At 39.5% G+C, this 475,842-nt stretch overlaps 4 protein-coding genes, 1 long non-coding RNA gene, 1 other non-coding gene and 2 pseudogenes across 17 annotated transcripts; 4 read left to right on the top strand and 4 right to left on the bottom strand.

The window, feature by feature from the left end:
* Positions 1–34,067: 34,067 nt before the first annotated feature.
* On the bottom strand, positions 34,068–34,174 carry LOC113250975 (U6 spliceosomal RNA). The gene has a single exon (XR_003314291.1). It is a non-coding gene; the product is annotated as a U6 spliceosomal RNA (small nuclear RNA).
* Positions 34,175–44,937: 10,763 nt separating this feature from the next.
* RBM45 (RNA binding motif protein 45) lies at positions 44,938–67,650 on the bottom strand. Of its 10 annotated transcripts, none has more exons than XR_008961573.1 (11): positions 67,194–67,650; positions 63,083–63,205; positions 60,794–60,920; positions 58,569–58,691; positions 57,335–57,514; positions 54,762–54,891; positions 54,504–54,588; positions 54,136–54,299; positions 52,452–52,652; positions 49,974–50,019; positions 44,938–45,714 (listed from the first exon to the last, which is right to left on the bottom strand). XR_008961573.1 is itself a non-coding variant. In XM_057318912.1 (11 exons), the coding sequence occupies exons 1-9, from the start codon at positions 67,497–67,499 to the stop codon at positions 52,460–52,462; spliced, it is 1,431 nt and encodes a 476-aa protein (XP_057174895.1). In that variant the 5' UTR covers positions 67,500–67,650; the 3' UTR covers positions 44,938–45,714; positions 49,974–50,005; positions 52,452–52,459. The 10 variants fall into 10 exon arrangements, 6 of the variants coding, with proteins under 6 accessions (XP_057174895.1, XP_057174904.1, XP_057174891.1 ...); XR_008961584.1 differs by having other exon boundaries at positions 67,200–67,648; XM_057318912.1 differs by having other exon boundaries at positions 49,974–50,005.
* A 9,035-nt stretch (positions 67,651–76,685) lies between these two features.
* On the top strand, positions 76,686–83,770 carry LOC113248234 (cytochrome c, testis-specific-like; annotated as a pseudogene).
* Positions 83,771–100,296: 16,526 nt separating this feature from the next.
* On the top strand, positions 100,297–458,304 carry PDE11A (phosphodiesterase 11A). The gene is made up of 20 exons (XM_026492464.3): positions 100,297–101,208; positions 152,421–152,579; positions 239,658–239,747; positions 243,589–243,729; positions 258,836–258,900; positions 282,074–282,206; positions 297,781–297,856; positions 300,314–300,381; positions 301,119–301,211; positions 326,818–326,868; positions 370,206–370,352; positions 370,604–370,711; positions 385,920–386,029; positions 395,115–395,205; positions 398,610–398,710; positions 413,435–413,512; positions 419,234–419,297; positions 425,652–425,726; positions 430,463–430,546; positions 458,025–458,304. The coding sequence occupies exons 1-20, from the start codon at positions 100,297–100,299 to the stop codon at positions 458,181–458,183; spliced, it is 2,805 nt and encodes a 934-aa protein (XP_026348249.2). The 3' UTR covers positions 458,184–458,304.
* On the bottom strand, positions 133,382–134,332 carry LOC113250725 (cytosolic 5'-nucleotidase 3A-like; annotated as a pseudogene).
* Positions 458,305–460,353: 2,049 nt separating the features above from the next.
* On the bottom strand, positions 460,354–467,335 carry LOC130544874 (uncharacterized). 3 transcript variants are annotated; one of them, XR_008961560.1, is made up of 3 exons: positions 465,865–467,283; positions 464,531–464,624; positions 460,354–461,620 (listed from the first exon to the last, which is right to left on the bottom strand). It is a non-coding gene; the product is annotated as an uncharacterized LOC130544874 (long non-coding RNA). The 3 variants fall into 3 exon arrangements; XR_008961562.1 differs by lacking the exon at positions 464,531–464,624 and having other exon boundaries at positions 465,865–466,114; positions 467,023–467,283; XR_008961561.1 differs by lacking the exon at positions 464,531–464,624 and having other exon boundaries at positions 465,865–467,335.
* An 80-nt stretch (positions 467,336–467,415) lies between these two features.
* Positions 467,416–470,250, top strand: LOC125281341 (tetratricopeptide repeat protein 30B-like). Its single transcript, XM_048214474.2, has one exon. The coding sequence runs from the start codon at positions 467,634–467,636 to the stop codon at positions 469,629–469,631; it is 1,998 nt and encodes a 665-aa protein (XP_048070431.1). The 5' UTR covers positions 467,416–467,633; the 3' UTR covers positions 469,632–470,250.
* Positions 470,251–471,222: 972 nt separating this feature from the next.
* Positions 471,223–474,198, top strand: LOC113250723 (tetratricopeptide repeat protein 30B-like). Its single transcript, XM_026492465.4, has one exon. The coding sequence runs from the start codon at positions 471,249–471,251 to the stop codon at positions 473,337–473,339; it is 2,091 nt and encodes a 696-aa protein (XP_026348250.3). The 5' UTR covers positions 471,223–471,248; the 3' UTR covers positions 473,340–474,198.
* Positions 474,199–475,842: the final 1,644 nt, after the last annotated feature.

Below are 475,842 nucleotides of genomic sequence, written 5' to 3'. Positions count from 1 at the left end.
GAGCCTCCGACGCACGGGGTTCCACCGCCTGGGCTCACCCCCCGCCCGGCCCCCGTGGGAACCCCTGGTGTTCAGAGATAGCCGCCGTGGAGACCCTGACCGGGCGTCTCCTGGCCTAAGAGCCACAGCAGCGCCCCCGCCCGCCCGGGCCCGCGGAGGTGGGCCCGCGGAGGTGGACCCGCCGCAATTCCCCGGGGCTGGCCCCAAAGGGCCCGAGCGCTGGGGTCCTGGAGCGTAGCGGCTCCGAGCGCTGTGGGAGAGCGGATCAGAAAGAAGCAGCAGCCGGGCGGCCTCCCCGGAGGCGCTGTCCAGTCCCTGTCTTGGGCGGACGTTCAGGCTGGTCAATAAACACACAGGACTGTGTGTGCCTGCCTGCCCCGCACCCCCACTCTCCCACCGCCGGGTGCCTGACACTCCGGAACCAAAACTTCCCAGGCCCAAACAAACACTTAGGTTCGGTTAAAAAAAGGATCCGTTGCTTAAAGTTCCACCGCACTAGTCCTTCCCATTCCCTCAAACTCTTCCACCTTTAGACCGTTCCCAGCCTATACCCTAGGGTAGATTAATCTGAAGGCAAATTTGCTCCGAGGACGGGGTAATTTAAATATTTGCACAGACGTTTCTTCTGAAAATGGATGACTGAGGAAATGTCAAAAGTATTTCAAGACATTTCTGTCATCACCATCTTCAGGGGGTAAAATCCAGACAACACTGATTGAGCCTAACATGAATTATTACAGGAACAGAGCTGGAGCGCTCTATGGGCTGTCTAGGCGTTCAGATTGGATGGGGCCCGGGGGGGGGGGTGCCCTCAAAAATTGAAGAGATTGCTACCCACTGAGGCAAGTCAGTGATGGCGTTTCACTGTTCTATTATTTATAAAATAATAGGTGCCGGACCCTGTCATACATTGCTGTTTCACCTTAACCCCTTCCCTGTGAAGACCGTCCCCTCAAGGGAAGGACTGGAGCGCTGACCCTCCCTTAATCACCACCACCTTCTCACTCCTTCAATCTGGGTTCCGCTGACAGGAACTACTGAAACCACTCTAGCTAAAAAGAGGGGAAAAGTCAAACCCCATATACAAGAAAATACAGAAGAGTGAATGGAGATGAGAGAGAACACACACAAAGTCTTTCATCTAAAGAAGTGTGTCTCAAAGTTTTTCACTTCTAGTGACAGAGAACCATAAACTATCAGGAAGGGGGAGAGGAGCTACCACCACTTCAACCCGTTCTATCTTAAGAAACTTTGCACACTTTTCACTCTATTCCATAGTATCTCTGTGTGTTTTACTATTTTAAAAATTGGTTTAAATATCAGGAAAAAGTCTTCTACCTGTCTCATTGATGAATGATCAAATACGGTGTGACGGCACTACTCCCATGGAAACGGGTGGGTTCGAGAGAGCTGCCATTGTGTATCAAGGTGGCTTCTCCACTCTCTGCATCACAGTATTTTGAAAACTCAGACTGGCATAGATATATGAATATGAATAACAGGCTTTTTGCTGCTTTTTAAGCTATGGTCGGTTTATTGCTCAGAAGTTGCCAGAGAGCAATGTTTTCATTAAGTGTATGTTCTTGCTAAGAGTTTAGGTCACAAGTCGTATGTTGGCTAAAAGGATCTCTGCTCCCAGATTCATTCTTTTTATTTGTCTCAGAGAAATACTTGGACTTTTTCAGTGAAGGAAGTTAATGATATTCTTAAAATATTATTAATGCTATAATTTTATCACTCACAAATGAACTGAGCTTCACATGAATCATAGTCCCCACCTTCGATTCACTTCATACAACTCTCACACTTCATTTTGTTTTTTAAAAATTTATTTATTTATTTGAGAGACAGAGAGCAAGAGAGAGAGGGGAGGGGCAGAGGGAGAGGGAGAAGCAGGCTGCCCGCTGAGCAGGGAGCCTGGATGTGGGACTCAATCCCATGATGCTTCATTGTCATTACAATTTTTCTATGGGCACTATTTTAGCCGGGGTTTTTTAGGAAGGATGATGTGCTAATGCTTCATTGAAAGAGGCAATCCTTGGGCATCAAGAGCAAGGAAAAGAGGACATACACAGGGAAGAATGGGAAGCAAATACGTGGTGATATGTTCCCAACCTGGTCTATGCTTCATGAACCCGAGAAGTCACGGTTGCTTGGCCATGTAAAGTATTTGTGGACAGGCTCTACAGAGAATTGTGCACAGGAACAGTCTATCAAGGTGAAGACCAAAGAAGAAACTTACCTGCAATCTCCCTCCCATCTCCTATTTCCCATTAGTCAAAATTTATCCCACTCGTGGTTCACTACCCAGCTTCCAGTTTCAATCATCCGACTCCTTTGGCAGCTACCTGAGAAGCAAATCCATGCTCTGCAACTATGCCAGGGGATTTGTGCGGAGTTGTTCTTTAGACAACTTGGTTATGCTGGAAGCTGTGTTTCCAGAATCCTCTTTTCTACTTTCCAGGTCTATATGCGTCCAGATGGATAAAACTGAAGTTGCTGGAGACTTGGCAGGCAAAAGCGAAGCAGCAGCAATTACACTTTGAAAGTTGTCATTGGTTAGACATGGCAAGAGCCTAATGTCCACATGCAAGAGGGTTGTTTGTTCTCAGTCGTCTGTGCTCTGTGTTCTCCTCTGCCCAAGAACTCTGACCACAGTTGGGCTAACAGAGTCTTTACAGACACTTCCAGAGGTGGTAGCTGCAAAGGCCTCAGCCCTCCGTGGATGTCTACGCCAGCCCTCCTCATGGTCCCACTGCAGTGGCTGGATGGGCCAGCTTCCAGATTTCCCCGAACGCTCGGACTGCTTCATCTGTATGAAGGCTGGTCTCTGATCTTGGCAACCCCTTTTCAGACTCTTACATCCTCAGCTCCTTCCACAAATGTGGGAGTCTAATTCCCATAGGAAATTCCTTATTCAACATACTTCTGGTGCTTCCGCTTCCCTGACTGAACCCTGTCTGCCAGAGGCTTATACTTGTGGCTGACCTGCCCCAGGGGGCTTGCACTGGCTCAGTCACCTCATAGGCAGTTGTGGCAGGGCCAGTAGCTCAGAAACCTGGAGAAATGTGAGGCTGAGAGAATCTGAAGAGGCACTCTAGCAGTGTCCTATATGAGCAGCAAAAATATTCATAGTTTTGCTTTGTATTTGTTCACTGACAGTATTTAATCTTGAAAATAATTCTATTATTACTGAATTAACCTACTTTGGTGAATCACTCTCACAAAATGGAATGAACAATGGCTTTTTTTTTTTTTTTTTGTAATGTTTCTTGAGACATCATTTTGGCTCCTTGAGTGGAAAACAATAAACCAAATCTCAGCTGGAAAATTCTGACGAGTATCTTCCCCCAGGTATGGAAGCATCTTACCTGAGTTTCCCACTTTTGTTATAAATGTGAACATAAAGATAGGTCTTCCCTTTGTAACTTACCCTCTGTGAAACTGATTTTTTTAAAACAAATTTACCATTTTACAAGACCAAAGGAACACAGTAAGAAAACCAAAAGGCAGACTCTTTGAAGCAATGAGTTCTTGCAGGAAGGGTGCAACGTTAGCTTCTGGGGTGAGGGGCCTTCATGTACTCTTAACCTTCAGCCTGTTTGTCACACTCAGCCCTGCCTTTGAACATGTGCATACGATTTTCCCTCCCAATTTCTCAATGTTCCCTAAAAATCACAGATGCTGTTGAAACTTTTCTTACCAAGAATATTGCCATCAAGAACATCTGGCAAGATCAGAAGCCAAACCTCCAGGTCCCGAACTGCATTTGGTCCTATAACCTTCATTCCCACACTGTCATGATCTGCCCAGATGAGTTGCTCTTCCAGCCCAGAGAATACTGTTACATCCACTTCAGGGTGAACCTTTCATTCAGAGTGCCTATCGGAGTGCCTGAAAGGATAGAAAGAATTGGGATTGTGTTGAGCTTATTGGTTGCAGGGTTTTTTGGGTTTTCAATGCCTCTTTTATTCATTTAATCCAATAAATATTTATTAAGTATCTGCTATGTGTTAGGCATTATTCTGGGTGCTTGAGATGTGAAGGAGCAAGACAGAGACTACACTCATAGAGGCTGCATTCCAGCAGGGAGAGACAGACAAGAAACAATAGACCTAACAGATAAGTAAATTACACAACATATTAGAAAGCTTTATGTAGGGGCTCCTGGGTGGCTCAGTCGGTTAAGCGTCTGACTCTTGATTTTGGCTCAGGTCATGATCTCAGGGTTGTGAGATCAGGTCCTGCGTGGAGCCCCTCATGGAGCCCTGCCTAGAGCCCACCTCGAGCCCACCTCAAGCCCCACATTGAGCCCTGGGGCTCCGTGCTCTGCAGGGAGTCTGCTTGAGATTCTCTCTCTCCCTGTCCCTCTGCCCCTCCCCCTACTTGTGCTTGCTTTCTCGCTCTCTCTAAATAAATAAATAAAATCTTTAAAAAAAAATAAGAAAGCCTTAAGTAATAAAAAAAATTGTAGAAGTTGAGCACATTAAGAGAGATGGAGGTGGGCTGCCATGTCGCACCATTGAATAAAGTGGTCAATGCAGGCCCCATTGAGAAGGTGGCACTTGAGCGAAGACTTGAAGGAGGTGAGGAAGCTAGTTGGGCAGATGTAAGGGAATAGGAAGTTCCCATTCCAGTCAGAGTGACCACCCACTGCAAAGCCTGTGGAGTGGGCATGCGTGGTGTGTTCCAAAAAGGGCAAGGAGGTCAGACTGCCTGGAACAGAATAAGAATGAGGGCAGGAGAGAGTGGGAAAAGAGAGAGGTAATGGGACCCAAATCATGTAGAACCTGTAGACCATAGTGAGGACTTTGAATTTTATTCTGAGTGAGATGGACATTGATCACAGGTCCATGCAGTGGAGTAAACTGATTTGGCTTATGTTATAAAAGATCTCTGGCTGCTGTGTCATGAATAGGCTCTAAGAGGGGCAAGGGCGGGAGTAAGGAGGAGGCTGTGCCATCACTCTGGTGAGTGATAACAGTGGCTCAAGGCCAAGTGGCAGAGTGAAAGGGTAAGAAGTGGTCAAATTCAACATGTGTCTTAAAGGTAGAGCCAACTAGACTTTCTGATGGATTGGATTGTACCTGCTGGTAAGTGTTTGTGTGAGTTATGATTGAGGCTTATTTTTATTATACTAATCACTTGGTGGGGTTGTGGGGAGAAAACATAGGGCCCTGCTGCCTCTAGATATTGGGGAATGATGATCACTGGCAAAGACCCTAATGCCCAGGAGGGACCACTACAAGTGCTAATACTGTTATTTGCCCAGCAACACAACAGTGCTCCATGATTTGGGCTTTTATAAAACACACACAGTCACACTCAAACACAAGATTCATCCACATGGAAAAGTGGAATATTCGGACATACACACAACAAACCCTTTAGGAGCACAAAAATTCAAAATGAAGTCCCCCCCCAAATTGTAGAATGCCATTAGCAAAATGGAATCCACTTTGTGCTTCTTATCCCCCTGCTTCATATCCCAGGGCTTAATTAGAAAAACAAGACTTTCACGTAAACAAACTCAGACCCAGAACATACTTACTTAGCCCTCAGGCCTTTTGGGGTGACTAGATCCTTAAAATACCCTTGTTATTTTGTGAGTCTTTACACAGGCCTACTTGCTTTCCAGAGAAGCTAAGGGAGCTGAAAGTTCTCTAGGGATAATTAGCATAGTGATGGATGGGGCTAACCTAAAGCACTTGATATCTTTCTTCTAATTCCTTACAGGGGTTATTTCTGTATATTTACTCCTAAGCCTTCTACTACTACAAAGAATGGGGCATGTACCAAAGGTGTGGTGAGATGATTTAGCTGGTTCTCAGACATGCATTCAAAGACACTGAATCATAGAGCGAAAATATAACTCTTTCTTTCCCTTTCCTTTTCTTTCTTTCTCTTTCTTTCTTTCTGTTTTTTTTTTTTGGGGGGGGGTTGACTTCAAGAAGCAAGGCTTAATTTGGTGCTTGTATGTTTTTAATAGCTCTGTTTAACTTTTGCAAATCTCTCATTTTAATAAAAAGCAAGCAGATCCCAGGCTTGGGGCCTTTGATCCTAGTAGGATGGTTTCAGAATTTAATGTTTTATTTGTTGGTCTTCACTGCATTTTTAGAGTTATTTTCTATTTGTAGCTTGTGATACAGTTGTGATATAAAGATTTTATTTATTTATTTGACAGAAAGAGCAAGAGAGCATAAGCAGGGGGAGCACAGACGCAGAGGGAGAAGCAGGCTCCCACTGAGCAGGGAGCCTGACATGGGGCTTGATCCCAGGACTCTGGGATCATGACCTGAGCCGAAGGCAGACATTTAACCTACTGAGCCACCTAGACATCCCTAAAGTTTGTTTTTTTAAGTGCATTCATTTGGGAATATTTTTTTCTTAAAGGAAGTCCATTCAGAAACATACTAGACAAACAATACCAGAGATGGTAAATAGATATGGCTCAAAAAATCATTAGAGCAGTAAGTAAAACTGAAAATTGAGAAAAACTGATAAATTGGAAAGAGCAAAGTCAGAAAGGCTGAACATCTAAACCCAGTCTCAATCTTTTCTTGCTGTTTGACTTTGAACACATTTCTGATCCTCTGTCTAAGCCCCAGATTCTTCCTTTATAAAAGAGATGAAAAAAATTTCTAAACCCTACTAAGGTTGTGGTGAGGGCTGTCACAGTAACATATAAAGTATGTCCCCTGTACAGAAGGTTCTGGACAAATATTTGGGTTATCTCTGCCTTCCAAAAGCCCAGCCTGCCTTGGAGATGGAACACAAATGTCATGATCTTCGTAAAACTTTTCCTAATCCCTGCCAGGTTTGAATGCGACCATTAATCTCCACAGAACTGCTTCCTCTGTTCTTCCCACGTTCTGCTGTTCTTATCAGTAGTTTTTACACTTGCCTTGTTCCCTCTACTTGATTATAAGTTCCATGAGGGCAGCTCCTTGTCCAAAGCCTTGCATGTCATGGATGATTAATATATATTCAGGTAGCTTAATTCAAGTAATCACTTCTTCAGTGATGAACTTGTGTCCAAAAGAAGTACCTTAAATCAACCTGAGAATCTTTTTTTTTTTTTAAGATTTTATTTATTTATTTGACACAGAGAGAGATAGCCAGTGAGAAAGGGAACACAAGCAGGGGGAGTGGGAGAGGAAGAGGCAGGCTCCAAGTGGAGGAGCCCGATGTGGGGCTCGATCCCAGGACTCTGGAATCACGCCCTGAGCCGAAGGCAGACGCTTAACGACTAGCCACCCAGGTGCCCCAACAGCCTGAGAATCTTTACACACATAAGGTACTGTTCCTAAACAGAAATCACTGTCTTACACATAATCTGGCCTACACTGTTGAGATTAATAAAGTACAATTTAGTTAAAAGTATGACTAAGTTCATAGTCAGTTTTGGTTATGTTTTTCCTCAACTGATACTCTCATGAATGAGTCACCAAATTTTTGGTTTGTTTGCTTTTAATATTATATGAGTCTTTGCACTGAGAGAGGTTGAGAAACATCAGATTAAATGGCACATAAAAGCATTATATTGCCCTTGGTTTACACTCTAAAAGCTGGTATCAAGATATGTTTAGGTTGATACATCTCTTAAGATTGTACCATAATATGAGACTAGTCCATGAGTTCTAAGCATTTCCTGCCTGAGACACAGTATAGCAAAAAAAACAAAAAAAAACAAAAAACAACAACAACAAAAAAAAAAGCAAAAAAAATAAATAAATAAAGCTATGTAGTAGTGTCAGGTGTCTGGCTAATACCAAAAGTAGCAGCAGTATGTATTGCTACACAAACCGCATGTGGCATTATTTAGATATAACATATCAAGTTCGTTTTCTTATTTTACTATGTGGCCACTTTGTGAAACATGCAGGTAAGATATTCCCCTGACGTAAGAGGAAACAGGCACTGAATGTGACTTGCCCGTGGTCACACACATTAATGGAAGTTCTAGAACTCTGTTCTTGGCCTCAAATGCTTTCCCACTTCCTGTCAAGGCACAGTGCCCTGGAGATCTAGGCAGGTATACAAACGGAGACCCACATACCATAGGCATAAATACGCAAAAGTTAGAAATCAAACAAACTGTTTCACAAACTATGTTCTATTCTCCTACTCTAACAATGATACCTTTGTCGTGACCTGGAAGATATTCAGAATTTTCCAACCCCTTGTAGTTCTTGCCAGATGACTTAGCAGTGCAGCAAAGTATGGCCCTCCGGCCCACGTCCTGCACCTCTTCTCTCCCCACTTCCAGCTCTAACACATCCTGGGAGGATCTCTGTGCTCACACAGGAGGATGGTCCAGCCCCTACCTCTAAGCTCTGCTTGTACTTCCCTCAAACAGTTGCCCTTTGGCACAGGGTCCTCATTGTCTTGAGTGTGGTATAGAAGAGGAGCAAAGGCTCTGCTGGGCATGGCCCCTGGGGCCTGCACGCGTCATGCCTGAGGGGGAGGTGCATGGCTGGAGGACCGGAAGCGACCTCTAAATCACAGGGCCAGACCAGTGGCTCCCTCAGCTGACACAAGGACAGTTCTGAGCTGCACTTAGAATTCTTTTTTCCCTTCACCATTTCCTGGGAAGAAAAATCCTTAAACCAGATGCCTCATAATTATAAAAGCTCACAATCTTCCTACTTTAGCATTAAACTCCATTTTTTCATGACAGAACTATAAAAATATTTAAGGCACTCTATATATCTCAACTTGCAAAACAAATAAACAAAAAACCTATTGCTTTAAATTGATTTGGAAATACTGATAAACAGTGATAGTCAAATTCTTCAATATAGGATACAGAGAGGAAACTGCCAAAAGTAATTCATAAAATACAGATTCTATTTTCTTTTTTTTTTTTCTCCCCCAAATCTAACTCAAAAACTAAACAGATGGAGACTAATTTCCCTTTAGGGAAGTGAGCCTTTGACATCTGAGGACTAAATATATGTAGATGAGCAAAACATACATCACACCCTCCAGGCTTTTCTTGAAGAAGAGATCCAGAAATAAGTGTCAATATAGGGAAGTGTCCTCGATCTGTCTCTCCAAGACTCACCTTCCTTAGGTTTTTCTCATTCCGATTCCCCTGACTTATCCTCACTTGACTCCCAGGAATTTTGGCACAAACATAAAGTTTTTTCCTTTGATTCCATTTAGCAGTGCTGGCACATGCTGACATTTCCAAAACATCTTCACTGAAGAGTAAAGGCAAGGTATAACTAACTTAAATAAGGCCTTGCTTCCAGAATAAGGTTTCTGGGCCTCAGTTACTTAACTGCATTTTAACACCCATAGGTTATAATTTCCCAGGTAGCTCACATGGTTTTTTTCCCTACAGGCTCCCTGCCTCTCTTTGCTGGGAGCATCTGCTTTACTGTCTCATCTTCCTAAACTCCCCAGGAATAATGTAATCATCCGTTGGGTTCTGTCCCGGGAATGAGCATGAAATACCCAGATGCATGGTCATGGAGATCTTTGGAACCTGTCATACAGACTCTGTTTTCAGCTAGGAAGAAAAATCTCTTGTGAAATTAATTGTGAGGATATCGTTGTTTGATAGATAAACTTCAGTGATGAATTCTCTCTATAGCTGAAAAACTCAGAAGAGACTTTTCTCCTTCCCCTAAATACAGAGCCATGAACTCATCCATTATCAGCCCCCCATGAAGATATATTGACCACAGAACAATGTGCAGGCATCAGCATAGTGTAGCCCGCATGAGCCCTCGGCTTAAAATAGTTGAAAGAGAAATACTCTGAATTACTGCAGCCGGGGAGGACATTTAACAGTATTATGAAAAATGTGTAATAGCCCTCTCTTTTTCTGACAAATCAGAATCTGCTTTTAAAGTGGAATACAATTCAGAACTGCACCGATCAACAGAGTAGCCACGAGCCACATGTAGCTATTTAAAATGTAATTGATACCAGTTAAAATTAAATAAAGTTGAAGATTGAGTTCCACATTTGCACGAGCCACATTTCAAGGCTCAGTAGCCACATGTGCGTCGCAGCTACTCTATCGGACAGCACGGACGAGAGCATTTCCATCGTCATGGCAAGTTCTATAGGATGACGCTGATCCAGAAGACATTCTTGCCACGAAAAAGGAATAAAATTTAAGACGTTTCTCCTGTTACCACAATTCCGGGCAGAACATGAAACTGAGACTCAGGAGTAAGAGAAAAACTGCTTCTTTTGTTTACTACATCACAAGTTTTAGGACATTTTCAGCATTTTGGAAGGAAGAACCACCTATTTAACAATCAACAGATAGGAAAGAAAATCTATGCTCACAATGAATTTTAAGGTGCATAAATGGAGAGTAAAAATAAATATCCTGATGTTAAAAAGTGGAGGCTCAACACAGAGTAATTTAGGTGAAACCAAGAAAAGAAAATTGGCAGAACCAGGAAAAAGAGACTAGACCAAAACAGGAATGATTCTCTTAGTAGCCATTATCTGGCTAAGAGATGTAGCAAGTTTTTCAGTGAGAAAGAACTGTAAATCAATAAAGGACACTAGTACATGTCTTTTATAGTTGGCTACATATAATTGTGCTTAATTACATAGTAAAATTGTGTATAGTGAAAAACGATATAGGATATCAGAGCATGTTGTAGGATGGCAAAAAGATCAGATGAGACGTCTTTATGAGCATTGAAGCTATGAAGAAAGCAGACAAAAAAATATGAAGTAATCTTAGAAAGCAGATAGACCTACATTTAATGCTACCTGGCTTTAATTATTTTATTTATTTTACGTTACCTTTAACTATAGATTCCCTATGTCATATAGTTCAGATACATAAGATTTGGTTAATTCATTTATCCTTCCAAAGGTTTCTGTCTAGGCAATTGACTCTTTTGAGGACTGGCTATCACCAGCTATACTTTGGCTGCTGTTAACCATTTGATCTCCTGCACATTTTTTAAACCTACTTCTGCGGGATGAGTCAGACACAAATCTGTTCCAGAAGTAGACTGGTCATGATGAAGGACCCAGAATTTGAATCATTGTAAGAAGCAGGGTAGTATTTTTTTCTTTTTTTGAATAATGGAATCAAGAAATAACACACAAATACACATGCACACACATACACACAGGCACAATCAATTTTGAAGCCCCCCCACCTCATGACATACCATGTTTCATTGCATATTTATCTTTTATAGCAAATTTAGATTCCCTCTACCCTTGATTTTAGGTAGACTTTAGCAAAACTACTTTAGGCCCAGGGTGAAGCAAAAAGACAAAGTTCAGTTTACATCAGTCTAAGTGCCACAGGGAGATAAGCAGAGCTTGATTAAGACAAGAAAAAATAAATGTGCTCCTACCTGCGTCTCCAAGGATGGAGGATGCCTCTCCAGCAAAACCCAAACAAGAGCAAACTACCAATACTGTCCATCCCACCACTTCTCACTATCCATTAGTGCTCTCCTGCTCTTCACCCCCCTTTTTGCCCAGTTTATATTCCAGGGCCCACCATTATAATTCTGTAATAAAATATTTCCAGTTCCTGTGCTGCTTCTCCTGATTAGCTAGATTCCAGCCCTGTAAGAACTCGACTACCCCACATTCTCTTGTTCTGCATCTGAGCAGCTAAATGTTGATGGAGAAAATTATATGTTGGCTTCAACTTTACCTTTGGAATCTTAGTCCTCAAAAGTGCCCTTTATGCAGCACAGCCATCATACCACTTTCCTTACAGCTTTCCTTTTGGGTCTCAAAAATACTATTGCATGCTTTCTTCTCCATCCTTAAATCTGCTACCTCATACCATGTCAAAACTCTCAGTTGATAATCTTGCTTCTTTTTTTTTTTTTAAAGATTTTATTTATTTATTTGACAGAGATAGAGACAGCCAGTGAGAGAGGGAACACAAGCAGGGGGAGTGGGAGAGGAAGAAGCAGGCTCATATCGGAGGAGCCTGATGTGGGGCTTGATCCCATAATGCCGGGATCACGCCCTGAGCCGAAGGCAGACGCTTAACTGCTGTGCCACCCAGGAGCCCCTTGCTTCATTCTTTGTTGAGAAAAATAGAAGCCATAAAACAGGAACTTCTTGTTTTCCACCTTTATCCATCTACAATCCTGGATTCCCCCTCCTATCGGAGGCCAATGCCACAGGTGCTTTGAATCCCAGGTGCCCTAGCCACCTCAAGGACTTTGCTCCTTGAGTTATCAACCACTCCCTCTTCCTGAGATCATTTTCAACAATATACAAACATGCTCTAGTGTTATCCATTCTAAAAAGCCTCCCTTGATCTGATCACCTCTCCAGCTGCTGTATACTTCTCTGTTTCCTTTCATTGCTAAATTTGTCTATCTCCTTGGTTCCTATCTTCTCCATAGACTTCTACAGTCTAGACTGTGCCCTACACTCCAAGACTGCCCTTAATAATTACCGTATGTTGTTCTTAGTAACCCCAATGTGGCCAAATCTTACTTGACCTATTAGCTGCATTTGACAAGTTCACTACTTCTTCCTTGAAGCAGTCAATCTTCTTTCTTGATTTCTAGGAGATTTTCCTCCTATCCTTTTGACTCACTTCTCTCAATTTCTTCATGGCTCCTCTCTTACCAACTTCTAAATGTTGGGGTTCTCTAAGCTTTCATCCAGGGCCCAGATGCTTCTCTTTTCTAGGCAATACCTCCAGTCCAAACTTCTCTGAGCTATAGACGTTGTTTTCCAACTTCTGACTTAACATTTCCATTTAATATTTTCAGGCATTTCAAACTTAACTCAATGATTTTTGTCCTAGGAAATGTCCTAGGAAACCTCTAGGGTTTCCTATCTCAGCAAATTATACCACATTCCATTTAGTTGCCCTAGGAAATGTCCTAGGAAACCTCTAGGGTTTCCTATCTCAGCAAATTATACCACATTCCATTTAGTTGCCCAAGCCAGAAATCTCATTCCTTATATCTAATCAATCATTAAATCCTATTGTTTTTACCTTCAAAATGTGTCTAAAATGTCAGTGTGAAGCTGTCATTTCTTTCTTTTCTCACTGGAAATCATACAAAAGCAACAAGAAAGAAAGAAAGAAAGAAAGAAAGAAAGAAAGAAAGAAAGAAAGAAAGAAACTCACAAGCTGTATTTCTCATTATACTAAGGAAACAACTAATCCCAAACAATAAAACAAGTGGAATGGTTCCCCCAAAGCAGGGACAATCATGCAGGGTGCGCACTTAGCAAAAGGGGCAAGAGGTCTATGGATGTAAATCTTAGAGACAGCAAAGAATGTTTCTTAAAAGTGACAGGTACACCTTTATTTTCAAAATTGAAATCCCTTGTTTATAACAGTCGGGAAAAGGTCCATATGCTGGCCATGAGAGTACCCTGGACCTGGGTTGGTTCTGAGAAGGAGGGGAAGAGGATCTAACTGAGGAAGTATAGAGACAAGCTATGTTTACAGGAAGCAGTCTGTCTCTTGGGCAGAGCAGGATTAAAAAAAATGCATTGTGACAATTCGCTGCCTGTCACCATTGACTGAGGAGAAGGAAAGGCTAAACAAAATTACACAAAATCAAGGTTATAAAAAAGCATTTCAGCTGGCCTGTGACTGGTCCTGGTCCTTCTTGCAAGTATAGTAGTACCTCAGCTGCTTCAGAGACAAGTAATCGAAATAGAATATGCACAGTATCTTTACAAAGTTGCTATACAAAGAAGAAACAAATGGTTGATAAAGCACTCTCACCAGAAAAATGCTTCTGTAGAGCAGATGAAAACTATGATCATACATTTTACCATATATCTTAAGAATGGAATGAATGAATCTCCTCTATAAGGAAAAGCCATTAAGCAGAGATACAAGAGCTCATGGAGCAGATATTAACACAACAGGAAGAAAGGAGATGATAGAGCACATGGAAGAGTAGAAGAAAAAAAAATGTAACCATCAGGAAAATGAGACCAAAATGGGAAGGAATACATGGGCAAATAGGTCCTACTGAAAGGACATAATTGCATGGAAATGAGGAAGTAAGCAAAATGAAATGGAAATTAAAAATTTTTTTAAAGGATTAGAAAGCAATGATAGATATAAAAGGCAAGCAAAGGAGAGCCAATTGCATAATTGAAGTGTGAGGAAAACATAGAGAGAAGAAATAATACTTATAGATATAACTATAGAAAGTTTTCCTAAAATAAAAGAATACTTGAACCTACATCTTGAAAGGATCCAATACATCCAAGGAGAAACTCCCCCAGAACAGACATAGCCTATCAAAGTTGCTAAATTTCAAAGAAAAGGAAAACATAAAGCTAGGTTCAGACTTCTACATAGTAATATTCAATGCTAGAAGATCCTTAAAGGAAATCAGCATCCAAAGATGCTATCAAATTGTTGCTCAAGTGTAAAAGCACAACGTTTTGACCGTGCATATTATTCCTTTGAGTACTACCTAATGATTCTATCAGATGACAAGCATAGGTGAAACAAAAGATGACCTAAGAAACTACTACAGAGGACTGTCAAGGAGCAATGAATATATTTATCTATGACTAAAACCGTATGGATATTAGGGTAACATAATGGAATATAAATCTTATATGCTTCACAAGGCAAAAATGTAAAACTAACAAGAGTCACAAGGTGGAAAGAAAAAGTAAATTGCATATAAATGTGCTGATTTCCTTATCTTTAATGGCTCAAAGTCAATGGATAAATACAATATAAAATTGTGTAGTAGAGAAGAAGTAGGGGGTGGAGGAGAAAATATTCATTTAATCAATGCTTGTGGTAAGAAAACAGTAGATATACATACAAACAAAGGATTGGGGCATTATATAGAGTTGTATTGTAAAGATAACAACTGGAACAATACAAGTCTTCCTTTTTAGCAGAAGAAATACACAAAGAAAAAAGTCATAGGGAACTGAATACTAGTGGCTTACTTTTTAAAATATGAAAAAGCAATTACAAAAATTAAAATAGTTGAGGCACCTGGCTGGCTTAGTCAGTACAGCATGTGACTCTTGATCTCAGGGTTGTAAGCTCGAGCCCCAAATTGGGTGTAGAGATTATTGAAAAATAAAAAATAAAAATAGAAAATAAAAAATTGAGACCAAATATGTCTATTAAATCAATGAATATAAATGGGCTAAACTCACATCTTAAAAGAAAGGTACATTTTGATTGTATCATAGAGCAAATTCAGTGCTGAATCTAAGGGATATACCTAAAACAAAATAATTTAGTAAGGGTAAGAATAAAAGGATGGAGCAAAGTAAATTAGGCAAATGCAAACAAAAAGAAACAGAGATGGTGATCTTATACTAGAAAAGGTTGGATTCAGGCCAGAAACTATCAAAAGAAAAAAGTAGAGCCCTTTATAACATTCCAGGGTACAGTTCATAGGAAGAAATGAATAATTTATATGTTATTAAATAAAATAACATTTGCATTTATAAAGAAAAATAGAAGGTGATGCAATAAGAAACGGAAACACATTAGTGGTGGGAAATGTATAACTTCAGTCCACAACAGATCAAGAAGACAAAAAACAAGTAAAATCATAGCACATTTACATAATATCATGAGATAGTCCTTATTGTTAAAACAAAAAATATCCTCAAGTGTCCATAGGAAATTTATAAAAATTGACTGTATTAATCCATAAAGAAAATCTCAATAAATTGCAGAAAGGAAGAAGTTGGACAACATTGATCTAGAAATTTGAAAAGAAGGCGCTCTCTTAACTCTCGGGTACTAATGAAATCAAACTACATTTGGAAGCTATATAGGAAGTATTGTTTTAACAATAAGGACTGACTTATTCATGATATTATTTAGGTGTACTATAGCCAGGTAAATATAATTTGCCAAAACTAACTGCAGAAGAGACAGGACATTCGAATAGACCAATTCCCACAGAAGAAATAACGCAGTGAAAAACCTAATCCTCTTTTCCCTTCTCTTGATAAAAAAACATCAGGCCCACAAGTTTCACAGAAAATTCAGAGGAAAACAGATAACTCTAACGCTATCTAAAGTGTTTCAGAGCATTAAAGCAAAGAAACCCCCTAAATAAATTTAATGAAATGCAATGATTGCATTAAAAAAGACACACAAACCAATCTCACTTATGACTACGGGTGCAAAATTCCTTTAAAAAATTGCAAGTAGAATTCAGTAGTGCAGTAAGATTGTAATATACCAGACCAAGTAAGGTTTATTCAAAAAAAATGCAAGGATAATTTAATATTAGGAAATCTAAAATAGTCTTTCATTACATTAATAAATATAAGGATAAAAATCATAAAATAACTTTTATATATGCCATTAAGGCATTATTGGTTTAAGAAAATAAACATCCTAACAAAATAGGAATAGAAGAGAACTTCCTTAACATGATAAGATACAGTTACCTAAACCCTAAAGCTAGCATTTTGCTGGATAGGTAAATACTAGAAACATCCTCACTAAAGTCAGGAAAAACTTTAGGATGGTTCAGAGGTTAATACTGACCATTATTTAACATTCTTTTAGAGGTACTAGCTAATGCAATTAGAAAAAATGGGATAAAATGTGGTATAATTATTATAATTTATAGATGTACGATTGTATACTCGGAAAACCTGAGGAAATCTTATAAACAGTAAAAGAATACAATAAAGTAAGTACTTAGCTACAAAACTGTTATACAGCAATAAACGTATATATCACAGGTCAGAATGGCAAAGGGATGGGGTTACATGATTGTCATCCAATAAGGCCACACCCGCAGTCACGAATGAGGGAAATCCTGCTCAAACATGGGATTTAGGTCCACTCTCCCCAAAGAAAATCTAAGTGCTGTCTGAAGGGAGAAGGAGGAATGGATGCTGGGGAGGCAATAAACAAATGTCCACTCAGTCAAAGAAAGATTAGACATTTACGCTCTCGACATTAGTAACTGCTACTAATCTCCTCTCATAAGATGAAACACTAACCAATAGTATAGTGGATACTAAACAAAAATGTTTAAAGAGAAGCTAGCAAGGATAATAGCAGTGGTGGATTTTGTTGTTTTCTTCCTCAAGCAATATTTAAAATGAAATAATGATTCTCAAGTCCTGATATAAAATGCTGTTATTCCTTTCACCTTCCTTCCTCCTCTCTCCTGTTCCTTGTTTTCTTTTTTATCAAATTATCCAGATGAGTTCTCGAAGAAGGGGACATTAATTCATCTGGGCAAATGTGTATTAAGGGCTTCTGCTACACAGTTATATAAAGAATGCTGAATATATGCTGGAATCTATGAGCTCAGTAACTTTTTTATATACATCATTTGGTTTATTGTAGATTATTGGATCCCAAATGCCTTACTCATTAACAGGATGCTCATATATTTTAGTTACTCTCATTCTCCTTGGATGGTTTAAAATAATACCCTTTAAGAGCCTTATCTCTTATACTTTTATCCCAAATGGCTTTAAAATGGCAGAAATTATGTTGTATTGATTATGTATTCATGACTTTCAAATACACAAATTATTACAATTGCATTTAAAAATATACTTTGGAGAAGCATATTTTTTTTCCAAAATAAGTTACTTTGGGTATCTGAGAGATGATTGAGAATTTCTTCCTCAGAATGGATTATTCTTCACTAGATTAAAATGCAATAACTGTTTAAGATAGATTGAAAATAGAACCTTTATAATCCACAACTGACTTGACTGAATTACAGTAATACAGTAGTGGAGAGATGACAGGTTTCATTTGTGTGTGGGAAGAACATGGTAGCATGTTTTGATGGATTTCACTGTGACATTTATCTCTAGCAAGTATGACTGGAGTTGGGATGAGAATCTTAAAAGTTCTTCCCCCTCCCAGCTTTATTGAGATATAATTGAAATATAACATTGTGTAAGTTTAAGGTGTACAACAGGATGATTCGATACATGTACATATTGTGAAATGATTACCACAATAAGGTTAGTTAACACATCCATCACCTTACATGGTTACAATTTGTGCGTGTGTGTGTGTGTGTGTGTGTGTCTGAAAACTTTTAAGATCTATACTCAGCAACTTTCAAATATATGATACAGCATTGTTAACTATAGTTACCATTTAAAAATTCTATTAAGCATTAATATAATTATTAAGGTAAAAGGATTAAAAGAAATCTTGCATTTATAGTAATAATTAAGGAAAATGAAATAAATACATTGAGTTTGTGAAAGCACATAATTTAACTGTTGCTTGTATTTTTAATGACTCAAACTTTAAACTACAAATATGAAAGTCTCACAGAAAAACATGCATTTGTATTATTATATATTTATAACACAGATAATACACGTACCAATTCAACAAATTAAAATGACTATACTGTTTCAAAGGCAGAATATAAAAATTACCGTATGCCATAACACAAACTAATATGATTCAGATTCGAGAAAACTATTTTTAAATTTTTTTTTAATTTTAAAATATTTTATTTACTTATTTGAGAGATGGAGAACATGTGCACAAGTGAGGGGGGAGGGGAAGGGAGAGAGGAAGAAGCAGACTCCTGGCTGAGCAGGGAGCCCAATGTGGGACTCGATCCCAGGACCCCAAGATCATGACATGAGCTGAAGGCAGATACTTAACCGACTGAGCCACCCAGGTGCCCTAAATAAAAATCTAAATTTTAAAAATTATGTAGAACAATATTTTCTGTCCCTTGTCCCTTTCAAAAGCAACATAAGAATAGGTAATGATAAATACATTTGGCTTAAGCTAAAATAAGAATATGTTAAAACAATCAAGTATTTCTTGAATAGTTGATGAAAACACTTTATAATATCCAAAAGCTAGGAAAGAATATCAAGTAAAAATAAATCTTTCTTGGGCACCTGGGTAGCTCAGTTGGTTACACGTCTGCCTTCAGCTCAGGTCATGATCCTGGGGCCCTGGGATCAAGTCCCACACCAGGCTCCCCACTCAGCGGGGAGTCTGCTTCTCCCTCTCCTCCCTGCTGTGCTCTTCCCTTATCTCTGTCTCTCTCTCTCTCAAATAAATAAATAAAATCTTTTTAAAAAAATAAATCTTTCTCTTTCTTGCTGCCAGTGTCCAATTCCCCTCCCTTGCAGAACCACTGGTACCAGTATCTTGTGTCTTTCTAGAGCTGTTCAATATCCAAAGAAGCTAATACAATAGTAGAAATTATATAATAGTATCATTATCCTGAAGTTCAATATTGATGTTTTTAAATAGAAGAATACCTCCTGGGGTATTATTAATATTCCATATTAATGCCTATAGAAATACTGTATTCTGCACCATAATTTGTTGAATCAATTCTCGTATAAGTCAGCATTCTCCAGGGAAACAGAACCAATAGTGTGGATATGTAAACAGAAAGAAATTTATTTTAAGGAATTGACTCATGCAATTACGGAGGGTAGCAAGTCCAAAATCTGCATGGTGGGTTGAAAGGCTGGAGATCAGGGAAGAGGCAAGGTTGCAGTTTAAGTCCAAAAGCCATCTGCTGACAGATTTCCTTCTTGTTCGAGGAAGGTCAGTCTTTTGTTCTATTCAGGTCTTCAGTAATTGAATGAGGCCCACCCACTTCATGGAGGACAATATGCCCTACTTAAAGTCCAATGATTTAATGAAAATCTCATCCAAAAACACCCTCACACAACATCCAGAATAATGCTTGACCAAATATCTGGGCACCATGGCCTAGCCAAGCTGACATATAAAATGAACTATCACAGGTGCTTGTTTGTTTACTATTTTTAGCTAATATAGCGTGTATCCTAACACATAAATTAATTCACAGACATCCACATATATCTATAAAATAAATTCCCAGAAGTGGAATCGCTAGTCTATGGGTGTGTGCTTTTAAATTTTTGATAAATATTGCCAAATTGTCTGAGTGCTTGCACAAATTTAAGCTTACAACGGATGAGAGTGTCTGTTTTCCCAAGCCTTTCCAACATAGTGTGTTAGGAAACTATTTGATCTCGGCTATTTCAACAGGTGCAGTGTGAGTTAGGTAACTAATGAGAAGGCATTGTATGCATTTAGCCAGGATGGTGTTCACCATGGCACACACAGATTCAGGATGTGAATGGTAGTGTTATCACAATAACAGAATGAAATGTAGAAAGCAATTTATTTTAGTATTAGCATAACTGATCTAGGATAAGAAACAATCAGTATAGTAATCAATATTATTTATTTATTTATTTAATTATAAATGATCACTGAAATAATAAACTTCATAATTGTCATATGCTAAGACACCATGTTAATCACAGATCAGAACTCTGCTGACAACTGGGTTGAAATGTCTAAAATAATATGTAATAAAAGAGTTGATAAGTGATAGGGCCAGCTTTGAGCATTTGTTTTTGTTGAAAATATGGTCTCCATTTCATTTAATAATAAATCACATGATTTGTTCATTTAATAATCAATCACATGATTTGTTCTCCTACCATGGGGGTTTTAAGTCATGATACATAAAAATCATAGTCTTATTTTTTAGTTACAAAAAGCTCTGTTCATCAGAAAATGTACTTTCTGTTCACAGAAACAGATGGTATGTAATATCTGACCTTCTCTGAGAAGATAGAATTGAAAAGTACATGCGTAAGAGTATAAACACATGCACTTTGAAATGTTACAGGTGAATACACAATTTCTAGTTAAAAACTTCCTTAAAATAGAGTACGCCTCTCATCAATGTAGGCCTTGTCTTTAGACAATGGGTCTGAAAGAAGATAGGCAGCTTGGAACGAAGGAAATCATTCATCAAAGTACTCTGCTTTTCTTTCCGATCTCTTGTGGAAAAGAGGAGAAAAATAAAACACCAGGAAATAAAGAACTCAAACTCTAGCTATCAAGGTTTCTAACACGGAGCAGACATAATTATCAAGGCTTCTTTGTGTAGCAGGCACACAGGTTGGCTAGCCAGCTCAAATGGCCATATTTGTCCTACTCATCTCATCTTTCATTTGAGGGAATTATTCATCCTTTCTATGCTCTGAACAGGGTTTTATCCCATCACACACTAACCCCCACCTCTCAAAAAGATATGCATATAACTAAAAAAGAGTTAATCATAGTACAACCCTTTGGGCATTGTGATTGGTCCAAGGCCTGAGTGCATGATTTAGTTTATGCCAATAAGTGTCCTTCCCTCATATTTTCCAGGTTGGGGCTAAGAGGAAGCACCTCTATTTCTGTTCGGTTGCTAAGCCATGAGGATGATGAGTGTGGTTTCACTGGAGGCCGTGTTTCTAGTCTTATGTGTATATCAGGCCCTAAATCATACAGCTAATAATCAGAGAGAAGCAGATTCAAGATATGGAGAGAGGAAGAGAGGGGTGAGAGAGAAAATAAATTTAAATCATCACCTCACATCCATCAGGCTGGCTGCTAAAACAAAACCCAAAAAACCCTAAGAAACAAACAAACAAATAAAATGTGTTGGTGAGCATGTGGAGAAATTGGAACTCTTGTGCACTGTTGGTGGGAACAAAAAATGGTGCAGCCACTACAGAAAATATAATGGCAGTTCCTCACAAAGAATTAAATATAGAAATACTGTATGATTCAGCAATTCCGCTTCTGAGTATATACCCAAAGGAAGTGAAAGCAGGGATGGGTACAGATATTTGCATACCCATGTTCACAGCAGCATCACTCCAAGCAGCTAAAGGTGGAAGCAGCCCAAGTGTCCACTGACGAGAATGGATAAACAAAGTGTGCTGTATACAGACACTGGAGTATTATTCAGTCTTAAAATGGATGGAAATCCTGACACGTGGTAAACCATGGATGAACTTGGAGATAATATGTGAAGTAAAATAAGCCAGTCTCAAAAGGACAAGTACTACATGATGCTACTTATATAAGGTACTTAGAGTAGTCAGATTCATAGAAACACAGAGTAGAATGGTAGTTGGAAAGGGCTGGGGGAAGAGGAAAATGGGGAGTTGTTCAAAGACAACAGAGTTTCACAAGATGAAAACTTTCTGGAGATTGATTGCACAACAAGGTGAATGTACTTAACAATATTAAACTGTACAATTAAAAATGATTAAGGTGTGGGTTTTACGTAAGTGTATTTTACAATTAGAAGTTTTAAAATTTAGCAAACTCTCAAAATCATTAGAAGATAGGGAAAAATCTGTCTAATGTAAGCATGATGTCCAAAAAAGTAAAAACCATAACAGAAACTGTCTGTATATACAAAGAATATGTTAATGCTGTTTATCTGTTACCTTTGGCATTATGACTCCTTTTTTCATCTTTAACAAACTATTTTTCTGTAATGAACATTATTGATTTGCATAATTAGGAAATCTGATAATTAGGAAAATGAGATACTGCTTCCCTCCCCCCATTCTATCATTCACCAAAGATGGTGAAAAATTATGAAATTCAATGTTGGTGAAGGTATAGAAACAAGTACTCCTACTAAACATTGCTCATGTAAGTATTATTTGGTACAATCTTTCTGAAAGGCAATTTGGTCACACATATCAAAAGCCTGAAAAACACATGCATTCTTTGATCCATCAATTCTGTACGATTCTGTGAGAATTTATCTTAAGGAAATAGACCTGTAGCCTAAAAGTTTAGCTACAAGCTTTTTCATTATTGATCTCAGTGTGGTTCATAAATGTAAGAAATTGAAAATAAACTAAAGATCCAACAGGACAATGACCTTAAGTAAACTGCAGTCATATTTACAGGAATATACTTTGTAGTCATTTAGAATTGCGCTGCAGAAAAATAATAAGCAATGTGGAATAATGTTCGTTATACAGTGAAATTTAAAAGGTTTTAAAATTGTATGAATAGTATGATATCACTTGTATAAGAAATATGATCTATATATTACAAATAATATATAAAATGAGAAGAGAAGACTAAATGTGTTAAAATCTTAACTGTGTTTTTTTCTAATGGATTATAGATACTTTCTGGCATAGCATAGTAAGCGAAATGCTTATGGATCCTTCAAAGTCAGCTAGGCCCAGAAGAATGGGATAGGATTAAAGGAAAAAAAACAGAAATCATACAATTTAATTTGCTAATTTTTATAATATGATCAAAAATTAAAGCACTCCAAAGTTCTTTTTCTCTGGTGCTCTCCCTAAGAGACACAACACATATGAAAGACAGAAAAGAAAATAAAGTCATCATATTACCTGGCAAAACAAAGTGACTTTACGGACGTTTCTGCTCATGGAAGTTAAGATTTAAATGTGACTTTCATGCTACTAGCGAATAGAAACATGAAAAGATAATAAAGTTATCTGAAGGTAAATTATTTTATTTTCCACTCCATATCAATAATTGACGTTTCCATAATTTCCACCCTATTTCCATAATTGTCACTTTTTGTTCAACCCCCCTTCTTAATCCTCATTTTAATTCCCATTCTTTCTCTACAAATGCTTTTAGTGTATATATCATGTGCCCAGTGACACATGTTTTTCTACACTATAACCATCTGAAAATCCACTTTTTAAAAGTGACTCAGCTGGACAATGAGAATTAGACACTACAGATTAATTTTGTGCTGTACATGTGATTCTACTTACACAAGTAGATGGAAACTCTTTGGGGAAAGGTCTTTGACACTTCTCTTTAAACTGAATGGAATACTACATGCATAAATCGGTTAACAGAGGAGGGAAAAAATGTGTCAATCTTTAGTTGGCTCCTTTGGAACTGTCCTAGAATATGAAAAGCAAGGTGATACCGGAGATTACATGAACAGATCTAAAATCTCATGGAATGAGAAAGATTCAAATAACCCCAATTCTTAACTAGAGCTAGGGATATAACCTTTAAAATGAAAGAGCTAAGGTTAATTCATATTTCAAACTATAACAAAGTTTCACATCGCTGATTTCTGACATCTATGATTTGACAAAAGTCATGTCCTGATTATCCAAAACACAGAGGACCCCAGTTATCATCGTGGAGCCATTAGCTACCACTTTTACATCTTGTCAAAAAAATAAGGGCACTGGGATGCCTGGCAGGCTCAGTCGGTAAAGCATGTGACTCTTGATCTTGGGGTTGTGAGTTAGAGTCCCACCTTGGGTTTGGAGATTACTTAAAAACAAATAAGGGCACATATGTAAAGACTGAAAAATGACCAATAAAGGACCAATTTTGAAGACAGAAAAGAGATTAGGCAAATATGAACCAAACCAACAAGCTTAATGTGTTTGTTGAAACAAGACCTTGAAGCATTAAGTTACAGCATTCATATCATATTTTCAGTAAAGAAAAAAATGGAAATAAGAATACGTGCTTTGTAAAACAGACAGCACATCACATTTATATAATTTAAACGGTTTAAAAAAGTGAGATCCTAGACTACCTACTTTGGCAGAATTTTAAATCTCTCCAGCCCTAAAGATAGATGATCATTTCTTTTTCTTGTCTTTCTTTTTTTTTTTGTTTTTTAGATTTTATTTATTTTTTTTGACAGGGAGAGCCAGAGAGCACAAGTGGGGGTTGGGGGCAGAGAATGGCAGAGGGAGAGGAAAAAGCAGGCTCTCCGCTGAGCAGGGAGCCCCATGTGGGGCTCTATCCCAGGACACTGGGATCATGACCTGAGCCAAGGGTAGACCGTTAATGGACTGAGCCACCCAGGTGCCCCAAATCATCATTTCCTTAACCTAAACATTTACTTGTACGGCCCACGGTCTGCTAAAAATAGATGTTAACAAATGAAATAGAGCTAATTTATGTTACTAAGAATTAAACCACACTCTGTGTCTGCAAAAAAATGACTTAATCTACAAACAAATGCTTGGGGTAAAGGATTTATAGCAGTTTTTCAAATAGCAGTGGTTTCAAATACTAGTTTTTCTCAAGCTATTTCCCCAAGGACTTAGTATAAGAGAACTTCAATTGATGTGTAAATGGAGAAGAAGATTGCCTATGTGGATGATTCAGTAGGGTGCCAAAAACATCCTTCTTACTAATGTCAACAGATTTGGTGCCTTCCTTTCAACGTTCCATGGAAGTGCTCTGAGTCGTAGTAAACCTCAAAAAAACAAGTCTTTTTCTACCACAAACTCTTTTAAGGAGAATGACACGTTCTGTCCACACACCTCAGTGAGAATGATTTACTCTCTTGAGAAAGGAGAAGCCATACAGTGAGTACCCTGGACAAGGCATCCCTGGGAGGCAGAGGTTGAAAGAGGGAGAAAATAGCAAAGAAAAGAGAGACAGAGGCTAAGTCAAACTTGTCTCAATCCTGCCTTCCCAAGACAGAATCCGGCTCCCACCTATGCTCTTTCTGTTCCCATTCTTTTAGTCTCTTTATCTTCCCATTTCGTGCTAGCTGATCAAGAAACAGAAAGTGGAGCAGGCAAGAGGGAAGGTCATGAATCTTCTCAATGTGGGGAAAATAAAAAGAGGGAAGGTCATAAAATTTTTTAATCTTATAAATTATAGCCTTGTTTAGTAAAAAATAAAAAAGTAATGCTCCAGAGAGAAATCATGGAGAGACAATGGCACAGGCTGGCTTCCCCGAAGAGCAAGACCAAGTCAGATTAGTAGGCAGGAGGTTCATAAAGAGTGTTCTAGGGGCCATCATCTATGTGAGGGGAAGGGAAGGCAAAGAGAAGGGAAAAGAACTGGCAGAGGGAGAAACTGAGCTGTGATAGATTCTCAGTGAAAGCCTTTGTCCTCTGGAATGTTCTTTAGATGGTTCAATCCTTCTGAGATACTTTGAATTGAGTGGGGCAAGATGACCAGGCCTTTATACCTTCACACTGACCCGTGATTGGATGCAGAACATCTTGGGAACGGAGTGTGACCTTAGGCAAGGGCATTCTCTTAGCTGAAACAATCCCTAAAGGGGGCTGGCAAGTGAGGGCTGATTTGCCTGCAGCATCCCTAAAAGCTAGAGGAATCAGGCCTTCAGGTCTGGAAAGGGATTCAGGTAGTGTTTCACAGTGTCTACCACAGAGAGAAAATTAGTACCTACCACAGAGCTTGATATATTACTCAACAAACACTGGCTGAAGAGATGAGTTTTCTTGTTTTGTCTTTCAAATTGCTTGCCCTTTTCCAACAGAAAAGCAAATGTGATATTATTAAAGCTTTTACAGACGAACAATTGCCTTTGATGTAAGTTTTTGTCAAGTACAAAGACTGGCAAGAAATCTTTGTAATGGAACTATACCTGTGGCCAGGGAAAATGGCATTATGTAACAGACATCTGTGAGAGTCCGCTGTAACTTTATGTGCATTTAGTTTTGCATTTTTGTAAAAAAGTATTTCCATTTTGAAACAATGTCAAATGTACAGAAAACTTACAAAAGAGCACAAAGAACTTTTGTTATTTGAACAATTTGAGAATATGTTTCTGACCAGATACTCCATTACCTCTTAATACCTTAGTGTGTATTTCTAATATACAAGGACATTCTCTTATCTCACTGTGATACAACCAACCAAGATCAGGAAACTAACATTGACACATTACCACTGTGAAATCCTTAGACCCTGTTCAAGTTTTGCAAATGTTCCATTGCCATTTACAGCAAAAGGATCTAGTCCAGAATTAAGGTGTTGTAGTTTCAGGTCTCCTTAGAGGTCTTCATTCAGTTGCAAATAGTCCCTCAAGCTTTCCTTGACTTTCGGGACCTTATCACTTTTGGAGAATATGGGTTAGTAATTTTTAGGATGTTTCCCAGTTTAGTTTTGTCTCATGTTTCCTTAGGATAAGGTTATGCTCCTTTGGCAGGCATCTCACAGAAGTGATGAAGTATTCTCATTACATCCTATTGGGTGGGGGTAGGTTTCACATTTTCAATTTGTCCCACACTGGGGTAATCACTCTGATCATTTGATTAAAATTATGTCTTCCAGTCTCTGCTATTATAAAGTAGTCTCATTTCCCTTTTTAATCCATAAGTATTTTGTAGGGAGATACTTTGAGATAATGTAAGTATCTCATTCTCATCAAACTTACAACTTATTTATATCAGTATGGATTCATGGATTCATATATTATTCAATAGGTTATAATTTACTACTACTATTATTTATTTTAATGTTCAAATCATCCCATACTTATCTAGTGGTATTCACTTCGAGCTGACGTCTGTGTCCTTTTGACTTCCCCTCCATCATTTTGGGAAGCATTTCCTTACTTTAACACAAGAAGATGCTCCAGGTTTAGTTTGGACTTCCTCTGCCTGAATCCTGGAATGAGCCATTTTTCCAAGCCTCTAACACCAGCTCTCCACTAGTGTCCTGGACCCATCATGAAGATGTAAAAGAGATGCTCAAGAGGACTCTATGAATGCTAGATAATGGATTGTTTCTTGCTCTTTGATTTTGAAAGATACAACACTCTGAGCTTGAAATCCTAAGCAACAAAGATACAGATATCCTAAAAGTTTATTGCAGTATCTTCACTGTATAGATGTATCTTTAGCATATCTAGAAGGTAATGCACTTAATCATACTTGCATAACATAGAGCAGTTATATAACCAAGGCCTGTAAAGAGTGATAAAACCTGTTTAAAACTGCTCTCTGGAAAGATTTGTGACCATCAGTTCAGCGGCGTGGTTGGTGGACTTTAAGCAGAAGACATGGGTTTGTGTCTCAGTGGAACAGCTAATATAAAAATAAGCTCTCCTTCACTAGGTTGCTGAAAACATTAAATGAGATAGTTCCTGTAAAATTGCCATGTAAACTGAAAAAAAAAGTTATTTTAATATAACATTTTATTTAGAAATGCTAACAATCACTTCAATGTTAAAACCTCTGAAAGTGAACTCCTTGGTTTTCTCAAGGAAAAAAAAAAAAAAAAAAAACCAGTGTGCCCAAAATCTTTAATACCATTAGACTTTTTAAAATGTGAGATTGCCTTTATATGCCATATTTTTTCATAGTACCTTTAATATATCACAAATTGCAATTTTGTAGAAATCTCTGATTATGCTATTATTTCTTAACTTCCTCACATGCTTTTTCTTTCGTTTTTTTAAAAGATTTTATTTATTTATTTGACAGAGAGAAAGAAACACCCAGTGAGAGAGGGAACACAAGCAGGGGGAGTGGGCTCCCAGCGGAGGAGACTGATGTGGGGCTTGATCCCGGAACTCTGGGATCACGCCCTGAGCGGAAGGCAGACACTTAACGACTGAGCCACCCAGGCGCCCCTCACATGCTTTGTTAAATTCAGAATATCTTCTTCTTTGAGGTCATCTACAGATAAAGTGTTAAGCTGTTAAAATTACTGAGAATGGACTACTAATGAAAATAAAAAGCCTGCAGCTTTTTCAAAGGTAAGAAAATGGTTTGTTAGACTGTGGGTGGCCTGTGGTAGACCTGAATAATGTGTCACGAAGAAAGAGAAATATTAAGGAATTCTCACTTGTTCTTCAGTGGGAGACTTGTCGAAGAAACAAACTATGAATTACTGCTAATTTTTTAGTATAAGAATAGTATTGTTTTTCAGAGTCCTCATCTTTTAGAATACATACTGAATATTTTAAAATGAAATAGGAGAGAGATATTTTTGCTGAGGAGAGTGGGTCAGAGTATACTTCAGGGTCAGCACTTTTTTTTTTTTTTTTGTAAATCCAAGATAATAAATGTTTTAGGCTTTGCAGGCCACACAATCTGTTGCAACTACTAACCTCTGCTCTTGTAGCATGAAAGTGGGCAGAGGCAACATGTAGACACAGAGTATAGCTGTGTTCCAATAAACTTGATTTACAAAAACAGACAGTAGGCTTGATTTGACCTGTGGGTCATAGTCTCTCAAACCCTGGTATAAATGAAATAAGATTTACCATGATTAATAATTATGAAGCTTCGCCATGGGTACATAGAGGTCATTAAACTATTCTGTGTATATTATATATTTGAAATTTTCTGCAATAAATTATATACAGTAAAAAAGTAAAAATAAACAGAGATAAAAACTTGTATAAGGCAAAGAGAATGGGATAACCAGGCTGTGATAAAATATACTAATATTTAATATACACACTTAAAAGTAGTTTATCTTTGGATGCCTGGGTGGCTCAGTCAGTTAAGTATCTGCCTTCAGCTCAGGTCATGATCCCAGGGTCCTGGGATCAAGTCCCACATTGGGCTCCCTGCTCAGGGGAGAGCCTGCTTCCCCCTCTGCCTGCTGCTTCCCCTGCTTGTGCTCTTTCTCTCCCTCTGACAAATAAATAAATAAAATCTTTAAAAAAATAATAAAAGTAGTTTATCTTAATGATCAGATTTTTGGTAAGAATAGAGAACTATTTCCTATTTTCCTTTTATATAATTAGCCTGATCATTTTTCCAAATGTACTGAATTTGAATATTTATATCTATCCTTTAAGAAACTCGTTATTTTTTGTAATGTACTAAATTAAAGCATACTTCAGTACCAAGATTTTATGTTTAAAAACCATCACAGAAATAACAGAGAACCTTCATAGAGATAGTATTCTATAACTTTGGGCGGCAATGCTATTAAAAGTTCAAGGTTCAAGGGTCCCCCCACTCCAGGTCCATGACTGTGATACATATGAAAGAAAAATACACAGCTTAAAAAAAAAAAAAAAGACACAACTTTGTTCAGTAAGATTCATTTCTGTGAGGTAGGAACAGAAAAGAAATGCAGTGAAGAAATGGCCACTGGAGCCATGGGCCTGAAGGAGTGCATTGTGAAGTAAGCAGAAGCAATTGAGAGTCTACATTCTCTTTTGGGGAGACTAAAAGTGTCTTAGATGAGATGGAGGTCAGGGACAGGTGTGCTGCCTAAAACAAGGGACTGGGCTGGGGGATCCTCGCTCACTTCCACTCCCTTACAAGGAAACTTTAAAAAGCTGCTATTGGCTACTTCTTGGCCCTATAGCTTTATGGGAAGTTGTGGGCTTCTGGAGGCAGAACAGAAGTGCAGGCTGGGAACCAGAATCTCACATATTACCATGGAGGATGAGATAAATTACTGGCCCAAATTCTTCTCCCTTCTCCATACCCATGTCCTATGCCATTCTAAGTCTGAAGTTCTTTCCACAAAAGGCAGTATACTTCTCCAGCCTTTGACTTCAGGCTCAGCCATGCACTTTGTTTTGGCCAGTGGCCTTTTAGTAGATGTGATGAAAGCAGGGGCTTGAAATGTGCTCGTCTGATAGGGCTTACCTTCTTGTACTTCTGTCACCTCACTGGAAAGAGTCTTACCCAGAGTAGCTGCCACTCTTCAACCCCAGCCCTAGCATGACTATTTGAGCAGAACTGCCCTCCCTGCCCATAGCCCTGCAATGTGAAGCAGCGCTGCTTTGGCCATTGCCACTTAAGCTGCTGTATCTGACCTGCAGACCCATGAGAGAATTAAAAGCTTATCGTTATGTGTCACTAAGATTTTTGTACTTGTTTGTTATGCAGCAATAGCTAGCTGATACAGCAAACCTAATACTGGGATGGTGGGTAAAAAAAAAAAAAGCTTAGAGGACAGGTGATGGATAGTATGATAACTATTATAGAAGTTGAAAAATGACAACATGTGTTTAGTAAAACTGTTGCCTGTGGTAACATGAAGGATAACAGGATGACTTCTAGGCACATGTTCAAAGTATGAAGCAGTTATTTTTAGTTCTATTTTATAAGGTGCTATAAGAAAAAGATACGTTTGGGGGAGAAAAACTGCCAACTTGCAAGAAGAATTTAGGAGAATTTAGAGTCCAGAGCTTGTTTGTTTGGCAAATAAGCCTCTTCATCTCCAGGCAGGCAGGGAGTCTCAGATTCAGCCTGGGAGGTGGGGAGTAGGGATATTAAACTAAGGGTATTGCTGTAACTTCCTGTATTAAAACACCTAAAAGAATTAAGGTGGTGCCTGGTAGAACCTTTCAGTTGGACAAATAGGTTTCTAGAAAGCTTAAGGGCAGGGCCCCTTAGAAGCCTAATGGGTGGAAGTTCCTCATAGTGAAATCTAGAATGAGAGGCATGTGCCAAAAAGAATCATAGGGTGGTTCTGTCGAATAGAACTCACTGAAAACAAATATAGAGAAAATCTATGTTTTTGAGAGAGCTGTATTGATAAACAAACCACCAGCTAAGAGTCCAAGGGAATGAGATGGAGTTATAAAGACTGCTGGGCCAAAAACTTCCTATAGGGGGAAGTAGCTGAGAAAACTTCCCAGCACCAGAAGGGGCATACTCTCCAGTTTCAGAAGTGACCAAAGGGGATGATAGAAATCTAAAGAATTTAACTTCTGGGAGGCGAAACCAAGAGAAGTTTAGAACAATGGATTGGAGAACTGTTAAGAAGCAGAATTAGGGTCTAATCAAGGAAAATTCTTTTTTCTCAGAACAGGGGTACCTGGCAACATTTTTCGTATGGTATTTTAGAACAAGTGAATGCTAATAATGCCTTTTAATCTCTCCCTTTTGACTAGCAGTTAATTGTAGTTATCTTATCCCAGGTTCTATCATTCCATGTGGTATAATGGTGGGGGAAGATTACACACACCCATACACATCTTGGTTCACAGGTTTCCAGATGAATGGGAACCACATTCAAATTTGATGTATATTGTAAGTTACCGGATATTGATCATGATGCCATGATTAGAGGAGGCTGTTGGGGGTCTTAGGATAAGGGTCAATCTGTTTATAGAGGACACATATAAATAATTGTGGCCAAGAAGGTGGACTGTGGTTGACTGAACTGATTCCTGGCCTCAAGTCTTTACCCTTCTTTGTGTCCACCCTTTGCCTTTTTAACTTTGAATAATATATTTAAATTGCTCCTTAATTTGGGGCTTGACTATAGGACCTGCTTTAGCCAACAGATGTTTGTAGATGTTATATAAGCAAGGGCTTGAAGTGCTTGCACGATGGGTTTTGCCCTATTGTGCTCCTGCCTTTATCATGAGATAAGCTTCCCCTGGATAGCTGCTTCTCCTTCAGTTTGGGCTCAACAATGAACACAAGTGGTACTGCCCAAGCTGACTACAGACCCACAGTCTGAATTAGAGCTGTCCCATAGACTTGTGAGCAAGATAAACACTTATCACTGTGTACCACCAAGACTTTGAGACTGTACTGGCAATAACTAATCAACACAGGCGAGAAATTTCTAATTGTCAATGTACAACCTGATTTGAGACTAGAGAGCCTGGGAGTGTGTTGGCCAAGTGCAAAATCCTTAGATAGAAAGTTGTAGATAACAAAACAAGCTTTCCTATTCAAAATAAATATGAAAGTCAAAGTTCCAACGCACATGAAGACATCTATCATTAAAAAACACTGTCATAAGAAAAAACACTGCCATAAAATCAATAATCAGAACAATGATTTGCTCCAGATTAAATTGAAATAAAAGGACAATCTAAAGAAAGAAAAAAGACTGTTTCATATTCTCAAAGACATGAAGCAATACATACATATTTTAAAAGAATAAGACATTATAAAGCAAAATCAGGCATGATAAAAATAGGAAGAATTAAAAATTAGAAAAACATACCTATTGAAATAGAAAACTCAATGGGCACTCTAGTCTGCACACAGTCTAAGAAAGATATCCTATATTAGAAACGATTACTGAAGAATTAATCCAGAATGAAACAGAAAGAGATTTTTAAAAATAAGAATGAGAAAATAAGTGACACAGAGGACAAAATGAGAGACTCACTAATGGAATTTCCAGAACAAGAAAATAGAGAAATTACAAAGAAGCAGTATTTGAAGAGATAGTGGCAAAGAACTTTCCAAAATGGAAGAATAACTCCTAGGATTAAAAGTGCATTTTGTACAGAGCAGGATAAACATAAATTCATTTCTAGAAACATCATGGTAAATGCAGGATATCAAACATAAAGTAAATCAAACTATCATGCTATACACCTTATATGGTGATTGATATATATCAACTATTTCTTAACAAAAGTAAGAAAAAAATACAGAGAAAAATCTTAAAAGTAGTCACTAAAGAGAAAAAAAATAATTAACTATACAGGAATGATAACCAATTAAATCAATATCAGATTTCTAATTCGGAAATATAAATGATAGAACACATTGGAACAACAGCTTAAAACTGGTGAGGGGGAAAAGAACTCTGAATGTAGAATTCTATACTCAGGCAAAAGCTATCATCCAAAGAGTGGAAGCAAAATAAAGACACTTAGAGACAAAAGCAAAACAAAACTCCCAAACACATCTCACTGGAATAACCACTAAAGATTGCAAGAAGAAAAGTGAATCCCAGAGAAAGAAGTTAGATGCAAAAAGCTATTGTGCCTATCTGGTATGCAAATTATATATCACTACACTATTTTAACAAAAAGAAAAAAAGTGAGCATAAAATATGTTGGTATGGGGCGCCTGGGTGGCACAGCGGTTGGGCGTCTGCCTTCGGCTCAGGGCGTGATCCCGGCGTTGTGGGATCGAGCCCCACATCGGGCTCCTCCGCTATGAGCCTGCTTCTTCCTCTCCCACTCCCCCTGCTTGTGTTCCCTCTCTCGCTGGCTGTCTCTATCTCTGTCAAATAAATAAAATCTTTAAAAAAAAAAAATAAAATAAAATATGTTGGTATATTTGAACATTGATTTTTTAAAAAAATATATGACAAAAAAGTTGATGTTAAGCTAACCTTACATCTGAAGGAGTTAGAAAAAGAAAAACAAAGCCCAAAGCCAGTAGAAGGAAGGAAATAATAAAGATTAGAGCAGAAATAAATGAAAAAGAGACTAAAAAAAATAATAGAACAGATCAACGAAACCAGGAGCTGGTCCTCTGAAAAGATAAACACCATTGAAAAAACCTTTACCCAGACTCAAGAAGAAAAAAAGAGTGGACTCAAGTAAATAAAATCAGAAACGAAGGAGCAGAAAAAACAATTGACACCACAGAAATACAAAGGATTGTAAGAGAATATTATGAAAAATTATATGACAACAAATTGGACAACCTACAAGAAATGGATAAATTCCTAGAAACACGTAACCTTCCAAAACTGAATCAGGAAGAAATAAAAATTTTGAACAGACTGATTACTAGCAATAAAATGGAATCAGTAATCAAAAAACTTCCAACAAACAATAGTTCAGGACCAGCTAGCTTCACAGGTGAATTCTACCAAACATTTACCTGTCATCCTTGCACAGGCACTGTGTTAATCTTCTCCGTATCATTCCAATTTTAGTGTCTGTGCTGCCAAAGAGAGCACCTACCAAACATTTAAAGAACAGTTAATACCTATTCTTCTCAAACTAGTCCAAAAAAATAGAAGAGGAAGGAATACTTTCAAATTAATTCTATGAGGCCTGCGTTATCCTGATAGCAAAACCAGATAAAGACACTACAAGGCAAAACAAAACGAAACAACCCCAATAGGCCAATATCTCTTATGAACATAGATGCAAAAATCCCCAACTATTAATATAATAGCAAATTGAACCCAACAATACATTAAAAAAAATCATTCACCACTATTAAATAGGATTTATTCCAGGGATGCAAGCATGGTTTAATATTTACATGTCAATTAATGTTGATACATTACATTAACAAGAGAAAGGATAAAAACCATATAATCATCTCAATAAAGGCAGAAATATCATTTGACAAAGTACAAAGTCCATTCATGATAAAAACTCTCAACAAAGTAGGGTTAGAGGGAACATATCTCAACATAATAAAGGTCATATATGCAAAACCCACAGCCAACATCATACTCAATGGTGAAAAACTGAGAGCTTTTCCTTTAAGATCAGGAATAAGACAGGATGTCCACTCTCACCCCTCTTATTCAACATAGTGCTGGAAGTCCTAACCACAGCAATCAGATGAGAAAAAATAAAAGGCATCCAAAGTGGTAAGGAAGAAGTAAAACTTCCATTATTTGCAGATTACCTGATACTATACACAGAAAACACTGAAGACTCCACCAAAAAAACTACTAGAATTGATAAATGAATTCAGTAAGTCACAGGATACAAAATTAATATATACAAATCTATTGCATTTCTACACAATAATGAAGTAATTAAAGAAATTAAGAGAAATTAAGAAGACAATCCCATTTACAATTGCACCCCTAAAAAAAGATGATGCTAAGTTTTTAGACAAGAATAAAAGATAGGAATTTGGTAACAGGTAAATAAAATGAAGTAATCTTCTTTTTCCTGTTTGAAAGGAAGATAGAAATATTGAGTAACTTTAGACTTTGGTAAAAATTTTATAGATATATATGTAGAATATAAGGGTGGCCACCAGGGAAGAGGACTACAATTTATAGCTTCCAAATGAGGAAAACATAAAGGATGAGGGGAAAATATAGAAAATCTTTTCAACCTAGTGAAAAACCAGAACTAAAGCAAATGTAAATAATGGTAAACAGAGCACATAAAATGGTAAAAAAAAAAAATTCAGATTTCATTAATCACGTAAATGTTAGGATTAAACCAACATGTTGAATAACAAACAGAATCAGATTTCATAAAAATATAAAAGCAGCTACATGTTCCTTATAAGCGATATATCCAAAGTAAAATGACACCGAAGACTTAAAGGGATAAAGACATACAAGGCAAAATTCTGCTTCTGGAAACAATAGGGCACCTTTTATCTAAGTCTTCTATAGTAGTTATAAACTCTGGGCAACATATTAAAAAACAGCTAATTGAAGGCACTGGAGAATGACCAAAAGCAGGCAGAAACTGAGAGAAATAAACATTTTGGGAATCACACTGGGTGAGATTTGTTTATAAACCTTTTTACCTGACAGTACTCTCGTGTCCTCTTGGGAGCAGGGATGCTAGAACTCAAGCAGAAAAGTACTGTCTTACTGCTTTGAGGAGTCACCTGGCTGAGTTTAGAGATGCCCGAACAACTTTGAAGTTAGGGAGGACAATCCAAAAGGGGAAAGAGTCGCAGCATAGAGTCCCAAATCTATAATAAACCTCACCCCAATTTTTAGCTGACTCCTTTGGCTGTACTCGTGCAGGACAGACTGCAAGGGGGCTGATGAAAAACATCAGGTGGAAGGCTGAAAACTGCGACAGAAATTTCAGCTGCAGCCCATTGCAAAAGAGATGGAGCTGGAAGTTTGGGTCCAGATAGATTAAGTGCCTTCTAAGACAACAAAGAGTGCTCTTCAAAAGGAGATAATAGAATCTGGAATCTGTACAATGATTTGTTTCCAATCTCCTGTATACAACAAAACACTACTAAACATGTGGATGTTTATAGCAGATTTATTCTGCAAGCTGAAAACAACCCAAATGTCCATCAATAGGGAAATGGATAAATTGAGAACTATTCTAACAATGGAATACCACTCAGACATGAAAAGGAATGAACCACTGATATATACAATAGCATAGATGTCTCTTACAGACCTGCTGAGACAGGGAAACACAAGAGTATCTGTCGTATGATTCCAGGTATGTGATGTTCTAGAAAAGGCAAAACTGTTGTGCAAACAAGCAGAAATAGGATCATCTCTTGTGAGAATGATGGGAGAGGGGTGTGAGAGAACTTGCTGCTTCAGTGGATAGGTCCATATCTTGAAGGAGGGTGGCTGTCAAGAACCTTGAAGGGTCTGAGGTTTTACCCTGCTTGCAAGATAGCAAGTTTGCCTGCCAATCTTGTGGATGCTGGCAGAAGACACAAAACTTCTGGGTCAGACAAAGAACTTTATTATCCACAGCACAATAAACAGTTTCAGCATCATGTCTGCATTGGTTCTTCTTGTCTCCTAAGCCTTAAACAGGTAACAAAGAGGGGCCCAGATTGATGCTGTGTATGCAGTAAGCTTGTGTCAGAACTGAAGATTCTCAAGCTTCAGGAACCTGAATCTTTTATAAAGGGCAGTAAGTGCGCCTGCCCTTTGCTCTGGAAGAAGACAGCATCTTATTATACTGGACGGTAAACAAACCTGCCTTTTGCTCCAGAGGGGACAGTACCTTCCAAGATGGTTCACTATAAAAACATTCCTGAAAAGAGAGACAGTGCCTCTGCTTTCAAGACATACAGAAACCGTCTCCAACAGTGAGCTACAAGAATGTCTGATTTGTCAAAATTTATTGAATCTTATACCTATTTTTTGCACACTGCTCTATAATTTTTACCTCAAAAATGAAACAGAACAAAAGGACCTGTAAAACAAAAAGAATTAGGTATGTACAAATTAAGGGGAATAGTAAAAGGGGGAATTCTTTCATGTTGGTGAATCCTTTGAAAGAGGTTTGGGAGGAGTCAGCCTGCTCTACCAAAGTGTCAGCTGACCCTAAAGTCCACTATTTCTTTAAACTCATAAGAATTAGACTAATCTACATGAGGACAAGGAAGATATTCTTTTTCTTCTTCTCACCATTGTGTCCCTAGGCACTCAGCACATAGGTGCTCAATATAGCTGCTAGGTAAGCTTGTGCAACCAAGGTAAAAAAAGGAACCAATGCTTTGACTCCAAAGCACTGAGTTGTCATTCCTGTTTCTGCCATCTGTATTCCTCTTCTCTTTTGCTTTCTTCACTTCCTCTCATCTCAATTATACTTTTCTCTCCTTTTCTGTCACCCCACTGTCTCAAGGGGCCACACAATGGGATAAAATTCTCTCTCCATTACATGCACTATTTTTATGTCAAAGATTTTATGCTTCACTCTTAAAGAACAGTGCTTAAATTACAATGTGTGAACTTAACTGAAAGCATGGAGTCATAGACTTCCTGAGTGAATATCAGCTCCATTATTTACTTGCTGTGTGTCCTGGCAGATGTCATTTAATGTCTGCACCTCATAGTGTTAATTCCATGGAACTGTTAGGACTGCTAAATGGGAAAATGTCTTAAAGCGCCTAGGACAGTATTGACTTAGCAAGAGTTCAATAAATGTTATTATTTAAAAATAACACCAAGATTTATATGTGGACTGTGATTTAGCCACCGATAACATTTATAAAAACACCAGAAACATAAAATTGGAATTAAAATCTTTAAAAATCAGCGTACTAAGTAGGGTCGCAATTTGAAAAGATGGAATCTGACAATGATGGGGAGGATATTTATAGAAAATGTAGATTTGTTACAGCATCTCTGTAGGAAAAGACGTATATAAAGGACCCTCTATGTTGTAATTCAAATAAACATTTTGTGCCCATTATGTGTAAAGTGCATAGCTGAGTTGGAGCTTACAAAAATGAACAGCCTTTGCTCACAAAAAGCTTTCAATCTTGTAGGGGATACAGTATACTTTAGATTTTTTTAAAAAATTATACACGTTCACCAAGGAAAATTGGCAATAGTAAAAAGCAAACACACACACATTGGCTTCTTTTCAAACGCACTCTAGCTTAACAATTTATAAACCACACTATATGCAAGTTTGTATACTGCTTGCCTTCACTAAATACTAGGCATTATTCTCATGCCATCCTATAGTTTTGGAAGGATTTGTTGTTGTTACAAAATATTCAATTGGTTCGCATGGTAGTTTCTGAATTGTTACAGCTGCTGATATTTAGTGTACTGGTTAAGAATATGGGTTTCATGCTAAGCGAAATAAGTCAAACAAAGGACAATTATCATATGGTTTCACTCATTTATGGAACATAAGAAATAGGAAGATCGGTAGGAGAAGAAAGGGAAGAAGGAAGGGGGGTTAAAAAGAAGGGGGAATGAACCATGAGAGACTATGGACTCTGGGAAACAAACTGAGGGCTTTGGTGGGGGGGGGATCGGGATAGGCTGGTGATGGGTATTAAGGAGGGCACGTATTGCATGGTGCACTGGATGTCATACGCAAGTAATGAATCATGGAACTTTACATCAAAAACTTGGGATGTACTGTATGGTGACTAACATAATAAAAAATTTTTATAAAAGAAAATATGGGTTTCAATGAAGACTGTGTTCGAAGTGCAGCTCCCCTCTTTGCTGGCTGTGTGATCGTGGGCAAGTTACTTCATCTCTCAAAGCACCTTAGATTCCTTCTGAAACAACAGTACTTTATAGGTTTTGAGATGTATGTCAAGCAATTAGCCAAATGCCTGGCAAACAGTAAGGGCTCAATAAATTGAGCTATTTTTCTAAGAGGCAGTTTTAAGTATTATCGTTCTCACACTGCTATCCATCCATACTTTCTTTCTCCACTATACAGCAATCATGTAGTTAGAGGGGAGGGTTAGACACTGCTTCACTTACATATGTCAGGCTAATCCCATTTCTCTAGCTAGTGATTGTTTCAAGTAAGCCAAATATAACTTGAACTGTCTATGGCATTTGCACAATCACAAGAATGGATAAGTAACCAACTTGCAGATCTCATTATGGTCCTATGAAGGTAAGTATTATAGTAATAATTTTTCACGTGAACTGCTCTCTCATCAAAGGATAAACCCTATTAGGCACGGTGGATTGTTCTTTGAACATATTATTTGCACTTTCTAATATCTTATTTAGATTTGTTTACACCCATATTCATGGGTAAACTAAGAATATATAGCTTTGATTTTAACTGCCCTTTAAGTTTGGGTTTTAGTGTAAAGTTATTTACACAAAATGGTGTACTCACCTTTTCCTGGCTGCATGGAAAAACTTAAAAAACTTTGAAAACTTAATGGATAAAGTGATCAGGGCTCATTTAAGGATCTACAATTCACTGATAACGACCTGAATTTTTTCTTTGGTTATTGACCTGCTCAGGATTTCTAATTCTTGTTGACTGGATATTCTAACTGGTATACTTAACATTTTAATTAAATTAAATTTAAATTAAAATATATAATTGAGGATGGCACTTAAGTCTCCTGTTTTTTCATACCTTTGTTATTTCTGATTTTCAATTTAAAAAAATGCATCTGCTATGTTGCCTTTTTACTTTTTTCTAACTTATTTCTATTAGTCTTATCTTTATTGTTAATTTGTTTCAGTGTTACATGTTTAATTCACCCATTTCCCCTCTCTATGCAACAATGGCTATCAATTTGCCCTTTAGCATAGCTTTTAACATATCATCCTCTACTTTTTTGCCATTTTGTTTTCACTATTATTTCATTGCATTTTTAATAAAATAGCTATTTAGAAGAGGGCTTTAAAATTATTTTCCAGGTGATTATGCTTTTATTTTCTGGTTTTATTACCTTGTGATCAAAGAACACGGCCTGTACAATTTCTGCCCTATAAAATGCACTTCGGCGGAATTATCAGGCTGCAAGGATTGCTTTCAGCTCTTTTACAGTCTGCTCAGATGCTGACAGAACATCCAGCAGGTGAGCACCAAATGCTGAGCCATTTTGTTCCTCCAGGAAAGCTGAGGCCCATAGGGTCCAGGTTTGGAATAGAAGGTAAGTGATTTCCTTGCAATTCGTCTTTAGGACAAAAAGGCCAAACAAACTTGTTACAACAAGTTTGAAGGTTTTCTTGTTTCGTTTTGAATCTGCTGTAAATATTCTAAATCAGCTTATGTGCAGAAGTTAAGAGATGTTTCTGGGTCCCCTACGCTGTTATTCAATATTGCTAGCTGATCGATTTGTAAACTATTCCGTTTGAGAAAAAATTATATTCCTTTTTTATACATAGTATTTTTTTTTCATTTTAATCTCCTTTCTACTTGGTTTGTGTTATGATAGTTCACGGAACATGTAAGTTCTCCACACTATTTTATTAATTAATTAAAAAATTATTTGAAAGAGGGTAAGAGAGAGTACACAAGCGGAGGGGAGAGGCACAGGGAGAGGGAGAAGCAGGCTCCCCGCTGAGCAGAAAGCCCCATGCAGGGTGGGATCCAGGGGTTCCAAGATCATGACCTGAGCCAAAGGTAGACGCCCAACCAACTGAGCCACCCAGGCGCACCTCTACACTATTTTAAATGCCTTTGTATTTCTCCATTTTAATCCTATATTATTCTGCATATAACTCTAGGATCTGTTGTCTTCACTACTAATTGTAATTTGAGTAGTGAATAAGCTATTTATATTTTCTCTCTTCAATTGTATTCTGAGATACTTTAGTCTTAGGTGTATGTGACAGAATTTGATTAAAGGTAAGTCTTCCAGAAGAAGCAAATCATTTCATTCTGTTTTTAGAATTTAAACAGTTTTGATCTTAAGTGCTATTATTTCTTCCGACTTTTGTCAAATATGCGATTCCATTTTTGTCTTTTTCAAGGATTTGGACAGGGGACATTCTGTTATTAATTTTATTACTAATCACCTTAACAGATTTCAAAAGTTTTTGTTTGTTTGTTTTTAAGTAGGCACAACGCCCAGCATGGAGCCAAACACCGGGCTTGTACTCATAGCCCTGAGATCAAGACTTGAGTTGAAATTGAGTTGGATGTTTAACCAACCAAGCCACCCAGGCGCCCCTTGGAAGATTCTTAAATTTACATTTAATTTTCAAAGTAAAAAAGAGTCAAGTTTTCATTGTGTTTTTTTCACAGAAGATAGGATTTTACCTCTCATTGCACCTTCTAAAAAAGAAACTGTGATCTCCTCCTGGGCTTCATTAAGTTAATCCGGGGTTAATAAACCCCATTTAAATTTTTTGAGATAAATCATTTAATAAATCTGTTTTAAATTATCTGCATTATCCTAATACTTTTACTGATTTCAATACTTACCAACGTTCTTTACTCATTCTTTTCTTCTTAATTTTGGTTCATTTTGGTAATGTAGTAATTATATTCAAGTAGTTTTTTTCTATAAAGGGCAAGTAAGTACTGTGTGTTGCATATCACAGAATGCTTTTCTATTACCTTCACATGTGGATGACTGGAGAAATCCTGAACTACAAAACTCTGTTCCATTCCAGCTGGCATTTAATGTATAAAAAGAAGATCCTCATTTAGACTTGAGCATTTTTTTAGATCAAGGATTCTCCTATTAAAACTATTTATTGTTTAATTTGTTCTGTTGTTTTCTTTGGGGACACCTATTATTCAAAGGCTAAATCTTTGTAACCAGCTTTTTAAATCTGTACCTGTTCTCTCATTCAATTCATCTGAAGGTGCTTTTTAAGGTTTATCTTTTACTCTGGTGCTTTTGGTTTACTGTCACATCTGTAAGCTGAGGAATCCTAAAGGGAAGCTTATTACACACAATAAGAACACCGAGGAAGGCAGCTCTGATCTGGTTGAACATCTTCCCTTTGTTGGCTCAGGAGAACCTGCAGATTTCTGAAAACCAGTTTGATACTCACCTTTCTTCATTTGGGGTCAGATTTTCTTTAGCACTAGGACTATTTACTGTTTCTGACACAAATTTTAATTTGGTTTCTCCCTTTCTTTTCCCACTCTCTTACTCTTCTGCCCTCATCATAATGCTCTAATGCACAAGGGTGGGAGGTGAAGCAGATATTTTCTAAGATTTCTTGCTATACATGCACTAGAAAAACAAAACCCTTCCTTCTAAATGCCTCAGGATATTGCTCTTCTCTATACTGCAGAAGTGTCTGTCCCATTAGCCTCATGCTGATTTTGCTTAATTCATTAAGAAACAAAAACTTCAACTGAAGTGTAAGATAAATTTTTTAAAAATGCATAAACCAATAAGAGTACAGCTCAAAATATTATCACTATGCTAGTGAAGAAAGACAAGATTACCAGCACTCCATCAGCCCCATTTCTGACCTCTCCCCACTCCATTCTGCCTAAAGGTGTATTTTGCTTGTTTTTGAACTGTTTTGTGGTGGGAATCATATAGCACATTTTTTGTTGGTTTCTTTTGTCATCATGTTTATAAGATCATCCAATTGTTACATGTAGCAAGTTAGCTCATGTCCTTGTTACAGAGTAGTGTCTCACTCTATGCATTCTGTTGACACTGGAGTTGTTTCCACTTCGAGGTTATTATGAATAATGCTAAGAATATTCTTCTCTATATATTTTTGTATGCGTGCGTTCTTATCTCCATTGGATACTTGCTTAGAAGTGGAATTACTGAGTTGAGGGTAGATGTATGTTTCAACGTTAGCAGGTGTTTGTCAAACATTTCCAAAGTGGTTGGGCCAATCTATATACTACTGTCAGCAGTTCACGGGAGTTCCTGTTGTTCCACATTCTCACCAACACTTGGTACTGTCAATATTTTAATTTTTGCTGTTCTTAACAGTGTAAGGGTATCTTAACAGTTTTAATGTGCATTTCCTTGATGACTAAAATGGCTGAACATTTAATAGATTTAAAAATTATTCTTAAACTACATTACCTGACAAAGTAAAAAAGAGAATGCTTCAATGCTTCTTTAAAAAAGATAAGGACTTTACCCAATTCTCCCTTCCTCTGCCAAAACACAAAACAAAACACAAACACAAAAGAATGGAACTGTGATCCCTTCTTGGCCTTTGTTGGGAAATGCTTGTTCAAATCTCTTGTCCATTTAGTTACTCATTTCTCAGTGAGGACAGATTCAGCTAGGCCAGCTGCAGAACTGGCAGACTCTGTGGACTGCTTTCAGCTCTTTTACAGTCCACTCAAGTGCTGATGTGGATCCAGCACGTAGTCAGAAATGTTAAACCCATTTCATTCCTCCAGGAAACCCAAGGAAGTCCATCAGATGTAGGCTTAGCATAGACGAGCATAACGAATTTCCTTGCAGCAAGACCAAAGTTCTTAGGAAAGACGGCTACAGAGAACACCTTTTTAAAAAGAATCTTGCTCTAAGTAATCTAAATCTGCTAATAGGTAGAGGCTAAGAGATCTTTTTGAGCCACTCTGCTGCTCTTGTCATTACTCTTCCCTTTTATGACAACCACCCCCTTACCCATAAGTGAATGACAACTGTGGTTCTCTTGGTTAAGGAAAAGCTCCAGGATAGTACACCTTCAGTGCCACTGGTTTAGAATCCAGAAAGCCTCTTCTGATGGGACTCTCAGTAGATGCCTCACAGCTTTCTGATCCATAGGGTAATAAGCAACGTTAGATGATGGGAGGTTAAGGCATCATCTTGCTTTGCTAACAAGTTATTTTGATGTGGAATCTGAGTCAGCCATTTAAAAAAAAATCTGCCCCTTATGGCTTTACCTAGCAAAAATTCCTTCTAGTTTCCACTACTATTAGCTAAGTTTCTATGAAGAACATTAACTTTTTTTATTTGAATGTTTCAGGGGTATTTTTGCAGAAAACTGGCATAGGACTGTCGCAAGTGTTTGTATTTATACTGCCTTTATTATCTCCTTTATTTTCTAGATGAGAAAACAGGTCCAAAGACGCAATGTTGGTATCATGTATGAAACTTGCTCTTGGGGGAACTGAAGATTAACATCAGTAAGATCTAGAAGACATGATACATTCCTATATGACAAGTAACTAAAAGCTATTAAGGAGAAGTATATTGCTCATCTTTCAGGATGATATAAAGGAAATCTACTTTCATTCTCCCTCCCTTCCCAATACTTTCTCTGAGTTACAGCAGTGAAGTAAGACTGGGCTGGGTGAAAGATGAGACTACATGACGGTGCCTAGGAGTCCCAGATTCAGGGTAAAAGTAGAAGGAAATGAGCCCTGCTGGAGTTTCTGGTGGAAGGATTAGGCCAAGATAGTACCTAAATGGTAGATGGGCCCTGGTAGGAGTTTGTGATAGTAGAACCAAGATGAGTGCTATCTCTCCAAGTATGGTTTGTTTTTGTTTTTTTGTTTTTTGTTTTGCCATTGTTGGTCCAATTTCAGCCTCTTTGCCAATGCAGGTCAGATCAGCCAGTTCCAGTTTCCAGCAACCACTGCAGATTCTTCCTAAAGTCAGTTCTATCAGTAACAAATCTCGATCTCCTTCTACACTGTCCCCCAAGTGTCACATTCTTAAGTTACTAATGTGTCAGTGTGGAAAAGGAAGGAAGTCTCTTGTGCCAAAGGATCAATGATTTAAGAATGTAAAAACTATTTTCTAGTGCCAAAACTCAATATAACAGACTTTATCAAGGATGAAAGGGAAAAAAAATTAAACAATGTATTTTTGTATATCAGATCTTCCAGTAAATGAGGATGACTTTAATTAGATGACTTTAAAGTAGATGGCTTTAATTCTCCTTTTAGCATTAAAAAACAAACAAAACAGAACAAACAAGCCCAGAAACCCTCTAAGAACTCTGTGCTAATGAATGCTGTGACCTGCATATTACTAATGCTGAAAAATGATAATAACACATGAGCAAGAGAATCTGTTAGTTAGCAGTAATGGCATTCACCTACAAAATCAGAAACGGAGTACAGGCAGGAAAATTAAAAGAGTGTAGATTCGTAGGAGTATCCGTGAGCAAGCACTTTGGTTATCCTATTGTGCTCAACATTTTCCTAATTTCTATAGAAAACAGTACTTGATTTTTGTATTTCAAATACAAAAATGATTTTCCTGTAACAGGCTCCTGGTGTTCTCCCTCCACCACTTCTGCAGCAGTACTGTCAGAAAGGAGGCCGTCTCCTGCGCACCGCAGCGCATGGGGCCTCAGGCAGCCTGCTGGTGAGCTAGGTCACATGGATGCTGACATCTGGATATTGACTGCAATTCATCTAAGACAGTCAGAGAACTCTCTTTCCTGTGACAGATAACCACTCAAATGGATTTTCACAGGGCCTGGTAACTTTCTCAAAGTATAACATTAGGGACCTCCATATTTTACTGAGGACAAGTCTTTTCTACCTTAAATATAGTCAAAACATGGTCATTACAATGAATGCACTGTGACTTCATATGTTAACTAAGTATTTCTAGCTGATCCCCTAGTAATACCATACCTTCAGTTCCCAGGATCCATGTGTCCTTGAGTTACTGTTTCTAGAAAAGGAAATAATGCAATCCATTTATTAGAATTCGGATATTAAAATGAAACTTCTTATCTAATAAGGATGACCTTTATGTTTTCCTCTTTACTGAAGTCATATGTAAAAATAGTTGCTATGATTTTAATAGAGCTTACCATCCACATGTGGAAAAAAAATTTTGCATGTGCTATACCCCTGGATGAAAAGGCTACATATATATTTCATTTGTTCTTGACCTCACTGAGTTTTAGGCAAATAATTAAGAAGTTACTGAAAATTAAACTGCACCTATAAATGAACAGATTTGTGGGTGCACCAAAAAAAGCATTCATTTTGTAAGAAGATTCACTTTAGGACTGTAAAAATACTCAGATACGTACACGTGTATTTCTGTACTCCTATGATTATTCTATTTCAGTTTTTTAAGCACTGATGATTACATCACTTTCATGCTCCTTTGTCATTTAAAAAGAATGATACATATCTATATATGTCTTTAGAGACAAAATCTTTGATAATTCATTAAAACAATTTACTTCAAAATAGATGTAAATAAAAAATGAAATTAGGTAGAAGCTTTGAGTGGCAATAAGCAAATAATTACTATCATATACAAACATCAAAAAATATTTGCTAACATGAAAAAACTGGCCTGACATCTTGTTAATCTCTAAGACCGCTTGTGTTTTTTAATTTCTTATTGCAATTCATATTTACTGATATTAAATCAAAGCAGATGCTAAATCCTAAAAAATGCTTCAGGTAAAAGACTCAGAACCTTCTCAATGTCTTTTACGATAGTTCAATTTAAGGTCCAACATATGGAATCTCTTAAGGCCAGTATATTGTAAAGTCAATGCCACTGACTACCCTAACAAAATCACTTGGGGAGCTTACTGAGAAACTCAGCCCCAAATCTGCATACTCAGTGTACCTGTATTTTAAGCAAATACCTGAGGTGATTCTTGTGGACACTAAAGTTTAGAACCACTGCTTTAGCTTATTGTCTAAAACAATACAAATCCCATCATTGCCTTAAATAACACTGGAATACAGCACTTCACTGTTTCTGAGTGGCAATGTTTATCACCACCTAGTGGTGAAATCTCTTATTTCTATATTCTATCTGTTCATTGATATCATGTAGGTCCCAATTAAAAGATAATAACATTCAGAGAATGTGAAAATTTTAGAGTAATACTTTCCTTAGTATTTTGCATTACCTTTTCATCTATGGTGGGATAAAAAAGCATAAAAAGCAAACATAAATAAAACCACACCACTACCATTGAATTAAAACAGTATATACTGTAGAAGAATCTTTCCTAAAATACATTTGTTGTAGTATCAGTGCCCTGTCAGTAGCGTGCCTTTAAAAACACATTTCCCAGCGCAAACTCTGGTCTTCTTTTGGAGATACAGGGATGACATATATTAGCATATTAAAGGCTTTGAGAAGGTTCATGGTAAAAAAAAATGTGCAATAATAACCAAACATTTTCCAAATACCTTTGGCCATGAAAACTTCTTCCCTAAAGAACACTTACTGACTTCTCTCAAGACACTAGTATCTCAAGAAACATAGCTTGGGACATGATACTCTAGAAACAGCAAATGTGATACGTGCTTTCAGCATCTATAATCTACCACAAAAGACCTAACAATGAATTTACAAAAAAGTTTTGATCAGGATTTATTTTAGATGCTGTTTATATTTGAACCACATATTTGAAAGAGAAGTTTATTGATCTGAATTGCTTAACATTTTTTTTAAGTTAATGAAATACACATCTAATAAAAACCCCTCTATGTTGGCAATTTTAGTAACTGACATATGTGGAGCATTTAAGTATGTATATATTATGTTCTTATACCCAAAGCGCTTTGAGAAGTAAACATTTAAGTAAAGACATGAGCACTAGATTGTTAAATGCTATTTCTTAGATTTTTAGAACCTCCTCATTTTAAGAAAAATGTGACATTCTGGCTTTTAAAAATAAACTTTTAGGGCTCAACTACAAGCAACAACTGAGACATGCACTGGAAAATCCAACAGAAGGTCGCACTGTAGAAGCAGTGTCTCGAAGGCAGAGAACTATGCTACAAATCTCTTCAGAATTTATATGAAGGAACCAAGGAACTCAATCTACAGAAGATACCCTAGTGAAACCACAGCTGGTTGCTGAAACTGGCTCCCTGACATTAAACGCTGAGTGGAGAAATTGCAATTATTTCATCCAAATAGAAAATTTGGAGGTCAGGAGGGTAGGACAGCTATCACCTGAAAGATTCAACTTCTTGTATTTGGCCCAGTGAAAAACTGAAAGACTAATAAGGTGAAAATTGTGGGGAATCCGATTTTGTCAATTATGAGAATGAATCAAAGATGCAATGGACTCAGGTATGAGTTAAGAGAATGCCCTCCCTACTTTTATACTGTTTAGATTAACCAGCTGCCAGATATATATCTGGGGGAATTCAAGCATTACGTGAGTGGTAGAGCCTGATAACCTGTGGGGCACAATTTGGTTCCAATCTGTGAAAATGGAAATATGTGCACAGTAAATGAGTTTAGGATGAAAAGTCTACCGGTTGGTAATTAATCCTCAACTCTCCTCACTTAGGTGTTTTTTGTTTTTTTCATTTCAAATGAGAGCATTACTTTCTTTTCAAAATATGCTCTTTGGTTCACAAAGATTCCATTCTCATTCAGTAAGTCCTGCCTGGGAAAATGAGATTGGAAATTCTCTCACCTAAATTTGTGAAAATTACTGACTCAAAAAAAGGATTTCAATGGAGAGATGTCAAACTGCAATACTGTTACACTCAGTGAATTTAATCTTTCATTATTTTTAGTTTAACTCAGAATGTGAGAGACATAATGAGGAGGTAATTCAGTGGTTTTAATAACTGCATACCATTTATAATATCTTTCTTTAAGATGCTGAGTTTCTGACTTAGATACAACTTTTTGATACATATTATTCACCTTAAGAGCAGCTAAAAATTTTTCTTGGGATTTTCTTTTTTTTTTTAAAGATTTTATTTATTTATTGAACAGAGACAGAGACAGCCAGCGAGAGAGGGAACACAAGCAGGGGGAGTGGGAGAGGAAGAAGCAGGCTCATAGCAGAGGAGCCTGATGTGGGGCTCGATCCCATAACGCCGGGATCACGCCCTGAGCCGAAGGCAGACGCTTAACCGCTGTGCCACCCAGGCGCCCCTTCTTGGGATTTTCAAAACACAAACAGAGTAGGGTCCTAATTTTTAACCTCTTTGAAATGACTATTCTTTCTATCACAGTCTGTTCTGAAATTACTTACATGTCACATTTTTGCAGCAGCCATTGTTTATAAAGGGAAAATGTCCACCCTCCTGCAAAGCCATTGGCATTTATTTAAACTTATTATCAATAATAACCTAAAATTCTTTTTTTAAATTACCATTGCTCTATAATCTTCAAAGATCTTCACAAAATTACCAACAAATTTTGGTATAACTATAAAAATACAGTATAAAATATTCCTGATATGTCTTTGGCTCTTGCCTCAGATTAAGTGTAATTAAGTAGCCAATCTGCATGTGTAGGCTGAACAGCAATTACCATATTTTATTGAATCTAAGATGCAACTGACTGAAGGAAGAAGCATGTTCTTATGTTCCATTAAGAAATAAAAACAGGTTGTCAATTACAGTATGGCATACAATTGATATTAAGATGTTTCCAATTTCAGAAGTATAAAAAATGTGAAGAAATGTGCATCTCAAAAATCAATGAAATATGTCATTTAGTCAAATTCTAAACAGTCTGTTATATGTTTTATTCTCTTCTTTCACATAAATAAGGCATGATTTAGTCAAGCAAAGAAAACTTTATTTCTGCTACATATAACAACATATTGCTCTAAGAAACAACTATTATATTAGTTTTAGCACTGACGTGTGAATTCAAAAATACATGTCAACAATCCGTGCTCCCCAGACAAAACAATGTTGTGCACAGACTATCAGGTATATGAAAAAAAAAGCTGTCAACTGTCCACAGGGAGTGCGTCCAGTCACATTTTCAGTCAGTCAGCTGAGGATTATGTCATTATTTAGTCTTTGTTCTGTAGAAAGAACACAACAGAAGTATGAAAATCATCACCTGAAAGGAAATAGCTGTTGTATTTAGTATTCCTAAAATGTTAGGAATTTCCTTTATTTCAAAATAGCCAATGTTATCTGCTTACTTAATCATAGATGCCCCCAAATAAGTAAAACCAAACTTACTCAGAAGGATGATGCAAGCAGGTACTGAATTTCTGGAGGGAAAATGCTGTGAATTAATACAAAATCAGGATGCTCTGAAATACTAAAATTTTTATTTTCCTCGTATAGAAAGAGAAACATATTTTGTACATTAAACCCAGTTCAAAATAGAACTCAACTACTTTCAAAGTTATATTCTTAGACCAGTTTCTTTTCTTATTTCATAGGTGTAGCTCACTTAATCCTAGGCCTATTTCTCCGAGACAAAAGGAACCAGCTTTTATGAGTGGTGTTTGTGTTCCCTGAAATCAAGGAAACAAAAAAATGCTCCCCCTCCCAAAGAACTTTAATAGACATAATCATGTAAAATTTGGGAAACTCATGTTATTTTATTGAACCTTAAAATAATACATTTATTTAATATACTAACAAAGGAGGATCTCATGGAGTCCACAATAAATAGAAAATCTGCAGCAAAAATAAATTTAAAAAACAGGCTGCAACTTACAAGACATTTAAAACCAATATAGCTGGTTATGTCCTACCATTTTCAGCTAACCTGAACCTACTTTATCTTTGCTCTGAATAGGTACAATGGTTCAATAAGGGGCAAAAGGACAGATTTATATTTTATGAATAGTCATGCTGAAGAATATGCACTTCCTCTAATGTAGAGAACGGGATGAATGTACATCACTTTTACAGGGAAAAACGTGGTATTATAAGGCTTCACTCTCACAGCACCAGCTGGCCATATTTTCTATCATTAAACTTTTAATTTCTGACCATTTTGATAAGATGATATCTCAAAGATTCACTGAAATCACCAAGGCAAGAGTTTTAGCTCACACTTGCAAAGCATTATTACATTTTATAAGGAATTCTGCTGATTAATTTTCTCTCAATAATCCTATTTAAAAAAATCAGCCTCAGAAAAGGTGAAGAGATCTGCCCAGTCATAGTCAGTTAAACGCTGGAATTAGAATTCCAAGCCAGATCTTCTGATTTTTAAGTCTAATATTTTCATATTATATAAATAATCACTAGGAAAGGCTCAACCTCAAGAGTAATTCATATATTTTCCCCACAATAAGACCTTGGTATTACTGTCCTTTTTATGGACAAAGATTCTTTGAATAAAAGAATTGTTAGCTAAATACTAAAATATTTACAGATACAAACAGACACTTTTTTGTGTGCTATTTTAGAAGATAGTTTGTCTAACCAGAATTAAGGTCTTAACATTTTATTTGTAAATGTAAAAAGTCAGCATTAAGAAGGACTTGCTAATTCTTTTTAACTGGCATTTTAATATTTTCACATTGTATGGGATAATGGGAATGAATTTAGTAATTAAATAAAACATTTTAAGACATTTCTAAATTAGGATTATTTGTAATGGGCCCAACAGGCATTTCCTATTGCCAACTGCCTTCTAGGAAGGAGGAAGCAATCACCTGACTTGCTTTATTAGAAAAATGGTCATCAGCAGTAAGGCTTGAGACAATTCACTCTGATACCTGCCAGTCACCATAATTGGTCAGAAAGAAAACAGAGGTAAAAGAAATTTCCTTTCAAGTCAGTAACTTCAAAGTCAATCTAGAGTGCTTGCCAACTGCTATCATCTGACCAGCAGTGGACTTGAGAAGCTGGTGTGTGTGTGTGGGAACAGGGAAACTCTCAGCTGCCCCTAAAACACAGAATTCATTTCCAGAATAAAAAAATGAAAGAGTTGAACATTTCTACTTTAAAGAATGTTTCCCGAAGCCATGGAGATATGTGTTGACTATCACAGAAAAAGAAATTTAAGTTTGATTTCTGAAAACTAAAAGAAAAAGGAATTCATATGGCTGTATATATATTATAATTGATAAGAGTTTTTGGTAAACTGGCAGGGTTCTTCTTTTAATACATACATGCACATGAGAATACTTTGTGAATTTGTGGTTTTCATGCACAAACTCACAAATACAAGTCCAGAAAAAAACCAACATTTAGGTTCGAAAGGTCCCAAAAGACGTATTATTTGACATTGCTTTTTAGGCATTTCACTAGTGAGATGTCAAAACACTCTTTATAAAGGTTATTATAAATTACCTTAAGTTATAACTCAAGACATTAATCCTTCAAGTTAAAAATCTTTAGAACTATTTTAATTTTAAAGTTGTGTAAGCATATTGTAAAAAGTCAAATTCTTAATATTTAAGACATTCACAAACGAAAAAACCCAGTTTAATTTTCTACATTGAAATCTGATTTTATTTTGTAGAAGGGCAAAAACATTCTCCCAGTAAATATCAAAAACATTTAAGTTTAAAAAGTTCAAGTTTAAAAATATATTGTGAAATTAACCCAACCTGTGGTTTTATTAGCCAAGCTTGAAGTCACAATGCTTTTAACTGACAACTTCCAAATCCCGAAAAAGAAACTCAATACATATTCCTCTTGCTATAATATTTAGCCAATGCGTTTTTAGAATTCAGACTAAGAAGGGCTTACCTCAAGAATCAGTAAGTTCTTTGTCGTTTGTTAGATTCTTCTCTTGGGGAATCCGCCAGCATAACTTTAAGTCTGACTCCATTTAGGATCTTTCCATGTAAAGTAGTAATGGCATCATTGGCACTTATTCTATCTGCATACTTGGCATACCCCACGTTTTTTCCTGACACGAGGTAAACTTCGATCAGGTTACCAAAACGACTAAAAAAAGTTAAAAAAAAAATCAAATGAAATTGATAAAAACACAACCATTTAGGTCCAAAAATTGAGGTTCATTCTGGACTCCATTTCCATTCCTCTCCCCACATCCAATCTGCGAGTCAACCTTCCTTCTCAAACAAATGCTCTATTAGTCAAGTTCTCTTCATTCTCACTCAGGTCTCTTTCCTCATTAAGCCGGTCATTATCTTTTCCTTGGAATGCTCTAATACCCTCCCCACTTGTTTCCCTGTCCTCTGGGCTTGTCCCTCTCTAATCTACTCTCTACCCTGTCTTTCTAGTGATCTTTCTAAAACACAGATATGATCATTTTCTCCCTAAATATCCCTTCCAGGGTAAGGACAAACTCCCTAACATAGCTTGTGGGCCTTTCTTGACATGGGCCTTGTCCTCTCCCACTTCACCCTCCCTCCCAGTCTCTCGAATTCCATATTCTAACGATCTCCTTTCACATCCTCTCTTGCAGGAATAACCACCCACACACCTGCCTTTCTTCTCTAGCTAAGTTATTTTTATCAGTCAGGTCTCCATTATACATTGCTTCTTAGAGTTTTAGAAGTAGATGCTCCCCTTATGTATTTCATAACCTGGACATTCCTTTTCACAACACCAACCTCACCAGGTTATAGCATCCTATTCACTTGTTTGTCTCCTACATGAGATTAGCGCTCAGAGGACAAGAACTATTATGTCTTATTTAAATCATATGTTTTATTTATACAATGTCTCTTGCACTTAGCATGGTGACTGCCTAGTACAAAGGAAATGTTCAAGAAATAAACTACACAAATCCGTTAAATAGAAGTCAAAATATTTGAACGACTAATATTTTGTGCAGCTTGTCAATGAGCTTCCTATTTTTTTTTTAATTCGCTAACATTGTTATCAAGCAAATAGGAAAAAGACCAAACAGAAAAAAGTTAAGATTAAAGGAGTTCTATTAAAAACAAAAATAAACAAGGGCCTTCCTTTTTCTACATTTATTATGTACTCTTCCTTACAATTAAGTAATAGTTTACTCAACATAATCCTTAAGGATCCAATAGCGTGCTGACAAAATAGAAAATGCTACTCTGTTCAGCTGAATTACAATCACAAAGGAAAAGTTATGTAAAAAGAATTCTAGAGGACAGGTCTATACAGATGTATTTTCTATCAAGAAACAAATGATTTGTCCATTTTATGCATGCAACTTTTCAAAACAATACTGTATGTTTTAGGTCTTCAAAACAAAGTAACAGGAAACTCTGTGTGGAGACTTAAGAGTATAAATAATAAAAAAGAGAAAGAAATGCTCATATATTTTAAAAGGTGATATAAATACGGAATTTTTTAAACTACAGAACAAATCATTTCTCTCTGATAAGTATTGGATATAGGAAGTTTCAAGTTTATGAGAGGGCTTAACTGACTGGTTTAAATAAATTATATTATAAAATGTAACTTTGTGGAATTGAAATCTTACCAGAATATATCCTCTAATACATCTAAAGGTAAAGGATGAGGATTAAACACGATAAAAAGTCTTTCTTTCACAGGAGTTTCAGGAGGGGCTTTTTTTTTGCATGATGGAAGTACAACATCTGTTTGGATTTGAGGCAACTGTGATCCAGAATTTCCTCCAAATTGCTGTTGAAGAGTTAGGTACAAAATCAGAAAAAGAAAAACTGCACTTTAAGGATTTTAAGCCAAAAGCTAAAGAGATCTATATCATGACTTCTATGTGATCTTGTACTCAGCTCTGAAAATTTTCTTACGTAGGTAATAAACAAAGGCCATATTTATTTTATAACCTACTGATGTATTACAGAGATTAAATTCTTACCTACTTACCAGAAATTGCTGCTGACTTGGGTTATTCCACACCATTGACGCAAGCTGTGCTGCTACCATCTGCGTTGCCATTTTTCTAAGAAGACTAAAGATAAGAACTGATAATTTACAGAAAACTAGAAATATTCAGTCTCTTACCCGTAATTTATTTTGTGTGACTTCCTCACTCAAGAGGTCAACTATTTTCTATTCTTACTCTTCATATCATATCGTGTATACCCAGAGCCCTGCTTTAGACCCTCCAGAGATGGTACTTACTCTGTTGCGTTACTCCCATCATCAATGAAGGAAACACCTATCCGATTCCCAGGAGGGTACTGAAACCCATGTAACTTGTATTTTGCATAAATAGCTGATGCTACATTGAAATACTGAACCACTCCATGACCTAAAACAAAGTAGAGAATATCAGGAGTTACAAAGAAAACAGAGAGGGTACCTAAAGCCTGTCTTGCCACAAAATGAAACAATACAGAAAGAGCCTGGTATCACACAACTAGTAAACACAGAGTCAAATGGGTCAGAAAACAAAGTTTTCTTTTTTTTTTTTTAAAGATTTTATTTATTTATTCGACAGAGATAGAGACAGCCAGCGAGAGAGGGAACACAAACAGGTGGAGTGGGAGAGGAAGAAGCAGGCTCATAGCGAAGGAGCCTGATGTGGGGCTCGATCCCATAACGCCGGGATCACGCCCTGAGCCGAAGGCAGACGCTTAACCGCTGTGCCACCCAGGCACCCCAGAAAACAAAGTTTTCTTATACATATGTGCAACAGCTATGTTCCTACAAAGTCTAAACCAGATTTTGGCAAAAATATAAACATGGTATTTTAAGGAAAATGCAATTATTAGAGTAAGTTATGTCCAATGAATTTAATTTTAGGATACTGGTGTTTCTTATATGATAGATATATGTAAAACCAAACAGTTTTTTTTAAATTTTTATTCTTTGAAATCTGCTTTGAAATTTTAAAATTTGCCCTATCATACTGAGTAGGAAATGAAATGAGAATATATAGTGTGATAAGAACATATAGTAGTCATCTGGCTCGCTGCAGTGCTAGAGAAAGGAAAAGTGGTATGTATGAAAAACAAAAGGTAAGGAACACAGGTTCTCAGATTAGAAGTCACACATTTCACATTTCTTTGGACAGCTTTCAGCTAAGGAAATAGATTTAAATTCAGGAGGATGATGCTGAAGCTGGAAGCTAATTTTATACTGGAGTCCATATGTGGAGCTTATAACACAACCAAAAAGTTTTCATAATATATAACCCACTTGGAATTTTATATATATATATGTATATACATATTCCCACACAATATAACATATATATAACCCATATATATAATATAATCCACCTGGGTGAAAACACTGCTACAATTTCATGTTCCTTTCTAAACCCAAGCATCCTAACATTTTAATGAAATTAAAACTCAGAAAGCAAATGAACATAAAAAACTAATTCAGATAGAACTCTAGCTATATGACGATACCTCTATTAATAAAAAGTGTCCCAATAACCCATATATTGTTTTATCAGACACATTCAACCAGAGAAAAAATACAGAAGGTAAAGGAACAAATACATTCCAACATACCAGATAAAAGGGAAAGAAATACAAAACAAACAGAATTATACATAATGATGAACGTGCCAAAAAACACAAAATATGTGCCTTAGAGTCAGAATAAAGAATAACAGTCTAAGATTGGGTTAGAGGGTTCGAAATGGTCCAAAGTAGGCTCAGACGGGCAGTCGTGTTAAAAGACCAGTCAGTGGGGAAAAAAAAACAAAAAACCAGTCAGTGCTGGGTAGAGAAATAGTAAGTGCATGTGTCTGTGTTAAGAGTGGCACCACTCCAAGGCCTGCCAGCCCGATGACCTGACTCACTTTCCTACTTCCCCTTACATACTAGTTAATAAGTTCAAATGGCTGATATTAGAGCCTTGCTTCCAATTTTTTTTAAAGGTTTTTTGATGTTGTTGTTTTTAAGATTTATTTATTTGACAGAGAGAGAGAGAGTACAAGCAGGGAAAGCAGCAGGGAGAGCAAGAAGTAGGCTCCTGCTGAGCAGAGAGCCTGACAAGGGGCTTGATCCCAGGACCCTGGAATTGTGACCTGAGCTGAAGGCAGACACTTAACCGACTGAGCCACCCAGGAGCCCCCCCCCCCCCAATTTTTTTTTTAAAAGATTTTATTTACTTATTTGAGAGAGAGAGAGAGAGAGAGAAAGTGCGCGCATGTGTGCGTGCACCCTCGCACACAGCTGGGCAGGGGAGGGAGGAAGAGGGAGAAGCAGACTCCCCACTGAGCAGACTGACATTGGGCTCGATCCCAGGACACTGAGATCATGACCTAAGCCAAAGGCAGACACTTAACTGACTGAGCCATCCAGGTGCCTCAGAGCCTTGCTTCAATTAAGACTGGGAAGCAGTAGAGAGAGAAGTAGAGCAATTAGATGCTTGAAATGAAGGGAAGGAGTTTCATTTTGAGGTATAAAGTTTAAAAAAAAAAAAAAGAGAGATACTTAGCCGAGCATTAATCAGGAGTACAGGGACCCCATCCTGAGGTATTTTGGTTGTACAACTGGAAACAGAGAATGCTCTATTTTGTGGGAGTTAAAATATTTTTTAAAAATAAATGACATCGTATAAAGGAAATATATTCTCAGGGGTTTATTTATTAAGGTATCATTGTATTTGAAAGTTTAAAGTGGAGAAAAAGAAAACAAAATTGTCACAGAAAGAGTATCTGACAAAAAGTGCCACTGGAGAAAAGACATTTTAACAAAACACAGTATATTAAAAAATAATAGACATTATTTTACCATAATTAGAATAAGGATCTCGTTGCACTTCACAGTATTCCAATCCTGGTACTATATCAAAAATACTGAAAAGCTGCTCTTCAGTGAAAGGAACTCTTGATACAACTGACAGGCGTTTGGAGATGGCTTCTTGGCCTCTGTTGTCATTCTTGTCAAAACTTGAAAACTCAGATTGTTGTTCTCCAACAATACAAAAAAAAAGTACATCTTTTAATTTCTATACCTTCAAGAATTCACTTAACATTTTAGGTACGAGTAAGTAAGATGAGCTGTCATTAAGTCCATTGCATTGGACCAAGGCACTGTATTTTGTAGTATGCTCTTGGTCATTACCACTATCTGAAGGGGCCACTGGTGAGAAAACAGACAACTCTTCCCACTCCCCAGCCTTTGACACAGAAATATAAGCAGAAATGTGTAGTCTAACTTCAGAGGAATATGTTCAGCACGCAAAATTGCGTGCAAGTTTTTATGGCAAGTGTTTCACCTAAAAGAAAGTTTATGTCAAATCATGTTTATAAGGCCTTACTTTCATCACTCATTTTTCCCTTTGGCTAACTTCTACTTTTGTCATTCCTTTCCTTCCTCTAGCCTTAGTTTTAAAGCAGCAGTACCTTCAGGATAAAATCTTAGGACTCACACTGAGGGGATATCAGTATAGGTCTTTCATACTTTTTGGTCCTACACTGAGGCAGAAGCTCACTCAAGAAAGTGGAAGTGATGTAGTTTAATATTTAGATAATACATAACTAACCACAGAAAACTATAATTGGAAACTATACTTAATTATATATACATATTATATATAATACATATTATACATAAGTATAATATATAATGCTTACATATAACATATATCTATATAATGTTATTATATAGAATATAATAATTTCCAATTATAGTTTTCTATGTTACACATAAGAATATGTTATATATAATATAAATATATAATTATATTTCTATGTTATACATAAATAATATAAATATATTCACATAATGTATAATAATAATTTCCAATTATAGTGGTCTATGTTACACATAGTGTTAAATACTAGTTACACAAGTGTTAAATATTAAGAACATGAGGAGTCGTGACAAACTTCTCAAAAAACCCCACAGTAACTTTTAGTCACTAAGGGAGATTTACAGACTACTGACAGAAGAGTATTCTATAAAATCCAAATCCGGTTGTATATACTACCTATACTATTAAAATAAAGGATAGCTTACTCACCAAATGGAAACATATTTACTCTAGGTTCATGTCCCAATGTCTCCTGCCTCATGTTACTATAATAGTCTTGTTCCGAGGATTCAGATGCTTTATTTTTAGGTTCAGCCAAGATTGCCCTAAAACCTGAAAAAGAGAATCTATGACTTTCAAACTTCATAGCAAATTTAACACACCTGCAAATATATTTTATTGCTAGTGCTTGCCTTAGCTTTATAACTATAATTGTATAAAACAAAATCTACACAAGGGCCATCTGCACCAGACCTATTCTCTGCTTCTTGGAAGATGGCAAAGAATAAATAAAAAGAGCAAGAATCTCAGATTATGGATCAATGTAGACATGAAAGATCAGCAATTCTATCCTACCCTTTCCAGTCTCCTCCCTAACATGAATAACATCATGGTTCGTTCTCCCTGGCTCAACGTCAAAATCCTACAGGGCTCTTTGCATTCAGCCCGTCAGCAAGATTCTTCTTATGAAATAGGCTTACAAGATGTTATCTTTTACTCTAGTTTCTCTGCCTTTGTTTCTAAGTCAGATTCCCTTCAATTAATTACGACAACTCTTTAACTGGTCTCTTTGCCTCTGGATCAAAGGTTTTAAATAGGGGTTTAAGGATGAGCTTCAAAAAGTAGGAAGGTCCCATGAACTCTGAAACTTTACACAAAATGCTTATGCATATGTGCACATGGGCATATTTCAAAGGAGAAGGTCCACAGCTTTCATCATATTATTCAGTGGCTCCAAAAAGGGTAAAACCAGTCACTCTGAATTCTTTCTCTGGAAATCCATCCTTGATACTGTGGTTAGAGCAACTGTCTTAAAACAGTTATTTCTCTCCTTTTAAAACAACCTACGAGGGAATCCTGAGGTTGAACTCTTCATAACCTCCCATATATGGTGCCAATGTACTTAGTTAACTTTGTCTCCTAATTTCTCAACAGGATTATTATGCTTTATTCAGACTTCACAGTACAAAGCAAAGTTGCCTTCACAGTATTAAGCAAAGACATGTTTACTCCCAGCTCTGCACTCACCCTCTGTCCTGCCTACTCTATCCCAGATGCCAGTCTTACCTCTAGAGGTGTTCTCATGCTCTAAGTGCACTTGTTTCTCACCACTGTTGGACCATACCACACATTGTTTAACATTTTCTCACTTGGCAAATTTTTATTGTCTATTATAAATGGCAGTATTTTTGATAGAGATCTCAATAAATCTTTACAAAGGGCCTGTAACTGTACTAGGTACTAGGAATGACAGAAACAGACAAATAAAACATACTCCCTGCTTTCGAAGAGACTTTTAAAAATTCTTCTATTATTCTTTAACTATTGTTCACCTATTAGATCTTGGCTACCCAATATAATTAAATTCCTTAAAAGCTATTTATTTATTCCCTTTGTATCTTCTTAACATATTGCTGATGATACCATAGGTACTCGATTAATGGTGTCTGACTGAGAAATTTAGAAAGATCTGAGAGGAAATTTTGGTATGTTCCTTAGGTTATTTAAGAATTCTACTGATTAGCAGTAATTCTTTCCAGTACATATAAATGTTTATAATATCCTAAAACCTACTAATTTAATTATTCCTCATTTCTAAAGGTCAATATAACTAGGAGTATGACAACAAAGGATATTTTCTTTGGCTTCTTTAAAATTCTTATTCTTCATTATATATACCACCAGCAGCAAAAGATCCAATTAATGTCAGTCTAGCTTGAAATTAACCCAATATACATTTAGTTATCTATGTGGGCAAATATTACATTAAGTTCCATCCTTGACCTTTATGTCTATTAGTACACACTTAATTCTATTAAAAGTTTAGTTTAAATATGAACAAATATAACAGAAAACAAGTTTTTTAATATAAAGAAAAAATATTTTTTAAAAAAGCCTGAAAGGGTAAGTCAATTTTTTAATATTTAAAAATTTTAAATTACTATAGAAATAATAACCAAAATGTGGCAACAGTATTTTCACTTACTAAGTTTATGCAGTTGCTCATATTTCTCTTCAAGACGCTGCCTCAATGAAAGCTTAATCACAGCCCCAAAATAATTTTCATCCTAGATACATACATGTATTTAAACTCCCATTGCTAGGATTATATTAGCAGGTATGGTTATTAGCAAAACCAAGGGTTAAATTCAGCTATTTAGAATAATCAAAAGTTTTGAAAAAGTCTTTAACATGTTAAATGAACACATCCTTACTTCGATCACAGTTTTCTATTGCTTGGGCAGCTTGTGATGGTTTTAAGTATCGAACATAGCCCAAACCTTTACTTTCTCCAGTTACTTTATTCTTAATAATGCTGCAATACTCGATATCGCCATACACCTATGAGAGTTAAAAGAAATGATCTTAGAGAAGTCAAAATCAGTAAATGAACAGATTATTTCAGAACTTAAGAGTTTATTTGTGGCCCTGATTTGCAAAACTAGAAATCAGAATTAGAATTTACAGCCATTTTTAATAACAGAATCCAAATGTCACAAACTAATGAGGCACTAGAAAAAGAACCATACTAACAATACAAGCAAATAATAACATAACCAAAATAATAATGATTTTCATTTTCTGAGCATTTGCTTTACATATATTACCTTATTGCTACAACAATCCTTCAAGGATATATGTATAATATGTAAGTGTGTATGTATATACATGTATACATATGTATGTATATATGTACACACATACACAATATAGTCTATATACGTATATCTATATGTATTATACTATTTATTTCACAGACAAGGAAACTCGGTCTTAGAGAAATCAAATAATTTGCCATTGTCATGGAGGGCAAGTAAGAATGTGTACATGGTTTGGAAAGCTTCAAAGTCTTGCTTGGTGGTAATTACAAGCTGGAATTGAAACTTCCATATCCAAATCTTGGCTTAGTCCCTTATTAACTAAGCAGTTTAGTTATCCTCTCTGTGCCTATCTCTTTACTGTTAAATGGGGCTAAAAGTTGTACCTACTTCAAAGGGTTATTTTATTATTTTAAGAGTTAAACGAACTAACAGACCTAAAGGGTCTGGGATACACTAAACATTAGCTAACGCTGTCTGCCTTCTAACAAGACATAACTGATTATGTGTTCTTTTCAAGAGGAGCCTCTCAAAGCGTATCACTAAAACACACTGGTATACTCAGAAAGTCAATTGTCTATGTGAAAAATATGGGTAGAAGTTTACTTTTCATATTGGAAGAAATATGGGATATAAATTCTTAGTGTTTATTATTTATTTTTTTAAGATTTTATTTATTTATTATTTAGAGAGACAGTGTGTGTATGAGCAGGGGGAGGGGCAGAGAGATAGGGAGAGAAAAAAAATCTCCAGCAGACTCTGAGCTGAATGTGGAGCCTGATGCAGGGCTCCATCTCACCCTGAGATCATGACCTGAGCCAAAATCAAGAGTCAGATGCTTAACAACTGTGCCCAGGTGCCCCCTTAGTGTTTATTATTTATTTTATAAAATTCTCATGTAACCAATTAGCAACTTAATTATTATACATTTGAATAAACATATCATATTTGTTCACTCAGAGAAAGATAAAAATTTATAAATATATAAGATAAAAACTTTCTTACTGTTGGAGGAAGTACAGAATATATATTTTTGGTAGTTGTAATTTTGGAGATATTTTATTCAACTCTTACTTGGAGTGGGACAGAGAAAGTTTGAAAATTATTTTTTACTATTTGTTTCTTTTCTTTCTTACTTGTTGCCTACCTGATTCATAGTATTGGGAAACTCAGTAGAAAAAGGATAAAAAATTACAACCCAAAACAATTTAATTGCTTTTTAATAATTTTTGTGAAAGTATATCACGTATATAAAAGTCAATGGCTAAAAAGAGATTTAAAATTATCTTCAAATTTCATTGACTATAAGCTCGCTATACAGTTCAGAGCTGTAGTTTTTTTTCCTTTAAGTAGAACTCCTTCAAAGGCTTAATTTTAGGACAAATATTCTATGAAGGATGAGCCTTTCTGTGAATAAGTACATCAACATGCCATAGGCTTATAATGAACACTAGATAATACAGTTCAAACACCCAGGCTTGCTTGACTCACCTCTACATAGAGCAACAGAGTGATGAGAGGGTACTTTGAAAGTGTAAAGACCAAAAGCAGGTTCGGATTCAGAGAGCCTGGGTTTAAATCTTGGTCCACCACGTACTAGGTATGTGACCTAATTTAAGATTTCCCGCTTTATACTTTAATTTTCCTGTATCTGTGTTTTCCTTATATGGGGGAAAGCACCATCATTAATATTTTCCAGTTTTTGTGTTTTTTTTTTAAAGTTAGTTTATTCTAGGTTTAGCATTTTAAAACTAGATGGAAATAGAGGACTTCAAAACAGTTACTTAATTCTCTACCACCAATCTAATGATCTAACTCAAACAACACTTAAGATTTAGTAACCATACAACCAATTTAGAATCGTAAGTCATCACAGATGCTAGCTGATTAGAAAACATTAAGTACCTTAAATTTTTCCCGCAGATCTTCTTCTGTGTAAGACTTCGGTATCATAACAAATATCCTCGTAAGTTCTTCATCTTCAACATCGCGGTGACTTCCAGATGATCTGGACTGAGCAATGAAAACCTAAGAAACAAACAAAATCCAGAAAATAATATAAAAAAAATCAGTTAACTATTGTTTTATTTCTTAAGTATAGTCACTTCATTATTAGTATGAGATTCATGGTACATTAAACACAATGTAATAGGGTTTTGTCAAAAAGTTTTTTAAAGCAATCTTTACTGCAATGACTTTTTATATGAGACAATACCAATGTCTGTATTATTTTTTCCAAATGTATTTTTACTTTTGCACTTTCCTTTACGAAGAGCAAGTCAGTGCACTAAAAAAGAATGTGCACTCTGTGGTTGCTGAGTACAGTGTCCAATAAATGCCAATTACAGTTGATTACAGTGTTATTTAAATATCACATCCTTACGGATTTTGTCTAGTTGTTCTATCAGATACTAAGAGAGGAGAATAAAAATCTGATTGCAAATTTATCTTTCTCCTTTTAGTTCTATCAATAATGCTTCATGTATTTTGAAACTGTATGATTGGCTGCATACACATGTGGGACTGTTATGTATTTTTGACCGATATTTTTATTCCTATGAAATTGCCCTATCTCTGTTAATACTCTTTGTGTTGAAGACTATTTTGTATCACATCACACAAGCTTTCTCTATCCTTTAACTTTCAACCACTTTGTATCTTTATGCTTTACATGTCTCTTTTATTTTTTTAATAATAATTTTTTATTATGTTATGTTAGTCACCATACAGTACATCCTTAGTTTTTGATGTAGTGTTCCCTGATGGGTATTAAGGAGGGCACATATTGCATGGAGCACTGGGTGTTATATGCAAATAATAAATCATTGGAACACTACGTATCTCTTTTAAATAGTATTTACTTTGGTCTTTCTTTTTTTTACAAATCCTGATAATCTCCGCCTTTAATTGGCACATTTAGTCTTATGTTTAATGTAATTATTGATACAGCTGGGTTTAAGTCTAGGATGTCATTATTTTTAATTGTTTTCTTTCTAATATTAACCTTAAAAAAAAAAGGTAACATAACCATATTCTGGATCATCTCAGTGACCATCCAAATGATTTATGTGAGCAAGAAAATGCACAGGACTACCTGGGGCTCCGTTTTCTACTATGAGCAATTCAGTTTTACTGAAACATCATCGGACATTAGATTACTTTATTATTATAATTACTGGGATTATGATATTAGATTATTACTTATTACTTTATAAAATTGTTTTGGTTTTATATTATCCTAGAGGAATGTTAAAATCTCTAATTAAGATTGTTGATTTGTTTATAGAACTATAAGGATAAGAATTTTAATGACTAGTTCTGTTTTTTATAACTTGACGATATGTAATAAAATTAATATAAATCACCACACAAAGCCCTTAAGGTTTCTTTTTTCTTCTTCTACTTTAAAGGGTTGCTATATACCTTTCAAGTATGAGAAAACCTCAACTTATGGAATTCCAGAGTAGGAGGCAACAACCCAAAGGACAGAGAACTTATAAAGCCGTGGGATTTCCAAAGCTCTGAAACAGAAGATCGTATGTTTGCTTAGAAAACAGGTGTCATAGACGTGTAGGACCTTGTTTACAAGATACAGCTGGAGACATATTCCTAGAGAGAGTCTACTGCTACTCCTTCAATAAACTTACACTACATGCCAAGCACTGTATGAGGTATTAGTAATAGAGTACTGAGCAATACAAAAATGACCCACTAGAAAGTCAGTCTAGTGGACGTATCACAACTGAATGATCAATAGAAAAATAAAATAGGAAACCTTTAGGAATATGGGGAGGCACTGGAAAAGAAAGAGTCTCAAATAAGATTTGAGACTGGAGGTGTCATCAGATCACAAATTTCTAAATTTTAGAAGACTGGAGTGTTTCAAATTTCCAATAAGGCAGGCAGTGTCTGAGCAGAACACATGTATAATAATTAACCACCTAATGGAGATTTCTCCTGAGACTTTATGTTTCGACTACAGGCTCTAAATAAGAGGCATTCTTGCAAAGCTGAAGACCCCTTTCCTCCTGATAATGTAGTTGGTTACAGAATAACTCTTACTTAGCCAATCTTTTCTGGCTGTAGGCCCAGGGCTATAATTTTCTTATGTGTCTTACAGATCCTTTGGAACTTTGCAAAAGCAAACTACATGAGAAAAGTTGAAGCTGAATTAATTTAACGGGAAATACAGAAAAAACCAAAAAGAAACAGAAACAAAAAACTACATTCCAGTGGAAGACAGACCAAGCTGAACCTGCTGAAGAATGAACTTAGACTGTCTAGCTTGGTCCTATAGTGCAACAAACTTCTGGCTGAAACTGCATGGACCAAAATGTTAGAAACAACTTAAACTTTAATTATTTGGGGGAATAACTTCTCTGCGGGTAAAAGGGAGGGTACATTTTCGTGTTGGGACTTTTACTTCTCTTGCAGGAATTTAATCAAGGAAGGGGGATTACATAGATTTGAGATTTGGGGCATTTTTTGGGTTGCCCAAAGACCTCTGTGGTTATACTCGAAGTATAAAAACGCTTTTGGCAAATTTAATTAGAAGGAGATACAAATTATCAATTTAGGACAGGAGTCAGCAAACCACAGCTTCCTGTTTTTCTACAGCCCATGATCTAAAAATTGTTTTTACATTTTTAACGGGCTGTTAAAAACAACGAATATGTCACAGAGACTGTATGTGGGTCACAATGCCTAAAATATTTACTCTCTGGCCTCTTACAGAAAAAGTTTATTAACCCCTGATCTAGCATATGCTGTGGCCTTACAATTCATTTTATTAATGATTTGTTCTGCTCCATTTCAGAGTTGGGGAGGTGGAAAAAAAGGAATGTCTATGGTCTACTGTACTGTTGGTATACTCCTATGCTCCTTCTCTTTTGCGGATAGAGGTATAGGGAAGACTGAAATATCTCTCAGTCTTTCATTTATGTAAGTCAGTATTAATAACATTCTTACCAGTTTTCTGTAGTGAATGGGAGAAAAAAAGGGGGCAAAAAGTCGAGGGAAAAGAGAATTTTGTGGAAGTCTCCAACAGAATTACATACACAGCAACTATTTCTACAGGACAGGTGAGGGTACAGATTAAGCAACTGTCAGATCCTCAGGACAGGGTCCTGAACTGAGCTCACAGCCAGTAAGGACTGACATTTTGGGTACTACTGATGGTAAGGATATACTGAGGGCCTACCTTTTGCCAAGCACTGTGCTAAAAGCACAGATAAAATCAAGTAACCCTCAAAATTACCCTTCCTGCCACGTGTCAATTAACTTATTTTTTCACAAGTGCGGAAACAATATAAATACCTCCAGGGTGAACTAAGAGTATACAAAGACACAATACAATTACACTACTATCACAATGATTTGGCTCTTCTCAAGGCAGTTTACTTCGGTTGCTTTCAAAGAAAAGCGGCAATAACAAAACGTATGCCAATACTACTTTCACAAAGAGGGCTTAGTTAAGATGATTTTAAAAATCACAACAGTGTGACAAATACACAATAGCAGCAGTTTTAGTCACCTTCACTCAAACATTATATACATGTACACTTTCGTCTGGTACTGGAAAAATGCCCAACACCAGAGAGGCCACAGTTTAATTCACTTTTATCAAGTTGTTAAGCTCTGTACCAACCTAAAGAAAAAAAAAGAAAAAGAAAAGAAAGAAAGAAAATCTGTTTTTATACATGGTAAACGGGGTTATGAGGGTGGAGGTTCAGAGGCGGGCCGTGGAGTCCGGAGCTCCGGAGTAGTGACGGCGGGAGTGAGGAGAGGCCCAGTCACCGCAGCTCTACAGCCCGACTCCGGGCGGACGTTCTTCCCGCACCGCCCAAAGCTCGCACGCACCCTTTTCCCCAACGCCATCCTCCCGCCCCCGGAATGCCAGGCGCTGCCCAGTCCGCCCCAGGGAGCGGATGTACTAGCCCGAACCCACCCTGACACAGCTTCAGGTGCAGGGAGGCCCCATCCCTTCCCACTCCCGCGGGTACCCCAACCCGGGCACCTGCACCTTGATGGGTTTGGTGTCGTTGGGGCTGAGGCACTGGCCGTGCATCTCCTCCATGGCCCTGCAGGCCTGCGAGCTGCGGGCAAACTTGACGAAGGCGATGCCCTTGGACTCCTTGGTGTGCTTGTCCCGCACCACCCAGATGTCCTGGATCTCGCCGAAAGGCGAGAAGCGCTCCCGCAGCACCGACTCGGGCGTGTACTTGCTGATCACCAGGAAGATGCGGCTGTTGGGCGGCTCGTCCAAGCTGTCCACGCCCGGGCGGAAGCCTCCGCCGCTCGCACAGCTGCCTGCTTCATCCATGGTGCTCCACCCCGGCGCGGGAGCCAAGCCCGGGTCCCCTTCAGGTCTCCTCGCTTCCGCCGCGCCTGCCACCGCCGCTGTTGCACACCCAGCCGTTGCGGGTCCGGCGCTCCGCTTCCGGAAGACGCAAGGGTCGGGCGTCTGGCGCGGTCTAGCCTTTCCTGGGGCCAGTTTCCGGGGAGTGGCCTGCAGCGCCCTCTAGCGGTTGGGGGGTGGGAAGGCCGACCCAGTCCGGGAGTCCAATCCCAGGGAAACGAGGCTCAAAAGTCAGGCGTGCCATCCGCTTTCCCTGTGGCCAGAACAGCCCTGTCTGGTGCACAGGCTTTCCCAGCGCTGTCTTTACATCCATCCCTAGAGCTCAAGCATTCTTCCCCCCCAAAACTGCCATCTTGGTCACAAGCTCAGTAGAAGGCCACTATAGGATAAAGTTAAAAACCCTTTTGTCTTTGAGCTAAAAAGAACTTTTGAGACCATCCAATTCCAGCCTCATTTGTTGCGAAAATTGAGATGAGGAAACCGAGGCCCTTGGAATAGCCACAGACAGGATACAAATAACAGCCAAAACCAGAAGCAACTCTGTCTGCTGATCTGCTCAAGGCCCACGAGCATCCCTGGGGATTTGAGGGCTAAAAGGGTGGACTGCTCAACTATAGGACTAGGAGAAATCTTGATGGCAAGCAAAGTGGGAATGCAAATGCATACTGACTTCTAAGACTTCTTGTTAAAGGGACTTGAGAAGAGGTCATTGGGAAACTAGCAGAAATCCAGAAACAAAATCTGGATTTTGTAGTAGAGTTGGAATAAAATGAAAAGAATGAAACAGAAAGTGGTCCAGGAGCAGAGCTCTTTGAATTAGTTCAAGTCCAGGCTGCTAAGATCTGGGTTGCTTTGAACTCAAACAGATAAATACTATTTATTGTGTGCCAGCTGCATGCCAGCTCTGTGTAAGGAGCTAGATACACAATAAGGAAAAGAAAAAACATGATCCCTGTCCTCAGAGAGCTTTCTTTCTATTATGGAAAATTTACATGTAAATATATAGTGCAAAATAATGTCGGATGGTGTTAATGGTTTTGCCACTGAATTGTGTGAGTTTGGACAAGTTACTTCATATTTCCAACTTCAGTTTCCTCAGCTACAAGTAGAAATAATATTACCCACTAAATGGGGTAGTTGTTAAGCTGTTAATTCATCCATTTATTATTTAAGGACCAAATGTTTTTGACTGTCTACTATGTGTTGGGCACTGTGCTATACTCAAGTGATATAGTATTAAACAAAATGATCATTCTCTTTCTCTTACAAAGTTAATAGATTGGGCTTGTATAGTTAGGATTTTATGAGGTAATATATAGAGAGCTCATAGCTTAGGGATCAAATGAGATAATATGTGTACAATGGCACAATGAAAATGAATTTTCTTGTTCCCTTTGACTACGGTATCCACTCCCCCACGTTTGATATTGTATACGTGTATGATAGCAACTAAGAGTCAGGGATTGTGGGTTCTCACTCTGGCTTTAGCACAATTGTGATAATTTCTCCTTGCATTACATCCTGTATCTGTAAAGGACTGTTTACCCTGGAGCTTAGCAAGTCAAGGAAGTATCTTGTTTTAACTTTCCACTTCTCTTTACCTTACCCAGACCAATCAAAGTGAATGAAAACAATGTGGTAATGTTAATAATTTTATTGATGTGAGAGTCTGAAGATTCTAGCAATACTATTTGCACACTAGTGCCATCTAGTGGAAAATATATAATTTTCTTGAACTGTACAGACTGGGCAATTTTTATTCTTTGTAAAACAAAATTACTGATTGGTATCCTGAAAATCTGAGACTGATATTTAGAGCAGTTGATTTCTTTTCTTAAAGAAGAGAGAAAAGATCGTATAAAACAAAACCAGGAACAGAAATACTGGGAAACGCTAGGAAAGCAAAATTTCTTTATCACTCAATCATGTGAAATACCACATACGCAAGGAGAATAAGAAATTTATTTTCTTTGGGGCGCCTGGGTGGCACAGCGGTTAAGCGTCTGCCTTTGGCTCAGGGCGTGATCCCGGCATTCTGGGATCGAGTCCCACATCAGGCTCCTCCGCTGGGAGCCTGCTTCTTCCTCTCCCACTCCCCCTGCTTGTGTTCCCTCTCTCGTTGGCTGTCTCTATCTCTGTCGAATGAATAAATAAAATCTTTAAAAAAAAAAAAAAGAAATTTATTTTCTTTATGGCATATCTATTTATTTTAAACAGCTTCCTTGAGATACAATTCATAAATCATACAATTCATTCATTTAAAATGTTCAATTAAATGGTTTTTAGTATGTTCACAGAATTGTGCAACCATCACCACAATCAATTGTAGAACATTTTTATCACTCAATAATGACAGTTTTGCCATGTGTCAAATCATATAAAATCATATTTGAACATGAATCACATGTAGCTAAAACAGCTGAAAATTCTGAGGTTTGAAAAAAATGATTATTCATTGGTGTCATATTAGAGAAAAGATGTGTTGTGCATTTGCAGATTAAATTTTTTCAAGGCTTTACCACATGTAGCCTAAAATGCACAATTATCAGGATGATAAACACTTTCATATGAAATCGTTTTCACTTGACGTTTTTCTTCCAAAATTCTTATAAATTTCTCTTTTTAAAAAAAGAGATGATATTGTAACTTATGTTTGAAATGCAAGGAGAAAATAGTAAATTCTTGTCATTGTTTTCCAGAATTTCTCAAACTATAATATAATTACAGTGATATTTACTGGTTATCAATATTAGTCTTCATACATTATATTTAAGTAAAAATGTTTTGCCTTATTTTAAATTTTTAAAAGGTTTTACCACTGATATTTATTGGTGATCAATTAGTAATTTTCAGATTGTTCTGTATGAATAAGGTCCAGAGTCTCTATTTTTCCCACGTGTAAGACTACTAGCTACTGATAATGTATTCATGCACCTATGCTGGCATGTGGTAGGCACTTGAGAAATGGTAGTCTCCTTCCTTTTCTTGAGTTTGCATGTCTTTGTTTGAGTTTGAGAATAATATTTAACACCTGAATTCCAACCCCCCATCCCCCGGTCCTTTTCATTCAACTTTCTTTTTTTTTTTTTGAGATTTTATTTATTTATTTGAGAGAGCGCACAAGCAGGGGGAGTGGCAGAAGGAGAGGGAGAAGCAAGCTCCCTGACGAGCAGGGAGTCCAACTTGGGGCTCGATCCTAAGACTCTGGGATCATGACCTCAGCCAAAGGCAGCTGCTTAACCAACTGAGCCACCCAGGCACCCCCCCTTTTCATTCAACTTGATGACATATAACTTTTAAATATGTTGATCACAGAACAGATTCATAGTTACTACTTAGAATAGTTTCAGTCAAACATCTGGTAATTGTGACTATTAGAGATTAATTAAAATTAACTATAATTAAAATAATAAAAAATTCAGTTACTCAGTTGCATTAGCCACACTCCAAATACTCAAAGTTACTTGTGGCTAGTAGACAGTGCCCACGCAGAACATTTTAATCATTTCAATCATTAAAGTATATTGGGCAGAGCTCTGGAGAACAAGAAGACTATGGTAAATGCCCCACTTATCTAATACACAAAATTTTCCCTATTACAACTACTCTGGCAGTTGAACAATTTAAAAATTATTTTAATATTCCTAGTTCTCTGTCTCCTTACCACTCATGTCTCACTGAAGTAATTATGTAACCACGGGTAAATACAACTTTAACTTTGACCTGTCTGCCTTCAATACTCTCATCTTCTTGTAGCTTTTCCTGTCCTTCCCTCCATATCTTCCTTCTTTGCTCCTTCAGTTCTAATTCTCTTTGTTTCTATTGATACATTATTCCACTTTTTTGGGGGGCAATTAACAAGCAGCTTGCAACCTTGCTGTCAGTTCTTATATTATTGTATTTTTTCTAATGTAGCTCATTTATAATGATTTAACTTTTAATGTGTTTAAATCTTGTCCCAGCTTAATTGTAACCCAGAAAATTGGAGCTGCAGTTCGGTTTTTATCCAAGTTGCGTGGCACAGTGCCTGGCCCATCCTAAGTATTTGTTTTATTCTCCTGTTGACATGATAAGATTCCTGCAATCAAATGCTAATACACCATTCATAAAACGTTGAGTTCCTGCTTCAAGCAAGAACTGGGACACGCGGTCAATATGCATAGATAATTTAGCTCTTTGGTTAGGCAAAAGTTAAACAAAAGATGGGCTTACTTACGGCTGCGGCACTCAAAGGACTTTCGCTTTGTCACGTTTACATTCAACCCGCTACAGCACAGCAAGTCCCAGTCTTTAAGCTCCTGCGAGAGCTGCCAACTTGCGGGATCTGGGAGCCAATCAGCAGTACGGATGGAGCCTGGCCTGCCATTGGCTGGCGTCCACCGGAAGCACATGCCGGGCTGGGCCTCCAGTGCAGGTCCTTGAGGCACTGCTGTGCGACCTCCAGCCTCAAACTTGAGGCTCAGGTTCTGGCCCCTCAGAGGCCCGGGTGACTACTAAGGGCACTCCAGGGAGGCAGTGGGCGGAACCGCTGACCCTCAGGTACGTTTGGAATGGCTGGGAAGGAGTGGGCCCCGCAGCCCAGTGATCTAAGCACTGGCGATGAGCTAGTGCAGTTTGGGCTAGGCTTCCCTCAGAGAGGAGTATCCAACTGTCCAGCTCGTAAGAGGTTCCCCTAAGCCCTAGCCTGATGGTGTCTAGGTGTCCCTAAGTGCTGCATAAAACTATTTCTAGTGAGCGGCCTGTCTGCAGCTTTTATGATTTCTGTGTGGAACCAATTCAGGGTAGAACCTTCCGCCCAAGGTTGGCAGAGGTCAGCCTCCAAGTGGGGGTGGTGGCATGGAGGACTCCAAGATTGGCAGTTTGGAAAGCTGGATTCTTACTCCAGTTTAGGAATTCAGACACAGCAGATTCGAAGAGGGAAAGGCCGTGGACGTCTGTGGGGCGGGAGGGGGGGGGGGGGGAAGGGTTTAGACATTTACCCAGAGTCACATCCTTCTGATGCATTCCACTTAGGTATTTTTTCGCTACAACAGCAGAATTACACTTTATCTTTTAGCCTGTGTAGTGTTCATCCTCAAATTATTCTAATGAGTTCCTCCTCCCACTTTTATTACTTCAATTATGTGGGTTTTGTAAATCTCTAAAGCTTTATCGGTGCCTTGATTATTCTTAGCGCATGCCTCTTTTTACGGGCAAAATTGGAAATGTCAGTGGTATGTACCAATATTTAAAAGTATTTTACTTACTCCTCTTTAAACATCTGCAGTGTGTTATACATTCTGTTCAACCCAGGGTTACTTAGATTGTTCTTAAAAGGAAATTGTTAAAATTAAAAGAGATTTAAAATTGCTCTTCCTCTTACCTTTCACCATCTCTCTCCACTTCTCACCAGCTTGTGACTTTAAATAAGCCACTTAACTTCTGTGTGTCTCATTTTCCTCATCTGTAAAAATAGAGATATTAACTATCTCACATGGCTGGTGTGAGGATTAAATGCATTAATAATACATATAAAGTGCTTAGCTATGCCTGGCCCACAGAAGCATGCATAAGTGTTTGCTACACTTACCCTATTTATCATTAGAATTACTTCATTCTTGGAAGAGTGATCATTCTCATACCAAGTGTCTCATCTTTGCCTATTTCAGTGAGATGTATCTTCTTTTTTAAGAAAATTTTTGTTTCTTGAGATAAAATTAACATGTAACATTATATAAATTTTAGGTGTACAACATTATATGTCTTCTTTTTTTGCATGAAATAATATCTTTATTACATGCTATTCTCATCTATTTTTTCTTCAATTTTTTTTTCCCCAGAGGTACAGGTGTGTGATTCATCAGTCTTATATAACACATTATATCACATGCCCTCCTTAATGTTCATCACTCAATTACTCCATCCCTCCACCTCCCTCCCCTCCAGCAACCCTCAGTTTGTTTCCTATGATTAAGAGTCTCTTATGGTTTGTCACCCTCTCTGGTTTCATCTTATTATTTTTTCCTCTATTCCCCTATGATCCTCTGTTTTGTTTCTTTAAATAAAGAAATAAATAAATTCCATGTATCAGTGAGATCATATGATAATTGTCTATCTCTGATTGACTTATTTCACTTAGCATAAATACCCTCTAGTTCCATCCATGGAACTTGTCATTGCAAATGGCAAGATTTCACTTTTTTGATGGCTGAGTAGTATTCCAATATTTATATAATCCCATTTTCTTTATCCAGTCATCTGTGGATGAACATCTTGGCTCTTTCCATAGTTTGGCTGTTGTGCACATTGCTGCTATCAACATTGGGGTGCAGGTTCCCCTTTGGATCACTACATTTGTTTCTTTGGGGTAAGTACTTTGTAGTACAATTCCTGGGTCATAGGGTAGCTCTATTTTCAACTTTTTGAGGAACCGCCATACTGTTTTCCAGAGGGGCTGTACCAGTTTGCATTCCCAACGGCAGTGTAAGAGGGTTCCCCTTCTCTGGATCCTTACCAACATTTGTTGTTTCCTGACTTGTTAATTTTAGCCATTCTGACTAAATGTGGTATCTCATTGTGGTTTTGATTTGTATTTCCCTGATGCTGAGAGATGTGGAGCATTTTTTTCATGTGTCTGTTGGCCATCTGTATGTCTTTTTTGGAGAAATGTCTGTTCGTGTCTTCTGCACATTTCTTGATTGGATTCTTTGTTTTTTGGGTGTTGAGTTTGAGAAGTTCTTTATAGATTTTGAATACTAGCCCTTTATCTGATAAGACATTTGCAAATATCTTCTATTCCGTCGGTTGTCTTTTGGTTTTGTCGACTGTTTCCTTTGCTGTGCAAAAGCTTTTTACCTTGATGAAGTCCTGATGGTTTGCTTTTGCCTTTGTTTCCCTTCCCTTTGGAGATGTGTCTAGCAAGAAGTTGCTGTGGTTGAGGTCGAAGAGGTTTATATTTCTTCTTAATAACTAAATATTACTAGAGTGCCAAATGATTATAGGATAAAATGGATTCTCTTGATATCCTTCCTAGTCTTCCTGCCCCCCTCCCTTGCTACCATTGCTGAATCTATTGGTTTTAATGCACTCTGAAGAGGGTCATAGGTACTTGCACAGCAGTGATCAAAGATGGCAGCAGTGAATGTCTTCACGTGGTAAATATTGGTAGTTTGAACAACGACAGTGAATATTTTCTTGTAAGTGACTTGCATGTAAAATCTATTTGAGGAAAGAGAAGTTTTTTTTTCCTAAAAAAAAAATGCCTAGTTTCCTGAATTATCAGTAACATTTAATAGGTATAAGAATCAGTCTGATTTTTTTGCTTTATATACAAATGGGAAATGATTCTTTAGCTAGTATGCAGATGATATTTTGTATTTATATGATATGAACTTTATGATTATTGTGAATGCATTTTGCTAAAAGACCATAAATTTGTATTTGTGACTAAAGTTTTCTTTATGGCCCCTGTTCAAAGGTTCAATGAATTCTGTACTTATACAGAGAATTGATAGAACAGAGAATTGATATACAGAGATATTGTATATACAGAATTGATATACAGAGAATAGATAGAATAGATAGAATTGAATGTAGTGTTTTGAGTGAAGTTTGAAATTTAAAAGTAAGATTCTCCTGGATAAAGGGAGTTTTCTTACTCTGCTTTTTATCAGACCTAAAACATTGATTAATAGTTTTGTTGTTAGTCTGCCCTGTCTTCCTTTTAGGTGGATTATTGACACTGTTTTGATTATAGATTTAAAGAAATTAGGGAGATACCAGGACATCTGAGTGGCTCAGTCAGTTAGGTGCATCTGACTTCAGCTCAGGTCATGATCCCAGGAGACTGGGATCAAGCTCCGCTTTGGGCTCCCTGCTCAGTGGAGAGTCGGCTTCTCCCTTTCTTTCTCCCTCTGCCTATCACCCTGACTCGGGCTTGTGCACTCTCTCTCTCTCAAATAAATAAATAAAATCTTAAAAAAAAAAAAAAGAAATTAGGGAGATACCAATTTTGCAGGTTACTGTATAGGAAGTACTAGCTAGCCTCTCTCTGAGTAAGAGCTAACTTTAGTTAAGCCACACTGTATTTTTCAATATTATCAAAATAACACAAGCATTTTCTATTTCTCAGTAGAGTTATAAAGGTAAAAATGTGCTTTGAACTGTACTGTCAGAGAATTAGGTATTTTCATGATTTCTATAATAGTAATACGATCTCATATTGAAATCCATCCCCACACCCACCTCCTGTTCTCTAATTTTTCAAAGAATAAAAAGAGCAGGTAAACAAAACCCAAGTACTACATTCATTAGCATTTCAAACTACTTTTTTTTTCAATAAGTTGAAGTTATTTTAATTTTTATGTAATTTTAGATGGAGGAGGCACTTAGTTATGCAACAAAATTTTTGGTAGTTTCAACCAAAATATCTTTGTACATTTTTATTGTACATATCTATCACCATATAATAAATCTTCCCTGCTTAGAGCTGTATTTTCCACTACATTAGTGTTAAACACATACTGTTGCTGACTGAACTCAATAATGTTATTTGATTGCTTTGAGATAATGCTTAATCTAATCTGGTATATGTGTTTATAGCTGAGAGTATAAAGTAAATGAGAAATTACGTGTTACATATAACCTGTGGCCTCATTCTTTTGTTTGATATTTAATTTTACAGTTCTATTATTGCAGGCATATAAGTACTTATAAAAATATCACATTTAAGTGCCTTTCCATTTTGTTCTGTCCTTATTTTTAAACAAGGGGATGCCAGATTAAACTTAGAAACTTCGTATTGTTTTTTTGCACATGTGCTTTTTGGAAGTGAAAAGAAAAAAATGGAATATAAGTGACCTAAATAAATTACTATAGTTGTTTGAAGGCTGAAGTAAAATGAGGCTTATTCCATAATACAAATTTCTGAAGTAGCTATAGCTCAAAATTTAAAATAATTCTGATAAATGAGATGATTAAGTCTTTATAAAATTGGATGCGATAATATTGTACGTGTTTTTGAGCACTCAGACTTTAAAGGATGCATGCTTTCAATTACCTTTTTGTTTAATATCGTTAGTATTCATTTCAAAGTGATGGAATTTTTTTTACAGCTTTGCAAATCTGATATTTTTTTTTGGTCTGTGGTTTGATGTTTTGTTGCAGAACGAAATGGGAGATGCTGGAGCAGGCAAGGAGATCTTTATTAAAAAATGTGCTCAGTGCCACACAGTGGAAAAAGGTGGAAAACACAAGACTGGTCCAAATCTCTGGGGCCTTTTTGGATGAAAAACAGGACAAGCACCAGGATTTTTTCTGATGCTAACAAAAACAAAGGTAAAACCTAAGCAGTTGCGGGAGAGAACCAGAAACTTTGTAGCAAAGAAAAAAAGCATATGATTTGATATTATAATAATTTCCTAGTTTACAGCATTAAAAATGAAATCCTCATGTTTATATTACTGAAATGTTGATTTATATCATAAGATGTATATTTAGATAACTGGTCTCTTTTTGATAGAGGAATTAGCAGCTCTCTGTGGCATAGGTTTTTACCTATAAAAGGTATTTCATTTTATGCAGTACATTTATGTTGAAAAAGCATGAGCTAAATTAAAAAGATCAAATCATATTTTAATGGCATAATGGTAGTTTTCTATTTGTCATAGTGATTCGTAGCAGAGTGGGGGGATGTTATGTAAGTAGTTTGTAAAATTATATTCAATGATTTTTTTTTTTGTTGGTGGAAAGTAGGTAGATGGCAGTTAAAATGAGAAAGCATTTTAGGGTTAAAATTAAAAATGGCAAAAAAAACTATAATATCTTTGTAAAGAATTTTATCATTCCTAGATATAATACATATACATACATGCATACATATATACATATCATTAGCATTCACCTCAAAACTAGGGTACAACTCTAAATAGACTGCAACTCTATTTTGAACTGTTTTGGAGGCCTAGCATTTCTTAGTGGCCCGAATTTCAGATCATTATAACACTACTATTTGGAAAGATTTTTATTTTATTTTGGTTTTGTTTCTTTTTATTCTTTTTATTGAGGTGAAATTCACACATTAGCCATTTTAAAATGTACAAGTCAGTACATTTAGTATATTCACAGTATTGTATAATCAACACCTCTCTGTAGTTTCAAAACTTTTTCATTACTTAAGAACCCCTGTATCCATTAAATAATCACTCCCCCATTTCCTCCTTCCCTTAACCCCTTGCAGCCTATAATCTGCTTCCTCAAATCCATAATCCTTTATGGATTTGCCGATTCTGCATATTTCATAAAAAGGAATCATAAAATATGACCTTTTGTGTCTGGTTTCTTTCACTTAGCATAATGTTTTCAAGGTTCATTGAAGTTATAGCATGTATCAGTACTTCATTCCTTTTTATGGCTAATCATATTCAGTTGAATGTATATATCACAATTTGTTTATTCATTTATCAGTTGATGAACACTTGGATTTCCACCTTTTGCCTCTTGTGAATAGTGCTGCTATGAATATTTGGAATAAGCATTTGAGTCCCTGTTTTCAGTTCTTTCCGATATATAGATATGTGTATCTATATATATGTTGGGGTCATTTGTTAAATCTGTATTTAACTTTTTGAGGAAAGCCAAATTGTTTTCTACAGTAGCTATATCATTTTACATTTCCATCAGTAATATAGGATTCCTATTTTTCTGTATCCTCTCCAGCGCTTGTTATTTTCTTTTTAAAATTGCCATACTAGTGGGTGTGAAGTGGCATCTCATGATTTTGTTTTGCATTTCATTAATGAACGATAATGTTGAACATGTTTTAGTGTGCTTTGTTAAAAAGAAAACCACAGAGCCAAAAGAGAGTCACTTGTACTAGGGCCACAACACTAAACCAGGGCTTAATACCTGACTTAATTGTAGTTTCAACCTTTCCCAGGAATGTAATCTTAACCAGTTAGTCTGGAATTTCCTGGTTGGCACTGGTAAAATAATCCACCTAGTAGGACCCTTTTGTTCCCCAAAAGGAGGTGACCTTGTCTGAAATAATTCTTTATTATTGTTGTTATGACTTCCTGTCCTGTCTTTAAACCTTTCCCTTTCTGTAGCCCTTTTCTAGCTCCTTTCTAGATACTGCTGATTCATGAATCATTGAATAAAGTCAATTTGATCCTTAAATTCACTCAGTTGAAATTTTTTTGTTCAACAACTTGTTGGCCATTTGTAGATTTGGAAAAAGGTCTATTCGTGTCCTCTGCCTATTTTTTACTTGAATTGTCTTTTTTATTGTTGAGTTTAAAAGTTCTCTATGTATTCTGGACACTAACCTCTCATCAAATACGTGATTTTCAAATATTTTCTTTTCTTTTGTAGCTTGTTTTCATTTGCTTGACAAATGATGCACAGAAGCTTTTAATTTGTATAAAGTCCATTTATCTATATTTTTGTTGATTTTTGGGGGGCATCAAATCTAAGAATCCATCACCAAATCTGAGGTCATAAAGATTTACCCCTATCTTTTCTTCAAATAGTTTTATAGTTTTGGCTCTTAGATTTAGTGTTTGACCCATTTTCACTTAATTTTTTATAGAGAGTGAAGGAATAGTCCTACTTCATTCGTTTGCATGCAGTTATCCATCACTTCTCAGTCTTTTGGTTAAGATCAAGTGCATGTGGTTATCTAGTTATCCCAGCCCCACTTCTTGGAAAGACCATTCTTTCCCAATTGAATGGTCTTGATACCATTCTTGAAATTCAATTGGCTATATATGTTAGGGTTTACTTCTAGACAGTCACTTCTATTCTATTGGTCTGTATATCTATCCTTATAACAATACAATAGTTTTTATTACTGTAGTTTTGTAGTAAGTTTTGAAATTAGGAAGTGTGAGCCCTTCAGCTATGTTTATTTTTTTCAATATTGTTTTGGCTGCTCAGGGCCCTTTGTAGTTCTCTAAATTTGAGGATAACCTTTCCCACTTCTGCAAAAGATAATATAATATTTATTGCAATAGGATTTCTAGTTGATAGACTATTGAATAAATCAGTCTGAAACTTGGATTTATTATTTGAATTTATATGGTTCTTTAGTCTTTAAAGTAATATTTTTCTGTAGTGTCATTTTATTATCACATTACAAGAGCAGTCAACTTTTCTAACTTGCAGACTAGTTATAACCTAATATTTATTTCTCTGCCAGTATTTTGAGGGTTTTGTTGCTTGTTAGCATTAATAAGAAATAATATTAAAACTGATTACAAATATATCTTTTATTATAGATTGTTGTCAAAGATTAAAAGCTGTATAGGCTTGGCTTTAACATTATTTAAGAATTAGTAATGAAATTTCTCTAAGTCAGATTGTTTAAGTAGTATTTGTGACTGATTTGGGGATACAATATTACTATTTGTTCTACTGGTTACATAATAATAAGTAGCAGAATGAAATTGAATCCTTCCATTATACCACTTGTAAAAATTAACTTGAAATGGATTAGAGACTTAAGTAAATTAAATATAAGACTTGCAACTGTAAAACTTCTAGAAGAAAACATAGGGTAAAACCTCCTTGACATTGATCTTTGTAATGATCTTCTGGATATTGACACTAAAAGCACAAGCAACAAGAACAGTCATTAAGTGGAACTACAACAAACTAAAGAGATTCTGCACAGCAAAATAAATAGTCAACAAAATGAAAAAGCAACCTATGGAATGGGAGAAAATATTTGCAAATTATGTGTTTGGTAAAGGGTCAATGTTCAAAATATAAAAAGAATGGATGCAACGCAATAGTGAGAAAACAAACCAATTAAAAAATAGGCAGAGGAACTGAATATTTTCCCAAAGAGGACATATAATTAGACAACAGATACATGAAGAGGTGTTCAGCATCACTAATTATCAGGGAAATGCAAATCAAACCCACAGTCAGATATCACCTCATGCCTTTTAGAATTGCTATCATCAGAAAAACATGAAATAACAAGTATTGGCAAAGATGTGGAGAAAAGGAAATATTTGTGAACTGGTGGTAGAAATGTAAATTGGTGTAGCCACTATGGAAAACAGTGTGGAGATTCATTAAAAATTAAAAATAACTATCAAATGATCTAGTAATCTCATCTCTGGGTATAGATCCAAAGGAAATGAAAACGGAATCTGGGAGAGATATCTGCATCCTATATTCATTGCAGCATTATTTGCAATATGCAATAGCCAAGCTATGGAAACAACCTAAGTGTTTGTCAACAGATGACTGGAGACAGATGTGGTAAATATATACAATAGAATAGTCAGCTGTGAGAAGGAAGGAAATCCAGCCTTTTTGCAAAAACTTGGATGAACCTTGAAGGCATTATGCTGAGTGAAATAAGTTAGAGAAAAAAAATACTGTATAATATCGTATATATGTGGAATCTTAAAAAGTCAAACTCAGGAAGTTCTAGGAAGATGGGAGGATCCTGAGCTCACCTCATCCATGTGGACACACTGAGATAATATACTATGTAACTAACTCTGAAAATGACCTGAAGACCGGCAGAACAGACCTCCCATAGCTAATCATAGAATGAAGGCCACATCATAAAGGGTATAAGGGGTGAATGCATGATTGGGAACCAAACCCCTAGCACACAATAGGAGGGATATCCCAAGCACAGAGACGCAAGAGGATCAGAATCCCCAGGCACTCCTGGCACAGGAGACTCAAACTGGAAGACAAATCCCCACAACATCTGGCTTTGCAAATTAGTGGGGCTTAACTTTAGGAGCTTCAACTTCAACTTCAACAAAGAGATATAAAATATAAAAGAACCAGTCAGAGGTGAAGAATTCAATAATTGAAATAAAAAATACACTAGAAATCAAGAGCAGATTAGAGGAGGCAGAGGAACTACCAATGATCTGGAAGAACAGGGTAATGGAAAGCCATAAGCTGAACAGCAAAAAGATAAAAGAATAATAAAAAATGAGAATAGGTTTAGGGACCTCTGTGACATCATAAGCATAATAACATTTGCATTATAGGAATCCCAGAAGGAGGAGAGAGAAAGGGGGCAGAAAACTTATTTGAAGAGATAATAGCTGAAAACTTCCCTAATCTGGGGAAGGAAACAGACATCTAGATCCAGGAAGCACAGAGGGCCCCTAACAAGATGAACCCAAGAAGGCCAACACCCAGACACATAGTAATTGAAATGGCAAAAAGTACTGATAAAGAGATTCTCAAAAGCAGCAGGGAAAAAAAGAAAAGTTACATATAAGGGAAACCCCATAAGACTATGAGCTGATTTTTCAGCAGAAATTTTGTAGGCCAGAAGGGAGTGACATGATGTATTCAAAGTGCTGAAAGGAAAAAAAACCTACAACCAAGAATATTCTGCTCAGAAAGGTTCTCATTCAGAACAAAAGGAGAGATAGAGTTTTCCATACAAAAGGAGTTTTCACCACCAAACCAGCCATAGAGGAAATATATTAAAGGAAATTCTTTAACTGGAAAGAAAAGGCCATAACTAAAGTAAGAAAATTATGAAAGGAAAAAATTTCACAGGTAAAAGGAAATATAGTTAATGTAGTAGGTTAATCACTTTTAAAGCCAGTATGGAGTTTAAAACTCAAAAGTAGTAAAATCAGTTACATCTACAAAAACCAGTCAAGGGATATACACAAAATAAAAAGATAAAATATGACATCATGTACATAAAACATGGAGAAGGGAGTAAAAATTTAGTGCTTTTAGAATGTGTTTAAACTTAAGGGACCATCAACTTAATATATATTGCTATACACACAAGCTGTTATGTATGAATCTAATGGTAACCACAAATCAAAAACCTACAATAGATACACAAAATAATAAAGAGAAAGGAATCTAAATGTAACACTAAAGAAAGCCATCAAACTACAATGGAAGAGAGCAAGAGAAGGAAGGAATAGAGATGATCTATAAAAACAACCGGAAAACAGTTAACAAATGGCAATAAGTACATAACCTATTGGTAATTACTTTAAATGTAAATAGACTAAATGCTCCAATCAAAAGGCATAGGGTGACTGGATGGTTAAAAAAAAAATCAAGACCTATTTATATGCTGCCTACAGGAGACTCACTTCAGATGTGAGGATATACGCAGACTGAAAATGGAAGGATGGAAAAAGATATTCCATGCAAATGGAAATCAAAAGGTAGAATGCTTCTTTTAAAGATGGCATGTCCGTGTTTTCTTCTTCAATCTTGGCTTCCCTGACCTTGTATAGTTCAAGTTGAATTTAGGGAGACTTTCACATCCAGTGATATACACTGTACTCTTTTTGGGCCAGAGGACTATGACTTGCCCCTTGGGATTTGTCATCTACTTTGGAGAACTCTTCTTTTTTTGAGATCATTAGTGACAGGTGTCCTCTTACTCTGGTACAGGTTTTATGTTTTTGGTAGTCTTCTGATTATATCAAGTTTGGAGTTATATGTGCTCCCTCAATATTTTATCAGAAGGAGAGTTAGCATTTCTGTTTCTCTTTGTCCATATTCTTTTTGACCGGTTTTAGAAAGGAAAAAAGGAAGAGACAACCTTTCTCATTATAAAACTGGTTTCCTGAAATCATAGCTTTTTGACAAAGATTTAGACAGAGGCAACATGCTATGATTGGAAGAAAAAAACATGAAAATATGAGTTAGCAGTCACAGATTCTTGACTTTAAGTCATCTTGTCTCTTAGGGCAAATTATTGTCCTCTGTTTGGATCATTTACTCATCTGCAAAATGAGGGGTTGGATTAATTTCTAAGATCTCGTCTAGAAGGAACTCTGTGATTCTAGGAGGATGGGGATACTGCTTGAGGTCCAGCGTGTCTAGGTTGGCAGTTTATTGGTGTACTTGGGATCATGCTAAACAGCATGTGAGTATTAGATTTCTATAGGGAACTGGAAGAGTAGAGCACCAAAGACTAATTTTGGAATTTTCTTATAGGTCAGAAACTATAAGTATTGTCATTTATGAGACCCTTCCTATTGAATCCAAGAGTAATCTTCTGTTCACATATGTGGGTCACATCCGAAAGTAAACCTTACAAATACAACTACACAAACTTAAAACTTATTTTCACCTTTATAGGTGTTATCTGGGGAGAGGAAACTCTGATGGAATATTTGGAGAACCCAAAGAAATATATCCCTGGAACTAAAATGGTCTTTGCTGGTCTTAAAAAGAAAAGTGAGAGAGAAGATCTTATTCAATATTTGAAACGGGCAACATCTTCATGAAATGCTCTTGTAACTTAAAAATTTTAGTTATAAGCCAAAATTTTCCAATTTCAAATATTGCATGTTTGGAGAAGTCATATTTGATCTTTCTTGATCAGCCTGTAGTAAATTTAACATTTAAAAATAAAAGTTGAAATCTTTGATTGTGTATAATCTACCGATCAGGTGCCTTTCCGAGTCTGAACTGACTTTTGTCTGCTTACTACGGATGTGAATAAGGTCAGCATGGAGGAGGACAGGGAAGAAAACTGAAATCTATTGTGCTTCAGTAGTCCCTACATGCACAAAATATTTACTGCTATTGATGATGGAGCTAATTTCCACATACTTATTTCTCTGTAATTTAAATGTAAATATAGCAGACATTAGCTTTAGTTTTCATTAAGCTATGTTTGGTTATGTGTTTGCCTTTTATTATAACTTTATTATATTTATGGTTACAACTTTATTATAAGTAACTTTAAGAAAAAAAAGTAAGGAAAGTGAAGTCAAATAGTTGATCTTATCTTAGGAATATGATTGGAACGAAACACAAATTGTTGACCATGGGTGACATAAAATAAAACCTAGAGAGAAGGAGAAAAGCATCTTCTATGTTAATAAGCATTTATGTCACATAACATAATATTTTTGCATTAATCTTTTCATGGTACCTTTCTAATCCTGGGTAATGTAAGGCTGGACTGCACGGACAGATACCATGTTCCCTGAGAAAGAGGGAGAAGAAAGAAATAACCCTTACCATTGATGTGGAAAGACCTCCCACCTCACAGTAAGTGGCTGAGGTGTGGCAGAGCAGGTTGACCACAGGGCCTGTGTGAAAGGGAATAGTGGCTCTGTTTGGTGTGAGGTGGCCCCTGAAATGGCTGTGCAGTTCTACAAGCACTCCATTACCCAAATGTAGGGCCAATGCAAGAAAGGGAAGGTATTTCCTTACCAAAGAGGTGGCTAATGGACTAATCAGGGGTCATTATGGGTGAGAATAGGATATCCATTATCTAATTTCCACTTTACAATAACACCCCTATAAGGTGGATTTTACCTTCTCATTGAGACTTGTGCCAAAACCAATATTCGGATCTCTTGCCCCAATTCCTGGTGACTTTTTAACCATATAATAGGGATAATATGTTAGTTAATTTATTAGCAAATGCCACTGCTGAGAAGTTACCCTAACCAAAAATTCCCAAAGTAAGGGGAACGTGGTTGAAAAAGCTGTGATTTCCAGAAGGTTCTGATAAGTCAACTAAGTGCTTAGACTCAATTTTAATGCTTCTGGCAAGTGGGAGTTCAGTGCTACTACTGAATAAAAGAGCGTGTCCCTCGGGACCAAGGGAAACTTCAGACAAAGTTGAGCTTGTTACTCTCCTAGGAGAAATTCTTTGATGAGGGCAGAGACATCTGTAGGGACTCCAAGAGTGTATTAGGGATGTTACCAGTCTCAGCTGAGTTGGGTTCACAAGGATATAGAATTTGGTGACATATCTCATATTTTAATTTACATGGGAAGAGAACTCTGTAAGAAAGAACTTGAACTTAGCTCATATTTGTAATTATAGCTCGGATTTATGCAACTCTGACAGATGAACTTGATGGCTTTGACAAAAGGCCACATTGCAGGGAGGAACAAGAAAGAAGGCATTATGTTTGGAGTTTAAATACTTTTTGACCTAGGAGAAGCAGAAAGAAGATAGTTTGAGGAGAGCTGAGATGGTAAAGGGCTGTTGGGTAGAAATAGAGAAGTGTTAAGTAGATTTCTTCCATTTAAAAAATCAAACAGTGATAAAATGTTGAATGTTGCTTTACATTTATGTTTATCTTAGTAAGAGCAAAATAAATACCTCTTTACTCGTACTGATGTTCCTGGTATTAGAAAAATGTTTGGAGGAAAACTTGCAAATAAATGCAGTAATTAAGATTCTGTACTATGATAGGCTTTATTATTGAATGAATATATGATGGCCTCTGAGAGGCTTAAATCCATCTTAGAACCAAATTACATGGGACTTCTGGGCACTGTGTAATTTTATCTTGTGTAACTGTGTTTGCCAGACTTCTCTTCTCTGTATGGTTCCTGGTTAGGGCTCGTCACATGAGAAATCTGCCTGAGATTTAGAAAGCAGTAGAGTTAGGCAAAGGCCTTTACATTTGTAAGGTCAGTGCAGGGCCGCAGGTGCAACTCAAACTTGTCACTAATCTGTTGACAGCAGCCTTCCTGTGGTGGGGAAGCAGCTGGGCACTCACCTTCTCCAACTCCTACCAGATCTCTTTCAGTTTGAGTCTTGGGCTGTCCACATAATAAAGGTTTAGAATGATGAGAAACAGCCAAAATGGTACCAGTTTGTCCTCACAGGTTTGTCCTGCCTCTGTCCTCTTTGCTCCCAGCTCTCCTTCCTCACTATCTGCCCTGTTGACCTGCAGTAACTTTAGGCCCATCAACAAATGCAGAGCCAACAACCTTCCATAGCCTTCCCCAACTCTCCTTTGTGATCTTAGCGACTTTGATCTGATCCTTTAGTGCTCCCTTCTGGACCTGTGTCCCTCAGCTTCTCCCCAAATTGTGTTAAGGTCTCCTTTAGTAACTCCCTTATTCATGTCTCTCACAGTGGTCCCGCATCCCTGGTCAAACCCTAACTGATACAGTACTGTGTCTGTGCAACACACCTCCTTACAATAACAGGAAGCTCCAAGGGGATTGCTCTCTAGGTACTCTCCAACCTAAATTTGAGTACTTGAACAGAGCGAAGGAAAGAATAATGAACTTTACAACCATCTAAGGTTGTCAAGTTACTGAAGTCTGCTCTTGTCCCCTAAACTTGAAATAAAGATTCAATAGAAAAAAGATTCACATTAGAGATCAGATTACTATGTTTATGAAATCTGGAAGAAGTAGTATCCTTGTTTTATAGGACCATTAACAGGAACTGGGAAACTTCAGTAGAAAGGAAATGTTATGCTGATTGCATAACAACAAAAATATAGTTGAAAAGTGTTACAGACAGTGGGACAATTATATAAGATTTTTTTTTTAAGATTTTATTTATTTATTTGACAGAGAGAGACAGCCAGCGAGAGAGGGAACACAAGCAGGGGGAGTGGGAGAGGAAGAAGCAGGCTCATAGCGGAGGAGCCTGATGTGGGGCTCGATCCCATAATGACGGGATCATGCCCTGAGCCGAGGGCAGACGCTTAACCGCTGTGCCACCCAGGCGCCCCCAATTATATAAGATTTATCACTTTTAGCATAGGCAGTTCTAAAATATATCTTGATAGGAATCTGGAAGAATAAAGTGTTGTTTCATTTAATTAAAGTAAAAATGTGAGATCAGTTAACTTGGCAATTATTTGTGTGTTTTGGAAGGAAATGAGGGAACTCTTCAGAAAGCAGGGACATTGTTAGTTGCTGTGTTCTTAAACTTTTTTATACTAGTGAGTGAAGTACTTTCCAGATGAAAACCTCTAGTCAGTGGTTCTTGTGGAAAATAACATACTATTTAGTTTTCAAAAAGAGTAATTTTTTTTAATTGAACCCTTGTGTCCCACAGGAAGTTGTGTATAATACAACATGATTTTGAGAGTATTTGCTTATTCTCCCTCATCATCACATTCTTCTAAAATATTAACATGGAAAAGAATTAAGAATCAGATTTTCTTCTCTATATTTTTCACTCAGTGATCATTATCATCAACTTGTGAGTTCAAAATCACAATTTTATGCATTTTTTTAGCCTGAATTCCTCATTCTCCACCAAGTGGGGACTCATTTAAGCACAGTATATTATGGTAGTAGAAGCAGGTGGGAGTGGGACACCATCATAGGGGTGGGGGGTTGCATGAGGGTACAAGAGCTGATGACAGGCACTAAGAAGGCAGAGGAAGGGGTGCAGAAAGTGGCACTATTTATAAAATTTGGGGGATTGGGCCAGATCTCTTATTTTCAAATGTATTTTATTTACACAACCATTTGTTTCTCTTCACCCAAAGCCATAAATTCATTAGGTTTATTACCTGTTGTTCAAGTAATTGCAGGTGACGATTTCATTCACCAAATATTTGATCCCTACATAATATGGATCACCATTTTTCTAGCTCCACATAACAGTTTCCATGCCACCCACTATCTGAGGGCTGCAGAGCAGCACCCTACATCTAGGTAGCATTTCTATATTAGTCAACTCTGCTATAGTAAGAAAATCTTACGGACTTGTGACAACAAAACATTTATTGCTCATTCACAGGGCATGCAGTCTGTGGTCAGCTGTGGCTCTGTTCTAAGCGTCTTCTCATTCTGGGACTCAGGTTAAAGAGGAAGTACGTATGTGGGACATTCCCATTCTTGTGGCAAAGGGAACGATCAAAAGCTCTGGAAGTAGCTTCTGATGCTTCTTCATAAAATTTCTGCTCAGCTATGGCATGTTATGTGTGCTCATATTCCAGTGACCAAAACATTAGGTGGCCAAGCCCAACGCCAATGAGGTGGTGAGGTATACTCTCCCTGCAGGAGGAATGGCAGGTCATGTAACAGTAGTAGGTCATCGTGTTAGAAGGAAGAAGGTAGTGAATAATGGCAAACAAGATACCATTTACCATAAACATGTATAAACATTTTGTTTGCTCATATTTTCACTTCAGACACTCTGTTGGACCCAGCCTCTTTGCTCTTTAAGTTATCTGTTGCCTGGACCAATCACACTCTAGGTGCTAGCTTTGCTCTATTTTTTTAAATTTGTTTTTATTGAGGTATAATTGATACATTTATGTCAGTTGCAGGAGTAAAACACAGTGATTTAATATATGTATATATTTCAAAATGATCGCTATAGTGAGACTAGCTAGCATCCATCACCATATGTAGTTACAAAAAATCTTTTCTTGTGACGAGAATATTTAAATTTACTCTCTCAACATCTTTCAAATATACAATGCAATATTATTAACTATAGTCACCATGCTATACATTTCATCCCCATGACTTATTTTAAAACTGGAAGTTTGTACCTTTTGACCCCATTCACCCATTCCCCCTGCCTCTGGCAACCACCAACCTGTTTGCTGTATCTATGAGCTTGGTGTTTTTGTTTTTTGTTTGTTTTTTAAGATTTCACATACAGGTGAGATTATAATAGTATTTGTTTTTGTCTGACTTATTTCACTTAGCATAATGCCCTCAAGGTCCATCCATGCTGTTGCAAATGGCAAGATTTCATTCTTTTCTGTGGCTGAATAATATTCCATTTTATGTATATACCACCTTTTCTTTATCCATTCATTCATCAGTGGACACTTTGGTTGTTTCTATATCTTGGCTATTGTGAATAATACCGCAATGAATATGGGGATGCATCTTTTCAAGTTAGTGTTTTTATTTTCTTTGAGTAAATGCCAGAAGTGGAGTTGCTAGATCATATGGTAGTTTTATTTATTTTTAAAGATTTTATTTACTTATTTGAGAGAGAGAGAGGGAGAATGTGTGCGTGTGGGAGAGAGAGCACAAGTGGTGGGGAGGGACAGAGGGAGAGGGAGAGGGCAAGAAGACTCCCTGTTGAACGTGGAGCCAGATGCAGGGCTCAATCCCAAGACCCTGAAATCACAACTAGAGCCAAAGTCAAACTTTTAACTGACTGCGTCACCCAGGTGCTCCATGGTAGTTCTATTTTTAATTATTTAAGGAACCTCCATGCTCTTTTCCATAGTGGCTGCACTAATTTACATTTCCACCAACAGTTCATAAGAGTTCTCTTTCTTCACATCCTTTCCAACATTTATTTCTTGTCTTGTTAACAGCCATTCTAACAGGTGTGAGGTGATATCTAATTATGGTTTTGATTTGCATTTCCCTGATAATTAATGATGTTGAACACCTTTTCATGTACCTGTTGGCTATCTGATGTCTTTGGAAAAATATCTTCTGCCCATTTTTTAAAATTGGATTGTTTGTGGGGTTTTGTGGTTTTTGTTTTGTTTTTATTTTATTTTTTTTGCTGTTGAGTTATATGGATTTCTTATAAATTTTGATTATTAGCCCCTTATTAGTTATATGATTTGCAGATATTGTCTCTCACTCAGTGAGTTCCTTTTTCATTTTCTTGATGATTTCCTTTGCTGTGCAGAAGCTCTTTAGTTTGATATAGTCGCACGTGTTTATTTTTGCTTTTCTTGCTTTTGCTTTTTGTGTCAAATTAAAAAAATCATCTCCAAGACCTGTGTCAAGGAGCTTACCATCTATGTTTTCTTCCAGGAGTTTTATGGTTTCAGGTTTTACATTCAAGTCTTTAATCCATTTTTAGTTAATTTTTGTGTATGGTGTAAGGTAGTTGTCAGGTTTCATTCTTTTCATGTGGCTGTCCAGTTTTCCCAACATCATTTATCAAAAGACTGTCCTTCCCTACAGTGTATTCTTGGCTCATTTGTCATAAATTAATTGACCATATATGCATGGGTGTATTTCTTGGCTCCCTATTTTGTTCTATTGATTTATATGTCTGTTTTTATGCCAATACCATACTTTTTAAATTACGGTACTTTGCACTATAGTTTGAAATCAGGGGACATGATACCTCCGGCTTTGTTTTTCTTTCTCAGGATCGCTGTGGCTATTCAGGGTCTTTTGTGATTCCATACAAATTTTAGGATTACTTATTTGACCCATTTCTGTGGAAATGCCATTGGAATTTTGATGGGGATTGCATTGAATTAGTAGATTACTTTGGGTAGTGTGGATATTTTAACAATACTGATTCTTTCAGTCCTTGGGCATGGAATGTCTTTCCATTTATTGAAAACTTTGTAGTTTTCAGGGTGCCTGGGTGGCGCAGTCGTTAAGCGTCTGCCTTTGGCTCAGGGCGTGATCCTGGCGTTCTGGGATCGAGCCCCACATCAGGCTCCTCTGCTAGGAGCCTGCTTCTTCCTCTCCCACTCCCCCTGCTTGTGTTCCCTCTCTCGCTGGCTGTCTCTGTCAAATAAATAAATAAAATCTTTAAAAAGAAAAAAGAAAACTTTGTAGTTTTCAATACATAGGTCTTTCACCTTTTTGGTTATATTTATTCCTAGGTATTTTATTCTTTTTGATGCAATTGTAAATGCAATTCTTTTCTTAATTTCTATTTCTAATAATTCATTATTTGTATGTATAAATACAGCATATTTTTGTGTATTGACTTTGTACCCTGCAGCTTTATTAAATTTATTAGTTCTAAGTTTTTTGATGGAGCATTTAGGGTTTTCTGTATAATATCATTGTATCTGCAAATAGTGACAGTTTTTCCTCTTCCTTTCCAATTTGGATGCATTTTATTTCCTTTTCTTGCCTAATTGCTCTAGTTAGGACTTCCAAAATACCATGTTGAATAAAAGTGGCGAGAGTGGGCATCCTTGTCTTATTCCTAATCTTAGAGGAAAAGCTTTCAGCTTTCACCATTGAGAATGATGTTAGCTGTGGACTTGTCATATATGGCCTTTGTTATGTTGAGGTACATTCTCTCTTTCCCCACTTTGTTGAAAGTTTTTGTTATAGATGTTGAATTTTGTTAAGTGCTTTTTCTGCATCTACTGAGATGATTGTATGATTTTTATCCTTCATTTTGTTAACGTGGTCTATCACATTGACTAGTTTGTGGATATTGAACCATTCTTGCATCCGTAGAATAAATCCACTTGATCGTGGTGTATGATCCTTTTAATGTATTGCTGAATTTAGTTTGTACCTTTCTTTTATATTAGTTCTTTAAGTAAAAACCAAATCATTCATTGTGGAATTTTCCCCCAATTTTTTCCTCCTTTTGTTCTGATTATTAGTAGAGCTAAACTTTCAATATTAATACTAATTGTGAATTACTCAATACAAACAGTATATGGCATTTAAGAATATATGTGATTTCTTATATAGATTTCATTGTTATACTCAATCAGTGGTATCTTATGCTGTCATTTGTAGTTTAATGTAAATATTCTATTTCCCTAACTAGACTGTAAATGTTCTTTGAGGAAAGGGATGTCCTTACATTATTTTATATCCTTAATATCTAAGTCAGCCTTTGATAGTTTAAGATATTTGTAGCAACGTTACCTTATAAAGATTTATGGTATTTTTAAAATATTGAATCTGCCCATATTCTACTAAGTTTCAGTTTCCAAATGTAGAGAAAATAGTTTGAAGTAGTTAAAAGTCAATCAATTTATTTTCTCAACAAATCATTCTTCAGTAAGATACTTTGATTATTGCTAATTTTTCTTTTAAGATAAAATATCTATTTTTAAGAAGAAGAAAACAATATGAAAACACTTATGGCATGATATTGTAATGTATTTCTCTCTCTCTTTTTTTTTTTACTTTTTATTGGGTATATTTGACATCAACATTGTGTAAATTAAAGGGTTACATCATGTTACTTTGATATATTTATATATCATACGATTATGGTTGTAATGATATTTATATTATGTACTTGTAGTACAATATTATTGTCTATGTTCAACAAACTGTGCATTACATCTCTGTAGCTATTTTAGTACTTGTTACAAGTTCGTACCCTTAAACACCATCAATCTTATTCCCCATCTGGCTTTCCCTGGTAATTACTGTTTTACACATACTCTCTCTCTCCTATTTTTTTGGTACATATTTGACACTTTTAGATTCTACATATAAGTGATACCATACAGTGCTTGTCTGGCTTATCATATGAAGCTTATTTTTCTACCTTCATTGGTCATCATTGTTCACCTGGGTATCTTTAAAATTTTTTAAATTTGCCTTTCTAGGTACTTATTATTCTTTAATATAATTATGAATGCAGGTGGGCTTATTGCTCAGAGTGGTTTCAATTTCTAAGTTGAAAAAAAGATAAAAGAGTAAGGAAATGTGTTTTAATATAAAAAAAATTTTTAAACAGAGAATTAAATACATCATGTTGGGTTGAACAAATACCAAATATTAAATGATTTATAGCAGATATCTGACCAAAATGTGTGGAACCAGGAGGACAGAAGACCGATAGAGGATGTGACATTTCAAATAGATCCTAATGGAAAACAGAAGTTTGAGAGGCAGGAAAGGAGAGAGGAACATTTCAGGAGAAAGCCCAGAAGGGAGATGGGATCTGTATGCTTGGAGAATATACAGCAGGGAGTAGCAGAAGATAAGGAAAAGAAGAGAGATGGAAAATAGAGGTGCAGTGATGAAGGATCTTCCATTAGTTTCTCAGGGCTATTGTAACAAATTCCTGCAAACCTGGTGGCTTAAGACAACAGAAACTTACTCTCTGATAGTTCCAGAGGCCAGAACTCCAAATTCAAGGTGTTGGGAAAGTTGATTTTTTTTCTGGATGCTCTGAGGGAGAATTAGTTCCATACCTCTTTCACAGATTGTGGTGGGTTGCCAGAAATCCCTGGTGTTCCTTGGCTTGTAGATTCATCGCTCCAGCCTCTACTTCTGTCTTCACATTGCCTTCTCCCCTGTGTGTCTCAGTCTTCTCTTCTGTATCTTAGAAGGAAAAGTGTCGTGGGATTTAGGACCCACCCTGAGTTTCAGATGATCGTATCTTGAGATCCTTAATTACATCTGCAAAGACCCTCTTTCCAAATAAGATCATAGTCATTGGTTCTGGGAGGACATATCTTTTGGAGGGTTACCATTCAATCCACTGCACATCTTTGACAAGGACTTAATCCTATAAATAAAAGTTTATAGGCAAGGCTATGCTGTTATTATACTTGTTATATGGAATATGACACTGTTTGGTAGGGAATGGACAAATGGTGAAGACTTGAATTAAGTCAAGTGGGTTTGGAGAAGAGAAGCTGGATTCAAAAAGAAATTTCTGAGGTAAGGTAATCCTCAGGTTGAGTGTTTAAGATGGGGAAGAATGAGAGTGATCTTGGGCATGATAAATTTGAGGTGTCTGTGAGACATATAGGAGCAAATGCTTTGTAGCAGTTGGAAATGTGGGTTGGGGATTTAGGAGGGAGATTGTGTGGTTAACTGTTAAATCAGTGGCTCCCAATAAACCACACCTGTGAGTATTCATATTCTTGTCACTCCTCTGACTCTGCATTTGGCTATATGATTGGCTTTGGCCAATGGGATATTAACAAGTATGATGCAAGCTTTATAAGCCTTCGTACAGAAGGGCAGTGTGGCCGCAGTACTTTTTATATGAAGGAGAAGGTAACTTTCACCTTTATGCTAATCTAATTTACCCTGTGTGGCATGTATTCATCTACACACTTATTTTATAAATTTATTATTCTCTTGTGAGTTACTGTGGGTTACAAAATTGTACTGGATTAAGGTGAAATCACTACTAGGATAGGGAGTAATGACTTAAACATAGGCAAGATTCTACACAAACAGAATAAGAGAAGAAAGTGCTTACAAAATTTAAAACCAGGTAAGGTACCTGCGATTGTTAATTTTATGTGTCAACTTGAGTAACTCAGGCAACAGGGTACACAGATTAAACATTGTTTTGGGATGTCTGGGAGGGTATTTCTAGATGAGATTAGCATTTGAATGGGAGGATTGGAAGACTCCATAGATGGTCCTCTCCAGTGTGATTAGACACCATCCATTCATTCCATTGAAGGCCTAAATAGAACAAAAGATGTAAAAAAGGGAAGTCAGCCCTTTTTCCCTTCCTTACCATTTGAGCTGGAGCACCTCATCTCATCTTCTTCTGCCCTGGGACTGGGATTTATGTTATTTGCTTCCCTTGTTCTCAGGCCTTTGGACTTGGACTGAATTATACCACTGGCTTACCTGGATTTTCCATTTGCAGGCAGCATATCATAGCCTCCATAATCATGTGAGCCAGTCCCTCATAATAAATCTCTGTGTGTATGTATGTATGTATGGATATGGATATAATACTTTTTGGTTTTATTGGTTCTGTTTCTCTGGAAAACCCCAAATAATACAGCTCTGCAGCTTTTGGATTTGGCATAGACCATGACCAAATTCCGATATTAAATTCCTATAAAGATAAATATAAATATCTCTGTGTGGAACTTACAGTTTAGAGATCTTTAATCTTCTTGGAATTGGAATAACCTTTTTTTAAATTTGATCCCATGGACCTCTGTTTCCTAAAATAATAATATGCCAATTTTAATTTTTTTGAAGTGAATGTTTCATTTTGAAAATTGCATCAACCTATCTGATGATGTCAATTGTTCACATAGTGAAAGTTTGTTTTAAGAGATGGAATAATTAGCAGAGAAGCTTAGGAGACAAGTTCATTGGGCTTCAAGATATTGGTTTCAAGTTGTGGGATGATGGTAAGGGTGGGATAGAACCAGGAACAGATCGGAAGTTATGCTTAGCAGATGACTTTGGAGGATTTAAGTACTCTGCTCTAGATCTCAGTTTCCATGCGTGCAAAATGAAAGTGGATTATTAGATGATTTCTGAAGTTCCATCTTGTGCTAAAACATTATGGGTCTCTCTTGGAATAACAAAAGTTATCTTGCATGTAAGCCAGTGCTTTGACAGAAAGAGTGATCAATCAATAAATGCTAATTGACAATGGCAGTGATAAACTAATGAATACTTAGATCAAAAAGGAAGCTCTTGTTCTTGAAAATTACAAGTGGGAAGGCTCCTTTATCTTGCCAATCTCCAATGCGTGGCTACTTGGGCAATATTTCTGGCTTGGTGGAAAGGAGAAGGGGTAGATAGCAGGGGAATCTGTAGAGCTTCTTCCTTGAGCTGATGAATTTATCATCACAGTTTCATACATTTTCAGGGTTAGTGCCCTACAGTAGGGCTCTGTTGACTGCAACTGTTGTAGAATCTATTATAGACAGTTTTGGTGGAATTGACAGAATTACACAGAGAAGAGGGCAGAATTGCAGAAAATTGTTTGGAGCTATAGTATCCGTTATTTCATAAGGGGACATCTTCAAGATTCCATATTGGGCCAAATATTTTCCATTTGGCCTTCCATAGCTAATACAGCTCCTTCTTTGTCCCTGCTACTCTCTACCTAGGAAGGATGACCCATGTGGATTCTATCAACAAGCTCCAGCACCTTCTAGCTTCTAGTTGCGTTTAGTCATGATAGGAGGGAGGGAGAATGAGTTCAAGGTATTTATTTCTTAATCAAGATGTGGTCCATATATACAATGGAATATTACTCAGCCATCAGAAAGAACGATTACCCAACATTTGCGGCAACATGGACGGGACTGGAGGAGATTATGCTAAGTGAAATAAGTCAAGCAGAGAAAGATAATTATCATATGGTTTCACTCATTTATGGAACATAAGAAGGAGCAGGAAGATTGGTAGGAGAAGGAAGGGAAGAATGAAGGGGTAAACAGAAGGGGGAATGAGCCATGAGAAACTATGGACTCCAGGAAACAAACTGAGGGCTTCAGAGGGGAGGGGGGTGGGGGACTGAGATAGTCCAGTGATGGGTATTAAGGAGGGCACGTATTGCATGGTGCACTGGGTGTTATACGCAAATAATGAATCATGGAGCATTACATCAAAAACTAAGGATATACTGTATGGTGACTAACATAACATAATAAAAGTTATAATAATAAAAAAAGGTATTTATTTCTGATATCCTTCCTTTGAGGTCAACTTGAGCTGTTGATGTCTTTTGACAGGCTGTCACTACTCCTCTGAAGGCAGTTGTTACTATATAAGCCTCTGTCCTTTTGGGTCCTGGTGACCTTCCCCTTTTGTCTCCCATCAGGTCTGGGAGTGGTGACTTCTCTGTTGCTTTAAGTCCTAAGTGTCTTCACTGTCTCAGTGGTTTACCTATATTCCACCTTTGTAATCAGTCGCCTTGTAAATTAACCCTCTTGAAATTACTTTGAGTGTGCTCTGTTTTCTCTTGGGACCATGACTAATACAAATACCATTCCATAAATTGAAAATGAAGAGGAAATGGCATTTGGGGCCACATCAACACACGTCTTATTATGCAGCCCTCCACTGCAGCCCTCTGGACTATCTTATGAGTATTCTCTGTCACCTTCTTACTTTCTTCCTCAACTCCTGACTCCTTCAGTGACCTCATTAACCAAGTTGGGAATAAGGCAACAGCCAATTGAAAACCAAGCCAGAAACCCTCAATTCATTTTTCTGCCCTTCCCAGTTTTCTTCTCTACTCCCACAGCTCTTGGTGGTTGTCTGCTTCTTTTCTCTCTTCCCTCCCCTCATCTCCTGGCAACCACTAGTCTACTTTCTGTCTCTTTGGATTTGTCTGTTGTGGACATTTCATATAAATGAAATCATACAAAATGTGGTCCTTTGTGAATGACTTCTTTCACTTTGCTTAAAGTTTTCAAATTTCCTCCAAGTTGTAGCCTATATCAGTACATGTATATTTCCTTTTTATTATGGCCAAATAATATTCCACTTTATGGATATACCACATTTTATTTATCCATTCATCAGTTGATGAAGAATTGAATTGTTTTCACTGAATGTTGGTAAATGTTTAACAACTAGCAATCTGGGGGAAAAAATCCTGATTTGTAACCTTTGTTGATTTCTATACGTAAATACTCCCATCATGGATGACTGCAAGCTACATAATGTCACTGAACATGGAGTTGGAAAGAGATGCTGAAGTAGGCTCTGTGATCCCCTGCAAGCCAGTTCCAGCATACCACCTTGACCATCTTTACTGATGTTCCACTCATACCAGAGATGTGTCACATGCAGTGAGGTTTCCATACACTATCACTTTAGGATGATAACAATGATAATATAAAAGTAACACAACTGCTAACATTTACTGAGCACTTTCTATGTATCAGGCCCTGTGCTAATTGTTTTTTTAATTTTAATTCTTGATCACCACTATTTCCTTAGCAGCATCTCCAAAGTATCAATATTCTGTGGTTGATTCACTGTCTCCTAGGTGGTCTTCCTCCTGTTTCTTAAATTCTCCGAATATATTGCATCCCTCAACTCTGGCCCTTGCTTCCTCTACCTGGTACATTCTTTTTCCCAGATATCAACATAACTCATTCCCTCATTTCCATCAGATTCCTGCTTAGGTGTCCCCTCCTCAGAAAGTCCTTTCCACTATCATATCCCTTTATCTAACCTTTTGCTAAGTTTTGTTTTTTCTCACAGCACTTATCACAGAGTCCTTGTTTTGTTCACAGTTGCATTTTCAGTGCCAAGGCCATGTTCTTAATCATGCTAACTAAGCTGGGCAATTTGGTATTTTTGAATAAGAGCCTTTCTTCCTCTGTGTGAAACTCCTGGTGCTGTAGAGGAGTGTTGAGAAAACATTCTGCTCCAGTGCCTGCATCCCTATTACTAGCCTAAATCCTGGCACTGATAGGACTCAGCTGACACAGGTGGAAGACAGTCTGGTGACGTGGCTGAGAGTGTGCATCACTCTGGAGCCAAACTAAATGGATCTGCACCCCAGCTGTGGCACCCACTGACTGTGTATCTTGGGTATGATACTCAACTTCTCGGAGTTTCTCCATCTTTAAAGTAGGAGAAGACTCCCCACCTCATAAGTGTGTTGCAAGGATAAACTAATCTCTTAATTTAAAGTGATCAGTGCTGGGATGCCTGGGTGACTCAGTTGGTTAAGTGTCCAACTCTTGATTTCATCTCAGGTCATGATCTCAGGGTCATGAGATCCAGTCCTGCCTCTAGTTCAGCACTCATTACAGAGTCTGCTTCAGATTCTCTCCCTCTCCCTCTGCCCCTCTTCTCCTCCCCTACCCCACCCCCACCCTCACGTGCTCACGCGCATGCTCTCTCTCTTTCAAATAAATAAATAAAATCTTTAAAGAAAACCCATCAAGTGATCAGTGCTGGGCTCCTGGCTGAGTCAGGAGGTAGAGCATGCTGATCTCAGGGTCGAGAGTTCAAGTCCCATGTTGGGTGTGGAGCCTACTTAAAAAAAATAAAGTGACCAATACATAGCAAGTACTTGATACACCTTGTCTGCTTAGCTCTAAGGACATCTTCTGGCAGTGATCTTTACTTACTGTGTAAGTCATCTGTGTGTGCCTGCCACATGGAAGGACTGTAAAAGTCACTGCTTACTTCCTCTCTAGCTCTTTTCTATTCCCATATCGCTGGCATTCTGTAAGAACATGTCTAGATTGTCCTGCTGTCCCAAGGAACTGGATAGTTCCCAGTCTGCTTTTGTTTCTCACAAAAGAGGAGACCCTTGAGCATCAAGAAAAGTGTTATCAGCCTGCTGTTCTTTCCTGGAAAATCACCTACATTTAACCACTAGGCTTGGAAAAGGCCCAAGGGAAGCTTGATGTTATTCTCAGTTTAACTAGCTGAGACAAGCCAGATCTGGAGCATCTCTAGGTCTAGAGAAAGAAAAGCTTCCCACAGAGAAGAAATCCTTACCCACAAGACATAGGATGTTGGTAGGAAGGGAAGCATTGGTGGCCTTGCCAGATTGAGTGGGGAAAGAAGGAAGAGATGGTCAATCTCATGAAAAGAGAAGCCACCCATAACATGCAGGACTGGCTTGGAAGGAAGCCCCCTGAGGCCCTTAAGTCCACCTTGCTATATGCCCCTGCCAGGCAAGGTTGCCCTAATCCAAGGAACTGTGTTTTACACCCTCCCTCCATGTACACCTTTCCCCACTCTCCCAGGAGGATTAATTTGGTTAAAGTCATAAGCTAGAAGGGTAACTTCATTTGCTAATTTCGGGGAAATCCAGTTCCATTAATATTTACTGAACACCCACAGGAGCTGGGCAGTATTAGTGGGCAGTCCCAGGAATCCTAGAAACCAACAATCCACAGTCACATCCCAGAAAAATAATCCTCCCTTTCTCTGAGCATCCTCATTTCCTCGGAGTCAAGATTCTGGGTCTGATGCCTGCAAAAAACACCCAACACTTCCTCGTACTCCGGCTCCCACTGGGCTCCCTTGGGGCCTCCTGGAAACGCTGGAGGATTAAGGGGCGGGGAATTGGGAGGGCTGGGGAGGTAAGGAAGGGAGGAGGGGGAAGGAACAAGGTGCGTTTACCCCTTTAATCGTGTTCCAATCAGGAGTCGGCCGCGTTCCCAAGCGCCGATTCCGGTGGTCCAAAGACTCTTCCGGGAACCGCCGGGCATCCTGGGCGGTGGACTTTGGCTGGTCCGGCGCCCGAGCCTCCCTGCTCCCACCCCTTTCCTCCCTCCCGGCTCCGTGCCTCACTCAGGGGCGTGTCCTGCCCTACCTCCCTTTCACAGTGGTCCACTCATCCGCTTACAGAGGCAGCGGCGGCGGTAGCAGCCGGAGCGGGCACAGCGATAGCTCCGGGTTTCCAGACTGGAACTGTGGCCACGGCAGCAGCTCAGTGGGGGCACCTGTGCGGAGCAGGAGTAGCAGGACGAGGGATGGGGTTCTTGCCAGCCACTCTCTGAGCCCGAAGGAAGGGGCACCTCCCAGCTGGGCTTCCACTGCTCCGCAGAATCTCGCACAGAGCTGGGAATACTGGTGGGGGTAGACATGTGCAGGACCAGCTAGAGGGCTGGGGTAGGTAAACATTTGGTCCAAGTGTAGAGTGGCAGTGAAAGCTGTGTCTGGGACCATGACAGCCTCCCACCTGGACTTTGGGGAAGTGGAAACTTTCCTGGACAGACACCCAGAGTTGTTTGAAGATTACTTGATGCGGAAGGGGAAGCAGGAGATGGTAGAGAAGTGGCTGCAGAGGCACAGTGAGAGTCAGGGGGCTGTAGGCCCAAGGCTCGCAGTGACCAGCACCAGCAGCTTGGCTCACAGTGGTGACAGAGGCAGCGGCAGTGTTGGTGGTGGCACTGGACCAAATAGCTCTGCCAACAGCCAGCCTGTTCTGGGTGGCGGGGACAGTGGTGGGGTTCCCCTGAGTCCCAGCTGGGCCAGTGGTGGCCGGGACGATGGGAGCCTGCAGCGGAGAGCTTCTCATAAGGAGCTAAGGAAGAGTTTTGCTCGCTCCAAGGCCATCCACGTGAACAGGACCTACGATGAACAGGTGACCTCCCGGGCCCAGGAGCCCCTGAGCAGTGTGCGGCGGAGGGCACTTCTCCGGAAGGCCAGCTCCCTGCCCCCCACCACGGCCCATATTCTCAGTGCCCTGCTGGAATCCAGGGTGAATCTGCCTCAGTACCCCCCTACAGCCATGGACTACAAGTGCCACCTCAAAAAGCATAACGAGCGTCAGTTCTTCCTGGAACTGGTCAAGGATATCTCCAATGACCTTGACCTTACCAGCCTGAGCTACAAGATCCTCATCTTTGTCTGCCTCATGGTGGACGCTGACCGCTGCTCTCTCTTCCTGGTGGAAGGGGCAGCTGCTGGCAAGAAGAGCTTGGTCTCCAAATTCTTTGATGTGCATGCAGGAACCCCACTGCTGCCCTGCAGTAGCACAGAGAACTCAAACGAGGTGCAGGTCCCCTGGGGCAAAGGCATCATTGGCTATGTCGGGGAGCATGGAGAAACGGTCAACATTCCTGATGCCTACCAGGTAGGATTTTTGCATTGTCCCCCTTCCAGAGCCCCATTGGCTTGGAAGCTAAGCCTTCTGTTACCCTTTGGCATCCAGGAACACATTAATTTAGATTCTTTACAATACTAATCTTGCTACTTAAATTCCTTCTGAGTTTAGAGCAGTTAGAATGTTACTACACCATCTTTGATATAATGGTCTTTTCCTAACACACAGTGGCTTATGAACAGTTCATACATCACAAGGACTACATTTTGTACTCAATAATATCACATGTGTCTCAGTCAAGATTCCTTGTCTTTAAGAATATCAGTGTATGGTTTTAGAATGTATTTGTGAGGTGCTTGAAAAAAATGTCTCCTTCGGAATACTAGTGTTAAGCTTGAAGAAAATGGGACGTTGGTGTCTCTGATGTCTTTTGGGACTGTAATAAGTTTCATTCTCATTCAAAGTTGGACAGTAAACAAAGTACCAAACTACTTTCACATCCCTTAGCTTAAAGTTGCATACATTTCAAGGTAGGGAAGAAGAAGAGGAGGAAAATCAGAGGAAGAATGGGCCTTTTAATTGTTTCTGTTATTGAGTGTAGAAAGGTTGGACAAATAGATTATTTATCTTGAGGTTTGAATATAGCATTTTCTGCAGTCAGCTTTTAACAGGACTGAGCAAGTAGGTTTTTAGTTTGTGAAACAAGCAAATATGGATAATTTTTTAAAGCAATTCCAAAGGCAATCAGCAGGGTAAACATGCTAGTTTCAAGAGGAAAAGGAAACCCAACACACTGTTTTCTGGTATTTCTAAGCCTTTCATTTTCACGGCAATTTGAACTTAATATTAGATGCCAGAGCCAAAAGCCAGTCAGCTCTAATTTCTTTAGTGTCTATTCACTGAACATGATGAAACTGGATGTGCTTTCTATGAGACTTCTTCAGGGTTTGGAAGAATTGAAAGTTCTTATCCTTGATTATGAAAGTTTTGTGGTCATTTAATGAGCACTTTTTCCACTATCTAATAGAGCTACCTGTTTTTCTAGAGTTTGGTAGCTATTGATCAGAATAGCAAAAGTGGTGGGAAGGACACTGAGAGCAAAATTTTCTCTATTTCATCTGAAAGTTGACAATTTTATATAGAAAATTGACTAGCTTGGACTAAAACCGAGTTTCACATTTTTGTGAGGCGTCTGTCAATATAACATTTTCATAGTCAGGGATGCCTGTCAAAATACCATCTTCATTAAACTTTTGTTATTGATTAGATGCATTATTCATTATACCCTCCTTGAAGACTGGTAGTTTTAGGTCAGGCAACCAATGAATGAACCTTCACAAGTGTCTGTTTCTCTATGATCTTGGAAGGCCATAGGAAGAAATGAAAACATTTAACAATTGATATGTTGAAGATTCTGTAAGAAGTTGAACAATCACAAAGTATTTTCCTTTCCATTACTTCCACATTCTTACTGTGTTTTTTGGGGAAAAAAAATCTCTTCCTTCCTTGTTGGATGGCACTTGTTAGAGCCCAGAATTGCAGTCTATTCTCTTCATTGCCTTTACTTTTCTTGTTCTTTCCCAGTTGATATTCTCCTATTTCTATAGCCTTTATTTCTTGCTCTCCTCCTTCAACTCCCAGCTTGTATTTAATATTGTCCACATAACCATCTTTTCTTCCAGAGCAGAATTCCCAGCTTCCTCAGCAGTTAACTTGTCTTCCCGCTGCCTGGAATTGTGGCTAGAGGTGTTATCAGAGTTACAGAAAATCGGGTTTGTAGCAGCTCATATTTCCTCTTGGCCCTACTCGTACTCTGAAAACAGAATGTAAAGCAAAATTGGCTCTGATATTTGGAAGCTGACAGTGGGAAGGGAGAGTTCCCAGGGTGGCAGTGATGGCTATAGAGAAGACCAGGTTGTTGGGAGGTCTGGCAAAAGGCAGGTAGAGGGAGGGTGTGATATTGGCTGAGAATTTGAGATCTGTCTGTGTCATGCCTTGTCTTCATTTTGACCTGTTCAGAAAGTTTCTCTTTTCTTTTACCACTGGCTTCTACTATATATTTCTATATTTTTAACTTGGTGTGTTTTTCATTTTTTATGCTACCTTCTTAAAAAAAAAAAAAACTCCCCCCCCTTTTTTATTATGGTACACCATAATATGCAGTCACTGTTAGTGTGAACTGGGAGAATTTCTTAATCTCTAAGTCTCAATTTCCTCATCTGCAATATGGGAATAATAACATGGCAAAGATAAGATAATTGTTTGGAAAATAAAATGAGTATTGCATTACAGTCCCTAAAAGAGTACCTGCCACATTGCAATTGCTCAGGAAATTGTAACAATTTATGATGATAATGATGATACTACTCTGATAGAATTCTTTTTCTTTATCTCATTTTCAGTTGTTTTTCTCCTGACCGGAGACTGAGATGTGGACTCAGCACATTTTGACCAACCTACTCTTTCCCTGAGCCATGTTCCACACTTAAATTAAGTATTTTAGAACCATCTTTACATACAAGGAAGATAGAAATATCTACCCTCCTACCCTTTACTTCAGATTCCTCTACATGTGATTGATAACACTTGACCCTATCCTATCCTATCAAAAGTTTTATGCTTTGTTCCTTTTAGAAACTCATGCAATATAAATTTTTTATGGAGTTGTATTAATGCTGCATCCTTCCTCAATTCTAGCATTTCCCCCCATCCTTTCCATTTCTCTTATAGATATCTCTTAATGAAAACTGACAACCTTTAAAATGCATGTTTTTTTTTATCACAGTGTTGTTGTAATTCTGATCATATATAAACATTCTGAAGTTTCTTTGTAAAAAATATAACCATCCTCTCTGATTTTTTTATTACCTACTATGTTTTTAAGGTGTTTCTTGCTCAGATTCAACTAGCATTCTTTTTCTTCTTCAGGAGGTAAAATTTTTATCATGAGGAATTTCAAAATTTGATCATTTGAAAATTAGACTGATGATCCTCTCAGGTTCAGAATATGGGTGAGAGAAAGGCATTAAAGATACTTATGAAATTATGATAATAAGCATGACATTCTGGAGTCAAGAGTAGACTATTTAATGAAATACTGAAGTTGAATACAAGTTTTGACAGCAAAAACTCCTTAGTTTATTTCATTATTTTTCATAACTTTTCTCAATTCATCTAAAAAAACAGACTTGAAATTAGAACAAAAAAAATTGCAAGTGAAAAAAAAGCCTTTTAGCTATCCAGTATGGATCATAGTGACTACAATTTACCTTTTTTCCCTGACACTTATAAGTTATTAAACAGCCCACTTTAATATAGTAATGAAAAAATTGCCCTCAAGAGGTTGAAAATAAGAGCACTCAAGTAACAGGTGTTCTCTTTGAGATTATTCTGAGCATTCAGAATATAGCACTTTAAACATTAATAAAAAGTGTGAGATGATATTTTTGTTAGTGTTGATGATGATGATACAGGTGTTTGATGGGCTTTGGGTCTGAAAAGCAGCCAGGATGTTTTGTTAGGTGAACTGGGAGAGGAAAGGGGATGACGCAGAAGGGTTACAGGTGTGCCAGGCTTTCAGAAAACCTGATCTGTTTATACTACAGATTCATTTATTCATTAGTTCCAAAAAACATACACTGAGCGCCCATTTCACTTAAGGCCTGGGTAGGGGGACTGTGGGTATACAAAGGTGAGAGGACATGCTTTTTTGCCTTCTAAACACTTGTATTTGGGGCATATACTATACACAAACAAGTAAATACCAAGCGCTGTACTTAATAAATGTTGCAAACTAAATGGTTAGTCTCAGAGGAGAATGGAGCCCCATTATGACTGGCCTCATGATGGAAGACTTCATGGAGGAGGTGCCATTCAAGCTGAAAAAAGGGTTAGATTTCACCATTGGAGATGGTTGTGGGTTTGGGCTTGTGATCCAGGTGTAGCAAAATGGCTTCAGCAGAGACACAGTACTGAGCAAGCACAAAATGTGTATAGGGCACAGTGAGTGGTTTCATTTGGCCAGAGTATTGCCCATGCTATGGAATGAATATGCAAAAGTAAGATGAGGGCAAAAGAAGAAGGAACCTTGAATGCCTGACTAAAGAACTTGAATTTTACTAACAGTTGGTGACTAACAGTTACAGGGAGTCCTTAAAAACATTTTAGTAGGATCAGGGTGGTGTTTTGGGTAACCTGGTGGCAGTGGCTGAGGGAATTGAACAGGGGGAGGCTCAAAGCTGTGGTGATAATTAGCAGTCTATTATAATGGTCTAGTGGAGCCATGATAAACAACTGAACTAAAACAGGGACAGTGGGAATGGGTGGCAGGGGACAGATGGAAGATGTTCTGCAGGTTTGGAGTTGGGCTAGGAGGAAGAGAAAATAATACCCTGGGTGATATGGAAAAGGGTGATGCTGTTATCAGTAACAGGAAAAGAAGCTGGGTGAGTAAAGATTCTAAGTAGAGTCAGATATATAATTTGTGGAGTGTAATGCAAAATGGTAAAGCAAGAGCTTGGTTGGAGTTGAAGTTAATCTCTTCCCAAGAGTATGCTGCCTCAACCCACAACAGACATGCAACCCCCTAGTGATTTCAGCCTCCATGCCGAGAAACTCTGTACCTGGACTAGGGGTGGATAAGAGGCCCTCATTGAGTTCCTTGCCTAATTGGTCATAATGCTGCCAGCTCTGGGTGAGGATGACCACAGCCTTGCTCTTCTCTGTGATGGCATGGGGCATGCACCTGACCCTTCCCACACTCCCACCCAGATCCCAACCAGGAGCAGAGGGCAATGGCAGATGTGGGGTGTGGGCCTCTCCCTCAACCAGGGTGACATGGTTGTAGCCCTTGATCTCAAGGGGAGGGTGATGAGGTGAGAGGCTGGGGGAGGCCCAGGACACAACAGAGCATGGATAAATGACCAAGAACTGGTCCTGGGCAGGCAGTGCGAGCAAAGACTGAGTGTGAGCTAAGGCTTCAAGATTTGGGGTCATATGCCACTGTTCCATTGGACTTCACTTAGCACAAATTCAAAGATAAAATTGTTAAGAGTTTCATATAGCACAGCATTAAACCTCAAGCAGGGGCCCCCTAGGCAACTGCATCAGTCACGTGTCCGTGAAGCTGGCCCAGAGTCTGAGTCATTTTGAGTATTAGGTGGAGAAGTTCAATTTTATTTCAGCTAGTGTCTACTGCTTCCTTTCACATGGCCTCAGCTCCATTCTAATTAAATTTATGCCATTTTCAATGCCTGGATTGTGCTTTTCTATTTCTGTGCTTTTCATCCTTTCTGCCAGGACTACTCTTTCTCCATATTTTCTCATTCAAATCTTGTTTTGCCTTCTCCTAATATAAGAAGGGAGGAGAGCTGATTGCTTATCCTTGATGAGAAGAGATGGAAAACAAACAAAAATGATGCACAAAGTTGTATTTAAGGAGGCATTCTACTATACTGACATACTTATTATATGTATTAAATAAGAATATGAATAATGATATTTTATAATTCACTTTCATTGAATTTCATTTTAGAATAATCTCCATTGAAACAACTACATTTAAATGTGTTTGGCTTCCGAAGGGATTAATTTCATATATCTAGAAAATTCAGTGAGGAATATGCTTCATTCCCTGATGAGCCACTGCTGACAGACACGAGTCTATGGTCCTGTGATTGAGATTTTGAGATTTGCTTAAAAGGCAGATGTTGATCCCACCCCAACACTGGTATTAAAAGGAGTTACATGAGTTCTTATTTCAGCCTTGCACATAGTGTTTTAAAAATTCCCCTAAGCCCACAAACATGTTCACTAGCCCAGAACCAGAATTGATTTTGTGCTTGAAGCAGGAAACATTTGCTGTTTCAGCCCCTCTTCCTGACAGACACATGATCATGATAAACACAGTGACAAATTGCATTTGCTGCTTTGTACATGAGGATAGATTACAGAGAAATACAGTTCCTACAGAATCATGGGGAGGTAATTTAAGGTTAACTTAATTTTTTCCCCAACCCATAAGCTAAATGTTTACTAATCTGACCAATTTATTTTGGTTCCTGAGGTTTGGGTCACCTGTTTATTTACAAGGCTGGCTTAATTTGGAAGTTAGTGTTTCATGTTTAATATAGTGTTGAAAAGTCATATGAAGCTTTCCTCTGAAATAGCTTTGAGTTGTTTTACAGGAAAGTCAACAAGATCCTTGATGTCCACTACTTGCTACTTTAGTTACTTATTTTAAGGGTGGTGTTTTGCAATATAACCACATTCTTTTGGAAAGTGGAATTTGAATCATAAAAGAAGCCATTTAGTCATAAGAGAGTGGGTCGGGTTTCTAATATTTTAGGAGAAACGTTGGTTCCTGGCCATTTATAGGCATTCAGGCTAAATTTATTTTTATTTATTTTGGGGATTAAAATAGTAAAGAAGGTTTCCTGGTATTAAAAAAAATGTGTATTTTCTATAATTCCAGTGGTTTCTTATTAATTGGTTGGTTTCATTGACTGAACAGTGGTTATATATATTAATGATAAATTCTCTTTCCTATCATAACATATAGCTTTTGGCTACTGCAGATTTAGTACAAGAAATCTTTTTTATCTAAATGAAAAAATGAGGAAACTTTGAGAGCTTTTTAAGGGTGTCAATTTTTTTTTAAGAATTTAAGCATGATGATAGAAGAGAAACTGAAGCTCCACTGTGGGTTCACAATAACTCTATTTATGGAGCACTCATTATGAGCCAGGCGTTAGCTCATTAGCAAGCATTGGCTCTTTTAATCCTCTCCACGATTCCCAGAGGTAGCTATTACCACCCGCATCTTACAGAAGGAGAAACTGAGGCTCGAAAGGGTTGAGTAACTTGCTCAAAGTCACTCAGGTGGTGAGAGAGCTGGGATTCGAAGGGAGATCTTTGCACTGCAGAGCCTTCATACCCACCATCCCCCGTGTGGCCACTACTGACCGCTGACTATTATACGCACACTCAAAACTGTCCCTTTGCCTCCTCCTTTTCTCTGTCAGTTTAAATCCTCTCATCCCTCAAAGCCCCACCTCAGGAAGCTCTTGCTAATCTCTGTCCCATCCCACCCAAATTAGACAGGATTTCTCCCTCTTTGATCTTCTGTCATGCTTTAATGTGCTTCTTTCTATTTTCGTAGTTTTATAATTATTTGGATACTATGTGACCTCTTAACCATGAATTCCTTGAGATCAATATCATGGCTTCTTCATTTTCCATTCTGCAGTAGGTCACATATGGATTAATGCAAATCTATTCAACTAATGCAAATCTATACACCCTTTATGTGATCAGTTCAACCACCTCTAAGCACAAAGTTCAGCCTGTGCAGGCCATATAGATAGCTAAAGCAGGAAATTCATCCCCCGAGCACATCATTTACTCTTTAGACCTGATTTTGTAGATTTTTTTTTTTTTAAAGTAGGGCTATGAAGCCCAGATAACTGGACAGTTATCTGAACTGCCTGTCTGCTAATCAAATCTTCATATTAATTGTTGGACCCCTGTCTCCCCACCCCCCTTCATTTTTATTTATTTATTTATTTATTTATTTTTAAATTTTACTTTATTCCATGTGGAAACCATGGAGAAAATAGACTGCCGCTAGCCAGATACTAAACTAGCAACAGCCCACCGCCAGCTTCTTCTTGGCCAAAGCGTAAGATGAGTCTACGGTCACTGTTCTGGCTAACTGAATTTTCTAGCTTTCTCATGATTACCCCATTCATACAATACAACTTCTCGAAGGTAAAACACTCCTTCCAGGATAAGGTCTCACAAATGTTAGAATTTTTCTCTGAAAGTCCTTTCAGACGTGAGAGATTATATTGACCAACCTTGTACTTATTTATTTTTCAGGAACATTGCACTTCCAAGTTTATTGATTACATTTCTTAGGTTTCACATACTCTCAAAAGGTCTTAAAAAATTCAGCTTCTGAGATGGTTACAAACTACTCAGTCCAAGATGTAATTATTAGACGTCCATGGGGCATGTCCAAGTGAGAACCCTGTCTTTCGCTTCTATTCCCTATAGTTAACATCAGTAAACTGGGCTGCTTGCTACACCACCTCCCCAGCTGAAATAACAAATTATCGAATGGTAAACGATACAAGAGGAGGGTGCAACTACCAGAACCCTCAGAGAGAGTTACAGCTGTGGGAGAGGGGTCACCCAGCCAGAGCTATGGCCTGAGGCAGAGGAGATCAGCCACTGACGAACATGACCTGGAGGCGAGGGAGCCAGGAAACGTTCCCCTCCTCACACCCTCTTCTATCAGTGTCACTCAGTGGTTGAACCCAGGGTTGGTGGAAACCAAGAGGGCAAAGGGAGTCCTCCCCGCACAGCGATTCATAAGAGTCAGCCTTCTGGCACAGAACAGAATAGTGAAAGGTGGAAAGAGCATCTGAAGAGCCAAATGGGGACTATCTGGAGTCATCAGGATATTTCTTAGTTTACTCACCAGGAATGTGAGTGTGTGTAGAGACCAAGTCACATGAGAATATCCATCTTTTTTTTTTTTTTAAAAGATTTTATTTATTTATTCGACAGAGATAGAGACAGCCAGGGAGAGAGGGAACACAAGCAGGGGGAGTGGGAGAGGAAGAAGCAGGCTCATAGCGGAGGAGCCTGATGTGGGGCTCGATCTCATAACACCGGGATCACGCCCCGAGCCGAAGGCAGACGCTTAACCGCTGTGCCACCCAGGCGCCCCGGGAATATCCATCTTTGATCTGAACACTGAATTTTATCAATATATAGAAGATAATGATTGAAATCTGTTGAAAATGAGTTCAGAAATGCCATATTTGTATTTGGTTGTCTTGTTCCGTCCAAGTCATTTTGTCTATTCCCAATATACTGTTTCCCAGAAGAAGCTCCATGGGAGGCAGCCTGGACCAAACACACTTAACAGGGATGAGATGACTTTGGTCTAGTTAATGGAATATTTTCCCTAAACAACCTGATTAAGCCCATTTGTTTGAGGAATGGATTCAGCAGTTACTAATCATCTTGTTAAACTGTAAAAGCCATTAGCATGTTATAGAACGTGCTCTGGACTTGGAGATAGGAATCTTGAGTTCTCTTCCCAGTTCTGCCTTAACGTTTTCAGCTATGATAAAGATATAGTATGTCTGGACATGTCTACCCATATTATTTTGTAAGGATCTACTTATTTTTTTTTAAATAATGATTTTTTATTTTATTATGTTAGTCACCATACAGTACATCCCCGGTTTCCGATGTAAGGCTCGATGATTCATTAGTTGTGTATAACACCCAGTGCACCATTAGTTGTGTATAACACCCAATACATTCCCTCCTTACTACCCATCACCGGCCTATCCCATTCCCCCACCCCCCTCCCCTCTGAGGCCCTCAGTTTGTTTCTCATAGTCCATAGTCTCTCATGTTTCATTCCCCCTTCTGATTACCCCCCCTTTCTTTATCCCTTTCTTCCCCTACTGATCATCCTAGTTCTTATGTTCCATAGATGAGAGATATCATATGATAGTTGTCTTTCTCAACTTGACTTATTTCACTTAGCATTGTCTCCTCCAGTGCCGTCCATGTTGTAGCAAATGTTGAGAACTCGTTCTTTCTGATAGCTGAGTAATATTCCATTGTATATATGGACCACAACTTCTTAATCCAGTCATCTGTTGAAGGGCATCTCGGCTCCTTCCACGATTTAGCTATTGTGGACATTGCTGCTATGAACATTGGGGTGCATATGGCCCTTCTCTTTACTATGTCTGTATCTTTGGGGTAAACACCCAGTAGTGCAATGGCTGGATCATAGGGTAGCTCAATTTTTAACTTTTTAAGGGACCTCCACACTGTTTTCCAGAGTGGCTGTACCAACTTGCACTCCCACCAACAATGTAGGAGGGATCCCCTTTCTCCACATCCTCTCCAACAATTGTTGTTTCTTGCCTTGTCTATTTTTGCCATTCTAACTGGCGTAAGGTGGTATCTCAGTGTGGTTTTGATTTGAATTTCCTTGATGGCTAATGATTTTGAACATTTTTTCATGTGTCTGTTAGCCATTTGTATGTCTTCATTGGAAAAGTGTCTGTTCATATCTTCTGCCCATTTTTTGATTTGTTTATTTGTTTCTCGTGTATTGAGTTTGAGAAGTTCTTTGTAGATCTTGGATACCAGTCCTTTATCTGTAGTGTCATTTGCAAATATCTTCTCCCATTCCGTGGGCTGCCTCTTAGTTTTTCTGACTGTTTCCTTGGCTGTGCAGAAACTTTTAATCTTGATGAAGTCCCATAAATTCATTTTATCTTTTGTTTCTCTTGCCTTTGGGGATGTGTAAGGATCTACTTATTAAAACCAATATTAGATTCTAATGAGATAACAAGAAAGAATATTCAAAAGGATAAAGTAAGAAATTTAAGACTTTATCCATATTTTTAAATGCACAATCTAGCAGGCTTTATTCACAGGGCCTGGGCCTGGAAAGGTCCTTGTGCGTGAAAGGAGAACTTTGAATTAAAATGTGGTAGTACCTGTATTGACCATATTTTCTAATTTTCCATATTCTTGATGTTCTGATTTTGGGGGCCCTGATCCTGCAAAGACTGCCCCTCTTGGGGGTAACTAATTCCTAGAGCTAGCAAAGGACTCGCCTGCAAGTGCACCTGTGATATATAGACCAACCACCCGAAGAGCCCACATCCCCAACAATCTCCTTAATCAAACTCTCACACACCAAGCCCGAATCCCCCTGCTGATGTCACCCCAGGGCCAGGTCCCAGACAACTAGGGACCACCCCTGGAGTCCAGAGCCTGCTGAAATTCTTCACACTATCTAAAACCTAACTGACCCAGGGACCCTACCCTGCCTCTGCAATTTCTTCCCAAAAGAACCCCAGTAAAGGCTCTGGGCCATGTTCTGCCCTCTCCCTTTCTGCCTCCTGACTGGTCCTTCCCCATGGGGCCCTGCATGGTGTGCCTTGCCTCCTGTGTTTAGGGATCTGTGAATATAACCTTCCTCCTTCAAGACAATTGTTTCTATGTCTGCGTGTCTTATCATACTGGATTAAAACAAATCTCAGGCACATTTCAGGATAGTACCATACGTACATGATGCCTTATACATAGGTAATGATTGCTTTAAAATGTAAAGTAACCAAATGCTTTAAATGAATTTTAGACTGTCAGGATTTACTGGCCATTATACATATCATGCATTTGACAAGCATAGTTATGTTAATTTTTTTAAACAACTGATGAATATGCCTATTTTTCTGGTATAACATGTAATCCCAAAAGTATGCATTGGGTTTCTGTGCTATAAATTCCCCCATAAAGTCTTCACATTGACTATTTGTGCTTTTATTCTTGAAATCCTAAAGATTTTTTTAAATGACAGTATTTGGATCTAGTACTTGTAAACTAAATAAGTTGTAACAGCTGACATTAAAGGGTAAATGAATACTAAATCATGGTGCTTATAATCAAGCTGTAATAATTTATTAGGCTAGGTGGAATCTATGACACAATTTTATTTTAAATGTGGTGACTATTCACCAAATAAAAGATAGGCTTTCTTTATTTCATGTTTTTCTGTTTAGAAATGTTGTTAATTTTATGCTATGCATTATTCTTATACTTATGCTACCTATATTTATCAGATTGTCAGAATGTCTTAACCTTTACTTTTTTCAATTTAAAGAAATTAGATGTTACTCCTTTTTCATTTAAATGGTTATATACAATTTAATAACCTAATAGTTTCTATGGGTATTTGGCAACTTAATGTGCATGATTACATATTTAAAGTTTTAATAACATCTGTAATGGAATTAAGAACTGTAGGCTTGGGACATTGTGGGAAAGATTATCTCAGGGTTGCTAAGGAAACCAGTCTAGGTTTTTCTGCATAAATTCCTCTGTAAAGGTGAAGCTAGAATCCCATCTCTAATGGCCACCTTCATGGAGCATCTGCATTTCGCCCGTAGCTGCTGCTTTTTGCTTCTAGAGAACCACTAAGTGATAGAGTATATGTTTTATGCATCCGTTAAGGCTGGTTCCTTTTTCTCCTTCAGATATTTGAGAGTGGGTTCAGATTCTTCCCTTTCTTCCTCTTCTTTGAGCACTGGCTTTGAATGCCCAGGGCAGCCACAGCATCCCCTTTTTACTCTAGCCTAGAGATTAGTATGCAGGGAAGCAAGGAGGAAAGGAGCAGGTGGCAGTGAATGTGCCAAGCATTGACCAAGCAGGCTGAGGAGCGCAGAATCTCTGGAGAGGAGGCTGGTAGCACAGCTGGGATCCAAGGCATCTTTCCCCTCTCTCTTTGCCATCCATTTCTTAAATGAGGAAACAGAGAAGCGGCTTCTGATTTGGTCCCTTTATGTTTTCCATGCCTGCTGTGAGTCCCATTGAATAGCCAGAAAGGAACTGACACTCAGGGAGTGTGTACTAATTTAAAATAGAAAGGGCAGGAAAACATTTTTCCACCTCTGAATTAACCAAATTGAGATGATCTGCCATGTTAAATTAAAGAACAAAAAGGTCAGCAAAGGGAAAGAGGAGCCACTGTCATCGTAGGGATGTTTTATACCTAAGACCTTGAGTTTCTGTTGAAGAAACAACCAATTTTATTCTTAGAGATAACCTGGAAGGATCAAGCATTTATGTATGTAGTGATGTAACAAAATTAATAATTTCTTGTGGCGACTTTGTGAGACTGTATAATTTAATGCAAAATTATATGGAAATCATTTGATGAAAATGATATGGAAAGATATGAAGGTATAAAATGAAACAGATGTGCTTTCTCTCTAGCAAGTGAAGGTACAGTGTACTTCCAAACCACCTCCTCTTTTTATTCTTCTTTTTTTTTTAAGATTTTATTTATTTGACAGAGAGAAACAGCCAGCAAGAGAGGGAACACGGGGGGGCGGGGGGATGTGGGAGAGGAAGAAACAGGCTCCCAGTGAAGGAGCCTGATGCGGGGCTCGATCCCAGAACGCAGGGATCACGCCCTGAGCCGAAGGCAGATGCTTAACGACTGCACCACTCAGGCGCCCCTCCTCTTTTTATTCTAGACTGTTGATCTGATCCTCCTCCTTGAATGCTAACTTAACACTTACTACAGTACCTGGCATATAGTAAGTAGGTCCTTGGTGAATCATGTTATAGCCTTTGTTTTGTCCTAATAGTGACATGCCCTGATGATACCATTATGTAGCTTAGAGTGTCTTAACATTGGCACTATTGACATTTTGAACATTTTGGAATCCCTGGCCTCTACCCACCAGATGCTTCCTCGGTTGTGACAGTAATGTCTCTAGACACTTTCAGATGTCCCCTGGGGTCAAAATCCTCCCCTCTTTTGGAAATCACTGATGTAGGACAGTTGGGCAATACAAATGTACTGCCTTAAAAATAGTTCTAACTTCTGATTTGACAATTCCAGATCATTCTAAGGAAATTTTTATGGGTATGTGCAAAGATTTGTGTATATGAATATTCATGGTAGTGTTATTTATAATAGTGTAAGCTTATCAATCCAAACACCCAACTAAATGTTTGGATAAATAGATTATAGTACATCATAAAATGGAGCATTTAATCAGAGGAAGTTGCCCACAAAATATTAAGTGAATGAAGCATGTTTATAAAACAATAGCATCCCAGTTTTCTTAACAATAATAACAACAACAAAAGCGTGAGGGAGGGGGTTCAATTCAGAATCATACAGACCGAATTTGATTCCTAGTCCCAACCCCTTGAGAGTTGTATCATTTTACTTCTGCAATTGTTAGTTTGTGCAGCCCTAAAATGGGGATAATGATACCTATCTTAAAAGGTTGTTGTCAGGATTAAGTGGTATTATATATGAAAGGTGCTTAACATGCTGTTTGTTACATTGTGAGAACTTAGTAAAAGGTACTTGGAATAATGCATGGGGAAAGGCCGGAAGATGATTCATGAGAACATTAATAGAGGTGGGTTTCTTTTTCTCTTTTGTGTTTTCTTTTATGTATTTTTCAAAAATTTCCACACATGTATTTATTAATAGAGTAACTGTAGCTGCTTTAACAGATACACCTCGCAAGCTCAGTGGCAACACAACAGTAGCTTATTTCTTACTCTTGGGAAGCTCAGCAGCTCTTGTTGATTGATGGATAGCCGTCCTCCAAGAGGGCATTCTTTCCTGCCTCCATACCTACAACATGGGGCTTCAATGTGTGATCAGCAGATGAGGGGAGACAGAAATGGATAAACAACATGGGAGGATTTGTGGGTCAGGTCTGGAATTGGCACACATTATTTCCTGTTCCCATTTTTTGTCTTTCTATGCTCCAGAACTCAGGCATGTAGCCATACCAACTGCAGGGAGGCTGACAACTATAGCTTAGCCCTGTCCCAAAGTCGATCCCAGACCAAGAGCCATCTACTCATGGTATACAGCTTGAAGTGTAGGATCTGCAAGTGGGGAGCCATCCTCTCCAGCGGCTCCTCCGGTTGTCACAGGCTGAGTTCATGTGCGTGATGAATTTCTCAGAACAAGATTTGAGAGGGAAGGGGCGCCTGGGTGACACAGTGGTTGGGCGTCTGCCTTCGGCTTGGGGCATGATCCCGGCGTTATGGGATCGAGCCCCACATCAGGCTCCTCGGCTATGAGCCTGCTTCTTCCTTTCCCACTCCCTCTGCTTGTGTTTCCTCTCTCTCTGGCTGTCTCTATCTCTGTCAAATAAATAAATAAAATCTTTAAAAAAAAAAAAAAAAAGATTTGAGAGGGACAGCCAGCTTTGGAAAAGGGACCTGGAAGACATGGGGAGAGGATTCTTGCTGTTTTAGTTTCCATTGTTGAGAATGGATTGGAGAATAGGACTCTGTAGGCAGGAAATTTGCTGAGGAGATTGTTGTCTCTAATCTCAAAGGTCTAAAGTTTGGTTACAAGGGATGGAGCTAGACCTGGTTACATAATTTGTGGAACCCAGCAAAAAATCAAAATAGGGTTCTCATCATCCCTCCAGGCCAGCCACCCCACCCACAACAAATGGGCAGCCCCAAAGGACTGCAGCCTCGGTGCCAGAACACACATCATACCTGGATCAGGGGTGGGTGGGAGGACACCGCAGAGTTGCTTCCTGAACGTGCTATGGTATTGTCAGCATGCAGTGGAAACAGCCAGAGCCTTGCTCCACCCCAAGACACCACAGGCTCTTGATTCTCTTCATACGCATGCCCACAACCTCACTGGGAATGGAGGGCAACCGCAGAATGTGGGCACTCCGAGCTCAACCCCCATCAACCTGTTGTAACCCTGGGTAGAAAGAGGTAGAGGTCATGGGGCTGCGGTGGGGAGCAGGAGGCTGAAAACCCAACAGGAAGTTGGACTGTGTGAGCCCCCGGGGCATGCTCCATCAGCCTTCACGTACAAAACACAAATTCAACTTAAACTTCCAGTGTGTGTACAGGGGGCCCTTCTTAGCATGGGACTCAGTGTGACTGCACTGGATGCATACCCATAAAGCTATTCCGGGGTGGTGCCTGTGCTGTGGTTTTATCTGTAAGAATAATGAGGATGGCAGACTCCCCATGGAAGTTCATTATTTTTCTACCTACTTCCATAACACTTTGCCCATTGGACTCTTGCTGTTTATTCCATTTTTGGTAATTTCAATTTTGGCTCACCTGTCTTTCTCTGTATTGAACTGCGAGCTCTTTGAAGGGAGACACTATGACTTTCTCAGCTTATAGCACTCCCTGCATGTGGCACAGTGCCTAGCATGTAGTAGTTAGGTACTCAGTAAACATTTTTTATGTGAATAAGTGAGGAAAAGGAAGGTGATCAATAATTCATTCACTAGGGTAAGAGGCCTAGGTACTAGTACTAAGTTATAAGGTCATATTAAGACCAGGGGTTTAGCTGATAATATTGAGCTAGGCCACTTTATAGGCCAAGGGTCCTTTCATTTTCTCATATATAAGGATGGGTTGGGTTCCCAGGTCAAGTGGTTAGGTACAAGACTCTGGCGGTCCAGGTTTGAATGTTAGAGAAGTGAAGGCAAAGGGAACAGAGCAATTCATCTGTTACCAGTAGAGAAGAGGAATTAGCAAAGCTGGGAGGATGAAAGCAAGAGAAAAAAGGTATCAGCTATGACTAACATAATTGGCCGCGGGCCTTGGGAAAAGTGTTTAGCAAAGACATGTGTTCTTCTTTTCATATGGTTATTTAGATGGCAGTAATGATGTCTTTTAGGCCAGGCCGATTGATTCACTAGGGAGAGTGTAAAAGGTCAGACTGGGAGCTCTCTGCTTTAGGGGTGGTAATTTAAACCAAATTAACGTATACAGAGAGCTGAGCGCCAAGCCTTTGATGAAAGCGAATGCATCACCACCACCACCATCACTTCCGTCTTCCCCCAAAGAACCACAAGTTTTCTCGTTTCTCTAGTCTGTACTTCTTTCCAGGGAACATCCTCTGAGATTGTTAAAATCTTCTTTAGACTCTAGATATTTTTATTTGGATTATCTGTTGTTACCTAGGAAATGGTAATGGTCCTTTGAGAAGTATGCAACTCTTCTAAAGTCATCCGTGACCAGTTGTGCTGACTAGTTAAATGACATTTCTAAAGACAGCGATCACAATCACAATCGTTAATGTTCCAGAGCTCATTGGAACAACAGTATCAACAAACACATTTACCTAACATATTTCAGAGTTCCCTTCACTGTTGGCTGGCTTCAAGCTCTCTCCTTTCCTCTCTCCATTTCTTTGTGCTTTCCATTTCCTCTTTTCTGGCATTCCACACCTGTCTTCCTGCTGAGTAATTGCTTCCCCTTCATTCCTCCCAACTACCCTCTCTTTTTCCTGCTGCCTTTTCTGTTCTCCCCCCACCTCCTGTCCTTCATCCTGCCTGTTCTGCTTTGCCTTATTCTTTCTTCTCTTTCCCCTGTCTGCTTCTGTCCCTCCCTGACATTACCAACCTTAACATAAAATGGCTATACCATGAGAATAAGTATTTGTTCCCAGTTTTTAATTTCCCAAGCTAATTTTTAAATCTCTTAGGATTCCCTCAGAAAACAACTGAGTTTCCTTTTTACTTCTATATGGCCTGCGATTATATCTTTCTTTTTAACTTTAAAATCAGATACATGAAATATTTTTCTTTTAAAACACACAGTTTTAATTGCATTTCAAATTGTTACCCCTTGTGGCCCTTGGTTGTAATTTATTTCCTGAGGGTCAAAGCCTTGTGATATGAAAAAGACCTTGCCCCTCAAGTACATTCTAAGTAGGGCAAGTGACAGGGAAATAGATATTTAAACATTTGGTATATAACATCCAGCCTTTTCTTAAAATGAGAACAATGATAAATATTATTTCTTTGGTATATCCCTTAGTTTAGTATCTACCAGGAACTTTAAGCAATGGTAACACTGAAGTTACTATGCCAGCAATTCTCAAGCTGATTGCTTGTTTGAGGTCCTGTCTCTGTTAACCTCAAGTTCCTCTTAGTGAATGTCTCCTGCAGCGTTCTTTTTTCCCTTTTGTACACAGAAAAGAAATATTTTCCATCCTCCTGAATCCACCAGGAAGCATGTGGGATTTAATCACCTCTGTTATTATATTGCTTCTTCCCCAATGTATTAACACTCCAAAACTTGCTTAGTCATTTGTAAAATTCAGCCACAGGACTTGCTGCTGCCCTTCTGTGACAATCCATCAAATGGAAAGTTAACCAAACTTTATAAGCTGTGTGGCCCTGTTTCCTAGAGCTGATGTTTTCTCTTGACTGAAAACCACATTGAACCTTAACACCTGCATCTTGCTTCATTATTTCTAGCAGAAGGTAATGCCTGACTTACATGTGGACGTGTATTTTTTTAATCACTCCAGCTTTATAAAAGATAATTTTTCCCTTCCTTGATAAAGGAGTCCATTTATTATGAATGCATTTCTAATTCTCAAAGTCTCTGTAAACGTACAAAGCTAAAGAATAGGCCAGAGGCTTGCTAAAGCAAGCCCAGAGACCTTTTCCTGAGGCCACGGAACCATAAGTGTCAGAGTTAATACAATTGTGTTCCTCTATCACTGTTTCTCCCACTCTTGGGCTCTGAGAAGACCCAATAAATAACATCTCTCTTTCCTGCCCTGAACTGGCTGAGACGAGAGAGAAGACAGAAGAGGAAATGAGATGTCAAAATATCACATTTATAACTTGTCGAGCAGATCCTCGGATATGGGATTATATTTAAAGGCTTATAGGGGCGCCTGGGTGGCTCAGTCGTTAAGCGTCTGTCTTCAGCTCAGGGCATGACTGGAGTCCTGGGATCAAGCCCCACATCAGGCTGCTCCGCTGGGAGCCTGCTTCTTCCTCTCCCACTCCCCCTGCCTGTGTTCCCTCTCTCGCTGGCTGTCTCTCTCTCTGTCAAATAAATAAATAAAGTCTTAAAAAAAAATAAAGGCTTATAATATTCACCTCCAAAATTAAATAGACCTACTCTCCCAGATATAGGCAATGCTAGATGCCTACAATCTTCACCACATAAGGGCTTATCCCTTTGAAACTTAACAGCACTGAGGAATAGAGTAGAGGAATGCTTTCTGTGGGTAGCCCAACTTTAGAAGATTAAGGGGAGCAAGGGGCTGGGCTGTGCATACCCAGTTAGTCTCCCTGGCATACCAATCAAGTAATTTACCATGCCTTCATAGGGAAGAGCAAGGATTGGGTCCAAAGGCTGGAAGATTAAGGGAAATCTGTTCTCACGGAATCCAGAAAAGGGGGAAAAGTTGTTCCTACTCTCACATAAGCCATGCTACCTTTCAAATAGATTATTTTATCTGAAACATTGAGAGAACATTTTATTTTACAGCCCTATGCCCCAGCACTCTCTGTCCCCTACCGTACCTTCCTTATCTTCAGTTATCCAAGCCAGAAACCTAGGCATCTTCTCTGATTCCTTCCTTTTATTCATCTACCATATTAACTCCATCACAAAGTTCTTTTGATTTACTCTTTAATGGAGATCTCAAGTTTGTCCACTTTTCTCCATCTTTGCTGCCACAACTCCAGTCCAAGTCACCATTATATTTCACCTAGATTATTGAATCTGCCGCTAATGTACCTCTCTAATTCTGCTTGTAATCTTTTCCTACATAGAATGTTTATGAGGCAATAAGGAGTCTGTCTTGGATAGTAGTGGCTAGGAGGATGGGGCCAGATAGGAAGATGGGACCACTTTGAAGACAATAAATGATGGAAGGCCTATGAACAGAAGAGGGACACAGATCCAGGCTGCTCTGCACTCATCATCCATGGGAACTTGGCCAGATAACCTGCTCTCTGTGGATTTCAGAATCTTTCTATGTAACATGAGAGGGTGAGGAAAATGATTTATAAGATTTCCAGTTCTAAAATTTCATGTTAATTATGGAAAGGAAGAGGAAAAACCTTACAAAACACCTCTGCCCAAGAGTTGTACAATTAGTATCTTTCTAGCAAGGTATGCTTAGTGTTTAATGAGCTATGTGTCCAAATCACTCAATGGTATTAGTGGCTGCTCCAGAATGTTATAGGAGTGGCTCAGGGCTGCCATCTCTCCGGAGGTGTAGACTAGGGTACTTGTATTAGAGCTCTATTTGAGTAGCAACAGGTTGTCTTCATACATCTTTGGGAAAGTTGGGAATAAGCCATTGCTTGGTATTGCCATTGGGTGATATCTTTAAGAAAGAAATGATTTGGGTTTAGGTTTGCTTTTGGGTCTTCTTACCAACTGCAGTAGAGGGTATAGCCAACTAATACATTATAGGATCTGAGGCTCTTTGTCTCCCAAGTTGAAAAGAAAGTTTTCAGCAGAATTATTCCAATCTAAGAGCACAAATGAGTCCACACAAACAAGAGAGGCCTTAGACATAGCAATAGTTGGCAAAAGATACCAGGTAATGTTCTCTGCCCCAAACTAACAACTTTACAACCTATAATTCTATTATAAACTTAATTTCCCTCAATATTTCTGGCTTTTCCAACTTTAAGAATCTTTAAACATCTTTGAGAGCCCATCAGTGAACAAATTAATTAATAGTTAACAATAATGGAAATAAATTGACCACTTGGTAAGAGCAGTAATGAGACCAGGAAAGGTTCATGGATTGAAAAAAATAAGGGAACCAAAGATGAGTGACTAGCTCAGCTTTGCCAAAGGCAAAACATGTTAAGTCATGTCTGCCCGACTTTGATGGGCTAGATATCCTCTGTCTTAACTCTAGAATTTTCTCATCCTGAAGTTCTGATCTGAAATCTTCAATTATACAAACAAACATGGGTGCCTGGGTGGCTTAGTCGGTTAAGCATCTGCATTCAGCTCGTTCTTGATCCCAGGATCCTGGGGATGAGCCACACATCTGACTCCCTGCTCAGCGGGGAGTCTGCTTCTCCCTCAGTGCCTCCTCCCATTCATGCTCTGTCTCTCTCTCAAATAAGTAAACAAAATCTTTAAAAAATTGTACAAACGAAAAAACCTTAGTAGAAAGGAAGCACTGATGATTCTATTACAGAGGTCAACCACTTTCTCAACATATTTCTATAAATTACTTAGGCAACTACTCCAGAATTGTTTTATATTAAAAGGTTTGTAATAAAATCTTCCAAAAATGCATCTTAAAGTGAACTAAATTTGACATTAAAATGGCACAAGAAAAGACTTCTGTCAGTAAAATTTCATCCTTACATTTTATAAGCCTTAAAGTTGTCAGTTGCTACCATAATTTATTTTTTGAGTAACACACAGGCAAAGAACTCGTATCAACTGGACTAGCCAAACCAGAGAAAAATTAATAGCAATAGTTAACATTTATTGAGTATATGTACTAGGCACTGTGCTAATATGTAGTTATCTCATTTAATCCTCACAAAGTTCTGTGAGATAGATGCTATTACTTTCCACATTTTACATATGAAGAAGCTGGACTTTGAGAGGGTTAGTAACTTGCCGAAGTTTACACAGCTAGTAAGTGGCAGAGCCAGGATGCAAATCCACATTGTCTGACTTTGTCTACACTTTTACTACTATGGGACATATTAGGGATTATACACATGTTCTGATCACATATTCAAGATTGTACCAGTACTGTCCATGAAAGAAGAAGGCTCCTTGACAGAATATGAAATTCAAAACCAAAGAAGCTGTGTTAGCAATTCACACCCACTGACATCAGATGATGTTGATTATTTACATGTAGTGATCCCAGCAATTGCATCATGTTTGTAGAGTGTGGGTCAAGATGTCTCAGGAAACTTAACTGCATGCAGTGTAACCCCTTAATGCCTGTGCAGGCAAAATAATAATACTAGTAATAGCTAACATTTATAAGAAGCTTAGTGTGTGCCAGGCATTGTCTTAAGCACTTTACATATATTAACTCATTTATTACACACAACAGTTTTATAAAGTAGGTCAATTATCAATCCATTGTACATTGTACAGTTGAAGAAACTGAGGTACAGAAAGATTAAGTAACTTCCCCAAGATTATACAGCTAATAGGTCGGAGAGCCAGGGTTTGAGCCCAGATTATTTGGAAACACAATTTGTATTCTTAAGCACACTACATGTTGCCTCTGTTGTGCTGTATAAATAATGAGTAATGAGCTATTCAGCAGCATCTTTTCACAATGCCCTTTACTGACGTTGTGAGACAACTTTGACATGGACTACACAGTTGATATTTCTGGAAGCTGAGTTGTGAGCATGCAACATGGATAGTTCCTTTAAAAAGAAAAACCTTTCATTTTTCATCACAACTGGTCAGTACCAAAACCTGTTAAGAAAATCGGTTTGCATCATTGGGAATTAACTAGAGGATATTGTCAACAAATTTCCCACACAATTTTAGAGGTATTGATAATCTGCAAGGTAGAGACGGAGTTGTTCTTTGCAGATCTTATAATTGTGTATATCTGTTTTAAAGTAAGATATGTACATGTCTCTGAGAAATGACCTGGAGCTCTGGAGTATATAAGCAAGCAAATTATCCTAGAATAAATTGTACATTTCTCTTTACTGTGAAACTTTTTGAAAGCTATAGGTGAATTGTAAGTAGGGCATGGATGTTATAGCCACAACAGTGATTTATTGGTCCAACAGCTCTTTGCTGTTTGGCTAGAGGGGAAGTCCTTTGGGGGCATTTGTTGCTTTAGTCATGGATTGGTTTGATTGCTGGGGACAGACACCCACTAAAGCAATCAAATATAATAAGTGGAGTGAGGGATAACATCCCTGAAATAACATCTAGGTAAATCTCCCAGAACACAAGACAGAAAGTTAAGCAAGCCTTGTGGGGACAGGATTTGGCAAATGGAGAGTTCCTAATGCTTCTAGTCTGAATCCTGTTCTGTATTCTGAATGTGGTGCCATATTTGTGTAGCATTTTATGATTATACAATGCTTTAGTCTGTACTATTTCAGTTCATTCTCACTTCTGTGAAAGGTAGGAATCATTATTCCCATTTAGAAGGTGAAGAAGTTGAGGCTTAGAGAAGTTAAATGGCCCAGAATTTTGGAGCTAAATAGTAGCAGAGCTGGGATAGGGAAGTCAGGACTTTTGGCATCACATTCAGCATTATTTGCATTTCCCAAAACTTCCTTTATGACCATGATCATGACAGGTTTAACTCAAGGGAATATATTGGGAAATCATATATTATACTTACATATCAACTTTCAGCTTTTGGAAAACAAAGTAAAATCAGGATTCTACCTTCACTTTCTTGGGTCATTTCATCATTTCTATGAAATGGGCTGCACCTGGGAAAAGATCTTTACAATTCACAATGTGCCTACTCTTCATGAAGCATGAGCTTAAGCTTTTGGAAAGCATACTTGATTTCTTCTGTGCTTTCCTTCTGCAGAAGTCAACCTTTGCTAATATATTTAATCACAAACTGGGAAAAGAGGGACCACTCTGTAGAATTTGGGGAATAATAAGAATGGCAGTGTTGACTTATGACTCTTTCTCGTACATTAAGTTGAACATAAACTACCGTTTCTTACAACTGACAGATCTCTTTCTGGTTGTGAAGCTGCATTTCACAGCAACATGTGCAGTGGCCCTGAGCACAAACAGCTAACTGTTGAAAGTAGCATAGTATGATGAAAAGAGCCCAAGCTTTAGACCCAGGCAACTCCGAGTCGGCACTCCAGCTCAGTTATTGATAAATTGCTCCCATTAGGTAAAATATACTTACCTTCTTTTAGCCTCAGGTTCCTCATGTGCATAACGAAGCCAGTAATACTCACTTGGCATGGCTGTTGTGAATATCATATGTATGTCAAACACCTGGCACGGATACCATGGCCCTTGGTAAAAGAGAGTCATCATTTTTATTATCTGAAAAGTCAGTTTCACAATTACATCAATTCCTTTATAATTTAAACAGATCACAAACCTCATTTAGTATCTCTTTTAAGGGCTAACTTACACATGCAATCCTGGAGTAATTGGTGTACATTGTCTACTTGACACTTGTCTACTGGCTTAGAAGACCAAGATTGAAAGTCAAAGTCACAGACTCTCTGTTGCTGCAAAGCCAGATTGTGTAGCTGCTCTCTCTTCAAGGCGAGTTTTAATGTCAGTAGACTCCTGACCTGTCTTTATATGCATACACACACACACACACACACACACATACATATCCATCCACACGTCCATCCATCCACCCATCCATGCATGCATACATACATACATATACTTAGCACTGCAGGGTTTGACTGATATCTTGAATTTAGTATGAAAGGAGGGCTCAGTGGGGAATTTCCTGAGGAATTCATGCTATTTATAAGGCATCAGTGTGAATCATTTGCCCATGACAGATACTGTCTGTGAGGAAAATAGCATTGGTTCTCATCAAAAAGCCATTTCTTAAATTCCACTTCACAAATGTGTACCGAATGCCTAATACCAGCCAGGTATGATTGTACTGGTATAAGGCTGCATTGCATGAACCACAACCAGAAATGGTCTTCATGACAATATTGGTTAGAATCTATGTTTAAAGGCTTACAATTCATCTTTATCCTATAAAAGGAAAGGAAAAAAAACCCAGAAAATCTTCCCCTTCAGCATCATGAATGTGTTCCCCATCACCCACACCCAAGAAGGCCAGTATCCCCTCATGTTAGGAAATTGTTTCAGGCCTCGCTTCCCACCAAACGCTCTGAACTTCTCAGTCTTTTTCTTTGGAATAGTATACCTTGATTGTTTCTCTCTTGCTTGCTCCTCTGATTGACTTTTTTTTTTCTTATTGATTTTTTTTACATGCTCTTCTCTGTTTTCTGATTTGGCCTTCTTTTCAAACACTACGTATGTTTGCCATCGTCTCCCACCTTTGACCTCACGAATAGCACATCCTTACATGTAGCCAAGGCATCCGATGTACTGCACACTGATCCAGATCCAGTGTCCTGAGCCTTCAGTTGCCTGTTAGAGGAGGCAGGAATAGAGTTTAGGCTTCCCGTCATGACCTATCAAAAGTACTTACTTTTCCTTGGAAATTTATTAAGAAACTTGACCAAGATGTATTGATTTTTGCAGGACCACAGGAGAGTATTTTACTTGTGGTAATTCCTTCTTGTGATGACTTTAAGGAGATTGTTTTATCTCAGATCACTGCTGCAACAAGTACACCTCTAAATCAGTTATTTGCAAAAATATGGATTATCAGGATTATTTCTCATCTGTTTTTATCTTAGTTGAGTTTAAAGAATTTGTGGCTAGGAAATTTACAAGCTACCATGATCCTATTTCATGGAAGAGGCCAGTCTGAAAAGATGGTGTCAGATGTTAAGGATGCTCTGTGGTGAATGGTCCGAGATGACAGGTCAAGGAGATTAGGCAAGTTTTTGTTGCTCTGCATGTCACTCTATGTCTCATAATTGGAATCAATCCTGATTAATTACTAAGGGCCTTAAAAACTCCATCGAGATCAAATTTAGAAGCACAAGGTGACTATGAACTCTGGGAAACAAACTGAGGGCTTCAGAGGAGAGGGGGGTGGGGGATCGGGATAGGCCAGTGATGGGTATTAAGGAGGGCACGTATTGCATGGTGCACTGGGTGTTATACGCAAGTAATGAATCATGGAACTTTACATAAAAAACTAGAGATGTACTGTATGGTGACTAACATAATATAATAAAAAATTATCATATATAAAAAAAAGCACAAGGTGAAATACAACAGGAAAAATTTTTATTCCAACCGGAAGTCTTTATTAGTCTTTGTGGATCTGGACCAAAGTTGGTTCAAATTATTATAATTAAGATTCAGACGACATGGTACATAAAATTCGAGTACGCATGTTGTGTGGATTTGAAAAATCAAGCAGTCCTGTGTGAATACTCAGGCTGAGTCACTTATTGCCCAGGGGCTCAGGTGAATTGCTTAACTGCTCATCACTTTCATTTTCATAATGTAAAACACCTACTGTGCAATTCCCAAGGTGTTCTTCCTAGTTGATAAGAGCAGAGCGATTAGAGGCATTGGAGGCTTCTGTCATTGGTGTTTTGGATATATTTCTCTAGTACCCTGAACCACAAAATAGAGGAAGCCTAAATCCTTTGTTAGCCCCTGCTGTCAAAACTGAGTTGTAATTAAGCCAACAAGGTACATCTTCAGTAATGAAAAGTGGGATTAAAAGGGTACCTCATTCCTGGTTAAAAATACATCAGTCAAAGGGGAGACGGGTGTTGTGTCTGCTTGGAACCTCTGCGGTTCAGTGTTGGTGAATTTTTCGATTTTCTCTCTCTTGTTGCCTGCTACAGTGATGTAGTACGAGGTTGATACAAAGCACTTTTGTAGCAAGAAGCCATGTTTTGATTACAGCCCTCTTTCCCCTGTTGTTTTTTAAAAACTTCTATGTGACATAATAATAGTTTTAGAGATTTCATGGCAGAATATCTTATGTACTTTCAGGATCTTAAAATCAATTTTACCATTCTGAATATTACTTAACAAAAATCACATACTGAGGTCCATTTTAGATCAAATGGAAGGCATATAATATAAAGCTGATTACCTACACTTTAATATCTACGAATATTCACATTAGTTTATTAATTTTGATTAGCCACCTACCCTTTAAAATTGTAGATATAGTGAAAGTTTGTTAGATGTTTTATAATATAAAATATATAAGATATAAAACTCGTATGGATTTTATTAATTATATGTATCTTTAGAATTATTTCATAGACACTATGTGTTATGTGAAGTCAGCTGAGCTGTATAATATCCCTTTTCTTATTTTCATGTAAGAAATGACCCCATTTCCTAATTGTTCCCTTTGCTCACACAAGACTGCATGCTCATCACTTAGACCCCTACAGAAACAGGGAAAAGAAATAATAATATTTCTACAGTTTCTTTAAAAATTTTTTGTGAAGAAAGGAAAAACTGCTTTTTTAAAAATAGGGATAAAGATGCTTTTTTAAATTTTGTGGTTTTTTTAAATTTTTTATTATGTTATATTAGTCACCATACAGTACATCCTTAGTTTTTGATGTAGTGTTCCATGATTCATTGTTTGCATATAACACCCAGTGCTCCATGTAATATGTGCCCTCCTTAATAACCATCACCGTACTTTTTAAAATTTTATTTATTTATTTATTTTTTAAGTAATGTCTACACCCAATATGGGGCTTGAACTCATGACCCTGAGATCAGGAGTCAGATACTCTGCTGACTGAGCCAGCCAGGCAACCCCAGGAAAAACTTCTTCTTCTTTTTTTTTTTTTTTATAATGATTTTTTATTATATTATTTTAGTCACCATAGAGTACATCCCCGGTTTTCGATGTAAGGCTTGATGATTCATTAGTTGTGTATAACACCCAGTGCACCATGCAATATGTGCCCTCCTTACTACCCATCACTGGCCTATCCCATTCCCCCACCCCCCTCCCCTCTGTAGCCCTCAGTTTGTTTCTCATAGTCCATAGTCTCTCATGTTTCATTCCCCCCCTTCTGATTACCCCCCCTTTCTTTATCCCTTTATTCCCCTACTGATCATTCTAGTTCTTATGTCCAGGAAAAACTTCTTAATGTGGGTAAGTTATTTTTGTCATCATCTAAAGTTTCTAGCAGGTAATAAATATGGATCTTATGACAAACTTATGCTCAAGGGAGTCCTTTAATTCACAGACAGTTCAGCTAAATATACCGTAACATTTAAGGGGATAATGCTTGAAATATTGTCTTTTCTTACAGAAAGGATATGGGGAAGGTGTCAAACTGGACGGATAGCACTTCAGAAGGGGAATTAAGTGCTTTGATACCCTGACAGTGACATCTGTCATACATATTATGGAAAAATGGGAGAACTATTGCCATGTGGACTTAAAGTAAATACTGGGTTCTGCCACTTTCGAAAAAAATTATTTTTGCATGTGAAAATAATTCACTGTAGCTTTTATCCAGTTAGAGGTTATTTGGAGAAATGATATAGTTATTTAAAAAATATGTCTGACTGCTCATTATTATCAATCTATATTTGTTGATTAGATTCTTAACTTAAAATTACATGTCAGCAGCATCAAGGTCATAAAAGTTATGTGGTCAAAACACCATGGAAAGGACTGTGGGGAAGGAAGTTAATCCTATTTAGTCGATTATCTCTAATACATGGTAATGTCAACACACAGTGCAAGAGTGAGAAAAGTGAACAAACAGCAGTGTGTATGTGTAGTTCTCTGAATAAACATTCAGTTTTAGTACCAGTAATCCCATGGAGTAAAGTTTTAATTTAGTGGTTTAGCCACAATGTTCCCATTAACGTAGTGAGAACTGGGTTGTTAACTGCTCATGTATGTTGCCAAAGCATACACCCCTTAGAACTCTGCAAATTAAAATAACAGAATGTGTGCTGAACATATTGGCAACGGCAAGAGCTTTGGCCCTTCAGTTTTCATTGTATTGTCCATTGCCTTTTTTTGAAACTGTGAAATGTATCATATAAACCAAGGGGGAAAGGAAAATATGTATGTCCAGCATAAAGAATAATTATAAACTGGACATTCTTCTATTTCCACCAGGTCAAAACAGAAAACATAGCCATTAGCACTGAAGTCTTCTGCTGTCCCTTCACAATTATATTGTCCTACTTCCTGAACCTCACCCCTCTTATTGCTATCCTGAGTATTGTGCAATTATTCCCTTGCTTTTTTGTTTGTTTTCATGGCATGGCTTTGCCACCTATCTATATTTACCTATTCAACACGCAATTTTGTTTTATCTGCTTTTGAACTTTGTATAAAAGGAATCAGTCTATGTATATTCTTCTGTTTCTTGCTTTTTTTACCCAACATTATGTTTTCAAGACTAATTCATGTTGAAATGCATAGTAATAATATCCAGTGCTATATAATATCCCTTTGAATAAATATACCACATGAACCCATTCTACCATTGATAGACTTCTGAGTTACTTCTAGGTTGTTGTTTTTCCTGCTATAAACATTTGTATGAGTCTCCTAGTTTACTTGTGTGATATGCTGAATAATGGTTTCCCAGAGATATCCACATCCTAGTCCTCAGAACCTGTGACTATGTGACAAGAGGGATTGTCAAGAATTACAGACCGATATCCCTGATGAATATGGACGCCAAAATTCTCAACAAGATCCTAGCTAATAGGATCCAACAGTACATTAAAAGGATTATCCATCATGACCAAGTGGGAATCATCCCTGGGATGCAAGGGTGGTTCAACATTCGCAAATCTATCAGTGTGAGAGATTATATCAACAAGAAAAAAGTCAAGAACCATTTGATCCTCTCAATAGATGGCAGAAAAAGCATTTGACAAAATACAGCATCCTTTCCTGATTAAAACACTTCAGACTGTAGGGATAGAGGGTACCTTCCTCAATCTCATAAAAACCATCTATGAAAAGCCTACAGCAAATATCATTCTCAATGGGGAAAAGCTGGAAGCCTTTCCCTTAAGATCAGGAACACGACAAGGATGCCCACTCTCGCCATTATTATTCAACATAGTACTAGAAGTCCTTGCAACAGCAATCAGACAACAAAAAGGGATAAAAGGTATCCAAATCGGCAAAGAAGAAGTCAAACTGTTTCTCTTCGCAGATGACGTGATACTCTATATGGAAACCCAAAAGAATCCACCCTGAAACTACTAGAAGTTATAGAGCAATTCAGTAATGTGGCGGGATACAAAATCAATGCTCAGAAGTCAGTTGCATTTCTATACACGAACAATGAGACTGAAGAAAGAGAAATTAGGGAATCCATTCCACTTACAATAGCACCAATAATCATACGTTATCTCAGAATTAACTTAACCAGAAACGTAAAGGATCTATATTCTAGAAACTATAAATAACTCTTGAAAGACATTGAAGAAGACACAAAAAGATGGAAAAATATTCCATGCTCATGGATCGGAAGAATTAACAGTTAAAATGCCCATGCTACCCAGAGCAATCTACACTTTCAATGCTATCCCGATCAAAATACCAATGACATTTTTCAGAGAACTGGAACAAACAGCCCTTAAATTTGTGTGGAACCAGAAAAGGCCCTGAATCGCCAAGGAATTGTTGAAAAGGAAAAACAAAGCTGGGGGCATCACATTGCTGGATTTCGAGCTGTACTACAAAGCTGTGATCACAAAGACAGCATGGTACTGGCACAAAAACAGACACATAGACCAATGGAACAGAATAGAGAACCCAGAAATGGACCCTTGGTTCTTTGGGCAACTAATCTTTGATAAAGCAGGAAAAAACATCCAGTGGAAAAAAAGACAGTCTCATCAATAAATGGTGCTGGGAAAATTGGACAGCTACATGCAAAAGAATGAAATTTGACCACTCTCTCACACCATACACAAAGATAAACTCCAAATGGATGAAAGACCTCGATGTGAGACAGGAATCCATCAAAATCCTAGAGGAGAACATAGGCAGCAACCTCTTTGACATCGGCCACAGCAACTTTTTTCATGACACATCTCCAAAGGCAAGAGAAACAAAAGAAAAAATGAACTTGTGGGACTGCATCAAGATAAAAAGCTTCTGCACAGCAAAGGAAACAGTCAAAAAAACTAAGAGGCAGCCCACGGAATGGGAGAAGATTTTGCAAATGACACTACAGATAAAAGACTGTATCCAAGATCTACAAAGAACTTCTCAAACTCAATACACGTGAAACAAATAAAGAAATCATAAAATGGGCAGAAGATATGAACAGACACTTTTCCAGTGAAGACATACCAATGGCTAACAGACACATGAAAAAATGTTCAAAATCATTAGCCATCAGGGAAATTCAAATCCAAACACTGAGATACCACCTTACGCCAGTTAGAATGGCAAAAATTGACAAGGCAAGAAACAACAATTGTTGGAGAGGATATGGAGAAAGGGGATCTCTCCTACATTGTTGGTGGGAAGGCAAGTTGGTACAGCCACTTTGGAAAGCAGTGTGGAGGTCCCTTAAAAAGTGAAAAATTGAGCTACCCTATGATCTAGCAATTGCACTACTGGGTATTTACCCCAAAGATACAGATGTAGTGAAGAGAAGGGCCATTCGCACCCCAATGTTCATAGCAGCACTGTTCACAATAGCTAAATCATGGAAGGAGCCGAGATGCCCTTCAACAGATGACTGGATTAAGAAGATGTGGTCCATATATACAATGGAATATTACTCAGCCATCAGAAAGAACGAGTTCTCAACATTTGCTGCAACATGGACGGCACTGGAGGAGATAATGCTAAGTGAAATAAGTCAAGCAGAGAAAGACAATTATCATATGGTTTCACTCATTTATGGAACACAAGAAGTAGGAAGATCGGTAGGAGAAGAAAAGGAAGAATGAAGGGGGGGGTAAACAGAAGGGGGAATGAACCATGAGAGGCTACGGACTCTGAGAAACAAACTGAGGGCTTCAGAGGGGAGGGGGTGGGGAATGGGAGAGGCTGGTGATGGGTAGTAAGGAAGGCACGTATTACATGGTGCACTGGGTGTTATATGCAAGTAATGAATCTGGAACTTAAAAAAAAAAAAAGATGTGATTAACCTAAGTATCTTAATATGAGGAGATTATTCTGGATTTTCTGGGTGGACCCAGTGCACAGTCATAAGGGAAGGAGGGGGGTCAGAGTTAGAGAAAGATTAGAAGGTGCTTTGTTGCTTGGAAGTGCATTTGAAGATGGAGAATTAGGCCATGGACCAAGGAATGCAGACAGCCTACAAAAGCTAGAAAACTCAAGGAAATGAATTCTCCCCTAGAGCTTCCAGAAGGAACGTAGCCCCGCTGACCTTGAATTTAGGACTTCTGACCTCCTGAACTGTAAGAGAATAAATCTGTGTTGTTTTAAGCCACTGAATTTGTGGCAATTTTTTACAGTAGCAATAGGAAACTAATATATTCGTGTGAGAGTTTCTTTGGAGTATATATGTACAAGTATAATTGCTGGGTCATAGTTAATGCACCTGTCAAATTTACTATTAATGACAAACTCTTTTCACAAGTAGGATCACACCAGTTACACTTCCTCTAGCAATGTGTTTGATTTCTGTTGCTCCACATTCTTGTTAACACTTGATATTGTTAGACTTCTTCATTTTTGCCAATCTGGTGTGTTGAAAGTTGTATCTCATTGTGGTTTTAATTTGTATTTTCCTGGTCATTAAAGAGGTTCTCATCCTCCTCCCCCCACTCTCTCTCTCTCTTTTTTTTTAGGAGATGGCGTTACCATCAGCATAATTGACCCAAATTATAAAAACAGCAACACTTAACATCATGCACATTATTTGACTATTTCATGCAACTTCTTTTCAAAATTATATAAACTTTCCCAGTATAAAAAGTCTCCTGAGAAAGTGCTTGATAATATTAAACTTCAAAATCAACTTTAGAAAAGCAGGGAGTTATTTTCTAATTTTGGCTTTAATTTTTTTTGTTTTGTTTTGTTTTTAACCTGTTAAAAAAAATATGGTGGGAACTGTGTTAGAAGAGGTAAAGAAAAAGGAGTTTCCAGCTGATGGATTCAACATATTTGAAGATGTGAAAGTAGCATAAAGGAAAAACTTCGAGAGCAAGAATATATTATAAATAGCTGTCTTTCAGCAAGTTTTCGTGTCGTCACTTCTATGAGAGAGAGGTGTTCCTGAAAGATATGTGTTTATAGAATCTTCTGTAGAATAATGTTGGCTATCTTGAATGAGTACTAAATTGTACAAAAATGATATTGAAAGAACCTAGATACTTTCCTAAAAGTCCCCCATTCCATCATTTAGATACCCAGTTGTCTGAATATATTCAACATTAGCTCCCCCATCTGCCACTCTTAAGTCTATTTGGGAGTTGCCCAAAAGCATTAAGTTGCTATTGTCTTTCACTGGATTGAAATATTCTGGTTTTGTTAAGTAAGTGCATTAATTCCCCTTTTTATCCTTTGAAAGCCCTATTTTCATCAAAATCCGTGAAGTTCGACACTTCTTTGATATTTGGATACCTTGATAGATAACCTCTTGTAGTACATCACCTATTTCATGCAAAAATACGAACACAGGGATATTGTGTTGCTGGAGCTTATCAAAAAAATTCTCATTTTCTTCCTTACACATGACATCAGATTCTTCCATAATTTCTTTAAGTTTAGCTTTTGATAAAGCTTGTTCAACTGGCAGATCATGTGACTTAGTATACTATTCTGCTGTATAAGACTACTTCTAGTCTCTGGTAAGAATAAGATCAACTTTAATAGCGTAATATTTTTCTTTTAGTTGAATATCTTTTTTTGACTTTTATCTGTAAGCAGTTTACAGTTGTCGATGATATTATAACATGTTGGGCAACTTTTCCCTTATATTTACTTAGTTTTACTTATTTGACAAGACCATGGTCACAGATAATTTTTTCTACCCTTGCAGTGTTCTTGATGGGAACTGAATGTTTTTGGAGTTTTGGAATCATTTTCACAAAAACAGCAGACTCTTAATTAGTCATTTCTTAGCTATCCAATATTCATCTCAATGATCTTGATCTTCTGTATCCTCCTCTTCAAGGTGAATATGTATTGGGCCAATACCACCACTGCCACCAGCGCACAAACTCCGGCACTGCCGACTGAGCCCACTGTCCCCATAGCCAGCCATGGCCCTCATTTACCTCCTAGCCAGGAAAAGAAGAGGCCAATTACAGTGGGCAGCAGGGCACACATACGCTTCACAGTGAACCCTCTGAATACCAACCTCCTTAATGGTTACATGTATTGTAAAAATCTTTCCCTTCTCTACTGCTTGCTTTTCATTCTTTTTTTTTTTTTTAAGATTTTATTTATTTATTTTATTTTAGAGAGAGAGAGCATGAGCGAGGGGAGGGGCAAAGGGAGGGGGAGAGGGAAAGAATCTCAAGCAGACTCCATGCTGAGCTTGGAGCCCTGATGCAGGGTTCCATCTCGTGACCCTGAGATCATGACCTCAGCCAAAACCAAGAGTCTAACACTTAACCGACTGAGCCACCCAGGTGCCCCACTTGATTTTCATTCTCAGTGGTGAGTTCAAATTCTGAATTTTACTGTAATTTATCAATCTTCTCATTTAATTTTGCATTATTTGCTTCTTATTTAAGAAACAAGGTTATAGAGAAAAATATTTGATATAGTCTTTGGCAAATTTTATAACTTGGTATTTTATATCAAGTATTTAATTTCAATTCATTTTAGCGTTAGACTGTAGGATAGGGATACAACTTCATTTTTTTTTTCTGTTTGGATAAACAATTGACTTTGTGTCATTTATTGATTAGATCACCTTTTGTCATGATCCATAATGTCTGCTTTGTCATAAATTCATTCTCCATATAGGCATGGATTTATTACTAGGCCCTCTATTCTTCCTTTGGTCTATTAGTTAGTGCCTGCACCAGTATCACAGCCTTGATTTCCATAGGTTATAGTAAGTCTGGATATCTGGTAAGGAGAACCTCCCAGCCCCACCCCACACCTTGTTCTTCAGAAGTATCTTGGCTTTTGTTGGCCCTCCTTTCTTTCTTGTAAATTCTGTAATCAGCTTGTTGAGTTTCTGTTAGAACTGTGCTGAAGTTAAAGATCAATTTGGAGAGAATTATGATATACTTTCTGATATTTAGTCTTCCCACCTGAATATGTTAGATATTCCTATTGACTATTCTTTAATGTCTTTCAATGAAGGTTTTTTAGCTCTCTCTATAGAAGGCTTAAGATTCTTTATCATAGATATTTAAAAATGTTTATTGCTATTTTAAATTGTATGTTTTAAAAATTTACTTTTTAGCTAATTGTTGTGGGAATCTAGAAATGTAATTTTACTTTTGTGTATTGATTTTGAATCCAACATCTCTCATATTAATTTAAATTTTTACTTAAAAATTTTGTTTGCCCACATGACATAAATAACTAAAATGTAAACTTTGAGGGGAAAAAATTGGTATTTATTAAGTTTCTACTGTGTGCCAAATAGTTGACACAGATTATTTCACTTAATCTGTAGAACTATTTTATTGCGTATTTCCTCAGCAGACATTTATTAAGTAATCCCTTTGTGTTAAGCTTTTTATTTTCCTTTGAGATTTTCTGTGTAAGCAATCGTATCATATACAAATAATGAAGGTTTTTGTTTTTTTCAATCCTTTACCTTTTATTTCTTTTTCTTGCTTTACTGTGCAAGGACCTCCAGTACAATGTAGAATAGGGTTGAAGAAAATAGGCATCCTTATCTTGAAACTGAGATTCTAGAAGATGCTTTCAAAGTCTCATTGTTAGGTATCAAGTTTCTCTGGGTCTTTTGAAATGACCTTTATTGGATTAGGAAAATGACTTCCATTACCAGTGTGTTAAGGAGGTTGTTTCTCTTCTTTTAAATCACAAATGGATATAGAAGGTTATCCAATTTTTTTGGCTTCTATTAAGATATGATTTTTTTACCTTAAATTGTTAATGTGCTGAATTACTTTAATTGATCTTCTCATGATAAACTAGTAAACACCAACTTGGTCTTAATAAGTTATCCTATTTATACATTGTCTGATTTGTTTTGTAAAAATGTTTATTTTCAGAGTTTTTGCATTTATATTCACTCATAAGGGAGATTGGCCTATATTTTTCTTATAACATCCCTGTCTGGTTTTGAAAGCTGTTATATTACAAAGGACTCTTTTCCATTGTATGGAATAGTTTGTGTAAGATTAGAATTTCCTAATGCTTGAATGGTAGAATTTCCTAGAAATCCATCTGGATCGTGTGTGTGTGTGTGTGTGTGTGTGTGTGTGTGTGTCTGTGCGCGCACACGCGCGCGCATGCATGCCCGCGCTTAATGTGACTATTTTAAACTACTGATTCAATTTCTTAAAATTGACACTTTACATTCTCTCTTTTTTTAAAGATTGGGTTGTTAACCTGTATGTATCTGTTTATTTCATCTCAGTTTTCAAATTTATAGGCACAAAGTTGTTCAAAAGATTTTATCTGCTTAATCTCTGTAGCAACTATAGCTTTACCCCCTTTTTATTTAAAATTTTTAATGCCTTTCTCTTTTGTTTTCTCTATATTTGTATATTTTATTACTTTTTGGACCTTTATTGACCCTCTTCATTATATGCTTATTTTCTTTTTCATTAACTTCTGCTCTTATTTTTATTATTTTCTCTCATCTTCTTGAGTTTTGTTTGCTGTCCTTTTTTTCTAATTCCTTGTGGTTGGATATTCACTTCATTAAGTTGAACTTTTCTTTCTTTTCTAATGTAAGTGTTTAAGACTAAAACTTTAAGAATTTTTATAACTCTGTGTCCTGCAGTTTTGGTACATAATACTTGTAACATCACCCTGGTATTTTTCTGAATATTTTCTAAAACGTTTATAATTCCATTTTTGTTTTTCTGATTGATAAGTTGTTCAGCAATGTGTGTTAAATTTTCCAATATTTTATTTCTCTATTTTATTTTTTCTAACTAAAGTGCATTGTGGTTAAATGATATGTTCTGTGTTATATCAGTTGTTTGACACAATGATTTCAAATTGTCTATTTTGATGATCTAGCTTGTAGTCAGTTTTCCTAAATGTTTGATGTCTGCGTGACCAGTATTATGAAGTGGTTGGGTGTAGTGTAGAGCCAGATGTATCAGATGTTCTTGTATATGAGCACGTGAGTGGGTGGGTTATGGTGCGGGAAACATGCTCATAAGATGTTCTTTCTTTTTAAGTAAACAGAGGGACTGGGACACTATGAAGTTTTAAAGTTGAACTTTCCTTTGATATTCGAGGTCTATTATTGCTTTATCCACAGGAGCGTGTGGGAGTCTTGTAGATTTGGGCAGCCCAGGGTTTTTGTGGTTTTTGCTTCTGTTGTTCCATCCTATGCGTATCCTAATCCAGGAAGAACCGTAGGTGGTTAAATTGATTGCTCATTTTATCAGTGTGAACTGAGATTTATAGAATGGTTCCTAACCCTGTTGCTTCTGTGAGAGTGAGTACTAGCTGATATGTCTAATCTTTCTAACCCAGCTGAACCCAGAGCTGAAAAATGTGATGAATGGTATAAATGGTTTGTTCTGCCAAGGACTTGATCTAGTTTGTAAAAAGGCTGTTACAGTGTTCTGCCGGCTGGTCAAGGAACTATCTGGAACAATGCATCAGGCAGGAGACCAGTTTCAGGAGGGGCTAACTAAACCTATTGAAGGTGGGATAATTTAGACAAACCTGCCAAAAATCAGTCTGCCTGAGTACTCCAGTGTATCTATCTAGAAGACTCCTGCTTATAAGCATTTCTTAGAAAGCATCTTGGTGCTTTATCCAGGAAAATATACCCTGGGTGCTGAGTCCACACTTGTGTCTATCCAGATTATTTATGAATGATTTGTGCTGATGGAAACAAACCTCTGAGAGACCTAACCACATATCAACACCTTTGATACATGGTTCTTTGTCTCATATTGGAGGGCTGGAGATTCATGCCCCATTGTTTTGTGGCGCATATGGCCATATAACTTCTGGAGAGTGTCCAAGTACTCTCAGCACGGCTATTTACTTGCAGCCAAGCTAGAATGAGCACTAGGGAAATGGAGAGCCTGGTCTAGGACAGGAAAAAAGGATTTCAGGGGCACAGTGGTTTACAGAGGGTATGGAATGTATATGGAACTAATTAGCTCTAGGCATCCACCTGGAAGGTTGGCGGGAAGTAGTGACACACAGCTTCCAAGTCTTCTTCCCAACGGATGATGCCCGATCTTTTCTAACCTGGACTTTCAGTGGTTGGAAGATTTGTTCTTAATCATTTTCTTTTTAACTTAACATCTACTGGTTTAATAGTTTGTTGAGAATTTTGTGAACAAATATAAGGCTGCTAATTTTTGGTTTCTAGTATTTATCCTTTTGGAAAATCAGGATGTTTTCCAGTATTATATATACAGTGCCATATAATATGCTGCGGTGTTTAGCAATTAAATGTGGAGAGGGTCAGATTCTAAAAGAGTTGAAATATCCATCTATATCAGGACATTGCTCAACTATAGTATCTTGGCCATCCTTTTGTTCTTTGTTCTCTGTGATTTTCAGAAAATATCAAATTCCTTTGACATTCTGTGTAGAAATTCAACTGGACTGAATTTTTATGGTAAAGAATTTCATAGCCAGGACAATAATGGCTTAAAAAAATAACACGGCTAGTTAGACTGGTGCTATATCCTGCTTAAAGTGTAGAGTGCTGGGGCTCCTGGGTGGCTCAGTCAATTAAGCCTCCAACTCTTGATTTCAGTTCAGGTCATGATCTCAGGGTTTTGAGATTGAGGCCACTTAAGATTCTTCTCTCCCTCTCCCTCTGGCCTTCCCCCCTCCCTCTCTAAAAAGAAAAAAAGTGTAGAGTGCTATACTGTCTATTTTTCACATATTTATATTATTTATGAGACTCAACCCCCCTCCATCTTGATAGCTGTCATTTGGTATATCTTGCCTATCAATCAGGTAGTATAATGACTTCTATCTTTTTGGAAGGCTCTTTTGACGTTATAGTGCTGTCCCTGACGGTAATTCCAACACCCTGAGGTAACTATGCTAATTAGTACTGCTTTTATAAACTTCTTTTCGTCATGTCATTTTTCCATGTTGTAATAAAAGCACTCAAATGTGTATGATAACAACCTATAATTTTTTTTTAGTAGTAGTGTGGATATACCTTAATATAATCAATTTCTATTCTCAACTTGTCCTTGTCATAAATTCCTAGAAGTGATATTACTGTATTGAAAAGTATAAAAATCTCAGGGTGCCTGGGTGGCTCAGTCGTTAAGCGTCTGCCTTTGGCTCAGGGCATGATCCCAGCGTCCTGGGATGGAGCCCCGCATCAGGCTCCTCCGCTGGAAGCCTGCTTCTTCCTCTCCCACTCCCCCTGCTTGTGTTCCCTCTCTCGCTGGCTGTCTCTCTCTCTCTGTCAAATAAATAAATAAAATCTTTAAAAAAAAAGAAAAGTATAAAAACCTTAAAGGTTTTTGTTAATTTATTACCAAATTGTCCTCCATATATATTTCACTATTTTGTATTCTCACCAGCAGTGATAGATAAAAGTAGACTTTTCAGGGGCGCCTGGGTGGCTCAGTCAGTTAAGCGTCTGCCTTCAGCTCAGGTCATGATTTCAGGGTCCTGGGATGGAGCCCTGTGTGGGGTTCCCCACTCAGCATAGAGTCTGCTTGTTTCTTTCCCTCAACCCCTCCCCCTGCTTGTGCTTTCTCTCTCTTTCAAATAAATAAATAAAAATCTTTAAAACAATAGAAATAGACTTTTCATAAAAACTCTCAATAGAGTATCTTGTATTTTGACATCTTAGATTTTTAATCTTTGCCAATTTTATAGAAAAAACTGTAACTATTGTTGTAATTTGACAGTTTCACATACTTATAGCCCATCGAGAATTTTTCTTTTGTTAATTCCTTATTCCTATCTGTTACTCTTTTTTTCTCATTGATTTGTCAGAAATCTGTATGTGAAGGATTCAACACCTTGTCAGCCTCTACTTTTAAAAATATTTTTCCAATTTTATTTTACTTTTAATTCTGTTTGTATTATTTTTCAGGTACTAAAATTTAAAATTTTTATTAGTCAAATCTATTAGTCTTTTGTGCTTCCTTCTTTTGGATTTATAGGTTAAAAAACATTCTCCTCTTGAGTTCAGACAAATGTTCAGTTACATTTCTTCTATTCTTTTATTATTTTATCTTTAAATTTTTAAATTTTTAAATAACATAAATGTTTTAATATAATTTTCAAGTAAAGTAAATGATGATTTAGTTTGTTGTTTATCATGTCATTATTCATTCTTCTACTGAAAACTTTTGACCATTTGTACTTCTGATAAGAATTATCACTAAAATAGAATATATGAAAGCAATGGAATTATACTTACTTTTATTGCCTGCTTTGGTTAATGGTTTGGTGGAAAAGAAGGCCAACACCTGATCATAAATCCATTGACTTTTCTGAGTGCAGATTTAGGATTCACTTGATAATATGTGGTATATATGCATTCTCATAAGATTGGTTATTATATTTAATATTCAAACTTTTTTTCCCTCCTAGTATGTAACATTAAAATAAGAAGTGTATCTTGGCAGGGTTTGAGTAAATCTGTCCTATGTTTGCAGTTCATCAGATGACTTTATTTAATTTCTTATGCAGGTAGAATTCATTTTGATGTATGATGTGAGATAAGAATCTTATTTATTTTTTCCAAATATATAACTAATTGAATAATCTATACTTTTCTAATTGATTTTAAATACTACTCTTATGATTAACTAAATACATTTATTCACACACACATATACACATATGCACATATATGCGGCTTTCTATTCTCTTTCCTCAACTTTTCTGTTTTTAGAACAGTATCTTCCTGTTTTAATAATTATTGTAGCTTTGAGGTATATTTTAATATCAGGTAGTCTCTGTATTTTTATCATCATGCTCTCATGAGAAAGAATGATTTAAATATTTTAAAAAAACACATTTCATTTTAAAATGTGTTTAAGAATGAAAACTTCAGGACTTTTTAGAGTGAACTTTAAAATTACTTTTTAACATTAAACTTTTATCAACAGAAACAGTAATTTCCACATATTAACAATAAAATCTAAATAAAATATGTAATGAAAAAATATATACTATGACACTAGAAATTACAGTATTTGCTATAAACGTGGGAAAGGTCAGGACCTGACTGATATAGTTGCTAATGAATTAGTTACATTTTGGGGCCACTTTTTGGGTTGTCTCAATGGGCCATAGTTTGAAGAGTACAAGGGGGTTGTTGGAGGTGGTCTTTGTTAGGTTTTTTTTTTTAAGGATTTTATTTATTTATTTGACAGAGAGAGAGAGAGCAAGGGAGCACAAGCAGGGGGAGAGGCAGAGGGAGAGGGAGAAGCAGGCTTCCCGCTGAGCATGGAGCCCAACATGGGGCTGTATTCTAGTACCCCAAGATCATGACCTGGACCAAAGACAGTTGCTTAATCGACTGAGCCACCCAGGCACCCCCTTTGTTAGGTTTAAAACAAGTGATGAGACCAAGTCTCTAGTGTATCATTGTTACATTCATACTCCCAACCCACACCTGGCTTTTCATGCATCACGGTCTTGTCCTTGACTTTCCCTGTATTCCTGGTTCCTGACTATTTGGTGCCTTATCCACAACTCCATGCTGACCATCCCTTCTTCATATTTGCAGACTTCTTAAACTTCCTGGTTCTAACTTATAGCCTTGCCTCCCTGATTCACTGCAGTTCTTAGATGTCCACTCTGTGATAGGAAGGAAGGTGCCTCCGGCTAACTCTTTGCATAGCTCTCTTTTCATGTACTGGCCTTTTCTCAGACATTTTAATTACACACAGTAAAACTTACAGAGCATGGAGTTGTATTTTAATTCTACCTACAATATATCTGCACACTTACAGTATATTTCTAATAGGGATCTGTGCTATCTATTAAAGAAGTTTAAGAATTCTTTTCTTTTGTACCACCTCACCTGCAATTTTGGTTTCAACTGTGCTGTAGTTTTTCCATACTCTTGTGTCTTTTGCCTTGAGATATATTTGTATTTATCAATAAGAAAGATAAACAAAAATAGCCATGATGACTATAATAAGGGCCAAAGAAAAGTGCTAACTAAGAAGGGAAGAACAAAGAAATAACTCCAGCAAACCAAGTTGACTTTAGCAACATAACTAAAATGGGTAACCTTCCAAGCAACTTGGTAATGACAATGACACTGAATAACAGTAGTTCAAATGACAGTAACAGTGGTTTTGAAACCTCATATTAAATTCTTCTATGGCATGTGTTAACTACTAATTCAGCTTGGAAGATTTAAATGTAAGTATGCCTATTAAACATTTACCAAGGAGAGCTGACGTGTGTGTATTTACAAACTGCTCCACTGCCCACTTAAGGTCCATAAAAAAATGAAGCCTCAAAAACATACATATTTTTTGGTAATATTTTGTACTATTCAAATCTCCAAAGGATTTTTGTGAAAGAATTCAGAAGGACAAGATTTTTGCTTATTGGTGGGCAATGACATTCTGCGAATACATATTAAGAACAACAATAAAAATTTTGCACTTTTTCTCAGCAAGTATTGAATTAGGAGGCCCAAAGAATTAGCTATCTAGTTACTATGTCTTTGTTTTTATGCAATATAATCTCAAGCTTTGCATCAATTCAGAACAATTAGTTATCTTTCTCGGTATGGAGAAAAGCAGGATAGTACATTTGAAATCTTTAAAGACAAATCAAAATTTTCAAGAGCTTAGCCTTTCAAGCATTTTCTGGAAAATAAGTGATGTTTATGATAAGTCACAAATGTAAAGGAGATGCTTTTATTAATGGGAATTAAATGAGTGTTACTAATGATGTACCAATAAAAGCAATTTTTTTTAAAGCCTCAGACAGTTTGGCAACCTATCAGTTAGAATTTCAATGGCTTATTCCTTTTATAGTTTGTATTTCCATTAGCTTCTCTACATTGCAACTCCATAAGGCATTTTAAAAAGATGTGGATGAAAAGCGGAACTGAACTTGGTCTCCAAACCTTTCTTTGCAGGGGTGAGATGGTAGGGTGCTGGAGAAGGTGTGCAGGCCTGGTATGTTAAGCCTTCGGGGAAAATAGATGGAAAAAATAACAAAACAAAACAAAGCTAACAAATACACTTGTCCTGAAAGCTCTAAAGCAGTGATTTACAATGTATTCCCCTCAGAGCCCTGGGGGCCTTGGGTTTATTAAGGGACCTCTAATTCAGTGGTTCTTAACCCTGACTTTGGCTGTAGGAGCGCCAAAAGTCAGATCTCCTGTCCAGCTCCTCCGCCCACCCATAAGATTTAATTGGTCAGGGTGGAGCTAGGACAGCAGTAGTTACCTAAAGTTCCCCAAGTGATACTAATGTTAGCAAGGGTTGGTGACCGCTGTTCTATTCCTATGAATGTATAAGAGTCTGAAGAAGGAAAAAATACCATATATACACATATATCTTGTATCACCTTTTCTCTATTTGTGGACACAATGACTCAGATACAAATTCATTAAACATTTCATGGAATTAATAGGGACTTTTTGCATTTACATGTGTCTTCATATGTATCTTCTGAAAAGATTACCATCATGTGGACATTTTCAGACTTGAAGAGTTTGATCATTTTGACTATGAAGAACCAAGATAGGGTTGAAATTGTGGTTAAAACAATCACCCTTATAGGTTAAACGGTGGTCAAGACTAGTTCTTGGCTTAATCATGAGCACTGGAAAAATTTTACTATAAAGTGTTGGGGAGAGAAGCCTTAAATACAGAGAGGATGAACGATATCTTATGTGACCCATCCTTTTCATGAGTCTAAGACCCGGATAAGATTCTTAGCTCTGGCTCTTGCCTTGGGGAGCCTTGAGTGGCTTCTCAGAGAAAATGAAAAGGGATGGACTCCCTTTTGCTTTGATGCTCCTTATGTGCCTCTAAATTGTGTCTCTTTGGGGCTGGCTGGGATTCTTGAGTGCAGTGAACATAGCTCTTTTCTAAAGGACCTGAAAACTCAGACTGCAGAAGTTCATTCTTTCTGCAGCCTCAGTGGATCTTGTAGGTAAGACTTATTTTCTGGGTGTGCTTTGTGGCATCACATTCAACTGAGGAACTTGCAGAATAGGCTGCAAGTGCTAAGATCCTGAGTCAGAAATGTACCAAATTACTGTTCTCTATTTAGCAGGCACAGTTCAGTTCCATTACTAAAAAGTAAAAATTGCCTTTGGCTTTATGACTTTGTCTTTTTAAATCTTAAAAATCATAGCTGAGTGTCACATGCAAAAAATAGGCCTGCACAAAAGGCACTGAGAAGATCCCTGCACTTCTTTTTATAAGAGCACTTATACTTAAAATATTTGCGATAGGAAAAATATTATGACATAAAAATACTTGAAGCAAGAAGAGTCTACCACAATCATAAGAAACTCATTTCAGATTTTAACAACCTTATTAAAGAAGCCCTTACTTTAATTTATTAGAAATCTCACCTGTTGTAGATCATTTCTTGTTCTTTTGTCCTAAGGGAGATGAGTAAAAATTGGACACCATTCTCTATGTGATATTTCATTATAGACCTAGAGGCATTTGTTACTTTCCTATTCAAGTTGCTATTTTCAGCAATAAATAGGCCCAATGTTGCCACCTTATTGGTCCTGTTTCCTCCTTACTTGGCCTTCTTTGAAGTTTTGCTATTGAGTGGGGAGAGCTTCTGCAGACCTCAGGTTAAAAGTTATTGATCGGAGTTTCTCATTCTTACCTAAACTGTCTCTACTTTCCATTCTAAGTATTTTTTCTGAAATTAAAAAAATATATATATATATATTTAATTTATCTCTCAAACTACTTTGGGGGCAATACCACCATGTGGATGACCTATAGTCAACTAAACCTCAAAATGTATACAGGGGAACTCATATTCCCACCTCTGAATCTGGGTGTCTCACTCAGTGAATCGCTCTGCCACTCACCCAGGTACCTGTACCCGATATATGGAGTCATTTTTTACTCTTTTACAACCTTTCATCAAATTAATCAACAAGTCCTATTGATTCTACCTCTTAAATATCTTTGAACTCAGTCCATTCCTATCACCCCTGCTGTCATTAACCACCATCGCAGTCCAGAGATGGTTTGCCTCTCACCTAGATCTCTTGCTTCCAATCCATTCTTTACACATAAGCCCGAGTGGTATTTCTGAAATGAAGAATCAGTTATATTACTCCCACTCACCTTCTTAAAACCCTCTAGTGCCCTCCCCTTCCTGTGATAAATTTATAATTCTAAACCTGGTCATTAGGCACCCCTTCATTAGTCTCCAGCTGATCTTTCCTGTCCCATCTCGGATTCCTCCATTGAGAGCTATATTCAACTTCTTTCAATTCCTCAAATTTACCCATTTTCTATTGCTTTTGCATTTTGGGTACTATTTTTCTCTTCCTGAGACATTGATCCTTTGGGTGTCAGCTTACACATTTCACTTTATTTGGGGGATTTTTTCTGACCTTACACTAGATGTGGCCTCCAGCTATGTCTTCCAAAACATCCTATGTTTCCCTTACTACTACACTCATTTGTGGTCATTACTTGGCAAGTGAAATCTATTTTTTTTTTTTTTGCTGTCTTCTGTTTTTAAAATTTCCTTCTCTGTATAACATCACAGTAATGTGTTTCTTTATCTAATTATCTCCCTAGTTTTCTTCATCTCCTCCAATTAATTTATACCTCAATTTTTGCTCAACTTTCTTCATTTTTTAAAATTAGAAAATTAATCTAGAGATTAATATACATTAGGAAAGTGTACAATTATATCAGCTCTTCTGACCTCCCATTAGATGGATTATATCAAGTTTTTGGGTTAATTTGTGATAATTATCCCATAAGTAGTGTAATGAAGACTTGGACAAAGCATATTTTAAGATGAATTATTTTTTTTAAAAAAGCCACTAAAACCTAATGAAATAAATCTTTCTTCGCAGCTTTTAAATTGTAAGATTAACGCCACATATATCAACATAATTATTTTTTTCTCCTCGAGTTAGAAGTTTATCAGATGGGTACGGAGAGTTGGAGAGATGGTGGGAGGGTTTATAATATTTTGGTGCCCCCGGTCATGCTGAAGCATCCCCATGTCTGTTGTTCTCATGTGCTTTGGATCGTTTGACAATGAATACCCCACAGTCTTGGTGGTTGGTCTACACAGAGTTGGACTTGGGTGGATGAGGCCCTTCTCCAGAGATGCCAGTTATCACAAAGGTAAGAACAGATGGGCCATGTCTACTCCAGAGTGGATTTTCAAGTCCAGTCTAAAACGGTCCACCCCATCTGATATATGAATATGTGCTGCTCTCCTTGTTTTTTCCTATCTTAAGCCTCTCCCTATCAATGAATTTTATTGATCTCACTAGTGACTAATCTCCTTGTCATTCAGGACAGTTCTCATATGAGAATCACCTATAAACATTTAAAAAATACCAATGCCTAATATTCATTGATTCAATTTGGGGGGGAGCCCAAGCTTTGGTTTTTGAAAATCTTCTCAGGTAGTTCTCACATGCAGCTTGTGATTTAGGTCAAAAGATGCACCTCACCTTGCTTAATAAACTGATTCATCAACCTTCTTGACTTTCTTTACATGTAGACTTTCACCTTCATCTGGATCTCTTCCATTCCAGTAAATGGTACTTCCGTCCATAGTTTCTCAAATTTTTTTTCAATTTTTTATTTAAATTCTAGTTAGTTAACATAATATATAGTGTATAGGACCATTCTACTCCTGAATATTAGTTTTAGGAGTAGAATTTAGTGATTCATCACTTACATATAACACCCAGTGCTCATCACAAGTGCCTTCCTTAATACCTATCACTCATTTAGCCCATCCCAAAGCCACCTACCCTCCAGCAACCCTCAGGTTGTTCTGTTTTATGGTTTGCCTCTCCATTTTTTCCCCCTATGTTCATCTGTTTCATTTCTTAAATTCTTAAATTTCTTAAATGAGTGACATAGTTTCTCGAATTAAAACCAGAGGGGCGCCTGGGTGGCTCAGTCGTTAAGCACCTGCCTTCAGCTCAGGGTGTGATCTCGGCGTTCTGGGATCGAGCGCTGTATCAGGCTCCTCCGCTGGGAGCCTGCTTCTTCCTGTCCCACTCCCCCTGCTTGTGTTCCCTCTCTCGCTGGCTGTCTCTCTCTCTCTGTCAAATAAATAAATAAATAAATAAATAAATAAATAAATAAATCTTTAAAAAATTAAGAAATTAAAAAAAAAAAAACCAGAGATATACTCTTCTTTTTCTAGTCCCCCATCCTCAACCAATCCATCAGGAAGTACTGTAGACTTCAACTTCCAACCTGTCTAACCTTCATTGCCTTTCTTTTTTTTTTTTTAATGATTTTTTATTATATTATGTTAGTCACCATACAGTACATCCCCGGTTTCCGATGTAATTTCATTGCCTTTTTCTTAACCCAGACCATCCTCTTGTCTTGCCTGGACCATTGAAATTTCCTAATTGGTTTGTCATATTCCAATCCTGTGTCATCTTCCACAAAGTTCTTAATTTTTTTAAAATGGTTTTAAACTCAGCCCACGGAATGGGAGAAGGTATTTCCAAATGACACTGCTGATAAAAGACTAGTATCCAAGATCTACAAAGAACTTCTCAAACTCAATACACATGAAACAAATAATCAAATCAAAAAATGGGCAGAAGATATGAACAGACACTTTTCCAACGAAGACATACAAATGGCTAACTAACACATGAAAAAATGTTCAAAATCATTAGCCGTCAGGGAAATTCAAGTCCAAACACTGAGATACCACCTTACACCAGTTAGAATGGCAAAAATTGACAAGGCAGGAAACAACAAGTGTTGGAGAAGATGTGGAGAAAGGGGATCCCTCTTACACTGTTGGTGGGAATGCAAGTTGGTACAGCCACTTTGGAAAACAGTGTGGAGGTCCCTTATAAAGTTAAAAATTGAGCTACCCTATGATCCAGCCATTGCACTACTGGGTATTTACTCCAAAGATACAGACGTAGTGAAGAGAAGGGCCATATGCACCCCAATGTTCATAGCAGCACTATGCACAATAACAAAATTGTGGAAGGAGTCTAAATGCCCTTCAACAGATGACTGGATTAAGAAGATGTGGTCCATATATACAAATGAATATTACTTAGCCATCAGAAAGAATGATTACCCAACATTTGCAGCAACATGGACGGCACTGGAGGAGATTATGCTAAGTGAAATAAGTCAAGCAGAGAAAGACAATTATCATATGGTTTCACTCATTTATGGAACATAAGAAATAGGAAGATCGGTAGGAGAAGAAAGGGAAGAATGAAGGGAGGTAAACAGAAGGGGGAATGAACCACGAAAGACTGTAGACTCTGGGAAACAAACTGAGGGCTTCAGAGGGGAGGGGTTGGGGGATTGGGATAGGCCAGTGCTGGGTATTAAGGAGGGCATGTATTGCGTGGTGCACTGGGTGTTATATGCAAATAATGAATCATGGAACATTGCATCAAAAACTGGGGATATACTGTATGGTGACTAATATAACGATAATTATTTTAAAAAACTTTTTATTATAAAATATTGCAAACATTTAGATGGAAACAAACCCTCAAGGTTTATAAAATCTTAACACTGTACTATATTTGCTTCACAGTTGTTTGTGTGTTTTTTTTTTCTAAAGAAGGAAAACTGTTGGCAGAGTTGAAATCTCCTCTATACCCTGTCCTGACACAATTTCCTCCCTTCCTTCCCAGAGATAACTACTTACATAAATTTAGAGTTTATTATACTCATGTATGCTTTATACTTTTGGTACATATTTGAATCCATACATAGTGTTTAGTATCGTTTTTAAATATTGGTGGTATTATATAGTTGGTATCAGATTACATGTTGTCTATTTTACTTAACATGTTTTTGATATTTGCTCATGTTAATACAAGCAGCTTTAGTTTATTCATTAAAATTATTATATAGTACGGTATCAGAACAAGAGATCATAATTTGTTTTTCTGTTGACCAACATCGAAATCACTTTTCATTTTTTTCTTTTCATAATTGATTTTGTAGTCAACATTTGTATATCTCTTTTCTATACATGTGCAAAAGTATCTCTAAATACACACCAGGGAGTGAAATGTGGGGCCTTAGGGCCTTTCCATCTTTTCTAATTTTGCATAATTGCGGTACAATCTTAAAAAAAACCTTCCTATCACTCAAAAAAAAAAAATGACTATTATGGAGCACCTACAATATGCCAGTATGAAGCAGGAAACAAGAGAGACAAAAATCTCTGCTGTCTTTGATCTTATATACTAATGGAGGGAGAACAAGTAAACTAACAAGATGATTTCAGTGAATGCTAAGTGCTGGATAATGAGTCATATCATCCTCTGCTTCAAGATCTTCAATGATGTTCCATTGCGTTTAGGGTTAATGTTATAACTCCTTTCCAAGCCTGTAATTCTTGATACCATCTGGCCCCTGCCTCCCTCCTTTCTCCCTTTGACTCCCTGTGCTTTTGCCATACTGACCTTGGAGTTTGAGGAACTTATTAAGCTTTTTCCTTCTTCAGGATCTTCACATGTGTTCTTCTAACTTCCTGGAAAGTTTTCCCCAACTTTCTTTGGCTAATTCTAACTCATGATGCAAGCCATAACCTACTTGTCCTGTTTTCAGATAGACCATGAAAATAGACCCCTCCTATTAAATCTCCCTCACGGCACCCTGCTCTTTTCCTAGTATCACTTACTACAATACATGACTATACGTTTATATGTCATCTGCCTCACCTACAGGTTGCAGGTTCTGTGCAGCTGGGATAATGCCTTTCTTGCTTCCTGCTATATCTCCTAGCTCACAGCTTGACACATAATGGTTCCTTGGCACATTTTTTTAAAAAATTAACACAAATTAGTGTTTTTCTGAAAGTTTGGTTGCAGGCTCATTTTGAGCAGGAGATTCATTTAGTTTGGGTTTTGATTTCTGTCTCTCCTTCAGGGCTCTTCCCTTCCTAACTAAGGGTTTAGGGTAGCTTCCATAAGTTCCCAGACCAGAACCAGGTCTTAGTATGGATTTAATGGCTCCTGTCCTTGTGATACTGAAGATAACACAGACTTCATCAGAAGGCCAACAGTGTTTAGTTTTGAGGCTATCACCCTGTCCACAGCCAGCCTCCCCCAACTCTTAGTCAGATGAAATTCATAGCTTTAGATGATGGTAGACAGCAGGGCTTTGTTGCTTTTTAAGCCTCTTTTAAGAAAGAGTATTGAAGTCCTTGGGAGAAGCTTCACTCCACTCAGCCCCTTGCTTGAAGCAGTGAGCTGGAATCTAGTTTATCATCTTCCTTGGAACATTTTTAGTCCCTGTTACCTTTTCTTTTTCTTTTTTATTTTTTTTGAAGATTTTATTTATTTATTTGACAGAGAGAGAGAGAGCATAAGTAGGCAGAGCAGTAGACAGAGGGAGAGGGAGAAGCAGGCTTCCCGCTGAGCAGAGAGCCTCTGTTAACTTTTCAAGAGCCAGTCTCTTTTCTCCCTCTCTCTCTCTCCTCTTTTCTTCCTCCTTCCCTTCCTTCTTTTTCTTACCATTTGAAAGTAAGCTGAAAGTATTGTGATATTTCACACCAAAATGCTATAGAATGTATATCCTAAAAAAAGAACATTCTACTTAATTATAATACCACTGTCACACCTACGAAAGTTTATGTTGATAGAGTGGTATTACCTAACACAATGTCCATGTTCAACTTTCTCTAATTGTCACCCCTCCACACCCAGAAATTGCATCATAATTTTCAATGAAGGATCACACATTTTATTTAGATTTCAGGTCTCTTAAGTCTTCTTTAAACCAGCACAGCTCCCATAGCCCTATTTTATTTTTATTTTAAAATTTTTTGTCTTTCATTATATTGACATTTTTGAAGAGTTCAGGCCAGTCTTCTGATAGAATGACCAATAATCTGCATTTTTCTTAATTTTCTTTTCCTGAATGGTCAGATTAATGTTACACATTTGACAAGAACACTCCGTTTTTGATGATGTTGCATCCCGTCAGGAGGCATATGATATTATTTTGTTTCATTAGTGGTAATGCTAAGTTTGATTACTTGTTTAACGTGGTGTCCACCCGATGTCGTCACAATAAAGACATCTTTTTGTTTTTGAATTTAATAGGGAATCATTGGGGTGGCACCATGAGACTATGTAAATATTTTGTTTAACAACCTTTCACTCAATGGTATTAGCATCCATTGGTGATCCTTGCTTGTATATGTTATTATATTGGTAGTCGTGAAACAGATAATATATAATTTAGCATTCCTTCTACATTTTTTAAGCTGACATTCTATAAAGAAGGCTTTTCTCTCCTCCCTTCCATCATACTGTTTTGTTTTTGTTTTTGTTTTTTTAAAGTATCATTAGGGACTCATAGGTTCTTTTTTCATAGGACATTTTGACCAGAAGTAAAGTAGTGCTTTTCTGCATATTTTTTCATAGTGCTTAATATGAATTTATTAGGTCTTTTTCTTATATGATACTTCATAATCAGTTGAAATAACATATTTGAATAAATAGCATAGTGTGGAGTTCCATTACTTGCTCCTGGGAGGTGCCTTGAAGGCTCAGTTGGGTAAGCATCCAATTCTTGATTTCGTCTCAGGTCATGATCTCAGAGTCCTGAGATTGAGCCCCGTGTTGTGCTCCAAGATGGTCCCCAGGATGGGCATGGAGCCTGCTTAAGATTTTCTCTCTCCCTCTCCCTCAGTCTCTCCCCCTGCTCTTGAGTGTGTGTCCCCCCCCCCCAAAAAAAATAAAAACAAAAAACGCTTGCCCCTTCTCCAACTTTGAGATGTTGTTATAGTCAGGTTTAAAGTTTTTTCATCATTTACCATGGTTAACAACTATGGTAATGATTTATTTTCATTTTTGTTCCTTTGGTGACTTCAACATGAAATCAAATCTGGTATTGTTATTAAAAATTCATTGGATAAAATGATAAAATATCATTTCCTAGTGATAAAATATCATACACAGAAATACACATCTCTCCCCTTCTCCCTGATAACAATGCACATGCATTTAATGCCTTCTCTGTCTAATTTTTAGGATCGAAGATTCAATGATGAAATTGACAAACTAACTGGTTACAAGACAAAATCACTATTGTGCATGCCTATCCGAAGCAGTGATGGTGAGATTATTGGTGTGGCCCAAGCGATAAATAAGATTCCTGAAGGTGCTCCATTTACTGAAGATGATGAAAAGGTAAGTTTTCATGCCTTTTGTGACTTGTACTCTTCCTTGATCATTGATTGCTATTCTCCCTGCAAAGGACAGGACTTCTGTGAATAGTTGTTGGATTAACCTATTCATGGATCAAAAGCTTTTTCTCATGTTACACAAAATGTAATGGAAGTTTTGGATATTTCATAGAATGTGGTACAATTGAAAATAATCACTTTATCTTTTTCTTAGTTTACTTTTCATTGCAAGACTCAGTAGTATTCTTTCCTTGGTCTTCATCTTCCTTATAAGTAAGCTTTTTAATTGAGGATCACACCACCACCCAAGGGAAGATAAGGAATTAGGAAGATGACTGTTTCAGAAACTCAACACTTGCTCTTGTGTTTTCATAACCACTATGAAGAATTGTTCTCTTAGTTCTTATATAAAAATCTCAATAAAATGAATGTTATTTAATCGTTATTCCAAATTACTAATAAAAAGAACATTATTTTTGTCCCTGAAGAGCATTTGACTTTGGTAGAAGTGATATCTTTTTGTTCTGAAATTTTAAGTTCTTTCACCGTAGTTTATTCACCAGCTCATATTAAAAGACAGACTCTTCAAAAAGCTGAAGTTCTTTCTGGCTTTGAAGCTCTTACCTTCATATTGGATAAAATATGGTGGAGTATTTATGAAATTTGTGGTAAAAGCAAATCTCAAATTAGTTTAAGTTTGATGACTGCCATACACCTATTGGATTAAAAAAGACACTCTATAATTTAACCTTCTGGATGTGAGCTTGCTATTTGCTAGTGGTAATTACTAATGCATTAAATGAATGCAAATGTTCTGATATTAAAAGGTCAGCATAAAATATGATTATAAGGAGACAAAATTTTTTTTATTTTAATTTTTTTTATTATATTATGTTAGTCACCATACAGTACATCCCTGGTTTCTGATGTAAAGTTCGATGATTCATTAGTTGCGTATAACACCCAGTGCAAGATTTTTAAGTGAAGAGAGTCCTTTACTGAGGTCATATCTGTTGTTGGATTTGAATATCCCAAATCCTGGGAAAGGTTTATAAACCCTTAGAGCGTGATAGGACCTGAGACAATTTCTTACCAATTCAGTGAAAAACTACAGTGTGAAGGCGCTTGTGTTGGGGCTGTAGGAAGCACAAAGATAAATCCCAAGTGTGTTATGCCATCCTGGAGCTGAACAAGGCAGAAGGCAAGATCATCAATAAGATGACCTAGAACGTGCTATGAATGCCTAGGAAAGGGAGGGTTCATCTCACTTGAAGAACCTGAAGGGACTTCTTAGAAGAGGCAGCATTTGCTCTGGTCTCTCAAGAAAGCCTAGGCTTCCATAAGACGGAGTCCCATGAGAAGGTGAGGATGTTTAGGGATATATAAATTGTAGGCTGCCTCATTCACTCTGCAAATGTTTCCATGGAATGTACCGATAAAGCAACAATGTTATTTTCTACCAAATTTGACAGAGTCTTACAATGTGCCTCTTATAAGGATTCAGATAAAAGGATTAGAGTTTTGTGTTTTTCTGAACATACAACTACCTGCCCACATTTCCCAAACAGTTGAGTTTATAGATGGTAGTCCTGCCTTTACTCTGCCTCCTTCATTTAAAAGGATCCTGTTACATATTTAATTTTCATCTCTGCACTTATATTAGATTTGTTTTCTGGACTTCTCTCAGTGTATTTATACTTATGGCCTAGGGCTTCATGGGCTCTGAATGATTTACAGGGAAGGTCTGCACCGGGCTTTGTCTTGAATAGCATCAGTGTTTAGCTCTACTGAGAACGAGGGCTGGGATGGAGGTCCGGCCCCACTAAGGACAAATGGGCCTGCTTTTGGGTGAGACACTTAATCTTGTGACTCTCTGTTTTCTCCCCTATCAACTATACTATTCACCATTTACAGCGTGAGAATTAAATAAGATCATAAATTACAAATACTTTGTAAAATATAAGAAGCTAGGTAAATATAAAACATAAATTTTTAAATTATCATTTTCCCAAGAGTTTGAAATGTTCTTCTATATTTGTCACTTATCATCAGGCAACTTATTTCTTAGATTCAATGTCATTTGAGTATCACATTTGCTCCATGTGTTATATTTTTCTCCTTTTCAATTATCCCATGTGCCCACAATAGGATTTTATTTTTCAGCCTCTCCAGTTCCCTCACCTGATTTAAAAACCCTACTCTAGTCTTACTTCTTGGACAAAGTCTCACCAGTTCGGGCAAGTTGATTATGTTCATGCGGTTGACACTAGATGGGGAGTATTTTATCTCAACTTCTGTTTCCGGTGATTGTTCTTTCCTGCAAGGATTCTATAGATTATAAACCAAACAGACGTGGTGAAGAAGAAAAGCAGAAAACAAAATCTGGAAACGATTAATGGGAAAGAACAAGATCTAGATACTTCTTTCAAATAAGAGAAGATGTTACGGCATAATGGCTGCATGTAGACCATAGCAACAGTCTACCCTGGTTGAATTCCACATCTGCCATAGCCTGTGTGACCTGGGCAAGTTGCTTAGCTGTTCTGTGCTCCAATTGCCTCCTCTTGGAAGAGAGATGATAATAATAATAATACCTATCTCATGAGGCTGTTGGGGAGTTATATGAGAGGATACAGGAAAAGCAGTTGGAAGAGCATCTAGCACATAATAAGTCCTCATAAAAAAATCAGTTCTCACTGACGGCACATTAATACATGCGAAATACAGTCTGGTATTGGTTTAAAAACTAGCTCTATATAAGTTGTCTTTAAGTTTTTATTAAGGATAGCCTGTATGACCAGTTCCATTGTTGGGAGTTACAACAATGAAATGAGGCATATACTTCTTTATGAATTCACATTTCTCTTGTGTGATTTTTAATGCACAGAGTATTTTACTTGGCACAAGTGAAAAAAAAAGTCTTGCCACAAGACTATGCTTATACTAATTTGTATTCTACTTTTTAGAGTTATTTCTTACCTATATGTCCAAATGTGAATGTAGTCTACATTTGCCATTATTAGGGATTATGAAGTTTTTTCTTTTTCTTTTTCTACATAGCCTAGTTTGCTTAGTCATTGTCCTATTACTGGAAATTTGGGTTATTTCCAGTTTTTCACTAATTCAAATAGCCCCTGAATGAACATCTTGAACAAATTACCTTTTTCTTTTGTGTTATTTCCTTGGGGTATATTCCAAAGACTGAAATTACTGAGTCAAAGGGCAAGAAAAGTTTTATAGCTCTCATTCCAAGATACAGATAGCTTTCGGGAATACTGAACCTATTTACAAGAGTAGTAGCATGCCTATACCTCTTTTTTGCAAAGCCCTGCCAACTTTGTTCAGTTCCTATTTTAAAACTCAAATTAGTTTTCCTCAGTCTGCCAGGCAAGCTTCAGACCACCTCCTCCCACACTCACCATTATAAACTTAAGCAGCAGAAGTTTCAGTGTTGCCTGCTAGTAAGGAAGAAAGGAAGGGACCTGGAAGCCCCATGCTCAGTGCTAGGTAGGGGGTTCCAGATCAGATAGTCTTCGAAGCAGGTTCAAGTCTTTGCCCTGCTGCTTATTAGCTGAGTGACCTTGAGCGAGTCGCTGAATTTTTCTTAGCCTCGGAACCTCCGTAATAGTGTTGTGGTGAGGGATAAAATAGAGATGTAAAGTGCTTAAGGTAGCACTTACCAGTAAATGAATTTCATGAAATCTTGTCATCTATTTCAAAGTAAAACTAAAATAATGTGAACCTTATTTGTTATTTTACTTCATACACATAAGTGCTATGTCATCATTCGTGTGCATAGTGGTAAATTTATTGCACATTTAGCGTAATATGATTTGTATGTCCTGATATCTTAAAATGTCAACTTCTGGAGAGTATCAGCTGTGTTGTGTATGGTGTAATTCCAAACATTTTGCAATATGAGAATCAGTAAATTATTTGCCCAGGATAAATTGAAAATTAAATGTGATATATTCATTTCTGGGTTATTCATGTATCTAACACAATTGTACATAGGATCATATTGTGTCTCTTGAAAATTCTATGCCTATATTTCAGTGGCTGTGCTGTATCACATAAAGTTGATGGAAAAGCCTGGAAAGGTCATCAAGATAATTTCCCACTAACCCTGCCCTCATCCAATGCAGGAATCTTTACCTGACAGATGGTCATCCAGACCCTGCCTAAAAACTTCACTTTTAATGACTTTAACATCATCATACTCTTTAAAGTTCTTGCATAAGAGCAGTAATTTTATCAGCAGTGGTTAGAGTTTTGTGTGAAATAACAGTCTACCATAGGCACATATTAATAATTTAAATTACATACTGACAAATTACTAGTTCTATAATTCACATTGGAAGTGCACACAAAGGCAGATCATACAAAGGAGATGATTGGAATTTCCTGGTTCACTTCATGGGTTTCTAGCAAATGTCCCTGTTCTTCAGTGATATGTATAAGCTAGCTGATTCAGGTGGTATGACTATGCTCCTTGCATCCAATTAATTTATCACTTTGTTATTCTTCGGTGAGTAAAGAGAGGCATTATTTTGCTGAATAAAATGGGACCTGGATGGGAGCAAACATTGGTGATCTATCAAGGTGTAGGGGCAGGCCAGATGAAACCTGGAATATGGAAATGAACATGGGCTCTTATCTGCCCTTCCCAGGTTGCCCATACCTGGTTCCCAAAGGAGCCATTTCTTATTGCCATGTTGCATAAAGTCTATGTCTATTGCTTACACTTTCCAATAGCTGACATATGAGCAGTTGTGTCTTAAAGTTCTTTAGCTAATCTCTACAGGGTTTCTTTAGTGTGTGGTCACCTCTGTCCAGCTTATAATTCATAATATTCAGCTACTCTGCTGCTCTCCTTCGTGCCAGCATGTTCAGACACCATGCAGAGCTGGGATGCAGCCAGCTGAGCTTGGCTGCCGGGACTGGCCACATTCCAGGAATTCGTTATGGGTGACACTGCCCTGCCAATTGATGTTGAGGAAAGTGTACGGATGATGCCAATGAGACTTGCAAAAGCTGGAGTTTTGTTATTTACAACAGGCCAAGTAATGAGAAGGATTTGATAAGCTCTTGGCTTTACATTTTTAAGCTGTTCCTGATTGTACAAAGGCTAATGTTTAGGATCCTGGTGAGATGTCAAGGGTGCAAAAGGTATTACAATTCATTTTGGTGAGAAGAAAGGAAATTGAATATGTCTTGCTGATAGGGTGACAAATTGGGGGTCCCAGTAGACTGAATGCAGCTCACAGATGTGTGACTTGTATGGAATTTGACTGGCATAGGATTGATTTTTTTTTTTTAAGAAAGTCTTTAGACATGGCTGCAAGCTTTAGTTTTGCCATAATAGCCAATCCCCAAACAAATAGTCAGTTTAATAAAATCAGCTCAATGGAAGCAAGACGGACAGGCTTTTTCTGTCATCTTCTGAAGAGTTAGTTTCTACACAGAGGTACTTTTCAAAAGTACTTTTCAAATAGTTATAATTTTGAAAAATCTCTTGTGTACATGGCTAGTGGTATTGCAATTCCACCAGGCAAGTTTATGTGTTTTCTATTAATGCTCTATTGTCTTTTGGATACTCAACTGCTAAATGAGCAGTGAATTAACTAATTGTAAGAAGTGACCTTTGTGTTCTTATCTCATTCCCCCCCTCCTTTTCTACCTATATCCAATTAAGTTAGATTTTCAAACCTGCGGCAATAAAATTATAATTAAAAATCAGTGTTTAGGGGTGCCTGGGTGGCTCAGTCGGTTAAGCGTCTGACTCTTGATTTCGGCTCAGGTCATGATCTCAGGGTCATGAAATTGAGCCTGTGTCAGGCTTGGGCTCAGTAAGGAGTCTGCTTGAGATTCTCTCTCTCCTTCTCCCTCTTCCCTTCTCCCACGCTCTCTCCCCCTCTCTCTAATCATCATCATCATCATCATCATCATCATCATCATCAGTGTTTAGCAGAAATGTTTTAGAAGTCCTGGCAGATGGCTTTTGATTTCAAGTTATACTTGATCAATAAAATTTCAGTCCTAGAAAAATTTGGATGAAATCTCCTAACTCGTTGATTGTAGTACTTTATCTACATTTAAACCGGCTAGTCACTGCACTATTTGCCTTTTAAGAGCTATTACCCAGGTCCCATATGATTACTGTGAAACTACAAGAGCTTCAGAGACTCATTTGTTCATGTTCTATGTGTTCCCTGTACTGTATCTGACCTAGAGGTTCAGAAACAAATAAGATCTACAGGAAAACCATTACCAACACAGTACCTGTCAGAACTCAGGTTAAGTTTCAGGGAATTTTTCATATTGGAGAAATATTGTTGTGGACTTCTAGCACAATTCTCTGCCTCTTCCTTAGGCAGTCTAACTTTAGGATAACAAGGCAGGTCTACCTGTTGGGATCATCTTAGGGGTTCACATTCAACAAAAAATGGTAACTCTGTCCCAGATTTGGTCTTGTGCTTGACTTATATTCATATCTAACTGCACAAAAGTCTCTTCTTCTTTATCCTTTTCTAAGGTTTAAGTCCAAGTCTGACGTCTCAGATTTAAGGAGACACTATTCCAGAAGTGATTGTTGTTTGTTCTTAATAGTGGTTCTAATATTTTATAGTGTAACATTTTTTTTCAGATGTCCCCAATGATTACAGTTGGATTTTGACTAACAATCAATTTAGAAAATATATAGTGACCAAATAATCAGGATGTACAAAAAAAAAATCAGTAGTACAACAACCAACAAAATGAAGGGCAGTGCCTACAATGTGCATTTTATATTTCAGATGCAAATAATGCTTGGTATGCACGTAAGTTTGCAAGCCCCTTGCAAAAGTTCTGATGTCATCAGGTGGCTGATAATGCTGGCATTTATACTTTCCTGCTTTCTTAGTTTCTGTTTTTTATATTTCCAAGAGTTACCAAGGAAATGATAAGTGCTTAGATGCAGCATCCTTCTTTCTATCTCTTTCCATATACTTTGCAAAACCTTGGAGGGTAGTTTGCATTTAGCAGGAACATGAAATAAACGAACTAAACAATTTACACGGCAATAACTGTTCCAATGCAGAATGGAGAGGATTTTGAGTGATCATTGATCCAAATATCATTTTTAGCAGCTGAATAGTGTTCCATTGTGCAGAGGAACCATTCACTCACTCACTACTGACTGAGTTTCTACTTAGTAGACACTATGTTTGAGACACTATTCCCAGTACTGGAGTTAAACTGATGAATAAGACAGACAAAAATTCCTCCTCTCTCCGAGTTTAATTTTTGTGGTAAAGACAGACAATAAACGAAGTAAATATGTGAGTATATAACATAACTTTAAATAGTGATTAGATGTATAATTTTTATAAATTAGATAATTCAATAATTTTTTCTGTAGCTTCTACTTACGGAAGTACGCTTTATTAAGTATATCAAAAGGGCTCACAATAAAATAGCGTCTTTTACTAGGGAGCGAGATTTGATCCAAGGCTCCTTTTCAAATAACTATGATAAATTGTGATGGACTCTTCCATTGAATCTCTTTCTTTTTTGCTCGAAACTCCAGGTGTTCACGTAAAGTGTGTGTCCCTCTAGGCTGCCCCGGGCGCTAAACGTGAAGTACAAGAAAGTGTTGTCTTGTTATTGTGCTTACCTCAAGGATCTTTGTGCTGCATTTGCTCATGAGTATCACACTGTAATCACGGTCTCAAATGACCATCAGCTGAACTGGGGATGTTAAGAGACCTGACGATCTTAAACCTGGACACCGCCAGGCTGTAGATATATAGGGCTGGACAGACAGGACTCTGGGGCATCTGGGAGAGAAGGGTCAGGGACTGAGAGAAGTTCAGTGCATTCTGATTTTCAGAGACCAATAATACATCTATGGCTTTTACTAGCTGGCAGGACATGAAATACTCTTATTAGTCAAGCCACTTCTAGAAGTGCAAAATGACAAAAAACTGTCATATAAACTCTATCTCTGATTTATACATGGCTTGGACAAGGGAGGATGATATGCAATCGCAGATCAGAAATAAATAAGCACTTGTTGGCAGGAAGAATTACTTCTAAAGAACTAGAACAGGGTGTTGTGGATTCCTGGTTAGCAAAGCTTTCAAATGAAGACAGATTAAGACTGTCTTTGAGTAACTAGTTTAGTGTTATTGTCTGAATAAAACAGCAGGGTTTCTTCTTTTCATCTTAGAGGCTGAAATACTTGATTTGGAATTTTGAAAACTTAAGTCAAATTCTTTTTTGATTAAAAGTGAAATTTAGTAGAATTCCAAGTACATCTGGCTATCTTTGAATTAGGCATCTCGGTCTTTCTTGTTTTATTTTCCTTTTCTTTTATGAAAGATTGTTTTCTAATTATAAGAGTAATGCAAGGCTGTTATGGAAAATTTGCGAAGTACAAAGATAAAGGGAAAACTAAAATCACCCATAATCCTAACTTTCAGAAATAATTCTGTTAATATTCTTGGTGTACTTCCTTACATTTATTTATTTTTGCCTGTGAATGAAAATATATTTCCTAATTTGCATCAGGTAGCATACCTGGTATTTTGTCATGCTTTAAATACTTCTTCAAGGAGGTAATTTATATGTTTGCATTATGTTCTACCATGTAATTATACAATAGTTTATTTAATCATTTTTCCCCCTCAGCATTTAGGTTGTTTCCAAAATCATATTCTGGGCTCCTGGGTGGCTCAGTTGGTTGAGTGGTCCACTCTTGATTTCAGCTCAGGTTGTGATCTCAGGGTCTTGGGATCAAGCCCCTTGTGGGCTCTGCACTCAATGGGGAGTCTGCTTGAGGACTCTCTCTCTCCCTCTGCTCCTGCCCCTGCTCATGTGGGTTCTCTCTCTCTAAAATAAATAAATCTTTAAAAAAAGTCATGTTTTAATTAAATTACAATGAATGACTTCTTTATAAATAAACCTTGTATTGCATCTTAGAATAGCTATATTAAGTTGCTGTTTTGTAGGTCAAAAATATTGGTAATTTTCTGTGGTTCAAACTGATGGTTAGGGTTACTGGGTCAAGGAGCTTGAACATTAGTAATTTGTACAACAGCCATATTGTGGTATATTCCATGCCATACAGTTCATTTATTTAAAACATACAATTCAGTGGTTTTTAGTATATTTGTAGAGATGTGTAACTAGCACCACACTGAATTTGAGAAAATTTTCATCACCCCAAGAGAAACCTCATACCCATTAGCAGTCATTCTTATTTTCCCCCAGCCCTCTCAGTTTTAGTCAACCACCAATGTACTTCCTGTCTTTATGGATTTGCCTATTTGGGGCAATGTGTATAAATGGAACAATACAGCATGTGGTCCTCAGTGACAGGCCCCTTTCACTTAGCATAACGTTTTCAAGATTCATTCGTGTTGCATCATGTATCAGTGCTACTTCATTTCTTTTGGTGGCTGAATAATATTCTGTTATATGGATACACCACATTTTATTTATCCATTCCTCAGTTGACGGACATTTGTGTTGCTCCTACTTCTTGGCTATTATGAATAATGCTGCTGTGAACATTTGCATACCAGTTTTCATTTTTCTTGGATATGTACCTAGGAGTGGAATTTCTGGGTCAATATGGTAGCTCTAATGTTTAACCTTTTGAGGAACTACCAGACTGTTTTCCAAAATGGCTGCACTATTTTACATTTCCACTAGCAATGTGTGAGTGTTCTAATTTCTCCACATCCTCGCCAATACTCGTTATTATCAGTCTTTTTGATTAGTCATCCTAGTGCGTATGAAGTGGTATTTCACTCTGGTTTTGATTTGCCTTATCCTGATAGCTAATGATGTTGAACATACTTTCATGTGGTTATTGGTGGAACATATATTTTTAAGGCTCATGATCAATTTGACCCATTTCTCTCCCCAGAAAATGGTGTTACTTTATGATGCCAATAGCCAAATATCAACTCACTGCAACTTTACCAGCTTCAACATAAAAATTTTTAAAAATTGCATTCTTTTGATTTGTAATTTCACTTTATTTCCACTCCTTCAATTTATTCTGTGTGTGTATGCATTCCACAAGGAATGAATTAACCATTAATCTAAGTTAATATTTTTTTTTAATTAGAGAAAAGACTAGGGCACTTGGGTGGCTCAGTCGAAGTGTCCGACTCTTGGTTTCAGCTCAGGTCATGATCTCATGGATTGTGAGATCAAGCCCTGCTTGGGGCTCTGTGCTCAGCAGGGAGTCTGCTTGAAGATTCTCTCCATCAGCCCTTCCCCCAACTCATGCACACATACACACACACACTCTCTCTCTCTCTCTCTAAAGTAGATAAATAAATCTTTAAAAAGAGAAAAAGAAAAAAAGACTAGCATGAAGCAAACTGACCTAAGCCAGTTGGGCCACACGCAGCTATTAGGTTGTTCATAATAACACCTAGGTGCTTCGTAATAGTTGCCAAAAAGTTTTCAGTAAGTAGGAGTTGACTACTAATTATCCTGTAACTTTGCTACTTGGTTTTAATGAAAGGTGATCTCAGAACAAATTCTGCTGCATATATAGACATTTATTTAAACAAAAACTTATTGGCAAGTCAGGTCAAATAGTACAGACACTGTTCAGTTAGCTTTATGAAGTCCAAGTCTCTTAATGTTAGGTGATCAAAATACCACTCACAATATCTCTGAAGCAGAATCTGGTTGCTCTTGTGGTGGACATCAGACAATCAGAATCCTTTGACCGAATGGCAGGATTGGACAGCCTCAGGCTCCATCCCTATGGATACTAGTTTGGAACTTGCTAGATTTTTATACTTATTAAAGATACAAGGGTTGGGGGATGTCTCTAGAATAGCATTACCAATATATATATCCTGCATACCACTAATTTCAGTAATTACCGTCCATATCTAATATCCATTGTGCTGTTTAATACGCTATTAATTTCACCAGTGAAAGTCCATTTTTAACATTGGCGAAGCACCACCCTATTAATGACAGGCAAAACCCTCTGGAGCGCTTGTAATAGCCACATTTGGAGTATGGCTTTTTGATTATCTCTGGAGGGTGAATTCTTGATAGGACAACTGTCTGTTCTTCAGTGGCATATTAAACCTGCCCTGCTCCATGGGCACACGTAATTTCACATTATCTTTGCTAAAAAAAAGCAAATTTTAGACATAAAAGAGCATGGAATATCTCTCAGTGTTTTTTTTTTTTTCTTAGAAAATAAGAATAGAGAAAAACATCTATTGTCTACTCTGTGGTAAGTGTTCTGCATACATTATCTCATTTAATCATTTAATCCCCAACAACCCTGTGGATAATTATTATCATCCTCACTTTATGGATGGGAAAACTAAATGTGAGAAATTCTAATAATGTGTCCAGCATCACTTATTTTGTAAGTGACAGAGCTGGGATCATCTCTGCCTGTCCATCTTCTTATGACATGTTGGAATGCTTGGCGGGTGTTTGTTATTTTTCTATTACGTCATCTTCACTTTGGAGACTCATGAATACTCCTGGTGTACATGCATGGTTGGTTAAATAAAATGTGAGATTCTGCGTACTTAATAAATTTCAGGGAGAGTGTGTGACTGAGTAAAACATAATTTCTAAATTACATTGCTGGAGGCATTCTGTCCTTTTATAAATATCTGTAACCAAGTTTGAGTTTTATGTCCGTAAGAAAAATAAAAACACTAACAGGCTAAAGAGTTAGAAATTATTAAAAAATAGTGATGTCTTCGTATACATACAACTATTAAGTAGATGATTTAATCTTTTCCTTTTATTCCATTTTTGTGTTTCACTGACAAATAAAAACATTTTACATGTATGGTTTTAATGTATTTTTTCCCCTCCTGAAAATGAAAAGAAGGTGAGGATAAGTCTAACTGTAGCTTTCTTTTGCTTTTTGCAAGTCAGAATTTGCAAATAGTGTTCAATTTCACTGAGCAGAGAAGTGAGGTGTTCCACTGAATTATCTCTAGCTTAGGGGGTTGTTTTTTTTGTTTAGCAAAATTATGGAGTATGCTATTTAAATGATGCTACATTTCAAATAGAATATAAGATGACTTGATAACATACTTCATAATTTTTATTTTAAATAACGTATTGATTTTAAAAATATCTTGGATATTTATTTTTTCCTTTCCTTTTTTTTTTTCTGTATTGGAGTAGAAATGAAGCCATTTCTTTCTGTCATTTTCCATTATTTCCTTTTATTTCTCCCACATGTGCCCTGGATAATAACCTGGCTAGATATGATTGTAGGCTATTTGCACTGGCAGATTCTGATTCCATTGCCAATCACCAACAATAGGAGCATTGTCCCCCCCCTTCATATTCTGCACACTCCATTTAGAAATGAGAAAAAGTCTCAAAGGTAGGCACTACTGTATTACCAAAGCAGGCAGCAAAGTTCCCCCGGGGAGGCCCTGAGCTGGAGTGAGAGCATGTTAAGAGGGGGAGAAAGTAATGAACACTTTTGAAAAATGAGGTTATGTAAGTTAGAGCTGCCCAGAGATGCTCTGAAAGTCTATTAGACACAGTTCTTGAAAAAGGGTTTAAATGAAACTAAATGCAATAACAAAACTCTCTCACTGGAGAGACTTTAAAATGAATCCTCAGAATTAATTGACACTATCAGAAGGCTGGAACGTGCTTGTCTGTCTGAAAAATGTGTTTGGTGTTTTGGACGAATCGCTTTCTATGGCATATAATATGTGACTGGGAAATCAATACCTTTTCTTTAAAGCTGCCACCTAGTCTGTAACACTGGGTAATTACGTCCAGCATGGCATCTGGGAAGTCTTAACTCCGTGTTTAGTGCTTGACTATTTGTTATATTTCATTTCCTAAACCAATTCGTATCTCCTTTCTTTCTGTCTCTTAAACACACACACACACACACACACACACACACACACACACACACACACCGTGTTTCTAATTAATTTTGCAAATCCTTTAATACTGACATCAGTTTTGTCATGATTTCTCAGTGGTGCTTGTGGTTTAATATAACTGAAATTTGTTCTAGGCGTTTTGTCCAACTTTCTATTTCCAAACCCAAAATGAGCCAGAATAAGCTGTGAATTATTCTCGTCTGTCATGAAGACAGAGAATCACAATCATTGGATGAACCTTTTAAGTGTCCATTGCTCCTTTTCGTATATGGCTCTAGATTTATTTTAAAACCTCTACTACGCAATTTGACATGATACTTTCATGATTTGGATAGTCATGAGACATAATGGGAGTTTGCTGTTACTATTCTTTCAACTTCTGAGATAGGGTGATGGGAATTATGGTCTCTCTAAGATTGACAATAAACTCATTTTACACTAGATCCAGAGTAACCACCATTTTAAGATTTGGTTCTGATACTTGTGGTTTGTTGCCATGGGAGTTTGTTGCTTTAGCTTTGAAGACCCATCCAGTTGAAAGCAAAACTGTGTAAATTATGGCAAACCTCTGGTTTGCAGCATGGATTTCTTAAGTAGAAGAAAACTAGAGACCAAACTGTTTCTTCCTTTCTTGTCCTCAAATTGTTGCCGGGGGGAAGATTATGCACAGATCATTGGGTTAAGCAAGGGTTATTGTTCCCCTGCCATGCACACAGTAATAAGTCATTCTCCTTGAAATTACATCTTCACTAGGACCAGTATAGAAAACATAGTTCTATTTGTGTTGGAAGTACAAGGTCACAGCCATTCACCTGGAAGATGATCCTTCACAATTATTCCCAGAAAAATACTTTGGAAAAATACTCTCTGCTCTTCATGGTTCAATGATGTAAAATGTTTGTACTGAACTTATTATGGGCACTAAAGGCAGGGAGCTTATCCAACAGATAGACCTGTGGTCTGGTGCTATATTTAGCAGGATAGTCAACTGGAAGATGGTAGGATACATGCCAGTTCATTCCATTTACTATCTTAGAAGCTATTGGCAAATCAATCATTATAATAACAGCAGAATTTTCATTTGCAGAGACTTTAATCTTCACACATATTTAACCCATATGATTCTGTCAATATTCTTATGAGATAGGTAAGACAGTTGTTAAATTTTTTATTACAGATGAGATAACTGCAGTCTGTCTCATCTAGCAAGAAATTAATAGTGGAATTGGGACATCAGTGTGCTTTCCTCTCCTTCTGCCTGGCTTGTCATTTTTTGTAAACAATGCATTGACTATTCCCACTACTTAGAAAGAGGAGAGCTCAGAGCAAAGATTACCCATTAGGTTAATTGTAGAAATTATGCCATTTAATATTGCCATAGTGTAAAGCTAACTAATCAGTAGGAAATAGAAGATCATAACAATGAAATCACAGTTCTTCATGTATGATGAACAATGAGTTGTTAAAAGAGATAAAAGTGACATAAGAATCTTATCTGATAAATCCTCATGAATGTGTGAAAATCATAGAAAGCAAAGATACTTTTCTTCAAACTTTTATTTTACAACTAAAAAAAAGAGAGAGAGAGAGAGAAGTTTGGAGATTTCAAATTATTTGCCCCCGGTTACACAATTAGAAAATGACAGAGCTAAGAATTGAATCTCTGTGTTCAAACTCCAATGTTCCTGGGCTTTACTCTATGCCATGCTAATGTTTGGCTGCCCGTGGACGGAGGGTCAGACAACAGTGGTGGTCCCATTCAACTCTGGTCTAGTGAGCAACACCACATGGGCAACCTCATTTAACAGGTAGGAAAATCCTGATTGAAGAGTGTCCCCAGAAGCAATTGGTATGTCAGTGGTGTAATGTCTCCCAAGTGCTCTTTGCCTGTTTTCTCACAGATGTAGGAGCATACAGTGTTTCTGCTTCCACAATGAAAAGGATTTGTGGGAATCATCTATACATTTCAGCTGCAAGAGCTGAGAATGAAAAAAATAAAAAGAAGATTTAAAAAAAAAGAGGGGGGGGTGCCTGGGTGGCTCAGATGGTTAAGGGTCTGCCTTCAGCTCAGGTGTGATTTCGGGGTCCTGGGATCAAGTCCCACAACGGGCTCCCTGCTCAGTAGGGAGTCTGCTTCTCCCTCTTCCTCTGCCCCTCTTCTGGTTTGTGCTCTCTCTTTCTCTCTCTCTCAAATAAATAAATAAAATCTTTAAAAAAAAAAATCTCTGTTCTCCAGCCAATATTGAAGTAAAGTACATATTGTCACGTTCTTTGACAATCTCAGTCATGCTGGAATCACATCAAAATACTTAGGTGAGATTCTAGACTGGTATGGTTTTGATGCTCTTAAGCTGATATTTGGATAGAGCAATGTTATATTATGTCAAACTGAGGAATCTTAAAAAAATTGGTATGCAAATCAGTAGTCTGCTTGGCTTAAGAAACTTAAAAGGGTGCTACAACTATTTATCTGCTGTGATCATTGATTTTTGGTAGTTAATACAATGTATTTAAGAGTAAAAGGAACCCGGGATGCCTGGGTGGCTCAGTCGGTTAAGCGTCTGCCTTTGGCTCAGGTCATGAGCCCCGGGTCCTGGGATTGAGCCCTGCATCGGGCTCCCTGCTCAGCGGGGAGCCTGCTTCTCCCTCTCCTGATCCCCCTGCTTGTGCTCTCTCTCTTTCTCTCTCTCTGTCAAATAAATAAGTAAATAATCTTAAAAAAAAAAAAAAAAAGAGTAAAAGGAACCTCTGGAGTAAAACTATATGGAATGTACTCTTAAAAACTATAAGAAATAGAAAATATTGGTGGAAATGGGTTTTGAGTAAGTGGAAGGCACAGGTTTATTGGAAAGACAAATAGCATGAATGGTAGGAATATTTTAAGCTTCTCTTTATCATCTCACTACATAAAACATTTTGTTTTAAGCATTTTCGATGCAAGCATTTTGACAGACCTAAAGCCAGAAGACACCCAGGAATCTTGTTCTACCTTTAGCCCCCATCCCAATTCTGGGTAATTTTTACTTTCCACTTTATTAATTTATATACTGTTTGGAAACTTTTAAACTTCGAGTTTGTATTGCTTTTATTTCTGGAATGAATCTTGTTTGGCTGTGTATTATTGTTTTAATATATTGCTGGGTTCGGTTACCAGGTGATAAACGGGATTGATCTATAGCTTTTTCGGACTGTTTTTTAAAAGATTTTATTTTTAAGTAATCTCTACACTCAGTGTAGGGCTCAAACTCACAACCCTGAGATCAAGAGTTGAGTACTCTACTGACTGAGCCAGCCAGGTGCCCCTTCATATTATTTCTAACTCCACTATTTTTATTAAGATTATTTAGGCATATTATTTTAAATTTAGGGAAAAAGCAGTAAGATATTGTTTAGTCTATTATACTTCGGAAACCTCCAAACGGTTATCAGATACTCCCCCAAAAGCATTATTAAAAATAAGTTTTACTCTAAGTATTATGTGTTATTTACGGAAGAGTTAGAAATTTAATTAGGGTCTCCTGTGCAGTCTGAAGCTGACAATAGGAGATTTTATTATGGCCCAAATGTCCTTCCCCCATGTCTCTAATACATACCCTGTTGAAAAGGAAACTCAGGAAACTTACAGGAAGAAGATAATGCTTTTCCTTTAGGTAGATGTTTTGCAGCATGTAAAAACTCATGCCCTCATAAGAATCTACAAGAGTCCTATCTTGACCGGCCAAGAAGATATTGCTGGATGACCCTTTCTACAATTTGTTTTATGGAAGCAATACATATATTTTCATTTCCAAATATAAAACTATATTATATTCTAAATATTTTTTTAAACTATCCTGTTGGAAACTTGTAACTCTGGAAATCACTGCTCTAAATTTCTACAGTAAAACCCATAAGTTGTGTTGTTGATCAACCACATGATTTAAAAGGCAAAAGTGTTGGGATGCCTGGGTGGCTCAGTTGGTTAAGCGTCTGCCTTCAGCTCAAGTCATGATCCCAGGGTCCTGGGATCGAGTCCCGCATCGGGCCTGCTGCTCAATGCAGAGCCTGCTTCTCCCTTCCTGTCTGCTGCTCCCCCTGCTTGTGCTCTCTCTCTCTCTCTCTTTCTCTCTCTCTGTCAAATAAAATCTAAAAAAAAAAAGGCAATAGTGTCACAATTGTGACTTTAAAGGTGGAATTGCAACGTCTGAGATGCAGAAAACTCAAGACACAAGTGAATTCTCATTAACCATCATTTGATTAGAGTAATTCATGTTTCCTTCTGAGATGAGTGCATGGTTACTAACCATATGTAGTTTGTACTAGGTTAAGTTATCCCCATTTTCACCTGTCTCCATTGGTGCTGGGATGAAGTTCACCAGAGAAAGAATGTCTGTTTTGCTTATGAATATAATATATATATACATAATTTTTCAAAGCTGAAACTGTAGTAGTCTTTGTTTTAGGTTGGATCGAAATGTCACACAGTTGATTTTTTCTCTCTCTCTCCTCCCTTCCTTCTCCTCCGTCTTGTTCCTTAAAGAATTTGAGACAAATGATGGGAAATACTGGGATATGATTAAAAGTCTCATTGCCAGTGAGGCGATGAGTCGGAAGTTCTCTAGGGCTCTTTTTTCGTGCAGATTTTGGGAACATAAGGGCCGCACGCTGCTTGGATATGATTGTAATTTCTGACTACATTCAATCTTGACCAGAATGTGTCGTTGATCCACCGTCTTTCCGGTATGGGGTGAGGCTGGAATGTTCTAGTGACTCCTAGTATTGAGATAGATGCTCCTAGGTCTCAGGTTGAAGGAATTTCGGACTGGGGGCAGTAACGTATTGAGAATGCACAGGGGAAATAGTACTATTCAAGGAGATAAAACATTTTGTGATTCGCCAACCAGGAAAGCTGCTCTCTCAAAGTGGGGAAATTCATCAACATAATGAAGAACCTTGTTAATGTATAAGTATTACTATTAGGATTTTGGCCCTAGTGGATCAGTTAGTGAATCCGTTTCCCTACCGTGTAAATGGCAGAAATCCCTGATTTGTGCATGAAGGAATTCACAGGAAAAAAACATCCTCTGTTTTACAGAGGAAATGAGCTTTCATTTCCTTTCTTATTTATAGCTTGCCTTGGGGTGTGATAGGAAGATTTAGCCCTGGGCAGAGTATTCCTCTGAACTTCATTCATTCTGTGCTATGACCACATCGAGGATTGGTGCTGCTTTAGGAAACAGCATTCCACATCTCTAGTGAACTGGGGCATATCTTTCTTGAAGCAGAGTGAATTGCTCGTATTGTCATTCTTATGTATTTTCTGATGTAATAGAGGCACTAAGGCTATTGATTTCTTTAGACTGTCTGATGGATACTGAGGACCATTTAATATCATGTTGTGCAAAACAACTGAATCAGACTCTGAGCTCACCAAAGTTCAGCAGGCAAGCCTATTTTGCTGTCCTCTCTATCATACTGAAATTTTGCAAGCAGAAGTGATGCATTTTTATGTACAGAGAGAACACTATCCTGGGTGTATCTGGAAGACTTCGGTTAGTTTTGAGCGAGGAAAAAATAACGTGGCTACCGAAGACCTCAAGAAGATTTCAGAGACTCTAACTTCAATATATCTCTCGCTCGTACACTTGTTGTAAGAATAGGCTTTCTCCACAGCTGCTCTCTGTGAACCTCGGCTTGACTTACCCTTTTGACTTCCAGCACTAATTCTCGTCTTAATCCCAGAGCCACAGACGTGAAGAAAACATGGGCTCCCACACAGGAATAGGCCTAGACAGCTCAGACTCTGTGGTGGGGCCAACAATAGAATTTGTAGGGCCCAGTGCAGAATGAAAATGCCGGGCCCCTAGTTTAAAAAGTATTAAGGATTTTAAGCCTGTGACAATAGGGAGTGTTAAACCAAGCTCAGGACTCTTCTAAGCAAGGAGTGTTCTGTGACTACACGGGTCGCATGCCTGGGAAGCTGGCCCAGCTCCTTGGTCTGGAAATACAGAGAGAGAGGGATTTGCTTTCAGTCTACAGGGTTTAGAAAGCAGTAATAGAATGGATAAATTTTGTGTATGGCATCTCAGAAAATCAACTTTAAGGAAACCACTGAAGTTCCAAGGTGGTTGATGATAGCTTACACTCCTTTGTATAGTATCAAACTCCTTTTTCTGAGAAGTTTCACTGGGTAGATCCAGGAGTTTCTTATTCGTGCCAGCCTCGGTCAAGGGGATCCATGGCGGCCTTGAGAGGTGACTCCTGAAGGCTCAGTTTAGGTATAGGTTATATTCTCAAATTCCTGGGATAATCATAGAAAGCTAGGAGTCAGTGTTTTGTTTATGGCTCCAGACCTGATTTGCTTTAATTAGTTAGAGCTTTAGAGTGAAGATTCTCACAAAACTTAGAAGAGATGGCAAAACATCGCCTCACAAGATTTGGTGTGTGGCAGTGGTGGCACCCAGTGACTTCTCATGCTTAACTCACTAGAAATTATGTTTGTAGTTAATCTTCTCACTAGTGAATAATTTTACACAGCTGGTCAGCTTCTAATGGATAGACTGTGACAATGGAGGAAAAAGTATTAACTTCTCTGAGGGAATGTTCTAGAGCCATTGAAAAGCTAAAGAGTATTGCCTGGTTCTTTTTGCAGTAACACAAAGTATTAAGCAAAAAATGAAAACATATAATAAATGATAAAAATTAAAACACAACAGAGAAATTTATTCTAAAGTTCTATAAGAAGAAAGTAGACCTTATCTTTTTAGTGCAGTAGTTACATATAGAATATTTATTTCCAAACGAAATAATTCTAGAGACAAGAATCTATCTTTTCTCTTTTCCCCTCCTTTTTCTATTCATCTAGCAGTTAAATAAAGCATTCATTTATTTCTGATGAGAAAACATAGCTCATTCAAGGATGTGAAACTAACATTTACAGAGTGGTTCACTGTGTTAGACACCTTTGTATGTAGCGTCTCTGTTTTATGCCATTACCCAATTTGCTATGTATCGTTGCACTTAGAGATAAGGAAAATTTGGTTCAAACAGTAAACATTTCACTACTGGATGTTCCTCAGAATAGTGATTCCGTAAGTTGTTGTGATAGTGGAATACTTGGGAAAATTCTTGATCTTTTTTTAAAGATTTTATTTATTTACTTGAGAGAGAAGAAGTGAGAGAGAGAGCAGGAGCAGAGGGGAGAGGGAGAAGCATACTCCCCGATGAGCAGGGAGCCCAACGCGGGGCTTTATCCTGGAACTCCAGGATCATGACCTGAGCCAAAGGCAGACACCCAACCAACTGAGCCACCCAGGCTCCCCTACTTGATTTTGATCAAACGTTAGGGAAGATGAGGAAACTTGGGAGTATATAATTGACACTTTTTGAGGCCCTTGTTCTTTGCCCTTTTCCCTCTTTTTTTTCCCATGAGGGTTAGGGGGTTCTGTGGCCCTCAGTACTGACTGTAGGAAAAGCTGCTCTCAGAATAAAGCAATAAAGAAAATAGTACGCACTACAGCATCATAGACATCTGTAAGCTGGTGGGGGTGTACTTAGCAGACAGAGGGTCTTCATGGAATCCCTGAGATTTTACTATATAATCAATGGGTAAATCTGCCTTTGTTTGCAAACATACTCAGAGGGATGTAGTTTTAGGAATGTTTGTTGAAAAATGTGGACACTAAGTATTATATTCAATTTTCAAAGTTAACATTTTAATTTCCAAGATTTGAATCAGTTATTGAACCACAGTTCTTTCAGTAAAATCAATGTTATTTTAAAGGTATTGTGTACTCTGTCAAATCTGATGGACTAGATGAAGTAAAAAATAAGATCACAGGGGCGCCTGGGTGGCGCAGTGGTTAAGCGTCTGTCTTCGGCTCAGGGCGTGATCCCAGCATTCTGGGATCGAGCCCCACATCAGGCTCTTCCGCTAGGAGCCTGCTTCTTCCTCTCCCACTCCCCCTGCTTGTGTTCCCTCTCTTGCTGGCTGTCTCTGTCAAATAAATAAATAAAATCTTTAAAAAAAATAAGATCACAATCATATATAAGAAGGCTTCTTATCTGATATAGTCAGGACTGGTAATTGGTTAGTTAAGCCACACATTCATTGAAAATAATCATATGCCTCGTAAACATTTTTATTTTAATTTAAAATATTAATGCACATTCATTGGATAGTCTTATCTTGTTGGACAAGTGTTTTCTTTGTGGATCCACTACTAGAGGAACACTTTGTTTTCCTTATTTAAACCATACCCATAGTGTTATCTATGACTGACCATTTAGTTTGATTTAAAATGGAGCTAGAGTTAGGAGGAACTTGTGAAGAAATCTAAAGAAATCGAGAATCCTTGTGTAGGCTTTTATGATGTTTCTCCAATTTTTTACAGCTATTTTATCCACATGTAACTGGAGAGCACTTACTGATGACACAATTTTATCAAACTCTCTGGCTTTTAACTTACTTTTCCTAGAAAAAAATAAAATAATTATTTTTTCGTGGTGTTTTGGTTTTTGTTATAAAAAACATATTTGAACTTAACAATAAGAAGTGCAACGGACACAAACAGGTTTGGGAACAAATACAATTGCACTTGGTAAGCAGACACAGCTAGTGGGTAGTGCCTTGTAGTGCCAGAGTACTGGTTCCCTGGCCACAACCTGGCAGCATGCGGTAGATGTGTCTGTGTCATCTTCCACGTTGAGACATTCAGGGAAGTGGGGAGTCAAGCTCCTACCATCAAACTAATACACTCTCAATTCCCTTGTCTCTTCTTAGCCATGTAACATAAACTGGTTTGAGAACAAACTGTAGCAATGCATTAATAAGGTTTAGTAAGGTTAAAATTCAGTACTCTGAGCAATTATTTTCTCAAAAAGGTTTATGATTCATCTACACTATTCATTTCAGCTGCCAACCCTGCTTGACATGTAGGTTTGTTGAAGAAAGAAGGCACTACTGTAACTACCATAAGCAGAAATGCTGATAGGCACAGCACAGTGTCACGTATCAGAAGCCGTGGAGGACAGCTACTGAAAATCAAATATGCACTTTATTTCAGCTTATTAAATGCCAGTCCATTTATTAGTTTATTAGAGCTACTGGAGTGTGTTTCACAAAAGGGCTTATTTGTTCAGTTTGGAGGTACCTGAGAGAAGTTGGAAGGCTCTTAGTAAGAGTTTTTGAATTTCTATTTTATGAATGGCAGGGTGGTATAATAACAACTAAATTGGGACACAGAATGCCTAAGTAGTGTGCCGAGGCCGTAAAGCCAGGCAGCCTAGGAGCCAGGTAGACCTCAGGCAGCGTGCTGCCCACCTTCATGCCTCTACCTCTACAAGGCAAGCCAGGGGCTTTGGCATAAAGTATTCTTGGATTCAAGCTTGGCTCTGCAACTCAGTAGTTGCGTAAATTTGGCAAATTATACCTTTGTTTCCTCTTTATTAACAGGGAAAGCTGAGTACTAATCTCATGGGATTTTTTGGCAAGGTTTACGTGAAGGGATATCTACTTATCACAATGCCTACAGTCTAATAAGAACTTAGTAAATGGTAGTCTTTATTATATTATTATTATTATGACTGTGGGGAACTTAAGCATTAGATAGATTACTAAAGCCAAGGAGCTTTTGATTTAATTGGGGACGCAAACATATAAGTAGGTGCAAATTAATGTAGAATCAGCAATAAAATCATAAAGAATAAAACTCCATAATTTGAAAATGCTTGAAGAAGACACAGGTACAACCTTGATTTGCTTTCTTTCTAGGTTTGCTTTGGCTCAATTAAAAGTGTACCTGTAATGGAGCGCCTGGGTGGCTCAGTTGGTTAAGCGTCTGCCTTCAGTTTAGGTCATGATCTCAGAGTTCTGGGATTGAGCTCAGCAGGGAGTGTGTTTTTCCTGCTCCCTCTGCTGTTTCCCCTGCTTGTGCTCTCTGGCTCTCTCTCACTCTCTGTCAAATGAATAAATAAACTCTTTAAAAAAATAGTGTACATGTAATATATACACATATGGAACCATTATGTTGTACAGCTCTATCTAATATAATGTTATAACTTAATTATATACACATTTTAAAAGTGTGCATATGCCATTCCTACATACCTGCAGCAATATGCTATTGATTTCACAAGAAAATTATTAATTCCAGATTTTTATATATGGACTGTCTAACTTTCCCTTTGCCCTGCTGTTACAGTCTTTTTAGATTAGCAAGCAATTTCATGCATTTTTGCTATGCATCAGTTTTACTCTTCCATTCAGCACCAGTCTAAAATCAGCAGAGTATTAAGGCACTCTCAAATTATAATAGATCTTTTCTAGTAATTGGCACATTTCAAATTTTTATAAAAACTACTTTTTTCCCCCTAAGCTCTGCAACAATTGAATAGCTGCTAAGTAAAAGAGTTTCTAAGAAGGAAATATGAGTACCACTATATTAAAGAGAAGATATGTTGCGAATTTGCTTCACTAACTGATGCTACTTTGGGAGTTGGCTTTGTCATGCACTTCTGATTAAGAGTCCCTCATTGGCTTCAGAATTCTTTATCTGGAAGGCCACTTTTCTAAGCTGTCAATGTCAGTCACCTTGCTTAGTTGACTGAAACAATCAGATTACACAGACTTAATGACTAAATTTGTTTATGTTATGGTTATAACCAGTGAACTAACAGTTCTTAGTTTCCTGTCTGTCTTGTGCTTCAACTATAAATTCACTGGTACCATTTGTTTAAAAATAATAAAGACTAAGGAACTTGGAACATATGAAAAAGTTTTCTTTAGCCCATTAAATAATAAAACCTTCATGAATTTATGTTTCATTTTTCAAGTAACTAGTTCATCACAGTAAATAATAGGAGTCTTTAAAGTAGCTTCTTACCTGTAGTGGAAGACCTGAGTGTGTTTTCTATTTAATCATTATAGCTACTTTCTTTCCATTTATGTAATCGTTCCTCATCTTCATTCTGCGTTGCAGTCTCAGAGTTTTCCAGTTTACTTTAGAGCCACTTAGATTGGATCCATTTTTAGAGTAGATGCTGATGAAAATAAGCGCCAGTTGCCCATTGCTTATAGTGCCATCTTGTGGCCTTGATCCATTACTGTGCCCATGAGCAATGACTGCAGGCCCTCAGTTGTGGCCAGATGTGTCCCTAGTGAGTATAGGGATTATATTGTTTTCAGCTAACTACTTGAGAAAACTGAGGTAAGCACAAACCATAGTTATAACGAGCATTGACTATTACTGAAGACAAATTAAAAATTAAAACAAATCATCTCTGAATTATTTGACGGACTCAAAGGGAAAATGTGATAGGTGAAGGGAAATGTGATAGGTGAATGTAAATGTGAAGGTAATTTCATTTTCATGATCACTTGCATGGTAAGTAGATTAGTAATTGGTAATTTCATTTTCATGATCACTTGCATGGTACAAATAGAGGTAGATATACATTTGGATTTTTTCTTCTTTTTGGGGAGGCTGCTATCAAGAAGTTACATTTGGCTAGTACTTCTTAGAGGGGAAAAAAAAAATTGGTGCCTGAAATTTCACCTTGTTAAATTGTAAAAGAACTAATTTCTTGTCTCTATTTGATTCTTCTCTTCTCTTCACATTAGCATATGAACCTTTTTTTTCCTCTGCTGCATGTTCTTTTAGAGAAAGTCATTGACACATTTAAATGAATGTGGATCAGTACAGCCCTGAATAAAAATATAAAGGTGCTGGGGCACCTGGGTGGCTCAGTTGGTTAAGCATCCAACTCTTGATTTCAGCTCAGGTCATGATCTCAGGGTCTTGAGATCAAGCCCCGTGTTGTCAGGCTCCCTGCTCAGCGGAGTGTGTGGTGGGGATCCTCTCCCTCTCCCTTCACCCCTCCCCCTGCTTACATGTGCTCGCTCTCTCTCAAATAAATAAATAAATCCTAAAATAAATAAACAAATAAAGGCACTATATGTTCTACTGCCCTGAATTTTGTCCTCAAATATTCCTATTCTTATTTCTTATGTTACCTAATTTGAAGGCTTTTATAGGTGTACCCATGACTGCAGTGTTAGGAGATCAAACCTTCATAGCATGTTCCAGCTTTGGGCAAAAATATATGTCATTTTGTAAAGCATATGAAGAAGTAGAGATGAATATATAGTGTTGGGGTATTATTATTTTTCATGATGAAAACGGGCTTAGAATGAGGGTTATGACAGAGAAAACTGCACAACAAAAAGTCTACATTACTCATTAAAACCTTTAAGGAGAAAACAAAAGAAATTGGTTGAAAAGAATTCAATTTGATTAATAAGTATGTAATTTATACTCATTTAAATTTCACTGAAGAGCAGTTCTCTCTTCGAGTTGTGATGAGCGTAATTGAGGTTGTTATATGATTAACAAATGGTTCAGAATAGAGGTACACCCTCTTTTCTGTGGGATGCACTTTCGCAGGCTGGGCTGCATAGGTCTGTGGCAATTTTCCTTTCCTCAAGACCCGGAAACCATGGATAACAGAGGAGTCAACACCCACCCATTCCAGATTCAGCTAAGAGTAGGAAACTCACTACTTTATACCAAAATCACTACATGGAAAAGACAAAAACAAAACACAAGTATTCCTTACTTTAAAAAGAAAAAGAATCAGAAAACAAATCACTAGAGAAGGATATTCTGTAATTTTAAAATACTTTATTTTCTAACCTATCTCTTGCAAAATATCTCTAGCAAAATAGCTTAGTAAATAATTGTTATGGGTTGATTGTCTTCTCAAAAAGCTAAGTTGAAGTCCTAACCTCTGGCACCTTAGGATGTGACCTTATTTGGAAATAGGGTCTTTACAGAGGTAATTAATTTAAAATGAGTTCATTAGGGTAGGCCCTAATCCAATTGGACTGGTGTCCTTATAAAAAGGGGAAATTGGGACACAGAAACAGTCATGCCCAGAGAATAAATTATATGAAGAGACACAGGGAAAATGCTATGTGAAAACAGGGGCAATGCTGACATAAGCCAATGAATGTCTGGTGCCCCCAGAAACTAGAAGAGGAAGGATCTTTCCCCTAGAGGATTCACAGGGTTAGAGCCCTTCAAGCACCTTGATTTAAGATTTCTAGCCTCTAGTACTGTGAGATAATACATTTCTGTTGTTCTAAGTCACTCAGTTTGTGGTGCTTTGTTACGGCAGTCTTAGGAAACGAATGCAGTTGTAACACTGAACTGGTACTTACTACCTTGCCCTATGAGCACTTAGAGAAGTTGTCTTATTTACACCTAATAATAACCTTCAGAAATCTATTATTATCTTCCCAAGATACTAACGGATGAAGATACTAACTTCCTGAGAGGTTAAATGATTTGCCTAAGATCAGGGTTAGTAAGTGAGTGAGCTGGGATTTGAAGCCAGGTCAGTTTAACTCAAGAGTCTGGTGTGTGTGTGTGTGTGTGTGTGTGTGTGTGTGTGTGTGTGTGTGTGTTTTCCTTACTGGATTGTTTAGGGCTGCAGCCACTTTTGTACCACTGTCATGTCTCATCTGGAACCATTCACCTCCATTTGGAGGACAATTTCTCTTGGCATTAACTGGCAACCCCAGCCTTGGCTTTCAAGGGCATGAGTAAAACTCCATTTCTCTGACAATAAAGGCTTGGTAATATTCTCTTGTCTCTTTGTAATTTGAAATTTATAACCTTACTGGCCTCGTCTCCCACACCTCTCCATTTCTTTCTGCCTCTTTCCATCACCCAAATCAATGTAGTTTAATATGTGTAACAGAGTGAAAAATCTACATTGAGTCAATTTTCTGCTTCAAAAGAATTTCTTTAAAAAAATCCAACCAATGTATTTGTCAAAGACTAAATAAACCTGCACTGAACTGTGTATATCAGAGATACTCAAAACTGGGCTAACGCTTAAAACCCAAGATGTCATCAGTGAAACTAATCCTGTCATTCTGAGAGTAGAATTGTTTTTTTGAAATCTCAGAATGAGTGCCTTTTGGGTTAATAATTATTTCTGTTACAGTTTAATTCCATTCCATGATCCCCAAAACCAAGAAATAAATTTAATTTATAACAGTACCATGGGTTGATATGGTTAAAAAAGGAATTCTAGTTAGACCAATAGTTAAGCAAAACAGACAGCTGATTGTACATTAGTCATATGATATCAAAACTAAAGCCATCGAATTAGATTTCTGTGAGCTCATTAGAAATACAAAGAGAGAATTAGAAATCTCAGTTTATATTTGACTGTTAACCCCTAAAAATTCTTCTCTGATATTCTTGTTGTAGACTTAGAATGTCAACTTCTACAAGTCTTCCACATTAAAACAGTAGACTTTGAAGTTTTTGACTCTAACCCATTGTTACAACAGCCAGGGGAAGAGTTTCAAGGGGGCAGGGATGGTAGACATTGTCAGCTGCCCCAGGGAGAGTAAAAGGATGACTAAGAAGACCTGATACTTAGGGGATCAGTATTTACTGAAGCAAATGTTTTTACTGTGGTTGGATCAAATGGTCATCTAGGGAATACCCAGTCATGCACGTGTAATAGAGCTGTCAGAGGGATAAAAGCCACTGGGTTCTATAAGATCGGTCAGCTGAATGCAAGAAAACCCTCCTGCTTGGTAGGTGTTTCATGCTCCAACAAACACTGCTACACAGACAGACTGTCCATGAGCAAGGCCTGAGGCAGTTCACCCAACAGCCTCTACGCTCGCTGAGTACTGAGCCGTCTGTCTTACCACAGTACGAGGATAGCAACCCTCTGCAGGAGATTTCCTTTCACTTTTTCTTTTCAAATTGATTTTTTTTTTCTTATCTCTAACACAGTGTTTATAAAGTAGGGAGGAAAAGTCAAGAGCTTTGCATATTTGTAGATGAGAACTCATACAGGTTCAGTGACTTGCCCAGGGCCCCAGAACTGGGAAATGGCTGTATTGGCGAGGCCAGGAAACCTCCAGAGTCACAGCAATTATTCTGCTGCCACTGAGCCTTTCTGTTTTAGGAGGCCTTTCCCAAAGCCCTGGATTTCCATCTGCTATCTTGCCTGACTAAACTAAATTAAAATCAAACTACAGTAAACTAAATAACTAAAACACAGATCTGTCCTGAGTTGAGGAATGTCAGGTAGGGATACCCTTTACTGACCAGTTAGGTATTGGCCACCCAGCACACATTTACATTTACAACTGAAATGTCACAAAATGGTACTTACCCTTACTATGGTCAATGCACGCTGATATTTTTTGCTGTATTTTATTTCATTTACAAAAATGCTCTGTTCAAGTCTCAACTGATTTCACAGCCCTACTAGTGGGTCGAGGTGCTAAGTGTGAGAAACACTGCCTTTGAGCCCTTCTTGAGTGTCCTGAATCACAGGACAGCATCTGATAGGGCTGGCAGCACCTGCCTGCTCTGCCTCACACCTGTCCTCTTCAACTGCCTTCTCCTCTCTAGCCCTATCCTGTTACTACATTAGGTGAAGCTCTTCCCATCTATCATCTAATCTATATCAGTCTGCGCCAGGGGTACTATGAATGCTAATTTGATTTCTTTAACTGGTTATTTTACTACTTTGCTCTATATCATCACGCCATGGTGTATGGCTCACTCTGATTCACCACCTGCCTCAGTGTTCCTTGTTGTACCTGCTCTGGTTCATCTCCTTTACCTGGTCTTGAAGTGCTGGCATCCCCAAAGGTGCTATCGTCTGTTCTCTTTTCTGTTCTTCACTCTCATTAGTCTCATTAGTGCATCCTCCCCATCATGTTGAATGAAGGTCACTAAGTTTCTTTCATTTCTGAAGCTCTTCCGCTGGCTTCTCAAATGGTACACATCCCAAACCCAACCCACTGCCTTCCTACCCTGGTGCCCTGACTTTAGTCTTCCTCTTGAGTTGTCTGAGTTATTTAGTGAAATCACCATTCTTTTAGCAAACCAGCCTAGAGACCTTACCATCATCCTTGATTCTACTCCTCCCTTTAATTTCATGTCCAATATCCAATTGGCTGTCAAATTCTATCAGTTTTACTTACAAAAGACTCTGGGATCTATAACCTTTAAAAGTGATAGTTTATAACTCCACATTGTTGATTCTTACTATCTCTCTGGAGTACTTTTGCTGGAGTTAGATTTTTACAGTCCTAATGTGACCCTGTCACACGTCAAGTCTCTGAAACCTCTATTGCTTCCAGCATAAAATGCAAACCCTTAGGATGACATTTGAATCATTTCAGTTGAAATCATTTCAACTACTTCTTGAGTCTCATTTCTAGACACACTGCCCAAACATTGTTCACACTAAGTCACATAGGAATTCTTGCCAATTACAGGACCCAGAATGCATCTTCCCATCTCCTGATCTTTGCCTTTTTTAATTTCCTCAGTCTAAAATTCAGTTAAAGTCACTAACATTTATTGAAAATTCACTATAATGCTGCTCAATATATGTTTGTTGGATTGAAATATCATCATTAGCTTCTCTTCTGAGCATAAATATGAAAGCAGATATCAAATCTTTTTCATCTTCATGTTTCCAGCAATTAGCAGATTGCCAGAAGTATGGTAGGTACTCAAGAAATATTTGCTTTGAAACAAGAGCTAAAGAATTACTAGTCTGCCTGGTTATATGTATTTTTAACATCCATATTCTCCTTAGGAGACACAAAGTAGTAAAATAACCAGTTAAAGAAATCAAATCAGCATTCTTTATGACCCACTAGCATGAATTGTTATTCACTAGGGGGAGAATAGCTATTTACAAGATTGGTGCTGACATAAATAGTTGCAAAACCACCTTTTTACATCACTTAGATCTGATTGAATGTTTGTAGTATTGAGCTTGCTTATAACTTTTCTCTACATGAGCTTTTACACATAGAGGACCCTCAAGTTTTAGTATCATATATTACGGATAACATCTCTGCTCCCTGCTTTCTGATAGCAAAGTTTCCCAATACAATGTACATGAAACACTGGGCGTTTAAATCTGGATCATAATTAACAATGAAATTATGGCTATGATGCAAACACTAGAGTCTTTAATAGCTCAATTCCTATTCATCCTGTAGGAATTTACTTGACTGTGGACATTTTCACCTGAATAATTTGTTTTTTGAAATAGCTATATCCTGAAGCTTCAGTTTATTTAGCTTTGTAGATAATAATTCTTTTGACCTTCTCAACCAGTCAGCATTGATTAGGAGAGCACCAAAATTCTAAATCATTTTTAGTTTGCTTTAGAAAAAACAATTTCTTCCTTAGGATAGTTCTGTGATACAGATTAAATTGGAGTCGATCAAAGAAAATCTACCCAATGAGAGAGATATTTGTCTTCTTAAGTGGGTTTGCCTGACTGAATTATTTTATTATTTTGGGAACCACAAGGAGATTTCATTAGTGTTGGCATAAAAGTAAATGTATACATTGATAAGCCTTGATTTTTTTAGGAGACAAAATAATCTCTTTCAGTTAAGGGATGGAATAAATATGGCCTCTCTGTCTTTTTAGTCTGTGGTAGCAAGTCTGTGTGGGATGACTCAAAATTAGCACCTTGTCTGGCTCAATCACCACTCTCCCATTTGAGAGGATGTAGGATAGTGGCTAAAGACCATGGGCATTGGTATCAGTCAGACTGTGGTTTGAATCCTGGTTTCACCATACAGTAACTGTGTGACCTTGGGCAAATGGCCTAGTCTCTCTCAGCCTCAATTTCCTCATCCATAAAATAGGTATTCATTCATTCAGCATATTTACTGAGCAAGTCCTATGTGCAAACTCATGTTCTAGGAATCGGGGAAATAACAGTGAACACAACAGGCAAAAATCTTGACCTTCATGGAATTTACTAGTAGTAAGACAATAATAATAGTACCTACAGCCATGATTGTTGTAGAAATTAACTGATACAATAAAAGTATACGGCTTAGCACAAAGCCCAGCACCTCGTATATGTAGTAAGCTAGGGAGTGACTGTATAGTTTGACAGGTATACAGAAGAGGTGCTGGGAGGGTGTGTGTGGTCTGGGGAGAGGGTAGCTTGGGGTCAGGTTGTTGAGGCTGAGGTTTATTGAACACTTGCTATTTGTCAGACCCTGTATTACGTTCTTCTAACATACAGCAATCCAATGAGACAGGTACTTCCACAGCATCTTACCCAGTCTGAAAGCATAGGGCTGGATGAGGGAGGCCATTGGAAACATGTATTTGTGACTGGCTGGATACTCTCCTGAAAGTTACCCTATGCTTGTGCTTTAAGGTAAAAGCTATTTCATTTTTTTTACCATTTTATTTTATTTTTTTAATTTAAATTCAATTAGCCAACATATATTACATCATTAGTTTTAGATGTAGAATTCAGTTATTCATCAGTTGCATATAACATCCAGTGCTCATCACATCACATGCCTCCTTAATGTTCATTACCCAATTACCCCATCCCCCCACCCACCTCCCCTCCAGCAACCCTCAATTTGTTTCCTATAGTTAAGAGTCTCTCATGGTTTGTTCCCCTCTCTGATTTCTTCCCATTCAGTTTTCCCTCCCTTCCCCTACGATCCTCTGCACTGTTTCTTATATTCCACGTATGAGTGAAACCATATGATAATTGTCTTTCTCTGATTGACTTATTTCGCTCAGCATAATACTCTCCAGTTCCATCACATTGATGTAAATGGTAAGATTTTATCCTTCCTGATGGCTGAGTAATATTCCTTTGTATATACATACCATATCTTCTTTCATCTGTTGACAGACATCTCGGCTCTTTCCAAAATTTGGCTGTTGTGGACATTGCTATAAACAGTGGGGTGTAGCACTACATTTCTATCTTTGGGGTAAATCCCTCATAATACAATTGCTGGGTCATAGGGTAGCTCTATTTTCAACTTTTTGAGGAACTCCATACTGTTTTCCAGAGGGGCTGTACCAGTTTGCATTCCCAACAGCAGTGTAAGAGGGTTCCCCTTCTCTGGATCCTCACCAACATTTGTTGTTTCCTGACTTGTTAACTTTAGCCATTCTGACTGGTGTGAGGTAGTATCTCATTGTGGTTTTGATTTGTATTTCCCTGATGCCGAGTGATGTGGAGCATTTTTTCATGTGTCTGTTGGCCATCTGTATGTCTTCTTTGGAGAAATGTTTGTTCATGTCTTCTGCCCATTTCTTGACTGGATTCTTTGTTTTTTTTGGTGTTGAGTTTGAGAAGTTCTTTATAGATCTTGGATACTAGCCCTTTATCTGATAAGACATTTGCAAATATCTTCTCCCATTCTGTAGGTTGCCTTTTCATTTTGTTGATTGTTTCCTTTGCTGTGCAGAAGCTTTTTATCTTGATGAAGTCCAATAGTTCATTTGGTAAGAGCTGTTTTAGATATTATGTTTCTGAACTGCAGAGAATAGGGCAATAATGCATTGGATATTTCTCTGGACCTGCTCTCTTACCTTGTGGACAAGAGGAGATGGACACTTTGGGTAGCTGGATTCTGGTCCAAGTGGGCCTCGTAACTTCACTCAACTTGAGCTCATCTTTCAAAGTTGGGAAAATAACTTCCTTTCTTTGGGACTAATTTTCATATTTGAGGGAATTATACTAGAGGATTTTTAAGATCTATTCCTACTCTGACATTTTGTGATTCTCCATGTAGGAGGAGGTAGGTCACTGAATAGTAATAGGTATTTGTGGGCATCTGGAATGCAGGATTACACCCACACAGCTCTTGCACATTTCTCATTGGTGGTTCTCCTCCAAATAGTGCTCATCCTGAAATGGCAGAAAGAGTCGCATGGCTATGGCACAACTGATGAAATCGAGCAGGAACCCTTATAATTTTGGAGAAGATTATTTGATAATTTCAAAGCATTAGATTTTACTTTATTTTTCTGTGTTTGCGGTAATTAAAGGACATAAATACAGAAAGCTTATTGTTAAATTTTATTTATTTTTCCCACATAAGGCATAGGGAGCTGGAATAATTCCCACCACCCCAAACAGTTTCCCTTTTTAGTTTTTAAAATTCTTGTAAGCAACTTTTTTTCTCTTTAAAAGTAAAACCTTGCCCTTTGGGAAATAACAGTTCAAAACTTAAAAAAAAAATAGATACTATATTAACTAAATCTCCAGTTCAGATCTGAAAATTTCTGGGATTTTTTTTTTCGGCTTTTTCTCTCCCTTGTGTCTATTTGTGTTTATTTTTGTGATAGAGCACAGCTTAGTTTATCTAATGAATATGTTCCTAAAATAGGAATCAAACCATATTTAAAATGTAGTAAGGATTTGCTGTTTAAATAGCTTCTATTGTAAATTTATTTTGCACTGTAAGCTATTTGACCCTAATTTATCTTTGATGTATGCTTGGATTTTAATCTACTGGTTTGTCTAAATCAAGGCACATCAATTAACCATTGGATCTATTCCTGTTTATTGCTCTCATAAAATCTAGAGCTATCACTTTAAAATTTTAAAATCCAGAATCTCCTGTGGTTAGCATAAGTTACTATTAACAGCAATGTAGGGCTTTTCTTTATTTACAATGTATTTTATATCCAAGATAGTATTCTATATATATAAATTCTGTATATAATTAAATGGCCTCGTTAAGTTTAACTGAAAGATTGAGTATCTTCATTTTACTGATTGTATATCTACAAGCTATGACTAGGGGGTATTGATATATTTGTGGTCATTTTTTCACTGAACAAATATTTAATGCCTCCCATGTGCCAGGCACTGGGCTAAAACACTGGGGAATGTAAAGTATAATATATGATCTCCTTTAGGAACTCACAATTTATTAGGGGAAATAGATATAAACACATAAAGAGTTACATGATATAAGACAAATTTCAATATGAGACAACAACATAAAGTAGCATCTCCCAAATTGTTTTATATGAGATAATTTTAGGTAGGAGACATGGACAAACATTTTTTACATTAATGGTTATATTTTTATTGTATATATATTTATAATTATCTTCAATTTATGGAAAGTCTTATTGGCTTTCCATTATGGTCTTGATCTAAAATTTCCTATAAAATCAAATGTATTAAGTAAAAATACAGCAGTTCTTTTTAAGAAAATATTACAGATGAAAACAAAACAGGTAGTATGTGGATATGGAAAAATAGGCAAAGATACATGAATACTGAGATTTGGGAAACTAATGAAAGAAATGTCAACAGTGATTTTGTAACAAGGAGTCTGACCAGCAGTTACCAGCCTGTGTGCTGGAGGGAGGCAAAGGTCCCGGCAGGTTGGAGGGGAGGGCAACCTCCCAGGAGAAGGAAAGACGTAAGACTGGATAGAGAGGAGGGAGAACAAGGCCAGGACTCTCACAGTGCTAAAAGAACGTGGAAGCCAGAATTCACATTATATTGAGGGGCAGGGAAAGAGTGCAGAGTGGAGTTTCTGTGTAGGGGAGGCTGGGATGTGAGATGAAAAATGTAGGCTTGAAGGAAGATGGTACAGGGCATTGAATGTTATGCTGAGAAATGTGGGCTCTATTTGCTGTTTATATAGAGAGCAAGCATTTTATTCCACATGGGGCTGGCATCCAAGAGGGATGATTGGGAAGGCTCTGAAAAGCCTTCTGGATCACATATATATCTCCCAGCATGAGATTCTCAGCATTGTCATTACTGAAGTATTTGCTGTCCTTTCCCATTGATTACGGTCTATAGCAATCAGTAGCTTGAAAAACCCTCTAGTCCGAAGGCAACATTAGGATATGGATCCATATAAAGGGGGGGGAACATAGGGCAGGACTAGAATGGCATCAAAATATGGAATGGTGGGCAGCCCAAGATAGCATTATCTCAATAGTTTTGCTTAGGGCTGACCTGTCTTCTCCGTGTGGCAATGTGGTACACATGATAGAGTTGCAATAACATGTTGCTGGATTTGTCATTATGTGTTTCCTTTTTTTCTTTTACCCTTGGTGGCTTTTCTGTTTGACACAACCATACATAACTATGGCAAGTCTCAAGTTCTTTATATAATTGCCTTTAGTTCTCTCAAGTGATTTTACTTTGGGGGAGTACAGTACTTGGAGTTCATTTTCCGCAACCTGCAAATTCTCTTAAGTTTATTCTGTAGTATGTTTAAATAAAAATTTGGCTTTAAAAAGAAGGATGAAGTGACTAATGCTTTGTAAGGAATTCAGCTTGGGAAAAAATCCATAAATAACAAAAAATATTACTAATTTTGCTATTCAGTTGAAATTTTTTCATTCCAAACGAGTTCTAAAAGAGTACCTTCAGCTTCTTGGTAACACAGTGGTATCAAAGTGGAACTATTTTCAAATTGTTTTCAGTCCTCTATGGTGGGTGAGAAGGAGAACTCTGGGTTCTGATCTCTACTTCAGCTACAGCAAATCTGCTTTAATTTATTTTTTATATCTGTTCTCTACTTTGAAACTCTAAAACAAAGATGAAAAAGATAATGAAAACCATAAGCCATGGGTACTTCTCCAGTGGTCCAGAGATCAAAGCAATAATGACAGTAATTGCTCATCACCCCTGTCAGGGGGTGTTGGGATAATTACTAAACCTTTTGTGATATATAGATAAGCAAGGCCATCACTATTTTTGACTGGGGTCAAGAATTGGCTACTTAGAAAAAGAAGAGAGTTTTTACTCAGTTACTCTATTAAAAGTAAGTTATAATGATTTACTCTACTCATAAACATCAACCAGTATTCCTAAAACCTAAAAATTTAAAGGCATTACAGTTGGAGTAAAATTTAGAGCAATAAAATATATATCTAACCTTCTTGCTAATACTTGATAAACTTGTATCTCTACTCCTACCTACCTAAATTCAACTATCTACTTGATTTGACTTTTGTATATCTAACTGATATGTCAAATTTAATAAGGCCCAAACTAAAATTTTGTATCCTCCTTGCAATCTATTTTCCCCCAAGTCTTCCCTATTTCAATAAATGACCCTACCAGCTACCTAGTTATTCAACCCCTAAACCTTTTCAAATCCAGTCATTCCATAGGCAAATACTGTTGGCTCAAAATATATCCAGTCTCTCCGTCTGTACAGTAACTATCCTGGTCATGATCCAAGCCACCATTATTTTTTGCCCAGAGTATTGAAATAGGCTTTTACTGGATCCTCCTGATTCTGCTAATGCTGCATAACAATCTATTCTCCATACAGTAGCCAGAGAGATTTTCTGAAAATGTGCATCAGGTCATGGCACCCTTCTAGCTAAAACATACCCCTGGCCTTCTCACTCTCCCCAGATTCTCAGCCCTGGCTTATAAGGTCCTACATAATCTGGGTCCAGTCTTCCTTTGGGATGTTTCTACTGCTGCCCTCCATGTCCTGTACTCTTCAGCTACAGGAAATTTTCTGTTCCTGGCACATGCCAAGCTCACTCCAGACTTGGGGATGCTATACCTCCTCATCTCTTCTTGAGAACTCTCGGTCCCATGATCAGCTTCTTGTCACTCAGATGCCCCCTCCATGGGGAAGATCATTCTTAAATTAGTTCCACCACCCTCAAGTCTTTTCATAAAACAAAAATTATCTCATTCATTTCCTTGTTTGTTGGTTTATTGTCTGTCTCTACCTCCTCTCCTCTGGAATGTAAGCTACATGAGAACTGCAACCTTATCTTCATGGGAACCACTTGTTTCCAGTAATTAGCACAGTGGAACATAATAGAGACTCAATAAATTTTGTTATTAGCCAGTTTATAAATTCAGTATTTTTTCTGCATTTTATTTAATGAATTTAAGAAGAGAAACCTTTAGCTCTTTCTCTGAGATTCTGTTTGCTCTATTGCATTAATCTCTTTAACTGTAGAATAAATTGTATGGAAACAGGAAAAATATAGCTCTTTGTTCTCCTGAACCCATCTCTGAGAGTTGCTCAGTTTAGGGAATTCTGTCCTTTCCTAATGGCTTGATTCTGTTGAAATTCACCAGAGGTTTTAGCATTTCTCCTTTGATAGCTGTTCTTTCCACTTCTTTCATGAGGCAGAAATCAGAGGAGGGAGATTTATTATTCCCAATGTTTACAAAAATGATATTTTGTAATTGCCTCTTTAAAACTACAAGGGAATAATTTACCCCTATCAACCTTGTCTTACTTCCCTTTGTAGATATGGATTTGTTAGTCTGACTTTTCTCTCAACATCCAAAATAAAATATCTTTATTCAACAATTAGGTTAAGTTGCACAAAGATTTAAAGTAGAGATAGGATGATAGTAGTTTCACAGGGGGCTTATGTTGATTTGGGAAGGCACTTGTACTGCCCACTTCCATTCCTCCTTCCAGTTAACCAAACCCTGCTCACCAAGCCCTTGTATGTATTGCTGGGAAAAAAAGCATGCTGCAATACATTATGTACTGTAGGGTTCTAATTATTAAAATGCACTGAAAAAAACAGGAAGGGAAAACATCAATACACAGGTCCTCAATAAGTGGTTTGGGAATTATGGATATTTTTGTTTTCTTTATATCTTTTGACATTTTCTAAGTTTTAAAATAATAACATGTATTACTTTTGTTTATTATTTTTATTATTCTCATAATCAGAAAAAAAAGAATATTCTTTGAAAGAGAGAATTATTGGAGCTAAAACCCTAAGGTGGGCTTAGGACCCAGGCCTCTGGTCACCTTTCTGTGTGACTGTCACTGAGCTTCCAAATCTTATTGCTAATAACCTGGAGGATCACGTAGCTCAATGGACTCTTTGCTATTTTCTGGTTCAGAAAAGCTGGTTTTGGATTCATACCTGGTTTGAAGTATAATTCTTTTCCAGACAAAACTGGTTTAGAGACTACATTGTACTACATAATGGAATTTCATTTCTTCCTGAGCAACATCACCCAGGGGAGTTTTTTTGTTTTGTTTTGTTTTGCTGTTGTTGTTTTAGGATTAAAAAAATTACTTCCATTGAATCGATAATATTTGGTCCCCTGAAAAAAAACACTATTGAATTTAACAGTTCTAACAATTCGAGATCTGAGACTATTGAAAATAAAGAATTAAGTTTACCCTCCCCTTTATCCTTTTTTGTTGGGAGAAATAGCATATGTTACATACAATATTGGGTTTTCAAGAAAGGAGGAAATACTTGTACACTTATGGTTTTAGGTACTAGGAAAAGCCAGAAGGTTGGTGACATACTTTTCCAAGTACCTTGCTCCTTCAGATCTGATGGATGAAACAGCAGGTTGTTAGAAATGCAGACTCGCAGGCCCATTACAGACTATGGACTCAAAACCTGCAGTTTAACAGATCTCCAGCCATTCTTACGCACATGAATTGACAAGCATTGTCCTAGTATACTTTGGGGATTTCCAGGGCCAGATTGCTTCATTTACTGCCTTTCCTCCTTTTCTTCTCTCCAACCCCCATTAATAACTCATAGAGAAGTCCATAAAACAGGAGTTCTGCACCTGGGCTCTGTGCACTCTTATGAAGAGTTGTAAGAGGTTATTTGTGAACTTACTGAAATTCCACATAAAAATTGTGTGTGCATATACGTATTCAACTTTCATTACATTCTCATGAAGTGCAAAAAAAAAAAAAAAAAAAAAAAGGCTAGCCTTTCCAGGCTGCAAAAGCATAGATACCATATTCTGAGAAAAATGGAATAGGATAATTCTTGTAATTACAGAATTATTATCCTGGGAAAAATCTAGGAGAAAAACCGGATAAGTCTTTCCTGTTGTTTTAATAAAAAGAATCACACTGACTAGAGAGTTGATAACACAGATGAGGAATTTTTGGAAGCAGCTTCCTTGTTCCCAAAAATTGAATTCCACTCCACTGGTCCTGATGTGTTTAAGTTAGGAGAAAATTGCCAGTTCAGCTCCCATAGGTCCTGCATACTTTAAGGTAAAGAAGATAACCATTTTCCTAATATGAATTTTGTATCTTAATTTTATCTTTCTGATTATTTTGAATCCCTAGCTCAGTGCTCCTTAGCCTTGGCTGCATATTAGATTCATCCCACACTAGACCAATTGTATCAGAATCTCAGAACCTCTGGGGTGAGGACCAGGCTTTCTGGGTTTTGTTTTTGTTTATTTCTTCATTTTGTTTTGTTTTAATTCTTTTTGAATAGTTTTTAAATGTAGCCAAGCTAAGTACCATTTGCACAGAGCAATGTGTTTGATGAATTCCAGAATGGCTTTCTTGGAGCACTGTGTGTCTTTCATATCTAAGGGACACTGATTCCATTTCCTGTAGACAGTAAAGTCCCTTTTTCTATTGGAATATCATCATATATGTGCCCTGCTGTGCTCTTTCTCCATCACGTCAAACTGAGGCTGACGTGTAAAAAAGTTGTTCAGGTCTGGAACTGATTTCAAGAACTATTGAATCTTCCAGTTTTTATCTGTTGTTCTAATTATAAGTCCATCTCAGAAAAGTTCCCTGAGTTTTTATATTACGAATAACTTTTCAAGTATGAAAGATCTAAAAAGGACCTCTCTCTCAAGCTTATTTATGAAGGACACTTGATATGCTATAAGAAATGATAGAAATGAGTAATTGTACTACAATTAAATAATTTTTTATTTAGATTCAATTAGCCAACATATAGTACATCATTAATTTCAGATGTAGAATTCAGTTATTCATCAGTTGCATATAACACCCAGTGCTCATCACATCACGTGCCCTTCTTAATGCCCATCACCTAGTTACCCCATCTCCCCACTCACCTCCCCTCCAGCAGCCCTCAGTTTGTCTCCTATAGTTAAGAGTCTCTCATGGTTTGTTTCCCTCTCTGATTTCTTCCCTTTCAGTTTTCCCTCCCTTCCCCTATGATCCTCTGCACTGTTTCTTATATTCCACATATGAGTGAAACCATATGATAATTGTCTTTCTCTGATTAACTTATTTAGTTCAGCATAATACCCTCCAGTTCCACTCACATTGATGTAAACGGTAAGATTTCATCCTTTCTGATGGCTGAGTAATATGCCATTGTGTGTGTGTGTGTGTGTGTGTGTGTGTGTGTGTGTGTGTATAATCTCATATCTTCTTTATCCGTTCATCTGTTTAAGGGCATCTTGGCTCCTTCCACAGCTTGCCTATTGTGGACATTGCTGCTATGAGTGTTGGGATGCATGTGTCCCCTCTTTTTACTACATCTGTATCTTTGGGGTGAATATCCAGCAGCGCAATTGCTGACTTGTAGGGTAGCTCTATTTTCAACTTTTTGAGGAATCTCCATACTGTTGTCCAAAGTGGCTATACCAGCTGCATTCCCACCAGCAGTGTAAGAGGGTTCCCCTTTTTCCACATCCTCTCCAACATTTGTTGTTTCTTGCTTTGTTAATTTTTGCCATTCTAACTGGAGTGAGGTGGTATCTCATTGTGGTTTTGATTTATATTTCCCTGATGGCTAATGATGTTGAGCATTTTTTCATGTGTCTGTTGGTCATTTGGATGTCTTCTCTGGAGAAATGTCTGTTCATGTCTTCTGTCCATTTTTTGACTGGATTCTTTGTTTTTTGGGTGTTGAGTTTGATAAGTTCTTCATAGATCTTTAATACCAGCCCTTTATCCGAAATGTCATTCGCAAATATCTTCTCCCATTCCATGGGTTGCCTCTTCATTTTGTTGACTTTTCCTTTGCTGTGCAGAAGCTTTTTATATTGATGAAGTCCCAGTAGTTCATTTTTGCTTTCGTTTCCCTTGCCTTTGGAGACACGTCATGAAATAAGTTGCTGATGTCGAAGAGATTACTGCCTATGTTCTCCTCTAGCATTTTGATGGATTCCTGTCTCACATTGAGGTCTTTCATCCATTTAGAGTTTATCTTTGTGTATGGTGTAAGAGAATGGTTGAGTTTCAGTCTTGTACATGTGGCTGTCCAGTTTTCCCAGCACCAGTTATTGAAGTGACTCTCTTTTTCCCATTGGATATTTTTTTCTGATTTGTCAAAGATTAATTGACCATAGAGTTGAGCGTCCATATCTGGGGTCTCCATTCTGTTCCACTGATCTCTGTGTCTGTTTTTGTGCCAATACCATTCTGTCTTGGTGATCACAGCTTTGTAATATAGCATGAAATTGGGCAATACAATGGCCCCAGCTTTGCTTTTCTTTTTCAACATTTCCTTGGCAATTAGGGGTCTTTTCTGGTTCCATGCAAATTTAAGGATTGTTTGTTCCAGCTCTTTGAAAAATGCCATTGGTATTTTGATAGGGATTGCATTGAATGTGTAGATTGCTCGAGGTAGCATAGACATTTTAACAATATTTGCTCTTCTAATCCATGAGCATGGAATGTTTTTCCATTTCTTTGTGTTATTCCTCAATTTCATTCCTAAGTGTTCTATAGTTTTTAAAGTACAAATTCTTTACCTCTTTGGTTAGGTTTATTGCTAGGTATCTTATGGTTTTTGGTGCAATTGTAAATGGGATTGATTCCTTAATTTCTCTTTCTTTAGTCACATTGTTAGTGTATAGAAGTGCAACTGATTTCTGTGCATTGATTTTGTATCCTGCCACATTACTGAATTGCTGAGTTCTAGTAATTTTGGGTTGAAGTCTTTTGGGTTTTCCACATAAAGTCTCATGTCATCTGTGAAGAGAGAGGGTTTGACTTCTTTGCCAATTTGAATACCTTTTATTTCTTTTTGTTGTCTGATTGCTGATGCTAGGACTTCTCGTACTATGTTGAACAATAGTGGTGAGAGTGGGCATCCTTGTTGTGTTCCTGATCTTAAGGGAAAAGCTCTCAGCTTTTCTGCATTGAGAATGATATTCGCTGTGGGCTTTTCATAGATGGTTTTTATGAAATTGAGGAATATTCCCTCTATCCCTACACTCTGAAGAGTTTTAATCAGGAAAGAATGCTGTATTTTGTCAAATGCTTTTTCTGCATCACTTGAGAAGATCCTATGGTTCTTGTCTTTTCTTTTATTAAGAAAAGATCACATTGATTGGTTTGTGAATGTTGAACCACCCCTGCATCCCAGAAATAAATCCCACCTGGTTGTGATGGATAATCCTTTTAATGTACTGTTGGATCCTATTGGCTAGGATCTTATTGAGAATTTTGCATCCATATTCATCAGGCATATTGGTCTGTAATTCTCCTTTGTGATGGGGTCTTTGCCTGGTTTTGGGATCAAGGTAATGCTGGCCTCATAGAATGAGTTTGGAATTTTCCTTCTGTTTCTATTTTTTGAAACAGCTTCAGGAGAATAGGTATTATTTCTTCTTTGAATGTTTGGTAGAATTCCCTGGGAATCCATCAGGCCCTGGGCTCTTGTTTTTTGGGAGGTTTTTGATCACTGCTTCAATTTCGTTACTGGTTATTGGCCTATTAAGATTGTCAATTTCTTCCTGTTTCAGTCTTTGTAGTTTATAGGTTTCCAGGAAGACATCCATTTCTTCCAGGTTACTTAATTTATTGGCATATAGTTGTTGATAATAATTTCTAATAGTTGTTTCTGTTTCCTTGGTGTTAGTTGTGATCTCTCCCCTTTCATTCATAATTTTATTAATTTGGGTCCTTTCGCTTTTCTTTTGGATAAGTCTGGCCAGAGGTTTATCAATCTTATTAATTCTTTCAAAAAACCAGCTTCTAGTTTTGTTGATCTACTCTACTGTTTCTCTGGTTTCTATTTCATTGATCTCTGCTCTAATCTTTTTATTTCTCTTCTCCTGTAGGTTTTACTTGCTGTTCTTTCTCCAGTTCCTTTAGGTATGAGGTTAGCTTGTGCATTTGGGATTTTTCTACTTTTTTGAGTGAGACTTGGATGGCTATGTGTTTCCCCCTTAGGACCGCCTTTGCAGTATCCCATAGGTTTTGGACCAATGTGTTTTTATCCTCATTGGTTTCTATGAATTAAGTTCTTCTTTAATTTCCTGGTTGACCCAAACCTTCTTTAGCAGGATGGTCTTTACCTTCCAAGTGTTTGAATTCCGTCCAAATTGTTTTCTTGTGATTGAGTTCCAGTTTCAAAGCATTGTGGTCTGAAAATATGCAGGGAGTAATCTCAATCTTTTGATATCAGTTGAGACCTGATTTGTGACACAGTATATGGTGTATTCTGGAGAAAGTTCCATGTGCATTCAAGAAGAATGAATATTCTGTTGTTTTAGGGTGAAATGTTCTATATATATCTATGATCTCCATCTGGTTCAGTGTGTCATTTACAGGTCTTGTTTCTTTGTTGATCTTCTGCTTAGATGATTTGTCTGTTGCTGAGAGTGGAGTGTTGAGGTCTCCTACTGTTAAAGCAGTATTATCAATATGATTCTTTATTTTGGTTAACAGTTGGCTTATGTGGTTGGCTGCTTCCATGTTGGGGGCATAGATATTTACAATTGCTAGATCTTTTCGTTGGATGGACCCTTTAAGAATGATATAGTGTCCCTCTGTATCTCTTACTACAGTCTTTAGCTTAAAATCTAATTTGTCTGATATGAGAATTGCTACTCCAGCTTTCTTTTGAGGTCCATTGGCATGAAAAATTATTCTCCATCCCCTCACTTTCAGTTGGGATGTATCTTTAGATTCAAAATGAGTCTCTTGTAGATAGCATATGGATGAGTCATGTCTTTTTATCCAATCTGCAACACTGTGCCATTTCATGGGAGCATTTAGGCCATTCACGTTGAGAGTGATATTGAAAGATATGATCTTAGTGCCACCATGTTGCCTGTGAAGTCCCTGTCTCTATAGATTGTCTCTGTAAATTTCTGGTCTATATTACTCTTGGGGTCTTTCTTCTTTTAGAGAACTCCCCTTAATATTTCTTGCAGGGCTGGCTTGGTGGTCACATATTCTTTCAGTTTCTGCCAGTCTTGGAAGCTCCTTGTCTCTCCATCCATTCTGAATGACAGTCTTGCTGGATAAATTATCCTTGGCTGCATGTTCTTCTAATTTAGTACACTGAATATGTCTTGCCGGCCCTTTCTGGCTTTCCAGGTCTCTGTGGACAGGGCTGACATTATTCTGATGTTCCTCCCCCTGTATGTAAGAAATCTCTTCCCCCTAGCTGCTTTCAGGATTGTTTCCCTGGATCTAAGATTTGCAAGTTGTACTATTATATGTTAGGGCTTTGATTTGTTCACATTGATCTTGGGAGGGATCTTCTCTGCTTCTTGGACATGAATGCTTATTTCCTTTCCCAAATTAGGGAAGTTCTCAGCTACGATTTGCTCATATATATCTTTTAGACCTCTCTCTCTCTCCACCCCCTCAGGGATCCCAATAATTCTGACATTGCAATGTTTCATGGCACCATTAATCTCTCTCAGTTTGATCTCTTGGGCTTTAAGCTATTTTTCCCAGGCCTACTCAGTTTCCTTCTTTTTTATCATCTAATCTTCTAGCTCACTAATTCGTCTTCTGCCTTGTTTACCCTACAGTCAGAGTATGCAGTTTAGACTGTGTTTCATTCATAGAATTTTTAAGTTCGGCCTGAGTAGATCTCATTTCTGCCCTTAGAGATTCTATATTGTCACTAATATTTTTCTCAAGCCTAGATATCAACTTTGTAACTGTTACTCTAAAGTCTATCTCTGACATTCTTTCTTTTTTTTTTTTTTTTAAAGATTTTATTTATTTATTCGACAGAGAGAGAGGCAGCCAGTGAGAGAGGGAACACAGGCAGGGGGAGTGGGAGAGGAAGAAGCAGGCTCATAGTGGAGGAGCCTGATGTGGGGCTCGATCCCATAACACCGGGATCACGCCCTGAGCCAAAGGCAGATGCTTAACCGCTGTGCCACCCAGGTGCCCCAAGATTTTATTTATTTATTTGACAGAGATAGAGACAGCCAGCGAGAGAGGGAACACAAGCAGGGGGAGTGGGAGAGGAAGAAGCAGCCTCCCAGCAGAGGAGCCTGATGTGGGGCTCGATCCCATAACGCCGGGATCATGCCCTGAGCCGAAGGCAAACGATTAACCGCTGTGCCACCCAGGTGCCCTGACATTTTTCTTATATCCACATCCATTAGGTCTGTGGCAGAGGCCATAGTCTCTGATTCTTTTCTTTGTTGGAGGTTCCTCCTCTTAGTCATTCTGTTGGGGAGTGGTGGAGGAAATGTACAGAGTCCAAAGTATTAACCATGACCCAAACAAGATGCTCCTGTTGTATAGGGATCCTAGGGTTATCGTCCTCTTGTTCTTCCAGCCTGTCTTCTGGGGGAGGGGCCTGCCGCGCTGTTACTCAGGCAACCCTGCTTGAGCATAGTTGCCCTGCCCTTGTCGGGGTTAGGGGTGCTCAGTGAAAACTGGTTTTTTGAGCTTTTGTTCTCTGGAGGCTTTCCAAGTCTCTTCTGAGAGTCAGAACAGAAGTAACCGCACCCAAATCTCTGTCCCAGAGCAGAGATAGCACAGTCTGCTCTTCACTGAGCTCTCCAGGACACACAGTCTTCGTTTCTGTTTGTGCTGCTAAAAACTGCAGCCTTGCCAGTTGTGTGCCCCACAGCAACTCTCCCAGAGGTTGATCCCAGGGCCGGATACATCTCTGCCCTTTGTGCTTCTAAAACTGTGACCCATCCCTGGTTCACACGTACACCTGCATCTCCTGGATCCTGTTTGGGGGCTGGGCTAAAGTCCTTTCCCCAGTGCTACTGGTTTGTGAGTCTGTGCCCGATCCCTAGCGTGGGACACTTTTGCGCTCTGGTGTTTTGTTTTGTTTTTTAAAAGATTTTAAAAATTTATTTGACAGAGATAGACAGCCAGCGAGAGAGAGAACACAAGCAGGGGGAGTGGGAGAGGAAGAAGCAGGCTCCCAGCGGAGGAGCCTGATGTGGGGCTCAATTCCAGAATGCCAGAATCACGCCCTGAGCTGAAGGCAGACACTAAACGACTGAGCCACCCAGGCACCCAGCACTCTGGTGTTATATCACCTTCCTGGCGCCAGCTTATGGCAGCTCCCTCCCCCTTCTCTTTATCTTCCAATATCTAAGCACAGAATCACGGCTCCACCCTTCACGGCTCCACCCTTCATACCTTTAGACCGTTGGAGATTTCCTTGTTGTAGAGATCCAGATATATATTCTTACATCTCAGGCTGATTTTGTGGGTGTTCAGAATGGTTTGGTAGATATCCAGCTAAATTCAGGAGACTGGTTGAAATAGGGTCCCCTACTCCTCTGCCATCTTCCCTCCTCTTGAAAAAGAGTTTTAGGTAGACTTCACGCTGAGTATGGAGCCCCACGTGGAGCTCAATCTCAGGACCCCGACATCACAACCTGAGCTAAAATCAAGAGTCAGATGCTTACCCAACTGCACCACCCAGGCACCCCACATTTTCCATTTCAAGCAGAAAATCACTTGTTTATATATTTACGAGGAGACAACTGAGAAATCTCTTAGCTAGAAAGAGGTTAGAAAAGTTAGTATGATACGAGTTACACTACATCCTTCTGAATATTTGTAGAGACCACAGAAGCATTAATACTAGGAAAATAATCAGTTCCATTTTTTTCATTAATGTTGAGTACAAACTGCTACTGCAAAATATCTTCATCAGATTTGAATTATTCTGTAATTCCATTCCTCATTTCCCATCCCCCGGATGATGTTAAAGCTAATTTATCATTCTCAGACATGCATTCTCATGATCTTGAGGAAAACAGTGATTAAATGAACCTTTGGTAGATCCATTCTAGAGAGGTAAACATGAGCTGAACACAAATCCCACTAATTATCATGGAAATTCCCAAAAGTGAAAAGATGAGTGCTTGAACTGTCAGAAATCTCCTTTAGAAAAGAACAATATACAAGTAAAATTTTAGGTTATTTTTCAAGGGATTGGCTGAAAATTTTAATAATGCTAGAAATGCTTGAAGTACAACATGAAAAAATGTGAATATGTAAAATTTGCATCAATTTGTGAATGTGTCTTAGGAGAATCCTTTATAAATGGGAACTTTATCATAGGATTTCACTTCCTCTGTTTGATGAAAGGTAATGCTAGTTACTGTAAATTATATTCACTCTATGTACTCTTTCCCATTCTCTTGGGAATCCTGAATCCTACAGATTCTTATTTGATCTTAGGCTTTCAAAATGTCAGAAACTGTTGATGTTATAACTATAGTATCAGCAAAGTAGTCCTCAATGGAAAAAACAAAACAAAACAAAACAAAATTCAAGTTACCTATATTTAAATTATAGCTATAGGGAGGCAAGATGGCAGAAGAATAGGGGACCTCATTTCATCTGGTCCCTTGAATTTAGCCAGATCTCTACAAAATCATTCTGAACGCCTATGAATTCAACCTGAGATGTAAGAAAAGAATTGCTGGAATTCTACTGATAGAAAAGTGACCATTTTTTGCAAGGTAGGAGGTGTAGAGAAGTCAATCTGAGGGGATATATTGGAAGACAAATGGCAGGGGAAGAGAGTCTCCATAAGCTGGCTACTGGAAAGTGATATAGCCCCAGACCACAAAATCAGAACTTTTAGAAGTCTGCTCCAGTGAGAGATGTTCCTGCCTGAAAGGTGCTCAGGTGACAAAGTGGGGCAGAATCCTAGGTGAGACAGTGTGGCCTCAGGATCCCTGGGGCCACAGAACAGTGGGCATGCCTGAGCTGGCAGAGTTCCCAAGCATTGGAGCAGAGAAGCCAGCTGCAGTCAACGGGACTGGGATGGGGCTCTCAGCTCAGTTTGCCATAAACGGTGAAACTCTGCCAGATCGGGTGACTACTCTTGTGGGAGGCCCTGCAAACAGCAGAAAACGGCAACCTTCCTCCCTCCCCTGGGAGGCTAGGTCAGGTGCGCACTACAGGCGTCTGCAGATTTTGGCACACACAGAAGTAAAGACTGCTTTTCCCTGAGGGTTACTGAAGAGAGGGGCCCTTGATCTTTCAGCTCCAGGGCTGGAGATCAGGGTGCCACCATTTTTATTTTCATCCTCTAAATGGCTCGGAATGCCTCTAGCGAACAAAAAACACATAGAGCAACCTAAAGCAGCTTACACTGAGCCCAGCCCCTGGCAAGAAGTGTTGTGACTTGGCCAGGCAAAGACACCTGAGAATCAGTGCAGTGGCCCCCTCCCCAAGTAGACCATCTAAAACATCAGGTGAATACCAAGTTTATGGAGCATACAGAACTGCAAAACTCCAGTGCTAGGGGAAAACAGTATATAGAATTCAAGGTTTTTGCTCGTGATTCTTTTATCTTTCAGTTTAAAATTTTCCTATTTGTTTTTTCTTTTTTTTCCTTTTCAACTAATTTCTTATTTTATCAATTCTTTGTTTTTAAGTCTTTCTTTAACTTTCATTTTTTACATTTACATTTTATAGATATGTTCTTCATTTTTGGTTTCCTCTCACTGTATTCAGTTTTATTTTTTTTTTTTTGTGTGTATATATATATATATACACACACACACACTCTCTCTCTCTCTCTCTCTCTCTCTCTCTCTCTCTCTATATATATATATATATATATATATATATATATAAAATCTTTGCTTGCTTTACAATTTTGGGATTTAGTGTCTTCTAACAAACAGACCAAAATACACCTAGGATCAGGTGGATCACCTTGTTTTGTCCACTTGGGAGATTATATTATCTCCTTTTCCCCTTTTTCTTCTTTTCTTTTCTTTTTTGGTTTCTGACCTCTTTGGATTTGCCTACTGTGTATTTGTTTGGGTCGTGGATGATATTTTTGATTTTGTTCTCTTGTTCATCTGTTCTTTTCTGGCCAAAATGACTAGAAGGAGGAATTCACAACAAAAGAAAGAACCAGAGGTAATGCTCTCTGCTCCAGATCTAATTCATATGAATATAAGTAAAATGTCAGAGCTGGAATTCAGGGTAACGATTATAAAGTTACTAGCTGGGCTTGAAAAAAGCATAAAAGACACTAGAGAATCTCTTAGTGCAGAAATAAAATCTAAGCAGGCTGATATTTAAAATGCTTTAACTGAGATGCAGTCTAAAATGAATGCTCTGTGGCGCCTGGGTGGCTCAGTCATTAAGCGTCTGCCTTCGGCTCAGGGCGTGATCCCGGAGTCCTGGGATCAAGCCCCACATCAGGCTCCTTTGTTGGGAGCCCGCTTCTTCCTCTCCCACTCCCCCTGCCTGTGTTCCCTCTCTTGCTGGCTGTCTCTCTCTCTGTCAAATAAATAAATAAAATCTTAAAAAAAAAATAAAATGAATGCTCTAACAGCTAGGGTAAATGAGGCAGAAGAGAGAGTCAGTGACATATAAGACAAGATGATGGAAAGGAAGAAAGCTAAGGGAAAGAGAGAAAAACATGATGGGAGGCTTCGAGAAATCAGTGATATAAATCAAAACGATATTTGAATTATTGAGGTCACAAAGGAAGAAGAAAGAGAGAGAGGGACAGAAGGTATATTGGAGCAAATCATAGCTGATATCTTCCTTAATCTGGTGAAGGAAATAGGTATTCAAGTCCAGGAGGTAGAGAGAACCCCCTGTCAAAATCAATAAAAATAGATCAACACCCCAAAATATAATAGTGAAGCTTGCAAATTTCAGAGATAAAGAGAAAATCCTCAAAGCAGTTCAAGACAAGAACTCCTTAACCTACACAGGTAGGAACATTAGACTGGCAGCAGTCTTATCCACAGAGGCATGGCAGGCAAGAAAGGGCTGGCAGGATATTTTCAGGGTACTAAATGAGAAAAACTTGCAGCCAAGAATACTTTATCCTGTAAGACTGTCATTCAGAATGGAAGGAGAAATAAAGAGCTTCCAGGACAAACAGAAACTAAAAGAATTTGTGATCACTAAACCAGCCCTGCAAGAAATATTAAAGGAGTTCCTGTAAGCAAAGAGAAAGCCCAAGAGTAACATAGACCAGAAAGAGACAGACGGTCTATAGAAACAGGGACTTTATGGGTAATACAATGGCACTAAATTCATATGTTCCAGTAGTTACTCTGAATGTAAATAGGCTAAATGCTCCAATCAAAAGACACAGGGCATCAGACTGGATTAAAAAAGCAAGACCCATCCATATGCTGCCTACAAGAGACTCATTTTATTTATTTTTATTTTTTTTAAAGATTTTATTTATTTATTTGACAGAGAGCCAGCCAGCGAGAGAGGGAACAAGCAGGGGGAGTGGGAGAGGAAGAAGCAGGCTCCCAGCGGAGGAGCCCGATGCGGGGCTCAATCCCAGAATGCCGGGATCACGCCCTGAGCCGAAGGCAGACACTTAATGACTGAGCCACCCAGGCGCCCCAAGAGACTCATTTTAGACTTAAAGACACCTCCGATTGAAAGTGGGGGGGGGGGTGGAGAACCACTTATCATGCTAATGGACATTAAAAGAAAGCTGGGGTAGCAATCCTTATATCAAACAAATTAGATTTCAAACCAAAGACTGTAGTAAGGGATGAAGAGGGACAATATATCATACTTAAAGGGTCTATCCAACAAGAAGATCTAACAATTATAAATATTTATGCTCCTAACTTGGGAGCAGCCAATTATGTAAAACAATTAATAACAAAATTAAAGAAACAATAATACTGATAATAGTAGGGGACTTCAACACCCCACTCACAGCAATGGACAGATCATCTAAGCAGATCAACAAGGAAATAAGGGCTTTGAATGACACACTGGGCCAGATGGACTTCACAGATATATAGAAGATCATTCCATCCTAAAGCAACAAAATACACATTCTTCTCGAGTGCACATGGAACATTCTCCAGAATAGATCACATACTGGGTCACAAATCAGGTCTCAATCTGATTTGGTATCGGGATTGGTGTTACTCCCTGCATATTTTCCGACCACAGTGCTTTGAAACTTGAACTCAATCACAAGAAGAAATTTAGAAGGAACTCAAACAGTTGGAGGTTAAAGAACATCCTACTAAAAATGAATGGGTCAACCAGGAAATTAAAGAATAATTTACAAAATTCATAGAAACAAATGAAAATGAAAACATAACTGTTCAAAACCTGAAAGCTACAGCAAAGATGGTCCTAAGAGAGAAGTACATAGCAATATAAGCCTTTCTCAAAAAATTAGAAAAGTCTCAAATACACAGGCTACCTTTACACCTAAAGGAGCTGGAGAAAGACAGCAAATAAAGCCTAAACCAAGCAGGAGAAGAGAAATAATAAATATTAGAGCAGAAATCAATGAAATAGAAATGAAAAGAACAGTAGAACAGATCAATGAAACTAGGAGCTTGTTCTTTGAAAGAATTAATAAAATCGATAAACCCCTAGCAAGACTTATCGAAAAGTAAAGAGAAAGGACCCAAATTAATAAAACCATGAATGAAAGAGGAGAGATCACGACCAACATCAAGGAAATAAATAATTTTAAGAACATATTATGAGCGAATGTATGCCAAGAAATTAGGCAATCTGGAAAAAATGGATGCATTCTTGAAACTTAAAAACTACCAAAACTGAAACAGGAAGAAACAGAAAACCTGAACATTTGTGTAACCAGGAAGGAAATTGAAGCAGTAATAAAAAATCTCCCAACAAACAAAAGTCCAGGGCTGTATGGCTTTCCATGGGAATTCTACCAAACATTTAAAGAAGAACTAATACCTGTACTTCTGAAGCTGTTTCAAAAAATAGAAATGGAAGGAAAACTTCCAAACTCATTCTATGAGGCGAGCATTACCTTGATCCCAAAACCAGTCAAAGACCCCACCAAAAAGGAGAATTACAGACTAATATCCCTGATGAACATGGATGCCAAAATTCTCACCAAGATATTAACCAATAGGATCCAGCAGTGCATTGGAGGGATCATTCACCATGAGCAAGTGGCATTTATTCCTGGGCTGCAAGGGTGGTTCAACATTCACAAATCAACCAACATGATACATCACATTAATAGAAGAAAGGACAAGAACCATGTGATCCTCTCAATTGATGGACAAAGTACGGCATCCTTTCTTGATCAAAACTCTTCACAGTGCAGGGATAGCAGGAACATAACTCAATATCATAAAAGCCATATATAAAAAGCCCACAGTGGATATCATTCACAATGGGGAAAAACTGAGAGCTTTTCTCCTAATGTCGGGAACACAGCACGGATGTTCATTATCACCACTGTTGTTCAACACAGTACTAGAGGTTCTAGCATTAGCAATCAGACAACAAAAAGAAATAAAAGGCATCCAAATTGGCAAAGAAGTCAAACTCTCACTCTTAGAAGATTCAAAATATGTTTGTCTCTTTTCAGGAACACAGGTCACTCTCTGAGTTGTGAAGGTTTACTAGTCATACTAATTCAGCCCAAGTGTATGAGTGCCTAAAATGTTCCAGGTTCTGTGCTAGGCATTCCAGGGAAAACAGTGAACACCTGCCAGTGAACCACATAGCAGAGGGAAAAGAGAAAATGGGTAACTGTAATATAATGTTGCAAGCACAATATGTAGGGTAGGGCAAGACCACAAAGAGGTGACAAAAATCTCTGAGAGAGTCAGAGAGGGTTCCATGGGAGAGAAATATCAGCTATCAATATCATCTGTTCAGTTACAAGTAACAAAAACTGATTCAGGATAACAAGCCAAAAGAGAAGAAGTGACAGAGCTCAAGTTACTAGAAGGATATGTGTGTCTGACTGGTTAAAAAAGGGGGGAGGAGGAGTGCTGAAGAACCAGGCCTCAGAAAGGACCTAAATTGGGGAGTTCTGGGCTTCTAAGTAGAAGAAACTAAAGGATGGTTGCTAAAGGGTGTTGCTATGGGGTTAATCAGCTCCAGATGTTTTCTGTCCCTGTGTCACTCCTCTCAAGTTTTTCAAGAGATGCAGCATTATTTACAATAGCCAAATTATGGAAACAGCCCAAGTTCCATTGATTGATGAATGGAGAAAGAAGATGTGGTACGTATACACACACACACACACACACACACACACACACACACACACACTGGAATATTACTCAGCCATAAAAATGAAATCTTGCAAGGACATGGATGGAGCTAGAGAATATAATGCTAAGGGAAATTAGTCAGTCAGAGAAAGACACACACCATATGATTTCACTCATATGTGGAATTTAAAAAAATGAGCAAAGGAAAAAAGAGAGAAAAACCATAAAACAGACTCTGAACTCTTAGAAAACAAACTGATGGTTACCTGAGGGAAGGTAGGTGAGGGATGGGTGAAATAGTTGACGGGGATTAAGAGTATACTTCTTTGATGAGCACTGAGTAATGTATAGAATTATTGAATCTGTCTTTCATACAGATCAGTGATGAAGGTTGTTTCAGTTACACACTTGTGACAGAACTTTTTGGGGTGTATATTTTCCATATGCTCTAATCCAATTTCTCCTGCCCTCAGGTAAAACACATTTTCTGCTTTCTTTCTTTATTTCTTTCCCTTCTTCTTCTTCCTCTTCTTCTTCTTCCTCTTCTTCTTCTTCCTCCCCTTCTTCTTCTTCTTCTTCTTCTTCTTCTTCTTCTTCTTCTTCTTCTTCTTTTTCTTCTTCTTCTTCTTCTTCTTCAAGATTTTATTTATTTTACACAGAGAGAGAGAGAGAGAGCACAAGCAGGCAGAACTGCAGGCAGAGGGAGAGGGAGAAGCAGACTCCCCACTGAGCAGGGAGCCCAACGTGGGGCTCGATCCCAGGACCCTGAGATCATGACCTGGGCCAAAGGCAGCTACTTAACCAACTGAGTCACCCAGGCACCCCAAAACACTTTGTCTCTGTCTCTGTCTAGAGGATGTGAGGAAGAATTGGGGCTCAGATATTTATTTTAATCCTTTGTGTACTAGAAGCCTGCTTTTCCTTTCCATATAATCTCCTTTCCTTTAAAGTCTAGGCTAACTCATGCAAATAACCTCAGAAATGACAGAGAAAGTCCCATCTTCTGAGCGTTTCCTTGAGAACATCTTACAACATACCCTAAATACATGTAGGGAACAAACAAACAATATTAACTTCTAAATGTGTTAAGGATGCCATTTTAAAATGGCTCTCTCAACACATGGTGCTGAGAAATTGGATATTCACATGCAAAAAAATGAATTTGGACCCTTGTCTTACACTGTATTCCAAAATTAATTCAAAATGGATTAAAGATCTAAACATAAGACCCCAAACTATAAAACACTTTAGAAGAAACCATAAAGGGAAAAAGTCATGACATTGGATTTGATATCTCAGATGTAACATTAAAAACACAGGCAACAAAAGCAAAAATAGACAAGTGGGGCTACATCATACTTTAAAAACTTATATGCATCAAAGGACACAGCCAACAGAGTGAAAAGGCAACCTACAGAATGGTAGAAAATATTTACAAATCATAGATCTGATAATGGATTAATATCCAGAATATATAAATAACCCCTACAACTCAACAGCAAAATAACCTGATTCAAAAAAGGGTAAAGGACTTGAATAGACATTTCTCTGAAGATGATATACAAATGGCCAATAAATATATGAAAAGATACTCAGCATCACTAATCATAAGAGAAATGCAAATCAAAACCACCATGAGCTAACCTCAAACCCACTGGGATGGCTACCGTCAAAAACAAAGCAAAACAAACCTAGAAAATAACAAGTTATTAGTGAGGATATGCAGAAACTGGAACCCTTGTGCACTATTGGTAAGACTGTAAAATGGTACAACCACTATAGAAAACATTATGGTGGTTCCTGAAAAATTTTAAAATAAGACTACTATATGATCCAGCATTTCCACTTCTGGGTATATATCCAAAAGAATTGAAAGAGCTTTGAAGAGATATCTGTACACCTATGTTCATAGCAGCATTATCACAGTTGCCCAGAAGTTGGAAGCAACCTAGATGTCCACCAACAAATGAATGGAAAAAGAAAATGCAGTATGTACACCAATGAATATTGTACAGCCTTCAAAAGGAAGGAAGCTACATGATACATGGATGTAGGAACACATGCTACAACATGGATGAACTTTGAAGACATTATACTGAGTGAAATAGTCCAGTCACAAAAAGACAAACACTGTATGATTCCATTTATATGAGGTACGTGGGGTAGTCACATTTCATAGAAACAGAAAGTAGAATGAACGGTGGTTGCAAGCAGCTGGTGGGGTAGGGAGAAAAGAGGAATTGTTTAATGGAGTTGTCAATTTCATTTTTTGCAAGATGAAAAGATTCTGCAGATCTGTTCAACAACAAAGTGAATATATTTAACAGCACTGACTTATACAGTTAAAATTGGTGAAGATGGTAAATTTTATGTGTGTTCTAGGATGCTTTTTAAATTACCATGGTCAGTTGGGGCAGTCATAATATGACTCAGAGCAGTCTGCATTTTGGAAAAATATCTGGCTTTCTATACCTGAAATTTTCAGGAAAAAATGCCCTGCTGCTATAAAACACATGCATCAAGAAAAGTATTCAAGGGATTTAGGAATTTTACTGGTGGGAGAATCCTTCAGTAGGAATGTTAGAAGAAAGCATAGGGCTGGAACTGATAGAATCTCAGCTTTGCCCCTTACTAGGTGGAAAGTTTAGGGGTATGCTATGAAACACCAGGCGCTTTAGAATCTGCAAGATAGAGGCTTAACTGTGTGCTCTTGTTAGAGATTCACAGTACAAGGTATGAGAAGTCCTGCCCAGCATTCTGTTTAGTTCATTGATTCCTACTTATCTGGCAGAACCCTTATTAATATCATGCAGAAGACAATTGAGGGTAATTTCTTGATTATTATTATTTGCAAAGAGAATTGCTCATATTTAAAAATAATTTTTAATGCACCAGAATGTTTATTTTCTAAATGAAACTGATAATCGTATTAGCTAGGAGCACAGCGGGCTAATAAGGCAAACGATTATAAATAGGACCTGCATCCTTCATTCAAGCAGCTGCTGAAATCTCACCTCCTTTAGTAAGCTTTTCTAGAATAAATAAAATGGCATAAATTCCCAGGACCCCATTCTGTCCTGATTATCATTTCATGTACTTGTTTTCATATACAGTTCCAGTAAAATCAAGGTTGCCTTTTGGCCTGATGCTTTTGAGGAAACATAACCCAACAACAAATAGGTGATTTCAGTTAATTTGGATATTTTTCCATCTTGGAAGAAAACACTAAATTGGAGAGTATATTCTTAATATATAGAAAAAACTTTCTTAAAAAACAACCCTGTTTTTATTATGGAACACTTAAAACTTGTACAGATTAGACAGAACAGTGTAATAATCCCATCTCAAAAGTCATAACTACTCTTGGCCAATCCTGCTTCATTATATCTTTACACCATTCATCACCCATCACCCATCCCCTCCTTCCGTCTTATTCTGAAGCACACTTCAAGCACCATTCAATTTTATCTATAAATATTTCAGTCATAGCTGTCTAAAAGAGAAGAATTCATTCTTTTAGAAAACATAACGATATCATTTGCAAATACCTTCTTCCATTCAGTAGGTTGTCTTTTGATTTTGTTGATGCAAAACCTTTTTACTTGAGTGTAGTTTAATTTTGCTTTTGTTTCCCTTGTCAAAGGAGACATATCTAGAAAAATGTTTCTATGGCTGATATCAAAGAGATTACAGCCTGTGTTTTTTTTCTAGGAATTTTATCATTTCAGGTCTCAAATTTAGGTCTTTAACCCGTCTTGAGTTTATTTTTATATATGGTATAAGAAAGGGTTCAGTTTCATTCTTTGGCATGTAGCTGTCCAGTTTTCCGAACACCATTTGTTGAAGAGACTGTCTTTTTCCTATTGTATAGTCTTACCTCCTTCGTTGCAAATTAATTGACCACATAAGCATAGGTTTATTTCTGGGCTCTCTATCCTGTTCCATGGATATATGTACCTATTTTTGTGGTAGTATCATACTGTTTTGATTACTATAGCTCTTGTATATCTTGAAATCTGGGATTGTGATACCTTTAGTTTTGTTCTTCTTTTTCAAGATCGCTTTGGCTATATGGGGTCTTTTGTGGAGAAGATATTTGCAATGCTATATCCAATAAGGGGTTAATATCAAAAATTTATAACGGATTTACACAAGTCAACACTTAAAAACCCCAAATAATCCAATTAAAAATGGGCAAAAGACATGAATAGACATTTTTTCAAAGAAGACATACAGATGGCCAACAGACACATGAAGAGGTGCTCAACATTACTCATCTTCAGAGAAATGCAAATCAAAATCACAATGAGATCTCACGTCACACCTGTCAGAGTGGCTAAAATAAAAAACACAGGAAACAACAAATGTTGGCAAGGATGTGGAGAAAAAGGAACCCCCGTGCATTGTTGGTGGGAATGCAAGCTGGTACAGCCACTGTGGAAAACAGTATAGAGGTTCCTCAAAAAATTAAAAATAGAATTACCATATGAACCAGTAATTCCATTACTAGGTATTTACCCAAAGAAAATGAAAACACTAATTTGGAAAGATGTGTGCATCCTATGTTTATTGAAGCATTATTTACAAAAGCCAAGATATGGAAGCAGCCCAAGTGTCCATCAATAGACGAATGGATAAAGAAGATGTCATACACACATACAATGGAATATTACTGAGTCATAAAACAGAATGACATCTTGCCATTTGCAACAACATCGATAGAGCTAGAGAGTATAATGCTAAGGGAAATAAGTCAGTCCGAGAAGACAAATGTCATATGATTTCATTCATATGTGGATTTTAAGAAATGGAACAAACAAACAAAGAAAAAAAAGGAGACAAACAAAAACAAGACTCTAACTATGGAGAACAAACTGGTAGTTGCTGGGGAGAGGTGGAAGGATGAATGAAATAGGTGAAGAGGGTTAAGAATACACTTATCATGATGAGCGCTGGGTCATGTATAGAATTGTTGAATCATATTGTACACCTGAAATTAATATAACACTGTATGTCATTTATACTTGAATTTAAAAATAAAATAAAAAACAAAAAGCATAATACTATTATCATACTAAAAAATTAACAATATTCATTTGCCTCATAAAATTGTTTACCAGTTCATTAATCTGTTCAAAACAAGGTCCACATATTGTGATTGGCTGATAATGTCTTTAAGTACAGATTCCCTCTCTACTTCTTTTTTCCCCTTGCAATTTGTTTGCTGAAGTGATGGCTAGAGTGACCAACTTATCCTGGTTTGCCCATAGTTTTCCCTGTGTTAACACTGAGAAATCCTATGTTCTGGGAAGTCCCTCAGACTGGGGATGTTTGTCCTACAAAGTTTCCCACCATATGGATTTTACCGATTACATCCCGGTAGGAACATGTTCCTCTGTCCTCTGTTTTTGTGAGTTGGTAGTCTAGTGTCTTGGTTGAATTCAGGTTAAATCTTCCTTCCTTCCTCCCTTCTTCCCTCCCTCCCTCCCTCTCTTTCTCTCTTTCTTTCTTGGCAAGATTGCCTTATTGGTTATAGTGTTGTGCACTTACATCAGGAGGTACATAATTTCTGGTTCTCTATCTTTTGTGATGTTAGCAGTTGTTGATAAACAACGTCTAGATTAGCAAAACATCTTAAAAATTCTTTCCCATCTCTTGTTTCTTCCCTTGTTGCAGATATTTCTGGTTGCATACTCTCTTAGACTCAGGCTGCCATAAAAAATACCACAGACTGAAGGCCTTAAAAGATAGAAATTTATTTCCTCACAGTTCTGGAGGCTAGAAGTCTGAGGATCAAGATGTTAACAGAGTTGTTTCTTCTGAGGTTGCTTTCCTTGATGTGTAAATGGCCATCTTCTTCCCACAACTCCTTATCTACTCATCCCTTTCTACTCATTTGAGTCCTCATCTCTTCTTCTAAGGACACCCATCATTGGATTAGAGCCCACCCATAGGACCTCATTTTATGTTAATTACCACTTTAAAGACTAATTATGGTTACTTTCTGAAATACTGAGTGTTGAGACTTCAACATATAAATTTTGGAGGGACACAATTCAGCCCATAACACATACCAAACCCTGCTTATTTCTCCTACAAAACCCTGCTTATATCTCTCTCTCCTTTCTAACAGGAATCCCCCCTATGCCTGACTACCATGAGTTTCAGGGAAGGGAAGCCTCATCCTTTGCACTGGAGGGTGAATTATGGTTGATCTAAGCCTTAACGGTGGTCCTGTTTTCCTTGCCAGGGAATGGCTTAAGCACAGATATAACATGCTGTTCTGGCAATGAGATCTGAGAGAGTTAGCTGGGAATTTTCTGAAAAGGGTTTTCCTTACTGATTAAAAAGATGACACAGGAGAAGAAACAGCTTCTTCTACTGAAACGTGAGGAAAGCAGGCTAAGTCGGCTGGTTGACACAACGTTGAAATTGATAGGGATGGCAGAGCACAAGGATGGAAGTCCTGGAGGAGACTGTGGAATCTCAATTAATCCACTCTGCTTCCTTGCTTTGGAATTCCTATGTGTGATGATGTCTTCCCTTTGTTTAAAGGACACTTTTAGCTTGGATTTCTGTTCCTGCTTTCATAGGCATCCTCAGTGGCGTATCCCCTAAATTCTGTCTCCCACACATTCAACAACTCCAAACCCAGCTCGTGTTACTCTTCACTCCTCCTCTCCAAACTTCCTCTTCCCTTCCTTTTCATCGTAATAGTGATTTTTCCCTTTCCACTCTAAGTTTTCCAACCTCTCCTAGTCATTCCTTCTCCTATTTCCGCTATGGTTGCAGGCTAAAGAAATAGGTTGTGAACACTAACATTAGTAATTGTTGCCTGTCTTCATATATGTACTTTTCTCTTTTTCATTGCACCTAGTGGTTGTGCTAAAGTCCCATGCTAAAGTCCTAAAGTCCTTTGGGTGGTTGGTGTGCTCTTCAGAAAAAAAAAAAAAAAGAAAAACAAAAAACTATACTCCTTACTTTATTTCTGGGATGCACCCCTTCTATTGGGTGAGAGGTGAATCTGCTTCCTATCTGGGCTTTACAGGATCTTCTCTTTATCTTGGAACTCAACGCAAGATTCAAGTGTTCTTTTTGCTTGCTCCATTGCAGCTTTTTGGAAGGAAAAGATGGAAAGCAACTTTAGATCCTTTTTTTATGTATAGTTTGTAAGAGAAGACCCACACCTTCTTGTCAATGAAAGTTTTGCTTTATTATGAGATTTCTGTGTTTAATCAATTATTTGTCTTTTATGTCTGCCTCAGGGTTGACTTATATAACCAAGTGCATAAAAGGTAGGGTGGCCATATAACTTATCATCCAAATTGGGCCATTTCTGCAAATCAAAGGAAGTGGGTCAATAGGCATAAGCCAGATCTCCCAAGCCAACTGTGATGTACATTCACTCCAATTAGAGTACTGTGAGGGCATTCACAGCTTTCCTCTGTAGAAATGTATAAAGAGATGCTTCACAAATATTTAGGGATATAGTAATTAGCTCTTATAGTCCCCGTAGCAGTCCAAACTCTCAGGAAATTGCAATTCCTCAGACTATCAGAGAGGTGTTCAAAATACAAAACAATTTAATAAAGGTATTCCTTCAGATAATTACATCAATCCAAAGGGACACATGCACCCCAATATTTATAGCAGCAATGTCCATAATAGCCAAACTTTGGAAAGAGCTGAGATGTCCATCAACATATGAATAGATAAAGAAGATGTGGCATCTATATGTACAATGGAATATTACTCAGCCATCAGAAAGGATGAAATCTTACCATTTACATCAATGTGGGTGGAACTGGAGGGTATTATGCTGAACTAAATAAGTTAATCAGAGAAAGACAATTATCATATGGTTTCACTCATATGTGGAATATAAGAAACAGTGCAGAGGATCATAGGGGAAGGGAGGGAAAACTGAATGGGAAGAAATCAGAGAGGGAAACAAACCATGAGAGACTCTTAACTATAGGAAACAAACTAAAGGTTGCTGGAGGGGAGGTGGGTGGGGAGATGGGGTAACTGGGTGATGGGCATTAAGAAGGGCACGTGATGTGATGAGCATTGGGTGTTATATGCAACTGATGAATTATTGAACTCTATCATCTGAAACTAGTGATGTACTGTATGTTGGCTAACTGAATTTAAATTAAAAAAAGAAAAAAAAGGCTATTCCTTCATTTTTAAGCCCTGGGAATAAATAAATACATTTTCAGTCCAAGGCACTTTTTAGCTATTCACCTATCCATGGGAGAGCATCCGAGATGGATCAACTTCAGGCACATGTCCTTCTCAGCATGTTTTCACAGTAGGGGAAATCTGTGAGCAGAAGAGCAGTGATTAAGGAGTGAGGTACAAAAGGCTCTGTTTAAATTGCACCAAGGACATGGAGATGGCTTTCCGTCCATGTTATGGCTCAAGACTCACTAATATTTTTGAACTGCAGTCTGCCTAGGAAAATGTGCACTTGCATTTTTTCTGTCAATACCTCACACTCCTCAAATGACATCCCACCCATTTTTTGCTGTGGTTCCCTATGATAACAAGTTAAAATACATACATAGATGTCACAGAAGAAACGGAATTGCCCAAAGAGTGCTAGGGAAAAATAAAAGAAAATTATATAAAGGTAAGACAACATATGCTGACAAGTGATTTTATATTCCAAGACACAAAATAGAGCAGATTGATAGCTAATTAGGTATTTTGGTCTTTCTGACATCTGCTTGAGATTAGGGAGTTGGGACTTAGATCCTTATTATTCCCCAAGCCAATGTTAATTGTCTTATTAAATGTCACATTTCTGGTAGGTGTTATGGTCAGGGCCAGAACTCAAGCCCAGATCTTCTGGCTTTACATCCCAAGCTCATTCCATCAGCATGCCTCTGAGCAGCAGCCCCTTCCCTCCCACCCCCGCCCACACATCTGCCTCTGGTTGCCCCTTCCCCTGGGGCAAGGACCTGGTCTCAGGCTGGTAGGGTTGAGGCAGGGACCCAACTTTGAGTGTGGAAGGAGAAGAGGAGCAGATGTTCCTGAGATCTCTTGGGTACAGCTTATTGATTTGTTGTGTCATGCCTGTGAATACATGCAAACTTGTACTTGCCATGGGCTAAGATGCCATGTCAAGGTGATCAGTCCTTACATCAAAAGCAAAAGCACTGCCTTGAAAATATCATACCTAGATCAACACAGTAAAACAGTGCTTCACAGAAGCATTCACCACAGCTTAGCTACTGTGGTTTTCTGTACCTAAGCAAATGTGTAGCTATTCTAGCCCAGTCATTCCCAACATAGGGACTCCTGACCCCTAGCTGTCTAAGAAGTAAGTAGTGGTAGTAAGAATTGGGGCAGTGGGAAGTGGTTGGTAAGAGGTGGGATCCATGAATAATTTAAGTAATGCAAACAGACTAAAAGAGACAACATGCTTAATTAACCAGGACAAGTCTACACAGATTAAATAAAACAAGGTTTTTAAATGTCTTTTGGTGGGAATTTTATCAAAATTCTTATCAGAAGAACTGATTCATACTTCAATATGTATCTGATGAATAAAACAGTGAGAAACAAATTATCATTAATAATGGCAAATTCTGAAAAAAGATGAAGATTTGGGACACCTGAGTGGCTCAGTTCGTTAAGCAGCTGCCTTTGGCTCAGGTCATGATCCCAGGGTCCTGGGATCAAGTCCCACATAGGGCTCCTTGCTTAGCAGGGAGCCTGCTTCTCCCTCTGCCTGCTGCTCCCCCTGCTTGTGCATGTTCTCTCTCTCTCTTTCTGACAAATAAATAAATAAAATCTCAAAAAAAAAAAAAGGAAAAGAAAAGAAAAAGATGAAGATTTTAACAGATGGTACCCATAATAGGAAATAATAACAAAGGCTGTTCTTGATAGTGAACCGCATGAGAATCAGTGGATTAGCCCATGGCTGGTTATGAGTCCCAAAGGGACTGGCTAAGAAGCCACAGTGCAGGGCTCTCTTTGATGTGCAAGTTCTAGAACTTTTTCAGTTAAGTTTCACAGATCAGTTAAGAATCCAACCCTCTGGATCCTTACATGGTCCCAGTTGGTTCATGGATCCTCCTTTGGATTTAGGGCAAGTAATCAGACATTTGTGATTTAGTCAGGCTTCCCAAAATGATTCTGGGCCTTGTATTAGGCAATGTGCATAAAGAAGCTTCTATGAATACTTGTGGAATGAGATTTCCTACCTTTTCCATTCTTCTCTGCATCTCATTTCCAGGTAGAGGAAGGGTTGGGCCCCAGAACTTGGTAGTTATTCAGTATTCTACTTTTAACTGATTGTTGCTTCTGCCTTTGACCTGGGCTTCCCTAGGATAGACACTGGGGCTTGTGCCAAAACTATTATTTGTTGTCTTTCCTGATCTCGTTTTAGCTCATTGACTACTCATCCAGGTATCGGGTATGGCTGTTGATTACCTGCAAGGTAGGCATTGTGCAGCTGCTAATACAAGCTTGCCTGCTTGCTTTGGATGCAAGCCTTTCACTCTATAAGCATATATGAGTTGTCTACTGCATGCACTGAGGAACTTGCTCAAACAGTAAATTTGCCTCTAATACATCTCAAATTTATCAGAAAAATTAGCTTCAGAAACTCTAGTCATTTTATGACTAGCAGCACAAATATATAATAATTTTATGAGATAGCTGTTGAATTGCACATAATTAATCAATTTAAGCCTCAAAGAATAAGCCTCAAATTGAGCAAAGAGAAATCTAAAGTATTAACTGCCAAACCACATACATAGACTGACAAAGTGAACAGCCCACTCTTATTCTATCAAACTTGTAAATGGTGATTCATTCCTGTTTCTTGTCAGGGAGTGTATTTTGTTGATTATAATCATATTTATCCTAGAACTTTGGTTTATTAAGTAAATAACTTGTACAAAAGTGGGATTATTGTTCAAATAGCAATTACCTATTTACAAATCTTATTGCCATCTTTAGATTCCCGCATAAAAGCAGGCTGGAGGAAAAGCAACACTGTACACTGTGATTTCTGTGCTGAGAGTTTGATGTGAGATGGGGGGAAGATTTATAAAATTCTAAATGGAATTTATTCAACTATGAAATTAACTCTCTCTCCCCACACCCCCACATCCACCCACATACAACGTCCTGAAGTAATTTGAGATTAAATGTAAAAGAAACCCAAGAGTGTCAAGCAAACATATGTTAAATAAAGAGAAACTAAACCACAGAAGCTGCTCATAGGAATTATGGACTGAAGCAAGAGTCTTGTCCTTGTATAGATGAAGCTTCAAGTTCATCCTAGCAGGCTTTAAAATACTGATGCCATCTTTGAAAAACAGTTTTAAGATAAGGTTATTTAAAGTATAGCCGTCTTCATTTCTCAAGGTTAATGCAGTTACTAAGTATCCATTTTGTTTTGATCTTACTGACCTCTAATCAGTGTTCCTGAACATTTTGCTCAGCAAATCAAGAGTCTCAGTGAACTAAAGAATGATGTCTCCATATATGGTCTCCAAACCACAGAGAATGTGCATGCCTCATGGAGGGTGAGCAGGAAAGCAGGGTTTGGAGCTGAGATTTGTGGGCTGGGACTCACCGCTCTTGGGGAGAGACAGAGAAGACAGGTGGCCATGAGAGAACTCAGGCTGTTGACATTTACTGAGAGCAGTTGGGTCACCTTACTCTTCCCCCTCTCCAACAGTCAGATTTCCTTGAAAACACCAGCAAGTCTCCTAAAGAAAAAAAAGATTTCATTTTGCTGTAGGCAATTTTTTTTTTCTGTTCATCCTTCCACATTGACCTAAAGGAACATAGCTTAGGTTTTCAAAGTTCTCAAATGCCTTTATTTTGAGAAACATAAAAATTGAAAACATAACTTCAAGGTTATTTCTAGACTATTCTGTTATTTGCTTTTTTTGAGAGGAGGGGAAGGGTGGTAGGGGGAGAGGGAGAGAGAGAATCTTAAGCAGGCTCAACACAGGGCTCAATCTCACAACTCTGAGATCATGACCAGAGCCGAAATGAACAGTTGGATGCTCAACCAACTGAACCGCCCCGCTGCCCCTACCCTCCCCCACCTACTCTCTTTTCTTTTTTTAGATTATTCTGTTATTTGGAACAAAGTTAATTCCTCAGTTTCAGTCCGGATCAGAACTTATACAGGAACTGGAGATACTGAACCTATATTATAGTTTTCTACAATTTATTCTTAGAATCACAGAAAATAAAACCTTGACATTCTGTCAAGTGATTATCATGTAGCTTTGTAAATATTCATTAGATGGGATTTACTAAATGGTATTTCCTCTATCTTATGTTCTTTTATTTTTTTCTTTTTTTAAATAAAGTTCATTAGCATCTTATGTTCTTACAAAAAATTAATCAACTTTAGTTTTTACAGCAGTTTTCAGTTCACAGCAAAACTGATTGGAAAGTACAAGGAGTTCCCATATACCCCTGTCCCCACACATGCATTATCCCCATTATCAACATTCATCACCAGAAGGGTGCATTGGTTATAACTGATAAACATAAATTGGCACATCATTTCACCTAGAGTCTATAGTTTACATTAGGGTTCACTCTTGGTGTCATCCATTTGACAAATGTACAATGGCATGTTTCTACGATTGTAGTACTGTCCAGAATAGTTTCATTGCCCTAAAAATCCCCTGTGCTCTGCCTGTTCATACCTCCCTCCCCCGGACTCCTGCCAACCATTGGTCTTTTTCCTATTTCCATAGTTTTGCTTTTTCTAAAATGCCATGTAGTTGAAATCATCATCACAGTTTGCATATCCATTCAGTTTTTGAAGGATATCTTGGTTGCTTTCAAGTTTTGGCAGTTATGAATAAAGCTGCCATAAACATCCATGTGCAGGTTTTTGTGTGGACATGTTTTCATTTAATTTGAGCAAATACCAAAGAGTGTGATTGCTGGATCATATGATAACAGTTCATACATCCTTTTAAAATCCACGATAATAATATATGATGAACTTGGCGTTGTAGCATTTTAGATTATAACTCCAGAGCTTTAAGTTATTCCTTTACTTTAGGAAATTAGTTACTATTAGTATTTCTCTTTCAAAGGTAGAGAGACTAATGCAAAGATTGAAATACTGAAATAGTTATTTTCTTTTCCCAATTTGCCAATAGTCTGATATATTATCAGCAAAGACTTATTAGAATATGAAAAATGTGTTTTTCTAGAACTCCTCTGTCGAAACATGTAAGTTTCAATGTTTTGGTTTTTTTTTAAGATTTTATTTTTAAGCAATCTCTACACCCAGCATGGGGCTTGAACTTACAACCCAGAGGTCAAGAGTTGCAGGCTCTACCTCCTGAGCCAGCCAGGCACCCCCTCAGTGCTTTTTTTACTTACTGGCCTCCTGTAGAGCAGTTTCACCTTTGACAGTGTGAGCCAAGAGTCTTGTTACCCTGGAGGATTTTGTTCTAGTTAAGAGGTATATTTTCTCCTCTTCACATTTTCACTGAACAAAATCAATACTGAGGTTTAGGTATTTAAGAAATATTTGCTAATTTGCTTATGTATCAAAAATGACAGGTTCTGCATTAAGGCAAAATTTTCTATTATGAATATTAATAACTGAGAAAGAGAAACTGTCAGATGCAAAGGATGGCCTGAACAGTTCCATTAGCTATTATGACAATGCCTTTTAAAAGATTATTAACAGGAAGGGAGATAGTGTTTGGCTTCATATTTTATAGGTGTGGATCAGGGTCAGTTTTATAAGGACCCAGGAGAAGTTGAGAGTAGGATATGTAGATGTTGGGCCCAGACTGTAAACGGCCAGGAATACCCTGACCTGGTGGTATTCAGAAATGGCCATTAGATAACAATAGCTCTGGGGGTGCAGAGGGCAGACTGCAGCAGGTTAATGGGTAAAACATTTAGGAAGAGTGATAGTGGACCACTTTCTCTAATCAGCAAATGATGGGGTCAACTGAAGATTTTTTTAAAAGTCAAGATCTGTGCATGTTTGTAAATAGAGGGAAAGCAGGGAGGGACTGCAGATGCTAGATAGAAATGGTGTAGTAGAGAACAAGGAAGGTCCTTGGCAGGGGGAGGCGAGGGTGGGGGTGGGATGCAGAATTCATCTTCTCTTCAAAGACAAGTATCCTACGGTTTCTCTCATCTATGGAACATAAGAACTAGGAAGATCGGAAGAGGAAGAAGGGGATAAAGAAGGGGGGGTAATCAGAAGGGGGAATGAAGCATGAGAGACTACGGACTCTGAGAAACAAACTGAGGGCTTCAGAGGTGAGGGGGGTGGGGGAATGGGACAGGCTGGTGATGGGTAGTAAGGAGGGCACGTATCGCATGGTGCACTAGGTGTTATACGCAACTAATGAATCATCGAACTTTACATCAAAAACCAGAGATGTACTGTATGGTGACTAACATAATATAATAAAAAAACATTAAAAAAAAAGAAAAAAATACAAGTTTGGAGGTCATAGGCATGTAGACAGTAATTTAACCTAGCATTGCAGATAAGATTTCCCAGAAAGAAGTGAGTAGGATAGGGAGTCCTGGGATCAAGCCTTGAGGAACTCTTAACAAGTAATGGAAAGATGGAGGAGAAGATTGCAAAAGAAAAGGAGCAAAGTCTGGTAAGGTTAGCAGATGTAAAATATTTTAATAGTACTCATTTGAGACAACTTTCTTTTTCCATTCCAACTTCCTGTATGTTAAGCTTCCCCATTTATCAAGTGTTTCTGGAGAGGCCACATTTTTGGGACCTAGTTAGGGAAGAAGTTGGGTTGAGGATGCATTTAGTTTGAGTTTAGTTAAGATACATTTATATGGTTTTCAATTCTTTCGTGTAGGATTAAGTTGTTGAAAGGCTTATGTTGCAAGAATGGCTTCCCTGAATACTCTTTCACTCACTAGCCCTGCTCACTCAGCATCTTGGCACGAAGGTTCAAGGCTAGAGGACACACTGCAGTATGAATGTTTTCTATGGTATGTGGCCCTAGAAGTATACACAGTGGAGGAGAAATACGGCTTGAAATGTATGGAGACGGAAGCTAGTCTATGGAAAATTGTAATCATCAGATGTGTAAAATTTGGTTTTCATAGATGCCTAGTCAAAGCAGAAGTTCTCTCCTGTCAGGAGCATATTCAATAATGCAGCACCTACAATGATAAATACCCCAGGCTGGCTGGCTGGCTGGCTTTCTTTCTCTTTCTTTCTTTTTTTCTTTCTTTCTTACTTGCTTGCTTGCTTTCTTACTGTTAGGTGAGATTTATGCAAAATAGAATTGATCAAAATTCCTGCATTTGTAGGACACAAACCTGTACTAGCATTGCAAATAGGATATGTATCTCTGGGTGAAGTTAATTGTATTATGCATTTTAACCATCAATAATATAAAACAAATATTGATTACTCTTGCCAGAGAAGACAACTGTTTTTCTATGTGTCTATAGAAAAATAATATTAAGAATTGTTATCACATGCAAAGGCAATCAAAAAGCATACTGTCAAAAATTTAGGAAAATTAATATAAATATTATTTATATTTGGAGATGCTATAATGTTTGTGGTATTTGTCAAGTTTTAAAAATTTGTAATATATTGTGATTTCTTTCCTCATTCTAAATAAATATTCATTTTATAATTAATTTTGTTTACTTTTTAAAAAAAGATTTTATTCACTTATTTTGAGAGAGAGAGAGGGCATGCTCTCATGCACAGATGAGCAGGGGGGTGGGGCAGAGGGAAAGGGAGAAGCAGACTCCCCACCGAACAGGAAGCCTGACCAGGGCTTGATTCCAGGACCCTGGGATCATGATCTGAGCTGAAGACAGACATTTAACTGACCAAGCCACCTGGGCACCCCTAATTTTGTTTTCATAATTGTGTATTTTAATTAATTTATTTGCTTATGTAGGCTCCACACCCAGCATGGAGCCTAATGTGGGCCCTAAACTCCGGACCCTGAGATCAAGGCCTGAGATGAGATCAAGAGTCCCATGCCTAACTGAATGAGCCACCTAAGCGCCCCTTGTATTTTTTCTTAAAGGGCTCCCTTTCCAAATGTATACATTTCAGGCCTTACAAAATATGAATTTGCCCCTGGTAAGACATAAGCACATTTGAGTAAACCTGTCAGATTATTTTTCTTAAGATAAATTTCTAGGAATGGAATTGTAAACACAAAGGACCTGTTCTTCTTAAAAGCACTTGATACATTTTGCAAAACTCTTCTTCAGAAATACTATACCAATTCATCTCCTTAAAGAGATGCCTATTTCCCACATTATTATTAGCCCTGGATATTAGTTTTAATTGTGATATTTGTCAATATAGTAGGAAAAACATGGCAATTAATTATTATCTTGGTTTATACTTGTTTGGTAATTAGTATATTAAACATTTTTCATAAATTTTTTAGTTATCTGTGGGGATTTTTTGGATCATTTTTATGAGTTTTTTTTTCCTGATTGTTTTGAGAGTATTCTTTTCCTATTTAGGGTATTTACAATTATCATAAACATTGCAAATCGCTTTTCCCAGTTCATTTTGCCTTTTAATATTAATTTATATCTTGAGATATAAATGTTTTCATCTACAAATGTACCTAAAGTCTCTCACATAATTTCCACATTTGGTGGTATGATTAGAAAAGACTTTCACAATTAAGGATTATGTATATAAGTATTTATATTTCCTTCTGAAGTTTTATTTTTTAGCTGATCATTAATCTCTCTGGGATTTTTTTTTAAAGGTCTTCTAATTTTTAGTTGTTTTTTTTCCCCAAATGGTGAAATATTTGTCCCAATGTGATCTGTTGATTAAACCATCTTTTTCCATTAATCTGAAATGCCACCTTTGTCAATACTCATTTGTTATACAACCTGGTTCTGGACCTCTGTTCCATTATGCTGTGTGATTATTATGTCCCTGGTTTTACTCTGTTTTGGCCATCATAGATTTACTTACTTCTATTTCTCTTATTCCTTTTAATGTTGGTTATTGTTGTATATTTCTCATTTCATTTGAATTTTAGAATTATTTTTTTCTTCAAATTCCAAATGTATCATTTCAGTTTCCACTAGAATAAAATTTGTAGAGTAATTTAGAGGGAAAATTGATCTCTCTTTAATATTGTGTCCCTTCATTTAGAAATATGACATGTTCCTCCACTTTTAAAATACTTTTTAATAGCCTTCTAGCTTATTAAAACTTTCTTAAGCCATAGGTAGTAGATTTCATTAAATGACTTTTTAGAATATTAAGGTGATCATATCTTTTCCTTTACTAGTAATATGAAAGTTTGTAGTAATTGATTTTGCAATATTGAACCATCAGTTCAGTGAACAGAAATTCTTGGTCATGTCCATTTTTTTATATTTGGGTAAATTCAATTTCCTTATATATATATTTGATTTTCTAATATTTTTATTTAGGATCTTCCTCATCGATTTTCATAGGGGGCTTATTTTCTAGGTTTAATTTTTGTGCTAATGTTATTAGGACGTGCTGTCAGAATTATTGTGCCTTCAGAAAGTATTTGAGAGTTTTCCACCTTTCTCTGGACTCTAGTATAGTTTGAATAACATAGTAATTACCTTGTTTTTGAAAGTTTAAGAATTTGCCTATGAAACCATTTAGATCGGGCACATTTTTGGAGAATGGTTCTATAACAACTCTCATTATTTCTTTCCATGGTGATTTGCTCAAATTTTTTCATTCTTATTGATCCAATTTTGTTAATTTATATTTTCCTTAACATGCACCATCAGATTTTCAAATATATAAGCTTAGAGTTGTGTAAAGAAGTCTGTTATAATTCTTTTAAAAATTTTTTTCTGTAGCTGTGTTTATATTTTCTTTATCACTTCTGTTTTAGTATATTTGTGGGTTTTTTCCTCTGATTAAACTAGCTAGTGATTTATTTGTCTTATTGATTTTCCCTACAAGCACCATTTCTGGAGTAATTTATCAGTTTTACTGGTTGTTTTCTCATTTATTATTTTCAGCTTTTATTTTTATTAATTCCTGCCTTCTGCTTTCTTTGGGCTTGTGTTTTTATTCTTTCTGCTTACTGTATATGTAATTTAGCCCTTAAAATAAATATTTGAACTATGAAAAGAAACAACACCTGAAGCAATTGATGAGACCATACTGCTGACAGACTGAATCTGGATGAAGAATGAAAAGTGTGAATGGGGGCAATAAAGCATTTTGGCTTTGAGGATAGCTTCCTAGCTTGTTAGCTAGACTGTTCTAAAATACATAATGAGAAACCTTGCTGAATTACTGATGAACCCCATAGAAGGCTTTCCCCTCACCTCTTTGGATTGCTACCCAACACTGATAATGCAAGCAAACTTCAGAGATATTATGGGTTCGGTTCCAGACTACCTCACTCAAGCGAATATTGCAGTAAAGAGAACCGAATGAATGTTTTGGTTTCCCAGTGCATGTAAGAGTTATGTTTACACTATACCATAGACAATTAAGTATTCAATAGCATTATGTCTACATTAACAAATAGTTTAATGCTAAAAAAAAATGGTAACCATCATCTGAGCTTATAGTAAGTCCTAATCTTTTTGCTAGTGGAGGGTCTTGCCTCCATGTTGATGGCTGCTGACTAATCAGGGTGCTGGTTGCTGAAAGTTGGGATGGCTGTGGCAATTCTTTTCTTTTTTTTTTTTTTAAGATTTTATTTATTTATTTGACAGAGAGAGAGACAGCCAGTGAGAGAGGGAACACAAGCAGGGAGAGTGGGAGAGGAAGAAGCAGGCTCCCAGCAGAGCAGGGAGCCCGATGCGGGGCTCGATCCCAGGACCCTGGGATAACGCCCTGAGCCTAAGGCAGACTCTTAACGACTGAGCCACCCAGGCACCCTTACTGTGGCAATTCTTAAAGATAAGACAACAGTGAAGTGTGCTGCATCCGTTCACTCTTCTTTGCACAATTTCTCTGTAGCATGCGATGCTATTTGATAGCATTTGACCCACTGTAGAGTTTCTTTCAAAATTGGAGGCAATCCTCCAAACTCTGATATTGCTTTATCAACTAAGTTTATGTAACATTCTATCTAAATCCTTTATTGTCATTCTGGCAATCTTCATAGAATATTCATCAGGAGTAAATTCCATCTCAAGAAACCACTTTCTTTGCTCATCCATAAGGAACAATTCCTCTGAGCGCCTATGTGTCTCAGTTGGTTGGGTGGCCGACTCTTGATTTCTGCTCAGGTCATGATCTCAGTGTCCTTGGATTGAGAGCCCCAAGTCAGTCTCCACACTCAGCAAGGAGTCTGCTTGAGGATTCTATCTCTGCCACTCCCCCCACTTGTGCATGAGCACTCTTGCTCTTTCAAATAAATAAATAAATCTTTAAAAAAAATCAACTCCTTATCCATGCAAGTTTTATCATGAAATTGTAACAATTCAGCCACATCTTCAGGCTCCACTTCTAATTCTAGTTCTCTTACTATTTCCATCACATCTGCAGCAGCTACTTCCTCCACTGAAGACTTAAACCCCCAAAGTCATCTATGAGGTTTGAAATCAACTTCTTTCAAACTCCTGCTAATGTTCATATTTTGACCTCTTCCCATGAATCACGGATGTTCTTAACAGCATCTAGAATGGTGAATGCTTTCCAGAAAGTTTTCAGTTTACTTTGCCCAGATCCATCAAAGGAATCACTACCTATGACAGCTTCTGGCCTTATGACATATGTTTCTTAAATAACAAGACTTGAAAGTTGAAATGACTCCTTGATTCATGGGCTGAAGAATGGATATTGTGTTAGGAAGCATGAAAACATTAATTCCCTTGTACATCTCCATGAGAGCATTTGTATGACCAGGTGCACTGTCAATGAGCAGTAATATTTTTGAAAAGAATCTTTTTCTCTAAGCAGCAGTTTAAAATATTTAGTGGGTTTAAAATATTTAGTAAACCTGGGCACCTGGGTGGCTCAGTCATTAAGTGTCTGCCTTCGGCTCAGGTCATGATCCCAGGGTCCTGGGATCAAGCCCCACATCAGGCTCCCTGCCTGCTTCTCGCTCTCCCACTCCCTCTTCTTGTGTTCCCTCTCTTGCTGTCTCTCTCTCTCTCTCTCTGCAAATAAATAAATAAATAAATCTTTTAAAAAAAATTTAGTAAACCATGTTGTAAACAGATGTGCTGTCATCCAGGTTTGGTGTTCCACCGATAGTGCACAAGCAGAGTAGATTGAGCATAATTCTTAAGGGCCCTAGGATTTTTGGAATAGTCAGTGAGCATTAGCTTCAACTTAAAGTCACCGGCTGCATTAGCCCCTAGCAAGAGAGTCAGCCTGTCCTTTGAAGCTTTGAAGCCAGGCATTGACTTCTCTTCTCTGGCTATGAAAGTCCTAGTTGGCATCTTCTTCCAATAGAAGGCTGTTTTCATCTACGTTGAACATCTGTTGTTTAGTGTAGCCACTTTCACTAATAATCTTAGCTCGATCTTCTGGAGAACTTGCTGCAGCTTCTACATCAGCACTTGCTGCTTCCCTTTGCACTTTGTGCTGTGGAGATGGCTTCTTTCCTTAAACCTCAGGAACCAACTCTGCTAGCTTCCAACTCTTCTTCTGCAGTTTCCTCACCTCTCTCAGCCTTCATGGCATCCAAAAGAGTTAGGGCCTTACTCTGAATTTGGCTTTGGCTTAAGGGAATCTTGTGGCCAGTTGGATCTTCTAGCCAGACCACTAAAACTTTCTCCATATCAGCAATAAGGCTATTTTGCTTTCTTATCATTCATATGTGCACTGGAGTAGCACTTTTAATTTCCTTCACATTTACAACTTGGCTAAATGCTTGGTGCAGGAGGCCTACCTTTTGGCCTATCTCAGCTTTCAACATGCCTTCCTTTACTGAGTTTAATCATTTCTAACTTTTGATTTAAATTGAGAGATATGCAACTCTTCCTTTCACTTGAACACCTAGAGGCCACTGTAGGGTTATTAATTGGCCCAATATCAATATTGTTGTGTCTCAGGAAATAGGGAGGCCTAAGGAAAGAGAGAGAGAGAGAGTGGGGAATGGCTGGTTGGTAGAGCAGTCAGAACACACATTTACTGATTAACTTTGTTGTCTTATACAGACATGGTTTGTGGCACCCCGAAATAATTGCAATAATAACATCAAAGATCACTGATCATAATCACATAACAAATATAATAATGATGAAAAAGGTTGAAATATTGAGAGAATTACCAAAATGTGACACAGAGACATGAAGTGAGCAAATGCTGTTGGAACAATGGTACTGATAGACTTGCTGGATGTTGGGTTGCCACAAATCTTCAATTTTTAAAAAATACAATATCTGCAAAGTGCAATGAAGTGAAGCACAATAAAATGAGGTATGCCTATAAATGATTAGCCCTGCACAAAGTTCTGTGTGTTTAGGCTAAACTTTAAGCTCTGTCTTCAAGGTTGTCTATTAAAAATGTCTTAAATTTAGTAGGTACCAATTCAGTGTTTTATTTGCATAGGCACAACTTACGGATTTGATCAAGGCTTTTACACTTATAATATTCATTTTAGGGTCCTATTACATTAATTAAATATTAATGCTCTAAGCCTATTTTTCATAGCCTTCTCTGTTTCTTCTCCACTGGAGGATATTGCTGGAAATTAAAAAATAGTGTGGTTTATTATCCATGTCACTGGCATTGCATTTCGATGATAAATTATTTTTCGAAAATGAAAAAAAAGATGTATAAGTAGAAGAATCCAAAGAATCCCCTCTGGGTCTCATGTGTTCCTCTGAATAGCAATTTTATGTATCCTCACTATTTTTCCTGAGATTATTACATATCTTCCACAAGAATCTATAAAATACTAAGCGATAGTCTTAAATATTTGAGATACTTTCTGATGAGCTTCTAATGAGATTTTTTGAAAATACTGTATGTGGTGTAAACATGCTCACAGAATAGTAGTTTGAAAAAAAAACAGTTTTCAATATAAGACATTTACAATATTTATTTCTTCCATTCTTTAATTGTCACAACAGCGCACATTGGGACAGTCAGTGTGCTTAAATTTATGACTTTTCTGGATGGGAAAGCAAAGATTAATGAATTCTTGGCACATTGTGAGGATGAGAATGTCTTGACAACACTAATCCAGAGATAGTGAGGGATGGCAATGCTGCCCCACAGAAGCTCAAGGGTATGGGCTGGAGACCTCAAAAGCTACTGAATTGCTATTATGTGCTTATACCAATGTATAGACAGCAATCAAAGTTAGCTTCAAGAGTTTGGAACTGGGTGAATAGAATACTAATGGTTCATTTGGCACATATAGCACATTTTGGAAGCCCTCTTTCTTCAGGAGGAGAAGGGGTTGAAATGATAAACTTGGTTTTGGAATGCTGAGTTTGAAGTAGTATATGGTTCTCTGGGTTGAAATGTCCTATAGGCAACTGGCGATGTGGAGCTAGAGCACAGAGAAAAGGTCAGCACCAGAGAGCCATCTCTGAGAATCATCCTAGAGGTTAGTATTGAAGACATCGATAAAAAGAAGAGACTTTGACACCCGTCTAGTTAATATTGTTGAATTCAGAGTCAAGTTCAATTCAGGACCAGAAATGCCAAAATTAGACTATGAGATAGAGGAAGCAAATGTTCTCAGAGCTCAACTTGGTGGGTTAGGATGAGAAATTCTGAAACCTAACTCTGAAAAATAGCAGAAGGTGGCTGAGAGGAAGTGTGGCTAGGGACTTAGGAGAGTGAATTCAGAGCCAAAGGGAATTAGAGATGGAGCAACATTCAAGAATGAGGAAGGAGAAGCAAGTAAGCAAAAGAAGAAAGTTTCTTGGCTGCTTAAATATCTGGCCCTACCAAATTTGCTGTCTTTTCTAGCTGACTCTTGCTCAAAGGTTAATTCTTGGATGGCCAACCTGCTTTGTTTTGTAGGATTCTTTTTTTTTTTTTTTAAAGATTTATTTATTTATTTGGGGGGGGCAGAGGGAAAGGGAGAGAGAATCTCAAGCAGACTCCCTGCTGAGTATGGAGCCTGACGTGGGGCTCCATCTCGCCACTCCGAGATCACTACCTGAACCAAAACCAAGAGTCGAATGTTCAACCGACTGAGCCACCTAAGCACCCCTGTAGGACTCTTATATTATGAGAATAAATATATCCTTAGAAGGAGAATGTGGAAAAAGAATTTTAGAAGGCCAAAGACTGAATCTGGGAATGTAATTTGAATAGGGGGTGTCAAAAACACAGAAAAAGAAATGAGTGTATAATATATGGAAGCCAAAATTTTTAATATCCAGATGGTGATTAAGTGGTAAAGGCTTTAAAGAGGACAAGGACATAGATTAGTTGGTGGTTTTTGTGAGCTGGTGATTGGGAGATCATAGACAAGCTTCCAGTGAACAATTTCTGTAGACTGAAGATTGTAAGCCAGATGATAGGAGTGAGGACCGAAGGTAAGCAGATGGAAACAGCAATACCAAATGAAAGGAAAGACATTTACCTTTGAGGGAGAAGGGAAGATCCAGACAAAGGAGATAGAAACAATGATGGTAGAGAGGAAGGGCCCCCAAATCCCACAGAAATGCCAGAAATGAAAAACCCTGGGAAAAGGCTTACCTCCATAGGTAAAACATACCTTTTCCCTTGGGCCTGGATAAAAGAATGCTGTCCTGGGTACACTGATATTGAGAATATGGTTGAAAGTAGATGTGGAAATGTATTAAAATCTTTGATTAATCCTACCTAAGTTCCCTGAAATCAGAATAGAAACAAATAAGTAAAAATCTAGTTAAGCTTTTCACAAAAATAACATGTAATGAACAAACCAAAGACTGGGAGAAAATCTCTGCAAAACATATAAAGGACAGGTATCCAAAATATATAAAGAACTCCCAAAACACAATAAGCAACAAGTAACTTGATTTAAAAATGGCAAAAGATCTGAACAGACATCTTATTAAAGAAGATACAGCAAATAAACATATGAAAACATGCTCAACATCCTATGTCATCAGGGAACTGCAAATTTAAACAATGAGATATGATGAAACACCTATTAGAATGTTTAAAATTCAGGATTCCTGGGTGGCTCAGTCAGTTAAGTGTCTGACCCTTGATTTCAGCTCAGGTCATGATCTCACGGTTGTGAGATCAAGCCCCATGTTGGGCTCTGTGCTCGGCATGGAGCCTACCAAAGATTCTCCCCCTCTCCCTCTGCCCCTCCCCACTGCTTTCTCTCTCTCTCTCAAAAAAAAAAAAAATACGTTTAAAATTCAAGACACTGATAAAAGCATTTGCTGACAAGGTTGTGGAGCTCCAGGAACTTCTATTCATTCCTGGTGGAAATGCAAAATGGTGCAGTGACTTTGGAAGACAGTTTGGCAATTTCTTACAAGACTAAAATACTCTTCCCATACAATCCAGCAGTCATACTCCTGGATATTAAGCCAGATGAGTTGAAAATATGTCCACATAAAAACCTACACATGAATGTTTATAGCAGCTTTAGTCATCATTGCCAAAACTTAGAAGCAACCAAGATGTCCTTCAACAAGTGAATGGATCAACAAACTGTGGTACATCCATATAATGGAATATTTTTCAGTGATAAAAAGAAATAAAAAGCTATCAAGCTGTGAAAAGACATGAAGTCATCTTAAGTGGGTATTGCCAAGTGAAAGAAGCCGACCTGAAAAGACTGCATACTATATAATTCTGACTATATGACATTCCTGAAAATATAAAATTATGGAATCAATGAAAAGATCGCTAGCTACTGAAGGTTTAGGGAGACAGAGGCAAGGATGAATAGGCAGAACACAGAATTTTTAAGTCAGTGAAATGATTCTGTGTGACACTGTAATGGTCATTATACATTTGTCAAAACCCATAGAATATGCAACACAAAGAGTGAACCCTAATGTAGACTATGGACTTTAGTTAATAATAATATATCAATATTGGCTCATTAATTGTAACAAATATATCATACTAATGTAAGAGATTAATGCTGAGGGAAACTGTGTGTTGGGGGAGAGAAGGAGGCATATGGGAAATCTCCATACTTTCCACTCAACTTTTTTGTGACCCTTCAACTGCTCTAAAAAATAAAGTCTATTAATTAAAAAAAAATAAAGACTGAAAAAAGGAATGGAGTACTAATACATCCAACAACATGAATGAACCTTGAAAGTAGTATGCTAAGTGAAAGCAGACAGACACAAAAGGCCACATATTATGTGAGTCTATCTGTATGAAATGTCCACTACTGTAAAAACCAGTAGTTATAAAAAAGAAGGAACTAGATAAATGAGATGGTGAAAGGAAGGATCTTGCTACTATAATAAGAGGAAATAGCATGAATATGTTCTAAATTTAAAGAAAAACTGATGTGTTTCTCATTAGAAAATAGCCTAAGAGGAATTTTTCTGTTCATACAATGATTATGATATAATAAGGTGTTTCTAGCATCAAGGTGTTAATACCAAGACTAAATTACTATGCAGTGTAGCTTCCCGCATTTACACCTGTGCTCGGTAATTGGAGAAATCATAATGACCTTAATAGCTAAAACTCAAGAATGGCTGATCAAATTGTACCTCAAACTGACTTCTTACACAAACTCTGAGTTACAAAAATGAGTGGAGCAAATAGGCAGGATGAGATATGTAGGTCAACCAGCTTATAAAAATAACCTTGGGAGGGTTATATAGGTAGATATTGTTGTAAAATTTCTTTATACCGTGAGATAGAGTAGGCCCAAGTTTACTGAGTCATAATATCAATTTATCTTAGACAAAGTAATCATAGCTTGTAGGGATGTTGGACTGTATTAAATAGATGACAGTTGCTAATTTTCAAGTAAGACTCATGATTTGCAAAAATGGAAGATTGTTATTATTCTTAGAATAAAAAGAGTACTTACTAAGCAGTAAAAGATAGAATGTTCAGTAAAAGATAAGCAAAAGACACAAAACAGGCCATATTAAAAAACAGAGATAACCAACAAATTATGGAAATTATAAACAACAAATATGGAATTATGAAATTATTATCACTATCACTAGTAATTAAATAAATGTAAGTTAATGCGATGAGTGCTGATTTAATCTGTCAGACAAAATTTTAAAAGAATAATAATACCCAATGTTGTACAAAGAGAGGTAAATGAATTCTCTGATGACTGTTAGTGGGAGTATAAATTGGTAGAGAATTTTTGGAGGAGGAGTTGGCAGTAGCTATTAAGATTTTTTTTTAATGCACATTTTCTTCAACCAAAATTTCACTTCTAGGAATCTGTCCGACAGAAGTATTGTCCAAGTGCACAAAGATGTATTTATAAGAAAGTTCATGGCAGTGTTATTTGTAATAGAGAAAAGTTGGAAACAACATGAATGTCAATTAATGGGTACATTCACCTCCTAGAATATTCAGCAAAGATTAAAAAGAATTAAGTAGATTTCTTTGAACGGACTTGTAAAGTTTTCCAAGATATAATGCCAAGCAAAAAAGAAGGTGTAGAACATAATCTGTAGTGTGATTCTGCTTATGTTTACAAACACCCCCGTAACTAGATATTGTATGTAGGCAGTTAATAAAAAAAGGTCCAGAAGAATACTGTAAATGCCTCTTAAGGTTGTTCCTTGGGAGAGTAGTTAGCAGGATAGGAAATGAAGAGGCATCTGTAGTTATTGTATACACTTTTATACTGTTGGATTTTTTTTAACAAAAAGTAAAAATTTATGTAATATTAGGAGTTATTAAAAATGTACATGCATATTAGCAAATTAATATTAGTTAAGCATTGGGAATATTTCCTGGTACAGAGAAAGTGCTATATAAGTGTGTGTTAAGTTAAATAAAGAAGTTCAAATGTTAGGACTTTACCCTAAGAAAATAATTATGAGATGTACAAAGATTTAATTACAAGGATATTTAACCCTAAGATTAGGGTTAAGTTAGAAGCAACCTAAATGTCCAGCAGTAGATGATTGACTAAGTGAAAAATATTAATCCATACAGTGAGTGGGATTTTTGAATGAAAATTTTAAACAGCTATATTGAGGTATATTTTACATGTCATAAATGCACCCAATTCAAAGAGCGATTCAGTGATTTTTAGTAACTTTACAAGTGGTGCAAAAATCAGCATAAGTCAGTTTTAGAAGAGACCCCCAATAAGATCCCTTATCCCATTTACAGTTAATTTTGTTACCACCACTAGCTTGGGCAACAGTAATCCATTTTATTTCTGTATAAATTTTCTTTTTCTGGACTATACAATGGGATATTTTCCATTGGTCATAATAAGTGATAGCTGATTACAAAAAATAAAAAAAGTAGATATAATATTACATACAGGATTAGCCTATTTGAATTTATATGAAGGGAGAGAGAGAGGAAGATTTGAATGGCGGTCTCCAAAATGTTCATAGTGGTTACCCTTGAGTGGTAGAAATATGAGTGCTTTTTTTTTTTTTTCTGTTGAATTCTTATGATCCAAAAAAAGATTATCTTGGAAAGGACATGGTTCCTGAAATGGGTTCTTTCAGGGTTTTCCCTTCAATGCAGTGTCTGTGAAGAAGAGAGTGGGAATTTAGAAGTGCCTGGGGATATGAGAGGGATGTCTTTCTAAAGTCTCCTACATCAGGAATGGGAGCAGACTGAAATAAGGTTATCAGGTAATTGCATGATTCAAGTGCTCAGCGGACCAGAGCCTGCAAAAAGTCCAGGAGAGTAGGCCCTGATGCTGTAAGGCTGCCTGCCAGGAATTGGCCCCAGCCTGTCTACCCCTGGATAAGCTTGGCCTCTGGGATCTTTTAGCCAATACTAGCCTCAGGAAGAGAGGTGAGGCTCATTCCAATTCTCCTGGGGTCCCAGCATTGATACCCAGGGGTAAAAGCAGAAGCACCTACATGCCCATCTCCTAAGAAGGAAAAGTGGAGGAGTAAGTTTCTCTGTCTCCTTTATTTGCTGCCTTGCTCTTCCTCATCTTTTGTGAATAAAATGTGCCCCCTCCCTTCTCTTTAGAGTGTTAATTATTTTTTAAAAATTTTTTTAAATTTTTAAATTTTTTTAAATTAAAATTTTTTTTATTTTTAAAATTAATTAATTTATTTTTGAGAGAGAGAGCATGAGCACAAGCAGGGTGAGGGGTAAAGGGAGAAGCAGGCTTTCCTGAGCAGGGAGGCTGATGTGGGCTCCATCCCAGGACCCCAGGATCATGACACAAGCTGAAGGCAGACGCTTAACCAACTGAACTATCCAGGCAAACCTAGAGTGTTAATTCTTAAAAAAAACAATTTCCAAAAGTATGTTTTGAATCAATCTATTCCATGCCAATGTTCTTTCAAACAAAGTTGGGACTTTATGTCTCTGTGAATTTTTGGGAGATCGTTTTCTTCAAAGAGGGCACAGCACAGACAAGAGAAAAGCATACTTTAGCCAAGAGTACATACTTTGATATGAGGTGACAGGATTCATTTATGATTCTGACTCTTGAAATAAAAATCTGACCTATTGTCTTAGCTAAATTTGCATAGAAAGAAAATTACAGCGAACCAAACTATACCCCTGGAAGCAGAAATTTTCTCTGGAGACTCCAGAAAACTTCAGACTCATTTTTTACTTACTTACTTATTTATTTATTTATTTATTTATTTATTTATTTATTTATTTATTTAAGATTTTATTTATTTATTTGTCAGAGAGAGCGAGCAAGCGAGCACAAGCAGGGGGAGTGACAGGCAGAGGGAAAAGTAGACTCACTGCTGATCCATCCCAGGACCCTGGGATCAAGACCTGAGCTGAAGGCAGATGCCTAACCGACCAAGCTACCCAGGCACCCTTAGTTTTTTACTATGTTAAATATTCTATTCTTAAAATATGTAGAAGTTGTTTCATTATGTGAAAATAATGTGACTGCCTCCATATTTTGATACCTTATTTTCCAAATTACTCCAGTTGAAGACTTTATTTAGTGTTTGAGTTACAACATCCCCAGTTTCAAATCAGTGGGACCCACCCAGCTCAGTGACATTTTGCCTTATAGTTCCTGCCAGAAAGCAGAAGGGACCTGCGAATACAAATCGCAGGGTCGGCACAGAGACAGATGTTGCATTATGGTGGGAAGACCTTCTCTCACCCATTACTTCAGCTGATAGTGATGTGGCTCTTCAAGCTATTTGCCTGCAGGAGTGGAGTCCATGTAGGGGATGGCCAGAGGCCCCTCACAGAATCTCCAGTGTAGACCTCCGGTGTCCTTTAATGATGTATAATTGGACCAGCCTAGCCCAGGAGGCTTTAATAACCTTTCTCCGTGGTCTGTAAGTTTGAAAAGGCTCAGTACCTACTGTCTTTCTTTAGGACATTGATGGAAGTTCCCAGTGCTCACATTTTATGCTTATTAGTGATACTTTTCATGAGTTTCCCGGGCTAAAGGGACTTTTCTGTGCTGTTTAATGATTTTCAGTTTAACTCCCTTTCCGAGTGGGATGTTGTAAAGATTAATTAGCCAATGTTCATAAAGTGCTTTCAAGCTGAAAAGTACTGCACAAGGGTGTACAGACTCATTAGCTTCTTAGTCATTAAGGTTTTTTAGACCTTTCACATTCAGAAACTAGATGATGAAGGCCAAATTAGTATTGTTTTCTTGGAGGAGGGGGACTTCAAAAGGAGAAGAACAGAGCAATATCTCTCTTTCTTTGTTTAAAAAAAGACATCTGTTGCACTGGGACTAAAAAAAAGAAATAAAAAATATTTTATTTTTCATTATCTCCTGTTTCCATACTGCTACTGCTTCTGCTTCTTCTTCTCGCCCCCACCTTTCAAAATGCATTTGCCTGATTCTCCTGGACATTTATTTAGAAACTCATTGGATCATATTGTCATGTAGGGGTCCATAGTGGAACTGACTCTGGCCTCAGAGTGTTGAATTGTTGTACCAATAAATGACACAGGGAAATCATTCCCTTCGTAAATCAAGATCCCTCTCAGTTTGTAATGTGTCATAAAGGTGTAATGTTGTCTCCATCCTCAGTAATCTTTGGCCAATATATTTAGAGTTCGATACGATTCAGTTAAGTTTTTGATTGATGCTGGAAAAGTATAGACTGGCCACCAAAGACAGAAAGAGGTCCTAAGAGAAACTAGAGACAAAGATGGATAACCTACAAGAAGTGGATTGACAGCTGACTATTTTAGCGGCGTCAGCTGCACATGATAAGAGAGTAATATCTTCTAAGTACTGAGAGAAATAGCTGTCAGCTTAGAATTGTATACCAAACTAAATTACCTTTTAAGATTGATCATAGAATAAGGACATTTTTATACAAAACAAAAATAACACATTTACCAGCAATGCTAAAGGATATCCTAAAGGATTCAAAAAGAGAAAAATTATTCCAGAAGGAAGGAAGGAGATGCTAGAAGGAATGAAGAGGAAAAAATTGGCAAACATGTGAGTAAATCTACATAAGCATGCACTAATAATAATAATGTCCAGTTTGCAGTAACAAGCAAGATATAAGTAAAAAAATAACATATATAACAAGAAAGTTGAAGTATTCCAATGTCTTTATCTTATTTGGAAGGAGGCTAAAATGTTAAATTTAGATTTTATTAAGTATGTACATAGATTTTCTAGTTTTAATCACTAAAATAAAGGAAATGCAATGTAATAGGGGGGAATCAATGGAATGAGACAATAAAATAAATAGCAACTAGCTCAGTAAAAAGGGAATAAAGAAATGTAACATAGATCTCAGTAGTTGTTCCTGGGGCTCTCACCTTACAATTACAAATACTAAGTAACTATGTCAGGGAGTTCATATTAATACATCCATAGGACAAAGAAAAATGAAATCGTCTTTTTTAAAATTTTAAAAGATTTTATTTATTTATCAGAGAGAGAGCACAAGTAGGGGGAGAGGCAGAGGCAGAAGTGGGCTCCCCGCTGAGCAAGGAACCTGATGCAGGTCTCAATCCCAGGACCCTGGGATCATGACCTGAGCTGAAGGCAGACGCTTAACAGACTGAGCCGCCCAGTCATCCCAGAAATGAAATAGTCTTAATGATACGTGAACAACTGCTTCTGGCTCGGGGTGAAATGTTCAGTAACAGTATCATCTCGATGACACAGGACATGGGTTATAGGAGAGGAACCTCAAATGTAGGGAACAGATCTTTCATAATGGACAGCAAGCCTGCCTGACCTCTGCCCCAGGGAGAGATACTATCTTAATTATACTTCATAGTAAACAAGTCTGCTCTTTGCTCTGGAAAAAGACACAGTTTTCCAAGGCTGTCCGTCATACAAACACCTTTGAAAGAGCAGTGCCTTTGGTTGTAAGCTGTGCAGAAATGTGAAAGGCCCAATGAGAAATATCTCCCAATAAATTTGGGTAAGTTTCTTAGGCCTCAGTTTTCCCATCTGAAAAATAGAATAAATGGTATGGCATATGTGATGACAAGGATCAGAGGGGTAGAGCGCATATAAAATGCTTAACACCATATCCCAGGACTGTGTCAATATCAATTACTACTACAAATGATTATTTCTTGAATAAAATGTGAGCATGTTTATTGAATTCTTTGTTTTCTCCAGCAAGTATAATATTATAGCTCATGGATATTTCTACTTATTAGGATCACAAAATGTTAGAACTAAAAAGGAAAGATTAGCCAGTGAAACCAGGCATTTTATAGATAAGGAAATACGTTTAGAAAGGTTAAGTGACTTGTTGGCTTTCACACAGAACAGCCATATGAAGGACAATGGTCATCTAATTTATTTTTATTTTTTATTTTTTTAAAAGATTTTATTTATTTATTTGACAGAGAGAGACAGCCAGCAAGAGAGGGAACACAAGCAGGGGGAGTGGGAGAGGAAGAAGCAGGCTCATAGCGGAGGAGCCCAATGTGGGACTCGATCCCAGAACGCCGGGATCACGCCCTGAGCTGAAGACAGATGCTTAAGGACTGCGCCACCCGGGTGCCCCAGTGGTCATCTAATTTAAAATTCACATTCTTTTTAACTATGCACAATGCTTGGAGCTCAATAAATATTGGTATTACAAATGAATTGAACCAAGCCTAGAAATATTAGAAAACATTTCATGTATTCATTTGGTCATTCTCTTTTACCTACTTGCATAACCTGTAAACTGCCTTAAGCATGGCCTCTGAAGGCAAATAAATACAGAAATGAAGGAAAGAAGAAAGGAGGGAGGGAGGAAGAGAAGAAGAAGGAGAGAAAAGGAAAAAAAAAAAGAAAAGAAAGGAAGGAAGGAAGGAAAAGGGGGAGGGTAAAATAACTCATATCTCCTCTTCCCCTCCACCTCCATCATAGTCACCACCTCCACAGCAGAGAAAAACAGGAAACAAAAAAGAAGTGTTTCCTGCTTGTGTAAGGTGATGTTGAAAGTGGTCCCATGCTGGGGCGCCTGGGTGGCGCAGTCGTTAAGCGTCTGCCTTCAGCTCAGGGCGTGATCCCGGCGATATGGGATCGAGCCCCACATCAGGCTCCTCCGCTATGAGCCTGCTTCTTCCTCTCCCACTCCCCCTGCTTGTGTTCCCTCTCTCGCTGTCTCTCTCTCTGTCAAATAAATAAATAAAATCTAAAAAAGAAAGAAAGAAAGTGGTCCCATTCTGGCTAACAACAGGGATATTCTGGCAGAATATCTGGCAACTTTATGTCAGCAGCTTTATCTGGGCTTATCAACAAACTTCCTAAGGCATGAGGGGAGTAGTAAAGAAGGGGAATGAGGGGGTGACAGAAATAGCGTCTCGTTCTAGGAGGCAGCATGTTGTAAGGAATGATCATCAGTTGTAGAATAAGATGACCTGAGTTCCTCTGTGAGTTTGAGTAAGTTACTGAATTTCCTGATCTCTAAAATGTACTTAAAGTCTCTCCGTGAGAACCTGATGTGCTATTCAAATGAAGAAATGAAGTGAGAGTGTCTGGCACCTAGTAAGTCCTCATTAAATAGAAGTTCGAATCAAATTCAATGAAGGAATTTATCCTGGAAAGATGTGTAAAAAATCACCTCATTGATTTTGTACCTCTACTTAATCCCAATCCCATCGTTTCTCTTTCTTTAAGAGTGGTGTCACTGCGTTAGCTCAGGCAGTGTCATGCAATACTTCCTGGGACCCAAGGTCAGAGTTGAGTATGCCTAGGTAGCCAAAGCAAGATTTTCATGGGAAAGAAATGCTAGGGACTGTGGATTGTCCTTCATCTTTTGTCTCTCTCAAGCCCTCTGCAAAATCACCTCCTGCTCTACGTAATTGTGTTCTGTGTGTCCCAGGGGCATCTCCTGCTGCACCTGCTGTTCGCATCCCTCACCCATGGTGAACACTGCACTTCCCTCTTCTGGGCACGCAGGAGCTGCTCTGTTTTGCCACTGCTCTGTACCTATTCACAGGACATTGTAGCGTGGGGTGTGTGTGAGAGAGAGACAGACAGACAGGGAGACAGAGACAGAAAAGGAAACAGAAGGAGGGAGAAAGACAATGGTACAAAATGTGCCCTTTTCCTTCTGCTTAGAGAAATCCCAAAGCAATATTACTCGTCACAGTGTTCTACGTTGTGAAGAGTTTAGCGAAATTGTTCCTTTGGTTTTTACTTGGGGCATTCTCTCTCTCTTTGGAATCAGAGATGCTGGAGATGAATTTGAGTGGGAGTGTCAGGCGGTACTGAAAATAAGTATGATGAAATGATGAGAAAGTGTTTGTTAGATTCGAGCCCACCACACTGAGCTGTTACTTCCCATAGGAGTGTGCTCTCTGAAAGGATCCCCAGGCTTGCCTCAAACAGGCTTCTGTAGGATCATCCCACACATTTGCATTCACATCCAGTTATGTCAACAGAGCAGCGGGCATAATTTGAGCTCTTTTCCATAAGGCTATTAGGCCCTGTGGCCCCTAAAGTTCCTACTGGGCCAATTTACCAGGCATACCGAAATTTGTAGCTGACAGAGTGCTAGGGTCGAGCTGAGATCCCTGCTACAGATACACATGTACAAAGAAATTGTCTCATAGCCTGCTGGCCTGCGAATGTGAGTGTGGACACTTGCCTTACACTCTAGATATGTGAGAGTTTATTCATTTATTCCTTTTTCACTGATCAAAGAAGGGATACACAGATGGTTTAGATACAGTTCCTGTATCATAGTCATCGTTGTCTGTTGCTTCACCGTATAGGCTCATAGATGTGACTGTCCCTAGTTAAAGCTTGATTGAGACCGTCTTATAGTTAACTCTGAAAACTACCCCTTCTGAAGTTAAGATACTAGTATCAACAATTCCATACTCAATTTCTGTGGTTGAAAAGAAAGTATTATGATCAGGCCAATGCAGGGAATATGGAATTTGGTGCAGTAATGTTTTAATGTTCTTAAATTGTCTTTGCCCCCAGGTTATGCAGATGTATCTTCCATTTTGTGGAATTGCCATATCTAATGCTCAGCTCTTTGCTGCCTCGAGGAAAGAATATGAAAGAAGCAGGGTGAGTACAAAGAAACGCTGTTGACAACCCTCAAAGCTCCCTGACTTTCAAGGGTCTGTGAGTCATCATGTCTTTTAAAAACAGCAGATGGTGTTTGAATAGTGCAGGAGTCCTTTTTATTTGTTTAATCCTTCAAGTTTATGGTTGAAGATACCTTTGAAGCAATAAGTGCAAATGGAAGTGGATACAAATTCTCTGTTGTTTGGGGCAGATAGTACCAGCTTCTTTTAAAAATGAAATTAATTTCACATCTGTACTGTAAGGTAGTAGATATACTCCTACTTATAGCTTTAAAACAATAACACGCTTTAGTGATATTTTTACAATTTCGTTTCTTTAAGGAGCAAGGTATGTTACAAATGATTTCACCTCACCTCATAAATTTTGCTTTTGAATTAAAAGTTTTTCTGGAAGAGCATCACAAGATAACGACAATAATGCAGTCACTTTTATAGCATTATAAAGGAACACAGACACAGAGGGACTTTCACCAGCTATCCAGGTAAATAAGAAAGAAAGAAAAGAAGACAAGAGAAAAGAAAAAAGAAAGCCTCAAAAAAATGCTAAACTATCAAATAGATATTTAATTATGTTAGGCTCATAATACAATATATCTATTGTATAGATATAGATAGGTGGGTAGATAGGTACAGTAGATAATAGGCAAACAATTAAAAAACAATACAATATCAGGTAGTGATAAATCCTACAAAAAATGAAATGAGATAAAGAGATAGAGATTGATCACAGAAGGATAGTTTGGGAGGATGTTTATTTCAGAGCATAATCAAGAAGTTCTCTATAAGATGTTTGAACAGAGACCTGAATGACATGAAGGAACAAAACTACACAGAGATCAGGGAAGAGCATTCCGGATAGTGGAAATGTCAAGGTGAAAGGCACTGGGGCAGGCAAGAGCTCAGTCCATGTGTCTAGGGAGGAGAGAGGAAGAATTCAAGTAGCCAAAGCTATCCTGAGAAAGAAGGGTAAAGCTGGCAGCATCAGACTTCCTGATTTCAAACTATAATACAAAGCTCTTATAATCAAATCCATATGGTACTGGCACTAAAAACAGACACATAGACCAATGGAATAGAATTGAGAGCCCAGAAATAAACCCGTGCTTATACGGTCAATGTATATTTGACAAGGGAGCCAAGAATACTTAATGGGGAAAAGATAGTTTTTTCATAAATGGTGTTGGGAAAACTAGATATTCACATGAAAAAGCCTGAAATTGGACCCCTGTCTTACACCATTCAGAAAAATTAACTTGAAATGGATTTAAGATGTAAATGTAAGACATGAAACTAAAACTTCTAGGAGAAAACAGGGGAAAGGCTTCAGTGATTTTTTTGGCTCTGATACAAAAGCACAGGAATAAACTAGTGGGACCACATCAAACTAAAAATCTTCTGCACAGTAAAAGAAACCATCAAAATGAAGACGCAAACTATGTAATGGGAAAAGATATTTGCAAATTGCAATTATGTGAGGTGATGGATGTGTTAACTAACCTTATTGTAGTAATCATTTCACAACACGTGATGTATCAGATCATCATATTTTACACCTTAAACTTACACAAAGTTATGCGTTAATTATATCTCAATAGAGCTAGGAAAAAAAGAAATAATGTGGCTGGGACTAGAGCAGCGAGAAGTGAGATTCCCTCCCAAATTAGCATGAAATGTACAAAGCTTATTGATATGGGAAATGAGTGAAAATGTCTTTTGGCTTGTATATACAGCTGGCAAATAAACAGTTGGGTACAGGAGTTTAAAGTTTCGGTGAGATGTCAGGACTCAAGATGTGTATTTGGGAACGGTCAGTATATAGATGATATTTAAAAGTAGGGTACCAAGTGGGTCAATCTGGGGGAGAATATGTGGATAAAAGTAGGGAAGAAGTCCAATGATGAGCCCAGGAGCAAAAAAAAGGCACTAGATGAAGGAGGGGGGCAAATATAAGGGAAGTCAAGAAACAGGGAGTGTTTAGTCTCTATGTGAAGAGCCTCCAGTCTGTTGAATTCCTATCATCCAAGACTTTCTTCTCTTTTTTCTCCCATTGTGGAGCTAGTCTGTATTGTTATTTGTGAAACTTTTATCACTTGTTAGTAAAGCAGCAATTTTTAATTAGAAACAGTAAAATTACTATGATGTGATTTGTCAGTGCAAGACTCAAGGCACAATTAGTTTTTCCTCTGAGATAAATGTTCTTGTATATGGGTCCCAGAGGCCCTATCCACACAGTCACAACAAATTGAAAAGTTAAATAATTGTTCAGTTAATATGATCCATCTGAAGAAATAGACTGGATGATTAAGGAAATAATATTTCCCCCCTTAATAACAGGGAATTGTGTTGGTAATTATTCAGACAATTGCCTCATTTTTAATGTTATATTTAAATATGAAATTATTGCACGTTGACTTCTTACAGCAATTTGCTGTCCCAATGCCAAACAGTCAGGATACAATCAAAACTTTTTTCACCTCCTGGCGTTTCTCCCCTTCAGGACCATAGAGCCACCCAGGGCCCTTAGCCATAACTCAAAAGCTCTCTTTAGAGAAAATGCTACCAAGGATATTTGGTCCTCTTTTAGATGCTCGGTGCACTAGACTCATTTCATGGATCCCTTAGCTCATTCAAATGCTTTTCTACCTGAATAGACTCAGAGAAGAAATTTTTACATGTTTCCAATGGTTTAGGGACAAATCAAATTCATTACTGAAGTTGAAAACTGGTCATATCCCTGGGATGCTCATCAACACCATCTACCCGAATAAATGTGAGTTTGAAAACCCACAAAATCCTTTCGTGAGAGGTCAGACCTGAGAGTGTACATCTTATTAAGTTTTATCGAACAAAGCCCCCTCTGGCCAATTCGCTGGCTGTGTAATTTTCTGATTGCTCTCTGGTAGAAGGCTAATATCTACTACCTGTACCTAGCCCACTATTCTGAAATCTCTGGAAAAAGCCATGTAATTAAAAATTCCAAATAAATATTATTTCAAAGCAAAAATTGCAAGCTAACTTAGCTGGATAAAATGAGACGTTATTACAATTTGATTCCTAAGTGAGTATGCAGGTTTTCAAGTTAGAATTCTAAGGTTTTGTTTCTTTAATTTGTGTGTTTTTCATTCTGTTGTTTTAACGGAAATTTTAATGGCATTTTCTTTCCTGAGATATATTTTAGTATTTATGTTTTCCTGGACAGATGAGATGAAACAATACTTCTTATGTAGAGGGATTAATGGGGATTTTATATACTTTTTTGAAGGCTCTGAAGCTTAATTAGCATTCACCCCTATAATTCTTTCAGAGTTCTGTGAGAAATGTGTATTGGGGAAAATAAGTCTCGAGTTTGACCATGAACCTATTTCTTCCTGAGGGTGAGGAAGAGCTGCTTTGTAATTTTCTGAAATAAATGTGCTTTGGAAAGAATCAGGTATTCATAATTTATAAAATGTTGGGTTTATACCTAGTCACATTGCAGAAAAACTCCAGTGGGGCGGGGGTGGGGAGGGAAGCCTAGAGCTATAGTGGACTAAATGGGATTGTGTAGTCATTAGCTCCTCGGGAGCTAGTCCTATAGTTATATGTGGGATTTATATGGGATTATATGGATTGGCACTATTTTCAAGTTGTATTTTTCAGTTCAAAATGGTGTTATAAAACCAAATGATGGAATATGTCAAAACATCAATGCTTTAAAAATTAGCCACACAAAAATATTTATATTTTATTACAGCAAAGACTAAATGGAACTTTGAGAGTAAAAAAAAATTTTTTTATTCAGTTCTATACCCACCTAAATACATCCATTTCATCTTTCCTAGGCTTTGCTAGAGGTTGTTAATGACCTCTTTGAAGAACAGACTGACCTGGAGAAGATTGTCAAGAAAATAATGCATCGGGCCCAAACTCTGTTGAAATGTGAACGCTGTTCTGTTTTACTCCTGGAAGACATTGAATCACCAGTAAGTCAGCTTTTGTGTGTCACACAGAGTTGAAGACTGAGTTAATGGACTAAAGTTTTCGTTTGTTTGTAATTCAGCTTGTGAAATCTTGGCTTGAACCACTCCTTCATGATCCTTCTAACCATGAGGTCACTTTTTATAAATTTAAAGTTTTTTATTTCTTTTGCATGTATTTTCCGTCTTGTTTTGCTGTCACCTTAGAAACATAGACTCTTATGTTGATGGGGACCTTCGAGATCAATCCCAGCGCTGAGTATTTACAGATGAGAGAACCGAGGGGTTAGCTGGTTTGCCTGGTGTCTCTCAGCTGAATAAATGTTAGCTCAAGTGCCAAGCTCCCATCTTATTCACCCAGCATGAGGAAGGCCCTTGGCATCTCTGGGTGTGAACTGCAGTCCAGACAGTGCTCCACAGCCCTCTTAGGAGGAGGAAGTACACAAATGCTGGAGAAGCAGTGTCCTTTGCTTCTGGGGCTCGGACAGATTGTCCTTGAGCCGAGTGGAGTGACAGGCGTCAGCTGGGCTGTGCTCTGCAGCAAAGGCTTGAAGTGCACTTTCCAAGTTCTTTTTCTGTTGCTTTGGAGCTGGGGACGCTTGCACAGAGCACACACCAGGTGGAGGAGGCTCCTTGCCTCTTCACCGCTGGGGTTCCTGTTACTCCAAAGGCAGGTGTTGAGCTAGTTCAAGGCCTCCGGTCTGCAGCACCTCGGCTTTCAGGTTTCCGTTAAGCCCTTCGGCTCTTTGGGGGAAATCTGCTCGGTAAATACACAACAGTATTGAAAATAATGATCATCATCAATCTGACTTCTTGAAAGTTAAATGTCTAAACCCTTAGCAGCAATTTAATATCTTTACTGTGAGCTGTCTTCAAAGACCAGGAATTCTCCAGCTATTTAAGTGCCATTTTAATACCTCACAGGATGGTATTTTACTGTACTTTACTCAGAAAAGGTTATTGTCTTTGCCTTTAGGTTTGTTTTCCTCCAAGAATAAGAACGTTAGGATAAATTTTGGAGATGTAATAATAAGTATCATAAAACTTACAACATGAAGTTTTTAAAAATCTATATATGTTTAAAATGTTTAGGAGTGTTTGCCCATATTTTAGCAGAGCTTGGCGTTATCTCTACTTCAGTAGGTGTGGTTTAAACAAACAATAGCCTTGCCGTTATCTTGTGACTGTGTAAAACTCAGTGGAACCCTAGGAGAATGGCCCCTAACAATAGCCCGCATTTATGGCACGCTTCCCAATGTTGTGCAAAGTACTTGAGTTCATTTAATTCCCCCTCATCCTTATGAAATAGGTATTATCATTCTCATTTTATAGAGGATGAAATGAGGCTCAGAGAGTTGGGTGACTTGCTGGAGTCTCCCCTCACCGCCTGACTCTAAAGTCCCAGAAAGGAATGGGGAGTGGTGGGGGTGCTCAATGGTATGATGGTCTAGGAAGGCTGTAGGCTGTCACTAAGCAAGGGCAGGAAGAGGCAGCTGTTGGGGCTTCAGCTTACATGAGACGAAGTCTGCAGGAGGTGGTTCCAGGGTGGAGCAGTAGCCCGATGATGTAGTCAAGAGCCCAGCTCTGTCCACTTTCGTGTCCACAACTTTCACCCTCGTGGTCCAGGAGGCTGGCACAGCTCCAGGCAGTGTGTCATCATGTAACTGTGTCCCAGGAGAGGAAGAAAGGAAAACTTCTGTTCACAGATCTCTCTTTATCTCGGGGGAGAAAGTCTTTTCCAAAAAAGTTTTTTCTCAGCCGACTTTCCCTTGGGATCCATTGTCAAGAACAAGATGTTGCTCAAATCATTGATATTCTTAATATTTTTCTATTCTTCACCTCTCAGTCTCTGATACAGGTGTGTTCAAATGTTCAGCGTTAACTGAGATTTATCAGTCTGTCTTGTCCAATTCTGTAGGTTGTTGATTTAGTTGTATTACTATTGCTTGTTCATGCGTTTTTGAGTGTGGGATTGGAGCTCATTTTGATGGGAGTGTGTTTTGCTTGTTTGTGCCATTGTTTTCTTTAGTTCTTTCTTGTACTCTTCCCTCCTGGTCTAATAGTTTGTGCAGTTCCTTGTACCCTAGTCAAGAACCAGGTCTTAAGTTGGTTCTCCTGCTGTGTGGTAATATTACACTAAGCCAGAAGCAGCGTGGTTCAGTTTCTGGGGATGAAGCTAGGTCATCTGTTTCAAGGGAACATTTTTAATCCCCAAACCCCAGTAGAAGGTGAAATTCTAGTCATTGCCACCTGCCTGTTTCTGGACTTGGAGCACGGTAGGCCTCTGTCTTCAGGCTTGGCCCTTCAGAGATCTTTTCTTTTTGGTCTTCTCTGCCATCCTGCCCTTCTCTTTTTTCTACTTTTTAACCTCTAGATGTCTTTATGTTTTTCTCTTTCCGTATTTTATCAATCTGTGCTCTGTTTGTGGAAGAGAACAGATGTGTCAAAGCATTAACTTATGGCATCATGTCTGCTGGCATTCCAAATGCTACTTTTTACAATCAGGAAGAAAAGAAGCATCATTTCAGGAAAAAAATCTGGTAGAAGTTTCCATCCTCTAAAAATAACTTTTGCTTTTCTCTATTTTATTACAATCATTCCTGGAAACAGAAACTTCTGATTATTGCCTTGTGATTTGAATATTTAAAAAGCTGGTTACTACAGGTGTATGATATTTCCTGGCCTTTGTTCATTTGAGGGAAAGAGGAAGAAAAGAAATTGTAATCTAGTTATCAAAACTTCGATTCATCAAGCTCTTCACTCACTGTTTAGAGACTGCCTTTCTGGTCTTTAAACTGAGCAGGCAGGTGTTACCTGATCAGTTCACTCAGTGGATGCCAAAAATAGAAACAAGGAATGCCTTTTCACCTCTCTCCTGCCAAAATTCTTATTTTACCCCTTTTGCTTCCCTTAAGTGTTTAGTCAATCAATTTTAAGTGACTTTGTCAATGATATCTTCTACTAGACTGAAAATATAGAAAGATTGTTCCATAGCTAGCTACTGTTGACATTAGGAAATATTTAGTCCTTTGAGCTGAATATTCCCTGCATAATGTTATGCCATTTCATGAACCTGTCTAAGCAATTCCTATCCCTTCTGTTAGCTTCTTTCTAGCTCATGTATTTACTATTATCTCTATTTCTTTCTGTGCTTCATCAAGGAAAGCAAGAATGCGGACATTTTCATGCTAAAGTCCTAAGGCTCTGTCTCAGCCCTGGTGTTTACACGCGTTCTCTTTTCACAGATCATCCCAATGGCTGGCTGCTACTGCATCGTGCAGAACTCCAGCAAGGACTGCATAAACCAGCTTATAACCAGGACGCTAGTTTCTGGAGCTCACTTCCTAAACTAGGAAGCGTGAGCTACACTTACTTTTTAATATGTTCCTTAACTTCTTGGTTCTTGTGTAAATACACATACAATTAAGCCATTGAACTAGATGATCCTACTGAATCCCAGACTTGAGAGGAAGAGGTGGAGGTAACCGTTATCTGATTATTCTGGAACAGCCTATAATTCAATCCCCTCCATCCTAAGTGGATGGCAAAAATCGCTCCAGGTCACTTTCTTTCCATTTCCTCACCTTTCTTTAGCTTGCATTCTCCCTATAAGGAAATCAGTGTAAATTCTTTTTGATTTTTGTTCCAACTGCTTTTTCTAGAGTGCAAAGTGGCAACTATCTAAAAAAAACTCTGATGATTATCCAGACAATCATTATTTTGTATATACTCACATTATTAATTATTGATATGTCATATTATATATTTGTTATATTAACTCACTTTACTAATAATTTTATATCAGATTATTAACTCACATCATTAATCACTTAGACATGTTAACTATATGTATATGTGTGCATATATATATATCCAACTTATGAACTTCAATTCCCCCTGCCTATCTCCACCACATCCTGAGATTTCCTATTTCTTAATCTTAATCTTAATTCTTAATCACTTCTGAGATTTGCTATTTCAGTTAATAGAATCATCATCATGTAGTAAGTAACTCAAGCTAAAAACCACACAGTAGCTTGTAAGTGTTTCTTACCATTTACATTCAATCGTTTGTCAGTTCTGTTGCTTTTACGTTGAAACCTCACCTCATTTCTAGACCCTTTCTCCCACCTCTTCTACCACTGTCTTTACTAATCTCTTAGCTCCATATTTTCCTCAACTCATTTCTTCACTTGCAAATGGGGCAGTTTTCCTTTCCATCAATTCTTTTTTTTTTAACTTAATTACTGAGTCAATAGACTGTTTATGGAAATCATAAAACATTGCTGGAAGAAATTACAGAGAACACAAATAAATGGAAAGACATCCCATGTTCATGGATGATGAGACTTAATTTTTTTTGTTTTGTTTTTTGTTTTTTTATAATAATATTTTTTATTATATTATGTTAGTCACCATACAGTACATCCCTGGTTTTTGATGTAAAGTTCCATGATTCATTAGTTGCGTATAACACCCAATGCACCATGCAATACTTGCCCTCCTTACCCATCACCAGCCTATCCCATTCGCCCACCCCCCCCGAACCCCTCAGTTTGTTTCTCAGAGTTCATAGTCTCTCATGCTTCATCAATTCTTAATACTCCTTTTAGTTCTCTTTCTAAAACATTCATCTGCTTCTCCAATGATTCAGAGTTGTTTGGTAACTGTCTGTTGCCTACACCATAAAGTTCAAACTGCCCAACACACAAAGTTCATCACCTCTGCTCCCAACTTAACTTTGGGCTGTCCTTTCTGGTTCTCAGCCTCACACTTCCATTTTCTTCCTCCTCTATGCCGTCTCCCCATGTCAGCCTATGCATGCATTTGCCTGTGTATCTTTGTACAACTTGTTCTTGTGGAAGACAAAATGCACCAGACAATTAGGGAGATAATTTCGTCTAGCCTATTACAATGGGGAGAACATTCATTTCTGAGGAACATCTCAAAAAAAGGAAGGATGAAGACAGATCTTATTTTGGAATATGCTAGGGCAGGGTGGTCCTTTGAGGTTAGCCAATTCTGGAACAAAGTGGTAGGAGGGATTTCTTTATTATTACTGTTTTTTTGAGGGATCAGGGCTCAAGTAAAGTTCAGCATTGTCAACTCTGTACTGACTATTTTCTGCAAAGCCCCCCCCCCCCCCCGCCACCGTCTGTTCTTGATCTTTCTCTCTTTAGCTCAGTGCCTTTGAAGGCACTTGGGATTTCTTGCCCAATGGCTTCCAGTTGAGTTTGACAAACGAGGGATCAGCAGAAGGTTTTTGTGTATTTTGTTTTTAGGTTTATTTATTTATTTTAGGGAAAGAGAGTATGCACAGAAGAAGCAGAGGGAGAGAGAATCTCAAGCAGACTCCACACTGAACACAGAGTCTGGCTCAAGACTCGATACCATGACCCCAAGATCACAACCTGAGCATAAACCAAGAGTCGGATGCTTAACCTATTGCACCACCCAAGCACCCCCAGCAGAAGGTTTAAAGGCTGGAGGAGAGAGAAATTGGAGATAGTTATTCCTCTTGTTCTTTCTCTGCCAATTTTAGAAGCGGTGGATTCTTCCAAGAACCCCCTCCATAGTTCTAGTGCCTCAAGGACACCAAAAGCATTATTCCCTCCCTCCTGCCATCCTTCCTTCTCTCTCTCCCTTGCTCTCTCTGACCTTTAGACCTGCTCCTTTCCAGAGTTGCTAGTTCCTGGGTATCTCACCATTTCTTATTGGTTTCTTTTAACCCTGCCCACACTTCTGTACCTAGTCCCTTTATTGAATTAGGTTCAGTTAAACCCTTTTCAGTGTTCTTTCTGTTTTCTGCCAAAACTGACCTATTTGGTCCCTCAACCTGGAAAACTTTCCCCACTACTGAGTCTAGAGGATGCCTGCCCACCTTCGAAGACACAGTTCACACAAAGACTTCTTCAACACCCTCTTCTGTATGCTTGTAGAATTTTGAACATATATTGTGGTGAAACTATACTTTTGTGAACTGTTCACCCCACCCCTGCACTATTTTGTGAGTCCCTCAAAGACAGGACATGATTTATGCCCCTTTGGTATTTCCAGAGCCCATAACAGTGCCTGTACACTAAGTAATTGAAAAATGTTGATTGAGTGAATAAATGATTAGAGTAAATTACTCATCAGCATAAATGACAAATTTGTCAAGAAGGATGGCAGTGGATGATTATTTAGTTCTTTTTCCCTATAGAATAGTCCTCTTGTGGGAAAGATAGAGATTCAGAAAACTAATGAAAAAAATGGGGATTATTAGATTATTTCTTTTTTCTTTTTGGTGGCAGGAGTAGCTATTCGAGCCCAGTTTTTGTTTTTTAAGTTGTTTTTAAATTTAAAAAGACAGAGAGAAACCAAACCAACTAGTGCTTGATAAATATCCAAATCAAAAAGACTTCTGTCCGTGGAGCCTTTCCAAAGAACAGGCAGAGATGCTTGGGGATGTTTTGTTGTCTTCACTGTGGCGCGTGTACCACCTTCCCCCAGGGTGCAGTAATCAGGGCTGATCAACAGCCAGAGGAGCTTGGAACCACTTGTTCAGTTTCACTGACCTATAAACCACTTCTGATATTTCTCTTAAAAGATTCTCTTTTCACTTAGTGCATGTGAGTGTGGGTGTTTATTTATTTAATTTAGGCTCATGTAGTACATCTATTATAAAATCAGAGTTGGATTTAGAGAATAAATTTTAAAAAATTGATGAGACTGAGAACTATACAATTGGTCCAAGTCAAGAATAAAGCATGAGTTTTATTCTCTTCTTTTATGCTGTTGTCTGTTTTTTATTGATCATAATCTTCACAGTGACACTATATATCCCATTAAGTTGCACTAAAATATTTTAGCTGTTTTTACTGTTTCATTTTTATTTATTTTTTATTTTTTTTAAGATTTTATTTATTTATTTGACAGAGATAGAGACAGCCAGCGAGAGAGGGAACACAAGCAGGGGGAGTGGGAGAGGAAGAAGCAGGCTCCCAGCGGAGGAGCCTGATGTGGGGCTCGATCCCAGAATGCCTGGATCACGCCCTGAACTGAAGGCAGATGCTTAACGACTGAGCCACCCAGGTGCCCCATTACTGTTTCATTTTTAAACCCAGGTGTCTGACTACAAATAATTTTCTTCTTGAACGCATTTTTAAAATATTTTAAAAATACATAAATTGTTTGGGACATGGCTGCCTAGAGTTTTGCTTTTCAAACAAAGATACTTTTGAGAGTGAGAAGAGGCACTTTTAATAATTGTTTCAGGACAATAGGCTTAATTAATGACTGGGACATATGCATGTCCTCAAACGTATCCCCCATCACTTACTGTGGTGCCTAAATTTCCATATTACAGTCTTGTTTCAGATGTGAAGATTCTAACTCCAGGAATCCCTTTTCTGAATTATAGATAAATTACATAGGAATATGAATACATTAATCTATCATCAGTCATTAAAGTTTAGCAAAAAATAACTAGTTGACTTGGTCTAGAGATGGCTCTAGACCAGAAGGCAGCAAACTCTTCTATGAAGGGCCAGCTAGTAAATACTTTAGGCTTTGTGGCCCATATGGTCTCTCTTGGAGCTACTCAACTCTACTGTTAGAGCAAAAAGCACCACAGGTAATATTTAATTAATGAGTGGGCTCTGTTAAAATGAGACTTTATTTATAAAAGCAGATGGTGGGGCAGATTTGGCCCATAGACTCTTTTGCCTACCCCTTCTCTAGAACAATGAGAGGCAAGCAGAGCAGTCTGCATCTCCAGAAATGTATTACTTCTCTGCTGTTCATCTTACTGGCCTCAACACGGACCAAGTCCCATGGGTATACGCCTTAAGTGCCCAAAATTCTGATGACTTGGAGGGTTCATTGGCCATGAGTCTAATCTCAAATTGCCCTACCCACTCAGGAAATCTGTAAGAGGATTCCACCAGCAGCCCTGGGTTCCTGACTAGATGGTCTAGACTAGGATTTCCTTGATAATCCATTCTAAAATGGACTTGAAGCCCTTCACAGTCAGATCGTCTGGAACCAGACTAACTTTCTACGTCTTTTGGAGCCAAGGCTGGCTTTTCATCACTTTCTTGATCTTATCTGGCTTACAGTCATCAGTGGGTTTGTCCTCACAGTTTCCTTGCTCTGCTTATATTTGAACACTCTCTAGATGGGACTCAAGCCTGCTTCTCTTTTATTCTTACATTGTTTTCTATCAGCTGGAGGCCTTTAAATGTATTTCTCTTACCCACCATTCCAGATTCCCTTCCCATGACTCTGAAAAATTCTCTTTTATTCAACTTAATGTTCAACTGTAATTAGTTTTACATAAGCAAATTTATGTTATTTCATGTATAAAAGTATTTTTATACACTTTATACATTTTTCAAGTATGTAGGTACTTTATCTCCTCTTGGTTTATACTTTTACTCAATTAATTACCAAAAGCACTTAAGGCACCCTTCAGCAAAAATAGAAAAATTCAGAGTGAGTAAATATTTTCTGAGTGCTTATTAGGTGCCAGGCACATAATAAAATGAAAGGCAAAATTTCAAATAAAATGGGAGAAAGAAAAAGTAGGCGTTATAAGCAAAACCAAATGAAATCAACAATCTCAGAACCAAATTATGCAGCAAAAAGATGAAACTTTGAAACTAAAGCTTTGCTCTGAGCTTCCTAACAGCTAAGGTAAAAGAAAAAAACTAATACATTTTGTAATTCTGTTTGTTTAGTAAAAGGAATTATATCAGCAGATCAAGAAAATCTTCCTGACCCTTAAGTTTAAAGTTTTTCCCCTTTAAAATATTATTTTAAGGTTAGAGACCTTATTTACTATTTTTTGAAATTTCTCTTTGCTACCCCGTATACACTGATATTGCCTTAGATAATCAATACTAGCCAAAGACCATTCCCCATTATTCTCGTTTTTCTTCTAAAGACACAAGAACCTATGAATTATCATATAATGTACAAAGTAAGGGAACATAATCTATAATATTGCCCTCACTTCTGACACCAATTATAAGTTCAAGGCTTCCCAAGAACACCCTCAGTCTCAATAATTTGCTAGAAAGGCTCATAGAACTCACTGAAAGCTGTTATACTCACGGTTATGGTTTATTATAGGGAAAGGTACAGATTAAAATCAGCCATAGGAGAGATGCATGGGCAAAGTCCAGGAGGGTCCAAATGTGGAGCTTCCAGTTGTCCTCTCTCCATGGAGTCATGGATAGCATTAACTTCTCCCAGCAATGGTATGTGACAATGTACATGATGAAGTATTGCCAACCAGGAAAAGTTCCCAAGACTTGGCATCCAGAGGTCTTTATTGAGGCTTAATCACCAAAACTTAGTTGTCCACCTACAATAGCTGACCTCAGTCTCCATTCCTTCCAGAGGTCAAGTGATACCACATGACCCAAAGCTGCACCTGCCCCCCCTCCCAACCATATTGTTGTGTGGCTCAAATTACATTGTTCTATCCAGCTGGCCCAAGGTGCCCAGGTAAACAAAGACTTTTATCAAGGCTGGACATTCCAGGGGCTTAGGGGTTCCTCCCAGGAGCCAAGGGCAAAGGCCAGATCTTTCTTTGCGTAAAGTTAATTCTTTATTAAACACAAGGTCAACACTATGGTTCGTGAATCCAGTGCCTGACTTTGACCAGGACACCATGGACTGGTTTACTGGGGGACACAACTAGTATTCTCCATGATACAGAGTGCTGAAGTTGAAGGCTAATCCTTGACTTTCCCTTTACTCATTAAGCATAAATTTAGAAAATAAAACCAATAAAATTAAATTTTTGACCCTGTTTTTCTTTATAGCACATGGTTTATATTGAAATAAAAAGTACTAACATTTTTTAAAAAAGTGTTTTTTCCTTTCGGTAGTTTTTAAAGGTCCTGTTTTACATATCAGGAGTTCAAACACTGACATTTCATCAAGAGGTTATTTGTTTATCTTATCCATTCTCTTTCTCATTCTCGATCTATAAGTTTTATAGCTTTAAAATTCCAGGATATTCTATTCCATTTCTTATCAGCGTTATCCTTTAGCGGGTTTTCTTAAAATTTTTTAAACATTTTTAAGAAGTCTTTCTTCTCTTTGAATCTCTGGACATTTCCTAGGTTTGTTTTCCAAAGACGTGGAAAGCAGAAGTTCACTTATTTTTCCAGGAAGCACTACTCTTGAGAAACCGGGGCAAATTAAGCTCCCTACCATACGGTAGACTTCAAGCATACAGAGATTTTTTCCGTTTACTTTCCCACATGTAGCCCCAGTGCCCTGTGCTCCTTGACACATACAGACACTCGGTATATATCCGTTGTGTCGAAGAACAGTTTCCAAAAAGTTAAAAACCTAACACTTGCATAAATCTAAAGCAAGCATGTACCAAAGATTTATTTAACTCATTAAAGAGAGAAACAAAGTGAGGTGGTAAATTCAGTATTAAGATAGGTGCTAAGGGGTGCCTGGGTGGCTCAGTCGGTTAAGCATCTGTCAGCTTAGATCATGATCCCAGGGTCCTGGGATTGAGCCCCACATCGGGCTCCTTGCTCAGTGGGGAGCCTGCTTCTCCCTCTCCCTCTGCCTGCCACTCGGCCTGTTCGTGCTCTCACAGGCTCCCTCTCTCTCCGTCAAATAAATAAAATCTCAAAAAAATAATAATAATAAAAGAAAAGAAAATAGGTACTGAAAGAATGCTAGGGTAAGATTGGTAGGTTAGACTTCTGGTAGGTTAGACTTCTAAAATGATTACTATCATCCAGGACAATAAAATTTTAACTATGGGCTTATCTTCACTACTGCACAGAAGTCATTTGTATTTCTACTTGGATAAAATTCATTTGTGCAATGTAAAGCTATTCTTTGTGGCCTCAATGACTCACTGAGTGCCTGCACTCACCCTGCTGTTTTGAACTTTTACCTAGTTATTGCCCATTTCTGGGTACCCATCCCCACCATGTGTGTTTAAGCAGCAAGCCTCACGATGACTTTCTTATTTTGCTTCTTCCCTCCTCTCCATGTTGACCCAATTACATTCAAATTACCCAAAGAGCAGGCTTCCCAGTGCCACAAGCTACCTTACCCCTCACATCAATAAAGGTACTTACCCAAGGGTCCTTGCTCTGCTCTTTCCCCGCCTGCAGTGACCAAACTTTGGGCTTTGGGTGACTTAATGTGGTTGTCTGAGCATACCATGCACCCCTCTCTAGGATCTGTGATGAATTCTTCAATTTTACATGCCTTTCCAAGTATAATTTCTGTGGCCTTGTCAGAATGATCCTTAATGACCCCACAAAAGGGGCTTACTCCCTCATTTACACCCAATATGCATTGCTATCAGTTTTTCAGGAATTGCCTATCCTTGTAGAGTTGTAAAGAAGTCTAATCAACAGTAAAAAGGAACCAAATGAAGTATTCCTTAGTAATGTTGGGGAGTTTAATCTCATCTGTCAGGTCAGGGAATTTAAAGGCATCTCCTTTTTGAGAGGTGCCTGAGTGGCTCAGTTGGTTAAACATCTGTCTCTTGATTTGGGCTCAGGTCATGATCTCAGGGTCGTGAGGTCTAGCCCTGCATCGGTGCACTGGGTACATATCCTGCTTAAGATTCTCTCTCTCCCTCTGCCCTCCCCCACTTGCACTCTTTCTCTCTCTGTCTTTAAAAAAAAAATCTCCTTTTTTATTTCCAAATGCAGAAACAATTAATAGTTTATTGGTAATTTGATTAATTTTGTATTAAGCCAAGTATTTTACTTCAAGCTACTTTTAGTCTGTGTTTATTCAAATTCAGGCATAAATGGGTACTCAAAAAATATTTATAGAATTGATAAATAAAGGCAGACTTTATCTACTATTCTGACTTTGAAGGAGTCATGTCCAAACAATTTGGTGTCACAATTTTGCTCATGTTTACAAGAGCAGTGAGTAGTGGGGAAACTGGGGGATGTAGAATCAGACTGACACAGTTCAAATCCCAATTCTGCGGTGTATTGGTTGTATGGTTTCCAGGAAACCACTTAACCCCTCTGAGCCTTAATTTCCTTTCAATAAAGTGGAGATAATATTATCTACCTTACCAGGATGTTGTAAGCATTGATATCTACATAAAGGATTGGTCATAATGTATGCAAAATGCCTCATACACATTTGCAGCAAAAAGGGAGGATATACTTGTCTTAGTTCAGGCTGCTATAACAAATTATTACAGAATGGGTAGCTTAAAGAACAAACACGTTATTTCTCACAGTGCTGGAGACTGGGAAGTCCAAGATCAAGGCATTAGCAGATCCAGGGTCTGGTGAGGGCACTTTCCCCGGTTTATAGATGGCCATCTTCTCGTTGTATCCTCACATAACAGAGAAAAGGAGAAGCAGCAAGCTCTCTCTGCCTCTTCCCATAAAAGCACCAATCCCTTATGAGGCTTTACCCTCATGACCTAATCACTTCCCGAAGACTCATCTCCAAAAACATCACATTAAAGATTAGGGTTTCAGCATATGAATTTTGGGGGACACAAACATACAGTCCATAGCAACAGCATAAACATGATAAAAATAGGGAAAGAATTTTGTCATCTAACAAAATAATGGAAAGAAATCACAAATCATGAGCAATCAAAGCAGAAATAGAGGACTAATTCCCTCTTTTAAAATCTGTGACACTTTTCTATTAGCAAACATAAATGAAATGCTATTTTTTAACCTATTATTGTCTTAACTTTAAAAATTATTTGGAATACAGCTTGAGAGATTTATCATTTGGTGATAGCAAATAGTTTCTTTGTGACTTGCTAGCCTTGTGAGACCCAAGAATATTGCAAGTGGATGAAGATTTCTAAGTGATTGGTTTCTGTTTAAGTCCTCAATTAAGATAAGTGCTCTGGTTATTTTTGCTGTATAACAAATAAACCCAAAATTAAGAGACTTAAATCAATCATGTTATGCTCACAGTTCCTATGGATCAGGAGTCTGGAGAGAGTACCACAATGCCTCTTTTCAGGATATCTGGGGCCACACACAGTTGGAAAAACATAGATACCAGGGGTGACTTAAGGGCTGGGAACTGGAATCATCTCAAGATTTGTTCACTCATATGTCTGACTCCTAGACTGGAAGGACTTAAAGCCTGGAGCTTCTGACCAGAACAGCTACACGCAGCATCTCTGTGTGGTTTGGCTCCCTTTCAGCACCGTGGCCTTAGGGTAGCTGGACTCCTTACATGGTGTCTCAGGGCTCCAGGCACAAATATTCCATCAGACAACACAGAAGATGCATTGCCTTCTATGATGATCTCAGAAAGCACATCACATCCGTTCTATATATTCTCTATTGGTCAAAGTGGTCAATAGCCCACTTAGATTCAAGGGGAGGGAACATAGACCCTACCACTTAGTAGGAGGGCGGCAGGGTAGTATTGTAGTGAAGAGTGTAGGATAGGAAATATTGTTGTGACCATCTTTAGAACGTGAAATTGGCCACAATGAGTGACTCTGCAGAGGCTCAGTTCACACTGGAATATGAAATGAAATGTGTGCTCTAGTTGTCAAGGGCATTTCCTTGCAGTTGGTCTGTTGTCACTGCCCTGCATTCAACTAGTCACACACAATTTTCTTTGTGATGGGCTTTTCTTTTCTTTTATCTTTTTCCTAATGTTGCATTTTCTTAGTTTGGGTTCATTACCTCACTGATAAAGCTGTTTTAATATTTAATCTATTCCCAGTTTCCAAATCATTTTCTCAGGTGCCCATCAATTCCTCATAAGTGGTTAATTTAAAAGGCCTTTGAAGCATGACTGCATCCAGCTAAGGCAAATCTAAATGTCAACCTTGGAAGCATCCAGTGACATTCAGATGACTCCTTTCAGTATAAGGGCCTCATTTTTCTATCATGTGGTATAGCTTGTCAAAAGAGGGCCAGAAATGGTGCTTTTACCACCCAACATTTTTAGTGTTATTGAAAGAGCTGGCACCCTAGAATCATGCAGGCTTGCTTTAATCCCAGGTGCCCCATTTAGTTGTGTGAAATAGAGCAAGTTTCTTAAAAATTATGGGTTAGTTTCCTCATCTACACACTGAAGATAAAAATCCCTCCTTTATAGAGTTGTACTAAGGAACTTAAATAGTCCAAGAAGCTTCTGATGTGGAGTCTGGTTTATAGTAAGGACTCAATAGTAGCTAATAATAAGAAAAACTACCTTTACATTTCCTGTGTCCAAAATTTTCTTTCAGTGTAATAAGTCTTGATCAGATTCTTGCACCAAATATGCCAGTTTCACGAGACAGGTGAGGGAGGAAGTGTCCACGCTGGGGATGATCCTTGAAGAAGATGGCTTTCTCTTCTTCACCCTTGGAGCAGGAGGCAGGGGTTGATGGCAACAAAATGTTCACCCGAGAACAATGATAAACCAGGGAAGGTGACTTCTCGAGGCTGGGGTTGATAGAGGGCATCCTTTTCGAGGTTTTGTCTCTACCTTCTTCTTCTCCATGCATATTGATAAGATTTGTTAAAAGGGCAATAAAAATTTTAAAATGTTTTCAAATCAGATATCCCTTGGCAGGACTACCACAAGATAGTAAACACCTCATTGTAAAAATATAACACATTTAATTTTCCACCAATGTTCATTTGTTTTGTTTCTTATGTGATTGGGGAAAAAAAAGAGGAAAACCAAGAAACAGACTCCTAGCTACAGAGAACAGACTAATGGTTACTAGAGGGGAGGTAGGTGGGGGGATGGGTTAAATGGGGTGATGGGGATTAAGGAGAGCACTTGTGATGCGCACCGGGTGTTGTATGGAGGGGTTGAATCACTAAATTCTATACCTGAAGCTAATACTACACTGTATGTTAGTTAACTAGAATTTAAATAAAAACTTGAAAAATATATACACATATTTAGTAAAATGTATTAAAACTTTGGCAATGTATGCCGTGTTAGAAGTAAAATCCAAAATGTAGGATAGAATTTTCTTCTTTTGTCTCTTGAGACTTCTCCACTTAAAATTGCTCTTTAATCTCCAATTATTGTAATTATCATTGTAAAAATGAAAAATGTTTATTGCATTATTTTAAACAGCAAGAAGGCTTTAATTGACTTGAATTTATGTCTTTCTGTGTGCCAGGTGGTGAAATTCACCAAATCCTTTGAACTGATGTCCCCAAAGTGCAGTGCCGATGCTGAGAACAGGTAGGGCTTGCGAGTTTCAGATTTATCTTTTGCTCCTTGTCTTCAGTCCTTGGTGTTGGCAGCATCATGTAATTCTTTGAGGATACGAGTTCTTTCTTTAGATCGGCAAGTGCAGCCAAATATCATCACTCTTCTGTATTTCACAACTTCGATAAAAACTGCTGCCTTTCTATGTCAACTATACTTCAATAGTAAAAATTTTCAAGAAACTATAGCTTAAAAATACATGTTTACATGTATAAAGCTGCAAAAGAATGAAGTCAATTTTTAGGTACACAGGCAACCTAATTTTCTTTTTTATTCTGTCCCGTTGCTTCTCTTCCTCCCTTTTGTTTGCTTATATTTGGCCAATAAATATACCTTTGGGAAAGAGGGAGTTTCCAGTAACCTTTTTTTTGCTCCCATTGGTATCTTTGAGGTAAAGGTGAGGGTTGGGGACAATCAGTGAATTCCTCTTAACCTTGTACTGCCCTGAATACCAGTTGGGCTGCTGCAAAAGTGAATTCTGTTTACTTTGGTCCCTTCTAGAGGAAAGGCTAAAAAATAGTGAAACTGACCAAAAAGCAGAACTATGGAGAAAGAGAAGTAAAGTGTTTCTGGCATTGTGATAATGATAATGATGTTAGTACTGATACCAATGCCAGCAAGATAAGCACCTTCCAATCACTGAGTGCCAAGTGAGCCAGGTTCTATCTAAAGACTTCATAGGCCTTTACTCCCCAAAATAATCCTATGAAGTCAGCATCATTACCCTTGTATGACAGAGGAGAAAACCAAGGTTCAGAGAGTTTAAGTGACTTGTTAAAGGTCCTGCAGGCAGTAAGGGGTAGCCACATCCAAGGACAAGGTCACCTAATAAAACTCTCCCAGCCTCTGAACTTTGATCCTATTCCCACACATAATTTATAGCCTGGTAGTTAATCTCATACAGTGAATGTCTGTTTCCCAAATCTGGCTGATCAATCAGAATCAAGCTTGGAGAACTTGATAAAAACAATTCCTAGAACCCTCACTGAGAGGTTTTGATTCAATATGTCGAAATTGAAGTCCTAAAGATCTATATATTCAAAAGGCTCCCTGAATATTACCTGCTTCAAGATGTAATATTCAAGGGTAATTTGATTTTATATATCCATCATTGCCTTAAGTTCAGGAAATAGAAATCAGTACATTAATATCAACACTTCATTTAGTTACTCTAATTTTTATTCAGTGCATGAAATTTAAAAGGGGCCTTTGCTACCTACCATATAATTCCATTTATAGGGCATTCTTGAAAAGGCAAAATTATCGAAACAGAAAGCAGATCAGTAGTTGGAGATGGAGATCAGATCAGGAGATGGAGAGGGGCTTACTACAAAGGGGCACAGGGGAATTTGGGGATGTGATGGAATTATTCTATATTTTGCTGTGGTGGTGGTGGTTGTGTGACTGCACATATCAAAATTTGCAGAACTGTACAATAAAAAGGGTAAATTTTACTATCCATAAATTATACCTTAAGATGGGGGAAAAGAGGCCTTTTATAAGAGGTTTTTGTTTTCCTGCAAATATATTTATGTCCACATCTATATCTAATGTCTGCCAATCTATCCCTAAAAAAGATATTTAGACATAGAGAGTTATTAGTGGTGTATTAAGCAGTTTTCCTAAAGTTTTCATGTAAAATAACATGAAATACATTAGAAAAAAATGTGTATTCATACTTACTCCTTGAACTAGTCATGACCTGATGTAAGCTCTCCCTCATATATGAGGGGGGCAATGTTTATGGAGTTATTAAAATGCAACCTTTGAAATCCTAGTGCTTCAGTATTGTTCTTTTTATGCTACTGAATGTGTCCTCTTGGTCATTGCAGAGTTAAATATTTCTGATCTTTCAATTATTTTTAATGATGAAAGAACTTCCATGTCAAAACAGAATGAACCAAGGCCCAGAGTGTCCTTGGCAAACTTTCCGATAATAAGGAAAGAAAGAAGGAAAGAAAGAAAGGTCAGATTTTCTTTAAAGAGACATTCGAAAGGTGCCTTTGAACTTTGACATTATGAAATAGTACTCTTCATCATTCTATTTGTGGCCTTTAAATTAATGTAGAATGTTCATTTATCTCAGAAGACCTTTCCTGCTTGGTCTAGTAATTTCCCTCTTACAGATGTGGGATCTTTCAGTCATTTATTGGAAGTTAAAAGGAATAAAGACAAGTGGCTCTAGCATTTACTTCGCCAGAGGCTGTGGAAGAGGCATTGAAACAGGCTGTGAGTCTACCAATCACAGCCCGCTCTCAGCACGTTGTAAATCTTTCCTTTAACCTTTTATCACTTAACATCGTCACTGTAGATAATGTCCATTAGATACCTCAGTCCTCTGGACATCGTTCAGAGTTATAATAGGATAGCTTTTGAAGATAGTGTCTATGGCTTCATGCAACAATGTGTCAGGGTACAATTTTAATTCTGATGAATTCTGGCTTAAGGCTCGCTGATTTTTATAGACAGTCCTTGAAGACTTTTTTTTAAAAACTGGTTTTGTTGCTGACTTATCATTTTTGCATATTGCCCTGTGGGACTAACTCCTTTGTCATGGCCACACTCCTCTTGGTCTTCATGTAATTAATACCAAGCAGTTTGAGAGTTAGAAATAATTTGATCCATTTCTCTCCATGAGAGATGTACCTCCTCTGAGGCATCCTTAACAACTCCTCCAGTGATAAAATTCTCACTGTGTCACCATGGGCTTTTTCCACTGATAGAGTTTTCTAATTGTTGGAAGAGCATTTTACGTTCCTATAACTTCTACCTATTTGTCCTGAATTTGTCCATTAGAGATAGTTGTTCTTTCATTAATTTTATTCCTTCATTCAGTTGCCATATGTTGAATAGCTACTCAGTGCTGGGAACTCCGATAGGTAATGGGGCTACAGAGATTTTTTAAAAGCCAGCAGTCTCTGCCTTCAAGGATCTCAAGGCCAATGAACAGAGGTCGGAGTAGGTTAAGAACATAATATAACCATAACCAGATTTCACCAGGCCTCCAGACCATGGCTATAAGTAGAGTCACATTAACAGTGATAATTTATACTTTGCTGCTTGGTCATTTCTCCCTTGTAGTGTAAGACCCTCCAGCCCCCTGCAAAAGCCACTCTCAAACTAGTTCTGGGAGTCCCCAGGATTTGAACAGACAAAAACAAAACAATTTTATTACTGACTTATCATTTTCCCAAGTGTCCACTCCGAAATCCTCTCCCTCGAGACATAACAAGCAGCATCTGCTGGGCATGGGCTCCTTTGCCCACTCCAGAATTCATTGCACTGTTTCAGAGGCACCGGTGGCCTTTTCAAATCTGAGCAAGGCTGGGTAATGAGTGCATAAGTGGGAAGAGGTCTCACTTTCTCTACCACACGTTATAGTTTGTTGTTTGGCCCCTAAACAGCTTTGCATGTACCCCATTTTTTCCAGATCTTTCAGTTCCCAAAGATTTGTCTGTAGCCCTTCTTTCTCCGTAACTTGGACTTCATCCATAGGGCCAGGCTTAGGAGCCAGAACCCTGACTGAGGGCCAGCCAATAAGTTGTTCTCTTGGTTTCCCCACCTTACTTCCATGTTGGCCATCACGCTTAGATGCTCAAAACCTACCCGTCATAGTCCCTTTCCCTCTGTACACATTATCTTGTGCAAATAAATGCCTTCTCATCTACAGATGTGTCTCAGTTTAGGCTCATATGCCCTGCTATCAAGTAAATCAGTGACTGCAAAGTAATCCAGTACTCTCTGTGAAAGGTTTGTGCCAGATGGTATTTTAATAGGGAGGAGGGGCACCCAACTCATCTGGGTAAAAATGGAAGATGATGTTCAGGGAAAGCTTTTGGATGTGGTGAAAATTTAGTTAGGTCCTGTAGAATAATGGAAAGTTAGTGACACAACTACCTTCCAGGAAGAGGAAGCATTATAAACAGAGGCACAGAGGTGAGAAAGCTAATGAGGCATGTTTCAGGATCTTTAATTTGGGCTGTGAGTTGTTGTCACAAAGGTCATCACGATTGATGATGGTGACCCTTAACTCCCCATAAGGGCATCCAGATGCCTAGAATGCCAACTGACTGGGGCAAGGGTCTTATCGGGTCCTGAAATGCTCAAACCCTCTTAATTGGCCTAGAGACTGGCTACATGCTTACTCATAGGGGAGTAACCACAGACGTGGCATACTGAGATTTGTGTCTTGAAAACTCATCTGGGTAGTAGAGAGGAAGTAGGGCTAGAGGAATGGCAAACTAAAGTCCCCAAGGGATTAAATCTACTGCCTCACCCCGGTAGCAATGGTTCAGTACTGGAAGACTGCCATGGATCCGCTGTGCTTACCTTTTCCAGGTCAGCAACTGCTACTCTTAGTCGATTTTTATACTTCAGGGTCTCCAGACTCTTTGCCACTCTTTTCACTCTCCCCTGGATGGGCTCCAGCTTGCCAGAGTCCTTCTTAAAGTGGTATTTCCCAGAATGGGACATACTTTTTAGTTTTTTTCCAGAATCAGAACAGATCAGAAAGAGATATGTACCTTGCTTTTTCAGAACACAGTGCTGTTAATGCATTGATTATTATGATCATCTTGTATTGTCAATGCTGACTTTTTCTTTAAAATTGAGACTTCATCTGACTCATTTGACACTCTACCTCGTCAGATCTCACTGTTAGAACCTTTCCAGTGAAGCCTAGTTTAAGAATATTTAGTGAATCAGCCTGAATAAACTTTCTTGGATCTCTTATTCAAACTTTAAAAACCTCTTTTCTCTCATCAGTGAGAACAGGTAGTTTGAATGATCATGTGTACCTTAGAAATGGAAAAAGAACATTTATGGACATCTTAACAGAAATTTTTATTTAGTTTGAAATATATTTGGCCAAATTCTGTTGATCTATCTTCTAGGTATAAGTTTGGATCCTCTTTTGGAAATTGCAATTTCTCAGCTGTGCTACTTAGGGTTTTTTTTTTTTTTTTAAAGCCAAATGTCTATAATTTCTAGAAGGTAACAACTGACTAAAGGGTAATTTTTCACATTTAATGGAATATAGTGGAAATATTGTTATTTAAAACCTGAGCTCTTTAACCACTTTGGCCTTCTGAGATTATGGGAGTAGAGGGGACAAAATTTATTTTAGTGGGAAGCAATCCTTTTTTTTTTTTTAACTTAATCTTTATGCTATATTTTTCATTTGTTGTGACTGGAAGGAGAGGAGAAAAATAAAGCTAGAAATCTCAGAGCAGCTAAAGGGCAGGATGTTTGGTTTAAGGAGCCTATTGGCATGCAGGTCAACCTGGAGAGTTGGAGAGCTAAAACATTCTGTTTGAAAAGATGAGGACAAAATGTAGCAGAATAATGGCTCCCCAAAGAGATCTAGGTACTAATCCATGGAACCTGTGAATGTTACCTGGCAAAATGGACTTTGCAGATCTGCATAAGAATCTTGAGATGGGGAGAATTATCCTGAATTATCTGAATGGTTCAGTGTAATCCTAAGGGTCCTTATAAATGGAGGAGATGCGACAAGAGAAGCAGAGATCAGAGTGAGGCAGTTTGAGAAAGACTTGACCTGCCGTTGCTGGCCTTGAAGATGGAGGAGTGGGGCCATGAGAAAGGAATGTGGGCAAGCTGTACAGTTAGAAAAGGCAAGGAAATGGATTCTCCCCTAGAGAATGGTATGGATTATAAGATAATAGCTTTGTGCTACTTAAAGCCACTTAAGCTTGTGGAAATGTGTTATAACAGCAATAGGAAACTAATACAGGGGTTTGAGTTTAAAAGGAGTCTAAGAAGAGAATTCAGGAACAAAATGAAGGAGTAAGGAGAAGCAAACCATGTCTTCAAGAATCAAAAGGGCTGAGAAACATGGGTAGAGACTAAAACTTATGGAGAAAACATGGCCAGTGAGAAGTTCCCAGGGATGGGACAGGTAATGGATTTACCTGAACTGTCTGCTGTGCTCAGTGTTAAAATATTGCCCCCACTTTGTGCTTTGCTTGCTGTCTTCAGTTGCTACTGGAGCTCTGGTGTTTCATCCAAAGGCTCCTCCGAGAAGTCACTCCTACCTTGCAAAACCTAGAAGTTACACTGTTACAGGCCACTTCTGAGGATTTATAGATAGAAAAAATAGGAGAGCTTTGAATACTCAGAGATATGTATGGTTAGAAATTTGTTCTCTTTTAAATATTATTTCAATAAAAACCGTTTCCTCGGTGCAGTGGGTTGAATAGTGTCCCCTCAAAATTTATGTCCATCTGGAACCTTAGAACGGGGCCTTATTGCCTTATTTGGGGGTGCCTGGTGGCTCAGTCGGTTGAGTGTCCGACTCTTGGTTTCAGCTCAGGTCATGATCTCAGGGCTGTGAGATCCAGCCACTGAGTGAAGAGCCTGCTTGAGATCCTTTCCCCTCCATCTGCTTCCCCCTCTGCTCCTCCCCCTGCTCATTCTCTCTCTCTCTCTCTCTCTCATAAATAAATAAATAAATAAATAAATAAATAAATAAATAAATAAAATCTTTAAAAAAAAGAGAATGAGATCTTATTTGGAAAGAGGGTCTTTACAGATGCAGTTAATTAAGGATCTTGTGGTGGATATAGGTTGAGCCATAAATCCGATGACTGGTGAGGACATATAGGGACATAGAAGACAAAAACATGTGAATCATGCTGGATATAGGGTGAGCCATAAATCCGATGACTGGTGAGGACATATAGAGACATAGAAGACAAAAACATGTGAATCATGCTGGATATAGGGTGAGCCATAAATCCGATGACTGGTGAGGACATATAGAGACATAGAAGACAAAAACATGTGAATCATGCTGGATATAGGGTGAGCCATAAATCCGATGACTGGTGAGGACATATAGGGACATAGAAGACAAAAACATGTGAATCATGCTGGATATAGGGTGAGCCATAAATCCGATGACTGGTGAGGACATATAGAGACATAGAAGACAAAAACATGTGAAGCAGAAGCTGAGATTGGAATGATATATACAAATCCAGGAACAGTAGGAGCCTCCAGAAGCTGGAAAAGGCAAGGAAAGAATCTCCCCTAGAGCCTTTAGAGGGAGGGTGGCCCTGCCAGTACCTCGATTTGGGTCTTCTGGCTTCCAGAATTGTGAGAGAATAAATTTCTGTTGGAAACCAACAAGTTTGTAGAAATCTGGTATGGCAGCCCAAGGAGACTAATACACTCATTAAATGAGGAAGTTGAAATAGATAATGTCTACTAAATGTCTCTTCTGGCAACAAAGTTCCAGGAAGCAATGAGTCTAAGAATCAACTCTTGTGCATTATAGTGATTTTTTTAAATCTAATTAAGGAAAGAGAATTAACTGTCATTGAAAGACTCATATGTCATACTTAGGTTGTTTAATTTCATGAATGCCCAATGCATTAGACTTTGTTGTCCTCATTTTACAAATGAGGAACCTAAGACTCAGAAAGGTTAAGTAATTTGCACGCATTTGCAGGTTACTAAGTGTTGAATTTTTAGTCTGAGAGCAGTGCTACTGGCAGTACTCTCTGCGTTCCCGCAGGCTTCTGCCTGGAAGAAGTTCTCTTGGCCATCTAATGCTTTACTCTATTAAGACTGAGGCCTTAATTGGGTTTAGATGCTGTTTAATATGCCTCTAACAAGATTATACTATGATCTGGCATTGAAATGAACAGTTATTATTTCACAGAAAAACATGGAAACAAAAAATGGAGTGTAAATTTGATATTAGTGATGAAAATGTGTATTGGTGGGAAACTGGCCACGGTCTCGATGTTCTTGCAAAGCAACAACCGAGGAAGAAACTCACAAGGAGATGAAGCCAAACTATGTTTTGTTACTGAAATACATACTAAAGGAATACTTACCAATGCCAAGTCATGCAACTGAAGACAAGAGAATTACCAAAGCACTCACGGTAAATGAAAGAAATTTCAAAACAGTAAGAGGCTGGTATAACCAACTTCATGCATGATGCAAAACTGCTATTAAAGTGTGGATTTATCAATTTATCAAAAACTTCCAATGTGTTGGAGGCTTTTGAATTTCTAGGGACAAGTGATTCAGTTAAAGAAAAAAGGAAACTGAACTTAGTCAAATAGGAAATGCTGAGAAAATCCCAGTGTCGTTTGACATGCCTGTCAATGCCAAGGGTGCTAAAATAACCACCATCAAGAACACAGATTACAAAATGTAGCATTTCAGCATAACACCGTGTGTAATGTCAAATGGTTAAAACTTGCCACCATATTTAATTTTAGACAACAAAATCAAATTAAATGTGGGAAACAGAATTTTGGCCCCCGGGGCCCTCACCTTCAGTTGTCATACCCATGAATATGTTATGGCCAAAGAAACTTGCACACGTAATTAATCAATTGATGTTAAAATAGGGAAATTATTCTGGATTGTCCAGGTAGCTCAATCTAATCATGAGCCTTTAGAAACTTAAGAACTTTCTTCCAGTTGAGGACAGAAAAGGAAGCCAGAGAGATGCAGCCGATAAGGGAAGTCAGAGATTTAAAACACAAGCAGGATGCGACACATACTGGTGGCTTAAATGTAGAGGGGGCCACATGTCAAAGAAACCAAGACCTCAGTGCTACAATTACAAGGGGTTGAATTCTTCCAACAGCAAGCAGCTTGATTCTTCCCCAGAACTCTCGGAGGAGAATGAAGTTCTGTCGACAGCTTGATTTTGGTCTTGTGAGATCCTGAGCAGCAAATCCAGCTATGCCATGACAAACTTCTGATCTCCGGAATTGTGAGATAATAAAAGCATATTGTTCCAAGCTGTTAATTTTGTGGTAGTTTGTTGTGCAGAAATAGGAAACTAAGGCACTATTAGTGCATGAGTTTGAACCGAATCTCATATGAAAATGGAATTGAACTCAGTGATGTGAACACAGACACACAGATAAATAAATGGGAGCCAAGTTGGTGAATGAGCGACGTATAGCCAGCCATGTAAAACAGATGACCAGGACCCCCCCATAACCCTCAAGTTACACAGGGTCTTGACGCAGTTTTAGACATGTGGCTGCACAGTTAAAGAATTGCTGGTGGCATGACTGGACAACAGCAACCCCTTAAAATTTTTGGCAACAAACCAACTAAAGTTCACTTCAGGGAAGAATATGAGTCTGGCTTTGCCAAAAACTTTCCAGTGACACTTCCTAAGTTTCATAGAACACCAGCGTCAAAACTTGCCGGAGGGTGCTGGCGGTTTGGAAGAGAGTCCTGGAGATGACAGTGGAGCCCTCTTCTAAGAAATGCTGCATCCTCAATATCCTGATAGCTCAGAGGATGTTATCTGCAAACATCAATGACTCCGTACTGAAAAGTGATTCAGAAAAGCGACACTGAATTTAAGGAAATTTTAGAAATGTCTTAGTCAGGGGCGCCTGGGTGGCTCAGTCGTTAAGCATCTGCCTTCGGCTCAGGGCGTGATCCCGGCGTTCTGGGATCGAGCCCCACATCAGGCTCCTCCGCTGGGAGCCTGCTTCTTCCTCTCCCACTCCCCCTGCTTGTGTTTCCTCTCTCGCTGGCTATCTCTCTGTCAAAATAAATAAATAAAATCTTAAGAAAAAAAAAATGTCTTAGTCAATTTATTTTACTTATAATTTTTCCTTTTATTTATAATCAACTTGTATAGTTTAAATTTTCCTTCAAGAATGGCATATCATAAAATTTATGCCTAATCTAAAAGATCTTTTAACATAAGATTAAAATAGTGTAAGTGATAAGAACAAATTGCCTCATAACATTTTTTGTCTTTTTTTACTGGTTCGAAAATAACAGTGCATCCTATAATGGATGGTATTGTAGATTCCATCAAATAATATGACCCTTCCCTACATCGTTTTTCCTGTGTCTTTTCTACCCCTCAGCTCATTTACACCTACCCCTGAGGGTATGTATATCTCAATTTTGAGATGCACCTTAGGGGACCTTCAGGCTTTCTTTCAATTTTTAGATTGGACAGCCCTGTGATTCTTCTCAACATTAGTTTTCTGGATTACATTTTTAGGTCAGAATATTGAAATTTATGTTTCAATGTCTTATTGATTTTTTTTCCTTTCCTTACAATTCTGCGTGGAATCTAGTTTTACAAACAAATTACTCCTCCCAGCAGTGGTTTGCAACAATTCCTTACTTCTCTGTAACTCTTCCCTTTAGGCTTTCAGCCCCCATGGCCCAAATCTGGCCATTTTTTAAGGGGAACTGACTTCCATAAGATGTGACTATAATGAAACAAAAGTACAGGATGAGCTCTGAGATTGGTTCATGAGTCTATAAATGAGACTCCCAGAGAGGTTCTTTTTTCTTGTCCAGTAGCAATGATACATTCAGGAAAAAACTTGGAATAGACCATCTTAGCCTGAAAAGACTTAAGTATGATGACTGAGGATTTTGTTTATTCACTTTATTGTGATTGTACCCTGCAATCATAATTGTACATTTTATAACCCTGAGATGTACTTGGCCCAGGTGAGATGATCTCTAGCACCTACCCAGATTACAAATATGATTCTGGGCTTATGCTTCCAGAAGGTGTGATGTAACCCACCTTCACTCGGACATTGTTACTTAACCCTGATGAGGATTTTAGGAATCAGAAATTCTGCTCCTACCTTGAAGAAAGTTGCTAAATGTCTTCACTCTTGAGTCCTAACTGTGCCAGTTTCTTTGGGTGTCCTTTAGATGGTGACTTTCAACCTTCTTTAATTACAACCTTCAACAAAAGATATATTTTATATCCAAATCTAGTTAATGTATATAAAACACACAAAAATGTACACATATTTATCAAAAACAAGTTTTATGAAACTATACTTACCTTTACTATGTATGTATTTTCTGATGTAGTCTGGTCTTTAAAAACAAATAAACAAAAAAACAACCTGCTGTCCTAACTCACAAAATTGATTTCATGATTCACTACTTTGCTATGACCCACAGTTTGAAAAGCAAGGCTTTAGATTCATAAGCCTTGTTTGATTTATACATGTAGTATGTGTGGCCTCAATCAATGCCTGTATTCATTATTTTTAAATATGGTGGTTGTATGAAACATACAACCCAAACTTCCAAGAACTTTTTCACTCAAATATATGTTTGTGCTTCAAATTTGGCACCTTGGAAAGTGTTTTATTTATGTAAGTTTTGTACACCCCCATTTAGTACAAGTGAATGAAGTGTGTTATATAATCTGTTGATAAGGTTGACAGTCTTTCTTTGAGAACTTTGAATATGTCATTCAACGGCCTCCTGGCCTCCCTGGTTTCTGATCATGGAGTTTTTAATCTTACTGAGAATCATTTGTATGTGATGAATCACATCTCTTTTGTTGCTTTCCAAAGATTCTTTCTTTGTCACTGGTTTTCAACAATTTAGTCACGATGTGTGTAGGTGTGGGTCCCTTTGAGTTTATCCTACTTGGAATCTGTTGAACTTTTTGAATTGTATAGATTAATATTTCTTTTAACCAAACATGGGAAGTTTTTAGCCATTGTTTCTTCAAATATTCTTTTTGCCCCTTTTCCTCTCTCCTGTTTTTCGGAGACTCCATAATGTTCGTATGCTTGATGGTGTCTCACATGTCTCTGAGACTCTATACAATTTCTGCTTCTTTTTTTTTTTTTTAAAGATTTTTTAAATTTTTTTATTTGTTTGACAGAGATAGAGACAGCCAGCGAGAGAGGGAACACAAGCAGGGGGAGTGGGAGAGGAAGAAGCAGGCTCATAGCGGAGGAGCCTGATGTGGGGCTCGATCCCACAACACCGGGATCACGCCCTGAGCTGAAGGCAGACGCTTAACCGCTGTGCCACCCAGGCGCCCCAATTTCTGCTTCTTAAATCAGATATTTTCGATTAAGCTATCTTCAAATTCGGTGATTCTTTCTTCTGCCTTCTCAATCCTTCCATTGAAAACTTAGTGAATTTTTCATTTCAGCTATTGCATTTTTTAATTCTAGAACTTTTTTTGTTCTTTTTATAATTTCCAACTTTTTGTTAATATTCTGTATTTGGTGAGACATTGTTCTTTTATTTTCCTTTAGTTCTTTAGATTTGGTTCCCTTTAGTATTTTGAATATATTTATAATTGTTTGATTGAAGTCTTTTTCTAGTAAGTCCAACATTTAGACTTACTCAGGGACAGTTTCTGTTGACTGGTTTTTTTTTCCTGTGTACTTTCCCGTTTCTTTATATGTCTCAGTTATTTTTTTTGTTGAAAATTGAATATTTTAAATGATACAGTGTGGAAACTCTGGAGATCTGATCCACTTCCCACTCACTTCATCTAGGGTTTGTTGTTGCTTCTCTTTGTTCCTGTTATTGTTGCTGCCGCTGTCTGTTTAGTGACTTTCCTGAACTATTCTTTGTTGTGTGTGGCAACTGAATTCTCTGCTTGGTTAGCCTCTTATCGGTGAATGACTGGACACAGATTCCCTTAAAAGCCTTGAGCCAATAATCATCCTGCTTCGCTGAGGGCTCTGTATGCATGATACCTTTAATTCTCTGAGGGGAAGTTTACATAGCTTTCGCTTTCTGCTTACACAGAGCTTCAAGGTCAGCCAGAGGTAAGGGCTTAGGGCCTTCTTGGTCTTTCCTGGGCATACATACAACTCTGCACATGAGTGTGCCCTTCTAGATGTCCAGGAATATGTCAGAGCTTTTCAAAACCCCCTAGGAATATCTCATTGCCATGCTGCTTCTTTCACGTTTTCTAGTCCACTTCTTGTTAGCTGCAACTGTTATCCCCGCCTACAGCAGTTGCAGTGTTAAACAATTGCTGCTGGTTTTCTCCCACAAATGCCCCGGAGGTGAAGGCTGTTCTCAGTGAGCAAGTCTCAGGTCGGGTCGAATAAAGACGTACTTTGTGAGTAGAGGTTTCTGATGGGGCTGCCAAACAGGTCAAATAATGACAGTTCTCTGAGGAGAACTTTTAGGGAGCTCCAAATCTGTTCTCTCTTTGCTGCTGGTTTCCCCAGCTAGCATGGTTATGTAGCTCTTGGTCTTCTAGCTACCCTGGAGTTGGGGGGAGCAAGATGGGAATAAAGTCCCTTAAAATGCCCCCCAAAACTTGCTGTCCTTACAGAAATTCAACTGTTCTTCTTGAATAAACACTCCTCAGATTTTTGCAAGCCTTTCCTTAATTTGCAGAGTTCTCAAAAAGTTGATTTTGACAATTTTTGCTAATGTTCTTACTCCTTTTATGGAGGAACAAATTTTCAATGGCCCTTATGCTGCTAATTTGGAAGATTGTCCTCTTCTTTTTACCTTCTTCTTAATCTCTATTACCTAGAGTGATAGGAAATGGTAGACAAACTCACACAGTGGTGTAAGGTAAAACATTTCCACAGTATGTGATGAATATATTCTTTTTTCCTACATTCTTCTTCATGGATCCCTTTCTTCTGTGCTAGAAATCATGTGCTAGGAAGCCTGTGATGGGTATTTTGTATAAATAAAAAAATGATATCTATTCTGATTTCAAGAAAATGAAGAAAACCTTTAAAATGTTAAAAATTAAAACAGCACTGTCACCACCACCCGCAGTCATCTTGGAACAGAAGCAAGATTTATGCTGCTATGTCACTTCCTTTAAAACAAGAACTTTAGGACATTCTTCTTGACAATTATCTAGCAAATTCAGGGCTGCTGAACCTCATAATGCCAATATTTAATATTGTTAATTGAAGAAGAGAGATGCAGATGGCCCAGGAGGCTCATTTTTATCCCCTTTCCATTGTTTAGGACGGAGGTGGCTCCGCAGATCTGAGTTAGCTCAGCAGAAGACAAGACTGGTACCAGAGACTGAACTCTGAGGCTCCCTCTTGGTATAAAGGCTAGTTCTTTACCAGGAAACTCTGTTGTTCCAGAGTCAACTATATATTTCCAGTTCCTTTCCCTAAAAATATATTATGAGATTGTAGTGTTTCCACTGAAACATTTCATACCTGACCTAGGCATACCTCTCAGGGAGTCATGTCACTTTGATATTTCTGGGCTTGTATGTTTTCCCTCCAAATAACCCTATTTTATAAATACCCTCCATGACACTAGTGGTGTATGTGGCCCTGTACCATTTGCATGATACTAATTATAAGAATTAAACATCAGTGAAAGAGAGGAAACATTTATAAAATGCAGTTGTATGTCTTGCAAAATCTTAAGAAAGTCAAGAACACATATTTCTCAAGCATCTAACCTTTACCTCTTAAACATATGTAATTTCTGTCTCTTCTTTTTCTTGCCTTTGACATGAAGACTCAAATGAAAGACAAACCTTCTCATTACCCCTGTTTATTTTGGGCCAATGGGTTTGTCACTCTAGAAAAACTGTCACAGAGGAGAAGAAAGCTATAAAAATGTTCCATGAACAACAAGGCACATGAATAAGTACTGAGATCAAACATAATAAAGTAGCTATAATAAAGTAGGTCAGCTGTCTCTTAGATTGCTGCTATGCAGTAAACAGAATTATGGCAGCTTGAAAACCTTAATGATTGGTTTTTATATTTGACTCTTACTTTTGTAGGTCTCTTATTTAACATGCTTGAGTTAATATTTTAACACATTGAGTCCTCTTCTCTTTTCTTGCTGTGTAGATGTATCCCTGGGACTTGTTGGGAAGGTATGCTCTCGAAGATCAAATAACAGATGGGTGCAGTTGGCCACAGCACCCCCAAAGAGAGATGTGGTGGGGCTGCTTGAAACATCTAACAGGATAGGAATTTTAACTGTGTGCTCTATTATCAACAATTTGGCCGCTAGCGCATTTTCTCTTCAGCATGTCTCCAAATATGACAATGATGCCACAGCCAAAAACAGTTAACATCTCTCCTGCCCCAGGAAAGAAGCAGTTAAACAGAACATGTCTCACCTTAGTGTTTTTATAAAAGAAAAATCTTTGTGATATAAGGAATTGATATTTATTGAGAGCTTTTTATGTGCCATGCATTCATCAACGTTATATTATTGTATCCTCAGATCATCCCTGTAAAATGAATTTTACTTCCCCTATTTTCCATTATGGAAACTAAAAGTTATTAAAATTTTATCTGTAGTCTCACAACTAGGAAATGTTGGACCAAGATATGAAAAACCCTTCCAGATTTGCTTGGCTGTGAAACCAAGCAGTTGTCACTATATGATGCTAAATTGTAGACATCAACCACTCAGTGATGCCATCTGACACCCATCTGAGAGTCACAAGACTCTTCCCCAAAGTGACACCAACTCCTGCGGGTGATAAATCTCATCATTCTAATCGTACAACTTGAGGAAATGAGGGACAGAAAATGCGTTCTTTGGTCACCATGTCTTAATTTCTAATAACACAGAATGCTTAAAGCAGGAGAAATAAGAGTGTGATGAAGTGTCCTCAGGCAAGACCTTAAAAGTAAGTCCATTAACAGGTCATGATAAAGTTTTGGAACTTCTGCAACTTAGAGCATCTTCCTCACCTACCACCCTGTGAGAATTGACAGGCTAGCTCTGCTTGCTAATTATACTCTCTCCCATTACTTTTTATGACTAAAAGATTGTTTGGTAACCTTCAAAGATATACTGAAGCCAGTAGGGGATTATTCATGTGCCAGTTCTGGGTGTTTAAGACTCCCCTGCTGGGGTGCTAGCTTTGAGTCCCACTGGTATTGACTTAGTTTCTTAATCTCCTAATTGAAAGACAACTTCAAATAATGTTGCACAGCTCGAGGCTTCAGGAAGGATCCAGGGATAGATAGGTTTACCTGAAAAGAAAAAGTAAGGAATAGACTTTCTCTCTGTGAACCAAAGCTCAGAACGACCTCTAATCAATGAAACAAAATGGCAAATAGTATCAGGCACAAACTATAGATCAAAAAACAGTTTTTGTTTGCAAAACAGAAAAAAGAAGTATCTGTCCTAAAGAGTTCTTGGAGTTCCTGTCCTGCCTTTCTGAACCCTGCCCCCACTGGATAATACTCAAGCTGGCAGAGGGCAATTGACAATCATTCCTTGACAGTGAGAAAATAGATGCTAGACTCTATGTTGACACTTCTGCTCCTAACCTAATGATATATTTTTAGTTAATGGTCACAGTTTTCATTAATGATTGTTATAGCTCATCAAAGAGAATATATTAGCTAGTCTTGAAAACATTAAATTTGAGATGCCTGGAAATGACAAGGAAGCAATGTCCAGGAAGTGCTTGGATATATATGTAGGGAAGACAGGACTCAATGGGCTGCGGGTGTAGATGTGGAAATCATCAGTATATATTCAGTTGTGGATACAAAGTACGTCCACGGGACCACACAGTATATTGGTTGGCTCTTCCACTGTAGCCTTATTGATCACTTCCACCATGTATCCTCAGTTTTAGCTCTAGTATTTATCATATCAATACAGAAAACCTCACACTTCTAAAGCTTTACTCATGCTGTGGTTTTGTCTGGATTGTTTTTACCTTCTTTCTCTGCCAGATGAACTTTTACTTCTACAAACCCAGCCTAGACCAACTTCCTTTTGGGAAGTGATTTTCCAAATACCATTCCCAACTCAAACAAAACTGACCCTCCTTTTTTCTGTTCCCATAGTGCCTTGTGCATTTTTCCATTATGGCATTTATCACAAACCACTGTCATTGTTTGTAAGCTCCCCAAAGGTGTGTCCCCTTCAGCTTCTTCCTATACCTCTTTCTGTATGGGTAGGGGCAGGGCTGAGCTAGCTGACCATCCCTATACAGATGGGTTCCCATTGCCAACTTCTTTAAGCAAAAAGGAAAAGACCTTTATTATATGTTTATGCAAGATTTGCCCCATGACTGTCCATCACTTAGTAGGGAACATGGTCATTCTTGAAAGAGCAAAGTCTTGGGAGTCTCTAGTGAACACTAAACTCTAGGGTTGAGAACAAAAATGTCAATACAGATACAGTCTAATGATTAACATTATTTTATTCAGATATTTTGTCTTCTAATTTAGAGACTCATTTTGAGAATTAACTCTTAAAAAAAGCCTTAAGTGTATTTTCATATAGTTTTCTCTGTTTGAATCTTTAGCTAAGATAGGTTTTTCAGACAATTGAAGGTGGTGAAGTTACTTGTCCAGCAGTGTTTTATTTTGTCTTGTTTTGTTTTACTTGTATTGATTTCTTTCCTCCACTACTCTGCAACTTGTCCTCAGCTTTCCATCTTACCTCACTGGCCCTCACTTCAGGGCAGCCACATTTCAGGAATTATGTGTTATCTGTAATAGGGCAATTCTCTTTTATCCTTCCACTGTCAATATATTTGAGCTCATGAAGCTCTCTTTGAAGTCAGTGTGAGTCTCAAATTTGGAAGCAAAATACCACTGAGAAAGAAGACTCTAAACTGTAGCCTTTTGTGGGAAACTCACTTAAAAACCTCCATCTTCCTCTGTACCCGGTTCTAGTAAAATACAAGTAAAAAATTTCTTTACAATTTTCATGTTATTTTAAACAAATCTTGATCTTAGGGAGGTCTACTTTTTAAAGAGTTAAAATAAGCTTAGTGATTAATTTTTACTTTTTAAGAAAGAGTCACTGAAGTTAAGGGACAGCTGTATTTTCCTTCTCTCAGACTCTTAGTTCAAGGATTTTTTTTTTTTTGGTCTGCTGTTTTTTATTTGTTTGTTTGTTTTTCTTTAAGCCAGAATTTATTTTAACATCCCCACCTTAAGGGTCAATATAGTTTTATTATTTGAATATGAGAAGCTATTAAACGTGGACAGATATTAAAATATATAAACTTTGGAAGTATTTTAATGCTTTCTCAAAACTTGATTTTCAACAAAACATTCAACAAATGTATGTCATATAGAATTTTAAGCCATTTTTCCTCTCTCTATGGTGCACTGGTATACAGTAAATATCTTGGCAAAATATACACAAACCCAGAAACATCACACCAGACGTCCACTTGCATGAGATGATCAGTAAATGTCTTTTTCTTTCTGCTGAAAGAAGAGTCAGCCCACCCCAGTTCCCTGCATATAACAGAGAAGAGTATGGGAGAAGCTGACAGGGCTATTTAATGAGGAAACTTGTGGCAGGGTAGACATAAACAATATGGCCTTGGAACCTAGGGGCTAAAATACAATGCAGACTGTGGGGGAGAGGATTCTTCCTTTACCCCATGAAACTTAAGCACCCTCAAGTGTCTGGTCTCCCTCAAGTGGCTTCCAAAGCTTTGACAAGGGGCCTTAAGCAAAAGAATAAATCTCCCTAGAGACTAGAGAGGGGAGAGAACTTGGAAGTGTCTGTGGTCTGGCAGTTATGCACATGGCAGCTAAGATCCACTGAACTGACATGATCCCATTTGCACCCACAAACTACAGAGTAATCGATATTGATGGGTTTCCAAACTGCAGTAACTCTCCTTATCTTGGTTCTGGCCCAAACTGAAGATCTTAGTACTGGATTTGATATCTCTGGTCAGACCCCATGGAGAAGACTATTCTGGACTGGCTTTCATCATCAAGAGGGCTATTAATCAGCAGGGATACATGTAGGACTGGGATGGTGAGAATAAGGAAGGCATGCCAGAGGAGGAGTTGCTGAAGGAATTAGAGCTGGTTAGAAAAGAATGATCTTGGTTGGAGGACTATGGGAAACATGTTAATTACTGCCAAATATTTCAAGGGCTGTCAGCTAATGAGATCCCATGGGACTGGGAGCAAAGGATGATTATTAGGAAGTAAGTTGAGCGGCCACAAAATGGAGTGGAATATTTTGGTAGGTAATGAGTTCCCTGTCACTAAAGACATTCAATTTGCTATTAGATGTCCATTTGTCAGAGAGATTGAAACAGGGCCATTGTCAGCCCATACGGTTTCTATTCCATTTCTTCTCTCTGTGAGAATAGAAAAAGTACTCCCTCTAGATGGATGCAGCTCTAAGCCAACATGCACAACTAGGAATAGATTTCAGTTCCTTTTACAGGGCACCCCTTTGCAGGGCAGAACCACACATGGCTGTGTCCATGATCTTAACATGTTCTTCTCCAACAGCAATCAATCAAAAGAGAGGAAGACATACAGAATAAAAGAGCTCTCATCAATCAAAAGGAGTTGACCTATAAGGACCTTAATGAAAGAACTCATCCTTTGAACCAGATGTACCCCCAAGAAACAGAAATAATTTGGGCCCTTTCCTTTGTGGTTGAATTCACAATACTTCATTGGGAAAATGTACAAAGGCTACTGTCACATGTGGAATTTACTTTAGAACCTGTTAAAATGTAGATACTTTTTAAAAAATGCTTACTATGGGCCAGAAAATATGTTAAGCACTTGTATAAATTATTACCTTAATCTGCACAATAACTAAGTAGTAGTATTATACCCATTTTACAGATGAAGTGTAATCAACTTGTCTGAGATCACATTGCTAGGAAGTGGCAAAATAGGTATTTGAATCAGGTATATTTGACTCTAAAACGCATGGTCTTTTTCATAAAACAAAATTATCCTTTTGAAAAAAAAGCAAGGTTTTCGGGGCTCCTGGGTGGCTCAGTCGGTTAAGCATTTGCCTTCAGCTCAGGTCATGATCCCAGCGTCCTGGGACTGAGTGCCACATCGGGCTTCCTGCTCAGTGGAGAGTCTGCTTCTCCTTCTCCCTTTGCCACTCCCCTTCCTTGTGCTTGCTCTCTCTGTCACTCTCCCTCTGTCAAATAAATAAAAAAAATCTTTAAAAAAAGAAAGGAAGGAAGGAAGGAAGGAAGGAAGGAAGGAAGGAAGGAAGGAAGAAGAAGAAGAAGAAGAAGAAGAAGAAGAAGAAAAAGAAAGAAAGAAAGAAAGAAAGAAAGAAAGAAAGAAAGAAAGAAAGAGAAGAAAGAAAGAAAGAAAGAAAGAAAGAAAGAAAGAAAGAAAGAAAGAAAGAAAGAAAGGTTTCGAAAACTCTAACTCAACATTGTAATTCTGCATTACAGTAAAATTTTAAGATTGGAAAGTTGAATTGGTGCAAAAGCCAGAATGTGGTATAAATACTCAGAGTGACAATCATCCTTCCTGACCGTCTGTCTCTGAGCATTCTGTCCCACTGGGCCTTAGTTTATGCACCCATGCAACATAAACTGAAGAAATGATGAGGTGCTTTTCAGAACATCTACTTGCACTGTTGCAGCCATAGGTTCATTATAATCTCCCCTCCCCTCTGTAACCTTACCCTGATCGCAACAGCCAGGATGGTTGCTTCCTCCCTGCACTTCTTTGCATTCCTGATCGGTACCATTGACTTGGCAACTAGTCAGCACAGCTGACACATTTTTCATTTGAAATTTGAACTGGGTGCCTAAATTGTTCATTGTGTAAGTGTCAGTGTGTGTATTTCTTACCTCCCCATCTAGGTGGCAGCCTCTGTGAGGGGAGAGACCATAGTTTGTGCTTTCTAGAAACGACCTCAACAGTGCTTACGTGCAGTGCCTTGCACAGAGTTGACTGTCTTCCTTTGTCCTACAATTTTAGACTGATTGCAGTACATACGCAGCCTGAATGAAAGCCAGTTCTAGGCATGTTCAGATTTAGAATGAATCTTTCTGGAGCCCCTGCTCAGTAAGTGTTTTCACCATCATTTTCCTTGGGAATTTTGTAAGTAGGGACCTACAGCTCTGGATGATCAAGTCCAATGCCTTTTCCTCCCTCTTCCTTTGACTGCATGCAGTCTCAGACTGCAGTGTTTATGACCTGAAGAGTCTCCCTGAAACTCTGTGACGTGGACTGCCACTCCCTTCTTTTCTTTCGGTGAGAACCTACTATTCTTGCTCTACTCCTACTCATTGATGCCTTCCCTGAGAGGCAACAGGATAAACAGAGTATCATGGGGCTCTGCAGTCACACTTAGCTGAAAATTCTGTTTCCACTTAGGAAAATTATTTAGCATCTCTGAGCCTCAGTTTTCTGATCTATAAAATGTAGAGAATTGTACAATCCATAAGCCACACCGGCTGCCCACCCAGCCCCACAGAGTCCTCTGTAGGCCCTCTTGAGGGACCGGCATCATCACCTCCCACCTGCACAACTTGGCTGCTCTACCTTTCATCTCTCTTAGCCAGTTTTTCTTTCTCTGTGTCCTTGGATTGACCTTCCTGAAATCACAGTTCCAATCATGTCACTTCGCTGCTCCGTACTCTACACCAGCTCCCTATCGCCTGTGACTAAGGTTTCAGCCCCGTGGTCAAAGGCGCCACCTTTAAGCCCTGACATTCTTTTCATGTTAGTTCCCCACCTCATGGATCCTGTGCTCCCACCAAAGAGGATTGCTCAGTGTTCCGAGAACACCCTGTACTCTTCTCCCTTTGTGTCTCTGTTCCTGCTGTTTCCTCCTCCTCTGGTGCTCTCCTCCTCACCACCCCCAGTCTCTCCCTGCTGAACTCTTGCCCACCCTGAAAGACCCAGCTTCAAGGTTTTCGCATTTGTTGATGAAACTGGTTCCTTCCTTAGGGTGTTCACCACTGGCCCTTCACCTTTCCCTGCCCCAACCATTTCTTCCCTCAGCTTCTTCCCTCATCCCCAGGGTCCAGCAGCAGCTCTTCTGCCCAGCACATTCTAGCTCAGCACTTTCCAAACTGTTTTACCACAGAACACTTCTTAAAAACTGTAGAATGGCGTAAAGTACACAGACAGCACAGAGTGAATTGACAGACCAATTAATCGCTGCAAGAAATGAGCAGCATTCAGTCACACTCCTTTATAAGCTTACGAATGGCTTCATCCTACTGGATCCTCCTGTCAGGTGCATTACCATGTTTCCTCCTGTATTTTGCTTTCATTGCAGCACAACATAAAATGTCCCTTCTCACAGATATAATGTAGCAAAGAAGAAAAACATGGACTTTGTTGTTGTCCCTTTGTTTGTTGTAGAAAAGAAAGGCGTCATCTTATCTTTGAAATCCTCAGTCTTATTTCTTTGATTTAGGCACCACGTGAGAAATACACAGGTCTGCTTTTTAGTAAAACTTCCACTCCTCAGCCAGAGATCCAAAGCGAATAAATGGATGTGTTAGTAGTGTTTAATATGCCAGAAGGGATGACTAACATCACAAGTATATGTTACGTTCACCAGACCCAGACCAGCAGTCATTACGGATGACACCTACCGATGGTGCTAAAGAATGTGCTTCCCACTTCTTCATGCATCTGGGCGCCTCTCCGTGCCGCTGGTCCTCAGGGTGGCACGGATTCCACACTGCGGCACGTTGTTGCATAGTAACAACAACTAGTGACAGTGTTTAGTATTTTCTTTACGCATGCGGCATCTGTGGTACACTCACTCACGTGTCCTGGAACCTAGGCTTCCACAGGGTGTGGTTTGGAAAACATCGCCCCAGCACACTTGCATTCATTTATGTAATTTCAGTTCTCACCTGCCACGTCACAAACCTCACATCCTCCACGAAAATTTTCCTTGACATCGCGAATTTGAACAGTACTCAGTTTTGCATTTCCATAGCTCCTGGTAGTGCTCAGTACGTACTTGGGGAAGAAATGGTGGAAGGGAGGGAGGGAATAGGGAATCTTACTAATTCTTACGCCATTTCTGTAAATTTGATGATTGTAGTGAATGCGATACAAAAGAAAGTTCACAAAATGTGTTTTCGTTAAGAAACTCTGAGACATACTACAAAATAGGTACATAATTACTAAGATTACGCATGGTCTAGATCTGCTCTTTTGCTGCCTTTAAAATTATGTAAACTCCTTATTTATTTCCTGATTTTTTCCCCGTTCTGGGGTTAATTTTTCCCTGTGTCAAACGTCCAGTCTGCTCAGCTAAGTGGACTGGGGAGGTCAGTGGGATTTATTATGCTGTGATGTTAGCAGCCTATTGCCGATCTCGGTCATTACATGATGACTTACTTTATGTCTGTCTGCTTTGGCCTAAATACAACCTAGAGTTGTTTTCTGGAGCATAGAGAATCTAGTATTTCTTCCCACGGATTTGATTATTTTACATTACATCAGGTAAATTTGGGGTTTTTTTTTTGAAGTAGCTACTGATAATTAGCTTGCTATTCCGTGACTCGAGTCACTTATCCCTTCTTAAGGGGGATAGAAAATCCTACTATGAGTATAGTTTTATGAGATTTGCTTTCAAGCAAACTTATGTGTCTCTATTTTCTTACTATCTGCTTTGGTTTTGATAGTTTCAAAGAAAGCATGGAGAAATCATCATATTCCGACTGGCTCATAAATAACAGTGTTGCTGAGCTAGTGGCTTCCACAGGCCTTCCGGTGAACATCAGCGATGCCTACCAGGATCCTCGCTTTGATGCCGAGGTAAGAGGAATTCTCTGGTTGCAGCCTTAAGGTTCACTTGTCACCCTGGTGATGGTTTGCTGGTTGAAACAAAAGAGGGACATCATGTAGATCGACAGCAGCCCCTGAGTTTACAGGCAATCTTTTTTTTTTTTTTTTTTTGCATCTTTCTCCTGTGATCAGATTTTTAGCATTGCCTACTGTTGAGTAACAAAAACCTCCTCTCTACACTGATTTGTGGCAAAAGAGCTATTTGTTATGTATTAGTTTGAAGCTCTTTTACAATTGGATACATTTTATGTTAAATGTACCCATATACAAGTACCCATGCATTAACTCGTGAACATTTTATATTAAACATAGTTTATATTAAACTATGAAATAGTTATCAATAAAAATGTGTATATAACATAGTTATTTCCCAATAGATGCTAGGACAACTACCATGTCTTTTAAAATTGCTCCCAAGAAACGGTAAATTGGTTTGTGTTATTGTTTAATGTTAATTTTGTAGGCACATTGTGCAGAATATATTAAAGCAATATAGATTCTGACTTGTAGATGTTTAAATTCTAAGTACAGTATCATACAGATAAATTTACATGAATTTATAAAATACGTGTGTGTGTGTGTGTGTGTGTGTGTGTGTTCAATAAATTACACGTTTCCTATTCTAGATTGCCAAGCTAAGATCTAAAGAGTAGCAGTTTTTTTGACAGGGAAGGTGAGGAGATGTGTTCCAGGCAAAGCTGAGAGAACATGGGGGCTGAGGGGCTGGGGTGCTGAGATGAGTTAACACTGTGGAAAGCACCAGGTAGATGAGGCTGGAGGGGGAAGCAGAGACCAGATTGCTAAGACTTTGAAAACCACGTGAAGAAGTTGGGGTATTTGTTCTAGGCAATGGGGAGCCAGTAGTTGAGTTTTAAATCAGGGAGATACAGTAGTTGTATTTTATTTCATTTTATTTTAAAGATTTTATTTATTTATTTGACAGAGAGAGACAGTGAGAGAGGGAACACAAGAAGGGGGAGTGGGAGAGGGAGAAGCAGGCTTCCCGCTGAGCAGGGAGCCCAATGCAGGGCTCGATCGCAGCACCCTGGGATCACGACCTGAGCCAAAGGCAGACGCTTAACGATTGAGCCACCCAGGCGCCCCATATAAGAGTTGTATTTTAGAAAGATCACATCACCTCTGTGGCTACAGCACAGAGAATAGATGAGCAATAATAACTGAACATTTAAGCTGAAATGATGACTCTGGAGACAGACAGGGATTAAGTCCCAGTTTCCAGACTCCACAGACCTCCTCCTCAGGCCTGCCCTGTGCTGCCCCATGCCTGGAGTGGGACATGATGTCTCAGGAGGCTGCAGCTAAACTTCAAACTTCCGTCACGTCATCTTTGCAGATCTCTGCAGGGAAATTTTTAATTCCCCAGAACTTACCACCTCTCTGTAGCTGCTTGGAGCTTTCTTCCCCCAGGCTATGTCCTCTAGTAGTTTCTATTAATTCTTGAGTATGGAGCTCCGCTGCTCCTACCTTGCAAATCCTTTCATGAACTCCGGGTCGGATTGGGTGTCTCTGCAGCGTGCTCCCTTGGCTGTCCCAACCCTGACCACCCTCTAGCTCTCTTCAGTTCTGACGCATTATTTCTGAGCTTTGGCTTACCTTCCTTGAGAAAGTACACAGTCTAAAGCTTCTTTATTTGTCCTCCTTTGTGAGAAAATACTACCACCTTGGTTCTGTGATTGGCAGAGCAGAAATAATTTATAGAGGTCAATGTTTGTATACTTCAGCATCGCGATTGGATTAGGACTGATTTGATGAAGTTTTGTGTTTTGCCATGTTTCTTTTTCCTTGCTTCTGGAGAGAGAATCCTGAAGAACAGATATCTAAACACAGTTTTATGAAGCAATCAGTAATAGCTGAACAAACTGAAAGACTTGATACGCAGAAAAATTATTAATTGCCAATTCCTTGTTACCAAGTCATCATATTAGATTAGATGTAAATGGGTCATGGTTGATTCCTATCCCAAACTTTAGTACTAAGTTTGTTATGGATTACTGTTACCCTGCTCTTAGCTTTGGATCATGAAGTCAAATTCTGGGGAAAAGAAAGAATCAACAAATTATACCATTTTAAAAAGTTGACTAATTAGCCATATGTAAAGGTATAACAAAACATGAGGCTGTAAACACGCACTACCCAGTTTAAGAAAAGAACATGATTATTACTTATGAATCTTTGTACAGATCTTCCCTAATCCCTTCCCCTTTTCTTTCCCTGCAGAGGTAACCCTATCCTAATTTGAACTTAACATTCTTTTGCTTTTCTGTATCGTTTCACTGCATATGTCTGAATCCATGCCAAATAAATCATTATATCTTTCATGCCTCTGAGCTTTATATACATTAAATTATACTGTATGTATTCTTCCGTGGCTTGCTTTTTCATTCAACGTGTGTTCCTGAGTCATGTGAGTTTGCAATTCATTCATTTATTTTCACTGCTGCCAAGTATTCCACTGTATGAATAAGTCTTGCTTTACTTATCCACTATGGTGTTGATGGACATTTGGGTTCCATGTTTGGCTGTCACATACATAACTGCTAAGGACACTCTTGTACATGTCTCTAAGTGTACACGTGCAAGAGTGTTCCTAGTGTCTCTACCTTGGAGAATGACATGCTGGGTCATAGGCTAGCAATGTCTTTGCCTTCATCAGGGAAGGAAAAATTCTTGTCCAATCATTGCTCTTTTTTCTTCCTTGTGGAAAACAGCACATATAGCAAGCACAATTAATATCTCAAGAATACTTCTGCTCCTACAGTTTAGTGATCTTGGATATACCATATCCTTATGTCTGCAGACTTTTAGCACATCTCTTCCGGATTAGTGATACAGCCACTTTACATTTTTCTCTTCGCTTGTAGTCCATTCTAATAAAGCAGCTTGCTCCACTGATCTATAAAAAGAACAGTGTGGACTCTTGAGCAAAAGTGCAACAGTTACTTCTGTGGGATTGGGCATAAAAATTTCATGCTTTTATCCAGTAATTAGAAGCAACGATGCCTGAAGACAGTAAACTGTGGTAGGTTAAGCAGTGACTGTTTCGTGAAATCACTCTCTTCCCTCTGATAAAATAAAGCATGTACTTAGACCAACATGATTTCTTGGTCTTCCACCTAAAATGCTTTCAATCTTCCACATAGCTAATACCAGATTTCAATTGAAAATCTGAAGATGCATTATATATGATTTTTACATGGTCTCTTTGCATGGTATTGGAGTTTAAAGTTATTTTATGTTTCCCTTCTCATGCTAAGGGGAAAAAATTGATGAGGAATTAATCAGTGTAGATGGAGGTGAGTGAGAGAATTCTGCCTAAAAGCAGGCATTTAGTAGATATGTCCTATGAATGTGTGTGTATGCTATAGTGTGTGTGTGTGTGTGTGTGTGTGTGTGTGTGTGTGTGTTATGTATTACGCCAGGAAAAGCAAAATTATTTATCTGCTTGGGCTTCCTCCCTTCTCAAGTATATTTTGCCTCAGGGACAGGTGTCAACTGTTTATGTTAATAATGAATGAGACTCCAGACTAAGCCATGATGCCAAGAGGCTAAGAGGCTCCAACCTTCTCCCCATGAAGCCTGATGTAAGATGGTGTAGATCATAAGATAAAGACAACCATTTCAGATAATATTTTTTATTAATGTTTTAAGTGTTTTCTTCAAGATAAAAAAAATGTCATGACAAAATGAAATTGCTTCATTCTTGCACTAAAAGTAATTCTGGAATCATCCTAGAGGTAGAGGGTAACTTTTAGAACTGTGTTGTCTTCCTGCAAAGGTTTGAGTCCTCTCTTCTTGGTCTGCTATGGGCCCATGATTTTTATCACTAATCATAATTGAGTAGTTATTTATTACTGATAGAATATAAGGAAATAATTTTTTAATCCAGGATTAGTAGAGTATCTCTCAGAGTTTTCTTCCCTGGAAAAAGCGCTTGCTTTTTGGTTCTCTACACTCACTCACTTCCCTGAATAGTTTGAAGCTGGTTAACAAGAATGATAATTTGCAGAGTGGTAGCATGGGTAATCCCTTTCAAAGCATTTCCTATTTTTCCTACAGATTTTCTCAACATAAATCTATATGATGAACTTAAATCAGCCAGAAATACATTTCCCTGAATGCTGGTCTCTAGCCTAAATTTCTCAGTGCCTCAATGGCTAATTCTGGCAACTTGAATTTTCTTTACTGAAGAAGGACCCCAATTCATCAGACAATGTAGTGTCCTCGGATAGAACACCCCAAAATGGATTGGCCTTATTCTGGGGTTTTATACTGTAGATGTGTCAACTTTCAGTTAATAGGAATATTAGAGATTTCTTTAATTTACAGATGAGGAAACAGACTCAGAGAGCTGAAGTGTCTTGCCTAAGGCCACACAGTTTCCTCAAGATAGGGCGCAGAACAGACTGGACTTTCTGATTCCTAATTCAGTTCCTTGACTGGTCTCTCCTATAGGGACCAGAGGCTGAGGGGCTGCTTGGGTAATGGAATCACCACTCCGTCTTTCCTCTATCCACAAAGGCACGTGAATGTTGGCCAGCAGACCTACCTTTTTGTCCTTTCTGCTCCGCTCACCTGCTGAGTCATCCTGGACATACTACTCACGTATATATTGTAACATGTAAAATTCTATATAAATATTTTGTAAATGATGCAGTTTTGTATAAATATCAGTGAAGATATTTATCTGACTGAGGACTAGTTTCTTCTTTTGGGTGGAGACAGGTTGGCAGAAGCAGGTCATTTTCTCTAAAATGAGGGGCCTTTACACAGAGCGGCAGACCAGCAGACCTTGATTACTGACAAACCAGCTTCAGTGGGGAAGGAAGAGAAAAGTCTCCAGCCAAAGAAGGGAGTTAAGGGTGATTGTTTGTTGACAGTAAAGAAGTGACGGTGGCACTAATCTGATGACCTACAGGTTATCAAGTCAGCTAGTTCTCTCCTTGTCTTCTCAGAGGAGGAACAGTAACAGATATTAGTTACAAAGGTGATGAAGGCTGAATGCATGTCCTGTGGCCTTGGGCTGCCGTGGCGAGATGGTCACCATATCCTGTCCTCAAGTAGCCAGCAATATGCAGACTTGGCTCTTCGCAAGGATGGCCAGACATCCAGGGGCCAGATTACCAAGGCACATTAAGGATGATCAAATTTCAGGAGCCAGCCACACTATCCAGGCCCGAACAACCCACCAATCTTTAAAACATATAGCTGAAAAACCAATTACTCTGGTATATTTCAAACACAACCCCGTTGCCTACATTCAAACCACAGTATCACTTAAGGCAATAGATAAACTCCAAAATCTCCATGGCTGAACACAATAGGAGTTCAGCATTTTCTCCTGTTGAGCCCAGACGATGCTCCTGATCATTGGCATTGCACAGGGCCGTGCTCCCTTCTCCATGAATGAAACTGTCCAGCAGCCACTGATGAGTAACTCGCCCAGTGAACCATCTCGTGGAGTCTTAGATCGCTAACTGGGTGCCAGCCCCAATACGTCTTCTCATGTGCATTTGGTAGTTTCTTTTCCAGTTTAGGCTAACACAGGAAGGTTGTCAATTTGGGGATTCATGATGCCAGAGTCTATTTTCTGTTAGTAAGAGAGAATTTACTCGGCCAGGCTTTGCCTTAGCTGTACAGCTAAAATAGAAACTAGATTTCCAATTTCGGTGTCTTTCCTACCTTATAATGACTTCTGAGAAGTCCTCACAAACTCTGCCCAAAGATATGCAGGGAGAGAATGATCCTTATTTTGAAACCTCAGTTTTCAAACTGTTGGTCTTCCTTTTAATAGAAACTACAAAGGGATGTGTTTCATGTGATATAAAGCCCATCCAGGTGCTGCCAGGAACTTGCTGTGAAGGCTATGGGGCAAGTAATCATAGTTGTCTACCTGCTGGGTATTCTCTTTGTGACTGTATTAAATATTTAATGGAGTTCCCTCCTTGTGGGGAACAGAGCAACTTAGAGGGCAAGCCACAGTGATTACTTGCCTTCTGTCCGCCTGTTTGAGTTGTCTCTGAGGAGTGGCACCTGCTGGGCTTGATAGCCTGCATGATTTTAAGGCCAAACTCCTTGGTTTATGGGTGGAAAATTATGACAGAATGGTTATATAAGATACTCCACAGATCCAGAACCAAATTTCTGAGCTTTAAATTCTGCAACCTTATGAAGATCACTATATGTTTATTCTGTTACAAGACTCTGTTACATCCTCCATGAAAAGGATGGAGGACAGAAAAGATATACCTGATTATTTTATTTATAGTGGCTCAAGAAACACTCATGTTCACAGGTGATCATGTAAGTGGTAGGTTTTGTAGTTTTACCCATCCTTTGCTCCTTGGGAAGAGGGTGCCCACGCTCAGCTCCTGAAGACACTGACAGAACACCATGTGTATTAATTTTCTATTGCTGCATCACAAGACACCACACATTCAGCAACTTAAGACAAACACTCATTTCTTATCTCACAGTTTCTGTAGGTCAGAAATCTAGGCATGGCATAGCTGGGTTCTCTACTTCAGGGTCACACAAGGCTAAAATCAAGGTGTTGGCCAGGTGGCATTCTCATGTGGATTTTGGCACTTTTCAAAACTTATCTGGGTAATGGCAGAATTGAGTTCCATGCAGTTATAGACTGAGGTTTCCCTTTTATTAATGACTGCTACTAAAAGGTCTCTCTCAACTCTTAGAGATTGCCCTTAGGTACTAGCCATATGGCCCTCTCACAACATGGCAGCTCACTTGCTCAAAGCCAACAGGAGAATCTCACTGCAGTTGGCTGTGACAGAGGCTTACATGATGTCAGGAGTGACTTACATAATCACAAGAGGGCTATCCCATCCCCTCGGCCACATAACATAACCTAATCAAGGAAGTGATGATCCTGTCATATTTACAAGTCCTGCCCATACTCAAGGGGAGAGGATTATACCAGATTTCTACAAAGTGGATGATGGAAGGTGGGAATCTTAGAGACCATCTTTAGAATTCTGCCTACCACACTATAATAATAACTACAATTGCATCCACATAAAATATCTCCATCCCATATGACCTTCCATATGTCCTGATATGGAAAAATGTCCACAAGAAAAAAGCCACAAAGCAGTATGTATAGAATAATGTATAGAAGTATGAATAGAATGATATATGTACATATATACACATATTTTTCTCATAGACCCCTCAAACCTAACATGTCCAAAACAGAGCTCACAATCTTTTTTTTCCCAAGCCTACTCCTCTCTGTTTCCCTGTCTCTATTAAGGCAACTCAGTCCTTCCTGATGCATATGACATAAATTTTATAAGCATCATTCTCTTATGTTGCACATCTGACTCATCAGGAAGTCCAGGTGGCTCTACCTGCAAAATTTATCCAGCATCTGACCGCTTCTCACCACTCAACTGCTACCACCCGGTCCAAGTCACCCCCATCTCTGGACGATTTCATGGCCATAGCCTCTTACTCTCTGCCCCTCTATACTCTGTTCTTGATGTAATAGCCAAATGCTTTTAAATTTTAAGTCATATCATATCACAACTCTGCTCACAAACTCTTCAAAGCCTCTTTATGTCACTAGATAGAGTAAAAGCAAACTCACAATTCTTTCCGAGGTTTACAATGCCCTACACCATCTGGCACCTCATTATCTGGCCCCAGCCCTGACTCCTACTACTCCAGCCACACTGGTCATTTTGTTATTCCTAGAATGTGTTGCTGCTCACACACCTACATCAGAGCCTTTGCACTGGCTGTTCCCTCAGCTGAAATACTTTTTCCCCAATATCTGCATCGTTCAGATCCTCACTTCTTTAAAGTCATCTTTCAAACATTACCTGTGGTAAGGCCTGACAACCTTGATATTAAATCCCCTTTATCCTGCTCTATTTTTTCTCTGTAATTCGTAACACCTTCTAACATGTAACCTATTTCTGTATTTCTTCTGTATTTTTTGCCACCAGTCTTCTCTCACTAGAATGTAAGCTCAGTGAAAGTGAGGATTTTGTCTGTTTTGCTCACTGATGTCTCCGCAACAACTGGAACAATGTTTAGTACTTAATAGTCATTATTGTTCAACATTGTTGAATATTTTATCTATGTTATATATGAACATATATATTGTTGAATATATCGTATATTGATGAATGAGCATATTATATATTCATAGGAAAAGGTCAGAAAGAACTTATACTAAACTGTTAATAGTTGCCATGTCTAGAGATGGCAAGATTAGAGATTTTAATTTTATTTTTGCTTAAAAATTTCACAAGTATTTGCATTCTTTTTGTAATCAGGCAAAATTATAAAGATATCTTAAAATTTTAGACCCTTGATATCTTATGTGAAATTATATTTTGCCAGGCTATTGTGAGCCCTCTAAAAACTAGAAATTATTACTCAGAACCAGAATTGAAATAATGCAAGATCTAAGGAAATTAACTTGCCTTGCCATATCTTTGGGGAATTCAGATGGTTATTTTCTATTGCCCTAGCCAGTGGAGCGTGCTGCATGGATTTTATCCTAAAATCCTTCTTTGCCTGAGACTGTCCCAACGGCAGGTATATAAAGTGTCTGCAGATGAGCTGCTGCTGAATCAGGTGGCTTCTCAGAGTGCACACTCTTATTTACAAACACAGTCACCCTGAAATGGTTGTTCTGATCTTGCTTTTAGCTGGCATTGTGCTTATGAATTCAACTCCCAATAATTAGTTGCATCTAGTACATTATCTGTGAAGCTTTCTGCCCTTCTTTTCATACTAGATTCAAAAGAATACCTTAAAACAAGCATACTAATGCACAACAAGGCATTATTTAGTCATTATAAGGTATAATATTCTATTGCTTAATTTAGTATTTCCCCCCATTTGTATAGTTATGGAGAGAATATTCAGAGCCATTACATGCAGGGTCTGTTCTCTATCTGCAGCAGGAATGAACAATTGGACCCAACATTTAAATAGGATAGGTTTGGCAAGGGGGGGATGACAGGAAATAACTAAAAAGTAGGGCAGGCCTTATGCACGGATGGTTTGGTGGTATATGTATTTGTTAAAATTTAGGAGCAGCGGGAAACCCATCAGCACCCAGATCTCCTCTGCCGTGGGTGGCTGATGCCTAGAGTTACACAGTTAAATCTAAAGGTGTCATGACCCTAAATCCATCATGCTTCAATCCCATGCAGTTTTTCCATATGAAATTCTTTCTCTGGTTTTTTTTTTCTATTACTAAAGTCTGTTGAAGACAACTCAGTAGTTCTGGCCCTTGTCATGTAGCACTTAAGGATAATGGGGCTCCGGGCATTAAAGCCCATTTCGCCTGTCAGAGCCTCATAGCAAAGCACTCCCATGGTCTGGGATGCTGAGTGCTAGCCCAGCAGGACAATTCATTGTCTATTTCCTGTAACGCCTTTGGTCTATCAGCTATGCTGCTGTTACAGAGGGAAATGTGCAAAATTGAAACCATTAAGGGATAGAGCTCTGTGGATCTGCTGAAAGGCATTTGCTTACCAGTAATCTCTCAGTCGCTGATAGTTAGTGTAAGCTAGTTTGAGATACCTTCCGGGGAGTAGGGTTTGAAGACTGGACAGTGGATATAACAATTCCAGATGACCAGGAAGGTCAGGAAAGTTAGGACGATTACTAAGAATTGAATAAGGTATAGAATGAGGCAGCTGTGGGGAGCGAACACAAATAGGGTTCCTGTGGTTCTAAGAGTGGAACAGACTTTGCTGCGTAGGAGGTGAAGCAATACCTCAGTTCTAAGCCCAAAGGTCAGTTATTTTTCTAGGAGTACTTTTGTCAGAAATTCAAGGAGTCATTGGTAGGTATGTTCTAGAAGCCATTAGGACTGATCCTATGTGTAGGTAAGGTAGGCAAAAAGAAACTGCCTCTCTACTGTTTCAGAAAAATCAAGGGACTGACGTCAGAACGTCTCTACCCTCAGCTGTCTTAGTACCAGAATTTCTCTCTGGTAGATTGACATTTGGCAGATAAAGTATTGCTTTAAATTATTGGTGGGGTGCCTGGGTGGCTCAGTCAGTTAAGCATCTGCCTTCGGCTCGAGTCATGACATTGGGGTCCTGGGATGGAGCCCCTCATCAGGCTCTGCGCTCATCAGGGAGTCTGCTTTTCCCTCTCCCTCTGCCCCTGCCCGTCCCCCTGCTCATGCACTCTCTCTCTTTCTCACTCTCTCACTCAATCTCTATCTCTCAAGTAAATACATAAAAACTTTTTTAAATAAATAAATAAATACTAAAATTGTACATATCTTCGTAGGGAAAGGAAACACATTGAATATTAAAGAATAGTGTTATAGTACCGATTCACTTAACATTTCCACTGACCACCTTCGAGAGGCTCGAAAATATAACAAGTGTATTTTGATGGCTCCAAGTAGATCCGTTTACTGGAAATACCCAATGAGGACAGAGATGAGACAAAATTTTTAGGTATACACATCTTTAATTGGAAAGAAGTAGGCACTCCCAGATCATATGTTTATTTTAACTGTAGCCTTCTAGAAAGGCTGCTTAGTCTCATGTGGTCTAACATTTGGGACTCTAAAGATGGGAGTTTTAAACTGAGAATGATCGTTCAGGAACCCTGTGGAACAGTGGGGCAGATATTTGAGGGCAGGTATTCCTCTCAATATTAGTAATATTTACATTTGCAAAACACCTTACAAATTTTGAAACCCCTTCACACATATTCTTATAAAACAACTTGGAAAATAAGAAAAAGCACAAAGGAAAAAAAAATGAGAATTGGCTATAATGCCAAAATCTGGAGACAGCCAGTGTTAACATTCTGGTGCACACGAGAGAAATGTCAATAACAAAATGGGGACATAGAAAGTTTCGGTGACTTGGTCGGGGTCAAGAGGCCAATAGATATGTTTGAGCTCCATTGACTGATACAATCTGAAGACTTGGGGTTATGTGATGAACAGAGGTGATTCTTCCCTTCTTCCTTTGTTATTCCTCCTCACCTGTTTGGGATTCATTCTTCAGGTGTCTTGTGCTTCCAGTGGTGGACTTCATCTCTTCTCCTTCAGCCCCTGCAGCAGATGATATATGCTCCCAGCCCTTGCTGTTTCATACAGTCATATTAACTAACCTGGATTCGTTTAACTTTCCAGAAACAACAGCATTGCCCAGATAGACAAGTCAGGGGGGAGGAGATTGCCTTAATGATCTTAAAATCAAAAAATTCACGCCCCTCATACTCTGCTGTCCTTCCTTCCCCCGTCTCCCTCATGCTGGGCTCATCAAGCATGCTGATCGTTCCACTCTCTATTCACTACTCTCATCGCCAGTTAGTGCCAGCTTCACTCCCTTCCCTCAGCTGCAGGGGAATGATTTAAGGACATTCTCAGCATTCTCTTTCGCCCCTCCTCTCCTCTTGTGCTCAGCCCAGGCAAGCCTCTAGCGTTGGATCAACACAGCTCCACTCTCTCAGTGTGGCCTTCCTCTCCTCCAGAACTAACCACTTGACTTCTATTTCTCATCCCACCCCTTCTTGCCTTGCCTGTCTTTGTCTTCATTTAACCTTCTGTGTTGCTAAATTCAATAACCCATGTTTGGCGCTTATCCTATTTGACTGTTCTGCTAAATTTGACGCTATTATTCCATTTTAGTTCTATTTAGAAAATAACTTTTCCCCCTTGTCTACAAGTAATTCATTATCCAAAGTTTAGAAAGCAGAAAGAGTAATTGAAAAACTCTCATAGGCAGAATTCTTTCACAATGTATACATGTATCAAATCATCATGACATACACATTAACCATGTTATAATTTTGCCAATTCTACCTCAGTCAAGCTGGGAGAGAAAAGTGGTGGCCAGAGCTGAGCAGGGATGGAGGAATGAACAGGTGGAACAGAGAGGATTTGCGGGGCAGTGAAACTAATGTGTATGATACTATAATGGTGGATACAGGTCAGTGTGCAGTTGTCAAAACCTGTGGAATGTACAGCGTCAAGGGCAAACCCTAATGTAAATTGGGGACTTTGGATGATAATGATGTATCAGTGTGGGTTCATCAGTTGTAATAAAAGTACCACGCTGGTGAGTGATGTTGATAGTGGGGGAGGCTGAGGTATATATGTGGAGCAAGGGATGGAAACTGTCTGTACTTGCATTCATTTTGCTGTGAACTTGAACCTGTTCTAAAAAGTAAAGAAGTAGAGAAACAAAAACTCCCATAGGCAAACCATTCGGTGGGAACTACTGTGGTTATATTTCCAGGATTTTCCAATGTTTATGTAAGTGTCTGTACACCTACAGACACCCACACTATTACCACTTAATATATTAAAATTTTCCACATTTATCAAATATTCTTCTATAACATGATTTAAATTAGATGGATAATATTCCATTGTATAGATGTGCTATGCTTTACTTAACCAACTCCCTCCAGTTGAGTATTCAGGTTATTTCTAATATAGCATTATCATTAGTATTGCTACAGTTTACACCTTTATATATAAACTTTTGTGTATAGCTATAATAAGTACCATAGAATAAATTTCTAGACACAGGAAATGATGGGTCAAAGGGTATTTATACTTTTTAGACTCTGGATATACATCAATAAATCTGTTTCCAGAAAGGTTGTAGCAGTGTACTCACACATTTAGAAATGCTACAAAGCCTTGAGGTTACGAATATGAGCTCTGGATATCTTTTCTATTCCTGTCACTGACCTCACCTTCCTCTTTCTTCTGCCCAAAATACTGTGTCCTCTCAGGTGCAATTTTCATCCTTTTCGCCTTTTCCTTGCACAAGTTCTTCCTTGGTGATTTTACTCACTCAATCCAAACGAGAGGCTGATGACTCCAAGATGAGTGCCTCAGCTCCTCCTCTCCCAAGGCCATCTCAATTGTAACTTGAACTCAGAATAATTTCGCTCAGACTTCTGTGTTCCCCACATCCGGGAACTCCAGCCACTCTTACTCAAACCGGAAGTTTCCATGTTACCCTCGGCAGGGATGGGAGAACCTCCCCAGAATAAAAAATTCTTTGGGGGAACTACAATAATTTTTGATACACAAAACTCTCTCTTATTTAATTGATAAACAGCCTAAGGTTTATTCTTCTCACCACCAGCCTCTCAAGCTGTCTCCCTCCTGGTTTCTTTCACTCACTGCATGTTCTTGTCTTCTTGCACAGTGACCCTTTTCCTCAGCTGCTGCAAATCTCTTAGGAGAGGTTAGAGCGGGGCTATGGCTGTCCCAGAGTTGGCAGAGGCAACTGTGCCTCCTCCTCGTGCTGGTTTGGGACTACCCACCAGTGTGTATGACCCTCAACAGAACAAAACAGACCCATACATTCTAGCACTGCTCTGGCTAGCCCAAGTCTGTAGCTGATACCTCCCAGACCTCTGTGCAATCGACCTCCTCCTCTTCCTGCCTCACTAGCATTGCTGTAAGTCAGACTTTAGCCTGAGGGAGAGAAAGAAAATCACTTTGTTTCTTTTGGAAGATAACTTTGATGGATGTGTTTGTTATTGTCTGACTTAGTTTGAACCAGTCTCTCCACTTTCAAGACAGTTAATCTCTCTGAGTGTTATCTGAGAGGGAGGAAGCTAACAGTACCTACCTGCAGGGTTTTTTTAATAAGTATAGGCGATAATGCATGTGAAGGTTCTGAACCCAATGCCTGACAGGAAGTGAACGTTAGCTCAGCATCATCGGCGCCATCATTGTCCTTGAAGACACACTTGTTAAGGATCTTAAGCTACTCTTGGTTTCTCTAAACAGAGTTGATGGCTTTTCTATAGTATTTTGAAATTGCTTTACTTGGACACTTATTTTATCTTAACTATTTCTATTTTTACTACACTGTGAGCTCCTCACACAACTGTTTAAATTCATTTTTGTGTCCTCAAAACCCAGCCATGTGTCTGGTGCATAGGAGGTGGTAAATAAATAGATGTTGGAAGAGTCTTGACTCTTAGCTCACACTATTCTCGAAAATCACTTTCAGTTTGATTGCAAATCTAAATGTGAAAGCTAAAACAATAAAAGTTCTAGGAAAAGAATCGGAGAATGTCTTCATGCGCTAGGAGTAGGGAAAGATTTTTTTGAACAAAACCCAAAAAGTGCTTTAAAAAAAGAAACTAACATACTGGTATCAAAAATAGAAGATATCTGGAAAATTAATTTCTCAGAAGAAAATCAAAACAATCCAAACATAAAATTTAGGTGTGTAAATGAACTTCCAATTTCAAATGTTTAAAATATGTAGGTCTTAACTTCTATAATGAACATTTAAAAATATAAAAGTACCTTTTTACCCCAATAACCATGATCTAAAACCTTGGTATCTTATTTTTTTTCCTATAGTATTGGGATGACAGGTTGACCATTCTCACTAGAAATCAAGGTCATATGAACTCACTGAGACCCTTTCAATCTTTAGTAGCTCTTATCTAACAGTTAGATATGGACCATTGGTTTTAATATTAAGTGGAGCTTATTAATGAATGATGGTTTTAATACTGGTAATTATAACTTCGTGTTTTAAATATGTCATCTGACAGTCTGCTAGAGTACAGAAAGAAGATCTCTGAACCTCTACATTTATCACATATTTTTGCGACTTCAATTTTTTGTGTATGGTTTTATAATATATATAGTAAAATTAGTGATATTAAAAATAGAGAGTATTGGGGCATTTAGGTGGCTCAGTTGGTTAAGCATCCGACTCTTGATTTTGGCTCAGGTCATGATCTCAGGGTTGTGAGATCGAGCCCCACTGGGCATGGAGCCTGCTTAAGATTCTCTCTCCCTCTGCCCACCCCACTCACCCCAACTCAGGTGTGTGTGCTCTCTCTCTCTCTAAAAAAAAAAAAAAAAAAAAAGGAGTGAGAGATGGAATATTAAAGAGAATATTTAAAGTATATATGCAGGGCACCTGGGTGGCTCAGTCAGTTAAGCGGCTGCCTTCAGCTCAGGTCATGATCCCAGGGTCCTGGGTTGCAATCCCACATCAAGCTCCTGCCTCAGCCAGGAGTCTGCTTCTCTCTCTGCCTCTGCCCCTCCTCCCTGCTTATGCTCTCTCTCTCTCTCAGATAAATAAATAAAATCCTTTTTTTTAAGTATATATACATATGGCAGCATTATAGTCTCAAAATATTTTTACTAACGGATGTCCCCAAAGAGTAATGTTGACCACTAGTTTAATTAAAATGTTTTAAATACTCAGGGCAGAGACAGTTGCTAGAATTTTTCAAGAATTTTACATCCAGCTCTCTGTGGCTGCAGGGATTGGGGGAGGTACCATTGGTGTGGGGTCTTTGGGTTGATTCATATTTGGTTGGGGCTGATCTCCTTAGGATGTTTATTGTGATATTTTAAATTAAAAGAGGCAGGTGAGTGTATGCATTAAAAAACAGATTAAAATATGTCTTTTTTGAAGTTATCTTTAAATGTCTGTTATGACGAGTGGTAGGCTGTAAGTCAGAAGTGGGTAAATAATGTTTAACTTTAATTAACTGCTTTCTTATATCCTAGGCTGACCAGATATTGGGATTCCATACAAGATCTGTTCTCTGCGTCCCTATTTGGAATAGCAACCACCAAATAATTGGTAAGACACTACCTACATAGTTCAAACTTCTTTTTCTTTTTTCTTTTTCTTCTTTTTTTTATTTGGGGGGGCAGGGTAGGTGAGGGGCAGAGGGAAAGGGAGAGAGAAACTTAAGTAGACTCCATGCTGAGCGGTGGCACCGATGCAAGGCTCAGTCTCATGACCTTGAGATCACATCCTGAATCGAAACCAAGAGTCAGATGCTAACTAACTGTGCCACCCAGGTGCCCCAGTGCAAACTTCTTTTATAAAGAAAGACAAATTTACTTTAAAATACACCATATGTTTTTTACCTGCTCCCCCCTTTTACGCTTGATCTTAGCAAAAAGGCCAAGAAGTGATACCTTCTCCCCTCTTTTATGTCCAGAACTCATCAACCTATGTTTCATTCTCTTATATAATTTCATAAGTGCAGACTGCTGATGAATAGACATTAACCAGAACAATGAACAAAGATTTATCCTTTTAACCAAGCATCAGTAATTTTGAAGTTGGAAGGGATCTCAGAAATCAACTGATAGAACTCTCTTATCTTACCGTGGGGAAATTGAGGTGAGGTGGGGGAATTACACAAAGACTAGAATAAAGTCACAGAATGTTGGTAGCGGGATCGGGATTACAAGTCAGGCCTCCTAACTCCTGTACAGATTTTCCCACTACATCTGTATGTTTATATCTATGCTCTTACACGTGGAGGACATGCAAAGGAAAAAGAACATGCATTATGAGATATATACTGAGCATGCATCTTTCTGTCTGGATGATTCTGAAATAGTTATACTTGACCCAGAATAACAGAACTGTGGATCAAAGCAGCTTCCAAGTTTTTTCTCCCTTCTTTTCTCCTTTCCCTCCCCTCGGAACCTCTGTCAGGAAAGTTATCAACCCCAAGAAAGAAGTGAGCGGGTAAAGAAGAGAAGTCATAAAGAGTGGAGGTTTTAGTTAAAGTTATTGAAACAAAGTTAAAATATGATTTTTTTTCTAAGAGACACAAGGCAACTAGTGTGTTTGCCTTTCTTTGCATCCCCCCAACATTGCCTGTTAAACTGTAAGACACTGCTACTTATCAAAGGATTTAATATTCTGTGAATATTGTTAAGACTTGAACGGTAACAGAATTTTTTTCATCAGTTCACTTAATTTGCAGAAAAATATTGGTAAATTAATGAACATAAAGAATGTTCTAAGATTTGGGAATTCAAGCCCCTAGTACAGAGCATTGAATTGCATCATGTATAGTTTTAAATATATTTAAGTTTAAAGAGAAGAGAAAGTGCATAAGAAACACTATTTCTATGCTGTTGCTGTCCAATGGCAATCTCAAATACGGTCCTAGCCTTCATTCCTAACACTAAACATCTGTTATTCTTTCCAAATTAAGACTGCAGTTTGCCTGTTACATGCTAAAAATTTGTGTTTCATTCTGTGTCATATATACATCATTATGTATGTCTTCTAGCATATGATGATTTACTTCCCTAGTGGGAACTTAGGTGTTTTAAAAAATACAGGCATGCTTTAAAATTATAACTATTTTTTGTTTGTACCAAATGGGGACATAAGAGAATGTTTTTCAGGATTGGTCAGTTTTTCTGGTTAGAGTTGTATGTTTTGAGAGTCTTGCCCCAAAACATCTGGTACAGTGCTGGAAAAGAACTTTGGAAAGAGGAAATACATAGGAATTAAGTTTGTTAGAACCGTGTGTGCCCCATCGGTAGCAGGCAGCAGAACTAACCTTGCTTTGGAGGTTAACTGCACCATAATCCCCAACATTTCTTGAATGTTCACTCCATGTGGAGCACTATGCTTTAAAACATTCAAACATTATCTCATTTAATCTTCATAACCCTCTGAGATAGTGAACATTTTAAAACCCATTTTACAGATGAGGACTTTCAGTGCTAAAAAAGTTAGGTAACTTGTTCAAGGTTAACAGCTGATGGTGGAGTTGAAATGTGAACTGAGGCGGTATGACGCCAGGGCCCATATTCTTAATCACAATGCCATCCTGCCTCACTCAAGTGCTGTGTTCCTTGGGATTGAAAACATAAAGAATTATATATATATACATACACACACATATGTATATACACAGTTATTAATACTCAGTGATATATCTAATTGCATATATGTGCATATGTGTGTGTGTATATATGTCAGATATTTCCAAGTCACTGTGCACAGTCACCTTGAAAACCATTTTCAAGGAATCAGACTGATGCCTGGTAGAACTCCAGGCTTCACTGTGACCCAGTTTTGCTATCACAACCTTGAAGATAGACTGCATCGCCGTACCTCAGATCTGTCCCATAGCAACAGCAGGCGCTGGGGGAGACCAGAGATTAAACTGAGTCTCTGAAGTTACCTAAGGGAGGTACTGAGTCAGCTGGGCTTTATTATATTATAGTAACGCAGTGGCCAGTGCTAAAAATGACATTAACCAAACTCTTCCCACAGGAGTGGCTCAAGTGTTAAATAGACTCGACGGGAAAGCTTTTGATGATGCAGATCAACGACTTTTTGAGGTAAGAAAATAAATTTGTGAACCAAAGGCTAGTGCTGAGTCACCAATAGTCTCCTGGTTGCGGCTTGCCAAAATCTGTCAAGAGTATATCTAGAGTCGCGAAACCGCCAGCCAGCTCCACAGTGAGTACGGCCATCACCTTTCTTGTGTTTTCAAGCTTCCCTTTATTCCAGTCTGCCCCCTAGCTGGAAAGGATGGCCTTGAACAGGCATCCTTATAAACTTTGCACCAACAAAGTAACCAACATGAAAACCCCACGATTATTTTTCGTCTAGGAGAGAATACCTCACAGCTTCTTTACTAACTGGTTCTAGATCTTTCTTCCTCTTAACATTTACCTCATGGGTACGCTCGCTTGGTTTCCTCACCAAAATATTTTATAGCCTAGCCACTAAAAGAAGGTGCTTTAGTTAAATGGAATGAAATTACTAAAACCAGTCTGCAACCTAAATAAATTAAGAACACATTTGGTAAGACTGTAAGTATGTTTTTAAATTTATAAAGTCATTTCTTCACCATGACATTATATTAATAATTTTTCTCATGTGCAATGTGAGCTATAAAGTCATTACATGACAATAGTAATTAAGAATTTTAATGTGCATATTTCCCTAAGGCCTACCTCTGTGTACAATAAAATTATATTTTCGGACCCATTTCTGATGACTGCCTGCTTTCCTATTAGATTATACCAATGAGTTATTGCAATTTTTAATTAGTGGGCTTTCTCTTTCCTAGGCTTTTGTCATCTTCTGTGGCCTGGGCATCAACAATACAATTATGTACGATCAAGTGAAGAAGTCCTGGGCAAAGCAGTCTGTGGCTCTTGATGTAAGTCAGTATTTATGTCCAGATCATATGCTTAAAAGCCCTAATTTTATGAGAGAAAAAAAGTCCTTGTTATGGGACTAATTTCTCAATTTTTAATTACCTATTCATTGGGCCTTAATTATTTTAGAGTCATGTGTTTGAATTTGATGAAAGTCACAGACCCTCTCTAGAACAATGCACATATGCACACAATTTTGCATACAGTTTTGGGGAGTTCACAGATTCCTCGAAGGCCATCGTATGTTGTGCAGTTAGATATAGATTTTATGTGTTAGGTTTATTTAAAGTGAAGATGCAAAAATAATTTGTTAGGATTTATTAAAATTAAGTGCATTATGAACTTATTTTGAATATGTATAGGTAGTCTGGAAATCCATAACTTTTCTTACCGTAGAAGAAAACTTCACTGTGAAGATATGTGGCCCAGGTGGGGGAAGCTGCTCCTGTCATTCTCCAGTTCCCCCGCCACAGACACATACCCCTTCCCACCGAGAACTCCAACCTGTTTCCCAGACCTAAATTGCATCTCCCCTCAGGCTAAGTCCCAAAACAATAGTTCTCTCCGGAATCCCAGCTTGTTTCTTTTTCTCAAATGGCACAATGCTCTTTTATTTATTTACTTATTTATTTATTTATTTTGAGTTTTGATTTTTGATTTTTTTATTATTTTTTAATAATAATTTTTACTATGTTATATTAGTCATCATACAGTACATCCTTAGTTCTTGATGTAGTGTTCCATGATTCATTGTGTGCGTGTAACACCCAGTGCTCCATGCAATACGTGCACAATGCTCTTTTAAAATACTAAGATGTTAAGCTCTACTTACAGCATTAGAACAGAAACTTAAAGATTTAAAAGTATTCTGCTCCAAACCCATCATTTTTTTTAGCTGCAAGCTGAATCTATAGCATTTTTATTATTTAAATTCAATTAATTAACATATAATGTATTATTACTTAAAGAGGTAGAGGCCAGTGACTCATCAGTCTTATACAACACCCAGTGCTCATCATATTGCATGCCCTCCTTAATATCCATCTCCCAGTTACCCATCCCCCCACCTCCCTCCCCTCCAGCAACCCTCAGTTTCTTTTGTATGATTAAGACCCGTATGGTTTGTGTCCCTCTCTGATTTCATCTTGTTTTATTTTTTCCCTTATGATCCTGTTTTGTTTCTTAAATTCCACATGAGTGAGATCATATGAAAATTGTCTTTCTCTGATTGATTTATTTTGCTTAGCATAATACCCTCTAGTTCTATCCATGTCATTGCAAATGGCAAGATTTCGTTTTTATTGATGGCTGAGTAGTATTCCACTTTATATACATACATACACACACACACACACATACACACACACATATATATATAAAACTATATTTAAATATATTTTGAATATATACAAATATATTTGGAATGGACTATAGTATTCCATTTTGTGTGTGTGTGTGTATATATACATAAACATATACATATATATATATATACACACATATATACATATATATATCTCACATCTTCTTTATCCATTCATCTGTTGATGGACATCTCAGCTCTTTCCACAGTTTGGCTATTGTGGACATTGCTGGTATAAACATTGGGTGCAGGTGCCCGTTTGGATCACTACATTTCCACCTTTGGGGTAAATCCCTCATAGTGCAATTGCCAGGTCATAGGGTAGCTCTATTTTCAACTTTTTGAGGAACCTCCATACTGTTTTCCAGAGTGGATGCACCAGCTTCCAGTCCCACCAGCAGTGTAGAGGGTTCCTCTTTCTCCACATCCTCGCCAACATCTGTTGTTTCCTGACTTGTTAATTTTAGCCCTTCTGATGGGTGTGAGGTGGTATCTCATCGTGGTTTTGATTTGTATTTCCCTGATGTGGAGTGATGTGGAGCATTTTTTCATGTGTCTGTTAGCCATTTGGATGTCTTCTTTGGAGAAATGTCTGTTCATGTCTCCTGCCCATTTCTTGTTTGGATTATTTGTTTTTTGAGTGTTAAGTTTGAGAAGTTCTTTATAGATTTTGGATACTAGCCCTTTATCTGATAAGACATTTGCAAATATCTTCTCCCATTCTGTCCATTGTCTTTTGGTTTTGTCGACTGTTTCCTTTGCTGTGCAAAAGCTTTTTATCTTGATGAAGTCCCAGCAGTTCATTTTTGCCTTTGTTTCTCTTGCCTTTGGAGATACGTCTAGTAAAAAGTTGCTACCACCAAGGTCACAGAGGTTGCTGCCTGTGTTCTCCTCTTGGATTTTGACGGATTCCTGTCTCACATTTAGGTCTTTCATCCGTTTTGAGTATGATGTAAAGAAATGAGTATTGAATATTTTTGTGTATAATGTAAAGAAATGATCCAGTTTCATTCTTCTGCATGTGGCTGTCCAATTTTCCCAACACCATTTGTTGAAGAGACTGTCCTCTTTCCATTGGATATTCTTTCCTGCCTTGTCAAAGATTAGTTGACCATAGAGTTGAGGGTCCATTTCTGGGTTCTCTCTTCTGTTCCATTGATCTATGTATCTGTTTTTGTGCCAGTACCGTACTGTCTTAATGATACAGCTTTTTAATAGAGCTTTAAGTCGGGCATTGTGATGCCACCAGCTTTGGTTTTCTTTTTCAACATTCCTTTGGCTATTCGGGGTCTTTTCTGGTTCCATACAAATTTTAGGATTATTAGTTCCAGCTCTGTGAAAAAAGTTGATGGTATTTTGATAGGGATTGCATTGTACATATAGATTGCTCAAGATAGCATAGACATTTTAAATATTTGCTCTTCCAATCCATGAGCATGGAATGTTTTTCCATTTCTTTGTGTTCTTCCTCAATTTCTTTCATCAGTGTTCTGTAGTTTTTAAAGTACAGATTCTTTACCTCTTTGGTTAGGTTTATTCCCAGGTATCTTATGGTTTTGAGTGCAGTTGTAAATGGGATTGATTCCTTAATTTCTCTTTCTTCAGTCACATTGTCAGTGTATAGAAATGCAACTGATTTCTGTGCATTGATTTTTCTATCCTGCCACATTGCTGAATTCCTGTAAGAGTTCTAGCAATTTTGGGGTGGAATCTTGGGGGTTTTCTACATAAAGCATCATGTCATCTGCAAAGAGTGAGAGTTTGAGTTCCTGGCCAATGCAGATGCCTTTTATTTCTTTCTGTTGTCTGATTGTTGCATCTAGGACTTCTAGTACTGTGTTGAACAACAGTGGTGATAGTGAACATCCATGCCGTGGTCTTGACCTTAGGGGGAAGCTCTCAGTTTTCCCCCATTGAGAATGATATTTACTGTGGGCTTTTCATATCCGGCTTTTATGCTATTGAGTTATGTTCCCTCTATCTCTAAACTGTGAAGAGTTTTAAGGCAGTTAACCGACTGAGCCACCCAGGCGTTCCCCCATCACCACCCCAGGCATTTTTAATAAAAAATGCCACCTTGTGCATTCTCTGAAGGTCAATATTTTCCTTCTTCTCTGGGAAGTCTTCTTCATATGAATGCTTGCCCAAACATTCAGCGCTGGCCAGAAGTACACTCTTAAGGCACCCCTTGCTCTGCATGGAGATCCCCTGCCGAGGAGGCTGCTGGCTTTACCTGAGCAGGAGGCAGTGTGGGGAGAAGATGCAGAGCCTTGTCTTTTGCATTGGTCTCATCAGTCTGGTTAGGACTGAATCCTGGTTGTTGCTTGGGATCTTGGACAACTTAACTTCTCAATCTCGGCTTTTCATGTGTTAAATGGGTATGATAAGATAGGTGTTTTTAACAGTAGAATAAAACAACACAGGGAAAGTGCTTAGGGAGTGTTTACAGTAAGCACTTCATAAAAGCTACCTGTTCTATTAACCAGAGCACTTGCTGCCCCTTAATCTGCACCAAGTTCTGCATGCTCAGCCCAAGAGTTGCTATAAAACTGCGCTGATTGAGGGGCTGAGGAAGAGGTATAATTGTTTGCTCCTTTTCTTGAGGACAATCCTTTCCTGCTTGAAGTTTGAGCTGAAAACAGATCCCTAATTTCCTAGAGACTCGGCACGCACCATGTTCCACCACGGAGCATCCCAGTAGGGTTGCAGCTGCCCTGCTGCAGTGTGTGGGGGCTCACCCCTGTGCCCCGTGGCTCGCCCCTGCACCCCATGGCTCACTTAATGCAGGCCCATTTTCTGTGGCTCCTGTCGCCCTGTAGGTTTCTACAGAAAAGTCCAGGGGGTGTAAATACAAATTTTCCAATGTCAAAAATAGCCATGCAGGTCTTCAAAAGCTATACATCACCAAGGGCAAAGCCTCCCCAAAAGACCTGTCAGGCTAGGGGTCCCTTCCCTGTTGCCACATACTGGCTACTTCAGCTCATTTTAACCTAATCCACAAATGGCAAAAAATAGCAATATGAACATATGATATACTTTCTTCTTTTCTGGCCTTTAAAAAACTGAAGTGGCTAATACATTGTCTGTATTTTGTTTAACAAGTGAATTATAAAACACTATTGTTTTGATGACTGCTTTTCTTAATTTCTCATAATTTAGTTATATAATTCTATTGTTAAAGTTCTTTTTCCTAAATATATAAAACAAATACTCTAAGACTCTTAGAGAGCAGAAATGGTCTTAAAGCTGAATAATGGAACAAAGAGAGGAATTTACTATCATTTTTAATAACTCTAGTTTTATTATCCTGATTTCCATTATACCGGAGTGCCAAGAGCTTCACGGGAAGTATACTAATGTATGTTCACATTTTCTGAGTGAAAGAATCCTATGATAAAAGGGGGAAACTTCACCTAAAGTCCAGAAGACAGAGAAAATACAGTATGAATGTAAATCAGAATATTATTTCTTCATTTTGAATATCAAGAATTGTCCTTTGGGGTGTCTTTCATAGAAAATGCAAATGAAGCCTCGCCTGACACTGATGAGAAATTTTCCAGAAAATATTAAGTCAGCGTATTAAGGGACACCTTCTACCCTTCTGTGATCAGAGGAAGGAAGGGATGAGGGTCAGACAGAGGGTGTGGAAAGGGCATATGCAATCAGGAGCCAAGCCCCATTTATTCTACATCCCCAAAGCCTCTCCCATCCATCTCTTCCTTTCCAATTGCCACAGCAGCCATCCCACTTAAGGGCTTCATTACCCCTTGACTGAGCCATTGTAATAGCCATCTATCTGTTCTTCCTAAGCCATATTTCAGATTGCATCACTCACTCAATCGCTCACTCACTCACTCACTCACAGATCCAAAATTACTCCCCCATTACTTATCAGAGTACAAACTTCCTGGCCTTTGGGGCCCTTTGAAAGCTCGTACCAAACTATCTTCCTACCCCTGGCTCTCCATTTCTCTTTTCAGAGTATTCTATGCTACTTACAAAAAACTCAACTACGTCTTATTCTCCATATCAGCCACCTGCTTCTCTGCCGTCTGATCTCTAATATCCTCTCCACTTCAGTTATTCTCTGTTCCAATTATGCTGTCACCCCCTAAAATTGTTATGTCATTCAAAGCTCAATTTAAATGTAATCTTTCCTATAAATCTTCGAATCCCATGCTTACTTGTTCCTCTCTTTGTCCCAGATTATAGTTAATTTTTTATCGTTTTCCTCTGCTAGAACGCGTGTATGTTAAAGTATGTGATTATGTCCTGTTGGGTTTTATAGATACTGGTACTCAACAAGAGTATATTGAATGAATGCATGCATGCAGCCACAGCTAGCTATTTCGGTTGGCCATATCAACATTCCAAAAGGGAAAAGCTTGGGCTGTGCTGGAAGAGCTGGCAGTCACCAGTGGTAGACTTGCTAGCCACAGACTGGCACAACATACCTCTGTATTCCCTTTCTCCTTTATAGGCCGTGAATGCCAATTGTTTCTATTTATTTATTTTCGGGGAGATCTCCTCCCAGATACCATCTCCCCTGGGCTCTTTCCCTAGATGATGATTAAGGGGCCAACCTGGCTTCCTGAAGATAATTCTGCCATGCAGAATCTCCTAAGCTCCAAGGAGAAAATTTTCTCTAACTGGGTAATTGACACAATTGACTCATAGGATGCCAACAGAATACCACTCCATTCTTTGTCCTCCCTCTTCCTTTAGACCTACCCTCTTGAACTAATCTTCCCTACTCCTGGATGAACTCTCTGGCTCTCCTCCCTTGCTCTTCTGACACACTCAGATGTTCAATAGCCTCCAAGCTCCTCTGCTTCCCAGAGATTAGAAGCCTATGGTCAGGAGAGGGTCACAGTGGGCTACTTTACTCTTCTTCACTTCACCTCCTTCCCAGGACAGGTGCAGGGAGCAGGCTGGAAGTAGGATAAAGAGCAAACTCTTACAAGACTGGTGCTGTCCTAACCTGGTTTCAAGGCCCTCTGCGTCAAGCACCAACATTCTCTTTTATTGTGAGTTGCTTTCATGAATCCTTCAGAGGGTTCTGGGGGCTAGGAATCTCCCGTTGACAGTCCCTGATATGGGTTTGCTTCTCCTGACTGACAGGTTATAATCCTCTCTCAGGTGCTGGTTTCCAGTGGCCCATGCACACCCTCCCTCTGTGGAGATCATCTTACTCCTTCAGGAAGTCCTCTTTCTTAGGATCTATTTTTGTTTTTCACTTTTATTTATTGTGGTCAAATAAACACAACATAAAGTTTACCCTTTTTAAGTGCACAGTTCACTGGCATTTAGTAAATTAACAATGTTGTGCAATCATCACCATCATCCATCTACAGAACTGTTTGCTCTTCCCAGACTAAAACTCTCTGCCCATGAAACACTAACTTCTCACTCCCCTCTCCAGCCCTTGGCAACCACTCTTCCACTTTATGTCTATGAACTTGACTCCTCTAGATACCTCATGGAAGCAGAATCATACAACATTTGCCCTTTTGTGACTAAGTCGACTTATTTCACTTAGCATAACGTCTTCAAGGTTCATTCATGTTGTACTTGTGTCAGAATTTCCTTATTTTTTAAGGCTGAATAAAATTCCACTGTAAGTATATACCATATTTTGTTCATCCATTCATTGCTCAAAGGTCAGAGCCCTTTTAAGCCTGGTTATCTTTCATGGGTCCATTCGGCCCATGGAAGTCACATGTCTTAGACCATTAGATTGCACAAAGTAGCCCTCTCCTCTTACCCACTAACCTTTACAATTTTTAGGCATGAATCAGTGACTAGTCTGTTCCTACACCACACTCTGGGGGTATACATATTAGGTTCTACATGTGGTTTTCTGGAAGGAACCCTTAAAAAACCCTAACTAAAAGATTTTCAATATTGGGCCCTCTCATGAATTGTTTTCCTTGTCTCATACAATGCAGAGATGGGGAATGAGCACCTTAGCTTGAAGCTAGCAGAAGTGGGTTGGGGCATCTTCTTTCTAAGTCCTGTATTGGTAGCCTAGGTGGCCTAGCACCTCCCTTTAGAATGTGGTATCTGTTGTTCTCAACTATTAAGTCAGACAGAAAGAGTCCCATTTAAACATGCTGTTATCTACCAAAATGAGTTTCCAGACCTAGTTATTGCCCAACCATGATCCAATGATTGTCCGAATGATAAATGTCTACCCTTGGAAGATCCTTGTTTATTCGCAGGTTCATTGGCTACAGGTTATCAATTATAAGGCCAAATGCAACACTCAGCAGAAGTGGAATTGTTCTCATTTGTAAAATCTTCTTTACTGAAGACATGTTGCATTGTGTAAACACTTCTTTTGAAGAAAGGATAAAAAGGAAACCCAAATGAACTACTTCCCTGAGTGGTTATAAGGTCATTAGTTCCCCATTGTAGCTACTACTACCTCTTAAGTTACTTTTAAAACAGACAACACTTTGCTGGGGCGCCTGGGTAGCGCAGTCGTTAGGCGTCTGCCTTTGGCTCAGGGCGTGATCCCGGCGTTCTGGGATCGAGTCCCACATCGGGCTCCTCTGCTGGGAGCCTGCTTCTTCCTCTCCCACTCCCCCTGCTGGTGTTCCCTCTCTCGCCAGCTGTCTCTATCCCTGTCAAATAAATAAAATCTTAAAAATAAATAAATAAATAAAAAATCTTAAAACAGACAACACTTTGGAAACTGTTCTTTATGAAAATTTCTGGCTCTTAACTGAGCTAGTTTATAAATTATGACCAAATAATTGTAGCTTTCTAAAAGGCCCTAAGAGAATAATCATGCCAACTTTCTTGAACTTCTTTGGATATAAGGTACAGGAAAGACCAATTAAACAGATACTGTGGGCTTCCACTTTTCACTTGCTACTTTGAACACAGGGTTCAGACAGAAACCAGGGAAACAAATAGGGTGATTGATTGCTTTTCTGTGAGGGCTACTGAAGAGTAGGGGCCTCGAACTTTCAGGTCCCAGGCTTGAGAGCAAGGGGGGAGCAGCCATTTCATCCTGCCCATCAGTCCTGAAAGCCTTCAGGGAGCAAAACAGCACCACCTAGTGGAGGCCGGAGCCTTGTACACTAAGCCCCAACTCCCTCGCCCTGGAGACCCCTTTCCACTGAACCGAGTCAGCCTGAGAATCAGCGCTCGGGCCCCTCCCCCAGAAGACCAGCGCGGGCATCTAGCTCACACTAAGCTTCAGCTCTAGGGGAAATAAGATTGAGCTCCCTTTTTACTTTTATTCTTTATTTATTTTATTTTTATTATTTTTTCATTTATTTTCTTATATTCTCCAGTTCCCTTTTTAATTTTTTAATTTTTTTTAAATTTATATGTATAGTTTCATATTTTTTTACTTTTTTGTCTACTTTCATTGTATTGTATTGTATTGTATTTTTTATTTGGGGATCTAGATTCTTTTAACAAGCAGACCAAAACCCACTCAGGATCTGTGTTTTGTTTTGGTTTTGGTTTTGGTTGGTTTGGTTTGGTTTCTTGTTTTGTGTTACTGTTTTTCTTGGGGGATTTCCCCCCTTTTTCTTTGTTTTTTTGTTTTGTTTTGTTTGTTTTGCTGTTCTTTTTTCTATTCTTTTCTTTTCTGGACAAAATGACAAGACAAAGGAATTCACCCCAAAAGAAAGAACCCAAGGTAGAACTCATGGCCAGGGATTTAATCACTACAAGCACAAGTAAGATGTCTGAGCTAGAATTTAAAACAGCAATTATAAGGATACTAGCTGGGCTTGGAAAAAGCGTAGAAGACACCAGAGAATCCCTTACTACAGAGATAAAAGAACTAAAATTTAGTCAGGCCAAGATTAAAAATGCTATAACTGAGATGCAAACCCAAATGGAGGCCATAAAAATCAGGATGGACGAAACACAGGAATGAATCAGTGATATAGAAGGTAGAATTATGGAAAATAATGAAGCCGAAAAGAAGAGGGAAAGAAAGGTAATGAACCACGAAGGTAGACTTAGAGTACTCAGTGCCTCAGTGAAACATAATAGCATTCATATCATAGGAGTCCCAGAGGACGAAGAGAGAGATAAAGTGCAGAAAGTGTTCCCCCATGCCTCTTCCCAGAGACACCCACCACCACTCCTAGAGATAATCACTGTTCTGATTTTTCTACCATTGATTAGTTTTACACATTCTAGAATTTCACATAAATTAAATTATACAATATGAAATCTTTTGTTTAATGCTTCTTTCAGCCAGTGCAATGCATTTGAGAGTCACCCATATTGGGTATGTATGTAAGTTTATTCCTTTTAATTGATAATTAGTATTTCATTATGGGATTATACCACAATTTGTTTATCCATTCTCCCATTGATCAATACACAGGCTATTTCCAATTTGGGCTCTATGAATGAAGCTGTATGAATATTTTTGTAAAAATTATTTTTGTAAACATATGCTTTTATTTCTCTTGGGCTAAATTCTAGTACTAGAATTACTAAATCAAAAGGTCAGTGTATATTTAGTTTTATTTTTTTAAGATTTATTTATTTATTTTGGAGAGAGAGAGAAAGAAAGAAAAAGGAAGAAAGAAAAGAAAAGAGTGAGTGCAGGGAGGGGCAAAGGGTGAGAATCCTCAAGCAGACTCCCCTGCTGAGCACAGAGCCCAACACAGGGCTCAGTCTCACAACCCATGAGATCATGACCTGAGCCAAAACCAAGAGTCAGACACTTAACCAACTGAGCCACCAGGCACCCTGTATATTAGTTTTATAAGAAAACGTCAGATATGTTTTTCTTCCAATGTGGGAAGTACCATTGTACTTTACCTATCTAGTAACTATGAAAGTTTTAGTTGTTTCACAGTCTCATCAGTATTTGGTGCCATCATTGTTTTTAATTCTAGCCATTTTCGTAAATATGTAGTGATATTTTATTGTGGTTTTAATTTTAAATATACAATATACAGCAATATAAATATAAAAAATTACAACTAATAAAGTTCTGCATTTTTATGTGTTTATTTACCATTTATATATCTTTTGTGAACTCCCAAATTTCTGCCCACTTATAACTGGATTGCTTGCCTTTGTATTACTGGATGGTAGGACTTCTGTATATATCCTGGATACTGATCCTTGGTCCAATATATGTGTTCTAAATGTTTTCTCCAAATCTGTATCTTGCTTATTCATTTTCTTCATGGTGTCTTTTGATGAGCAGCTGTTTTCATTTTGGTGAAGTCTAATTTGTCATTTCTTTCAGTTTTAAGTTTATTACTTTCTGTGGTATAAAAAAACCTTTGCCTGCCCACAAATCAAGAATATGTTTTCATCTAAAAGCTTTATGGTCTTAGGTTTTACATTTGGCTCTATGATCCATCTCAGTAATCTTTGTACATGGTGGCAGTTGAGGTTCATTTTATTATACATCCTATTTATTAAACTGTTCTTTTTTCTCCATTGGATCATTTTAGCACCTTTGTTGAAGAACAAATGACTAGAAGTGTCAGTCCACTTCTGGCCTCTCTATTCTTTTCCAATGATTTGTCAATCCTGAACTCTTGCATTAAAAAAAAAAAAAAGATCTTTATGAACTCCAATCAGCATATAAATTCTGCTATTATAATTTGGACTCCCTTGAAATTTTCCCGTATGTTAACCAGTCCCATTTGCATGTTGTTGGCTGTGTATTCAATCCCTGAATAAGTATTTGTTGAGGTACTTTGTGGTGGATACTATTCTAGGTACTGAGGATTCAGCAGTAAGCAAACAAGTAATATTCCTATTCTCATGCACCTTATATTCTATGGGAAAAGACAAGCAGTAGATAAGTAAACAAATAAGTTAGCAAGATAAATTCATGATGATGTGTCATAAAGAAAACAAAGCAAGATGCTTTAATAAAGAGTAACTGGAAATAGGTGCTATTGCAGTTCCGTCCAGGAGAAAGTGACAGTTGACCTTTGTTATCTCATTCTTTGTTTTTTACAACTTAACCCAGACCTATTTTACCTATATGGTTTTCTGCTCTAGCTTCTTATATCTTATTGAAGACACTAAGCATAATATTTCTGAAAGGTAATGGCCCTTGCATGGGATGCTATCAGAGGTATATTTTCTCTGAGTTTTCAGGGTGATGTCCCCTTTCCCTTGGACTTCAGTGTTTACCAACTGGCAAGGCTTTGTAACTGGCCTTAGCCCTCTCTCTCACTGTCCACTTACATACTATTGAATTCCCCAAGAGAGCCACAGTGGAGCCCTTCAAAGCGTGGGACCCAGGCAGGGGACTTGGACTGCCAGGGTCTCAAGCAATACAGACAAAGGCTTCGTACTTCATGGTTCTGGTCCTTTTCTCCCTGAATGGGGCTCTTCTTTCTAGATCCCTATGCATTGCCTCCACGGATCTCAGTATCTGGTTCCACTGTGCTAGCCCAGCCACCATTCTCTCTTCCATATCCACTCTTGCCCACCTCCAGTCCATCCTCTACACAACAACCAGGGTCATGTTCTACATGTAAGGAGGATCCCTTTATGTAAGTTCAAGAACAGGCAAAACTACATCATATAACAAGGGAATGAGTACCTCAAAAGTTGGAGTGGTGGTCACCTCTGGGGTGGGATATAATTGAGAAGCGTCTTCCAAGATGACAATGATGGGAAATCTAACCAGATCATGTCAGTCTCTTGCCTAAAAACCCTCAGTGTCTTCCCATTGACTATAATAAAATCCTTTATAAGCCCACAAGGCCCTGGATGGCCTGGCCGCTGCCCAGCACTCCTACCTCATCTCAGGTCACCCCTGCCTCACTCACATTATCCTTACAAGCAACTTCGCCTTCTGCCCAAAATATCTTCCCTTCACCCTTGGACTGGCTAATTTCTTTTTATTTTCCAGGTCTTGCCTTAATTATCATCTCAGCAAGTCTGTCTCTAACCAACTTTTGTGCCACCTCCCACACTCGGCCCACCGCCATTTTTGCTCAGCATTTTGCTAATTGACTCTGTAGCAATTATTTCAATGCATATGTTTGCCTGGTTAGTACTGCTGAAACAGAAGTTCCATTAAGACAAGGACCGTGTGCACAGTGCTTGGCTCAAATTAAGTCCTCAGTAGATATTTCTTGGTTGAATGAATGGCTCATGATCTAGACACCCCAACTGCGTTAACGCTGTTCCCTGACTTACTCCCTCAAATCTCATCTGATCTCTATGGCCACCAACTTTAGCTCAGACAGATTAAAAATTGCCCTTTTTAGTCTTACTTTTGGACTTCCCTTTCCTCCATGGCAACCAGTCACCCTAGTCAGGTTGACATTGGCTCCCAGTAGGCCTGGCCCTCCTTACTCCTTTCACTCCAGAGGGAGCTCCCAGCAAAACCATGCTGCATCAGACATAAAGTTCTCCATGCTTCCTGCATAGCCACTGCAAATAAGCAATGTATCTTTCTCCCAAATCAGCAACCACAGAAGCCTTGTTGATTATGCAAAACCCATAAGGGAAGAGGTATAGAAAATAAATATATATATAAATATTCAAAAATGGGCTACTTAGAATTATGCCATTAAGTGAAATCAGACTACTAATAGTTCCAGATATGTAAATTATAGATTTGAAAAGCCATTGGCACATATTATAGTTGTTTTAAACACAGTAATAACCAACCCAAGTTGCTCAGTTAGTCTAGAAAAATGTTACATTCTCCTCTGTTGGAATTAACAAACAAGAAAAACAAGTAAGCAAGGAGTTCATTAGAAAAGCATTTGTGAAACATTAATACATATAATAACCTACATGATTAAGAAAAACAGCCTCACATTAAAACAAAATGTGGGGAGTAATGCAATTATGGGAAAGGAACACTTATTTTGAAGCAGTTATAAATTATAGTCCATTATGTGTATATATAGAATCATATTGAATCCACTAAGAATTAATCCAAAAGAAACCTTTTTCATTTAAGTGTTAGTAGCTGAGATCTTTAATGAGAGACTACTAAAAACTGTTATAACTTGGAAGAATTATTACCACATACAACTTTTTCAAAAGAAATAAGGTGTTTCTTTCACCCTAAGGACATTGAAATGATTGACATTAGTAACTAAGCAATTCGTTAAAATTATGCAACAGAAAAAAAGCCAATCATAATCCTTCACTTAAAATAATTTTCTCTGTAGGTCTCAGAATATGTTTAGTCAAGTCAACAATATTTAATGAGCATATACTACACATACTATAAATGCTAAATATAAAGAATATTTAATAAGCATATACTGTAATCCCACTTATTTGGAGATCCTGCCTACAAAACACAACTCTTTGAAACTCAAAAGGGAATCAGAAAATAAGTGAAAGTCGAATGAACACCATAAAATTCATATACTAGAATTCATACATTGGACTCATCTACTCCGATTTCACAATTCTAACACAACTTGCTATTTGATTGCTTAATCTGTTGTGATACTCATTAGAGCTCATGACCAAATATTTCTGATTCCATCCATTTTGAGCCTCTGGTAGGGTTACACTTTTGCACCCCCTTGAAGTTAAATGGAGCCACGAAACTTGCTCTGGCCAATGAAATGTGAATGAAAAATGCAGATATCTCCACCCTTTTACTGATGAGGAAACTGAGCCTCAGATAGGGTAAACCATTAGGCTAAAGTTAGAGGGCTTGTGGAGCCAGCATTATGAGCTCAGGCAGTCTGACTCCAAAGCCCCCTATGCTCAACTGCCAAGCTATACTGCTTCCCACTGTTACTATACTGAGTAATGACAAATTAAGAAAACAAAACTTCACTAAATGAAAGGAAATGGCCTGCCTTAAGAATTGCTGCAAATAATCCATAAATTAATTAATCCACATAAGCAAAATCAAGTACTACTATTGACTCCTTTAAATAAGGAGAGAATGCGATCATTCTAGTGGCAATTCAGGGGATGAATTCTGATTTCTGTGCTCAGAAATGTCGTAGAGTGGACTTATGTGATGACATGATTTTAAACAGGATCTTGACCAAATTGCTTTCATAAGCCAAAATGAAACTAATTTCACTTTTTGTATTTGGAAATTTTGTATTTCCATTTTCAACAGAATTAAGAAATGAAAAGAAATCTAGTTACAGGAAGTGTAATAGTAAAATAAAGCTAAGGAAACATTTTAAATAAAGAAGCTGTTCAGATGACACTGGAATTTGGGAGAATATCCAAACAAACTTTATCTCTTTCCTCTCTATTCACTCCAACATCCAACCAGTCATGTCCACTCTAATCTAGGCATTTTTAACCTGGAATCCATGGGTGAGATTTAGACCAGTGGTTCTTGAGGTGTGGTTCCCAGACCAGCAACATCAGCCTTACCTGCGAACTTGTTAGAAATACAAACACTCTGGCCCCACTGCAGACCTGCTGACCCAGTAACTCTGGAGGCAGGGCCCAGCATCTGTGTGCTGATGGACACTAAAGTTTGAGAACCACTGAGCTAATGAATGACTTAAGATGTGTATGAGAACTTCTGATATATAACAACATGGGTGAAATATTATCTAACTATAGGTACCAGCATTTTATGGGAAAATCCTTGACAAAGCCCTCTTGGGGGTAGTAGAGATATGAGGGAATAGGCTTTGACTGCCTCCAGCAACCAGAGGGTGTGGAAGACATTCTGTGTGAGAAAGGGAGAGAATTTTGTTATTTTACATTTGAAATGGAGGGAGAAAGGAGAAAAGGTAAAAGGGAAGAATACGTTGGAGGCTAGCCAGAAAAATGAAGAGAGGCTGAAACTTATGAGGTTAAGGGTCAGTGAAATGCCGCATTGGTGGAAGAAAGCAAGAGACATTTTGGGAATGGTGAGGCTGGCATTTGATTTGAAATGAAGTAATCCCATCATTTGTTTTTCAGAAAGAAAAAGAGGGGGGAAGAGAGAGAGGAAGGAGAGGAGGAGGAAGGGGGAAGAGAGAAGGAGGGAGAGAGAGAAGGAAGGAGGAAAGATCAAGAAGAGAAAACCTTCTTCATGATCTGCTGAACTCATGAATGCTTGATGTGAGTGGACCTTTTAATGAAAATTGAAGAGGGAGTTGAATCTCACATTTCTGTAGGATGGATACAGCATAAAAATACATAGGAACTTGAAGGCTAAGATACGAATGTAAACCTGTCAAGAATTTGCAGATACTTTGAAAAAGGCTTTGAATTTCTATAGTATTACATGGTTTTAGAGGTTCAAGTCAATCTTACCTAAGTTTTGAAAGACTAGCTGTAGTTGACACTTGGAATACATTACATAAATCATGGATTACATAGAGTGGCAAGTCCCAGTTGAAGGTTGATGTTGTTTTGCTTATTTAATGCTCCTTAACCAACTATCCTAAAATTGAGTGGCTTAAAATACACATTTTTCTCATGATCTTATGGATCAGGAATCCCAAAAGGGCTGGAGTAGCTGGTTCATCTCAGAGCCACGTGGTATCAGCTGGGGTGCCTGGGGCTGGAGGATTATTTTAAGATGGCTTCTTCACTCACTCACATGTGTGGCTTCATGGTGCTCCTTGGCTTCTCTCTCCTTGCACTTGGACTTCATCCTTCAGGCTTCTTCATGTGCCTGGAGCTTCTCACAGGGTAAACAGACCTTATACACAGTGGTTCAGGGCTACAAGAGAGAATGTTTCATGGGCTGGGCAATAGAAGCTTCCAGTCACTTAAAGCCTGGGCCCAGTACAACTAGTACAGCATCACTACTATATATTATGTTATTAGCGAAGCAGTCACACACCCTACCTGGAGTCAAGAGGAAAGGACATAGACTCCACCTCTCATGGGAAGAGTGACAAAGGATGTGTGACCTCCTTAATCTCTGCAGATAATAATTTGCATGTAGTTGCAGAGTACCTGTTAAGTTTCAGGATTTATGTAATACAAAATATGTTATCCTCTGGCAAGTGTACCTGTACCAATATTTATCAACTTATAGGCAAAGGTGAAAGATAGTTTGGGTAGCTACCAAATGAATGTCAGTGTTGTCATTATAGCCTAGCTAATGGGTACTATTTATAATTATGAACATATTATAAAGGCTTGCTTTTCAAGATTAGGTTGAAATTTGGAGTGTTGTTACTAATATTAACATTTTAATTTGGTAATGACATCGAATAATCAGGTTAAGCCTTTGCTTTGGGTGAAGAAGAGATGAATATACACCTCATCCTAAGTTGAGGGCTCTCTCAAACCAATGGAGATGTTGACTCCACACCTTTGAATGAAACAAATGCAAGAATGGCATGTCTGTTCTGTCAAGAAGATTAATTAATAGAGAATCCAGCCAAGATAAGCAGGTCTCACACTGACCTAAAAGTGTAAACTAATATGGGGACATCATTGTCAAGGTAGGTTTCAGAACACCAGGCTCTTTGAAAAACTTCTACTTAAATCCCACTGAACACAATTTAGTAGATGCTTTTATATTCTTTCTGTTTCTATATGAAACAGGAGTCTTGTTATTTCAAAACTAAGATGATTCTTTTAAGCACCCACTAAAATGGACCCAGTAGGAACTTGATACTTTCTTGTAATCACAGTTTCTTATACTCTATGCTAATTAGTCCTACTGGTCAAGTGGAGAGCTTTTAGCCTCTTACATAAGAAGGTCATTGTTTCTTATATTCCAGAGGGCCAGCAGCTGGCTATAGAGCTAATAGGCTTATTGTCAGTACAAATTATACCCAATACAAAATGAAATTGAAAATCAAAATTACATCCATGTTTTAGGTACAAACCTAATCATTTAAATTTAGACATCTATGATTTTCTCAAAATATATCTTTGCAGCTCTTTCATCAAGAGAGCCTTGGACTGAATGAGTTTGATCCAGAGGCTCATTTCTTATATTCTGGTGTTTTCAGGGATTGCACGTACGTAGCACAAATGCCACCGCTCTTCCCGCCCAATGCCTATTGAAGACATCAGTAATCAGTCACAGCACACCTTCCCACTGAGCTCCTCCATAAGCCTCAACAACCATTTTCAGCACAGTGGTTCATACGATTACTAGCAGACAAATAAAATTGAGGTCCCAGGTAAAATTTATTTGGCAGGATGGGGAAAGGAAGCCCAAAATGTCTGTCACAATGGCTTACACATAGTAAGCACCACATAAATATGTGTTGATATAAACTACAGATGTGGCCCTTCTTTCCTGCATGCAGTAGTTAAAAAGCAGCTGATCTTAAAGTTAGGCTGACAATTGAGTATTTTACTTATTACCCCAGATCCAGCAGGTATCTTCATTCTACGTTAAATTAAAAAAAGATCAAATCTGTTTTAGATTTTTTAAAATATTTTTTTATGACAGGGGCGCCTAGATGGCTCAGTCGGTTGAGCATCTGACTCCGGATTTTGGCTCAGGTCATGATCATAGGGTTCTAGGATGGACCCCCCCACACACACCTAGGGCTCCTCACTCAGCAGGGAGTCTGCTTGTCTCTCTCTCCCTCTGCTCTCTCTCTCAGTCTCTCTCTCTCTCTCAAATAAATAAACCTTCAAAAAAATATTTTTTATGACCGATACATTCTGAAGGTCATGGTAACAGGTCACATAGCAGACGCAGGTTTCTGAAGTCCCTTTGTGAACATTTCATTCCATGAAAGAGCAAGCAGTTTCTCAAATACTTGACAGTAGAAACTGATGATCTCTCCGTTTCTACGCATTCATTCAGTGGAAGTATCTGTGAAGCCTGTCATCCCCTTGTTAAGAAATCCTGGAGTATGGTTCTTACTCAGAGGGCACTTCTGTTTGGTCATTCCAAGTAAATAGGCTTTCTGTTCCTTGTGGGTCGTCATCATCCTTGGCTGGAAGCCCAAGGCTGCTAGCGAAACTTCTTTATTTCTTTGGAGCTCATCAACATAAATTATTTGGGACTTTACTTTGGATCAGCTTAACTTAACTCTGATATCAGTTTAGCTTCCAAGTGCCACCAAGTGCCACTTTTGCCACCAGGGCCATAAACATTTCGGTAAATATTTATGCGGTCCTTTTCTGTCGGAGACAGCCTGTCTGCGGCCTCAGCAAGGGCTGTCTTCCTGCTCCCTATTAAGTAGTTCTTTGCGTTTGTGCTCCCCTCAGCCAGTATCTGTAATGGTCCATTTCTCATTTTAGGAGCAAATGAGTGCCCAGATCTACAATAAATTAACATTCAAAACTATTGATGTGAGAGATTTGCCGTCAGCTTCTCAGGGGCAGTTCCTGAGAATTGAAGGCGAGCATCGGCTCTGGTCTTGAACCGCGTGTGGCAGAGGGCACGGCTTGGTACGGCGGGCCTGTTTCATAGCTCTGCTCATTGTTTTCCTTTTGAAATGTAATTAATTGTGTTTTCCTACTGTAGAAGCCCGACACAAAAACATGAGTTCTTTACACTGTTGTTCATGGGTCTGATGATTGCTTTATCTTGCTTTTCTTGCTTTTGTTTGTTTTGCTAGGAGCAAGTTCAACCCAAAAGTTAATTGAAGTTGGTAGGGTTTTGCAAGTAGTGACTTATTTTTGGAACTATTAAGATTTCTCAAGTTAGAGCTCAACAACAAAACTGAATCACTAGTTTTTACTTTAATTTTTCTAATTTAATACAGCCACAAAAGATAAAGCTACCTGGGATAGAAATTTTCTTGTGAAAGTTTAATATTGGTCAAGTGTTCTGTGGATCAATTGCTTACTTTCATACGTAAGCTTTATACAAATTTTATTTAGCTGACAAAAAAATTGACTAGTGTGTATGTTATGGCTAAACTCATAACCTAACAATGTTCCTCACAGAGAAAATATTTATATAATTAAGATTTGCAACTTCTTCTTTCTTAAAACTATTACAATACATTCAATTAAAGCATTTTTACTCAACCAAAGGTATTATTACTCAAAAATGGATACCTAGATTCTTGATATGAAATATACAGTTGATGGAATTCTTATAAAATTAATGAGTCTGGAACCATGGAGGACGTGTTCACTTATCCAAGAAGGTCTGACAATAGTAGTTAAAAAAATACAATTCTGGGGCGCCTGGGTGGCACAGCGGTTAAGCGTCTGCCTTCAGCTCAGGGCGTGATTCCGGCGTTATGGGATCGAGCCCCACATCAGGCTCCTCCGCTGTGAGCCTGCTTCTTCCTCTCCCACTCCCCCTGCTTGTGTTCCCTCTCTCGCTGGCTGTCTCTATCTCTGTCAAATAAATAAATAAAATCTTTAAAAAAAAAAATACAATTCTTGGGGTGCCTGTGTGGCCCAGTCAGTTAAGTGACCAGTTCTTGGATTCTGCTCAGGTTGTGATCTCAGGGTTATGATCGAGCCCCACCTCTGGCTAAGCACTTAGTACAAAGTTTGCTTCAGATTCTCTTTCCCTCTTCCTTTGCCCCCACCCCTGCTCATGCTCTCACTCGCTCTCTCTAAAATAAATAAGTCTTCAAAAATATATATAATTCTTCATTTGCAACAATATGGATAGACCTCGAGGGTATTGTGCTAAATGAAAGAAGCCAGACAGAGAAAGACAAATACCATATGATTTCACTTATATGTGGAATATAAAACAAACAAACAAACAAATGAACAAAAAACCAAACACTTTCTTAAATATTGAGAACAAACTGGTGGTTGCCAGAAGGAAGGGACTGGGAGAATGGACAAAATAGGTGAAGGGGATTAACAGGTACAAACTTCCAGTTATAAAATAAGTCACAGAGATGAAAAGTACAGTATAAGGAATATAGTCAATAATATTGTAATAATATCATATGATAACTATACTTATTGTGGTGAGCATTGAGTAATGTGTAGAATTGTTGAATCAGTATGTTGTATATCTGAAACTAATATAGCATTGTATGTCAATTATACTTCAATAATCAATTTTTTTTAAAAAAAGAAAAATCTCCAGGCCATGTCAATATATATTGACATATATATATTGAGATATATATACATAATTCTTTAAGTTTTATTCTCAACTATAGAAATTTGCCTGATCTTTAGTCTTTAGTTATTAGTTGTGCCATATGGTTATATATATATGATTCTCTTCTGAATATTTGCTATGCTAAAAGTAATCAGAAATTACTTTTGTTGGGGCGCCTGGGTGGCGCAGTTGTTAAGCGTCTGCCTTCGGCTCAGGGCGTGATCCTGGCGTTCTCGGATCGAGTCCCACATTGGGCTCCTCCGTTGGGAGCCTGCTTCTTCCTCTCCCACTCCCCTGCTCTGTTCCCTCTCTCGCTGGCTGTCTCTCTGTCACATAAATAAATTAAAAAATCTTTAAAAAAAAAAAGAAATTACTTTTGTTTAATTCCTTTGATGGCATCCATCCATAGATTTGTCGCAAGATCTTAGATTAATGAGGTTATTTGGCATTGCTGAAAATATTCCAGACTCAAGGCATTTGATAGGTTTTCCAAAAAGAATACTAGGGGAAAAAAGTCACCGTTGTGGGGTGAGGGTGGGGGAGGAACATGAATATTTTGGGATGTGGCTTAGAATTTTCCATATTTGTTTCTAGACTTTTTAATTTGCAGAGAGTAGAAGTAGGGTTTCTAGGTAAAAACACAGGACACCCAGTTAAAGTTGAATTTCAGATAAACAACAAATAATATTTTTAGTATCAGTTCATCCCCAATTTCGCAAATGTGATTGTTGATCTGAAATTCAAATTTTACTGGTTATCCTGTATTTTTATTTGCTAAATCTGGCAACCCTACCTACATGGCTCAGTTTATGCTCTAAGACATATTATGATTTCACTGAGGAAAAGATAGCAATTAAGGCCACTCATAATATAAGCAATGAAGCATATGGGAAATGGAGAGATTCTTTTAAGATCATTTTATTTTTTATTCCTTGATTCACCAAATATTTACTGAGTATCAACTAAGTGTCAGGCACACTCTTAGGGACAGGCTATCCATTGGGGACCAAAACCAGATCTGATCCTTCAGAGTGCTTACAGTCTAGTGGGGGAGGCAGGTGATGAACAACTTAGATAATTACTCCAACTGTGGTAAGCGGTGTGAAGTGGACAGAAAGTCTTTATCTGTGATAATTGTCTGCTTCGCTGATTCAAATAGTTTCAATTAAGTGGAGTTAATACCTCCTTTTTTTTTTAAATAATAAAGGACGTGGGAAAATTTGATTTAAACTAGGCAAGTGGGTGGTATGCCTTAAATTCTAAAAGCCTGGCTAAGCACCACCTGGTGGCAGAGATTTTGAATTTCAGCTTGAATTTTTGTGGAATTTTATTTTTTAAAGTAAAGATAAATTTTGAAGATCAAAACTGCAAAAAGAGACTTGTAAGTTGTAAAAAATTTTAATAAAATGACATCCAAATTAAAGTTACCATAGTAAAAAAATAAAGTTACCACAGTAAAACTGAACCAAAAGAACAAAATCTATTCAGTTATTTTTGCACTGAAAATACCTATAAATAATTATGAGCCAATGAAGATAATAATAGGATGACACAATACTCTGCCAAATATTTCTACAACAGAAATGCAATTGAATATTAATGCAAGAGCTGTAAGTTGATTGTGTGCCAAGTGTTCAACGTGTTTTATCCCATTTAACCTTCCCAAGAACTGTGTGAGGTACAAGACCACACCACAGAATTTCCCCAGTAGAAAATGTCTTGGTTTTTAATAACCAAACCTCATAGAACATATTTCTTTCTCAATACAACATTTTTTAAGGATTTTATTTATTTATTTGACAGAGAGAGAGAGAGCACAAGCAGGGGAAGAGGGAGAGGGAGAAGCAGGCTCCCCACCAAACAGGGAGCCTGATGTGAGGCTCGATCCCAGGACTCTGGGATCATGACCTGAGCTGAAGGCAGATGCTTAACCGACTGAGCCACACATGCGCCCCCTCAATACAACATTTTTGTGCCTTTGTTTATATTGGGAAAATATATATTTATGTCCCCAAAACTCTATATATTTTTTTAAACAAAATGAGGTATGGGGAAAATTTTGATTTACATTCCAGATAGACTTTGTCTAAAGAATGTCCAAATCATGTGTAGACATGTTGAGAACCGCACAGAATTTAACAATGAGGCTGTGCATCTCAGTTGTCGCTGCTGCTGAGAAAGGTGACTCGCCCTGAAGTGTCACCACCAAGCTGCTAACATATAGCTCTTGTTTTTGCTTCATAGTATCTGACAATGAGTCCCCTCCCAAAGATGACAAAGTGTTGAGAAAACTATGGGAAAAGAAGCGGGTGATCAAAGTGCTTACAATGGGAGAGAAGATACTGCTGAATATGAAGCAATGTTTTGTTAAGACTGTTTTGGTTATTATCAGAAAGAAAACACTTGAAGCGATTTATAATCTAACATTTTTTGTTTCATGCATGCATATTAATTTTACTGTGTTTTCATTAAGTTTTAGAAAGTGCTTGTAGGTTTTATAATGCATTATAATTTTTTTCAATTAAAAATAATGGAAAACAGGCTCCCTGTGGGTGTTTTCAGGTAGAACCGGATTTTCAAGAATAGATTACTGATGTTAAGGGAGATGCCTGTTTAGTGTTAATATTATGCCATTTTACAAAGAAACTAAGCCACTTGTCCAAACTCCCATAGCTGGGAAGCAGTGGAGTCTTGGCAGCCTTACCCCAGAGGCTTTGTTCTCCACCTGTGACACTGCCCCACTGTGGTCCCTCCACTGTCCCACGGATGGTGCATACTTCACATCAGCATTTCTCAAAGCTTTGGGGAAATAGGTTATTATTAGGTTGGAATGTTACTAGGTTAATATATCCCCTAAAAGGGAGTTCTGTGGCTAGATTAGGGAAATTCTGTATTTAACAAAATAAAATGTGTTAGTCTATTTTCCAGAACCAAATGTGCAATGCAGTTCTCTAAGATTGCTAGTTGAAGAGGGAGTCAGCATTTCCTAAACTTATTTGTTTGAAATTTGTGTAGATTAAGAATGGGATTGGTAGCAGGACACCTGAGTGGCTCAGTCAGTTAAGCATCTGCCTTTGGCCCAAGTCGTGATCCCAGGGTCTTGGGATCAAGTCCCCCATCAGGCTCCCTGCTCAGCGGGGAGTCTGCTTCTCCCTCTATTCCTCCCCTCTTTCATGATATCTCTTTCTCTCTCTCTTTCTCTCTCAAATAAATAAACAAAATCTTTTTTAAAAAAAAAGAATGGGATTGGTAGCATAAAACATATAACATGTATAAATTGTGTGTGTGTGTGTGTGTATGCCTCGTAACATACCAATACTGACTTAAGCAAATGTATGTTTATTTGTCTTACATAACAAAAAGTCTGAAGCAGGGCAGTCCAAGGCCAGATTCATTTCTCTTTCCCATTCTGTTCTGTCCATCACAAGCGGTCATTCACACTCATATTTGTCACCTCACAGCTACCAGATTTTGCTGCACCCCCAAGTCTTACAGCTGTTTTTCAGAGAAGAAAAAGGAAAGAGGCAGCCCCACCACTCCCACTTGTATTTCATTGACCAGAGGAGCATCACATACCCACTCCACATGACTACCCCTAGCTGCAGGGAGCCTGTGAATTCGAGTTTTGGCTTTTCAGCCTCTGAATCAGTAAGTTACAATGTAGTGATAAGCCGCAAAGATTGATCTCATGCTCACATGACATATCATCAGCTGAGGCTTGGCTGTGGTGGTGCTCTTCATTTTGGGACCCAAGCTGAGAGAGCAGCCCTTCTGGGGGCTACACACATCCCACGGTGGAAGGGAACAGGAGATGGCAGAACCGCGTGATGGCTCTTAAAGACTGCTCAAAAACGGTATCCGTCACTTTCGCCCACACTGCATTGGCTAGAGCTAGTCATATACCAAGGCTGTCGGTAGGACAGAGAAATATAATCCTCTTACAAAAAACATCACAGATAGTTGGGCATATCAATATAATCTTTCCTATATAATAAAAGCAAGCGAGAATAGACCAGAAATGGAAGTTGAGTCAGCCATCTACAGTGTCTGCCACAGTTCACACACACACACACACACACACACGCACGCGCGCACACACACAATTTTTTATTTATTTATGTTCCAGAGCATTTCACAGGACAAGTATTCATGTCCTTTGGGAACTGTGGTCTTGAGCCACGTCACGCCCCTTTGATAAAATAACTACCTGTAGAAACATCCTGGTATAAAATACTTAGCCCTTACGTATTGCATGGTGCACTGGCTGTTATACACAACTAATGAATAATCGAGCCTTTCATCGGAAACCGGGGATGTACTCTATGGTGACTAACATAATATAATAAAAAATCATTAAAAAATAATAATAAAATAAAATAAAATACTTAGCCCTTAGTGTGGGCTGCAGTTCCATTCAGCATTATAATAGATTCCATTGCAATTGCACAGATAACAATCTGTGTCACAGTTATTGGAAATTTTGTGCACATTAAAGTCCACTGTTGAAAAGATAGTCTCTTCAATAAATGGTGTTGGGAAAACTGGACAGCTACATGCAAAAGTGTGAAACTGGACCACTATCTTACACCATATACAAAAATAAATTCAAATTATTTTTTAAAGAATTGAATGTAAGACCTGAAGCCATAAAACTCCTAAAAGAAAACATAGGCAGTAAGATCTTTGACATCAGTCTTAGCAATATTTTTTGGACCAGTCTCCTCAGGCATGGGCAACAAGAGCTAAAATAAACAAATGGGACTACATCAAGCTAGAAAGCTTCTGCACAGAGAGGAAACCATCAACAAAACAAAAAGTCCACCTACTGAATGGAAGAAGATTTTTGCAAATCATACATCTGATATGCGGAATCTAAAAACAAAACAAAAGAACAAATGAAACAAAAGAGAAACAGACTCTTAGAAACAAGAAACAAACTTTTGGTTGCCAAAAAGGGGAAGGGTTGGCAGGGGAGGCAGATGAAATAGGTAAAGGGGATTAAGAGGTACAAACCTCCAGTTAGAAAATAAATGAGTCATGGGAGGTAATGTACAGCAAAAGAAATAGAGTCAATAATATTGTAATAACTGCATGGTGACATATGTTAACTAGACTTATCATGGGCATCGTTTTGTAATGCATCAAAGTATCAGACCACTATGATGTATACCTGAAACTAATAGGATATTGTATGTCAATTATACGTCAACCTAAAAAAATCCACATTGTCAAGGTGATATAATGAACCGTGTTTATTTACAAGCCAGGAGAATTTCAGAAAATAGTCAAGTCTAGTTATTAAAGGGTTTTTTTTTTCCCTTTTCTTCTGAATCAGGTGCTGTCATACCATGCAACATGTTCAAAAGCCGAAGTTGACAAGTTTAAGGTAAGGAAGCAGAGGGTTCCCTGCTAGTACATAATGTTAAGTTTCACATGGCATTCTGACCTGTTGTTACTTGCTTCTGCAGAATCATTCCTGCCCACTGGGTGTTAGGAAAAAGAACTGGGCAATGGTGTGTTTGAATATTTCAGTCTTAGAGGGGAAAAGGGACTTAAATACAACTGAATAGCCTCTTCCTGATCATTTAAACGATTCAGTGTTTATTTCTTTCCATTTGTTAAGTAAGTGGGATATTAGAAAAAAAATCTGTGTAATATTGTGAGAATCAGGACACCTGGCTTTGGCATTCATTTTTCCTCCAGCTTTCTGTTCACTTAAAATCCATATATTTTCATTTGTAAAAATAAGTGAAGAGATTAGGACAATAATAGCTAACATTTGCCAAATGCTTACTATGGACCAGGCCCAATACAAAGCATTTTACCTATATAATTCATTTGAGGTTCGTAATCCTGTGAAGTACATACTGTTTTACAGATGAGTCAATTGAGGCATGGAGATGTGAAGTAGACAGGCCAAGGTCAAATGATTGTATGGGGTATAGCCAGGCAATCTGGCTCTGGAACTGGAGTTCCTAACCACTGTGTTCACTGCTGTTTAGTGGGACATTCTTCCAGATCCGACATACGATAAGTTTGTGAATGAGTCTTAGATATCCTTTATCTTTATTTTTTAAGATTCTATTTTTAAGTAATCTCTACACCCAACATGGGGCTTGAACTCCAACCCTGAGATCAAGAGTCACATGTTCCACCAACCTAGTCAGCCAGGCGCCTCTAGACATTCTTTTTCACCTCAGTCACCACCATTCTTGTAAAGGCAGCACAGATTTCTTGTTTCTTTCCCTGTTTTTCTAACCAGTCATGGTCAAAATATGAGTGTGGGAGACCTGATTTTCCTCCCTTTTGAAAGCTTTGGTCTCTGCCTTTTTAAGTTTTTATGGAGGTTCAGAATTATCAGTTTAGCCACCACAACTGTAAGAAAGATAAGTGTTTTGTATTGTGATACTTGTATGTAATAACCCTTGGTGATGGCTAGTCTTCTAAGAGTTTCATTTGCATGCAGATGCATTCGTCTTCCAGGAAAAATGGCACAGAGACCTTTGGACCTGATCCCTGAATCAGATCATTAGAGTTGAGTCACAAAGAATGGAAACAAGGGAAGACTCCAAACCCAGCGTAGGGATGAGGGGACTGCTCAGAAGGGCGGGGAGCAGCGCATTTAGCGTGGGCACAAGCTGAGCTGCATGGGCTCCATCCAGGAAAATGGTGCTACTGGCTCAATGAGAGGCTTAGGAAAAGACCTGCAGTGGTGACCCAGATCAAGAGGGGCATGTTGCCAGCAAGAGGTGACACATGACCGCAGAAGAAGGAGACAGAACAACCCAAACTGTGGCAGTCAGGGCCCTCTTGTTAGGGAGATAAACAACCTACGTATCAGCTAGAAAGTGAGTGTCATCCGGGCATCACTTTTTGTATGTTGTGTTCACTGCTCTATCTCTATGGTTCTGGGAACATGGTAGTACTTAGTAAATATTTGTTGAATGGATGGATGGATGAATGAATGAATGAATGAATCCAAAGAGTATCAGCGTTCTGTAATTCAAAACAGTTATTCCTCAAGAAAATGTTAAAACCGTGGTTACATATGATTATTTTTCATCTCTTCTATATATTTTATAAATATGTCCATCAAAAATAGGTAAAGCTTTTATACTTTAATAAAGTTTAGTTACCTAGAAATCCAGTTTAGGGAAATAACTTGCCACAAATATTTTACTGTTCTTACTGTTTTGTATTTTTACCGTTATTATCATCATTGCTAAAAGAAGGAAGGGACCGGCAGGGAGAAAGATAGCAAAGCTCACAGTGAGATAAGCATGACTGCAGGAGCTATTTGATGGGACATGTGCAGAGACACAGCAGGCTAAAATCAGTAGCTATGTGCCCTCTAAAGGTACTGCCCTTTGTTCAGCCTTAATTCTTAATTCCTTGGAGTAAGGAAAACACCACTGTCTTAGAATTTGCCATGCTTTTCTATTGTTAACTCACAAACATACTAAAAATATGAAGTATTTAAATTTGAGAACAAAGGGTTATTTCATCTTACAATTATCAAGAGTATTAACTTAACTGATTTATTCCAGATTTTATCCTGAAAGATATTGGTAAGTATCTTATTACAATGTAATTGAGATATAGTAGATAATTTTAACCTAATGGCTTTTTTTCTTGATATATAAAGTAAACAAAACATTATCATAATTGGTAGCTGATGTCTTATAATTGCAGCAATAACATTAAAATGTAGTGAGCTTAAAATAGTCCTGCACATAGACACTGAAAAGTATTTACTGAAATTTTACACTGGAGTACGTGCAATGGCAGTTTCCTAACATTGTAGCTAAAAAGCAGTAAATAAATGCTTTGTTTTGACCCATATGTACAGATAAACCATGCTTACATTCAAATATATTGTAACCTTTGTTACTTACAATAATTTTTAACAGAGATAGTTAAGAAAATAGATCTATAGAGAGAGATTTGAAATCTGGAATCAGAGTTATCCATAAAATTTCGTCATTTAAGGATGGCTGAGTCAATGTATTGGGCTATGTGCAGCTGGGACCAAGCTATTGATCAATGATTCAGAGATGAGGTCAGGGTTTGGAAGGAAATATCGTCATCTGGTGTTAACAAGGATCTGGAGGTCAAATACACACATACATAGGCCAGACTCCAGTTGCGGCTCAAGCTGTACCACATCTGGGATTCAGATATGTTGAGAACACCAGTGAGAAGTGGTTGTTCACACAAGAGACTAGGAGGCCTCCTAGTCAAGAACTCTTCCTAATGGAAATTGAGGCCACAGGCCTCAGTGTCTAGATGATTCCAAGTTCAGCATGGGGTTTGTCTCTTGGATTTGTCCCTTACCCCAGCCTCCTATAGATTCATCTTCTCAGCTAAAAACATGAATGGACACAAAAGGTATGGACCTTAGTAGTTTCAGTGCAATGAATGACCCCGAGAGCATGAGGGTTCCAGAGTGCCAATAGAATGCAACAGAAAGTGGCAGCCCAATGGAAAGGAAGCCTCATATAGACCAGAGAGAAGGCACCTATCAAAATGACCACCAGAAGCTGAAGGAATCAATGCAGGCTGAGTGGTCACATTTTAAGGACAAGTACGGTATATCCTGAGAACTCTCAGAAATAAGTAGGAGAGATGGAAATCCCATAATATTGGAGAGTACAATACATACTATTAATTACTTTCAATTCATTACCATTTGTACTCCTCGGTGGGATGGTTTCAAGGAACACAGATTTCATATATGATAAACCTATAGTCAATCTTTAATAATCACTAATGCTAGGCTAATATCACTTACCTTTTTTCATATCTTGTCTACCTATTTCACACCTGTCCATATTTGGGGGTTTCTTTTCCTACTGTAGAATGCCATAGGAGAGGGAAAAGATATTTTCATTTCTGTTTTGTTCTGTTCTGTTAACTTCAGTTCTCCTGTTGGGAAAAGTCTCCTTCGTGGGTGTGTGGTGGGTGGGTGAATGGTGGTCAGAGTGTGAAAACCATTCTAGAAGCTTTCCTGGATTATCTAGCCGGAATAAGTAGATGAAATAACATACGATTGCTCATCAAGGAATGTCAGAACCTAAGCTTATTTTTGTGGTTCTGATATATTATTTATACCTTGGGAAACAGTCCTTTTTGGAGGGCCACCTATACACAAAAAGATCACAGAAATTCCTGGAACTAATGAATTAACTTTTTCAAAGCCTGGTAGAGGTTATAATGTTAATAATTTATCCTTTATGGGCTGGTTGCCCTGTGCATTGAATGAAGAAACCAGCATCTAAAGAATGGTTTTTATCCTCATTAACATTCACTGATCTTCCTTGAACTTGAAATAGAAAAGGTGTGCCCAGAAAATTTGTGCAGATTTCAGTGCCTGTTTATATCTCTTCTGCTCTGTGCTAACAGGAATAATGTATAAAGACCATATTGACAATTAGATCTCTTTGAAGATGACTGGTTTAAAGGCTTTTAATAACCTGAAGATGCCAGCTGTGATAACATAAGAAAATGAGTTTAGTACACCAATTATATGCTCCTGTAATTTTATGCACTTTCCTAAGATTCCAATGCAGTGGACAGACCAAACATTTACCACTATATATGTCAGTTTACCGATTAAAATCAACTTATGGACGTTCTCATGTTATATTGCCACCTTTTATCATCCCTTCCTTCAATTCCAAACTGCATGGGTTATGGCTGCAATCAGAGATGAACTCGTTTACGGCACTATTTAACTGCCTCAGTAATTAAACACCGATAACTCATGTTGGGTGTTTGGGTTTGGACTACCTCTTGCGTATTTCAAGTTATCAATGTTAATGCCTAGACCACAAAGTAACATCCTGGTAAAATAAATAAAATAAAGTGCCAAGGAATAGGTACCTCCTATGGCCTTTACAGACCAGAATAAGAATGGCCATGTCAAAAATAGGATCTTACAACCTCCTCTGTAAGATAGAGGGCAGGGGACAGGCTGGGCAATGGGATGTGATGTACTCGGCTTTTTTTTTTTTTTTTTTTTTTAAGTAATTCAGTTTGAGGAGACATCTTTGATCTATGAAATATTCAAATGCTATCATAAGCCCTGGCAGTTGTGCGGGTAGATGTGTCTGTCATAGGTCCTGCAGGAGAGACCCTGTGCAAGGAGGCAGGAGTTGGGGCTCACCCCCACTGGGCTGGTCAAGTGATGGGTTGCCTCTTGGTGAGTGATCTCCCAATAGGCGCACCTTTTTCTAATTGCACAAAGACGGAACGTATGCTGGCCACTGCCCTGCCAACTCGATGTCCAAAGCTGTGGAAAAAGTCCAATCCTTGCACCGGCTTCTTGTAGAAGAAGAGTGTCCCATGTAGACAAAAGGTAACACCATGGCACTTACCCAAACCCAAGTGCTGCCAAGGAGGGGAGAGGTAGGGCAGGGCACCATGTGGCAGAGGAATGGGGAGCTCATGTTCCCCACTGCAATCAGTAGGAAGCACCTTCCAGCTCCTCTCTGGCAAGCCAGGTGCTCCCACAGAGACACCTCTAGAGTCCTGGGGGTAATCCACCACCCCAGGGTGCCAGGGAGGGAAGGAGAGCTTCCTCTTGCTCCTCCGGCCTCAGCCCTCACAGTCTTCCTGAAATGCCACCTTTGGAAATCTCAACAACCAACCACTTTCCAGTTCACCTCTGCTTATTTCTAATGTTGTTTAAAAGATGACCTCGCAGCAGTATAAATGGAATTTGGGAATCATCTTACAAAACCTAACCTATCCTGTCCCCTTTCTTGTCCCCACCTCTTGACTTGAGGGCTTTGTTGTTACTTTAAATAGTATCTATGCTGAGTTTAATTTCTGAGATTTTTTTTTATCATCAGGGAGTTCTTGAACCTTCAGCAGGAAACTGGCTGCGGGGAAACAACCGGGAATCAGCATCCGAAAGGGCACGTACTGCTCCTGTGCCAGTAGGCTGAGCCCAGCAGCCTGCACTGCTTAGGCCATGTCTAGATATATGTGGAATGCTTTGTGTCCAAATGTCATGAGGCTTCTCTTTATGAATTGTGTCTTCACGGAATGTTAGGTCGAAAAAAAGATGGTTAGGGGTGCCTGGGTGGCTCAATTGTTTAAGTGTCTGCCTTCAGCTCAGGTCATGATCTTAGGATTCTGGGATCGAACCCCGCATTGGGCGCCCTGCTCAGTGGGGAGCGGTGGAGAGTCTGCTTCTCCCTCTTCCCCTGATGCTCCCCCTGCTTGTGCTCACTCTCTCTCTCTCTGACAAATAAATAAATGAAATCTTTTTTAAAAAGCAGTACCTGAAACCTCAATTATATCTGATACCTGGGTCTGCTATAATTTAAAAAAAAGGTGGTTACGCTTTGTCACTCTTGAGTGTTGACAACACTGGGGAGGGGAGCATTGTGAAGGGAACCGGGGCTGAAGTTGAGCCCCACCTTTCCTACTGCTGCAGTCTGTGGCTATGAGTTGAGGGGTTCCTCAAGAACTCCCCTGGCCAAGCTACATCCTGTGGTGGCCCTGAGCTCCTCTCAGATCAGCTTCAACAGCCATAATTTGTCACTTCTTTCCATTTGGAAACAAAACAGGGACACTGTCTCCAAAAGGTCATGAGGAACGTTGACTTTCCCTGGGAGGAAGGATGTGCCTGGAAGGCATTCACCTGCCTTCTTGCTTCCACACACTAACACAGCTGGTCCACTGCACTCCTGGAGCGGTACACACGAAGGCCCAGGGAGTCTGACCCTGAGGGAATGAAATAAAAAGGCAGCTCATTTTTGGTTTCAGAGCAGTGATGAGCCCTGAAGGTCCAGGGCAGACAGGAGTGGAGGGCAGTCGTGGGGCCCGGTTAGAACGCTGACTCCTGAAGGGTGAAGGGAGCTATAGAGGCCAAAGGGGTCAGACCTTTCCAGAACACTAGGACATCTGGGACTGTATCACTCTCCTTCTTTCTGGTTTGCCTCTAGTTAGAGCCATCTATGACAACAAACATGGATCTGGGAAATAAAGAACTGATATGCCCTCCCCTCAGTGATGTTGGTTTGGTTTAACCATCATAATGATTGGTTTTCTCTCTGCATCTCCTTCAGTAAACATAGGAGCTACAAACCCCTCACTGCTATGCTTCCCTCACCTTCCCCTCCAGCGGCCCACTTTGGATATAGCTGTCCACTCACCTTTGAGTCCTCACACCTCCTCACTCCTGTGGGCTCTTCTCTCCATTCTGACTTCACACTGTCTCCCATGTTCCCCATCCTCACAGTCACCACCAGCTTGGATCCTCATTCTTTCTCATGCAGACATTTGTTTTGCATGCTCTCCTAGCTGGGCTCCCTGCTTCCCTTTCTCTCTCTTACTCTTTTTTTATTTTTTTTAAGCAAACTCTTATGGTCAACATAAGACCTTTTCCCAAATTCATCCTGTGCATAGCGGCCAGATTGACAGTACCCTTCTGTTGGTGCCGGTTGCCTTCTCACAAAGCTCAACATCTTCTGTAAGCCTCTAGATTCCATCATTTCAAATTCTTCAGTCGGACATTAAAATGGGTGAAGACCAATGGGAGATACAGGCTTCCAGTTGTAGAATGAACGATTCACGGGAATAAATGGTACAACGGAGGGAATATAGTCAATGATACTGTAGTAGCGTATGGTGCAGATGGTAGCATAGCATAATGTGTAGAGAAGCTGAGTCACTTCTTAAATACCTTAAACTGATGTAACGTTGAGTGTCAGCTATACTCAAATTAAAACATTTAAAGGAAATAACTAAATTCATTATAATAATACTTATAAAAAGTGCTCTGAACTCTTCAACTCTAGTTCACTTTTCCATCCTGTTTCCCATGATCCCACTGACCCACCCTCGCACAAGCCCTATTTGATATCTTCTGTCTGTTCTCTGCCTTCCCGATCTCTGTTTGCACCCCTGTGCCTATGGCAGCACGTTTATATTCCTGACAATCCATCTGCTCCTGTTCAGGTGTGCCCTCCGTGAAGTCGTTCTCGCTGTGATTCAGGCAAACGTGATCTGCTTTTTTCATTATACTTTCCAGTTTCTACCTTGTGATGTAAACCTTTGTGCACCTGTCCATTCACCTGATTAAACCCGGAGCATTTTTAAGAGCAAATCCTTATTTACTCATTTTTGTAACCCTTGTATTTCCTAAAGTCATGTCTTGCACCTGGGTGCTGGAGAAATTTCTACCAAATTCATCGAACTGTTTGCACTTTTGATGGCAGAGGTGGTTACAACATGTGAGTAGAATTTGGAAGCAAGGGTCTATTAAATAAGACTGTCTGCAAATTGTATTTCAACACCTTGTTTTAAGATCTTGGTTGCTAGTTTCCTAAGAAGCCTGAACTATATGAAAATAAAGGGATTCATTTTCTTTGTTTAGGATACTGTCTTTGGAATGTTCAGTAATGACAATATCTGCCCTTGCCTACTGTGGGCAAAGGCCCCTTGTCGTTAATTCTTAGTTGATTCGGCAATTTGTAACATAAGTACACCTCGGAGATATTGAGGGTTTGGGTCCAGAGTAGTGCGTTAAATGAATATCACAATAAAGCGAGTCAAATGCATTTTTTGGTTTCCCAGTGTATATAGAAGTTATGTTTATACTATACTAGAGGCTATTAAGTGTGCAATAGCATGATGGCTAAAAACACAATGTACATATCTTAATTAACAAGTGTTTTATTGCTAAAGAAAAGGCTAACCGTCATCTGAGCTTTGAGCAAGTCATAATCACTGATCACAGATATATAATAATATATATAAGATATAATAATAATGTAAAAGTTTATAGTATTTTGACAATGAGAATGTGACACAGAGACACAAAGTGAGCAAATGGTTTTGGAAGAATGGCGCTGATAGACTCACTCAACACAGGGCTGCCCAGACCTTCGGTCTGTAAAAAGCAAAGGTATCTGTGAAGCACAGTAAAGCAAAGTGCCATAAAATGAGCATGCCTGTGTCAGTCTGATTCTTCACTCGTGTAGCCACTACCACCATCCGGATGACTAAATCTGTTCAAACTACTCTTACCTTGAATCTCAGGATGCCTTTCTAATTCTTTTTCTTTGTATGGTCCTGCGTTCTGTCCCTTCTACCTATTTTTGAAATTATGTGCTGCTTTGGGTAGTTCTGTGTGGTTTCTCACAGTTGACAATGGATCCACCCAAAATCTTAAAAATGCGCATAAATCATGATTCTGTTGATCTCAAGGCCCAACATGAAATACCAAGTTAGGAGAGAATGTCTCAGTTGCCAGAGCTGTCCCTTTTGAGGCAGTCTTTGTAAGGCCACGGACCTAGGAGACCAGAGAGTGTGAACATGTAAATAGACAAAGCAGCCACCAGACCTCTGGGTTCATTTAAAATTGCTAGGCCTCAGGTTTCCTCATCTGCGCAGCAAAGCTGTTTGCAGCTATAAAACGCTATAATGTTATGGGGCTATAAAATGTATCTCCAGGAGGGAAGGGGAAAATAAAACACAAAGCAATATAAAGTTGACAAAACATCTTGGGGTTCTTATAACTTCTAAATACCCAAAGCTTTAAATTTAAGTTCTATTTAAAAATTTGGGTATTTGGTAGAAGACTTGGCTCAGCTTGATGTAATTACATATTATAAGTGATTTCCAAAGCCCACCATGGCTATATTGTATTTGAAAGGTAACATTATACAATAATATTCATGAGAAAGATCAGTGATTATTTTAGATAGGACAAGAATCTTAACCTCATCAGTATCGAAAGTATACACTAGGGCTACCTATAAATGTTTAAATAATAATAATGCCTCAAATAATACATAGTATGGCTTAGCAGTGTATAAAAACATTTTCCTCCCCATTAGCTTACTTGAACCTCACACCTCTTGGTGAGGGCAGGGTCATTACCCTTTACATACAAGGTGACCAAGAACCAAAAGAACCAGCAAGAAAAATGCACATGCTTGGCTTTGATTTTTCCTCTCCAGTGTTTCATTTTGACCTTGAAGACAATGCTTCCCTTCAAGTGCTGAATAGGAAAATGTAAGCAATATCATGGAATTTTATCCTGAGGTCATTTCTTTTGATTTCACTGTTATTCTTGGAACCCCTGTGGCATTTCAACAGTTTGGGGGCCAGATAAATGTGAACGGTGATGATGTCTGAGAAAAACAGAATTTGGGGCTGAACTTAACATAGACATTAAAAAGAGGCTTTTCATGGTACTCTTTGGGCAATCGATATATAATGCCATTTTATTAAAGACTTCTTTTTGTATTGGGGTTGTACCATCCGTGTGACTTCTTGCCCTGGGGTTTCAGACTGCTTAGAAACCTAAGGAAATTGGAAACAGCAAACATTATGAAGATATTGCATCATTCTGAGCAAGGGGGTATATGATCCATTATTCTGACATCTTGCTTGTCTTCCTTATGGTCTGATTGGCTATCTAGCTGTATAGAAATCTCTCGACATCTGGAAAGCTCAAAGGAAAGAGAGCAGTCCCACTTTATTATCCTGTGCTCTCCGGGCCTGCCAACTACCTTGTAAGAAAGATAACAAGGGTATGAGATTGTGAACATCAGTTTAAGGATAAAGCACTTGTCAGGAGATAAAGTCTTATGTTTAAGGCATGAAAACTCATGAACTAGAGACTATTTGGGGGAAGATATGAAGTGAAGAATGGGAGGCTGGGTTTACATTTGTATAATGTTTCCTATACTGATGCACGGTGTTAGGGACATCCTGGACAGTAATCTGCATATCTGCAATCTGACAACTCTAACATAAGACTTTAAGCTCAGTTTTTAAGGATTTTTGAACGTTATCATTCTGAATTAACCTCTGTATATAGCTTCAATTTGTATGTGTGAATATGTGTGTGGGGTGTGTGTGTGTGTGTGTACACTTTAGCTTAAAGGTATAGTCAAGTGATTTAGTGTTTCAACTCTGGCATTAGAAAAAGATGGCAATTCATTGTCTCCAAAGAGACAAGCAACGGAAAATCTGTGAGAAAACAAGATCTGAGATGAAACACTTTGGCCACTGGGTGCCATCCTTGCTCCACGTAAGGATTTGCTTGAGCCACATTACTAGGAAAATGGTTAAAACCCGAAAGACAGTCATTTAAAAGTAATTTCAAGATATAATAATGTTTGTGTGTGCACATGACCTGGAATATGTTAGTGACACAGCAGCTTCTTCATCTGCTGAGGCACGAGGTGGAAGGACTGGGGAGCTCTCCCCTCTTGGCTCAGCCTTACCAACAAAGGCTGGGCAAAGCCCCCTTGATGGCTGGATCCCGATGAGCCAGCCAGCGGGGACAGGGGAGGCACAGTGGAGGGGCTGGGAGTTGATGGTGAGGTGGTGTGGTGGCTATCCAGAGGTCAGATGCGCCATTAGTTATTCATATTGCAGCGTATCGTGTGGTCTGCATGTAGCAGGACCTGAACCCAGCCTTCAGAGTGACTGTGCTCCATCCCTTCGAACGCATTCCTTTCATTACCAGAGCTGGTGGAGCCATTCAGCACTCTGCCCTTTTCTAGGAATGCTGGTGATACATGTTGGTAGAATAGGAACTCTGTGTGGGGAGCTTTTTCTTTCCCTGGAAGCAATTCACGGAGTTTACAAAGACAACACCTTAGCCAGGCACCAGAACACCCACAGTCCATGACACAGTATCTGTGCAGGAGTTTCCTTTCTTTGGATTTGACACTAATATACGCAAAACTTAGAAGTGCAACTCTGCTTTATGAACAAGAGCAGCCACAGAGACTATTCTAAGACTGTCTCGTAGCACAGGCCGACGTTTCCAGCTAGGGCCTCAAACATGTGGTTGAGACTAAAAGCAATTCAGGTGTGAGCAAGTAAGAATTTTAATAAAAATTGAAAATCTGTGACAGTCACATGGTGACAGAAGACTCTAGAATCCTTTCTGCAAGACCACATTGTAAAAGGAATCCAAGCTCGAAATAGATTTGACCGCACACCCCCAGGTTGGGGGCTGTGCTGCTTGGCCTCCGTTGGCCTGAGAAGCTGGCACAGAGCAGGGCCTCCAGGTACTTCTTCAGGTCCACTGTCATCGAACCCACACGCCCGTGAAAGGGGAAGGTGTAAGAAGGGCTGGTGAGAACATTAAAAAAGGCAGGCTTTTTTCAACCTACCCAGGGATAAAAGGTTTAAATACCATCCTGCTGTTAAGCATCCACAGGTGGATGGACTTTAAAATACATTTTCTGGGCTTACTGTAGGGTAACATGATACCCATCATTATATACTTTCCAACACTGCTGCTCGCTGAGAGTATCGTTGTTGTCACTGATTCAGTGTGTTTTCACCGCTCTTACTTCATTGGATGTTAACAGACGCCCTTAAAGGAGGCATCAGTGGCTTTATCCCACTTACAGGTGAGGCAGCTGAGGGAGATCACACGCCGCCCATTTGGAGCCCTCCCTTCTTGCCATGGAGGTCCTTTTTTTGGGACTCTCCTACCCAGTATATGCTCAGTTCACGCAGCATGACGGTCACCTGGGAAAGAACAAACATTTAATGAACCTTTAACTGTGTGCCAGTTCTCTTTGCAGGGCCTTACCTGTATCACACATTAAGAAATCGAGATCTACGCAGGCATGCTGAATTTGTAATGTTCCCTTTCAAAACAGAGCCTTTTTTGTTTTAGGTTCTTCTGGTCCTGGTTTGGCCCTGTCGTTCTGGCCTGATGATGAGCCCTTCTGAAATCTAAGGCTGAGTTCCTTGCTAGACGGACGAGTTCAGATTTCAGCAGACTCTGCTAAGGGCGTGTTTGTTTGTGTTGAAGGTGACACAGTAGGAAGGCAGTCCAGGCCTAAGCCGACACACGCATGCTTACCACAGACTTCGGCCCCCGGGAATAGCAACTTCACAGACAGGTTGTGGGATCTAAAAGTGATTTTTCCCCTCGAAGGGTAAATCCCAAACAGTTCTTGTGCTGAGTGATCCTATTCCTCTGTATACCAGGTTCATTTTCCTAACATATATTATAATTCATCTTGGGCCTTTCCAGAGACAGAAGGGGGTTCTGTGAAAACCAAGCTTTGTGATGGTTTTTGCAGGAACAGGTGGCCATCCTCACCACTGGGCTTAAATTTGTCAAACAACTCCATGAAACACTGAAGCTGGATTTTAAAGAAGGACACTTAGCACTCTTCCCCTCACGACCAGCAGGAAAACCCGAGAATTCAGGAAAGAAAGAGAAGAGGGAGAGAGGCTTTCAGTGACTATGTTGCTCTAGTACGAAAAATCATAGGACTCCCCGTCCCTTTATTTTTTTTTATGAAACTATCCATTTTCCTTTACTTACTTAGCTTTTTTTTTATTATTCACCCTCTCTTTAAAACCATGGAGAAACATTCTTCTGCCTAAAATATCTTTCATACCATCAGTGATCTCTTTGAAAACAACTTTCCTCTGATTCTCTGAGGAGTTATGTGTGAGAGCAAGGACTGATTGTTTTGATAACCCCCTTAAAAATCAAAGGTCCAAGTATTCTGTTGCTAGGAATGTCCCTGTCTGCATTGGGCTGTGATCACGTGTCTGTCTCCACATGAGCTCTTTCTCCCACTGCATAGTGATTCACTTATGAGAAGGGAGGATGAAGTGGTTGCAAGGTCCCAGAGGTAAAAGTCTCCTTCCACTGTACAACATATGTCAGCTCAAAGCTCCTCCCAAGAAGGATTACAAGTAGGAGTACACTGTATACCAAAAGGACAGCCTGCCCCACAGAATGTGCTCGAACAAAGCCAACTGCTGCATGCCGATCCACCTGGCCACTCCCGGAGCTGGCCGCAGCAAGCACCTAGGGGGGCCCCTTGAGCCAAATGTGCAGAGCCGTATCAATGCAGCTTTGAGCCCCCGGATATGCTCCCTGCAGCCTGGCTTTCCTTACGAAGGGGTAAACGTGGCCCGTGTCAAGGCCGAAGTTTCTTATCGTTCAGCAACCCCCTCCAGAAAACTATTTCCAAGTTCCAGTTTGAAGAATCTCAGGAAAGTTTTCCAGCTGATCCAGTTTGAGTCAAGTGCCCATCCCTAGACCAACCAACTGTGACAGGGACATTGTCATAGAAGAATATGTCAGCTCCAAGATGGAAAAACGTGGTTGGAGTGGGACACATGGTTTCCTTGAAAGGAGAGGGAGGGGCGCCTGGGTGGCTCAGTCAGTTAAGCATCCAACTCTTGGTTCCAGCTCAGGTCCTGATCTCAGGGTTGTGGGATTGAACCCCGAGTAGGGCTCCACACTCAGCACAAAGTCTGCTTGTCTCTCTCTCTCTCTCTCATAAGTAAATAAATAAAATCTGGAAGGAAGGAAGGAAGGAAGGAAGGAAGGAAGGAAGGAAGGAAGGAGCATACTAAGCAGATAGTAACATAGCTGGCCTTCACAGGTGAGGTATACAGGCACATAACTTTAAGATGTGACTTTTGGCCCCTATCCAACCTACCGTGGCCCCTCGTATGGAAAGCACACATTTCCTATAGCACAAGTGAAATGCTCACAATCTCCCCCTTCATAATTCGTAATTGTAGACACTGGGCGACACCCACCAGTGACCTGTCAGCCATAGTGGTTTCCTAAGAGACTTTGTCTAGATTGCGTTATTGAAAAGAATGTTCTATTATACCCTTAAAGCATTTCTATTTCCACCGCTAATCCCACTGAAAGTCACCCTGATCTGGCTCTCAAATTCACCCAAATTTTATAAGGCAAATAAATATAACTTCCAGGGATACCCCAATTAAATTGGCCCAGGAACACTTTATTAACAATTGTCTCATCTGATCATCTCACAGTAGTATCTTTCTATAGCTTTTGAGTCCTGGGAACACTGATGCAGACCCAGGAAAGCACCTTTCAGCTGGATCAACAAATAACCCGCAGCTCTCTTCTCAAGTGGTCATTTCTCCGTGAACTAAATAGGACTTACTGGAGAACTGAGCAGATCCAGTAAGCCAAACATCCCAAAGAGCCCGAAGATCTGATGTTTGAAACTCACAGTAAAAGCTCAATTCCTAATCTACTTCCTAGCCTCATTAGAATTCAATTAGTAGAAAGACATTCTTTCCTAGAGGCTCTTTGGCAGATTTGTGTATGAACAGTTAACCCGGTGTTAGCAAAAGCAGTTACTTGTACCCAAACAGCTCTCTCTGGCTGCAAAGAGAATCCCAAAGCCATTTAGACAAGACTTTGCTTATCCTCCCACCAGAAGGCAAATATTTTAAGTGGACAGAGTGAGATAAAATGCAGTCAGTCAGTACTGTGCTGACACTGACCACATCCTGTGGCTGCTGGATTTTTGGACATGAAGGTCAGGGGAGGAAGGTGAAGGAGAGGACACTAGAGACAAGGAGACAAAGAAAAAAATTAAAAGGCTTTCTTGACATTATTTAAAATTATTTCCCTGTATAAACAAGTTTGGACTTTAAAATGTATCAACACATTTAACTACAGAAAGTATGTAGAAATACACATATATTTCTAGGACAGGTAGAACTGATAATCCAACCGTGAAAAGCAGGATATTTGAGGGTAAGACAACCTTGAGGTTTTGGGTTTTTTTTTTCTTTTTTCTTTTTTCTTTTCTTTCTTTTTTTTTTCTGCAGTATTCCCGTAACTGTTCTTCAGATGCCTAAATGTAGACTCAGGGAGATTTATTTTTCTTCTAACAGGGCATGTTATAGTTGTCACTCAGCCTTGAAATAGTTTTCCTCTCCAGTGGAACATTGGGTCAGTAATATATTTGCATAGCTATTCCCACCTGTGATTCTTCTGCCAGCCTGATGCGTGAGCACAGCACGGGACCCCCAACCGGCCAATGGCAAGCTTTTAAGCTGCTGCATTTATGGGATGTATTTCCAAAATATCCGTAGTCACCCAGCAACAGGAAAAGGTATTTCATTGGCTCTCTTGCTGTCAGCTAGAAAGGAAGACAGTCCGGATGGACTTCAGCTGTGAAGATCAAGATGAGGCATTGGAAGAGGCGCGAGAGGGGGCCGATGTTTGAACACAGGAGCCTCTCAGTGCCAGTGTGATATTTAATAAGCATTGTGCAAAGCATGATGTTTTCATCCCCCCAGATTTAAGAAAAAAATCAGATTAAAGAATAGCACTGTAGCAGGGCAGGTAGTTTTCATCTGCAATGTCACTGGATGCAGAAGAGAGCAATCTTGGCTCCCAGTCTTATCTGCCTGATCAAAGGGAGTGCTGCTGAATTTGGAGCCCCAGTGAGAAATAAATTAGAGCTTTTTAGTGTGGAAACAATTAAGCCTTCCTCTACTAGAGGTGGGATGCCATCTATAGTGGGTATTCTAAATGCAAATCAATCCCATAAGTTTCTTTATCAATATCTAATCTTGTGAATTATCCTGCCCTTAAAAAGTTCTGCCTGACTCTTCAGACTGACCTCTACCCCACTCCCCAAGAAAACCCAGGAGAGAGCCACAGAGCATGTCCAGGCGGCCAAGGCCTTGAGTAACAGGCTAGCTCGCCATGTCCTCTGTTTCTCCTTCAGCTGTTCCCATGCAATCCATCTATAGAAAACAAGGCTTCTTCTTTCTGATTTTACTCTTTTGTTGTTACTGTAGAGCAGAAAATTAATACCGACTGGGTGCATATGTGAAATCAAAGCACTTAGGGAATGCTCTATAAACCAGACAAGGAAAAAAAATACTTTGACGACACCCAGTCCTTGCTGAGAATCCAGCCTCATCACTTTAAGCTGTATGATGGAAGGACATACACTCTTAATAATTAAAAACCGTTAAACTCAAAGATTCGATGCCAGGAGCATAAACCTATCTTGTCACTGGTCTACTGCAGGGCAGGCAGTTTACTAGAAGAGCTCACTCAGCGTAAACTCTTCCCTGCAGATTCACCTGAGCTGCTGCTCTTGCTGGCTTAAAGCCGCGAAATGGAGGGAAGGTGCTGTCTGCTTTTCCAGAGAGTTAGTCAGATTGGAAATTAACCATAATTACTAGTAATTATAATTAACAGCGGGCAACGTATTAAGTGTAGATCCAATACTATTACATGCATGTTAATTCTGTAGACTCATATTAATAAATTAGTATGTACTGTATGGTGACTAACATAATATAATAAAAAATCATTATAAAAAAATAAAAAATAAAAAAAATAAATTAGTATGTGAATATCATTTCTGTGTATCTCTTAATGGATATGAAAAAGGATGCAGGCAAATTTGCCTTAGCTAGACTCTAAGCTACTTGAAAACTGCTTTATCTTCAGTGCCTAACATGATGCCTGATATATGGTGGGTGCTCAAGAAATATTTCTGGAGTGACTAACACAATAAATTGATGAGTCAATAAATGACCCAGAAGTTGTGAAACATTTCGATCTTCTTTTTCTTTTTTTTAAGATTTTATTTATTTATTCATGAGAGACAGAGAGAGAGGCAGAGGCAGAAGGAGAAGCAGGCTCCCCGCAGAGCAGGGAGCCGATGCAGGACTCAATCCCAGGACCCCAGGATCATTACCTGAGCCGAAGGCAGATGCTTAACCGACTGAACCACCCAGGCATCCTTGATCTTCTTTTAAATGTTTGGATTTACGACAGGAGACCTAAGTTGTTATCGTGTTCTGTCACAAGTCTAGGAGATAGATTTTCTTATTACCTCATTTTATAGATGAAGAGACTGAAGGCTAAGAGGTAATGTGACTCTCCTAAGGTCACAGAGTTAGTAAGTCACAAGAATAAGATTTGAACCCGAGTCTAATCCAAAGCTCATGTTCTTACCATTATGCAAGTTGGCCTGCACCCCTCTGCATTTCTAAGTATTGAACTGTGAACCCCCCAGGGCAGGACATGCTGCCTTTCCGCACAGCATTACCACTTCTCCTGTTTCAAAGCACAGACTAGAACATGGAGGAGAAAAGCCTTCTGAGATTAACACGCTGTTTTGGAAATGACACACAAAAAACTGAGAGTCAAGATGCAGGAAAATAATGAAAAATCTGGAACTTTCTGAGTGCTAAACAGGTCATCAAGCTCAGACTGGAGTCCCAGCCTGTTGCCTGTGGTGGGCTCTGCAGAGGTGGGAAATGTTGGTCTGGGCCCGGGTTTGCCACCATCATCATCACAAGACCTGGGTTCAAGGCCCAGCTCTGCCTCACATTTCCAGCAGGACTGTGGGTAGTGCCCACAAAGGAGTTAGGCCCTTTGAACCTCCCTTTCCACAGTCAGAAAAGTAGGAGAATAGGAACCACCCTAAGGGGTAGTGTGAAGATGAAATGTGATGACAATATAGAAAGAACTGTATTTATCCTAGCACATTGCAGATGCTCGATAAATATTAAATGTCTTTTCTCTTTCTCCTATGCCTTTAAATGAAAAGGTTGAAGAATAACATTTGTTTAGCAGATTATAAAAGGACTCCATAAAATTACCCAGTTTTTCTCTCTGGACTTTTTAATCTTTAATTTTCTATTCCAGTAAGACTTTAGAAAAGCTCAGAGACAAGGTGAAAATTTGAGGTAGAAATTTATATTAGACAAGACTTTCCAAGGCTCCAGTTACCAGGCTATTGCCTTGGCTTTCATTTCCCAAGTGAACTATACTAATGATGGACATTTCAGGGATTTTTATCACCTACTAGCTCAAGTGGGAGACAGGCTACCGTAAGTCATAGAGAAAGTCTTGGAAGGTTTACCTATAACAGAGGTCCTCACCACTTTTTGTGAGGAAGAGCAATTCCTCACTTACCTGAAGCTGTGATACAGCAAATACAGGTTTTCAGGGAAGGTTCTGGATAAAACAGGCAGCCTGTTTCTTCCCACTGAACATGGCAACTACGAAAGAGAAGGAAGTATGGTAGGGAATGGGCCAGTAAAACCAGCAAATCAACATGTTGGCTAAAACTTCAAGATCAATTAGTGATCCAGATCTGACCCCAGAGAAAACGCCTTTCTCTGACACATTACAGCTCTGCCTCTGTGCACTAGAGAGGGGACGACTTGGGGGCATAAGTGGCAGGCCTCTGTCAGAGATTCTTAGCCCTGACTGACGTTAGACTTATCCAGGGAAGAGAGCCTTTAGAAGCAATACCACTACCTGGGTACCACCCTAGACCGATTGAAAAGAAGTGGGCAGGGGGCCAGCATTGGTATATATATATTTTGTAACACTCCCAGTGAGTCTATTACAGAGCTGGGAATGAAAAGCACAGCTCTAGCTAATGTTTTCCAAACCGGTGTCTCGTTAGAACACCCTTCCACAGAATGTTAATAATGTGCCATCCCCCCACCAAAAGTGTTCTGGTAAATACTCAATTAAATGAAGCAAAAAAGGTGACTTTACTGCACCATTTCTGAGATGTTGTGCCCTCATGGGCATTGTGCTTCATATGGTAGAGTATCAACTTTGCCCAGCCACTTTTGACCACACCTTTTTCAAAGCCCACCTGCTCACGGCTTCTGTAACAGGCAACACCAGTCTGAGCACATACTGGCCTGGGTCCACATGTCATCAAAGGAAAAGCACAGGGGGTCCTAAGAAGAAAATGAGCAGAGGCATCCGCCAGCGGCCACATTCTGTGATCTGAAATCCCGGGGACATCCAGTTCCTAGCATTGATATTATTCTGAGACTGAGCCTTTAATGCTCATCATTAAATAATAGTTGCAATAAAGATTTGTCTCAGAAATTTCCAAAGATCAAGTCACTTTAATTACAGTAATGTATATTTCAAAGCTGCTCCATTTTTATTGTCAGTATTTCTACCCTGAAAAGAAAATGTGTTGCTGTTTTGAGTTGTAAATTGCCTCAAAGAAAGGGAGCTCCTAAAGATTCATATTGCCTTAGAATACCCAGAGACGCTCAGGGAGCAGGTCTTTACCTCCAACCAGGGATCTCGGAAAGGAGGTGGAAATAAAATGGAACTGACAATGATATTGAGCTTGAGAATTGCAGGAATTAATGATGTACTAACTATCTAACTGCCTAAAATAAAAATGGGTAGTCAGTGATTTGTATTTCACTGGGCAGGGGTGGCAAGGTTTCTTATGTGCGGCTGAGATTATGTACTGTTATAAATGAAACCTAAACTCCAGTTCTCAGGATCGGAGAAGGGAGCTCTCTGAGCCTGCATCTTCCCTTCTGCCCAGGACATTTTCGAAATTATCAGACCTATTCCTTTTCCCAACCAGCTCATTTTTCCATTCATAGTTGGGAATAGGTAACAATCAGCAATTTCTAAGTCACAGTAAAATGGTGACCATACTCCATGCCAAATGGTCAGGAGCCTTAGAATTTATTCAAATAAGGTGTAATGAAAATAATAGCAATGACAATTATTATTATTACTATTAGTCTAGCTATCATTTGTTGAGCACCTACTATGTACCAGGAACCGTACATGTGTTATCTTAATTTAATCATCAGTATAACTCTGTGAGATTAGTGATTTGGGCCTTCTTGACCTAATGGGGAGCTACAGCTCAGAGACGTAAAATAACGGCTCAAATCAGCATCAAAAGCTAGGACTGAAACTACTGTCCATGAAAAAAAAAAAAGAAGAAGAAGAAAGAAAGAAACTAGTCTATAATTCTTTTTTCACTAAGCCCTTCTCTTAAATGTATGGTATACCTTGTTCCATTAGTTAAGGGAAATGACAATACAGAGGAGAAAATGATACATGTTTATAACTTTATACATGAACTATTTCAGTATACTGAGACTTCAGTCTCTAAATATAAATATTTTTGCAGCATTTTTCAACTTTTAAAAGATAATTTGGCGTCATATAACTACAGCCCTTAATTGCAAAAAAATGTATGAGGCTTACAATAGCAGATTAGTAGATATGTATGTATTTATATTTATATAGGTAGAGTTACCTGAACATATGCCAGCTTTTATTTTGTCTAGTGAGCATTCTTTGATGTCTTTATTATGGGAAGATGACTTTCCAGACCCATCTCTGCGGCACATCAACTCCTAGTTCTTTAGGGAGCTATAATCATTGGATTTGCTTTACCTGGCCACATTCCTTTAATGAGGCCCTTCATGACACATTTATTGATAAGAAAGATGGCTGGGGTAAGCACCATTGTCTGTAGCCACAGAAAATAACAAAGCTAACTAGCTTCTTAATCCCACAATCACTACCCAGAAAGAGAGGTATAATTCTCACATACTGAATTCATCTTAACTAGGAATCTAATGTTTGGTGACCTCTGGGGAAGAAGTATAAAAAAGAATAACCACCAACAAAACAAAACAAAGGGCAGTTAAAAGATGAACTCCTATATTTCCAGCAAAAATAATGTTAGATGATTGCTAAAATATATTGGAAATATATGGGAAAGGAGTCCACTCTGGCCTATCCTGGCAATAGCATACTCTGCATTTGATTCAAAGAAAATAGCTTTTGGCATTTATCCCATTATATTTTACCACCTAATTCAAAAGCAGAACATTCCTAGTTCTGGCAAAATACTATTTCACTATTTTATTTTTGTTCTCCAGAAAACAGTTTCCAGTGCCAAAGATTAATTTTATCAATATAAATAATCTACCTTCGGGTGTTTTATATCACATTCAATGACAAACTATGAAATGTAACATTTTGTGCTTTGACAGCCCATGAAATCCATTATGTCTCTTCATAGATCTTCCATTCAGAAAAAGATTTGAATTTAGAGGATTTATGGTACGATCGGAAATATTTTAATAAAAGATTTACAGCTTTTAAAATCAATATCGGGATTTACTAGTAAAAACCTAGAGTCAGTGGGTGAAATGTTATTGTAATCATTTATCCTTTGTGACCTTTAAAAGAATAGAAAAAATAACTGCAGTCTCATGCCCATAGTTTATATCCAGCAACACTAGGCAAGAGCAAGAAGCTTTTTCCTTCACCAGGTGGTTCATGACTTTTCCAGGAATTACCCAAATACTGTTGCTACGAGGAAGAGGGCACTGGGTGATGTTGGTATTTAATAAGACATGAATAGGTAAGACAGAGAAGGCGTTTTATTCACCTGGTGTGTCTTTATAAAAGAAACTGGAATGATGAGAAATGCGACTTGATTCATTTTCAGAATCTGAATTTACAGTCTTGTCTATTCTCTTTCTTGGATGGGTTAGCATGCTGTTCTATATGGGTCCATAAAATGGACTCAGTCTAAAAATTCTGTCTAATTAATCATTATCATAAAAGAAAACTATTTCCTCTCAGTGGTAATTATAACATTAAGACTATTCTCTCTTGAATAAATTCTATTATTTATCCTTTATTAGGTTTATTAAAATGCTTCCATGTGCTAGAATTTTCTCGGTATAGAAGTATAAATATGATCATTATGTTAAAATGCATCATCTGAAATGCCGCATACTCAAAGCAAAGCTGCCGAATGTGACTAATTAGAGTACGATTTAAGGGATAGGTTGAGCAGAGTGCCCTGAAAGTTGGTAAATTCAGCCTCAAACTGGGGACTTGGTAGGGGCAGCAGGGTCTGGGAGAGAGAGGCCTGGACCAGGAATCATGAGATCCTGATCCTGGCTCTGACACCAACAGGTGCTCTCCCCGTTTGGCCTAGACTCTCCTCAGCAAACTCCTGGTGCTACCCTTAGCCCATCTGGCAGGGAAGTGTGGTGACTTCGGTGCAGGGAGGGCTGGAGGCCAGGCTTCCAGGAGCTTGTGCCCCAAGTGAATGATTGCAAAGTGAAACACTCAACAAGGTCAAGAGCAGGTTAGTTCCCAGGGTGGGGCAAGTTTAGAAATGAGAGACAAATTTTCAAAACAGAACACAGCTGAGGGAACATCAGGTACTATTTCAGGAGCAGTGAAGCAAGACCCTGACAAAGTCTTTGGTGCTTCTCCAGCTTCTCAATCTCCTCCTCCTTCTCCTCCACTGGTGAGAATTCTATTCCCAGAACACCCTACTGTTACATGGAGGCAACAAGTCAACCAACTCCCCACTGCTTCTTTCGCCTTCACCTCAGTAAACTTTTAGAACATTTCTACTCCCACCTCTAACCAGCTGCAATCGTGAAATGTTTCTACCCTTCTCTTCTCCTTTCCTGTGCTTACCCACTTCATGTCTATCCCCCAAACCTCCATCTTGCCATCAAAGTGTAATACATTTCCTTCTGGATGGTTATGAGGGTTCCCCTGTCAGTCACTATCTCTTATTTCAGTAGTCCCTATGTGACACTAGTAGTAGATAATTCCAGTCAATCTTACTATTTCCATTTAGATTTAGCTCTCAATATTGTAAGTTTCCTCACTCACCACCTTTTTCCTGTCCTCTTCATCTTCCGCTCTCTCAGAATCTCTGCTCAGGCTCGCTCATTTGGTTACAAGCTCCAAATCCTTACCTAGCCACAAATAGCTTTCCTTCCCACTAACAGGTGAAGCCTAGCTTTGCCAGGTGTAGAATTCCAGGGCTACAATACTTTTGTCTCACATGGGCATAGATGTTGTCTTTTGCTTTCAAGGTTGCACTGAGAAATCAAATACCGATCTGACCCCTTTTCCTTTTGAAGTTACTCATTATTAATGTTTAGCAGCTTGTAATTTTTTTTTCCTTCTACCTTAGATTTCAGGAATTTTATCAGAATATGCCTGGATGTGGGGGATTTTTCCATTGTGTCTACAGACTTTGGTCTTTCATCAATTTAGGAAAACGGCCTATTTTGGTTGTTTAATTATTTCCTCTCTTCAGTAAGTTGCTTTTTCCCCTCCTGGAACTCCTGGTGTTTGCTCATTTTCCTCCTGGATCTATCTTCCAGGTATTTTGTCTTTTCTTTCCAGATTTCTAGATTTCCAAATGTTCCTATTTTTCTTTGTGCTTCAGTATATTTCTTTCACTTGATCTTCCAACTCACTACTTCGGATTTAATGGGACCAATCTTCTTCACTTTGTCTACTTATTTCTTTTTTAAGAAAGTCACATTTTTTGGTCCCATTTTCCTGCAGTGATGTGATGGTGATGATGGTGATGTGCAAATTGTCTTCTGTATCTTTTAGCAATTCTATTTCTCTCTGGTGGCTGGTTGCCTCCCTATGCTTCGTTCTTTTCCTTTGCTCATGGAGATCAGGTCCAATTCCTGGGAGACTTCAGTGGCATTGTCCAAGGAGCATGAGAAGGCTCGGAGCCCCCCACACCCACCCTGACTAAGCAGTGAGCCAGCAGGGCAGGTTGTCAACCCCTACACAGACTTCAGCAGAAGACACCGTGGCTTCCTGGTTTGCTTGACTGGCTGCAAGGAATGATGCCATTCCTGCCTCTCACTGGTAGAAAAGGACTCAGCTCACCTGAGGAGCTTGCAGGGGAGAAGCTGAAGAGGGATCAAGGAGAACAGATATACTCACTTGTGCCACTGCTGGCCCCCTCCAAGAAGGACCACTCGGGGCTGAGTGTTCCTCGAATTTCCAGAGCTCTCCAATGCTGGGCCCAGGCTCTCGCCTGGCCTGGAAAAGCCAGCATCCAACACCATCCTTCTGACCGGAACACTGGCAGAGTCTGGATTTCTCTGGTACCCTCACAGCTCTGTAAGACTGCCAGTGGAGGGGGGCTGGTGGTGATGTTCCAACATGGCATCTCGTCAGCATCACTTGGAGAATACTTAGAAGATAAAGACTCCAGGGCCTTCATCCTAGACTTACTAAAGCAGAATTTCAGTTAGGGTCTGGAAATCTGTATTTACAAACTACCCGTTTGAATCTGGAATGGAACTAAGTATCAAAACCATTGATTTAAGGTGGAAGCTAGTGCTTTCTATTAGGGGTGCTAGGAGCCCATTCTAGTGTTGATAGGGGTTGTATACACTCTGGTGAGAGTTCTGGCCATTGTGCTTTTATACCTAAGGGTGCCAGGTCTCCCAAAGACCTGAGATACACTCAGTCTCTTTTTCTTTCTCAATATGCCAGTTTTTCTCCCTCTTCTTTTTTTTCCTCCTCTCTCTTCTTATATCATGACTTTTCTGTTACATACAAAGTCTACTATTGTTTGGGATAAGAAGGAAAAGTATCCGTGAATGGAAACAGTTATCCTTTTTTATGGACACCGGACCTAAAAAAGCCAAGGCAATTAAAATAAAGAGAGTGGACAAAGGAAAGGGTCATTATAGCAACTCTCATTAGGTTCTTTCGAGGAAAGAACCACAGCAGAGGTTTGTTCTAGCTCTCATTATATGTCAGCTATTGGTCAGCTCTGGCTGGCTCCTTCCACACATCTTCATTCCAGGGCTTGAGCTAGAGAGCTGGCAAACCATATGATGGGCCCTATAGATTTGGTCCCTGTGTGTGTGGGTGGGATGGAGTGGTGTACAGTCACCCCCACTCACATCCCATGGGCCAGAGAGCAAGTCATGACCAAGTCTGACATCAGTGGGCAGGGAAGTATTGCCATTTCACGGGAGGCACAGGGTCACGTGGTACTGCAAAGGCCCGTAGAATCTTCTCACATGGAGAGAAGCAAATCATCAAGGATAATAATAACATTCATCGTAGTCACTGAGCATCCCTTTCAGAAGTTATCCCATAAAGAGGCCCAATCAGGAAAATCCCCTGATAGACAGTGATTGAACAACGTAACCTGGACCAGTGGCCCGCCACACCTCCTGGCTGGTTGATCTCCTGGCGGGTCCTCCGTGATTTGGGAAGCGGGCAATGTTCCTTCTCTTCCTACCTCCCACAGTGTGAATGTGCCAAGAGGAATTTGAAGAAGGCTTGAACATACTTTAGGTTCATGCTAATCTATCTAATGTTACATGGTCAGGAAAAGCATGGAACATTGGGAATGGTCCTGCTCATCAGCAGTCTCCTGCACAGAGGATTGCCAGCAGACCTCAGGAATGTCCTACCGGGCCACCAGAGTAGATTTCTCCTCCTGCCTTTCTCTCAGCACTCTCGCATGTATTCTTTTCTTTTCCTCCCCCAGGATCTCTGCCTTTTTCCATGCCTAGTCTTTCAAGGTTCCCACCTCTGTTTCCTGAGCTGGAGCCCCACTTTGGTCTTAGAAATGTTGAAGCCTCCAGCACTTCTTGCCTGGTTTCAGTGCTGGTGCAGGGGCAGAGGAGGAGGGAGGGGAGGGAAGCCTCATGGTGGTCTGGACCCCAGGTGGCAGCTAGCTTATTTTTCTTTTTGAATGAAACTGAATGTACTTTTGACTGAAAAGTACAAGCCATCTTGCCCAGCCAAAACTGACATAGATTTAGTCTCCTGCTCATGTGTTCTCTTATTTCCAACTTGAATTTCACACATCAGGCCTCTTCAACAACCCCTTCCTGATTCCTGGCTGTTTAAAGCTCTCTGAACCCTTACTCCACCCCTCCCTTCCCTTTTCCCCTCAGAGCACTCATGCCTCCTTAACTTACTCAGGCTTCTTACCAATAAGTTGTTCAACCTCTCTGAGCCTCACAGAGCCATGAATATTCAAAGAGAAACTAGCTGTGGTTGTACCCACTCAGAAAATGCTAGTTCCTTTCTTTTTCTTTCTCTTCAAAGGATCTGAGAGAACTACTCCTTCTTGGCCATCCGAAATCAGGTGAGGTTGATTTTGGAGGCATTTCTGCCGTGAGCCCTCTTATCCCATGCTTGCATAGTTCAGAGCATACAGTGAGCACCTGATGGCCCAGTTTCCTTCCCTCATCCCTCACTTCCCCACCTCTCACCTTGTCAGCCCCATGCCCTCCACACGTGTCCTGTTCTAATCTCCTTTTCTTCACAGCCAGAACCAAGAGAGCAGCATTTGCACACTTAACTCTTGTGTGGGGCTAACAATCAATGATCCCAGTGATCAGAGACTATGAGAATTTAGTAGAAAATCAGGAAAGCAGCAAAGCTCCATTATTTAAAAGTTAAGTTTTACTTCTAATGTCTGTAATCAAGCCTCTGTATTAAGCTTTGATTCTTCTATCCCTCTCCTCGTTCCAAGGAGAATGAAAGAAAAACCATTATAGACAGCTTTATCAAATGACTCTTCACACCATTAAATCCCTGCCGTTTATGTAGAAGCAGGACATGAATTCAGAAGCACATTATCCACAAATTCCAGAAGCAGGAGAGGAGGGAAGAGCAGCTGATATGGAGCTGCCTGGTAATTCCCCTGTGATAAGTTTGGTCCCTAGCCCTCCATCATGCCAGCTCTGTTGAGATCCCTTTCACTTGGGGGCCCCTCTTTCAGCACAGAGGGTGAGAGTTGAAACCTTTATTACCTCTACTGTCTGTTGGAAATGGAGCTTTTCTTCAAACCTCAAGATACTCTTTCTTACGAACTTCTTACTTTCCTAACCACCTCTTCCTTCGGAGGAAAGTGTTCTCAGAGAAAGTATCCTTTTACACCTGTCAATCTAATTTAGCTAACATTTATGGAAAGCCTGTCAAGTGACTGCCCCCTGGGTGGTACAAAAATGAAGCAGGCACTGTTTCCGTGCTGTCCTGTCCTTCAGAGAGTCCCTGTCTAGTAGGATAAATGAATTCAGACACAGCGCTCTGCAAGGTACCCGGCACACAGGAAACTCTCACTAAGGATTCATTGAATGAATGAGCTGAAGAATGAATACACAGCAACTTGAACAGAGAGCAGACTATGGTAAATGCTATAGAAGAGAAGAGAACAAAAAATCCTGGGAGAGTTGGTGGGAGAGGCTGCAGGTGGTTAGAAGCACCGGGGAGGGCTTCATAAGCAGAGACAGACAAGAGACAGGGCCCCTCGGGGTGAGACAGATTGAGGTTGGCACACGGGGGCTCTCTGGGAATGAAAAATCTTTCCTGGCCTCTTCTCAACAGCACCAGCGTGCAGTAATTTTCTACCTAAGGGAGGTACAATGATGGGAACACAAGGATGGTGAGGGCTTGTTCCACAAGACGTGAAGTTGAAGAATGACTTGGTTGCCGGCTCTCTGAGAGAGGATCGCCTTCCCTGGCCAAACAGGCAGGCTGATTTCATGTCCGACAAGCTTACAGTTCCCCTGATCTTTACTTTTTGAGTTGTTTAACTCTAATTTGATTAATCATATTTTCCTTCAGTGTATCTTGGGTACCCTAGCACTGAATATATTTCTTTCCAAAAGTGAATACTAACATAATATATTAAAAAAATATTTTTAAAAAAAGTGAATATGGTACAATTTGCTGGGGAGAGAAAGCCTCTCTAGATTGTCTTCTCTAAGAAACTAGGGAGAGGAAGGACTGGAATTATAATCAGGATACTTTTGAAGGGGACCACCACTCTTGGGACCACATATATCATTTATTTTTAATTTTTGGAAATTTAGTATTCACTTCATCTGCAAAATGATAATCATCTGTTGTGAGTGGAATTGTGTACCACCCCATCCACCACTGAAATTCATATGTTGAAACCCAACACACAAGGGCACCTGGGTGCCTCAGTTGGTTAAGCATCTGCCTTCGGCTCAGGTCATGATCCCAGGGTCCTGGGATTGAGCCCTACATCAGGCTCCCCACTCAGTGGGGAGTCGGCTTCTCCCTCTGCCCCTCCACCTGCTTGTACTCTCTGTATTTTCTTCTTTCAGTCACTCTTTCTCTCTCTCAAATAAATAAATAAATAAAATCGAAAGAAAGAAAGAGAGAGAGAGAGAAAAGAAAGAGAGAAAGAAAGAAAGAAACCCAACCCAGTACATTAGAATGTGACTGTGTTTAGAGACAGGGCCTTAAAGAAGTGATTCAGGCTAAGTGAGATCATAAGAGGGGCCCCAATCTCAAATGACTGGCATCCTTAAAGAAAATGGAGAGGCATAAGGGATGCCCACACACTGAGGAGAGGGCGTGTGCAAGCCAAGGAAAGAGGCACAGGAGAAACCAATCTTGCCAACACCTCAGTCTTGGACTTGCAGCCAAGAGGAAGTACATTTCTGTTGTTGAAGTCACACAGTGTGTGGTACTTGCTGTGGTGGCCCTAGAAGACTGATACACTGCCTTCTACTGAGGGCCTACTCTCAGCCTGGCACTGTGCTAAGTGTTTTACCTCACTTGACACTTTTAATGACTATGAGAGTTATTTTTACGCTCTTTTTCCCAAAGAGGAAGTAGGTACCCAAGGCCAGAGCTCTAGTAAGTGGCGAAACTCAGATTCAAAGACATAAATAACTGTTGGCCCCAGACAGTATGCACTGAGCATACCACCAACCCCCATTTACTAAGTACTAGCCATGAAAGAAGTACTAAGCTGTAATAATTGCTGGCATTTGAGAATCTTAATCTTTTCCTTATGGAACTTATAAATGATGAGAGACAGACTTAAAAGGTAACACATACATACATACTGCATGGGCGAGAACATCTGGAATTAATGCATGGCAGCGTCACTCTGAATGTAAGCTAAGAGAGCACTCAGGTGATTGTGAAGGTGGCATAGGGTAATGATTACATACATAGGGGGCAGGGGGAAGATCCAGCAGTTTTCTAGTTATGTGACCGTGGGGCAGTTACTTATATTCTTAACTTCAGTTTCCTCATTATTGATAGGTAGGGCTAAATTGGGACTAATAATAGAACATTACCCATCAGGTTGTTAGAGGATTCAACGAGATGCTATAAAACACTTTGCATGATGCTTGGTATATAGTACATCTCAAGAAGTGCATCATGGTGATAAAAAACATTCTTCTAATGGGTATGCTACTAGGATCTAACAAAGTAGCCAACCTGTTCAAACATGGTTGAGTTCTTAATTGTTTAAATGAAAATTATTAATGTTCCTAAATTTATGAATATTTTTGCTGATGCTTATATGTGGATTTCTAAATATAATTTCACTTCCAAAATATTTTGTCCTATCCAGCACATGTAGCTTGAGTCAGATAGCAATACACACCACCAACACCACAATTGGGCAAAATGAAAATGTTCATCAGTGTGTGGGGGATGGTCTGATAGAAAGGCAGGACACAAAGGACTAATAAAATATCTGATAGAAGTCAAAAAGCAAATTAAAAATGAAGTGTGTGTGCACACATACACACCTGCACGCGCATGACATTATGTGCATGGAGGTACGTGTGAGTGTGTTTTCAGGGGCACCTCTGTCCATCTGAGAATAAATCCAAGTACGATTCAAAACACGGAATTGTAGCTGAGGAATCAGCGCCGCACCCCACTTTCCTCACTTGACAGATTGCTTCTTTACTGCAGGTGATTGCTTTATTCACCCCTAAGAGTAGAAACTTCTTTTAGAATGCTTCATGTGCTTTTATGGCACAAACCAATATAAATATTTTGTGGATCTATAAGTAAAAGTATATAAATTCTTATTTATCTTGCTGCATAGAGGAACCATGAAAAACATGTGGAAAGTGGAGTCTATTTTTCTCCGAGAAGCTACCCAACTACATGCTGAAGCAACAGCAGAGAGATGCTTAGTGTCAGAAGTGACAACGAGCCTCTACTATACTTTTTGAGGCACAGGGTGGGAAATAGTTTCTACTGAATACATGAATATTGAACTATGTACTCTGATCAGCTCACTGGAAAGTGATGATTGGGTGGTCAACCACATATGTCCCTGGTGACAGATTGTACTCCTAACCCCAACTAGCAGGCCAAGAAGAGTATGGAATTCAGAGTATGGAACAGAGGGAGAGAGCATGGGATCAGGCCAGTAACATGAATGGAAAACCCAAACAAAGCCATGTCCTGGTCACTGACTCACACCATCCTCTTCACACCCAGTATGACCCACTGTTGCTATTAGCTTCTAATTTTAATCCCATCATTCAAGTTTTGCCCTTCTGTGGCTCTGTTCTCATGGTGGGGTGTGGAACTCTGGAACAGAGCATTGGGACCCATCATCCCAGCACACACAAGGCAGGGGCAGATGGACATCTCCCAAAACCATAAAGAGAAGAAGTTGAGCTTCCAGTTCTCTTTGATCCCCCAACATTATCCTTCTCTACCATTCACCAGTCTCCAAGCTCCATGTCCTTTCGTGTCCTCTGTGCCTTACGTATCACAGTTCAGCATTAGTGCTCGCTTGTTCCTGTGAATTCTTTAATTAGTGAAAATTCTTTGATAAGCCTGTGATTTCAAACTACAGAAACAAGGGAGTATGATGTTCCTTCGACTTCAGCAGTTTGTTAATAAAGTGCAGAACCAACCCACCTGGTCCCCTATTACTGGTTTCTAAACCCTAACCCATCACCAGGGGCTGATGTCCAAGACAGCCTCACTTCTTAAAATATCACCCAGAGGTGATATTTCAGGCAGGCAGAAGAGAGAACTCACCTGGAATTGTAGATCTCCACCCCCTCCAGTCCTGGCATGTAGGCAATTATCTATTCAACCCATGTCGAGATCATATTTGTGCATAAAGTTGCAGTTTTTTCTTTACGTTATTCCCACCAAGAGTTGGGAATTTCTGACAGTCTTTTGCCAAGTTTCTTTTTGTGAAATTAACATCTAAGCCTGGTCACTAAATCCAAACCTTTGAAAAAATTACAACATGCCAAAGCTAGTAGCAGAAGTTAACAGCGTTGGGTGCGTTGTTTTATTTTCTAAGATGCCTAGATTGTTCTAAAGCTAATACAGAGTGGCTACTGGTTGGAGTAGATGTATTTAAGCTATGAAAAGCTGACATTTGAAGTGTCCTTTTTTTTTAAGTGAAAACAATGTTGATTAAATCTATATTATTTGATATAGAATCTGTATTATTTCCTAAAGGATGATCTAGGTTATCTTCTATAAATCTCTTTTACAATATTGTTTAATTTCCTGTTCCTCTTTGAGTACTCGTCAGGTGGATTTAGGGACTTGGATAAACTGCCAGTGAGTGTAGAGTTTATCCTCACTCATCACACAATTATGGAGTCCTATAAGCTGCCAGGCACCATAGAATATGGAAGAAGCATCAGTGGCTGTGCCTTCCCTCTCCTGGGTAATACTGCAGCAGAGAGGGGCAGCAAGGACTCGGGCAGCACTCACAGCACAGCAAGTTGAGGCTGAGGTGAGCAGGAGGCTATTAAGGTCCAACCAAGTATGTGAGTCAGAGAAGCAGTATACAGAGGGGATGGTGGCTCTGGCAGGACCGAGATGAAAGGCAGCAATATTTTGGGCTAGAAAGACTGTGCTGGATGGGCAGCACTTGTTGTAGGGTATTCATATCTCACATCTCTAAACTTTAAAGTCTAATACAATCAACCCAACCTTGGCTTACCACAAATATCCCCCCATCCTCCTACCACTAAGACATGAGAAGAAGTTCATGATAACCTCTCGGGGACACCATGGTGCACTCATGCATCCATTAGAAGGATTTATCTCCTTCTTAGAGAGATGAAGCAGGCTCTCTCTTGCCACCCAGAGTCACACAGCTGATGAGCTCATCTTGGAGCTTGAAGACCAGAGCCACAGGTTTAGAGGTCCCTCTGTGTGTCTCTTTCTACAAGTAGCCCTGGTGATGTATACACAAATAGTGCAGTAGGTTCACTCAAAATTAGAAGGCTACTTGACTCGCATATTTTACCTGATCTTGGATTTCTGCACATGGGTGTGTCTACGTGTGAAGGATTCACAGAGGTGGTTGGCAGTGGGTCCCACAAGCTCAAATCCATGACAGGATGTTGTGGCACGGCGTGGAGAGAACTAGTAAAATAACTTTCAGTGAGATTAGCTGGTCTTCATTCACTCATTCAACAAATGTTTAGTGAGTTTCTTCCTGGTGCCAGGCACAGCCCTGTGAAACTATACTAGACACTTAGGACACAAAAGTAAACAAGACAGACATAATCCCTACCGTCCTGTAGCAGAGCTTTAACAAATGATTGCCTAACTTATTACTAATGATGCAGGAATGTCATCATCCAGCTTCCCACCCAAGTTCAGGTGTGCAGAGCACCCCCACCAGCACTCCTCTAGGTACCTAGGACCCTACCCCTCTTTCTTGGCTTTATTGGTGGCCTTAGGTATTATGTGTTTGGGGACTGAGCAGAGGTGTTGTTGCCCAGACAACTGTCACTCCCATTGAGTGGCCAGCGGTTGAGGTGCTGACACTGATGAGCTAAAGTCTTCACCAGTCTCCCATGGGACAAGTAGCTGGTGAGTCCCTGAGTGCAAACCATGGGAGGCATCCACTTGCACAAAGGCAGGACAATCCATGTGTGACTCCTGATTCAGCTACCATGTGCCTCCCGGAAGCTCAAACAATGCTTCAATGGTGGTCCTTTGCTAGCTGCATCTACTTCCTCCGCAGATGCACCATGGTGGATCAGCCACTGTGCTCCCAGAGACTCTCCTTCCTTTCTTACCCCACTCTGTGACCTCTGTGAGGTGGCTACATTCTTCCTTCCCCTTCTCTTATCTCCCCCAGGAGCTCCTTTGGTTCTTTCAAAATAGATCCTGATGGCCCACTGACTCAGCCCCACTCAACCGAGAACAAGTTCCTTTTCCTGGAGGACTCAGAGGCCTGCTTGATCTTCACATTTTCCCAGAAGAGGAAGGAAAGGGTTTGCTGCTGAGTGCAGCAAAGAAAGGGAAAAACAAAGACAATGTTTTTCCATAAGTAAAGAATCCCCAGTCTGTCACCTGCCACAACAAAAACTGTGACCAGAGCTTTGGAGGTAAGCTTGTGGAAGCTCTGACCACAGAGGACAGAGACTGGTTACTGCCCAGGGACAAGGGAGCAGGCTGGCAGGGACAGTGAGCAGAAGTCAGTCCTGGAATTAGAGGCAAGGCACGCTCCTGGGCTGTGCTCCAGGACCACAGATGGGAGCCTGGCCAAGCTGCTGCTTCACAGGCTCTAAAGGCCGATTAGGGCAAGTCCTGAATCAAGCCATTGTCATCAGCCTGGGGCCCTGGAGGTCTGTGCCTCCTGGTTTTGTGCCATCTGCAGGTGAGATGGGAACTCTACTCTCCCTTCTGTTCTCTGCCTACAATCATCCATGTTTCCTAACGCTCCTGGTGAACTTGGGTTCATCCTTCAGTGCCCTCATCAGCTAACCCTCCTCCACTGTGTTCCTTGTCCTCCTATATGCTCCCTCCCCTTGTTGCCTCTAAACTTTATGCTTCCATTTTGTTACTAATCCTTCTGTTTCCTCTTCTTTCTCCCTGCATAGACCATGAGCATCTCGGGAATGGAGTCTGCATCTTTTCTTAGGTTTCAATACAAGCTTTATGACCTTGAGAAGCTTTTCATCATAGTAACTATTTTTAACATTTTCAGTTATTCTCAGTATGTTTTATAAAGCTGAAGTTTAATGATGATTTAGAATGCAGGCAGTGGCACTAAACTAGTGCTATTCCATCAAACTCTCCCAGGGATTCCGAGAGTGCCCTGGGTCTCCCCCATCATAGCACATCCCATACTGTATTGTCACTGCTTGTTGGCCTCGTTGTGTCCCCCCACAGATCGTGAGCACAGGAACCACATTGATTTCAGAAATATATCTGTAGCACCGTGCCATCCGTGCCTGTCGTCGGGTTAGGCACCCAATACAGGTGTGTTCAATGAAACGGAATTAAATTCAGAGGTCTCCTAAGGGAGTGGGGAGAGTTGGTTCCTCAGGGTCTAGTCACTGAAATTCCTTACATCCACTCCTTCCTTCTTTGAGGCTATCGGTATAAACATTACTAACAAGTATACCAACAATATGACAACCACCACCACAGTTAGTAAGTCACTATCAGTTGGTGTTTCCTGTTTTCAGGCAGTGTGCTGGACCCTGACCTTGAGTGGGTGTTATTTCATTTACTCCTCACAGCAACCGCACAACAGAGTTTTATTATTGTGTCTACACGGAGCATGCTCAGTCTCAGGCTTACCTCAGCTTCTTGCCCAGGGCCCCTTAGCAAGTAGGGTCGGGGGTCGGATTAGAGTCCATATCTGTTGTGAAGAGGGTTCTAGGCAGCTACAAGGTAAATGTAAAAAATAGCTTCAAGAAAAAACAATTATTAGAATTTAAACCACACTTTTTAGAAACATCACTGCACAAATCCCTAAGGAGCCAAACCTTTTTCCTGGAGGACAGTATTGTTAGGTTGATGTTTTATCAGTGGTTGGCAGTGAATAATTTTTTCCCCACATTTTATTATGAAAATTTTCAAACATAGAAAAAGTCCAAAGAATTGCATAGCAAACCCTCATCAATCAGTGGCTTTTCACTTCATTGGGGAAACCCTTATACTCTGCCTTCCATCCCCCAAATTTGCACACCACCCAGAGCCACCCCAGCGCTGAGTAATTCGCTGCTCTGCTTCTTGAAGGAATCATGTTCACAACAATGGTTTTCAAACGTTAGCAAGCATCAGAATCACAGGGCTTGTTAAACATGAATAGAGTTTTCTGATTCAGAATTTGCATTTCTAACAAGTTCTCCGGTGGTGATATAGCTGGTCTGGAGTCCACACTTTGAGAATTAATGGCTTGGGAAATTTTTCCCTGAAAATCACAAGAGACATTTCTCTGTAGACTCAGAGATAGCATAGCTGTGTCTCTATGGGTTTCCTTAGCCCCTGTCTTTTTTAAAAATCTTATGAACTCTGTAAATTATCTAACATACCATCTTCTCTGTGTAGTGGTTGCTGGGAAGACAAATTTCTGGCTTTCCTTACAAATGTCTTGAAACTAGTGCATTTTGTCTAGTAACTTCACTTCTGATCATGATTTATATTCCTATCCTTAGTTTCTCTTTGATTTTTCTTTCTGGGCTATTTTTATTTTCTCTTACTCTTTGTTATTGCATGGATTTTTGAAATCCACATTCAACATTTTTTGGAACAAAGCAGCTTATGTATATACCACTACCACTACCACCAACAAAACAACACTTTGATATACCATATTGACTAAACTTTAATAAGAAAGCAGTAAACGTTTCTAACAGAAACATTTTTTGAAAAGAAAAATTACTTCACAGTGTTCACTGTACTCAGGGACCACTGGCCTGATTTTTTTTTTTTAAGATTTTATTTATTTATTCAACAGAGATAGAGACAGCCAGCGAGAGAGGGAACACAAGCAGGGGGAGTGGGAGAGGAAGAAGCAGGCTCATAGCAGAGGAGCCTGATGTGGGGCTCGATCCCAGAACGCCAGGATCACGCCCTGAGCCAAAGGCAGACGCTTAACCGCTGTGCCACCCAGGCGCCCCAGGCCTGATTTTAAATTTAAGATTCAACACATCATCATCTCTTAGTGCTAATTCTCTTTCACCTCACCCACTGCCTTTATGACCACTGTAACGTACTCAATGCAAGATGGATTAATCTTGTACTCTTAAACAATCTTTCATAAAGAGACTACAGAAAACATGGAAGTATATAAACAAATATTGAGTCAACTGACCTGGGATATCTGCATATGTTTAAGAAGAAACACTTGATACCTTTTTTAAAAAGAACTTATATCGAATTGCTTTTAATTTTATCTTAAATGTTATATACTAGAAAAAATAAAATCTCTTTTAAAAATGACCAGTTTCTGTTGAAACGCAGTATTTAAATTTTCAGTGCTGCTGTGGAGACTGTTTCATTGATAAACATAAATAAGAAGGGCACATTAGAAATATGAAAGAGCCAGTGTTAAAAAGACATCACATCAAAGAAAGTTTCTCTGTTTCCAAAGGGAACAGTCACTCTGAATTTCTTTTACTTTTCGTTCTCACCATGACAAGAAAAATCTGTGGAAATCATGCCTCCCGAGGCTTATGCTTTTGCATGAAAGATAACAAAGGCAGTTCCTGAGATCAATGGGACACAGGTAGAGTTGAGATTGTTTAACTAGAACAGCTCAAACAGAAATAAAAGAAAGGCCATAAGATTTTTAACTTCCGGTGAAATTTCTGAATGTCAAGAGATAATAGAAGTTCCATTCTCCTATTAAGAGATTCAAAGTAATAGGTGTACTCAAGCCTAGAAAACCAAAGTGAATTAAGCAACAATTGAGAATAATTTAAGGTTACTGAGAAAGGGGACATACTGTACCCAGGAGTTCATATTTCTTTAAACTTTGCTCTCTTTTTCAATATAGTGGGTATTGACTACAAATCTTCCTTGCTTTTATGCACTTAAAAAAGACAAATACATAAAATGCCCTTTGACTTGGTTAGCTGTGTAATGGGAAGCTTTGCCACGGTTTAGGTGAAGCTTAAGTATTCATGTATACCAAGATTCTGGAGGAAACAGCCTTCAACATGTACAGAAGGATCAGCTGGTGAGTTTGTCAAGCTTCAGAACCATGTTAAACTAGAGGAGTCGGAAGAGAGCTATGGATCCTTCCCCCCCAATCACAAATAATCACATTCAAACCAATCTGCATACCTGATTCAGGGACCTACTTCCTGCTCTAATGGGTAGACTTGAAAACCCTAGAGTAGAAAGAGACTATAAATATTACAGTGATTTCTATAACTGCAGAGAAGGAAAACATCACTGTAGGATGAAATAGGAATGAATGAATGGAAATGAACTTGTAAAGAAGATGGCATTTGAATTTCAACTGGCACAGAGTAAGGAAGAAGTCAAACCCAATGGCGGGGGGAAGGGGCAGGGAGTAGAATAATCTGAAACAGAGGGAGAGATGAGAATAAGGAAAATGAAATGCCCAGTCTGATGCTTCCGACTAGAAGATGGTAACGCTGGATGGGCAATGTTTACAAAGAGCCTTGAATGTCGAGCTAAAGAATTTTACTTTCTTCAGCAGGCCACGTTGAACACTTAGAGGTATTCGAAGAGGGAGTTACATGACAAAAATGGTGTAGGCTGAGTTAAAGGCATAAAGTCTAAGTTTTAACATGTAAACATGTTAAAATATACTATGTTTATATTTTAACCTGAGATAAGATAGGGCCTTATAATTCTTCTCTTAAAAATATTTCTTGACCATTCTTAGAATTTATATTCTCTCTTATGTTCTAAATTTTACTGTTTCCACATATAAATTGAGCCCGTGAGCTGCAGTGTTTGATCATCTCCTTATTGTATGTCTGGCCCCAGGAACACGACTCAGATCTTCCATGACTGCCACATAGGCCACCAGCTGGCCTCACAGCTCTTCGTGGCTTCTGGTGGTGGTTTGTAGACAAGCAAGATGGAGGCTGCCTACAAATGTGCTGGGCGGCCAGCACCTTCTCTGTCAGCAGAGCGGCTCTCTGACGAGCTTTGTTGCGCTCTCTCCTTTGAATTCTGTATCTTTCCCCACATGTTTCACATGTTGCGGGCTCCCAAATATCCCAACTTTCCTGTTTGAAAGTTGATTTAAGAAAGCAACATTGTACTGCGATTAATAAGAAATCGTTTCCTCTTTTTCTGAGCAAGAGCAGAAATTCATCAAAATGTGGGGCGCCTGGGTGGCACAGCGGTTCAGCGTCTGCCTTCGGCTCAGGGTGTGATCCTGGCATTATGGGATCGAGCCCCACATCAGGCTCCTCCGCTATGAGCCTGCTTCTTCCTCTCCCACTCCCCCTGCTTGTGTTCCTCTCTCGCTGGCTGTCTCTATCTCTGTCGAATAAATAAATAAAATCTTTAAAAAAAAAAAAGAAAGAAATTCATCAAAATGTCATCCTTTGCCACTGGAAATGTGACTATATACTATCTAAACTACTAAGTACTTCTAGTACTTAGTCCCTCTAAAACCTGAGTTCATGCGTATGTTTTAAGCATTTCTCAACTGTGTCCCAACTGTCCAGAGACACCTTCCCAGGTTTCTGACAAAAGGCTCCTGTCTAGCAGAAGGATCCCTCATGTTCCTGCGCTCCACCCAGCATCTCACCTGTTTGCAGCTTCCCTTACTCTACAAGTTACCTTGCTTGGCCAAGGGTAACATCAGCCCCATGCGTGCTCTGCTTTCCCGTCGGAAGCTAATGTAATTGGCCTACAGTCTGCTTCTGCTCCCTCAGAAGAGAAGTTATCTTTTTCAGGATGGTCTTGGGAGTATTGAGCTGATTCTGTGTTCCCTCTAATCAAAATGCTAATGACTGGGGCTGTTCTAGAGGCAGTTGTGAACTTAGAGATTTCCCAGATGAATTCATATAAGACCAAAACATTGTCCTCTCAAATGGTTCCAGGCTGCTCATCATGAAAAATGGATCCCTAATTATCTGGAGCTAAATCCTAATCACCACCCCTGGTGCACCCAAGTTAGCTTGCATAAAACAGGGATGGGAGACCCCTTGGCTTGGCATCAGCCCATTTCTAGAGGTAGTGTAGTGGTTAGGAACCAGTCTCTAGAACCAGAGGCCCCAGGTTCAAATCTGCCTCTGCCAGTCACCACTGTGCAAATTTGAACAGATTGCCTAGCATCTATTCCAGTTGCCTACTCTGTAACACGGGGTTAAAAATATTCCCTACGTCTTCAGGTCCTCGTGAGGAGCAAATGAGTTAATAATATGCATAAGGTGCTAGAACAGTGCCTGGCGTGTGGTAAGAGCTATAAAAGTGTGGCAAAATAAAGAACTTCAGAGTCCCTTCCACATCCCCACAGCCCATTCTCCTGTCTTCATTAATCCCAGGATCTTAAAGCCCCCAACTTCTATTCTTGTCCAAAAGGGTCAGTGACTGAGTGGAATGGATTGGCAACAAGTCATTTTGCCTTTGAAATGCTTGGCCTGGACCACCACCCACTTTGTTGTTTCTTCCCATTTTCTGAACATCACAAAATGTAATATTCATGTGTCAGGGGATCCAGGATTGTATTTTAACATTTTATGGCCTCTTTGTAAAGCTACCTTTTCAATTTTAGAGGAGGCAGTTTTATGACTCCCTTTGATAACCACTTAACTATTAAGACCCAAACAAAGAAGAGGAATGGTCAAAGGATATCAGGTACTCCCAGCCAGCTAGAGTCCCACTTCTTGAACATTATTCAAATTAGCTCCAGGACTCATAATTCTGTGTTTTCATTTATTGCTGCAGTAAAGTAAATGGTTCTTTTATCCAAATGTTATTTCCTGGCTATTAATTCAGTAGTTATTTTGGATTGTAGCACTCCTCTTTGATTTAGGGATATGGTGCCTTATAAATATTTAAAAGTTGAAGACTGACACTTGGAGAAATTGACTTTGATTTGTTTTGTTAATATCCTATGTCTAGAGTAATTATAGGTTTGGAAGATGTGGTCCCATTCTCTACTTATCAGAAGATATGCAGAGATTGTGTTTCTATAACAAGGAAATCTGGCAACAGAAGGCTCTTCCCAAATCTTTTGCAGATAAGATCTCCATGCACAACTCCTCAGGACACATACTACTCTTAATTCTTCATGATTTCCTCCCGAAACTGCTCTTGAACCCAGTAGTGTGGATGAAAACTATCTATACTTCTCACAATAGCTGAAACTGGCCATTTCTGAAAGGCTGGGGACTTCCTGTGCATCTACAAGTGCCAGCAACGGTTTACGACAGGGCTCAGGGTGATCTATATTCTGGTATGATTTAACTCTGGATCAATCAACCTATTAGGGGAAAAAAGACAAGGTCAATAAGTATGGGTCTTGGTGAACCAGAGGTCACCCTACATTTTTCAACCTAATGTTCTTATTTCCTTTCCATTAACATTTCATAATGAAAAAATGCCTATATTCTTTAATTTTTAAGATAATTAAGTGAATTTAGTGCCTTTGAAGGGTAGAGGATTTATAATGGCATCAGAGACCACACTATTAATAATCCACAAGACAGGGGCCACCTGAAGAGCAGCACGGCCTCCACTGCCATATAAGCTCCTCGGCAACCAGCTGGGAGGGGGCTGGACTTCCTCTGCCAACTCAGGACCAGACTCTTCTCCTGAGAGCAGAATCACTCTTGTCTTTTGGGACGGGGCTCCTGCCCTCTTGGGAAGTGGTTTTCCAGTTGTATTTGGGTTTGAACGTGAACAAACTGCCGTGAACACAGATCTTCTATGTACATAGAAAGCCCTTGAAACGTGTGGTGGAAGTAGAGAGTCGTTCTGGAGTTTCCGTAAGGGGAAGAAACATGGCATCCGCCTCTAAGATTGTTACAGCTTAAAAGGCGAGGTCAGGATTGACACAGCTGAACACACAGGAGTATCAAATAGAAGAAAGGAGTGTGCACAGTTGTGGCCAGGCCCAGGCACGTAGAAACAAAGGGACTAAAAACCAAAAGCCAACTTACTTCTGAGTTCTCCAAGCTGATTGATCGTTTAAGGCATCATTTAATAAACATAATTTCAATGATTTTTGGATAATGGTGGTAGAGTAAACTGACTCATTTTCTTTTGTTCCTTCCTCAGTCCCCACTAAAAACCCATGAAGAAAATTTTTTTAAGGTATAAATTCTCAAAAACAAAGAAATTAGGAGAGGACTTAACAATAACAAAATATTGAAAGCTAGGAAACTGATAAATATTAAGTAATTTAGCAAACCAAAGAAAAGCAAAATAAGCCAGCAATGGGAAAAGATGGGAAGCAAACAAATTTATACCACAGAGCCCCTCCCAGATAGGGGACTAATTAAGTACCTTTGGAAGTGGGGATGAAGCTGGGACTATGTACAGGAAAATGGGGAATTGAAGAAACAGTGCTGTCTCTGGATGCTTCGTCTCACGCCTCCATTTCATAAACACTGGGACCCGTGTGTAGCTTAAGAGTATATCACAGCTGCTCTTCGGGTTAGGGAGACACCAGCACAGAGCTTTAGGGTAGGCATACAGGCTGCAAACAGAGCTGAATGAAGAGCTAGAAAACCGGTGCTGAGACTCCTCCCCCAGCCCCCTACCCAGCCAGGCTCCACCCGCAAGATTCTTCTCTGGGGATCGGAGTAGCTAAAGAGCAAAGCCCTAAAGAAACCCACATTGGTGGCTTTCCCAAGGAAACAGGTCAGTTAGAATTCCCCCTCCACAGGAGGCGGCAGAAGCTTTCACTGGAGCTATAGAGCCTGACTTGTAAACAGAAGCTAAGAATCAAAGATGACCCTACAGCTGAGGAAAACATCTAACACTCTAAAACCTCTAATATATGGAAATGATTGCTCAACAGATAAGCTGATGAAGACAGAGAATAAACCATGAACAACATGAGGGTTAGGGGCACCAACCCCCATGCAGTCAAAAATCTACGTAAAACTTTTGACTCCCCAAAAACGTAACTACTAATAGCCTATCATTGACCAGAAACCTTACCGATAACATAAACAGTTATGTTTATGTTTAACATATTTTGTATATTGTTTGTATTAGGTACTGTATTCTTACAATAAAGTAAGCTAGAGAACATAAAACGTTAAGAAAATCGTAAGAAAGAGAAAATACATTTACAGTACTGTGCTGTCTTTATTGAAAAAAAGCTGCATGTAAATAGACCCATGCAGCTCAAACCCATGTTGTTCAAGGGTCAACTGCATACACATGCAATGGGATATTATCCAGCCTTTAAAAAGAAGGCAATCCTGTCATATGGTACAACATGAATGATCCTTGAAGACATTATGCTAAGTGAAATAAGCCAATCACAAAGAGACAAATGCTACATGATTCCACTTATATGAGGTATCTAAAGTAGTCAAACTCATAGAAACAGAAAGGAGAATGGTGGTTGCCAGGGGCTGGAGGAGAGAAGGGAGAGGAGAATGGGGAGGTGTCCATTGGGTACAGAGTTTCAACCACACAAGGTGAAAAAGTTCCAGATACCTATTGTACAACAGTGTGCATATAGTTAGTACTGTACTGTATTTATGTATTGGTTCATTATTCTTCTGTGTTGGGGGGAATAAACAATGTTTGGATTTTAGCCTTGAGATGTAAACTCTTATGGAGGAGCGTGGAGTTGGGAAGGAAGGATTGATTATATGGTTTCTAGAATGCTTAGAGTATCCAGAGTTGGATTTCATTGCTCACCTGAAATAGTCCCAGGGTGACGATGACTCCTTGAGTAATTTATACCCAGTGAATAGACTAGAAAAATGAATCCAGAATGTCCCCGATAACCTGAAAAGGTAGAAATTATTCCCTTACGAAGAGTGGCCCAAAAGATATGGTGAACCCAATGAAATCAGCATGAAAATGATTCCCAAAGATATTTTTTCTTCCTTTTAAGCTTGTGCGGGGCAACTGATGGACAGCCGCCTCGCTTGAGTGTTTTGAAAACCCTGAATATGTATGACCAATATTGTAATTACGTTGTGATGTTTATATAGAATGAAACGAAACGGTATTGTAAATTTAGTCTTTCGGTGAAACATATGCTGGTGCTGATCCTCCAAACACCTCTATTCTATTAAGAAGACTTTTTGTGCCAGAGATGCTCTGTCTGACGCCTGCCATCTTTCTGAATATATAGACCACACGTGTAACAAAGTGCATGTGCGGAGCTACAGGATATGAGGGTACAAGAAACAAGGAAATAAGGATACAAAAAACAAGGCAAAGGGGTGTATTCCCACGTCCTCCTCTGAAGAGCAGCAATTAAAATTCACAGCTGCTGGCTGCCCAGATGTTTCTTGCGTTTAGTGCTCCGTAATATGCATCAGAATATATTGTATGACTGCAGTTTCAGTAAACTAGACAGCTTTGTATTCTAAATTCTGCAGACTAAATCCAGTGTGTATATTTTTTCTTCAGATTAGCTTCCCTTCCTCCCTCCCACCCTCTTCATTTGCTTGGGGCATTTGCAGTTCGGAAACAAAAGACATTTCCAGCTCAGAGTTTAGCTGTATCAGAGTGTAAGTGCAGGTCAGGTCTGATTTATGTGGCACGTCTGATAAGCAGGAAAGGAGAGCCTGATGAGGGGTTTGGAAAAGCTGGTGAACTTGGCTTGACTTGTGTCTTCTGTTTTGTAGGCAGCCAACGTCCCTTTGGTGTCAGAACTTGCCATCGATGACATACACTTTGATGACTTTTCTCTTGACGTTGACGCCATGATCACAGCTGCTCTCCGGATGTTCATGGAGCTGGGGATGGTGCAGAAATTTAAAATTGACTATGAGGTAAGATATTCTGACAGGGTGATCTGTCCGGGACAACATGGTAGCCAGGTTTCCCAAATGCAACTTAAGGTTTCCCAAATGCAAATGATACTACTCAGCCTGCACGCTCATGGGATTACCGTGAGAACCCTGGGAGGTTTGTGGAAGGACTTTGGGTGGTGGAGATAACTCAGACGTAAGGCATTGTTTTGATAACAGCCCACTGGAGACACATCCAACCACCTGATACAACCTCTCCCTTCCCATTTCAGACACTGTGTAGGTGGCTGTTGACAGTGAGGAAAAATTATCGAATGGTTCTGTACCACAACTGGAGGCATGCCTTCAATGTGTGCCAACTGATGTTTGCGATGCTAACAGTAAGTGTGTTCGGTGGCGGTGGAACGTCATCTGTCATTTGTATGGACCTAGAGGCCTTCTCCTTCGCATTTCCATTTCTCTGACAAATTGCCACGTGATTTATTTTACACTGGAACTTACCTGCCCTGGTTATGGGAGTATATATTTCACAACAACTTCTGGGCTTGAAAGCAGCAAATTCGCTGACACCTTGAAGCAGGTGTAGTCTTGGCATGATTGCTTGAGCCTCTTTTCAATGTTTTATCTTGGGAAACTGGTTCTTTTTACAAAAGAAATGCTTAGATTTTCAAAGGAATCTTTTTGTACAGGATATGGGCACGAGTAACAGAACAAAGGGATCGCTGGATAAAACTCTCTCGGCTGGTGGAAAGTCACAGCCGGGGCGTGTGGAAACATTACCCACGGGAATGTGAAAATCCTGAGAGAACGCTTATCTGTGAGATGCCCACGGTGGTCACGGGAAGGAAATAGTAGAGCAAATGCTGTTAGGGCGCAGGGGCACACGAGGCTTAAAATCTCTGTTCTAAGGTCTGTCACCCAGGGAAGGTGGTAGTCTGGTTTTCGGAGATGGTTAGAGCCACTGGCCAGAGGGTAAGCCTTGGAACTTAAACTAAAAGCAAATGTTTGTGGCAAAGATTAAAACCAAATCTCTTATTCATCTCCATTTACTGGCAAGAAATAAGGCTTGTTTTGGCCTTATTTCCACTTATACTGTTAAACTGTAATCAAGTAAAATGTTTTCTGGCTTAAATATATTGGCTTCTCTGGCCTCTTGGTTTTATACACATACACATATGTATGTAGATGTACATATACGTACATATGTTTGTGTGTATAAACATATTTACCATACAAAATAGAAGAGAACACAAGTTTTAGATTATTAGAACATAAATCTAGGGGCACCTGGGTGGCACAGCGGTTAAGCGTCTGCCTTCGGCTCAGGGCGTGATCCCGGCGTTGTGGGGTCGAGCCCCACATCAGGCTTCTCTGCTATGAGCCTGCTTCTTCCTCTCCCACTCCCCCTGCTTGTGTTCCCTCTCTCACTGGCTATCTCTATCTCTGTCGAATAAATAAATAAAAATCTTTAAAAAAAAAAAGAACATAAATCTAAGTACCTCACATCTTTGTACCCACACTAAAATTTAAACCCAAAATAAGGAACTCCAAATGATACACATTTTCCTTTGGCCAAATGAACAAATACTGCTCTGCTCCTTCCTTATGAAATCTCCGTCCCATTCTCTCCTATTAAAATTGTACTCATCCTTGAAGGCACTGATCTATGCCAGTTTTTCCACAAAGTCTTCCCCTTTCTCCCCAAGAATCAGTAATTACTTCTGTCTGTGTGCTGTGTCTAGTACAACCTGTCTTTCTTCCTGCTGTGTATCTTACGTCACAGAGCCCTCATTTTGCTATAGAGTCAGCAGCTTGAGGCTAAAGAGATCATTTCTTACTCTTTCAACAACATTCACTTGCTTGCCCAACATTTATTTACTGAGGGCCTTACGAGCACTTTGCATGCCCTCATACGCTTGGTAGGTTTTCAACAGATGTGTGTTAGATTAACTTGAACTCCAGTGTGCATACAGCATAAGGAGATGGGACCAAAATGTCTTCACTTTTACACTGGAGGACTTCTGTTTTGGATCCTTAACCACTTAAGGAACAAACAATGTTGCTTAAAGTAAAATAAAATTTAAAAAAAACACTTTCATTTTGCTTTTCCATATCAGATCTCAGTAGGCAAGGAATCATTTTCTGTGTGCAGAGTTTATGTGTCTGGCTCACAGGAGACATTCAATAAAGAAAGTGTTAATCTGTTATTTTGGAGAACCTATGGATTTATGGTGAATTGCCAAAAATAAGTCAGCAGGAGTCTTGTTCAACGAAGGGAAAAAGGAATGGCCTTGCTATTATAAGTTAGAGATGTCAAAGACAGAAACAGACTTCTATGACAAGCTTTAAAATAGTCGGGGTGGGGGAAGTTAGCAAGAGCAGTGGGGTCAGGGAGGACACTTAAGAGTAAAAGGAAATACATACCCAGTTTTCTTTAGTATATGTTTCCAAAATATAGACAATCTTGCTCCTTTTCAGGAACTAGAAGAAAGCAGAACTCTCAGACTCTGTTATTACAACAGGGGTATTCATCCTGCCAGAATATTTCAAGGGTATAGTTATTTTTGCAAGTCTGCTCAGCAACCTTGAAGAGTAGCCCTGTGTGAGGAGGTTTGGGTTTTGTTTTTGTATTAATGCTAGCTCAGAAAGGGGAGAATTCTTTGTTAAATTTCCCACCCTGGCTTTGAAAAGAATACACTGGTGAATGTTATTTTTTCTCCCTCACATTGAATTGAGAAGCCACATCTGGAAAAGATATTATTTCCTGCCCGTTAAATTTTGCTGAACTTGACTAAGGGTTACAATAGGTTGAAAATGTCAACTTTTGTCCCTAACACAAGCAGTCTTTCAACTTGACCATGGGCAACCTGATTAATAAAAATTTTTTAGCTAAGAAAATAATTACAGAGATGAAAAAAGATTATTTGATCAGTGAAGAAAAAAATGAATTTAATTTACTCCTCAGTTCTAATTTCTGGAATATGACCTCAGCTTATGGCAAAATTATAACCTACTCATTTCCATGAATGGGCATTAATGCTTCAGATACTCCTGAAGACTAGTAGGGGCTTTCACTGTTCTGTTCTCATTAATGACTATATTTCCATTCTAGTTATCTCATATTCCATTTCCATGTATTGAGTGAGAAACAAAATTTTCTCTTAATGTATTAAAAAAAAAAATTACCATACACCAACCACCACTGGATTCATTCTGCCTGAGTCACAAAGACAGAAAGCATGGCACACATATGTTGAGTTTTCCTCTAGATGGCGCTCCAAGGCAAAGTTTCCCAGCCAGTTGCCAGGAAAGAAAAACGTTAACCAACCTTCCCTGAAAGTACTTCTTTTCTTCTAGGACAGAAGATAATGAGGCACACACACCCACACTCTTTTATTAAAAGAGGCACCAACAAAGCCAGTGTGTCCAAAAAAAGCCCCTCCTATCAGGTCTATATTCTGACTGCTTTGCCCACAGAGCTGTTAGCAGGAATAATCCAACACTTGCCATGTGACCTTACATATGTGCGTGTATGTATTTTTCTAAGCCCATTGTCTGAGAGTGGGAAGATGCATGGTTGTGTGTCTTTGCCGAGCAAATTATGACACCATGTACAACAGGACAAGCAAATAGTAAATCTACATACCAGCTTCCAAACCTTTAACCCTAAAATCATTTTGAACATGAAAAATGAACTTACTGACTCAGAATTATGTTTTGCAAAAGTATTCAACCTCATGTCTAGGTAACAAATAGGTTTTGTTCCTTTACAAGGAAAAAGAATGAACTGCTTTGAAGAATAAGCAATTTGATACAAAACTGTGGAAATTTAGTTCACAGGGAACCCTGCTAATGACTTACTAATTTATTCCATGCCTCTGGCCTGACGTTCCCAATTTTGAAATGAAAGCTTCAACATTATTCTTCGCTTCCAAAGAGATATTTAGGTAGTTAGAATTTACCAAATATTTTTAATTCCTTGGATAAATACAGCACATAGTGCCGGTTACTATTGGGGGCCACAACAAGGAATAAAAACCTGCAGATCAAGAATAACTATACAAATTCTATTTATGGAAGCTTGTGGAATAAATATTCCATTAAGCACATACATAATGAACAATGAGAAACACATCTCTTCTATTCACAATGCAGACCAGATAGAGAAAACGACCGTGCTTTTGTTTGTATTCCGTGGAATAAAAGGTATGCGGTGACGCCAAGGTTGCAGAGACATTTTTCGGTTTTATAAATGATGTATGAGTTCTGACAGATTCCCCGGGGGTGGGGGGAAGGTTTCCTTAATAGTCAGTGTTCTTTACTATCCCATAAACGTACTCATTAGCACCTTGGGCCATGCCCTGCATCCTGGAGGGCTCAAAAGAGATTCATTTGAATGAGTGGATTTAGTTGAGGGTAATATTATTCATGTTGCCTAGTGTCCAGTTTTTTAAAAAACTATAAAACGATGAACAACTATCACTGCTAGAAATCTTGTTTTTTCTTCATATCACACTAAGGTTCAGCTAGGGTTCATATAGAATATTATGATCCTGCAGAATTCACTGGATATGAAAAGAGAAGAGCACATGATCACATTAAAATTTATGGTGGTGCTGGCGGCATGGCGCCCGTGGGGGATTGCAGTTAAACACTAATAATAACCAAGTATCAGAGCAAACACATTGACACCCCCTGACATTTACTGGGGGCTTCTTAAATCTTAAATGTGGAGGTAGTGTGTTTAAGTCCATATTTGTGTTGTCAACAAGGTTATTTTCAGAGATAAGCCAAGTCATTTTATTGGTAATTCAAACTAGAGAGCAGAAGGGACGTTTAGGGAGAAAAATCCATCCTATTCACCAGCTTGAGGATAATGCGCTGTCTGCTGTTTGCCGTTTTCAGAGAAGTCCTTGATTTTTGAGATAGGAAATTTATTCTGGAAGGAGATCTGAGAAGCACAATTGGAACTCTCCCCCACTCTCTCTCCCCCCCAACTCCTCCTCCCCCCACCCCCTGGCCTCCCAAGAAGGACAGAGCCAATTAAAATTTTTTTAGAACCAATTAAATTTTTGAATAAAATATTTTCACTAAGTAACCAGAATCCTAATCTCAACAAAAATCCAATTTTTTTTTTTGTAGATTGTCACATTGGGAGGTCCAGAGAGATCTACATGTTTTGTTCTGTAACTGACTGTAATAGTAACAAATAATAATCATGTTTATAATCATCAAACATCATTTTCACATTGTACTTCCTTTTCATGTCATTAGTAACTACTATATTTACTTGAAAATAAATGGCAGCATCATCATAACAATGCGATAAAATCTGCATGTTAGAAAAGCCAGTTCTTTAATCTTCATGTAGGTATGTCTTGACTTCCAGTGTAACTTTAAAGATGGCAAGTTTTCAATTTAGGAAAGGAGTGATTTTCAGCGTATTTGCAGAATATCAGCACTGGGCACTAATCAATTTAAATACTGTGCTTAAATTACATTTAAGAGTCCTGCCTTTTCATCATTTAAGAAGGTTTCCATTTTTCTTCTCTCTGGCCACCTCTGAGAGCCCCAATTAGGCACTCCATGCTTCTAGTTGACATTCCCTTTATCCACATTTATTTTATAAAAGGAAAAAGGCAAAGCCGCACATAATTAAGAACCCGGTGTGCTAATAACCAAACATACAATTGGGCAGAAGGATAATCCAATCCATTTCCTCACACAGGAGAGTAACCTCCATAACTCACTTTAAGCGCTGCCATTCATGAGTTATGGGTCATTCCCTTCCTAGTGAAAATAAATTCTCCCGCACCGTCAGGCAGAGCTGGGTATTTTTCTTAGGACATGTAAATTGTAAAAGTGTATGAACATAATCACGTCCGGCATTTCGGGGCGCGTATAACCTCCCGCTCATGGACACAGACCTGTGAGGAAATGAATGTGGTTTCAGGGCTCAGTCTGCCTTGTTCCAATATAGGATTTTTGATTAAAGGGAATTTATTCTTGAGATTTTTACGGTGTTGGTAAACTGCTCAATCTGTCGCTTTGTGTTTTATGACACCAGCCGAGTCCTCCAGGTCAGGGAGACCCGGCAGCAAAGCCAGGGTCATTTATCACAGCCTCCATTCTCCTCGGTTTATAACTTAGTGATGCACTTCCGTGGGGCTGGAAACTGGCACTTCAAGCTGTCAAGTTGGGAGCTTTAAAAAGTTTTAATTCTTCATGAGTCCGGTGTTTAATTTTGGCTCAATGATGGCTAATAAAAATTTGGGTAAGCTTTGAAGAGCCCTCATAGTCTTGAAATTGATCACCCTGGCTTCTCGTACTTGGAGAGGTCTGTCTCTGCACAATTCATGTCCACCAAGGGCTCTGCCTCATTTTCTGTGTTCACAAACCACATGCTGTATTATATTCAGTTCACTAGTAATTTATCACAAAATATAAACTACCTTTCTTAACATGAACAAAAATCTCTGCCCTCAAAATATCACAAAGCACATATATTTTTAGTGTTCAAAGCTAAGTCCTTAAGAGTCGAATATGCTTTCTCTTGTTTCTTTTTAAATTACAACGTGTGCTGCATGCATGCAGATATGTAGTTCTTGTATTATCTAAATTGAAGTAGAAGCTTTGTTTTTTCCAAGTCTTATTAAGATACCCACTCTGAAATTTTCCTTATGCCATTTGTATATCTTTTTACACATTTTATCAAAGTATGAGGGCAGAGATATTTGACCAGTTTTTGTTTGACTGCACCAGGACATCTTGGGAATGAAATAAAGAGTGTTGACAGATGCTGGAGGTTTGCTTTGAAAGACTCTAGCACAGGAGCAAACAAAGCAACGCATGTGAACAGACAGATGAAACAGGACCAGCAAACCACAGATTCTGTTGAAGTTGGATAATGAATACGTGGGGGTTCATTATAGTATTCTACTTTTTGTATGCTTTTAACTTTCCAAAATGAATAATTTTTTAGATTATGATAATAGGTAGGTTAAAAATTAAGTCTTGGAAGTGGTTAAAAAGTAACTCCATAAAATTTACTAAAATCCACCCATTTTTTTTCATGCATCAAACATTCATTCACTATATGCAATTACACCAGACAGATCACTGAGTTTTGCTCCCTCACCTTTCTCAGACTTACATGGGCAAACAGTTGCAACATTACTTGAGGTTGAGAGTCACAGTATATCCAAAATATGACTTAGGTTTTACTGTTTGACGACAAGTGCCTTTAGAGGCTTCTGGTTGTAGCAGAGAGTATTTCAATGTAGACTGTAGGATTTTCCCAACTCTTAGCTTGGTAAGGAAAGGGTCATTATAGATTTAAATCAGTATTTGGCTGCATTCATCTGGAGGAGAAAGAGAAGCAAGTTTGATCAAAACTACCTCTAGTCCTATGGATAATTAGACAAACTATAAGTGGTTTGTGTTACATTACATGCTTTGGTGAAGGGGACGTGTAAACATAGTGCTGGACGGTGGTCCCCTAACAGCTGGAAATGTTCTGGTCTCTGGACCTCAGAAATGGGGCTAAAGTGCCCTTTTTTCAGCTCAGCACACCCAAATACTGGCAGATGAAGATTACTGTAAATTCCTAAGGGGTATGACCATTAAATCTGGATGATCTGGTTTGTGCAGTAGGGTTTTTTCCCCAGTAGGGGATTGTGGCTGTGAATCCCTGTTCTCTTCCCCATTGAGTTTTCATCACAAATCAGCCCTGGTTGGCAGAGATAGGAACCTATTTTAAGAAGATAGGATATGGCATCAAGTAGTATAAATGTAGTCATAAGCACTCTTGGTAAGCCATTGAAATCTGCTTCCATCTTAAAGCTCGAGAAAGTCCTATATCTAAACTCATTGCTTTGGAGCAATTGAATAGGTTGATGCCCGGTCAGCCTGCTCCTTGGATTTGTATGTTGAGAGGTAGCCATTCCATCTTGAAGCCAACAAAACAGAGTCCCAAAGAGAAACATGCTGGGCTTGCTGTTCACTCCCATGGAGGCCAAACACGTACCTTAGCAACTCTCACCACTCTGATGCACCCACACTGGGCGATGTGCTCAATCGGGAGGGGGACTGAAGGCACCCTTCTCATAGAACCTTTGGTTCTTGCTCACAGATCTAGGTTTCACAGATAGACATGAGCATCTTTTATGTGGCATTTACAATGAAACCCTCAAAGAGTGCCCTTTGGCTAAAGTAAATTTGATTTTAATAACATATCAAACAAAGGCCCCAGAGAGTAACCATGCAACACTCTCCACACCAGAAATTAAGAAAACCAGAAATTAAATGCTTCTCTGAATGCTGCATTTCGGCCCCAAGCTCACATCACTTCGAAGTTGAAGTCATCTATAGGTCAACTGAGATGTGACACAGATAAGGGACGTGGTGTGCAGATTCTTCTAGAGGGGCACTTCCTTGAGAAACCATGTTCTTCTAAACACCTTGGAATGGTCTGAGCTCTTCTTACCCAGAAAAGAGAGAAAGATGAAGGGGAGAAGAAAGTCTCTACAAAATCTAGTCATGTTCTCCCTCAACTTTAGCCAATCCACTGAGGGCTCTGCTCTAGTGCCTGGCTGTCAGGATCCTTGGAGGAACATTTGGAGCCAAGAACCTTCAGTTTGGAATTTCTGCGATCATTAGGAATTCCTAGTACATCATTGGATTCCCTCCCTCTTAGTCTGCACCTGCTAGATCTTGAAATCAACAGGAAGAACTCAGGAAATCCCTCATCACTGAGTACCTCCGACACCAAGGTGCAAAAACTAATGCGAAGGCAGACTTTCTGGCATCACTCTCAGCTTCCCATGCCAGAGCCGAATACACGGCAAGGGGCTTGCAGTGCATAATCTACCAACTCCAGAAACAGAACAGGGGTGGCTGACCTCTTCCAACATTACTCTTTCCTACAAAGCACAGCCAGTGCCGTGATGGTTTCTCACTAGAAAATGGACCTTCATGGCTCTGCTCGGGCTGGCACACGGCAAGTCCAAACTGAACGTGTGACAAGGGGCAGGGATCGTGCCTGTGTTCCTCAGTGCACTCTTTCTGGTGGCTGGAACAGTGTAAATGCTTCATAAATATTTGCTCAATGAATCAATGAACAGTATCTCCCTTAGAAGGTTCTTGTAAGGATTAAATGAGTTAATGGATTTGAAGTATTTAGAACAGTGCCAGGCATATGCTAAGCGCTATAGAAGTGTTAACTATTGTTAGTATTATCCCAAGCCTTTTCTCAGATATGAAATCATTATCCACAATACCAGTTGCTTGATATATAATAAGCACTTAATAACATTTGTTAAGTGAATGAAGCCTCTATAGCACCATCTATATTGTGATGATATTATGGCTCTTGTTTTTTAGACCTTTTTGGATTCTACAGAGCCACAAAGCAACAATCCACGATTTCCTCCATTCACTACTATTGTAAGGGGTCAGCTTGGAAATGGTAGTATATCCTAGCTGGTTTAAATTTTATGTTGACCAGATGATAGGAAATTACTGGGTAGCCTAGGGTGCCCTGTGAATCAATCTAATTGTCTGGGTTCTTTGAATTCCGGTGAGTATACTCTCTGGTGGCTGGGAGTAGGATTATCCCAGCATATATGTTTTAGTCCAAAAAAGGACCATCATTGGAAGCCTGCTCAGAGGGTAGTCCCAGGCTTTTCTGGAAAGGGTGATGTGAGAACTGGGTCTATATGCCTTGACTATCTCTTTACTTAGATATATTGTATTCACTGCTTTACATTTTTTATATGGACTGTGAGGGAATACAGGTGAGAAAATAGATTAATGTAAAGGTCAATAAAACCCATAATTATTGGGTCAGGAACAGAAAAGATATAATTGTCTTTGAAAATAAAAGAATAAAATAGAGTCAGGCATAGGATAAACACATTACAATATACTTTCCACTGCCACTGTGTTCTCTTTTGAAAGTATATTGTCCTCAGCAGGCAGTTGACTTTTTCTCCTCAACGTGGGTAAGCGTAGGTCTAAATGGAGAGGGTGCGAAGGAAGATGGATGTGGGGGGGAGGGGCAAACAGACACTTACTGGCAGGTGGACACTTTTCAAGCCTGATGATTCTCAGAAACCATTTACCAGGCAGCTTTAAATCACAGTCAAGAGATAGGTACCGCTTCAGTAATTCGGGTATCACGGTTGAGAGAGGTAAATGTGTTCTGTGTGACTGTGAGTGTGCTATACTTCAGGGATTCTTTATTCTGATGATCTAGAAGTGGGCTCCATGGTCTTTGAACACCATAAACTTATAGAATAATTTCTGGGAAGAGGAACCATGATTTTTATCAAATTCTCAAAATTATCCATGATCCAAATAGTTTTAAGACCTAGATGTGGATTCCCAGGAAGGGGCAAGGGAGGTGGGGGGAGAAGACGGGCTGCATAGAACATTATAGTAAAATATATTCCATCATATTATATAATGGATGATAACTGATGGCTTGAAATGACTCAGGATTCTGATTGTGAGTCTATTAGAGGCATTCAGTTTCAACTTCTAATTAAATTTCTAGTCTTATTACCTTACTTTAACATTATCCCTCTTCTTACTATTCTAATTCATCAGCTTATTCTTTTTTTTTTTTTTTAAAGATTTTATTTATTTATTCGACAGAGATAGAGACAGCCAGCGAGAGAGGGAACACAAGCAGGGGGAGTGGGAGAAGAAGAAGCAGGCTCATAGTAGAGGAGCCTGATGTGGGGCTCGATCCCAGAACGAAGGCAGACGCTTAACCGCTGTGCCACCCAGGCGCCCCTCATCAGCTTATTCTAATCAATAGTATTTTCACAGGCAGACCCTCTGTAAATTTTAGTGCAGTTCTATTGTTTTTCACAGCACTGATTTCCACAGTATTCTGGATAATTATTTCATATTTGATAGGCTTTCAGGATTTACTTATTATTAGCAAGATCCAAACCCAACAAAGCTGACTTATAGTTTCAAGATGACAGAGATGACAAAGACCTTTACACTCCTTCCTTTCAAAATCGCCCCCAAAAAGCAAGAAGATCAAGAAATGGATACACACTCCATATGTTATGGAACCATAATATATGAAGGCAGAAAATGGAGAGAGGATGGCTCATAGCTTAAAAGAGAAAAGGAAGATCTGACCCAAGTGACTTCAAGTTGAGGGGATAGAGGAAGTGGTGCACGTGAGAAACAACTCCCCAGAACCTATCAAGGCTCAGGAACTGGAAGCATGAGATAATTTTTTTAAATGGGGTGAAGTGGAGTGAGGGGGTGCTGAAAACTCTGAGTCCTCAAGTCTTCACCCCTTCTCCATGTAGTCAGAGGGCTACTCTTCCCCTCACCTATGCAGGAAACCATATTTGCTGGAGAAACTAAACTCCAGGACTTGAGGACACCAGCAAAAGAAAAGTTACGGTGAGGTACACCCTGAAAATGAGAGAATTAAGTGAAAGTCTACATTCTCAAAGATAAGAAGATACAGTTCTCTTTTTTCAAAATGCCAACACCCATGTTTATACCATTTCCAAGCAAGAGATTGGCAAGTCCAGAGAAAATGAGTTTAGATACTGACATTTAGGGATCTCCAACAAAAGACCAGCTGGCCATCTGTTCAAGGTGGTAAGGCCCAGAAATCTATAGACACCACCCCCACATGCTGGTGTGTGGTGAACATTGTAATGCTTTACTTTTATATGAGTAGACACTCAAGGATTCAGGTGTCTGAGGGAAGCCAGCAAACACAGAGAAAAGGAGCGCAGAAGAAATGGGCAATCAAGGAACAGAAGAGAATTTCAGAGGAATTATAATTATTATCTTCAAAAAGATGAGACAATAATGCATCCATGAGAGAATAGCATGCTATGAGAAAAGGAGCAACAGATAAGAAAATGCTTATATATTACTACTCCTGGAAAGTAAGAGGAAAAAGTCAATACGAAGAAATCAATACAGGAAGTCCAATGTCCAACCAACTGGAGTTCCATCCAAATAGGACCCAAAAAATACTGAAAAGGAAATTATTTTTTAAAATAATAAGATTACAAAAACATTGTACTGAGGAAAATGAGCCTCCAGGTTAAAAAGCCTCACCAAGCAAAACGATGGGAAAAAAAGTTCCAAACCAAAGCACATCTTTGTGAAATTGCCAAAACTCTGGGATGAAGAGAGGATTCTAAGGAAGAGAAAATCAAATAACATCTAATTTGTTAGGAATAAAAATTGGGTATACTTCTCAAAAACAGCTTCAGAAGTTAGAAAACAATAGAGCAGTCTTTCAAAATTCTGAGTGGAAATGTTGCAACCTAGAATTGTAGGGGAAGCTAACAACAGAATAGAGAAGTAAAGACATTTTCAATCATGCAAAGCTTCAAAAGTTAATGCACTCCCCAGTATTGAAAAGTGAACACCCTTTCTCATGAAATCACTGGCAGATGTGCTCCTGCGAAATGAGGGAGGAAATGCAGGACCCTGGAGGTCAACCCCAGGACAGGAAAGCTGGCAGCCCACAGAGAATCTAGACCAAAGAACAGGACCAGGCTACAGCAGGGAGTCCCCATGACAAGAAGGCATCGAAGAAATGCTGTGACCCTTTGGAGAGCTGTGTAGGATGTGAGAAGACTTAGATGTTTAAGGAATCTTAACTCCAGGAAATAAAAACATTTACATCAGAAAGGAAACAAACCTTGGATACTAGTTGGCTCAGTCTGAACACTTACTGAGTGCGGATCAGGATTGCATTGTGAGTGTGAGAGGGGAGGGAAGAGAAGAAGGGAAGAGAATTCTCACCTGTCACAAGACACCAGTGTTTAAGGGTTAAACTCTGGCACCTGGATGCTGGAAGGTTGCCCACTTCTGCCATGTACTAGCTGTGAGTCCTTGGGCACATTACTTAGCTTCTCTGTGCCTCAATTCCCTCATCTATACCTGGGGATAACAGTGGTTCCTACCTCACAGGGCTGTGGTGAGAATTAAGTCAGTTAAACAGTTGTAGAGCTCTTAGGACAGTGTCAGCACAGAGGAAGGACTATATAAGTACTTAACGAATAACCAAATGCTAATAATACAGACATACTATCTAGAAATATGGTAGGAAATAACTACCAAATTAGGGAAAGATTAGGTGCCTTTGGGAATCAGAAAGGGGGAGGGATAAGAGACTACTGTTTTTTAGTCGAAGCCTCTTACCATGATTTGATTTTTGTTTTTATTTTTTGAATAGTTAATTCAGGTAATACTTAAAGAAAAATAAAATTAACTTAAAATGAGCAGCCAACTCCAAATTTTAAAATGAAGGGGCACAAACAGCTTTGATATGGGCTATTTCATTCCCCCCACCCCTGACAATTTATTAACTTTCCCATTTGCTGTGCTAGTGAAATTATGTGTATTTCTAAATGTAGCAGGGGACCCAACTTAAATTTTAAAAATAAAATTGTCAACACAGAAACTTATTATTCAGTTATTTCTGCAATAAAAACATAATTTAAAAAAAAACAAGTTTTCATTGCTCTAAAAGAAGTGTCTTACAGATACGATCTAGTGGTCCAAGGTTTGGGGAAAAAACATATAGGAAAAAGGAAGCAATTTCAACCCACTTTCCCCTCCTCCTGCCCTCTGATAAAGATTTTAATAAGTAATGAATGGGAGACTTAACTAAGTAAAAGGCGGAAGACATAAAGGCCTAGAGTCAAGAAAATGCATAGACTTGTGTTTCCAGAGGATCACTTCCTCTTCTTTTTTTTTTTAAATTTTTTTATGTAAAGTTCGATGATTCATTAGTTGCGTATAACACCCAGTGCACCATGCAATACGTGCCCTCCTTACTACCCATCACCAGCCTATCCCATTACTCCACCCCCCCGAACCCCTAAGTTTGTTTCTCAGAGTCCATAGTCTCTCATGCTTCATTCCCCCTTCTGATTACCCCCCCTTTCTTTATCCCTTTCTTCCCCTACCGATCTTCCTAGTTCTTATGTTCCATAGATGAGAGAAACCATATGATAATTGTCTTTCTCTGCTTGACTTATTTCACTTAGCATTATCTCCTCCAGTGCCTTCCATGTTGCAGCAAATGTTGAGAAATCGTTCTTTCTGATGGCTGAGTAATATTCCATTGTATATATGGACCACATCTTCTTAATCCAGTCATCTGTTGAAGGGCATCTCGGCTCCTTCCATGATTTAGTTATTGTGGACAATGCTGCTATGAACATTGGGGTGCATATGGCCCTTCTCTTCACTACGTCTGTATCTTTGGGGGTAAACACCCAGTAGTGCAATGGCTGGATCATTAGGTAGCTCAATTTTTAACTTTTTAAGGGACCTCCACACTGTTTTTCAGAGTGGCTGTACCAACTTGCATTCCCACCAACAATGTAGGAGGGATCCCCTTTCTCCACATCCTCTCCAACAATTGTTGTTTCTTACCTTGTCAATTTTTGCCATTCTAACTGGTGTAAGGTGGCATCTTAGTGTGGTTTTGATTTGAATTTCCCTGATGGCTAATGATTTTGAACATTTTTTCATGTGTCTGTTAGCCATTGGTATGTCTTCATTGGAAAAGTGTCTATTCACATCTTCTGCCCATTTTATGATTTGTTTATTTGTTTCTTGTGTATTGAGTTTGAGAAGTTCTTTGTAGATCTTCGATACCAGTCTTTTATCTGTAGTATCATTTGCAAATATCTTCTCCCATTCCGTGGGCTGCCTCTTAGTTTTTTTGACTGTTTCCTTGGCTAGATCACTTCCTCTTCTAAACTAACCGAAGGACAGTGGAAACCAACGAACCTTGGTTCTGTAATTACATCACACTGCTCCCCAAAGATCTCACACCCAGTTTATGCATTCCGTGAGCTTGCTACCAGAGGCTAATAAAAAAAGGATTCCATGCAATAATACTCCACCTGGTCCTCAATCTGCATTGCCCAATCCTCTGCCAAATCCTAGTTTTCAAGACGTACCCTGCCTTATTATCAGTATACATTAAATCTCTCCTCCAAGCTAATATGAATTAAGGTAGTCACAAGATAACTTCTCGAATATGATCATGTAGTAATTTGAGCACCTCTAAGTTGCTTCTTTTAATATACCATGTATATTTGACATGTATAATGCCATGTATATATGAAAGGTGTTTTCTTTTGCTGCCTTCATTTGGGTGGCCACTGGTGGATATAGCATTCACTTCTCAATTCTCAGGCCTCTCTTCTCCTTGTACCACTAGATGCTCATCATTGCAATGTAGAATCACAAAACACATTTTGCTCTGGGCTGCTGCCAAACTGTTACTGTATCAGGATAGTGCAGCCTCCTCTCTAAAAAGGGAACAAAATAGTCTGAACTTTGTTCTGGTATGCCAGGGTGGGCCACTATGACAGCCAGCCAATTCATCACTGTGGGGGCCTTAGGCTGTGCAACTGACCACCCAACTGACTGTCATCGAAGGAGGTGGCAGTCAATCACTTCCTTAAATGATCTGAGTATGAAAACAGAGCTGATTGTTGCTCGGCGAACGAACCTTATCCATCCTCCCTGCCCCGACTAGTGACTGTTGCCATTTTCCCTTCTTCCCAGACCGCAGGGTTTCAAGAGATTCTGACCGAGGTGGAAATTTTAGCAGTGATTGTGGGATGCCTGTGTCATGACCTAGACCACAGGGGAACCAACAATGCCTTCCAAGCTAAGTAAGTGTTCTAATTGTTGTTATTTTAATGCATTTGCCTTTCTGTTCAGAGCCAAAGGTGACGAGTGCTAAAGAGTAAAGCATTAATTTCTGGCATCCGAGGCCAAGGCCATGCAGGCTTGGGTGTGCATGTCATGCAGCTCATCCATCTTTATAATTCCCTATTCTTCTTTTAATTGCAAATTTGCCCTTCATGTCATGCTTGTTGATTTGGTCTGTCTCTGTTGACCTCAGTCAGATAACAAAGCTCAGATTTTAAAGGGCCTGTTTTTTTTTCTCCCAGAATATTTGCCTTCATGACATTATAAGCATCTTAGACTTGCTACTCTCAAAATTGGGTTTTAAGACTATTAAAATAAAAGTGGTCTTAGGAAATTTTATGAAGCAAAATATCTTTCTTCACCCAATAGAATCTCTTGCATGTTCTTTAATGGTGGGTATTGTATAAACTGCAGTGAAGTAAAGCGATGTGAGGAATACGGGCTCTGCTGCTCTCATCCCTCCTCCCACAGAAAGGTGGGAAACAAAGGATTGCATCAGGACCGAGGACGTGTGAGCACATAATTTACACAGAATAATCCGCCCCTAAGCAAGTTGGACTGGTCAAGATAACCATTGCTTGGTGGCTCACGCTGTGGCCAAGGCAGTAGAATGTATGGGTGTTGGAAATAAGACCGAAACCCCAATCTCCCAACTTAGATTGAGGGTCCAGTTTCAATGTTCTTTTTACTTTCCATTTGCAAACAAAATGATATCTGAGTACAGACTCTGGAGCAAAAAGTCTGTGGATGGAGAAGTTAAGGAAGGCTTCAACAAAGAAGTAAGATCACTGTCAGCTGACTGATTTCAAAGCCCCCAGACAGTTCTACCTCCACAATCTGAATGTCAACAGCCCATCGTGTGTCAACAGCACACCACTCACTTTGTTCCCCAAACATCTACCATTTGAGGCATTGGAGTCCTGGTACCTTGCATTTCCTCCTAATCGAGCAAATGAATTTTTATCTTATACACTTCTCTATGCATCTTGGATCCTATTATAGCCCATCACTTCGACCCTTTCTTCTCAACATCCTACGATTTCTTGACCCTCTTAACATTCTGTGACATCTATTCTGCAAAAACTCAGCCCCACTTCAATCAAACAATTCAATTTCTTGCTCCTCTACCTAGACTTTTAAAAGGCTTTGAGAGAAAATGTGACAGTTGCGAGAGTCTGAGACATACCAGATACATATTGTCCCAACTCAGCTGACGGCTGTGTATTCCCCACTGATCTTTCTGTGTCCCTAGCCAGCTCTATCCCCCATTGCTCTTAGAAGTTATATGTACCAAACTATTTTCCCTCCTAAACCACCTCTTGTCTACCACCACCCCCGCACCACTCAGCAGATCACCTTGCCTCCTCCTTCACCGAGAAAATTGAGGCCATCAATTGAGCACTCCCTCAATTTCCTCCCCTGCCATGTAGAAACTTATCTGTCTGGCCCCAACCTTTCATCCTTTCCTCCTATCTCAGCCAAAGGCTGTGCTGCCTCCTTTCTGAGGCTAATCCTTCCACCTCAGCTTTGGGTGCCTTCCTTGCCCCCTCCTGCGGGACCCAAGTCCATCAATCTTCCTCTCTCTGCTTTGTGCCTCCTTCCCCTTCCTACTTGTGCTCAGCATCCTGTTAATATGAATGATTCTCCCCCATCTTGAAGAAGCCCACCTCAACCCCACTTCTCCCTCCAGCTTCCATTCTCTTTCTCTTCCTTCCTTTCCAGTCAGTCTTCTTGGAGAGTTGTCTGTACATTGTCTTCACTTCCTCAGCCCCCACCTTCCACATGGCGTCCAATGCCACCTTACCAGGGGAGGCCGCCAATGGCCCCTTTTCCCAAAGGTGATGGACACTCTTTCCGTCCTTCTTTCTTGGCCCTTCTTGCCCTCAGGCACAGTTTGCCACCCCCTCCTTCTGAGAACACTCTTCCTTTTGGGAGTCCCCCACCCTCCTCAGAATCAGTCTTTCCCTCTCCCTTTTCTTCTATCCCAGTGAATGGGAGCAGCAGAAATCCACAAGGCACCCAGATCTTTTTCTTAGCACCCCTCAAAGTCCACATCTCTGCATTCTTACTGTAACTGCTTCTTCTTCGAGTCTGTCCTGGATTTCTACAATAACCAGCCCAACTTCCTTCCTCTGGTCTTCCCCCTCCCTGACACTCCAGAATAATCTTTGTAATTCACAAAGCTGACTAGATCACTCTCCTCCTTAAAAGACATTCACTGGCCTCCTGTGACTTTCATGATAATATTCAAATTGTTTAGTTTACCCCTGAAGGTCCTCTTCAATTGGGTCCCTGCCCATTTTCCTGGCCCAGCACCCCCATTTCCCCCCCACCCCATCAGTGCATCAGTGTTCCAGACACAGGGGCTATTGGAGTGCTCAAGGGGGGTCTGGTTAGTCACCTCTCTCTGCTCCCCAGTATGCTGCTTCCCTTGCCTGGAATGCCCTTCTCCTTTCCCCAAAACTCATCTGAAAACATCACCCTCTGGGTTTTATTGCTGAGGTACCGTCCCCTTTGCAATTTTTTGTGCCCACATAATGCCCTCTGCTTTTTCAAAAGTATGCATCTCACTACATTTTAATTGCTGATTTACCGCTGTGTTTTTCCTTCTTCTTGAGTACCTGTGATGCATAACAAGTACCAGGAGTATAAGAAACACACAAGGAATGTTTGATGAGTGAATGAATGAATGATGAATGGATAAATGGATGAGATTTTATTTTAACTAATTTAAATATTTTAATATAGCTTTTCAATAAAGTTTCCTGATTTCTCAAACAAGTATAATCTTTTATAGATTATTATAAAACATAGTTTTTATACACATAGGTTTAATGTTGCACTAAAGACAATAGTGTCCCTGGGGCCTACTGAAGTGTAAACTGAGTGTACTTTCATTATAGGGTCTGACAATTCCTTATGTTTGAATTCCTGTGTCTGCATTTCATTATTTTTTAGGATGCCTCTCTCTCTTAGGTCAATGGCATCATTGTCAGTGTATCTTCCTTTAGCACCCTCTCTCCAGCCCCCTACCATTCTGCCACTTATGCATAAAGAAGAGATAAATGTATTAGAATTATGTTCATAAAACAAGACTGAGCACCTTGTGGGTTCTTTTTAAGAGTCAAGTGCACAATACTTGGGCTCAGATACCAATGTCCCCTCTGTGATACACAGAGAAAGCCTGTGTGTCACACTGAGAGTGACGGCCCTTCTTGCTAGTTGACCTCCCAGCTCTTTGGACCAAGAATACACACCTATAATTAGAACCCAGCTAAACATATTTTATCTGCCAGGAATTTGGAATTGGATTACCATGATATTGACTCAGTCAGCTGTTGAGATCCAAGCTGCAGATCCATAGAGACTTGGGAGCTGTAGGCTGCCATTCTGGAAAAGCCATGATGACCACCTCAAGTAGACAAGAGAAACAAAAAGGGAATCTGCAGAGAGAAGAGAAGAAAGTAGATATTCAGAGAGAAACAGAAAGAAGAGATTGTACAACCTTAGAGAAAGAGAAAAAGCAGACTTGATCCCTGCTTTCCACATCTCTCCTCCCTTTCCAGGAAACTCAGCCACATTTGTGGTAATTGGGCTCCATCCCAGTTCCTTTTATCCTTTAATCAACCTTCTCCTTAGTGAAGCTGCTTCTAATTGTTCTTTGCAGCTAACAGTCCCAGAGACCAAGAGAACTACAATTTGTTTTTTCCTACCTCCAGTGCTCATCAACATACCTATAGGGTAGATATTTTTGTCTCCATTTAACAAGGAGGGCCTGAGCCTCACGAAAGTAATTAATTTGCCCAAATTCATACATCCAGGATATGGCAGAATGGTATTCAGACCCAGGCTATCTGATTCCAAAAGCCATTCTTTAACCACTGCATCAAACTCTCTTTCATGACTTCGCAATATTTATTTGGGACCTTTGAGCTTCCAGTTTATTGGCTGCCTTGCCATATATGTGAGCTCTGGAAAACTAAAATATATTTTGAAATCCAGCAAATCAAGACGCAGAGCCATAAAAAATCATAGAACTGACTACTAGACCTTGGTAGTCATATTTTTTTTCAATACCTTAATTTTACAAAAATGGAAACTAAGGTCCCCAATCTCAAGTGACTGGTGTAATATTAAACAACTTTCAACAAATGAGATAGATATTAAGTTGATGATATTAGAATTCAGTGGGGTTTTTTTGCATCCTTATGCCACATGATCAAATCTACCTGTTCCAAGATAACCTGACGTGTTTCCTCGAGACAGTTAATCTTGTACACAATTTACCAGCTCCCGGGATGTCCATCAGCCCTGCCTCTAACTAAGAGAGTCACTTTTGAACTTGGGATACCAAATGCCATCACCACCCAACCTCAGTTAAAATTTCCTTCAACAGTGAATACTGAAAGAGAACTTTTTACATCACAGGGAAAGGATTATCTTTTTATTGATTAGAATAAGACTTACTCAGTTAAGTGTGACATTGTTTAGAAAAGCCCTAAGAACAAATCTAATCCTTATTTCCTTTGTTATTCCACAATAATTGAGTGCTTTTTTGTGCAAGGCTCTGTGCTAGGCATTGTGGGAGACATAAAGATGTATAACAAACAGTCCCTTCCCTTAAAATAGTCACAGTATAATTCCAACCTTTCAAGGGATGTGGAAATGGGATTTAAATGCACCAATTATTATGTGGCAAAGCATACAGTACCTTTTATTCATATATAAGGCTATAAAGAAACAGGAGACATTTAGCAAGGGACAAATTACTATATAAAATGCAAAATGCCTCTACAATAAAAAGTTGTGACTTTAGTTATAGCATAATATGATTTATTCTCTTAGCCTTTCTGATGAGTGAACCTTTGCATTTTCATATTTTATTCTTAATTTTTAAGTATTGGAGCACGTGCAGTGAATGATCAATAGGTAGAGAGGGCCACCATCCCACCACGCTTGGCAAGTACTCTGTGAACACCTCTCTCCTGTTTTCTCCAGGGACCGCATTTCCCACTCATCCCCCTCTCCATTACCGCTGCCCCCGATGATTAAATATCAGTACCAAGCAGCTTTGTAGTATATTCTCCTAGGAGACTTCTTCTATTCATTTCTAGCATAATCTCTTATACTCATTTATTGGGAATGAAAACCCATCTTGTCGCTTTCGGCCAGGTCCCAGAAGTGAAATCCTGGGGCACATTAATCTGCCGTGACAGCCTAATCCCATTCCTCACCACCTCCTAGCAATTCTCAATTTCCTAATTACCTTTCATAGTTTTCCTTTTAAAACTTTCCCATAAGCCACGGCCACACACTTCCATTACATCTCTCTTCCAAAGAATATGCACATCTAGCAAACTTATGCACGTTTTTGCACATTTATTTTTTTGCTCCCTGTGCAAAGTGCTGAATGTAGGGAAAGAATTTTCACTTCGACTTTTCTTTTTAATAAGTCTCTCCTTGGTGTGTTGCCTATCCAAAAATGAAAAACTTTAGTATGTCCAGATAACCTAATCAATAATGAGCATCATGAATAATCACATGTATAAGTATTCCCGTGCTTATGGAATTTGGATATATAATATGGATATCCACAATTTGGAGCTATATATAGCTATATATAGCTCCATTGTTTGGATATGTAGTATTTTTGTAATTACAGTATGTGTGCCCCAAAGCTCTTATATGATGGGTATAACTTAACACAGACAATTAAAATGAGGGCTGGTATTAAAGTTCATTTTTTCCATATGCAATTTAAGTATCTTTTTCATATTTTACATGAAAAACTGGAAGTATACCTTTACACAAAGTATATTGCATGAAAGACATGGCCTCTTAAAAAATGGTTTTATGGAAAGTTCCCCACCTGCCAAATCACAATGTATTTTCACATATTGGTACCATTGGGAAATCCTACAATAAAAAACAGTTTTAACTTTTGAACCAAGCATTTTCCAAATATATTTGACCATGGGACCTTTTTCATTTCTGCCCATATGCACGTATGTATGTAATGGCAGGATAGGCAACATCCTCAGTGAGAATTGGCCCGAGAGAAAAAGCACCAAGGGGTTTTGCGGTCTTAGAAAAACTGACAAAGCCCAAATCTAATAGTGTAAACAAAGGCTCCATATGGAAATGGAAGCATTCTTGCTTATATGATTTTACTGTAGAAAAGTGAAAGTAGATTTAGTCCCATGCTCTATTCTATGAACACTAAGACGGCACCTTGCTTGCAGAAAGGTGAGCATTATTAGTGCAAGTCTAATCAGAGAATGTCTCCTACACAGTTATAGGAGAGTGTGAGCTTCCTGAGGGCAAGAGCCAAGTCTTACATATCTTTGTATTCCACATGCCTGCAGCCTGGCTTTTTGAGAGTCATCAATACTTGTTGGGTGAATGAATGATAGATGAATGAACGAATGAATCACAATGTCTTTCTGCACTTTTGTAACCTTAGTCTGCTTCAGTCGCAAAATCTACATATTTTTGTGATGAACTCAGTATTGTGTGAGAGTCCGGAGAATGTAAGATGGAATTACAAAGGGAACAAAGACGAAGCCTGCTGTTGAAGATGCTCATACCCAGCCGGTCACGTGGCTGCATTTGTACAAACGCCCGAGGGGATTTCTGACAGCATGCAGCACTCAGAAGCCCTATGGATCTGGGGAAGAGGGAGAGGAGCAATGTAGGAGACACCAGAAATATTTGTTAGACGGTATCCCCTAGTTAAGGGAGGAAACATCCCACTGATCCTGAAGAAAGAAAATATAAAGTAATTTGTGGTCATCTAGATGGTTTAGCTTTTGTGAGGTGTGCTAAACCAACATGGTAAAGGAAGAGAGGGTATTTCGCATTGTGACCTTAGCTTGTATCAATGACTGTTACCAGGATTCACACCACTAAGTGAGGTGTGTCTGGGCATGGCCGCTTACTAGAAACAAATCCCAGGAATCTGAGCCTGTGGTTAGCAGTTATACAAGGAGAATTCTGCATTAAATTTTGAAATCTTCTTTCATTGATGACAACGAGCTTGGCAAAAATGGAGACTCAGTTGCAGGAATGAGAAAAGTATCTTTCTCATGATGCAAGGAGAAGAAACTTACAAGCTTGGATTCCAGTCCAGAACTGGTACCTACCAGCTTTGTGACCTTGGAAAAGTTGTGTAACTTTTCTGAGCCTTGGTTCCCTAACACCTATTTCGTGGTTGTTGTCAGGACTAGATGAAATGATATATTAAGTTGTTAATATTTTGCCTAGTGTATGGTAGGTAGGTATTCATGATAGCTTTTATTATTAATGACATTATCACAAAATATGCTAACACACTTATGACTGTCAACTTTCCAATTCAAACTATGATCTCTAGCCATACCACTGTAAGCTTATTAGCCAAGCAGCTAATATTTTTAAGCACCTGTTCCATGCCAGGCAATTGGATGTGACATGTGCATAAAACATCCTAGAATTTCAAAAGCCAAAACAAAGGCAGTGTACACTTTGAAAAACCTATTTTCATAAAAATGAACTGATAGAAAATAGTAACTAAGATTAAATATTAATTAATCACTGATTACTAAGATTAGCCTAACAAATTTTCACTTATTAAATGGTATGGATTAAGGTAAGATATAAAGAAATGACACGGGGTTAAAATCTAGTTTCCTCCTTACCAACTCTATTCATAATAATCTCTATGGAACCCTGTGCTTCCCCCAGCATGTGGTCAGCTCTGAGTCTTTGCGAGGATCACAGGTCCCTGGGCTCCTGATCTGGCTGTGATCTTGGGCTGCTTCACAGTGGAGATGGAGGGCAGCTTATGACCAAAATCCTTCACATTGCACATAAATGCAGTTCTTGCTCCTCTCATTAGCAGGGCAGACTGTGAGCTGTCAATCTCCAACGTTTCTAAGTAAAAGCTAAATTGCCCTTTTAATGTTCGAACTCCCTGGAATGAGCAGGAAAGAACACAAGGACCTGAATGGGTCATTAGAGTCCCAGGACTGCCCTTTAAACTATAGGATTCTCTGGATCTCTCTTGGCTCTTCAGATGCTCTAATTCCTAATCCACAAGAGCTGGAAAATGAACACACCTGGACATTTCCAACGAACACTTTGCTAAACTGATATTGTTGAGAATTAAATTGTTCTACCTAAGTAAAATTTACAGATAATTCAAAATAATTTTTTCAAGTATCAACATTTTCTTAAATGGAAATATATATGGGTTTTCATTGATTTAATAGACTGCAGTCTACTGTATGTCATGAATGATGACATGCCATAAAGCACTTTCAAATACCTTATTTTCATAAATAACAGGAGGTAGATAGCATTATCATAATTTTAGAGACAAAGAAGCTGAATCTTAAAGCACCCAACTAATTGTCCAAAGCTATTACCAAGAACTGGGGTCTGACTCCAAATCCAGGGAAATTTCCAGAGCTCTACCATAGATATAATGGGACTGTGGGCTGGGAAACCATAGTGGAAGCTTGTCAGCCATACATGTGAAGCAGTTAAATGGGCTCTGCCGAATATTCCCTAGGGCCTTTCCCCTGGAGCATCACATACATTTAGTATAAGACAGTTAGTTGTTGTGCGCATTCTGAAGCTACATACGGTTTAGTTCATGAAGTGTGCCCTGATCCCCTGAGCTAGAAATTATGTCTGTTGTCCTCAGACCGTCCCACAGCAGGGATGGCTTGGACCTGGAACCCTTTCTGTGGTATCTGGGTGTTTGTATTATGTGCATTATTTTCCCATATGACCACATGTCATCTTCCTTACTAGTCTGTAAATTTCCTAGCAACACGGACTCAGTCTTATTTATTGTTTTATCGTCCACAGGCTCTAGCCTAACAGATAGAAGGTTTTCAAAATGTTTCCTTCATGGGTGAGTGAACTACACAGTTTCCTGAGAACGTACGTTCTCGTGTTCCTTTGCCAAAGCAGGAAAAGCAGTTTGATCCAAAGAGCCGGTGTGGGCAAATCGTGGACAGGTGGAGAGCCCGGGTCACTCAGCCCTCTGTTCTCTTTCAGGAGCGGCTCCGCCCTGGCCCAACTCTACGGGACTTCCGCCACCTTGGAGCATCACCATTTCAACCACGCCGTGATGATTCTGCAAAGTGAGGTACAGACCGAATATTCTGCTTCTCTCCTTGATAGAAAACCAATAAAAAATGTTTGCTACCTCTTTCTTTGTAGTGACAGAGGTAGAGACAGAGAGGGGGGACACTTTTTTTAGGCAGAGGTAGAGACAGAGAAGGGGAACACTTTTTTTAGGCCAAACGATTGTTTTTCTTGGTGGCTTTTAAAAATTCTTTCAGATGCTTGACCAAGAACCTTACTCAAAGCCTTCCTGAGCGGATTCATTTGGGTTTCATTATTGGTAAGAAGACTTCTCAGATTCACTTAGCAGAGGCGACTGCTTAGAGAGCTTGTCACCCACCGGAGTACAGAAGCCCACTGACAGAGTGACTTGATCCAAGTAGCAAATGGCCCAACGTTCCCATTTTGTGAAATCCAAAGCCATTTTAAAAGACGGTAGAAGTAGAAACAGGGCGAGAAAATTACACTTTATTAGCACAATTGAAAAAGCCATAAAAGATGAAAGAACCCCAAATTGCTGGTGGGAGCAGTCTGAAAGTGAGAATTGCAGCTAAGCTTGAGACCCAGGGCTAAAGCCATATGCCTATTTTGTTTCATGTGGCAATGCAGGAGTTGGAAATAGTTGGACTTTTGTACTTTTAGCTCTCCACAGAGAAAAAGAAAAACCACTAACTGATTCTGGCTGAGGCATCTGAGTTTTAAATTGCCAGGAAAGGATCTGTTTAATTTTCTGCAGGCGTACAGACTTTTTTTTTTTTTTTTAGGCCAAGAAGGGATCATCTGTTCCCCATTATTTGTCAGTTCTCTAGCTGTGCCATTAATTATTATTATTATCATCATTAAGGCTCTGCTTCGCTGGAATAGCATCATTAAATATGGAGGTTTTTTTCCTCCAGCCTATCTTGAGAAAGCATGTCTTTTGCAATATCACGAAAGCCTTCTTTGACCCCATAAAGGAGAGTCAGCACTCCGGAACCCAGTGCGGCTGGGGAAGGGCAAATCCTCTGGGGGAGATGTATTTTCAGTTGGGAATGAAACATCAAGGGTTAGGCTCTCAGTAACCCTGACAGAAACCAACATGCCAGCATCTGCAGCTCTGGAATTTTCCTATGTAAGCCATGTTTTAGCCTAGCGCTGTGGAAGAGGGAGGGAGGGAGGGTTAGGAGGAGCTTGGGTGCAGACTGTCTTTTCTGTACTGGCAATATGATGGGCTTACACCTCTGATCCCAGAAGCTGCCCCCTCCGTAATAACAGGGATTGTAAACAGGGCGTTAGGGTTTTCCCGGAAGGTCATTTGTTTGTTTCCTGGGAAAAACAAACCCCACTACCTCAGAATTCGTCTTCATACAAACAGAACACATTAGCTGGCCTTCAGTCCAGGGTTCTCTATAAGAACACAGAGCAATAAAAACGGAACTACGCCCTGAGCAACTGGTGTGTGGGTCATGGCCTGGCGCTGCCCCCACATGTCCTCCTGTCCTGCTCCTCAGAAAGGCCAGCGTGCAGATGTCATTATCACCGTCCCTTTTCAAATGAGGCAGAAGCCTGCCGAAGGTTGCTCCAGACCTTTCTCCCTCCACATTTGGTTTTCTTTTCATCAATACCACTCCTCCCTAAACAAGGAGAGGAAGCACTATTTCAGGGAAACAGATCTTTCAGGGACCAAACCCTTGAGGCACTGTAGAAGGTCAATTTGCACATAAACAATACTCTGATTGCAAATTAGCTATTTTTTTTTTATTAAAGCTTATCTGGCTGGCTCTATCACTGTTAGCTGTAAATTGTGTCAGTAACTCTATGTCCTTTAAAATTGGTAAAGCGCGCTCTCTCACAAAATGATCAAGATCCTCAAATTCAGACCAAGTCTCTTCCTGAACGCCATGTAGTTTTTACTGTAACTGACTCCCAAAGGCTGTAATTCTTTCACTGGGAGATGCTAGACCCACGGGTCTCGATCCAGGTGACGACTTTTCCATAGCTTCCACCCACTTTCTCCCAGGCCCCCAGCACACCAGCGCATGATTGATCCGTGGGGCAAGGCTCAGGCAAAGAAACCTGAGCAGAATTATGGTGTGGCCTACCTTCAGTTATTTGTCTTCTTCCTAATGGCTGAATTAAGGGTCTGGAAGAGTTCATTTGAAAATTATTATTAATATTGGACCTGGTCCCAGGTGGAACCAATATACTCTAGTCTTTAAGGAGTGGAGGGTTCACCCAATGAGATAAATTAACTCAGGGAAGGAGATTATCATCTGGTCCCTGGTAAGAACTAATTTGCTAATTGATATTCTGGCTCCCTGAAAGAATTAATTTACCTCTTGGTAGAGAATAGTTTATTCTCAGGCAGTCATTCTGCCCCTTCCTTCTGCAGCATCGTCTGGCTCTCAACATGGGTCTACAACTCCCCTGGTTTCCCGGGCCTCGTGTTTATGAGTTCATAATTCACACTAAGAAAACTTGATCAATGAAAAAGTCCCTTTCAAAGCAAATTAAGTGAATTGTCACTTTACACAAGGATTCTTTCACTTTATAAAAACATGGCAGAACTGTCTCATGCAGCTAAAGCAAATTTTGATGAAAAGAAGTGTGCTTTCCAAAGGTATGAACATACAGGTGCATGTTTCCCAAGGTAAAAGTCCTAGTCCCAAGAACTACGCCAAAACCCATTTCTTATACATTCTAGCCCTTCGGTAATTACGTACTGAGCTTAATCTACCACACGTTCGTTGGGATGTAGCTTCACAATTTCACACGGGGTGTCTCAAACTCCCCCGTGTTGCCATGCTGAGCCCGGTAAATCTTTGTTGTGGGGGCTCTCCTGTGCATGGTAAGAGACTTAGCATCCCAGGCCTCTACCCACCAACAGCACGCCCAAGCAGTGTGACAATCGAAAGGGTCTCTGACCATCACCAGAAGTCCCCATTGTCAAAATCACCGTCAACTGAAAACCACTGGTCTAAGGTTTTTCCCCCTCCTTGAAGTCGTTTGTTGCCATAGCAGGCACTTCCAAAACGCCCACTTAAGTCTATTAGTGAGACTAGTGTTCATTTTGGGGTCAGAAAGATTCCCAAATGTTTTGTCAACTTCTACACTCAGTAATTCCACAGAAAGTGAGAGTCAAACAGAATTGTTGGCACAAACAGATCCACAGTAAGTTTAAACATTTTCAGAGTTTGTTATTTAGGACTAATAAAGTCTAGTAAAGAATAATAAAGTGCCCATTGGTGGTCCTTGAAAATGATTGCACTTTCTGGCTTTGCCATGTCTGCCAGAGAATCTGTTTGTATTTGCTCAAAATTTCATTAAATTGTTTTAAATGGTTTTATCATGTGCCCATACTATTTTTTTTTTAATATAGGAAACACATGTAATCAACAACCTCGGATTTAATGTTGTCTTTTGTGACTTTTTACTTTCTCATTACAGGGTCACAACATCTTTGCTAATTTGTCCTCCAAGGAATATAGTGACCTTATGCAGCTTTTGAAGCAGTCAATATTAGCAACGGACCTCACGCTGTACTTTGAGTAGGTATTGGCATTTGATCTATTTGACAAATGGGTATCTAAAATTTCATCCTGTAATTAATTTTCAGGTCCATATTGGGGGTTGCCTGTTATTCTAACACTGGTATTAATGTGTAAATGAGCTAAACTTTTTGTTGTTGTTTTCCCCTCATCTAAGTGAACTTCGTTAGGATGGTGTCTGTTAGACAAGAAAATCAGGGCTACCATCGTGAGATTTATAGCTTGCTTCTAGTTTATGAGCTTTGTGTGAGACTTTTGACTCTGAAGCTAAGTGATGGCCATTTTTATTTTAGAGACTGGCTAAGACTGCTATTTTGAACTATTATTTCTGGTCAGATCCCTAATGGCACTGATAATGCTAATGAAAGATTTGTTGCTGAAAGGTTGACTTGAAATCCAAGTCTTCCTTTCTTGCCTCTCCTCTAGCTTTTTCTCAGAAGAGCTGTCCCCCTTTTCTCCAAAGTTCAAGCTGGAAATTCCATTGCTCTTCTTTCCTCTGAGATAGATCTGCTCTATCCTGTACCACCTATTTTGGCAGCCTGGAAGTCTCTTCATCAAAATGCAGTTTCCTCTTCAAGACCTATTTCCCTTCCTAAAAAAAATTCTTTCACTTGATCCCATGGAGATCTTTAATTGCTTTTCAATTTATCTTTCTTTTACTGCCTACCTGTAAAATGAATGGAACACATTAGTACCTTTATTTTCCTAACACCTATATACAATTTGAAGACCAATGTGCCCCTTCACATTCAACCAAAATCGTTGTTTCAGAGGTCACCAGAGACTTCCTTCTCCTCGAATTCAATATCCTTTACTCATTTCTGATATTGTCTAGCTTTGTTGAGACCTTTGAAGGTTTACAGACTTCTCACTGTCAATTTCTACCCCTCCTTCTTCCCCAACATCCAGCCGCTTTCTCCCTCCTTTTCTGGGTTCTTTGTAGGTTTCTTTTCTCCTTGTTCCCATGAATGAGTTCTTGAACCCTTGTTCCTCTCTCTCTACTCAGATTTGTCCCCTTTGCCTCATCTCCTTATAACCCTATATAGGTACGTAGAAGGCTCTGGAATTCTTCAGTCTAACCCTCCCTCACATTGTAATCATGTATCTCCAGCTTCCATCTCAAAAACCTTCAGTGGCTTCATTGCTTTCAAAGCAACCTCGAAACTTTGTTCAAGTTTCAAGGCCCTCCATAATCGTCCCCAGCCTTTTTTCCTTCTTATCTTCCACTTCTCTCCTACATGATTTGTCTACTCCAACCAGACTGGTCTACATATTACTATCTGAAAACATCTCATGAGGTGCCCCTGTGCCCTAATCACACTGTTTCTGCATGAGATCCTGTCCCTGTACTTCCCCACCTGGCTGACCTTTCCATTATCTTTTCTAGGAAGCCTGTTTTACTCTGTTTGAAATCTTACTGCACTTTGGCGTTGTGTCAGTTCGAATTAGATTCACTTGTAAGGGACAGAAACCCCAAACTAACAGTGGCTTACTTCTCTGTCTGTAAAAGAACTCTGGAGATCCTCTGTCTGGGGTTGATGATGTAGTTACATTAAGTCATCAGGGACCCAGTGCTCCTTCTAACTTTCTGAGCTGCCGCCTTCAGTATGTCGTTTCCACCCATGTCCAAAATCACTGCTCAAGCTCCAGTCATAATGCCCAAATTTCAGTAGCAGAAAGAAAGAAGGAACAAGGGAAAAAGGGGTCAAAAGGTGATGCAGGCTATCTTTTAGGGGAGTTTTCTAGAAGCTCTGCATCTTCCACTTACATTTCATTGGTCAGAATTTAGTCATTCGGCTATACCTAGGTTGAAGGAAGGTTGGGAAAGGAAGTCTTTATTTTGGGTTGCCATGTGCTCTTCTAAAGAAGTAAAGGTTCTATTATTAATAAAGGAAGAAGGGATATTAGTGTAGACAACTAACAATCTATGCTATAGGTATTTATTGTTGTATTCTGCTGAATGACTTAGTACATGGTATTGTAGAAGAAGTAAAGGCTTTGGAGGTATGTTGGTCTGGATTTAAATTGCATTCTGGGATTCTAATTAAACCTGGTAGATTGAGCCCAAGTGTCTATGCACTCTGTCTCTTGAAACTCCACTGAAAGGACACCAAATAAATTTAAAAGACAAATGAAGGCATGGGGCGCCTGGGTGGCTCAGTCGTTAAAGCGTCTGCCTTCGGCTCAGGGCATGATCCTGGCATTCTGGGATCGAGCCCCGCATCAGGCTCCTCCGCTGGAAGCCTGCTTCTTCCTCTCCCCCTCCCCCTGCTTGTGTTCCCTCTCTTGCTCGCTGTCTCTCTCTCTGTCAAATAGATAAATAAAATCTTTTTTAAAAAAATGAAGGCATAAATCTGCAAGGAGGAAGAGAGGGCACACTACAGCTGAGAAGAGATGTCAGTACATTAGTGGAAAATGGAAGGCTGACCAGCAAATGGTAACTGATCTAGCAGAGTAGACGTGAAAAGCAGGACCTACAGAGGAGAGCAGCTCGGAGAAGCAAGACAGTTTGCCCTGTAAGAGCTTGTTTGGAGCCCAGAGACAAAATGTGCCATGAAAAGGGGATGTGACTCTCAAAGCTTAAGGAAGACAAGGAGATTGACAGCCAGCCAGTTTACAGAACACTCAGAACTCACAAAGTCCTCCCCCAAAGTAGCCAATTAGCTTCCTTTCCTCTACCCCTGGAGACACTAAAGGTTTATTCCCTGGGGAAATGAAAGAGCAGACTCTGGACTGAGGAAAATATAAGGTAGGAGTGAGATACAGAGCTCAGAAGAGGGAATGAAGTGAAATGGAACAAATCTCTGGATTAAAAACCCGTCGCCCAGTCACCCAGAAGCTAGGAGCTCACAAACCATATACCCAGGGTTGTCAGATTTAGCAAACAGAAGTACAAGAAACCCAGTTAAATTTGAATTTCATATAAACAATGAATAATTTTTAGTATAAATACATCCCGTGTAATGTTGGGGTGGAGGGGGACGTACACATACAGCTCCTGCTCAGTCTTCCAGTGCCTTACTATTATATACAAACAGACACTGGGGGTCACAGGAGATTTTGTGAAAGCCTCCCATTTGAAATACAGAAGCTAAAGAAAATAGGAAAAAATGATATTCAGAGCAAAAAGGGAGAAGAAGAAAACAAAACCCAAAAACTATTGTTAATATCCTTAGACAGCTAAGATATTACATCCATGAAACAAGAACAGGATGCTTTAAAAAATAATAGGAGTGACCACAGGAGAAGAAAAAGCTCTTGAAATTTAGAATATTATAGCCAAAATAAAACATGAAATGAAAGCACTGGGAAATACACTCAAAGGACAAAAGGCAGCAATATGGAAAACACTGTTTTGTTTCATTATGTGCTTTACAGTACTGTTTCCTTTGTTAACTATGTGCACGTATTACCTTGATAAATATAAATTTAATTAATTTTTTTTAAAGATTTTATTTATTTATTTTGACAAAGATAGAGACAGCCAGTGAGAGAGGGAACACAAGCAGGGGGAGTGGGAGAGGAAGAAGCAGGCTCATAGCGGAGGAGCCTTATGTGGGGCTCGATCCCATAACGTGGGGATCACGCCCTGAGCTGAAGGCAGATGCTCAACCGCTGTGCCACCCAGGCACCCCAAATTTAATTAATTTTTAATATATATTTCAAAAACAAAAACTCCAGCTCTGCCACCACCTGGCTGTGTGTCATTAGACAAATTATTCACCTCTCTGAGCCTCTTTTCTTCATGTGTAAAATGGAGATAACAATACCTATATTATCTGTCTTATTATGTCTTGTAAATGCCTTGTATGTCTTATAAATAGCAATATCTACAACCCCATTGCTTTATAGCCCATTTATTTTGCATATTTTATGGCCTTCATGGTTGACTTAGCTATCCTGATCTTCCATTTTTTTCTGGAATGATGCTCCTTGATTTGGGATTAACGGGGGCCTATATCCCTTCAATATTTTTATTTCCTGTCTCTGACACTTGCAGGATTTTGTGTTATTTTTCTCAAAGTCAAAGCATTTTCCCAAGCCGAGTTTCCAAGTAACTTCTAAGGAAGAAAAAAATCTCCCCAGTTGGAGTCCATTTATCAAGGCCTGTTAGGAATGTGTCGAATCACTGAGTGACCGCTGGGACACAGCCAAGGAAGTTGGTTGCAACTCGTTTTCTCATTACTCTGTTCTTATCTTAATGCTGCAGCCCCTGCTGTTTGCTGACTCCCAAAGAAGCCAGCTTGTTCTCTTTTTGTCAGCATTATTATCTTCTGAGGTTCCAAATAGCTGCTCATTCCCTAATCTAGACCTTCAGGAGGCTGATTCACTTGCTTGTCTAAAGTTGCATTAAAGTGTTGCCATTATTTTTAGCCAAAACAATCCCTAGGGTTAATGAGGGGAACAGCAGCCACTACAAACTGCCACCCAAATGCTTTTATTTCACAAATATACAATTGTGGAACTAGAAGGGACGTTAGACATGATGTAATCCAATTCATCTCCTTTATTTTGTAGATCAGGTAGTGAGCTCAAAAAGGTTAAATGGTGTAGCTTGAGTCACATAACTAATTAGTGGCTAAACTGAAAACCACACCTGCTCTTTCAGGGCTTTTTCCACAATCACCGTATTCCTTCTCTAATGGAAGAATCGAGAAATAGTTGTCATTTGAGTTAGAGATACACTATATGGAATATTGACCTTCCCAGATGTATATAAAACAGTTTACTTTGGAAACCAGCATGTGTCCCCTGTGCCCTCTCCCAAAGCAGAGCTGGAGACAAGGGCTTGCATACAGTTAGCGTAGTTTTGGAAGTGACATAGGGAATAAGATTGGGGGACTGGGACAATGAAATGGGAGTTAGGAAAGCTATTGTAAGGACACATTTCCTTGTTGGTCATCCCTGTGATCATCTAGGCTTGATCCTGCAGGGACTGTCTGAAAAGTCCCGGATGCGGCCCCTCAAAATTATCCACTCGCCTCCATTCTCCATCAGCCAGTGTTGTTCAGTGGGCGTGAACTCCCAGGACTTGGCACTTCCGGGACATGCACACCCAAGCACTGGAGATTCCTCCAGCGGTCTGCATCCCACACAGGGAGTCAGAGCAGCCTCCCCACTCCACCAGCAGAAAGTAAGTGAGGCACCACACAGCTTGGGCAAGAGCTTGGCACTGCAATGGCTGGAGAAACATGGGCCAAGAGGGTGTGGATGGCCTGGCACAACTACTCTCTAAGGGTCTGGTGTATCGCTGGTTCTTCTGCCCTGGATACTCAAATCAAAAGTCAAGGGGCGCCTGGGTGGCTCAGTCCATTAAGCTTCTGACTCATGATCTCAGCTCAGGCCTTGATCTCGGGGTTGTGAGTTCAAACCCCACATTGGGCTCCATGCTGGGTGTGGAGCCTCCTTAAAAAAAAAAAAAAAGTCATGATACTATCAAGGTCCACCAAAAAGGAAGGTCACTGCCTTCCTCCCCTAGAAAAGGTAAAGCACTCTAGAAAGGGCCAGTGCAGGCAGGGAGACGCTCTTTTGGACCTTTTGGAGAGTTTATGACCCATTCCCACAGGCAAGATCTCCTGCCATGCGCCAAAAGAAGAAAATAAGGTTCCTAGAAATGTGGAACCCCTTTAAAAACAGCCACAAACACTTGTAAATTTAATTACTAGTGGCTTTGGTCATCCTTAGGATTGTATACTGCAAGTGATAGATGAAAGCAGAATTCACAGTTTTAAAAAACAGAAATAAAACAAACAAAAAACCTTAGTGTGAATTTCTAAGCTTCACAACCCAAGTCTGAGGGTTAATTCTTTAGTCTGATTTTCCAACTCACTGAAAGCATTTTCCAGTTTCTGCTGAGTGATTTTCTGGAATTGATTTCCGTGCCTTTTTCTGAGTCTTTGCAGTGAATAAGGCTTTGATAATTAAATAGTAATTTCAGCATCTCAAGCAGGACTTAGATGTACCCTGCCGGTAACCAGCCATGCGACTTTGAGGGAGTCATTCACTTAATCTCTCTTTGCCTTGGTTTCTTGTCAGCAGCATGGGACAGGCAGATCACCCATATCAATTCCTTAAGGTCCTGTGGTGACCAAAGGAGATTACCTTTTTGAAAGATAATTTGGTAATTTAAATAATTATGATTTCAATAATCTAAATAATATAAATTTAAATCATTTAAATTTGATAATTTTGATGATTTAAAGTACCTTATAAGGAAAAAAAAATCATTCAGCCAGAAAACTTAATAGAAGTTACACTGTAAAGGATGACACTTGTTGGGAGTGTGGGCAGGCAGAGGAATAGGCCCGAAATTAGAAGTGTTAAAACTTCAAAAGAAGTCACAAATGCCCTGTCCTTTTGTCTGCATGTAAGTCAACAAAGAAGATTATTAATAAGAACAACAACTTGTGTATCCTGACTGCTGACTTAGGAGCTTTATATACACATTATCCCATTTAATATTTAGAGCAGTCCTATTAGAATAGGCACTATTATTGACCTCATGATACACATGATGGAAACTGTTGTTTGGAGAGATTCAGTAAATTGCCCACAATGGTAAGCGGTAAAGCTGAGATTTGAACCAAGAAGTTGGACCCCAAACTACTTTTTAACGACTGTGGCATTCTCTCTGCAGTTCTAGAACCTATTGGAACTGAAACCAATCCTGGGAACACTCAGGCTTTAGGGGCAGCAGTCACTTGAGTATGCCCACGCCCGAGGCCTGTTCTAAGCACACTAGGTAGCCAGCAGAGAGCAATTCAACTAACTGCATGCCCACCATGAGGAGGGAGGTCAGGTGGAGTCTCCAGGTTAGAGCTGCTCCGGAGCTCTGTCTGGTGGGGCTGAGATTGCAATCAGAGGCTCTTCGTTGGCATTTGAGCTAAGCTGGGACGTCAGAAGTTGGCCATTCTTTAGCTTTAAGACAGTCGACAATAGCCATTTAGCATCCATCCCCAAAAGCTGTGATCACATAGCACTGAATCTCTCACCCAGCAGGCTCCTGCTCTGTGCCCAGCACCGTTCTAGCGTTACAGTAGCTTCCTGTATCACGGCTAGCATGGCGGCCCCGTGAGTGCAGACATTGCACTCTTGGAGACCCAAAACATGACACACTGCCTGATGTAATGCGTTCTCAAAATATTAACTTTTTGATATTGAATTCTCATATCAACCTCCAACGTAGATATTATTATCCCATCTTATAGATCAGGGTGCATAGGCTTAGAGAGCGTTAAGTAATTTGCCCAATGTCATCGAGTTGTCTGTGCTCTCGTGTCTGTGCTACATTGCCTCAGACCACTATAGAAACTGAGAATTATCCAATACTTCAGATTTTATAAATCCATTTGGATGCTCAATGCTTTTCCAACTGGCTCTCTAAGTTAATCAAATGGATCTTCAAACTGAAAAATTTCCATTTCCCTTTGTGCTCTACAAACATTCATCAACAATTATGGAAAAAGCCCAGTCTAATGGTATCTTTGTCTTTGTCTTTCCAAGGGGCGGCAATAAGTAACATTTTTCAAAAGCATCTGGTAATGACAGCAAAATGTACTAAATTATCTTAGAGTGTTAAAGGAGTTATAGTTTGACCATCCTTTTAAAATTAGATTAATATCTAGAACAATTTACTTTTTTAAATACAATAGGAACTCAACAAATGTTTCTACTGCTATGCAGACAGGAATATTCACTCATTCATCACTCAACAAATGTTTATTAAGAGCCCACTCTGCTTAGCTTTTTCAACTTCCGCTGTTGCCTGCACTCAACTTAGCCACCATATTGGAAAGAAGAAAGATAAATGAATGCAAAGTAAGGTATAATGACTTGTAAGGCCTAACCCATTCCTGTATTTTAACAGAGCCTAATGAATTAACCTGCTGATAGTATTCTACTGTTAGAACAGGCCCCACGGCAGGCTGAGGGAAGCAATATTTGGCACCTCTTAATGCACTTCAAAGCGCTCTTACGTAGATTCATGCACATGTCCCATCCACATGATATTGCAACTGAATAAAACATGAGAAATTCACCCACTAGCACTTACTGATGCCTTCTTGATGCACTTCTCCAGACACTGTGCTAGTTCCTCGGGGTGCACAGGCAGGTAAGCTCTTACCTCAGGGGCTCTGTGCCCATGGGGAAGAGAGAAAACAAGTAAGACCACAGCGTGAGGAGTGCTACGGCCAAAGTAAATGCAGGAGCAACTAGGGTACGTGCCATCCAGCAATGCCTTTCGCCACCTCTTGGCCTGGTGACTGTGCTTGGACCGAACCGACTCTTAGGACCTGTGTTGTCCAGTCTTCAGCCATTCTCAACATTCAGTCATTCTAGCCTTTCCATTTCTTGCATTCACCAATTTTATTCATGTCGACAAAAGCCCAGCTTCCAACAAGTAACTTCATTCAGGCTCTTAGCTGACCTTTGTGTTACCAGTGCTAGTCTACAGCCCAGGAAAATTCACTTTCAAAATTAAATATATGACTTTTTTTCCTTTAGTCATAATTACTAGAGTTAACATCTGCATATTAATTTTCTATTCCTCTCAGGTGCTTTCATGCCCAAATTCCAGAAATTTCTCCAGAGTCTACATTTAGCAGTCAACCACAGACATATGATTGGCCCGTTGAATGAGCTGTAAGAATAACAAAAGAACAAATCTCCTCCACCCTGCAGCCCCCCACACACACTCCTGTCCCGGCTACCTGATAATTCTGGGGCTGACATTGCAGAGGATCACAGTGATGATTTGTCAATTTGGCTGTAAAACCTTTCTAGCGTTCATGGACTTCTAGTAGATTCGGAACAGTGAGATGAATAGATACGGAACATGTGCAATATATGCATGAATAGATATGTAAATTTACCCCCCAAATTGTTGGATTAACATATACTCAGAAGTGGTGATTTCTCACTTTACACATAAAAGGTGTCTTCTGCAAGATAGATTACAAACCAGAAAGATTTTTAGTGTAGTGACGGGTGACCAGTAACCAATCTTCAGAATTATTTTTGAGGGTAATTTTAGCAGTTCTGTTCAAATGATGCTTTTTTAAAGACTGCTGTTTTTCTAAATGGAGCATATGTCAGGAGAGCGGGATAAAAGCCTAATAAAAACATATCTGATTATAAATGAGATTTTCCAGTATGTTGCTTTTCACTAGCCGAGGCATTTGCCATTGTCCTTGAAAACCAAGGTTCCCAGTGATCTGCTTGAGAAGTTAATGATACAGTTCCTCTTGACAGAAGAGCCTGGATCCAGAGAGTGTTAGATAACTTTGTAGATTTTCCAATGCTCCTTTTAGGAGCCCTGTATTTTTAAAATTGCTCTTATGTCTTAACAGTTTCACATATGCTCATGCTGTTGAGTCTATAATCTATACACGCATACACATATAGATGCTTAAAGGAGCAGCTGTGTGGGCAAACGCATTTCTCAAGAGCACAGTGGATATCACATTGTTGCTTTGTAGTGATCATCACTAAGGAGGAGGTCAGAATGACGCCACGCGGAGCCACGAACCACCAACTTGGCCTGGGCCATTTGCAGCTTTTCTGTGAAGCATCCCCTTGTGGATGGGAACACCTGTCGGGTGCCTGCCGAGGTTCCTGGTGTTTGGCACCTGTGTGGTAGAGCAGCCTGCAAGGCCGTTACAGGGCCTCTGCTGTGCATATTCCCTCAGCACACGGGGCTGTCTGGCCCCAGGGTTCATGCCGCTCACGGCTTACGAAGACGATCTCAGAGGCCAGAACTGGGAGGCTGGGGGCTTAGAATCTACCGAGATCTGCCCATAACTGCCATGCGACCCTGGAAAATTCACTTCACCTTCCTTCACCTTGAGTTTCCTCACCTCTAAAATGAGAGGAACGGTAGATGTTTCTCAAAGGTACCATATACCTCTAACAGTCTATAATTATAATGAAAACTCAAACATAGAAAACAAATCACTCTATGACCCAGTAATTGTATATATGCGTGTGCATGCGTGTGTGTGTGTGTGTGTGTGCACAGAGACAGAGGCAGAGAGAGAGAATGCATACAAATTCACAAGGAGACATATACAAGGATGTTCATAGCAGCATTATATGTAATACGGAATAGCAAAACAACCTGGAAATAATCTAAACCTTCATCATCAGGAAGTAAGTAAATAAATAGTGTATAATGACACATGGAATCACCACACAGCAGTAAAAAGGAATGGCCTAGAGCTATAAATCTCACACTGAGCTGGAAAAGCGAGTTGCTAACGAATACATACACTACAATGATACCATTTATAGAGTTTTAAAATACGCAGAGCAATAGTTTGCATGATTTACCTGGTAAAATTAGAAGGATCTATGTGAAGATGATTTATACAAAATTTAGGAAATGGACATCTTGTGGTGGGAGGGAGGGAGGCAGAAGCAAGAGACCACAGCTGCTCAGGGGCCTCGACAGGGTGGGTAAAGCTTTATTTCTAGGCTGGGTGGTGAAGAGGGAGATACATTCTCTACGTCTGATGTGTAATTTGTATACCTTTTAAAACATATTAAGCATGCATAATAAATTTGTGATGTGACCTTTGCATATCATTACTTCCAAATCCTTTTTGCAGCCTTATGAAAATGATTAACCCCATCTTCTGATCTTTCAAGATGGTTAATTTTCAGGAACTTAAAAAAATTTTAAATGCACTTTGTTTTAAACTTTAAAGTATCTGTTTGACTATTTGTGTGACCAAGCATATTACCAGGTGTATGATATACATGGCTTCACCAGTGACTAAACTTGACAGAACTATGGTGTGCAGAAAGTCCTGTGGTCTTCTGAGGTCATAGTCACACCTTGAGATGTCAGAATAAATATCAAGAAATAGCCACACTTTTGTCAGTGGAGGAAAAATAGAATTAGTATGTCGCATTTTTCTGTGCCCTACGAATTCTTCCCACCCCATTACCCACCGTCCCTTTTGTCCTGATGCAGTGGAATCTAGTTTTGTTATAGCATGATGTGAAACCTATAACCAATTTGGGGTCCAGTTGATTTAAGACTTTCACACCAGCAGCTCTAGCTATTAAAGTTTCCATAGCTGGGAAATTTATCCTTACGATTCTGTTCAGTGGCTCTATCACAGATTTGCATTTTTTTAAAAAATCTTTTCTGCACTGAGTTAGCCGCCGAGGTAATATGTCTCCATTTTGCATCAGAGATATTATGTCTCATATTGAAAATACTCTCAGCAGACAGAACAATATTAGTGGAAGAAGGGTTGGACTTCAGATGGGAATAATGTTCTTAAACTTCCTACAACTTGTTTTGTTGTCCTCTTCGTCTAGTGGGAATTTAGTCTTCAAGAATCTAATGGCACTTTGGATAGATTTTACGTTGTTTTCTTATCTCAGTCTCTCCAAATGGCAACTCTGAATACTCCAGTACAATTAGAATCGAGGTGAAACCAGTGGAGAGTTATTTTTAAAAATGAATAGGTTTCTGAGGTAATCATTCTCATTCATTCATCACTTCAACAAATATTTATTGAGCTACTACTACATATCAGACACTGTTCTAGACACTGGGGATCCACGAGTGAAGAAAAAGGGGCCAGGCCCTTGTCCTCATGGAGTTTGCCTTCTAGTGATTTCTTAGAATAACTCAGAGGATTGAAATGATATCAGGTGCATATGATGACAGGAACGATGATGGGCAAGCTCTTTTAGAAAGCCTTTCATGATCTTCCATGACCCTCCAAGCTAAGCTCAGTGCCTTCCTCTGTGCCCCCCAGGATATCCCCTGGGCGTATCATAGCCCCTTGGGACACCTGATATCTCAGTGGGTTGCTTTTGTATCTTGGCCCAGTTAACTCACCCCTTTTTAGCTTAATAACTAGCTAATCCTTACTGAGCACTACTATGTGCTGGGCTGTCTGCTAAGTGTTTTACATAAATCATTTTATCTACTCCTTCTACCAATCACTCCCACTGATAAGAAAACTGAAGCCCAGCAATGTTAAGTAACCTACTCAAGGTCAGTCATGTGGGTAGTAAGTGACGGAACCATAGTAAGGGCCCAGTAAATGTTCGCCTCATGGTGTGGGAGTGGGTGCCAGGGGAGGCAAGTCGTGCACATGCCATGTCAGATCCTGTTTAAAATCTTGATGCTTTGTTCATCATGGATTTTTCTTGCCTCTATGTTGTTTTTTAAATATTGTGTTAAAATATTGTTTATCTTGATAACTGAGCTTTTGGACACCCACTTAAATTTCCTGCCCAAAGTGAGTGCCTCTCTCACCTCACTTTACTCCCAGTATCATTAGTATTATCATTGGTATCATGTTGGAAGAGGAGTCCCTATTTATTTGTTGATCGCCCCTACTAAATTCGGAGGTGTTTAGAGATTGCACCCATGTCTTGTGTCCATAAAGCCTTGTGAAGAGTTGGCACAGAGTAGGTGTTCAAGAAATAGTTGTGGAAACAAACTTTCTGCTCCACAATAATTCAAAGGAAGACTAGCCTCCCTTCAGTGAGAAGAAAGAACTAGCTGACCTCTTCAATCTCATGTAGTATGATTAGTCCATTGTGTGTCGTTGCTGGCAGGAATCCTGTCAATATTATTTACATACTAACCACAGCTGTCAGGTACTGAGAATCTGCTAGAGCCAAGCACTTCACACACCTCTTCTCAAATTCTCACCCCAGAGCTGGAAACCGAGGCTCTGCAGGTGGAATCACCTGCCTGGGGCCACACAGCTAGTAGGCTAGTAAGTGGCAGTCAGCACAGGCCAGTGAGTCCAGACTTGGGTTCTTTCCGTTCTACCACCTTCCTTTCTCTTTCAGCTCACAGTCTGTCACTGAACAGACTGTGGCATGACCGTGGCCTCAGAGAAGGGAGCAGGCAAGTGAAGATGATGGCGAAGTTATACAAAGAAAAGATCCGCACACACCTGAATCCCCCAAGGGGAGGGGAGTTGCCCGGCCCTTCTGTGTCCCTGTGCAGCGCCATCTCTGACCACTGCTATGGGGTTGTTGTGGACATTATCCCGTACTGCGGTGTGGCCCTGACCTGTATCCACTTGAAGGGATGGATCCAGGACTTGTCTGTGTGTCTCAAATACTTGTCTTCCTGACCTGCCTCCTTTCAAATAAATTGAGTAGTTCGTCCGACCGATGACAAGAAGTCTATATGGTTGGGCAGCTGGTGATGGGCACCCTAGATCAGAAACTAGGAACCAGTTGCACCCAGCATTGTGTTCTTTGTTTCCAAACTACAGTGGGTCAGCACTAAGTGTCTAAGATCCTACTCTGATTTCCACCATGAATGACGTAGTTGTATTTTCCAAAGTGCATTTCTTAAAACATCAGTACTATGGGCACCTGGGCGGCTCAGTCGGTTAACCGTTTGCTTTTGGCTCAGGTCTCGATCCTGGAATGGAGTCCCACATTGGGCTCCTTGCTCAGCGGAGAGTCTGCTTCTCCCTGTGCCCATCGCCTCATTTGTGCATGCTCTCTCCCTCTCTCTCTCTCTCTCTCTCTCTCACCCTGTCTCTCAAATAAATAAATAAAATCTTTATATTAAAAAAACCAAACATCAGGAGTATGGCGTTCTGTGGTTAAGGAAGGTGAAACAGGCATTTCTATCTCGGTATTTCTCAGAACCTTCAAAAGGCTGATATGGGAGGTGACTCTCCGAGAGAGGTATATCTCAGGCAGCATTCCTCCAACGCACTTGCCAGGGAAGCCTAGTACGTGCAGTACCTCCACCTGGAATGCACTTTGGGAAGCTGCATGTCAGGATGTTTTAAATAGTATCTCATTAGGAAGCGCCAAGAAGGTGAAACCTTGAGAAGTGATTCTTAAGGAATCAAATGGTAATGTCCTCCTTTTTTCCTTCTGCACTATAAAAATGAAAAGTCATATAACTAAATTGGAGGAAAGTTTTGAAAATAAAAATAAATCGCCCTCGTTTTCCCAACTTTAGAATATTCCTTTCTTGTCTTTTCCGTATCTGTACATCTCCAAACGTGTATCCGTGTGGGTGTGAGTATCTGGCAGTGAAAGTGTGCAGGCACTATACTAACTGCTTTGCGTTTAAGCCTCACCATAACCGTGTGAGTTGGCAAACACGAGCCCCGTGTTAGCGATCTGGAAATGGAGGCTCAGAGGGTTTAAGTAACTTCCCCAAGTTGCACAGCACATAGGTGGCTGAGCCACTGTCTAAACGGTTATTTCTGACTCCACAGACCATGTGTTTAAGCACTGAAATGCTGAAATAGTTCTTTTCTAACCTGGAAAAAAAGTATTTGCCCTGAATTTACTACCAGGGAGCTTATCTTCTCTCAGATCCTCATACAGCTCCATTCTCTGTTGAATGAGACAAGAACATTCCAAAATCGTTCCCGCTTTTTCTTTCTCCTTGCTTCCCTCCTCTGACTTTCAGTCGCAAGAGCTCACAGCAAGTAATCCTAAATGCGGGACCACTTGTTTGCTGTTTGACGGCTCGATAATCTCCTCCGTTGTAAAAGCATTCAGAAATGATTGTGGCTTTTTCTTGAAGCCTCACCATTTTTTAAAAAGTGATTTATTTTGATAGTGCTTTAGCCTCACGATTTCAAATATTAAGTTACTTGGTTCAGGTGATCTTATATTTTCCCATAAATGTGTTTACGTTGCCCCTCAGACTGAGAAATTTCATTCCAGATTTTTTTTTTCTTTCTTCCTTCATTTGATTTTGTGCAGGAGGAGGACTGAATTCTTTGAACTTGTCAGTAAAGGAGAATATGATTGGAACATCAAAAACCATCGTGATATATTTCGGTAAGAAGCAGCTCTTGTTTATGTGTTTCTTCATTATTTGAAGATTTAGCCATGCTTTTCTGACAGTGCCAAGGGCATACATGTGATTTTTAAAGTAACAAATCTTAGCTTACATTCAAAACATTCAGGGAGTAGTTGAATAATTAGAGAAAAGATAGATGGCATGTCTTTTCGTCTTCTAATCCATTATATTTTTGCCCCCTCTCCATAAATTTGCCTTCAGAATTAGAAAAGGGTATTCAAATTGGTTCAGTTTCAGCAAGCTGTGACTTCCTCTTTTTCCTGGGGAAGTGGGGTGGGGGTGGGATGTATGTTGAGGGGAGAGAGGATTTTTGAATCTTAGAAAACAGTGTTCGCCAAAACAAAATAGAGTGTTAACTTTGGGGGTTTCTTTAGAGAAAACAGGCATTATAGATAGAAAACCAATTGGAACAATTTTGGTGGCAGAAATAAGGAGTATGTTCTAGACTTTTCACTGGACTTCGTCCTAGTTGTTTAGAAAAGACAGCAGCAAACCACCGCCGTTAGTGGGACATTTGAACTCCCTGACTGGAGCCATTCTGTTGGCTAGGCACTATTCCTCTTTCTTTCAGATCCTGTCCCTCCACGGTCCCGACCTCACCCACCCCCAGACCTTCTGCTGTCTTCCTCCTGTTCCAAAACTGCTAAGTATTCCTGGGAAAGCTTGTGAGGCCTGGACTGAGGCCCGCTGTGTCTGTTCCACAGCCAGGTGATGACTAGAACCACCCAGAGCAGGATCTCTACTCTGACCGGCCCAGAGCTGCTATGAAAGCCCCCTCCCAACCCCCACCGCCTCCAGCTTCAGAATGCAGGGCTGACTGCCCCTCCCTCTGCCCCTGACCTCTCTTCACCCATACCCCAGGACTTCTCACCAGAGGCCCTCTGTTTCTCCCCTCCTGGGTAATATTTCTCTCTGCTATCTTTTCAGACCCTTTTTCTTCTTCCTGTCCAGGGTGGGAGGGGACACTTCCTGTCTTCAAAACTAGCCTTTCCCATGTGTCCTAACTCTGTTCCTTCCACCTCCCCTGCCCCTGAACTGGCCCTATCAATTATACTCCTTTGCATTTTTAAAATCTGGTTTTTTCCATCATGAGCATTCTAGGCCTAAAAATATGCTTCTATCTCCTCAGACAAAAAAAAAAAAAAAATCATTCCTGAAATCTGCCTTCTTCTAAAGGTCCATTTGTAGTCCCCTTCTTCCCTTCAGTTCCGCACTTGACTCACACTCCTCCTAATTTCTTGCAAGGCAATGTGTTTCTTTTTAAATAATTTTTAGTTCCACAAGTAATTATAGGAATATATTTTTCTGTAAAAAATGAAAACATGACAGATGAGCCCCCAGACCTCCTCTGGGCTTCACTCCCAATTCCCATACCGACACACAGCTATACGCTCTGTTATCAATTTGTCGTATCCTTTCCAACCACTTCCAAAGTATTTATGTATGTGTATATTCTAAGGAAAAATACTGTTGAGTGTGGATTTGTTTGTTTGTTTTAACATAAGTTATATTTATACAACAATCTGAACTGGCTTGTTCACTCAACTATATGCCGTGCAATTTTGTCCGTGTCCATACGTCATCAGCTTTTACTGTTGCACAGCATTCCAAAGTATGGAGTTACCACAGAGTGGTTAGCTGTTCCTCGACTGAGGAATTCAGTCTGTGAAATGTGACTTCTGCTCCTTTTGAAAGTCACCAGTCATCTGCCAAGGATCAAATTCTAGGGCCTTCGTTCTCTTCCTAGATCTCATCACATCCCCTAATAGTACTGGCCTTTCTGTTCTTGAAGCCCTCCCTGGCCTTGGAGGCTTCAAAGCCATGCGCTTCCAGATTTTCTGCTCTCTTCTGACTCTTTGTCCTCCTTCAGCCTTTCTCCTCCCCACCACCTCTGAAATGTAAGCACCTCCGAGGATGTATTTTGGGGATTCCTCTCCTGTTTCTCAGCCTCCTCATGGCTTCAACTGCCACCTCTTCTCACATGACTCCTGCCCCATCTCTCCAGCCTGGCCTCTCTTCTGAGCACATCTCCTAAAATGCCAGTGCTCATTCCACATCTCCACCTGGCTGTTTGCCTGCAGAGGTTTTCAAACGTTTTTTTGGCAGGGAACCCCAAATGGAAGAAAAATCTTATTTGGAAGCACAGTGTGTAAAACAGAGGTGCTCCCGGCGCTCTACACTTCCCCCCCCCCACTTTGCCTTCCTTCCCGCATTTCTTTTTTTTTTTTTTTTTTTAAGATTTTATTTATTTATTCGACAGAGATAGAGACAGCCAGCGAGAGAGGGAACATAAGCAGGGGGAGTGGGAGAGGAAGAAGCAGGCTCATAGTGGAAGAGCCTGATGTGGGGCTCGATCCCAGAACTCCGGGATCACGCCCTGAGCCGAAGGCAGACGCTTAACCGCTGTGCCACCCAGGCGCCCCCCTTCCCGCATTTCATGTTGACTCTGATCACGTGCAGTGGGGGCTCTGGGGGACCACCATCGTAGAGAACTTGAAAATAGTAATAAAACCAACTAAAAGTCGCTCTGCTTTTTATCATCACCACATGCCTGCAGTCTAAACAATGTCAATGATAAGATACTTCTCCCAGAGAAAAATCTTGTGTTGGTAGAAGTTCCAGACAATTGCTGAATTTACTGTTGAGTATCAAAATAATTGATACGAAAGCTTCAAATGAGCACATTATTACTTACCCTTTAGTTGTGCCCTGTGGTACCTGTAAGTTCATTGCAAGCATGCGCGGGGACCCAGTGAGCCGCTTGACACGGGCGAACGCAGCGACACTTCATGTCTAAGCTCCTGACCTTTCAGAGCCTTTCGCACGGTCTCCGGCGCTAGTTCGAGTCTTCGACCCTACGGAGTTTCACATTCTGCTTTCAAATGGTATATCCAGAAGAAACAACGATAGCATGGTAGTGGCAAGGATGAAAAAACATAACTTGACTTACTTCGCTTCTGTCATTTTGTGGTGACCATTTGGACGTTTTATTTGGGTTTTAAAATTTAAAACCGCGACACAGAGGGCGAAGTGTGAAGTGTGATTGTTTTGTTTGGTGAGTGCCAAATTCAGTTCATACGTGAACTGTTTTACTGACTGTGAATCTATTTTTTAAATTAAATGGATTCATTTTCATTGTGAATTGCTTTAAAACTGGAGAACAAATCAAGAAAATGATGATTAAGACAAGATTGTTGTTGAAATGACTTGATATATAGAGGGGAGGTGCAAGAAACATGCTCTGCTGTGAGCATCAGACACTCTGGATGCCGCGCAGTCAATCCCAGAGCTGGCCATGCCCTCGGTGCTCCTGACCATTCATTCATCCCGCGCTGCATGGCTGCACACCCCCCACCACAGACTGAACTAGAATTACGTGGGCCTCAAGAGTAACTTCTGACTCTAGAAAAGACCTTTCAGTTCTTCTAGAGGCTCAATCTAAACAATACAGTAAAACTACTCATTCACCTCCTTTGGTCCTTCCTTTGGAAGCTCTGAGCCTTCTCCTTGCCTTTCCATTCTCCTGCCCTTCCTTATTTTAGGCCCTTATCCACTGATACTTTCCAACTGGTCTCCCTGCTTCTCTCTCTCCTTCTCCAAACTCTTTTCACACCCACCACCTAAAGTTCTGCCTGGAAGGTCTAGCCAGGTCATTCCTGAGCCCCCAACCTTAACAGACTCCCCAGTGCCAGCTGGAAAAAGGTTTCAGACACCCGCCAGCCCATCCTCCCTCCCAGACTCTTTCTGTCTTTCTTCTCAGTATGGACTTCCTGCTCTGCTGTACAGCATTCACTGCAAATAGAGACCCTTCTGTCAGACTTTATGAATTCTGGCTCCAGCTTCGATACTTCCTCACTGTGTAATCTCTGGCCAACTTTCTAACCTGTCTGATCAAGGAATGCAAAACACTATTTGCTTTGTAAAATGGAGGTAATAATCGTATCCCTGCCTCATCGAGAGACTCTGTAAATCACTGTGTAGTGCTGGCTCGATTAATGATACCTATTAGAATGATCACTATCTGAGCACCTAGCCAGATACTCAATACACTTGTTGATTGACTGATTAATGGTGATATTAATTTGATAAGTAAGCCTCGAATTATCAAGCAGAGGGAACCTAAGTCATTGCCCAAGTTATGGCATAAGTAGGCAACCTCATAGAGATTATTTCCTGTCTAGGAGAGAGATTGCAAAGTTCAAGGCATTACCTACAGCTTGTCTCCCTCTGGTACCAGCAGAACCTAAAAGGAGAAGCATCTGAGTGTAGCAAGAGGGGGTCTGGTAGCTTTGTGATAAACACAGAATCCTGAATCCTTACTCGCTTTGGGAAAGTTACTTAATCTCTCTGTGCTTCTATTTACCTCTCTGTAAAATGGGAGTAACGGCCCCTCCCTCCGAGGGTTCAGAAGATTCATTTAGTTAGTAGTTAGTGGGTCGGCACTTAGAACGGAGGCAGGCACACAGCAGAGCGCCTGTTACACAAGATCGAATATGAAGAATGCACTGCTGCGTTGCTCCGCGTAGTGTTTCGCACAGGGGTGCTTGGGATTCGATGCAGCCTAACTCCTGGAGCGGGCTGCTGAGGCCGGCGTGCCTGGCGGTGCTTTGAATGACCTATTGTTACCTGCCACTCTGCCTTGCTCCCTGGAGGGGTTTCCTGGGGAAGTTACACAAACCCCGCTACCATCCAGGCGTGCTCTGCCATCTGGGAAGCAGACATGTTTCCAAGGCATTCGAGTCCGGCAGGGTTAGAAATGTTAACACCCGACATTGGGACAGCCCCCTGACCTCTAACAACACACCCCTTTCTTCCAAAAGGAGCCAACCAAGATGTGGTCTCTCGATTCCAATCCTTCCTGGCTTTTCATCACGTACTGCTGGCTTTAGTACAAAGAAAGCAGATTTTAGACAAAGGGTGTACCTCGTTTTTCCCACCTCCGCACCACATCAGATGAGAAGCACCAGAGCTATCCACAATTTAAATTGTTCCCCATGTTTTTATATCCGTGGTTCAGGGTGAATTCTAGTTAAACCCAGTAGAAACCTGCCCCTCCAAGATCTGGTTCAGACCTTCCTGTGCTTTCTTATGTGCTCCAATTAAGGAAAGCTGCAGCTGAATATGTTTCTTCTTCATAATGCTTATAAAACATGGTTGCAGCCAGGTAATAAACTGGAGTGAGACAGTGCCGCTCTCCCAGTAAATCTTAGCTCCGTCGGGCAGGTGGAAATGAAGGAGGTCCTACGGTGGCGAGCGCCTCGCCCCTTTGCTGTAGGTTCCCGTCCATTCCCATCCATCAGCAGTAAGTTGGTGAAGAGATTCATCAGCTATGTCTATGGTATTATATGCTGATTCCCCTGCCGCTAGTTAAAAATAAAAAACCTTGTCCATTAGAGATTAGTTTAAGCAGAGCTTGCTTAGCTCAGGTATAGAGAAAAAAGCGCTTTGCCTTCCTTGGTCCGCTGCAGACCTAACAAAAGGGCAGCCGAGGGTGTGTGCGAGCTTTGTCTTCCTAAGCAGTGTGGCTGCATGATGGAGATGCTAAACATGGGGACTGTAAACAGTGCTTCCCTTGTTGAGGGAAAGACACGTGAGTGTTGGCCTGGGTCCCATTTTATTTATTTATGTATCTAGGACGGGTTTGTTTAGGAATGCAACAAAAGATTATTCAGGCTGTTTTGTTTGGTTCTGTTTTTCAGATCAATGTTAATGACAGCCTGTGACCTTGGAGCCGTGACCAAACCGTGGGAGATCTCGAGACAGGCAAGTGGTGATTAATGGCAGGGCCTGGCAGAGGAGGGACTAGAGGTGGGGGGGGTGGGGCAATATTCCCAGAGCCCCGACTCCTGGGCACTGAAGCCCTAGTCAATTTGCATCAGTATTAACATGGTGTAAAAAATAGCAGGAGGCTCAGGCGAGACATAGTTTATTGCACAGCCGTTCTTTAACGTGCTTCCACCGAGTCATAATATGCCTGATTCGCTAAGATTTTTTTTAACACTCTAAATCCAAATAACGCATTGACCGTGTCCTAAGGCAAGAGTTTCAAAAATAGCGTTTTTAAATAGGTAATCATGTTTTAGCTAAAGGTCTGCTTTTTTTCTCATCTTAAAAAAAGAGAGAGAGAAAAAAAAGAAACCAAGGAGGTCAAAAGAACATTTTCGTTTTCTTTTTAAGGACTATTTAGAGATCAGATCACTTTGGGCAAAGTGTGTGATATCCATACTTAATGTGTACAAAAAATCATGCCTTTACCACTATCTGGTTTCACTGCCGAACGTGTTAGTTTAGAGCAAGAAATTTTTTAAGCCAGTAGACACACACTTTAAGATCCTTGATTACTGATAGTATTTGGAGATTAATATCTTTTCAATTTGTATGAGGCACCAACTGTGTGGGGTCTAAAATAGTAACTTGGTATCTTAAGTCTCAACATTTTAGGGAAAATAAAATAGATTCATATAACAATAAATAACTAATATTTATTGACTAAATATCTAATATCCAAATATCTAATTTCTAAGCCCCCACGCCTTTGATTTAAGTATAATTACTCCAGTAGGCTGAATAATAGCAACTCAAAGACAGCGGATCCTAATTTCTGAAACCTGTAAACATTGCCTTCGAAGCAAAAAGGGTCTTTGCAGATGTGATGAAGTTAAGGGCCTTCATTGTCTTTATCATTGTCATTATCCTGGATTATCCAGCTGGGCCCTAAATTCAATGACAGACATCATTAGAAGAGAGAGACGCAAGGAGATTACACATTCAGAAGAGGAGAAGGGGATGTGAAGACAAGGCAGAGAGTGGAGCGATGCAGCCACGAGCAAAGGAAAGGTGGCAGCCACCAGAATCTGGAGGCACGGAGGACAGATTCTCCCCCAGAGGCTCCAGAGTGAGCTTGGCCTTGGCAACACCTTGATTTCTGTCCAGTGAACTGATGCTCAGCTGCTAACCTCTAGAACTAGGAGAGAATAGATTACTATTGTTTTTGTTTTTTAAAGATTTTATTTATTTATTTGACAGAGAGACAGAGAGTGCGCAAGCAGGGGAGCAGCAGGCAGAGGGAGAAGCAGGCTCCCTGCTCAGCAAGAAGCCTGATGCGGGACTTGATCCCAGGACCCTGAGATCATGACCTGAGCCAAAGGCAGATGCTTAACCGACTGAGCCACCCAGGCGCCCTGATTCCTGATGTTTTAAGCCACCGAGTTTGTGGTCATGCCTGGCAACCCTGGGAAACTAATAAAATGATTACCCATAATTCACAAATAGGAAAAGTGAAGCCTAGAGAGGATAGCTTGAGGTTATATGGCTAGTAAGTGGTGCTGCTCGGTATTGAAATCCCAGCAGATTAGGCTCCAAAGCCTTCATTCTTTACAGCGCCTTGCACTGCCTCATACTGGATACATCAGTCAGCATTTTTAAATGATGCCAGTGTGTCAGCACAATGAGCGGTCATCCCTCAGCCTCAAAACAACTGGTACTGTTCCTCATTTTGGACTGGGGCTGAAGGAGCAGTTACCATCTGGATCATTCCGACAGAGGCCCTAGCCTGCCTTGTACTAGCACGTAAATGCCCCTTCCCAGAAATTCAGTGGCCAGAACTTGTCACAAGACCCCGCTCAATCAGGAAGATCCTTTTGTGTGCCCAGAATGTAGAAAGCCAGAAATAGTTAATGGAAATGTGACTACCACACTTTGCCCTTCTAATCACCAAAAGTGTGATTCACTCTTCTTCCTGCAGGCAAAATATACTCAGCCTTTCCCTAAGGGAAATGACCCAAACGCTCCCCCTAAGTTGTGGTGTCAAGCTCAAAGTCCAGGATCTCTGGGTGATTCATCCCAGTCTCTACATCAGGTCTGGATGCAAATTAAATACCTACACACACCCCCAACACAGCCCCTGACACACACCCAAACTACAAAGTACTGCTGATAACACTCCCATTCAGAAAGGAAAGAGATGTCCCACATTTGGCAGTTAGGGGGCCATAGCAATTCCAGAATCCCACTGGGCATTCACTGTGAGGCCATCCACCCTGAGGCAGGCTCTGGCTCTCTGCGAGATGCTCCCCAACCATCCTTATCCATGGCCGCTAGATCTGTTCTGGGAAATTATCCCTTTTCCATCGTCTTCCGTGGCTATATCCAAAGGCCAGGCAGTTTTCCAACCTGTTTCCCACCCAAAAAACGTTGAGGACCCAAGGCTTGTTTTAGGTTTTAAGTAGTCACGGTCTTATGGGGTTTTTGGCACCAAACTCCCTTGCACATTTAGTCAGATTCTTATGTCTTTGGTTCTAGTAATTTCCATTTGCCAATAACCACATCCACAGTTCTATTCTAGATGGACTTCTCAGATCTGCTCTATCTCTTTGCTTCCTTGTTTTCAAGAACAAAGAAAAATAGCATATGTACTTCTTTCTTCCTCCTTCATGACCCAATTCCTAGCAGTCGGGGCCTAACAGGTGCCGGTGAGAGAACCATGTTCTCTGGGCCATTTTGTACAACTGAAGGGATATCCCGGGTACCGCATAATTCGTCCAAAGTTCTTAATTGTGAGTGCACTGGCCATACCTTTGATTCTTGTTGTAAGGCTGAGGTTTTGGGGGGTTTTCTTAAGGTTTTATTTTTAAGTAATCTCTACCCCCAACATGGGGCTTGAACTCACAACCCTGAGATCAAGAGTCACATACTCCACCAACTGAGCCTGGCAGGCGCCTTGCAAGTCTGGGTCTTGATCAGCCTTTGTCATTCAAATCATATTTCAATTTTTATTTTTACAGTTTGGGGTTAGAAAGCAGCTTCATCTTCCATCCCTGAAATGAAGACTCTGATCTCTCTTCCTTTTCATTCCTGTTGATAAGCCTGCCAATCCTCTTCTGGGCTCACTTCTTATAATACTTAGCAAAACATAGTCAATAGCAATCATCACATGCTACTAACATGTGTTTTCCAATCTCTTCCCCTAAGGCGGTAATTCATTAGATACATAATTTGCTTTATTTCAGTGAGAATTGTACGAATTATTTTGCCACTGTGTAACATGGGCCATCATCCTTACAGCCTCCAACATTTCCTCACTGTCTTATACCTGACCCCCTGCTGATTCCACATATTTTAGGGTCTTCTTATTGTTCTTCCTTTTTTTTTTTTCTTTCTTTTCTTTTTAACAGCAGCACCTCATTTCCATACTAATTTTTGTGTTAGTCAAAATAGGGTCGGCTTTGCTGCAGTAACAAATATATTCTCAAATTTTGTTGCTTAACTCAAAGAAAAGCTAATTTCTTTGCTCCTGTCACAGTCCAGTGTAGATTGGGCAGTTTTCCTACAAAGTTCTCTTCAAATAAATAGCTCTCCTCCAACTGAGCCTCGGCTTTCAGTTTAGTGTGACATATTTGAAGTTACATAAAGCAGGGTAAGTGGGAAGAATTTGCACGTCGAGTAGCTTATTTCTACATCTCTGCCCACTCTTCCCTGCCTCAGTGTGGGAAGGCTCCCCTACAGTAAAGCTGGGGAACAGAGAAGAGGTAGGTATCTTCCAGGTATTGGGGAAAAGTTTAGTAGTGGAGGTGGCCACTCTGATTGGGATGGAAAGAGGCGGAGGAGTGGAGAGAGGGAGAAAGTTCAGGGGACCAGAGGGAAACCAGAGAAGATCGGAAAGAGAGTGGGATGAGGTGTGATGTGCCAGGCCTTTCAGAAACCCCAGTGAAATGCGTGTCAACAACATTAGTCAACAACTAAAGGAGCAATAGACCACTTGCGAGCAGGAAAAGGACAGGAGAAAGTCCTTAGAAGGACAAAGAGTTTCTGCATTGATATTTTAGACCAATGTGGGAGGCCCACTGGCCACTTGAAGGTGGTCTTCTTGATCATTGATGTAAATGATACTTGATTTTTAGGACATGAGGTTCTGCTGATAACTGAGACCCAAGAGTTCAGGGAAATAAAACACAAAACCATGTTTTCCCAAACATTTCCATCAGAAATCTTGTCACAACTCTAAACTGAAGATCTCATATGTGTTTGTCTCCAAATCGAATGGGTTAAAATGTTCTCAAAAACATACTCACTTCTTTGATTTTAGGAAATATTTGGACAAAAACAATGGAACCTTCTTTTAAAAGTATAAATACATTTCTAATCTCCTAGATGTTGATTTTTTAACATTTCCTTATGAAATTTTTTTTTTTTTTTTACTGGTGTCTGTTCCAGCCTTCCTTCCTCACACACAGGACTCTAAGCATGTGGGTTTCCCCAGTGATCCCCCAAGGCCTGATTAGCATCTCAATTTCCTTCTTTAATAAAAAATTCAATCAGGAGCCACTTAATGTTCCTGATTGGGTTTTTAAGTACAAATGAAACAGTGGTACAAGTTGAGCCGTGAAAGAAGCACAGGGGAGACAGCCAGGACCACTTTCAAAAGATCAAGGACAGGATTTTGTTTTAATTTCTTTGCTTTCCAGGGGCTATAGACCTAAGCAGGACTCCTACCTTGGGGTGACCTGATGTGCACATTTGTATTCTTTAGTGCAAAAGACCCACCTCAGAGCCATCTGAGGGAGTGTTCTGGGAGCTGAATAAATGAGGCCAGGCCCTTAAGGGACCATTTCTTTTTTAAAGGAAGGCCGAGACAGAGAGAGAGGTCTGGAGTGCTAATTGGAAAGGTAGTGGCAGAGACGAGAGAGAGAAAGGAACCGGGCCCTAGAAAAATTGAGCCGGCTCCAACTAGTTTTATGCTATTGAATTTTTAAAAGGTACCCATGTTCCTTATTAGAAATGTTTAAAATCTGAATGACTAGATATTCTATTTCTTTATAAATGAGCTACATACTTGCTTTTCTCAGGGTGTGTATATGTGTGCATGTGTGTGTGTGAGAGAGAGAGAGACAGACAGACAGGCGGAGAGAGATGTTTTTATGTTTTATCAATGGTTATGATTTATGGTTGGCAGATTTTCTTGAGAGATACACTTAAGTAAATTATCTCGATTCTTCCCACTTGACCAACATTAAACCAGCCTTTTCTAGACCTTAGAACCTCGTCTTTGTAAGAGCCTGGAATAGAGGAAAACTAGTCTGGGGATCCAGATCTTCTTGCCATCAAGTTTTCCGGGATTTTCTTTTTCCCGCTCTTCCAAATTTTCTAAAGCCAACAAGTTCATCTCAGAGATTTCCTAGATGCACACTGTAGTGTTGTTGAAAATACCTGTTTAACTCTCACCTGCTGTATCGGTATGCTCCCCATAAGCTATTATTAGAAGCACAGGGCTCGGAGAAGCTTCTCTTTAGCTTAGCAATGATCAATGAGCAACTTCTGATCATCCATGCTAATAGATGAAAAGTGGAAAAATAGAAGCCCTTACTTTGGAAAAATCTCTACCATTTGGGCATTTGGGGTAGAACCACCATTCCATCGTGCTTGCACCAACTGGAACGTACCATAAATTCATACTTTTAGTACCTAGATTAAGACAGCCTGAAGACCAAATCAACATTCTTTAAAGTGCATCATGACACACCGTAGAAAAACCTGGTATGAACAGTCACTCTAGTGTTTGTCCTGCCCCTTGGCTGATGGCTCCAGTAAGAAGCAGAACTGTGCCCTGGGGTTATCCTCTCCAGAGTGCATGAAAACATTGGTAGGGTGAGGCAGTTAAGAGTTTGGGGGATGGCAAATGAAACCAAGCTAAGATAAAAGTATGCAACAATCTATGTAGAAACAACCAAGATTTGGCTAAATTATTATTACAAGCATATCATATTATGAAAACAAAAATTGTTATTAGGCATTATTTGCTTCGTTTTTCTGCAGTAAGAACATTTCCTACTTTGCAGGTGGCAACCCAGTGCCTCATCCTGAATACAGAATCTCTGCTGTCCGAGGTCATGTACTAGCATGCATCTAAAATACCTTGCACAGGCTCTTCTGATTAAAAGGAAATCAGTTTCACTGATTCAAGTCTGCAATACCTTGAAACAAAAAATGTTAACGTACTTCTCCGAAAGCTCTTGAAATGATTATCTGGGTTGAAGATCAACACCATACACGGAAGGCAGAAATAACTTCTGAGTCTTATGATACATCACACAAACCATATAATAAATATGTATGTTTCAGGTGGCTGAACTTGTAACCAGTGAGTTCTTTGAACAAGGAGATCGGGAGAGATCAGAACTCAAACTCACTCCTTCAGTAAGTTCGTCTTTTATTATGATGCATTTACCCTTTGGAATGACATTTTCGAAAGTAACTCCAAATCACAACTTGAAAGTGGGAAGGACTGAAAGTTGGATTTAAGGAAGCAGTTCTGAAAGTTTAAAACTTTAGTTAAATTTAATGCTAAGCATTCTTATCCCCAGGTTTCTGATGAAGAGTGGTGAGCACTTAACAAGCATTTCCTGAGTTCCCGCGGTGGGCCAGGTAGCCGCGAGGAGGGATGTGCAGAGTGGCATTTGAGTAACTCAAAGCCCAATGCTGGCATTTTGTATATGGTTGGTAGCTACTTCAATAGAAATACAGACAAAAATTAAAGGCGAGCTGTCCAGCCTTGAGCAGCTAGAATGGACAGCCGCAGTAAATAATGGATGTTCTGGATTTTATTTTCCAATTTCAGAATTTCCAAAATCCCAAACCCAAATCATTTCAAGTCTCTGTTTCTTTTCTTTGTTTACAAAATGAAGTTTCACTTGGGGAACTCGATTCTGCTGATTGAAATGCCACTTTTATTGGAATCACCCATTCAATTATTATTTGAAAATGCTTACTGTGGGCTCGGGATGATGCTGTTTTTACTCAAACAAGACAAAAGACATACACGTCCCCGTCACCACCCACAAGAAGGGGGTGGCCTCTTTACTCGTAACAAAGGGTTAGCTAAAAACGCATCACCCAACAACTCAAGGAAAGACGCCAAGTATTGGAAAGCCGGCCCAGAGCATTGGATTCAGTGCAACTCCAGGAATGTGTCCATTGTCAAGAATGTCTGTTTATGAGTATTCAAGTCAACTGAGTTTTGAACATTTGGAGATATTTATAAGATCTTCAAGTTTTAAGATGCCTTTCTGTGCTGATATTGAAGAGCAAGGGAAGGCAGCAGGACCAGCTTCTAGTTAAACAGCATCGCCTGCTTGAAGTCAGACCTCACGGCCTTACTGATTTCGACTGTTGCTCGTGTGCTGCTTACCTTGGTAAGGTCAGAAGACTACATCGGTTAGAACACTCACCCAGTAGTTTAGTTCCCAAAGCAACATCTATTTATACTGTTTTCAAATCTCCCTTTATTCTTTTCTGGTGGTGTCACCAGATTTGGCCACAAAAATAAAGATACTAGATCAGGATACATCGTTAATGTGTAAAACCTCGTACAACCCAGATTTCTCTCAGCTACATATCTATTTTCAAATTAAAGCTTTCCTCCACTTAAAAAGAACTGCTTCAGAGGCAGCCTCTGCAGGGTCTCTAATGCAGCAATACCACAGGTCATTTCATTAAATGAGAAAAAATATGAGTCAGCTGCCAGCATTGGCGAGCCGGCCGGGGCAGTGATGCAGCGCTAAGGAGCCTTTGTCTGGAGGCTCAGGTAAGGCGTTCTCTGAAGAAATAAATGAAATTAATTTTGCAGTGGGAGCGTATCTCTAAATGCTACTCTCTCCTCACAAAAGGCTACTTAACATTGCTGATGACAGTCTCCTGGCTGCTGTGGCAGGGCTATTTCTCATTAGGCCTTTTCCAGAGATGTCTGGAAATGCATGCACATAGAGGTGACACCAGCAGTGTCTGTTATTCCTTGATATTTAGGAAGAAAATTGTCTGGGAGCCCCATCAGGTGTCATGGTCCTAAAGGTCATTAGACTAACCAAAGTGTTAATGGTGGAAGCAGTGAGTCAGTTAATAAAACATGCTTGAGCACCTCCAGGTATCAAGCACGAGGCTGGGCACTGTGCATCCCGCCATGAGCGAGGCGCCATCTTCCCTGCCCTTCCCCAAAGCTTGTCAACTGATGGGAAATATAGATATTAAATAAATAATCACACAGGGCACCTGGGTGGCTCAGTCAGTTAAGCGTCTGCCTTCGGCTCAGATCATGATCCCAGTGTCCTGGGATCAAGCCCCCCATTGGGTTCCCTGCTCAATGGAGAGTCTGTTTCTCCCTCTCCTTCTGCCTTCCCCCCAACACTTGTGCTCGCTCTCTCACACATGCACTCTCTCTCAAATAAATAAAATCTTTAAAAGTGAGTAGATAAGTAACCACTCATAACCAATTATAGGATGCAAAATACTGTAAAAGGAGGGCACGGGACAGTGTGCTACCTCACGCTTCCACTCAAAAACGTTTATTGAGAAGTGACTAGTCCGCAAATAAACTCTTACAGTTATGGTCAACTGATTTTCAAAAGGATGCTAAGATAGTTCAATGGGGAGGAAAGTAGTCTTCTCAAATAGTGCAGGGACAGTAGGATAGCCACTGCGGATGAGTCAAGTTAGACCCCTCCCTCTCACCAAGCCTCAGAATAACCTCAAAGTGGATCATAGACCTAAATGTAAGAGCTAAAACTATATAAAACTCTTAGAAGAAAACAAGGTGTCGATCTTCTGGATTGGATCTGGCAATGATGTCTTAGATATGACACCAAAAGCACAAGAGACACAAAAGCACAAGAAAAATAAAATAAATTGGATTTTATTAAAATGTAACACTTTGCATCTTCAAGGACACTATCAAGAAAATGAAAAAACAGCCTACAGGATGGGAGAAATTATTTGCAAATCATATATGATACGGGCCTGGCATCTAGAATATATAGAGAATTATGAACAACTCCTAGAAAGACAACCCAATTTTTTAAAAGGGCAAAGGATCTGAATACATATTTCTTCAAAGAATATATATAGATGGCCCATAAACACAGGAAAAGACGCTCAAAATCATTAGTCATCAGGGAACTGCAAACCAAAACCACAGTGAGATACCACTTCATGGGGACTAGCTTTACTTAAAAAGACAGACACTGACCAGTGCCGAGGAGGGTGTGGAGAAATTGGAACTTCATACACTGCTGGTGGGCGTGTAAAATGGGGCAGTCGCTTTGGAAAACAGTTTGGCAATTCATGAAAACATTAAACGTGAGACTGGGCGCATGGCCCAGCAATTCTGCCTCTAGGTATATCCCCAAGAGAAATGAAAACGTACATCCACGTGGAAACTTGTACATGAAGGTTCACAGCAGCATTCCTCATCAGAGCCACGAAGTGGAAACAACCCACCTGCCCGTCAGCTGAGGAATGGATGAATAAAATGCGGTCTAACTACACCACGGAATGTCACTTGGCCATAAAGAGGAATGAAGCGCTGATGAATGCTACAGGAAGGAGCCTTGAAAACAGCCTGCTCAGAGAAATAAGCCTGTCACAAAAGACCACGGATCGTATGATTCCATCTATATGAGCGTGCAGAAAACACAAACAAAAAATGGATTCGTGTTCGCCTAAGGCTGGGGCTTTGGGGGAGAATGAGGAGTGACTGCTAACTGGTATGGTATTTCTTGTTGGGGTGATAAAATGTTCTAAAATGGACTGTAGTAATGGTTGCACAGCTAATTGTAAACTGAACTAAAAATAAATAAATAAATAAATAAAAGCTCTGGGCACCAGAAACAGCAATTAAGTAAATAAGAAAATCTCAGATAACTCTGAGAGCTCAAGAGTAGATAGCAGAATAATATGTTTAAAGGAACATTTCAGAAAAAGACTCCTGCAGTTCACAAGATCCGTTCCTTCCTTCCTCCCTCCCGGCACGCGTCAGTCTTCTCCAGATCCTAGTCCCCTTTCCTGGTATTTCGTATTTCACGTTGCAAGACAAGGACGAGCAGAGTCTATGGGAGTCCGTGACCTTCTCCCTGATTCGGGGAGATTTTCCTCGGCAGCGTCTTCTTGTGAGCTTTGGCAGCTCGTGATTCTTTCCTACCCACTCACACCCGCATTCATAAGTGTGAAGGATGCTGGCTTTTTCAACATCTCCAGACCAAGGGAATGCCTTGGATCTGCCCTCGAGAACTATGTGAACGCTAGAATGATGTGGATGCCACATGGTATCTCTGTAGAGGAAAGACCCAACCCACCTGAAGACAGTAACGCAGGGAAAGGCTGCTCCTTAGACCCTGGCCTTTCTCGTTGATAGCAGAGAGCACGACATGCTTAGTGGAGTGGAACTGGCAGCATTTGTTCATGAATCCGTGTTAGCCCCAATTCCAGCTGATTGGTTCCCTTTTCATGTCTGCCCAACAGACATATGTCACTTCTTTTTCTTGAAAAATATACCTAAATTTTCTAAACATTACAATATCATGACGTTTAAAGGCTGGGAAGGAGGAGAGAATGGGTACCTACACGTCTTCCACCCCACGACAGATAAAAACTAGGGATTTTATTAATGACAGAGCCTGATCGAAAAACACGCAGAGTTGTCAAACCAACATCCCACCCTGAAACATTAGTACAAATAGTTTGTCTCTAAAATGAAACTGCTTTAAGGATCTTTTCTAATCTATCGCAACTTCTTTCACTATAAAAATAAAAGCCTGCCTTATTTTTGTGGCAATAAAACTATCCCTGTCCCCTTGACTTGTACCCAATTCCCAGTGACCTGATGACTTGATTTAGTGGCCATTACCTGCATCTGAAGGCAGATTTTGGCCCCAAGGAGTTGCGTGCTATAAAGTTCAAATAAATTCGCTTACAAATCTCATAAAAAGAGGTGAAAATACTTTATTTCTCATCATAGATAAATGAAAAGAAAGTACATGTAAAGATTGATTGTGATTTGTGAAGTGTTCAGTTGGTAAAAATTGGATCATTGTGGCAAAGTGTCTGACAAAGCACCTGTAAAATACTCCAGCGTAATAAAGCAAGCTTCTCTTCGCCCATTCTAGGCTATTTTTGATCGGAACCGGAAAGATGAACTGCCTCGGTTGCAGTTGGAGTGGATTGATAGCATCTGCATGCCTTTGTATCAGGTAATCATGCTTTGGGAGGGCCTGCGTGTCCCGACTGAGCCAGGAAAGAAGAGCGTGCGTACTTTCAGAAGGTCTAGCTTTCGGAGACCCTTCCAGGGTATGGGCATTGCTAACAACTCTGGTTGCAGTCAGTCTTTTCTCGGATTTCTGACCGTCTCTAGGAAAAGTTGGTGCTAGGAGGCCAGAGATCTGAGTTCTCTTTCTAGGACATAATGTCCATGGGCCTTGATGCCCTCATCTCTAAACCAGGGTTAATCATGTTTTGTCTCAGTATTTCCCAAGTTGTGCCCCATGGAACACAAGTGTCCAGCCATAGCCTAATAGATATCTCTTCAAAGAGAGCTCTCGGGCCCAACAACTAGGGAACCCGAAGGCTCAGAGAGTCCTTCAGGAAAGAAACATGTTTAACCTTGATTCATTCCAAATTTCTCTAACATCTGACTGTGGGAATCTTTTTCTTTTCCTTTTTTTGTTTTTTTGTCAAAATTTTTCTTTTACTTCTATTAATATCACGTGAGACACAAGAGTTCCATGAAACCATGAAACATGGTTTTCTGTCCTGGCCCCATGGCCTGGGCCACAGGGTTTTCAAAGAACCTTATATCTTAAAACTCCGCCTCTCTCTGAGATGCGTGTGACAAATGCCAGCCACTGACTTCGGAGCAAGATGCCCTATGGTTTCTAGCTCTGCTGCCTGTGTTCGGGACCCTGCTCCTGGCAAGGAGACCAGTGTCATCGGCTTCGAATGTGCACACTCCACTTTTTGAGTACAGATTAGGGTTGGCATCCGTTCACACTAACAGTTTAGTGTACAATGGCTTTTAATTCTACTACTAAGCGTTAGCTTTCATGTGTAAAACCTGGCGAGTTCTTTACCCCCTACCCAGCTCAATCAGACGGAGCTGCTTTTCTAACCTCAGAGGGAGAAACGCACGCAGGGAAAGCAAAACCGCTTTAGTTTCTCACTCTGTGTAACTCCATTAAAAACACAGTATTGTTTTTTAAGGACCTCACAACCATTAAGTTTCAGGCTTATCTACCACTTTGTTTTCAGCACTTGTAGGAGCTGGTGAGCCCTGTCACATTACGCTAAAAAAAAAAAAAGAAAAAAAAATCTAGAATACTGTCTTGAAGATGGAAATGTAACTTTTTAGAGACTATAAACATCAAAAATAAATTCATTTCTTTGTTCTGTGTTAGCCATTAAATACATGATAGCGTAAAAATGAGGCAAAGTTTTTAAAATAATCTAATATAGATTATTTTAGTTGTAAATGGCACATAATGTTCTTTTGTTTAATAACGGAAGATGGTGCGAAAATATCAGGAGCGATGTGTACTTTATCGTAAGAGGAACCTTAACTCCCTTTTCTTCCTGTCGCTCCTCCCACCCTTGTTCCTCTGGTATCTCTGCGTACTCTCGGCCCCCAGGTACAAAGCGCACAGCTGTTGGGTCAGATATATCTTGCTTTGCTAAATTCACCTTGACTACCCATGCTGAATTATTTATAATTTATTCAGTTTCCTGTGCACAGTTATGCAATAAATGGGATGAATTCTTGCCGTGAACAAATTCCTTTTACTGTGGGTAAAGCTTAGGAGGATGAAGACTCGTAATTGCAGGGCTGATAAATTTTTGGTATTAGTTTGCAAAGCTACTTCGGAATGGACCCAAAGTCCGCACATCTTTCCTATGCGATTAGTTACAGTAAATGCTGGAAAGGATTCTCATGTGCTTTTCCATGCTAATTTCGTTGTTTTGGTACTGATTCACAATCATTTGGGCTTAAATACTTCGAAATCTTCAGGTTAAAAAGGAAGCTGCTTGAATTTAAACTAAAAATAGCGCTTTCCAGAACTTAGGGAGTAATAGTACCACATCACGTTATCTATCGTTCCTGATTTTCCACATCTGTTTTACTTTACTACCTATCTGTGAGGTTAGATATACCTGCTATTTTTATCCACAGAAAATTAACATACAGAAGTTTTAAGTGACACTCCCACCAAGTTAGTGTCCCACACATCTGTGGCCTCGGCTTTGGTGTAGTGGCCTTTCTACCACCCATTCCACCTCTGCTGGATATTCCTTCCACCATCTCTTCTTATTAAACTAATGAGAGAACCCTTGCATTGTAAAGAGGAATGTGCAGGAGCTGTTTATAAAAGTTCATGTTCATTTCTGCTGCTATGTCGTCTTAGTTAACAAAGCATGAAAATCATGCTCATTGTTGAATGACTTATCATCACTTATTTTTAAAAATAACACAGGGGCACCTGGGTGGCTCAGTCATTGGAGCATCTGACTCTTGATTTTGTCTCAGGTCATGATCTCAAGGTCATGAGATCAAGTCCCACGTTGGGCTCCGCCCTCAATGGGGAATCTGCTTGAGATTCTCTCTCTCTCCCTGTCCCTCTGCCCCTCCTCCTTACCCTCCCTACCCCGCTCACATTCTCCCTCTCTAAAATAAAGAAATCTTTAAAAAATAATAATAATAAAAATAAAAATAACAGATTTTATTTGTAAATTCTTTATGTCTTTGAACCAATATTTCAAAAAGTCCTCAAACTGAAACTTTGTTGAGCAATTTTAAGTATCCTCTCTGAGACTCCCTATTTTGTTCCATCTTCTGCAGTTGGGGGGTTGGGAATTGTCCCTTATTTAACCGGGTAACCTGACATTAACTGTCATGCTCCAGAAGTGAAACGGAATGAGTCAGTGGGCAGGAATCACCATTAGTGCAAAGATACAAAACCTTGACGAAGCAACTCACCACGCAAGGAAAGGCATTGATGTGACGTTAGTCAGTGAGGCAAATGTCTGCAGGAACTCAGGTTGTTGCCGAAAGGCTAGTTTGGGCTTTTGAACATGAACGTTGAGTAATAAAGAGTCTGAGAGGATAGAACGCAAGTGGGAAAGTATGCAGGTGGCAGGCATCCCCAAAAGGGATTGATCTGAAATGACATGGTCTGAATTATAGAGCATAGGCATCCAGGGTGGCCTTGCTAGGTCAGTCTGGGCATAGGGCAAAAGGATACAGAATAGTACATATGAGACAAGAATGTTCCTTTTCATGGCCAGGGCCCTGACCCCAAGGTGGAGCTGTTTGGGTTACAAGCAATCTCGTGTGGCACCTGAGGCAAACAGATACTTATGGAGAGAGCTGGAATGCCTGCGCCAGGGGAGCAGTGTGGAGAGATGCCTTCTAGTGAGGGGGGAGGCTAACTGAAGCACTGGGGCTGGAGGCCTGAATGGCAGAATACAGACGGAATTTGGAAGCAGGGGTGGGAATGTAGCTGAGCGGTAGATACAAATATGGTTTTGGGACAGCTTTTTCCTTTTATTTTTTTATTTAAATTCAATTTAATTAACATATACTGTATTATTAGTTTCAGAAGAATTCAGTGATTCATCAGTTGCATACAACACTCAGCGCTCATTACATCACGTGCCCTCCTTAATGCCCATCACCCAGTTACCCCATCCCCTCACCCACCTCCCCTCCAGCCACCCTTAGTTTCTTTCCTAGAGTTAAGAGTCTCTTATGGTTTCCTTCCCTCTCTGTTTTCATCTTATTTTATTTTTCCTTCCCTTCCCCTACATTCATCTGTTTTGTTTCTTAAATTCCACATATGAGTGAAATCATATGGTATTTTTCTTTCTCTGACTGACTTAATTCACTTAGCATGATACCCTCTAGTTCTATCCACATCGTTGCAAATGGCGAGATTTCATTCTTTTTGATGGCTGAATAATATTCCATTGTAGACATCTGGGGGTCTTCTCATAGTTTGGCTGTTGGGGACATTGCTTCTATAAACATTGGGGTGCAGGTGCCCCTTTGAATCAGTATGTTTGTATCCTTTGGATAAATACCTAGTAGTGCCATTGCTGGGTTGTAGGGTAGCTCTGTTTTTAACTTTTTGAGGAAACTCCATACTTTTTTCCAGAGAGACTGCACCAGTTTGCATTCCCACCAACAGTGTAGAGGGTTCCCCTTTCTCCACATCCTCACCAACATCTGTCATTTCCTGAGTGGTTCATTTTAGCCATTCTGACTGGTATCAGGTGGTGTCTCACTGTGGTTTTGATTTGTACGTCCCTAATGCCAAGCAGTGTTGAGTATTTTTTCATGTGTCTGTTGCCCATTTGTATGTCTTCTTTGGAGAAATGTCTGTTCATATCTTTTTGTTTTTTGGGTGTTGAGTTTGATAAGTTCTTTATAGACTTTGGATACTAGCCCTTTATCTGATAAGACATTTGCAAATATATTCTTCCACTCCGTAGGTCGCTTTTTGACTTCTTTGACTTTCACTGGGTAAATCAGTTTCACTTCATGGTTTTGAAAAGGTTGTGCTTGTCAAATATGGAAAGAGATCAAGCACTTTCCTCACTCACTGCAGTTTGCTGGGTTATATCCCTCTGAGCCAAGAGTGGGTGGTCACCAGCCTCAGGCCCCTGAAGGGCTACTCATTTGTATGCCGAGGTGGCAACTCCCACAAACTACATTTTGGATGCCCTTTGCATTTAAAATTGAAACTCAATCTCTGAGACAACTTCAGTTTCCAGTCAACTCGTGCCTGTGTTGAAGGAAAACCAGACTAACTCCTCCAATTCTCCTAAAATCTATTCATTAGGAAGTTACCTAAGTCATCTAGTGACTGACAGAAGTGGCTGACAGAAAATATGTAAAAAAATATAAACAAAGCTGGGCGTAGGGAAGAACATCCCCAGATAGTTGTAGAGTTGGGAGATACAACACACTTGTATACATGTAATTACATGTGAGTATAGAATTCTCCAGAACTTGCTCATCTTTTTAATCTGATAGCTCCAAACTTTTCTTTAAAGAAAATAGAAAATGGTCCTAATAGGCAGAAGTCATGATTTATCTATGACAGCATTTGAATCAGGAAGCAGATAGGAAGTCAAGAGCGGGCAGGGAAGCAGCAGAGCGTGTGCCCCAAGAGCAGACTAAGCCTGGTTAGCGCAAGCTGGCCTAGCAGGGTGTCTTGAAGGAACGCATTGACATCTGATTCCTGTGCTTTCTGCTGTCTTTGCACCCTGCTGGGGATCCATTAGCCTGCTGCTCAGTAGCTTTGGAGGGAGAAAAAATAGGAAGAAAGAAAGAAGAAAAAGAAAAAAAAAAGACACCATGAAACTTTGAAGTCATTGCACCAGCCTTAGGGGTAAACAGAAAACCTGCTGGGGCAGCGTCACCCTGGCTTCTCTGTGCGGTAGCGAGCGACGCTTGTGCCCTTTGTTTTCATTCCCGACTTACTCAAACCTCAGTGTACCTAGAATGTCAATGATGCATGGAGGCATTATAAATCTTCTGTTGTTAAGGGTTGAGGGATTTAATTTTTATTATGAACACAATCAGGTTTTCAGCCCATCCCAAACAAGTTCTCGATTTGGGGGTGGCTTTTTTCACGGATATTGCCAAAGGGCTTGGCCTGGGCAGGATCTAGCCAGAATAATTCCCTGTCTCCATTAGAGGAAGGAAAAATTCTGCAGGAGTATTGCCTCTTTATAAAAATGTCGTGGGGTTCCTGCAGCAGGCACAGCTCCTGAAGTTCTGATTACAGTAGCTTTTGACTTTTCTGCTGCCTTCAGTTGTAATTGTTGCTTTGGAAAATACAGTCACCTGATGCAATTATTAATAAGCTCTCTGAAAGAAGGGAGAAAAGAATCTTTAAAATATAATTAAAGTTGTAAAGACTGGGAATTAGAATTGATAAATTGGAAAAGAGGATGTAAAGTGCTAAGACAATTTTTCTGGACTTTTTAAAAAGTTCTTTAAAAACAACGTAATATTCCCCACATGGCTCATGCCTTGGGTCCATTTTTTTTTTAAAGAATAAGTAATGAGCTATGGAATGCCTAGTTAGAATATAACATCATCTCCTTTTAAAAACCTACAAGGAATAGAATGTGGATACAGAGAAGAATGGTTTCATCAGATACTTTTTTTAAAAAAAGGATACCACCCAAATCAGTTTTCTATAGATGTTTTCTCTACAATATTTAGTATTCTTGTGCATGAGAGGAAGAAATAGTTGGGGCTAATTTCTTACTTGTCTTTACAAGGAATGACATCACATGTAACTCAAAAAACGAGAGAGAGAGAGAGAGAAATAACTTCCTACATTCTCTGTAATTTATCCATCTGGCTCCACCTTTTCCTGGTGATGGGGGGAGGGGAGGCAGTCAGGGACTGGTACTTAAACTCGACAATTAAAATATCACAATTTTTTCTGGTTAAAACGGGTCTTTGGGAGGACTGAAACGTGAATAGTTCCCAACCGGAGCTATTTCTTCTCCCCAACTGCCATCTGGGGCCAGGGGAGCTCACCCATCCTTGTGAGCCCTCTGTGTGAGGGGTGCCAGGGACCCAAGCACACAGGCTGCCTGTTAGGTCTTACCGGGCTCCCCGAGAGGTGGCTGGTCGGGGCTTGGCGTGACGCCGTGCTGGCCTCTACGTGACCGAGGCTGTGATATGCACTCCGTGCAGGCCCTGGCCACTAGCTCTGGCTGCTAGCTTCTCACGGCAAGCCTCCACCAGCTTCCTCGTCAGATCTAGTCAACTGCTTCTCTCGCCAAGTGCTCAGCTCCTGTGGGCCACCCACGAACTCCCAGCTACTTTCTCCTCACCCTGCGGGCCACACAACTTCCTCCGTCCTTTCTAACAAGCTGTCTGAGGACAATGCCAACTTGTTCTAGGAAAATTCTGCCATTTTCCTGGATTAGGCTCTGAGAGTCAAGAGACAAGCCCTCCCTTGACCCTCCCCCAGACTTTGTCCCCCAAGGAACAGGGAGCCAAGACACTTCTCATTTTCCCTTTCTCACCACCACCTCCCCCCCTTTCTGTCTCTCTCCATTCCCTCTTTCTCTTCTCTCTCTTTCGCCCTCCTCCTCCCCCGCCCCCATCTCTGGCCCCGACCGTGGGAAAGTTTTTAAATTTCTTTTTTCTTGTCTGATGGGATCTACCCTTACATGGTCTCCCCTGTGCTGTCTGCACTAGAGCTTTGTGGTCAGACTGGATGAGCTGACCTAGCCAGATTCAGATCTTTATAGGTAGAGGAGAATTCTGGGATTTAGAAACCCCCCTCTCACCACACAAAGCTGGCATGCAGGGTGATAGACTCTCAACGCTGAATGATGACAGCTTGCTATTTCTGAAGGGAATCACCATTTGCCTGCAGGAGGCCAGCCTACTGAGTTCATGGGTGGGGAGCCACAGGCGTGACGATTCAAGCAGAACAAAAACACATGGGTTTAATACTTTCAAAATATTGTCCTTGTCTCATATATTATACCTAAATCTGAGTGCTGATAGTAAAACCTGTTTACTTCAAAATTTTCCATGTCCTATCACTCAAATACGAGTGGCAGAGCAATGTAAACATTTGAAGGTCAGTTTTAAGTAGTTTCTAGGCCCCTCCACGATGGCCTGTCTGCTGAACTTTTGCCAGTGATCTTCCTTTAAAAAAACTGGATCGTGGCACACCCTGCTTAAAAACCTCAGGTGACTACTGCCGTCCGTAAGATCCCTTCTGGATTTCCCGCTTTGGTGTTTCAGGGCCACCTTTTCTGAGGCCCCCTGCCTCTTGGCTTCATCTGTTGGCACCTTACCCACTTCCTCAGCTAGGCACCCTTTGTCCCAAAGCACAGGACGCCCAGCCCTTTTGTCCCTCTTCCCTTGCCTTTGCTGTGCTTCCCTCCCTCTCCTTTCTGCCTGGAGAACCTGAATTCCCCCTTGACATCTCTGTGGCCTTCCGTCTGTCTCTTCGTAACCACACATAACGCTCCGGATTGTGAGTGTCTGGCTGGCTGGCTCCCTTCCCCGGGAGACGAGTTCCTGGGGACCATCACTATACACAGCACAGTGCCTAGCACATTCGAACTGCTCAGTGAACATTTGTGGAACAGATGAATGAAGAAACAGAGGAATGCGTGATGGATGCAGCACCACAGAATTAATTCTAAGCAGTGGAACGTGCGAAATAGGGTTATAACGTCATGTTAAATTATCATCTATAAATATATAAAATCTTTCATCAGAGTGTGCACTGTTCTATTCCTGCCCATAATCCGAAGTATATGGCCTATGATATCTTTTTAGAAAGTGGTTTAGTTCTCATCATGGTTGAATTGGCCCTTAATTCTAATATAAAAAGGCCAGTTTATAGCCATGAATTTTTCAGGGCTTTGACTTTTTCAACTAGGAAATACATGAAATTTTCTTTTATCCAGCATTGGCAGAAAATATTGTCTTCTAGTTATTTTAATATTCACGTTAATAGAGAAAGCTAGCACATATTTATGGATTTCAAAAACTTATGTACATTGTAGACATGTGATTTCAATATATATTGAATTATATTCAAATTATATTCAAATTATAATACAATAAAACATGCTAAATTTATTATGATTAAAATGTAATCTTTCTTCAACTTAGAAGACTTTTCAGATCCTACATTTCCTAACAGTTACCACTACTGCAAGCATCAGATAATCATGTGCTGTGTAGAGGGAAGTGCTGACACAACAGCGTTCAGGTTCACGTCGCTGCGTACATCGAGCACAGTATGTGTCAGGTAAAGGCATCTCACACCCTTGGCTACATCTCAGAGTTCTTCCGGAATGCCTGATGTGCCAGGATGTTTGATTTTAGAAAGACTTTTCCACCTCCAAAATTGAGTTTGACTTGATAAAGCAACCAGCTCTATGTACAGTTTCTTGTAAATAAAATGGACTTTAATTTGTCTCATTTCATGCAACTCTAAGAAAAACTGTTCTTTATACAGTAGCACTTCATCTATTCCTATTCATGTGCATTTTATGAGTTCAAAAATGCCAGGATAAATCCATATTAAAATGCTGGGATCTGGTAAAAAAATAATAATAATAATATATTCCCTCATAAGGCTTTTGAAGGTAAAATTTAAGATAAGATCTACTTCTCCTTATCTGGCTGACCAGCATAAATAACTCTTTTTGAAAGTGTTTCTGCTTGAGAATCATGAAGCTAAAAATGACTTAACTGAAGTCCATACAAGGCCTGGAATGTTGTCTAACGTTGTTTCCCAGTGCCTCTAGAAAGTGTATTTTAAAAGCTGATTTACCTCTTTTTCATGGCTCTCTCTTCTTTGAATCTCTTCAGAAAAGGAAAAGAGAGAGGGCGAGAGGGAAGGTGGAAGACAGAGAGAGAAGGAAAATTCCATTTTTCCACCAGGAAATGAATCAAGGCCTCCTTTAAAGATTGTTTTTTGCACTGTAAGTGCCTCTCTGAAATTTCTGCAATTTAATGTGCATTTGGAAGGTCAGCATTGCTTGAGCTAGTGGGAAGTGAGGCATGAGATAAACATAAAGCATTCTTATTATGCTATTGCCGAACAGAATCTTCTGTACTCCCCGAAATGTTTCCTAAGAGAGTTCAAGGAGGTACTATCTGGATGCCCAGCCACCACAACTCTTATATTTAATTATCTGAGCTGCAGCCATAAAAATATGAAATAAATCACTCAAGGCACATTGCCTCGTCTAGCAAGCAGATGCTAGATGGCCATGTGACCAGAAGAGCCAAGCTCTCAATCTCATGCACCAACCAATATGGCAGCCCAGCAGTTGACTTTGTTAGCCAGAGTCTAAAACGAAGTTAAAGACTTCTATCAGACTGAGCGCTTGGAAAAGAAGTTCAGTATTAGAGTCCTGACAGACATGGGGTATCCTTATGCACATATTTTTTTCAGAAAACAGACATTTAATGAACACTGACTGTGTTTACAAGGTGCTTTTACAGACACAGTTTAATTTGACCCTAACTATGAAAGAAGAAAATACTTCATTCTGGATTCCATAACGTCTAATGGTGTAAGTTTAACATACGAGGAAAGTGAAACCTACAGAAGCTAATGAACTTAATTCGAGTGAAGCAGTTAATACAGAATAGAGCCAGAAGTTCAAATCCAAGTCCTCTCTGTCTACATCTGCTGCGTTTTCTCACTATACTGCCCTGAGGAAGGAAAAGGGATTCCATTCTGGCCAGTAGTGCTCTACCTTTGTAAACCTCCCATTTACAGAATGAAACCCTGAATCCTTCAGAGGGGAAGGTACAGGGACCAGAGTAGAGATTCCAGGGAGACCAATTCCTAGAAGACCAAATGGGCTAATGGATTCTGTTTAGCTGGGTACTATAGAAAATTCTCTCAGAAATATGTTATGGGAAGCTGTTCTTGACCTAACACTTCCACTTGCAAAGCGGGTTGACATTGCCAGTAAAAGATGGCAGACTGGCCTCACTAGTTTATCTCCTCATCCTTCTGAGAATTCCATTAATATAATAATAAAGGAATTTTTAAAAAGGTATAAACTTTCTTGGGTATTGAAAAGAAGGTGAAACTTTTTTGAGGAACATGATGGATAAAAACCTAGATTTCCTTGAACAGACTGTTAGTATAAGTAAGGATGTTAAGGACTCTGCTAGTGAGGACTCGGAAGGACATAAGGAACACAATAAAGAAAACATTTCGCCTTCCCGAATACTTGGGTCATTAAGAGCAGGCTGTTAGGAGAAATAAGGACCTCCCATTCTCTTCTTCCTGTGGTGCCCCTTTATGCTATTGTCCACACGTAGACACGAATTTACCCAGAGACACTAGTGTAGTCTGCTTCGGTGACTTAACATAACATTCTAACACATAATTTTCCTGTTATACTTTGAAACAGTAGCCTGGTATTCCAATCAGTTGACTTGTCATAATTTATTCAGTCATTACCTACTTTCTTTTTTCTTTTTGCTAAAAGAGGTAATTCTGAAATGAGCAACTTTGTTCAATATTTTATTGACTTATTTAAAACTATTAAGGGTGATTCAAAATAATGAAGTTGTATTTCTTAAAAAAAAAAAAAGAAAACTCTCAAGGACCATAGAATGTGAGAGGACATAAGATCTCCTCAAATATTAAAAGTTGGCAAGGAACTAACATCCCAGAACATCTGCGGACGGAAGTGAGCTGATCTGTCTTTCAGAAGGAGCTTCTGAGAGGCTCAGGACTCGGAGGGGCCAAGTACCCCAAGAGCGGGTATATTCGTTTTGTAGGGCTGTCTAACAAAGTACAACAAACCAGGTGGCTTACAACAACAGAAATCTATTGTCTCACAGTTCTGGAGGCTAGAAATCCAAAATCAAGTTGTGGCAGGATTGATTGCTTCTGGCAGTTCTGAGAGAGAACCTGTTCCATGCTTTTCTCTTAGCTTCTGGTGGTTGCCAGAAATCCTTGGTATTCCTTGGCTTCTGGATGCTTCACTCCAATTTCTACCTCCATCTTCACGTGACATTCTCCCCTGTGTCTTCCCTGTGTCTTCCCATGGCCTTCTTATAAGGACACCAGCCATTGGATTTAGGGCTCTTCCAATCCAATATGACTTCATCTTAACCTAATTACCTCTGTGAAGACCCTATTTCCAAATAAGGTCACATCCCCAGGTACCAGGCGTGAGGACTTCAGCATATCTTTAGGGGGGACACAGTTTGATCCACAACAACGAGGTGGAGGCATAAGCCTAGAAATAGGCAGAAAGGTTAGAAGCTGGTAAGTGGAGTCTTGGGAACCTCTCACTACCCACACGGCCAAGGTAAACCACATCTGTCACCGCTGCCAAGCCAGGAGACCAGAGAGCTCTTCCCACAGAGCGCTCATCGGGAGAACTCGTGGCTGAAATTAAAAGTCTGTGGAATGACTGGCTGGACCCCCAGGTGCCCTCCTACCCTGCCTCAGATGCCAACAGGCAGACATCCCCAGGAGCAGAAAAGTCGGCTTCTTCTTAAGAGAAACGGTGGCCTCAGAGAAAAGATCCACACGTCTTTGCACTTGGGACACTCTCAGTGAGAGTCAGCTCCCCGCAGGATGCCCTTTGGATGAAGCCCAGCAGCAGCTTCTGCCCTTCTCCTCCCCACTGGCCACACCGCCTGGGATGGGCCTGGTGGCACCTTGCTCTCGGGTATGCAGACAGAGAAGGGCCACAGGCTGTTTCAGGAGAGCTTCCAACGCGAAGGAGTGGAAGCAGGTCAAACAACAGGAAGGGAAAAAGGAATTCAGAGTATACAGTAAATACAAAAAAAAAAAAAAGACAACTTTAAAAAGCCTAATATCATCAGTAAGACCAGACATACGTTCTAAAACAAGACCAGGTGCCGATTGTTGTTTTCTCTTTGCCACATCATGATTTTTTTCCTTCCTTTGGGTCCTTGGTCCCCACTCAGACCTCATCGTGCTCAGCAAACCCTCTCCAGTTCCCCGCCCTCAGTCCCATCCTCCAAACCCACTCTGGAGTGACCTTCCTAAAGCAAACTTGACCCGGGTCCTTCAGACCCTGCCTCCCTGTTACTGGAGGGAAAAGTCTAAGCTGGCACGCTTGACCTTCCTCTGCTCACCTTCTCTCCCTCCTTCCTCCATCCCCTCTGCTCTTGATGTAACTGGCCACCAGCCATTTCCCAAACTGCTACTCCACACACACACACACACACACACACACACACACACACACACGCGTGCATGCATGCTCACACACACCGTGCCTTTGCTCCCACAGCTCTCACTGCCCGCCCTACCGCCCCCTCCTCTCCCCCAGCAAATCCTACTCTTACTTGAGGAATCTGCTCAGGTGACGGGCTCCTGGTAAAAGCTCGGTTTGCTCCCAGGAGGTAGAGACCGCAGCCTCAGGGCCCCTTTGCATTTTCCTTTATTAGCACATTACACGTATTTGCATTCATCGGCTCTGGCGCTCAGCAGCAGTGCCCAGCACACACTATCCACCGACCTCCGCCCTCGTGCGCGCCGGTACCCCGCGGCGGGGGGGGGGGGGGGGGGACCCGCGGGATGGCCTCGGCGACACGGCGGCCAAGAACGGGGACAGAATGGGAAAGTGGGTTATCGCGGTGCTGCTAGGAAGCTCTTGCGTCCCCTCCATGGCTAGTGCTTTCCGTGTGCCCTGAAAGAACCCCCCATTCCCGAGTTGCCCTGTGGCGGGCGTTAGCATTTCTGTCTTTATTTCACGGCTGAGAAAGTAGGGAGGTTATACTTGCTGTTCACAATCGCCCCGGTGAATTAGGGGGAGTTTCAGCCTACGAGCCACTGCCTCCTACAAGCAAAGGGAGGGATAAACTACAGAACCATAAAATAACAGAAAAGGAAGAGTAATTCTCCAAATCCGTGCCTTCATATGTCGTCTATAATCTTAGTGCTACGGGTGCTCTGAACGGCCGAAAACCAAATGGGAAAGGAGAAAGAGAGCAGCAGAGACCTACAGAGAAGGACGAGACAGAAACACAAAGGAGACCTGAGACGGGCCAGTAGGGGCTGAGTGTTTTTTTAAGCATCTTCTTTCAAATCTGCCCTCCACACTCATAAAATCTAAAGTTTGCTATCCTCAGACTTTTTTTTTAAGATCTTATTTATTCATTTGACAGAGATAGAGAGAGCGCACAAGCGGGGGAAAGCTGCAGGAGGAGAGGGAGAAGCAGGCTCCCGCTGAGCAGAGTCCGATGCAGGACTCGGACCCAGAACCCCGGGATCATGACCTGCACAGAAGGCAGATGCTTAACCAACTGAGCCCCCCAGGTGCCCCTCCTTGGCCTTTCCATGGTGATCACCACAAGCCTGTAGGCTGGACTGAAAGTAACTCCACTCTGCCACGTTTTAAAGGTCTTGGCCTTACAGAGCGGCTCTCTTCTTGGAGGAAGGGAATTGACGAGAGTTAATATCAACCTTTCCAAGGGTCTGAACCAAGGGAGACAAGGCCCGTGGAAATGCTTTGGGAAGAATGAAAATCATAGGTTAATGCCCTCCATACATGTGAGTCGCTATTATTGTTGCTATCATTAATATGGCCTCTAAGCTTCAGTAGCCCGTGTTGTAAATTTGAATAGCAGCCAAACCGCCAGCTCTGTAATAACATTCCCAAGCACCAGCACCAGTCTGACTGCCCAAGCGTTATCTGGTTTGATCCTCTTAGCCATAGCAAGCCAGGTAGTACTATTATCCCCCTTTTCCAGATGTGAAAGCTGAGGCTGGAGAGTTTCTATATCTTGCCCAAGAAGACACAGCTATTAAGTGACAGAGCTTAGATTCTTTCTGCTTCCAAATCTAGGCTCCTGCTGCCACCCTAGAGTGTGTGTGTGTTGGGGGGGGGCACCACAAACTTCACGTCCTCAGTGGGTCACCATACACGGAGACAACAGGCTGTTGTGATACGAAGATTCTTGACAAGAAGTGAGCTTGCAAGTATCTGTAGGTCGGGAAAGCAGAAACTTGAAAGGTCGCTTGTGACCTGACTTAATAGTGGCAAAGCTGGTTTACAACCCGAGACTTTCGACCTTCAGTGATGGTTTGTCCCAATACACCTTGCCATCTGTGGGGAAGATTTGAAACATATTATCTCAGAGTTTTCAAAGCTATCCCGAAGGGATGAAATTTGAAAAGAAAGTCTACGCGAGTAGTGACGCAGATTTCCAGCAAGCAGAAAGCAGACTGGACCAGGGAGTTTGTTTTGAAGGACAGCATGGCGAACCAAGATGCCTCGGAGAACGGGGGAAATGGAATGAAAAGTCAGCAAACAAGGTAGAAAAGACAGCCCTGAGAGGGCCTGAGAAACTGAACAGAAAATCTGAAGGAAGATAAATGGATAATTTAACAGCCATTCAGTTTTTAAGAAAGACAAAGACCAAGCTACATTGCATCAGAAAAGGCCTAGAAATGATGATGGATGGGGCCCTTCAAATGAGTGGTGAACACAACAGAATCACAGTTGCCTGCCCAATTCCCAGCCGAGGGCGAATTTGAGAAACGAAATAAGGATATGAGACTGATACGGATTGAAGAGTTTTTCAAAATCTATTTAATGGCCAGGCAGGGGACATTGATCGCTTCTCAGAGGAAATGTTTAGGATCAATGAGGTAGTGGGCCCTTATTTGTGATGTGGGTGGGAGAGTGGGCTGGGGGAGGGGTTATGGCATCATCGCGCAACGCGCACATGACAGCATCGCCACCTACGTTAACATGCTGACATAGTTTTTTTGAATTATGGTGGTGAAACACTAAATTATTTCAATCTTCATAAACTAAGCATTTCTCTTCTTTATCCTTGTATCTATCTGTAAGCATTTTTTCACTATTAACAATCAGGTAGCTGACTTGTTTAATTAATTCGCACACGTGATCGATGATTGCTAGTTCCTTTATTGGTTCATGATAAAATTTTTAAATAAAATATTTTACTATTAAAAAGTTTATACACACCCAGTGAACAGAATTCAAAAGGCACAAAAGTAATAGAGAAAAGTGATCCTTCCTCACACTCCTGTGCCCAGTCACCTCCCTCGGGGGCCACCACCTTTAACGACCTTCTGATGTATGCACCTAAGGACAATCTATAGAAAAGCGTAAATACAGTGGGGTTTACACTGTTTTTATACGAACTGCTTATACACCGTTTTCGAATACAGCCTATATGTGTGTATATACACACTCTGCTCATATATACGTGTATGCGTGTGCGTACGTACATATATATATGTATGTGCACATATATGAGCATAAGTGTATCCTGCTCCACACCTTGCTTCTTCACACTTGCTATATTTTTGAGATCTTCCTGTTCAGTGCCCATACAGCAGCTGCCTCCATCTTTTTGATGGCCACAGGGTATTGGATTTTAAAGATGAAGAATAAAGTATTTAACCAATAATTAATTAATTATTTAAGGACACCGATGTCATTTCTCATAGTTTGCTACTGCAAACGATGTGCAGTAAATATCCTTGTAAATGCATCCTCTTCACACTTTATTTGTAGGATAAATACTCAGAAGTGGAATTACTGGCCATTTGGCACACAGGCATTTGAAATCTTGATAGGTATTGCCAACTTGCCCTCTGTGGAGTGTGAACCAATTTATATTCTCACCGGCAATATGGGACGTGCCTTTCTCTCCACACCCTTACCAACACGCTATGTTATCGAACTTCTTGAATTTTGCCAATATGATAGTGTAAAATCTATCTCATTATAGTTTTCATTTGCATTTTCTGTATCATAAATGAGTCTGATCATATTTTTAGTATGGACTTGTTAGGAGCAATTTGTATTTTTTCTGTAAACTTCATATTTTGCCGTTTTTCTGTTCAGCTGGTGGTCTTTTCTTTTTGATTTGTAGGAGCTCGCTGTATATTAAAGAAGGAGACCTTTATCTGTAGCAAAAGTGGCAACTATTTTCCCCAGGTGGTTGTTGACCTTCTCCCTTTGTTTACGCTATACAGAAATACACTGATTTTATGTAGTCAAATTCATGACCCTTTTCTTTTGTGGCTTCTGGATTTTATGTCATACATAGAATGATTTTCCCATTACAAAAGGATAACATTTAAGAATTTTTCTCAGAACATCTTTTAGTATTTTATGGTTTCCTCTTTTTTTTTTCTTTATATTCGTACCTCTGATTCATCTGGTTGTACTTTATTTTGTTGGATGTGAAGTATGAGGTCAGAATCCAACTTTAGGTTTTCAGATGGCTCCCCAGTTTTCCCGCCAGCTTTTGACTAGTCTTTTTCCTTAGGATTTAAAAAGTCACCTCTATCATATGCTAAATTTCTTTAAATTTAATTCTATTCCTAGTCTTTCTATTCTGTTCTATCAATCTGTCCACCTGGTCATACTACCATAATTAATGTCTTTTATAATATATTTAATGATAAGCCTAGTTTCACCTTCAGCATTACTCTTGCAGTATTTTTCTAAGGACGCTTGTTTATCTTTCCATATAAGTTTTAGAATTTAGTTCAGAAACAAATCTAGTTTGTCATTCTATTGGGATGCTTATTGAATTTTAAATGGTCAGTGTTTGGAAGGCAAATGACTGTAAAACTTCCCAACGTTAAAAGATAGAAAATTGTTGGAAGCTTCTATTCATAACACCCTGACGTTCCCATCCTTAAACTGCACTTCAGTAATGTAATAAAAAATATCTAGGATCGTGGTCCTGCTGTCCCCACACATACAGACTTTTCCCATATCTTAGCTTTTGGGAAAGTTAGCGATGTAAGTAGAGAAGAGCCTCGACCAGGTCTCAAAGTGACCAGTGAAACAACATCCTCCTCATATACCCAGTGGTGTGTGCAAAGTATTCCTTTTCTTGTCTTCCTATCCTTTCTCTCTAAACTCTCCCTTTCTTCATTATCTTATAAAATTAAGGAAAAGAAGGTTCTCTTACCATATGGAGGGAGACCACCAAAGTACTAGAGGATTTTTGTCCCAAGGATCTTGCATTTCTCATGGATGCTTTGGATCTGGTCCTCTGTAGATGTGGGACATTGGGGTGCACGGGCTTTGAGGGCTCCTTCCTCAGGACTCAAGGTGCATGAGAAGTACACACAAAATGTATGGCAGACAAATGCCCATAGCTCAACAAACTAAAAATGTTCAAATGGTCCTTCTCACACATTGAACTTGGCCAAAAGAATAGAGTCTATATAGTACTATAGAATCGCTGACGGCACAGTTTTACGGAAAACGTCCTGTGCGTGGAGAGGTGAACTGTTACCACGTGGCTGAGCTTCGGTTACGTGTTCCAGCCTCCTCTTGCATGAAGCCCCATTCATCAGAGGCTGTGGCTCCTGGGTCAGCAGCCGTTCCTTCCAAGTCGGATGTTGCCTACACAGTGAACATGATTGATTAGCTACCACCATGCTCTAAAAACCCAACCAACGGAATAACCTAGGACAGTACCCTAGAGGGGCTCATTATAACAGAAGAGAGGGTTCTCCTTGCTCCCCTTTACCACAAGCTGTCTTTGGGCCTGCCTGTTATTTACTACTTAAAACCCTTGTTTTATTTTCCCAGGGCAGGATAGAGTAGATGAGTCACAGACAAAAGATTCACTGTCTACACCTAATGTTTGGGAGATAGTGTTTCTTCATTATTCGGGGAGGCTGTCTCCGTCCTGTGGGTTTGTCCTGAAACAGTGTCCCAGACCCCAGAACAAAAGAGTCACTCCACTCTCCTGACACCACAGTTAGGTGAGAGAGATACCTGTCATTACCAGCGTCCCAGCGGGACCCCCATGGGAAGATACCATGGGCTTTGTGCTAAGACAGGCCACGACTGACATTCCAGCTCTACTGTGTTGTTCACTTTGGTGCCTTTGACTTAATTTCCCCAAATCCAAGGTTCCTCATCTGTCAAAATGGGATCAACGATACCAATTTCCCAGCACTGCTGTGGGGTTTAATCAGCTCACATACGGAGAGGTCCTCGGATGGAGCCTGGAACGTAGGATGCGTTCGGTACTCAGTAGTGAGTTCATTTTGGCAAGACGGGTTTTCCTGTCTGTCACAGCAGGCAGATGGCAGCCCACAGAGTTGATTCAGCCTACAGACATGTTTCATTCAGTTGAACGCTGTTTTTAAAACTGTAAACTGTCCAGTTTGCTGGAGGCCCCAGTACGCCCAGCTGTCTCGTGCAACCTAGTTCCTCCATTAACAATACTGGCCTGTCCCTGTAGACAGTTGAGTTTAAGACTCTTGCCCTAGATGATGGAAATAACAACGCCGTTAATCCAAGGAGAGACTAAAATTCCTGCCTCATTAATTCAGAATGTTAATGTCATTTGTAAATATCATTTTCCACGGAGGAATCCCTTGAGCGTATAAATAAAGTCAGCAAAACAAGTAACCTGAGAGGTCAGGAAGGGAATGGAGAGAAGATCGCTGTCAAGCACTGTAGCATCTTCACTTTTATAAGAAAAAGGAAAGAAAAGGATCTCTTTCTAAGTTATTACTAGTACTGTAATTAGCTTTCAGGATGTACACAACGATGCCGCAAACATCAGTGTTATAACTTGGCCAGACTGTGCCTTTAGGATTCTGATTATGGATCTGAATCACTCTTACACTGGATTCTAATGAGCCCGCGTGCCCTCATAGTAAGCGTTACCTCCGTGGCCTTATCATCTTTACTGCTGTTCTGGTAACTGCCTCACATTATTTAGATCTTAAGATCTCAAATATCACTAAAACATTTCAGAAAGATCTGACAGTATTTTTTGGCATTTGCAAAATTTGGACAGAGCCAGTCTGTTAGGGCTGCACAGTAACAGATCTACAGAGTAGATATCACATATATGGAAACAGTTTTCTCAAATGGAGAAAGCGTCTCACCCGGTACAACAAACATGGAGTAATAGTGAACTCCCACTAAGGAGAAAGTAGCAGCTATTTGCTGTTTGTCCTTTCTGTCAGAGCTCACCTAGCCCACAGGGAAAATCCAGGCTACATGGATGGTGACTTCCAATTCCCTTGAGTATTCCTTCCTTGGAAGCTGAAATTCCACAGGCCTACTGACTTTGCCACCAGGAGGAGTTGGCATACACTGTTAGCATTTTCTGAGTCCCCATAACATGGCAGGCTAAGAATGAGCAACCTTTTAAAGAGTCTGTTTGGCAGACTCCTGGAATTCAAGAAGGGAGAGAACTGCTAGCTGATCTCTGACCCTCACTAACTCGGTAAAGAGCACTGCCCAGTGAGTGTCAGCAGCAACTTTGTGTGCTGAGGAAACTGAGACTTCCTTATCCCAGCCACCAGTTCAAAGTCTGGTAGGGGGGTTTCAATCTCAAGTAATTCTGGGGGTGACATAGAAAAATAAGTGACAACAGCGAAAGACTATTTAGAGCTCAGAAACTCACTCAAATTAGCCTGAGCAGAAATGGAAATTGACTGGCTCAAGTAACTGAGGAGCTGAGGGGCACAGTTGGCTGGGTGGCACAGAGCTAGAGGCAGGGGAGTCAAAGGACACCATAAGACATGTCCCCTTTTCTCTGCCTCCTATGTATGTGTTGGCTTCATTCTCAACCAGGCTTTCCTCACACTTGCTGGCAGCTCTAATGTCACATGCTTGTTATAGGTATTATCACACCAAAAGAAACATGAAAAGAAAAACCTCATTTCCAGCAGTTCCAGGTGAAACCTAGAAAGAACTCTGACTGCCTTAGCTTGGGCCACAGCGCCATTCCTACACTGGGGCACTCTTGTTGGTCAGGTCTGAATTATGTGCCTACTCAGAGCACATGGAATGGATTCTATTATCAGAGGAACAGTAAAGGGACAGGGTATAGCCTCTTCTATCTCTTACAGTTCACTTATAACCCACTGTCATAAAAAGTTAGCTCATAATTCCCCAGTGCAAGGGATCAACTGTAATTTTCTGACACCTGCCCAGTTCGACAGAAAAGAGACCTGCAACATGATATCAATTCTCTCAATTAGGAATTGCACGCAAGCTACTAGTAACAGAGATCTGAAATCATAATAGCTTAAACAAAATAGAAATTTCTTTTTCTCTATGCTTCAAAATAATCCAGAGAAGTCCACTCAACACTGCTATGATAAGGTAGTTCCACAGCCATCAGAGACCCAGTCCCTGCTTATCGTTCCTTAGCATGTGGCTGCCATACTCAAGATTGCCTCATAGTCACAAAGTGGCCACTATAGCTCCAGCCATCATGTTAATATTCCAGCACCAAGACAGAGATAAGACCAAGAGCAAAAGGATGCACCTTCCTGCTGAACAAACTCCCATTTAAGAGTTTCCTCAGAAACTCTTCCTCATGAATTCTGCTTATTCATCCCTGGCCATTCCTAAGCTCAGGGGAGGCTGAAATGCATATTCGGAAGGCAACTAGCGGTCTCTGTTAGAGATACCAGAGTTCTGGCAGAGTAAATGACTCTGTCCCCAAATGGGGCCGAAGTCATAAGGCTAGAGCCCTTTGAGCTCCATTTCAGTCTAGCCTGGGAAGAACCCAATAGTACGCAGTGCCTGGCGTAGTTATATGTGCAACGTATGTAAATGATTATTATTAACTTTCTGGCTTCAGCAAATTACACACTAAAGATTTATTTTAAAGCGCGTATCTTTAATGTGAATGTTTAAAAACATTTATTCACAGGAGTCTTGGCTTGCTTCTGTGTTCACCATTATTGTTTGATTATTTGTTTTTCGAAGCAAGTTTTAAAAACTGCTGGGAGCCTCCTATGGTAGTTAATACATTATCTTAAGCAATTTAATGCAAATTAATTTTTACACAACCTTGAGTTTCAAAGGCCATTGAACTGGGGAGAGAAAGAGTGAGGTTTAGGAGGAATCTGTTTGCTGCCTCCCATCTGGACCCCGCAGCCAGCTCCATCTGCTCTCACGTGGAGTAACTAACACTTCGGCTACTCCCCTGCCAAACACACCATGTGGAGTTTGGCTTTTTTTTTTTTTTTTTCCTCAGGAAAGTGTTAGAAAGATGTGAATTTCAAGTTTTCTAGAAAACTTGATGGGATTATTTGGGCATTTAAAAGTTCTGCTTTTGTACCATAACCCCTAAGTTTTTCATTGGGTTTTATGGGGTTTTTTTCTCTCCTGTTTTGTTTCTGGATTCCATTCTCTTTTAATACCACAATTCTCCTTTTCCAGTGGATTCTTGCAGCACATTCATATCAAATGGGAGCCACTGAAAGGCTCGGGGTAGAGAGCTGGGATCCCGGGCGAGCTGGGATCTGTGGCTACAATGTGGATGGTTAATTGGGTGGGGGGAGGGGGCAGGCAAGCATCCCGGTAGGAGAGGAGCAGGTTAGAGCAGTTGAGAAGATGATGGACAGGGCTAAACCAGGGCTGGAGACGTGGCAAGAGACTGACACACACAGACATTTTGGAAGCAGGGTTGACAGGACCAGGTGATAAGTGTGGAGGTGGGGGGAAGAGGGAGATGTCACGGATGGCTCATAGATTTCTGGGCTGAGCAGCTGTGTGGAGGTGATAATGCTCACTTCCCCGAGAGAGTAAACTGAAGAGGAAGGTTCGGAGGAAGGTGACGAGTTCAGTTCTGGACAAGCAGTTCACGGTCTCCGGCCTTTGCAACACGACAGAAGAGTGGAAGGCCGGCAAGCCAAACATGATCCTTAGCCAATGCACCGCCACATGGCATGGAAAATTCAGGAATATGTCAGGTTGAATCATGAATAATCTTAAGAAACGTAGCAGTTCGACAATTTAAAGGTTGGGATTTGTTCCTCGGAGTTGCTCGGACCAGTCACCTGGATCCAGGAGAACCTCGGGGCCTGCCCCTGCTTGCACGCTCTCTTGCCCCGTCCCTTGACGGTCTGCGCGGGGATGGCAGCGGCTGGCCGTATCATCGAGGGTTTTCCATTTCAAGATACCAACCCCCAAATGGGCTTTCTGACATTTTCACTCAGTAAACTGATCATATTTTCATAACAAGGATATTGCCTCAAACAGCTAGTTGAGATGGGCTCCAGGTCTAATTTCACATTTTATCAAAAATTGATATTAAATAAATACTTCATTTTTTATTTTATTTTTTAAAAAATTTTATTTATTTGAGAGAGCGAGCGAGAGAGTATAAGCAGGGCGAGTGGCAGGCAGAGGGAGAGGGAGAAGCAGACTCCCCACTGAGCAGGGAGCCCTACACGGGATTCAATCCCAGGACCCCAGGATCATGACCTGAGCCAAAGGCAGATGCTTAATCAACTGAGCTCCAAAGAAATACTTTAAATTCATTGTCTTCTACCATGTATTGTACCGCTTAGTTTCAGAATATTTCTCTTGGGTAAGGTGGGGACGGGGAAGGCAGAAAATACTAAGTCTTACTGCCAGTGCTCTGGAATTACAGAATTCAACCATAGGAAGTGAAAACCATCTTCTCTCTTTGGCCTTTGAAAAAAATAAACGAATAGCCAGCTCAGATAACTCCCTCAAAGTTCTGAAAAGATATTAATGACATAGTTGGACATTTTCAAGTTCAAAGACAAATGTGGTTTTAATTTGCTGGTGCTCCTTTATGCCCCCTTCCAACAACAGAGTATAGGAGTAATGACTTTTTTCTAGGAACGTGGCTTTCTCTTTGTTTATTCCCTTGCCCCACATCTGCCCCGTCTATTGAGCAGTTGAGTTCTAAGAGGTGATCACGGTCAGCTGATAAGTACACAATGGGCCAGATGTGGATCATGACGGCAGAGGGAAAGCAGGGCCAGAATCTCACTCCTAGCAGCTTGGTGAACTGATAAAGAAACGTGGTAATGGTAATAAGAGAGAATACTATATTCATTTCCCAAGAGGGTCATTCTGGGATTGTTTTTATAGCAGCATCCTGTAGCAGGTCAGAACGTCCTGACCCCACTCTCAGCCACTGGCAGCTGCTAGCCTTACCCCTTCTTCTCTCCACTGCTCTGTGGGCAGAGGACAGGAAAGGTTCTTGTCCCCCAGGGTCACTGTGGTAGGAGCTACAGACACAAAGATGAAAGGCCTTATTTCCACTCTCCATGGGAGCTCGTGGGATAGTCTCCCAAACAGAGCTGTTTAAAACCACTGAGAAGGGACTTCCACTGCTGACCATGATAGAGCGACAGGGGGAAAAGCATGAAAAAATAGTTTACAGACAGTGGACACAGGCAGCATGTAGCACAATATAGTGATTCCTGAGAGAGGGGAACAAATGAAGTGAGCCCTGCAATTGTCTTCGCTTACCGCGGGAGACAACTTCCGTGGCCACGGCGCAGGGAGGGAGACCCAGGCAGAGCCCAGCCATCTCCCTGAGCTGAGGACGCAGAGCCAGGAGCCTGGGAGGCCACGGGGGTTGGAGTTCCCAGGGAAGACGAGCAGAGAGGAGACAGCTACCCGAGAGAGAGTTCCAGAGACCTGCAGAGCAATCTTCAGTGCTGTTCACCGCATGCATGTGGGGAAGCTGCTAAGGCTGAGGGGAAAAACAGCAAAAAGGAACAAGGAGAACAATCCTCAGAGCTCACACAGGCTAGGGAGCAGCCCACATTCCCACCAGCCAGAACAGGAGAGAAAAGCCTTGAAATGTATGAGGTGCCGGGTACAGTTCTCAGAAGATGATTGTCTCAGGAGTGGACCCAAATTAACCCTAAAGGCTCCTCTGGACCAACCTAGCAAGGCTTAAAAGAAAGCCTCAAAAGGACCAAATTATTTCCAAGTAACGTAACCACATCCCAGAACAAAATTGAAAAATGTTTAAAGAAACGCAAAAATAAATAAATAGATTAAATAAAAATCCGTACACAACAGCATAAAATTCACAATGGCTGATATCCAGTCAAGAGTTACCAGGCATGCAAAGAAGCAAGAAAACTTGGCCCATAATAATGAGAAAAAAAAATCAATCAATACAGACTCAGAAATGATACAGATCATAGAATTGATGGAGAAGGACATTAAGCATTTATTATGTTTTATATGTTCAAAAGGGTAGAGAAAAGATCAAGCATGATAAACAGAGTCATGGAAGCTATTAAAAAAAAAAAACCAAATCAAACTTCCAGAAAACTACAATTTTTCTGAGGAAAATGACAATAGATGGGATTCACAGCCGATTAAGCTCTGCAGAAGAAAGTCTCAGCATCCTAGCAATAGAAAATGAGAATTTGGTCCCTCTCCTCTCTATATACTCCAAGTGTTAATTTCTACACAGTACATTTGGGCTCACTCAAGCATCGTAATAATGTTCCACAAAGTTTTGATTTCAATCCATCTCTGAAAGTAAGATCCAAAATGGTAGAGGAATCAACTATCCACACACACATATATAATGTATTATATGTATACATGCACGTTATATACACATGTATGTATGTGTGTATGCTTACATATGCATAAAAGGTCTCTTGAAGAATACCCAAGAAACTGATACCTTGGTTGCCTCTTGGAAAAGAAACTAAGTGTCTGAGGCAGGGGCGAAGGGAGATTTTACACGGTACCTTTTTTACCCTTTATATCCATTGGACTATGGGAATGTATTACTTATTCAAAACATAAATAAAATGTGGAATAAACCGTACCTGCTGGTCACAAGGGGACTCAAAGACAGAGTGAATGGAATCAGGAAGGAAGTGGGGTCCCTCAGCCACTTGGATGACTGGATGCCCAGGGCTGTGTCCCGGAGCAGGCAAGGTGCTGTCTGTGGTGGGCCAGGCGGAGCTGGCGTGAGCTTGGGAGCCCCCAAGAGGGCCAGATGGTTGCCCCAAGGGATAATACATAACTTTGAGAGTCCCTTTGCATATGTATGGGGAGTGACCAGACAGGTGATAACTGTCCCCCTTCTCTTGCGAAGTGAAGAGCAAGTCAAACAAGACTTGCAAACAAGTAGCATTTGCACAGAACTCATCAGGTGTCACTCACTGGTAAGAAGTTTTTAGGAATATCCATATCTTTCTAAATAGTGGGAGCAATTCTCTTACTGATGGCACAGCATGGGATTTTTGCTACCTTGGCATAGACCTGCACCTGCCAGGGGAAAACGGTATTCTAATATGGCAATTCCGTGTTTAATTAAAGAGACTATGAAACGAAGAGAAGAAGGAATTCTGAAAAATATGCCTCCACCCCGCAAAGTTTCTTGGTTTTTTGTTTGTTTGTTTTTTTTATTCACCACAAAGGTAGCAAGAGAGAGAACAAAGAGTTAGATAAAGGAAAGAAATCTCTGTTTGGGGCTAAGCCAAATAAACTTAAATGGTTTAAGGAATAAATTGGTGGAGTAATTCGAATCATGGGCAGGTGCTAGGAATGTAATTTAGTAAATGCTCGGGAACCTGCCAAGGAAGAGAAAAATGTGTTGCTTTTGAGATCATTTCCCAGCAGCTTCATAAAAGAAAACTGATTACAGGAATTTAATAAGTAAAACAGAGCCAGAAATATAGTAATCAAATGAGTTTTTAATTACATTTCAGGCAGAAAAAAATTCCAATTTGTGCTCCTGGGATTAAAAAAAATAAGTTCTAGAGAAATGCTTTTGTAGCAGGAAAATAACATAAACACTAATTTCCATAGGAATTATAGTAGTCAGTTTAATTAAAAGGCTTGATCAGAGTGAAGAGGAGCCAGTGCCAAGCCATAGTAAATAAAACCATGGCGTTCGTTGCTACCCCACACTATTGTCCAAATAAAAACACTGCATTGAGCAGAAAGCAGTAACTTGCATTCTTCTCATGAAAATAAAGGGGATTTTGATCACTACCTGGGTTATCATGTTGCTATGTTTTATTTTCGTATGGAATGGTTAATCTGATTTAGAATTAAATGTTGGTTGGTGTAATAAATAGAGCTTTGAAGAGAGAGAATATGCTCTGTTTGAGAGACATCCGTGTGAAAGGACCCCACTTCAGCCAGGTTGGAGGGCTCACGACTCAGTAGGATCCCTGGTTCCTTCCGGGCTTTCCAACAGCCACTTAACTAACATCCAGTTGCATTTAACTCATATCCTGAAGTGAGGGCTCTTTGAGGCGATAGATTAGGTCTAACTGGTGATTAGCAGTCGTGTTAGGGAAGTAACCCTCCACATGAAGGGCTGTGCCTTCTGTTGGGAGTCTTTGCTATTAACCACCCCCTAACCACACGTCCTGCTCGGAGAAGGCTGTTCCAGAGGTATGCTGACATTGCAATGCTTTGTTCCCCTTGGGATGAATGGGACAAACTTGTAAGATGTTTACATGGAGCGGGGGGGGGGGGGGGGGATCATCTGTGGCCAAAGAACACATACCCAAGGCATTGGGTGGGAAAGGTTCCATGGGCTAAAACCCCCACAGCTCCACGATCCTTGTTTTATTCATTGCTTTGTTCCATGATAGAGGCCATCCAGGTTTTGTAAGTTTATACCATTAGGGAGTAGGAGACTCTTTTTTTTTTTTTAATAACAAAATTAAGTAAAAGAGAAAATATTTGGGAGAGTCTCCTGCAAGTAGGACCCTGAATCCTGGGTTGGCCTCCAGCCTCAGCCCGCATGTCCTCTTCCCTCCTCCCCTCTGCAGCACCCTCGCCCTCTTCCCCACTCCTGTCTCCCTTGTCTCGTGTCCATCTCCATACACGTTCACATCTCCATCTGTACATGTAGCACAGCTCCCAGATCCTTAGCGTGAAAAATGGGCACCTTCTCTTCTTTCAGGATGTCACCTGGCCTTTCTTTTTCTGGTGAGTCCACCCAGAACCATCTGTGGTGGAGCAAATGGAAGGCGTATCTTGGTCAAAACTGAAGTTCATGGTCTGTGGAGATCTGGAGCTCTCCATGGCAGGCAACAATATACGTATTAGTAGCCATGTGTGAGCGGGATATTTTGTGTCCCGTCTTGTCTGATGTGGATTTAAAACAGGATCATAATCTAACTGGCTGGCACCCTGGAGTAGTACATGCCCCCCCTTCTTCTTTTTCCATTTTCCACATGGGGTCTCTTATTGTAACACAATGGCATTACATGCATATTTGCTTCTTGTAAATAGCTCGTGTTTACCAAAATAATTATCACTTTTCATTTCTCACAGCCAGTTTCCGTTGTCCTCAACAGTGAAAGCCGGAAAATCATGTCAGTGATTCCGGCTCCTCTCCTCCACCTGTTTGTTTTATTTCAGGCGTTGGTGAAGGTCAGTGTAAAACTGAAGCCGATGCTGGACTCGGTGGCCGCGAACAGGAGTAAGTGGGAAGAGCTGCACCAGAAAAGGCTGCTGGCGTCCGCTGCCTCTCCCCGCTCCGCCAGCCTCACGCTGGTCCCCGGGGAAGACCGAGACTAACCGTCCTGCCTCCCTGCCTCCCTGCCACCGGCTTCGGTCCAGTCCACAGCATCCCTGTTCCTTCTAGCTCAGGCAGACAGTCTCCGTTTGCGCGGGGGAGCACGCCGGGGCTTTCACAAGTGCGGGCGGCAGAGGAGAGCGCGCCGGGAGGGACGGAGCCGCAGGCGGGAGGGACGGAGCCGCAGGCGGGAGGGACGGAGCCGCAGGCGGGAGGGGCGCGGCCGCGAGGGCCCTCGGCTGCCCCTGCCGCTGAGCGCCCGCGGGTTGAGGCTGAGTCGGGGCGCTGGGCAGACGAGCCGGCACCTGAGGACAGCCGGCCCTGCTCCTTCCCAGCCCGGGAGTCCGGAGCCGTGAGGACGCCCTTAGCGCTGCTTCATTTCCCATCTCACCCTTGGTTTGGTACAGGCCAAGCAACGCCTGCCTTCGCATCCTCTCCTGAGTGCTCTTTTGTGCCACATGGTCCCAAGAATCCCACTTTGTATTCTGTAGAGGGATCTTATTTTTATCCTAAGGCTTCTTAATGATGGATCAGAGCCTTTAGAATTGCCTCCCTAAGAGATAAACTATAGAATTGCCTCCCTAAGAGATAAACTATAGTATCCTTACAGATACCAATCATTCCTAGTTTTCCCCTAGAAAGGCCCCTAGTAGGGAGACAGCAGATGTGTCTGTGTGACCGGTGTTTATACAACATTCATAGCACTGCATTGGGATTGCGGTTCCCTTATTCAGTTTTTTTTTAAATTCAGCCTCCATTGTAGACCAAGTCTTCTCCCAGAAGGAATGGGTTAATAGACGAATTAAAGGAGGGCTGAAAGGAAGTCCATAGCTGGATTTACCACAAGCGACACATGAACACTTAGCAACTATTCCCAACAGCAGGGACATTTTACAGACACAACAGAACCACGGAGAATAATCACCGACTACCTTGAGTTCTCTTATGGATAAGTTTTTGTATACTATTTAAGGTTCCCACCAAAACCAACCTAAAGCCAAATCCAATGGTCCCCAATTTTTTATTTTTCTTAAGTGTAAGAAATAATGCTTGAAAAGTTGAAATAAGAGTCTGGCCAGAGGACAAAAACTTTCTAGGATGCTAGGCTTATAATAAGAATAAACGATATTAAATCGATGCAATGACTACAAAACTACTTTGCTCCCCATTTTACCTGAGAGATTGAGGACATGGTTTGACTCATCCAAAGAACACTGGACTAGAAGCTAGACTTCCTACCCTGGCTTTGGCATCATTGATCAGGTGACTGTGGACAAGTCACCTAAATTCTCCCAGCCTGTTTCCTCATTTGTCGAATGAGATTGCATTAGGAAAAGATTTTCAAACATATTTTAACCTTAAAACTCTTTGTGCAAAAAAATCTTATCAGGAATGTCCAAGATATAAAACACCTAAAAACTGAAATTCTCTGTTTGAAGCCAGGGTGGGGGGATCCAGAAACCCCTGTAAACTCTCCTTTCTTTGATTACATACATGGAGGTCTGAGGAGTTGGAAGATCCCTGGACTAGATGAACCTTGAAGTCCATTCCAGCTCTGAAAAATCCTAAGTGCACCATTTTTGTTCTTGTTGTTTAGTGGTCAATATCAGTTAACTTGACTACTCAAATATTAAAGAAATAGGGGCCACATTCCACAAAGAGCACAGTTTCCCCGGAGGCACACAGCAGACATTCCAGAGATGTTTAAAGAATGGGTAAACGAAGGTACCAAAACGGGAGTGAGGGAAGAGCGGGTATCAGGAGGGAAGACACAAGATTCTTTATGGCAAGAAATAAAGTAACAGAAAATTATAAACCAGGCAAAGAGGGGAAAAAACAAGGAAGACGAGGCCGATTAGCAAGACACCGAAAAAAGAAAAGATGCTGAGGCAGCTGGTAAGAGGACTGCCAAAGGCAAAGTGAACGTCAATCCAAACAAAGGAAAATGGCGCTTCTAACCCCCCAAAATGAGGATGCACAATCCTGTCATCAATTGCTTAGAAAAGGGCCACTAGAGGGGGGTTTGGCCAAGGAGAGAAGGAGGGAGTGGGAGCCCGAACAATAAGGTCCCTAGCTCGCCTTCACAGCTGCCTCTGCGGGGGAAGGCTGGGGAAGCTGGGGGAGAGAGAGTGCCGGGCAAATTGCCTCCTCAGAGCAGGTAAGAGGAGGTTGTGGAGATTTATGGATTTTATTAAGCCAGTTTTCTGAATCACTCTGCTATAAAGGAAAATAGCTTCTGCCACGCTGTCTCTCCTCCTTCAGGTAAGGAACAAAGCGGGGGTGGAGTTGGGGCAGACCCTGGTAGGCGTCTGCAGCTCAGAAGCACGGCAGGTGTTTCTGGCTAGTGTGCCACATCGTGTTTATATCACAAACGGGAATTGGAAATCAGTCCGTATGAGGCAGAGACGAACCCACATCTGTTATCCTTCCCAACAATAAATAAATAGTCCCGACAGACGGATGCCAGTCTATCTAGAGCAAAATTTTAAAGCCTGTGCTTTATGATAAAACCAGACCCAGGGTCCGACGGAGACTGCAGGCAGCTGCGGGTCCCGAAGCCGCCCTGAGTGTTGATGCTACATGTTGCTAAGGGGAACATAATTTATAGCACAAACCCTACGGCTTCCACTAAGGTTGAGCTTTCGTCTCATTTTCTTGCCTTTTTATTGGCTTCACTGCACGGTTGCCAATAGCAACATCCACTGGTAGCAAGGGGAGTTCAACACCATCGCAATCTGCCATACACTGGAGCCCCGACAATGTCAACCATCCATCAAGTAGCTGTTTGTAATTGCCTCCATCTATTTTTCCTGTCTCGAGGTATCTTTCCTATTGTGGGTCAACATTCAGAAACTGCTGACTAATGCCATGGGTCTGTTCCTCAGAGACCATGAAGCAGTGGAAAAGGATATCAGCACCCTCCCTGTGCAATCCCAAGGGGTGAGAGGTTGAACACTTGCAAGTTGGAGATATTTTTAATCCCTTTTCTAAATAATGCATAATTTTCCAAGACTGTGAGGTATGTGTGGTTATCTATATACTCTGCTTTTCTACAATACACAGAAATGTTCTCAGTCCTTATTATTAATGTTTATTTCCTACTGGAGGAAGGCATTTGAAACGTGAGCCTTCTTATAAAAACTTCACCTGACCAGACGATGTTTGCTTCCTCCAGTCTCTTGGCCATTGATGGTTGTAATGACTTCATCCTACTTTCTCCGCGTGATGTATTTTTCTCAGACGTGCTATTTATTTTCTTATTAGTCAATATGTACATAATCCATGCGTAACCTATGATGTAGCTTGCGATCCTGGCCAGGAGGGACAGGTGCAAACTGTAAAGGGCACCAGGCAATGCACAGCCGACAGGGGCTCCCCATCCCCTTGGCCACCAGCTGGACATGTTCTCTTGGGACTCTGTAGGTCTTGGGTTTTCCACCTGCAAAATAAAAGTGCTTGCTCTTATTCAGTTCATTTCTACACGAGGAACAAGTTGTATTTAGTTTTTAAAATGTTTTCCACAGAATGGTCTTATGTATTCTTCTCAAATAAAATAGGAACAAACCTACAGAGGTCATCTTCTCTCTAAAGACAAAATAAAAAGTTACATACATGGGATGGATCTAAAACACCCTTATCACAGCTAGATCTGAGCCTGCCTCTAGTGATCATGAAAGATATGGTCATCAGTACAATTTTTTAAAAATATACTCTCTTACTTCGCAGAGGACAATTTTAGATGATCTCATATCTAGATGTCCCATAGATGGCAGTCACTTTAATTTAGAAGTCAATTTATAAAATGAGTCAGATGAAATTAAAATTGCATGTGTTTTTTATTTTTAAGATCTGAGATGTCTATACATTTCCGGTATTTTATATTTGTATACACGTTGGGTTGGGTTAGAAAATCTTTAAAATTTTGTTAGTGTAATAACAGCATTATCTAATATTAATGCTACAGGAATTCAGTTGCTTTTTTCATGTATCAAGATTTATCATATTTTAACCACTTACCTTAGGTCATTAAACAGAGTCTGCTCAATTTACTTTGCGGTACAATTATTTTAAAATCCATTTCTCCTGCTGACTCTTAATGAATTGCAGGAAGATAAAATATAGTCTCGTTCCCAGAAATAGTGTGAAACACCTCCCTTCAAGCCGGACAGAAATCTAAACATATTGGGGAAGATTTAAATCTAAAGAAAAATGTCTGGGCTGGAAAAAATAAAAATTCAAAGAGGACTCATTAAACAAAACAAAACCTAATTTGGGCCCCTAAAAACTGGCCACGCCAGCACAGCGAGGTTTCATTATCTGCTTCAGAGCAACAGTCTCTGAAACAGTTCTGCCGCTTGCTGTCCAGAACTCCCCAAACTCAAATGCAGCAGGAAATGTAAAGGTTGAGGCTGGCTGCAGAAGGCCAGAATTTCCTGAGTGAGCAGTAACAAAATCCAAGACAGAGATGGCAGAAACAAAACGAAGCACGTCCAGGGACTGCCATGAACTCACGGCGCAGCAATGCCTGGTGTCCTGCTCACATCGTTTGTGTTACTACCTTTTCCTCAGCTAGTAACTTGGGGTTGCATCTTTTCTAATTTGATTTTGAGTGTTCTTGTGTTTTTGGCACATCTCCCAACAGGGCCAAAGATCAGTTGCTTATCTGTGCAGCATATCTACGCCAATGTGGAACGTACACACTGGTACAGAATATGTTTATTAAGTAAGTGAAGTATTCGCTGTGACCAAAATGCGCTATTTGAAGCTATCATCTATCTCTGTGTTCACCTTCTGTGTGTATATGTATAAGAATCTCAATTTGTTTTCTTTAGACTTGGATCAAATCATCTTTAGACAAATTAAGAAAGAAGAGAGCGAAAGAAGAAACAGCGAGAGAGAGAGAAAGGGAGAAAGGGTAGGGAGAGAGAGAAAGAAACAGCATACCGTGGAAGTAAGAGTCTGGGTTTTGTTAAGTCTCACTCCCGCGGGGGAACTTGCTTTTGCCATTTTAGTTTGATATACAATAATCTAAAAAGGATTCCCTGCGGATTTGCTTCCTCATTATTATTGTCCTACACAAAAGAAGGGGACTATGTCTTCAGTTGAGTTGTTTGAAGTCACTCCCTTTGTGCAGATTTGCAGGCTGATGTTTCATCGTAAGAATACTACCTTCCAGATTGCGTGGCCATTTCCCAAGCAACCAGTTCACGAGTTTGAAACAGTCTGCTTTAAGAGACCTAAATATCTTTGTTTTTAATAAAATGCTTAAAGTTTAACTGAGCCTCTGGTATAATCTTTCTCCCTCTTGAGAAGGTGATTTAAAGGCTGCAAGAGGCAAGCATGCATCCGAACAGCGACAGTTTAAATTCTGAATGTCAATTTAGCCCATTCACCTTGTCTTGATGTGTGATGTTTGCCCATATGAGAGGGACACTGAGACCGTCCTGTCCGTGGAGCATTTTAAAGATGACAAAAGGTTCTTCAAAGTACTGACAATTTTCTGGAGGGGGAAGAATCTGCAGCTGCATGCGGGTTCCTGCGCCCGTTACAGATTGCTCGCATTTGCATGGGCAATTACACAGGGGGATCCCATCAATGCAGGGCTGCCAGCCACACTGACGCCATACAATTACACAACGGCTTCGGTGCTTAAACCTTAAAATTCTTACACCATTGTGCCTGTTCTATTAGAACAAACTGCAGCAAATGATCCAAAGCCAATTCAAATGACTGGAGAGGAGGTGCCCAGGGGGAGCAAGGGAAGAGGTGCAGCGTGGCCCCTACTGGCCAGTTTAAGCAATCGCCAGTCCCCACGTGCTGGCTGCAGCCACCACAGGCTTCCTATTGTGCTTTGCAGCCCATGATTTTCCAATGGGGCCAACGATAAGAGTCACCTAATTCACAGAAGGCCTGTGAGGATTAATGAGGGGAGTTAGGCAAAGCAGGACCTGGTCCTGGTACAGAAAGTACTGCATAAACACGAGGCTTAGAGTAGCTCTTTGTTCGGATGGTTGACTGCTTTCTTTAAATGCCAGTATCCACAGTTGTGCCTTCTCTACTAATTCCATTTATAAACTATAATGCTATTGTGCTCCCCCTGATAAGTTAGATAATAACACTGTAAGCACCCAAATATAAGCTACTTGATAAAAAAAAAAGCCAAGGTATATCCAAGAAGGAAGTCGAATTAAAATATTAATAAAGCTGAAACTACCAGCAAAAAGAGAGTTCATAATGAGGCCAAACGGCTTACTATCTGAGCGTAAATGCCCCAGTGCTGATCTGGTACACAACCTCTCCAAGAGTGCTAAAAGATTGAACAGATGCTCCTAAGAGTCAATTACATTACCAATTTGGCGCTGATTTATTCTTTTTCCGTGTTTATTGTTGAGAGGAAGCAAGGTACCTGAGCCCCTGAAACTGGCCACCCTGAAGAAAATGGCCTGCAATGAGAGGGAAAAAGAAAGATCGACTGGCAAATGGTTTTGCAGAAGGTCTTCCATTATCAAGGAAGATGTCTGCCCACGGCTGTGGTAGTTGGGATGTTTAGAAATGACCGCTTTACCAAGAGGAAAGGATCACCTTTGCAGGATAAATAAGAAATCATACCGTCCAACTGTTTTACAAGAGAACAGATTACACAGACAAATAGAACAGGATTTGATCATCTCACGGTTTAGCAGGCAGAAACAAAAGCATATGAAGAACCAAACGTCATGCTTTTACCTCCTACACATTTTGCCTGAATGGAATTCTTCTACGTGGTAAACATGCCTCCCTTATGCAGCAAAATCCATCGAGTCCAGCACCATTTTCTCAAAGCCTAGTTCCTTTCAAGAAGGCACTAAATCATTTTATCGCAACCACCAAATGCTTTCTTATTGCTAGGAGTGGTATGATACACTTACTTTCTGATACATGCTCCAGTTTTCAAGATTCTGTTGGTAACAAAATGAGCTTTTATGACATTTTATAATATTCCACCCCATTTATTGCTTTCCAGAATTTCTATCATTAATTAATGGGCCTTCTTCCACCCTCCCCCCCAAAAAACCTAATCTATTCCCCAACTGCCTATCATAGACTAAATAAAAGTCAGTCTATCACAGCAGCAGTGATGGTCATGCCAATTTCACAGTGTGATTTGTGCACTCATTTCATTTTGAAAATGACCCTGCCCTCCATCTGTCTAAACCGAATGTCCTGCTTTTTTCAAGCCAGGCCTTGGGAGCAGCAGCAGATAAAATAAGGGGAAAGACACAGAGCAGCCTCCCTCCTGCCCCCATCCCCCGTCAGCTGCCACACCCACAGACAGGTACCAACACAAAGAGAGGACCCCAACTGATGCCTGAAGGGAAATTTGGGAGACAGAAGATAGCCCTACTATTTTTCATCCACTTCCAAGAAGCCATTTGAAGGTGAATGCTTTACATGATACAAATACAATTCTGAAAAAAAGACTGACAGACTAAAGATAAAAAGGTAGTTTCCCATTTCTATGTTCTGTTGTCTTACCTTAACAGTAACTTATCCATAGTAACAGTTCATACATAAGGATTTTAAAACACTAAGTCTGAGTTTCCAAGGGACAAATGTAGTCAGGCAGCCATAAAGGTGAAGATCCTCCCACACCCACCCCTCAATTACTGGGCAGCACTAACCCGCCTCTGTCAACCCACATACCTGCTGAGTCGAAGGCCCTTAACGTGTGCACCCAGAGGTTGGGTTGAAAGAAGTGTCTGAGTAGAGCTGTAGTAGTCCTCATTGCCTGTTTTCTCCGGGTGTTTTAGGTGTGCGGGAGCCCCCACTCAACCCTCTGAAATGTGTAGTTTCTTTCTCTCTCGGTATTCATGCAGTGGTAAGTTCCTTTTCTGGTCACACTCAGAACTTCACAGCTCTGCCAATTTCTCAGCAAGAGAAGACCTTTTATCTTCTGATATGAATGAGTACATAAAGTCAGTTGTTTTCTGATATGAACAATCACACACCTGGAGATGTCTCCTCCTAGATACACCAGGTGACTAGAAGCTATACCACCCCCACCCACTAATCAGTTCCTAACATCTGCTCACAGTTGCCATTCAGATCTGGAAGTTCAAATTTCTACTGCCCACACCAAGTCGGTTGGTTGAATGGAGGAAACCGACACTAACCTTCCATTCTACAACTTGGCCCCAAACACTGGGCTCTTACAACATCTATAGGGGATATACAGAATGAGTTATTTATCAGTCACTATTTCCTACTGAAACTAGATGTTGGATATCACCGCAGAGCTGCTAACTACCTAACTGTGTGGTCTTAAGCCAATAACGTAAACCTCTCCAGTACACAGATTCTTTACCTGTATGTAATATACAGAATATGGAGTGGTTATTAAGATCGGAAAAAAATGTACATAAATGGTTTAATAATACAATATGGTTGGTGTCGCGTCTAAAATTTACATATAGATAAGCTGCATGGGCAGCAAAACCATGAAGGAAGAAGATAAAGGACTTGCACTGAAGTCTTTAACTATATAGCAAAGACATGCTTTTATTTGGACACCATTTATCTTAGGGACTAGACAGGCCAACGCAAATGATGGAATACCAGTAGAGATCTAGGTAGATCAAGGAAGAATGTTTTCTTTTTTGTAGTGAAAGCCAGAGGACCAGGGCAGGAAATGCAGCCAAGTTTAAATGCTGCCATCTGCTCTGTAATAACTGTTTATGAAAAAACAAGGGGACTGGAAACACTTGAATCTAAAATTGAATGTCTCACAGTACCAGATAATACAAAACCATTTCCTACCGTCACCTGTGAAAACGACAAAAATAAAGATCTCTCGATTATTACCTTCATAGAAAGTATGCCCTCGGGGCACCTTTAAAAAAGAACCTACTCTAATTCCAGGGCAATTCCAAGGAAATAGTCCGTCCACCTTTTCCTTCCCGCTAATTTACAAGCACAAAACACGAACCGACACCGTTTGTAGGCATTGCACACTATAAAAGGCTTAAAAAGCAAGGGATTTCAAACCATAACCCTTTCTCCCCGACGTCAGACACCGAAATGATACAACCCGCTACCCGGACCTTCCATAACTATGGGAGGATAAAGGGTACTGAAACCTCATCTCTCCACGCCTGTGAGTCGATCCCGCGAGAATACGCCCCCAGCATGCAGCGCGCCCGCGTTCCGGCGCCGCGACCAGAGTGGTGCATGTCGGGAAGTGGAGTTTTCATCTCTGAGCTACCTGGAAGCGTTTGTTCAGTCTGGCGTTACTAACGGCCTTAGCGGCCTAAAGTCTTCGAGGACAGATTTAATAATTGAAAGACTAACTTCACTGATTACTGTTTATCCCTAACGGGCTTATTCCGTTACAAAGTAATCTCAGGACAAGCAGCTTTCCGTTTCCGGCAGGCTAGTTGCCGTGGTAACGAGCACGCTCCAACACCAATGCCGTTATGGCCGGGCTGAGCGGCGCGCAGATCCCGGATGGGGAGTTCACCGCCGTCGTGTACCGCCTCATCCGCGATTCCCGCTACGCCGAGGCGGTGCAGCTGCTGGGCGGCGAGCTCCAGCGGAGCCCGAGGAGCCGCGCCGGCCTGTCGCTGCTGGGCTACTGCTACTACCGCCTGCAGGAGTTCGCGCTGGCCGCCGAGTGCTATGAGCAGCTGGGCCAGCTGCACCCCGAACTGGAGCAGTACCGCCTGTACCAGGCCCAGGCCCTGTACAAGGCGTGCCTTTATCCAGAGGCCACCCGGGTGGCCTTCCTCCTGCTGGACAACCCCGCCTACCACAGCCGGGTCCTGCGTCTGCAAGCCGCTATCAAGTACAGCGAGGGCGACCTGCCCGGGGCCAAGAGCCTGGTGGAGCAGCTGCTGAGTGGGGAAGGGGGAGAGGGCGGTGGGGGCGAGAACGACCCCGACGGCCAGGTCAACCTGGGTTGTTTGCTCTACAAGGAGGGACAGTATGAAGCCGCGTGTTCCAAGTTCTTTGCGGCCCTGCAGGCCTCGGGCTACCGGCCTGACCTTTCCTACAACCTGGCTTTGGCCTATTACAGCAGCCGGCACTATGCCTCGGCTCTCAAGCATATCGCCGACATTATTGAACACGGCATACGCCAGCACCCGGAGCTCGGTGTGGGCATGACCACGGAGGGCATTGATGTTCGAAGTGTTGGCAACACCTTAGTCCTTCATCAGACTGCCCTGGTGGAAGCCTTCAACCTCAAGGCAGCCATCGAGTACCAACTGAGAAACTACGAGGTGGCCCAAGAAACCCTCACTGACATGCCTCCTAGGGCAGAGGAAGAGTTAGACCCCGTGACCCTGCACAACCAGGCGCTCATGAACATGGACACCAGGCCTACGGAGGGGTTTGAAAAGCTACAGTTCTTGCTCCAGCAGAACCCCTTTCCCCCGGAGACCTTTGGCAACCTGCTGCTGCTCTACTGTAAGTATGAGTATTTTGACCTGGCAGCCGATGTGCTGGCAGAGAATGCCCATTTGACCTACAGGTTCCTCACACCCTATCTCTATGACTTCTTGGATGCCATGATCACTTGCCAGACAGCTCCTGAAGAGGCTTTCATTAAGCTTGATGGGCTAGCAGGGATGCTGACTGAACAGCTCCGGAGACTCACTAAACAGGTACAGGAAGCAAGACACAATAGAGATGATGAAGCTGTCAAAAAGGCAATGAATGAGTATGATGACACTCTAGAGAAGTATATTCCCGTGTTGATGGCCCAGGCAAAGATCTACTGGAACCTTGAGAATTATCCAATGGTGGAAAAGATCTTCCGCAAATCTGTGGAATTCTGTAATGACCATGATGTGTGGAAGCTGAACGTGGCCCATGTCCTGTTCATGCAGGAAAACAAATACAAAGAAGCTATCGGTTTCTATGAACCCATAGTCAAGAAGCACTATGACAACATCCTGAATGTCAGTGCTATTGTGCTGGCTAACCTGTGTGTTTCATACATTATGACAAGTCAGAATGAAGAAGCTGAGGAGTTGATGAGAAAGATTGAAAAGGAGGAAGAGCAGCTGTCCTATGGTGACCCAGATAAGAAAATCTACCACCTCTGCATTGTGAATTTGGTGATAGGGACACTCTATTGTGCCAAAGGAAATTATGACTTTGGTATTTCTCGGGTTATCAAAAGCCTGGAACCCTATCATAAGAAACTGGGAACTGATACCTGGTATTATGCCAAAAGATGCTTCCTGTCCTTATTAGAAAACATGTCAAAACACATGATTGTGCTTCGTGACAGTGTTATTCAAGAATGTGTCCAGTTTCTAGAACAATGTGAACTTTACGGCAGGAACATACCTGCCGTTATTGAACAACCCCTGGAAGAAGAAAGAATGCATACTGGAAAGAATACAGTCACTTATGAATCCAGACAGTTAAAAGCTTTGATTTATGAGATTATAGGATGGAATATATAGTTATGTCTGATAATGCCATTTATCATAATGGCTCTGTTATTTATATTTGGCCCTCTATTTTGTTTGTATCCATCCTTAGGCATCTTTACATTTGTTACATATTGAGCCTTGTAGAGTTTATAATTGAAATAGTTTAGATGTAACTTTCGAAAAACCTCACAAAAAGAAATATAATAAAAGAACTTGTACCGTAGAAGGATTTATGAAGAAACTCAAAAGTGAATGAGGAAGTTGTATCAATATCTGTAATGCCCATGTTCTCTTTGTATTTCATACTTTGCTTTATCCTAAGGAAACCCTGCATCGTAAGATTATATCTTCCAAGGACTAGGCACTATCAACTATATGGGAAATCTAGACATTAATAATTATTTCAAAGATTGCATGTAGTACTCCAACAATTTACCCTTACAATTACATTAATTTTGTAATGCAGACATCTTGGATAGATTATAGTATGTTTGGGCAGAGTTTTCCAGTATGGTTGTAATGCTTTAACAAAAATTCCTTGTGTTATAGATACTGTTGCTATTTTTAATTTGCAGGATTCATGGGAAATCTTGTGCCATAACAAAATTAGGATGCTATGGTGTGGATACAATAAACAATTGACAATTTCCGTGGTTTTCTTTGCTCCATTTGTTAATTTGAATATATGAACATAAACATGATCCTTTTATTTATGGAGTTGATCTTTAACAATGATTAATAACAGAAGGTAGCCTTAGAACTTTACTTGAATTTAGGACACATTCATGTTATAGCCTTTTGAAAAAAGAAAAATATTCTACACTATTTCCATGACCCCAACAAATTCTTCTCCTCCTCCCACTACAGATGGAGTGATATATCAGTGAATTCTGAAACTATCTAGTAGATTCATAATGCCAGTTTCATATTCAAAACCCTATCAATAGTATTTTAAGCTTCTTACTGTGACCCTCACTTATTCTGCTCAGGCATTTAATTTTTCTATAAGCTGCTAGAGCTTCATTCTTTGTTTCCACCACTGCTTACCTTTTTTGCTCCTCATAAATGTAACTGCCCCATTCCACCTGGCCTAGAAAAAAATAAATACTAGGTTGAACCATATGTCAGTGCTGATTTAGAGTTTTCAACCTATAATAACAGCAATTTCTTTGGTTTGACCTCATAGCTTTCAATGAGTGATAGGGATCCTGCTATAATAATTTCTTTTTCCCCTTCAAAGAGGAACAAATTAGCTACATAGGTATCTAGATGCATTATGCTCCAAATAATTCCTCTATAGCATGACATCTTTGGGTGCTGAAACACTGTCATCTGTCCGAGAGTTTGGCTCATTATGAATACTAAAGCATGGTATCTAATTTATATCACCTTTAATCTGTACCATTTATCTAGTTGATGGTGATGGCCCCATATTTGGAAGAAAATCTGAAGGGATCTTTGAGTTTATATGCCATATATTGGAGAATATTTCCCATTTGCTTGGGAAATAGAAGAAATACTGGTGGTGTCTCGTAAGTGACTCCTTTCCGATTCTAGCTAATTCCTTCTATTGCAGATAACTACCAGAGAACATAAAGAAATACTTTGTGTCTTCCGTTTCCAGCCAGCTCCACCACCAAGGCGGTTATGGCCGGGCTGAGCTGCGCGCAGATCCCCGATGGGGAGTTCACCGCCGTCGTGTACCGCCTCATCCGCGATTCCCGCTACGCCGAGGCGGTGCAGCTGCTGGGCGGCGAGCTCCAGCGGAGCCCGAGGAGCCGCGCCGGCCTGTCGCTGCTGGGCTACTGCTACTACCGCCTGCAGGAGTTCGCGCTGGCCGCCGAGTGCTATGAGCAGCTGGGCCAGCTGCACCCCGAACTGGAGCAGTACCGCCTGTACCAGGCCCAGGCCCTGTACAAGGCGTGCCTTTATCCAGAGGCCACCCGGGTGGCCTTCCTCCTGCTGGACAACCCCGCCTACCACAGCCGGGTCCTGCGTCTGCAAGCCGCTATCAAGTACAGCGAGGGCGACCTGCCCGGGGCCAAGAGCCTGGTGGAGCAGCTGCTGAGTGGGGAAGGGGGAGAGGGCGGTGGGGGCGAGAACGACCCCGACGGCCAGGTCAACCTGGGTTGTTTGCTCTACAAGGAGGGACAGTATGAAGCCGCGTGTTCCAAGTTCTTTGCGGCCCTGCAGGCCTCGGGCTACCGGCCTGACCTTTCCTACAACCTGGCTTTGGCCTATTACAGCAGCCGGCACTATGCCTCGGCTCTCAAGCATATCGCCGACATTATTGAACACGGCATACGCCAGCACCCGGAGCTCGGTGTGGGCATGACCACGGAGGGCATTGATGTTCGAAGTGTTGGCAACACCTTAGTCCTTCATCAGACTGCCCTGGTGGAAGCCTTCAACCTCAAGGCAGCCATCGAGTACCAACTGAGAAACTACGAGGCGGCCCAGGAAGCCCTCACTGACATGCCTCCTAGGGCAGAGGAAGAGTTAGACCCCGTGACCCTGCACAACCAGGCGCTCATGAACATGGACACCAGGCCTACGGAGGGGTTTGAAAAGCTACAGTTCTTGCTCCAGCAGAACCCCTTTCCCCCGGAGACCTTTGGCAACCTGCTGCTGCTCTACTGTAAGTATGAGTATTTTGACCTGGCAGCCGATGTGCTGGCAGAGAATGCCCATTTGACCTACAGGTTCCTCACACCCTATCTCTATGACTTCTTGGATGCCATGATCACTTGCCAGACAGCTCCTGAAGAGGCTTTCATTAAGCTTGATGGGCTAGCAGGGATGCTGACTGAACAGCTCCGGAGACTCACTAAACAGGTACAGGAAGCAAGACACAATAGAGATGATGAAGCTGTCAAAAAGGCAATGAATGAGTATGATGACACTCTAGAGAAGTATATTCCCGTGTTGATGGCCCAGGCAAAGATCTACTGGAACCTTGAGAATTATCCAATGGTGGAAAAGATCTTCCGCAAATCTGTGGAATTCTGTAATGACCATGATGTGTGGAAGCTGAACGTGGCCCATGTCCTGTTCATGCAGGAAAACAAATACAAAGAAGCTATCGGTTTCTATGAACCCATAGTCAAGAAGCACTATGACAACATCCTGAATGTCAGTGCTATTGTGCTGGCTAACCTGTGTGTTTCATACATTATGACAAGTCAGAATGAAGAAGCTGAGGAGTTGATGAGAAAGATTGAAAAGGAGGAAGAGCAGCTGTCCTATGGTGACCCAGATAAGAAAATCTACCACCTCTGCATTGTGAATTTGGTGATAGGGACACTCTATTGTGCCAAAGGAAATTATGACTTTGGTATTTCTCGGGTTATCAAAAGCCTGGAACCCTATCATAAGAAACTGGGAACTGATATCTGGTATTATGCCAAAAGATGCTTCCTGTCCTTATTAGAAAACATGTCAAAACACATGATTGTGCTTCGTGACAGTGTTATTCAAGAATGTGTCCAGTTTCTAGAACAATGTGAACTTTATGGCAGGAACATACCTGCCATTATTGAACAACCCCTGGAAGAAGAAAGAATGCATACTGGAAAGAATACAGTCACTTATGAATCCAGACAGTTAAAAGCTTTGATTTATGAGATTATAGGGTATTCTTTGATATTCTCTCTGCCAAAAGTTACCAGGTTTTGCCCTAAAGGAACAATTGCTAGAGTGACATCTTTGCATAAGCAAGTTATCCTCCGTAGTTTATAGGAGGCTGTAGGAAGGGTTGTGGCATGAGCTAAAGAACTGTTAGAGTGGGTATGTTTGCATTCCTCTGGGGACCGCTTTGTAAATGATTGCTAGCCCATGGCTGGGCCTTTCTTCAATCAGCAATCAAGACCCGTGCATTGTGCCATCCCAGGATAGACTTTGCAGTCTAATAAGACCAATTCTGACCTTAACTGTATACCTCCAACCCATTTTTTAGTCCTGTAGCCTCTGGGTCTCAACTGAGTCAAGTTTGGACCTTGGCCCAAGCTCTTGTAGAAGTACAAGTACTAAATGAATGAGAGTTGTTTTTTTGGTTCTTTTCAGGTTATGAGGTTTTGTCTGTGGCTTAATTTTTCTTCCATAATTTGGTTGATCGGTTGATCTTAAATTTTATACAATACTTCCCCTAATTTTCCATTTTTGGTTTTCCAGGACTGATTGTGCCTCCTTGTGAATAGTGACAAATAATCAAATGCGAAAGCTTTCTAATGTGTTCAGCATAGGGAAAAGTAAGCACTGAACTGACAAAAGACTAAGGTATGAGTTCCAGACTGTCCACAGTCAAGTTTTACGTTCAGAAATTCATTTACCCCTTGAGGTCTCACATCATTTGAACTACTAGATGCTTTTCACAATTACTTCTGGCTGTAGCATCTGATTCCGTACAACCACATAGCAGAAAGTTGACTGCTTTTATGACCTGGCTATTTAAACAAGTCAGGAAACAAAATATATAATTGCATTTCAAATGAATGTTTTCTGGTATCTGGGCTTACAATAAATGTTAACCCACTAGGTAAATGTCTGTTGTCACTTTCTGTTGGATGCTACACCACATTGATTACTACTAAGAAATTTGGATTTTTGCCTTTTTCTACTTGGAGCTTCTTCTTATGACTCTCTTAACTATGAAAGTATAAAAGGCAGTCCTTGTTCTCTGCTATGGGTTGTGCATAAATTAAGAATTTTGTAAATATTTAGAAATTATTTAATTCTCTTAACCTTTTAGTTTTATCCACTAATATTTCTATTTGGTGGGGAAGGGGAGGTTTGCTTTTAATTCTTCCAAAAAATGTTATACCACAAATGATATGTAAATGATATGTACTCCAGGAGTTCTATTAACAGGATATTATAATATGCATTTTAAATCAATTATTCTTGAAATAATTAGAGCTCCTCCTGCCCAAGGTGAAGGCCTCCAGGTGCCAGTCTGCCACGAGTCTGGAAACAGAGGAACAGGTGAGGTGAAGATGAAGGGGAGATGTAGCTATGTGATTTACTTCCCGACCCACCTTGGATCCCCTTCGTGTCCAAATCTCAGTAGTTAATCAAATGTCTGCTGCCATTAACAGAACAGAAGTAATGGACAACAGAGTAGAAGTGACAGATGCCAGAGCTACTCTGTAACTAGCTCAAACCACCAGTCCTTGCACCCTTGTTTAATACAAGGAGGAGAGGCCATGCAGACTTTCCAAAAGGACAAAGCCACGATGAACAGGAAGGCAATCTCCAGTTTATAAAGCTTTCTCTTGGGGTGTTTTCTTTTTTTGCCTTCAAAGGGTCTATTTCAGAGATAGTAGTGTTTACTGCTACAGAATGTATCGCAAGATAAGAAATGAAAAATCTATCTGCCTTACTGCCCTCCTTTTCTTTCTCTTTTTTATCTTTTATTTTCTCCCTTTTGTCAATTATAGGGACACTTCTCTGAAAGCTGGCAGTTGAAACCACAAGCAGGTATAAAAGATGCGTACCAACCTTTTAGCGGTAAGTGTCAGGTAAGTAGCACTGTGATTATCACAGTGACTCTATAAACCATTGAACCATCCATTTTTGCAAATTGAGATAAAACTTATCAATAAAAAGTGACTCTCAAATTAGTTTAGCCAGAGAAGATTTTAAGAGGACTTAACCAAAAGCACTGGATCTATAAAATTTGCAGAATGCGGTGTGCTTTATTTGTATATTTGCAGTAATCCTTATCTTTTTCTCTTTAACCTCAACAGAAAAACAGTGACTGAAATTTTAAAGAGTACAATTTTTTTTAATGTTCTGTGACACTGGGAATTTAATATACTCTTCACTCTAGACGAGACTTACTTTTCTGTAGCCATAATCATTTTATATTGAAAAATAGAGCCAGGCATTAGCCAGAGGTAATTAATTAATTAGTCATAGGTATAGTATGGTCTTGTTTTAATATTCCCCTTGGGGAGGGGGAGAGTGAGTCTTTACAAGGTGATTGCTTTACACTTCAGTCCTCAAGAAATCAGGGCTCTTTCGGTTGTTTAATAAAATCAGTTCCCTAGGATTTGGGCCAAGATTGACCTATCACATATTGAAATCCTGTCTACAACATCATAATGTGTCTACAACATCATAATGTGTCTATATTAGAAAAGGAATTGCCCTCATAGGGAAAAAATGTTCAGAAAATAGAGAGTTCTGTGTACATTTCTAGAATGAAAAATAGGTATTTGTTAGTTTAACCAGGACCTGCCAA

The sequence above is a fragment of the Ursus arctos genome, unplaced genomic scaffold, assembly GCF_023065955.2.
Source record: "Ursus arctos isolate Adak ecotype North America unplaced genomic scaffold, UrsArc2.0 scaffold_1, whole genome shotgun sequence".
Classification (NCBI taxonomy): domain Eukaryota; kingdom Metazoa; phylum Chordata; class Mammalia; order Carnivora; family Ursidae; genus Ursus; species Ursus arctos.
Note: the sequence above shows the minus strand (reverse complement) of the source record. Positions and strands in the feature narration are given on the sequence as shown.

Bases quoted from the DNA above. Each gene is read 5' to 3' on its own strand.
- LOC125281341 (XM_048214474.2), top strand. From the start codon at position 467,634: ATGGCCGGGCTGAGCGGCGCGCAGATCCCGGATGGGGAGTTCACCGCC.
- PDE11A (XM_026492464.3), top strand. From the start codon at position 100,297: ATGACAGCCTCCCACCTGGACTTTGGGGAAGTGGAAACTTTCCTGGAC. The intron at 326,869-370,205 runs GTAAGGAAGCAG...TCTGTTTTGTAG, and splicing joins CCGAAGTTGACAAGTTTAAG to GCAGCCAACGTCCCTTTGGT. The intron at 425,727-430,462 runs GTAAGTTCGTCT...CGCCCATTCTAG, and splicing joins AACTCAAACTCACTCCTTCA to GCTATTTTTGATCGGAACCG.
- LOC113250723 (XM_026492465.4), top strand. From the start codon at position 471,249: ATGGCCGGGCTGAGCTGCGCGCAGATCCCCGATGGGGAGTTCACCGCC.
- RBM45 (XM_057318912.1), bottom strand. From the start codon at position 67,499: ATGGATGAAGCAGGCAGCTGTGCGAGCGGCGGAGGCTTCCGCCCGGGC. The intron at 60,921-63,082 runs GTACTTAATGTT...TAACTCTCATAG, and splicing joins ATCTGCGGGAAAAATTTAAG to GTGTATGGCGATATCGAGTA. The intron at 52,653-54,135 runs GTAAGATTTCAA...AACTTTTTTTAG, and splicing joins GTATTAGAGGATATATTCTG to TCGTTTTGGTAACCTGATCG.